The following is a 576,716-nucleotide window of genomic DNA, read 5'->3' as shown; positions in this document are numbered from 1 at the left end:
GCTGGCCCTTGGATCTCTGGCCCTTGGCGGTGGCACCTATCTGGACGGGTTGGGCTGTTGCCTTCTGACGGGACTTGGGTGGGAATGAACCCCTGAGGTCCAGACCGCAATCAGAGAATTTGACGTTTTCGGCGGCTCCTAGCCTAGTCGGGGTCTGAGTATCCTGCCTTGGTGCTTGGCTTCAATCTGCTCCCCGGTTCGGTACCGGCGGGCCACCGCCCGACCCCAGTCCTACGGTTCCGTTGACCTCCATCAACTCCTCCAGATGGCCACCACCGTCTGCCAACCTTGCTGATCGTGCCTGGGCTCCAACCCAGACACACACAGTTTTTACTCCTCACACTTCCACTCTCAACTCCTGAACTCAACTATCTACTTTTTCCCGACTTCAGGCCTGTGTACTCCTCGGTGGGTGCGGTCAACCGCCTGGCTCCGCCCCACCTGGTGTGGACATCAAGCCTGGAGGGTGGCAACAAGGATTTTGTTTGACTGGTGTCACCTACCCAGGGAAAGGGGGTGTGTGTGTGGTGTTACTGTACTGTGACCCCTGGGGGTCCAGGGCGTCACATGTACAATATGAAGATTTTTGTTAGCTATACAGTATGGGGGCATTGGTTAGGAGTACCACACATGTGGTCAAAATTGTTGGTACCCCCTCGTCCCTCGTTTAATGAAAGAAAAGCCCACAATGGTCACAGAAATAACTTGAATCTGACAAAAGTAATAATAAATAATAAATCTATGAAAATGAAGAAATGGAAGTCAGACATTGCTGCTTTTCTGCTTCCACAGAATTAAAAAAAAGTATAAAACTCATGAAACAGGCCTGGACAGAAATGATGGTACCCCTGAAAATAATGTGACAAAAGAGACATGTTAACTCAAGTTATGTCCACTAATTAGCATTAGAGGTGTCTACAATCTTGTAATTAGTCAGTGGGCCTGCATATAGGGCTACAGATACTCAGTATGCTGTTTGGTGACATGGTGTGTACCACACTCAACATAGACCAGAGGAAGTGAAGGAAGGAGTTGTCTCAGGAGATTCAAAATAAAATTATAGACAAGCATGTTAAAGGTAAAGGTTATAAGACCATCTCCAAGCAGCTTGATGTTCCTGTTACTACAGTTGCACATATTATTCAGAAATTTAAGATCCATGGGACTGTAGCCAACCTCCCTGGACGTGGCCGCAGGAGGAAAATTGATGACAAATCAAAGAGGCGGATAATACGAGTGTTAACAAAAGAGCTCAGAAAAACATCTAAAGAGATTAAAGGAGAATTCAAACTCAAGGAACATCAGTGTCAAATCACACCATTCGTCGTTGTTTGAGTCAAAGTTGACTTCATGGGAGATGACCAAGTAGGACACCATTGTTGAAAAAAAAAACACAAAGGAGCCAGACTAGAATTTGCCAAAACTACATGTTGACAAGCCATAAAGCTTCTGGGAGAATGTTCTATGAACAGATGAGACAAAAATGGAACTTTTTTGGCAAGGCACATCAGCTTTATGTTCACAGATTGAAAAATGAAGCATATCAAGAAAAGAACACTGTCCCTACTGTGAAACATGGAGGAGGCTCTGTTATGTTTTAGGGCTGCTTTGCTGCATCTGGCACAGGGTGTCTTGAATTTGTGCAGGGTACAATGAAATCTCAAGACTATCAAGGGATTCTAGAGAGAAATGTGCTGCCCAATGTCAAAAAGCTTGGTCTCGGCCGCAGGTCATGGGTCTTGCAACAGGATAATCACCCAAAACACACAGCTAAAAACACCCAAGAATGGGCAAGAGGAAAACATTGGACTATTCTGAAGTGGCTTCTATGAGCCGGGACCTAAATCCTATTGAGCATCTTTGTAAAGAGCTGAAACATCTGGAAAAGGCAACCTTCACGACCAGACAACTGGAGCAGTTTGCTCTTGAGGAGCAGCCAAAATACCTGTCGAGAGGAGCAGAAGTCTCATTGACAGTTACAGGAATCAATTGATTGCAGTGATTGCCTCAAAAGGTTGTGCAACAAAATATTAAGTTAAGGATGAGGAGGAGGAGGAGGAAGAGGGAGAGGAGGAGGAGGGCGCCATCATTTCTGTCCAGGTTTATTTTATGAGTTTTATTTTTTAGGAGAGGATGAGGAGGAGGAAGAGGAGGGAGAGGAGGAAGAGGGGGTGGAGGAGGAGGGAGGAGGAGAAGGAGGGAGAGGAGGAGGAAGAGGGGGAGGAGAAGGTGGGAAAGGGGGGGAGGGGGAGGGAGAGGAGGAGGAGGTAGAAGGGAAGGAGGGGGAGGAGGAGGTAGAAGGGGAGGAGGGGGCGGAGGAGGTAGAATCGGAGGAGGGGGAGGAGGAGGAGAAGGAGGGAGGAGGAGGGCGCCATCATTTCTGTCCAGACCTATTTCATGAGTTTTAATTTTTAGGAGAGGATGAGGAGGTGGAGGGAGAGGAGGAGGAGAAGGGGGAGGAAGGGGAGGAGGAGGAGGAGGAGGGAGGAGGAAGAGGAGGGGAAGGAGGAGGGAGAGGAGGAGGAAGAGAAGGAGGGAGAGGATGAGGAGGAGGAAGAGGAGGAGGGAGAGGATGAGGAGGAGGATGAGGAGGAGGAGAAGGGGGAGGAAGGGGAGGAGGAGGAGGAGGAGGGAGGAGGAAGAGGAGGGGAAGGAGGAGGGAGAGGAGGAGGAAGAGAAGGAGGGAGAGGATGAGGAGGAGGAAGAGGAGGAGGGAGAGGATGAGGAGGAGGAAGAGGAGGAGGGAGAGGATGAGGAGGAGGAAGAGAAGGAGGGAGAGGATGAGGAGGAGGAAGAGGAGGAGGGAGAGGATGAGGAGGAGGATGAGGAGGAGGAGGTGGAGGGGGAGGATGAGGGAGAGGAGGAGGAGGAGGAGGGAGAGGAGGAGAGCACCATCATTTCTGTCCAGGCCTATTTCATGAGTTTTATTTCTAAAAAAATTCTGTGGAAGCAGAAAAGCAGCAATGTCTGACCTTCATTTGGTTGTTTTCATAGATTTTTTATTTATTATTACTTTTGTCAGATTCAAGTGACCATTGTGGGGTTTTCTTTCATTAAACGAGAGGTACCAACAATTTTGACCATGTGTGTGTATGGTGGTCTTGGCTAGGTGTACAATATGGCAGAATCAGTTGGGTTTACAATATGGCAGGATTGGTTAGGTGTACAATATGGCAGCATCGGTTGGGTATACAATGTGGCGTCATTGGTTAGGTATACAATATGGCGGCATTCCGAGGTTTAGACTATGGCAGCATCAGTTCAGCTGCAGTATGGTGTCACTGGTTAGGTGTATAGTATGGCAGCATCAGTTCAGTGCAATATGGCGCCATTGTTTAGGTGGTCTCATTCTTAGCGCAATCTGTTTGGGCAGATCACAAATCTGAGGAGGTTTTCTTTCTGAAACTGGAACCTGATTTTGTGTTTTTGAATGAGATTAATGCCGATAATGTTTCTAGATCAGTGAGATGAAAACTGTAAAACTAAGTGAAGGATGTTCTAAATATGAATCCATTGAATAAAGATGTGAAATTCATCCTCCAAGTATTATGTAAATGAGAGATAAACAGAATTAATTTACCCTGACGACATTTTATTATTTATAATCCTATCAGCGATGCTGAGAACCATTTACAATATATCATCCTACAACTTATGCTTTAGTTCTATTTGTGACATCTGCTTTTTCTGCTTTGTACTGGCCTTGTATAAGTAATGTTTTCTTATACCGCCTTATTGTACATACTGCATAACTCACAATGTCTGTACAATACTGGCATTCACTGCTCCAAATAACACCGCCAAACAGTACACTAAAATATTACCGTACAGTGGCATGTAGGAAATAGGGGCTGTTGGCAACTGCTCAGTTTGCCGTCCTTTGAAAAGGTGTCAGATAGTTTTTTTGCTCTGCAAATCTGCTGTTTTTAACACAATAGAGGAGCTTCAACACCAAAAGCACAACCAATCGTAGGGAATAAATACACCTAGATATAAAAGACCAAGAAATTATGCATTTGCATAAGAATAACTTTTATTAAATATAAAACATTAAAAAATATAGACAAGATATCTCAATCAAACAGACCCCTCAAAGGGTAAATATGTATCAAAAGATTACTCCTGGAAGAAGCGCTACAAGTGCGAAACGTGCGTTGGTGAGGGTGTGGGACGCCATTACTTTTGTCCACTGTTCCCCTGTAGGTATATTGTTATTATTAGGTTTTCTTATGGTTTATTGTAGCCATTATACCTTTATAACCGCACACTTGTGTCACATATATATATATATATATATATATATATATATATACAGTTAGGTCCAGAAATATTTGGACAGTGACACAATTTTCGCGAGTTGGGCTCTGCATGCCACCACATTGGATTTGAAATGAAACCTCTACAACAGAATTCAAGTGCAGATTGTAACGTTTAATTTGAAGGTTTGAACAAAAATATCTGATAGAAATTGTAGGAATTGTCACATTTCTTTACAAACACTCCACATTTTAGGAGGTCAAAAGTAATTGGACAAATAAACCAAACCCAAACAAAATATTTTTATTTTCAATATTTTGTTGCGAATCCTTTGGAGGCAATCACTGCCTTAAGTCTGGAACCCATGGACATCACCAAACGCTGGGTTTCCTCCTTCTTAATGCTTTGCCAGGCCTTTACAGCCGCAGCCTTCAGGTCTTGCTTGTTTGTGGGTCTTTCCGTCTTAAGTCTGGATTTGAGCAAGTGAAATGCATGCTCAATTGGGTTAAGATCTGGTGATTGACTTGGCCATTGCAGAAGGTTCCACTTTTTTGCACTCATGAACTCCTGGGTAGCTTTGGCTGTATGCTTGGGGTCATTGTCCATCTGTACTATGAAGCGCCGTCCGATCAACTTTGCGGCATTTGGCTGAATCTGGGCTGAAAGTATATCCCGGTACACTTCAGAATTCATCCGGCTACTCTTGTCTGCTGTTATGTCATCAATAAACACAAGTGACCCAGTGCCATTGAAAGCCATGCATGCCCATGCCATCACGTTGCCTCCACCATGTTTTACAGAGGATGTGGTGTGCCTTGGATCATGTGCCGTTCCCTTTCTTCTCCAAACTTTTTTCTTCCCATCATTCTGGTACAGGTTGATCTTTGTCTCATCTGTCCATAGAATACTTTTCCAGAACTGAGCTGGCTTCATGAGGTGTTTTTCAGCAAATTTAACTCTGGCCTGTCTATTTTTGGAATTGATGAATGGTTTGCATCTAGATGTGAACCCTTTGTATTTACTTTCATGGAGTCTTCTCTTTACTGTTGACTTAGAGACAGATACACCTACTTCACTGAGAGTGTTCTGGACTTCAGTTGATGTTGTGAACGGGTTCTTCTTCACCAAAGAAAGTATGCGGTGATCATCCACCACTGTTGTCATCCGTGGACGCCCAGGCCTTTTTGAGTTCCCAAGCTCACCAGTCAATTCCTTTTTCCTCAGAATGTACCCGACTGTTGATTTTGCTACTCCAAGCATGTCTGCTATCTCTCTGATGGATTTTTTCTTTTTTTTCAGCCTCAGGATGTTCTGCTTCACCTCAATTGAGAGTTCCTTAGACCGCATGTTGTCTGGTCACAGCAACAGCTTCCAAATACAAAACCACACACCTGTAATCAACCCCAGACCTTTTAACTACTTCATTGATTACAGGTTAACGAGGGAGACGCCTTCACAGTTAATTGCAGCCCTTAGAGTCCCTTGTCCAATTACTTTTGGTCCCTTGAAAAAGAGGAGGCTATGCATTACAGAGCTATGATTCCTAAACCCTTTCTCCGATTTGGATGTGAAAACTCTCATATTGCAGCTGGGAGTGTGCACTTTCAGCCCACATTATATATATAATTGTATTTCTGAACATGTTTTTGTAAACAGCTAAAATAACAAAACTTGTGTCACTGTCCAAATATTTCTGGACCTAACTGTATATATATATATATATATATATATATATATATATATATATATATATATTACTATAACTTTCTCTATACTGGGCGACTTTTACATGATGATTTTTTGACCTGGTGTTCCCAACATAATAATCTTTTGATCCATATTTACCCTTTTGGGGGTCTGTTTGCTTGAGACATCTTGTCTGTTTTTTTTAATGTTTTATATTTAATAAAAGTTATTCTTATGCAAATACATAATTTGTTGGTGTTTTACATAATAGAGGAGCTGCAAAGACAGCACAATGATTTAAATGGGAACAATGTAATTCTTCACTTCCCCTGTGGGGGTGCTGCTGGGCTATAAAAGACTTTTTGTAGCACCAGTCACTGATCTATGATTACTTCAGCTGTATTTAAATAGTTAAATTCAGTTCAATAAACTTTGCAAAAAAATAAAAATAGTTCAAGCAAATACAATACACTATACAATATATATATATATATATATATAATATATATATATATATATATATATATATATATTATAGTAATTATCAGAGAAATCTACTTCATTCTCCACTTATGAGCCATTTCTTTTGTCTTCTGAACTCATCACTTACTCAGAGACAATACCTATAGTCCGTCTCAGTCAAGACAAGATGGACATCTAGCTCAGTGAGGAATCACATTAAAACTTCTTCTTATAGTCTATGGAGAAAGAGGGAGAAGCAGAGTTTAAGAGACACACATATATGGTGCTGCTGTCTAATAAGAATTTTATTTCACCCCAGTTCGTGAATTATAGCTACACACTGCTCAGCACTGCCGTATAATGTCCTCCATACTGCTGCTGCTTCTTTCTAGTATTTATCTCACTTCTGAGCTGCATTTATATTTACACTGCTCAGCACTGCTGTATAATGTCCTCCATGCTGCTGCTGCTTTCTATTTTTTGTTTATCTCACTTATGAGCTGTATTCACAGCTACACTGGTTAGTACTGCTGCATAATGTAGTCCATGCTGCTGCTTCTTTCTAGTATTTATCTCTCTTCTGAGCTGCATTCACCTCTACACTGCTCAGTACTGCTGTATAATGTCCTCCATGCTGCTGCTGCTTTCTAGAAATTTTTTATCTCACCTCTGAGCTGCATTCACAGCTAAACTGCTCAGCACTGTTATATATTGTCCTCCATGTTTCTGCTGCTTTCTAGTGTTTATTTAACGTCTGAGCTGGATTCACAGCTACACTGCTCAGTACTGCTGTATAATGTCCTCCATGCTGCTGCTTTCTAGTAAGTTTTTATCTTACATTTGAGCTGGATTCAGAGCTACCCTGCTCATTACAGCTGTATAATGTCCTCCATGCTGCTGCACTTGAACATGGGAAGTAGAGCACAAATCCTTTATGTCTGTGTGTGCTGTCTATAGGAGACATCATAGCAGATAGTCTCTACTCCCCAGCTTTGCTGATTTTGACTCGGATATTTGATTTGTTTGCTGCCAATCAAAAATATTTCCAAATCTCCAACTGTCCTGAAAACTCTTGTGTAACACTCTGACACTTCATAGGACTGTATCTAACCCTATTCAAGCCTCCTAAGGAAAATACAGCCTGAATAATGTCCGTGACCTCTATGTACTGTTTATGGCTGTCAGTACCGTATTTTTTGGATTGTAATACACACTCTTCTTCCCAAAAATTTGGTAGTAAAATGAGGGGTGCATCTTAAAATCCAAATATAGCTTACCGGGAGGTGGAGAATTGGCGTGGGGCTTTGCGGGTGGCCGGCTGACTCACTGTGCGGGCGTCTCTCTGTGCGGGCGGCCAGCTACCTCTCTGTGCAGTTGTCTGTCTGTGCGGGTGACTGATTTACTCTCTGTGTGGGCAGTTCTCTGTACGCGCGGCCGGCTACCTCTCTGTGCGGCTGGCTGTCTGTACAGGCAGCCGGCTGCCTCTCTATGCGGGTGGCCGGCTACCTCTCTGTGTGGCTGTCTGTGCGGGCAGCTGGCTGCCTCTCTGTGTGAGCAGTTCTCTGTGTGGGCTGGCGGCTACCTCTCTGTGTGGCTGTCTGTGCGGGCAGCTGGCTGCCTCTCTGTGTGAGCAGCTCTCTGTGTGGGCTGGCGGCTACCTCTCTGTGTGGCTGTCTGTCTGTGTGGGCAGCTGGCTTCCTCTCTGTGCGGGCAGCTCTCTGTGCGGGTGGACAGCTACCTCTCTGTGTGGCTGTCTGTGCGGGCAGCTGGCTGCCTCTCTGTGTGAGCAGCTCTCTGTGTGGGCTGGCGGCTACCTCTCTGTGTGGCTGTCTGTGCGGGCAGCTGGCTGCCTCTCTGTGTGGGCTGGCGGCTACCTCTCTGTGTGGCTATCTGTGCGGGCAGCTGGCTGCCTCTCTGTGTGGGCTGGCGGCTACCTCTCTGTGTGGCTGTCTGTGCGGGCAGCTGGCTGCCTCTCTGTGTGAGCAGCTCTCTGTGTGGGCTGGCGGCTACCTCTCTGTGTGGCTGTCTGTGCGGGCAGCTGGCTGCCTCTCTGTGTGGGCTGGCGGCTACCTCTCTGTGTGGCTGTCTGTGCGGGCAGCTGGCTGCCTCTCTGTGTGGGCTGGCGGCTACCTCTCTGTGTGGCTGTCTGTGCGGGCAGCTGGCTGCCTCTCTGTGTGAGCAGCTCTCTGTGTGGGCTGGCGGCTACCTCTCTGTGTGGCTGTCTGTCTGTGTGGGCAGCTGGCTTCCTCTCTGTGCGGGCAGCTCTCTGTGCGGGTGGACAGCTACCTCTCTGTGCGGCTGGCTGTCTGTGCAGGAAGCTGGCTACCTCTCTGTGCGGGTTGCTCTCTGTGCGGGCAGCCGGCTGCCTCTCTGGACAGGCGGCCATCTGTGCGGGCTGTTTGTCTGTCTTTCTGGCTGTGCGGGCTGCAGTGGCTGTATGGAGCAGGGGGGTGCGGCAGGTGTCCCAAATGCTCCCCTTCTTCAAATGATGGCGCTGTAGTCAGTGCATGTGCAGATGGAGCTTTCAGCTCAAGGTCTTTTCCTTGAGCTGAGAGCTCAATCTGCACACGCGACACTCTGGGCACCATTTCTTTGAAGCCTGCACTGCTGACAGAGCATCTGGAACACACGCCGCACTGGCCTGCTCCACACAGCCAGCACAGCTTCCGCTACCAGCATAGCCCAACCGCTGCCAGCACAGACCTCACCACTGTCAGCACAGCCCCTACCAGCACCGCCCCTGCCTCCTGTGACTCCGCTCCACCACCGCTGCCGCCCCCCCTTTGATAAGACAACAACGGACTACAAAATGGAGCCCATTTTTTTTAACCTTTTTTATCTCTAAATATGGGGTGTATCTTTAAGTCGGTGCATCTTTTAAAAAGCAAAAATACGAGTCTGTTAAATACAGCATTGCACTGACAGACCTTTTTATGCTTTATGTAAAAAAGAAAAATGGCCAAAAATTATCCCTTTTGGGGGCAGGTGCTTTCTGGTGTTTACACACCTACGGTGGTATCGGAATTTCGAAGAAGCAATGGCTTTTTAACAATCGGCGGACTGATATTCTTGTCCGAGGCAAAGGAGGACTATTGTGACCTACGTTGATTGGTACTGCTGCCCGCATGCCTGGTGTCAGTGCTAGTGCTGGGTTCTATATTCATCCGTCGGATGTTTGTTTGTTTTTTTCGCTTTTACATTACTATTACCATTGCTACTTTTTCTTTTACCATGCTTTTTCAACTATAAAAGTTTTTGGAAAAACATTTCCCGCCTTCCCAAAAAGATAGCAACTAAAAAATGATCAATAAATGAAAAACAATAGCCGCACCAGCTCGCACTGTATCTGTGTGGCTTGCACTGTACACACATAAAAAAAAAAATCAAATTTGCACAAAATGATTCTCATATTTTTCTACTTTGTCAAATTCAGTGAATTCCTAAAAAGTCAACATAAATTGGATTACATTAGAATCGATTCGCTCATCTCTACTCAGAAAGGAAATAAAACTTATTGTGCCGACGCTGCAGATCGAAATGTATTTTCCTGGTTCTTTGTGCTTAAACTTTTATGAAAACTTTGTATAGGTGTCGTTCTGAATCTATTAATATTTCTTCCTCTTCTCTCTGTTCTTTAGATGAAGCATCTGTGCTCTGCCATTAACAGATTAACTGCAAATTATATTTTTAGTGCCGATCACAACATTGCTCTTTTTAATAAGGAAATTTATATAGTCCTAAAATTGTAATTACATTCAATTTATGGTAAACTGCAATGATATAAAAGATCTGCCTAGTGAGCAAAAATTGTAAATGTACCCACAGAATAGGGGATACGTGCTTAATCGCCGGGGTCCTAATGCTGTTTTGAATGTCAGGATCAGGAGTGAAAATTTGTCCTTTTAGGTTCATGGCTATTTTTGCCTTTCTTTATAACAAGATTGAGGTGCACTTTTCAAAATTCTCCCCTTACCCCTTCCCTTCTTCCACATGATGAATGTCCCCGTCATCTCTATCCCACATTTGGACTTGATGAACATGTGCCTCTTTCAACTGTTAAGTGATACCTATATAATGTATTCAGTAAATAACACAGGAGCCACCATTCACAATAGATTATATCATAGCTCATCTCCTCCTCCTGTACAATGACTAATAACACCTCTATGTACAGTAATTAACACAGGATCTCCCATTCAAAATAGCTGATGTCACAGATCACCTCCCCCTCCTGTACAATGACTGATAACACCTCTGTATACAGTAGATAACACAGGATCCCCCATTCAAAATAGGTAATATCACAGCTCACCTCCTCCTCCTCATGTACAATGACTGATAACACCTCTATATAAAGTATATAACACAGGCTCCACCATTCACAATAAGTGATGTGACAATTTACCTCCTCCACCTGTACAATGACTGATAACACCTCTGAATACAGTAGATAACACAGGATCCCCCATTCAAAATAGGTGATGTCACAGCTCACCTACTCCTCCTCCTGTATAATGACTGATAACACCTCTATATACAGTAGAAAAAACAAGATCCACCATTCATAATAGGAGATGTCACAACTCACCAAGACCTTTTCCTGTTCAATGACTGATAACACCTTTGAATACAGTAGATAACACAGGATCCCCCATTCAAAATAGGAAATGTCACAGCTCACCTAGACCTTTTTCTGTACAATGACTGATAATACCTCTAATCAATCCTGCTGCTTAGTGAAAAATAATATCGGCTGATGGCCTATAAAAAGATGTCTCATTACCAAGTTGCCACACAATAAACATCTCATGATGGGTAACACCAGTGAGCTGTCTCCAGACCTTCGCAACCTTATTAAGCAAAAAGGAGGAAACTGAGTTTTATAAGGCCTTGCATAGTCAAAGACAGACACGCACCCAATAGTTATATAAATATTTATTAGAAGAAATAAATAAATGAGGGCACTGTCATGTCAAGTAACAACATAAAAATACTGACAATGGTTAGGAATACAGAAATCAGAGATGTCCCATACTAGGACCTAAACAGCATCATATTGTATAAGGGAATTAATTCCAACATTAAAAGGTACAATGGATGGCCCAAACAATCAATGAAAAAAGGGCCCAACATGGCACGTGTATTAGAAGGAACATATACCATTATTTAACGTTGGAGCAAGTGCTTACCCATATATGGTGCCAATATGAACGCCGTGTCAAAGGTCCAGGTAGTAGAGGGGGAAGGCCCGACGCGTTTCGCAAATAAAGCTTCCTCGGGGGAAGCTTTATTACTACCTGGACCTTTGACACGGCGTTCATATTGGCACCATATATGGGTAAGCACTTGCTCCAACGTTAAATAATGGTATATGTTCCTTCTAATACACGTGCCATGTTGGCCCTTTTTTCATTGATTGTTTGGGCCATCCATTGTACCTTTTAATGTTGGAATTAATTCCCTTATACAATATGATGCTGTTGAGGTCCTAGTATGGGACATCTCTGATTTCTGTATTCCTAACCATTGTCAGTATTTTTATGTTGTTACTTTACATGACAGTGCCCTCATTTATTTATTTCTTCTAATAAATATTTATATAACTATTGGGTGCGTGTCTGTCTTTGACTATGCAAGGCCTTATAAAACTCAGTTTCCTCCTTTTTGCTTGTTATGCTATATTGAGTGGCCACTTATACTTGACTGGAATTCCATCTGTCACCCCTTCTAATTATTCATTCTTCGCAACCTTATTGTTGCAAAACTTACTGTTAGAATTAATTACAGAACAATGTCTAAACTACAGAAGGTTCCAGTGAGCACTATGGGGGCACAAATTTGAGAAAGGAGAGAACATAATTTCATCATAAACCAGCTACATCCAGGTGCTCCCTGCAAGATTTCAGACAGAGGAGTGAAAAGAATTATAAGAAGAGTTGTCCAAGAGCCAAGAACCAACTGGAATCAGCAGGTAAAATTGTTTCAAAGAAAAGATTGAGTAGTGCACTCCCCCTCCACTGCCTGTATGGGCGCTCACCATGCAGGACTCCATTGCTGAACAAAAAGCAGGTACAAGAGCATTTAAAGTTTACTCAACAACATTTACACAAGACTGGTTTGGTCAGATGAAAGAAAAATTGAAATCTATGGAGGTCATAATACACCATGTTTGGAGGCCAAAAGGTAAATCACCTGAAAAAAAACACCAGCCGTGAATTGTGGAGTGTCGAAACAACAAACAGTTTAATGCAGTGACTCGGAGGTTGATGTCTTCCATGACTGTCCATCACACTTGGCTGATACTATCACAGAGACTTCCATCAACCAAGAACCCTTGGATCGCAATGTTCCGAGCCACCTTCCCCGTGTTATATAACATTCCCCCTGTCTTCGCCTCTGGCAGGCCATTTGCAGAGCTGTGCACTTTTTAGCAGATTACTTTTTTTCCTGAAAATGTGATGTGATCTTGCTTGACATTGGTAATATGCTCTCTGGGACTTAATAAGACGCCGCGCGCTTCTGTATCATTAGGTCAAGTACACAGGAAGGAGATAAGCGACATCTGATCACAGTCGGACGTCTCTGACGTTTAAGCCTTTTCGAAATGTCAAATTTGAAATATATTTTAGGCGAAGGATAATTCGTCGCTGACTTTGTGATTTATTGGATTACCTGAAGTTTTTCTGATGCCTGTTAGTGAAACAAGATAGAAGGTAAATTTAGAGCTTTAAAATTTATTTGCAGAAGAATAAAGTACAAGTAGACAATAGTCAACGCATTGGCAATACAGGTCTGCTTGACTAAATAGTAATGGGGGCTGATAATCTGAATCAGCTCAGATACATACAAATGATGGCTCAGTAGTCATGAAGTGGAGAGGAAGAATAGTTCTTATATTAGTCCTAATGAAGGCAAAAAGCTCTATGAAAAGAGTTACCATTGCCCCAGGGAGGAAAGATCCTCCGTGAATAAACAATTTGAATAAAGCAATAAAGTTTGTAAAATGAGCAGCCTTTTGATTGGCAGGAGCTGCCGATCAGCTGATAGCTGGGGTGGGTATTCATAGTGATTCCCCTGCCTGTCCGTCCTCCCCCTGTTATTTATGCTAATTCTATCATAGAAGCGTTTTACTAAATGACAAGAAGGACCTGTGCTGATGTCATACCCATGTGACCAGAAGGGGCGGGGCCTCAGCCAACAAAAAATAATGTTGCTTCCTGGAATCAGCTATGTTGGCCGAGGCCCCACCCCTTCTGGTCACATGGGTATGACATCACCACAGGTCCTTCTAGTCACTTAGTAAAACGATTCTATAATAGAATTAGAATAAATAACAGGGGGAGGATGGACAGGCAGGGGGGCGGGAATGACTATGAATACCAACTCAGCTGATCAGCAGCTGCTGCCAATCAAAAATCTGCTGATTTTACAAACTTTACTTGCTTGTGTTTCAAAACCTATACATCCTATCTGACAACTAAAGATATGTATAGAATCAGCCTGATAGTTCCAGTATAGCACTGGCTTTAGCTTATATGGGAAAATCCTGGCGATTGGTGCACTTTAATTTCCAGTATCTCTTACAGATACATATATTAGGAATCCTGTCTTCCAAGCCCCTTATGAACCTCATTCATAAATCATCTATTATATCAAAGTATCAGAGCCTTACGGCACTTACTGAAAATAATCTAGAGGTGGACATACCATTGGTGTAACCTGAGCGCCCGCACAGGGTCCCAAGAAGTAAAAGCCCCCACTTCTACCTCCAAAGCAGGTGGAGTGTTGCATTTTTATGAGCTCTTGGGCTGCGAAGGGCCCATATATTCTTCTTGTATAGAGGCCCTTTTCTGTCTGTGGCCAAAAGTGAAAGAATCCACATTTTTGATAATGATGAAACCTTGTTTCCTTTAGATAAAATTGGAATTTCCCTGTGTCATCTATATATATAATTGCCTTATTCTGTCTGTCTGTCTGTCTGTCTATCTGTCTGTCTGTCATGCTCGAAAATGGTGTCCTTACGGTGACACAAAGCTGATTGGCCGCTGGGCTCGCCATGGCCCCGCCCCCTCCACGGATTGGCCTCTCGCCCCGGCTCTCTGCAGGCCCCGCCCCCCTCACGCAATGCACGCTCGCTCTGGCCCAACTGACACGGAGCTCCGATTCCCAGGTGAGTACACACACACACATCACACTCACTCTCACACACACCTCACACATCACATCCACACACTCACACATCACATCCACACACTCACACATCACATCCACACACTAACCTAATCCTGGGATATCGCTTGCTTCTACACCGGCTCCGTCAGGATCCCAGCAGCGCCAGACATAACCTTGCGATGCTGGGATCTTGACGGAGGCCGTGAAACCTGGTAAACATTATACACATCGGGTAACTAAGGTCCCTTGGTTACCCGATGTGTATCATAGTTACCAGTGTACACCGGCTCACACTCACTCTCACACACACCTCACGCATACATCACATTGCATCCACATACTCACAGCATCCGGCGATATCGCTTGCTTCTCGGCCTCGATACTGTGCTGTTGTGACCTTCCAAGACCTGCCGGAGGATCACATGGCCAGAAGCATGTGATATCTCCGGATGTTGTGAGTATGAGCGCGTATGTGCAATATCGTCAGTGTGTGTGTACGTGAGTGTATGCGATCGGGTGTGTGTGAGTGTATGCGATCGGGTGTGTGTGAGTGTATGCGATCGGGTGTGTGTGAGTGTATGCGATCGGGTGTGTGTGAGTGTGTATGCGATCGGATCTGTGAGTGTCGGCAGAGGAGCATGGCGTGCTGGAGGAGGCTGGGAGAAGAGAGGCTGATCCTGGGGAAGGCTCGGATGGGGAGGCTGATGCTGGGGACAGAGAGGCTGATGCTGGGATGAGAGAGGCTGATGCTGGGATGAGAGAGGCTGATGCTGGGGACAGAGAGGCTGATGCTGGGGACAGAGAGGCTGATGCTGGGGACAGAGAGGCTGATGCTGGGGACAGAGAGGCTGATGCTGGGGACAGAGAGGCTGATGCTGGGATGAGAGAGGCTGATGCTGGGATGAGAGAGGCTGATGCTGGGATGAGAGAGGCTGATGCTGGGAGAAGAGAGGCTGATGCTGGGGACAGAGAGGCTGATGCTAGGGACAGAGAGGCTGATGCTGGGGACAGAGAGGCTGATGCTGGGGACAGAGAGGCTGATGCTGGGGACAGAGAGGCTGATGCTGCGGGGAGAGAGGCTGATGCTGCGGGCAGAGAGGCTGATGCTGCGGGTAGAGAGGCTGATGCTGGCGCAGCATGGCGGATGGAGCACGTTTGGAAGTGCGCAGCATGGCGGATGGAGCACGTTTGGGAGTGCGCAGCATGGCAGATGGAGCACGTTTGGGAGTGCGCAGCATGGCGGATGGAGCACGTTTGGGAGTGCGCAGCATGGCGGATGGAGCACATTTGGGAGTGCGCAGCATGGCGGATGGAGCACGTTTGGGAGTGCGCAGCATAGGGGATGCAGCACGATGGGGAGTGCGGAGTATGGCGGATGGAGCACGTTTGGGAGTGCGCAGCATGGCGGATGGACCACGTTTGGGAGTGCGCAGTATGGCGGATAGAGCACGTTTGGGAGTGCGCAGCATAGGAGATGGAGCACGATGGGGGGTGCGCAGCATAGGGGATGGAGCACGATGGGGAGTGCGCTGCATGGGGGATGGAGCACGATAGGGAGTGCGGAGTATGGCGGATGGAGCACGTTTGGGAGTGCGCAGCATGGCGGATGGAGCACGTTTGGGAGTGCGCAGCATGGCGGATGGAGCACGTTTGGGAGTGCGCAGCATGGCGGATGGAGCACGTTTGGGAGTGCGCAGCATGGCGGATGGAGCACGTTTGGGAGTGTGCAGCATGGCGGATGGAGCACGTTTGGAAGTGAGCAGCATGGCGGATGGAGCACGTTTGGGAGTGCGCAGCATGGCGGATGGAGCACGTTTGGGAGTGCGCAGCATGGCGGATGGAGCACGTTTGGGAGTGCGCAGCATGGCGGATGGAGCACGTTTGGGAGTGCGCAGCATGGCGGATGGAGCACGTTTGGGAGTGCGCAGCATGGCGGATGGAGCACGTTTGCGAGTGCGCAGCATGGCGGATGGAGCACGTTTGGGAGTGCGCAGCACGGGGGATGCAGCACGATGGGGAGTGCGGAGTATGGCGGATGGAGCACGTTTGGGAGTGCGCAGCATGGCGGATGGAGCACGTTTGGGAGTGCGCAGCATGGCGGATGGAGCACGTTTGGGAGTGCGCAGCATGGCGGATGGAGCACGTTTGGGAGTGCGCAGCATGGCGGATGGAGCACGTTTGGGAGTGCGCAGGATGGGAGATGGAGCACGATGGGGGGTGCACAGCATAGGGGATGGAGCACGATAGGGAGTGCGCTGCATGGGGGATGGAGCACGATGGGAAGTGCACACCTCCCCCCAACACACACACACACACGCGCGCGCGCACTGCACAACACACCACACACACACACACACTGGGAACCACAAACAACTGCCCTACACAGACACCCACACACAGACAACGCTGCACACACAAATATACGCACATACCGCACAACACACACATTGCACAAAACATACCTCCCCCCAAAACACACCTCACACACACAAACCGCGCAACACACACACACAACGCTACACACACAGCGCTCCACAAACAACGCAACACACAAACAACATCGCTCTCACCCCCCATCACACCCAGACAACACCCAGAACATGTACAGCCCCTACACAAACACTTGGTAACTACACACAACAACATCTATATATATATATATATAACAAAAATCATACATGAACTACACAATACGTAAATTCTAGAATACCCGATGCGTAGAATCGGGCCACCTTCTAGTATTTAATATTTGTTATATTTACAAGGTGTCTTCCTAGTGTTTTTTCTCAGATGCATTGTTCAGACTGTACAGTATAGAGGAGAGATGCTTGGGTTGCTAACTTTCGGAAGCCGTAACAATAAGTAAATATTATTCAGTAACGTCAGCATTAGTGATCAGTGAACACTAAGATGCTCAAGTGCTCGGTACTTTAAACAAGCAGGTCGGATGCTAGTGTGAGAGAATACAATTCATTTTGTTTTTACATTTCTATACACTACCCTGCGGCTCTTATTAGTTCTGAGAAGTTATTTCTTTGTTTGAGGTACTATATAAACTGGTCCCATGATGTAAATAAAGCAGAAACTTTCAGTACACCACAAAGCATGTGTGCTGCAATGATTTCTCAAGCGCTTGTAAAACAAATCTAAGTAATTTGGAGTTCCAATGGCATAGAAGGAGTGTATTTCACTCACGCTAGGACAGGCTTCAATCGATTACCATGTATAATGGAAGTCAATAGGAAAAGTGAGCATTTTTCAGGAAAAGTCTTTCGGAAAAATGTTCGAGTCCCCCATTGACTTCCATTACACTCTGTACTTAAATTAGGCCTATCCAAGCGTCCGACCTCCTCGTTTCAAATACCCAGGACTCAAGCATCTTAGTACTCACTATACAAATAGCCACTGGGTTAGTTTCACAAATTATCAAAATCAGAACAGCAATGTTATTTTAAGCATCGGGGTCACCACATGCGCAAAAAAATATTAAAAATTAACTTTTAATTGATTCATTAAAATGAGGATAATCCTCACCAATAAATATGATAGAGCGAGAAGCACGGCCGCTCCTGCCACTTGCATGTCATTAGGAGTGAGGTCCATGATTTATGGGACCTGAATTGGAATTACCGCATACATGACTCCCTATTGAGTCTATGTTTATTGCATATTTTGGACATAATTGGACTCATTTTTAATGAGACCTGAGATGGAATTGCCACAGTTTTAAGCTCCCCTGATGAGTTTGCTTTTCGAACGAAACGCGTTGGGAGGCGCATTTTCATAATTATGAGGTTCCGCCATGAGGATGCCTGAACCCATTTGAATCTAATAAGTGGTATATAAGAATTTGGTGAGATAAATCCATTTTTCTATCTATCAGTGGACTTTTTTGAAACTGGCACCTAGTTCATGGGTGAGATAAGTCCCACTTTGTATAGCGGTACTAGCCTATGGTTTGCATTGAACCCTTGAAAAAGTAGGAGGGGCCAAACTTTATTTGTATTGTTTGTCCTTTTATTGGTGAGGATTATCCTCATTTTAATGAATCAATTAAAAGTTAATTTTTAATATTTTTTTGCGCATGTGGTGACCCCGATGCTTAAAATAACATTGCTGTTCTGATCATCTTAGTACTCACCCATCACTACTCAGCACCAAAGCATCTGTCATGTCGTTGTTTTCAGATTTACCACTATTAGAGATGAAGAAATTTGATGCTAATCAAATTCATGTTGAATTTCAGGAAATTTGCTGAATTCAGCGAATTTGAAAAATTTGCGTTTCAATTGGCAAATTGGCAAATTGCCAAATATATGCTCAGCGCCAATTTACACAAAGCAGAAGATTACATCAGCTGGAGGTGGCTCACATAACACCTGGCACTGCATGATAGGTTTTCCATAATCACTTAGGGTACCTTCACACTTAGCGATGCAGCAGCGATCCGACCAGCGATCTGACCTGGTCAGGATCGCTGCTGCATCGCTACATGGTCGCTGGTGAGCTGTCAAACAGGCAGATCTCACCAGCGACCAGTGAACAGCCCCCAGCCAGCAGCGACGTGCAAGCGACGCTGCGCTTGCACGGAGCCGCCGTCTGGAAGCTGCGGAGACTGGTAACTAATGTAAACATCGGGTATGGTTACCCGATGTTTACATTAGTTACCAGTGTGAGCAGGGAGCAGGGAGCCGCGCACACTGAGCGCTGGCTCCTTGCTCTCCTAGCTACAGTACACATCGGGTTAATTAACCCGATGTGTAATGCAGCTACATGTGCAGAGAGCCGGAGCCGGCAGCACAGGCAGCGTGAGAGCTCCAGAGGCTGGTAACTAAGGTAAATATCGGGTAACCACCTTGGTTACCCGATGTTTATCTTGGATACAGCTTACCTCAGCTGTCAGACGCCGGCTCCTGCTCCCTGCTCGCTTCATTTGTCGCTCTCTTGCTGTCACGCACAGCGATCTGTGTGTCACAGCAGGAGAGCGGCTTTGAAGAAAACGAACCAGGGCTGTGTGTAACGAGCAGCGATCTCGCAGCAGGGGCCAGATCGCTGCTCATTGTCACACACAGCGAGATCGCTAATGAGGTCACTGCTGCGTCACAAAAAGCGTGACTCAGCAGCGATCTCGGCAGCGAGCTCGCTGTGTGTGAAGCACCCCTTAGAGGTATCACATCGCATGGAATACAAGCCAATCAAGATAGAAGTTTATAGCCTGTATAAAAGCCAAGGTAGGGAATGCAGCAGCTGTTTTGTAGTTAATCTGGATAGTGAGAGGATACTTTGACATTGCTAAGGCGTTGTTTGCATATGTTGTCAGCCTCTGAACCAATGCTCTTTGATGGATTAATGGTTTCTCCTTGCGGATAATACAAGTTGGGATAGGGAAACTTATAGACCACGCAATGCTTCCTGGGAAAATGGTATGCCTATTAGCTTTCTTCCAGCTTTCTTACTTCTAATTAACTTCACTATTCATATTTTTGCAAGGAAGCACTTCTTGGCTTACAGGTCTCCACAAAGAGAAACATTACTCCCTAAACCTCCATTAAAGAGAAGCGATGGACCGAGTGCCCTCCGCTCTGCAGAGCAATTGACGGGATCAGGCGGATGAACGGATAAACCAAGGAGAATGTTTATTTACAAGGAATAACATCCTGCATCTCAAGGCGCTGGCCAACTGGTCCAGGAAACCATCCCCCATTTCCGTGAGATGGCCGGATTGTCATTGTAAATAAGCACTTGTACCTTGCCCCCCCCCATCTCATTGTAGATTGTAAGCTCTCACGAGCAGAGTTGTTTTTCTTTTTTTTCCCTCTAAATATTGTATTTTCTGTAACTGTTACTTGTTTGTATATTATCCTCCTGAATTGTAAAGCGCTGCGGAATATGTTGGTGCTATAGAAATAAATATTACTATTATTATAATAAAAAACGCAACCTGCTGAGTAGCAGGAGGGGGGAGGGAGTAAAGGAGAGAAAATACCCCTCAGTACAACAGTATACTCTTTAGCTGAAGTGACTGACCAGGTCGCCACAACTAGTACTATAGCGCCCCTGAACCTATCAGGGTGCTACAAGGTTCTGTATCCCCTCCAGGATGCAGGGTTTACACCCTAGGACCCCTGAAGACTTTTGTCGATAACACACCAAAAACTCCAGGTAATCCCAGTTTTCCCCAACAATCCCCCATACAATGGTACAAGGCTATGGTCGGACCAATGCATGGCCGCCTAGAGGTGGAGCTAGTCCAGTCCACTGGTTGACCAGGTGGAAGGGGCGGACTGAGGACAGAAGAGTCAGAAAGTCTAGAGGAGTAAGAGAGTGAAGATGGACGTGAGGAGACGCACTGACACGGGGTTGACAGTATCCTGGTACCCAGGAGGGTAGTTGGCAGTGGAGTACGGTGGAGTACTCCTGGAACTACGCACCGACGGGGTACAGGACCCTAGGAGAGGCAAGAGCTCCAAGCCGACCTGTTAACATCTGCACAGCGAGGAGACCATCAAGGAACTTGCTGACCCTAAAAATCCGAGACTCAGTACGCAAAGGTAGAGCCGGGGACAGGACCAGAGACTCCAATCCCACAGGTTCACGCTACCGTCAGACGGACAGAAGTGGACAAACCACCGGACGGGAACCCCCAGTTGCTCTACGCCACGGGGACCCATTAACCAGAGAAAAGTACAGGGGAAGAAGGTACCAAATTACTACACTTGCAGATGGCCTACCATCCAGGCTGCAATTAACACCAGCCCCAGTACTGACATTCTGCAGCGGCGGCTCCATCTATGTAGCCGCAACACTGCAGTGGCGTTGCGTATGAACACTAACCTAATTCCTTGTAAATACACCCCCAGTACAAAAAGGCCCCAGGGCACGGATCAGGGCAACAGCCACCACTGTGACATTTCCAAGATACACACCGCCCGGGACCGAGTACCCCATATCCCTGGGTGCAACAGTACAACCTACAATATAGTTTTAACAGCAGTACAGTGATATCCATATATTCAACATTAAACAATCCTGCTCTGTCCTCTATCCTAACTGGTCTCCCCTAAAGGGACCGTGTGGATACCGCACTCTGACTACGGAAGCCGACTATAGGTCCCTAATAACCGTACCCTGGTGGAAACTCACAGCACTTGTCTGCAGGTATGGTCCACTCCGAGGCTTGACGGTACGGGGGTGCGCACTTCACTCCAGGAGGGCGATGCAGGACTTCTCTTCCCACGATTAACTGGGCAGCTGGGCTCATCAGGAGAGGTCCTCTAGCAAGCCAGATACCGACTCGCCTCTGTTCTGTATGTCCCTCTGCACGTCCTGGAGCTCTCCACACTGTCTACCACTTCCTGCTTCTCCATGCACTTTTCTCAGGGCAGACCAAACAAACACACAGCAGCAGGGGAGAGCAGTTTCTTAATGCCACAGTACAACAAAGACTTAAAGTCACAGTAAAGCAACATCCTTAGTAGGGGCTGCACTCTCCTACAAAGGGACACGCACCCAGCCAATAAGTACTTTACTCTGCCTTCAACTAGGTGGAGATATCTTTAGGGGCTAAAAGTCATTGGTTTGTCCTAAGCCAAATAGCCTAAGCCAAATGGCAAGACTCAGGAAAAGGATTTGACCAAAATGGCAAGGGACCTCCAGCGATCCGAAGAATAAGGCATGTACAGCCCTCATCTATTTTCGGCAGTCTCATAGGCAATGAATTGAGTGGAAGCCAATCATGCACACCTCTTCTCCACATAAGATGGGGCAATACAGAGCTCAATTTTTAGGAGTTCTGGAGCCACCAACAATCAGCACTTTGGGAAAACCTCTTTAAAGTCAGATTTTGACTTGTAGGGAACCTTCTTTCGAGAGAACCAATTTTCCTCCTCGAGGAGAAGAACAGATCTGAAAACATGAATAGTTAAACATCCCCCATTTGCAACATTATTGGTTTATAGAACAATTGGATACTGTAAATAATCTCTTCCCAACAATTAATTTCTGAAAGCAGGAAAAAGCCAGATCTGCAAAATAAAGAGGAAATATCTGTGAATCTTCATTGCAGCGTTCCTGTTCCTCCTCCGCAGATGTTACTAGTCAGCCTGTATGGCCATCACTTGACTCGAGCAGTTTCCTTCATCATTTGTATCCTGTCAGGACTCGTCACATCACAGCGCCAGGTTCCAAGTGAAAGGCCAATGCCTCGGTGCCCCGCGCCCGTGTCTGTGTTCTATTTATGAGCTTTACGTAACAAATAATGTCAGACAACATTTGGTAATGAGCGCAGGATGTGAACTGTGTGCAACTTTTGTAAACTTTTTCTTACTTTGCATAATTTTGAAAAAAAAATAAATCTATCACTGTTTCCAAGAAGAATCTAGTGAGTACATGGCAGGATATACAGTACAGACCAAAAGTTTGGACACACCTTCTCATTCAAAGAGTTTTCTTTATTTTCATGACACTGAAAATTGTAGATTCACATTGAAGGCATCAAAACTATTAATTAACACATGTGGAATGAAATACAAAAAAAGTGCGAAACAACTGAAAATATGTCTTATATTCTAGGTTCTTCAAAGTAGCCACCTTTTGCTTTGATCACTGCTTTGCACACTCTTGGCATTCTCTTGATGAGCTTCAAGAGGTAGTCACCGGAAATGGTTTTCCGACAGTCTTGAAGGAGTTCCCAGAGATGCTTAGCACTTGTTGGCCCTTTTGCCTTCACTCTGCGGTCCAGCTCACTCCAAACCATCTTAATTGGGTTCAGGTCTGGTGACTGTGGAAGCCAGGTCATCTGGCGTAGCACCCCATCACTCTCCTTAGTCAAATAGCCCTTACACAGCCTGGAGGTGTGTTTGGGGTCATTGTCCTGTTGAAAAATAAATGATGGTCCAACTGAACGCAAACCGGATGGAATAGCATACCGCTGCAAGATGCTGTGGTAGCCATGCTAGTTCAGTATGCCTTCAATATTGAACAGTGTCACCAGCAAAGCCCCCCCACACCATCACACCTCCTCCTCCATGCTTCACGGTGGGAACCAGGCATGTAGAGTCCATCCGTTCACCTTTTCTGCGTCGCACAAAAACACGTGGTTGGATCCAAAGAGCTCAAATTTGGACTCATCAGACCAAAGCACATATTTCCACTGGTCTAATGTCCATTCCTTGTGTTCTTTAGCCCAAACAAATCTCTTCTGCTTGTTGCCTGTCCTTAGCAGTGTTTTCCTAGCAGCTATTTTACCATGAAGGCCTGCTGCACAAAGTCTCCTTTTAACAGTTGTTCTAGAGATGTGTCTCCTGCTAGATCTCTGTGTGGCATTGACCTGGTCTCTAATCTGAGCTGCTGTTAACCTGCGATTTCTGAGGCTGGTGACTCGGATAAACTTATCCTCCACAGCAGAGGTGTCTCTTGGTCTTCCTTTCCTGGGGCAGTCCTCATGTGAGCCAATTTCTTTGTAGCGTTTGATGTTTTTTGCCACTGCACTTCGGGACACTCAGTTTTCCCAATTTTTCGGACTGACTGACCTTCATTTCTTAAAGTAATGATGGCCACTCGTTTTTCTTTACTTAGCTGCTTTTTTTCTTGCCATAATACAAATTCTAACAGTCTATTCAGTAGGACTATCAGCTGTGTATGCACCAGACTTCTGCACAACACAACTGATGGTCCCAACCCCATTTATAAGGCAAGAAATCCCACTTATTAAATCTGACAGGGCGCACCTGTGAAGTGAAGACCATTTCCGGTGACTACCTTTTGAAGCTCATCAAGAGAATGCCAAGAGTGTGCAAAGCAGTAATCAAAGCAAAAGATGGCTACTTTGAAGAACCTAGAATATAAGACATATTTTCAGTTGTTTCACAATTTTTTGTCAAGTATTTCATTCCACATGTGTTAATTCATAGTTTTGAGGCCTTCAATGTGAATATACAATTTTCAGAGTCATGAAAAGAAAATAATGAAAACTCTTTGAATGAGAAGGTGTGTCCAAACTTTTGGTCTGTACTGTACATAATGAAAGGTATAAAGAAGGAACAGAACTGAGGTTAACAATGATATTTTGCTGCAGTGAAGTCCTTCGGGGGAATAAATGATGATTTGCATTTTTACGTTGTAATCAAAGAACTTTAAAGTGGTTTCATATTGTATCCTACAGAGTTGACAATTGTCCTGGATTTCTCCTTGGCCAAAAAAAAAGGTCTTTGTTATGCATGCCGAGAAGTTGGCTTTCTGGGTTACGTAGAGGGAATTACTGTATTTTTTGGATTATAAAAAGCCCTTTTCCTCACAAAAATTTTTGAGGAAAATGAGGGGTGCGTCTTATAATCCGAATGTAGCTTAGGCCACTTTCACACATCAGTTTTTTGCCATTAGTCACAAACTGTTGAATTTTGAAAAAAACGGATCAGCGACTGATGTCACTGGATCCGTTTTTTTTTGTCATTGACTTGTATTAGTGACGGATTGCAACGGATGGCTTCACGTTTCATCTGCCGCTCAATGGATCCATCGAAAAATGTTTGTCCATCGGACGGAGATGACGTCCACAGTAACGTTTTTTGTGTACGTCGATAAAACGGACAGCAACAGATCAATCGCCATCCGTCGTTTGGTAGAATGTAAGCCTATGACGGAATCCGGCGATGGATTCCATTTTTTTAACTGCACATGCTCCAATTTATTATTTAACCCCCAGCTAGTCGGATTCATTGAAAAACGGATCCGTCACATTAGTTTAGCCACAAACTGCGACGGATCCGTCGAGAAAACGGATTGTGACTGATGGTAATAAACTGATGTGTGAAGAGGCCTTACCGGGAGGTAGAGAATAGGTGCTGTGTGGGCTGTGTGCGCTGTGCTGGCTGTGTGGAGTGGGGCGATGTTGCAGTTGGTGTGGCGGCTGTCCCAGATGCTCTGTTAGCGGTGTGAGCTTTAAATAATGGCATGTGTGCAGATGAAGCTCTCGGCTCAAGATCTGATCTGCGCACGCGCCGCCTCCAGCCCGTTGATCTCCCAGCAGCGGACTTAAGGAAAATGGCTGGCAGACGCGTGTGCGCAGATGAGATCTCTGCTTGTCATTGAGCCGATAACTCAATCTGCGCACGCACAAAGTCCGGGTGCCATTTCTTTGAAGCCCACACCACCGACAGAGCATCTGGGACACCCATAGCACCACCTGCAGCATCTTACTACTTTACCACCGCTCCTACCTCCTTTGACCCCGCTCCACCACTGCTGCCGCCCCCTGTTCCCCCGGTAAGACACCACCAAATTATAAGACAGACTCTCTTTTTTATTTTACGTTTGTTTTTTGTTTTAAATTTGGGGTGCATCTTATAAAACGAAAAATACAGTAACTGCATTTAGCAGAGGACCTTTAACAAACAAAAGTGTTCAATTTTCCTGCAGCTCCAATGCAGGAGAGATGAAGAATTACTCAACTCTCTCTCTATGTAATGAATGGATATAAAGATTTGGTACTGTGTTAAGCGGGCTTTACACGCTGCGACATCGCTAATGCGGAGTCGTTGGGGTCACGGAATTTGTGACGCACATCCGGCCGCATTAGCGATGCCGTTGCGTGTGACACCGATAAGCGATTTTGCATCGTTGCAAAACCGTGCAAAATCGCTAATCGGCGACACGGGGGTCCATTCTCAATTATCGTTACTGCAGCAGTAACGAGGTTGTTCCTCGTTCCTGCGGCAGCACACATCGCTGCATGTGACGCCGCAGGAGCGAGGAAGGTCTCCCTACCTGCCTCCCGGTCGCTATGAGGAAGGAAGGAGGTGGGCGGGATGTTATGTCCCGCTCATCTCCGCCCCTCCGCTGCTATTGGGCGGCGGTTTAGTGACATTTCAGTGACGTCGCTGTGACGCCGCACGGACCGCCCCCTTAGAAAGTAGGCGGTTCGCCGGTCACAGCGACGTCGCCGGACAGGTAAGTATGTGTGACGGCTCTGGGTGATGTTGTGCGGCACGGGCAGCGATATGCCCATGTCGTGCAACAGATAGGGGCGGGTACCCACACTAGCGATATCAGGACCGATATCGCAGTGTGTAAAGTAGCCTTTAGCCAGTTGAAAAACGATTGATTGCTCTGAGTGGCAGAAACAAAACAATAATCTTGTAGTTATGATATAGTTTAATGACTGGCAAAAATAAAATAAATGATGTTACAAAGTAAGCTTTCAAAAGGTCATATCATATAAATCTATTATTTTGCCGAAAATTCTATACCTATTCCGATGTTTAACAACAACAATTCCTAAGCACTGGATCCAGAAACTACAATCTCAGTTATCACTATTCACCTGGCAAAATAAGAAACCTAGAATTTCCCAAAAAATCTTATGTAAATATAAGAGAAATGGAGGCCTAGGTTTACCGAATATTTACGCTTATTATTTAACTAGTCTCATTAAACAGACCCAAAATAGTCTAATTACAGAATTTAAAAATAGTTGGGTACATATAGAAAAACATTATAATCGAAACATTCCCAAATCAGATATCATTTTGGCCCAACTTTTAAACACACAAAAAACATTAACTAAATTTCAAACAAGTAAAGCAGAACTATGGGCATGGAAATCCCTATTAAAAACATTGATGAAAGATAATGTACCTTTGGAGGATATTAAATGTTGCCCAATTGAAACAATACAAATTCTGACTCCCAAAATGAACATAATAAAATGGAAACAATACAACATAAACAATTTTCTCGACCTAATAGAAAATAACAAAATCTTGCCCTTCAAAAACATACAAAGTAAATTCAACATCCCAAATAAAGAGAAAAAAATGTGGTACCGTATAGAAAATGTTCTTACAAACAAAAAACCTAGATTTCAGCTTCCTAAACCCCTAATAAATTTATTGAATAATCCATTAAACCAAATTATTTGGAAAAACAGTAATATATATTCCTTGCTAAATGAAGATTATGAATTTGAGAAAAAGCTAAACCTAAATAATTGGGAGAAAGATTTGCACAAGGAATTCCCTATAAGTACATGGAAACAAGCTCTGGAAACAACTTATGCAACTGCAACCTGTGCTTCTCTTCAGGAGACATATTGTAAAGTGTATTCCAGATGGTACTATACCCCTCTAAAGTTGTGCAAGTTTTCTGCTGAAAACTCACCACTATGTTGGAGAGGTTGCGGGAAAAATGGATCCTTTATCCACATTTTCTGGGGATGTCCTTTACTTAAACCCTTATGGAAGGAAGTCAGAGACCTCTTAAAGCAATTAACTACAAAAGATATAAATCTAAAGGGGGCTTTACACGCTGCGACATCGCTAATGCGGAGTCATTGGGGTCACGGAATTTGTGACGCACATCCGGCCGCATTAGTGATGCCGTTGCGTGTGACACCGATAAGCGATTTTGCATCGTTGCAAAACCGTGCAAAATCGCTAATCGGCGACATGGGGGTCCATTCTCAAATCTCGTTACTGCAGCAGTAACGAGGTTGTTCCTCGTTCCTGCGGCAGCACACATCGCTGCGTGTGACGCCGCAGGAACAAGGAAGCTCCCCTTACCTGCCTCCCGGCCGCTATGAGGAAGGAAGGAGGTGGGCGGGATGTTACGTCCCGCTCAGCTCCGCCCCTCCGCTGCTATTGGGCGGCGGTTCAGTGACGTCGCTGTGACGCCGCACGGACCGCCCCCTTAGAAAGGAGGCGGTTCGCCCGTCACAGCGACGTCGCCGGACAGGTATGTATGTGTGACGGCTGTTGTGCGACACGGGCAGCGATTTGCCCGTGTCGCGCAACAGATGGGGGCGGGTACCCACACTAGCGATATCGGGACCGATATCGCAGTGTGTAAAGTAGCCTTTACTCCAGAATTGGTTATTCTTTCCATAGGGTTAGAGGAATATGAGAAAAAGTATAGATACATTGTCTGTCACATTTTCTTAGTTATTAAGAATTTATTAGCAGCCAACTGGAGAGAAGAAAGAATCCCATCTATTTCAGAAGTTACGGACAGGGTTTCAGCTCATAATTTATATGAGTATAATATTGCGTTAAAAGAAAAAAACTATCAAAGATATAAAATAAGATGGTCTCTTTGGTCCCAGAAATACATGCCAAACCTTGTTTTGACTTTGTTCCTTGACATTATCTAAATAATATAAATGTAATATGTTATTTCCGAATGTGTTTATATACTGTGCTAAATGAATATGAGTTTATAATCTTGCTTGACTTTGAAACTTAACGAATTGCCTCAACGTCTTCCTCCTTCCCTTTCTCCTCCCCCTTTATATTCCCTAACTCCTTCCATTCCCACTTCCCCTCCAATACCCCTTCCCATCCACTTTTAGCCTACCCTTTCTTCCCTTCCTCTTCCCCTTCTTTGTTATTTCAACAATATTTTTAAGAATGCATTTTAAAAACTTCAATTACCCCCTCCCCTGTTATTGTAAACCCCTTAAAATGTATTAAAGTATACAAAGTAAGCTTTCGAGACTACTTAAATCTCTTCATCAGACGTGACTGATGAAGAGACTTAAGTAGTCTCGAAAGCTTGCTTTGTAACATCACTTATTTTATTTTTGTTAGCCATTATAAGGTATTATAACTACAAGATTATTGTTTTGTTTCTCCTACTGAGAGAAGTGAATGGATATGTGTACTCCAGAATAAAAAAATGCTCTTGTAGCACATGGATGATGAGTATTTCAGAATGTGTTGTAATTAAATGCACCAATTCACAGGAAGTTGCTTAGATATTTTTTTGGATTGTTGCACCAGCCATTTTAATGGGTTTATATTGACTTTTAGGAATGCTACTTTCCATAGGTGGCACTACAGTTCCAATCCTTTTTTCTCGCTGAAGAGGATATTTGCATATTTAAAATCTCAGAGGAGCATTGCATGGCCTAAAGTCTCCGCATGCCAATTTGACACTCCAACAAGAAGAAACTTTACTTCTTAGACTCCCTGTCAGAGGCCTCTCACTCAATCTAGCTCTTCTTCTTTGCACTGACGAGAGGTAAAACTCTGAAACATGTGGCAGATAATGGATTTTCTGGTTTGGTGTCTTCATAGAATCATAGAATGGTAGAGTTGGAAGGGACCTCAAGGGCCATTGGGTCCAACCCCCTGCGAGTGCAGGTTTTCCTATATCATCTTAGCTATATGTTTATCCAGTTTCCGCTTGAAGATTTTCATTGATGGAGAGCTCACCACCTCCCGTGGTTGCCTGTTCCACTCCCTGACTGCCCTCACTGTCAGAAAGTTTTTCCTAATGTCTATTCTGAATCTCCCTCCTTTAAGTTTCATCCCATTGCTTCTTGTATTTCCCTGTGCTAATGAGAATAGGGTGGTTCCCTCTGCACTGTGACCTCCTTTCAGATATTTGTAGACAGCTATTAAGTCTCCTCACAGCCTTCTCTTTTTCAAACTAAACATCCCTAGTTCTTTTAGCCATTCTTCATATGACATGGTTTGCAGATCTTCTACCATTTTGGTGGCACTTCTCGGGACTTGCTCCAATATATCTATGACTTTCTTGAATTGGGGCACCAAGAACTGTACATAGTATTCTAGGTGGGGTCAGACCAGGACAGAGTAACAAAACATCTTATCCTAAGTCATATGGCAAAGTCCTTTAATGGATTGATATTGACCTTTGGAATTGTTTCTTCATCTGCCCGGCACCTCATTTCATCCTCGTGACCACTAGACAGCTACCTTTCATAGGATAACTTACTGAGTACCCACAGGTCTGTACTTGAAGGTCAATATTGAATTTTAGGATTGCTACATCCAATTGCTCTTACTTTTTACAAATATACAAATGTGTGCTCTAACCAGCACTTAACGCTACCAAACTATAGTCCAGAACCATCATATGTTCCAAACAGTAAGAGCTCAAGTTTTTGGGCATTGGAGAACCATCTAGTTAAATGGGTTTTTCCATCTCTAAGTTTATATACCAAAACAATGCCCAAATGGCCAGTTGTGTTAACTCATCTACTCTAATACTTTATTCTTAATTTTCATGTCCCAAACATGCAGTTTTCAACATCGATGGGTGCTCAATTGTTAAAATTCTTCACTTCCTGGATCAGGCATTTTCTGTCTTCGATTCCAACTAAATCCAAACTTTGTCCTGCCGTTCTTCATAGGGAAGTCTGATGCCGCCCACTATATTTATTCACAAATCAAAGAAAGGGATGTCCTCAGAGAACATGAAGAAAAGCAAGAGGAAATTAGTCGGGACTTCAAAGGAAGTGGTGGAAAATGGTATAGGGATGGTCATGTCACTTGCACTACAAATAGGAGAATGGGACAAGTTGACCCATTTTCACCCCTGTGAAACTGTGACCGGGGTTATCTATGACGGCTGGTACGTCTCGCCCCGGTTGCGCTCACTCCATGTATAGTAAGCAACTCCACTCCAGGGTTAATGTTTTTCCTGCAGGCTGAAAGGAGGGTTAATAGGAAACAGGAACATGGGCGTGGGGCCCTAGTGTGAGGGAGTGAACACAACTCCCTGAGTTTCTGCCAGGGGAACACATGTGTATTGTTTTTGGACTTTTGGTTTGTGCAATAAACCGTGTGCTGTGACCATTGGTGCCTGGATCCCGTGTCTTCTGCCGTGCAGCCGACCACGCTACCTCACAGATGGTGGAGAACGCGGGCATGCCAGCCCGGTGAGGTGTAGCATCCATCCCTGGTGACCCGGTAGCACATGTCCTGGATTCGAGCGGCTATACTACAGCCCAAACCCGGCGACGCCATGGAGGACATACTAAAGCAGCTGGCTCAGGCTAATGCACAGCAACAACAGGCTAATGCACAACAGCAACAGACCAATGCACACCTGCTCCGGTCGTTGGATCGTCAGCAGCAATCCTTGAAATTGCAGGAACAAAGACACCAAGAACAGATAGTTCTCCTGGCCAAGTCGATCCGTGCCGGACCGGCAGCAACAACCCCGGGACCGGGTGACGACGGCAGCGTCCGGAAAGTGGTGAGACAAGCGTTGCAAAAGATGACCCCGGGGGATGATGTGGAAGCGTTCCTGGCGTTGTTTGAGCGGGTGGCCGAGTGGGAGAAGCTGCCGAGCCCCCAGTGGGCTGAGGTATTGTCGCCCTATCTGACGGGGAGCCCCAAAAAGCGTACCTGGACCTCTGTACCGAGGACGCCATAGAATATGCGACCCTGAAAGCCGAAATACTTGCTCAGTTGGGGGTGAATACCTATGTACGGGCTCAGCGGGTAAATCAGTGGTTCTATGAGGAAGCCAAACCCGGACGCTCCCAGGCCTATGACTTATTGCATCTGGTAAAGAAGTGGTTGCAGCCTGACACTCTGAGCCCTGCGCAAATGGTGGAAGGGGTAGTAGTTGATCGCTTTGTGCGCACTTTAACCGTCACCATTCAACGGTGGGTAGGACAGGGCGACCCAAGTACCCTGGACCAATTAGTGTGCCTGGTGGAGCGGCATGTGGCTACGCAGGACTTAATACGGGACACTGAGACTTTGCGTACCGCCCGTCGGTCCGGCCCCTCCAAGCCTAGGGCCAAGGACCCACTGCTGACACCGGTGCGGGAGTCCGCTACCGTCCCGTCTGAGGCCGCGCCCGCCGTCCCTGACGTCCGGAAGGCTATGTACCCTAAACGACAACTCGTCAAGGGGGTTTCCTTCCCTATTAGATGTTGGCGGTGCCAGCGGGTGGGATATATGGAAGCCCAGTGTCCCCTCACCACGGAGCCCATGGATTGTGGGGTTACCCGGCGGGGTTCAATGTATGCTCAGGTGGTGTGTACCGCTGACCTTGTCTCCCCAGAGACTGCGCCCCACTTGTGCCAAATACAGGTGAATGGATGTCCGGTTACAGGCTTGTTGGATTCCGGAAGCTTAGTGACCCTTGTGCGATCAACCCTAAGGGCTGAAGTAAAGGCCACAGGACGTACCGTGGGGGTGGTTTGCATACATGGGGACCGCCGAGACTATCCCACGGGGATTGTCACCATCACAGCACCCTGCGGTCAGGTGCAACATGAGGTGGGACTTATTAACACTCTTCCCTATGACGTGATCCTAGGAAGGGATCTGCCCTATTTTTGGACTCTATGGAAGGGGCCTCCTAAGTCCCCTCAGATATTGGACAGTCCGCGACCTGAGCCCGACAATCCTGAATCCGGGACGCCTGCCGTAGGGGTCCCCATGATAGGGACAGAATGTGAACCCGATAGGTCGCCCCTAGAGGTATTGGCAGGAGAGGCTGAGATGGTCGAGCCCATCCTGGAGTTGGAGGCGTCCCCGGATACGTTTGGGACAGCCCAACTCCAGGACCCTACATTAATACATGCCCGCAGTCGGGTGACAGTGGTTGACGGGGTGGCACAGCTGCCCGGTGCCCAGGTAAGGTACCCCCATTTCGCTCTTAAGCAGGATTTACTCTACCGGGTAGATGAAATACGGGGCGTGGGGGTAGAGCAGTTGGTGGTGCCCCAGCCATATCGCCGGCGGGTCCTCGACTTGGCTCATAAACACCTGATGAGTGGCCACCTAGGGGTCAAGAAAACGCAGGAGCGAATATTGCAAAGGTTCTATTGGCCCGGGGTCTTTGGGGAGGTAAAACGGTTCTGCGAAACCTGCCCGGAGTGTCAGCTTACCGCACCCCTAGCCCACTTTCGCAGTCCGTTGGTACCATTACCCATTATAGAAGTCCCTTTTGAACGGATAGGGATGGATCTGGTGGGGCCCCTCGTAAAGTCCGCTCGAGGGCACCAACACATCCTAGTGATCGTTGACTATGCCACCCGGTATCCAGAGGCGATACCTCTCAGACGTACTGCGGCGAAGCTTATAGCTCGGGAGTTGTTTGCTGCGTTCTGCCGGGTGGGGTTGCCCAAGGAGATCCTTACGGATCAGGGGACCCCGTTCATGTCTAAAGTGACCAAAGAGCTATGCCGGCTACTCCAGATCAAGCAGTTGCGTACGTCTGTGTATCATCCTCAGACGGACGGTTTAGTGGAACGATTCAATAAAACCCTGAAAACCATGCTCAAAAGGGTGATTTCCAAAGACGGGAAAGACTGGGATATGATGCTTCCCTATTTGATGTTTGCCATACGAGAGGTGCCACAGGCATCCACGGGGTTTTCGCCTTTTGAGTTGTTGTACGGGCGACATCCCCGGGGATTGTTGGACCTGGCAAAGGAAACATGGGAGCAAGAGCCCACTCCCCATAAAAGTGTGATTGAACACATTTTAGGAATGCAGAACTGCATAAGCGCGGTCATGCCAATTGTGAAGGAGCATTTACAGGAGGCTCAGGCCGCGCAAAGCGGCCGCTACAATAGACAAGCCACCGTGAGGACCTTTAAACCCGGGGATCGGGTGTTGGTATTGATCCCCACGGCGGAGAGTAAATTCCTGGCTCAGTGGCAAGACCCCTATGAGATAAAGGAAAGAGTCGGGGTGGTCAACTATAAGGTATTGCAGCCCGGTAGGCGGAAACCTGAACAAATATACCATGTCAACCTATTAAAACCTTGGCAGGAACGGGAAAGCCTGATGGTTGCTTTTTCCCCATCTCCCTCCTCTTCAGGTCGTTCAAACCCGGCTCCAGCGACCTCCGGAGAGGACAAACCGGAAGTAAGGATTGGAGAAGCCCTCACCAAGCAACAGAGGCGAGAGGCCAGACGGCTGGTTCAGCAGAACCCCGATGTCTTCTCCGAGCTGCCTGGTAGGACCAGTCTGATACGACATGACATTATCACCGAGCCTCACCTGAAGGTACGCCTGAAGTCATACCGGGTGCCGGAGGCTCGAAGACAAGCCATATCAGAGGAAGTGAAGACAATGCTACGCCTGGGGGTCATCGAAAAATCCCAGAGTGAATGGGCTAGTCCCATTGTCCTAATACCAAAACCCGATGGCTCCTTAAGGTTCTGCAATGACTTTAGGAGATTGAGCGAAGTATCCAAGTTCGATCTCTACCCCATGCCCCGGGTGGATGAGCTGATTGATAGGCTGGGACAGGCGCGATATTTCACCACGCTCGACCTGACCAAGGGGTACTGGCAGGTGCCACTGACGGAGTCCGCCAAGGAGAAAAACGCTTTTGTTACGCCGGAGGGTCTCTTCCACTATGTTGTCTTGCCTTTTGGGTTACATGGCGCTCCGGCCACGTTCCAGAGGTTGATGGACTTGGTGCTGGAACCCCACCAGGCGTATGCATCAGCGTACCTTGATGACATCATTATTTACAGCTCTGAGTGGCAGACCCACTTGGAACAGGTACAAGCGGTGGTGAACGCGCTCCGAACAGCCGGATTGACAGCCAATCCCAAGAAATGTGCGTTGGGGCTCACGGAAGCCTGCTACTTGGGCTACGTAATAGGCCAAGGAGTGATTAAGCCCCAAATTAACAAAGTTGAGGCGATCCAGAAGTGGCCTAGACCCCTGACCACGAAGCAGGTTAGGGCCTTCCTGGGTATCGTGGGGTACTACAGGAGGTTTCTAAAAAATTTTGCGGGACTATCAGCCCCCTTGACGGACCTTATCAAAGGCAAGAAGTCCGTCATGGTGCGCTGGACTCTGCAGGCCGAGGACTCCTTCCGGGCCCTGAAGAGGGTCCTGTGTGGACAGCCCGTTCTTGTCAACCCTGATTTCCGGAAGGAGTTCATAGTATAGACTGACGCCTCGGAGGTCGGCCTGGGGGCAGTGCTGTCTCAGGTGGTTCAGGGGGAGGAACACCCCGTCACCTTCTTAAGTAGGAAGCTCACCCCTCCCGAGCGGAATTATAGCGTAGTGGAGAAGGAGTGCCTGGCGATCAAGTGGGCCTTGGAGTCCCTACGCTATTACCTGCTGGGACGACAGTTTCGCTTGGTGACTGATCACTCTCCGCTGGTCTGGATGAGGTCCGCCAAGGAACGGAATGCCCGGGTTACCCGGTGGTTCCTTTCTCTGCAGAACTTCTGGTTTACGGTTGAACACCGGGCCGGTAGGTTGCAGGGCAACGCCGATGCCTTGTCCCGCGGCCCGTGTTTGATGGCAGGAGTTCAACCCCGCTCGCTTGAACTGAGGGGGGGGTATGTGAAACTGTGACCGGGGTTATCTATGACGGCCGGTACGTGTCGCCCCGGTTGCGCTCACTCCATATATAGAAAGCAACTCCACTCCAGGGTTAATGTTTTCCCTGCAGGCTGAAAGGAGGGTTAAAAGGAAACAGGAACATGGGCGTGGGGCCCTAGTGTGAGGGAGTGAACACAACTCCCTGAGTTTCTGCCAGGGGAACACATGTGTATTGTTTTTGGACTTTTGGTTTGTGCAATAAACCGTGTGCTGTGACCATTGGTGCCTGGATCCCATGTCTTCTGCCGTGCAGCCGACCACGCTACCTCACACCCCTTAAAAGCATGTTTTGCACTCATAAACTGAAAGTGCCGCAGTATTGACACTTTTCTTAACTTGTAATTGACGCAAGAATTGTTTAAAACTCACTCAAGCTATTAGCTGTAGCTTTCAGTAGGGACATTAATATCAAGTACTTCTATTGAAGACTCATATGTGGACTCATTTGCCTTTGGCCATAACACATTATCTGAGTACGTCTTACTATTGGCATGTTTCTTGGCCCAAAGTGTTTCTAAGTTGTAAAGTTTTCCCTTGTGGAGAGTGACAATCTGGTGTAAGGAGACTTAAAGGCCATGCAATGCTTCCTTGAAAATTTAAATATAAAAATAATCTAGAGGAAGCGGACATGAGCTCTAGTGCTTTACGTCTTATCCTAAATCATGTGGCAAGGATCTCTAAGGGGTCAATATTGACTTTTAAGATTGCTACATCCAATTTGTGGCACTAGAGGTACTGTCCTTTTACTTTTTAAAGTGGTTATTTGCATATTTAAATTACAAGAGGAGCATTGAAAGGCCTATAAGTCTCCCTACACCAATTTAAGGTTCTCTAAAAGGTGAAACTTTACTCCATGACCCTTGGTCATTGGCCTCCACCAGTCAAGTCCGTTCTCCTGCATTGCACCTATGAGAGGCAAACACCCCGAAACATATGTCTACATGTGAATCTTCTGATTTGTCCAGGGGCAAACATATCGTTGGTGCAGCTTGGCCCAAGAGGTAAGGGGGCCCAGTTCTACTTCCAGAGCAGGTGGAATTGTGCATTTTGATGAGCTCCTGGGCTGCAAAGAGCCCATATATTATTTTTGTAATGGGGCCCTTTTCTGTCTGTGCCCGCTGGTGGATTTGTTTTCATATTAAAAGTCATGTGGCAAAGATATTTAGGATTGTAACTCCCAACAGGTGGTGCTAGAGTTCCTGTCTTACGTTTTGAAGTGGTTATTTGCATATTTAAATTCCCAGAGAGGTTTTGAATAGCCTATAAGTCTCCCTACACTAAATTGACGCTCTCTACAATGTGAAACCTTACTCCATTGATCCTTGGTCATTGGCCTCCCACCCAGTCAAATCAGTACTCTTGCTTTGCACTGATGAGAGGTAAACAGCTCGAAACATATGTCGGCAAGTGAAGCTTCTAATTTGTCCAAGGGTGGGCATATCATTGGTGCAGCTTGTGAAACGGCACAGGGGCCCAAGAGGTAAGGGGGCCTATTTCTACCTCCAAAGCAGGTGGAATAATGCATTTTGATGAGCTCTTCTGCTGCAAAGAGGGCGGGACAGGGGCTCAGTGGTTAGCACTGCAGCCTTGCAGCGCTGGGGTCCTAGGTTCAATTCTCACCAAGGACAAAATCTGCAAGGAGTTTGCATGTTCTCCCAATGTTTGAGTGGGTTTCCTCCGGGTACTCCAGTTTCCTCCCTCACTCCAAAAACATACAGATAGGGAATTTAGATAAAGAGCCCCAATGGGGACAGTGTTGCCAATGCATGTAAAGCACTGTGGAATTAATAGCGCTATATAAGTGAATATATACAGTATATATATATTGTTCGTGCACTGGGGCTAGCGGATATGACTTCATATTATAAGTCATGTGGCAAAGTTCTTACTGACAGGTAGTGCTGGAGTTCCTGTCCTCTTCCTTTGCATGGGTTCTTGGGTCACAGTACGTTCAACAGTTCCTCGTTTTTAGGCCCCCTTCACACGTCAGTGATTCTGGTACGTACGTGCTTTTTTTATATGTACCAGAATCACTGACATACGCAGACACATTATAATCAATGGGTCTGCTCACACATCTGTGATTTTTCACTGAACGTATCTCCGTGCAGCGTACACGCGTGTCCGTGATTCTGCACGGAGACAAGTCCATTTTTTTCTGGCATCACTGATGACCCACGGACCACACTATGGTGTGATCCGTGAAACACGTACCAGAAAAACGCTGACATATTAAATAATAAACATTTTCAACTAACCTTTCCAGCGATTTGCTGTGCAGCTTCCGCTCTCTGCAGCTCCTGCCCGGCTCATGAATATTCATGAAAGCAGGAACAGCCGACCCAGAAGTAGCTGCTGAGAGCGGTGGGCGGACGCTGCAGAGCCGAGGAGTTCAGCACCATGGACAGCAGGAGCGAAGGCAGGTGAGTAATGTCCATTTGCAATCACGGATCACGTATCATGGATTGCACATGGACAACCCAGGTGTGCCGTGAATCACGGAACACGGAGGGACATGGACGTGTTTTACACGTCAGTGAAGAACGTCAGTGTTTTTCACTAACGTGTGAAACGGGCCTTACACACTATGGTTTCTCTTCAAAGCTCTACAGCTTTTGTCATTGGTGCTCTCAAGCCCATTGTGTCAAAAAGGATCCTTGGGTCCCTCTACTACAGTTCCTCACACCAGATTCCTCAAAACAACTATTTAAAACCTCATTAATCACAACTTCTCACAGGCTCTCCATCACAACAGGTGCCTTTCAGACCACCAGCCTAGACCTCAGACCATTGGGATACTTACTTAACCCTTCAGAAGATCGTCTTCCACCCTGGTGGGCCTCTGTATGACCCTAGCTGCCATATATACTGTTACTAGGAGGTATTTTAGGTGTTTATACTAGCAGTCAGGCTTTTTTTTTATTATTATTCTGTATTTCCCTTTAAATCTGAGCAACCAGAAATGTTCTAGAGAAGACAAATAGTCTGTTTTTCCTCATATTTACAGGATTGTGGTTTCTCTTTTTATCCTTTCATGAGTATTTTTTTCACCAATATGGCCGGCACTCTTGATCATAGCTTGGCACCTGTCTCACCCCCACTGGTGTGTCTGGTTTGCCAGGGATATTAGTTAGTCTGGGAGTTTGTGTCCCTTGAAGCAGAACTGTGAAACATCATTCTCTCCTGTTTTGTGAGCTCCGGTTCATTGAGCTCAGGTGTTCCGGCTAATGATCTGCCAGTCTACCGGATCGAGGAGTCATAGCCTTCTTTATCAAACTAAATAGCAGTCAGGCTGGTTGTCAGCATAGATGATGCACCTCGAAGCTTCTCTCTACTACTTTTCTTTGGAAATGTTTTCTGTACTTGAAGTAGATTGTAACTGTCAGACGAGAGCTTTCTACCTACATAAGAAATACAGCGGGTTGTTTTTGACTGCAAAGTCGGGAAGGCTCCTATTGAGATTCTTTTCCTTTACTTTTTTAGTACTTTTTCTGATTTAAAAATCCTGTAAAATAAAGGTTTGTAGAAGTAAATAATACTGTACATTAGAAGACATTATTCATATGTACAGCATCAACTGGAGACAAAAGTAATCACTTTGAAGGGGACCTGTCACTTGCTATAATTTATATAATTTTTATTTATTTTTTTTTTAACCTGGTGTAGTTGTAGCACCCACGGGGCAGGGGTTAAGTACTCATCGTTGGGCCGGTGATGTTAGGTCTGGGATGTCACGGGTGGCCCTTCCCGGCTTTGTGTCGCTGAGGTGTACAATAAAAGGGATGGATGGAGGATGGGTGGTGGAGAGGATGAGGGTAGTAGTAGATGAGGGTGAGGAGGATTGTCTCGTGACGCCACCTGTGGTACGCGGGCAGGAATTAGCCGCCACTGCTGTCACTGTCCTGAGTGGCAGATGGTCATAGCAGCCAAGATGGCTCTTCTCCTCACAGGTGGGGCGGGCCCCGGGGAGGATGATGAGGGGAGTGGTGGCCATTGGTGCCGAAGCACGGGGCGATGGCAACGGCAATCAAAAGACTGAGTCAGCTGCTGCGGTTCCAGGTGTTTTACTCAGTGTCTTTAGATGGCACTCGAGGTACCGGTCACCACCGTTTGGGCTTCAGCCAATCCCAGTTAATGTTAGGTTAGAGGTATCCACCGGTATTTTGAAGGTGTCTTTTCTAAGAGTTGCCCCTCCAGGAGTGAGGAATCGGCCTGATTGTCCCGCTCCAAGCCTCAGACCCCATGAAAGAAGAGAAGAAGAGAGTGGTGTCGTGTCACCAGAACTGAAGTCCCGACTTGACTGAAGATTGTGTAAAGGTTGCTCCTACTTCTATCCCAAGTGGTGCCCACCCCCAGGTGGTTGCCCTAGTGACCGGGAAAGTCCCATGCTTCGTGATGGCCACCCCCCAGCCTACCCTAGTCCAGCTCCCCAGTGAGAAGACACCTAAACTGTATGTAAAGTGTAAATGTGGAAACACCAGTGATTAACCCCCTCCTTACCCGAGATGAATACTGCAGCTTAAATGAGCTGCAGAAACCTGCGGCGACTGAAGCCTCAGGGGCACCACATAATCGCCGCTGTTCTCCTGAATCTGGTGATGTATTTCTTTTGTTCCTGCTCCTCTCAATTCAAGAGATATGGCCCTGTCTTCCTTGTATATAAATCTATGTTTATAGCCAAGTGGGCATGGTTCTAAAATTACTCTCATAAACAGGAGTTGAAGACCTCACCCAGTTGGCTTTAAAAACTAGATTTTCATATTGGGATGAATGGGCAATATCGAAGTAGTATAGAGGCGCAGGAATAAACCTCCAAAAACGATGTGATACTCAGGAGTAGAGATGAGCGAACCCGAGATTTGGTTTTCAAACCAAAGATCGACTTTAAAAACGAGAGTTTGGGTTCGGCGTTTGAATGTTTTACGTGCAAACTTCACTCGCGCGTGAAATATAGAAAATGGCGTGCACACATATATATTAAATGAGGTGCTGGCAACACAGGGGTGCCAAACCCATATGAATTCTAAAAATAGTAATTGCAGTACACTCTTATAGAATGCAAAAGTGATATTTAATGGATGGATTTATAACACACACTATGTACAATTTCAACAGGCAAACTGCAACTTAACTGTGACGTTTCGACTCAATATGGTCTTAATCATACAGTCGCTCTGTTGTATGTTTGTTAAATGTCTTATTTTTTTAATCATTAGGATACCATGAGAAGAAAACTAGTTAGCAGGTAAAGAAGGCGGACGGGTGCTTATAGTGGACCCAGTATACTACAATGCCAATTGTCCATCAGGAACTTGGATAGAAACAAGGTGGAAGCGTGTGTCAGCTTCTGGAGTCGGTTGCTATGAGCGCTGCGCTCAGGTACACTTGGTGTACCTTTTTGCAGTGTTTGAACAGCGCACTAGGGGTAACAACAGTGTGATCTGAAGTAGGGTGCAACTAAAAAAAAAAAGTGAACTATTTGGGAGCAATTTCCAGATATCTGAAGGTGCCTCGTTCATCTGTACAAACAACTATACGCAAGTACAAACAAGATGGGAATGTCAAGCCATCATACCGCTCACAAAGGAGACGGGTTCTGTGTACAAGAGAGGAATGTGCTTTGGTCAGACATGTGCATATCAACCCAAGAACAAAAGCAAAAGACCTTGTGAAGATGCTGGCGGAAGCTGGTAAGATTGTGTTATCATCCACAGTGAAACGAGTACTGTATCAACATGGGCTGAAAGGCCGCTCTGCTAGGAAGAAGACATTACTCCAAAAGAAACATAAAAAGCCAGATTAATGATTGCAAATGCACACAGGAACAAAGACCCTAATTTTTGGAGGCATGTCCTGTGGTCTGACAAAACTAAAATTGAACTGTTTGGCCATGATGACCATCGTTATGTTTGGAGGAAAAAGGGAGAAGCTTTGAAGCCTAAGAACACCATCCCAACTGTGAAACACAAGGTGGCAGCATCATCTTGTGGGGTTGTTTTGCTGCAGGAGGGACTGGTGCACTTCACAAAGTAGAAGGCATCATGAGGAAAGAACATTATGTGGCAATACTGAAGAACATCTCAAGACATCAGCCAGGAACTTAAAGCTTAAGCGGAAATGGGTCTTCCAAATGGACAATGACCCCCAAGCATACTGCCAAACGGGTTACAAAGTGGCTTAAAGGCAACCTGTCACCAGTTTTATGGCCTATAAGCTGCGGCCACCACCAGTGGGCCCTTATATACAGCATTCTAACATGCTGTATATACGAGCACAGGCCGCGCTGTAGTACATAAAAACACTTTACAATACTCACCTAAACCGGTCACTCCGATGCTGGTTTGGCCACAGGGGCAGCGCTTTTCTCCGGGACCGGCACCTCCTCTTTCGGCCATCTTGCTCCTCTGTCTTCTGAAGCATGTGTGCATGACGCGTCCTATGTCATACACACTCACCGGCACTAAGGTCCTGCGCAGGCGCACTTTCATCTGCCCTGAGCAGCGCAGATCAAAGTATTATAGTGCGTCTGCGCAGGACCGGCGAGTGTATGATGTAGACGCATCATGCACACAGGCTTCAGAAAGAGGGCGAAGATGGCACCAGAGAACGGAGATGCCCCCGTGGCCAACAGCGCGACCGTTAGGTAAGTATTATAAAGTGTTTTTTATGTTCTCACAGCGGCATGGGCTTTTATATACAGCATGTTAGAATGCTGTATATAAGAGCCCTGTGGTGCTGGCCGCAGGTTATACGCCAAAAAAGTGGTGACAGGTTCCCTTTAAGGATAACACAGTCAATATTTTGGAGTGGCCATCACAAAGCCCTGATCTCAATCCTATTAAAAAATTTATGGGAAAAGCTGAAAAGACCGGTGTGAGCAAGGCGACCTATAAACATGGCTCAGCTACACCAGTTCTGTCAGGAGGAATGAGCCCAAATTCCTCCCGACTATTGTGAGAAGCTTGTGGAAGGAGATCCAAAACATTTCATGTATGTCATATAGTTTAAGGGCAATGGTAACAAATACTAATGAAATGTATGTAAACTTTTGACTTTGCAGAAAGTAATAAAAATGCTTTAAACCATTCTCTCTGTCTCAATATTCTGCATTTGGCAAATAGAAATACATTTAGTTCCTAATTGACATAAAACGGGAAAGGTTTATTCTGATTTCATGTCAGATAGTGAGAAAAACCTGCAGATGTGTCTTTATAGAGAGTGGAGGGAAAAACCTGCAGATGTGACTTTATAGAGAGCGGAGGGAAAAACCTGCAGATGTGACTTTATAGAGAGCGGAGGGAAAAACCTGCATATGTGTCTGTATAGAGAGCAGAGGGAAAACCTGCAGATGAGTTTGTATAGAGAGCGGAGGGAAAAACCTGCAGATGTGTCTGTATAGAGAGCAGAGAGAAAACCTGCAGATGTGTCTGTATAGAGAGCGGAGGGAAAAACCTGCAGATGTGTCTTTATAGAGAGCGGAGGGAAACTTTTGGTTTCAACTATATAAGACAGCAAGGATGACAGGTAACTCCACACCAACACCAAGCACAGAGCAACTCTTTCACCAGCAAGTCTGGGACATCACAACTCACAGACCAACACAGCATAAACTATAGTTGGCATAGGTAAAAGATTTCCTCCAGCATAAAAATGAGAGGAGCAGAAGTAATTAGCTTACTTACAACATGTGATCAAAAAAGCCTAACGAGCAGGGTAGCAGAGGTTGACTCTTGCTAGCTAGTCTATGAATGAGCAGACAGCAGGTCTGCCTGGGATCATCAGAAACACCAGAGAAACCATCGGACGGAGATTCAGACTCTGCAATATTATGATGAGAGCCTGACACCACCATGACAGTTGGTGAGTTTTGTGCAAAACTCTGTGTGACTGAAGTATTAAATGAATTTCAGAAACCGTGTTCAATACCTTTTCCCTGTGTCATTTCTCTTTAATAAATTTATGGACATCCATGGTTTGATTTTTTTTGCCTGTGTGGATTGGATGGGTCGTTACCATCATCTGGGTGGAGAGCGGATCTTGAAGGCTCCATTCTCGTCGGGTAAATTGTCAGGTTGCCTGAAGCTACTCCGTGACCTAGGGTCCACGTCGTGCCCTGGTCCCAGCCCGGTGATGGTACAAGGCCGCCGGCTGTCTTCCTCAACAGTTCCGTGCCCCTTGTCACGATCCCCTGCGACCGGGGGTCCAGCTCCTACTAGGCCCAGACCACCGTCTGCTATCTAGTTGCTTCCAAGAAGCCTGGCTCCTGACCTCCTCTCTCCTTCAATTCCAACACTACACTGGCCTACTCCTGACACTCCTGACCTCCCCTTAACCCCAAGTGGGCGACCCTATTCCACTCAGGCCGTCCACTGGTGTGTCTGGTGGGTGTGGTGCAGAGTGTACCTAGGATTTTATTAGCTGTTGTAGGCAACACCATGTAGTTAGGGACCCAAAACCAAGGAGGAGGTGGATATTGCACGGGAGGGCAGGTTGTACAATACCCTGTGACGACCTGATAGGCCAGGGGCGTCACAGCACCTTTAGAAATATATTTACTTAAAAAAATTGTATACGTGTTCAATACTTATTTCACTCGCTGTATCTATGTAAAGATACGGCACCTCTGTAACCTCACAATGAGCTACTGTATATCGCTCCCCAACTAGATGTGCACATGAGGCTTCATTTAGGAGCCACCAGGAAATATATAGACTATAGCCCTCTAATTGGATCTTGCAAGAACCATGGCAAAGGATATTTCCCATATATAGTTGTTTGCTTGACTCTTCTCAGTATTACGGTAGCTCTTCATAAAAGCACAATTTTTATATTTTGACAGAAGTTCCACTTTTAAAATAAATAATGGAAATGTTCAAGTTTCAGATGTGTCATCATAATTATGTGCTGTTGACATGGAGCTCAGTCTACAAATACAATTTCCACTAATGGAGAATTTTTATTACCTAGAACACTCATCACAACATTTAGTTGGACCTTTAGTATGGTGCATCAATAATTACAGCCCTCTACAGACGGCACAGGCCAATCAGGGCACTCAATGAACTCTTGTTGTTTAGAGGCACATGTCCAAAGTGGCACGTGGAAATATACGATATGCACAAACAAGGCAATGGATTTCATAAACTTCTTACAAATCTAGCTCCTTACATTGAAGCGATCACCCAACACAAGGAATGATGATATATTATCAGGAATGCCATCACTGTGTAATACTTATATATGTTCTGAGGATTTCGATAGCGTAGGGCAATGACAATCAGAGACGAGTTCCGGGTACAAGATGTTTTATAATATGTAACCACGGTAGATACACAACGGAAAACACAGCAGTACAAATACACAAAATACCTTTCCGAAACGGAGCGAAGGGAATTCCCGGGGCCACGCACCGGACTCCCCCAGGGAGACCACCAGCGCGAACCCCTATACAGGGACTGTCCGGCAATCACCCCGGAAGGCCTAAATGCGCCGCAGCCGGGACACAAGGGGCAAGCGGTAAAAGTCCAGGAGTGTCCGTACGGAATGATTGTCCAGAGTGGTTACGAACCAGAGAGAACCGGGCAGAGTGCTGACCGAAGATGGCAGACGGAATCCGGGCACAGCTTAGAGAAACCGGGTAAGGTCCAGAGTCGGTCGGTCGGTAGTCTTTAGGAGGATCCAAAGGCAATCAGGATTAGCAGCAGCAAAGCAGGAGCACACAGCAAGCAGTATACTCAGGCACTGGACTAGGCTTAGAGGCGGCCTTTTAAGCAGCTGGACAGGAAGTAGGGCAACAGAACAGTAAACTCCATGTTAACCGAGGGCAAGCTCATTCAAAAGAGAACTGGAAAACCTGGAAACCTGACATTACTCCCCCCCCCAGAGACGGCCTCAGGACGGATCAGGGCCTGGCTTGTCCGGGAAACGCCGATGAAACTGGGCAATCTTCCGGGGTGCCCGAATGTTACCCACCGGTTCCCAGGAATCGTCCTCGGGGGCGTACCCCTGCCAACGTACCAGATACTGGAGCCGACGACGATGGAGCCGGGAGTCAATAATGTCCTCAACCACGAACTGCTCCTCGCCGTCGACCATCACAGGCGGAGGAGGGGGCACAACATGACCATGAAACGGATTAGGGGAAACGGGTTTGAGGAGAGACACATGAAAGACCGGGTGTACCGTTAGATGGTGCGGTAACCGTAGCCGACAGGCCACAGGGCTCACGATCCCGGTGATCTTGAACGGACCGATGAATTTTTGACCCAGCTTCTGCGAAGGAACACCCAATCTCAGGTTTTTGGTGGATAACCATACAGAGTCCCCTACCTTGTACATGGGTGCCGGTTTCCGGTGAGTGTCTGCCGACCTCTTGTAACGCTCCTGGGCCATAGCCACAGTGTCCTTTAGAACCTCCAGATTTTGTCGTAGTTCTGTCAATCTGTCCTCCACCGCTGGCACCGAAACCGCAACCGGTGACCTAGGTAAAACAGTCGGATGGTAACCCAGGTTAGCGAAAAAGGGCGTTACCTTAGTGGAGCTGCTCTGAGTGTTGTTATATGAAAACTCCGCCAACGGAAGCATCTTCAACCAATCGTCTTGGAGATGGCTGACATAGCATCGAAGGTATTGTTCCAGGGTTTGATTCGTCCGTTCGGTTTGCCCATTTGTCTGAGGATGGTATGGAGAAGACAAACAGACATCAATCTGGAGTGCCGTACAAAACCCCTTCCAGAATCTAGACGTGAACTGCACGCCCCGGTCAGAGATGATCTCGTCTGGTACCCCATGCAATCGGAATACGTTCTGGATAACCAAATCCACTGTCTCTGCGGCTGAGGGAAGACCGGTACACGGAATGAAGTGAGCCGCTTTAGTCAATCGATCCACCACCACTAAAATGGTATTGTGCCCGCCTGAGACTGGCAACTCCACAATAAAATCCATGGAGATAGACCCCCAAGGGCGAGATGGCACGGGTAACGGTTGGAGGAGTCCCGTAGGAGCCACACGAGGGACCTTGCACCGGGCACAAACCACACATGAGTGGACATAGTCTTTCACATCCTTTAAACAGGTAGGCCACCAGAAGAAACGGCTCAGAAATTCCTGCGTCTTCTGTACCCCCCTATGACCAGCCAACACGGAGTCATGGACCAACCAAGTTACGGATAAAGCGTCGGTAAAAGTTGGCAAAACCGACAAAGCGTTGTACCTCTTTGATGTTTCCCGGTTCCGGCCAGTCTAGAATGGCTTGTATCTTGCTAGATTCCATGTTCAGTCCCTGAGGAGAGATGACATAACCTAAGAATTGTATTTGTGAGCAGTGGAACTCGCATTTCTCCAGTTTAATGTATAGGTGGTTTTCCCTCAGACGGGTAAGTACGGTCTTGACGTGCTCCTGGTGGTCCTGTAGAGAATCAGAAAAGATTAGGATATCGTCCAGATAGATCACCATGAATTGGTCCATGATATCCCTAAAAATATCGTTAACTAGATGTTGAAATGCCGCGGGAGCGTTACAAAGTCCAAAAGGCATCACTAGGTACTCAAAATGTCCGTACCGACATCGGAACGCGGTCTTCCACTCGTCTCCGGGACGTATACGAAGCAGATTATATGCCCCACGGAGGTCTAATTTGGTGAATATTTTTGCCTGTTGGACCCTCTCCAATAGCTCAGGAATCAACGGTAACGGATACCGGTTCCGGATGGTTATCTTATTCAGTTCCCGGTAGTCAATACAGGGTCTTAGAGTCCCCTCCTTCTTTTTCACGAAAAAGATGGGTGCCCCTGCGGGTGAGGTAGACGGACGAATAAATCCCTTGGCTAGGCTTTCATCAATATACTCTTTTAGTGCTTCTAGCTCAGGTGCCGCCAACGGGTAGACATGACCAAACGGAATCTCCGCCCCTGGGAGTAAGTCTATGGGGCAATCATACGGTCTATGCGGGGGAAGCTGATCGGCTTTTCTTTTGTTGCATATATCAGCGAAGTCACGGTAAACCGGGGGTAAAACAGGTACCTGTAGAGTGCCCTCCGTATTTGGTGTTACTGGAACCGGAACGGCTGGACAAATGGTCGGACCACTCTGCGGTGGGAAGGATATTTCCTTAGTCTCCCAATCGATGACCGGATTTGTAGACCGTAGCCACGGAATACCTAAAATAATCGGAAAATGAGGAGAAGAAATTATCATGAAAACAAGGGTCCCCTGCTGACCTGGCTTCATCACGCATTCGAGCGGTACTGTTTCCCGATCCACTGGTCCAGAGATTAACGGAGATCCGTCTACCGTCTCCATGGTAACCGGTGAGGATCTTTGCTGAGTCCGGATACCGTGTTTCCTGGCAAAGGAAGAGTCCATGAAGTTTCCCCCTGCCCCGGAGTCTATCATTGCAGAGGTAGGAATTAGCTGTCCCTCCCAACGGATCTGAATGGGGAGTAAGCAATGGGTATATTTCCCCTCTGAGTCCTTCGGTGAGGTAGACATTACAGTCAAGGGAAATACCGCATCCAAGTGTCCACTTGCCTCAGAGATATCGGACTCTGCATCCGTGTTGTCACACTCTGCCATGGCTGCCAATACCTTATTTGGGCGATTTGGACGTTTCGGGCAGTCGATCAAGAAATGGTCCGATTGACCGCAATAGAAACACAAACGCTCACGGAGCCGGTGTTCACGACGTTCGTTGGTCTCTCGTTTTTGCAAAGAGTCCACTTGCATAGGTACGTCCTCGGCCTCCCGTGGCGTCCTGAGAGCGGGTTCTCTGGAAGGAAACGCAATATTGTTTACACGGTTTACAGCTGCCCATTTTTCCTGTCTACGTTCCGTCAAACGAGTATCAATGCGCACACAGTGCTGGAGAAACAGTTCAAAATCCCCTGGAGATTCGGAACGGGCTAACTCGTCCTTGATGGTACTGGACAAACCTTTTCTGAAAACAGATAATAATGCATTGTTTCCCCAGTCGGTGTCTACCACTAACCTCTTGAACTCAGTGGCGTATTCAACGACAGAACGCTTTCCCTGACGTAAGGAAAGGAGAGCCGATTCAGCGGTAGCACGGCGATTCGGATCATCAAACATTTGCGCCATTGCGGTCAGAAAGTCATCCAGGTGGTTCAAACGGATGTCCCGATTCTCTATCATGGGATTAGCCCAAGCCAGTGCTCGTGAGGTTAATAACATGATGATACATAACACCTTTGACCGATCAGAACGGTAATAATCAGAATGGACATCGAAAAACAGTATACATTGGTTAACAAATCCACGGAACTGACTACGATCACCATTGAAACAGAATGGGGGTAACCTAGGCATACCGGCAGCTGATACGGACGTAGTGGGGACGGCTTCCTGAGCCTCCACTCTGACTTGCAAATCCTGTATAGCCGGCCCCAGTACCTGGTGATCATGGCCCAGCTGTGCCTCCACATCTCTAAGTTTATTCTGCACCGCCTCCATCTCCTGCTGCAGGGAGTTAATCATGGAGAAGAGCTGATCTACTCGTGTCTCAGTCATTGCCCCAGCAAAATCCTCCTAAGGCCTGAGTATAATGTAATACTTATATATGTTCTGAGGATTTCGATAGCGTAGGGCAATGACAATCAGAGACGAGTTCCGGGTACAAGATGTTTTATAATATGTAACCACGGTAGATACACAACGGAAAACACAGCAGTACAAATACACAAAATACCTTTCCGAAACGGAGCGAAGGGAATTCCCGGGGCCACGCACCGGACTCCCCCAGGGAGACCACCAGAGCGAACCCCTATACAGGGACTGTCCGGCAATCACCCCGGAAGGCCTAAATGCGCCGCAGCCGGGACACAAGGGGCAAGCGGTAAAAGTCCAGGAGTGTCCGTACGGAATGATTGTCCAGAGTGGTTACGAACCAGAGAGAACCGGGCAGAGTGCTGACCGAAGATGGCAGACGGAATCCGGGCACAGCTTAGAGAAACCGGGTAAGGTCCAGAGTCGGTCGGTCGGTAGTCTTTAGGAGGATCCAAAGGCAATCAGGATTAGCAGCAGCAAAGCAGGAGCACACAGCAAGCAGTATACTCAGGCACTGGACTAGGCTTAGAGGCGGCCTTTTAAGCAGCTGGACAGGAAGTAGGGCAACAGAACAGTAAACTCCATGTTAACCGAGGGCAAGCTCATTCAAAAGAGAACTGGAAAACCTGGAAACCTGACACACTGTTGAATTGTTGTATTGAATTATTGGGATACCACCAGCCTCGGGAATCACACGATGCAGATCTTTGACAGCGTCAAAGAAAATGATAAATTCTAGGTGACTGTGAAGCAGAAGAAAACAGGGGATTAGTACAGTAAGGATATTCAATATTCCTGCACATACAACCTACACTGTGTGCAGAATTATTAGGCAAAGGAGTATTTTGATCACATGATGCTTTTTATACATGTCGTCCTACTCCAAGCTGTATAGGCTGAGAGCCAACTACCAATGAAGTAAATCCGGTGATGTGCATCTCTGTAATGAGGAGGGGTGCGGTGTAATGACATCAACACCCTATATAAGGTGTGCTTAATTATTAGGCAGCTTCCTTTCCTTTGGCAAAATGGGTCAGAAGAGAGATTTGATGGGTTTTGAAAAGTCCAAAATTGTGAGATGTCTTGCAGAGGGATGCAGCAGTCTTGAAATTGCCAAACTTTTGAAGCGTGATCACCGAACAATCAAGTGTTTCATGGCCAATAGCCAACAGAGTCGCAAGAAGCGTGTTGGGCAAAAAAGGAGCAAAATAACTGCCCGTGAATGGAGGAAAATCAAGCGTGAAGCTGCCAAGATGCCATTTGCCACCAGTTTGACCATATTTCAGAGCTGCAACGTTACTGGAGTATCAAAAAGCACAAGGTGTGCCATACTCAGGGACATGGCCAAGGTAAGGAAGGCTGAAAAACCACCACCTTTGAACAAGAAACATAAGATAAAATGTCAAGACTGGGCCAAGAAATATCTTAAGACTAAATTTTCAAAGGTTTTATGGACTGATGAAATGAGAGTGACTCTTGATGGGTCAGATGGATGGGCCAGAGGCTGGATCAGTAAAGGGCAGAGAGCTCCACTCCGACTCAGACGCCAGCAAGGTGGAGGTGGGTACTGGTATGGGCTGGGATCATCAAAGATGAACTTGTGGAACCTTTTTGGGTTGAGGATGGAGTAAAGCTCAACTCCCAGACCTACTGCCAGTTTCTGGAAGACAACTTCTTCAAGCAGTGGTACAGGAAGAAGTCGGTATCGTACATGAAAAACATGATTTTCATGCAGGACAATGCTCCATCACATGCATCCAAGTACTCCACAGCGTGGCTGGCCAGTAAAGATCTAAAAGATGAAAAAATAATGACATGGCCCCCTTGTTCACCTGATCTGAACCCCATAGAGAACCTGTGGTCCCTCATAAAATGTGAGATCTACAGGGAGGGAAAACAGTACACCTCTTGGAACAGTATCTAGAGGTTGTGGTGGCTGCTGCACGCAATGTTGATTGTAAACAGATCAAGCAACTGACAGAATCTATGGATGGTCGGCTGCTGAGCATCATCATAAAGAAAGGTGGCTATATTGGTCACTCATTTTTTTGGGTTTTATTTTTGCATGTCAGAAATGTTTATTTCTAAATTTTGTGCAGTTATATTGGTTTACCTGGTGAAAATAAACAAGTGAGATGGGAATATATTTGGTTTTTATTAAGTTGCCTAATAATTCTGCACAGTAATAGTTACCTGCACAAACAGATATCCTCCTAAGATAGCCCAATCTAAAAAAAAAACCCTCCAACTTCCAAAAATATTAAGCTTTGAAATTTATGAGTCTTTTGGGCTGATTGAGAATATAGTTGTTGATCAATAATAAAAAAAATCCTCTAAAATACAACTTGCCTAATAATTCTGTACATGGTGTATTAGGGCACTCTACCAGGCTTGGTTAGGGTACTGTGCACCAAGCTCCGTTAGCGCACTTTGGAACAATACATGGCATCGCTGTGATGGCTCCAGAAGTGCCCACAATTGAAAAGTGTATTGATTGGCTGCACTGCAGCCTTTCAACTACCTTTATTCAGCATCCGAACCCCGAATTCGGATGTATAAAAAGATATTAAGATATTAAGAAATATCTTAAGACTGATTTTTCAAAGGTTTTATGGCCTGATGAAATGAGAGTGACTCTTGATGGGCCAGATGGATGGGCCAGAGGCTGGATCAGTAAAGGGCAGAGAGCTCCACTCCGACTCAGACGCCAGCAAGGTGGAGGTGGGTACTGGTATGGGCTGGTATCATCAAAGATGAATTTGTGAGACCATTTCAGGTTGAGGAGGGAGTGGAGTGGATGGAGTGCACTGGATGGATGGAGGATCCATTTCGGGTTGAGGATGGATGGAGTGGATGGAGTGCACTGCAGCCTTTCAACAACCTTTATTCAGCATCCGAACCCCGAATTCGGACAAGGACTTCCTTGAGATGTTCGTGTAGTTCGAGCACTGGACTCTTTTCAGTTCGGGTTTGGTCATCACTAGTCATTATGTATGAAAGACTCCATTTAATGTCTATGGAATTGAAATAAATGATGCATGGGGTCACCAGAATTGGTTTTGGCATGAGCGGAGAATGGGAGTAAGATTATTTTTGTTGTAGGATAAATAAGCTTATAAGTTCTGACTCTTCAGTGAGGTAAAGATTGGTCTTATTTCTTTGATATGCACCGTAGATTCTATCAATCAATACTCTGATAGGATTATAACGCTGGTTACAATAATGGATTACATCTGGCCGCCTGTATTTTAATTTCTGCTATACTGGTGACTCCGGGCCTGTAAGACAGAGCTAAAGCTAGAATCTGGCCTGATTACAAAACCCATAAGTATTGAAACATTTCACATCCCCAAATTAAGGGACATTATTCACAGCCACAGACTACAGATACTTTTGTCAGATGCAATTTTTACTAACACGGTGTCCGTTTAATAATGCAATAAAATAATATGGGAATTTTTACTCCGGGAAATAAATTTGAGCTTACAATGGTGCAGCTAGTGCCAGGTTTAGGTGCTGACACATTGTGGAATCACACAAAGTCTTCTGAGCCTCGAAGTACATCTATATGTTGACTGTATAGGAGTATTTTACAGGTATTTGTAAGGGGGTGGAATGTCTAAGCCTTAATGGAAAAGGAGCAGCACAGACTGGTGGTGATGGTGCAGCACAGTGCGTCTTCCTGGACGACAGTTAAATCGGTGAGGACCAATGTAGCAGGGCATGTAGGAAATCAAGAAACAGTGGATGAAGCAAAGCCTTTTGTGTGAATATATATGGGAAAAGTAGATGTACTGGCAAAGCTGAAAAGGCCGGTGCGAGCGGCGACCTACAAACATGGCTCAGTTACACCAGTTCTGTCAGGAGGAATGGCCCCAAATTCCACCAACTATGGTGAAACGCTTGTGGAAGAAGATCCAAAATGTTTCACCCAAGTCATACAGTTTAAGGGCAATGTCACCAAATACTAATGAAATGGAGGGAAACTTGTGACTTTGCAGAAAGTCTAATTAACTCAGATGTTGGCAATAAACCTATCAGAAGTTTCCAAAGACGTGACATCATCATATGGGCAGTCCCATATTGTTTAAAGGCATAGTACTCTTAGTGGATGTAATCTTTTGACTTTACAAAAAGTAATAAAAATGCCTTAAAATATTCTCTCTCTCTCTCTCTCTCTCTCTCATTATTCTGGCATTTGGCAAATAGAAATAATTTTGATCCCTAATTGACCTAATTGACAGGAAAGGTTTATTCTGATTTAATGCCAGATAGTGAGAAAAGCCTGCAGATATGTCATTATAGAGAGCTGAGGGAAACCTCTGGGGATATATGTCACGGGGTATGTACAGATGGAAGAGGGGGTCCTAAGCTGATGCTAAGGGCCCTTGTGCTGTCCCTTATCTTGAAGGTAGGCTTGATTGTAGCCAGGTTCGAGCCCCCAGCGTGACCTTGTCTCCCGTCCGAGCCCTGATACTACTCACCCCCAGCCTGGGAGAGGGCCGGAAACCCAGTAACCAAAACCCCACAAAAAGGCACAGACAAGGGTAAATGAAAACTCACACACACTGCATTTAAACACAAGAGTGGGACATTATGTGAACAGGGGAGTAAAGCAAAATGGTTATGATATTAAAGCACAACTGGAGAACTCACACACCTAGCGAAACCGCAACTTGGAGATCACCATATCATAGAAAACCTACAGGAACCAGGAAGCCAAAAGCTATATCAGGCAAACAGACCCAGAATCCAGATCCTTATAAAGGCTGGAGATTGTGATCAGCAGCCTGAGCTCCCAGCAGCTGATCACAGGCCAGCAGAAATTAACTCCTGCTGTACTGGAGAGCAGTGAAACCAAAATCAAGCAACGCCCATGACAAGTGTGGCGCCCAGGACGTCACAAGCACTACACCAACACACCCCACACCCCCGGTCAGGCACACCAAAGTCAAACAAAAATCCTTGTTGCCTCTCTCCAGGGGCTGATGTCCACACCAGGGGATGGGCCAGGCGGAGTTCACAGTCCTGGAGGCGGGAAAGTGAGTTTGGAGAGTTTCAGATTAGTTGGAGAGGAGTTGGAGTGAGGAGAAGTAAAGTGTCAGTTGAGCAGTCTGAAGTTGGTCCGGGTGTGTGGCCCGGACAGTACAGCAAGGTTGGCAGACGGTGGTGACCGCCTGCAGGAATGGCCTATCGGAGCCAGCCGTAAGGACCGTGGATGGGCGGTGGCCCGGCGGTACCGGACCGGTACGCAAAGAGAAGCCAGCACCAACCGGCAGGGTTTACGGACCCCGACAAGGCTAGGAGTCACCGTTGAAATTGTCGAATCCGTTAGCGAAGGAAACCTCCGGGGTTTCCCAGCAGCCAAGTCCCGACAGAAGGCAACAGTCCAACCGAGAGAGGGAAACACAGTCACTGCCAAGGCTACAGTTCCTAGGGCCAGAGCCTGCGGGCAAAAGGGGCTCCTTCAGCAACCATCCAAGCTGGGAAGCGGGTTACCGGTGGGAACCCATTGGAACCGTTGACACTACACAGGTGCAGGGAGAGGCAGTCACCATCAACCTGCCGGGAGGAGAAACATCGCAGCCGTCTGTGGGACCCGTCCATCCAGCCGTTTGTTTTACCGGAGACTTTGTGTACATCATTGGCTGAGTGAGTACCACTGTGCCGTGCGGCACAGCGCTGCCCCCGCGACCCTGCACCTCGCCAAGCCCCGTAACCCGCCTGCCATCCATCCCTACCCCCTCACCGGGGCCCCGGGACAACCAACCCCCCTACCCACGGAGAGGAGAACCAACATCCAAGCTGCTCCCTGTCATCGCTCCCAGGATCCCCGTCCAGAGCAGCGGTGGTGTCACAACCTCACCACAACTGTGGGTGGCGTCACGGACAATATCCCTAAACCCAAACCACCCCTTTCACTCACGGACGAGGAACGCCGCTCGAGTCCCCGGGATCCGGCCCACCGCTCGAGCCACCACCGAGCAGCAGCAGCCGGACCCGAGCAGTGGGAGAGCGCAGCGTCCCCTCCTCCGCCCGCGACAACTTGGCGTCACGAACAGGATCTTACCGATCTGCCGTCTGGTAGAGGTGCGCCTTGTGACCGCCGGAGGTGTCCGGCCGAAAAATTTGTGAAGCCGCCATCTTGGGCGCGAAAAATCCACGTTCGAGCGTCTCCTCGAGCAGTGGAGGCGCGAAGACCGAAACCCCGCCCCTGTAGAGGAGGAGCCGGAAATAGACTATGGGGGACGGAAACAAGATGTCTGCGCCCGACGGAGCCGCTGGAGGAGCGGTGGACGCAGCCGCGGTGGCACCTGCAGATGGGAATGGGCCTGCCCAGGTCCCGGCTGCGCTGGCAGGAGGTGCTGTGACCCCAGCGCTCACTCAGGTGATGCCGTTCTCCTTGCCCTATGTGCCCGGAGCTACCTGGCTGCCGCAGTACGATGGGATACAGCAGAACAATAACTCGGGCACGCAAAAAAAGATGAAAGTCTGAGACAGGATTAATGCTTAAATTTCAGTTTGCTTGTTTTTATTGATGCAAAGGTCCAAAAATAATTAGTCTAACGTTTCGGCCATCACACATCGGCCTTCGTCAGAGAAAATCTATGATATAAATGTACAGAAAGGAAAAATAAATTAATACATACATAGATCAATGTTTATACCAAACATGTTTTCATACATATATATATTAGGTAGAGATAACATCAACAAGCCTACAGATACTGATGATTTAATTAATATTGAGAAAAATGAATAAAGTAAAAATTTCAACAAATGCATCCAAAAAGATCTGTGTGCGAAAAACATCATTACGAGGAGGTGTCGGTGTCATAGACCATTCTTCAGGACCACCACCATAAGAAAGATTTATTCAAAAATGCAAAGAACATACCTATATGGTTGTGAACAACACAATGTGCATTCAAGTATACAGTCAGGTGTATGAGAACTTCATGTGACAAAAGAATGCCTGAAAATAGATAGATGCTCAAATAATGTATCCGGCTATAATTGAAAAGATTAATAAAGCAAAAATTATGTGAAGTATGATGCATGGGTGAAAGAGGACCTCGAGGGTTATAAAGAAAAGAAGGTGTGATGTGGGAAGGGAAAGAAACAGAAAAGAAGGGAGAGAAGAAGTAGAAACAAGACCCAGAAGGGAAGAACAGGGCACAAGGAGTAGGGATACAAACTTGAAAGTAAAAAGAAAAGCAGGATAGAGAAGTATCGGGCAGCATGTAGCCCAAATGAATGGGGTACAGAGAGAATTGTATATGATGAGAATGAGATCAATATGATAGGAATACCTTTGTTGACATCAATGGTATAATCAGAGCACACAGGTAATATGAAAGGAATACTACAGTGAAGGAGTCCACTCTAAGGTACTGTGAAAAAGAAGGTGAAGGGAGGGAAATGATATAGTGTGTGACATTGAGTTATATAGTCATGGGTATAAAAGACTGCGTATGAGTTTCATAACACCAGTGTGTACATACCCTATGATAGTATGTACAGTAGGACAAGACTGCCAGTATGGGAAGCCGCTTTTGTCAGCACAGATAGCTTATATAGTCTATGGACATAAAAGTCAGATGATCTATTAGTATAACATTAATAAAATGGGTAAGCGTGTAGGTAAAAAGGGAAGGGCACATACCATTAGACAGGAGTCTTATAGGGCAAATTACAGTTGGGGCAAACACCCTAAGGGTGAAACCTATTACTGCGGTCTGTGAATACATAAGAACACAATTATAAAGGTATAGGCCTAAGACAATATGAGGCAAACAAACTGTGTTATAACACACACCTTAGTCTTGCTGGATAGTAGAACTAGGTAATAATAATATGACCAAAGATAATGTGATCCAAGGGATGCAGCAGACCCCTAAGCAGAAAATACAAAGAACATGGTGAGGTAAAGAACAGAATACTGCATAAGGCTGCAGCCAGTGAAAAGGAGATAAAGCAGTCTGTACCTTAAAGTGGAGAAACTCCCGTGTGATGGTCAGTGTCCATGTGAACTCCTGCGGTGCAGGTGTGGATAAGAAGTATACCCTTATAAAGGTGCCTAATTAATAAAGGTGAGTCAGATGTAGCGGGAAATCCTGTCTGTGAGACGCAGGGCCGGACCGTGGCACGCACGCCGCCCATGCGCGGAAGAACCCTAAGGGCTAATCAGGGCATGCGCCAGCGGCGGCCACAGCCGGTCCATGTGCGTACGTGGTGACGAAGCAAGTAGACTACGTAATCCGGAAGTGGGAATGTTGAATCGCAAAGGGTGATCGTGGAACGCACGATCGCCCATGCGCAGAAGGGCCGACAGGCCGATCGGCGCATGCGCAAGCGGCGGCCGCGATATGTGGGTGATAGGTGGGAAGAGTGGGCCAGGCGCAAGCGCAGACCGGCCGATAGTGCGGCCGAGACCGCGCACGCGCAGGCACACTAGCGTCCATAAAATGCTGGTGAGTGAAGCCGACAGGATATACAGTGCCGCGGCGAATTCGTAGAATGACTACAGCGCCTGTAAAATAAAGAGAGACAAAAGGTGATTAAATAAAAGCCTGTATTTGAGGGCATACATAAGACATGTATGAGAAGACACTCTGTATACTGTGAAAAAAGCATATAAATAAAGACTAGAACTGGGAAAACACCAAAGAGAGGAGAATGGAGAGAGTCAGGGAATTAAAAAGAAAGGACCAATGAGAAAAGAAAAAAAGTAGATAGACATAAACCAAAATGAAAAAGAAAACTATATGAAGAAAGATAAGGCATGTGAAACATATCAAATTTAATAGAGGATTTCGTATTCGCGGTTCAATCCAAAAGGTTCTAATGTCTGTAATGTATAGATCCAATACGCCTCTCGCTCTTTCAACCTCTGTATCCTATTTCCACCCCTCCTCGGTTGAAGTACCTGTTCTAAGACCTGATAACGCAACTGCGCCACCGTGTGACCAGCTTGTATAAAGTGTGCAGGTATCGGTAGGAGTGTCTGCTTACACCTGATGGTCGACTTGTGTTTACTTATTCGGTCTCGGATATGTTGGGTGGTCTCCCCAACATATCCGAGACCGCAAGGACATTTGATCAGATAAACAACGTAAGTTGAATCACAGGTAAAGAAACCTCTGACGCTGAAGATTCTGCCAGTACGAGGATGAGTGAAGGTGCCACCTTTTGTAATGTTTGAGCATTGAATACAGTGTAGACATGGATAATTGCACGTACGGGCTGTCTGTAGTGTCATTTGTCGCGCTTGTTTGACCTGGGAGCCAATGTCGGCCTGTACTAATGTGTCCCTCAGATTTTTGGGGCGCTTATTGCAAAAAAGAGGTCTATTCTGGAATTCAGAGATATTAGGATAAGCTTGGCCTAAGAGCGACCAATGTTTCAGGATGACCCCCTTAATCTGCGCCTGAAAGGGATGGTAGGTGGCAACAAAAGTGGCTCTAGGACCTGGTTTAGGGCTGTTCTGTCTCGTAGTGAATTCTGGTCTGGCAATGGTCGGTGGATATCCCCTAGCAACGCACTTATCACTCATCTCCGCCCTGCGTCTCTCCCGTACGTCAGGATCTGATACTATGCGGTCAACACGCTTAATCTGAGATGATGGTAATGCGCGCTTGATGTGAGTAGGATGAGCACTAGAATAGTGCAACAAACTATTCCTATCCGTAGATTTAGTGTAGAGATCAGTGGAAATAACTCCACTGGATGACTTCAGGATGAGCACGTCGAGAAAGTTGATCTTGTGTGTGTCTGAATGTAAGGTAAATTTAAGGTTAGGTAGACAGCTATTGAGGTCAGAGTAAAATGTGTTTAGACTCACGGAATCACCGTGCCAAACCATAAAAATGTCGTCTATGTACCTGCGCCATGTTACTACATGTGACGAAAACATAGGATGGGAATAGACAAAAATTTCTTCGAAGTGCGCCATAAAAATGTTGGCATATGGTGGTGCTACATTTGACCCCATAGCGGTCCCTTGGATTTGCAGGTAAAATTGGTCTTGAAAAAGGAAAAAATTGTTATGAAGTACTATTGTTAGGAGGTCAATGACCAACTTCTTTTGATGAAGGGATAGTCTACCATGTTTGTCCAAAAATGAGTCAACCGCCTCAATGCCTTGTTGGTGACTAATACTCGTGTACAGACTTGTCACGTCTAGAGTAACCAGAATGTCATCACTGGAAATAGTGTTGGTTGTTCTAAGAAAATGTAGAAAATCATTAGTATCCTTAATGTAAGATCGAATCGCTGGTACCATGAGGTTCAGAATTTTCTCAAGCGTAATGGCCAAGGGCGATAAAATAGAGTCTGTGGAGGCCACAATGGGGCGTCCAGGAGGTTGATTTAAATTTTTGTGAATTTTGGGTAACGTATAGAATACTGGTGTAATAGGAAACTCCTTCATCAAAAATTCAGACAATTTTTTATCAATGGTACCAAGATGTAGATGTTCAATAGTAAGGTGTCTAATAAGATCCCTAATTTTAGGAGTTGGATCACGGGAGATAGGTTTATAGGTGGTATGGTCATTAAGTTGACCCTGTATCTCAGAGATATAATAGGATTTGTCCATCACCACAATGGCGCCGCCTTTGTCGGCTGGTTTGATGATTAATTTCTGATTTTGAGAATGAGCCAGACTTTACCTTATACTGCAGTACGATGGGAAACCTGATTGCAGGTCTTCCGGAAGAAGCTTAGCCCGCTACTAGAGTTGTACCCCCTAACTGATAAGCAACGTGCAGCGGTAGTGCTGGGGCAGCTAACCGGCGCAGCTGAGCAGGAGGCGGAGACCTGGGCCGAGGGGGACCGGTTCTCTGTAGCCACCATCTTCGAGAAGTTACAGGCTGCCTTTGAGACCCGTACCGAAGCCGAGCTGCGGATGCAGTTTTACCAATGCCGGCAGCGGCCTGCGGATAGCATTCGGGACTACGCCTTGCGTCTACAAACCGCCCTTCGCACACTGAAGCAGGTAGGCCCCATCAACGATGCGGACAGCAACAAAATGCTGGTGGAACAGTTTGTACAAGGGATGAGGTCCTCAGAGGACCGCAAGCAACTTCGGCTCTGGGCCTTAGAACACCCTGATGTTGGCTTTGCCGTGTTCAAGGAATGGGCCATTAAAGCCCTTCAGCCTCCAGCAGCGGAAGTCCCTGAGGCAGCTCCATGGCCAGCTGAGACGGCTCCCGTCATGGTGGCACCTGTCCTCCCGGCACCGCCAGTACCGGCAACCCCAAGTGGCATGATGGAAGAACTGGCTGCCCAAGTCCGCCGCGTGGATGGGGACCTCGCCAAAATTCTTGCCGCATTCCAGCCTCCGACCAGGTCCCAGCCTCCGGTGAAAATGCAGCTTGCTGACAGCCCCGAGGACGTTCCCTGGATGCAGCGGAGAAGGGGCAATGACTCACGGTATGGACCCCCTATTTGTTACAGGTGCAGCAAGCCCGGCCACTACTCTCGACGGTGTCCGTTAAATGAGCAACCCCTGGGGCCACGGGCCAGTCCTCAGGAGTAGAACCCCATGGCCCCCCAGACTGGCGGAACCCGTACATTGGAGCCCGACCCATCATCCCCGTGGCAGTGGACGGTATCCCGCTGATGGCTCTCCTGGACACTGGATCACAGGTAACCACCATACCATACACACTGTATTAACCGTACTGGGGAAAAGACGAACTGGCTCCCCCAGACGCCAGTATGACACTGAGTACTGCTGATGGGCTCCCATTGACCCAAGTGGGATACAAGCAAGTGGCCATGACTGTGGGGCGAGCTGAACTGCAACACCAGGGTATGATTGTGATAATGAATGAACCCAGTGATCATAACCCGAAGGTAGTGTTAGGGACTAATGTGATGGAGCACTGTATGAGTGACGTGCTGACCCTACTGCAGCAGCTGGCCGCCACGGCGGCGGGGAGCCGACAGAGAGCTGTGCAGCGTGAGAGCCGGTCTCTGATGTACCGCCAACATGTGAACTCAACAGGAGGAGAGATTGGTGGAGTGAGAGTGATGGATGTTGCCCCTTTGATTGTACCTCCCAGGAGCGAGATGATGATTTGGTGTAGGGCAGCGGTAGGGCCCCAAGGGCATGACTACCCCTCCATGATAGAACCCATGCCTTCTGAACACTGGCCCACGGTAATGGCCGCCCGAGGGGTGGTAGACGTAAAGAAGGGGAGAGTGCCCTTGAGGGTGCTGAACTGCGGGGAGGAAGAAGTCAGGCTTCCCTGGTACGCTACCCTTGCCAAGTTGTTCACTCTGGATCCCCACACCATCCACAAGGCCGTTCCCTCCACCTCACCACCTACTGCCAGCGCTCACCCATCCCAGGGGGAGTTAGACGAGTGGTGCCGAGAGCTACACGTAGGCACTGACGATACCCCTACACATCACAAAGATGGGGTATACCGGGTGGTACGGGAGTACGAGCGAGTCTTTAGCAAACATCCCCTAGATTTTGGGCAGATTAAAGGGGTCCAACATCACATCCCCACCGGTGAGCACCCCCCTATTAAAGAGAGGTACAGGCCTATTCCCCCTGCACACTACCAATGTGCCAAGGACTTGTTGAGGAACATGAAGGAGGCAGGGGTTATTAGGGACAGCTGTAGTCCCTGGGCCGCCCCGTTGGTACTGGTTAAGAAAAAGGATGGCACCATGCGGATGTGTGTGGATTACCGAAAAATTAACCAGCTAACACACAAAGACTCTTACCCTCTGCCCCGCATTGAAGAGTTCGTGGCTGCACTGAGAACCGCTAACTACTTTTCCACCCTGGACCTCACCAGTGGGTACTGGCAGGTGGCTGTGGCACCAGAAGACCGAGAGAAGACTGCATTTGCCACCCCTATGGGACTCTGCGAGTTCAATAGCATGCTGTTTGGGCTGTGCAATGCCCCTGGAACCTTTCAACGGCTGATGGAGTGCTGTCTGGGGCATCTAAATTTCGAGACCGTCTTGCTGTACCTGGATGATGTGATTGTGTATTCCCAGACATATGAAGCCCACCTGGAGCACCTAGCCGAGGTGTTCGCGTCCCTTGCTAAATATGGCATGAAGTTGAAGCCCTCGCAGTGTCATCTGCTGAAACCCAGAGTGCAGTACCTAGGGCATGTGGTTGGTGTGGAAGGTGTCGCCCCTGACCCCGAGAAGATCACTGCCATCCAGGACTGGCCGAGACCGACCACGGTGAGGGAAGTGAGGCAGTTTCTGGGCCTGGTGGGATATTACCGTAGCTTCATTAAAGGGTACACGAAGATGGCTACCCCCATACAAGACCTCCTCGTGGGACAGACCAAGGGTGGCAGGCCCCTAGGAGCCCCATTGGTGTGGGAAGAGAAGCATGAGGACTCCTTCCGTCAGCTGAAGACGGCCCTGACCGGGGAGGAAATCCTAGCGTACCCTGACTACAGCCGCCCATTTGTCCTCTACACTGATGCCAGCAATGTGGGCTTGGGGGCTGTTCTATCCCAGGTCCAAGACGGAAAGGAGAAGGTGATAGCTTATGCTAGTCGAAAACTCCGACCGACTGAGAGAAACCCTGAGAACTACAGCTCCTTCAAGCTTGAGCTCTTGGCCCTGGTGTGGGCTATCACCGAGCGGTTCCGTCATTACCTGGCAGCAGCCAAGTTCACCGCGTATACGGATAATAATCCGCTGACCCATCTAGATACGGCCAAGCTGGGCGCGTTGGAGCAGCGGTGGGTGGCCAGGTTAGCCAACTATGACTTCACCATCAAGTACCGGGCCGGCCGTACCAACGTCAATGCCGATGCGCTCTCCCGGATGCCCCACCTGTCGGAAGAGGGGCCAGAGGACGATTACCTCGAGGAGATCGAGTTGCCTGCATTTCACCGGCCGTTGACTGAGAAGGTGTATGTCCATCAACAACGGTTGAACCTGGACCCGCTGCCCAGTCAGGAGTGGCAGGAAGCTCAGGACCAGGCACCTGCTGTCCGCCTGGTCAAGACCCTGGTGGAACAGGGCTCTGCTAGGATAGACCCTGCCGCCCCTGCAGAAGCCCAACGCCTGTGGCGAGAACGGACCCGACTGTACCTCTACCAGGGGAAGTTGTATCATGAGCTAATTAATCCGAAAACCCATGAGAAGATCCACCAGCTGGTGATTCCCCAGGCTAACGTGCCCACCGCCCTGCAAGCATACCATGATGGTGCTGGACACTTCGGGTGGAAGAAGCTGGAGATGTTGTTGAGAGAGCGGTTCTATTGGAGTGGAATGCGGGAATCTGTAGAGGCCTGGTGCCGAGAATGTGGCCCTTGCGTATTGAGAAGGAAGGATGAGGCCAGCCAGAAGGCACCCCTACACCCGATCGTTACGCATCAACCGCTGGAGCTGGTTGCCCTTGACCATGTAAAGCTCACCCCCAGCCGAAGTGGGTACACCTACGCTCTAACCATTGTAGACCACTATTCAAGGTTCGTGGTGGTTGTCCCAGTTAAAGACCTAACCGGCCGTACTGCCGCTAGAGCGTTCCAGGCTTATTTCTGCCGACCACATGGGTACCCTGAAAAGGTGCTTACCGACCAAGGCCCGGCCTTCGAAGCAGAGGTTTTCCAAGAGTTCTGCCAGTTGTACGGCTGCAAGAAAATCCGGACCACGCCTTACCATGCCCAAACTAATGGCATGTGTGAAAAGATGAACCACCTGGTACTGAACCTCCTTAAAACGTTGCCGCTGGAAGAGCGGAACCTGTGGCCGGAGAAGCTACCCGACTTGGTCGATATGTATAACAACATTCCTTCCAGCTCGACGAAATGCACTCCAGCATACCTGATGAGGGCTCGCCCCGGCCGGCTACCAGTGGATCTAGAAATGGGGTTGGAAGCCCCGGAATCACTCCCTTCAACGGCTGACTGGGACACTCAGCGGAGGGCGCAGTACTGCCAGGTCCAGGAATATGTTGAGAGGAACTTGTGTCAAAGTTGGGGACAACAGGAGCAGTGTTTCAACAAGAAGGCATCTGCTGGTCCCTTCCAGCCTGGAGATGTAGTCCTGAAGCGAAAAAGGAGGACCCACAAGCTGGATGATCAATGGGAACGTACCCCATATGTAATACAGCCCACAGAATGGGAAGACGGGAAGGCTTACCAGATCAGCCATGACCAAGGAGAAACCTTGGCCACGGTTTCCCGGGACCATCTAAAGAGGTGCCCACCAGCATTGAGGGTAGCGGCTGAAACTCCAGTTCACAGACCGGCGGAGAAAGAAAAGGAGGTAATCCATACAGTGATGGGTGATTTCCTGGCAGACTGGCCTACGCAGAACAGTGCGGTGATTCTTCCAGTGATACTGTTCCCACAACCCGTGGATGAGAGAGTAATGGAAGTGACCGACCATGAACCAGTGCCCAGGGATGAACCTGTACCCAGCTCCCCTACGCCTCCTCCTGCCCCACATGATAGCAGGGAGGAGGAACTGGTCGTTCCCCCTGCCCCATTGCCTGTCACCACTGATACCGGACCCCGAAGGTCCACTCGTTCCAACCTAGGTAGACCCCCACTTAGGTACAGGGAAACTCCTCTGTAAAGGGTGCTTTGTGTGTTGAAAGTACCGTTTTGAAAGTTAATGAATGATAAGAATAGACTGAAGATGTCACCAGATTAACAAACCTTGATTTGCACCGGTCATTGCTGGCACTGTTGTCCCCGTGGGGACTGTTTGAAACCAATACGTAGAAACTGCTACGGACAAGCCCGAGAACTGGCAGGGCAACCACGAACTTGTGGTCTGTAAATAAAAATATGTTTGTGGCTTTACCGTTACCGCCTCCGGAGAGGCTGATTTGGAGGATGGGCCTGGAGGAAAGGGATGGCCCAGGCCCGCCTCTACCGCAACCGGTGGTGATCCTCCGGGGGTTTCAGGGGTTCCCCATGGACGTGGGTCCCCTGAAAAGGACAGAACCCGCTCGGGCAACTTGTGCTGGACTAGGGTCAAGGGGTGGTGCCCGTTTGCTTAGGGGCAGCATCAGGGCCAGGTTGCTTGGGTGGGAGAGAGCGGAAGCCGATACCGTTTAGTAACGTTTAAGAATGTGCCTCCCGATGTGGGAAGATTGCAAAATGTTTTTATATGTTTTACCGTTTATCTTTTTCAGTTGTGAAAATAAAGCCGGTGATGGACGGGCAGCCCACGGACGGTCTGCATTTTACTAAGGGGGAATGTGGCGCCCTGGACAAGCCAGTACGTCACAAGCACTACACCAACACACCCCACACCCCCGGTCAGGCACACCAAAGTCAAACAAAAATCCTTGTTGCCTCCCTCCAGGGGCTGATGTCCACACCAGGGGGTGGGCCAGGTGGTTGGTCCCGCCTACCAAGGAGTTCACAGTCCTGGAGGCGGGAAAGTGAGTTCGGAGAGTTTCAGATTAGTTGGAGAGGAGTTGGAGTGAGGAGAAGTAAAGTGTCAGTTGAGCAGTCTGAAGTTGGTCCGGGTGTGTGGCCCGGACAGTACAGCAAGGTTGGCAGATGGTGGTGACCGTCTGCAGGAGAGGCCTATCGGAGCCAGCCGTAAGGACCGTGGACGGGCGGTGGCCCAGCGGTACCGAACCGGTACGCAAAGAGAAGCCAGCACCAACCGGCAGGGTTTACGGACCCCGACAAGGCTAGGAGTCGCCGTTGAAATTGTTGAATCCGTTAGCGAAGGGAACCTCCGGGGTTTCCCAGCAGCCAAGTCCCGACAGAAGGCAACAGTCCAACCGAGAGAGGGAAACACAGTCACCGCCAAGGCTACAGTTCCCAGGGCCAGAGCCTGCGGGCAAAAGGGGCTCCTTCAACAACCGGTGGGAACCCATTGGAACCGTTTATACTACACAGGTGCAGGGAAAGGCAGTCACCATCAACCTGCCGGGAGGAGAAACACCGCAGCCGTCTGTGGGACCCGTCCATCCAGCCGTTTGTTTTACCGGAGACTTTGTGTACATCATTGGCTGAGTGAGTACCACCGTGCCGTGCGGCACAGCACTGCCTCCGCGACCCTGCACCTCGCCAGGCCCCGTAACCCGGCTGCCATCCATCCCTACCCCCTCACCGGGGCCCCGGGACAACCAACCCCCCTACCCACGGATGGGAGAACCAACATCCAAGCTGCTCCCAGTCATCGCTCCCGAGATCCCCGTCCAGAGCAGCGGTGGTGTCACAACCTCACCACAACCATGGGTGGCGTCACGGACAATATCCCTAAACCCAAACCACCCCTTTCACTCACGGGCGAGGAACGCCGCTCGAGTCCCCGGGATACGGCCCACCGCTCGAGCCACCACCAAGCAGCAGCAACAGCCGGACCCAAGCAGTGGGAGAGCGCAGCGTCCCCTCCTCCGCCTGCGACACAAGCAGTGCAACTAAAGGATCCAAGGTAGGTTGTTGAATTTTGCAGTGTGAACAGAGTCCAATGCCACCATTACACCAAGTGAGTGCAATGCGAAACACCACACAACAGTATACTACTGTAGGAAAAGTGAATGGGATTAATTATCAAGATATCATCCAAGTGTCTCAATGTTCTACCCAAGTGGCAAATTCTCCACATCCAGAAACTAAGAAGGTGTGTTGGCTAGAGCTTTTCATTGGTATTGAAGAAACCTCCCTCACGCAAAAGGATTGAGTTGCCAAAGAATAACAACATATATTCAGCATGTTCACCTTTGACTTTGGGAGAGCCAGTATGATCAAATATCCCATCTCCACTTGCTCACATCCTCCAATCAAAGAGAAGTACCAACCTATACCTTCATCCATGTACCATCCAGTGAAGAAGATGACTCAAGAAATGAAAGATGCCGATGTGATTACGGACAGTCGCAGTTCTTGGGCTGCACCAATTATTCTTGTCAAAAAAAAGTATGGGATTATTCGGTTATGTGTGGATTATATTAAGCTCAATAACATTACCCACAAAGAGACGTACCACCTGCCCAGAAAACAAGAATCGTTGACCGCCATGAAATCAGCAGGCTATTTCTCCACCCTAGATCTCACCAGCGGGTACTAGCAAGTACCCATGGCCCCAGAGAACTAAGTGATGACTGCATTCACTACCCCAATGGACTTGTTTGAATTCAACTGCATGCCGTTCGGCTTGTACAATGCTTCAGGAACCTTTGAGATACTCATTGAATGCTGCTTGGGTCACAAGAATTTCAAAACTGTGCTGATGTAGAAAGATGTAATCAAAAACGTATGAAGAACACCTCAAACATCTCGCCGAAGTCTTTGCGGTCCTAGCCAGACATGGCCTAAAAGGCAAACCATGCAAATGCCATCTAGGTCCAGTACCTAGGATATGTATTGAGTGCGTAAGGAGTTAGGGCGGCTTTGCACACTACGACATTGCAGGTGCGATGTCGATGGGGTCAAATCGAAAGTGATGCACATCCGGCGTCACTTGCGATGTCGTAGTGTGTAAATCCTAGATGATACGATGAACGATCACAAAAGCGTTGTTATCGTATCATCGTTGCAGCCTCCGACATTTCCATAATGCCAGTGCCGCGACAGGTACGATGCTGTTCCTCGCTCCTGCGGCAGCATACATCGCTGTGTGTGAAGCTGCAGGAGCGAGGAAGCTCTCCTTACCTGCCGCCGGCCACAATGCGGAAGGAAGGAGGTGGGCGGGATGTTTACATCCTGCTCATCTCCGCCCCTCCACCGCTATTGGCTGCCTGCCGTGTGACGTCGCTATGACGCCGCGCGACCTGCCCCCTTAGGAAGGAGGCGGGTCGCCGGCCAGAGCGACGGTCGCAGGGCAGGGGAGTGCATGTGAAGCTGGCGTAGCGATAATTTTCGCTATGCCAGCTATCACACGATATCGTACCTGCGACGGGGGCGGGGACTATCGCGTGCGACATCGCAGCATCGGCTTGCAATGTCGCAACGTGCAAAGCCCGCCTTATTCTGAATCTAGAGACGAGTGCCGTAGTAAAAGACTGGCCTGTACCAACCACCATTAGTGAAGTCTGCAGATTCCTCTCATTTGCCAGCTACTATAGGAGATCCATCAAAAACTTTACCCAGATTGATGCCCCCTTACAAGAGCTCCTAAAAGGACTATGGTGCCAGAAGATGTGCAAAAGTCCTTCCAGTCAGTGGGTGCCAGAGCTAGAACAGGCCTTCTAGGACGAATGAATCCCTGTACCTCCGTACGCGCTGCACGTCGGGGTACAGTGAAGCCTGTCTGCTACCTGACCTGGCGTACAGTGCCGTGCTGACTCTGCAGAGGTCACAACGGTGTGGTGAGGTAGCTCCTCCTGCTGCCGCCTGTCAGTGTCAGTGTGCAGAGTGCCACGGAGGATGGAAGACAGAGGAGATGCTGCCAGTGCTTGGAGCAGGTAAGCACTCATAGAGCCGAAGATGCAGGGAGCAGGGAGAGGAGCTGCATAAAGATGGGAACTATATGGAGAGAGGAGCTGCACAAAGATGGAAACTATATGGGGAGAGGAGGCCACATAGATGGGAACTATATGGGGAGGGGAGGCCACATAGATGGGAACTATATGGGGTGAGGAGGCCACATAGATGGGAACTTTGTGGGGAGAGGAAGCCACATAGATGGGAACTATATGGGGAGAGGAGGCTGTGCCGCCTCCGTGCCAGCAGCCGGCACTGCTCGGATCCGGATCTACGGTATGGCTGGAGGGATCCTGCTGGACCCGGGGGTCGTGCGGACACTCCGACTAAAAGGTGACGTATTTGTACGGGGATGGTAGTAAACTGTCTGTGACGCCACCCACGGTGTGTGGTAAGGTGTGGCACCACCGCTGTTGTTGTGGGACACCCGGGGCGATGGGATGGCAGCTTGTTGTTAACCCCTCCGTGGGTAGTGATGGTGGCCCCGGGACCCGGTAAATAGGTGCAGGGGACCGTGATGGCAGGGATCGGTCTGGTCAGACCAGGGAGTCTCAGATTACTCACGATGAAAGAAGTAAGACAAGTTCTTTGGTTAACCAAGGTGATGGTGGCCGGCCGCCGCGGCCGGATGTATTCTGGTCCCCCACCCGGGCTGGTGGTCCGTCTCTCTTCCCTCTGCACTGTGCTGTAGTTTTGTGAACTTCCCGGTCTGGAACTCCGGAGTCCCGGTAATACTGTTGGGAGCCGTGCCCGCTGACGCTCTACAGGCACTGACAGATGCCCTATCCCTCTCTGTGGGTGGTTGTCTCTTTTCAGAACTTAGGTTGGGACAGGACCTATAATCCTGTCCTCCATCGGTTAATTAGCTAGGCCGTTGGTTCCGGTCCTGGCTTCAGGGTCCGAGTACTCCCTCTGTGCACGGTTTTCGGTCGGGTCTCCGGTGTCAGTACCAGCGGGTTTCAACCCTGTCCCGGGCCACCTCGGATCTGTTGAGCCGTCTTCCTGTCTCCTGCTAGCTACGGGCCCACCGTCTGCCACCTAGCCAATGTGTCCGGGCTCCGACCCTGACACCTGTCAGTTCAGCCTCAGGCCTATGGCAGAATCCTGGACTTCACTCCTCACTCCTTTTGGGAACACTCTTTTCTTTTTCTGCACCAGGCTCTCCAGACCCCTAGGTGAGCATTTCCTTCCATCTGGTCCCGCCCACTGGTGTGCCTGTATTTCCCTGGGGGAGGTAACTAGGGTTTTCTGGTTGGCTGTGTGTCACCTAGGGGAGGGAAGGTGTTATGCAGGGGCCTATGTGTGACTACCTGACCTGTCAGGGCGTCACAAGGCCACATAGATGGGAACTATATGGGGAGAGGAGGCCGCATAGATGGGAACTATATGGGGAGCGAAGGCTGCATGTATGGGAACTATATCGGGAGAGGAGGCCACATAGATGAGAACTATATGGGGAGAGGAGAGGATGCTGCATAGATGGGAACTGTATGGGGAGAGGAGGCCGCATAAAGATGGGAACTATATGGATGAGATCTGCGGCGGAAAGAGGCCATAATGGGATGATATCTGCTGCGGAAAGAGGCCATAATGAAATGGGATCTGCAGGGGAAAGTGGCCATAATGAAATGGGATCTGCAGGGGAAAGACGCCATAATGGGGTAGGATCTGCTGGGGAAAGAGGCCATGATGTGATCTGCAGGGGAAAGAGGCCATAATGAGATGGGATCTGAAAGGAAAAGAGACCACATGGGATGGGATCTGTAGGGGGAAAGAGGCCATAATGGGATGGGATCTGTAGGGGGAAAGTGGCCATAATTGGGATGGGATTTGTAGGGGGAAAGAGGCCATAATGGGATGGAAACTGTAGGGGGAAAGGAGCCACATGGGATGGGATCCGCACTGGAAAAGCAGCCACATGGGATGAGACCTGTATGGGGACGGTCATCCATTTCAGTTTTAGCAGGGCTCCTTTAGTAATAACTTTTAAAAATTGTAGAAAACCGTTTAATACAATAAGACTGACAGTGACTGGAACAACTGGTGCTGGACAGGAGGGTGACTGTAGAGGAGGGGAAGAAGGGGAAAGAGATTATACTTTAAATTACTTGTATTTTTTGGTTGAGGAAAGTGCGTGAAAATGGGTGTGTCTAAAAAATGGGTGTGGTTACAGAATGGGTGTGATTTTCAAATGGGCGGGGTTTACAGAGAAACTGTTAAAAATTTGAATCCCACCCCTGCCTTAAGGTGACGTTATTTGAAGCTCTACTCCTTGCCTATCCAGACCATAACATCGCCTTCCCCCTTTGTACGGATGCCAGCCACATGGGACTAGGTGCAGTGCTAGCCCAGGTCCAAGATGACAAAGAAAGAGTCTTCGCCTATGACAGCTAATCCCTCCGGCAAACTGAAAGAAATGATCAGAACTACAGTTCATGTAAGTTGGAATTCCTTGCCACTGTGGGCTGTCAGAGGCAAATTTTAAGGGTAACCTTTGTATTAATTTTTATTTTATAAATAAATAGTACACATGAAAATAATCAACTTTGTAATATACCTTATCAGACAAATTTTCTTCTTTCTCTGCCAGAATTGATCAGTCATTATTAAAATTCTCAATTCTAAGGTAAAATCTGTATTTGGTGATAACTTTCCATTACTGAGATAGGAGAGGGCAATTGTTACTTATAGATTCTATGATAACGGGATGAAGGAGGAGCTAGAAGCAGAGGGAGGATCTAAATGCATAACTCCGCCCCTTTTGTCTTCATAGAATCTCCTCAGCACAAACTGCTATCTCCTATCTCAGTGATAAGAAAGTCTTCACTGAATTCAGATTTTACCTCAGATAATGATTGATCAATTTTGGCAGAGAAGGAAGCAAATTTGTCTTATAAGATATGTTGCAAAAGTTGATTATGTTCATTTGTACCATTGATTTGTGAAATATAAAGTAATATGATGGTTACACTTTAAGCACTACTTGGCTGCAACTCTCTTCATTGCCTTCACCGGCAACAACCCATTGTCTTGGTTGCAGACTGACAAACTTGGAGCCCTTAAGCAGAGATGGGCCTCCTACCTGGCCAAATACCAATTGGTCCTGAAGTGCCGAGCAGGTTGATAATGCAATCCTGATGCCCTATCCAAGCTGCCCACGATAGAAACACCCCGGTATGTTGAGGACAAGTGGGAAGAGGTAGAAATGTCCGCCTGTTACTCCTATGTCATCAAACAGAATGTTCAGAGAGTCCGAAGACCTCCCATTTCTGAACCTAGCTCCAGACTCATGGGGAGACGTGATTGGACTGAAATTCAGGAGGAGAGCAGAACCTTCAGGACCCTACAGACGTTGCTAGGATCTAGACCACCGAAACTGCCTGTAAGCTACAGGCAATCTAATCCAGAACTTTGTTGATCATGGTGACACAAAAAACATCTGCAGTACCACAAAGAAATGTAAGTTTGACTCACCGTGAACCCCACGCTCATGAGAGAGTCTTCCAAATAGTCAACCAAGAGAAGATACCCATCTCAATCTAGAGGCTTATCATGAAAATCTGGACACTTTGGTTGCCAAAAGACTGAGATGACTATCTGAAAATGCTTCTACTGGATTGGAAAGCTCCACTGTATCTCACTGAAACTCACCTTCCTCTGGAGCTTGTTGCCCTTGATCATGTCAAACTGCAACTTAGCTGTACTTGATACCTCTATGCACTGACCACCATAGACCACTATACTAAATTTGTTGTGGCTGTGTCCGTTAGAGATCAGACTGCTCGAACCAGTGTCATGATGTTTTGAAAACACTTTGTGAGGCTTTATGGATATCCTGAGCAGATCCTGACAGGTTAAGTTCCAGCATTTGAGTCTGATTTATTCCAAGAAGAGTGTGCATTCTACAGATGCAAGAAACTTTGCACAATCGTGTACCATCCCCAATACAAAAGCTTTTGTGAAAGGATGAACAAAACTTTGATAGACATGTTAAAAAATGATCCATCCCAAGGAAAAAACAATGTTTTGAATTACTCCAAGAGTTAACTTACTTGTACAACAATACCACCCACTGCTCCACCGGTTATACTCCACATTACTTGATTTTCGGTCATCCAGGGAAACTGCCTGTAGACCTCCAGCTAAATGATCAAGTAGATCACCATAATACCCTACCACAGACAGATTGAGTTACAGACAAGCAAATACATTTGGAAGTAGCGTAAGAAATCTTGGAAGACCAAATGAAATTTTGTACGTCAAAGGCAGGAGGACAATTTCAATGCTTCGGCCAAGGCCAAACCCTTACAAGTTGGAGATAGAGTTTGGGCTAAAAAGAACCGCAAGATTGATGATCAGAGGAATCCTGCTTTTACATCTTCAACAGTATACTGTTTGTACAAAATTGCCAGAAAAGACAATCAGAAAGAAAAGCTGCTCCATGATAGCCAGATAAAGGCTTGCATTCCCCATGAAGTTCTCGTTACTCCAGTTTCTACCCTTATTGAACCAGAAGAGGCTACCAGGTCTTCCACTATCTCGCTTGTTTGGCTTTATGCACCTTTTTTTGAGTTTATATGGTTGGGTACGTGGGGGGAGAACCCGCAACACGTGTGTGTTTATATATAAACGTCCACCGCTAACGTATTACTGACCCATAGGCACAACATAGCGTATCTGATTGTGGGAAGGTAAACCCTGCACAAAGAAATGTCCAGTACAGGCATACCCAAATCAGATGGTCAATAGTCCCTCAAATGATCACATGATGGTTATTTTCCATGCCAGTAGATGCCCACTGTATGCTAAAGCAGTGCCATCACCGCTCATGGGACATTCCGGGAAAAACTCTTTAACACTAGAAGTCCCAGAGAGGGAACATTTAACATTTCTACCATTGGAACCCTATGGAGGTCGAAATTTCTGGGACTTATAGTGTTAAGGGCTTAAAGAGCTTCTACAATCCAGCACTAATTAAAAACAAAGACCCCCAGATGAAGTAGAGTCAAAACGTGCATGAAGGCCAATATGGCGACGTGGTTTATTATTCTTTTAGGCATGTCTGATTAGAATGTGTTTATTTTTTCACTATTGATTTTATTTTTTTTGTGCACATTGCACCATATTTCTTTATATCTATCAGAATTGCATTGTAATTAACTTTGTGGATATATACGGTATGTGCCTATAGATACCTGTTATCATTACTCCTTGCTAGTATTCTGCCATCTGGTGACTGCCCTTGGTATTGTAATCTTATTTTCATTATTTTGTGTTGCTCATCGGCCTTCCCTTGTTTTCATTGTTCCTTATTTTTCCTGTTAACGTTTAAATTTTATTTTTAATATGTAATTGTAAAGTTCAGTAAAATATTTATTGTGTTTGTCATTTTGTGTAATGTTTGAATAAACTGGAGGAATACTTACAGTGACAAGCAAAAGGGTAACAATGTTTTGATCTTTTGATTTTCAAGCTCCATATCTCACCATTCTCTACAGCTGTGAGCGTGAGACGATCTTCATTTTATAGACAATCATCTTGGCTATCTCATACATAAATGTGACTTATAGCTATTTTGCATATAATTAGTTATACAGATTCTTGTCATGTCACTGCATTGTTACTGTTTTGCTCCTAAATTATAAATTTACATTTTTATTATTTTGTTAGTATTTTGTAAATCCACCTTTGGCTTTCACCACTGCCTGAATGTCGCGGGCGGGGAGGAAGGTGTCAGCACACCGCGCTCACCCCTTCTGCTCGGGTCCGGCAGTTGCTCCTGGTGGCTCGAGCTGCGGGCCGGATCCCGGGGTGTCTCGAGCGACGCTCCTCGCCCGTGAGTGAAAGGGGGGGGGGGTGTTTGTTGGGATTATAGTTCGTGACGCCACCCACGGTTGTGGTGATTGTACCACCGCTGCTCAGTGTGGGGGTCCCGGGGATGGTGATGCGGAGCAGCCAGGTGTTGTGTTGCCCCTCCGTGGGTAGGGGTTGGTGATCCCGGGACCCGGTGAAGAGATGTGAAGTGTAGGGCCTGGAGGGCGCAGGGACGCGGGGGCAGCGCTATGCCTTGCGGCACTGTGGTACTCACTCAGCCTGAGACACGGACACAGTTTGTACGGTAAACCAACGGCTGGTAGGACGGTCCCACAGACGGTTGCACCTGCACTCCCGGTAGGTGACGGTGACGTCTCTCTTCCTTGCACCTGTTTGACTGATGGTAGCGGTGGATTCCCTCCGGTTACCCGCTCCCCGACTGCAATCTGGGCCGGAGGAGCTCTACACTTTGCCCGCAGGCGCTGGCCCTGGGGAAACTGGTGCCTTGGCGGTGGCGGTGTCTCCCCGGTAATGGTCGGGCTGTTGCCGTCAATCGGGACTTTGTTGCTGGGGGATCTGCGTCCCCTTCACTGACGGATTCGGCAAATTGGGCGACTCCTAGCCTTGCCGGGGTCCGAGAGGCCCCTGCCCTGGTGCTGACTGTCCTTCGGAACACTGCTCCAGACCACCGGGCACACAGCCTACGGGGGTCCTTCCAGGAACTTCCAAACGGTCCCCCTCCGGACAGTCACCGCCGTCGCTGACCTTGCTGTTCTAGCCCTACACACAGCTGGGCTCTCAGGCTCTGTGCACTCTCTGCGCTCTCTCCACTTCTTGCTTTCCTCCTTTTCCACTTTCCTTTCCTTCACTTTCACTTCTGGTTCACTTAAGCTCGTCCCTGAGCTGACTGCACTCTTGCCCTCCCCGGGCTTTCTCTGCTGTTCACTCAAGCTCCTCCTGAGCTAATCTGCTTCTTTACTCAAGCCCTGCCTGGGCTAATCTGCCTGGTACTTCCTGCCTCCAGAGTTGTGAGCTCCTTGGTGGGCGGAGCCAACCGCCTGGCCCACCCCCTGGTGTGCATCACAGACTCCTGGAGGGAGGCAACAAGGATTTCTGGTTAGCAGGTGTGCCTACCTGGAGTGTGGGGTGTAGTGGTGTTGTTATCTGTGTCCCCTGGCTTGCCCAGGGCGACACATTCCCCCTTAGCAAAATGCAGACCGTCCGCGGGCTGCCGTCCTACACCGGTTTTATTTTTCTGTAAAAAGGGGATAACAGGGTTAAACAAAACATAAGCATAACAATTTTAATCAACTCTTCCCAAGACGGGAGGCACATTTTCTTTTAACGTTACAACGGTGTACGGTCACGGTTTCCGCTCTCTCCCACCCAAGCAACCTGGCCCTGATGCTGCCCCTAAAACCCAGGCAGCACCCCTTGACCCACAGTCCAGCACAAGTCACCCGAGCGGGATCTGTCCTTCCCTCCAGAGGGTAGCCACCGGTCCCTTTGGTGGCTGGGCCCTGGCCTGCTCTGCTCAGGGCCCTCCCTCCAACCTGCCTCTCCGGAGGCGGCATTGCGGAAACGGTAACGGTACCCAACATATTTACAAGCCACTAACGTTTGTGGTTGCCCTGCAGAGTTCACGGGCTTGTCCATAGCTAGTTCCCATGCATTTTTAAACTTTAAACGGTCCCCACGGGGACAACGGTGCCGGCTCCAGCCGGTTGCAAATCACACGGTGAATCAGGTGAAAACTCGGTTCAATCAGTGTTTTTCCATTTTTCAAAACTTTCAACTTTTAACTTTTTCAAACAAACTTTCAACACTCTTTTACATTTGCGGGCCCCTCTTACTCATAGAACGGTCTCCCTGTACCTAAGTGGGGGTCTACCTAGGTTAGAACGGGTGGACCTCCGGGGCCCGGTGTCAGTGGTGCTAGACAGTGGGGTAGAGGGAACAATCGGTTCCTCCTCCCTGCTAGAGTGTGGGGCAGGAGGAGGTGCAGGGGGGCTGGGTACAGGTTCATCCCTGGGCACTGGCACTGGTTCTGGCTCACGGTTAACCGCTTCCACTACTTTTTCATCCACGGGTTGTGGGAACAGTATCACTGGAAGTATCACCGCGCCGTTCTGTGTAGGCCAGTTTGCTGGGAAGTCACCCATGACAGTGTGGATCACCTCTGCTGCCTTTTCCACCGGTGGAGGAATCGGTACTTCAGCCTCTGTTTTCAACGCTGGGGGGCATTTTTTTAGATGGTCCCGAGATACTGTGGCCAGGGTGCCCCCTTGGTCACGACTGATCTGGTAGGTCTTCCCATTGTCCCACTCGGTGGGTTGTACGACATAAGGGACCTGCTCCCACTGATCATCCAGTTTGTGGGCTTTTCTCTTCCGTTTCAGCACCACATCTCCTGGCTGGAAAGGACCTGCAGGCGCCTTCTGGTTGAACCGGTACTCTTGCTGTTCTCGACTTCGACTGAGGTTTTTCTCTACATACTCCTGGATTTGCCGGTACTGTGCCCTCCTCCGACTTTCCCACTCTGCCGTTGAAGGGAGTGCTTCCGGGGCCTCCAACCCCATCTCCAGATCCACCGGCAGGCGGCCAGGCCGAGCCCTCATCAGATACGCTGGGGTGCACTTCGTCGAGCTGGACGGGATATTATTGTACATGTCGACCAAGTCGGGCAACTTTTCCGGCCACATGTTCCGTTCTTCCAGCGGCAGCGTCTTGAGGAGCCCCAGGACCAAGTGATTCATTTTCTCGCACATGCCATTGGTTTGGGCGTGGTACGGAGTGGTCCGGATCTTCTTGCAGCCGTACAACTGGCAGAATTCGTGAAACACTTCTGCTTCAAAAGCTGGACCTTGGTCTGTCAGCACCTTCTCGGGGTACCCATGGGGTCGGCAGAAATAAGCCTGGAACGCTCGAGCAGCGGTTCGACCAGTTAAGTCCTTAACGGGGACTACCACCATAAATCTTGAGTAGTGGTCTACCATGGTCAATGCGTAGGTGTACCCACTTCGGCTAGGGGTGAGCTTGACATGGTCCAGGGCGACCAGTTCCAGCGGCTGATGGGTAACGATGGGATGTAATGGTGCCCTCTGGCTAGTCTCGTCCTTTCTCCTCAGTGTACAAGGACCGCACTCTCGGCACCAGGCTTCCACCGATTCCCGCATCCCACTCCAATAGAACCGTTCCCTCAACAGCATCTCCAGCTTTTTCCACCCGAAGTGGCCAGCACCATCATGGTATGCCCGCAGGACAGTAGCGACCTCAGCTTGAGGAACGATCAACTGGCATATTTTCTCATGGGTCTTTGGGTTGATCAGCTCATGGCACAGCCTCCCTTGGTGTAGGTAGAGCCGTTTTCGTTCTTTCCACAAGCGTTGGGCTTCGGCTGGAGCGCTAGGGTCTATTCCCATGGCGCCTTGTTCCACCAGAGTCTTGACAAGGCGGACAGCCGGCGCTTGGTCCTGGGTGTCCTGCCACTCTTGACTGGGCCGCGGGTCCAGATCCACCCTTTGCTGACATACTTGTACCCTCTCAGGAGGCGGCTGGTGAAACGCAGGCAACTCAATCTCCTCGAGGTCGTCATCCTCGCACCCCTCTTCTGACAAATGGGGCATCCGGGAGAGTGCATCTGCATTGATGTTGACACGACCAGCTCGGTACTTTATGGTGAAATCATAGTTGGCTAACCGGGCTACCCACCGCTGCTCCAGCGCGCCCAACTTGGCCGTGTTCAGGTGAGTCAGCGGATTGTTGTCCGTGAATGCGGTGAATTTTGCTGCCGCCAAATAGTGACGGAACCGCTCCGTGATAGCCCACACCAATGCCAGTAGATCGAGCTTGAAAGAGCTATAGTTCTCAGGGTTCCTTTCGGTCGGTCGGAGTTTTCGGCTGGCGTAGGCGATCACCTTCTCCTTTCCATCCTGGACCTGGGAGAGGACCGCTCCTAGCCCCACATTACTGGCGTCCGTGTGGAGGATGAATGGGCGCTCGTAGTCAGGGTACGCCAAGACCTCTTCTCCGGTCAAGGCCGCCTTCAACTGGCCAAAGGACTCCTCCTGCTTGTCCTCCCACAACAGTGGGGCTCCAATGGGTCTACCGCCCTTGGTCTGTCCCACGAGGAGATCTTGCATGGGGGCCGCCATCTTCGTGTACCCCTTTATAAAGCGCCGATAGTACCCCACCAGACCCAGGAACTGCCTTACTTCCCTCACTGTGGTTGGTTTCGGCCAGCTCTGAATGGCAGTGATCTTCTCAGGGTCGGGGGCGACGCCATCCGCGCTCACCACATGTCCCAGATACTGCACCCTGGGTTTCAGCAGATGGCACTTCGAGGGCTTCAACTTCATCCCGAACTTGGCAAGGGACGCGAACACCTCGGCCAGGTGTTCCAGATGGGCCTCATACGTCTGGGAATAAACAATCACATCATCCAAATACAGCAGGACGGTCTCGAAGTTTAAATGTCCCAGACAGCATTCCATCAACCGTTGGAAGGTCCCGGGGGCATTGCACAGCCCAAACGGCATGCTATTGAATTCGCAGAGCCCCATCGGGGTGGTGAAGGCGGTCTTCTCCCGGTCCTCGGGGGCCACGGCCACTTGCCAGTATCCGCTGGTGAGGTCAAGGGTCGAGAAGTAGTTTGCAGTTCTCAGTGCAGCCAAAGATTCTTCAATACGAGGCAATGGATATGCATCCTTATGGGTTATCTGGTTGATCTTCCGGTAGTCCACACACATCCGCATGGTACCATCCTTCTTCTTGACCAGTACCAATGGAGCGGCCCAGGGACTACAACTGTCCCGAATAACCCCTGTCTCCTTCATATTCTTCAACATATCTTTGGCACACTGGTAATGTGCAGGGGGAATAGGTCTATACCTCTCTTTGATAGGGGGATGTTCACCTGTGGGAATGTGGTGTTGGACCCCCCTGATCTGCCCAAAGTCTAGGGGGTGCTTACTGAAAACCTGCTCGTATTCCTGCACTACCCTGTGTACCCCTGCCCTGTGATGTGCAGGGGTATCATCAGTGCCCACATGTAGCTGTTGGTGCCACTCCTTGGTGTCCCCCTGGGTTGGGGAAGTGCTGGTGGTAGGTGGGAGTGTGGATGGACGGGCTTCCTGGATAGTGTGAGGGTCTAGGGTGAGCAGTTTGGCAATGGTGGCATACCGGGGAAGCCTAACCTCCTCTTCCCCACAGTTTAACACTCTCACAGGCACTCTCCCTTTCTTCACATCTACCACCCCTCGGGCGGCCACTACAGTGGGCCAGTGCTCAGAAGGCATGGGCTCCATCATTGCAGGGTAGTCACGCCCCTGAGGCCCTACTGCTGCCCTACACCAGATCATCATCTCACTTCTAGGGGGCACAGTCAATGGAGCAACATCCATCACTCGCACTCCACCAATCTCCCCTCCGGTTGAGCTTACATGCTGGCGGTACATCAGGGCGCGGATCTCACGTTGCACAGCCCTCTGCCGGCTCCCCGCCGCCGTGGCGGCTAGCTGCTGCAAAAGGTTCAGCACATCAGCCATGCAGTGTTCCATCACATTGGTCCCCAACACTATTTTCGGGTTATGATCACTAGGCTCATTCATGATCACAATCATACCCTGGTGTTGCAGTTCAGCTTGCCCCACTGTCATAGCCACCTCCTTATACCCCACCTGGGTTAATGGAAGTCCATTAGCGGCAATCAAATTTATACTATTGTCTGGAGGCGCTAGCTCGTCTGTGGCCCAATATCGCTGATACAATGTGTACGGTATGGTAGTTACCTGTGATCCAGTGTCCAAGAGAGCCATCACGGGTATGCCGTCCACAGCCACAGGGATGATAGGGCGGGCCCCGACGTATCAGTCTCGCCAGTCCGGGGGGCCACGGTGTTCTACTCCTGAGGATTGGCCCGGGGCCCCAGGGGTTGCTCGTTTAACGGGCACTGTCGGTAAACATGGCCCGGCTTACGGCACTTGTAGCAGATTGGAGGTCTGCTCCGCGGGTTGTTAGCGCTTCTCTGCTGCATCCAGGGAACATCTTCGGGACTGTCAGCAAGCTGTATCTGCGCTGGGGGCTGAGATCTGGTCAGAGGTTGTAGTGCAGCAAGGATTTTGGCAAGGTCTCCATCCAGGCGACGGACCTGGGCTGCCAGTTCTTCCACCGTGCTGCTCGAGGCTGCAGGTAGTAAGGAGGTTGGTTTGGCTGGGGCCGCCACAACAGGAGCTGTCTCGACGGGCCACGGGACAGGTTCCAGAACTTCAGCAGCTGGGGGCTGTAGTGCTTTGATATCTCGCTCCTTTAACACAGCAAAGTCCACATCAGGGTGTTCCAGAGCCCACAGCCGGAGTTGTTTACGATCCTCAGGGGACCTCATCCCCTGCGCGAATTGATCCACTAACATCTTGTTGCTATCCGCCTCATTAATAGAGTTCACCCGCTTTAGCGTGCGGAGGGCGGTCTGCAGACGTAGAGCATAGTCCCGAATGCTATCCCCAGCTCGCTGTCGGCACTGGTAAAACTGCATCCTCAGCTCAGCTTCAGTCCGGGTCTCGAAGGCAGTCTGTAGCTTCTCGAAGATGGTGGCTACAGAGAGCCGGTCCCCCTCGGCCCAGGTCTCCGCTTCCTGCTCCGCCGCACCGGTTAACTGGCCTAGCACTATCGCTGCACGTTGCTTATCAGTCAGGGGGTACAGCTCTAGCAACGGGTTAAGCTTTTTCCGGAAGGCCTGCAAGGCATCCGGTTTCCCGTCATACTGCGGTAGCCAGGCAGCTCCGGGTGCATAGGGCAAGGAAAACGGCATGACCTGAGCAAGCGCGGGGGCCACGGCACCTCCCGCCAGTACGGCCGGGACCTGGGCAGGCCCATTCCCATCCGCGGGTGCCGCTGCGGCTGCGACCACCGCTCTTCCAGCGGCTCCGTCGGGCGCAGACATCTTGTTTCCGTCCCCCTTAGCTCTTTCCGGCCCCTCCTCTCTCGGGGCGGGGTTTTGGCCTTCGCGCCTCTACTGCTCGAGAAGACGCTCGAGCGGGAACTTTTCGCGCCAAAGATGGCGGCTTCTGAAATTTTTCTGCCAGATACCTCCGGCGATAACAAGGCGCACCTCTACCAGACGGCAGAGCGGTAAGATCCTGTTCGTGACGCCAAGTTGTCGCGGGCGGGGAGGAGGGTGTCAGCACACCGCGCTCACCCCTTCTGCTCGGGTCCGGCAGTTGCTCCTGGTGGCTCGAGCTGCGGGCCGGATCCCGGGGTGTCTCCAGCGACGCTCCTCGCCCGTGAGTGAAAGGGGGGGGGTGTTTGTTGGGATTATAGTTCGTGACGCCACCCACGGTTGTGGTGATTGTACCACCGCTGCTCAGTGTGGGGGTCCCGGGGATGGTGATGCGGAGCAGCCAGGTGTTGTGTTGCCCCTCCGTGGGTAGGGGTTGGTGATCCCGGGACCCGGTGAAGAGATGTGAAGTGTAGGGCCTGGAGGGCGCAGGGACGCGGGGGCAGCGCTATGCCTTGCGGCACTGTGGTACTCACTCAGCCTGAGACACGGACACAGTTTGTACGGTAAACCAACGGCTGGTAGGACGGTCCCACAGACGGTTGCACCTGCACTCCCGGTAGGTGACGGTGACGTCTCTCTTCCTTGCACCTGTTTGACTGATGGTAGCGGTGGATTCCCTCCGGTTACCCGCTCCCCGACTGCAATCTGGGCCGGAGGAGCTCTACACTTTGCCCGCAGGCGCTGGCCCTGGGGAAACTGGTGCCTTGGCGGTGGCGGTGTCTCCCCGGTAATGGTCGGGCTGTTGCCGTCAATCGGGACTTTGTTGCTGGGGGATCTGCGTCCCCTTCACTGACGGATTCGGCAAATTGGGCGACTCCTAGCCTTGCCGGGGTCCGAGAGGCCCCTGCCCTGGTGCTGACTGTCCTTCGGAACACTGCTCCAGACCACCGGGCACACAGCCTACGGGGTCCTTCCAGGAACTTCCAAACGGTCCCCCTCCGGACAGTCACCGCCGTCGCTGACCTTGCTGTTCTAGCCCTACACACAGCTGGGCTCTCAGGCTCTGTGCACTCTCTGCGCTCTCTCCACTTCTTGCTTTCCTCCTTTTCCACTTTCCTTTCCTTCACTTTCACTTCTGGTTCACTTAAGCTCGTCCCTGAGCTGACTGCACTCTTGCCCTCCCCGGGCTTTCTCTGCTGTTCACTCAAGCTCCTCCTGAGCTAATCTGCTTCTTTACTCAAGCCCTGCCTGGGCTAATCTGCCTGATACTTCCTGCCTCCAGAGTTGTGAGCTCCTTGGTGGGCGGAGCCAACCGCCTGGCCCACCCCCTGGTGTGCATCACAGACTCCTGGAGGGAGGCAACAAGGATTTCTGGTTAGCAGGTGTGCCTACCTGGAGTGTGGGGTGTAGTGGTGTTGTTATCTGTGTCCCCTGGCTTGCCCAGGGCGACACATGAATCCTTCTGGGCATGTTTTCAATCAGATTCAATCATGTCTCGAATGAAATCTGATTCCAGGTCTCTCCTACACGGTCCCAATTTTGGCATATACTGGTCGCCTCAGTTGGGGATGTATACAGCTTTTTTTTCACCTCTACCCACAAGTGCTGGATTAAGTTGAGGTCTGGGGACTGTGGGGACAATCCATCTCCTCTACTTCATTGTCATTGAACCATTTCTTCCCCAATCTCACCGTATGCTTCTGGTCATTGCCCTGCTGGAACACTGTCATCCTTTTCATACCCATAGTACTTGAGTGCATGAAGTAATTAATCTTGTAGGACACCCACATATAGCTCATCATTGAGACCACCATCCATCCTGGTCAAGTATCCAACGCCTTTGGCTGCGAAACACCCCCATATTATCAGGCTTCCCCCACCAAACTTGATAGTTCCATCAATTTCTTGATCCATTAGTCCTTTTTTTTCCTTGTTTCTTCCAGACCCATTTGCACCCATCAGAGCCATCTATTGAATTTTGTATCATCGCTCCACATCATCCATTTCCAATCTTCTTCTTTCCACTTTCCATACCTCAAGCCAATGCTTCTTATGATGATGATGTTAAAGTTGAGGCTTCTTCACCTTTTTCGGATCTCTAGTTCAGAGTTGTGTAACGTGCGTTGCTCGGTGCTTGCATGGACATCTGTGATTTCACTATTACGGAGCATACAAGCCACCTCCACTGCTGGGTTTGTCTCCAGAGCTGATAGACCTTGTGATGAGCCGACTTGTTGACTCTGATATTTTACCTGGACGTCACCTCTTGGCTTTTGAATGGACACACTTCATTTCATATTCTTCTAACTGTCATGGACTCATATGATGCAGTTTGGTAACTTTATTGCCCGAGAGACCGCTATCGATGAGCTGGATGAGGCTGTTTCTCTTTTCTTGGGAAATCTTCTTCATGGCGGCTCCTCGATTCGAACCAGGGACGTTTGCTTGAGAATCAACCTAAAAACACACTGAGCTATTAGGGAATGACAGAACAGGTTATAATTTGTAGTATACCGGAAGAAATAGATTTTTCCACCACCAGGAGCAAAACAGTAACAATGCAGTGATCTGACAAGAATCTGCATATCTAATCATATGCCAAATAGTTGTAAGTCAAATTCATGTATGAGACAGCCAAGATGATTTTCTATAAAATGAAGGTTATCTCTGGTTTAAAGCTCTAGTGGACGGTGAGATACGGAGCCTGAAAGTTAAAAGTTAAAAACATTGTTACCCTTTTGATCGTCACTGTATATGATATACTTCGGCTGATAGGAGGGGCTCAGCCAATTATGAAGGCAATCACCACCTCCAATAGGGAAACTAAACCTAGAAATAATATACAAAAGTGATTTTATGTATATATAATAACCTGTTTATCTTTCCACACAGTCTTGTTTGTATATTGTATATAATAATGCCTACACTTACCTCTGCAAAATATTTTTTTTTATTCTGATTATCCAGTTTTGTCTAGCTAACTCAGGTTGTGACCAACCTCTTTGTTTTTTTTTCTTTTTACTATTTGTTTGTACATTTTTTTTTATTCTTTGTGCCTTGCCTGATGAAGATCTCAATTTGGAATAGAAACATTTTTTTTTTTAGAAAAATAAATAAATATTCTGTATTCTGTGGGATTCCTCACTGTTGAAATTCTTGAAAGGATTGATATCGATGACTTCTGCCTACTGCTTCAGATGGAATTCTATCAGGGTATCGCATAGACTCTCATCAGCAAGGCTTTGAAGCTCATGGTCTTCTGTTTTTTCCTGTTTTTTTCCTGTTTTTTCCTCTGGTCATAAAATGCCTACTAGAATTGTACCTAAAATTGTCGTAAATTGTCCAAGAGAGGATCAGTCTATAGGTGTATTTTTACCACTGTTCCTAAAGAAGTAAATCCAAAGAATGTCTCCTTTGTTTCTTCTCTTTTATTCTTGGATCTTGGATTTGTTTTTATGACCTCTAGGTCACTAGATATTTTAGGGCTTCAAATCATCTACTAATTTCTTAGTAGTCAATATTGCAATGGTACCAAAATGCACTGGGACCTCCTGTACCCCACGACATTCTTTCCTCATATCATATTGAGGGTATATCTTTATACTAGTAATGCCTATGAAATATTTCGATATTACAATGCATTAAATCATAGTTTCCAGAGAAATGCCACGTCCTTCTACACGGATCTAGAAAAAGCCTCTCCATGGATTACTGTCATGCGGTGTTCGGCTTTGCACTTGCTGGGTGTTATGGCGGCGTTGGACTCTGTTCACACTGCAGAGTCAAGGACAAGGAGCCTGAGATCTCTTAGTTGTACAGCCTGTCACGGACGTCGATTGAGGTTTTTCTTCACTGCTCTCCAGTCCAGCAGGAGGTTATTCCTGCTGGCTTGTGAAGGGATGCTGGGAGCTCAGGCTGCTAATGACCATTCAAAGCCACTGTTACGGGGGGCTGTCTGATAATAACCGAAAGGAGTATCAGACAGTCAGGGTCCACCGTGCAAAGACTTTGCTGCAGACTATGGCAGAGTGCAATACCTCTGTTAACTCACAGAAGGATATAATAAGAAAGTAAAGCAATTCCTCCCTTACTTGGAGGGTGTGTGGAATGATCTCTGTTAATAATCACAGAGACAAAGGCAATGTGTGCGAAATGGCACCTACCTAGGTCCGCTCTTCTAGTGGTGCAAAAGAGACGAACAGCAGCGTAAGCCGCACAAAGCTCCTACCTGCGTTCGCTCCACTAGTGTGCGAGGATACGAACAACTGCCAGACGCAGTATAAGGAACGTTACCCTAGCGGCAACGTCCACCTACGAGTACAATCACAAGGCCCAGCCAGACCATGTGCCTCAGGCACCTGCCTATGTCCGCTCCCCTAAGAGGTAAGGATACGGACAGCAGCCGAAGCTGTAAGGTATAAGAACGCTACCCTGCCGGTAGCGCTCACCTAGCATAGACAGAGGAATGCCTAGAGGAACGCGCACAGAGCGTCTACTCATATGCATGAACCAAGAGGACTGAGCACCATGCGGCGTGTGTCAGGGTCTTATATAGACTCTGTGCCTCATCCAAGATGGAGGACACCAGAGCCAATCCGCTTCCAGAACGACAGGAGTGACGTCATGCTGGCCTATCACCGAGCAAGACGTCACAAGCACATGACCAGCGACCAATCGGCATAGAAGGTGTCAGAGACATGTGACCTCGTGTCAGCGATGATGTCACCCGCACATGTGCAATGGCTCCAAGATTGGACTTAGTCTCCGGCGCTCGCACATGTGCAGTAGCAAGAAATCTGGACTTAGTCTCCAGCGCTCGCACATGTGCAGTAGCAAGAAATCTGGACTTAGTCTCCAGCGCTCGCACATGTGCAGTAGCAAGAAATCTGGACTTAGTCTCCAGCGATCGCACATGTGCAGTAGCAAGAAATCTGGACATAGTCTCCAGTGCTCGCAGCAACCGTAACAGCCGCCTTCACCCTTTACAAGGTTCTGAAACCTGTTTCTGGTCGCCGAATATAGCTTTAGCATTGCTCCTGCGTATCAGTCCTTTATGCAGTGATCCAGAACTTGGTGACCTGTGGAAATATCCCTGTTGTTAGTTTATTTCCTCCCTGTGTTTATTTCCTCCTGGGTCCGAATTGTCTCTCCCTTGTGTCTGGTTGCAGCGTGCATGAGTTTTGGTTCTTTCTCCTGTCCGTGTTATTTGTGGGGTTTGCTTCTCCAGTCCCGGCCCTCTCCTGGTGTGGAGGGAGAGGGCGTGTAAGATCAGAGCTCTAACAGGAGTTAGGGACATGCAGGGGGCCCAGACCTAGATACCATCAAGCTTACCCCTGGGATAATTGACAGCTTAGGGTCCCTAGTTTGAGAGTTAGCTTCCGTTACTCTGTTTCTCTGTGACATTTACTAAAAAGTTATTTCTAGCACTTGATATTTCCCTATCGATAACTATGCACTAATTATTCCATAACATTTCACATCTATATTAGCCTTGGATAATTACTAACGATAATGAATGAATCACAGGCCCTAATGATGCTGTTTACCATTGACCGGAAGAATGGATTTCCGATAACGGATTACAAAGGTATTAAACCATTGAGGGAAATTCTTGTTTTCGTTCTTCCCCCTCCCCCCACTTCCCGAAACTTAATAGATTCCTCTCACTTTGCTGGTTCTGTACATGATGTTTTAAATCTTTAAGACGTATTAATCTCTTTCTCTAGCTCCTGCATGTTAAGGGGCTCTTCTATTATTTACAAGATTCAGCAATTGTAAAACTCTTTGTTCAGAATTAGCTTTCTAAGTTCCTTAATAAAATCCCTTTGTAAATGGCCTCCCTTTTTAGATAACTTCTTAATTTCTATAGTTTGTTGGCTCACAATCTAATTTCCTCTATCACAATCTAGAGAGGAGATCATTGGTAGGCATGTAGTCACTTAGCCCAAATTGAGACATTTAAAATAGACCTTTCATTGATTTTATTAATTTTACACTTAATACCTGTTTTAGTTGGCACTACTCAACTGATTCCGGAACAGCTTTTCTTTTTCTTCAACATCCCTCCGTTCCAAAGTTATGACCCTCAGAAATAAAGATGCAAATTAGCTCTTCAAGCACCTGGGCGTATACCGCAAAACCTCTCTGTGGGTGTGGCAGTGCTGTGATTGGTCAGTGTCAGTGGAGAAAACACAAACGCCCACAAAGAAGTTCTGTAGTGCACACCAGTGTGATGGAAGGGAAAATTTGTATGTTTGTTTCCAAGGATGCATATGTCACGGGTGACAAACAGTCATGTGGTTTCTGGCGATAGAAGGTCACAGCGTTTGGCTGCACAAGATGCTCCCTGACTTTCTATTGTTCCTGCTGTTAGTATTCATTGGTATATGTAGCTTTCATGCTGGATTTTGATCTCTTTCCCTTTAGGATCCAGCAGGAGCTCATCTTCCGTTCAGCTGCTGATTATCAGTATTCTCTTTGTACTTAAATACTCCCATCTTCCCTGGACTGGTGCTGGTGATATTTTTCAGTTCATTCAAGCTCTGGTTTCAAGCAGGTGCCTTGCTCTCATCTGTGGTATCCTTGCTGTAACTTTGCTGAACTTCTACCAGTGCCATCTGTGGATAAGTAGTTTGTGCATTTTCCCTCATGTGTCCTCCTTGTGTCTTCTCTAGTGTTTAGTGGGGTTAATGAAGAACTCATCTCACCCATTCCCTATTTAGGGCCTAGCACTAGCGATACCTAGGGTCAGGTATCCGGCTCGGCGGATACGTGCAGAACCATAATGAACAGGCGCACTCCAATTTTATCTGCAATGCTCAAAGTGCGCCTGCGCAGGACCTCAATGCCGGCCAGTGTGGATGACATAGGACGCGTCATGCATTCCAGCTTCAGAAGATGGAGGACAAAGATGGTCAAAAGAGGAGGCGCTGGTACCGGAGAACGGAAACACCCATCCGACCAGTCTGCACTGCACCGCCCCTTAGGTGAGAATTATAAAGTGTTTTTTATGTTCTATACAGCGGCCTGGGCTCTTATATATACAGTATGTTAGAATGCTGTATATAAGAGCTCGCTGGTGGTGGCCGCAGCTTATAGTCGCCAAATCTGGTGCCAGGTTCCCTTTAATGCTTGTTTTTTTATCTAATTTTATTATTAGAGTACCAAATTTCATATGAATGAATGTGACAGCCTGTTGCGGGTTTTGGTGAAGATTCCTAATGAAGAGATTGGTAGATGACAGTCCATCTTCAGGTTTAACCCCTTCACCCACGGACGATCTTCAGTTTTTATTTTTTTGCTCCCCTTTTTTCTGAGAGCCATAGCTTTTTTATTATTCCGTCAATCCTGGCATATCAAGGCTTGTTTTTTGCTGGATGAGTACTTTTAACTTAAACCACAAGTTTTACCATATAGTGTACTGGGAAACGGCATAAAAAATTCCAAGTGCGGACAAATTGCAAAAAAAGTGCAATTGCATGATTGTTTTGGGGATATTTTATTCACCATGTTCAATACATGGTAAAACTGATGTGTTGGTGTGAAGCGTCAGGTTGGTACGTGTTCGTAGACACCAAACATGTATAGGTTCACTTTTATCTAAGGAGTTAAAAAAAAAAGACGTTTGGCCAAAAAAAAGTGGCGTACCATTTTACGCGACCTGTAGCATTCTCATTTTTTGGGATCTATGGCTCAGTGACAGCTTATTTTTTGCATCTCGAACTGACATTTTTAATGGTACTATTTTTGCCTAGATGATTGCCTGATATTGCATTTTTCGCAAAATTTGTAGCCACCAAAAAAATGTAATTTTGGCATTTGGAATTTTTTTGCCGCTACATCATTTACGATAGAGGGTTGGTTTCAACTTTTAGGTTTTTTATTTATCTTTTATTTTTTCAAACAGTTTTTTTTTCCTTTTTTTATTTTACTAGTCCCCCTAGGGGACTATAAGGGTCAGCAGTCTGATTGCTCATTAATTTCTGTTGATCACAGCTACACAGGAATTAACAGGCACAGGTGACTCGCGGATCCACCTGTGCCTGCGGGGCATACATGTCTGCTGTACAAATCAGCAGACGTGTGCGGATCACTGCCAGCTGCCCGCAGCAGCTGCAGGCGATTACACTAAGGTGGCTTAGGATGTACCATTACGGTCTGCAGTTGTTAAGGGATGAAAAGAGAATTCCTGAGATATAATGTAATATAATATGAACTATGTCATATTCTGGAAGCTTTAGTTGCTGACAAATTAATTTATAAAAAAATAAAAAAATATATATAATAATATATATGATATATGTTATTGTTATATTTCATTATTGATAAGAATCATGTATTTATAGAATGGTTATATGTGTATTGATTTATTTCATTGATTATATTTAACAATTTAGAATCTCTTTTAATCTTATTTTATTATAAATTATAATTTATAATCTCATATGTCTAGTAGTATGATGCATTTCATTCAAAAGCATGTAGAGAATAGGAAGCATTCAATCAAATAAATCACAAAATCCTAGGAGAAAACATAATGGGAGAAAACGTCATGCCTTCTGTGAGGAAACCAAAGCTTTGGCATTATTTAACCTTTCAATGGTACAATAATCACAATTAAACCTCAAAATCTGCTAGTGCTTGGTTTCAGAAAAAGTCCTGGAAGATTGTGGATAGACCATCTGTGTCGCCCAGGGAGTGGGGTACTCTGTCCCGGGCAGTGTAACACTGGGGAATGTCACTTTGGTGGCCGTTGCCCGGTCCCGTGCCCTGGGGGCTTTTTGCAAAAGGGGATATTTACAGGGAAGGTTAGAGTCATTAGTGTGACGCCACCTGCGAGTTGCGGTTAGGATGATGGAACCGCAGCTGCTGGGTTGGCTGTCCCTAGGGCTGGTGGTAATGACAGCTGAGGTGGTAGGCCCTCTGCAGGTAGGGCTGAGCCTAGGGATCTGTATGGTGGAAGCGCCGGAATAAGGGAGGCCACACCGGGGTTGCAATTAACAGTCTCTACTCACTCTTGACCCTTGGACGGCTGGTTCAGGTCACTGTATATCCAGTGCCAGCTTGATGACTCGGTTGCTTTGTCCCTGGCACCCTCAGTGTGTTTTGGGTCCCCGTAGCTTGAAGCGGTTTGGGGGCCCGACTGTCCCTTATTGTGGCAGTCTCCTCGTCTGTACGGTGGGCAGTGTGGACTCTGTTAGGCTGGTCTGTGACCCAAACCCCGATCCTTGCTTTACTGCTGGTGCCCCCAGATCTGTGGGTCAGTGCGGTCCATGAAGGTCCCTTCACTGTGCAGGTATGTGCCAGGCCGTCTGAAACTTTTGCCTGACCTAGGGACGTGTGCCCCGTCGGTGCTCTGGTCCCAGCGGTACTCGGATGTACCTGCCCTAGCGACCACTCTCTTGTGCCCCCGGGTCACCGTTACATGACCCAGCTCAAGGCACCTCACTCTCCTCTCTCTACTCTCTGACTGTTCTGTCTTGTCCACTCCCACCAGGCTGTTTAGTCCCCTGGTCTGGCTTTGCCCTCTAGGTGGCCATCCTCCAGTCTCTGACTAGTCCATGTCCCTTGGTGTGTTGTGGGAACTAGGATTTTAGTGTGTATGTAGGTATTACTGGCACTGGTGTTCCAGGTGCCAGGGGGTAGGCACTGCATCCTGGTGATGATGCAGTACCTAGTAGCGCCCTGAGTGGCACTACTAGTCACTACTTACAGGTAGTGTGGACAGAAGAGTAGTCAGGAAAGCCGGGGTCTTTTAACGGGAGGAGTACAAGGAGTAAGCAAAGGCCTAGTCAGGTCACAATCCGAAGGTCTGAAATCCAGGAGAGCATGTTCAGGGAGAAAGCAGAGATATGGTCAGGTAACGGTCCGAGGTCAGAAGGCAGGAGGTCACAACAAGAACAATGAGCGGGGAGAGAGAAGTCAAATAACAGGCTGAGGTCAGAAAACCAAGATCAGAACACTAACAGAGACACAAGCCAACATCCCAACTGCAGAACCAGAGAATTCAACTGGCAAGATTCTGGGCGAGCATGCTCAGCAAAGAAGCCTGAGCAATTACCAGGAAGGTGGAACACCTCAGAGATCAGCACCAACATGGAATCTACGCTGTCAATCAGGCTGCTAGCTTAGTGACTCAGGAAAGCGCAGCAGAGCAGGATCCGTGACACCATCATGGTTGCTTGACTTGAACCCCATAGAAAATGTTTCATAAGGATTTCCTATTTTCCCCTTTGGGGTGCAATTTATTTATAGCATTGTCAGCAGTAAAAATCTTTGGTAAGATGTGAAGAGACCAAAGAATATTAGTGACCAGGAGGCCATTGTTCATGAGGAACTGGTGAAGGTTTCTCAAAAAGGCTGTCAGAAGCTGGTGTTTGGCTATAATGACATTTGCATCAGGTCATAACAGCCAGAGGAGATCTACTAAGGACTAACAGATGCTGGTCATGAATGGATGAATACTTCCGAGACCTCGCTATATAAGATGTGTTCATCTATTCTCATTGTTCTTGTTTCATTAGTTTATTGCAAAATATGTAAATTTTGCCGAATTCGTAAAAGAGGTTGAATAATTTTCATTGCAACTATATCTACATATTAATAAGAAATATGGAAATATTAATTTAAAGTTTGAGAAATGAAAAAAAAAAGAAAATATATTTTCAACTTCAGATCTCACCGCGTAAAAAACCCCTGAAAATCTTCACTTAGTCATTGACAACTCCTATTCACGATAAATAAGTCCAGTGCTAATGATGACTTATGCCAAGACCTTGTCTCTCCTTGTGGCCGGCAATTGATTGAAATTGTATTCCATTGTAATGATAATAGGATGTAGAGTCCAAGAACAGGTCATTAGCATTAATATGACAAGTGACGCATCAATCCTACTGATATACTCACTCCGGTGCACATCTTCTCCTGTATACTGGCCATGCTTCACTGCTTTGAAGACTTTTATTTCACACAATTACTAATAAATGAATGTTTTAATACATTGTATATGTGTTTTACAGGTCCAGTGGATGAAAATTGGAAAATACATTGCATATTATTATGTTTATAGTCGTGTATGCAAATACAGTTTAGTCTAGATACATATTGAATTTGTACCTTATGGTAGTCTATCAGCCAATCTAGTCTATAGAATATGTACTCTATATAAATTACAGCTGACTAACCACACAGTGGAAATGGGCAAACACTTGACAAATAAGATTAATTATTAACAATGTAACTCAGGATCAGTGCAGGATAACTAATGTAATGCATGTACACAGTGGCATGCAACTGTTATTTGGCCCGTGATCTGTAGGAGCCAGCCGACCCCAGCGCCTGCTTCAACTGGATGTGAATCCAGCTAAAATAAATTGCAGCACAAAGACCTGTTAGGTCCCTGACCTGCAACTGTGCCTGCAGATTAAGGAAATGAATATTCACTGCCCCTATACACCACACCTATAATCCCGCCCCCCTTTCGTCATTAAAGACAGTGCTGGGAGGAGGGCAGGATTATGAGAGTGGGAAGTAGTGATTTTTCATTCTCTTTAAAAGTAGCACATGTGATCATCAAGTAGCCGGCTTCCTGCAGCAGATGAGCATTCACGTGTGCTGCTAATAAAGAGAATGAATATTTACTGCTCCCCACGCCAAAATACCGGGCATGGGGAGCAGCAAATATGCCAGCAGCTTGCTGTGGTGTATGTGGGCACCCACGGTAGTGATATTATGTGCTGCACTGCTTATATGCTGAAGTAAGTTGCCAGCATGAGAAGAGGACACTATACACTAGGGGAGTGGAAAGTAATTGAGTATAATCATATATTTTTTTTACTGTGTGAGACATGATGGTGACATGTACCAGGAAGGGGCATGATGAGGGCCATGTACAAAGATGGGGGCATGATGAGGGCCATGTAAAAGAATGAAGTCATGATGAGGGTCATGTATCACAATAGGGACAAATTATACAGGAGGTGCCATGATGAGAACCATGTACCAGGATGGGGAGAAATATACCAGGAAGGGCCATGATGAAGTCCATGTACCAGGATGGGGCCATGATAAGGGCCAATTACCAGGATGGGGACATATATACGATGATGGGCCTAGGATATTGACATATACTGTATACTAGGATGGGGACATACAGTATATAGCAGGAGGGTCCCAGGATGTGGACATATATACCAAAATGGGAAAATATATACCAAGAGGGGCTCAGGATGTGGGCATATGCCAGGATGGGGAAATATATATATATACCAGAATGTGGACACATATAGGGACATATATACCATGATAGGGACAAATATACCAGGATGGCTCAGGGTCTGGACATATACCAGGAGGTGCACAGGATGTGGACATATATACCAGACTGAGGACATTTATACCAGGAAGGGCCCAGAATGTGGACAAATAACAGAATAAGTGCAGGTTGTGGACATAAACAAGGATGGGCCCAGGCTGGGGACACATATACTAGGATGAGGACATAGATACCAGGAGGAGCTCAGGATTATTATTTATTTATTTATAGAGCACCATTAATTCCATGGTGCTGTACATGAGAAGGGGGTTACATACAGAATACATATACAAGCCCTTGTGGGCTTATATTCTTTAGGATTTTGGGGTGGAAACAGTAGGTGGGGTGTAGATTGGGCGGCAGCTCCGCACGGTGGTCCGGCGGCAGCTCCGCACGGTGGTCAGGCGACAGCTCCGCACGATGGTCGGGCGGCAGCTCCGCACTGTGGTCAGGCAACAGCTCCGCACGATGGTCGGGCGGCAGCTCCGCGCGGTGGTCAGGCGGCAGCTCTGCACGGTGGTGAAACAGTGAGGTCATTGTAGATTATAGGCATTTCTGAACAGATGGGTTTTCAGGTTCCGTTTGAAGCTTGCAAGGGTAGGGGATAGCCTGACGTGTTGAGGCAGCGAATTCCAGAAGACAGGGGATGCTCAGGAGAAGTCTTGGAGTCGGTTGCGTGAGGAGCAAATGAGAGAGGAGGAGAGAAGGAGATCTTGGGAGGACCGGAGATTACGTTTTGGAGTGTAGCGAGAGACTAGTTAAGAGATATAGGGAGGAGACAGATTATGGATGGCTTTGTAGGTCAGTGTTAGTAGTTTGAATTGGATACGGTGGAAGATTGGGAGCCAGTGGAGGGATTTGCAGAGTTGAAGACGGCAGGAGGTGGTGAGGGATTGGATGTGTGGTATGAAAAACAAGTCAGAGTCAAAGGTCACTCCAAGGCACCGAACTTTGGGTACTGGCGAGAGCGTGATGTTATTTATTGTAATATATAGATCAGGTGGAGAGTGTAGGTGAGATGGAGGAAAGATGATTAGTTCAGTTTTGGCCACATTGAGCTTTAGGAAGCGAGAGTAGAAAAAGGAGGATGTAGACATATATATAATAATAGAGAAATATATACCAAGAGGGCCCAGGATGTGGCAATATACCAGGATAGGGACAAATATACCAGGATGGGGACAAAGATATCAGGATAGGAACATATATACCAGGATGGGGACAAATATACCAGGATGGGCCCAGAATTTGGACATATATCATGATGGGCAGGGGTTGGGATAAATATACCGCATTAGGGACATATTTACCAGGATGGGGGACATATTTATCAGGAAATGGCCCAGAATGGGGGACATTAGTGCAGGATGGGGGACATTACTACATAATGATGGTGGGGGGGTTACGCGTATGTCTTTAAAGGATTTAGAATGCTACAATGGCCCATACATCTGCCCAACATGTGGGGAGTGGCCAGGCCCAAACTTTGCATAGGAGCCCATCTGACTCTAGTTATATCACTGGGTAACAGGTTTCCTTTAGAAGTAAATCATAGTAATATTAATAGCCAGCCACCTATCTGCTTTGTATGGGAGGCATGGGAAGCTGTTGTATAGCAAAATGTGTTACAGCGTGTGAGTGAGTGCAGCTCTGGAATATAATACAGGATGTAACTCGGGATCAGTACAGAATCAGTAATGTAATTTAGGTACATAGTGACTGCACCAGCAGAATAGTGAGTGCAGCTCTGGAGTATAATACAGGAGGTAACTCAGGATCAGTACAGGATCAGTAATGTAATGTATGTACACAGTGACTGCACCAGCAGAATAGTGAGTGTAGCTCTGGAGTATAATACAGGATGTAACTCAGGATCAGTACAGGATCAGTAATGTAATGTATGTACACAGTGACTGCACCAGCAGAATAGTGAGAGCAGCTCTGGAGTATAATACAGGAGGTAACTCAGGATTAGTACAGGATCAGTAATGTAATGTATGTACACAGTGACTGCACCAGCAGAATAGTGAGTGTGTGGCGCACTGGACAAGCCAGGGGCCACAGAGAACAACACCTACACACCCCACACTCCCGGTCAGGCACACCGAAGTCAGACACAAACCCTTGTTGCCTCCCTCCAGGGGCTGATGTCCACACCAGGGGGTGGGCCAGGCGGTTGGCCCCGCCCACCGAGGAGTTCACAGTCCTGGAGGCGGGAAAACCAGACAGTTTAGTTTTGGAGGTGAAAGTGGAAGGGAGGAAAGTAGTAGTGGAGCAACTATCTGACAGCGTCCGGGTGTGTGGCCCGGGGCGGTACAGCAAGGTTGGCAGGCGGTGGTGACCGTCTGCAGGAGTGGCCTATCGGAGTCTACCGTAAGGACCGTGGACGGGCGGTGGCCCGGCGGTACCGGACCGGTACACAAAGAGAAGTCAGCACCATCTGGCAGGGGCTTACGGACCCCGGCAAGGCTAGGAGTCGCCGTGAATTTGCCAAATCCGTCAGCGAAGGGAACCTCCTGGGTTTCTCAGCAGCCAAGTCCCGACAGAAGGCAACAGTCCAACCGTGAGAGGGAAACACAGCCACCGCCAAGGCTACCGTTCCCAGGGCCAGAGCCTGCGGGCAAAAGGGGCTCCTCCGGCCCATATCCAAGCTGGGGAGCGGGTTACCGGTGGGAACCCATTGGAACCATTTACCGTACATAGGTGCAGGGAAAGGCAGTCACCATCAACCTGCCAGGAGAAACAACACCGCAGCCGTCTGTGGGACCCGTCCATTCAGCCGTGAGTTTTACCGAGAACTGTGTCCTCATCATTGGCTGAGTGAGTACCACCGTGCCGTGCGGCACAGCGCTGTCCCCGCGACCCTTCACCTCACCAGGCCCCGTAACCCGCCTGCCATCCATCCCTACCCCATCACCGGGCCCCAGGACAACCAACCCCCTACCCACGGAGGGGAGAACTAACAACAAAGCTGCTCCCTGTCACCGCTCCCGGGATCCCCGTCCAGAGCAGCGGTGGTGTCACCAACTTCACCACAACCGTGGGTGGCGTCACAGACAATAACCCAATCCCCACCATCCAATCAAACCCCCTTTCACTCACGGGCGAGGATCGTCGGCACACCGCTCGAGCCACCATAGAGCAGCGGCAGCAGCAGCCAGACCCGAGCAGTGGGAGAGCGCAGCGTCCCCTCCTCCGCCTGCGACAACTTGGCGTCACGAACAGGATCCTACCGTTCTACCAACTGGTGGAAGTGCGCCTTGTGTGACCGCCGGAGGTGTCCGGCCGGAAAATTTGTGAAGCCGCCATCTTGGGCGCGAAGAATTTCCGCTCGAGCGTCTCCTCGAGTAGTGGCGCGAAAGCCAAAACCCCGCCCCTGTAGAGGAGGAGCCGGAAAGAGACTAAGGGGGACTGATGGCTTCTGGCCGCATGTAGCCCGCGGCTATAAAAGCAGGGACGCCAGGACCCTGCGGCGATCTTGTTCCTGGGAGAGGCCGCCAGCAAGATGTATATGCCGTCCTGTAGCACCGTAGCCCCCGCGCGTGGGTGGAGATCTGGACCGCGCAGCTCCAACAACGGCTGCAGGTCAAGATGCAGCTCCTCTTGGATGAGTGGGAGGCCGACATGGCGGAGGTTATAGCGACCGTGCGGAGACGCGAAGAGGAGGGAGCTTCGGAAGGGAGGGTGAGTGACCCACGCCCCGGTACCCCTAGTGGGTCGGTCATCGTGGCTGCGGGACCCGGTCTGAACCCGCTCGCCCTGCTACCTCCCTCGCTACCCGTATCGGCTGCCGTGACCCCGCCACTAGGCCCGCTACCAACGCAACCGGTAGCGGTACCCTGCATGTCCGCCCAGGCGGATCGACCTGTAGCCGGAGCCCGTGACCGACCGGAAGTGCTGCCCTGGAAAGTACAGAAGCCTGAGCCGGAGGCATTTACAGAGACTTCCCCCGAGCCGGAGCCGACAGGCCGCTCCGTGCAGAAGGCCCAGCGGAGGAAAGCCCCTGTGCCCATTCCCCACACCTCGGCTGAGGTTGCGCCGGGTTGCCGCTGCAAAGCAGCACCCCAGGCCAAGTCACCGCGGGACCTTCCACCCAGATTGCCAGTGGTGGGCAGTGTCCAGAAGGTCTCGAGGGCCCGACCCGTGCGCTGGAGCTCGCAGCAGCTCCATATTGGGACAGGGAGCCGACGCCGCTGGGCCCGGAGATCGCGGAAAGGGAAAGGAAGAAGGCGGAATTGGTGGCCCGTACGAGACGGGAAAAGGAGAGTCTGAGGCAAGCAACCTTCCGTGTCCGGGGCCCCCTGTATGAAGAGCAGGTGAGGCGGTTTGATGTCCGCCGGGGTTATGGCTTTATATATGAACCGGGCCTGGAGGCCGAAGTCTTTATAGCCCGGCGGGATGTTAATGCCCACCTGCCGGAGGAGCATCCAGGCCGCAATCTGATGCCTGGAGACCTGGTGCAGTATACCCGGCACTGTGGGGAGAGGGGGTGGTTCGCATTGGATGCGAAGCTGAGGGGCAGTCAAGAGGCCCGAGTGTGCACCGCGCCCCCCCCCCCCAACCGACGCAGAGGAATCGGAGTGATGGCAGTGGAGTCCCGTTGCAGTTGTTCCCCGTTGGGACCATAAAACTACCGTTTGAAAAAGAATGAAAAAGAATAATCCACCGAGAAGAGTTACCTGATTGTCAGCTTGATTTGCACAGGTCGTTGCTGGCAACTGGTCCCCGTTGGGACCCCCTTTTCAAATTATGCGTAGGCCCGGGCGGTACAGCAAGGTTGGTAGACGGTGGTGACCGTCTGCAGGAGTGGCCTATCGGAGTCTACCGTAAGGACCGTGGACGGGCGGTGGCCCGGCGGTAGCAGACCGGTACACAAAGAGAAGTCAGCACCATCTGGCAGGGGCTTACGGACCCCGGTAAGGCTAGGAGTCGCCGTGAATTTGCCAAATCCGTCAGCGAAGGGAACCTCCTGGGTTTCCCAGCAGCCAAGTCCCGACAGAAGGCAACAGTCCAACCGTGAGAGGGAAACACAGCCACCGCCAAGGCTACTGTTCCCAGGGCCAGAGCCTGCGGGCAAAAGGGGCTCCTCCGGCCCATATCCAAGCTGGGGAGCGGGTTACCAGTGGGAACCCATTGGAACCATTTACCGTACATAGGTGCAGGGAAAGGCAGTCACCATCAACCTGCCGGGAGAAACAACACCGCAGCCGTCTGTGGGACCCGTCCATCCAGCCGTGTGTTTTACCGAGAACTGTGTCCTCATCATTGGCTGAGTGAGTACCACCGTGCCGTGCGGCACAGCGCTGCCCCCGCGACCCTGCACCTCACCAGGCCCCGTAACCCGCCTGGCATCCATCCCTACCCCATCACCGGGCCCCGGGACAACCAACCCCCTACCCACGGAGGGGAGAACTAACAACAAAGCTGCTCCCTTTCACCGCTCCCGGGATCCCCGTCCAGAGCAGCGGTGGTGTCACCAACTTCACCACAACCGTGGGTGGCGTCACGGACAATCACCAAATCCCCACCATCCAATCAAACCCCCTTTCACTCACGGGCGAGGAACGCCGCTCGAGTCCCCGGGATCCGGCCCACCGCTCGAGCCACCACAGAGCAGCAGCAGCCAGACCCGAGCAGTGGGAGAGCGCAGCGTCCCCTCCTCCGCCCGCGACAAGTGCAGCTCTGGAGTATAATACAGGAGGTAACTCAGGATCAGTAATGTAATGTATGTACACAGTAGTAAAAGTATTTACAGATTATGTATATATAAACTGTAAATGATGTGAGGATGAATATATTGTATAATCCCCATTCATTCACTTTTATATGTATTTTAATATATGTTTTTAGTAATAATAATTGACATTAACTATTTCTATCATTATAGTTTGACTTTGACCTTGACACTTGTTTCTACACTTTTATCTGAGCAGCTGACACCATACCATGTACAACTCCTTAAAGGCATCTAAAATAAAGCTGTGAGAAGAAGAAAATAGCCCTTGCTTTGCTTCAGGACAAGGTATTCGCTCATGCTTATCAGCTAATGTGCGCTGCTTTAGATACTGGGGATTGAAAGTCTTGTCAAAGGTCTCAACAAGGACAAAATCACTAAAAATCCCTTGTTAATTAGTTCTTGCCCTTAATAGTATTGGGTGTATTAAAAATACAGGTTGATCCAAAAGGAGTGGTGCAAATAAATTAAAATTAAAGCAGGACTGACTCTCTGCCCAATGGTTTCTCTTGTGTTGGAAATCAAACCAGGCAAACTCGGGCATCAACCTGCTATGTGCTGATTCATAGGCAGGTTAGCAAGAGTTAATCTCTGCTAGTCTGCTTGATCCTTTGGTTGCATGTTGTGGGGAAACCTATCACATCTTCTCCCCTCCTATTTATGCTGGTTGAAACCTTTCACCCATGCCAGCTATAGTTTATTTTTTGTTGGTCTGTGTGGTGGTGAAAATTGTTCTCATTGCTTGGTGTTGTGGAGTTTACCCCTGTTGTTTTGTAGCTTCCTTCTTGCTCTTATTTTTCCTCCTGAACCTCTTATTGCCTTATCCTTTATGTGTGCGTGCGGTGTGACAGAGTTTTGGTTTTCTCTTGTCTGATTTTAACTGTGGGTTTTATCACATTCCTGTCCTGTCCCTCCCTGGGGGAGGAGGAGGAGGAATGAGATCAGGAAGGGCCAGGAAGGAGACCCAGGCCTCTCCACCATCAAGAGTATCCCTGGGATTAGGGTAGCATAGGGTCCTCTAGCTTGAGGCACAGCTTAGTAGCCACAGTTCCCCACCATCCCATAGTCTTTGTGACAATTGAGCCCCTGAAAGACTCACCCAAAGTAAATGTGTTCTGTGCAATGACCCGATTTGAAGTCTACGGGGTCTTCTGTATTGCCACTTATTTTCACCTGACATCTTTTTCTTTTTTGAGGTGTCATGTCACATTTCATGCTTGCATTATTATTTCTATTGATCAATCCATTTTTTTTTTTAAAAGGTTTGACCTTTTTACTTACTGATTCTTACTACACATTTTGCTTTATGCCTTTACACATTTATTCTATAAATATTACTAAAAAAGCACAATATCAATACTATAAACTTGTTTTTTTGTACATCTGAGATTCTAATTAATTTGCTCCATGTTGACCTTGTGATTATGGAGTCTTTTTCCTGCTGAATAGTTTGTGAATTCAGTCTTTTTTTAATTGTTTTTATTACTTATATTATTTAATTAATAAAGAGTGACTCTTATCATGTGGCCGACAGACTCCAATTTTTGTAATTTTTTTTATTTTTACTGTAGTATGTAACTGAACGTTTACTGAATGGGGATAACCCCTCTAAAATACAGCAATTCTACAAGGCATAAAAACAAAAAGACAAAATAAAAGCAAAAAAACAAAAACAAAAAAAAACAAAAAACAAAACAAAAAAAACGAAAAATTCTACAAGGCAATTGCCAGCAAAGTGATACGTCTTTAAGCAAAGGAGAGGAAGAGAAGAAATGGAAGATAAAAATAAGAAACAAATAACATGTTTTACATTATATATACACACTGGAGATCAAAGATCAAGATCAAAATCAGAGCACAATGTCTGATCACTTGTGTTTTTCAGTAATTATGTAATCTCCATTGATGATCATGCTCCGGTTTAGTGTAAGGGGTGCACCATGCCACTAGAACAGGGTTTTACAAAAGATCCAAAGTTTCTCAATATAAAACCTTTATTTTGCCCAAAATGTGATGATGATAATTAGAGAACAGCAATGACTGTAGCACAGAGAGAGATGATCAGTAAATGTTCTGTAGGTAACAACAGTCACAATCAGTAGGACGTGCACCGGCCGTCGCTGTGAATGATCAGCACATCTGCGGCCACAGGACATCACTAGTCTCTCACTGCTCTGGTTTGATTTTGGTCCACTCTTCTTCCAGTCTCTTCCACAGTTCCTTGAATGTTGTGGGTTTCTCAGCCCTAAATTTGTCACCAAGGATTTCCAGAGGTTTTCTATTGGATTTAGATCAGGGCTTGGGGCGGCCATGTCATTGTTTCAATGTTTTCTGTTTCAAGGAACTGATTTACCCATTTTACTGTGTGACGGGGGGCATTGTCCTGCATGAAAATTGCTGGATGATTGAGTGATGAACGCAAGTAAGGAACCGCGTGTTGTTGAAGAAGGTTCTGATCCACACTTGCATTCACAATGAGAGGTCCAACTCCTGCTGCAGAAAACATTCCCCAAACCATGGCACTTCCTCCACCACCTTTCACTGACTTCATAACATGGTTCAGTCTTTCCCCAGTGTGTCAACAAACATAATGTTTCCCATCAGACCCAAATAAATTAAACTTGCTTTCATCACTAAAATTAACTGTGGACAAGTAGCGCCCCATGGGGCAGGTGTGTTAAACCTACTCGTCGCTGGGCCGTCGACTGTCGCTTGTCACGAGCGCCTAACCCGACTCCGTTGCTCCGAGGCATACACAAGATGGCAGGGGAGAGATGATGGGGGTAGTGGTGAGGTGTTTGTCGTGACGCCACCTGTGGTATGCAGCCAGGCAATGGGCCGCTGCTGCTGTCGCTGTCCTCCAGGGCAGATGATAGTAGCAGCCAGGGATGGTATCGCTCTCCACAGGTAGAGCGGGCCCCGGGGAGTATGATGAGGGGAGTAGTAATGGCAGCGGGGAGCAGCAGTACGTGTAATAAAGAGTCAGAGTCTATGGCTGCGGTTCCAGGTTGTTTACTCACTTTTGTACTATGACACTCACCCAGGTAATACCGGTCACTTGATGTGATGGGCTCCGTCAAACCCGAATCCCTTTAGAGATCAGTCTGGTTTGGTTTTCGGTGGGTTTTTCCTTGTAACGCCTGTCTGTGGATCCCCTGTCTTGAAGCTACGAGGGGACCCTGGGTTTCACGAGATGTACTCTTGTCCCTATATGCAGGTGCCGTGGTTCCATTGTGGGGTCTGGCTTGGAGCGAGGCCCCAGATCCTATATGGCACTGTGCTATCGAGCGCTGTGTGGTCAGGGAAGCTTGAAACTTTCCCCGTCCAGGCAGATTGTGGAAAACCAGCATGAAGTATGATCTTCCCTAGGGTCCTGCTGCCCTGTGTGGTTCCGTGGGTGCAGAGATCCCGCTCCCCGCGGCCACCGTCGTGGACTTCTCCTCCTTCCCACCAGAGCACCTGTAAGATGCGACTGCTCCATTGCTCTCCTGCTGGAGAACGCCCTAACTGTTGTGTTGGCTCCTGACTCCCCCTGCTAGCTGCACCTCCCCCTCCCAGGTTCTCAGCTAGTGGGACTGGGGCCCCTGTTGAGGGCATCCTGAAAATGCCTCTCTGTTCGTGACCCCTTTATAAAACGACCCTCAGTCCCCTGTAGGAATAGGGCAGTCTAGTGTGTATTTGAGGGTGTAATGTGGTGTAACCGGGACTGATCTCCTTAGGAACCGGGTTTAGCATTACACCCAATTTGGGTGCAATATTCCGTGGTGACTGAAGCCTCAGGGGCGCCACAGTACCCCACAGCAAATGACAGCACTCCCGGGCTGCTGGAATTTAAAGTTTGGTACACCACATTTTGTATATGCATTAAACAAATAACATTCTTCCCTTTATGGGAGACACCATCATTAAACGTTACAAACATCTCAACTCTACACCGGTAGCAATATCAAAAGCAGAATCAAAACATTTGAAAGATAAAGTCATTATCAAAACATTCAAATAGCAAAAATATCAATAACAGTGTCAAACATTTTCAAGCATTGGTTATAGCAGCATGCATTGTCATAAACCATTGTCATTCTAAAACTAGTGCAAATTTCAGGCATTTAAAACATTCCTGTCAGCATATATAAAACCTTTTCATAACATTCTTGGCAGTTACCAGTCAGGAGTAACATTTTACAATTAATATTAACTTTTGCATAGGAAAGAAAAGAAAGAGTGAGAGAGAAAAACATTAAAGAACATTGAAGAAAACAGTTAATCTTTCTTGACTGCTGGTGGTGCCAGAGGGCTGGTCCCAACCCCCTGGCTCTGGATGTTTGCCGCACACCCGCAGGCAAAGTGTCCAACCTTATTGCAGCGTCGGCAGATCGGCTGTCCATTAGCATTAAAACGATCAGGTGTCTGTGGCAGTGGGGCTCTCGTGCGCTGCTGCCAGAGGAGATCATCAGCACTAAAAGCCAGTTTAATGGTTACGGGTGGCTGAGCCTCCTGCCGGGATTGTGTGTTGTCCAGGGATAGGGGTACTCAGAAGCGGGCCAATGGAGTCGCTTTTAGAGGTATCACGGTGGTGTGACCCGGTCTGTGATCCCAAGCTCCACAACAAAAGGGGTATATGTAAAGGGAGATTGTCTGTGACGCCACCCGTGGGTTGCGGTGATGAGATGTTAGCACCGCTACTGCCTCTGGGGAACGTGCCCGGGACTCATAGTGTGGGGCAGCAAGGTGGGATCCCCTCCATGGGTAGGGGAGTTGTAGTCCCGGGGCCCAATTGGGAGTTGTGGTGGTGGCAGGGCTTGCAGGATATCAGCACACGTACAGTTCGGTTGTCATGGTGTTCGATGAGGCTGCTTTCATGTGTAGGGTCAGGAAACACAGAGTCTGTTTTGTCAACCAACTTGCCAAATGGCCAGTCACCTTTGGCGGGTGTCTTCGGGTCCCACACTCAGATGTGCAGCCAGTACCAGTCTTTCCACACTCTCTGTCTGTCTCTTTCTTGTCTGGACTAGTCAGTTTGAATGACCTCTGGATCGGGTCCCTCTCCCAGCACCGGAGGGCTACAACCCTGTCCCGGTCACCTCAGGATCCCCGCGACCAGATATCTGTCGCCTGTGGCCCTCACAGCCACCTAGTCCGGTAGTCCAGGGCTCCAACCCTGGCTACCACCTTCTCCCGGGGAGCTCCAAGCTTCCCCTGTCAGCGCTTCACTGACTACTGCACAACTGAAACTTGACTCCTCTCTCTATCCGTTAGCTCTTCTCACCCCCTCCCTTTTCCTGGGGAGGGGGTGAGTAGGGCCTGATTGGCTGGTGTACATCTGTGTGGATATGGTGTAGCTGCCAAGGAGGATTAACTCTTTCTGTGACTACCTGGTTTTGCCAGGGCGTCACACTTGCACAGGACAAACACAGAGTGTGTGACTGCAAGCAGTTAGACACGCTGTCACACAGGGTAGGGGTAAAGTCTGCAACTAATTACAGATGCCAGGACTGCTGGTGGGCGGGGAAAGCAGTGCATATGCATGAGGTTAATGAGCAGCCCCGGAAGTAGCATCACAGCTGCGTGGAGACTGGTAAGTATAACGCGCCTGCTTTATTCTCATTTGCTTTCTTTTTCCTATATTATTTTTCTAATTACCTGGGTAGACCGATCCGTATAGTTAGAGGGAGATCCCTGAGAAGTCCGGGCCCAGGATAGGTGCATAGGTCCTAGATTACCTGCGCGGATCCGGACTTTTACTGTATGTGTTCGCCCATACAGATGAGATGAGAAAATTAATTTGCATGACTCTGGTCAAGTGGCAGAGAATTCAAAGCCCTGTCAACTTCTTCCTATCTTTTGGTATCCTCTTTTGATTAGTATTGGTGCTACATCATGCATGTGTTGCACCAGGTATGCAAATCAAAAAAGGAGAAAGAGCACAAGGATCTCATCCAGCGGTCATAGAATACCGACCTTGATGCGGACAAGGTTCCTGTGAATCAGTTTACTCATCTCCAGTATAAAAAGTGCAGTATACAGTACCTTGACAAAGTATTCATACCCTATGAACTTTTTCACTTTGTTTCACATTTAAACCGAATGGTGCTTTGGTCAAAAGATCAAAGCATAACTTTTTGGGCTAAATGTAAAACACTATGTGTGATGGCTAAAATTGCACATCACCCTGAAAACCCCATCCCCACCATCACACATGGTGGTGGCAGCATCATGCTGTGCGGAGGCTGTTCTTCACCAGTGACAGGGAAGATAGAGTTGATCTATATGTAAAGAGATGGACATATTGCCCATGTTCCCCTTGAAGACACCATTGTTTATTGTTTTGATATGTAATGTATAATGTGTAATGTGATAAGTGTTGATGAGGTGCAATGTGAATGTGTTGTTGTTAGTGATAGACTGTGTTATGCCAGACAGCAGGCTAGGAAAGATTTAGTGTTTGGGACTTGGTTAGAGTGTGAGGGGCTAGGCAGAAGTGTGAGACTGAAGCAGACCTAAAGTTTGGCTAGTAGCAAGCCTCATGACATGGGTGTCCCTAGAGAGAGGAGTTCGAGACTGTGTTAGCAAGATTTTGAGTAGAAGAGCCTGATAAAGAAGGAAGTGAGTTTGTGGAAAGAGAAAAGGGGGCTTTACACGATAGCGATATCGGTACCGATATCGCTAGCGTGCGTACCAGCCCCCATCGTTTGTGCGACACGGGCATATCGCTGCACAAAATCGCGCACCCCCCGTCACACGGCTTACCTGCCCTGAGACGTCACTCTGGCCGGCGATCCGCCTCCTTTCTAAGGGGGCTGGTCGTGCGGCGTCACTGCGATGTCACACGGCAAGCGTCCAATAGAAGCGGAGGGGCGGAGATGAGCGGGACGTAACATCCCGTCCACCTCCTTCCTTCCGCATAGCCGGCGGAGGCAGGTTAGGAGATGTTCCTCGCTCCTGCCGCAGGAACGAGGAACAACATCACTAATGAGAGGTAAGCGATTTTTTGTTTTAGGACGACCTCTCCGCGGCAAACGATTTTGGCCGCTTTTGCGATCGTTTTAGATCGCACATAAGTGTCACACGCTGCGATATCGTTAATGACGCCGGATGTGCTTCACTAACGACGTGACCCCGACGATAAAACATTAACTATATCGTAGCGTGTAAAGCCCCCTAAAGAATGTACTGCAGTGCAGTGTGAACAACTGGAGATGCCTAGCAACACATCATAGAGTTTAGCACTCAGAGAAGGTGACCGGGCAGAATGGAACAAAAGCGTGAGACAAAGTGAATATCCCTGTCAAGAGTTCCTTAAGCGCCAGGAATCCAGAAGCTTAGTTCAGCTAAAATGGCAAGATATTTTCTTTAAGTGAAGTGATACGCCCACCAGGACCGTGGGGCACACGGAACTGTGCAGGTTCTGTTGGGAGGTCACAGCGGTAGGGCCCGACGTCATGACCCTGTCGGTGTAGTTTAAAATTATACTGGGGGAATATTTACATGGGATGATAGTTCGTGACGCCACCCATGGTATGCGCTGCTATTTAGTTCCCTTGGGGTCGGTGGTGATGCAGTTGAGTTGGTATAACTCTCCACGGGTAGAGCTGGGTCCCAGGACTATTGATGGAGTTGGGATGTAATAGCAGAGTGCAAGGCCAGAGGCACAGACGATGACTGGGCAACACAGGAATGAAGTCACAAGTTCTTTCCTCACTGTTGATAGTTCCAGGTTACCACGACTAGTCAGATGCTGCCCTTGAAGTGCTAGGTCCTGCTGTGATGGGCCCCAGCCGTTTCCCAGATAATTAGGAGGCACAATCCAGTATACCCTTCTATGTTCCCTCCCTGGTCGTCTTCCAGCGCTGGCCTCTCCTTGCTGCCCCGCGCCTCACATACAGTGCCCTGAGCCGGTGTCCGCGGATCCCTTTTGTGGGTGGCTTTCCTGCCTTGTCCCTTGGTCCTATGTGGTCACCTTTTCAGATGGTTATGTGCAGTGGTGGCTTCAGTACTTGAAGTGACTACTTCATCCTCCAGTTTACTAGCTGAGCCTGGTTGTTCTCCACTAGTCTAGGGACTGGTTCCCCGTTGCGGCCAAGTCCCTCCACACCGGTGTACCGGCTGTGGATGCAATCCCACGGGTGGATGGCTCACTTCCCGTAGCTCTAAGACTCCTTCTTTTCTGATCCTGGGACGAGCTGCTCTAGCTCCAGACCCCAGGACCTCTCTCGTCCACGTCTACTTCCTGACTGACTAACGTTCTACAGTCTGCTCCCACTAACTAAACCCCACCTCCTGACTGGCTTCGGGACTGTGCTTTCTCTAAGGTGCAACTCCCCCTAACCATGGACTAATGGAGTGTAACTAAATTAAGAGTGTGTGTCTGTGTATGTGTGCAATGATCTGTGACCTCCTCCTCCTTACCCGGGAATGGGATACCGCAACTCTGTTTGAGGTGCAGTACCTCTGTGGTGACTGGAACCTCAGGGGCGCCACAGAAGAACAGGATGCAAAACCGCATGTGGAGGGGAATGCTAAGCTGGATTGTGGTGACACGACTTAAGCGTGGTTTACACGCTACGATATCATTAATAAATTATCGTCGGGGTCACGGTGTTTGTAACGCACATCTGGCTTCATTAACAAGATCGCAGCGTGTGACACTTTTGAGCGACCTTAAACGATCGCAAAAGCGGTCAAAATCGTTTGCCGCGGAGAGGTCATCCTGAAACAAAAAATCGTTTAATACTTATTAGCGATGTTGTTCCTCGTTCCTGCGGCAGCACACATCGCTGTGTGTGACACCACAGGAGCGATGAACATCTCCTTACGTGCGTCCACCGGCAATGCGGAAGGAAGGAGGTGGGCAGGATATTACATCCCGCTCATCTCCGCCCCTCCGCTTCTATTGGATGCCTGCCGTGTGACGTCGCTGTGACGCCGCACGAACCGCCCCCTTAGAAAGGAGGTGGTTCGCCAGCCAGAGCGACGTCGCAGAGCAGGTAAGTGCGTGTGACGCTGCCGTAGGGATAATGTTTGCTACGGCAGCGATCACACAATAACGCACGTACGACGGGGGCGGGTGCTATCGCGCTTGACATCGCTAGCCGATGCTAGCGATGTCGCAGCGTGTAAACCCCGCTTTAGACTATCCTATGACAGGTCAAAAGTATAAAGAGAGTGGCTCTACTCACAGAAATAACAACATAAAATGAACACGAGTATAATGAGCCAAGAATACATGTTGAATTAAAAGAAAAAAAAAATCTTTATTTAAACATTATTTTAAAATATATCATTAAAAAGAGGTCATTAGCAGAAAGCACAAGGTTGTGAAGACAGCGAGTTGCTTACATATATTTTCAAATATAGTTAATATATCAAAAATTCACACAATCCAGGTACATGCAAAGAAGGATCAAAAGTGGAATCCATACAGATCACAAACATAGGGTAAATAATAATGATCCAAGAATGGTGTATATAATGAAAATGTATCCATTGATATTGCATCTGCATAATATATGCTAGAAATAAATTTCAGATAATTGCAGGACACAATTGAGCGACCTCTTTTTAATTATATATTTTAAAATAATGCTTAAATAAAGATTTTTTTTTCTTTTAATTCAACATGTATTCTTGGCTCATTATACTCGTGTTCACTTTAGGTTGTTATACTATTGTAGGCAGGAACAAGTGAAGTGGAAGAAGAGAGAGTATGTGAAGAGATACACTGTGTTAGGCCGGAGTCACACTTGCGAGAGACTCTCGCGAGTCTCGCATCGCATCACCCGGTGCAACCTGCCACCCTCCGGACAGGAGCGTCTCAGCTGCATAGAAATATATGCATCTGAACCTCTCCTGTCAGGAGAGTGTGCGGCCATGCCGGCTGATGCGATGCGAGAATGCGAGAGTCTCTTGCAAATGTGACTCCAGCCTTAAATGAAGAAATGTGCCCTCCATGTCCTGTATATAGTTGCCAATCTCCCTCATTCAACTGGTTAATATCTGGATTCTGGTCAGCCAATGCTATTGGTATCATGCAGCCTGGAGAGGTGTATCACCTTCTTGAGAGAAGTTCATACACCCAGCCAATACCCCCTATTTCATGTAACAGGGGTGCAAGCAGGGCTGCCACTAGGGATTTCAGGGCTCCTGACTGGCATAATTTTGGGGCCTCCTTGAGTCTCCACCCCAACTCCGCCTCCATCCCTGCTCCGCCTCCACACATCACATACAAGCCAATAAATGAAGCGTGATCGGGCCCCCCTTCTGTTGGGGCCCCGGACTAGAGTCCTGTTTGTCCCCCCTGGAGGCGGCCCTGGTGCAAGAGAAGCAGACACTGCCTACAACTATCTTCCTGAGCCACATTACACTTAGTGAATGAGGCAGGATAGAGGCTTGCATCCGGAAGAGAGGAATGATGCGAGGAAGATCCCCGACTCCTCTGGTCCCGAACCACCGTCTGCGACCCATGCTCGGTATAGCTCCCTGGGAGCTACTACTCAGCTCCTCACTCCCACCAGTCTGCCTGACCCCTAGGTGGGTGGCCCTATTCCAGCTTGACCAACCCACTTGTGTGTCTGACAGGTCATGATGTGAGGTGCTGATTCGGATTTGTGGTGCTGATGGTAGTGACACCAGTTTCTGGGAACCTGGAACCATGGGGGGTATGCACTGCACCCTGGATGAAAGCATGCAGTTCACTTTGGCACCCTGATATCTTCAGGGGCGCCACACACACACAGATGCACCAATTGACTACCCTGATATAGGAAGAGGTGAGGCCAGCTGGCTTGGTGGCGAAGGTCACCAGGCCCCCTGAAGGATCGCTCAGAGTTGACTTAGAGGCATGGTTCATGGCCCATGGAAGGACCAAGCTGCTGGGAGTGTGGCGCCCCTGAAGCTTAAGTCGCTACAGAGAATTGCACGCAATTTTGGGTGTAATGCTAAACCCGGATCCTGAGGAGATCAGTCCCGGTTTAACCACTTACACACTCAAATACACACTAGGTTGCCCCTGTCCCCACTGGGGACTGGGCTAAGGTCGGATAATAAAGGAGTCGCCTACAGAGGGGCATTTACAGGATGCCCTCATACAGAGGCCCCAGTCCCACTAGCTTAGAACCTGGGAGGGGGGAGGAGCAGCCAGCAGGGGGAGTCAGGAGCCAACACAACAGTTAGAGAGTTCTCCAGCAGGAGAGGAATGGAGCAGATGTGTTTTACAGGTGCTCCGGTGGGAAGGAGAAGTCCACACAGTTGCCGTGTGGAGAGGGAATCTGCTCCCCTCATAACTGGCGCCACACAGGGCGGCAGGACCCTAGGAAAGATCATACTTCACGTTGGTTTTCCAGAATCTGCCTGGACGGGGAAGTTACCTGGCCCCAAAGCACTCTAGAGTACAGTGCCATATAGAATCCGGGGCCTTGTATAACTTCAGACCCCACAGCGGAACCGTGGCACCTGCATATAGGGACAAGAGTTCTACTCATGAAACCCAGGATCCCCTCGTAGCTTCAAGCCAGGGGATCCACTACACAGGCGCTAAAAGGAGGGAACCCACTGAACACTACACCGGACTGATCTCTCAAAGGATTCGGGTTCGACGGAGCCCATCACAGTAAGTGACCGAAGTCACCGGTATTACCCGGGTGAACGACACAGCACCAAAAGTCAGTAAACAACCTGGAACCGCAGCCATAGATTCAGTCTCTTGATTTCCGGCGCCCGCCATTATTTACTCCCCCTCATCATCCTTCCCGGGGCCCGCTCCACCTGTGGGGAGCGATACCATCCATAGCTGTTACCACCATCTGCCCCGGAGGACAGCGACAACATCCGTGGCTGATTCCCTGGCCACATACCCCAGATGGCGTCATGATATTCACCTCACTACTAATCCCAGCCATCTTCTGTACGCCTCGGGGCAACGGACCCAGGCTAGGCCGCCCGTGACAGCGACAGTCGACAGCTCGACGACAGGTATGTTAACCGCCTACCCTGTGGGGTGCTACAGAAGCCATGCAGACCCAGTTGCTGGTGGGTAAGGGGACTCATTTCCACCCCAAAGCAGGTGGACTATGCATTATGATAAAATATTGGACTGCAAAGGGCCCGTAAACTATTCCTGTACAGTGGCTCTTTTTCCATCTATGTTCCCCAGTGGTCCAGACAGAGAATTCCTTTTAGGGTTGCCTGGATACATTTGGGGACCTACACCCTTATGCTGGCCTCTGTACACACTTAATAGCTGTTTATGTTTGAGTCTTTATTATATATATGTCGCGGGCGGGGAGGGGATGCTGCGCTCACCCACTGCTCGGGTCTGGCTACTGCTGCTGCTTCGCTCGCTGCTTGGTGACTCGAGTGGTGGGCCGGATCCCGAGGCCTCGAGCGGCATTCCTCGCCCGTGAGTGAAAAGGGGAATGGTTTTGGGGATTTATTGTCCGTGACGCCACCCACGGTTGTGGTGAGGTTGTGACACCACCGCTGCTCTGGACGGGGATCCCGGGAGCGATGACAGGGAGCAGCTTGGATGTTGTTTTTCCCCTCCGTGGGTAGGGGGGTTGGTTGTCCCGGGGCCCGGTGAAGGAGGGATGGCAGGCGGGTTACGGGGCCTGGTGAGGTGCAGGGTCGCGGGGGGCAGCGCGGTGCCGCACGGCACAGTGGTACTCACTCAGCCAATGATGAATACCAAGTCTCCGGTAAAACAAACGGCTGGATGGACGGGTCCCACAGATGGCTACGGTGTTTTTCCCCTGACCCCAGGTTGATAGTGTAAGTCCTTTCCTTCACCTCCGTGTACGCTCCTCCTGCGCTCCGGTTTCCAGCTGGCTCCCCGGTTCGGTACCGGTGGGCCACCGCCCAGCCCCAGCTACCTATGGTTCCACCAAGACTGTCTTCCTGGCTCCCGCAGATGGCCACTACCGTCTGCCTGACTCTCTACACGAGGGCCCTAGGCTCCAACCTAGGCCCCAGTCTGCGTCTGCCTCTCTGCAGACCTCCTCTCTCTTCCTCTGCCTGGACTTCACTGCGTTGTTTCCTGCCTCAGACCAGCTAGACTCCTGGGTGGGCGTCTCCATCTGCCTGACTCCGCCCACCTGGTGTGTCTGTCTGAACCCGAGGGAGGAAATCAGGTCTCACTGGGGATGTCTGCTGTGAACTGCTGGGGGTGGGGGTGTGTGTGTGTTGTTACCTGTGGCCCCTAGCTTGTCCAGGGCGTCACATTTATATTCATCCCAAACCTTGTGGAGGTTTTATAGTTTATTAATGAAAGATAGGTTTTATAATATGAGATGTTGCATACACTGGACTGTTGGGAACAAGGGCTGCTCTGGCCTGTACAATCGAGAGATCTAACACCCTGTACTTTTTTTTGAAGGGGTACATAAATGATTTTGTGTATCAGCCCCACAGGATCTGAGATGACGCATCACTGAAATCGAATCCACACCCGAGGATGTGCCGGTACATGTCTGGGTAGCACTGGGCTACCACCTAGACGTCTACTGTGCCATCAATGGAAATAACTTTGAATATTTGAAGTGTGCAGATAAAACTTGGACAGATCGTATGAATAAATGATAATTTTACCCCATCAATTTTGAATCACCACTAGAGATGAGCGAACCCATTAAAGATTGGGTTTGCCGGGATCAGCCGGACTTTAGATGGAGTTCAGTTTGGGTCCCAGTCTTGACTTGACCTTGATCCTCGAGCCCAAACCCCATTGGAAGTCACTTATTGGGCATTTCAGTTCTCTGCCTACATACAGCCAGCGTTGGAGAGTTTTGTTTGCCCCATCACATCTTGGGAGGGGCTATTTATACTCACCATGCTCATTTCCTTGTTTTGTTTGCCCTATCACATCTTGGGAGGGGCTATTTATACTCACCATGCTCATTTCCTTGTTTTGTTTGCCCTATCACATCTCGGGAGGAGCTCTTTATGCCTCAGTACTGGCTATATTTCAAGGTTGATAGATTTTTGGAGTCCCAGCTCCTCAGTTCAGGATAAATTTTGTTGAGTAATCACTTTTACGTTCCCCTATAATTTGTTTGTGCATTCTCCCATTCTGCTTCATTTAGGATTTGTAGGGGTTCCACTTATTCTGTAAGTATTTTTGGGTTTCTTTCAGATTCTTCCATTTTTCCTGTACAACTGTGTGAACACGTCTTTAGCACTTTGTGTCACCCTCTGTCTGTGCATTTCTTTTATGTTTATTGGTGTCGTGTTAAACTTGGTTTAGAGATTAGGGTGCAGATACGGGCACTTAGAGTCAGCTAATGTTGAGTGGGGGCGCCATTGAGTAACTTTAGGGTGCCGACATCTGCAGTCAGGCAGGGATGAAACAAGGTGATATTTGGGGTACGCCTAGTCTTTTTAGAGACCTGTGGCTACTAGCTCCCCTGGATTGTTCATCCTTTCGTGAGTGAAATGGCTCAGACGTAACAACCTGCCACCAGGTCAGAAGGAACCAATTATTATTATTTTTTTATTCCTACTTCTCCCCTGAAAATTGTATTTATTTTTTAAATCAGATATAAAGGTCTTTATATTTAATGATAATTTTATGGTGTGCAACTGTGCATAGAAAGCGCAGATGGGGTCTTACTAAATATCAGAAAGGATCATAAAAAGGAACTTACCTTGTGAGGTTGTGACTGTCACAACCCCTGTAAATACCTAATAAATGTCGGCTGCCACAGCCCCACATTGTTTAAAATTCAATGCTGGAGAGGAGAACGGGGTTAATGCCGTACCGTCACCAATTGAAGAAATTGTTGATTGTCAGTATATTATTTTCTATTTACACTACAGTTCAAAAGTTTGGGGTCACCCAGACAATTTTGTCTTTTCCATGAAAAATCATACTTTTATTTCTCAAATGAGTTGAATAGAAAATATCGTCCAGACATTGACGACGTTAGAAATAATGATTTTTACTTGAAATAATAATTTTCTCTTTCACACTTTGCTTTCGGCACAGAATGCTCCTTTGCAGCAATTCCAGCTTTGCAGACCTTTGGCATTCTATCTGTTAATTTGCGGAGGTAATCTGGAGATATTTCGCCCCATGCTTCCCCCCTCCCACAAGTTGGATTGGCTTGATGGGCACTTTTTGCACTATACGGTCAAGCTGCTCCCATAACAGCTCTATAGGGTTGAGATCTGGTGACTGGGCTGGCCACTCCATTACAGATAGATACCAGCTGCTGCTTCTTCCCTAAATAGTTCATGCATAATTTGGAGGTGTGCTTTGGGTCATTGTCCTGTTGTAGGGTGAAATTGGCTCCAATCAAGCGCTGTCCACAGGGTATGGCATGGCGTTGCAAAATGGAGTAATAGCCTTCCTTATTCAAAATCCCTTTTACATTGTACAAATCTCCCACTTTACCAGCACCAAAGCAACCCCAGACCATCACATACCTCCACCATGCTTGACAGATGGTGTCACGCACTCTTCCAGCATCTTTTCAGTAGTTCTGCTTCTTACAAATGTTCTTCTGCGTGATCCAAACACCTCAAACTTCGATTCGTCTGTCCATAACACATTTTACCAATCTTCCTCCGTCCAATGTCTGTGTTCTTTTGCCCATATTAATCTTTTCCTTTTATTAGCCAGTCTCAGATATGGCTTTTTCTTTGCCACTCTGCCCTCAAGGCTGGCATCCTGGAGTCGCCTCTTCACTGTAGACTATGACACTATCATTTTGCGAGTACTATTTAATGAAGCTGCCAGTTGTGGACCTGTGAGGCGTTGATTTCTCAAACTAGAGACTCTAATGTACTTGTCTTGTTGCTCAGTTGTGCAGTGCGGCCTCCACTTCTTCTACTCTGGTTAGAGCCTGTTTGTGCTCTCCTCTGAAGGGAGTAGTACACACCATTGTAGGAAATCTTCAGTTTCTTGGCAATTTCTCGCATGGAATATCCTTAATTTCTAAGAACAAGAATAGACTGTCGAGTTTCACATGAAAGTTCTCTTTTTCTGACAAATTTGAGAGTTTAATGGAACCAACAAATGTAATGCTCCCGATTCTCAACAAATGTAATGCTCCCAATTCTCAACTAGCTCAAAGGAAGGTCAGTTTTATAGCTTCTCTAATCAGCAAAACTGTTTTCAGCTGTGCTAACATACTTGTGTGACGCCCTGGCACACTAGGTAGTCACAGATAGAGTTAATCCTCCTTGGTACCACCTGATCCCACATTGGTACAGTGAGGCAGCCGCACCCTCCCCCAGTGTAGCAACTGAAAAGAGTAGGAGGGGAGGAGTTGAGAGTCAGTCGGAGAAAGGGAGTGAGAAGAGAGCAGACAGGGGTTGTAGCTCCTGGGCTGCTGGGGACGTGAAGAAAGGTGAAAGCCGAGTTCTAGGAGCTGAAGTGGAGAGTAGGCTCAGGGGAACCCGTGGTGGACTGGGGCAGGGTAGTGGTCCGCCGGTAGTATGCACGGGAACCCGAGCTTGTGCAGAGAAAGGACTTCTGCCGTCCGAAACCGAGGAGGAAAAAGGTGACTGTCAACTGGAGTGCAGGAGAGAGAGAGGGCCCTGCTTCTTGTACCGGGTGTGGGATCCGAACACCCCCGTGCCAAAGGCCTACAGACACCGGCCATTTCTGGTTAAGTACTGGACTCTGAGTATTTCTTCCAGCAGTGTTTACTGACCCTCCACATCAATACCACCTCATTTAGCACCAGGACAACCGAACTGTAAGTGTGCTGATCCCTGCAATCCCTGCCACCACCACAACTCCAAACTGGGCCCCGGGACAACAACTCCCCTACCCGTGGAGGGGACCCCACCTTGCTGCCCTGCTCCATCAGTCCCGGGCACGGACCCCAAAGGCAGCGGCGGTGCCACCATCTCATCACCGCAACCATGGGTGGTGTCACAGACAATTTCAGTTGTAAATATCCCGTTTCTCACTTGTGGGCGGCGGACCGCTGCTCAAGCCCTGGTCTGGTTCCCACTGCAGCCACAGTAAAGCCCCGGACCGAGCATCCCCAAGCAGCCCCTTAGCTACGGTCTGGCCCCCACCCGCAACAATTTGTCCTCACGAACAGGATTCTTACCCCATCCGTGACCTGGATGACATGCGCCTTCTTTTGAACCGTGAACTATTACAAAATTTTGGACTGCCGCCATCTTGCCTGCCATTTTTGGGCGCGAAAAACAACAACCCAGCATCTTCTTCCCCGAGAAAGGGCGCAAAGCTGAAGCCCCGCCCCCTGGGAACACGGCCGGAAGGAAAACCCTGAGGCTGAAAGCGGAACTAACAAGCCGCATCAGAGGACTGCTCCCGAGAAACCAAGGAGGGGGGGGGGGCAGGAAGGAATGGCATGTATCGAGAACTTTAAAGTGCAGGGATGCCAGGACTCTGCAAAATTCGGTTCCTGGACACAGGAGCGGCAAGATGTCACAGCTGGCTGCCACCCCAATGACATCTCTTCTGGCGCCGAGCCAGCCTGTAACCCAGATGACATCACCCCCAGCCCCGAGTCCGGCCGCAGCAGTGATGACGTCGGCTCCGGCAGTCCACCTGGCCGCAACAGTGATGACGTCAGCTCTGGCAGTTTGCACGGCCACAACAGAGATGACATAGGCTCCGGCAGTCCGCCCAGCCGCAACGACGGCAGCATCCGTCCTGAAATCTCCCCCAGCTGCAGCGCCAGTCGCTCCCAAATGTCTCGTCTCGGCTGTGGAACAGCGGGAGTGCACCTACCGAGAGGAGGAGCAGGCCACTGAGCGTTGGGGCTCTCGGCAGTTAGCGAGGCCGGTTGTAGCCGGCGCCGAGGGCATCTGAGTGGGGTTGGCTCCTAAGCAGGAGGCGGAGCACGGAACCCGTGCCCTGTATTGGGAGCGGCAGCAGTTGTAAAAATGTTGTTTTCTGGACTGGCGGAATGGACAGTTTTGAAATGTTTAAGCAAAAATGCCTCCCCTTAGGGGGATGAGATGTTTTATGTTTTGTATGTTTTAAACTTTCACATTTTTTCCATTACAGTTTCCTGTAAAATAAACCGTCGGTGTCCGGACAGCCCGCGGACAGGCTGTGTTTTACCAAGGGGGAAGGTGACGCCCTGGCATACCAGGTAGTCACAGAAAGAGTTAATCCTCCTTGGTACCACCTGATCCCACATCGGTGCAGTGAGGCAGCCGCACCCTCCCCCCAGTGTAGCAACTGAAAAGAGTAGGAGGGGAGGAGTTGAGAGTCAGTCGGAGAAAGGGAGTGAGAAGAGAGCAGACAGGGGTTGTAGCTCCTGGGCTGCTGGGGAAATGAAGAATGGTGAAAGCCGAGTTCTAGGAGCTGAAGTGGAGAGTAGGCTCAGGGGAACCCGTGGTGGATCGGGGCAGGGTAGTGGCCCGCCGGTAGTGTGCACAGGAACCCGGACTTGTGCAGAGAAAGGACTTCCCCCATCCGAAACCGAGGAGAAAAAAGGTGACTGTCAGCTGGAGTGCAGGAGAGAGAGAGGGCCCTGCTTCTTGGACCGGGTGTGGGATCCGAACACCCTCGTGCCAAAGGCCTAAGGACACCGGCCATTTCTGGTTAAGTACTGGACTCTGAGTATTTCTTCCAGCAGTGTTTACTGACCCTCCACATCAATACAGCCTCATCCAGCACCAGGACATCTGAACTATAAGTGTGCTGATCCCTGCAATCCCTGCCGCCACCACCACAACTCCCAATTGGGCCCTGGGACTACAACTCCCCTACCCGTGGGGGGGACCCCACCTTGGTGCCCTGCTCCATCAGTCCCGGGCACAGTCCCCAGAGACAGCGGCGGTGCCACCATCTCATCACCACAACCCACGGGTGGCGTCACAGACAATTTCCCTTGTAAATATCCCCTTTTTCACTTGTGGGCGGCAGACCGCTGCTCGAGGCCGGGTCCGGTTCCCAGTCGAGCCAAAGTTAAGCCTCCCCGAGCAGCCCCTTAGCTACGGTCTGGCCCCCGCCCGCAACACTTGCACAAGGGTTTTCAAGGGATTTCTAAACATCCATTAACCTTCTAACACAGGTAGCAAACACATGTACCATTAGAACACTAGACTGGTGGTTCTTGGAAATCGGCCTCTATACACCTATGTAGATATTGCATTCAAAACCAGACATTTGTAGATAGAATAGTCATTTACCACATTAACAATGTATAGAGGGGATTTCTGTTTAATTTAATGTTAGCTTCATTGAAAAAAAAAAGTGCTTTTCTTTCAAAAATAAGGAAATATCTAAGTGACCCTAAACTTTTGAACTGTAGTGTAGGTCTACAGATTTTGGAGAAGAGAAGTCTCCTTCATCAGGACAAGAGATAATCAACAATATATCAGTTTATTGATTTTCTCCGGTCTTGATGGAGACTTCTGTACTCCAAAATGCATAGACCTAAATAAAAAAGAATATACTAACAATCAACATTTGGCGACAGTGCGGCATTAACCCTGTTCTCCTCTGGGGGGAAGGCTGGTGATTGCCAATGCACCACTGGATCGGAGTATTATTGCTACTGTTAGAGGCATGTTGTATTTTGTTTTACGGGTCCCTACGGTGTTCGGTTGTCTTGGCTCCATCCTGACTGTGGCCACTATTAGACTTTTCCCTCCTGGGTATAGGCACTTGGCATGGACAAAAATACAGTGTGTACCCAGCCTAACACAGCTCCAAATACAAGCTCTCGACTTCTGTCATACCTGCATGGAGGATGTCAGCTAGGGGTTAATAATTAGGGATGATCGAATACCTCAAATATTCGGCTTCGTGAATATTTGCCGAATAGGTCGCCGCTATTTGACTATTCGCGAATATTCGATGTGCTATGTAAGTCTATGGGAAACCCGAATAACAACTATTCGGAACTATTCGGGCTTCCCATAGACTTACATTGCACATCAAATATTTTCATAGCGGCGACCTTTTAGTCGGATATTCAAGAAGCCGAATATTTGAGGTATTCGATCATCCCTATTAATAATATATCCAGTTTGTATTGTGAAATCTACAAAATTAGTTTGCACCATTACAGGGTTAATGGGAACCAGACAGGTACAAAATGCACCTACAACCACGAGCAGTTCTGAGTGTAATATTACTAATTCCTGCCTAACTGTTCCTTTATCTAGTAGTAAAGATAAAGGGATTTTTAGAAAAAGTATTTCTAAAGATCTTTTATGATAAAGCCATCCATAATCTATCTCCTCCGTATATCTCTGAACGAATCTCTCGCTACACTCCAAAACGTAATCTCCGGTCCTCCCAAGATCTCCTTCTCTCCTCCTCTCTCATTCGCTCCTCATGCAACCGACTCCAAGACTTCTCCCGAGCATCCCCAGTCTTCTGGAACTCACTGCCTCAACACGTCAGACTATCTACCACACTTGCAAACTTCAAACGGGACTTGAAAACTCATCTGTTCAGAACTGCCTATAATCTTCAATGACCCACTACCTTGTGGAGCTGCCGCCCCACCACTGTGCGGAGCTGCCGCCCCACCACCGTGCGGAGCTGCCACCCCACCACCCTGCGGAGCTGCCTCCCCACCACCCTGCGGAGCTGCCGCCCCACCACCTTGCGGAGCTGCCGCCCCCCCACCCTGCGGAGCTGCCGCCTCACCACCGTGCGGAGCTGCTGCCCCACCACGTTGCGGAGCTGCCGCCCCACCACCCTGCGGAGCTGCCTCCCCACCACCCTGCGGAGCTGCCGCCCCACCAACCTGCGGAGCTGCCGCCCCACCACCCTGCGGAGCTGCTTCCCCACCACCCTGCGGAGCTGCCTCCCCACCACCCTGCGAAGCTGCCGCCCCACCACCCTGCGGAGCTGCCTCCCCACCACCATGCGGAGCTGCCGCCCCACCACCTTGCGGAGCTACCGGCCTACCTACACCCCACCTACTGTCTCCTCCCAAAAACCCTTTAGAATGTAAGCCCGCAAGGACAGGGCCCTCTTCCCTCTGTACTAGTCTGTCTATTGTAACTTGTAGATGTACTCTGTATGTAACCCCCTCTCATGTACAGCACCATGGAATCAATGGTGCTCTATAAATAAATAATAACAATAAGAATAATATGCTAATGAGGCCAGGGACTAGTCACAAGGGTGTTAGATCCCGTGGCTAGTCAGCCCCCTTAACATGTAAGCACGCCCCATGGTCAATCTCACCATTCTCTGCTGTCTAACATGCTAAGGGGGCCGACTAGCCAAGGAAAGTAACACCCTTGCGACTAGTCCCTGCGTTCATTAGCATATCATAAAGGATCTTTAGAAATACTTTTTCTAAAGATCTCTTTATCTATACTAGTGTATACAGGGACGGTTAGGCAGGGATTAGCAATATACACCCAGAACTGATCATGGTCCTGGGTGCATATTACACCTGACAGGTTCCTTTTAATAAATGTCTCATTTATTAAAATGTCTCTTTCCATATCTACAGCCTAAACTGATTTTTATTCTTTACTTAATGGCTAATATTTATGCAAAATTTACCCGCTAAACATATTTTTCCGCTGCGCTCCAAAATCACATCCCCCCAAAAAAATTACAATGTCTCAAGTCAGCCATTGTTTGAATTACCCGATGAGTCTTATTGAGTTTTAAGTGCTCTTGTGTCTTTTTTTTTGTAAAATATGTTCTCTTCTTCTTCACAGTCATTACACAACTCATGTGCCTCGCCGGTGTAATGACCTGTGCCGCTGCAGATTGATCCAAAAACTTCACGCAAAGAAAAAGCAGCAGAATCGATTACAGAGAAAGAAATAATTTCATTCTCGCTGCTGCAACTTTTTGCTTAATATATTAACATTATTTTCTCATGTTATACTGCCCTTTATGAAATAATGCATAAACGCACAGACTTGTCTTCAATCAAGTGCAGAGAGCCGGAGAAGAAATCCATGCAAAATGTTTATTATATTAACTGATACTTTATACAACAAGATCATTTACTATTTAAAGGGGTAGTCTAAATTCATTTTCCAATACCCCATGAATTAATTTTGGCTTAGAAGAATGGGGTCCTTTTTACAGGATCCTCATATTTTGTGAGTTGCATTACACAAGCAATCCCATTAATGTGAAGGATCATAGTAATGCATCATTTCTGCAGGGAATATGAACACTTATTACTAGGTAGGTTTCGCTGCAGATTCATTGTTTGAGATCCCAGCCGGGAGACACTTTGTGACCAGTTAAGTTTTCAAATGACTCTTTTAAAAAGCAAGGATTGTCCAAAGTGGAGAGTACCATTAAAATTTGAGCACTTATGTGTTGAAAGTTTAAACTAAAGCCTGATATACCTAAAGCCTCAGAGTCCCTCCTCCCTGCTGTTGCTGAATCTCCACACACCTAGACTGATTGACATTTCCTCAGTGTCATCGCTCTCTGCTGCTAAATCTCCACTCACCTAGCCTTACTAACAGCTCCTCAGTGCCCCTCCTCTATGCTGCTGAATGTCTGCTCACCTAGCCTTACTAACAGCTTCTCAGTGTCCCTCCTCTCTGCTGCTGAATGTCTGCTCACCTTGCCTTACTAACAGCTTCTCAGTGTCCCTCCTCTGTGCTGCTGAATGTCTGCTCACCTCGCCTTACTAACAGCTTCTCAGTGTCCCTCCTCTCTGCTGCTGAATGTCTGCTCACCTAGCCTTACTAACAGCTCCTCAGTGCCCCTCCTCTATGCTGCTGAATGTCTGCTCACCTAGCCTTACTAACAGCTCCTCAGTGTCCCTCCTCTATGCTGCTGAATCTCTGCTCACCTAGCCTTACTAACAGCTCCTCAGTGTCCCTCCTCTATGCTGCTGAATCTCTGCTCACCTTGCCTTACTAACAGCTTCTCAGTGCCCCTCCTATATGCTGCTGAATGTCTGCTCACCTTGCCTTACTAACAGCTCCTCAGTGTCCCTCCTCTCTGCTGCTGAATGTCTGCTCACCTTGCCTTACTAACAGCTCCTCAGTGTCCCTCCTCTATGCTGCTGAATCTCTGCTCACCTAGCCTTACTAACAGCTCCACAGTGTCCCTCCTCTATGCTGCTGAATCTCTGCTCACCTAGCCTTACTAACAGCTCCTCAGTGTCCCTCCTCTCTGCTGCTGAATGTCTGCTCACCTAGCCTTACTAACAGCTCCTCAGTGTCCCTCCTCTCTGCTGCTGAAAGTCTGCTCACCTAGCCTTACTAACAGCTTCTCAGTGTCCCTCCTCTCTGCTGCTGAATGTCTGCTCACCTTGCCTTACTAACAGCTTCTCAGTGTCCCTCCTCTGTGCTGCTGAATGTCTGCTCACCTCGCCTTACTAACAGCTTCTCAGTGTCCCTCCTCTCTGCTGCTGAATGTCTGCTCACCTAGCCTTACTAACAGCTCCTCAGTGCCCCTCCTCTATGCTGCTGAATGTCTGCTCACCTAGCCTTACTAACAGCTCCTCAGTGTCCCTCCTCTATGCTGCTGAATCTCTGCTCACCTTGCCTTACTAACAGCTTCTCAGTGCCCCTCCTATATGCTGCTGAATGTCTGCTCACCTTGCCTTACTAACAGCTCCTCAGTGTCCCTCCTCTCTGCTGCTGAATGTCTGCTCACCTTGCCTTACTAACAGCTCCTCAGTGTCCCTCCTCTATGCTGCTGAATCTCTGCTCACCTAGCCTTACTAACAGCTCCACAGTGTCCCTCCTCTATGCTGCTGAATCTCTGCTCACCTAGCCTTACTAACAGCTCCTCAGTGTCCCTCCTCTCTGCTGCTGAATGTCTGCTCACCTAGCCTTACTAACAGCTCCTCAGTGTCCCTCCTCTCTGCTGCTGAATGTCTGCTCACCTAGCCTTACTAACAGCTTCTCAGTGCCCCTCCTCTATGCTGCTGAATGTCTGCTCACCGTGCCTTACTAACAGCTCCTCAGTGCCCCTCCTCTATGCTGCTGAATGTCTGCTCACCTTGCCTTACTAACAGCTCCTCAGTGCCCCTCCTCTATGCTGCTGAATGTCTGCTCACCTTGCCTTACTAACAGCTTCTCAGTGTCCCTCCTCTATGCTGCTGAATGTCTGCTCACCTTGCCTTACTAACAGCTCCTCAGTGTCCCTCCTCTCTGCTGCTGAATCTCCGCTCACCTAGCCTTACTAACAGCTTCTCAGTGCCCCTCCTCTATGCTGCTGAATGTCTGCTCACCTAGCCTTACTAACAGCTCCTCAGTGTCCCTCCTCTCTGCTGCTGAATGTCTGCTCACCTAGCCTTACTAACAGCTCCTCAGTGCCCCTCCTCTATGCTGCTGAGTGTCTGCTCACCTAGCTTTACTAACAGCTCCTCAGTGTCCCTCCTCTATGCTGCTGAATGTCTGCTCACCTCGCCTTACTAACAGCTTCTCAGTGCCCCTCCTCTATGCTGCTGAATTTCTGCTCACCTTGCCTTACTAACAGCTCCTCAGTGCCCCTCCTCTATGCTGCTGAATGTCTGCTCACCTCGCCTTACTAACAGCTCCTCAGTGCCCCTCCTCTATGCTGCTGAATGTCTGCTCACCTTGCCTTACTAACAGCTCCTCAGTGTCCCTCCTCTATGCTGCTGAATGTCTGCTCACCTTGCCTTACTAACAGCTCCTCAGTGCCCCTCCTCTATGCTGCTGAATGTCTGCTCACCTTGCCTTACTAACAGCTCCTCAGTGCCCCTCCTCTATGCTGCTGAATGTCTGCTCACCTAGCCTTACTAACAGCTCCTCAGTGCCCCTCCTCTATGCTGCTGAATGTCTGCTCACCTTGCCTTACTAACAGCTCCTCAGTGCCCCTCCTCTATGCTGCTGAATGTCTGCTCACCTTGCCTTACTAACAGCTCCTCAGTGCCCCTCCTCTATGCTGCTGAATGTCTGCTCACCTAGCCTTACTAACAGCTCCTCAGTGCCCCTCCTCTATGCTGCTGAATGTCTGCTCACCTAGCCTTACTAACAGCTCCTCAGTGTCCCTCCTCTATGCTGCTGAATGTCTGCTCACCTTGCCTTACTAACAGCTCCTCAGTGCCCCTCCTCTATGCTGCTGAATGTCTGCTCACCTTGCCTTACTAACAGCTCCTCAGTGCCCCTCCTCTATGCTGCTGAATGTCTGCTCACCTTGCCTTACTAACAGCTCCTCAGTGCCCCTCCTCTATGCTGCTGAATGTCTGCTCACCTTGCCTTACTAACAGCTCCTCAGTGCCCCTCCTCTATGCTGCTGAATGTCTGCTCACCTTGCCTTACTAACAGCTCCTCAGTGCCCCTCCTCTATGCTGCTGAATGTCTGCTCACCTCGCATTACTAACAGCTCCTCAGTGTCCCTCCTCTATGCTGCTGAATGTCTGCTCACCTAGCCTTACTAACAGCTCCTCAGTGTCCCTCCTCTATGCTGCTGAATGTCTGCTCACCTTGCCTTACTAACAGCTCCTCAGTGCCCCTCCTCTATGCTGCTGAATGTCTGCTCACCTTGCCTTACTAACAGCTCCTCAGTGTCCCTCCTCTATGCTGCTGAATGTCTGCTCACCTAGCCTTACTAACAGCTCCTCAGTGCCCCTCCTCTATGCTGCTGAATGTCTGCTCACCTTGCCTTACTAACAGCTCCTCAGTGCCCCTCCTCTATGCTGCTGAATGTCTGCTCACCTAGCCTTACTAACAGCTCCTCAGTGCCCCTCCTCTATGCTGCTGAATGTCTGCTCACCTTGCCTTACTAACAGCTCCTCAGTGCCCCTCCTCTATGCTGCTGAATGTCTGCTCACCTCGCATTACTAACAGCTCCTCAGTGTCCCTCCTCTATGCTGCTGAATGTCTGCTCACCTAGCCTTACTAACAGCTCCTCAGTGTCCCTCCTCTATGCTGCTGAATGTCTGCTCACCTAGCCTTACTAACAGCTCCTCAGTGCCCCTCCTCTATGCTGCTGAATGTCTGCTCACCTCGCCTTACTGACAGCTCCTCAGTGCCCCTCCTCTATGCTGCTGAATGTCTGCTCACCTTGCCTTACTAACAGCTCCTCAGTGCCCCTCCTCTATGCTGCTGAATGTCTGCTCACCTCGCATTACTAACAGCTCCTCAGTGTCCCTCCTCTATGCTGCTGAATGTCTGCTCACCTAGCCTTACTAACAGCTCCTCAGTGTCCCTCCTCTATGCTGCTGAATGTCTGCTCACCTAGCCTTACTAACAGCTTCTCAGTGTCCCTCCTCTGTGCTGCTGAATGTCTGCTCACCTAGCCTTACTAACAGCTCCTCAGTGCCCCTCCTCTCTGCTGCTGAATGTCTGCTCACCTAGCCTTACTAACAGCTTCTCAGTGTCCCTCCTCTCTGCTGCTGAATGTCTGCTCACCTTGCCTTACTAACAGCTTCTCAGTGTCCCTCCTCTGTGCTGCTGAATGTCTGCTCACCTCGCCTTACTAACAGCTTCTCAGTGTCCCTCCTCTCTGCTGCTGAATGTCTGCTCACCTAGCCTTACTAACAGCTCCTCAGTGCCCCTCCTCTATGCTGCTGAATGTCTGCTCACCTAGCCTTACTAACAGCTCCTCAGTGTCCCTCCTCTATGCTGCTGAATCTCTGCTCACCTAGCCTTACTAACAGCTTCTCAGTGCCCCTCCTATATGCTGCTGAATGTCTGCTCACCTTGCCTTACTAACAGCTCCTCAGTGTCCCTCCTCTCTGCTGCTGAATGTCTGCTCACCTTGCCTTACTAACAGCTCCTCAGTGTCCCTCCTCTATGCTGCTGAATCTCTGCTCACCTAGCCTTACTAACAGCTCCACAGTGTCCCTCCTCTATGCTGCTGAATCTCTGCTCACCTAGCCTTACTAACAGCTCCTCAGTGTCCCTCCTCTCTGCTGCTGAATGTCTGCTCACCTAGCCTTACTAACAGCTCCTCAGTGTCCCTCCTCTCTGCTGCTGAATGTCTGCTCACCTAGCCTTACTAACAGCTTCTCAGTGCCCCTCCTCTATGCTGCTGAATGTCTGCTCACCGTGCCTTACTAACAGCTCCTCAGTGCCCCTCCTCTATGCTGCTGAATGTCTGCTCACCTTGCCTTACTAACAGCTCCTCAGTGCCCCTCCTCTATGCTGCTGAATGTCTGCTCACCTTGCCTTACTAACAGCTTCTCAGTGTCCCTCCTCTATGCTGCTGAATGTCTGCTCACCTAGCCTTACTAACAGCTCCTCAGTGTCCCTCCTCTCTGCTGCTGAATCTCCGCTCACCTAGCCTTACTAACAGCTTCTCAGTGCCCCTCCTCTATGCTGCTGAATGTCTGCTCACCTAGCCTTACTAACAGCTCCTCAGTGCCCCTCCTCTATGCTGCTGAATGTCTGCTCACCTTGCCTTACTAACAGCTCCTCAGTGTCCCTCCTCTATGCTGCTGAATGTCTGCTCACCTCGCCTTACTAACAGCTCCTCAGTGCCCCTCCTCTATGCTGCTGAATGTCTGCTCACCTTGCCTTACTAACAGCTCCTCAGTGTCCCTCCTCTATGCTGCTGAATGTCTGCTCACCTTGCCTTACTAACAGCTCCTCAGTGCCCCTCCTCTATGCTGCTGAATGTCTGCTCACCTTGCCTTACTAACAGCTCCTCAGTGTCCCTCCTCTATGCTGCTGAATGTCTGCTCACCTAGCCTTACTAACAGCTCCTCAGTGCCCCTCCTCTATGCTGCTGAATGTCTGCTCACCTTGCCTTACTAACAGCTCCTCAGTGCCCCTCCTCTATGCTGCTGAATGTCTGCTCACCTAGCCTTACTAACAGCTCCTCAGTGCCCCTCCTCTATGCTGCTGAATGTCTGCTCACCTTGCCTTACTAACAGCTCCTCAGTGCCCCTCCTCTATGCTGCTGAATGTCTGCTCACCTCGCATTACTAACAGCTCCTCAGTGTCCCTCCTCTATGCTGCTGAATGTCTGCTCACCTAGCCTTACTAACAGCTCCTCAGTGTCCCTCCTCTATGCTGCTGAATGTCTGCTCACCTTGCCTTACTAACAGCTCCTCAGTGCCCCTCCTCTATGCTGCTGAATGTCTGCTCACCTTGCCTTACTAACAGCTCCTCAGTGTCCCTCCTCTATGCTGCTGAATGTCTGCTCACCTAGCCTTACTAACAGCTCCTCAGTGCCCCTCCTCTATGCTGCTGAATGTCTGCTCACCTTGCCTTACTAACAGCTCCTCAGTGCCCCTCCTCTATGCTGCTGAATGTCTGCTCACCTAGCCTTACTAACAGCTCCCCAGTGCCCCTCCTCTATGCTGCTGAATGTCTGCTCACCTTGCCTTACTAACAGCTCCTCAGTGCCCCTCCTCTATGCTGCTGAATGTCTGCTCACCTCGCATTACTAACAGCTCCTCAGTGTCCCTCCTCTATGCTGCTGAATGTCTGCTCACCTAGCCTTACTAACAGCTCCTCAGTGTCCCTCCTCTATGCTGCTGAATGTCTGCTCACCTAGCCTTACTAACAGCTCCTCAGTGCCCCTCCTCTATGCTGCTGAATGTCTGCTCACCTCGCCTTACTGACAGCTCCTCAGTGCCCCTCCTCTATGCTGCTGAATGTCTGCTCACCTTGCCTTACTAACAGCTCCTCAGTGCCCCTCCTCTATGCTGCTGAATGTCTGCTCACCTCGCATTACTAACAGCTCCTCAGTGTCCCTCCTCTATGCTGCTGAATGTCTGCTCACCTAGCCTTACTAACAGCTCCTCAGTGTCCCTCCTCTATGCTGCTGAATGTCTGCTCACCTAGCCTTACTAACAGCTCCTCAGTGCCCCTCCTCTATGCTGCTGAATGTCTGCTCACCTAGCCTTACTAACAGCTCCTCAGTGCCCCTCCTCTATGCTGCTGAATGTATGCTCACCTCGCCTTACTGACAGCTCCTCAGTGCCCCTCCTCTATGCTGCTGAATGTCTGCTCACCTTGCCTTACTAACAGCTTCTCAGTGTCCCTCCTCTATGCTGCTGAATGTCTGCTCACCTAGCCTTACTAACAGCTCCTCAGTGCCCCTCCTCTATGCTGCTGAATGTCTGCTCACCTTGCCTTACTAACAGCTCCTCAGTGCCCCTCCTCTATGCTGCTGAATGTCTGCTCACCTAGCCTTACTAACAGCTCCTCAGTGCCCCTCCTCTATGCTGCTGAATGTCTGCTCACCTAGCCTTACTAACAGCTCCTCAGTGTCCCTCCTCTATGCTGCTGAATGTCTGCTCACCTAGCCTTACTAACAGCTCCTCAGTGTCCCTCCTCTATGCTGCTGAATGTCTGCTCACCTAGCCTTACTAACAGCTCCTCAGTGCCCCTCCTCTCTGCTGCTGAATCTCTGCTCACCTAGCCTTACTAACAGCCTCTCAGTGCCTCTCCTCTATGCTGCTGAATGTCTGCTCACCTTGCCTTACTAACAGCTCCTCAGTGTCCCTCCTCTATGCTGCTGAATGTCTGCTCACCTCGCCTTACTGACAGCTCCTCAGTGCCCCTCCTCTATGCTGCTGAATGTCTGCTCACCTAGCCTTACTAACAGCTTCTCAGTGCCCCTCCTCTATGCTGCTGAATGTCTGCTCACCTTGCCTTACTAACAGCTCCTCAGTGCCCCTCCTCTATGCTGCTGAATGTCTGCTCACCTCGCCTTACTCACAGCTCCTCAGTGCCCCTCCTCTATGCTGCTGAATGTCTGCTCACCTAGCCTTACTAACAGCTTCTCAGTGCCCCTCCTCTATGCTGCTGAATGTCTGCTCACCTAGCCTTACTAACAGCTCCTCAGTGTCCCTCCTCTATGCTGCTGAATGTCTGCTCACCTAGCCTTACTAACAGCTCCTCAGTGCCCATCCTCTATGCTGCTGAATGTCTGCTCACCTCGCCTTACTCACAGCTCCTCAGTGCCCCTCCTCTATGCTGCTGAATGTCTGCTCACCTAGCCTTACTAACAGCTCCTCAGTGTCCCTCCTCTCTGCTGCTGAATGTCTGCTCACCTAGCCTTACTAACAGCTCCTCAGTGTCCCTCCTCTATGCTGCTGAATGTCTGCTCACCTTGCCTTACTAACAGCTCCTCAGTGTCCCTCCTCTGTGCTGCTGAATGTCTGCTCACCTTGCCTTACTAACAGCTCCTCAGTGTCCCTCCTCTATGCTGCTGAATGTCTGCTCACCTAGCCTTACTAACAGCTCCTCAGTGCCCCTCCTCTATGCTGCTGAATGTCTGCTCACCTAGCCTTACTAACAGCTCCTCAGTGTCCCTCCTCTATGCTGCTGAATGTCTGCTCACCTTGCCTTACTAACAGCTTCTCAGTGCCCCTCCTCTATGCTGCTGAATGTCTGCTCACCTAGCCTTACTAACAGCTCCTCAGTGCCCCTCCTCTATGCTGCTGAATGTCTGCTCACCTTGCCTTACTAACAGCTTCTCAGTGCCCATCCTCTATGCTGCTGAATGTCTGCTCACCTAGCCTTACTAACAGCTCCTCAGTGTCCCTCCTCTATGCTGCTGAATGTCTGCTCACCTAGCCTTACTAACAGCTTCTCAGTGCCCCTCCTCTATGCTGCTGAATGTCTGCTCACCTCACCTTACTAACAGCTCCTCAGTGCCCCTCCTCTATGCTGCTGAATGTCTGCTCACCTTGCCTTACTAACAGCTTCTCAGTGTCCCTCCTCTATGCTGCTGAATGTCTGCTCACCTAGCCTTACTAACAGCTCCTCAGTGTCCCTCCTCTATGCTGCTGAATGTCTGCTCACCTAGCCTTACTAACAGCTCCTCAGTGACCCTCCTCTATGCTGCTGAATGTCTGCTCACCTTGCCTTAATAACAGGTTCTCAGTGTCCCTCCTCTATGCTGCTGAATGTCTGCTCACCTAGCCTTACTAACAGCTCCTCAGTGCCCCTCCTCTATGCTGCTGAATGTCTGCTCACCTCGCCTTACTAACAGCTCCTCAGTGCTCCTCCTCTATGCTGCTGAATGTCTGCTCACCTAGCCTTACTAACAGCTCCTCAGTGTCCCTCCTCTATGCTGCTGAATGTCTGCTCACCTAGCCTTACTAAGAGCTTCTCAGTGACCCTTCTCTCTGCTGCTGAATCTCCGCTCACCTATCCTAACAGCTCTGCAGTGTCCCTCCTCTTTGCTGATAAATCTCCTCTCACCTAATGTTATTAACAGCTTCCTAGTGTCCCTCCTCTCTGCTGCTGAATCTCTGCTCACCTAACCTTACTAACAGCTCCTCGGTGTCCCTCCTCTGTGCTGCTAAATCTCCCCTCACCTATCCTAACAGATCCTCAACGTCCCTCCTCTTTGCTGCTAAATCTCTGCTCACTTAACCTTACTAGCTGCTCCTCAGTGTTCCTCCTCCCTGCTGCTGAGTCTCTGCTCACCTAGCCTTACTAACAGTGCCCCTCCTCTCTGCTGCTGAATCTCTGCTCACCTAGCCTTACTAACAGCTCCTCAGTGTACAGTACCTCCTCCCTGCTGCTGAATCTCATTTCACTTAGCCTGATTGAGAGCTCCTCAATGTCCCTCCTCTCTGCTGCTGAATCTCTGCTCACCTAGCCTAAGAGTTCCTTAATGTCCCTCCTCCCTGCTGATGAATCTTTGCCCACTTAGCCTGATCGAGAGGTCCTCAGTATCCCTCCTCTCTGCTGCTGAATCTCCGCTTAGGTAGCTTGAACAACAGCTCCTCAGTGTCCCTCCTCTCTGCTGCTGAATGTCTGCTCACCTAGCCTTACTAACAGCTTCTCAGTGCCCCTCCTCTATGCTGCTGAATTTCTGCTCACCTAGCCTTACTAACAGCTCCTCAGTGCCTCTCCTCTATGCTGCTGAATGTCTGCTCACCTTGCCTTACTAACAGCTCCTCAGTGCCCCTCCTCTCTGCTGCTGAATGTCTGCTCACCTAGCCTTACTAACAGCTCCTCAGTGCCCCTCCTCTATGCTGCTGAATGTCTGCTCACCTTGCCTTACTAACAGCTCCTCAGTGCCTCTCCTCTATGCTGCTGAATGTCTGCTCACCTAGCCTTACTAACAGCTCCTCAGTGCCCCTCCTCTATGCTGCTGAATGTCTGCTCACCTAGCCTTACTAACAGCTCCTCAGTGCCCCTCCTCTATGCTGCTGAATGTCTGCTCACCTTGCCTTACTAACAGCTCCTCAGTGCCCCTCCTCTATGCTGCTGAATGTCTGCTCACCTAGCCTTACTAACAGCTCCTCAGTGCCTCTCCTCTATGCTGCTGAATGTCTGCTCACCTTGCCTTACTAACAGCTCCTCAGTGCCCCTCCTCTATGCTGCTGAATGTCTGCTCACCTAGCCTTACTAACAGCTCCTCAGTGCCCCTCCTCTATGCTGCTGAATGTCTGCTCACCTTGCCTTACTAACAGCTCCTCAGTGCCCCTCCTCTCTGCTGCTGAATTTCTTCTTATCTAGCTTGAACATTAGCTCCTCGGTGTCCCTACTCTCTTCTGCTGAATCTAACAGCGCCTCAGTGTCCCTCCTCCCTGCTGCTGAATCTCCGCTCACGTAGCCTAAAAGCTCTTCAGTGTCCCTCCTCTCTGCTACTGAATGTCTGGTCGCTTAGTCTGATTGAGAGTTCCTCAGTCTCCTTCCTCTCTGTTGCTGAATTTCCGCTCACCAAGCCTAACAGCTCCTCAGTGTCCCTCCTTCCTGCTGCTGAATCTCCGCTCACAAAGCTTGATTGACAGCTCCTAACTAGTAGTTGTTCCTGGTCTCTTTCCCCCCATTGCTGCTGAATCTTCACCTTCTTAATCTGATTGCCGGCTCCTTAGTGTCCTTCCTCCCTGCTGCTGTCCTCCCAAGCTGTCAGTCAAGCTGTTTGGGTGGAGATTGATTCGCTGTCAGTCAAAGATGTAATTCACGAAGACCCAATAGCTATTTCATTCTATAGGCAATACTTATTTTAATACTAAAGGCCCCGTTACACGCAACGACATCGCTAACGATATATCGTTGGGGGTCACAGAATTCGTGATGCACATCCGGCCTCAGCAGCGACGTTGTTGCTTGTGACACCTACGAGCGACCGCTAACGATTCAAAAAGCGGCACAAATCGTTGATTGTTGACACGTCGTTCCTTTCCCAAATATCGTTGATCTTTTAGGACTCAGGTTGTTCGTCGTTCCTGAGGCAGCACACATCGCTACGTGTGACACCCCGGGAACGACAAACTACACCTTACCTGCGGCCGCCCGCAACGAGGTGGGTGTGACGTTAATGCGGCTGCTCTCCGCCCCTCCGCTTCTACTGGTGGGCTGCTGTTTAACGTCGCTGTGATGCCGCACGAACCACCCCCTTAAAAAAAAAAAGTTTGTTCGCTAGCCACAGCGACGACGTTAGGGAGGTATGTACGTGTGATGCGTACTAGTGATAACGTGCGCCACGGGCATCGATTTGCCAGTGTCGCACGCACCACGGGGGCGGATGCGATCGCTAGCGATGTCGCAGCATGTAAAGTGACCTTAAGCGTTGTACAACTATTCTGACATGACATGGTTTTTTCAAAGTAAGTACATCAGTCTCACCAGGTCTAAGATATGTATACAATAAAGCCCGCTTTACACGCTGCAATGTATCATACGATGTGTCGGCGCGGTCACGTTGTAAGTGACGCACATCCGGCATCGTAAGGTACATTGCAGTGTGTGACAGGTACGTGCGATTGCGATTGAACGTTAAAATGTTCATCGCATACACATCGTACCTGTTTCTAGAATTGCGCGTTAGATTGTTCATCGTACCTGGGGTAGCACACATTGCAGTGTGTGACACCCCGGGAACGATGAACAGATCTTACCTGCGTCCTGCGGCTCCCGGCCCACAATGCGGAAGGAAGGAGGTGGGCGGGATGTTTACGCCCCGCTCAGCTCCGACCCTCCGCTTCTATTGGCCGGCTGCTGCGTGACGTCGATGTGACGCCGAACGTCCCTCCCACTCCAGGAAGTGGACGTTCGCCGCCCACATCGAGGTCGTATGGACGGGTAAGTACGTGTGACGGGGGTTACTCGTTTGTGCGGCACGTTCAACAAATTAAACGTGCCACACATACAATGGGGGCGTTGCAAATCGCATACTGTCACGCTCCCCGGGTCCTCACCCCCGTTCCCCGGCTCACCTGCCACGCTCTCCGCTCCCCAGTCACCGGATTCCGTCCGTCCCAGGGCTCCGGGCCCCCGATCCCGGCGCCCGACAGCTTCCCTGGACCTGGCCGGCTCCCCTGCGTCCTCCTCGCAGCCTCCTTCCCTGGCTTCTGGCACCCGGGCGGCGCGCATGCGCATTAGGGCGCGCGCGCGGTCACTGACCCTTTCTTAAAGGGCCAGCGTCCATTAACAGGAAATGAGGTTGCACAGGTACAGGGTATATAGGGGGTCATTGTCCAAGGGGGCGGGGCCTGATCTTCGTGTTCCCTGAGCTAGGAGTCAGGTCTCTTGGTGTTTATGTGCCTGTACTCACCTATCTGTCTTTGTAGAGCCGTACCTGCCTCGCCATCCAGTCTGCCGTGTCCTGATCCCCGCACGCTGTCCGTCTGCCATCTGACAGTCCGTACCATCCCGGATCCCTGCGGTGACCCGTCATCTTGCTCCAGAGGTTCCGGACCCCGCCTGATATCACCTCGGCCTCCGAACCTGAGCTACGTCACCAAGACCACCTTCTGTGACTCCGTGGTCCCTGGGACTCCTCCGCTGCCTTCACTTGCACGGACTGTTCTACTGCCCATCAGTGCTTCAGCTGCCGGACTCCCTACCACCATCTCAGAGAGTTCGGTCCAGTGGATCCACCTCCTGGGTCTGCCCGACCGCCCGGCCGTGACAGTAAGATCAGGCCATGGATCCCGCTGCAGCACTAATGGCTCTGCAAGAGGAACTCCAACGCCAGCGTGAAGTCCAGACCCGCATGCTGCAATTCATGACCTCCGTGGACACCCGCCTGTACACATTACAAGCATCAATGACGCCTGCGGCACCCAGGTCCCCCGCCAGGCAAGCCATGGCCCCCGCACCAGTGGCAACCTCGTCAGATGCTTCCCGACTCCGTTTGGCGTCACCTCCTCGTTATGCTGGAGATCCCAAGACCTGCAGGGGCTTCATAAATCAATGTTCCCTTCATTTCACGCAGCTGCCACATCTGTTCGCCTCCGACCAAGCCAAGGTCGCCTTTATAATGTCCCACCTAGAGGGCGAGGCGCTGGCGTGGATGAACCCCTTGTGGGAGAAGGAGGACCCCATGACCAAGGATCTTCAACAGTTCCTGCAGGCATTCCGCAGCACCTTTGACGAGCCGGGACGCGCTTCTGCCTCTGCTTCATCACTCCTCCGCCTACGTCAAGGAACACTGACGGTGGGCCAATACGCCATCCGTTTTCGCACTTTGGCTTCAGAACTCGGGTGGAATAATGAGGCCCTAACAGCCGCCTTCTGGGAGGGACTCTCGAGTCGCATCAAGGATGAGTTGGCGGGTCGGGACGTGCCCTCCACCCTAGATGCCCTGATTGCTCTAGCAACTCGTGTGGACATACGTTTTCAGGAGCGCTCCAAAGAGCTATCTCGTGAGAGACGCCCGTTACGGCATTCATCTCCTCCTCAGAAGCCCTCCGTACCTCAGTCATCAACAGCTGGGAGTCCCGTCCACGAGCCCATGCAGATTGACCGAGTCCGTCAGTCTGCACAACGTAGAGCAGAGCGGCTTGCCCAGGGTCTCTGCTTTTACTGCGGTGAGGGCACACACCTCCTCCGTTCCTGTCCGGAAAGGCCGGGAAACTCCAAAGCCTAGGGTTGGTAGGAGAGGCCACCCTAGGTGCTGGGACTCTCTCTGATCCGGTCACATGGACCGTGCAAGTGACAACGGGAGAGACGCGGTTCACGGCTGAGGCCTATCTTGATTCCGGGGCAGCAGGCAATTTCATCCAGCAAGCCACCGTGGACAAATACCAGGTGCCTGTTATCCCACTCAACAAGCCCCTGGTGATTGCCTCTGTGGATGGGAGACCCCTTTCTGACACCATCTCCTGGATCACCAGGCCGGTTGAACTGCGCATCGGTGCTCTTCACACCGAGAACATCGCCTTCTACGTCCTTCCGCACATGTCCCATCAGATCCTGCTAGGCCTTCCATGGTTACGGACTCACGAACCATCAGTCAGCTGGGGCACTGGCGAAATCACCCGCTGGGGTGCTTCGTGTCATGAGAGATGCCTAAAATCCACACAACCCATCCGACGACCTCCGGTTCCTGAGAACCTACCGGGGCTGCCCTCGGCTTATTGGTCCTTTGCTGATGTCTTTGATAAAAAAGAATCCGAGGTACTGCCGCCACATCGCCCCTACGATTGTGCCATCGACCTGCTCCCTGGAACAACGCCACCACGAGGACGGATATATCCTTTATCTCCAGCCGAAACAAGGGCTATGTCGACTTACATCTCAGAGAGCCTGGCTAGGGGATTCATTCGGAGATCCTCCTCTCCTGCTGGAGCAGGTTTCTTCTTTGTCAAGAAAAAAGAGGGCGATTTACGTCCCTGCATCGACTACCGGGGTCTGAATCAGATCACTGTTAAGAACAAGTACCCTCTGCCGCTCATCCCCGAATTGTTTGACCGGCTTAGAGGAGCTCGTCTGTTCACCAAGCTGGATCTTCGGGGTGCTTACAATCTGGTGCGCATCCGCTCTGGTGACGAATGGAAGACCGCGTTTAATACGCGCGATGGACATTATGAGTACTGCGTGATGCCCTTCGGCCTGTGTAACGCCCCTGCCGTCTTCCAAGAACTGGTGAACGACGTGTTCCGAGACCTCCTCTACACCTGTGTGGTAGTATATCTAGATGACATCCTTGTCTTCTCTCCGGACCTCCCAACCCACAGAGAGCACGTACAGCTGGTTCTACGACGACTAAGAGAGAACCGTCTGTACGCAAAGTATGAGAAGTGTGTCTTTGAGCAGTCTTCTCTCCCCTTTCTGGGGTACATCATCTCTGAGACTGGACTGCAGATGGATCCCAAGAAGGTCTCCGCCATTCTCAACTGGCCTCCCCCTTCTGGACTGAAGGCAATCCAACGCTTCCTGGGATTCGCCAACTACTACCGCCAATTCGTCCCTCACTTCTCTGCTCTGACTGCTCCACTTTCCGCATTGACTAAGAAAGAGGCAAATCCAAAGGACTGGTCGCCTGCGGCCGACGCCGCGTTTGGCTCTTTGAAGCGGGCTTTTGCTTCCTCGCCTGTACTTCACCGTCCGGAGTTGAACCGCCAGTTCACCTTGGAGGTGGATGCCTCCTCCTCAGGAGCCGGAGCAGTGCTCATGCAGAAGTCCTCCTCCGGGAAGATGGTGACTTGCGGATTCTTCTCCAAGGGCTTCTCAGCGCCTGAACGCAACTATACCATCGGGGACCGAGAGCTCTTGGCAGTCAAACTGGCACTGGAGGAATGGCGCTACCTCCTGGAAGGTGCAGTGTATCCCGTAATCATCTACACGGACCACAAGAACCTAGAATACCTGCGGTCCGCTCAGCGACTGAACCCACGGCAAGCCAGGTGGTCCTTATTCTTTGCCAGGTTCGACTTTCAGCTTCACTTCCGACCCGCGGACAAGAATGTACGCGCTGATGCCTTGTCCAGGTCTTTCATGCCCATGGAGCAGGAGGAAGAGACTACCCAACCCATCATCTGTCCTAGCAACATCATTCCGGTGGCCCCTGTTACCCTAGCCCAGATACCGCCCGGGAAGACCTATGTCTCCGATACCGACAGGCAAAAAGTGTTACACTGGGGTCATGCCTCAAAAACAGCCGGGCATGCTGGTCAGAAGAGAACATGGGGTGCGATTGTACGCCATTACTGGTGGCCATCCCTTCGCACGGACGTCGCTGCTTTTGTCTCTGCCTGCTCCTCCTGTGCCAGGAACAAGACGCCCAAACACTTGCCCCATGGCCGTCTTCTGCCTTTACCGATACCCTCAGTCCCGTGGCAACACATAGCAATGGACTTTATTACGGACTTGCCATTATCCTCCGGGCACACAGTCATATGGGTCGTGGTTGATCGATTCTCCAAAATGGCCCACTTCGTTCCTATGGCCGGACTGCCCTCTGCTCAGGAACTCGCGGAAGCCTATATACATCACATCTTCCGCTTGCATGGCTTTCCATCCCACATAGTGTCCGACAGAGGAACTCAGTTCACCTCCCGCTTCTGGAGGGCTCTATGCAAACATCTGGGAGTGACTCTGGACTTTTCTTCTTCTTACCATCCTCAGTCTAACGGCCAAGTGGAGAGGGTCAATCAAATCGTGACCTCATACCTACGTCACTATGTCAACGCCCATCACGACGACTGGTCCTCGCTTCTGCCTTGGGCTGAATTCTCCCATAACCACCACGTCAGTGAGTCATCCTCCGAATCTCCCTTCCATGTTGTTTACGGACTCCAGCCCGCCGTCCCATTGCCTATATCCCCTTCATCGGATGTCCCGGCTGCTGATACTGCAGTTCGTGACTTTGCTACCATTTGGGACTCTGTCAAAGCGTCCCTTGGGCGCGCTTCCCAGCGGATGAAGATACCCGCTGACAAGAGACGTCTGGATCCTCCGTGTTTCTCTCCTGGTGACCTGGTCTGGCTTGCTTCCCAGTACATCCGATTGAAGATACCTTCCTACAAGCTGGGTCCTCGCTACATCGGGCCGTTTAAGGTCCTCAGCAAGATCAATGAGGTATCCTACAAGCTACAGCTCCCGGCCTCGATGAGGATACCCAACTCATTCCACGTCTCTCTGCTCAAGCCGGTTGTCCTTGGTCCCTTCTCCGCTGCTGCCAGTCCGGCCCCTCCTCCTATTGCCGATGATGACATCTATGCGGTAAGGGATATCGTGGCCATGAAGACCGTACGAGGTCGACAGTTCTTCCTGGTGGACTGGGAAGGGTATGGTCCTGAGGATAGGTCTTGGGAGCCCAGGGAGAACGTGGGCACTCCTCTGATCCGTGCCTTCATGTCCCGGTTGCGGGGAGGGGGGCGTGGGGGGGGGGGGTACTGTCACGCTCCCCGGGTCCTCACCCCCGTTCCCCGGCTCACCTGCCACGCTCTCCGCTCCCCAGTCACCGGATTCCGTCCGTCCCAGGGCTCCGGGCCCCCGATCCCGGCGCCCGACAGCTTCCCTGGACCTGGCCGGCTCCCCTGCGTCCTCCTCGCAGCCTCCTTCCCTGGCTTCTGGCACCCGGGCGGCGCGCATGCGCATTAGGGCGCGCGCGCGGTCACTGACCCTTTCTTAAAGGGCCAGCGTCCATTAACAGGAAATGAGGTTGCACAGGTACAGGGTATATAGGGGGTCATTGTCCAAGGGGGCGGGGCCTGATCTTCGTGTTCCCTGAGCTAGGAGTCAGGTCTCTTGGTGTTTATGTGCCTGTACTCACCTATCTGTCTTTGTAGAGCCGTACCTGCCTCGCCATCCAGTCTGCCGTGTCCTGATCCCCGCACGCTGTCCGTCTGCCATCTGACAGTCCGTACCATCCCGGATCCCTGCGGTGACCCGTCATCTTGCTCCAGAGGTTCCGGACCCCGCCTGATATCACCTCGGCCTCCGAACCTGAGCTACGTCACCAAGACCACCTTCTGTGACTCCGTGGTCCCTGGGACTCCTCCGCTGCCTTCACTTGCACGGACTGTTCTACTGCCCATCAGTGCTTCAGCTGCCGGACTCCCTACCACCATCTCAGAGAGTTCGGTCCAGTGGATCCACCTCCTGGGTCTGCCCGACCGCCCGGCCGTGACACATACGATATCATATGCGAAATTGCAACATGTAAAGCAGGCTTAATGCCGGATGCTCTTTAAAGCCCGCTACACATGCTTCAATATATCTCACAATCCGTCGTTGGGGTCAAGTTGTAAGTGACGCACATCCGGCATCGTTTGTGAGGTATCTGCGTGTGACATCTACGTGCGATCAGGATTGAACGCAAAACCGTTGATCGCAAACACATCGTATCTTTGTCTAGAATTGAGCGTTTTGTTGCACGAACCTAGTCAATTGTAACGTGTGACATCCCTCATACGATTTTGATGTCTGAGGCTATGTGCACAGGTGTGCGCTCTGCACCGCAGCTTAAAAAAGGTCCGCTTCAGAGCGCAGCTGAAAAGCTGCGTTCTGAAGCACCTCACAATGTTTGTCATTCACTAATCTCTGTCAGTCGGTCACTATCTCTGTCCCTCACTCTCTGTCCATGTCAGTCTATCCCCCTCTCTCATATACTCACCGATCCCCGGCGCGGCGCTGCATGGCGTTCACACTGCTCCGGCGGCTTTTACTATTTTGAAAAAACCGGTAGCCATTAAACAATCTCGTATTCCCTGCTATCCCCGCCCACCGGCGCCTATGATTGGTTACAGTGAGACACGCCCCCACGCTGAGTGACAGGTGTCACACTGCACCCAATCACAGCAGCCGGTGGGCGTATCTATACTGTGTAGTGAAATAAATAATTAAATAATTAAAAAAAACGGCGTGCGGTCCCCACCAATTTTAAAACCAGCCAGATAAAGCCATACGGCTGAAGGCTGGTATTCTCAGGATGGGGAGCTCCACGTTATGGGGAGACCCCCAGCCTAACAATATCAGCCAACAGCCGCCCAGAATTGCCGCATACATTATATGCGACAGTTCTGGGACTGTACCCGGCTCTTCCCGATTTGCCCTGGTGCGTTGGCAAATTGGGGTAATAAGGAGTTATTGGCAGCCCATAGCTGCCACTAAATCCTAGATTAATCATGTCAGGCGTCTATGAGACACCTTCCATGATTAATCTGTAAATTATAGTAAATAAACACACACACACCCAAAAAAATCCTGTATTAGAAATAACAAACACAAACATATACCCTGGTTAACCACTTTAATCAGCCCAAAAAAGCCCTCCATGTCCGGCTTAATCCAGGATGCTCCAGCGTCGCTTCCAGCTCAGCTGCATGGAGGTGACAGGAGCTGCAGAAGACACCGCCACTCCTGTCACTTCCACACAGCAACTGAAGACAGACGCGCGATCGGCTGAGCTGTCACTGAGGTTACCCGCTGTCACTGGATCCAGCGGTGGCCGCGGGTAACCTCAGTGACAGCTCAGCTGATCGCGCTACTCACCTCAATTGCTGCGTGGAGGTGAGAGGAGCGGTGGTGAGTAGCGCGATCAGCTGAGCTGTCACTGAGGTTACCCGCGGCCACCGCTGGATCCAGTGACAGCGGGTAACCTCAGTGACAGCTCAGCCGATCGCGCGGCTGTCTTCAGTTGCTGTGTGGAAGTGACAGGAGCGGCGGTGTATTCTGCAGCTCCGGTCACCTCCATGCAGCAACGCTGGAAGCGACGCTGGAGCAACCTGGATTACGCCGGACATGGAGGGCTTTTTTGGGCTGATTAATGTGGTTAACCAGGGTATATGTTAGTGTTTTTTATTTCTAATAAAGGATTTTTTCGGGTGTGTGTGTTTATTTACTGTAATTTACAGATCAATCATGGAAGGTGTCTCATAGACGCCTGACATGATTAATCTAGGATTTAGTGGCAGCTATGGGCAGCCAATAACTCCTTACTACCCCGATTTGCCAACGCACCAGGGCAAATCGGGAAGAGCCGGGTACAGTCCCAGAACTGTCGCATCTAATGTATGCGGCAATTCTGGGCGGCTGTTGGCTGATATTGTTAGGCTGGGGGGCTCCCCATAAGGTGGCACTCCCCATCCTGAGAATACCAGCCTTCAGCCGTATGGCTTTATCTGGCTGGTTTTAAAATTGGGGGGACCGCACGCCGGTTTTTTTAATTATTTAATTATTTATTTCACTACACAGTATAGACACGCCCACCGGCTGCTGTGATTGGGTGCAGTGTGACACCTGTCACTCAGCGTGGGGGCGTGTCTCACTGTAACCAATCATAGGCGCCGGTGGGCGGGGAAAGCAGGGAATACGAGATTGTTTAATGGGCGGCCGGCTTTTTCAAAATAGTAAAAGCCGCCGGAGCAGTGTGAATGCCGTGCAGCGCCGCGCCGGGGATCGGGGATCGGTGAGTATGAGAGAGGGCTGCTCAATTCAGTTACTCAGGAGTTTAGCGGTCACCGGTGAGTCCTTCACTGGTGACCGCTAATCAGGACGCGACACAGACAGAGCCGCAGCATGACCATGAAGTCGGGTGAAGTTCACCCGAGTTCATTCTGACAGTGCGGCTCTGTCTGTGTCTGCTGTCATCTGCCATTCAGCTCTGCTTCATGGCTGTCTGTGTCTGCTGTCAGCGGCCATTCAGCTCTGCTACATGGCTGTCTGTGTCTGCTGTCAGCGGCCATTCAGCTCTGCTACATGGCTGTCTGTGTCTGCTGTCAGAGGCCATTCAGCTCTGCTACATGGCTGTCTGTGTCTGCTGTCAGCGGCCATTCAGCTCTGCTACATGGCTGTCTGTGTCTGCTGTCAGCGGCCATTCAGCTCTGCTACATGGCTGTCTGTGTCTGCTGTCAGTGGCTATGTAGCAGAGCTGAATGGCAGATGACATAGTTAAAACTCATCCCTACACATTACACACGCTTGGCAAGTCAATAAATTAAAAAACAAAAAAAGGTGCCCAATGCATACGTCACAGAACACATGATCTAAAGGATCGCACACAAAATTGATCAATTTAACATAGACTACTAACGCACGTGTGACAGCAAATGAACGACCTATGTGCAATCTCATAAGATCCCGTATGCAACCTGGGCGTGTCACATCGCAAATGCGATTGTACAACTAATTGCAACGTGTAAAGCGGGCTTAAGAGTGGAAAATTCAGCAAAATACCCTTTGTATCCTTGGAAATCTCCATATATTCTCAGTACAATGCAGATGTGTATACTGTCAATCACTTAATTGCGTTGGAAAAGTTTTTGGAGAAAAAAATGATTTTTTTAACTGGATGATATCCAATCAATCTGGTGCGGGGCACAATCCATCTTTTTGACAAAAGTAAAATAGAAGATGTATGTGCTCAGTTCTCACCGCCGGTAGAACGGGAATACTTCTACATCGAGTCCGCGCCTATGACTTATGAACCTTAGAGCAGAAACATTTTGATTGCATATGTCACAGCGGCACAATATTGGTGAAATAAGAGGGAGCACTGCTTATTTAGATGCATTAATAAATCAGGGAAATGTCACCAGAGATGTTATGTTTAGCTGAGTGCCATTTGCCAGGGTTTTATAAATCTGAAAATATAGGAAAATTGGGCTATTTGTACAAAGAAATCTTTTACAACTCTACAAAACCCCCGCGACATCTCGCCTGTCGTGTTTTGATGAACGCACTTAGAACATAATTTATATATTTAAGGTCAATTGCAACTGTACGTCGTAGTTTACAAACACTTCAGATATTTTGTTTCTTAGATTTAAGAGATTGAACTCTTTTGTGAATACATTAAAACTATAAGATTCTGTTACCGCTGTTCTTTTATTTACATATTATACTTGCCTACGTACATCACTGTGCAAAAGTTTTAGACAAGTGCGGAAAAATATGTTGCAAAGTGAGAATGGTTTATAAATAGAAATGTTAATAGTTTATTTTTATTTATTAGCAAAATGCAAAGTGAATGACCAAAAGAGAAATCTAAATTCCATCGATATTTGGTGACCGCCCATCACCTTCATCAGTTCTCCTAGTACAGTTGTCGAAGGAACGCGGCACAAGATAGTTCTGTTGCACAGCTTCTAGCTTCCCAGGTGTTGAAGAAAGTTCACAGAGCAGATTACATGGGATAACGAGCTCTTTTCTCCTTAGAGAACATGAGGTAATTATATGCACAGTCATACAGCATTGTATCAGGAAGTGAAACCAAAATCAGGAAGAAACAACAAAAGGCTTTTTGCAATACAGTGAGTAAGGAAACTTTACACAACATTGCCATCTACTGTTAGATCACCTTCACACATACAAAGAAGCCCTCATCTGTTGCATATACCAACAAGGTCCAAATATCTTGCAGATCTTCCGTGTATGAATGTCATGGGTGTGTCCGCTCTGGGGAGACCTCCGGAGAGTCTGGGACCAGAAAATCACAACTCCTTATTATGTGCCGGTCTATAACTTGTATTTCAGTGAATCTTTTCTATTAGTGCTGTAGGGGTTAAATACTCCGAATATTTGGTTGTCCTTTGTAGCCTTAATATCAGGTGCAGCTCTTTTGTGACCAACTCTCCTTCACTATAAAAAGGCACGTGCAATAGGGTAACTAGAGTTCGATGGGCCCCAGTGCAAAATTTTATCCTGGGACCCTCCCTTCCCCGGCATGTTGGTCAGATGTTTGTATACATTTAGTGTTCTAAATCCTATAAAGACAAACAAGGTGCGCTCCCTTCATTATGTAGTAATGTCCCCCATCCTGGGTTCCTTCTATATATGTCCCCCTGTTATACATGTCTCTCCCAATCTGGTATATATGTCTCCCATCCTGGTATATATGTCCTCATCGTGGGCCCCTCCTGGTATATACTGTTCCCCTCCTGGGGTCCTTCTGGTACTGTATATGCTCTCCCCCTCCTGGTAAATATGTCTTCGCTCTGTATAATGCAAACAAAAAACATTGTACTCACCCCCCCAGCTCCCATGTCATGCGGCATCCTCCTATGTAGCCAGCGTACAGTGGCTGGTAGCTTTCATTGGCGTCAGTACTGCGGCAATGCATGACATCATTATGTGCCTCCCTCAGTCACTGGGACACAGATGAAAGATACCAGCTTCTGTTTGGCCGGCAGCATGTATCACAGTACAGGGACCCGAATGGTCTCGGCACCATGACGCATTTCAGCAGGATATGTGCTCCTGGTCGTTGTGGCGATCCCTGTGACCGTTCTGCTCCTGGTCACGTTTCTTACCATCTGACACCGGTTAAAGTACCTCATTCGTATGCTGACCACTTTGGAAGAAGCTAGTCTCTGGAAGAAGCTGAGGAGTCGTGACTATTGCAGCTGTGGTGTTTAGCTGCATTGGAGGAGTTTGGAGTGTTTTCCTTTTTTGTGTCTATCTTCCCTCTGTCTCCCTTACCTTATGTTGTATTATTGCAGGGGTGAGACCAGTGTTCTCTAGCGATGAGCGGACCAATTGAAGTTCGCTTTGGCAGGTTCATCTGGACTTAAGATAATGTTCAGTTTGGGATCCGGACTTAACCTGAACCCCAATAGAAGTCTCTATTTGGGCAGTTCGGGTCTCTGGCCACATGCAGTAAGTCATAAACAGAATACTTCCGGGGGAAGGCAGGGTTTTTCATTTTTTTTGGGTGGTGCACACTACATCTGATAACACTGTTGTTACACCCAGTGCGAGCCATTCAATCACTGCCAGCGGCTCACACTGGGCTGAGCACTGAGCGTATTCAAGCACAGTGATGCTCGCTCAAAGAGTTGTGTTTGTCAGGTCGTCACAGGCTACTGCACAAACTGCCCTTCCGTGTGGTATTCCAAACCCCCATGGTTCTGGGTCCCTATCTTGTAGTGTTGCCTCCAACAGCAAATGAAATCCTAGATACACACTGCACCACACCCACCAGGCACACCAGTGGATGGCTTGAGTGAAATAGAGTCGCCCACCTAGGGGGGACTTTCCAACAAAATGGTCCAGAAAATCCCAAGCGTGAGCCTTGAGAGCAGGCTCCTACACTTAGCCACAGTGGGGAGCGGGGCCCAGCAAGTTTCAGACTACTGGGCCACCACGTTGAAGTTAAACTTAGTGCCAGAAGGCAGGTCACGATTTACCAGGTGACACTACAGCAGCAGCGGCAGCGATACCCCGAGATTTGGTTTACCTGGTTGTCAGCATCTGTTTATTGAGAAACAGAAAAGTAGAATCAGCTCACCCAGATCACATGGAGACTCCAATGAAGGACAGGTGCACGGGAAGGCCGGCCCGGCCAAGAAACTCCAGGAAAAAGAAAAAAATCCAGCACTCGTGTCCAGGAAATGTAATAAAATTTGCTTCTTTTATTTATTCAATTTTCATAGTAAAATTGGATCATATCCACAAGGTATAAAAAATCCCTATAAAGACGGGATGGGATGACAGAGGAGTACGCGTTTCGAGCTACATGCTCTTAATCTCAATCCACCTGTTTATTGACTGAGTGAGTACCTGAGTGACCCCTGCATCCCACGGCATCCCACCGAGTCCCGGGGCCTTCCCCTACCCGTGGAGGGCGACGACACCTTAGCTGCCCCGCTCCATCACCCCGGGTACTCTCAATGGCAGCGGCGGTACGCCCAATTGCCGCACACCACTGGTGGCATCACGAACTATACCTCCCCTGTAAATACCCCCCCTCTTCATTCGAGTGTGGCCCCTAGCCACCGCATCCAGAGACCCTCGAGCCACGAATAATCACCCCCGGATCCGAGCGGTTCATCCTCTGCAAGGGCGGCACATTTGCATATGTAAAGTAGCCAAACTTCGAACTTGAACACTGGATTTTAAGTAAAGTCCATGTTCAGTATGAACACCAAATACCGAACGTCAGCTTCGTTCATGTCTAGTGTTTTCACTGGCCTTCTCACTAGCCAGAGTGAGTTCAGGGCAAGCGAGGGCCTAGGAATGTGGCGGCAATGGGGGGGAAGGACCCGTATAGAGACGTTAGGGATCATAGGGTACAGATTCAGGTGAGTTGCAGGAGATGTCCGGTCTCTCTATCGCTATGGTCTTCCTTCTATACCATTCCCATTGTTACCTTGGTGTTGCGCTGTACGCTGAGCGTCTGTACTCTCTGGTGGGACAAATATTCTGTCCATTCAGGTGATCTCAGACAGATGGGATGATCTGTGATTAGAGCTCTGTTGGGGCCGGATGATCACCTCCAGGACCCCTTGTTCTTTTTTACACTGATGATAATTCTTAATCACATTGGTTGCATGTTTGGGGATTCAAAAAAACCAAAAATATTTACAAGTTTGATATTGGTGTAATTTTTTTGGATTCAGAGATTCATTTTTTCAGGTTATTTTTACCTGACAATGAACATTCTGAAAACAAAACCCCAAACACAATTTTAAGATGCACTTTTTCCCAATCTCCTGAACCTTACAGTGCCTTGCAAAAGTATTGGCCCCCATCCTCCTTGAACTTTTCAACCTTTTCCCACATTTCAGACTTCAAACATAAAGATAAAACATTTTAATTTTTTGTTGAAGAATCAACAATAAGTGGGACACAATTGTGAAGAAGAACAAAATTAATTGCTTATGTTAAACTTTTGTAAAAAATAAATAACTGAAAATTGGAGTGTGCAATATTATTCATCTCCTTTACTTTCAGTGCAGCAAACTCACTCCAGAAGTTTATTGAGGATCTCTGAATGATCCAATGTTGTCCTAAATGACTGATGATGATAAATATAAGCCCCTGTGTGTAATCAAATCTCCGTATAAATGCCCCTGCTCTGTGATAGTCTCAGTGCTCTGTATAAAGCGCAGAGAGCATCATGAAAACCAAGGAACACAACAGGCAGGTCCGTGATACTGTTGTAGAGAAGTTTAAAGCCAGATTTGGTTACAAAAAGATTTCTACAACTTTAAACATCCCTAGGAGCACTGTGCAAGCGATCATATTGAAATGGAAGGAGTATCATACCACTGCAAATCTACCAAGACCCGGCCGTCCATCCAAACTATCATCTCAATCAAGGAGAAGACTGATCAGAGATGCAGCCAAGAGGCCCATGATCACTCTGGATGAACTGCAGGGATCTACAGCTGAGGTGGGATAGTCTGTCCATAGGACAACAATCAGTCGTACACTGCACAAATTGGCCTTTATGGAAGAGTGGCAAGGAGAAAGCCATTTCTCAAAGATATCAAGAAAAAAGTGTAATTTAAAGTTTGCCACAAGCCACCTGGGAGACACCAAACATGTGGGAGAAGGTGCTCTGGTCAGATGAAACCAAAATCAAACTATTTGGGCACAATGCCAAACGATATGTTTGGCGTAAAAGCAACACAGCTCATCACCTTGAAGAAGCAACAACCAAACCCACTATCAAACATGGTGGTGGCAGCATCATGGTTTGGGCCTTCTTTGCTTCAACATGGACAGGGAACATGGTTAAAATAGATGGGAAGATGGATGGAGCCAAATACAAGACCATTCTTGAAGAAAACCTGTTGGAGTCTGCAAAATACCTGAGACTGGGACGGAGATTTGTCTTCCAACAAAACAATGATCCAAAACATAAAGCAAAATCTATAATGGAATGGATCACAAATAAACATATCCAGGTGTTAGAATGGCCAAGTCACAGTCCAGACCTGAACCCAATCGAGAATCTGTGGAAAGAGCTGAAAACTGCTGTTCACAAACGCCTCCATCCAACCTCACTCAGCTCCAGCTGTTTACAAAGGAAGAATGGGCGAGAATTTCAGTCTCTCAATGTGCAAAACTGATAGACACATACCCCAAGAGACTTGTGCTGTAATCGCAGCAAAAGGGGGCGCTACAAAGTATTAACTTAAAGGGGCCGAATAATATTGCACGCCCCAATTTTCAGCTATTTATGTTTTATAAAAATTTAAAATAAGCAATAAATTTCGTTCAACTTTACAATTGTGTCCCACTTGTTGATTCTTCACCATAAAATAAATTTTTTTTATCTTTATGTTTGAAGCCTGAAATGTGGGAAAAGGTTGAAAAGTTCAAGGGGGCCGAATACTTTCGCAAGGCACTATATGTGGTAAAATGAATGATGCAGAATATGTCTCACAAGAACATGTGACGCCCTGGCCAGGTAGTCACAAATAGGGCCCTGCATTACACCTGTCCCTCATAGGTAACACACAGTCAAACATTTAAACCCTAGTCTCCCCCCTCAGGGCTTGATGGACACACCAGGGGTCGGAACCAGGTGGTTGGAAAACGCCCACCAAGGAGTTCAGAGAGCCTGAGGCAGGAAAGTAACAGAACAAGTTTCAGAGTTCAAGTTGGAGAGGTGTGTGGGCTGGAGCTGTGTGCAGCTCCAGCAGAGGCGAAAAAACCCAATTTGAGCAGGGGCTGGGGTAGGAGCCCTGGTACTGTGAAGCCCCGCAAACGCTGTGTCGGTGCATTACCTTCAGGGACTCCACGCAGCTGGATCTGGTCACAGGTAGGAGATCTTCTGTTTGTCGTGACGCCACTCTCAGAATTGCGGTCAGTGGGGACCGCCACTGCAGATTAAGGGATGCCTGGGGCTGATGGTGGGTGCAGTCAGTTGTAGTAGCCTCCTGAGAGTGAGGCAAGCCCCAGGGCCCTGTGGAGATGTGTAGAACTACAAGGCGCAGAATGACTCCACACAAGCAGGATGTCTTTCAGGGTTTTTACTCACAGAAGGTGGCAAAGTGAGTAACCCGGGCGTAGCTGGGATGAACCAAGTGGGAACCAGGTGTCCTTCAGGCTGACTTGTGAGGGTGACTACCAACTCGCCTTCCTTAGCCCTTTTTGGTTTGGGGCAACCCCGACTTTGAGTCCCTATGGGGGTCACCCAGGGAAGTTGCTGAAGCCTCACTCCCCTTCAGTTGCCGTTTGCTTGTCGCCTGGACCAGATCACTCCAGCTGCTTGCCTCCTGCGAACTATGGGCCCTAACTGTGGCTACGTGGCTGCGGCTTTTGTGGTGTTGTGGCGTGGGCTTTGAGAGCCCCACACCGGCAGGTTTAGCAAGGAAAGGTGGATCTATCCCCGCATCGGGATCTGCCGCCCGTTTGGGCCTGGTACTCCCTAGCAGTCTCCTTACTTCCCACTCCGTTGCTCTCTCTCTAGCTGAAGATGGATTTCGGGTAGCACTACTAGTTGACCGTTCTCCCCCGTCGGTAGCCACTGCGCGGGCGCTGTCAGACTGCACAGCCCCAGGGGTCTGCTCCTCACTCGAGCTCCCTGAACTCTACACACTGAACCGGCTCACTGCCCCTCCTCTCCTGTTCTTGCCTACGCCACCTAGCAACCAGACTCTCTTACCACACCCCTTGAGAGGAGATGGAGGCTTTTGGCCCCCTCCACTATTCCAGTGGAGGTGAAGGCTTTTCCCCCTCCTGGGATCCCCAGGGGTCCTCTCAAAGGTACATGTGTGAGACCTGATCACTATGCGCCTGTGTACCACACCCCGGTCAGCCTTCTGGATTACCTGTGTTGTACTGTCCCCAGCATGGGTGCAGTACTCAGTGGTGCCTGACCAGGTCAGGGGCGCCACATTCCCCCTTAGTTATCACCAGCACGTCCTCGGGCTGCAAGACAACATTTTAAAATGCATAAAACATTAAAACATGTAAAACATTTTTAAGATCACCAGGTACCATACATCACCACCCTCCACCCACAAGTCCGTTAACCCACCCAAAACCCTTTCACGTTGGCCGCGCCTTCAGCCACTTCTGGCAGGATGTAGAGGCGGCTTTCATGGGCTGGTGGTTTCAGGGTATACCTGGCCTGGTGGAGCCGCGCCTTCAGCCTCTTCTGGCAGGATGTAGAGGCGGCCTCCACAGTTGGTGCTGACCAGGTACCCTCTTTGTGGTGGAGAGCCAGGCCCCATAAACAGGCATGCTCTCTGGTTGCAGGTGAGCCAAGGCCCTATATACGGACGTGCTCCCTGGTTGCAGACGAGCCAAGCCCCTAAACAGGCTGGCTCTGGTGGTGGTGCCTCTGGTGTAACTATTTACACTGCGAGAGTTTGTGGCTATAGCCAGTTCATAGCCTTAAGGTTTATTTCTCACATTAGTTTATCTGGGCACATCTCTTAAACAGTAACGTTGCAAACTTTTTCATAACTTATCAAACTGGTAACTTCTGTGCTTCTGTCTTTATTTTATGCAGATTCCTCCTCACCAGGGCTTGGGCCTGTAGGGCTGCGGCACCTGTTGCTTTCTTGACCTCTTTCTTCGTCCGTGGTAGTCTCATCAGTAGGTTCCTTATCTGTTCTTTCTCTATCTCTGTCTTTCCTTTCTTCTTCTGTGTCTGTTGCTTTTTCTTTAGGACATGGTGTTACATCGAGTGCATACCAGCCTCTTTCTCCTTGATGCATTGTAAATTGCACTGAATCTCCCATTCTTAAGTTCCTTCCAGGATGTCCTCTGGGCAAATTAGCTCTAACGTCCCTTCTATTGACAAAAATGCCTTCTTTTATACCTGGTGCTACTATGAAGCCGTATCCTGATTTTAGGCTGAAATCTTCTACTACTCCTCTACAAAGGGGTCCTCTGACCTGGGCTTTGGACCTTCTCAGGAACCGTTTTTCCTCCAAATCTCTGGCCGTGATTTCCTTTTTATTCTCTGGAGACTGTGGTGCAGGGGAAAACTGTGTTCTGCTACGACGCCGTGTCTTGCGGGCTGGATTCTGCAGAGTACAGCTTACAAACTCCCAGGTGAGGCTTTTGGGCAGATCTTCTTCAGCAGACGGTGTCAGGTCTTCTTCATCCCAGCGGGAATATGGCAACATCTCCGGCTCTGGGCATGGATCCACTGCTGGTGGCTCCGGGGTCAGCTCCTCAGCTTCCTGGCCTCCCCTCCCCCTTAGTTCTTCTGAGCACTCCTTCGGTGGCAGTGCTGGGGATGGGCTTTCATCGGCAGGCCCGGACGGGGAACTCTTTGGCGTAGTGGCGGCAGGAGTTGCCTTGGGGGTGTGCGGAGGGAGCATGTACCGGTCCACCATCTCCTGTGGGAACTTGGCCTCCAGGTCAGCCTTCAGCTGCCAGTATGCGGGGTCCTCACCTACCAGGGATTTCCTAGTAGGGACTTCCTTAGACTGGGGAGCAGTGTCTGCTCTGGCCTTACAGGCCGGGGTAAATAAGGGTACGTCTGTCTTTTCTTGGCGGGCCGCGCCTGGCATGGCGGCGGCCTGGTCTTGGCGGGCCGCGCCTGGCATGGCGGCGGCCTGGTCTTGGCGGGCCGCGCCTGGCATGGCGGCGGCCTGGATCAGCGTCGCTGTTGCAGTGGGCTCTGTGCAGGCTGGGCTGGGCGTCGCTGCAGCGATCTGGGCTTGGCGGGCCGCACCTGGCGTGGCTGCGGCCTGGTTCAGCACCTCACTTGCGGCGCGGACGAGCGTTGCTGCTGCGGTGGGGTCTCGGCGGGCCGGGCCTAGCATGGCGGCGGCCTGGGTCAGCGTCACGCCTGCGGCGCGGATGAGGGTCGCGGTGGCAGCCGGTTCTTTGCGGGCCGAGCAGGGCATCGCTGCGGCGGCCTGGGCTTGGCGGGCCGCACCTGGCGTGGCTGCGGCCTGGCTCAGCGTCGCCACACCGGGCGCCTCTTCAGGGACTGCGGGCGTGACAGCAGGGGTCGGGGCATTCGTGCTGGCAGGGGCAACACTGGACTCACCCATCGGTAGCAGCATCGGGGTCTGAGTCGTCACCACCCGGTCTGGCACTCGGCGCGTGGCCCTCTCCTCGTAGGCCTGAACTGCCGCGGTCATCCACAGAAACTCCGTCCGTCCCTCTCTAATCAGCCTTCCGACCCTGGCTTCCAGTTGATCGCAGAACTCGGCGAGCTCCCGACACCACCAGGCAGCGGAGCCTGGCTCTGGGTCTCTGCACTCAGACGCCATTTTCTCTAGCAACAAGCTGCTGGCTTCCCTTCTGCTCCGCCGTCTCTGGACGCTTCCGCTCTCTTCACTTGCGAGGTCAGAACTCTGCAGGGGATCTCTGGGTAGCCACACCTCTTCGTGGGCGGTAACTTCTTCCAGCGCGGGCTGCTGTTGTTTTTCAGCGCGCTTTTCATGGTGGCAATATGGCGGCGCTTCCAATTTTTCAAGCGGACCGCCCAGGCACATGGTCACCTGTCTGAACAGGTCTAGTCCTTATCCTGTTCGTGACGCCAGATGTGAAGCCCCGCAAACGCTGTGTCGGTGCATTACCTTCAGGGACTCCACGCAGCTGGATCTGGTCACAGGTAGGAGATCTTCTGTTTGTCGTGACGCCACTCTCAGAATTGCGGTCAGTGGGGACCGCCACTGCAGATTAAGGGATGCCTGGGGCTGATGATGGGTGCAGTCAGTTGTAGTAGCCTCCTGAGAGTGAGGCAAGCCCCAGGGCCCTGTGGAGATGTGTAGAACTACAAGGCGCAGAATGACTCCACACAAGCAGGATGTCTTTCAGGGTTTTTACTCACAGAAGGTGGCAAAGTGAGTAACCCGGGCGTAGCTGGGATGAACCAAGTGGGAACCAGGTGTCCTTCAGGCTGACTTGTGAGGGTGACTACCAACTCGCCTTCCTTAGCCCTTTTTGGTTTGGGGCAACCCCGACTTTGAGTCCCTATGGGGGTCACCCAGGGAAGTTGCTGAAGCCTCACTCCCCTTCAGTTGCCGTTTGCTTGTCGCCTGGACCAGATCACTCCAGCTGCTTGCCTCCTGCGAACTATGGGCCCTAACTGTGGCTACGTGGCTGCGGCTTTTGTGGTGTTGTGGCGTGGGCTTTGAGAGCCCCACACCGGCAGGTTTAGCAAGGAAAGGTGGATCTATCCCCGCATCGGGATCTGCCGCCCGTTTGGGCCTGGTACTCCCTAGCAGTCTCCTTACTTCCCACTCCGTTGCTCTCTCTCTAGCTGAAGATGGATTTCGGGTAGCACTACTAGTTGACCGTTCTCCCCCGTCGGTAGCCACTGCGCGGGCGCTGTCAGACTGCACAGCCCCAGGGGTCTGCTCCTCACTCGAGCTCCCTGAACTCTACACACTGAACCGGCTCACTGCCCCTCCTCTCCTGTTCTTGCCTACGCCACCTAGCAACCAGACTCTCTTACCACACCCCTTGAGAGGAGATGGAGGCTTTTGGCCCCCTCCACTATTCCAGTGGAGGTGAAGGCTTTTCCCCCTCCTGGGATCCCCAGGGGTCCTCTCAAAGGTACATGTGTGAGACCTGATCACTATGCGCCTGTGTACCACACCCCGGTCAGCCTTCTGGATTACCTGTGTTGTACTGTCCCCAGCATGGGTGCAGTACTCAGTGGTGCCTGACCAGGTCAGGGGCGCCACAGTACCTTTGGCTAGGAGGCAGACGGCGGTCTCCTTCTGCAGGAGCCGGGAAGACGGCTCGGTGGAACCGAAGTGGACCGGGACAGGGTTGTAGCCCGCGGGATCGACCCAGGGAACCGACTCGGAAATCGGAGCACAAAGGGCAGGTACTCAGACCCTGAAGCTAGGTCCAGAAGGTGTTGAGGATAAGAATTGAGTATTCAAAAATACTTAATTCAGCCATTTCATAGACTCAGGTATATAGTTCAGTAGATGTGAACTAACACACATATTTGTGAATGCTTTTGTTTCTTACTAACATGTATATATGTATAATATATATTCAGTGTATTTTCCTTAGACACAGTATATAACAGCACATGTAATTAACAACCACATGTCCCAAATATATTTAGCATATAGCACTCCAAAACAGCATAATTTAAACACAACCTGGACACCAGTAGATGACCAATTAAAGGAGTGACAAAGATTATAATAAAATAACAATCTTTATTTATATTCTTTAAAACACTAAAAGGTTTAGCAAAAAAGGTACCAAGTAGATAGAGAGACACAGACAGTAAATGTATTGAGTCCCACTTGATAATCATGATACATGTGAGTGCCTCATCCACATTTATGGGCATAAATTGTGGATGAGGCACTCACATGTATCATGCACTGAATGTCAGCGCAAATAGAAACATAGAACTCCATCTGTCTATAATGAATGTCTCTTTGGCTTAGGTTATACATATTCACCTGATGTTTTTCTGATGTATATGTCCCAGATACAACAATTTTGTGATTATCAAGTGGGACTCAATACATTTACTGTCTGTGTCTCTCTATCTACTTGGTACCTTTTTTGCTAAACCTTTTAGTGTTTTAAAGAATATAAATAAAGATTGTTATTTTATTATAATCTTTGTCACTCCTTTAATTGGTCATCTACTGGTGTCCAGGTTGTGTTTAAATTCAGCACATGTAATTGTAAAGATGGCTGCCATTGCCTGTTTTGCACATGGGACGATGGACAAAGAAATTCCTGGAGCTTGGACTGACCAATCCAAGGAGGATGTGCAGATCTCTCTACGTCATGAAGCCCTGCCCTGCGATACTTGATTCTACTAAAACTTTTGTTTACACCCCCTTACTGCTCGGTCTAGGGTTTTTTCAAATAATAAAGACCACTTGGTCAGTGCCAGTCATGGAGATAGATGTAACTGACTTGCTGTCCAGTTATTCTTCATTCTCGTGTGCACACATGACATTATGATTAGAAATAGCAGTCAGATCCCGAGAGATTTTTTGAGTCTCATCATCATCGTCGTCATTTTGAACTTGACAAAGGTACTGGGGGCTAGCTAATTAACTGATTGCGGCCAGGGCTAGAGGTCCTGTCCCACCCAAAGTCCCGACTGCAGGCAATAGCCCAACGAGGGGGATAAGCAGCCACCGCCACGGCTCAGAGATCCCACGGGCCAGCGTCTGCGGGCAAAGGGCTCCTTAGGCAACCACAAGCCGGGAGCGGACTCCTGAAGTTGCAAGCACAGGCAGTCCACCATCCAACACAGGTGCGGGAGAAAGACAGAGACCACCAGCCGGGTGGGGGACCAGACTGCACCCGGCTGTGGGCACCGACCACCACCACCTTGGTTTACCATAGACTCGTGTGTTTACTAATACTGAGTACAACAGCACACTCCGGTCGCCCCATCTCCCTGCACCGCCAAACATCCTCCCAACAGGTCCCAGGGCCACCATCCCTGCCCACGGAGGGGTTAACAACTTGCTGCTGAACATCTCCCCCGGGTGCCCTGGAACTGCAGCGGTAGTGACCACCTTCACCACATCCCGTGGGTGGCGTCACGAACATAACACGGCTCCGGCCGTACATCTACGTCCCCAAACTACAACCCCCCTTTTAGTTGAAGTGACCGCGAGACTCCTAGGTCCGGAGACCCTCAAGCCACCCACTGAAGGTCCGGATCCGAGCGGCTCGGCTGCCGAGCACGGGGCGGTACAAACACATGTATGGTGATGTTGATGGAAAAATAAGAAAATGATAACTCTTAGAAGAAGGGGAAGAAAAAAATCAAAGTGCAAAAATGAAAAACGGGCTTGGTTAAGTTGAAAGGTTACATTTTTTTTGGGAAACCTCAGAACTAATCGACAATGGACCAAATAGTATATATGCAAATATATATAATTAACTACTTTTAAAGATATTGAACCCCCTAAAAATATTGGAATTGTGCATCGTGGTAAAACTGCTAAATAATATTTCAAAGTTTTCTAACTTGGCTGTAAAGGGAGATCTCATCCTTAATTTATTCTCCTTCCCTTTCCCTGAAGTTCTTCTGGCTTCGTTCCTGAGTCTTCTATCTAAAATTCAGTTTTTCTAACAGATGCTGTATAAAGAAGGTAAACATATGTTACCTGATCGCACATCCAACAGCATCCCTGAAAACAGTTAGAGTTCACGTTACAGCTATTAATATACATCAGCGAGCGGCTGACATGACATATTCTTCAGTCGGCAGGATACCTCATTTAATCGTTTGGAATGACCTGGATTTTACCTATAGCAAAAACAAAAAAAATCACTGCTAAATAGTCCTTCAAGTTGTTATATATCAGCTATTTCTTCCTTGGTTTCACACTACGTTTTTTTAACATGCGTCCTGAACGTTTTTTTAACGCAAAAACGGATCCAGTGCAAATGCGTTTTCATTTCAATGCATTTGCAATGGACTCGCGTCAATATGCGTTCACATGCGTTTGCGTGCGTTATAGTGAGGATCCAGCGACTTGCAGTTTTTTAACATTTTTCAAAAACGCTACTTGTAGTGTTTTTGAGCTGCGTCCAAATACTGCAAATTGCTGGATCCTGACTAAACAGCACGCAAACGCAGGTGAACGCTGGCGTGCTGATAGACAGGATCCTGCTTGGCCAGAAACCAGCCTGGTGAGTCACAGTCTCTCTCTCTCTCTCTCTCTCTCTCTCTCCTCTTTTCTCTCTTTTCTCTCTCCTCTCTCCTCTTTTCTCTCTCTCCTCTCTCCTCTTTTCTCTCTCTCCTCTCTTCTCCTCTCTCCTCATCTCTCATCTCTCTCCTCTCTCTCCTCTCTTCTCTCACTCTCTCCTCTTTTCTCTCCTCTCTCTCTCCTCTCTCCTCTTTTCTCTCTCTCCTGTCTCCTCTTTTCTCTCTCTCCTCTCTTCTCCTCTCTCCTCATCTCTCATCTCTCTCCTCTCTCTCCTCTCTTCTCTCACTCTCTCCTCTTTTCTCTCTCTCCTCTCTCCTCTTTTCTCTCTCTCCTCTCTTCTCCTCTCTCCTCATCTCTCATCTCTCTCCTCTCTCTCCTCTCTTCTCTCACTCTCTCTCCTCTCTATCTTTCTCCTCTCTCCTCCTCTCATCTCTCTCTCCTCTCTCCTCCTCTTTGCTCTCTCTCTCCTCTCACTCTCCTCTCTCTCCTGTCTTCTCCTCTCTCCTCTCTGCTCTCTTCTCCTTTCTTCTCTCTCCTATTCTCTCTCCTCTCCTCTCTTCTCCTCTATCCTCTCTGCTCTCTTCTCCTCTCTTCTCCCTCCTATTCTCTCTCCTCTCTTCTCCTCTCCTCTCTGCTCTCTTCTTTCATCTCTCTCCTCTTCTCTCTCTTTTCTTTTCAATATTCTTTTTATTATAGTGAAAAACAGCATATGAAACACAATGCACACCTTCCAAGTATTGTTCGGAGCAAAAAATTGATATATCGTAGCATAAAACAATGAATAAATGGGAGAAAATATAAAGGCATTCGAATCCTGGAAGGAAGGATTTAGATCCAAAGTTCGGTCCACAGTTCTGGATAATTTTTCTTCCTTTGTCGGAAGTACCTCAGTTAGGTGTGTTTACCATTGCAGTCCATGTGAAATCAACAATAAACTGTTGTGAATAATTAACATTAGTGAAATGAACATATGTAAAACATGTCAATAGTAGGATGGGGGGTGTAAAGAAAGGTAAGGATGGTTTCAAAAAGATAGTGAGAGACAGGAGGTGTGAGTGGGGATTAATCTAGATGAGAAATATATCATGGCTGGCTCAGGGGAGGGGTGTGGGAGCAGGTCAAGACGCCACCAATTCTCTCCTCTCTTCTCTCTCTTCTCTTTTCCTGTTTCCTCTTTCCTCTCTTCTCTCTCCTCTCTCCTCTCTTTTCCTCTTTCTTCTTTCCTCCCTCCTCTCTTTTGATCTTTTCCTCTCTCTCCTCTCTCTCCTCTCTCCTCTCTTTTCCTCTCTCTCTCTCCTCTCTCTCCTCTCTTTTCCTCTTTCCTCTCTTCTCTCCTCTCTCTCCTCTCTTTTCCTCTCTCTCCTCTCTCTCCTCACTTTTCCTCTCTCTCCTCACTTTTCCACTCTCTCCTCACTTTTCCTCTCTCCTCCATCCCCTCTCTATCTCTCCTCTCTCTCCTCTCTTCTCCTCTCTGCTCTCTTCTCCTCTCTTCTCTCTCCTCTCTTCTCCTCTTCTCTCTTCTTTCTTCTCTCTCTCTTCCTCTCTCTTCCTCTCTCTTCCTCTCTCTTCCTCTCTTTTCCTCTCTCCTCTCTTTTCCTCTTTCCTCTCTCTCTCCCTCTCTCTCTTCCTCTCTCTCTTTCTCTCTCTCTTTCTCTCTCTCTTCCTCTCTCTCTTTCTCTCTCTCTTCCTCTCTCTCTTCCTCTCTCTCTTCCTCTCTCTCTTCCTCTCTCTCTTCCTCTCTTTTCCTCTCTCTCTCTCTCTCTTCCTCACTCTCTTCCTCTCTCTCTTCCTCTCTCTCTTCCTCTCTCTCTTCCTCTCTTTTCCTCTCTCTTCCTCTCTCTCTTCCTCACTCTCTTCCTCTCTCTCTTCCTCACTTTTCCTCTCTCCTCTCTCTTTTGCCCCCAGCTGCGTCTGAATTTCCAGTGTCACATTCAGTTCCCCTCACTCCCGATCAGATGACTCCAATGCCCGCCCATAAACTTCAAGTGACGGGATCCTGTAAAATAACACATGCGTTTCTCTTTGCAAAAACAGGATCCGCTTTTGCAGCAAAAAAACATTCATGAGGCATGTTAAAAAAACACGCAGTGTGAAAGTAGCCATCTGTTTTTGACAGAGCAGCTAACCGACAATCAATATGGCTGCCACTCGTTCTGTAGGAGTAGTAAAGAGTACCTGTCTCTTTAATCATGGATTCTGATCTGGGGCCGCCTGGTTTACAGCTGGGATAACTGTGTAAAGCGACATATAGATTAGTGGGAAATAGTCTGAATCATATATAATTTTTCGATTAAATTGGCTGAAAACACAGGGCCAATGGATATCCATTTTGTTAATCGTTATTAGGGGCGGCCTGTCCAGGGGGGCTTTTGGGCAAGTGCCCCCCGGGCCGGTCCCAAAGCTGAAACATTGTTATTTACTTACATTTACAATAGGCACTCTGCATTCCTTTAGATAGTGTTCTTCTGTCATTAGCCAAATCCAGGTACATCATTAATGATGAGCGAGTATCGAAATACTCGGATTCACGATACTCATAACAAGTACTGTTTAATACTCGCATATTCATTCCGAATAGCGTGTATAATGCAAGTCAATGGGGAATACTTGCAATGTAACGAGTAACCTGAATTCCACATTATTCGAAATGAATACGCCAAGCACTGTGGTATTGATGACGTCCCTGCAGTTGGACCCCAAGCAATCAAGACGTTATTACTATCCTGTGGATAGAGTGTAGTTGCTAATCTTGATGCAAACCGTTTAAGCATCATAGAAAGCAGTAGGCTGTATAGACGCACATGGAAAATGTCATGGTATGGTGATGGCGGGTAAAGAGGGAAGTAGGCCCACTGTTCCTAAAACCCAGCTTACCCTGAGAGGGGCAAAACTAAGTGCCTACTCAGACTCCCCCAGAGCCTCTGATGGTAATGGTGGACTTGTTTGACAATAGGCACCAAGTACCGCTCCAGGGCAGCTCTAGGCTCAGCGTAAGGCGGGATGGTAGAAGGAATGCATGGCCTCTAGGGAACGATAGGGAGAGGGCAACCCCTAACACTAAAGGCCGCTTTACACGCAACGACATCACTAACAAGATGTCGTGGGGGTCACGGAATTTGTGATGCACATCCGACCTCGTTAGCGACGTCGTTGCGTGTGGAACGCAGGAACGACTGTTAACGATCAAAATTATTTACCTAATCGTTGATCGTTGATGCGTCGTTCCATTCCAGATTATTGTTGCTGCTGCAGGTACGATGTTGTTCGTCGTTCCTGCGGCAGCACAAATCGCTACGTGTGACACCGCAGAAACGAGGAACATGACCTTACCTGCGGCCGCCCGCAATGAGGAAGGAAACAGGTGGGTGGGATGTTCATCCCGCTCATCTCCGCCCCTCCGCTTCTATTGGGCGGCCGCTTAGTGACGCCACTGTGACGCCGCACGAACCGCACCCTTAGAAAGGAGGAGGTTTGCCGGCCACAGCGAAGTCGCTAGGCAGGTAAGTCCGTGTGACGGGTGTAAGGGATGTTGTGCGCCACGGGCAGCGATTTGCCCATGACGCACAACCAACGGGGGCGGGTACGCTCGCTAGCGATATCGATAGCGATATCACTGCGTGTAAAGTGCCTTTTACCCTTAGCAGCCCTGAGCTCACTGATATTGATAGATGGGTTTTTCACCCCTTGTGGCGATCACGTACCTATCCCTGTCTTTGCCTGGACACAGCCCTGTCTAGTGAGCAGGGCAGCAGGAATGCTAGTCTCACTCTAGGTTAAGTACACAGAGTGGATAAGGCAGACAGGGGCAACAAAACAAAACCAGCAATTATACAAAGCACTGCAAACAACAGGAGGGAGTAATGTGGAATGGACCAGTAAGGCAAACCAAAAAGGCACTAAGGAAGGGAACAATACAACACAACTTTCAAACAGCAAACTCCAGCAATGGAAATCAGAGTGACTTCCTGGTCAGCAGCTCACAGGTTCCCTCTAGAATCTATCACTGGCAATTATCTGGGCTGGGAGAGGCGTCTTTAAAGCAGTAATTAGAAGCTCAGCACAGCTGATTCCAGCTTTCATCCAGAACATAGGAGACCAGAGGAACTACTTAACCCTAGCAGAATCTTCACAATGAGCAGTGTTAACCTGAGCAAGTGTGTATGTAACCCTGCCCTGCGCTACAATCTCCTGAAACAAAAAATAGGAGTTCTCCATCGTAGTAGCCTTGTGACAGAAAACACATGCTTTGGTGTCCTGGATGCTGCTGTCTTCATTAGTTTCATTCCTGAAATTATTTCCCTTTTCTACAGGAAGGGTCATCAATTTCCATCTCTACTTACAACCTGATTAAGCTGCCCCTCCTTATAACTGGAATGATTCCTCCCTTTCTGACACATACAAGAACATCTTCTTGCATGCGTCCATCAATGAGAGGTATCAAAGGCAGGAACAGAGATCTGATGGATTGGCATCACATTTTGCAGACTGACTTGCTAGGTGAAGTGTGATGAACTACCACTAGGTGTCACCTGATGCAACTAGTGACGGGGAAGTCAAGCAAATCAGAGATCAGGAGCCAGGAGGTCAAATATGGAACACAGGGATGAAGCAAAGCCGAGGTCACAGTACAAGCCAGAGGTCAGAAGCCAGGAAGTCACATAAGGTACACTGGGGGATGTAAAGCCGAGGTCAGGGTACAAGCCGGAGGTCAGGAGCCGGGGAACACCGTCAAAGTCAGGGACATGGGAGGAAAGGGTAACAACAAGTCTGGGGTAGGAGGACAAGATCAAAGCACAAATGGGAGCCAGAGCACTTACTGCAGGCAGGAACTATGACTGGTGGCGTTCTGGGTGAGGTTGCTCCCAAATGAAGCAGAGCAATCACGCGGAATGCGGTGCCTGGAGAGAGGCCCTTTCTAACACCAGAGCAGGAATCGAGGACAGGAAACCACCTGTCCATTGGCACAAAATACAAAACAGAACACCAGCTCTGCTGGAGAGCAGAGCACCACGGATCAAAACCATGACATGAACTAGTTACACACTGTGCTGCAAAAAAATTATGGGGAACTTTTAATCTAGATTAGTAGGAAAGTTGCTTAATTTTACATTTGAAAGTAAATAATACAAAAATATAATACAAAAGTGACTAAAGTGAATTCTGGGTCTGAGCTGCAATACCCGATTCAACCTATAGACAGGAGTGGTGCTGTTTCTGGAAAAAAAAACATTTATGTCAATCTTGGCAAACCCCACAGTACTGCAAAATCCATTTGATAAGTCACTTACAGATATGAGAGAGAGCGATCATACTACACATTTCTGGAGGTTGGCGTAACATCATCTTTCCACCTTGTTATTTCCCTAGAGCTGTATGCTGATTGCAGGCTTCCCACGTTGTGTCATATGTCAAGGTGTCCTTGTTTGTGTGTCAGTTCGCTGTATCTAAGTGATCAATGTTACGTGTCAGCTGTGAAGCGATTTGGGATATGTTACAAGGTTCACCATTTAGGAAACATATAAATGCGCTACTATTCTTTTGCTCCGTTCTTCAGATACAATCTACACGTTTCTTCTCATTAGTTTCTGGGCTCTTGCACTATAAACAAATCCCAACACTGATGAATAATTAATAGGATCAATCACCGATAGGTTTACATGGCAGCAGGTGAGAGGGGTTTTGTTTAGCAAATGGATTATTTTGCATCTAGAGACACAATGTACTGAGTAATGCGGCAACAGAAAAGACCCAAAATGGAGAGAATATACTTAAAGGAGAATTCCATCTATCATCTGGTTCCGTTTCTCACCTGTGAATCTTTATATTGCAGTCACATTGACGCAGATGAATCTAAGATGTTGAATCTCAGAAATCTCACCATTTTTCACTCCTGACTCCTCCAAGAATTTATGGACCCCAACAGTCTGCTACCCAAGACTCGACCCCTGATTGGTGACACGAGCTGTGTGAGAAGCTGAAGCGTATCGTCCTTTCACATAAAAAACTTTAGAAAAAGGCCATGCTGCCACCTCTCCCACAAGTCGAAGCTTCTTTTGATACACATTCCAGTGTAATACGTCCAGGTGTAGAGTGTCGCGGGGTGGAAGTCAAGGCGGGAGAAGGATTGACTCCAGACACTGCAGCACACTACATGAAATAAATAGTCCTGGTTGGGTGTGTGAAGTCTGGCCACGTGGATTGGGAACCCCTGCAGTCCGCAAACTGCTGTTGGTGTCGGCTGGCCAGAACGGGATGATGACTCACACGTATGTCGCGGGCGGAGGAGGGGACGCAGTGCTCTCCCACTGCTCGGGTCCGGCTGCTGCTGCTGCTGCTCGGTGGTGGCTCGAGCGGTGGGCCGGATCCCGGGGACTCGAGCGGCGCTCCTCGCCCATGAGTGAAAGGGGGGGGGGGGATAGTTTTGGGGATTGATTGTCCGTGACGCCACCCACGGTTGTGGTGAGGTTGTGACACCACCGCTGCTCTGGACGGGGATCCCGGGAGCGATGACAGGGAGCAGCTTTGTTGTTAGTTCTCCCCTTCGTGGGTAGGGGGTTGGTTGTCCCGGGGCCCGGTGATGGGGTAGGGATGGATGGCAGGCGAGTTACGGGGCCTGGTGAGGTGCAGGGTCGCAGGGGCAGCGCTGTGCCGCACGGCACGGTGGTACTCACTCAGCCCAATGATGAGGACACAGTTCTCGGTAAAACACTCGGCTGGATGGACGGGTCCCACAGACGGCTGCGGTGTTGTTTCTCCCGGCAGGTTGATGGTGACTGCCTTTCCCTGCACCTGTGTAGTGTAAACGATTCCAATGGGTTCCCACCGGTAACCCGCTCTCCAGCTTTGAAGGTTGCTGAAGGAGCCCCTTTTGCCCGCAGGCTCTGGCCCTGGGAACTTTAGCCTTGGCGGTGACTGTGTTTCCCTCTCTCGGTTGGACTGTTGCCTTCCGTCGGGACTTGGCTGCTGGGAAACCCTGGAGGTTCCCTTTGCTAACGGATTTGACAAATTCACGGCAACTCCTAGCCTTGCCGGGGTCCGTAAGCCCTTGTCTGATGGTGCTGGCTTCTCTTTGCGTACCGCCCGTCCACGGTCCTTACGGCTGGCTCCAATAGGCCACTCAAGCAGACGGTCACCACCGTCTGCCAACCTTGCTGTTCCGTCCGGGCCACACACCCGGACCACCTTCTGTCTGCTCCTTTTCCACTTTCTTAACTCAACTCCTCTCCAAACTAAACTAACTGCTTTTCCCGCCTCCAGGACTGTGTACTCCTCGGTGGGCGGGACCAACCGCCTGGCCCACCCCCTGGTGTGAACATCAGCCCCTGGAGGAAGGCAACAAGGGTTTTTGTCTGGCTTCGGTGTGCCTGACCGGGAGTGTGGGGTGTGTTGGTGTAGTGCTTGTGACGTCCTGGCTTGTCCAGGGCGCCACAAGATCACCATTGATCCTTGTCAAGTATTCAACACCTTTGGCTGAGAAACATCCTCATATCATCAGGTTTCCTCCACCAAACCTGACAATCCTTCAATTTTTCTATCCATTATTCCCCTTTTCCCTTTTTGCTTCCAGACCCATTCGCACCCTTCAGAGCCATCGATTGACTTTCGTTTTATTGCTCTTAATCTAAATCTTCTACTGTATACTTTTTGGCAAACTCAAGACAACACTTTTTAAGTAGGGATGAGTGAACCCGAACTGTAACGTTCAGAGTTTTTACCGAACATCGAGTGTCTGGCTCTTGAACCTGAACATGGATGTTTACCTGTATGTCCATCTTTCTGTTTGGGTTTGTCATCCAAATAAAGCTTGTTTAAAGGCTGTAGAACAGGCAATTAGCAAGCTTTTGGTGTAGGCACTTCCAGCACCATCACAGCCATGTCAAGTATTGGCATGGATGTGCTTGGCTGGTGCACCACTTGAAAAAAAATATAAAAAGAATAAAGTGGGCTTCCACTCTATTTTTGATAACAAGAAAGAGTAAAGCAAACAGCTACAGGCTGCAACCCTCACCTGTAAACTTTACCTTGGTTAGTTGTCAAAAAAGAGGGGAACCTACAATATTCTTTTAACTTATTTATATAAATAAAAAAATAGCTTGGGGGTCCCCCCTCATTTTGAAAACCAGCCAAGGTAAAGTGGACAGCTGGGGGCTGTTATTACCAGGCTGGGAAGAGCCATGGATATTGGCCCATCCCAGCCAAAAACTATCAGCCCCCCAGCCACCCCAGAATTGGCGAATCACATTAAATGTGCCAATTTTGGCACTTTAACCAACTCATCCTGATTGCCCAAGTGCAATCGGGGTAATTTATGGGGTTTATGATAGATGTGATTTGTCAAAAAAATCACAGCTTTCATCAAGCCCTGTGTTAGTTGTTGTGAATACTATCTGGTGGAGTTCCATACTTGGACTCCCTCCTGTGGTCGCTGAGGTTAGTGGTTAGATTCAGTTCTAAACACCTGGTTTGCAGCTCAAATCTTGATTTTGGATATAGGTGTGTGCTGCCAGTTGTCTGAAATTCCAGAGGCTATAGGAGTCAGTCTTTTGTCCCTCTGGCTTCCCCGCTACCAAGCTAAGCTAAGTTCTGCTTCATACTTTTCGTGTGTTATTTGCTTATGCTTCTGTGAATTATCTCTGAAGGTTTCTTTTTGTATCATATCCTCTTTTGTTTGTGCCTTCAGATAAGGAAGATTTATCTTCCTAGTCAGTCTTTGCTATTCATTTTAGCAAGGGTTAAGGTACCGTCACACTAAGCGACGCTCCAGCGATCCCACCAGCATCCTGACCTGGCAGGGATTGCTGGAGCGTCGCTACACGGGTTGCTGGTGAGCTGTCAAACAGGCAGATTTCACCAGCAACCAGTAACCAGCCCCCAGCCAGCAGCGACGCATGGAAGCGATGCTGGCTCCCTGCACTCCTAGCCAGAGTACACATCGGGTTAATTACCCGATGTGTAGTCTGGCTATGTGTGCAGGGAGCCGGCACTGACAGCATGAGAGCGGTGGACGCTGGTAACGAAGGTAAATATCGGGTAACCAAGGACAGGGCTTCTTGGTTACCCAATATTTACATTGGTTACCAGCGTCCGCAGAAGCCGGCTCCTGCTCACTGCACATTCAGTTGTTGCTGTCTCGCTGTCACACACATCGATGTGTGCTTCACAGCAGGAGAGCAACAACTAAAAAATGGCCCAGGACATTCAGCAACAACCAACGACCTCACAGCAGGGGCCAGGTTGTTGCTGGATGTCACACACAGCAACATCGCTAGCAACATCGCTGCTACGTCACAAAAGTCGTGCCTCAGCAGCGATGTTACTAGCGATGTTGGTTAGTGAGACGTGGCCTTTAGTCAGCAGGGTAATTGCTATTTTTTTCCTACAATTTCACCAGAGTCTTGTACTGATTGTGAACGTTTGAGTATTAGATTACTCCTCCTCCACATTCCATGTAGGAAGTTTTGATAGGGTTTTTTTCATACCGACCGCAAGAGTTCCCTATCCTGTCTTTTGTATTTAGTTTAGAGTGGCCTCTCTTTGCTCCATCTTGCTCTTACTGTGTATGTCTTTTCATCTTTGCTCATAGTCCGTACATGTGGGAGGCTGCCTATTTTCTTTGGGGAAATCCGTTCTGAGGCAAGATAGTTTCTTTTCACTTTCTGCCTTGTAGGTTATGTAGTCCTCCGGCTGGGTTTGAGGCATCTAGGATTGTCAGGTATGCTGCCCGTCTATTTCTAGTGTGGTGTTAAGTTCAGGGCTTGCGGTCGGTACGTTATTACCTACGACTCTGGTGGATTGTGCTCATGAACATCGGATCATAACAGTTAGGCGGGCTTTGCACGTTGCGACATCGCAAGCCGATGCTGCGATGTCGCACGCGATAGTCCCCGCCCCCGTTTCAGGTACAATATCTTGTGATAGCTGGCGTAGCCAAAATTATCGCTACGCCAGCTTCACATGCACTCACCTGCCCTGCGACGGTCGCTCTGGCCGGCGACCCGCCTCCTTGTTAAGGGGGCGGGTCGTGCAGCGTCACTGCGACGTCACACGGCAGGCGGCCAATCAGAGCGGAGGGGCGGAGATGAGTGGGATGTAAACATCCCGCCCACCTCCTTCCTTCCGCATATCCTACGGAAGCCGCGGTGACGCCGGTAAGAGATGTTCCTCACTCCTGCGACTTCACACACAGCGATGTGTGCTGCCGCAGGAACGAGGAACAACATCGGACCGTCGCATCAGCGTAATTATGGATTACGCCGACGCTGCACCGATGATACGATTATGACGCTTTTGCGCTCGTTAATCGTATCATCTAGGCTTTACACACTACGATATCGTCTGCGATGCCGGATGTGCGTTACTTTCAATTTGACCCCACCGACATCGCAGCTGTGATGTCGTAGTGTGCAAAGTACCCCTTAGTATGAATAGGGATCTTTGAAACACCCCACTCTAGAAGTAAAAGAAATAAACACAAACACAGAAAAATCCTTTATTTGAAATAAAAAACAGAGACACCCTCTTTAACCCATTAATTAACCCCCAAAACACCCCAGCAGGTCCAATGCAATCCACAACGATCCTCAGCTCGGCTTATATATTTTTTATGACCTAACCTGAAGAAGGCTCTATGAACAGAGCCAAAATGCGTTGTTATATTATTGTATCACATTAAGAATATCAACTTTGATCAAGATTCATTTGGGAGTGCCGCAAGCGATCTTATATATCTCCATGGACCTTTTCTGTGGGAACTCCAATGGAGGAGTTCACGTGCCGCAAACTGATCGGGCAGCAGACCAAGTGACAGCCAACAATGGAAAAACCTCTTATATAAGCTATATTTGTTCACTATAGGTGAGTGTAATATATTATATATTGAATTTTTAGAAACGAAACACTACTACGCTTCGAAAAGCGCCTCACCGTGTTTTCCTTCCCTTTCTTCCTTGTAAGAAAAGATTATTGGATTCAAGTTACTCCAAAGGAAGACACCAGGTGGCCAGAACATTAGAAGGATTTTTAAAATTTGAGACAGAATACAGTGGGTACAGAAAGTATTCAGACCCCTTTAAATTTTCACTCTTTGTTTCATTGCAGCCATTTTCTAAATTCAAAAAAGTTCATTTTTTTTTCATTAATGTACACTCTTGTACCCCATCTTGACAGAAAAAAATGAAATGTAGACATTTTTGAAAATTTATTAAACAAGAAAAACTGAAATATCACATGGTCATAAGTATTCAAACCCTATGCTGAGACACTCATATGTAAGTCACATGCTGTCCATTTCCTAGTGATCCTCCTTGAGATGGTTCTACTCCTTCATTGGAGTCCAGCTGTGTTTAATTAAACTGATAGGACTTGATTTGTAAAGGCGTACACCTGTCTATATAAGACCTCACAGCTCACAGTGCATGTCACACCAAATGAGAATCATGAGGTCAAAGGAACTGCCCAAGGAGCTCAGAGACAGAATTGTGGCAAGGCACAGATCTGGCCAAGGTTGCAAAAGAATTTCTGCAGTACTCAAGGTTCCTAAGAGCACAGTGCCCTTCATAATCCTTAAATGGAAGAAGTTTGGGACCACCAGAACTCTTCCTAGACCTGGCCGTCCAGCCAAACTGAGCAATCGTGGGAGAAGAGCTTTGGTGAGAGAGGTAACAAAGAACCACAAGATCACTGTGGCTGAGCTCCAGAGATGCTGTAGGGAGATGGGAGAAAGTTCCACAAAGTCAAATATCACTGCAGCCCTCCACCAGTCGAGCCTTTATGACAGAGTGGTCAAACTGAAGCCTCTCCTCAGTGCAAGACATATGAAAGCCCGCATAGAGTTTGCAAAAAAACACATAAAGGACTCCCAGACTATGAGAAATAAGATTACCTTGCCTGATGAGACGAAGATAGAACTTTTTGGTGATAATTATAAGTGGTATGTGTGGAGAAAACCAAGCACTGTTCATCACCTGCCTAATACAATCCCAACAGTGAGACATGGTGGTGGCAGCATCATGCTATGGGGGTGTTTATCAGCTGCAGAGACAGGACGACTGGCTGCAATTGAACGAAAGATGAATGCGGCCATGTACAGAGATATCCTGGAAGAAAACCTCTTCCAGAGTGCTCTGGACCTCAGACTTGGATGAAGGTTCACCTTCCCACAAGACAATGACCCTAAGCACACCGCTAAAATAACAAACGAGTGGCTTCAGAACAACTCTGTGACCATTCTTGACTGGCCCAGCCAGAGCCCTGACCTAAACCCAATTGGGCATCTCTGGAGAGACCTGAAAATGGTTGTCCACCAACGTTCACCATCCAACCTGACGAAATTGGAGAGGATCTGCAAGGAAGAATGGCAGAGGATCCCCAAATCCAGGTGGGAAAAACTTGTTGCATTATTCCCAAGAAGACTCATGGCTGTACTTGCTCAAAAGGAGGGCGCTTCTACTCAATACTGAGAAAAGGGTCTGAATACTTATGACCATTTGATATTTCAGTATTTCTTTTTTAATAAATTTGAAAAAATGTCTACATTTCTGGGGGGGGGTTTCTGTCAAGATGGGGGGTTGGGGTGCGGAGTGCACTAATGAGGAAAAAATGAATAGTTTTGAATTTACCAAATGGCTGCAATGAAACAAAGAATGAAACATTTAAAGGGGTCTGAATACTTTCCGTACCCACTGTAAGTATTAAATAAAGTGATTTTTATCACATTGTCAAATGAGATTAAGTGAAATGCTGTAATCACTGTGGCCCTCAGGTCTGTGGCAGTTTAGTGGCGGATTCTAATATAAAAATTGAAGATTAGAGTAAAGCCCGTAATACGGCCACAGAAGCAACCTTCATACCTGAATAATTGCTAAATGACCATTTAGTCGGTGATAATTAGGCATATGGCAGATGGGACATAAGGCGATTACTCACAAGCAATTATCTTCATACAGTATGAAAATACAAAATATAACTTGTCACATTCAATAGAGCTCATTTATCAGACAGGCCGGATAATTATTGTAAATCTCCAGATTTCGGTCCAGTTGTGTCTGTTTGGCCGGCTAGTTTTATTTTATAGCAGCACATCTTCTCTTTATCACCCATTATATTTATAGTGATGACTACTCGTCCATTACTTTACTATAAACGTCCCATCACTGTACAATTACCTTATCACGTAAGCCCCCCATACACATTAGATAGCTGCCACCCAAACGGTCCTTCAACTGACCGCCCTCTCTACTGCTCCACCCCTCCGATCAGCTGTGGATCTATGAGAGCCGCTCTCTGGCTGCAGATTACCTTCATGTCAAACAAATAGGGATGATCAAATACCTCAAATATTTGACTTTGCGAATATTTTCCGAATACCTCGCCACTATTCGACTATTCGTTGCGCAATGTAAGTCTATGGGAAGCCCGAATAGTACCGAATAGTTGATATTCGGGTTTCCCATAGACTTACATTGCACATCGAATAGTCGAATAGCGGCGAGGTATTCGAAAAATATTCGGAAAGACAAATAATCGAAGTATTCGTTCATCCCTACTAACAAAAGTACAGGCCAACATGTGTTGGCAAAGAATTGGGACTCCCCATACATATTAGTCTGTTTGTCGATCCCACAAGCTTACTTTAGTCTAATATGTATAAGATCTTTAAAGCCATTACCGTTACAAGACTCTTTTAGTCAAAGACCTGTCAAAGGATTTTACCATACAAAGTCCATAAAAATATACAATAGGTCTACTAGACCTGATGAGGCTGGTGTGCCAATTAAGAAAATCCATATAAAACTATATAATTATTACTGAATGTTTAAACTGAAGCAACTCCTCAATGTTCCTCCTCCCTTCTGATGATTTTCTACCCACCTAGATTGACAACTTCTCAATGTCCCTCCTACCAGATACTAATTTTCCAAGGACCTATATTAACAGTATCTCAATGTCCCTCCTGCCTGCTGCTAATTTTCCCACCACCTAGACTTACAGTTTCTCAATATCCCTCCTCCCTGCTGCTAATTTTCCATCCCCCTTGACTTACAGCTTTTCAACATCCATCCCACCTACTGTTAATTTTCAACCCACTTAGATTGACAGGTTCTTAATGTCCCTCCTCCCTGCTGCTTTTTTTTCCAATAACCTATATTGACAAGTTCTCAATGTCCCTCCTCCCTGCTGCTAATTTTCCAACCACCTAGATCAACAGCTTGTCAATGTTCCTCCTCCCTGCTGCTGATTTTCCAACCACCTATATTGAAAGCTTCTCAGTGTTCCTCCTCCCTGCTGCTAATTTTCCAACCACCTATATTGAAAGCTTCTCAATGTTCCTCCTCCCTACTGCTGATTTTCCAACCACCTAGATCGACAGCTTGTCAATGTTCCTCCTCCCTGCTGCTGATTTTCCAACCACCTATATTGAAAGCTTCTCAATGTTCCTCCTCCCTACTGCTGATTTTCCAACCACCTAGATCGACAGCTTGTCAATGTTCCTCCTCTCTGCTGATGACTTTCCAACCACCTATATTGAAAGCTTCTCAATGTTCCACCTCACTGGTACTGATTTCCACCCACCTAGATTAACAGCCTCTCAATGTACCTCCTACCTGCTGCTAATTATCCACCTGCTTAGAATGACAGCTTTTCAATATCCCTCCTCCCTGCTGCTGATTTTCCAACCACTTCTCAATGTTCCTCCTCTTTGCTGCTGATTTTCTACCAACCTATATTGACAGCTCCTCAAAATCCTTTCTCCTCCCTACTGCTTCTACATTCCCACCCACTTAGCATGACTGAACTCTCCTCAGTGTCCCTCCTCCCTGCTGCTGAGACCTCACACACCACACTGCACAGTACAGGCTGCCGCCGACAGTCAGGCTGTCTGTGCATAAACTGAATACACTTGGGCTCATTATGAACTCTTTTACTCTGCAGCTGGATCCACAAAAGGATCATTTTAATATCAGAATTATAGTTATTCTGACATAGATTTTCAAAGTAAGTACACCAGCCTATCAGATTTACGAGATATATTTTTTAATGCATGTAGTTTGTGCAGAAAAATCTGGATTTTTTTTTCTGCTTTAATATCCCATACCGTACTACTTCTTTTTGTGCTCCTCATGCATTGGACAGGTAGCTATTTCCATTAATGCAAAGATAAGTCCTGAAATTCTTTTGTACCCAATACACGCCTTGCATAGAATACACCGTGTGCAGAATTATTAGGCAAGTTGTATTTTAGAGGATTTTTTTTTTATTATTGATCAACAACTATGTTCTCAATGAGCCCAAAAGACTCATAAATATCAAAGCTTAATATTTTTGGCAGTTGGAGGTTTTTTTTTTTATTTGGCTATCTTAGGAGGATATCTGATTGTGCAGGTAACTATTACTGTGCAGAATTATTAGGCAACTTAATAAAAAACAAATATATTCCCATCTCACGTGTTTATTTTCACCAGGTAAACCAATATAACTGCACAAGATTTAGAAATAAACATTTCTGACATGCAAAAACAAAACCCCCAAAAATTAGTGACCAATATAGCCACCTTTCTTTATGATGACCCTCAACAGCCGACCATCCATAGATTCTGTCATTGCTTGATCTGGTTACGATCAACATTGCGTGCAGCAGCCACCACAGCCTCCAGACACTGCTCCCAGAGGTGTACTGTTTTCCCTCCCTGTAGATCTCACATTTTATGAGGGACCACAGGTTCTCTATGGGGTTCAGATCAGGTGAACAAGGGGGCCATGTCATTTTTTTTTCATCTTTTAGACCTTTACTGGCCAGCCATGCTGTGGAATAGTTGGATGCATGTGATGGAGCATTGTCCTGCATGAAAATCATGTTTTTCTTGAATGATACCGACTTCTTCCTGTACCACTGCTTGAAGAAGTTGTCTTCCAGAAACTGGCAGTAGGTCTGGGAGTTGAGCTTCACTCCATCCTCAACCCGAAAAGGTCCCACAAGTTCATCTTTGATGATCCCAGCCCATACCAGTGCCCACCTCCACCTTGCTGGCGTCTGAGTCGGAGTGGAGCTCTCTGCCCTTTACTGATCCAAAAAACCACCTGATTCAACACCTCTTATAAAAATATATACTTTATTTAATATTCCTAAAAACAGAACACTAGGGATGTTCTCTCTTTCTATTCTAAAAACACATGAGGATAAAGACAGTTGTGCATGTGCTAAACAGTGTTCAACCCACGCCAAGATTCAGCTATAGATAGATGGTTTGTGAAAGAGCATAGGGTTCAGAGGTTCATATCAAGGTGATGCTGCATCACATATATCCTGTTTATCAACCCCTGTTCATCCTCCCGGGGTCCTCGACCTCTGTTCCTAAAATACGCTCACCCTCACTCTTATAGCGGTTTTAGGCGGGGGTGACCATCACCAGCGTGATAACATATAGTGCAAGACAGAACCACATTTAACATAGATCATGCGTTAGTTTTCAAGGTTCCTCTAATATCAATATAGATCTGTTAGGTAGGAGTCAAGAGGCCCACTTAACTAATGGACCCTCTTTGACTCTCCCGACGCGTTTCTCCCCCCCTAACGCAATATAGGGGATCCTCAGGGGACCAATTCTGATATACTTCATAAATTATCACACACAGGGCACTATTCTCGGGTTTTCAGCCAATCGATAAAAAATAGTCCTTCTGTGGTATATGGCTTTGTTAGGGGAAGGTTTGATATCCCTCTCCGTCACTCCTGACTAGTCCCTGCACTAAGATGTCCTCCAGCCTCTTAAAAAGTAGCGGTGGTTTGGATTTGTCTACCGGACGTCTTTTTGTCCACTCCAAAATACCATCATTCAAGCCTGAAAGTCCTGCACTAGGATGTCATCCAGCCTCTTAATGTGTAGCGGTGGTTTGGAATATGTCTACCGGACGACTTTTTGTCCACTCAAAAAAATATATCCGCATTCAAAGCTGAACGTCCTGTCAGGGGAATCAAGCAATGCACAATGGAACAACTCTGCAGTTATGCTAATATGCCATATACCAGAGAAGGACTATTTTTTATCGATTGGCTGAAAACCCGAGAATAGTGCCCTGTGTGTGATAATTTATGAAGTATATCAGAATTGGTCCCCTGAGGATCCCCTATATTGCGTTAGGGGGGGGAGAAACGCGTCGGGAGAGTCAAAGAGGGTCCATTAGTTAAGTGGGCCTCTTGACTCCTACCTAACAGATCTATATTGATATTAGAGGAACCTTGAAAACTAACGCATGATCTATGTTAAATGTGGTTCTGTCTTGCACTATATGTTATCACGCTGGTGATGGTCACCCCCGCCTAAAACCGCTATAAGAGTGAGGGTGAGCGTATTTTAGGAACAGAGGTCGAGGACCCCGGGAGGATGAACAGGGGTTGATAAACAGGATATATGTGATGCAGCATCACCTTGATATGAACCTCTGAACCCTATGCTCTTTCACAAACCATCTATCTATAGCTGAATCTTGGCGTGGGTTGAACACTGTTTAGCACATGCACAACTGTCTTTATCCTCATGTGTTTTTAGAATAGAAAGAGAGAACATCCCTAGTGTTCTGTTTTTAGGAATATTAAATAAAGTATATATTTTTATAAGAGGTGTTGAATCGGGTGGTTTTTTGGAGCAATAGCTACCTCTTACATTGAAATTGTGGTTATAGTAGCCTTTACTGATCCAGCCTCTGGCCCATCCATCTGGCCCATCAAGAGTCACTCTCATTTCATCAGTCCATAAAACCTTTGAAAAATCAGTCTTAAGATATTTCTTGGCCCAGTCTTGACGTTTTATCTTATGTTTCTTGTTCAGAGGTGGTGGTTTTTCAGCCTTCCTTACCTTGGCCATGTCCCTGAGTATGGCGCACCTTGTGCTTTTTGATACTCCAGTAACGTTGCAGCTCTGAAATATGGCCAAACTGGTGGCAAATGGTATCTTGGCAGCTTCACGCTTGATTTTCCTCAATTCATGGGAAGTTATTTTGCGCCTTTTTTTGCCCAGCACGCTTCTTGCGACCCTGTTGGCTATTTGCCATGAAACGCTTGATTGATGATCACGCTTCAAAAGTTTGGCAATTTCAAGACTGCTGCATCCTACTGCAAGACATCTCACAATTTTGGACTTTTCAGAGCCCGTCAAATCTCTCTTCTGACCCATTTTGCCAAAGGAAAGGAAGTTGCCTAATAATTAAGCACACCTTATATAGGGTGTTGTGTCATTACACCACACCCCTCCTCATTACAGAGAGGCACATCTCCTGATTTACTTAATTGGTAGTTGGCTCTCAGCCTATACAGCTTAGAGTAGGACGACATGTATAAAAAGTATCATGTGATCAAAATACTCATTTGCCTAATAATTCTGCACACGGTGTAGTCTTGTCTTAACATAGGTCATATGGTTGTAGTTAAGGAGACCCCTATGGACGCCCATTCACCTAAAATGTATTGTGATGGAGAGAGCCACTGGCTCCCTGCAGGACAGTAGCTGCTACCCGTCTTGGGCGGTGCTTGATGTCACTACCATGCGCTGCGCTGGCACCCCTGCTTCAGTTATGAAGGAGGAGCACAATCTGCATGCCGTAAAGATTCACAAAGTCTGCAGTCACTCCAGGTGACTCTGGACTTGTGAATCCTCACAGAATGCACAGCTTGTGATGTCAGGATTCTCTGGTGTCAGTGTCAGGAGCAGGTAGTTGTAAGACTGCAGGTATGTGATTTACATACTTCTGATCACATTCTGACTAGACGTGTCCAGCCTTGCTCACTTCACTTGTATTGAGCGAGGCCGTACACGACTAGTTGGCATGTGGCTGCATCTATGCAAATCACATTCTTGTGGTCATGCATCTCTCTGCTCCTGACAGGGCACACACTTTAGCCCCAAACCTGGACAACCCCTTTAAGTGTAGAATTGGGTTGCAAGCTCAAAGTTCACAAATGGTCATAATGCCATGACCTTTTTAAAGTGTGCCATGACCTCGTGAGAATGCGCAGAATCACCCGGAGGTCCCGACTCACTGTGAGAGGCACAAGGATTTCAGCATTCACAGAAGGGATCTGTTATAAGGGCAGATGGGGCATCTGTAGTCGTAGCAGAGGCTGTTCGGCTGCAGAGCGGCCTGGTATTATTGCTCTGCAGTCCGATCGTCTCTCCAGTGCAATTAAGTGAAATAAATACTTTCTCTTGGTGCGACACAAACACTGACACTTTCACAGGTTTCTTCAACAAAACGTATTTGGCTAGGTTCACATTTCCGTTGTTTTGCATCAGTCACATGCGTTGCTTGATGCTTGTGACTGATGCGTTGTACAACTGGTGACAAGAATTGGACTTCATAGTCATGAGAAAGCGGATTCCGTTGTAAAACGAGAGAGAGAGAACGATCAGCTGATCGTTCACAATAGCCGGCCGCTGGCTTTTGAGATCGATTAGCTGATCTCCCTGCCGCCGGCTTCTGTGAACGATCAGCTGATCACTCGCATAAGCCGGCTGCCGGGAGATCAGCTGATCGCTCTTAACACTAGAACTACTGGACTCGTGACATCTATATAGAAATACATTGTGCAAAGTAGTCAAAATGACTACCTCAGTAGTTCTAGTGTTAAAAGGCGGCGGCTGGCTATTGTGAACGATCAGCTGATCTCCCGGCGGCCGGCTAATGAGCGCGATCAGCTGATCTCCCGGCAGCCGGCTTTTGAAACCGATCAGCTGATCTCCCGCAGGCCGTCTTATGTGAGCGATCAGCTGATCTCCCGCCGGCCGGCTTATGTCAGCGATCAGCTGATCTCCCGGCGGCCGGCTATTATGAGCAATTAGCTGATCGTTCACAGAAGCCGGCCACCAGGAGATCAGCTGATCGCTCACAGAAGCCGGCCGCTGGGAGATCAGCTGATCGCTCACAGAAGCCGGCCGCTGGGAGATCAGCTGATCGTTCACAGAAGCCGGCCACCAGGAGATCAGCTGATCGCTCACAGAAGGCGGCCACCAGGAGATCAGCTGATCGCTCACAGAAGCCGGCCACCGGGAGATCAGCTGATCATTCGGCCGCCGAGAGAGAGAGAGACATTCATTTGAATGATTAAACACAAGATTTGAGCATGCGCAGTGAAAGCATAAGCATTCCGCTGCTCAAAAAAACGTTACATGCTGCGTTCCTGACGTCCGACGGTCAGTCTGACTGATTAGTCAGGCGGCAGATGCAATGCAAGGGCATCAGTCGCAATCTGCCGCTCATACAAGTCTATGGGAAACAACGGAATCCGCCAAACGGATTGCATTGTTTATCAGAGCAGCGGAGTGTGACTGATCGTAAACAACGGAAATGTGAACCTAGCCTTTACTGGCAAACTTCAAATACAAATCTTCATCATGCCTTAGGCGGGCACACTATTGACCCCAGAGGGGGTTACCGTTAGCAAAAGGAATATACTTAGGTTTTCCAGTTGACCACTTCCCTGGTACTCAGGCTTTCAGTAGAGACAACGAGCCCCTCATCCTCTCCTTCGGCTTCATCTTACATGGCAGAATCAAAAAGTCCTTTACGTCACCCCTTGTCCTACTCATAGGGATTTAGCTGGAAGCTATTGATGGGGTCTTCTGTGACAGCACTCTTTTGCCTGGTTGGTCAGGACCTACTCTTCGCTTTAGAGCCCACTGACCTTCAGTCGACTGAGAGGGTTCTTTCAGTATACTCTAGGGAACGGACATCATCCAGACCACACGGACCCAACTCACACCTTGGGACACAGTTCAGCCAGTCCTCTACTCACTAAGACCTTGTGTGACCGGGACCCGGATTCGACCCAAAGGTCAATCCAAACTGAAGTTAACGGGACTCCACTCTCGCTATGTCTCCCACAGACGCAACTTGTTACTCTCCCCTAGAGACTTCTCCTCCTATTTCCTTGACCTTTTTAATAACTAAACTCCTCCTTGCAATTAACTCTCGCTAACCCGAGAGTACCAGGGAAGCAGTTACTGCACTGTGGCCATCTAGTGATCGAATAAACACATTGCACATCCTATAACATTTACACATTACACAGTCACAAAGTAAATGGTGGATTATAGAGCAGGGGCTGCCAAGCCTTGCACCACCTTACAGATCAGAAGATGCAACTAGGATCGAATAGACGAAGATGAGGAACAGAGGGGCTAAAGAGGTCAGTGCAAGTATTTTAACCCTTTTGCTGGCCCCTTGTGGTTCAGGAAAATGGTTGCCATTTTGATGAATCTGCGTAAAAGCGAATTACTAAAAATTTCCAGTTTGGTGAATGTGAAATTTTTGTAAAATTTTGAGTATGATTCAATTTGACTTGAATTTATTAGTCATCTCTAAAGCCTTTAGATTAGCGCTTGGAGTACCAAACCATATACGTGTGGCTGCTGATAAGTCTTTAGCTTTACCTAGAAAGAAACTAAATAAGGATGAAATTTTACATTTATTCCACATACTCTCCACTGATGTCAACACACTTCTTAGATCGGCATTCCAAGTTCTGTAAGCCTAGCAAAAAGAAGGATTTTGGTTGGGCCGCAAACCAGGCATCCGTAGCAGCCATGGCATCGGAAATGGTGGGAAATTTGGTACCCTTGAGGTGTTTCTTCAGGTTTGGAAACAGATGATAGTTGGTGGGAACTAGATCTGGTGAATAAGTTGGGTGGTCAACCAGCTGGAAGCCCAGCTCTGCCAGTTTTGCCATGGTCACTTGTGCAGTGTGAGCGGAGGCGTTGTCTTGCAGGAACAAGATCCCTTTGGACGGCTTGCCGCTCCTTTTGGCCTTCAGAGCTGCCTTCAATTTGTACAAAAGTTCAATGTAATACCTTACATTGATGGTGGAACCCTTTTGAAGGTAGTCCACTAGCAGCATGCCCTCCTTAACCCAGAATACAGACGCCATCACCTTAGTGGCTGATTTTTGCACCCTGAACTTCTTTGGATGAGGAGAACTACTGTGCCTCCACTCTTGACTTCTCCTTGTTTTCAGGGTCATACAAATAAATCCAGGTCTCATCCATAGTGACCAGTCGATTTAGGAAGTTCTTATCAGTCTGGAAACCCTGACAAATGAACCGGAAAGTTGTCACTCGCAGCTTCTGTGATCTGTTGTCAAACATTTGGAGACCCACTTTGAGGATAGCCTCCTCATGTCCAAATGTTCATGGATAATGACACAAACACATTCACGGGAAATCCTCATGATGTCGGCTATTGCTTTAGCTGAAATTTGTCGAATCTCCAGTATGAGGTTGTGCACAGCATCGACGATCTCCGGAACAACAACTACTCTCGGTCGTCCAGGACGTTGCTCATCATTGGTGCTGAAATGGTCCATTTTAAATTCGGCAACCCAGTTCTTAACTGTGGAATATGAAGGGCATTGACCCCCCAATTTCTGCGACATATCACCATGAATATCCTTCACAGACTTTCCTTGCAGAAACAAGAATTTTATCCCTCCTCTGCTCTTAGTTGCTGTGAATATCGCATTAGACTCCGCCATTTTGTTTTCCCGCGTGCGTAGAACACTGTTGCCATAAGCAACAAACATCAACAAACATTCAATTTTGAAAACACATACAGGGTGGTCCAAAAGTAGGTGGACAGTATGTGTAATAGGGTTATCAAACATGGTGTAAAGTGTAACTGACTCAGTTGTCCTTGTTGAGGGTAAGAATTGATTAAACTGAAATACTTAATTCAGCCATTTCATAGACTCACATATATAGTTTAGTTGATGTAGCCTAACACATATTATGTATGAATGCTTTTGTTTCTTACTAACACACACACATATCTATATATATATATATATATATATATATATATATATATATATAAATATATTCAGTGATTTTCCTTAATACAAAATACTAGCATATGTAATTCAAAGATGGCTCCTGCATCGTGGACAACGCCTAAGGTGATAAGGAGATTGAAAACACCCAAAGTTTGGAACAACCAATCCAATAGAGACTATGCAAGTTGCTACACGCCCCGAACCCGACCTGCGATATTTGATTGGACTATATATTTTGTCTACACTCTTTTCTTATCTAGAACTATAAAGTTTTCTGAACAATAAACTGAGATGGAATTCTCTGGCGTCTGTCATGGAGAAGGTTCATAACTGACTCGTAGTCCGTTATTTAATTCTCAAAGTGCACACACGACATTATAATCTGAACACGGCAGTCAGACCTTAAGAGACCCATTGTAGTCTCACCCCAAAACCCTTAGCAACCAATCAGATTACACTTTTCATTCTTCACAGACTCTTTGGAAAATGAAAGGTGGAATCTGATTAGTTGCTAAGGGTAACTGAGCCAGTTTCACTTTACACCATGTTTAAAGGGAACCTGTCATCAGAAATTTAGCTTTAAACCTAAAAGTTTCCCCCTCTGCAGCTCCTGGGCTGCATTCTAGCAGGTTCCTGTACTTTTTGTGCCCCCTGTGAAACCAAATTAAACACTTTATAAAGTTGTACCTTTTTGCCTGCAATTCTTGTAAATTATCCATGGGGGCAGGCTCTCTTGCGTCCGTTGCTGTCCCTCCTGCAGATTGACGCCGTCCCCCATTGCTCCATTTCATATCTCAGGATGCCGCCCACTGCGCCCGAGGTCCCGTGCACGCGAGGACCGCTGGTGACGTGGTCGCAGGCACGAGATTATGGGCGGTGCTGTGATTGCATCGCAAGTGCCCGCCCATAATCTCGTGACCACGATCTCCCCTCTGCCTCCAGCATTCTGTTCAAGTCCTGGAAGATGACCGACGTCACCTCCTTCCCATCCTGCTCTGCAGCAGGAAATAGATGAGAGGAGCGGAGCAGGCCACCACAGGATACGAGGAGACGCGGAGAGGATCTGAGCGACGTACACAGTAAAAAAAACATGTAAAATCAAACATAGACACACATTGTCTTCTGAAAAGTGAAAAGCACTAAACGTTTTTTGGTTTTTTTTTGTAACCTGTGCTGTGCTGCTCCGCTCCTCCCATCTATTTCCTGCTGAAGGGCAGGATGGGAAGGAGGTGACGTCGGTCATCTTCCAGCGCTTGCGCAGAACGCTGGAGGTAGAGGGGAGATCGCGGTCACGAGATTATGGGCGGGCACTTGCGATGCAATCACAGCGCCGCCCATAATCTCGTGCCTGCGACCACGTCACCAGCGGTCCTCGCGTGCACGGGACCTCGGGCGCAGTGTGCGGCGTCCTGAGATATGAAATGGAGCAATGGGGGACGGCGTCAATCTGCAGGAGGGACAGCAACGGACGCAAGAGAGCCCGCCCCCATGGATAATTTACAAGAATTGCAGACAAAAAGGTACAACTTTATAAAGTGTTTAATTTGGTTTCTAAGGGGGCACAAAAAGTACAGGAACCTGCTAGAATGCCGCCCAGGAGCTGCAAAGGGGGAAACTTTTAGGTTTAAAGCTAAATTTCTGATGACAGGTTCCCTTTAATAACCCTATTACACATACTGTCCACCTAGTTTTGGACCACCCTGCATATAAGGCTTTCATGTGATGTAACATTTTTTACCATAGAAACAAAAAAAAAAGATCATAAAGCCAAAGACTTATCAGCAGCCCCTCGTATAAAGCAATTTGCAACAAACTCATATTTTTTAAAAGAATCTTCCATTCAGTGGTTTCTACTGAGTAGTTAAGTCTCAATCGCCCCTGCAGTTTCCATTCTCGATATATTTCCCATCATGCTCTGCAGCCAAAGCCGTTTTCGCGAACCCAAATCCATCTCTGTCTGTAGATAAATCACAATGTGTATGCAAACAACCCTGCACTCATAAGGATCCCAAGTATCCAAAACATTGAACGTGATTTGTAAAAACTATCCATTCCCCTGAAACTGCTCCAAAGGATTTCTAGATGAGCTATTAGAGTAAACAGCCGACAGAAAATGCAATTAAACAAAGGTACTTACCATTATAAAGTATCCTTTTATGGTTAATTTAAAGCATTGTATGATTAAAACAACTCTTCAGTTTCAGAATCCGAGACGGAGCAATGCTACGACGGCAATTAATGCTAGCGGCTAATGTTCGGAGCGAGCGGCTGTTTGTAAGGAGAACGTGCCCTTGAGTGCTGAGCTATTGAGTTTAATGGGAAAGTGACTGATTTGGACGTTTCGAGATGATAATCCCAAGGTGGATTTACAAGCGGGCTGTAAAGAGAGCCCGGTGGCCGTCCAGCACTTAAAAGCCAATTTACATTAATAAACAAACAAATAAATTTTGCCCAGGTAAAAGCAAAGAATGAACTAGGAGTGAAATGTGACTGCAAACAGTAAGCTAAAAAGTGAGAATATTGGGGTTTTATTGACTTTTCGTAAAATTTATATCTGAAATAAAAGAATACAAAAGAAACCATAATAAATAGGAATAAATAGGAATGATTGAATACTTCGATTATTCGACTTCGCGAATATTTTCCAAATACCTCGCCGCTATTCGTCTATTCACAAATATTCGATGCACAATGTAAAGGCCCCGTTACACGCAACGACGTATCTAACGATATATTGCCAGGGTCACGGATTCTGTGACGCACATCCGGCATCGTTAGCGACGTCGTTGCGTGTGACACCAACGAGCGGCCGTCAATGATGGAAAATACTCACCAAATCGTCCATCGTTGACATGTTGTTCATTTTCAAAAAATCGTTGATTGTTGAGGACGCAGGTTGTTCATCGTTCCCGAAGCAGCACACATCGCTACGTGTGACACCTCGGGAATGACGAGCTACAGCTTACCAGCGGCCGCCGGCAATGAGGAAGGAGGTGGGCGGGATGTTACGGCCGCTCATCTCCGCCCCTCCGCTTCTATTGGGCGGATGCTTAGTGACGCCGCTGTGACGCCGCACTAACCGCCACCTTAGAAAGGAGGTGGTTCACTGGCCACAGTGGCGTCGCTAGGCAGGTAAGTCCCGTGTGACGGCTCCTAACGATATTGTGCGCCACGGGCAGCGATTTGCCCATGACGCACAAACGACGGGGGCGGGTACGCTTGCTAGTGATATCGCTAACGATATCACTGCGTGTAAAGCCCCCTTTAGTCATTGGGAAACCCGAATAACAACTATTCGGAACTATTTGGGCTTCCCATAGACTTACATTGCACATCAAATAGTTGAATAGCGGCGAGGTATTCGGAAAATATTCGCAAAGCCAAATAATCGAAGTATTCGATCATCACTAATAATAAACAAAAATATCTATATGGTGCTGAACTGCAATGTCAGACAAAAATATGAAGATAGGAAAAAGACCGGGTTGACTTTCATCATTCTGTACCATGCACATTAAACTAATGTAATTCGTGCCCACTGATATTGAAGGGTTCGGCTGACATTCTAATATGTTTTCGGCACTGGCCAACTGAATATCAGGAAGATGTCGATCGGTCTGATTTTGCCGATTGAAGTGAGGAGCCGCTGGATGCTGTCTGATGATTTTCTCGCAGAGAGCTTGGCCGATTGAGCTTTCATGTGTACGGGAGAGGCAGCCAAAATGACCGTTGGGTGAACAATCGAAAGAAGCGTTGTTTGGCCGATAGACATCTTTCTGTTCACATATCCGTATCAGGGCAACCAGTTATTTTGCAAAAGACAAAAAGACTTACAGTGTGTCCACCCATATCCTGTCCACCGCCATTAACTTGAGAACGGCTGCAGCTATAGGCATAGAAGTGATGTCCACGTATAATAAAGTAGCCATGCGCACACAATGAAACCACCTATAGCGCCACCTGGTGGAAAACAACATAGTTAGCATTTTTATCTCGAAAGCGGAATGAGATAGAGAAAAAAAGTGAAATAAAAAATTGTAGGGTCTCATCAATTCAATACGAATCGACACCTTGCATACAGAAATGCTATGATATGAAACCTATGACCCCCCCCCAAACATTAAATGCTGGTCACGCATATGGCGCTCATTTAACTTTTTCTTTTCACAGAAAGAAATCCAATGGGGTCAGGTCAGGTGAGCGTGGAGGCCACTCCACACAGCCACCATACCCAATGACTTGTAGGAAGGTCTCCATGAGGTATTGCTTCACGTCCGCAGCCTTGTGAGTTTTACACGTTATAATCATAGCATTTCTGTATGCAAGGTGTTGATTTGTATTGAATTGATGATGCCCTACAACTTTGTAATTCGCTATTTTTCTCTATTTTGTTCCGTTTTCGAGATAAAAATGCTAACTCCGTTGTTTTCCACCAGGTGGTGCTATAGGTGGTTTCATTGCGTAGCGCATGGCTACTTTACTATACCTAGACACCACTTCTATGCCTATAGCTGCTGCCGTTCTCAAGTTAATGGTGGTGGACAGGATATGGGTGGACACACTGTATAATGACAAAAAGAAACAGTTGCACCCTGAAATGCTAAAACATGCAAACCATGAATGTAAGAGTATAAACTTGCATTACCGCTATAGGAAATCTAAAAAATGTTAGATATTTAGCATAAAAAATAGCATTTAACTCTAAAATGATAAAACATGCAATATTTTTGTCTAGATTATGGGGTCATACCTTCTGACTGTGCACCCCTCCCCCCATAAGCCACAGGTGACTTTTCTTTATAGAGGGTTCCTACACATGGATGTTTTTAACCCAGAGAGAGGCTTCAGTTCAGAGTAAGTTCCCAGTAATATGAGATTGCCTTGATGTGGCTACTGGGCAGATATAGAAATGGCCATTTTTGATGGCAAATATCTCAATTTATTCTAAGATTTCCTTAAGCAGTAATGCATGTCTTTATTCTTAAATTCAAGGTTGGCATGTTTTAGCATTTCAGAGTGCAGCTGGAGTTTTTGGTCCTGTCCCCGGTTCTCTCTTTACTACTGAGTCTTCGGATTCTTTAGGGTCAGCAAGGTCCTTGATGGTCCCCTTTGCTGTGCAGGTGTTAACAGGTCGGCTGGAAGCTCTTCCCTGTCCTAGGGTCCTGTACCCCGTCAGTGCGCAGTTCCGTGAGTACTCGACCGTACCCCACCGGTAACCACCTCTCCTGGGTACCAGGTCACCGTTAACGCGAGTCAGGGTGTCACTTCACTTCCACCTTCAACACTGAACTGACTACACTCCGTAGTCTGCCCCTCCCACCTGGTCAACTAGTGGACTGGAGTGGCTCCACCTCTAGGCGGCCATCCATTGGTCTGACCCTAGCTAAGTTCCATTGCATGGGGGATTGTTGGGGAAAACTGGGATTGAAAATGAAGAAAACGATCCAGCTGAGTGACCAGGTGATTTATTCAGTGCAGTTCAGACAAGGCATAGCCATGGTTAACGCGTTTCTGGCTTAACGCCCTTAATCATAACTATTGTTTTGATTAAGGGCGTTAAGCCAGAAACGCGTTAACCACAACTATGCCTTGTCTGAACTGCACTGAATAAATCACCTGGTCACTCAGCTGGATCGTTTTCTTCATTTTCATTGCTGCGGCCAGGGCAGGGCCGGATCCGAGTCTAAGGCGTGGTGAGGTCAGACGTGGGTGAGCTGGATTCCTTTACAGAAAACTGGGATTACCTGGGTTTTTGTTGGCACCGGCACTGGAGTTCTGGGTACCTAAGGGGATAGGCCTTGCATCCTGATGGGGATGCAGAACCTTGTAGCACCCTGATGGCTTCAGGGGCGCTACACAATCACTCTGGATTTCTTGTGACTTGATTATCGTAGGGCCTTTGAGATCACAGTGCGACCCCATTCACTGTGATGTAGCCACATGGGTCATCACCAAAGTCGTCGCGTAGCCCCCCAGCCATAAACTGCTCTGTGATTGTTGGCTAAGGCCAACAAAAGAAGTTTTGATAAATCTGCCCTATTGTGCCTGGCATGCCTGGAGTCTTCATTTAGTTTAGTAGATTTTCACATTCAAAAAAACTTGATTTTGGAATGGAAGATGCACTGAAGTCCGCTCCATCTGTGTTGTGCTTTGGAAGCCAAATCCTTACATGCATTGTGTACAGTATAAACTGTTGCCCCGAGTCGTCTTCAGTCCCCGGCGTCTTTGTGTAGATATCACTGTAGTTTTAAGCTAAAAGAAGCAGAACATCATCCTTAATGAATCAGTAATGCTGAACCCTCTCTCTTGTGCAAACAGATGTTTTATAAGAAGTGTCTGCCGATTGCCCTCGCACTGCCAAACCTTCCGCCGTTACATCACGCCTCTCCCGGAGGAATCGCAGGCACCCAGCGCAAAGCGGATTCATTCAAACACTTAAAAGCCTATTACAACAATATATTTTTCATAAAGCAACTTGAAATACAGTAAAATGTGGTCGTTTAGAAATGGCGCAGCATAAATGATTCAGCCAATAACGAGTTTTCCCAAATTCATTCTGTTCTTCTCGTAGCAGAATTATAAGAAAATTATAAGACAAAGCAGTAGAGATGAGCGAACCGGCCGTGGTTCGGCTCGAGTTCGGTTCGCCGAACGAAGGTCTCGTTCGAGTTCGGTGAACCACTCAAACTGCATAGGAAACAATGGGAGGCAATCACAAACACATAAAAATACCTAGAAAACACCCTCAAAGGTGTCCAAAAAGTGACAAACAACTCACAACACAACACAAACACATGGGGAAGTGACAAGGACATACAGTTAGGTCCAGAAATCTTTGGACAGTGACACAATTTTGGCGAGTTGGGCTCTGCATGCCACCACATTGGATTTGAAATGAAACCTCTATAACAGAATTCAAGTGCAGATTGTAACGTTTAATTTGAAGGTTTGAACAAAAATATCTCATAGAAATTGTAGGAATTGTCACATTTCTTTACAAACACTCCACATTTTAGGAGGTCAAAAGTAATTGGACAAATAAACCAAACCCAAACAAAATAATTTTATTTTCAATATTTTGTTGCGAATCCTTTGGAGGCAATCACTGCCTTAAGTCTGGAACCCATGGACATCACCAAACGCTGGGTTTCCTCCTTCTTAATGCTTTGCCAGGCCTTTACAGCCGCAGCCTTCAGGTCTTGCTTGTTTGTGGGTCTTTCCGTCTTAAGTCTGGATTTGAGCAAGTGAAATGCATGCTCAATTTGGTTAAGATCTGGTGATTGACTTGGCCATTGCAGAATGTTCCACTTTTTTGCACTCATGAACTCCTGGGTAGCTTTGGCTGTATGCTTGGGGTCATTGTCCATCTGTACTATGAAGCGCCGTCCGATCAACTTTGCGGCATTTGGCTGAATCTGGGCTGAAAGTATATCCCGGTACACTTCAGAATTCATCCGGCTACTCTTGTCTGCTGTTATGTCATCAATAAACACAAGTGACAGAGTGCCATTGAAAGCCATGCATGCCCATGCCATCACGTTGCCTCCACCATGTTTTACAGAGGATGTGGTGTGCCTTGGATCATGTGCCGTTCCCTTTCTTCTCCAAACTTTTTTCTTCCCATCATTCTGGTACAGGTTGATCTTTGTCTCATCTGTCCATAGAATACTTTTCCAGAACTGAGCTGGCTTCATGAGGTGTTTTTCAGCAAATTTAACTCTGGCCTGTCTATTTTTGGAATTGATGAATGGTTTGCATCTAGATGTGAACCCTTTGTATTTACTTTCATGGAGTCTTCTCTTTACTGTTGACTTAGAGACATATACACCTACTTCACTGAGAGTGTTCTGGACTTCAGTTGATGTTGTGAACGGGTTCTTCTTCACCAAAGAAAGTATGCGGCGATCATCCACCACTGTTGTCATCCGTGGACGCCCAGGCCTTTTTGAGTTCCCAAGCTCACCAGTCAATTCCTTTTTTCTCAGAATGTACCCGACTGTTGATTTTGCTACTCCAAGCATGTCTGCTATCTCTCTGATGGATTTTTTCTTTTTTTTCAGCCTCAGGATGTTCTGCTTCACCTCAATTGAGAGTTCCTTAGACCGCATATTGTCTGGTCACAGCAACAGCTTCCAAATGCAAAACCACACACCTGTAATCAACCCCAGACCTTTTAACTACTTCATTGATTACAGGTTAACGAGGGAGACACCTTCAGAGTTAATTGCAGCCCTTAGAGTCCCTTGTCCAATTACTTTTGGTCCCTTGAAAAAGAGGAGGCTATGCATTACAGAGCTATGATTCCTAAACCCTTTCTCCGATTTGGATGTGAAAACTCTCATGTTGCAGCTGGGAGTGTGCACTTTCAGCCCATATTATATATATAATTGTATTTCTGAACATGTTTTTGTAAACAGCTAAAATAACAAAACTTGTGTCACTGTCCAAATATTTCTGGACCTAACTGTATACTCATGCGAAAACAAAAGAGCAGGACAAGGAAAAAGAGTAGGAGACACAGATATAGGCATGGCATGCCCTTCTAAAATCATGCAAAACACCTCAAGGGTTACTGAAAGCGGAGTCTCCCTTTTTTCCAAAAATTGGGCCCCACACACACCCACCCCTTCAGTGGCAGCAGTTGTGCCCCAGTTGTACACTTCACAGGTAGATTTGCATCAAGCACTTTCCAAATCCACAAGCATTTACTCTCCCCAGGATGACACAGGGGTAGTAAATTCCTTCTGGATCCATGACTTGCTCATTTTGATGAACGTCAGTCTGTCCACATTGTCACTGGACAGACGCGTGCGCTTATCTGTCAGCACACACCCAGCAGCACTGAAGACACGTTCAGAGACAACGTTGGCAGCTGGACACGACAAAATCTCCAAGGCGTAACTGGAGAGCTCTGGCCATTTTTCTAGATTTGAAGCCCAAAATGAGCAAGGCTCCATTTGCAAAGTCATGGCATCGATGTTCATTTGGAGATACTCCTGTATCATCCTCTCCAGCCGTTGACTATGTGTCAGACTTGTTGTCTCTGGTGGCCTTGCAAAGGAGGGTCTAAAAAAATTATGAAAAGATTCAATAAAATTGATGTTACCAGCACCAGATACGGTGCTACTGGTACGGGTAGACTGTTGAAGATGACGAGACCGTCGCATGTTTGTCAAGTTATAACTGGGAGATTCACTCCCTGCACCTGCACGGTTGTTTGGTGGAAAAGCCGAGCTAAGATCGAGTAACAGCTTCTGCTGATACTCCTGCATACGTGCGTCCCTTTCTATGGCTGGAATTATTTCACAAAATTTGGACTTGTACCGGGGATCTAATAGTGTGGCAAGCCAGTACTCATCATCACTTCTAAATTTGACAATACGAGGGTCATGTTGAAGGTAGTGCAGCAAGAAGGCACTCATGTGTCTTGCGCAGCCATGCAGACCAAGTCCAAGCTGTGTTTTTGGCATAGAGGTGCTAACCGTTCTTTCTTCCTCTGACATCTCCCCCCAACCTCTTTCAACAGAAATTTAACCAAGGTCTCCCTCATCCGCTGAGTCTTCCATGTCCATGGACAGTTCGTCCTCCATTTCTTCATGTTCTCCTGCACTTTCCTCAACATTTCGCCTGCTACCATGCGCCCTTGTTGATCCCTGTCCCCCATGGTCCCATGCCTGCCACGTTGGGGATGATGAACGTTTGGACCTTGGTGATGTTGTTGTCCCTTGCGCATATGAATCCTCCTGTAGTTCCTCCCCTTCCTGTTGTCCCACCCCCTGACTCCGAATAGTGTTTAGCGTGTGCTCCAGCATGTAAATGACTGGAATTGCCATGCTGATAATGGCATTGTCAGCGCTAAACATATTCGTCGCCATCTCGAAACTGTGCAGAAGGGTGCATAGGTCCTTGATCTGAGACCACTCCATCAGGGTGATCTGCCCCACCTCTGCATCTTGTTGGCCCAGTCTATACGTCATGACTTATTGCACCAGGGCTCGACGGTGCTGCCACAGTCCCTGTAACATGTGGAGAGTCGAATTCCAGCGTGTCGGCACATCACATTTCAGGCGATGAACCGGCAGGCCGAAAGACTTCTGGAGCGATGCAAGTCGCTCAGCTGCGGCGCTTGAACGGCGGAAGTGAGCAGACAGTTTTCGTGCCCTGGTCAGAAGGACATCTAGGCCGGGATAGTGTGTTAAAAATTGCTGGACAACAAGGTTCAACACGTGAGCCATACAAGGCACGTGTGTCACCTTGCCCAGGCGAAGGGCCGCACCCAGGTTTGCAGCATTGTCGCACAGGGCCTTACCAGGCTGCAGGTTGAGTGTAGACAACCATTTATTAAACTCAGTCTCCAGAGCTGCCCATAACTCAGCCGCTGTGTGACACTTATTTTCAAGACATTTCAAGCTAAAGACCGCCTGATGCCGCTGCGCTCTGCTGTCAGCATAGTAATGAGGGGTGCGTGATTCCTTCTGCGCAGTTAGAACGCTGGTGGCCTGACCAGGCAGGCTTGGGGCGGAGGTGGAGGACCCAGATGAGGTGGAGGAGGCAGAAGCAGTGGCAGAACTTGGACAGACAGAGGATTGACACACAAGTCGTGGGGACGGCAAGACTTGTGCAGCAGACCCTTCACCATCTATCACCAAAGTTACCCAGTGCCCAGTCAGCGACATGTAACGTCCCTGTCCATGCTTACTGGTCCAAGTATCGGTGGTGAAATGCACCCGTTCACACACAGAGTTTCTCAAGGAAGCGGTGATGTTGTGTGTGACATGCTGGTGTAGCGCAGGCACACCTTTTTTAGAGAAGTAGTGGCGACTGGGCATCTGGTACTGGGACACAGCGACAGACATAAGGTCTCTAAAATCCTGTGTGTCCACTAGGCGGAAAGGCAGCATTTCGGTAGCCAAGAGCTTACAGAGGAATAAAGTCAACCTCTTAGCTTTGTGGTAGTAAAAATTGGGAGGTGGTGTAGATTGCAGCGGTGGTCTAGCTTTATTAACAGCAGAATAAACAACAATAGCTATCCCTGACAATGCAACTACGGCCCTTAAACTGGCAACATAGTTTGTTAGTATAATGGCTTAGTAACAATGAAAAAAGTGGGGGAGCCAGCACTGCTTATGAATGGCATGCAACAATGAAGAAATAAAAAGTGTTAGGCTATGTGTCCACAGTAAAAGGTCCCTGCGGATTTTTTTGCCTGAAAATCCGCAACTTTCGCGGCAAATCCGCACCCGCGGATTTGCCGCGGATTTACCGCGGATTTACCGCGGATTTGCCGCGGATTTTGATGCGGATTTTATTTATTTTTTTTTCCCCATTCAAAACAGAAAATCCGCACCAAATCTGCACCAAACAATTGACATGCTGCAGATTGTTCCGCATCAAAATCCGCGGCAAAATCCGCAGCGGAAAAATCCGCAGCATGGGCACAGCATTTCCAAAATGCCATTGAAATGGCTTGGAAGTGCTGCTGCTGCAGATTTTCGGCAAATCCGCGCTAAATCCGCGGCAAAATCCGCGGCAAATCCGCGATAAATCCTGTAGCGTGGGCACATAGCCTAATAGTCACAAATTCATTCCTACTGTAACAATTCAATGAGATTTTTTGCAAATGATTGATCAATGATTTGAGCCTCCCTGCCCCGTCACGGCAAATCTCTATAGGGGGGTCCCTAACGCTATATTATAAATTATTATGTACCATAAGGTCTCATATAATGAGCAGGACCATATGAAAGCACCACTTACCCGAGACATGTCTGAACCGCTCCCATGCTGCCATGACTGGCAATTGCAAATAAAGGCAGCCCAGGTGCCAGTATGTGTGGCAGAACCACACACACCAGCACAATGTCAGAACTGGCCCTCACAGTGCCAGACCAGCAAACATGGATGAGGGCGGAACAAGGTTCAGGCAGGTGGTGTTTAAATAATGATGCCTGTGGAGCAGGAGGGGGTGGCTGTGTGTGAACAAGCACCAAACTGAATTTTGATGGCGACAGAAGGAATTTGCAAACCACACTGGGCGTGCACGGCATGGTGGCGGTCAACCACCTGACCAGTAAACGAAAAAAGGAGGGGAGCCAGCACTGCTTATGAATGGCATGCAACAATGAAGAAATAAAAAGTGTAATATTCACAAATTCATTCCTTCTGTAACAATTCAATGAGATTTTTTGCAAATGATTGATCAATGATTTGAGCCCCCCCTGTCCCGTCACGGCAAATCTCTATAGGGGGTCCCTAACGCTATATTATAAATTATTATGTACCATAAGGTCTCATATAATGAGCAGGACCATATGAAAGCACCACTTACCCGAGACATGTCTGAACCGCTCCCATGCTGCCAGGACTGGCAACCGCGAATAAAGGCAGCCCAGGTGCCAGTGTGTGTGGCAGAACCACACACGGTTGTCAGTCTTGGCAGCATGGGACGGTTTAGACATGTCTCGGGTAAGTGTTTTCATATGGTCCTGCTCATTATATGAGACCTTATGGTACATAATAATTTATAATATAGCGTTAGGGACCCCCCTATAGAGATTTGCCATGACGGGGTAGGGGGGCTCAAATCATTGATCAATCATTTGCAAAAAATCTCATTGAATTGTTACAGTAGGAATGAATTTGTGAATATTACACTTTTTATTTCTTCATTGTTGCAAGCCATTCATAAGCAGTGCTGGCTCCCCTCCTTTTTTCGTTTCTTAGTAACAATGAGTTTGAGTGTGCAATGCAGAGGTGCTGCAAATAGCTTTGCACCAGTGGGGCACTAATGAAGTCCAACAGCCACTTTTAGGATGCCACTAAGTTTCCTCAGTGTTTGCTAGTATAATGGCTTAGTAACAATGAGCTTGAGTGTGCAAAGGGCAAGAGGGTACAGTGCCAGGGTTGTGGGTCAGTGTAGAGGAAAGGAAGCCTGCCTTTCTATCCCTCCTAATGGTGAAATGCAGCGAGGAACTCCCTGACCTTAGCTACACAGACGCTGTTATCTTCTGTAGCTGTTAAAATCTGTTTCCACGGACCTGACTGTCACCTATGGCTCTGACCCTGCTGTAATTAGCCTTTACAAGGGCTAAAAGAAACTTCTATCCCTTTTCTGTATAGCGCTGTGTGTAGAGCGTACACAGCAGTATCGGAGACAGGAGCTACGCCAGCGGTGACTGACACCCAGACGCAGAAGGTAGATAATGGCGTCCTGACGGGCAGATACCCATTTTTATAATGCAGGGACATGTGACATGGACATCCTATCACACATGCCATTGCTTCTCTGGCTAAAAGTCCACTTAGCTGTGTGTGTCTGGGCTTAACTGACATGTTGGCCCTCCCCACTACATGCGCGCGCTTAGGGAAGGAAGACAAGGGAAAAAAAAAATGGTGATCGCCATTATCCCAGCAGCAGTGATCTGAATGCGCTGTTCCCGCACACTATACACTGAAATTTCATAATAGTGTGAGTCACAGAGTGACTTACACTATTACAGTGGAAAGCCAGCTAGTATAGCTTGGCTTTTTGCTGCTAGAACCGTTCTCGAACGTAACTAGAACTATCGAGCTTTAGCAAAAAGCTCGAGTTCTAGTTCGATCTAGAACAACCCCCAAAATCACTCGAACTGCGAACTGGAGAACCTCGAACCGCGAACCGCGCTCTACTCTACAAAGCAGCTTGTTTAGGAAACAAGAAAACAGGGCCGGATTGCTACTTGTAGAGACCCCTAGACCCCCTTGGCCACCTCTGTAACTTGGGCTTCACTCTCCCATTACAGGTTTGCGAATTGATTTGAAGTGAATCAATTTTGCTTAAAATTTTAAAAATAAAATTCAAATTTAACACAATTCAATTGTTTTTCTATTTCATTTGCTCGAATTCAGCTAAATGGCAGCTTATTACAGTTTGGGGTCTCCAGAGACTTCAGAACATAAGATGCATATTTAAATAGCAAATACGATGTAAATAAAATTTCTTGCGACAAATTTGAGCAAATCTGCTGAATTGGAATTTTGGCAAATTGGCTCATCCTTACTGACTACCAACGGCAATCCATCTTAGGCACGTTACATTGAGGTCTCAGTTATGGAGCCAGAGGAGAAGCTATGGCAGGCTACTAGGGGATATTTTCTCAGAGCTGAATGTTAGGGTTATACCAACACGCCACTTGATCTTGGTCATAATATTAAAGGGTTCTGTGGTGCCCCTGAGTATATCAGGGTACCATAAGGTACTGCAATCCTTACCAAGGGTGCAGGGCCTACCCCCCATGGTTCCAGGTTCCCAGAAATCGGTGTCACTAACATCAGCACAAATCCCAATCACACCTCACATCATGACTTCTCAGACACACCAGTGGGTTGGTTAAGAGGAATAAGGCCACCCACCTAGGGGTCAGGCAGACTGGTGGGGGGGAAGTGAGGCAGTCTAGAGAAAGACAAGAGAGTAGTGAGAGCCCTCAAAGAGTGAGAAGCTGGGGAGTAGTAGCTCCCGGGGAGCTAGACTGAGGTTGGGTCACAGAGGAGTCGGGGACCGGTGACAAAGACATTGGAGGGTGTGACGGACATAGTCAAGAAGGATTGTCGGTATCAGAAATTCAAGAGAACTGACCGGTACCGAGCACGATGGGTACTGGACCCTAGGTCAGGAGCAGTTTATCATCCTAATAATTAACCTGGGAGAGAGAGTCTCTTTATGAACTTCCCTAGTAGCTCAGAGATTGAAGGCGACAGCACACGGCAGGGGATAGGGATTTCCAGTAACGCGACTCACTAAAATCCCAAGTGCCACCCATCAAGAGCACAGCTACACTAAAAACATAGTGAGTTGGGCCACAAAAGCTTCAAGCCAAGGGGCCACACAGAGAACTAACTTGTGCATGGAGGAGGCTCCGGATTACCCAGTGACACTGGTGGGAGCGGACACCTGGACGGGGTGCCCTGTAGAGACGAGACGCACAGAGTCTTTGGTTTATCTTCAGTGTGAGTGACTGCTTTATAATCCTCATCCTGCACCACGGCTATCCACAGTGAGTACCCTGTCTCATCTGCACCCTGCGCTCTCAAACATCTCACCAAGTACCCCATTGGCGAGGCCTTCCCTACCTGTGGAGGGACTGACACCTTGCTGCTCCACAACCTCTGCCCCGGTACTCCTTCCAGCAGAGGTGGTACTCCCATTACCGCAACCTGCAGGTGGCATCACAAACTTCTCCCCTGTAAATAATCCCCTTTCAAGGATCGGAGCGAGTGCTAAGCCCAGGTCCGTACCCCTCGAGCCACGACCACCCCAGATCCGAGCACCCCGGTCTGTGCCGCAGCGGCATAGTTCCATGGCTCTAATATTTTCAGATTCGTTCCTTCCTATCTGGAGGGGGTAGGGTGAGGATTTTTTCTTCTGCTGTTACACAATTTGAGCAATTATTTCTCCTGGAGTCGCTGCCGGCTCACACAGTCTCCTTCATACTGTATACACTCTACTGATCCAACAGACTGAAATAGTGAATACTAACTTCATGGAAAGATGGAATGAGGAGCTGGGGACGGAAATCTCAGAGGCCAATTGGGGTAAGGCATTCCTATATACAAATACATTTTGTATAGGCTGTGTGGCACAGGAAAAAATTATAAGATATTAACTCATTGGTACTGCTGTCCTGGTACACTACATGCTGTCTTTCCCTCCATTTCTGATCAGTGTTGGAGGTGTGGAGTGGAACGGGGTACCATGCTGCACATTTGGTGGAGTTATGGTGGAGATAAACCATTCTTGGACTCTGTTATCTCTGTCCACGATAAGATAAGTGGGGATAATACTCCTAACACACCACAGGCGGTCCTTCTATCTGTCCTCCTGGGGTCAGTTAAGTTTCAGAAGAAGGGACTGTTAAGATTTTGTCTGGCGGCGGTCCGCACTGTTATTCCCAGGTCCTCATAGTCCCCAACCCTGGAGGAGTGGTACGGGGAGATGAGCAGCCTTTATAAGATGGACGACCTGACCTTGGAGTTTAATGGCACTACAGACAAATTCCTACAAGTATGGAGCCCCTGGATCCTGTTTTTAGACTCTCCGGCATTTTCATCCTTGTTCCCCAACTCTTGAGGGCTCTGTTCCTCCCTTCACATTGGCCTTCTCCTCCCAGATCTTTCCCCTTGATTGTGTTCTCTTGAGGAGTGTTCTGAGATCAGGAGTGAAGGCGAGGCAGTATGTATGTGCAATAGGGGTGAGGAGCTTTTTTTGTTTGTTTTTTTTGTTTTGTCTTCTCCTGCCCTCTTTCCACCCCATTTCCTTCTATTTTATTCTTTCTTTTCTTTCCCTTTTCAATATCTTTCCTATTTATCTATAGAAGTATTGAAGACTTCTTCCTCAAAAATGTGTAGAGGATTTGGTTTTACATAACAACTGTTGTTCTTTACCCGTTGGGGTAGTCTTACTTTTCAAGAATTTATGTCTACGCTGTGGATGTTTTGAAATGTTATGTTTGTATTGACACTTTTGTTGCTCTTTTAAGCGTTTAATAAAAGAACTTAAACATAATATTAAAGGGAACCTCTCAGGTCCAATATGTACCGAGTACCACGAGCAGTTCTGGGTGTATATTGCTAACCCCTGCCTAATCGTCCCTGTATACACTAGCGTAGATAAAGAGATCTTTAGAAAAAGTATTTATAAAGATCCTTTATCATATGCTAATGAGTGCAGGGAGTAGTCTAAGGAACTAAGGGCGTTAGTTCCTGCACTCTTTCCGCCCTCTTAGCATGCCGACAGGGTCGTGCTAACATGCTATTCAATGCTCATTGCTCAGCGTCATCACCCGTAATGCGCGTACCTGTGTCCGTTGTCATCGCCTCAGATGCTGGTCTTAAGGTCAGTGCAAATGATCAGAATGCCCCACACTTCCGGTCATGCGCAGTATGAAGCCATGTGTAAGCATCCTGGGTTTAGAGAGGTCTAGTGCACATGACCGGAAGTGCCAGGACTTCTGATTATGCACACTGAGCCTAAGCCCGGCATCTGTGGGCGAGCTAACATGCTAAGAGGGCGGAATGAGCTCAGGAACTAATGCCCTTGCGAGTAGTCCCTAGCCTCATTAGCATATCATAAAGGATCATTAGAAATACTTTTTCTAAAGAACTCTTTATGTATGCTACTAGATACAGGGACAGTTAGGCAGGGATTAGCAATATGCACCCAGAACTGCTCGTGGTTCTGGGTGCATATTGGACCCGACAGGTTCCCTTTAAGGCACCACTATTACTTGGAGTAAAGCTAATGCTTTACTCCAAGTAATAATGGGTTGTCATGCGGGGGTCAGCTCATGCCCTGCTCTGTACAGCACAACCAGTTGGATGACCGCAGTTTCAAGTCCTTTAAAGGGACTAATAAATACATAAAAAATGAGAAAATTGAAGTTTTTAAAACTGAAAAAAATAAAAAAACACGAAAGTTGTGCACCATTGAATATAAAACATTGAAAAAATATGCATATTTGATATTGCTGAGTTCAGAGACGTTCAAATTATCAAAATATAAAATAAATTAATCCGATCGGTAAACAGCATATTGGAAAAAACTTAAATACGCCAGAAATACATATTTCGTCCACTGCAAGATTACGATAAAATGCAATAAGAGGCGATTAAAACATCATATCTACCCAAAATGGTATTAAATGTAAAAATAGGGTCTTACCAGATATTAAAAGTGCAGTGTGCAAGAGAATACACTTACCTTTTCAGGTTGTGAAAGCCACAACCTCTATACAGGCAGTAAGGTAATGGCGGCTGCTGCAGCCCCACGTGGAGAGATCTTCAGTGCTGGAGAGGAGAAGCGGGGTTAATGCCGCGCTATCGCCAAAAAGGAGGAAAAATGTTGATTTATTAATTAAAAGTATTTTATTTCATATGTCTATGTGTTATAGGGATAGAGTCCCCTTCTTCAGGACCAAAAAGGAAAAATCAACAATATAATTGATTTTTCCTTTTTGGTCCTGAAGATGGGGACTCGATCCCTGAAACACGTAGACCTATGAAATAAAAAACTTTTAATTAATAAATCAACCTTTTTCCTCCTTTTTGGCGATAGCGCGGCATTAACCCCGCTTTTCCTCTCCAGCACCAAAAATGGTACTAGTAAAAACATTAGCTTAGGGTGCAAAATTTAAGCCACCACTTAGCCCTGGGTCTCAAAAAATGAAAACCTTACGGATCTCATAAAATGGCGCCAAAAGAGATTTTTTAATTTTTTTGTTAACAAATTTCTATAATTTTTTTCAATACTTAAATTGAAAGAAAATTATACGTTTGGTATCTATGAACTTGTACTGACCTAGAAAATCATAATCACCTAAAAAAATTGCATTTTTCACCACACTTCGATTTTAGGAAAATTAAAATGAAAAATCGAAAATTACCGGGTGGTGAAGGGTAGAGATGAGCGAATCCAATGTTCAGTGTTTGTTTTTTGGGCCAAACTCTGACATTAAAAGAAAAAAAGAGTTTGGCTTTGGAGTTTGGTGCTTTACGTATGATGACCACTCGCGCGAGCATCACTGTTGTAACACCCATACCGGCGTTCCCGCGCTGTCCTGCCCCCATCCCCCAGCAGGGACGTTGGTGCCCTCACTTGCCTGGACGTCTTGCGGTGGCTATTCCATCCCCGGTCCATGCTGCTGCCTCCCAAAGCCTGTGTGCACATCACAGGTTTCCTGTTTTTGCCCGAAGGGTGTGTGAGTGGCTACACCCCTTTTCTTAAAGGGCCAGTGTACCCTGACCTGGAAGTGCCTCTCAGGTCAGCTGAGAAGTTGCAGGTATATAAGGCACCTTTCCCCTAAGGGCGGTGCTTGGGCAACGAGTTAGTCTGCCTGTTCTACTCTGCCTGTTGCTGCCACTTCTTCCAGAGACTGTACTATGTCTGTGGTGTTAGCTTCTGGGGTACCACAGATCCGCTGGCGCTGCCACTGCTGGCTGCTGGATGGCTATTCCATCCCCGGTCCATGCTGCTGCCTCCCAAAGCCTGTGTGCACATCTCAGGCTTCCTGTTTCTTCCCAAAGGGTGTGCGTGTGGTTATGCCCCTTTTCTTAAAGGGCCAGTGTACCCTGACCTGAAAGAGCTGAGAAGTTGCAGGTACTTAAGGCACCTTTCTTCTAAGAGCGGTTCTTGGGAATGAGTTTATCTGCTTGCTGTACTCTGCCTGCTGCTGCAGCTTCTACCAGAGACTGTACTATCCCAGCTGCCGGGATGCCACAGATCCCCTGGCGCTGCCTCTGCCGGCTGCTTACCAGTGTGTGTACCAGCTGCCACCTTCAGTAGTAGTAGTGAAGATTCGGAAGCCGGTCCAGTTCACTCCCCTAGGCAAGTAAATGGTATCGTCGGTCCAGTGGACCCACTAATACAGTGCTCGCCCTGCAAGTATAACAGCTGTGTTCAAGTATGCTCAGTCCTCAGCCCGATGCTGGACACTTGCAGTGTTTGAATGGTTCGCACAGAGGGTAACAACAGCGTTATCATATATAGTGTGCAACCCTTCCAAAAGAAATTTGGTAAAACGCCACCCACCCTCCCCCGGAAGTGTCTGCTAATAGCTTGCTTTAAGTGGGCGGAGACTCAAACTGCCAATCAGTGACTTCCATTGGGGTTCAGGTCTAGTCTGAACTAGTGGAGGGGCGATTTGGCTGCAGCTATAAAACCGAACTTCCATGGATTTGCACATCTCTAGTGAATGGGTCAAAAATGAAACATCTCAGATGCCATTGAAGTGTTGACTTTCAGGTTTAATTAAAGGGGTTAAACAAAAATATCCTGTAAAATGTTTAGGAATTGCAACCATTCTTCTACAAAGCCTTCTCATTTCAGGGCCTCAAAAGTAATTGGACAAAGTAACATTATTATCATAATTAAAATGTTCTGTTTTAATACTTTGTAGAGAATGCTTTTGTACCGCCCCGCGCTCGGCTGCAGCCGAGCCGCTCGGATCCGGGCTCGTTGGTGGGTGGCTCGAGCGCCTCCGGACCCGGGGTCACTTCGCTCTGAAAGGGGTGCTGGCGCTTTTGGTGGGGGTTAGGTATCTGCGCGGCCGGAGCCGTGCTTGAGTTCGTGACGCCACCCACGGGTCGTGGTGAAGTTGGACACCACCGCTGCGATTACTGGGCACCTAGGGGAGATGGTAGTGCAGCAAGGTGCTAACCACTCCGTGGGCAGGGGTGATGGCCCCGGGACCCGTTGGGGATAGCTAGGTGGTGCAGGGCGGTGCGCGGCCGGATGGCCCTGTTGTACTCACTGTTATTGACACACACAAGTCTCTGGTAAACCAAGTTAATGGTGGTTGGTGCCTTCAGCTGGCTGTGTCTGGTCTCCCACCCGGTTTGGTGGTCTTGGCCTTTTTCCTGCACCGTGTTGTGTATCTGTGGACTGCCTGCGCTTCAGCAACGGGAGTCCGCTCCCCGGCTTTGTGAATGTCGAGAGAGCCCTTTTGCCCGCAGACGCTGGCCCGTGGGATCTCTCTGCCTGTGCGGTGGCTTTTAATCCCCCTCGGTGGGCTGTTGTCTTCAGTCGGGACTTGGGTGGGAAAGGACCTATAGTCCAGACCGCAATCAGTTAATTAACTTAGTGCAGTGGATTCTGGACCTCATTTCAGGGTCTGAGTACCCCCCTGTGTGCTCCAGTTTCCGAGTCGGTTCCCCGGGTCGGTACCGGCGGGCCACTACCCTGTCTCTCTCCACCACGGTTCCACTGAGCCATCTTCCCGACTCCTGCAGGCTAAGGCTACCGTTTGCCTCCTAGGCAAAGGTGCCCGGGCTCCAACCCCAGCACCTGTCAGACTCCTTCACTCCTGTCAACTCCTCTACTCAACTGCACTCCACTCAACTGAACTCCACTCAACTGAACTGCCTGTGTTTCCTGCCTCAGGCTCTCTGAACTCTTCGGTGGGCGTGGCCAACTGCCTGGCTCCGCCCCCTGATGTGTCCATCAAGCACTGAGAGAGGTGACTAGGTTTTAATGGTTGGCTGATGACACCTTATTGGGGGCAGGTGTAGTGCGGGGGTCTACCTGTGACTACCTGGCTAGTCCAGGGCGTCACACTTTGCAAGCAATGGTGGCCTGACGTCTAGAAGCCATGGTCGTCACCAAACACTGGGATTCCTTCTATATTAGGCTTTGCTGGCCTTTACTGCAGCTGACTTCAGTTATTGCTTGTTTTTGGGTCTTTCTGTCTTATGTTTTGTCTCCATATGGAATGCATACTCAAATTCATCCAGCTGCTTTTGTCTTCAGTGACATCATCAATAACCATTAATATCCCTGGTGGAAGCGGCGATCATCCGCCACTTTGTCTTCCGGGGACAAGCAGACCTTTTTGAGTTCCCAAGCTCATCAGTGTGTTTTTTTTTTTTTTTTTTGCAGAATGACCCAAACTGTTGATTTGGCCACTCCTAACATATCTGGTCTCTCTCTCATGGATTTATTTATTCTTTTTTTTTTAACCTAATGTTGGTCTGTTTCTCTTCCTTTGACCACATGCTGTGGTTTCACAGAGACAGCTTCCATATGAACTGCCACACCTGTAATCAGCTCCAGACCTTTTACCTGCTTACAGAATATACTGTAGATTAACGAGGGAATAGCCCATGCAGCCGATTAAAGAGCTTTTGAGATAATTGTCCAAATACTTTAGGTCCCTTGATTAAGAGACAACTAGATATTAAAGAGCTGTAATTCCTAAATTTTACTAGAATTAGGATTTGAGCTCGTCTTATTAAAGCTGAGAGTCTTCACATTAAGCCCAGATTGATTATGTAACTGTATCTTGAATATATTTAGGTAATCAGCTAAAATGCCAAAACTTATATCACTGCCCAAATATTTCTGGACCTAACTGTAAATCAACAGAATGTGAACAATACTGTGACACAGTGTTTTGCTGTAAACTTGCCGACTGTCATGGTGTCCTCAGATACTGTTCAGACCATGCACTACAATACTTTGATCTGCCCTGCTCAGGGCAGATCAAAGTGCGCCTGCGCAGGACCGCAATGCCGACTAGTGTGGATGACGTAGGACGCGTCATGCACCCAGGCTTCAGAAGAAGGAGGACACAGATGGCCAAAACAGGAGATGCCGGCCGGGAGAAAGGAGACACCCATCCGACCAGTCTGCATGCTGAGCAGGACAGATTAAAGTATTGTAGTGCGCTTGCGCAGGACCTCAATGCCAGCTAGTGTGGATGACGTAGGACATGTCATGCACACTGGCTTCAGAAGAAGGAGGACAAAGATGGCCGAAAGAAGAGACGCCGGTACCGTAGAACGGAGACACCCATCCGACCAGCAGTCTGCACGCTGAGCAAAGTATTGTAGTGCGCCTGCGCAGGACCGCAATGCCGACTAGTGTGGATGACGTAGGACGCGTCATGCACCCAGGCTTCAGAAGAAGGAGGACACAGATGGCCAAAAGAGGAGACGCCGGCCGGGAGAAAGGAGACATCCATCCGACCAGTCTGCATGCTGAGCAGGACAGATTAAAGTATTGTAGTGCGCTTGCGCAGGACCTCAATGCCAGCTAGTGTGGATGACGTATGACATGTCATGCACACTGGCTTCAGAAGAAGGAGGACAAAGATGGCCGAAAGAAGAGACGCCGGTACCGTAGAACGGAGACACCCATCCAACCAGCAGTCTGCACGCTGAGCAAAGTATTGTAGTGCGCCTGCGCAGCACCTCAATGCCGGCTAGTGTGGATGACGTAGGATGCGTCATGCACCCAGGCTTTAGAAGAAGGAGGACACAGACGGCCAAAAGAGGAGACTCCGGACGGGAGAACGGAGACACCCATACGACTAGTCTGCACGCTGAGCAGGGCAGATCAATGTATTGTAGTGCGCCTGCGCAGGACCTCAATGCCGGTTAGTGTGGATGACATAGGACACGTCATGCACTCAGGCTTCAGAAGAAGGAGGACAAAGATGGCCGAAAGAGGAGACGCCGGTACCGGAGAACGGAGACACCCATCCGACCAGTCTGCACTGTGAGTATTATAAAGTGATTTTTACGTTCTACACAGTGGCCTGGGCTCTTATATACAGAATATTAGAATGTTGTATATAAGAGCCCACTGGTGTTGGCCGCAACTTATAGGCCCCAAATCTGGTGACAGGTTCCCTTTAAACCGGTGAGGATTTTTTAATCCAGACCTTTTACAAAGTTGCTTAATTTTGACTTTAGATGAATTACAACAAGACATTAACTTCAAGGGTTTAAATATTTAAAGAAATGTCTTTCCAAAGTAAATGACCTTGACCCGTGGTAAACACACAGAGCAAATCCTCATATTGTGCACAGCCAGAAAGCCTCCCTATTGATAGCTCGCTGTTGTATTTCTCTATAATTATCCATTTTACGCTCCTTGAATTCATACCCAATGTACATTTCACCAAAAAAAAAAGCATTTACAAGATGAATGTGTTATCTGAGAAAGTTTTCACCTAAAGGAACGTCATTGATTTTTAGATTCAAAACAAATAAACTCATTTAAGCATTATTCAAGTACAAATGGGGCCCAATGGCTTCGCGATTGATGTCATTGTCAATGTTTGCACTCACAGCCGCCATGTCATCATTCACCCACAATGATAGCATTGTCCACTAATGAGTTCAGTAGTTAATGGATTTGAGGAATTTTTTTTAAGGTTGCGTTACATGTGCAACCGTAAAAAAAGGCAAAAAAGGCAAAAAACGCTGAGCATTGCAATTATTTAAATTAGTATTTATTTCAAGGGGTTGTACACGATTGGAAAAACATGGCTGTTTTCTTTAACATACAGCGCCATTAGCTATATATATATATATATATATATATATATATATATTTTTATATATATATATATTTACATATATATATATATTTTTATATATATATATATATATATATATATATATATATATATTTTTTTTTTTTATATATATATCCTCTACTATACAAGCTGTTTTCAATTACTCCAAAGGGAGGAAGCAAAAAAATAAAAATAGTCACCTCCTGGACTGGCAGCACTCTGTGGCACTCAGTATTGTGACCTTCCTGTCATCAACAAACAGTGGTTGACACCCAACATAGATCAGCCAATCAGCAGCCACTGATAGGCTGCAGCCGTCACATTAGATCTGAGCAGTCCTATACTGCCTTGGATGGAATGAAAAGGCTGCTGTCATGCACGGGGTTGGAGATGTCCGTATATAACGCATGGCACACGCGATCAGACCAACAGGCATCTGACGCACTACCAAAAAACGTGACAAAAAGGAGTTCACACCAGGGTCACGATACAACGGAGGTCCCTGATGCTAGGGAGAGGGGTGCACTCACCTCAAGCTGACTCCTGAGCTCCCTAGCGTTCCTATACAGGTTCTTTCAACCTGTCGGCGAGCAGGTTACTTAGGTCCCTCTGCTGGCCCTAAACTCACCCTGCCTAGTGAGTAGGCCGACTAGTACACTAAACTATCCACTAAACTAATAAACACAGAGGGAAAGGAAAGACAGATGGGGAAATAAACAGAAGGATACAAAACACCAAACTTCACTCTAAAGTAGCAGGTGGATGAGCACAGTACAAGTCCTCAGCAGTTCCTTCCACCAGGGTGGCCAAAGTAGAAACGATTCTAACAGCAGCAAGGACTGCTAGGAAAATGCCATTATTTAACGTAAATAGGCATTGGCCCAAAACAATAAAAGCTGACCTGCCCTGCTCAGATCTGCTGGCAACAAAGCCTGAAATTAACTCATGAGGCGCCAAAGGAAAGTATATCTTGTTTAAATGAGGAGTCAAGATGGAGATGGGAGGCTCCAGTCATCAGGCTGTCACTAGTCTCAAAGCAGCAGGGAGACAACTGTGACAGCTGCTGTCAACCATTGGCCAAATATACATTGCTACAGTTATGTGACGTTCTCCAGCCAGAGGTTGATATCATGGGACAGAACAGATTGCAGAGTACCAGTATAGGATTTTCGTCTATTACATCTATTACATTACCCTTTGTGAATTAAGAATAACTTGAACTGTAGTGGAGAAACCCTTTATTACAATTCCTTTAAATGTGTGTATGACACATATGATTCAGTTTCTATCTGATACATGCATAGTGAATGTTTTAAGCCTATATAAAAAATAAACGTGTTTCGAGTATGCTTAAGACTGTTGGGTATTATCTTGCTTGCCTTGGGTAGTGCATTCCAGGGATGTGATGCAGCATGAGAAAACGTTGAAGGATGAAATGCATGCTTATATTATGGAAAATGTTAATCTTCAGTCATTGGCAGAATTGTAATGTACAGTGCCTTGAAAAAGTATTCCTTCTCCAGCAGCTTTATATCTATCTACCTATCTCTCTCTCTCTCTAATATATATATATATATATATATATATATATATATATATATATATATATATATATATATGTATATACTGTATATACAGTGTATATATATATATATATATAGTGCAGACCAAAAGTTTGGACACACCTTCTCATTCAAAGAGTTTTTTCTTTTTTTTCATGACTCTGAAAATTGTAGATTCACATTGAAGGCATCAAAACTAGTGATGAGCGAGTACTAAAAAGCTCGGGTGCTCGAAGCTCGGGCCGAGCCTCCCAAGATACTCGTGTACTCGGGCCGAGCAACAAGCCCAATGTTATCCTATGGGAGACCCGAGTATTTTTGTGAAATGACCCCCCGGCAGCATGGAGAAACCCTAAAAATGGCACAAAAGTCTCAGAAGAGTGCTCAAATGACATGGCAACAGCATGGGGAAGACCCCTTGAAGCATTTATCACTGAAAAGTCACAGCTGTGAACAATTTTGTCCGCGTTTTACGCCATTTTTACGGACTCACCAGAAAACCTTCCAAAATGACCCCAAAATGATTTTTCATGGCGGAAATGTTAAGGGCACATACCCAATAGTGAGATAGAGCTGGTGTATGTTACTTTTTGAGATTAATACATGAAAGATTTTACGTGAAAACATTGTGTGGCACTCCGATGTCCCTGAGAAGAGACGTACATGAAGGCCTCTTGAGTCTAATGTGCCCATTTTGAGGAAGTGAGTCTTTGTAGTATTTTCCTTTGCCAGGGCAGTCCAAAATTGTGAGGTTCACCAATGCCCCTGCATACAGACGTGCATGAGGGCCTCAAAACATTAAGTGTCCATTGTCAGGAAGTGGGTGTATTATAGTATAGCCCTTAGGCAGGGCAGCCAAAAATTGGGAGGCTCCACATTGTCCCTGGATAGAGACGTGCATGATGGCCTGTAAACCTGAAGTGCCCATTGTAAGGAAGTGGGTCTATTGTAGTATAGCCCTTAGGCAGGGCAGCCAAAAATTGGGAGGCTCCACATTGTCCCTGGATAGAGACGTGCATGATGGCCTGTAAACCTGAAGTGCCCATTGTAAGGAAGTGGGTATATTATAGTATAGCCCTTAGGCAGGGCAGCCAAAAATTGGGAGGCTCCACATTGTCCCTGAATAGAGACGTGCATGAGGGCCTGTAAACCTGAAGTGCCCATTGTAAGGAAGTGGGTCTATTGTAGTATAGCCCTTAGGCAGGGCAGCCAAAAATTGGGAGGCTCCACGTTGTCCCTGGATAGAGACGTGCATGAGGGCCTGTAAACCTGAAGTGCCCATTGTAAGGAAGTGGGTCTATTGTAGTATAGCCCTTAGGCAGGGCAGCCAAAAATTGGGAGGCTCCACGTTGTCCCTGGATAGAGACGTGCATGAGGGCCTGTAAACCTGAAGTGCCCATTGTAAGGAAGTGGGTCTATTGTAGTATAGCCCTTAGGCAGGGCAGCCAAAAATTGGGAGGCTCCACGTTGTCCCTGGATAGAGACGTGCATGAGGGCCTGTAAACCTGAAGTGCCCATTGTAAGGAAGTGGGTGTATTATAGTATAGCCCTTAGGCAGGGCAGCCAAAAATTGGGAGGCTCCACGTTGTCCCTGGATAGAGACGTGCATGAGGGCCTGTAAACCTGAAGTGCCCATTGTAAGGAAGTGGGTCTATTGTAGTATAGCCCTTAGGCAGGGCAGCCAAAAATTGGGAGGCTCCACGTTGTCCCTGGATAGAGACGTGCATGAGGGCCTGTAAACCTGAAGTGCCCATTGTAAGGAAGTAGGTCTATTGTAGTATAGCCCTTAGGCAGGGCAGCCAAAAATTGGGAGGCTCCACGTTGTCCCTGGATAGAGACGTGCATGAGGGCCTGTAAACCTGAAGTGCCCATTGTAAGGAAGTGGGTGTATTATAGTATAGCCCTTAGGCAGGGCAGCCAAAAATTGGGAGGCTCCACGTTGTCCCTGGATAGAGACGTGCATGAGGGCCTGTAAACCTGAAGTGCCCATTGTAAGGAAGTGGGTCTATTGTAGTATAGCCCTTAGGCAGGGCAGCCAAAAATTGGGAGGCTCCACGTTGTCCCTGGATAGAGACGTGCATGAGGGCCTGTAAACCTGAAGTGCCCATTGTAAGGAAGTGGGTGTATTATAGTATAGCCCTTAGGCAGGGCAGCCAAAAATTGGGAGGCTCCGCGTTGTCCCTGGATAGAGACCTGTTAGGTTCTTAGTGCCTCCGTGCTTGCATTTAAAAACCGCACGTGTGTGCCTGTTGGTGGCAGCTTTCCGCTGCATTTGTGTGAGTTTTGCAAAAACTTGGATATAACGCACAAGTCTAGTGAATACACATCAGCACAGCATTGCAAAATGCGCAAGGGCGTTGTCAACGAACAAGGAAGTGGACGTGATGGTGGTGCAGGCAGAGACCGAGGTTGTGTGCAAGCTCTAATTTCGCCACAACAAAGGGCCACATCTAGTCGCTCGCACGTCCTGTCCCAAATTCTTGGGGACCGCAGCAGTACACCGCTCTTGAACCAAGACCAGTGTCAACAGGTTGTTAGTTGGATAGCGGATAATGCTTCCAGTCAGATTGGCACCACCCCAAACACTCTGTCTTCCACACGGTCAAGTGTCAGTAGCCGTGATACTGCACCGCACATTTCAGAACCTGATCCTCCTTCCTACCACCAGGCCGAGTACACGTCCACGGACATTACTGATCCCACACTTGGACACTCGGAAGAGCTGTTCGTTCACGTTTCCATTCACAAATTCTGGCCTCTCGCCAGCTCCTGTTGAAGTGGGCCATGACAAGATTGTATGTACAGATGCCCAAATATTTGAGCAGCCACGTTCTCACGAAGTTGGCAACGTGTCTCAACAAGGGGTGGACGATGATGAGACACAATTGTCAGGAAGTCAGGAGGAGGAGCAGGGTGCGGAAGAGGAAGACGACGTGGTGGATGATCCAGTAACTGACCCAACCTGGCAGGAGGATATGCAGAGCGAGGACAGCAGTGCACAGGGGGAGGGAGGCGTAGCATCACAACAGGCAGTAAGAAGCAGAGTGGTGGCCCCAGGCAGACGTCAGGCAACTGTTCCCCGGAACAACACGACACAAGGTGCCTGTACAAATGTTAGGTCTTCCCGAGTCTGGCTGTAATACTATTGTATGTATTGAGGATTTCGATTGCGTTAGGGCAATGACAACCAGAGACGAGTTCTTGGTGCAAGACGTTTATAATATGCAACCAGCAAATATGTACATAAACGGAACAAAAACACAGTAGAACATAAATACAGGAAATACCTTCCAGGGACGGAGCGAAAGGGAATTCCCGGGACCGCGCACCGGACTCCCCCAGGGAGACCACCAAGAGCGAACCCCTATACAGGGACTGTCTGGCAATCACCCCAGAAGCCCTAAATGCGCAGCAGCCGGGACACAAAAGGGCAATAGGTAAGTCCAAAAATGTCCGTACGTGATGTGAGTCCAGAGTGGTATTAAACGGAAGGAACCGGGCAGAAGTGCCGACCAAAGACGGCAAACGGAGTCCGGGCACAGCTAGATGATACCAGATGAAGTCCAGAGTCGGTGTCGGTTGTTTTCCAAGAGGATCCGAATAACAATCAGGAACCAAAAGCAGCAGGGCAGGAGCACACAGGAAGCAGTATACTCAGGCACTGGACTAAGCTTTAGGGGCGGCTTTTAAACAGATGGACAGGAAGTAGGGCAACAGAACAGAAAACTCCATGTTAACAAAGGGCAAGCTCTTTCAAAAGAAAACTGGAAAACCCGGAACTCTGACACTGGCAGTTTTTTAAGTTGGCTCCAGATGATTCTAAAAAGGCCATTTGCAACACCTGCCATGCCAGCATCAGCAGGGGTACCAAAACTAGCAGCCTGACCACCACCAGCATGATCAGGCACATGTCAGCCAAGCACCCGACTTTGTGGGAAGTACAACAGAGTCCAGGAGCAGTGCTTGCTGATGTCACTGCTACGTCTTCGCTGGTTGTGCATGCGAGCCAATCCCCTGTCCATGCTGCCTGCGAACAAGCCTCCTCCACTCCTGCACCTGCAGTTGCCTACGCAGAAAGAACACCATCATCAAGCACGTCCTTGTCCCAGCGCAACGTTCAGTTATCCATTCAGCAAACCTTTGAACGCAGGCGCAAATACACTGACAACACCCCACATGCCACAGTTCTAAATGCTAACATTTCGCGACTGCTTGCGCTGGAAATGTTGCCTTTTAGGCTGGTTGAGACAGAAGCATTCCGCGACCTGATGGTGGCAGCTGTCCCACGTTACTCGGTCCACAGCCGCCACTATTTCTCCTGGTGTGCCGTCCCCGCATTGCATAACTAACCACGTGTCACAAAACATCACACGTGCCCTGAACAACGCTGTTTCAGCCAAAGTCCACCTAACCACAGACACGTGGACAAGTGCATGTGGGCAAGGCCGCTACATCTCGTTGACGTCACACTGGGTTAATATTGTGCAAGCTGGGACCCAGTCTGAGCGAGGGACGGAACACGTCCTTCACACACCAAGTTTTGCAGGCCCTACCTCAGTCAGGGTTTCACACACACTCTACAGCTCCGGAATGTCATGCTCCTCAGCCTCCTCCTCCTCCTGCGCATCCTGATCCACTTTACCCTCCACACCAGTCCCAAGCTGGAAGTGTCGCGGGCGGAGGAGGGGACGGTGCGCTCTCCCACTGCTCGGGTCCGGCTGACGCAGCTCTACGGCTGCTGCTGCTCGTTGGCTCGAGCGATGGCCGGATCCCGGGGACTCGAGCGGCGCTACTCGCCCGTGAGTGAAAAGGGGTGGTTTGGGTTTTGGGGATATTGTCCGTGACGCCACCCACGGTTGTGGTGATTGTGTGGCCACCACCGCTGCTCTGGACGGGGATCCCGGGAGCCTGTGACAGGGAGCAGCTTTGTTGTTATTTCTCCCCTCCGTGGGTAGGGGGGTTGGTTGTCCCGGGGCCTGGTGATGGGGTAGAGATGGATGACAGGCGGGTTGCGGGGCCTGATGAAGTGCAGGGTCGCAGGGGCAGCGCTGTGCCGCACGGCACGGAGGTACTCACTCAGCCCAATGATGATGACACAGTTCACGGTAAAACAAGTGGCTGGATGGACGGGTCACTCGGACGGCTGCGGTTGTTCCTCCCTGCAGGTTAGTGATGACTGTCTCTCCCTGCACCTAAGTTAAGTGTTGGTAGTGATGGTTTCCCAACGGTAACCCGCTCCCCGACCTGGATATGGGCCGGAGGAGCCCCTTTTGCCCACAGGCGATGGCACTGGGAGACGGTTGCCCTTGGCGGTGGCTGTGTCTCCCCTTCACGGTTGTACGGTTGCCTTCTATCTGGACTTGGCTGTTTGGAAACCCTGAGGTTCCCTTCACTAACGGATTTGGCAAATTCACGGCGACACCAAGCCTTGCCGGGATCCGAAAGTCCTCTGCCAATGGTGCTGGCTTCTCTTTGTATACCGGTCCGGTACGGCCGGGTCACCACCCGTCCACGGTCCTTACGGCAGACTCCAATCGGCCTCCACTGCAGACGGTCACCACATCCTGCCAACCTTGCTGTCCTGTCCGGGCCACACACCCGGACCAACTTCAGGCTCTTTGCTGTCACTTTTCTCCTCTCTACTACTTTCCTCCTTCCACTTCCTTAGCTTAACTCTCACTGCCTGTGTTTTCCCTCCTCCTCGGTGGGTGGAGACCAACCGCCTGGCTCCACACCCTGGTGTGGACAACAGCCCCTGGGGAAGGCAACAAGGATTTTGTGTTTTGACTATGATATGCCTGCAGGGAGTGTGGGGTGTTTAAGTGTTGTGCTCTGTGGCCCCTGGCTTGTCCAGGGCGACACAGAAGCACTGCAGCACTGCCTCGGCGAAGCGGCAACAGGCAGTGCTGAAGCTAATCTGCATAGGTGACAAACCCCACAATGCAGAAGAGGTGTGGACAGCTCTGAAACAGCAGGCAGATCACTGGCTCACAACTCTGAACCTAAAGCCAGGAAAGGTCGTGTGTGACAATGGCCGGAACCTGGTGGCGGCTTTGAGGCGAGGCCAGCTGACACATGTTCCATGCGTGGCCCATGTGCTCAACCTCGTGGTTCAGCGGTTTCTAAAGTCATACTCAGAGCTGTCTGATCTGCTGGTAAAAGTTCGCCGCCTGTCTGCACATTTTCGAAAGTCACCTACTGCTTCAGCCGGCCTTGCCGGCTTAAGACGCCGTTTGCATCTTCCGGCACACAGACTGGTGTGTGATGTCCCCACGCGTTGGAATTCAACTCTGCACAAGTTGGTCAGGATATGTGAGCAGAAGAGGGCAGTTGTTGAGTACCTGCATCACCTAAGCCGTCGGGAAATGGGTCAAACTCCACACATAACACCTGAGGAGTGGAGATGGATGTCCGACCTATGCACCATCCGCCAAAACTTTGAGGACTCCACCAAGATGGTGAGCGGCGATGACGACATTATTAGCGTCACCATACCGCTTCTCTGCCTTCTAAAATGGTCTCTGCTCAAAAAACAACCATGATGCATTGCAGGCGGAGCGCGATGAGTTTGAGCAAGAAACAGTAGTGGGTGTGGGTGATGATAACACACAGCCCAGCCTCGTCTCATCACAACGTGCAGTGGAGGACTATGACGAGGGGGAGGATGAAGACATGGAGAAACTCTCTGGCCAAATTGAGGATATGACATGCAGTCATATCCTCGGTTCAGCATGGCTGGCCAGAGGACAGGGTAGATGATGAGGAGGAGGAGGAGGAGGACAGCATGTTCAGTCATCGTGTTGGTCAGGATACTGAAGTGATGGCTGTTAAGAGTCTGGCACACATGGCTGACTTTATGGTAAGCTGCCTGTCTCGTGACCCTCGCGTTAAGAACATCTTGGCCGACAATCATTACTGGTTGGTAACACTGTTAGACCCACGCTAAAAGGAGAACTTTATGTCTCTTATTCCCGAGGCGGAGAGGTCAGGCAAAATGCAGCAGTTCCAGAAGGCCATAGTCACGGAAGTAGGCAAAGCATTCCCCTCACAAAACGCTAGCGGCATAGGTCATGAATCAGTGGACAACCGAGGCGTACAGCCGAGAGAGGCACAAGTCCAATCCGCCAGAGGTAGGGGAACAGTCTTTAAGATGTGGGACAGTTTTCTCAGCCCCTCACGTACCACAGCCCCTGAGGTGCGGGGTAGTGCCACAAGAAATCCTAAGTTTGCCCAGATGCTGAAGGAGTACCTTGCAGATCGAACAACTGTACTCCGACATTCCTCTGTGCCTTACAATTATTGGGTATCCAAGCTGGACACGTGGCATGAATTGGCTCTCTACGCCTTGGAAGGCCTGGCCTGCCCTGCTGCTAGCGTTTTGTCAGAGCGTGTTTTTAGTTCCGCAGGTGGAATCATTACAGATAAACGCACCCGCCTGTCAACTGAAAATGCTGACAGGCTGACTCTGATCAAGATGAACAAGGGTTGGATTGGGCCAGACTTCACCACACCACCAGCAAATGAGAGCGGAATTTAAAGTTTGCCATGTACCTCCACTCACCCATGGGTACACACTTCTGGACTTTGGATAATCGCTGGACTGCTCCTCCTTCTCCTCATGCGCCACCATGATGATGACCGTTACAAATTGCAATACTTAGGCCTTTGTTTCAGGTATACCCTCAGTGGTAAATTTTTTCGCCCATTCTTTGCAGAATGGACATTACAACGACAGGAGACCCGCTCCTTTGCAATGGGAACAATGTTTTGAGGCCCTCATGCACGTCTCTACCCAGGGACAACGTGGAGCCTCCCAATTTTTGGCTGCCCTGCCTAAGGGCTATACTACAATAGACCCACTTCCTTCCAATGGGCACTTCAGGTTTACAGGCCCTCATGCACGTCTCTACCCAGGGACAACGTGGAGCCTCCCAATTTTTGGCTGCCCTGCCTAAGGGCTATACTACAATAGACCCACTTCCTTCCAATGGGCACTTCAGGTTTACAGGCCCTCATGCACGTCTCTATCCAGGGACAACGTGGAGCCTCCCAATTTTTGGCTGCCCTGCCTAAGGGCTATACCACAATATACCCACTTCCTTCCAATGGGCACTTCAGGTTTACAGGCCCTCATGCACGTCTCTATCCAGGGACAACGTGGAGCCTCCCAATTTTTGGCTGCCCTGCCTAAGGGCTATACTACAATAGACCCACTTCCTTACAATGGGCACTTCAGGTTTACAGGCCCTCATGCACGTCTCTATCCAGGGACAACGTGGAGCCTCCCAATTTTTGGCTGCCCTGCCTAAGGGCTATACTACAATAGACCCACTTCCTTACAATGGGCACTTCATGTTTACAGGCCATCATGCACGTCTCTATCCAGGGACAATATGCAGCCTGACGCAGCCACCGACTGCCACACACGTGCTGTTTTTAAATGCAAGCACGGACGCAATAAGAACGTAACTGGTTTTTAGGAGCGACAATTACTGAGAAGTCTGACACTATCAGACACTGCTGACTGACGTGTATTATACACTAGACTTGTGCGTTATATAATAGTTTGTGCAAAACGCGCACCTGTACCCTGCCACCGACTGCCACACACGTGCTGTTTTTAAATGCAAGCACGGACGCAATAAGAACCTAACTGGTTTTTAGGAGCGACAATTACTGAGAAGTCTGACACTATCAGACACTGCTGACTGACGTGTATTATACACTAGACTTGTGCGTTATATAATAGTTTGTGCAAAACGCGCACCTGTACCCTGCCACCGACTGCCACACACGTGCTGTTTTTAAATGCAAGCACGGACGCAATAAGAACCTAACTGGTTTTTAGGAGCGACAATTACTGAGAAGTCTGACACTATCAGACACTGCTGACTGACGTGTATTATACACTAGACTTGTGCGTTATATAATAGTTTGTGCAAAACGCGCACCTGTACGCTGCCACTGACTGCCACACACGTGCTGTTTTTAAATGCAAGCACGGACGCAATAAGAACCTAACTGGTTTTTAGGAGCGACAATTACTGAGAAGTCTGACACTATCAGACACTGCTGACTGACGTGTATTATACACTAGACTTGTGCGTTATATAATAGTTTGTGCAAAACGCGCACCTGTACGCTGCCACTGACTGCCACACACGTGCTGTTTTTAAATGCAAGCACGGACGCAATAAGAACCTAACTGGTTTTTAGGAGCGACAATTACTGAGAAGTCTGACACTATCAGACACTGCTGACTGACGTGTATTATACACTAGACTTGTGCGTTATATAATAGTTTGTGCAAAACGCGCACCTGTACCCTGCCACCGACTGCCACACACGTGCTGTTTTTAAATGCAAGCACGGACGCAATAAGAACCTAACTGGTTTTTAGGAGCGACAATTACTGAGAAGTCTGACACTATCAGACACTGCTGACTGACGTGTATTATACACTAGACTTGTGCGTTATATAATAGTTTGTGCAAAACGCGCACCTGTACGCTGCCACTGACTGCCACACACGTGCTGTTTTTAAATGCAAGCACGGACGCAATAAGAACCTAACTGGTTTTTAGGAGCGACAATTACTGAGAAGTCTGACACTATCAGACACTGCTGACTGACGTGTATTATACACTAGACTTTTGCGTTATATAATAGTTTGTGCAAAACGCGCACCTGTACCCTGCCACCGACTGCCACACACGTGCTGTTTTTAAATGCAAGCACGGACGCAATAAGAACCTAACTGGTTTTTAGGAGCGACAATTACTGAGAAGTCTGACACTATCAGACACTGCTGACTGACGTGTATTATACACTAGACTTGTGCGTTATATAATAGTTTGTGCAAAACGCGCACCTGTACGCTGCCACTGACTGCCACACACGTGCTGTTTTTAAATGCAAGCACGGACGCAATAAGAACCTAACTGGTTTTTAGGAGCGACAATTACTGAGAAGTCTGACACTATCAGACACTGCTGACTGACGTGTATTATACACTAGACTTGTGCGTTATATAACAGTTTGTGCAAAACGCGCACCTGTACGCTGCCACTGACTGCCACACACGTGCTGTTTTTAAATGCAAGCACGGACGCAATAAGAACCTAACTGGTTTTTAGGAGCGACAATTACTGAGAAGTCTGACACTATCAGACACTGCTGACTGACGTGTATTATACACTAGACTTGTGCGTTATATAATAGTTTGTGCAAAACGCGCACCTGTACGCTGCCACTGACTGCCACACACGTGCTGTTTTTAAATGCAAGCACGGACGCAATAAGAACCTAACTGGTTTTTAGGAGCGACAATTACTGAGAAGTCTGACACTATCAGACACTGCTGACTGACGTGTATTATACACTAGACTTGTGCGTTATATAATAGTTTGTGCAAAACGCGCACCTGTACCCTGCCACCGACTGCCACACACGTGCTGTTTTTAAATGCAAGCACGGACGCAATAAGAACCTAACTGGTTTTTAGGAGCGACAATTACTGAGAAGTCTGACACTATCAGACACTGCTGACTGACGTGTATTATACACTAGACTTGTGCGTTATATAACAGTTTGTGCAAAACGCGCACCTGTACGCTGCCACTGACTGCCACACACGTGCTGTTTTTAAATGCAAGCACGGACGCAATAAGAACCTAACTGGTTTTTAGGAGCGACAATTACTGAGAAGTCTGACACTATCAGACACTGCTGACTGACGTGTATTATACACTAGACTTGTGCGTTATATAATAGTTTGTGCAAAACGCGCACCTGTAGCCTGCCACCGACTGCCACACACGTGCTGTTTTTAAATGCAAGCACAGACGCAATAAGAACCTAACTGGTTTTTAGGAGCGACAATTACTGAGAAGTCTGACACTATCAGACACTGCTGACTGACGTGTATTATACACTAGACTTGTGCGTTATATAATAGTTTGTGCAAAACGCGCACCTGTAGCCTGCCACCGACTGCCACACACGTGCTGTTTTTAAATGCAAGCACAGACGCAATAAGAACCTAACTGGTTTTTAGGAGCGACAATTACTGAGAAGTCAGACACTATCTGGACTGTTTTACACTGTGTACACCAGCCCCAGATATGATGAAGGCTGGTATACGGTCACCACTACCCTGCCTGCCTGCCTGTATACTGCTACAATAGTCCTGACAAGGACTCTTCTGGTCACTAGCCTGTATTCTGACCTGGCTATACCCTGCCTGTATATAGCAACAATAGTCCTGAGAAGGACTCTGCTACTGTACTCCGACCTGGCTATACCCTGCCTGCCTGTATACAACTAGAATAGTCCTGAGAAGGACTTCTGGTCACACTGTTTGCAGCCCTGCTCCGGAACTAACTATAAAGGGCCGCAAAGCTTTCCCTGAATCAGCGACACTCTCCCTGCACTGACTGTCTGGATAGTTGTGAGCAGAGCACAGCGCGCCGGCCGATATAAAGGCTCGGTCACGCTGTGCAGGCCGGCCAATCACTGCAATTCCACAACTAACAGGGCTGTGGCATTGCAGTGGTCTGCCAGCCAATCCCTGCATGAGGGCTGGCTCTCAAAAGAGCGCCAACATGCAGAAATGAAGACCACGAGTACAGCACGAGTATCACGAGATTACTCGGTCCCCGCCGAGCAGCCCGAGTACAGCGATACTCGTGCGAGTACCGAGTAGTGACAAGCATGCTCGCTCATCACTAATCAAAACTATGAATTATCACATGTGGAATGAAATACTTAAAGGGGTTATCCGGCTTCTTTTGACTTTTTTTCATTATTACACTATTGGGCTACATTGGGGCAGGTAAGTAGATAGAGACCACTTACCTGCCCCGCTGTCAGCCCCTCTCCCCCGGCTCAGAGCGGTCATGTGACCCCTCCTGCCGCGATTTTGCTGCTTCCGGCCTTTGCACGTCTACATGGGCAGAGCCATGTTGACATGCAAATCTGGAACAGCATGTCACCTCCCTGCTGGGCTGTACAGTGTTTGGAGTAAACGCCCCCGTTCCCTGCCCCCTCCCACACATTCCCCCCGCACCCCGTACTCTGCCCACAACCTCCCACACACTCCGTAGTCTCCCTCCTCCGCCTGCTGTGCCCAGCTACGTGCGCCCTGAATTGCAGCCGAGTCAGTGTCCAGTTCAATAAGGCAAGGAACACTTGTTGTCCGATACACTGCCAGCGCTGTGTCCCCAGCGCTTTATTATGTTTACTGCCTGACGCCCTGGGAACTGTTCCCCCCCCCATTTCACCCCCCCCGCCCCTCCCCCTGTCAGTGTTTGCCCCCCTCTGCAGTATAAGCTGCCTCTCATTCTCAGCCTGCATTGCGTGCATCCGCGGGGATGACGAGCGCTGCTTCACTGCCCGTGCAGTCTGTGTCCCGCTCCCTGCCAGCCCCGCAGCTGCCCGCACTGCAATGTCAGTGTCTGCCCGCAGTATCTGCAGCTTCTCACGCCGCGGGGCTGGCAGGGAGCGGGACACTGACGCTCTCTCGCTGTGACGCACAGATCGCTGTGTGTGACAGCGAGAGAGCGACGAAATGAAGCCAGCAGGAGCCGGCATCAGGCAGCTGCGGAAAGCTGTAACCAAGGTAAACATCGGGTAACCAAGGTGGTTACCCGATATTTACCTTAGTTACCAGCCTCCGCCGCTCTCGCTGCCAGCGCCGGCTCCTGCTCTGTGCACATGTAGCTGCAGTACACATCGGGTTAATTAACCCGATGTGTACTGTAGCTAGGAGAGCAGGGAGCCAGCACCCAGTGTGCGCGGCTCCCTGCTCTCTGCACATGTAGCTGCAGGTTAGATTAGATGACATAATTACCTGCAGTAACGATCTCCTGCCTCCTGACGTCACCGCGGTCACTGCCTTCTCTGCCCGTCTCGCGGGCGGCCCGAGACTGTCACTAGCAGTGACGTCACGGGCTCTCGCGATACTGCGTAGAACGCGGCATAGAAGTCAGTGACAGCGCTGACGTCAGGAGAGCAGGAGATCGTTACTGCAGGTAATGAACTCATCTAACCTCCTGACGGCAGCGCTCGGCATCCCCTGCAGTGACCTGGGCTGACCTATTGATGTTAGCTCAGGTCACTGCATTGCTCTCCCAGCCAATGGGGAACATTTTGTTCTTCATTGACTGGGAGTCTCATTGACTATGGTATGGATCGCCGTGCGACACCGTTATTGGATTACGCCGGACCCGGATTTGATTGTTCTTGTCAATAAATTGTTGAAAGAGGGAATGTGGGGAGTGTTTTTTCAAATAAAAATTTTTTTGTTGTCTATTTTTTATTTCTTACTGACTGGGTTGGTGATGTCGGGTATCTGATAGACGCCTGACCTCACCAACCCCAGGGCTTGATGCCAGGTGACATTACACATCTGGCATCAACCCCATATATTACCCCGTTTGCCAACGCACCAGGGCGCGGGATGAGCTGGGGAAAAGCGCCAGGATTGGCACGTCCAATGGATGCGCCACTTCTGGGGCAGCTGTAGCCTGCTATTTTTAGGCTGGGGAGTGTCCAATAACGGTGGACCTCCCTAGTCTGAGAATAACAGACCACAGCTGTCCGCTTTACCTTGGCTGGTGATCCAATTTTGGGGGGACCCCACGTTTTTTGTTTTTAATTATTTATTTAATTTTAAATAACAGCGTGGGGTGCCCTCTGTTTTGGATTACCAGCCAAGGTGAAGCTGCCAGCTGTGGTCTGCAGGCTGCAGCCGTCTGCTTTACCCTAGCTGGCTACAAAAGATAAGGGGGACCTCACGTCGTTTTTTTTTTTTATTAATTCTTTATTTATTGGCTAAATACAAGGCTAAGCACCCCTTAGTGCCACATGAAAGGCACTAAAGGTGGCTTTACACACTGCAACATCGCAAACGACATCGCTGTAACGTCACCGGTTTTGTGACGTTACAGCGACCTCCCCAGCGACATTGCAGTGTGTGAAACACATCAGCGACCTGGCCTCTGCTGTGAAATTGTGATCGCTAGAAATCGTTCAGGACCATTCTTTGTTCCTTTTGTTTCCCGCTGTGCAGCAAAGTCTCAGTGTGTAAAGGGGACTTTACAGCGACCACGCGGCTCTGTCTGTGTAGCGTCATGATTAGCGGTCACCTGTGAAGGATTCACCGGTGACCGCTAATCCCCCGAGTGACTGAAGTTTCCCCCCCTCTCTCATACTCAACGATCCCCGATCCCCGGCTCTGCACGGCATTCACACTGCTCCAGCGGCTTTTCCTTTTTTGAAAAAGCCGGCCGCTCATTAAACAATCTCGTATTCCCAGCCTTTCCCCGCCCACAGGCGCCTATGATTGGTTGCAGTGAGACACGCCCCCACGCTGAGTGACAGGTGTCTCACTGCACCCAATCACAGCAGCCGGTGGGCGTGTCTATACTGTGCAGTAAAATAAATAAATAAATAATTAAAAAATTCGGCGTGCGGTTCCCCCCTATTTTAATACCAGCCAGATAAAGCCATAAGGCTGAAGGCTGGTATTCTCAGGATGGGGAGCTCCACGTTATGGGGAGCCCCTCAGCCTAACAATATCAGCCAGCGCCGCTCAGAATTGCCGCATACGTTAGATGCGACAGTTCTGGGGCTGTACCCGGCTCTTCCCGATTTGCCCTGTTGCATTGGAAAATCGGGGTAATAAGGAGTTATTGGCAGCCCATAGCTGCCAATAAGTCCTAGATTAATCATGTCAGGCGTCTGACCGAGATACCTTCCATGATTAATCTGTAAATTACAGTTAAAAAACACACACACCCGAAAAATCCTTTATTAGAAATAAAAAACACTAACAAATTCCCTCATTACCAATTTATTACCCACAACAAAGCCCTCCTTGTCCGGCGTAATCCATGTTCCTCCAGCGTCGCATCCAGCTCTGCTGCATGCAGGTGACAGGAGCTGCATAATACACCGCCGCTACGGTCACCTCCACGCAGCTAATGAAGACAGCCGCGCGATCGGCTGAGCTGTCACTGAGGTTACCTGGATGCAGCGGTGGCCGCGGGTAACCTCAGTGACAGTCCAGCTGATCGCGCTACTCAGCCGCCGCTCCTGTCAGCGCCACACAGCAAATGAGGTGAGTAGCGCGATCAGCTGAGCTGTCACTGAGGTTACCCGCGGCCACCGCTGCATCCACCGTGTGTGTGTGTATGTCCGCTAAAGGAATCCGCTCTCATTTACAATAACGTTTTTTTGCACAGATGACCCATGTGACCCAGGGAACGTCGTAGACTACGGTTTCACATGAAAATTGAACCCTGCGCTTTACAGTCACTCTCCAAAAAACATGACTCCATTAAAGTGAATGGAGCCTGGAACTACAGTTTATTAATCTCAGCTGTGATTGGTTACTATAGTATCAAAGGACAGTGTTAGTATAAGAGGTAATAAGATGTCAGTGGGGAGACGGATAGAGAGAGACAGACAGGGAAAGAAAAGAGACGGAAAGCTAGAGACAGACAGAGACAGACGGTGAACGAGACAGACGGTGAACGAGACAGACGGTGAACGAGACAGACGGTGAACGAGACAGACGGTGAACGAGACAGACGGTGAACGAGACAGACGGTGAACGAGACAGACATAGGCATGCTGTGATGTATGACAGCATGACCAAAATACCATGTAGCCCAAGGAAAAAATAGTGGTCGAGATTTTTCACAAAAATCTGCAGTAACTATATTTTATTGTAGATGATGATGATTATTATTATTATCGCACTATATCTTGCTTGCTGCTACACAGTGTAGATATGTGAATCCTCACATCACATGCAGCAGACACAGTTGTCGACAGTCAGAATGAATGGTCATGTGACCACTCGTATGCAAGCTGCATGACTCGCCCACCCCAGGGCTATGGGACACCCGGTGCCGGGCCGGACTAGTCCGGTGGTAGTCAGTGGTGGCTGGGCCCGGCTCCGTGGCCCTGGTGGGTGTCAGTTGAATATGTGGCTGATGACTTTAATGTTTGTGTTCGTGACGCCACCTGTGGTATGCGGCTATTAAGCCGCCGCTGCTGTGTGAGGCCACCGGGATGATGTTATGGCAGCAATGTTAGTACTGCTCCCCACAGGTGGAGCAATGCCCGGGGCACAGTTGGTGCTTGTGGAAGTCTATGGTGCTGCGTGACTAACACGGTGCAGGGCCGACAAGCAATGAAAGAAACAGGCACAAACAGTAGTCTCTTTACCTTCTCCTCTTTTACTCGGCAGAAACTTAGTCCAGGGAGACCGTCACAGATGGTATAGATGATCCGGCCGGCCTGGAAGTGCCTGGGGTGATCTTTGGCCAGTTGAGTATGAGGCCTACTCCTTAATCTTTCTCTGCTGTTTTAGGACACTGCACTTTGGGTTAGCAATTGCCCTCTTGCTGCTGGGACTTGTTGTTCGTCCCCTCTTCTGTGTGGTAGACTGCGCAGGCCCTCTCTGGTGCTTCTCTGCTGGAGCCCACACCAGGCCCTTGGGATGCAGTTGTACCTTCAGATTGCTTCTGGGGCAGGGGGCTTACAGCTCTCCTGCCCTCCGGATTCAGCTACCAGGGATGGATTTTATGCCCTGGCAACTACAGACTCCGATGTCCGAGTCTCTGCTGTGCCTCTCTGCTCCCCTTGCTTCACTGGGCCAAGCTATCCCAGCTCTAGGCCCCAGTTTACAAGGCAGCACTACTCTGCGTCTGCACTCTTTCACTCCTGTCTCCAAACTAACTAACACTTCCTCCTTCCAGCCAGACTTAAGGAATGCTCCCTGAAGTTCCAGGTTCAGAGCTCCCCCTGCTGGCCGGAGGGAGAACTGTGTTGAGTGTTAACTTACTGGCCAATAGATCTCCCAATTACCTCCAGGCTCAGCATTAACCCTTTTGGGAGGGCAATGCTGTTGTGGCGACCAGGTCCTGGGGCGCCACACTCCCCCTTAGTTAAATTCAGTACTCCCGGACTGTAGAGACAAACATGACATGTTAGAACATTTCATCCCATTATGGGAGGCGCAATTACTTTAACGTTACAACCTTAAACATTACTATAAGAGTCCAGTGTGGCTCCCTGCCGGGTGTCCATTACACTGCTCCATGGGGGACCCGCCGCGTTCAAACCCCCAACGTAGGCTCTGGGCGTGCGTCAGAGCATTGATGACCCCACTCTATGCACGCCGGACGGGTTTTTCTTCAGGGGTGTTGAGCACACTGGTGCTAACTATGAACAATTTAGGTGTTGGCCACCCATAGTCCAGTGGTCCAATTGTCCATTTTCACAATCAAAGAAAACGAAAACATTTTGTACACAACATGGCAGACATTTTGCATAACTATTTACATCCTAATAAGTACTCTTTCCCTTATACAGTTGACTCTCTATACCTTGGAGGGGGTTGTCCCCGAGTGCTGCGCTGGGACCTACGTAGCTCTGGTGTTTGCCCCTGACTACGTGGTGCGTCTTCTATCTCAGCACTACAGGTGGGCCTAACCCCCATAGGTAAGCGTGATGGTTGCCTTTGTGATCTAGGAGTCGCCAAGGGTATGACAGGTTCACCACTGACAGGGGGTTGATCCTCCTGCTCCACTGCTGGCGTGTCATCTCGTGCCGGAGCGGACGATTCTTTAGGTGGATCCGGAACCTTTTCTGTTTCTGGCTCGACCAACTGCGGAAACGTCAAAACTGGTACCACTATGGCATTGTTTATTCGGGTCCAAGTTTTGGGGAACTTTCCAAGGATGGTTTGAATCATCTCCCCTCCTTTCTCTTGACTTTGGGGACTTCCTTGTACTCCTTCCATTTCTCTTTGGATTCTGCACCGTTCAGGGCACGCTTTCAGGCGGTCTCGGGAAATTGCTTGATAGGTCTTGCCTTCATCTTTGCTTATGAGGCATACCTTACTATTGTCAAAGTTAGAGGGGATAATGGTGTAGGGCTCGTTTTCCCACTGATCATCCAATTTATGCGTCTTCCGCTTCTTCTTGAGGACTTGTTCTCCAGGTGCTAAGGGAGTTGCTGGGGCGGTTTGATTGTAATGCTGTTCTTGCCTCGTTCTTGCTTGAGACAGGCTCCTCTCTACGCACTCCTGGACCTTACGGTACCGCTGCTGCCGTTCTGTATCCCAATCCTCTATTTCTTGAACCGCCTCAGGCGACACAGTCCCCATCTCAAAGTCTACAGGCAACTTGCCTGGTCTGGCTCGCATCAGGTAAGCGGGGCTGCAGTTGGTCGAATTCACTGGGATGTGGTTGTACAGGTCTACCAGATCTGGCAACTTTTCTGGCCATTGGTTCCTTTCCTCCAGCGGCAGGGTCTTCAGCATATCAATAACCACATGGTTCATTTTCTCGCACAGTCCATTGGTTTGGGGGTGGTACGGTGTGGTTCGGATTTTCTTACAACCGTACATGTTACAGAACTCTTGGAACACTTCAGCCTCGAATGCAGGACCCTGATCAGTCAGTACCCTTTCCGGATAGCCGTGAGGTCGACAAAAGGATGCCTGGAACGCTCTAGCTGCTGTCCTGGCTGTCTGGCAGGAGCCCTTCTATGAACTGCTCAGTTAGGAGTTTGTCTTCTTCACGTACACTCTCTGGGTCCACCTGTTTAACTGCTTTCAGGGCCTCCTGCAAGTTTAAGGCATAGTCCCTTATGCTGTCTGTGGCCCGTTGCTTGCACCCAAAGAATCTCATCTTTATCTCTGCTGCGGTGCGGGTGTCAAAAGTGCTCTTTAGTTTGGCCAGTATCTGGGCTGCTGTCCCTTTATCTGTATCAGGCCAGGACTTCGCTTCACGCTGGGCTGCGCCGGCTAGCTGTCCCATTAATATGCCCACCTTCTGGCTCTCAGTCAGAGGATACACCCGGAACAAGCTGTGCAGGCTTTCTCTGAAGTCACTCAAGGTATGGGACTCCCCGGAGTACTGCGGCAGCCATTCTGCTCCTGGTATGTACGGCATGGTGATCGGCATTACCGGCGCTATAGTGGGGGCTGGGGCGACGGCGACTGGGACTACTTCGGCCGGTGCTGCGGCGCCCTGGGCGATGGCAGCCACCTGCTCTCCCTCGGATTCGGACATCTTCCTCCCCCTTAGTGAACCTTACCAGGCTCCGTTCACTTTTCAAATTTTCTTCCGGGTCGCGCGGGGTTAACAGCGCTCTGCTCTGATGGCGCGCTCCCTTCGCGCTCTTTGTCAGGCACGCCCCCCTTCTTCCTGCGCTCGGCGCGGCTAATGGCGGCGGCAATTTACAACCAGTACACAGTCTTTTACACAGTTCTTCAGGCGCACAGTACCCGGTGTGACCGGGCACGAAATCCTGTTCGTGACGCCAAAAGTTGACTCGCCCACCCCAGGGCTATGGGACACCCGGTGCCGGGCCGGACTAGTCCGGTGGTAGTCAGTGGTGGCTGGGCCCGGCTCCGTGGCCCTGGTGGGTGTCAGTTGAATATGTGGCTGATGACTTTAATGTTTGTGTTCGTGACGCCACCTGTGGTATGCGGCTATTAAGCCGCCGCTGCTGTGTGAGGCCACCGGGATGATGTTATGGCAGCAATGTTAGTACTGCTCCCCACAGGTGGAGCAATGCCCGGGGCACAGTTGGTGCTTGTGGAAGTCTATGGTGCTGCGTGACTAACACGGTGCAGGGCCGACAAGCAATGAAAGAAACAGGCACAAACAGTAGTCTCTTTACCTTCTCCTCTTTTACTCGGCAGAAACTTAGTCCAGGGAGACCGTCACAGATGGTATAGATGATCCGGCCGGCCTGGAAGTGCCTGGGGTGATCTTTGGCCAGTTGAGTATGAGGCCTACTCCTTAATCTTTCTCTGCTGTTTTAGGACACTGCACTTTGGGTTAGCAATTGCCCTCTTGCTGCTGGGACTTGTTGTTCGTCCCCTCTTCTGTGTGGTAGACTGCGCAGGCCCTCTCTGGTGCTTCTCTGCTGGAGCCCACACCAGGCCCTTGGGATGCAGTTGTACCTTCAGATTGCTTCTGGGGCAGGGGGCTTGCAGCTCTCCTGCCCTCCGGATTCAGCTACCAGGGATGGATTTTATGCCCTGGCAACTACAGACTCCGATGTCCGAGTCTCTGCTGTGCCTCTCTGCTCCCCTTGCTTCACTGGGCCAAGCTATCCCAGCTCTAGGCCCCAGTTTACAAGGCAGCACTACTCTGCGTCTGCACTCTTTCACTCCTGTCTCCAAACTAACTAACACTTCCTCCTTCCAGCCAGACTTAAGGAATGCTCCCTGAAGTTCCAGGTTCAGAGCTCCCCCTGCTGGCCGGAGGGAGAACTGTGTTGAGTGTTAACTTACTGGCCAATAGATCTCCCAATTACCTCCAGGCTCAGCATTAACCCTTTTGGGAGGGCAATGCTGTTGTGGCGACCAGGTCCTGGGGCGCCACATGCACACTCCACATTCTGAGCCCAATGTGTCAATTCATATAGTGACACATAGAGGGATAAGCCTGGAGAATCTATGTGTGTGTATATATATATATATAATGTATATGTATACACATAACTATATGACACAAACCACGCACACACACACACATGTACCATACATACATGGCGTATATATCTACTATAGACTCACATTGGGTGCTATATATAGTCTGCCTTACACAGTATTCATTTATCTATAAGGGGTGAGGAACATGTAACAACTCTTTCTGTTACCATTGTGGATGGGATGTGAGCTGATTGCTGTGTCACAGATGAGAGAAGCTGGATCTCTGCTCTGTCACATGCTGAGAGGTCAGGTGCTGGGCAGAATACTGACAGCCATTGAATGTGCAGAGGGAGGGCAGGGGGCGTTCCTGTACACTGAGGCCGGGCAGGGGGCGTTCCTGTACACTGAGGCCCGGCAGGGGGCGTTCCTGTACACTGAGGCCGGGCAGGGGGCGTTCCTGTACACTGAGGCCGGGCAGGGGGCGTTCCTGTACACTGAGGCCGGGCAGGGGGCGTTCCTGTACACTGAGGCCCGGCAGGGGGCGTTCCTGTACACTGAGGCCGGGCAGGGGGCGTTCCTGTACACTGAGGCCGGGCAGGGGGCGTTCCTGTACACTGAGGCCGGGCAGGGGGCGTTCCTGTACACTGAGGCCGGGCAGGGGGCGTTCCTGTACACTGAGGCCGGGCAGGGGGCGTTCCTGTACACTGAGGCCGGGCAGGGGGCGTTCCTGTACACTGAGGCCGGGCAGGGGGCGTTCCTGTACACTGAGGCCGGGCAGGGGGCGTTCCTGTACACTGAGGCCGGGCAGGGGGCGTTCCTGTACACTGAGGCCGGGCAGGGGGCGTTCCTGTACACTGAGGCCGGGCAGGGGGCGTTCCTGTACACTGAGGCCGGGCAGGGGGCGTTCCTGTACACTGAGGCCGGGCAGGGGGCGTTCCTGTACACTGAGGCCGGGCAGGGGGCGTTCCTGTACACTGAGGCCGGGCAGGGGGCGTTCCTGTACACTGAGGCCGGGCAGGGGGCGTTCCTGGACACTGAGGCCGGGCAGGGGGCGTTCCTGTACACTGAGGCCGGGCAGGGGGCGTTCCTGTACACTGAGGCCGGGCAGGGGGCGTTCCTGTACACTGAGGCCGGGCAGGGGGCGTTCCTGTACACTGAGGCCGGGCAGGGGGCGTTCCTGTACACTGAGGCTGGGCAGGGGGCGTTCCTGTACACTGAGGCCGGGCAGGGGGCGTTCCTGTACACTGAGGCCGGGCAGGGGGCGTTCCTGTACACTGAGGCCGGGCAGGGGGCGTTCCTGTACACTGAGGCCGGGCAGGGGGCGTTCCTGTACACTGAGGCCGGGCAGGGGGCGTTCCTGTACACTGAGGCCGGGCAGGGGGCGTTCCTGTACACTGAGGCTGGGCAGGGGGCGTTCCTGTACACTGAGGCCGGGCAGGGGGCGTTCCTGTACACTGAGGCCGGGCAGGGGGCGTTCCTGTACACTGAGGCCGGGCAGGGGGCGTTCCTGTACACTGAGGCCGGGCAGGGGGCGTTCCTGTACACTGAGGCCGGGCAGGGGGCATTCCTGTACACTGAGGCCGGGCAGGGGGCGTTCCTGTACACTGAGGCCGGGCAGGGGGCGTTCCTGTACACTGAGGCTGGGCAGGGGGCGTTCCTGTACACTGAGGCCGGGCAGGGGGCGTTCCTGTACACTGAGGCCCGGCAGGGGGCGTTCCTGTACACTGAGGCCGGGCAGGGGGCGTTCCTGTACACTGAGGCCGGGCAGGGGGCGTTCCTGTACACTGAGGCTGGGCAGGGGGCGTTCCTGTACACTGAGGCCGGGCAGGGGGCGTTCCTGTACACTGAGGCCGGGCAGGGGGCGTTCCTGTACACTGAGGCCGGGCAGGGGGCGTTTCTGTACACTGAGGCCGGGCAGGGGGCGTTCCTGTACACTGAGGCCGGGCGGTGACAGCTCTGACTGAGGTTTGGCAACCAAGAATACAGGAAATTGTCATGTTTGTTGGAGCTAAATGTAAACAAGAGCTGCAGAGAATAAAGTGTGAATTCAAGAGAAACAAAAGTTAGAAAACAGAAAATAACAATGTAGGGGTGATTTATATGACAATACAGCACAGATTAGCTTACAATTTTTTTTGGAGTGTATGTCGGATAACTCCTTTAACAATAAAGTGTGAAACAACTGAAAATATGTCTAATATTCTAGGTTCTTCAAAGTAGCCATCTTTTGCTTTGATTACTGCTTTGCACACTCTTGGCATTCTCTTGATGAGCTTCAAGAGGTAGTCACCGGAAATGGTTTCACTTCACAGGTGTGCCCTGTCAGGTTTAATAAGTGGGATTTCTTGCCTTATAAATGGGGTTGCGACCATCAGTTGTGTTGTGTAGAAGTCTGGTGGATACACAGCTGATAGTCCTACTAAATAGACTGTTAGAACTTGTATTATGGCAAGAAAAAAGCAGCTAAGTAAAGAAAAACGAGTGGCCATCATTACTTTAAGAAATGAAGGTCAGTCAGTTTGAAAAATTGGGAAAACTTTGAAAGTGTCCTCAAGTGCAGTGGCAAAAACTTTCAAACGCTACAAAGAAACTGGCCAGTGTGTTCCTGAATACAGAGAGTATTGTGCAAAATTATTAGGCAGGTGGAAGAGCACAGGGGGCATAATGGAATGGGAATAACATGGGTGTACAGAATGGAGAGAGAATAGCATGGAACACAGAATAGAGATGGAGGAGCACAGTGGACAAAATGGTGAGGGAAGGGCGTGCTGCGCAGAATGGAGAGAGAGAGAGATGCACGAGGGACAGAAAGAAGAGGGAAGAACATGGGGGACAGAATGGAGAGGGAATAGCATGTGGGACAGAATTGAGATGGAAGAGCATGAGGGACAGAATTGAGAGGGAAGAGCATGGGGGACATGATGGAGAGGGAAGAGCACAGGGGACAGAACGGAAAGGGAATAGAATGGGGACAGAATGCAGAGGGAAGAGCACAGGAGACAGAACGGAAAGGGAATAGAATGGGGGACAGAATGCAGAGGGAAGAGCATGGGGGACAGAATAGACAGGGAAAAGCATGGGGACATAATGGAGAAGGAAGAGCACAGGGGACAGAATTGAAAATTAATAGCATGAGGCATATAATGGAGAGGGAAGAGCACAGGAGACAGAAGGGAGAGGGAAGAGGTTTGGGGACAGAAAGAAGAGGGACGATCACGGGGGACAGCATGGAGAGGGAAGAGCACAGGGGACAGAATGGAAAAGGAATCGCATGAGGGACAGAATGGTGAGGGAATAGCGTGGGGGGGCAGAATGGAGAGGAAAGAGCATTGGGGACTATGAAGAATGTGGTCACTGTGGAGCTCATGTGACAGCATAGAGGCCATATTTCACAAGGTTGGACAATGTGGCCATCATAAGACAGTGTAGGAGTCATATTTTGTGCAGAGAGTACAGTGAAAAACAATGATTTATTCTTTGGCACAACGTGAGTGGATATATTTTTATTCCGGGACGCTATATTGATACTATAATTTTACAATTTTCAATGGCACCATGTTAGGATATTCTTCACAACACCAGACAAGAGGAAAGTGTAGAGAAGAACCGTGGCTGTGAAAATTAAAGGGATGAGAACAACTCCAAACAGAGAAGACATCACCTATAAGATACCTGGGTGTAAATGTTTATTTGTGATATCAAATGCATCTAATCATTACTGTGGCTTGTACCTGATTGATTTACAGTCTTATGATGACTGGTAATAACCAAATACAGGAGCCGTAGTGTAACTTCGTATGCATGCACTACTTAGAAGCATGGTCAAACTCTGGGCATTTCACAGACAAGACCTTAAAACCTAAGAAACAAAATAAGCATATACAATTCAGTAAAAAATAAGTAGAAAGTAATAATACAAATAAATAATATAGGGTACTTGGTACAAATTGTTTTTCATTTTTTTTAAAAAGCATAAAACCATCCCACCATTACAAGGTATACCTGAAACAGGACACTCCATCATCCTCTAATATTAAAACCTCACCTTGCATCAAATAGAATGAAAGTAGATGGTAAAGAAAAGCACTATGTGCTACGTACAGGGGCAAGCTTGATGCTGTATTCATCTAATGATGATGAATCTCATCTCTAAGCCTATGTTCACATACTGATAGTGGTTGTTGTGTTGTCTTCATATACCAATGAAGGCTCTGTTGCTGTATTCATAATCATATGGTGTTTCTAGTGTTGTATTAATGTACTGATGGTGATTTTGGTGTTCTATTGATGTACCGATGTTAGTTTTTTAGTTGTATTCATGTACTGATGATGCCTCTGGTGCTGTATTCATGTACTGATATTGGCAGTGGCATTGTGTTCATGTACTGATGTTTGGTCTTGAATTTTATTTACAGTGGGTACGGAAAGTATTCAAACCACTTTACATTTTTCAGTCTTTGTTTCATTGCAGCCATTTGGTAAATTCCAAAAAGTTCATTTTTTTTCTCATTAATGTACACTCAGCACCCTATCTTGATGGGGAAAAAACAGAAATATAGGAATTTTTGCAAATTTATTAAACAAAAAAAACTGAAGTATCACATGGTCATAAGTAATCAGACCCTTTGCTCAGTATTGAGTAGAAGCACCCTTTTGATCTAGTACAGCCATGAGTCTTCTTGGGAATGATGAAGAAACAACAAAGAGCCAGCACCAATGTGCACTAAGGCATCAAATATTCCAAACTGCATTATAAAAATTTTTTTTTTTTTTTGAGATTTTTGGCAAAAAATTGCAATTTCTTGACTGAGTCATGGCTGTGGGCGGCACATTTTATAAAAATATTTTAGTGTAGGACTGCTTCAAATGAGATTTGCCGTGACGTGGCGAAGCAGCTCAAGAAATTGCAATTTTTTGCCAAAAATCTCAAAAAAATTTTTATAATGCAGTTTGGAATATTTGATGCCTTAGTGCACATTGGTGCTGGCTCTTTGTTGTTTCTTTGTTGAATTGGTCGGTGGTTGACCTCCACCTTGCTATGCACCCCAATTTGGGATGTATTCCATCTGTATAGATTTTGGCGTTTGGTGACTGTTCACATTGGGTCATCAGGCTTTGTCCACAGGCTATATATACTTCATGCAGCATTTGCTTGGACCTGTCCCGCCCACAGCCATGACTCAGTCATGGGTACGGGACTGCAATAGACCAGGTGAGTGCTGCTGAGAGCAGTTCTGCTATTTATATGTGAGGCCGCATGGCACATTTTATAAAAATATTTTAGTGTAGGACTGCTTCAAATGAGATTTGCCGTGACGTGGCGAAGCAGCTCAAGAAATTGCAATTTTTTGCCAAAAATCTCAAAAGAATTTTTATAATGCAGTTTGGAATATTTGATGCCTTAGTGCACATTGGTGCTGGCTCTTTGTTGTTTCTTGGGAATGATGCAACAAGTTTTTCACCTCTGGATTTGGGGATCCTCTGCCATTCATTCTTGCAGATCCTCTCCAATTCCGTCAGGTTGGATGGTGAACGTTAGTGGACGCCATTTTCAGGTATCTCCAGAGATGCTCAATTGGGTTTAGGTGAGGGGTCTGGCTCGGCCAGTCAAGAATGGTCACAGAGTTGTTCTGAAGTCACTCCTTTGTTATTTTAGCTGTGTGCTTAGGGTCATTGTCTTGTTGGAAGATGAACTTTCAGCCAAGTCTGAGGTCCAGAGCACTCTGGAAGAGGTTTTCTTCCAGGATATCTCTGTACTTGGCCACATTCATCTTTCCTTCAATTGCAACCAGTCGTCCTGTCCCTGCCCCCATAGCATGACGCTGCCACCACCATGTTTCACTGTTGGGATTGTATTGGGCAGGTGATGAGCAGTGCCTGGTTTTCCCACACATACCGCTTAAAATTATCATCAAATAGTTCTATCTTCGTCTCATCAGACCAGAGAATCTTATTTCTCATAGTCTGGGAGTCCTTCATGTGTTTTTTTTGCAAACTCAATGCAGGCTTTCATATGTCTTGCACCGAGGAGAGGCTTCTGTCGAGCCACTCTGCCATAAAGGCCCGACTGGTGGAGGGCTGGAGTGATAGTTGACTTTGTGCAACTTTCTCCCATCTCCCTACTGCATCTCTGGAGCTCAGCCCCAGTGATCTTGGGGTTCTTCTTTACCTCTCTCACCAAGGCTCTTCTCCCACGATTGCTCAGTTTGGCTGGACGACCAGGTCTAGAAAGTGTTCTGGTGATCCCAAACTTCTTCCATTAAAGAATTATGGAGGCAACTGTGCTCTTAGGAACATTGAGTACTGCAGAAATTATTTTTTAACCTTGGCCAGATCTGTGTGCCTTGTCACAATTCTATCTCTGAGCTCCTTGGGCAGTTCCTTTGACCTCATGATTCTCATTTGGTCTGACATGTACTGTGAGCTGTGAGGTCTTATGTAGACAGGAGTGTACCTTTCCAAATCAAGTCCTATCAGTTTAATTAAACACAGCTGGACTCCAATGAAGGAGTAGAACAATTTCAAGGAGGATCACAAGGAAATGGACAGCATGTGACTTAAATGAGTGTCTGAGCAAAGGGTCTGAATACTTGACCATGTGATATTTCAGTTTTTCTTGTTTAATAAATTTGCAAAAATGTCTACATTTCTGGGGTTTTTTTCTGTCAAGATGGGGAGCAGAGTGTATGTTAATGAGAAAAAAATGTACTTTTTTGAATTTACCAAATGGTTGGAATGAAACAAAGAGTGAAAAATTGAAAGTGGTCTGAATACTTTCCATATCCACTGTATGTACTGATGATACTTCTGGTACTTTATACAGATACTGATGATGGTCCTGGCACTGTATCCATGTGCTGATGTGGGTTCTGATGCTGTGTTAATATACTAATGGTACAAGTGATGTATTCATGTAATGCTAATGATTGTGGTGCTCTTTGAATATACGGATTGGGGATTTGGTTCATTTACTGATTACGATTCTGGGGCTAATGATGATTCTGGTGCTATTTTCATGTATTAATGATGGTTCTGGGTCTGTGTTCATGAACTGATTACAGTTCTGGTGGTGCATTCATGTACTGGTGGTTGTTTTGGTGATTTCATTACATTTAGAATCTATGGAAAGCTGTTTTTTACTTGTTATGGTCTTTATAGTAAGTTTGTTTTATCAGCTATCTTTTTTAGAAGTTGGATACAAAGTTAGGTATATTGTTTCAACAGACAGTATCACATATAATAGGCTTAGGTAAGATTCTCATGTGTGCTTGAGCCTTAAGGCCCAGTCACACTAAACAACTTACCAGCGATCCCAACAATGATACAACCTGATAGGATCGTTGGTAAGTTGCTAGGAGGTCGCTGGTGAGATGTCACACTAAGCGACACTCCAGCAATCCCACCAGCAACCTGACCTGGCAGGGATCGCTGAAGCGTCGCTACACGTGGAAGCATGCTGCACTTGGTAACTAAGGTAAATATCGGGTAACCAACCCGATATTTACCTTGGTTACCAGCGCACAACGCTTAGCGCTGGCTCCCTGCACACCTAGCCACAGTACACATCAGGTTAATTACCCGATGTGTACTCTGCTACGTGTGCAGGCAGCAGGGAGCCGGCTTCTGTGGACGCTGGTAACCACAGTAAACATCAGGTAACCAAGAAGCCCTTCCCTTGGTTACCCGATATTTACCTTCGTTACCAGCGTCCGCCGCTCTCACACTGCCTGTGCCGGCTCCCTGCTCTCTGCACACGTAGCCGGAGTACACATCGGGTAATTAACCCGATGTGTACTGTGGCTAGGAGTGCAGGGAACAGGGAGCCGGCACTGGCAGTGTGAGAGCGGCGGACACTGGTAACGAAGGTTAATATCGGGTAACCAAGAGAAGGGCTTCTTAGTTACCCGATATTTATATTGGTTACCAGTGTCCGCAGAAGCCGGCTCCTGCTGCCTGCACATTTAGTTGTTGCTCTGCCACTGTCACACACAGCGATCTGTGCTTCACAGCGGGACAGCAACAACTAAAAAATGGTCCAGGACATTCAGCAACAACCAACGACCTCACAGCAGAGGCCAGGTTGTTGCTGGATGTCACACACAGCAACATCGCTAGCAACATCGCTGTTGCGTCACAAAAGTCGTGCCTCAGCAGCGATGTTGCTAGCGATGTTGCTTAGTGTGACAGTACCTTAAGTAAGAAGGCTTTGTTGCAAGCAAGCAGTATTTATCCAATGACGAACGGAAACATCACGTGATGGATCCCTTTAATTATAATGGCTTCTGTTTGGATTCCTTTAGAAATTTGTCAAAAGCTGGACACCTTAATTGAATCAAAATGGACCCCATTATAGTTACGCTATATTAGTTTCTTTGACTAACCTCATGCTTGACGTTTAAAATATAGTGTTGTAGAGATGAATATTGCTATACCTGGTATCCTGTAAAGTTAAAAACAAACTCTCTGCAAACAACAAGTAATTTTTATATCTACATATAACAAATCATAAGAGTTTGTTACCTGGTTTCTATACTCATTTGAGGGGATGCACTAGGAGCTGTACTGTATTACTTTTCACTTTGACCCATCTATTCCTATGTTGGGTGCGGAAAGGGGAGGAGGGCACCAAAATACCTTGTCCTTGCCCTGGCCTCCTGAATATGTGCAGTAACTAGCCACTGTGTATAATTAAATTAGCCATTGCAGTGGTGTAACTAGAGTCCAATGGGCTCTGAGGCAAAATTTGGGCCTGCCCTCTCTATGCTGGTCAGATGAATGGCCCTCGTAGCATTCTAAATCCCATAAAGACATATGAGTTGCCATTTTATTAAATATGTCTTCCATCCTGCTATTAATGTCCCCAACCTGGTATATATGTCCCCCTTCCTTGCATATGTGCCCCCCATCCTGGGCCCATCCTTGTATGTATGTCCCCCATCCTGCTATATATGTCCCCTATCCTAGGCTCCATCCTAGTAAATATGTCTCCATGTTGGTATATATGTCCCCCATTCTGGTATATATGCCCTCATCTTGAGCCTATTCTGGTATATACAGTCCTTATTCTGTCTTTAATCCATAAAAAAAACAAAAGAAACACTCTACTCACCTCCTCTTGCTCTCACACTGTGCAGCTGTCACAATTTTGTGCAGACCATCTTAGTGTATCCATTCCTTGTGCAGAGCATCTTGCCTTTGGAGATGCTCTGCGACACTTACAGATCTGGCAGTGTGTCTACTTCTTTATGCAGAGCATCTTGCCCTTGGAGATGCTCTGCCGCGCCATCCTTGTTAATGAACTATCAGCTTGGTTACTATACTAGAGTCGAGGTTGGTTCTAGGAGGTGATGGTTACTCTGCTGTTCCATCTTCTGGGTAATTGCTCAGGCTTCTTTACTGAGCATGCTCCTCCAGATCTCTGCCAGTTGTATTCTCTGGCTCTGCTGTGTTGCCATAGTTTATGTGTCTGCTAGTATTCTTATCTTGGTATTCTGACCCTGGACTGTTATTGGAGTTCCCTCTGCCCGCTCCCTATTCCTGCCGTGCATTCCTGTCTTGGACCTTGGACCGTTTTCTGACTACGTCTTTGCTTGCTCCCTTTTACTACTACTACGCGCTCTTCTGGTATTATGACTCTCGGATTGTGGCTGACTACGTCTCTGTTTATCCCTTATGATTATACGTGACCAACTTTCCTGGCTACCCTTCCGTTCATGCAACCCCATAATTTAGTGTTAAGCGTACAGCAGCATCCTCTGTAGCCAATATGTAGTTGCTGGTAGCTGAAATCGGCATGTGCGCCATGGCGCATGATGTCACTGTCATACTCCCCCAGTCAACATTACCTGCAAGACACTGTTTGGCCATTTCATTGTATTGCAGCATAGGGACCAAATGGGTCTCAATGCCACAATGCAATTCATCTGGATGTTCGCCCTCCGACGCACATCCAGCTTAAGCAGGCACAGGATTCGGCAGGCCCCCTGTACTCGCAAGCTCGGTCGCCACTTCTACAACTACAATTGTTATGCCCCTGGGTCACTGTGCTCCCAATTAGTACTTAATTATCTACTTTGCTGCTGTATAGTTAAATGAGACACTATGCCACCCGTAAAGAGATTGGCCATTGAAGTTATGATCTATCCATAAGTAAGTTGATAACTTATAGATTGATGGGTTTCCAACCACTCGGACCCTCACCAAGTGGAAAAACGGGGGATTTGTATCCCTATCACAGTGGAACAGTAGTGTGCTTGCCTGATAGTCACTTCATTTCACGTGGGGCTGTTGGGTGCTGCGCTAAGCTTTTTCCCATAGAGACTGAATGGAGTGTATGCCATTAAGAATACGCAGTGCTGAAAATAGAAAAAAGATTACTCAGCTTATATCAGACTTTTCTGTGTGGCTACATCTATAAACACTAACATGTTTGGTCTTTTCTGGTTGGCAATGTGCTGAATGAGTCAGTCGTATAAAAGGCGCCAGATGGTAAGAAGCTGCTACAGTTTATATATCACAGTTTGATTGTCAGTGATATGTGGAGATGCAGCCAGACAGCTGAGCAGCGTCACTGGCTCTGCTCACGAGTCTGCCTGTGTACTAGCCGTCACTGTGCTGTGTGCAGAGTTCCATGGAGAGGGGACTAAGGTGGCATAAGCACCGCAACAGAAATATAAACAATATATCACATAAGTGAGTATACCACTCACAGTTTTGTATATTTTATTATATCTTCTGATTGGACAACACTGAAGATACGACACTTTGATGCAATGTAAAGTAGTCAGTGTACAGCTTGTATATCAGTGTATATTTGGTGTGGGGCAGCTGCGGGCTGCTATTTTAGGCTGGGGAGGGCCCAATAACCATGTGTAAAGGTCCCCGGTGACTGTGGAGATCTGGATCCGTTTCAATACAGTGGTGCCACTGACAGGAAAGACGAGCTTGCAATCCGGTGGTACAATAATAACAAGATTTTTTTAAGACAAACTCGCCCCTGTTTTTATAGGGAGGAAAAAAAAAAGTTAAGCTCAAGTCTTAAAATGGACTAAACAATATGCGTAACACCAGCAACACTTATACAACAAAAAAACTATGTCTTTATTTTCTGTTTCCCTACTAGGAGAACGCCCACATATCTCTGGTCCCAGTGAGAGGGGGGTCTTCCTTTGGGCCTACAGTGCCGTATCCTTCCCTAAATGTGACCTGACCCAAACCGGGCTAGTTTCTACAGGGAAGCCATGATATGTGTCCTTTCTCCTGGTTCACAATCTTAATTCTACACCAACCAAATAACCCTCCGGGATTCTGGTGTAGCCTATCTCAGCTGCATGGCAAGGGCAATTAAACATCAAAATCACATAACAACTATAACATTTAAAACAACCATACTTCGTTCCCAATCACAGGAGTCTGCTTGTTAGCACTTTTAGTTAATCAGCAGTCTCTGCAGATTATTAAATTTGGATAGATGCCTTGAGAGCTTCACCACTCTACAGTCCTTGATAGAAGTTCTGTCGCTTATCCATGTTATGTAAATAAAAGCTTATAACCTAACTTTAAATTCATCCATTGGTTTTATAAATTACTCTTTTGAAAGCTGAAACTCAAATTTGGTTTAGGTTATGAAAATAAAGCTGCTGCAAAGCTGAAATATTAATCATTTAATGGACACAGAAAGGTCAGATTTTGGAAAGACAAAAGTTTGGTTACCTTGTCATATAATGCACCCAATCCTAGTTTACATCCTCACCTTTGCTCACTAAATGATCGGTTAATTAGTGGATATGTATAAAAAGAAACCCATCACCCCAGACCTTCAGTTGAACTGCAACTTGACCTCTGACAACATGCCAAAAATGCACCCTATGGCAAAAGCCTTGATTATCAATAGGCTGAAGACCAGATCAACTGCAGAGGTGGCTGGCACCTTTAATGTGTCTCAGCGTCAAGTACAAAGAATTAAATAAAGATTTGAAGAGACTGGAGATGTTTTTGACAAGCCCAGGTCCGGCAGATCCTGCAAGACAACTGCTCAGGAGGAACGTTTGTTGGTTAGAAAATCCAAAAACAGCCCTCTTTCACTGCAGCAGAGCTCCAAAAGGCCTGGTCGCCTCAAGTCCCTGTGGCAGTTAGAACAGTTTGTAGGATTCTGTCTTGAAATGGCCTCCATGGTCGAATCAGTGCCCAGAAGCCAGCACTAAACAAAAGACAATTATAAAACCGTGTGGCATTTGCCAAGTCCCACGGCCTGCTAAACAGATGGATGCTGGAAAAGTGGCAAAAGGTGGATTTCTCTGATGAATCGTCAGTTGATTTACACCACAGCCACTGCAAATACTGTAGGAGACCTACTGGAGCCAGTATGGATCCAGAAAACAGTTAAGTTTGGTAGTGGAAAGATCATGATCTGGGGTTACATTCAGTATGGGGGTGTGCGAAACATTTGCAAGGTGGAAGGCAATATCAATAGCCTAAAATATCAAGAAGTATTAGCTACATCTTACATTTCCATTCATAAAAGGGGTCAAATTCTGCAGCAGGATGGTGCTCCATCTCATACATCTATCTCTACAACAAAGTTCCTCCTGGCAAAGAAGATCAAGGTGCTCAAGGACTGGCCAGCCCAGTCACCAGACATGAACATCATTGAGCATGTTTGGGGTAGGATGAAAGAGGAAGCTTGGAAGACAAAACCAAAGAATCTAGATGAACTCTGGGAGGCATGTAAGACTGCATTCTCTGCTATTCCTGATGACTTCATCAATAAATTGTATGAATCATTGTTCAAACTCATGGAAGTTACACAAAATATTAAATATGTCTCTAATAGCACCACAACTTCATTCACCAATGTTATGCAACATATCTTTGTATTAGAAGTTAGTTATTTCTTTGAATTTCACATTACTTTCTGTGGGCGACAAAACTTTTGTGTTGCCAAAATCTGACCTTTCTGTGTTCATTAAGCCCACATGCAGAAAGCAAGCTGTTTGTGAACACATAGACTACAAACGTGCTGTGTGTGCGCGTATACACCTGCCATTGCAGGTTATAAGTCCCTATTCTCCCCTCATGAACTCTCTGATTATTTAGAGGGTAAAATGTGTTGGGAAGGGGTTAATTCTGTTTAGGGTAGCCTATTTGACTTGGGTGCTGCCCTTGTAAGGGCGGAAGTTACTACATGGGCACGACAGGGGTAGTATTTACTGACGTGTTCCCCCTTTTTTCAAGCTGGCCCTCTTCTGCCTTTGTATATCCGGTGGTGTATGATCCACTTGTGGAGAAGAATCGGGTGAGATCTATCCTTTTGTTTACATTTTAATGCACTGCACTTTATTATTCTACTATGTATTGTCTGTTTTAGATATCAAATATTAAAAGTTATATTTTAATCCTTGCTATATAGCTACAATTTACAGGATTTGGGCTGCACATTTTTCCTGCGTAGCAGGATTTGCTTTTTGTTTGCTCCATTTTTTAAAAATGAGATTCAGAATTTAGAGTCAGATCAAAGGCGGAAAATAGATTATTACAAGGAATGGAGGCCGCCCGTATGATGAGAGGTGGAAAAGTTAGATATGTTTAGCTTCGAAAAAAGACGTCTCAGAGGAGATCTCATTTATATGTATAAATACATGTGTGGTTAATATAAAGGACTGGCGCATGACTTATTTCTTCCAAAGACAGTACTAAGGACCAGGGGGCACTCACTGCGAGTGGAAGAAAAGCGATTCCGACACCTAAATAGGAAAGGGTTCTTTACAGTTAGAGCAGTCAGACTGTGGAATGCTGACCACAAGAGGTAGTAAAGGCAGATCTGACACCCTGGACTAGCCAGGTAGTCACATACATAACACCATACACCCCCCCCCACCCTAGACAGTTACAACAGTCAGACAAAAACCCTTGTTGCCTCCCTCCAGGGTCTGATGTCCACACCAGGTGGGGCGGAGCCAGGCGGTTGGCCACACCCACCGAGGAGTTCACAGGCCTGGAGGCGGGAAAAGCAGTAGATCAGTTTTGGAGGTGAAAGTGAGAGGAGAAAAACGTCTGCGTGTGCCTGGGTAGTAGCCCAGGTACTGACAGCAAGGTTGGCAGACGGTGGTGGCCGTCTGCAGGAGTTAGCGGAACTCTGTGGAACCATAGGACTGGGGTTGGGCGGTGGCCCACCGGTACCGAACCGGGGAGCGGAGTGAAGCTAAGCACACAGGCAGGGCCATTGGACCCCGACCAGGCTTCGAGCCGCCGTCAATAGTCAAATCCGAGTGTGACAGGAACCCCAGGGGTTTCCTAACAACCATGTCCCGACAGAAGGCAACCGCTCACACCGTGAGGATATACAGCCACCGCCACAGGCTAGAAATCCAAGGGCCAGTGCCTGCGGGCAAAACGGGCTCCTACGGCAACTATACGCCGGGGAGCGGACTCTACCGGTGGGGAACCACAGGAGTCAGAATATTTCTAACAGGTGCAGGGAAAGACAGCCACCATCAGCCGTCCGGGGAGAGCACAACAACAACACTGCAGCCAGCTGCGGGACCCTTCCATCTGGCTGTTTTGGTTTACCAGAGACTCTGTCAGTGATTGTCTGAGTGAGTACACCAGTGCCGTCCGGCACTGCGCCGCGCAGTCCCTGCACCCCAGCCGTCCAGCCTCCCCATTACACCACTGGGCCCCGGGATCACCAACCCCCCTACCCATGGAGGGGACAACATCCTGGCTGCTCCCTACCATCTCTCCCGGGATCCCCGTTATCAGCAGCGGTGGTGCCATCATCACCACGTCCCGTTGGTGGTGTCACGAACAATCTCCCCAAACAAACCATCCCCTTTTCACTCATGGGTGAGGAGCGCTGCTCGAGTCCCCGGGTCCGGCCCACCACTCGAGCCACCAAGCAGCAGAAGCCCCGGACCCGAGCGTGGCGAGCGCGTCCCCTCCGCCCGCGACAACTTGGCGTCACGAACAGGATAGAACCGATCTACCTACCGGTAGAAGTGCGCCTTGCAGTCCCCACCGGCGGCATCCGGCCGAAAAATTTGAAGCGCCGCCATCTTTGGCGCAAAGATTTCCCGCTCGAACGTCTTCCACGAGCAGGGAAGGCGCGAAAGCAAAGCCCCACCCCCAAAGAGGAAGTGCTAGAAAGAACCAAGGGGGGGTGGGTGAAGGCCTGCTTAATGTAGCCGAGGGCATAAAAAGCGTTGACGCCAGGACTCTGCAACATGTCCGGTTCCTGTCCATCCCGTCCGGTGATACCGAAATTCCCGAGCCTACACCAGGAACGGCGGCGTGGGTGGAAGCCCGGACCGCACAAATGTGCTGCCACCTGCAAACCCAGGTCTGGTTCTTGATGGAGCGCTGGGTGGCCGAGATGAAGGAAGTGGCGGCGGCCGTATGGAGACGCGAGGCGGAGGCAGTGTTGGAGGAGCGGGTAAGTGGCCCACGCCCCTGTGTCCAAGAAGGATCGGCCGCTGCGGTTGAGGGGCCCGGTCTGCGTCCGCTCACCCTCCTGCCTCCCCCGCCATCTGTACCGGTTGCTGTTGCCCCTCCACTCGGTCCGCTACCCCCAACAACGGTAGCGGAATCTAACCCGTCCGCCCTAGAGAACCGGCCTGGGGGCGTTGTCCGTGAACGGCCCGCATCCCTCCCGCTGCCATGGAAGATCCCGCGAGAGGTGCCCGTCTACGACAAGAAGTCGTCGGCCCCGGAAGTGGCCGCACTGACAAGAGGACCCGGCCCCGGCAGTCCGCCCGGCGCGGAAGAACCGGCCGCTGCGAGCCCGAAGGCCCGACCAGTGAGGCCATCTGTCCCTGAACTCCCTGCCTCGGCTGAGGCTGGGCCGGGTCGTTGCTGTAGGGCAGCACCTCAGGCCACGTCACCGCTGAACCCCCCAAACAGCGTGCTGGTTGTAGCCAGCGTGGGGGCAATCCAGAGGGGCTCAACCCAAGCGCAGGGGTATACCAACGCCCCATACTGGGACAAACAGCCGAACCCGTTGGGCCAGGAGATAGCCGCCAGGGAGCGGGAGAGAGCAGACGTGGTGGCCCGTACCATGCGGGAGAAAGACCACCTCCGGAACGCCACCTTCCAGGTGCGGGGCACACTCTATGAAGGCCAAGTCAGGAAGTTTGACCCGCAAAGTTGGTTCGGTTTTATCTACGAACCTGGTCTGGAGGCCGAAGTTTTTGTGGCCCGCCGCGACGTGAACTCACATCTCCCAACGGGCCACCCAGGTCGCGATCTGTTGCCGGGTGACCTGGTGACCTACACCCGACATTGCGGGGAGAGGGGCTGGTATGCTCTGGACATGAAACAGAGGGAATGCCGCGGTGTGCAGATGCGGCCCCAGCCCCCTCCCCCACCGTGCCGTCTGGATGGCGAGCTGGAGGAGGTCCTTGATGAGTGTGACCTCAAGTAAAGGCAGCGGTTTACCGTTGTCACCAAAGTTGTCCCCTTTGGGACCCTGTGCAGCATGTTGATTGTTCCAGTTGTGAATGAATGAACACTAATCAAACCAAAGTTTCACCAGATTGCCGTCCGTTTTAAGACAAGTTGTCCCCGGAGGGACCCTGTGTGTTATTACCGTCCGCACAAGGAACTGCTCATGGACATGGCCGAGAACTGGCAGGCCACCCACGAACTTGTGGGTTTGTAAATAGTTTGTTGGGCCGTTTTCCGTGCCGTGCCGCCTCCGGAAAGGCAGATTGGAGGAAAGGTCCGCAGCAGAGGAGGCTGGGGCCCGGCCACCACCAGGACTGGTGGCCATCCTCCAGGGGTCAGGGGTCCCCCTGGATGTGGGGTCCCCTGAAGTGACAGCCGGGTGCGAGACACCGTACCCGTTCCCCCTTGGCTAACCTGGACCTGGACTGGGGTAAAGGGGTGCTGCCCGTTTCTTAGGGGCAGCACCAAGGTTTAGGTTATTTGGGTGGGAGAGCGGATAACTACGAACCCGTCCGTTTTAATAAAAATGTTTGAAACGTTAAAGTACTGTGCCTCCCGTAAGGGAATATTTCTAAACATGCTTATTTTGAACGTTTTTACATGTTAATTTGTCTTTTGCAGTTTGAAAAATAAAACCGGTGATGGACGGGCAGTCCGCGGACGGTCTGCATTTTACCAAGGGGGAGTGTGACGCCCAGGACTAGCCAGGTAGTCACATACATAACACCATACACAGACCCCCACCCTAGACAGTTACAACAGTCAGACTAAAACCCTTGTTGCCTCCCTCCAGGGTCTGATGTCCACACCAAGTGGGGCGGAGCCAGGCGGTTGGCCCCACCCACCGAGGAGTTCACAGGCCTGGAGGCGGGAAAAGCAGTAGATCAGTTTTGGAGGTGAAAGTGAGAGGAGAAAAACGTCTGCGTGTGCCTGGGTAGGAGCCCAGGCACTGACAGCAAGGTTGGCAGACGGTGGTGGCCGTCTGCAGGAGTTAGCGGAAATCTGTGGAACCGTAGGACTGGGGTTGGGCGGTGGCCCACCGGTACCGAACCGGGGAGCGGAGTGAAGTTAAGCACACAGGCAGGGCCATCGGATCCCGACCAGGCTTGGAGCCGCCGTCAATACTCAAATCCGAGTGTGACAGGAACCCCAGGGGTTTCCTAACAACCATGTCCCGACAGAAGGCAACCGCTCACACCGTGAGGATATACAGCCACCGCCACAGGCTAGAGATCCAAGGGCCAGCACCTGCGGGCAAAACGGGCTCCTACGGCACCTATACGCCGGGGAGCGGACTACCGGTGGGCAACCACAGGAGTCAGAACATTTCTAACAGGTGCAGGGAAAGACAGCCACCATCAGTCGTCCGGGGAGAGCACAACAACAACACTGCAGCCGGCTGCGGGACCCGTCCATCTGGCCGTTTTGGTTTACCAGAGACTCTGTCAGTGATTGTCTGAGAGAGTACACCAGTGCCGTCCGGCATCACGCCGCGCAGTCCCTGCAACCCTGCACCCCAGCCGTCCAGCCTCCCCATTACAACACCGGGCCCTGGGATCACCAACCCCCCTACCCACGGAGGGGACAACATCCTGGCTGCTCCCTACCATCTCTCCCGGGATCCCCGTTATCAGCAGCGGTATGCCATCATCACCACGTCCCGTGGGTGGGGTCACAAACAATCTCCCCAAACAAACCATCCCCTTTTCACTCACGGGTGAGGAGCGCTGCTCGAGTCCCCGGGTCCGGCCCACCGCTCGAGCCACCGAGCAGCAGCAGCAGAAGCCCCAGACCCGAGCGTGGCGAGCGCGTCCCCTCCGCCCACGACACAGACACTATAACAGCTTTTATATCAGGGCTGGATGATTTCCTCAGTGCACAACATTGTTAGTTATAAATAACTTAATGACAAAATGTATAATTGGTGGAGGAAGGTTGAATGGACCTAGGTCTTTTTTTCAACCTATGTAACTGTGTACAAGGAGAAGCGAAAAACAGACTCAAACTGGCAAATTCCAATACAGAGCAGGAGAACTGCCAGACCTAACCAGGGAAGCACAAGCTATATCTGACAACTTACAGCAGAAAGCTGGAAGTTTAAGTAGGGTGTGGTGCCTTCTAATGGGCTGAAGCCAAAAGCTGACGACTTCACTAGTGAAATGTTCTTCAATTTGAGGACCTTGTCCAGTGACTTCATTGTTGATTTGCCCATAGCTATTCTGTTATTTACGTCCGGTGTCGTCAACACATCTTGAGTGATCATTGATCCAAGTAGGCTGAAGTCCTTTACAACTTCCAATTAGTCGCCGTCCGTCTCAAGTTTTGTCAAGGGACATTAAAAGGGAGACATTAAATAGTCACATAAACTTTTGTGACTGATCTTAGACTATTAACTTGCCCAATTAGTCACACAGGCATATACAGTACAGACCAAAAGTTTGGACACACCTTCTCATTCAAAGAGTTTTCTTTATTTTCTTGACTCTAAAAATTGTAAATTCACATTGAAGAAATCAAAACTATGAATGAAAAAATGTGGAATGAAATACTTAAAAAAGTGTGAAACAACTGAAAATATGTCTTATATTCTAGGTTTTTCAAAGTAGCCACCTTTTGCTTTGATTACTGCTTTGCACACTCTTGGCATTCTCTTGATGAGCTTCAATGGTCTTCCAACAGTCTTGAAGAAGTTCCCAGAGATGCTTAGCACTTGTTGGCTCTTTTGCCTTCACTCTGCGGTCCAGCTCACCCCCAAACCATCTCTATTGGGTTCAGGTCTGGTGATTGTGGAGACCAGGTCATCTGGCGTAGCACCCCATCACTCTCCTTCTTAGTCAAATAGGCCTTACACAGCCTGGAGGTGTGTTTGGGGTCATTGTCCTGTTGAAAAATAAATAATGGTTCAACTAAACGCAAACCGGATGGAATAGCATTCCGCTGCAAGATGCTGTGGTAGCCATGCTGGTTCAGTATGCCTTCAATATTGAATAAATCCCCAACAGTGTCACCAGCAAAGCCCCACTCCATCACACCTCCTCCTCCATGCTTCACGGTGGGAACCAGGCATGTAGAGTCCATCCGTTCACCTTTTCTACAAAGACACGGTGGTTGGATCCAAAGATCTCAAATTTGGACTCATCAGACCAAAGTACAGATTTCCACTGGTATAATGTCCATTCCTTGTGTTCTTTAGCCCAAACAAGTCTCTTCTGCTTGTTGCCTGTCCTTAGCAGTGGTTTCCTAGCAGCTATTTTACCATGAAGGCCTGCTGCACAAAGTCTCCTCTTAATAGTTGTTCTAGAGATGAGAAGGTGTGTCCAAACTTTTGGTCTATACTGTATATTATTTAACCATACATAACTTTTTCGGTTGGGTTTCTGCACAGTGCGACCACATGATATTATTCCATCAAATCCCATCATTATTTAACAATTTACTTACTAAACAAAAGAAGTCTAAAAACTATTAACTTCATTTTATCTATTAATCTTTAATTTACTTAACAGACAGTTTTGTTTCGGGCTTTTCTGGATCGTGTTTTGCTTTGTCTGTGATTTGGATTTTGTCCAGATCTTTTGTGATAGTTTCAGGATTTGGCAGAGATCAATGCTATAGATTTGCAGCAACCTTAATTGCTGGCAGGGATTTTGGAATCCAGAATGAATAACAAAAAGATGCTGAAGATGTCAGATGTTACAGAAATGGACACTGTGCTTATCTATTGTACTGTTCTTGTTCTATCACCAAAATTCATTTATTCTAATTAAGTCCCATGTCCTCATCACAAGACAGGAACAAGACATCCATCATTCTTATCCGATGTCCTACATTTGAAATACAAAAAAAAAATGTAAAAACAAAAAAAATCACTAGTCAACAAAGTATTCTGCAGAGGGGAAGAAAACGTCTGGTGTCCTCTGTTCTTCATTGCTTGTCAACTCTCCGAGGATGTCCAGGTGAAGATGGAGGAAGGTGAGACTCCCAGAAGAGTTGGTTCTGCACAGACCTCCTGCAAGGTGGCCCTCCCCTAATCAATTCTTCGCCATTACCTCAAGCCGCAGTTTCTAGATTCAGACTTAGGGGGTGTGAGATGGACTTCAAACCTTTTGTTCTAAATATTTTGGCTAAAGTTAGGTTCTTGAAGACAATAGTTCACGGTTACTAGACTTTGAAGACACCTAAGGGGTACTTTGCATGCTGCGACATCGCTAGCCGATGCCAAGCGCGATAGTACCCTCCCCCATCGCACATGCGATATCTGGTGATAGCTGCCGTAGCGAACATTTATCGCTACGGCAGTTTCACATGCACTCACCTGCCCTGCAACGTCGCTCTGGCCGGCGAACTGCCTCCTTACTAAGGGGGTGGGTCATGCGGTGTCATAGCGGCGTCACACGGCAGGCGGTCAATAGAAGCGGAGGGGCGGAGATGAGCGGGATGTAAACATCCAGCCCACCTCCTTCCTTCCGCATTGGCGGCGGGACGCAGGTAGGAGATATTTCTCGCTCCTGCGGCTTCACACACAGCGATGTGTGCTGCCGCAGGAACGAGGAACAACATCGTAACATCGGTCCTTTCGAAATTATGGAAATGACCGACACTACACAGATCGCCGATTTACGACGCTTTTGCGATCGTAAATCGGCACATCTAGGCTTTACACGTTGCGACATCGTTACTGGCGCCGGATGTGCATCACTTTCGATTTGACCCCAACGATATCGCAGTAGCGATGTCGCAACGTCCAAAGTACCCATAAGACATTGGTAGAGATGATGACAAGCTGAGATGTATTTTTTTACATCAGTCTTCTTTCCCCAATACCCAAATCCTCTACTAATTTTCCATGTGCCTCATAGTTTGCACGCTGTTCTTTTTTTCCTTTTATCCCTAATTTTTCTATGTATATGATTATATTTACTTCATACATGTGTGATCTTTTTTGGACTATGTTTGTTCAATATCATATGGTGGAAATGGTCAGGATGCTTTGAATGATATATTATGTATTGATATATATTGATATGGCATTTTTGTACATGTATGACCTGCAAAAATATTTTTGTAGTGACACATCATTGTTTGTACACTAATTATTGTTGTCTGATATGTACACGCTGATAAATCCTTAGAGGAAGACCTATCACAGGTCGAAACGTCAGGATACTCTTTGGCATTTTTCTGAATTTTTCTGTCTTGGCACTAATAAAAAGCATTGAAAAACCACCAGGAACTCTCTTTAATTTTTCTACATGTGTGCCATAGTCTTTATACTATATCGAGTTTTTTTGACTATATAGCACCACCTGATCCGGTTGAGCCAGACCTAAACCTTTATTCATAGTTTTCAGTCACACAGTGATCAAATACTGCTATACAAGGACAACATAATACCACCACAACAAATATTACCACCATGTTATAACTAAATTTTATTATCATTGTCATGTGCCACGACTTGAGAATTGTTTGTTGTTAACATTGCTGTGTATTGCTTTTCAATTGCTAGGCAGAAGCTTTGACTTTACTTGTTTTTGACCCTACTTTCTCCCTGTAGCTCTGTGATGTCAGCATTCCCCGCCCTTCTTCGCCATATAGTGTTTAGTGTGATGCCCTGGCCGGGCCAGGTAGTCACAGATAGGGCCCCGCATTACATCCTTCCCTCACAGGTAGCACACAGCCAAACATTTAAACCCTAGTCACCTCCCTCATGGCTTGATGGACACACCAGGGGGCGGAACCAGGCGGTTGGAAGACACCCACCTAGGAGTTCAGACAGCCTGGGGCGGGAAAAGTAAGGAGAAGAGTTTTAGAGTTGAAGGAGAGTGGAAGTCAGGCCTGTGACAGGGCCTGAGGAAAACTGACAGGTGTCAGGGTAGGAGCCCTGGTGCCTTTCGCTAGGAGGCAGATGGCGGTCTCGTCTGCAGGAGCCGGCAAGATAGCTCGGTGGACCGCGACAGGGTTGTAGCCCGCCGGTACCGGCCTGGGGAACCGACCGGAAACCGGAGCACAAAGGGGGGTACTCAGACCCTGAAGCTAGGTCCAGAAACCACTGGGGATTAGTTAATTAACTGAGGCCAGGACTCTAGGTCCTGTCCCACCCAAAGTCCCGACTGAAGACAACAGCCCACCGAGGGGGATAAAAGGCCCCCGCCACGGCTCAGAGATCCCACAGGCCAACGTCTGTGGGCAAGGGCTCCTTAGGCGATCATAAGCCGGGAGCGGACTCCTGGAATTGTAATCACAGGCAATCCACCATTCTAAAAGGTGCAGGAGAAAGACAGAGACCACCAGCCAGGTGGGGGAACCAGAGCGCAGCCGGCTGCGGGCACCGATCAGCATCACCTTGGTTTACCAGAGACTTGTGTGTTTACTAATAGTGAGTACATCAACACCCTCCGGTCGTTCATCTCCTTGCACCGCCAAGCTCCCAACAGGTCACAGGGCCACCATCCCTGCCCACGGAGGGGTTAACAACTTGCTGCACAACATCTGCCCCGGATGCCCCATAACTGCAGCGGTGGTGTCCAATATCACCACACACCGTGGGTGGCGTCACGAGCTCCGTACGGCCCAGCCTGTACATCTATGTCCTACACCCACCATCTTATCACCTCCCCTTTACATTTGAAGTGACCGTGAGGGCCCCGGGTCCGGAGACCATTGAGTCACCTACCAGAAAGGCCAGATCCATTTAGTACCAGCCATCTTATGTACATGTTGTATGCTTTCCATAGAAGATTTCTTTTTACCTGCTTCATTATCGTCAATACAAGATTTTCAGTTAAAGAACATTCATCTTTTCCTGGAGTCTTCTTACAATGAGATTGTGGCCAAGTTAAACTATCTGAGGAACCGATATGAACGTGAGTACAGGTCAATACAAATAGGTCTGTTCAGGCACCACCGTGGTCTACATATCCGTGAGTCAGAATAATCATAGAGTGGCTGGATAAACATTTTTTCATGGGACAGCACTGAAGATCTGACCCTGTGATACAATGTACAGTGTCAGTGTGCAGCTTGTATAACAGTGTAAATTTGGTGTCATCTAAATAACTCAACAACACAGCCATTTATGTCTAAACCACTGGTGACTAAAGTGAGTACACCCCTAAGTGAAAATGGCCAAATTGTGCCCAAAGTGTGAATATTTTGTGTGGCCATCATTATTATCAAGCACTGCCTCTCTTACTCTCTTGGGCATGAAGTTCATTAGAGCTTCACAGGAGCTGCTGAATCCTCTTCCATCCTCCATGATGACATCACGGAGCAGGTGGATGTTAGAGACCTTGCGCTCCTTCACCTTCATTTTGAGGAAGCTCCACAGATGCTCCATAGGGTTTACGTCTGGAGACGCTAGACCAGTCCAACATCTTTACCCTCAGTTTCTTTAGCAAGGCAGTGATGGTCTTTGAGATATTTGGAGTCGTTATCATATGGTAATACTGTACTGCGGCCCAGTTTCTGAGGGGAGGGGGATCATGCTCTGCTTCAGTAGATCACAGTACATGTTGTCATTCATGGTTCCCTCAATGAACTGTAGCTCCCCACAGCCAACAGCACTCATGCAGCCTCAAACCATGACACTCCACCACCATGCCTGACTGTAGGCAGGACACAATTGTCTTTGTCCTCACCTGGTTGCTGCCACAAACGCTTGACATCATCTGAACCAAATATGTTTATCTTGGTCTCATCAGAACACAGGACATTTCATGTAATCCATGTCCTTTGACTGCTTGTCTTTTGCAAATGGTTTGCAGGCTTTCTTGTGCCTCATCTTTAGAAGAGGCTTCCTTCTGGGGCAACAGCCAAGTAAAGCAATATGATGCAATGGGCAGCATATGGTCTGAACACTGACAGGTGGACCCCACAGATACTCTAGCCTTACAGACCAATTTTAATTCTTCATTAGTAGGTTCCTGTCCGCACATAAATTGGAGGGTTTTTTTTTATCCCAAAGAGAGGCATTAGTTTGATAGGTATCCAACAAAAAGCTCGCCTTGCCATTGGCTGTTGGGCTCACATAAAACTGGCCATTTTTTTGTGCTAAATATCTCAAGGTTTACATTTTTTCCATAGCAGTAATGCATGTCTATATTCCTATATTCATTGATCCCCATATCTTAGCACTAGAGAGAGCAATTGTCTTTATGTGTTACTAGAGATCACCTAGAGGCATATAGACTAAAAGGAGAAAATGTTTGCATCCTGTACCGGAAAACAAAAGGATGAAGATCTGAGATACGACTAAGGGCGGCTTTGCACGTTGCGACATTGCACGTGCGATGTCGATGGGGTCAAATCGAAAGTGACGCACATCCGGCATCGCAGTCGATATCGCAACGTGTAAAACCTTTTTGATATGATGAACGAGCGCAAAAGCGTCGTTATCGTATCATCGCTGCAGCCTCTGACATTTCCATAATGCCGGTGCAGCGACAGGTACGATGTTGTTCCTCGCTCCTGCGGCAGCACACATCGCTGTGTGTAAAGCCGCAGGAGCGAGGAACTTCACCTTACCTGCCGCCGGCTGCAATGAGAAGGACGGAGGTGGGCGGGATGTTTACATCCCGCTCATCTCCGCCCCTCCGCTTCAATTGGCCGCCTGCCGTGTGACGTCGCTGTGACGCCGCACGACCCACCCCCCGAAGGAAGGAGGCGGGTCGCCGGCCAGAGGGACGTCGCACGGCAGGTAAGTGCGTGTGAAGCTGCCGTAGCGATAATAATCGCTACGGCAGCTTTCACTAATAATAATAATAATAATCTTTATTTCTATAGCGCCAACATATTCCGCAGCGCTTTACAATTCAGGAGGCTCATATACATATGCATATCATATACATAAACATATACAAACAAGTAACAATTATAGAAGATAATATTTAAAAGGAAAAATGGCAACCCTGCTCGTGAGAGCTTACAATCTACAATGAGGTGGGGGGAGGGGCAAGGTACAAGTGCTTATTTACAATGACAATCCAGCCATATCATGGGGGATAGATAATGGCTCACTAGATATCGCACGTGCGACAGGGGCGGGACTATCGCTGCAGCATCGGTAACACATTGTTACTGATGTCGCAACGTGCAAAGCCCGCCTAATGGAGGGAGATGAATCGGAACAATGCACTATAGAAGTATACAATACACCCAGACACAAGGGTCACTCTCTTCTGATCCGCACAGCACTTGTTGTTCCCGCAGGTCCTAGGGGTTGCCTTTTCTTTAGATAAGACACTGAGTGTCTTTTATCATCTGGCTTATATGTATAGCTTACTATGTCACTTGCATTATATTATAGTGCTAATATCAGAAGTCCTAAATGATTTCACAAAAGATTAGTAAATGTCGTGCTATCCATCCATGAAATCACTCTCCTGCACTGATTGTATTTGGGATACATTATACACTACAAATAGCCGACTGACCCCCAACGCAAAATCTGTACAAGGGGCTCCAGCCACTGTTTGCTATGTAAAATACATTATATGTAGCAGAGGGGCATTTGCATTACTAGTGCACTCCCTACAGCTACAGAGAAGGATGTAGGGAGGTGTTAGGAAAACCTCTGCTGTAGAGTCCAATAACATGCAGCAGTAGTTGTTATCTCCCGTGATGATATGAACTACCCATGTTTTGGTCTCGTTCATTCAGAAAGCAGGTTTCCTAGTGGTCCTAATGCTACAGGGATTAACAACTACTGCAGTATGTTACTAAAGCTGTGCAGCAGAAATTGTCTAAACTATAAACCCCATGTTGAGAAAACTTTCTTCTTTGCAGCTATTAACTGCACCTTACAGACGTCCTGCTCTGCTCGCCCCTGCATGCACACAATGAAAATAATACTGCAAATTTTGGTATTAAGTAGCTAAAATGGAGCAATGCACTCTTAGGTGGGCTTTGCACGTTGCGACGATGCTGCGATGTCGCACGCGATAGTCCCCGCCCCCGTCGCAGGTACAATATCTTGTGAAAGGTGGCGTAGCGAAAATTATCGCTACGCCAGCTTCACATGCACTCACCTTCCCTGCCACCGTCCCTCTGGCCGGCGACCCGCCTCCTTATTAAGGGGGCGGGTCGTGCGGCGTCACTGCGACGTCACACGGCAGGCGGCCAATAGGAGCGGAGGGGCAGAGATGAGCAGGATGTAAACATCCCGCCCACCTCCTTCCTTCCACATAACCTACGGAAGCCGCGGTGACGCCGGTAGGAGATGTTCCTCGCTCCTGCGACTTCACACACAGCGACGTGTGCTGCCGCAGGAACGAGAAGCAACATCGGACCGTCGCGTCAGCGTAATTATGGATTACGCCGACGCTGCACCGATGATACGATTACAACGCTTTTGCGCTCGTTAATCGTATCATCTAGGCTTTACACACTGCGATGTCGGATGTGCGTCACTTTCAATTTGACCCCACCAACATCGCACCTGCGATGTCGTAGTGTGCAAAGCCCGCCTTAGTGTTACATATTAAGGACATTTGGGGACTGAAGAGCAGAAACTAAAGAGTCAACTTCAAGCAGTAATGGTTACATTCTATGATGTAAACAGTACACTAAATTATGGTAAAGAACAGCATGTTTCTCTGGCTCATCGTCGTGTCCAATCTCTGTTGTGTCCATTCTCTGTTGTGGGTGTTCTCTGCTGTGCACGTTCTATGCTGTGCACGTTCTATGCTGTGCAAGTTCTCTGTTGTGCACGTTCTCTGCTGTGCATGTTCTCTGTTGTGGGTGTTCTCTGCTGTGCACGTTCTATGCTGTGCACGTTCTCTGCTGTGCAAGTTCTCTGTTGTGCACGTTCTCTGCTGTGCATGTTCTCTGTTGTGGGTGTTCTCTGCTGTGCACGTTCTATGCTGTGCACGTTCTCTGCTGTGCAAGTTCTCTGTTGTGCACGTTCTCTGTTGTGCACGTTCTATGCTGTGCACGTTCTCTGCTGTGCACGTTTTCTGCTGTGCACGTTCTTTGTTCTGCAAGTTCTCTGTTGTGCTTGTTTTCTGCTGTGCAGTTTCTCTGTTGTGCTCATTCTCTGTTGTGCACGTTCTTTGTTGTGCAAGTTCTCTGCTGTGCATGTTTTCTGCTGTGCAGGTTCTCTGTTGTGCTCGTTCTCTATTGTGCAAGTTCTCTGTTGTGCACGTTCTCTATTGTGCTCGTTCTCTGCTGTGCAGGTTCTCTGTTATGCTCGTTCTCTGCTGTGCAGGTTCTCTGTTGTCCATGTTCTCTGTTGTGTTTGTCATGCCCCGGGGCAGCCGGGCTGCTCGGATCCGGCCTGTCCATGGCTCGAGGGGTACCGGATCTGGGGGCACCGTCGACCAGTATTAAATAAAAAATAAAAATAAAATAAAAGGTCCGACTACGCCACTCGCGGTTTGCGGTCAGGGATGATAGTGTACTGCCCCGCGCTCGGCTCCAGCCGACCCGCTCGAGTCCGGGCTCGTTTGGTGGGTGGCTCGAGCGCCTCCGGACCCGGGGGTCACGTCGCTCTGCAAGGGGTTGCTGGTGATCTCGATGGGGATGGTTAGGTAGCTGTATGGCCGGAGCCGTGTTTTGAGTTCGTGACGCCACCCACAGGACGTGGTGAAGGTGTGTAGACACCACCGCTGGAGTTTCTGGGGTACCCGTGGGCGATGGTCGTGCAGCAAGATGTAACCCCTCCGTGGGCATGGATGTTGGCCCAGGGACCCATTTGGGGAAAGTGATAGTTGGGCGGTGCAGGGCGGTGCGCGGCCGGATGGCACTGTTGTACTCACGATTATAGACACACACAAGTCTCTGTAACCAAAGTTGATGGTGGTCGGTGCCCGCAGCCGGCTGCGTCTTGTCCCCCACCCGGGTTGGTGGTCTTGGCCTTTCTCCTGCACCTTTTTACGTTCGTGTTGACTGCCTATGCCTCAGCAACGGGAGTCCGCTCCCCGGCTGTATATGTGTCGGTGGAGTCGTTTGCCCGCAGGCGCTGGCCCGTGGGATCTCTCTGCCTGTGCGGTGGCTTTCTATCCCCCTCGGTGGGATGTTGCCTTCTTTCGGGACTTGGGATGGGAATGGACCTAAAGTCCAGACCTCAATCAGTAAATTCGACGTGGTCCAGTGGCTTCTGGGCCTCGTTCTGGGTCTGAGTACCCCCTTGGTGCTCCGGTTTCCAGTCGGTCGCGGTCCCTTATGGTTCCCCCTGGCCGTCTTCCCGACTCCTGCAGGCCAGGCCACCGCCTGCCTCCTAGCCAAGGTACCAGGGCTCCGACCCTGGCACCTGTCATTTTCCGCTGCCGACCTGGGCACAGGTCTGCTGCACTCTACTTCACTCTTTACTGACTTCTCTTAACTGACTTCCATTTTCTCCTGCCTCATGCCCTCTGGACTCCTCGGTGGGCGTGGCCAACTGCCTGGCTCCACCCCCCTGGTGTGACCATAAACCCATGAGGGAGGTGACTAGGTTTTAAAAGGTTGGCTGCTGTTACCTTTTTAGGGGGAAGGGTGTTTGTGCAAGGCCTGTCTGTGACTACCTGGCTAGTCCAGGGCGTCACAATAGGGCCACTGCGGGTTCCCACTGTGGATGATGGATGGGGCAGCGTGGATGGTGGAGCCCTCCGCGAGCAGGGCTTTCCCAAGGGGTAGGAGAAGGGTTAATGTGGAGGCGCGCCGCAATAAGTCAGTCCAGACAGAGAGCAGTTTGATAGTGTTTACTCACTGGTTTGATGCCCTGGAGATGTGCTGGATTCCAGGTGTGCTCGAGTCCTGATGGCTGTGCCTGCCAACCAGGTACCACTCTCCAGCTGTGCACTCTGGTGTATGTGGGTCCTACCTGGTGTGGAGCACTTGGAGGTCCTCCTGGTATCTGGGTCCTGCCGCAGGCAGCTTGGACTATTTAAGGGAATATGTCCCGGTCCCCTCTTTGCTGCTGATGCCTCGAACGTTAGTGGTGGCAGTTGAGTCCTGTAAACCCACCCGCCTGGCAGAGTTAACAGATGGCTTGAGGTACTTGTCTGTTCTGGGATCTGCAACCCGTGCGTGCAAAGTACTGTGAGCCCTGGATGTCTACCCCACAGGATCCCTCTGTCCTCGGAGCTTGCTCTCTCTCACTCTCCAGCTACTTTCTCCTCTGAGTGGCTGATCTTCCTACTCAGGTCTTTTGCAGTGTCTTTCCTTCTTTCTATGTGTCTCAAGAGTCTCTGGTCTGTCTTGACACCTTTCTTACAACTCCTCTTCTCAGCTCCTTCCTCTTTCACTTCCTACTGCAGACTGACTGCCCACTAACACTTCCCAGGTCACTCTGTCCTCCCCCAGGTCTGCTCTCTTCTTCCCAGTTGGCTACCTGTTATTGCACAATGCCCAGCCCTGTCATCTGGCTAGGTGAGGCTCCCAGCTGGGTACAGCGAGTGTGAATGTCCTGGTGTGCTGGTGTTTGTGTAATGACTGGCACAGTTATGTAAGACCCGAGCTGTTACCTTAGGCTAAGTTCACATTTCCGCTAAAATCTATCAGTCACAATCCGCTGCTCTTGTAAACAGCGGAATCCGTTTAGCGGATTCCGCTGCTCCCATAGACTTGTATGAGCAGCGGATTGTGACTGATGATGCTGCGTTGCACCCTCCGCCCGACTGATCAGTCGTGGAACGACTGACCGCCGGGCGGGAGGAACGCAGCATGTAACGTTTTTTGAGCAGCGAGATCCGTCGGATTTCGCTGCGCATGCTCTCTGGCTCCCTGCACACGTCACCAGCTTTGGTTGGTTACCCGATATTTACCCTGGTTACGGTGCAAGGAGCCAGCGCTAAGCGGTGTAGGCCCGTAACCAAGGTAAATATCGGGTAACCAAGGTAAACATCGGGTGCTTTGCTGTTACCCGATATTTAGGCTGGTTACGTGTGCAGGGAGGCCGACACTTCCCCGCTCGGCCCCGCCCCCTCCCGCACTCCGCACATGTATGTACACACACACACACACACACACCTGTCCCCAGCCATGCAGACAAGCACTTCCACTGACACCCTCGTCTGGCCCCGCCCCCCGCTCGGCTCCGCCCCCTCCCGCACTTTGCATGTGCACACACATACATACATACATACATACATACATGCACATACACACACTCACTCACAGATACACTCACCTGTCCCCAGCCATGCAGACCGCAGCACTTCCACTGACATCCTCAGCGCCTGGCCCCGCCCCCCGCTCGGCTCCGCCCCCTCCCGCACTTTGCATGTGCACACACATACATACATACATACATACATACATACATACATACATACATGCACATACACACACTCACTCACTCACAGATACACTCACCTGTCCCCAGCCATGCAGACCGCAGCACTTCCACTGACATCCTCAGCGCCTGGCCCCGCCCCCCGCTCGGCTCTGCCCCCGAACTCCGCCCCCGCACACAACGGAATCCGACAAAGAATTCTGTTCTTTGTCATCCGTTGTACAGCGTTGAACAGCGCATCAGTCACATGCGTCAAGCGACGCATGTGACTGATACAAATCAACGGAAATGTGAACTTAGCCTTAATTGTTACCTTGTTTTTCTGACACCTGGTTACCGCAGGGGCGTCACATGTACATTCCCTATTGTGCACATTTTCTTTTTTGCAGGTTCTCTGCTGTGCATGTTCTCTGCAGTGCTTGTTCTCTGCTGTGGTTGTTCTCTGTTGTGCTTGTTCTCTGTTGTGCTCGTTCTCTGTTGTGCTCGTTCTCTGTTGTGCTCGTTCTCTGTTGTGCTCGTTCTCTGTTGTGGTTGTTCTCTGTTGTGCTTGTTCTCTGTTGTGCTCGTTCTCTGTTGTGCTCTTTCTCTGTTGTGCTCCTTCTCTGTTGTGCTCCTTCTCTGTTGTGGTTGTTCTCTGTTGTGGTTGTTCTCTGTTGTGCTCGTTCTCTGTTGTGCACATTCTCTGTGGTGCTTGTTTTCTGTTGTGCTCGTTCTCTGTTGTGCTCGTTCTCTGTTGTGCTCGTTGTCTGTTGTGCTTGTTCTCTGTTGTGCTCGTTCTCTGTTGTGCTCGTTCTCTGTTGTGCACGTTCTCTGTTGTGCACGTTCTCTGTTGTGCTCGTTCTCTGTTGTGCTCGTTCTCTGTTGTGCTTGTTCTCTGTTGTGCTCGTTCTCTGTTGTGCTCGTTCTCTGTTGTGCACGTTCTCTGTTGTGCACGTTCTCTGTTGTGCTCATTCTCTGTTGTGCTCGTTCTCTGTTGTGCTCGTTCTCTGTTGTGCTCGTTCTCTGTTGTGCTCGTTCTCTGTTGTGCTCGTTCTCTGTTGTGCTCGTTCTCTGTTGTGGTTGTTTTCTGTTGTGCTCGTTTTCTCTCTGTGCTCGTTCTCTGTTGTGCTCGTTTTCTGTTGTGCTCATTCTCTGTTGTGGTTGTTCTCTGTTGTGCTTGTTCTCTGTTGTGCACGTCCTCTGTTGTGCTCGTTCTCTGTTGTGCTCGTTCTCTGTTGTGCTCATTCTCTGTTGTGCTCGTTCTCTGTTGTGCTCGTTCTCTGTTGTGCTCGTTCTCTGTTGTGCTCGTTCTCTGTTGTGCTCGTTCTCTGTTGTGCTCGTTCTCTGTTGTGCTCGTTCTCCGTTGTGGTTGTTTTCTGTTGTGCTCGTTCTCTGTTGTGCTCGTTCTCTATTGTGCTCGTTCTCTGTTGTGCTCGTTCTCCGTTGTGGTTGTTTTCTGTTGTGCTCGTTCTCTGTTGTGCTCGTTCTCTGTTGTGCTCGTTCTCTGTTGTGCTCGTTCTCTGTTGTGCTCGTTCTCTGTTGTGGTTGTTCTCTGTTGTGCTTGTTCTCTGTTGTGCACGTCCTCTGTTGTGCTCGTTCTCTGTTGTGCTCGTTCTCTGTTGTGCTCATTCTCTGTTGTGCTCGTTCTCTGTTGTGCTCGTTCTCTGTTGTGCTCGTTCTCTGTTGTGCTCGTTCTCTGTTGTGCTCGTTCTCTGTTGTGCTCGTTCTCTGTTGTGCTCGTTCTCCGTTGTGGTTGTTTTCTGTTGTGCTCGTTCTCTGTTGTGCTCGTTCTCTATTGTGCTCGTTCTCTGTTGTGCTCGTTCTCCGTTGTGGTTGTTTTCTGTTGTGCTCGTTCTCTGTTGTGCTCGTTCTCTGTTGTGCTCGTTCTCTGTTGTGCTCGTTCTCTGTTGTGCTCGTTCTCCGTTGTGGTTGTTTTCTGTTGTGCTCGTTCTCTGTTGTGCTCGTTCTCTGTTGTGCTCGTTCTCTGTTGTGCTCGTTCTCCGTTGTGGTTGTTTTCTGTTGTGCTCATTCTCTGTTGTGGTTGTTCTTTGTTGAGCACATTCTCTGCTGTGCAAATTCTATATTGTGCCTGTTGTCTGTTGTGCAGGTAGGGGACCATCTCTTGAACCCTCATTGGGCTCACCGCCCTTTTGAAGCATCTCCATCTGACTTTAACTTCATTTTCTTAAAAAACGCCTGGATGCCACCATGTGACGAATCACCGTACCAAGAACACCAGTGCTTAAATTTACGACTACCAACTTGCATAGAACTGCCTGCACACTCCTGCCTGGTAACCAGCCATCCCTGATGCAACAGTGCTCCCCCCTGCTGACTGCTACCAAATGCCCCCAGTCCCCCCCCTTCCCTGAAAGGATTGACCATAACTGGATGGAGGGTCTAACCACTTTTGTTGACAAAGCTGTTTGTCAAATTTTAACCATGTCTGCCCCCATAAGTCCTGTGAGCCTCTCCAATTGCGTCCATATAGCAAAAGAGGTCCGAGAAATTCTCTGGAACCTTTTCCCTGAACGCTGGCTAATGTGGCGAACACCCGCAATTAAGGTTTTCAGAATAAGTCACCTTCTAGGCATCTCTGCCTTCTCTTTCTTACTCTTCTCCCTTTTTCCATTGTCCAAATTAAACTTCTCCAATGGAAGGAGGGAGAAAATCACCACATATTCATCCTTCCAGACTTTTCCCTTAATTTCCTTCTTCTAGTTCGCCCCCAGTGGCCCCTCAAAACACACATACACCTCACCTTTTGCCCTGTCATCCAGAATTATATGATCCCCCTCATTATCATTCTCTATTTGCAATGACACCAAGACCCCGCTACCCTGTGATACCCCACATTCCGACTGACCAACCCCTTTCCTAATGCGTCCGTTCCAGGTACCCAAACTGGGATGGGTGGCCCTTATAAACCCCCAGTACCCTGTTCCAACCTTTCTAATAAATCCCATATACCCCCTAACAATTTTTCGATACTTCCCTGACTTAACTCTGAAACACCCATAGTCCGAACATAGGGTACATCAACAGCTCGACTGGCACCTACCCCCGGTGCAAATGCAGTATACTGGAAAGGGACAAGACACATAAAGCCCTACTCACAAGCTGCTATGGCATGAGATGCCCAACAACGGCCATACCAGAATCCAGACAACAGACCTCCGACCGACACGGCATCTCGTCCTCTGTGTCACTCACCAGGGAGCTGACAGCTGAGCAGGCAACGTCCCGAGATCCAGATCCCAGGAAGTCATGGCTGGCGTGGATCCACCTTGTCTCTCCAGCCCCCGAAGAAGGTCCTGCAAACGATAGCACAAGGGATCCCACCAACTGGAGCATCACCAGGTGGAACCGCTGACATCTTGCTGTAGCCTTTCTCGCTAGTGCTGGAAGCAGGAGGAAGCCCGGTCACATGACCAACTGCAGACCTGCCCTCATCCGCAGTCCCTGGCTGCCTAAATGGATTCTTCCCATGCCGAGGCCTGCAACCAGGGGCAGGGGGAAGCAGGCCACGAGGAGGAGAGTCCCTGGAGGGGCTCCTGCGGCGCTGCCGGAGCCCTGGAGCGATGTCTGGAGAGGAGCTCTGGCGGCCTGGCCCTGCGTGGTGGCTGCTCCTGCCGCGGTCTTCCCAGTATTTTTTGCAGCTGCGCCTGGACCCCTGGATCTCCACTACATCAAACTTGATGACAGCAGCCCTCAGCTCTCCCAGAAGCACTACCAACGCCGAAATCCCCAAATCCAAGTGTCGCTGGTGGAGAGGACGCCGCCGCTGCTGGTCGCTCGCTAACGCTCGGGTCCGGCGCTGCTGCGGCTGCTCGGTGGCTCGAGTGGTGGGCCGGATCTGGGGACTCGAGCGGCGCTCCTCGCCCGTGAGTGAAAGGGGTGGTTGGTTTGGGGGATTTAGTCCGTGACGCCACACACGGGTTGTGGTGAAGATGGGCACCACCGCTGCTGGTGACGGGGATCCCGGGAGCGATGGTGGGGAGCGATGGTGGGGAGCAGCTGGGATGTTGTTTTCCCCCTCCGCGGGTAGGGGTCGGTGGTCCCGGAGCCCGGTGAGGTGACGGGGAGGCAGGATGGCTGGGATGCAGGGTTGCAGGGGCAGCGCGGCGCGGTGCCGGATGGCACTGGTGTACTCACTCAGGCAGTCAATGACAATGACAATGAGTCTCTGGTAAACCAAACGGCTGAATGGACGGGTCCCGCAGCCGGCTGCAGTGTCTCTCCCCGGACAGGTGATGGCGGCTGTCTTTCCCTGCACCTTGATGTTCTCACTTGACTACTATGGATCCCCAACGGTAGTCCGCTCCTCGGTTGATGGATGCCGGAGGAGCCCGTTTGCCCGCAGGCGCTGGCCCTTGGGTCTCTAGCCTTAGGCGGTAGCTGTATACCCTCACGGTGTGGGCAGTTGCCTTCTATCGGGTCTTTGGTTGTTAGGAAACCCCTGGGGTTCCGGTCACATTCGGATTTGACTATTGTCAGCGGCTCCAAGCCTGGTCGGGGTCCGATGGCCCTGCCTGTGTGTGCTAGCTTCACTTCGCTCCCCGGTCGGTACCGGCGGGCCAGCGCCCGACCCCGGTCCTACGGTTCCGCGTTGCTTCAACTCTCCTGCAGACGGCCACCACCGTCTGCCAACCTTGCTGTCAGTGCCTGTGCCACAAACCCAGACACCCAAGTGCTTGCTCCTCTCACTTCAAACTCCAAACTCTATCTGTCACTTTTCCCGCTTCCAGGCCTGTGAACTCCTCGGTGGGTGGGGCCACTCGCTTGGCTCCGCCCCACCTGGTGTGGACATCAGACACTGGAGGGAGGCAACAAGGGTTTTTGTTTGGCTGTTGTCCCTGTCTGATGGGGGTGGGGGTGGTTGTGTGTTATCTGTGACGACCTGGCTAGTCCAGGGCGCCACACAAGCAATAAAAGAAGGTGAAGACGGGCACAGGAACCTTCAGCAGTGGTGCCTCCGTGCCGACTGCAGGCCACCCCTTCTTCCTTACCTTATATATTCCCCTATAAATCTCCTGACCACACCCCTCTAAACTACCTCCTCTTATACTCTTGACCCCTAGCACTGACAAGCTTGCTCTGCTTTAACCCCTTGCTTACCCTCCAATGCTGAGTCATGGATCACTCCGCCCATGGTTTCGCTTAGGGCACCGTTATATCTTTCTCTGTTGCGTCCATTCGCTGTTGTGTCTGTTTTCTGTTGTGCATGCTCTCTGCTGTGTCCATCCTCTGTTGTATGTTTTCTCTGTTGTGTCCATCCTCTGTTGTACAGTATGTATCCTCTGTTGTGCCATTTTTTTAATTGTACATTTCCTATTTTGCCCCTTCTCTGTTGTGTCCATCTTCTGTTGTGTTCATCCTCTGTTATATGTATTCTCTGTTGTGTCCATCCTCTGTTGTACAGTATGTATCCTCTGTTGTGCCATTTTTTTAATTGTACATTTCCTATTTTGCCCCTTCTCTGTTGTGTCCATTTTCTGTTGTGTCCATCCTCTGTTGTATGTATTCTCTGTTGTGTCCATCCTCTGTTGTACAGTATGTATCCTCTGTTGTGCCATTTTTTTAATTGTACATTTACTATTTTGCCCCTTTACTGTTGTGTCCATGTTCTGTTTGTCCATCCTCTGTTGTATGTATTCTCTGTTGTGTCCATCCTCTGTTGTACAGTATGTATCATCTGTTGTGCCATTTTTTAATTGTACAATTACTATTTTGCCCCTTCTCTGTTGTGTCCATCTTCTGTTGTGTCCATCCTCTGTTGTATGTATTCTCTGTTGTGTCCATCCTCTGTTGTACAGTATGTATCATCTGTTGTGCCATTTTTTAATTGTACATTTACTATTTTGCCCCTTTACTGTTGTGTCCATTTTCTGTTGTGTCCATCCTCTGTTGTATGTATTCTCTGTTGTGTCCATCCTCTGTTGCACAGTATGTATCCTCTGTTGTGCCATTTTTTAATTGTACATTTCCTATTTTGCCCCTTCTCTGTTGTGTCCATCTTCTGTTGTGTTCATCCTCTGTTGTATGTATTCTCTGTTGTGTCCATCCTCTGTTGTACAGTATGTATCCTCTGTTGTGCCATTTTTTAATTGTACATTTACTATTTTGCCCCTTTACTGTTGTGTCCATGTTCTGTTTGTCCATCCTCTGTTCTATGTATTCTCTGTTGTGTCCATCCTCTGTTGTGTCCATGTTCTGTCTGTCCATCCTCTGTTCTATGTATTCTCTGTTGTGTCCATCCTCTGTTGTTCAGTATGTATCCTCTGTTATGCCATTTTCTAATTGTATTTGTTTCCTATTTTGTCCGTTCTCTGTTCTGCACACTCTCTATTTTGCATTGTATGTATTTTTTCCTGCGCATATCTCTGCTGTAAATGTTATCTATTGTGCCCATTTTCAGTTGTGTATTTCCTCTGTTGTGTATTTTATGTTCTCTGCTGTGCCTGTTCTTTGTTGTGCGGAGCCTTTGTGTATTTTCTCTCTGTATTTCTGACAATTTCAAGATTTCTTTGCGTCCTAATAGACGAAATCCAATTAAGTAGCTTTTACAACATTTCAATTCATCGTTTTTTTATTTTCTAAATGATCCTTCATCCTGACAATTTCTGTTGTGCATTAAATTCACAGTTTAAAAATTCATTCAGCAAGAAGCATTCTATAAAACATTTAGTAGGATTTAATTCCCTATTGAAGCAATGCATGAAATAAAAGCAGTGTTTTATCCTCTCGGTTTGCTTGCTATAACTTTGTAACTGTAAATAATAATGCATTATTAAGTTTTGTGATTTCGGCTCTGTAACGGTATTTGTATAAGCACGGGCGGGTTCATAGGCGCTAATGGGAACGAGGGAAATTCATGGATCAAAGGCTTATAGTACGTTACGTGCCTGTATCAGCACATGTTGCAATAGGGCTCAGGAGATTTGGGGATTATTTCAAAAGTGACGGGGTCTCATCTTTTTCCAGGAATCACCTTGATGTTCTAGGAGAGTTTACAACTATGATCACTGATTATCTGCTCCAGTTTCAGGAATGATTCATCCATATGTTATGGATTACCTTGAGTTAAATAGGAACTGACAAAAAATATAACATAAATCAATACTACAACACAAATATAAAAAAATTGTAATACATCTAATCAGAAAAATCTGCTCCCTTCTCCACTAATGAGTATTTTCTCTATTCTCCATTCCTCTTTGCCTTTTAAAGTTACCATCCACTCCCCAAAAATGGCAAAACTAAATCTTACTCAAGACAAAACTCAATGTCAGCCCAGGGAGGTGCAGGTTATGCCTCCTAATAATACTATGGAAAGGAGACGAGGAATAGAGTGAAGAAATTAGCATAGGGAGACAAAAAGATCACTATGAGCTTTCTAACAAGTCTTTTACCTCCACCCAGAGATAGATTCAAATGTTCACTTATCACTACTGCTGTATCATAAGGGGTTTTAGGGAGAGGTTATAGACCAGGGCAATTCAGGAGCTAGGGTTCTGACGTTGGCCCAAACATCATCACCATTAGACGTATCTTTGGGAACAGGGTCATCTAGGGCCCCCTTAGCCATTGGGCTAGTGTAGGTGCCCCTGTCTCAAGTTACCTCTTCACACCCTGTGACAATAGGATTACTCTATCTTAGGTTCATTACTCTACATTTAGCAGTGTTAAACCTCATTTGCCAAGTGTTTTCCAATTCAGAAATCTTATTGAGATTGTTTTGTAATAATTTACTAACAAGGTCAGTTTTTAATATGCGTGAAGATAACGAGGTGGGGGTCAGATATCAGCACTAGGAAGCAGGAGGACTAGGAGGATTAAAAATGCAAACAAACCTTTTATTTAAAACCCTCTAATGGCCACTACGCGTTTCAACAGCTGATTGCTGTCTTCATCAATTGATTCATCAGGTTTTTAATATCCTACATAGTTTGGTGTCATCAGCAAAGACTGACACTTCACCCTCAATCCCATCCACAAGGTTATCAATAAAGAAATTCACAAGAATCAGTCCTAGCACAGATCCCTACTGTCCCCACTGTTGTCTAGAGCCCATTTAGAGAATGTACCATTTACGACAATGCTATGTGTCCTGTCTTTTAGCCAATTCCTTAACTACAGTAACTGCAAGTAGTTTCCCCTAGTCCCTGCTTCTGGAGTTTCAGTATAAGACTGATATGTTGCACGGCATCAAATGCCTTTGCAAAGTCAAGAAAAATCATATCAGCTGCATTACCAATATCCAGATATGCATTTATACCCTCATAGAACCCCAACATGTTGGTTAGACACAACTTATCTTTCATGAATCCATGCTGGTTGTCACTTATTATATTATTTTCTGCAATGTAGTTCTGCCGGTTATCTCTTATTATGCACTCAAAAACTTTGCAATACCACTGATGTCAGACATACTGGACAGACGTAGCCTAAATCCACCTCCTTACCTTTCTAAAATATCGATACTACATGAACAATTCCAATCCTGAGGTAACAAACCTGTTACAAGAGAGTCTATGAAGATGACTTACAGCAGTGTCAGGCTGCCACCAGGGGAAGCTGGAGCCTTGCAGGGAAAGACACTACATGGAGCTGAATAAGCAAGGAGGTGGACACACAGTGTATGCTGGTGCAGTGCCTCACAGAATCGCCCAGAAAGCAGAAGCCGCAGGGCATTCGGGGAATGGTCGGGCAGGCTGGGTCACTGTTCGGAAAGAAGGAAGACCAGAGGAACAAGCAGAGGTGGGGTCGAGGTCAGACTGAGGTCAGTACCAGAGGAAGCAACCAAATGGGGAGGTAGGAGAGGGGGAACAACCGGGGCTGTTGTGGGAAGGAAGGAGGTGGGATAGAGGAATGGAGGAACAACTAGGGGACGGAACACAGACAGAGGACAGAGCGGGGACAGATCAGGATCACACTTACAGGGACCAGCAATCACAGGCAAAGCAGTGCTAAGCTTATAGCCGGCGCTGGTTCACTGGAGATGACAGTATTTATGGCATTCAAGCTCTGGAAGTGAGGTCCGAAAAGAGGCTCCGCCCCCTAGCCATGTGGACGGGGAGGCGAAACTGTGACAAGCGGTTTGTCAATTACTGAGCTAAACTCACTCAATACCCGTGAGAATTCCATTTGTTCCTGGGGATGTATCCATTTTTAATTTGTTCAAATACAGCTGTACTTCTTCTTGTGTTAAATTAGTTATAACAGATGGTGAACTTTGATTTTGTATTGCTGAATGATCCCTGGAACAGTCAGTTTATTGTTGAATACAGATGAAAAGTGCATGTTTAATATCTCAGCCTTTTCTTTGTTTTATATAATTATCTTGTTATTATTTGTCTTCAAATGGGCCTATGCCATTATTTTTTTCTTTTTGGCATTAATGTATTTATAACTTTTGGGGGATTTATTTTAATTTATTTTTAGCAGCTAGTTTTGCTAGATTGATTTATTCTCATCTGAGAATGCTAACATCAGAGGACATAGTTCCTTAGGCAACCAAGGAGGGTTGTATCAAAGGAGACACACAGCAGGTCCAACAGAGGCAGGTGAATACTATCAAAGGTTGGGGACACTTTCATTAGACCCTTCCAGTGCCCAGGTCCTGATAAGGAGGAAAAAGTTTTTGAAGATGGCGAAGGAGTACCTAGTCAACCGTACCAGCATCCTCCATGATTCCTCTGTGCTGTATATTTGTTGGGCATCTAAGCTGGACATGTGGCATGAAATTGTAAGAGTGTAAACGGGTGTTACTCACTAATACTTTTTAGAGGGTTATCACGCGACCCTCGATATTAATTTTTCCAGGGTGTATCTGATTCCCTCTTTAACATTTTTTTCTGAATGTGAAGAGGCCTACCTGTTGTGAATGTTAGTTATGTTTTGGCTGCTGGAAGGCTCCCTCTGGTGGCCAGGAATGGTTTGGACTTGGACCAGGTGTGTTGTGCAATGGGTGTTTCCTTTGCTAACTCTCTGCTTATTTAAATCCTGGTCTGATTGCAGGCTGTTGCCGGATGTCAGTTGTTCTTTGTATCTCCAGCCTGCTTCATCCTGCTCTACACCACATCTATCCCAGATAAGTGCTTGCTCTTTATTTATTGTCTGGTTCTTTTGCTTATCTGGGTTTGTCATTTGCTGTGGTTGTTTTCAGTTTATTTGCATGCAGGGATTTTCCACCTCAGTGGTTTGTTGGGGAACTCCCTGCAGTTCTGTGTGGAGTATAGCTCCTTTGAGTCCATGTGTTTGTGGCTTGTTGAATTTGTTATGATTCTTGTTTTCTGTTCATTGGTATGACAAGGGCACCTGGTATAGGACGGAGTTCAGATTGTGCGATCTGAGGGCCTTTTTGTACTATCAGGAAGTTGGTATTTTGCAGGGTTTTTCTCTGGCCACCATCAGTCCCTTTCCTGTCCTTTCCTATTTTAGTCAGCGGGGGGCCTCACCTTTTGCTAATCCTGTCATCTATCTGTGTATTGTGTTTTTCCTATATCACCGCAGTCTTTTAATGTGGGGGGCTTGCTGTTCTTGTCTATTTTCTGAGGCAGAGAGTTATTCATCTTTCCTACCTTTAGGATAGTTAGTTCTCCGGCTGGGTTCGCGGTGCACAGGATGTTAGTTCACCCCTCGGCTACTTCTAGTTGTGATGGTTAGTAAGGGGATGGCGGCCAGATTAGTTGCCAATGCTCTTGTCACCTTTTGCCAATGATTTGTGGTGGTCTTCCATGGTTCCGGATCATAACACATACCTCTACAATTTTCTTACATATAGATACACCCCAGGGGTAAATATTTTTTCAGCCCTTTTTGTTAGGCTTTACCAGTGTAGCAGTCCTACTACATAAAAATTGGAAACAAATGTTTTCTGAGGCCCTCCAGTGTGTTTCTTCCAGGGTGTATTGCAGTCCCTCCTTATAATTTGCATCAAGTACATAGGCATTTTGAGTTTCAAAGTCCCACTACCAAACAACTTTAACAGAATGTGTATAAGGCCCTCCTTTATGTCCAATCCAGGGTGTATCAGAGTCCCTCTTCCTTCTAGTTTTTGCCATGTCTTTCATCGTCCACATAGGCTTCGTGAGTTTTATAGTTATCATCATTTAAACAGGATGTGTCACACATCACATCACATGCCTAGATAAGGTAGTAAAATGTTAAAATTATATTTTTACGGTGACTACCAGTGGGTGTAGTTTTATTTGCCCCTCTACTATGTCATCTACTGTAGTCATAGGTAATAGGGTAATACAGTGAGAGAAAGCCCAGCTATTAATAAAATGAAGGAGTTTGGTTTTTTTCTACTTTTAATTTTGCCTGTATACAATTCATTACACAGGAAAGAATGCTTCTTAAGACGTTTTCTAGTAAAATCTATTTTATCTTTGGTTTTTGCATGTTTTATTGTCAGTCCGTAAAAGCGGTGTAACACTTTCGCAACATTGTGCTCACGAGCGACCTGGGAGTCAGCGATGCGCCCAGGCGCCTTCCCCATGCTGTTCCCATTCCATTTGAGTGAGTGTTTCCATCTATTTCAGCGATTTTCCTGCCTACTCCATATCTCCTGGTAGGGACCTACGGAAAAATATTTCCCATTGATTTCCATTATATTCGGTAGCGAGTCGAGCCTGTCCGAGCGTCTGACCCGCTTGATTCGAGTGCCGAGCACCTGAGTCATGAGTGAGCATTTTAGTGCTCACTCATGACTACTGGGAAGTACGAGGCCAGTCTTAATGAACCGGACCTTCATTATTTTCCCCTATCCCAATGCCAAAGCTTAAAATTAGTCCACGCATGATGCACTCCACAAATCAAGATGTGAATTGAGCCTCAAACATAGTTAATAATAGCCGCCCTAAAGGGGGCTTTACACGCTACGATATCATTAATGTTTTATCGTCGGGGTCACGTTGTTAGTGACGCACATCCGGCATCATTAACGATATCGCAGCGTGTGATACTTACCAGCGACCTCAAAAATGGTGAAAATCGTTCACCATGGAGAGGTCGTCCCAAAACCAAAAAAACGGTAATGGTTGATTGTTACACCTCGTGGCTCTCCAGTTGCAAGGAATGAGGTAGTCTCCCATTCCTTGTCTGCCACGAGCCCTGCTGTTCGGCAGCGCCGAAGGTCTAGGAGACTGCGCGGTCTGCAGGAGATGCCTGCTCACAGACACAGCAGAAGGGTGACACCTAGTGGTTCTCCCTTTGCAAGGAATGAAGCAGTCTCCCATCCCTTGCCTGCCACGTGCCCTCCTGCTCGGCATCACAGAGGGTCTGAGAGGTTGCGCAGTGTGCAAAGGATGGATGCTCAGGGAAGCAGCAGGACTTCCCTTATCTCTGCACATTGTGAAACCAAGGATCCCGCATTTATGACCCAGAGGCAGGAAGTTGAGCATGTGCCCCACGTGACGTCTTCTGATTCACTCACTGATATCACACGGCCCGATGACGAGGCTGGTGATGTGCTGATTCCTGACTGGCCGGGCCAGGACGTCACGAATCCTGATTGCGTCACGTCCGTCTTGCGCCCACCCTTGGGTGGAGCTACGCCTTTTTAAAATCTCCCCCTGCCTCCATGGCGGTGCGTGACTGTCCTTCTATGTTTGGATGTCTGGCAGCGTGCTGCCACGCCACTGTACAGACGTCATTGTCTTTTGTGGGCTTTGCCCTTGCTGCTCAGGCAGCACCTGGTTTGCAGGTCTTGCCCCTGCCTTGCTGCTCCGGCAGTATCTCATTCAACAGGCCGTGTTCCTGTCCCAGGTGAGCTCCTCGAGTCTCCACCGGACTCACCTGATTCTTGAAAGCACACGTGCGTTGGCACCTCTGTGCTACCCTCGTGCCATATTCCTGTGACTCCCGCTGGCACACGTGTGTAGGCACCTCTGTGCGTCCCCGTGCAACAGGTACACCGATTGAGAAGCCCCGAGCCATACAACCCTCATGGGTTAGGGCGGACCGGTGTACATAGATCGTCTGTGACATTCCAGACGATCACTAGTAGCAACCCGCTCACTCTTTCCTGACCATAGCAGCGGTCCCTTACACCGCACAGTGGACCTTGACCGGCGGAAGCTGTCCATTTCCCATCTTGGCACGCTTCCCCGGGTCCCCCTCGTAACAGTTGATTATCGATGTGGCTCATCACTCCTGCGGCAGCACACATCGCTGTGTGTGACACCGCAGGAGCGATGAACGTATCCTTACCTGCCGCCGGCCACAATGCGGAAGGAAGGAGGTGGGCAGGATGTTACGTCCCGCTCCTCTCCGCCCCTCCGCTTTGATTGGCTGGCCGCTTAGTTACGTCGCTGTGATTCTGAACGTCCCTCCCCCTTGAGGGAGGGATTGTTTGGCAGTCACAGCGACGACGCCGATCAGGTGTGACGCTGCCAGAGCGATAATGTTCGCTGTGGCAGCGATCACACGATATCGCATCCACGACGATGTGGGTGCTTACACGCTCGATATCGCTAGCAATTGCTAGCGATGTCGTAGCGTGTAAAGCCCGCTTTAGGATATTGGTTAGGCCATGCCTATGGGACAAAAAAAACCAGAGCTGGAGCATGAGTTGGTATACATTCATATAAGCGCATGTTCACACTGGCCATAAGAAAGAAAAACCAAAGATGGAAATAATATGGACATGTACCCTGTTGTAACTAAATAAAAGCATAGTGCATATGACTAAACATAGGATACTTAGTAAACACTATTTTTGATCAAAAAAGCATAAAGCCATCCCACCACGACAAGGTGTACCCAAATCGGGACAGTACCTAACGCTCTCTAGTATTAAAACCTTCATGCCTGTGTGATGTTTGCAGTCCATTACACCTGTCACGCTTGGACTTGGGGAAGGTCCGTCATGGGGCAAGACACACAACAATAAGGGGTACACCAACAACAAACTGGGTACACCAGGGACACTATAACAACGGAGGTCCCTAGAACTAATGAGAGAGAGATGGACACCTCCTCCACTTACCTGCAACTGTACCTTGCACTCCTAGCCAATCCCTATACAGGTTCCTCACCTTTGGCCAAGCAGGAACCTGAATTCCTGAGTGACCCTACAATAGTCCTGGTTATGAGTGGGCAGGTAAGGGATGCTAGCCCCACTGCTGCACTAAAATAACACATCAGGGAATGAAGACAAACGGGGGAAACACAACAATGAACTGCTGCAGTCAGCACCAAGACTGTAGCCACCACAGCAACTTCAACAGAGGGTTACAGCATCTCCTTCCCCCTCTTGGCCCAGAATCCAAATGGAAAGAGAATAACCGGCACCCTCTGCTGGTAGCAGTGAGTATATAAAGGGACTGGGAGTGTTCCCAAACTGGATACACCTGACCAGGATTCAGTAGCTGCTGGAAAGCAAACTGACATTAATCCTATAATTTCCAAAAGAAAGGAAACATATTAATATTGAGAGTCTAGAATGGAAATGACTTTAGTTCTGAATCTGTCACTAGTCTCATAATACAGAGAGACACGGGTGACAACAACACCCAACTACTGTGAGTGATAATATTGGTACAGCTCCTGACGTGGCGCCAACAATTCACCATATAAGGACATAACTGCGTTGGGACAACTTCCTGTTCCATTCTGCGTGGAGGCGGGGCTAGTGGAACTTGCGGACATTTATCAGCATTTCCCTATGTTTTTACAATAAATATCTACAGTAAATATGTATAAACTATATATCCTTGAACTCCGCATCCTCAGTGCTGTTATGTGATACCCTATTTAGCCTAGATTGGTAACCTAAAAAAATCCCTTTAAATGACATGAAGCCGACCCTGAACCTTTCCGTTGGCTGCAGCTAACATTTTTCCACCACTGTTCTGTGTTTATCGCCTTGTACGGCAATAAGAGGTTACATAATACAATCTTCCACGCACATAATCACTTCTACTTAGACAGGTTTTATTATTGATATCAACTTTTACAGTAAATGCTAACCTACACGAAGTAATCTGCCTTAGGCCGTAAGCAGCTGATGGGAGAAATTGATCTTATAAGCCAAATAAAAACATTCAGTCAATAGACTGCAGGCTATATAATATACTCAATGGCTCTAAAGTACTGTTCATGCATTTGCAGTTACTGTAGGCATTAGGTTGAAAAATAGGTTGTATGCATATACTAAATTATATACTAATGGTGCATTTACTTGATTGCAATGGACTCAATGGCAATGATACGGTAAAAATCCCAAACAATGCAGCAGCAATACTGCAGAATAGCCCGCTATGTATCCGTATGGATGAGACGGATAATGGAATATTAGTGTAAATATGACAATGCGGCTCTGATAATGTTTCCTTTGGACTCTATTATTGCAGCACATCTTTCAGGGTTATGGGCTTTATACAGAGGTCAAGAAGATGATTGATGATTGAAGTGAGAATCCAATGAAAGCTAAGGTCTCTTTTAACATCTAAAAGCCTCACATCTGGAAGAGCAATTCTAAAACATCATACATAGGGGGCGCTGGTAAAGCAGGACGGAGGAGTGGACTATAGAGGTGATGTGCAGCTGGACCAGAGAGAATTTACCATGGTTACCATGATGTAGCAGAGTTGTTATCATCAGGGCAGGGACAAGGTACTTCAGTGCCCTATGCGACACGCCCGCACCGGGGCCTGGGGGCAATTTTTACCGGGCTGCGATTCTGTTCTGGGATTACTCACAGTTAAGAGTTCCAGGCTAGCACCTCCAGACAAATGCTGCCCTTGGGGTGCTGAGTCCTGCCGTGATGGGCTCCAGCTGATCTCAGAAAGTTCGGAGGCACAACCCGGTGCACCCTTCTGTGTTTATTTCCTGGTCATCTTCCTGTGCTGACCTCTCCCTCCTGTCCTACCCCGAGCCAGTGTCTATGGGCCTTATCGGGTAGTTTAAAGCTCTATCCCTTTGGCCCTATGTGGTCACCTTTTCACTAGATGTGTGTGGATTTGGTTTTGGAACATGAAATAACCTCAGCCTTCGGTTTGCTAGCTGAGGTCTTGAAGTTCTCCACTAGTTGAGGGGCCGGTCCCCTACTGCGGCCAAAGTCCCTCCACTCCAGTGTGTCGTATGTGGAATGAGGCCATGGGAGTAAGGTCGCTCCCCGTGGGCTCTAGAACCCTTTCTGTCGTGTACTGAGCTGCTGCAGCTCCAGACCACAGGTCTTAACTCCTCCACTGCTCCTACTCGACTGGCCAACTTTCTACAGTCTGCTCCCACTAACTAACTCCACCCCCCCAGCCTGACCTCGGACTGTACTACTACCAGCTTAGTTGCTCTAGGCCGTTACCATGGTCTGACGGGGTGTTGCTGACTGAGAGTGTGGCACCCCTGAACTTCAGGTGCCACAGGGTATTGCACCACTTTTATGGGGTAATATCTATCCCAGGTCAGGAGGGGGTTAACTGCCGGTGCCTTCACAAAACACACACAAACAATAGTAAGCTAGGACAGACAGAATAGTTAGCCATCACGAAGCATGGGACTTTCCCAGTCGCTAGGACAACCACCGGGGGCTGGCACCACATGGGGTAGAAGTAGACGCAACCAACACACTTACAGCAGAACCTTCCCGGGCACAGCTTGGGATAACATCTAGCACTGACAACAGGAGTTAGTGTTTCTCCCTCTTCGAGGGCCCGTGGCTTGGAGCAGGAGGCTCGGCCCGAGTTACGGATAGCAACCGAGGGACACATCACTAAAAGACTTTCACGGGCACCGGCGATGACCGCCGACTATCCGGGATCAGCTGGAGCCCATCGTGGCAGAGATCGGTACTTTGGGGCAGCTCCTGAACTACATGTGAGTAAAAAGACATGGAACCACAGCCCCTGTCTCTGCCTCTCCTTTACCGGCACCATCGCCCAGCGCTGCAGCGCCAACGTGGACTACCACCACCCCCGTCCTCCATCATCCTCCCCAGGGTAATCCCGCTCCGCCTGTGGGAAGCGACACCATCCCAGCCGCGACCTTTACCATCAGCCCCGGAGAGCAACACCCGCAGCGGTGGCCCCTATCCCTGGCCGCGTACCACAGGTGGCGTCACGATCATCTAAAAGACTTTCCTAAACCTCCAACCACCACCTCCGTCATCCATACCACCCTGCAACCCTCCCTCTTATAAACCTCAGGCTAACGGAACTGCCCCAGGCCACTCGGTGACAACGCAGAGGATCTGCACCGTGGCCCGGCAATGAATAAGTTAAAACACCTGCCCCGTGGGCCGCTACAAGAGTGTCTGTGATTTGTGTACACCGGTTTGTGACCCCCTCCTTACTCGGGAATGAGATACTACACCTCTGGTTAGATGAAGTACCTCTATGGCGACTGAAGCCTCAGGGGCGCCACATATGCACATAATAAACACCTCCTGCAATATACCAGATTGCATATACATCTCTGCTATTCCTGTACAAGCTGTACATTTGCCTCAGCTGTACAGTGGGATTCAGGCTTCAGTTGCCCATCAGCTGTCCTGATACCCTGCCATCCTGGTTCTTGTGATCAAGATGTCTCCGGCAAGTCCAGCTCCTCTGCATCATAACCTCCACTTCTTGCTGTTTATTCTGATCTATGGCTCACGAGGTGGGCCCATAACAGCTTAAAATATGTATAAATGTCTACTGTGTTTTTCCAAAAATAAGCCCTAGCAGGAATTTTCAGAATTTTTAATGTAAAGGCTACTTTACACACTGCGATATCGGTCCCGATATCGCTAGTTTGGGTACCCGCCCCCATCTGTTGCGCGACACGGGCATATCGCTGCCCGTGCCGCACAACATCGCCCAGAGCCGTCACACATACTTACCTGTCCGGCGACGTCGCTGTGACCGGCGAACTGCCTCCTTTCTAAGGGGGCGGTCTGTGCGGCGTTACAGCGACGTCACTGAAACGTCACTGAACCGCCGCCCAATAGCAGTGGAGGGGCGGAGATGAGCGGGACGTAACATCCCGCCCACCTCCTTCCTTCTGCATAGCAGCCGGGAGGCAGGTAAGGGGAGCTTCCTCGTTCCTGCGGCGTCACACGCAGTGATGTGTGCTGCCGCAGGAACGAGGAACAACTTCGTTACTGCTGCAGTAACGATTTTTAAGAATGGACCCCCGTGTCGCCGATTAGCGATTTTGCACGTTTTTGCAACGATGCAAAATCGCTTATCGGTGTCACACGCAACGGCATCGCTAATGCGGCCGGATGTGCGTCACAAATTCCGTGACCCCAACGACTCCGCATTAGCGATGTCACAGCGTGTAAAGCCCGCTTAAGGCTTAAATGTAAGCCTTACCCCAAAACTAAGCCCTAGTCGCGGTTCAATAGTGAAGTGTCCATTCATCTAAAAAAGAATAAATCAGGGCACTTCATTATAGAAAGCAGACACCCCCAATAGAGAGAAGAGAGGAGATCCCGCAATCATACTCACCAGACGGCGAGCGAGAGGATCTGCAGTGGAACGCACACCCACACATATCAGATCGCACACACAATCACACATCAGATCTCACAGACACACTCACCACATCTGGCGATACTGATTGCTTCTGGCTGGTAGGAGAACCTGGGATGCAGTGCAGTGGAGCGCAAGCACCTGCAGTGGTGGAATGCATGAAGGACTCGGCTGTGGAACACATCAATACGTTCCACCACAGGTCCTCTATGCATTCCACCGCAAGTCTTCTATGTGTGACGCCATTGCCTATCAGGTCGTCACAGGGTATTGTGAAATCTGCCCTTCTGCACAGTATCCACTCTGTCGCGGGCAGAGGGGACGCGCTCGCCACTCTCGGGTCCGGGGCTTCTGCTGCTGCTGCTCGGTGGCTCGAGAGGTGTGCCGGACCCGGGGACTCGAGCACCACCTCCTACAGACGGCCACCACCGTCTGCCAACCTTGCTCTCAGTGCCTGGGCTCCTACACAGACACCTCAAGTGTTTACTCTTCTCACTTTCACCTCCAAGACTGGACTGACACTTTTCCCGCCTCCAGGCCTGTGAACTCCTCGGTGGGTGGGGCAAACCGCCTGGCTCCGCCCCACCTGGTGTGGACATCGGGCCCTGGAGGGAGGCAACAAGGGTTTTTGTCTGACTGTTGTAACTCCCTAGGGTGGGGGTGTGTATGTTGGTATGTATGTGACTACCTGGCTAGTCCAGGGTGTCACACTCCCCTTTGGTAAAATGCAGACCGTCCGCGGGCTACCCGTCCATCACCGGTTTTATTTTTCAAACTGCAAAAGATAAATAACATTTAAACATTCAACATATGAATCTTTAGAAATCTTCCCTTACGGGAGGCACGGTACTTTAACGTTTCAAACATTTTTAAAATGGACGGGTTCGTGGTCATCCGCTCTCCCACCCAAATAACCTAAACCTTGGTGCTGCCCCTAATAAACAGGAAGCACCCCTCTACCCCAGTCCAGGTCCAGGTTACCCGAGCCGGAACGGGTACGGTGTCTCGCACCCGGCTGTCACTTCAGGGGACCCCACGTCAAGGGGGACCCCTGACCCCCGGAGGATGGCCACCGGTCCTGGTGGTGGCCGGACCCCAGCCTACTCTGCTGCGGGCCCTTCCTCCAATCTGCCTCTCCGGAGGCAGCACAGAAAACGGAAAACCGGCCCACAAACTATTTACAAACCCACAAGTTCGTGGGAGGCCTGCTAGTTCTCGGCCATGTTCATGAGCAGTTTCTCATGTGGGCGGTAAAAACACAGAGAGTCCCTCCGGGGACAACTTGCCGGCAACGGCCGGGATAATCACTGTCGACAATCAGATGAAAACTCGGTTTGATTTGCATTCATTCATTCAAAGTGCTGAGGGTCCCAACGGGGCAACTTGGTGACAACGGAGGACTGCTGCCTTTACTTGAGGTCACACTCATTGAGGACCTCTTCCAGCTCGATATCCGGATGGCACGGTGGAGGAGGGGCTGGGGCCGCATCTGCACACCGCAGCTTTCCCTCTGTTTAACGTCCAGGGCGAACCAGCCCCTCTCCCCGCAGTGTCGGGTGTAGGTTACCAGGTCGCTTGGCAACAGATCGCGACCTTAGTGGCCCGTTGGGAAGTGCGAGTTCACATCGCGGCGAGCCACAAACACTTCGGCCTCCAGGCTCGGTTCATAAATAAAGCCGAACCCCCTTCGCGGGTCAAACTGCCGGACTTGGCCTTCATACACTGGGCCCCGCACCCGAAAGGTGGCATTGCGGAGAGCGTCTTTCTCCTTGATAACTCGCGCTATCACTTCGGCCCTCTGCTGCTCCCTGGCGGCAATTTCTCGGCCCAACTGGCTTGGCTCCCTGTCCCAGTAAGGGGTGTTGGCATACCCCTGCGCTCGGGTTGGGCCCCGCTGGACCGCGCCTACACCGGCTGTGGAGACACGGGGCTCAGTGGGTGCTCTCGTCCACTAAAACCCGCCGCCTTTAGAAAGACAGCGTGGCTCAGGGCTCATCCCAACTGAACGCCGGCCTCCTTAACCGTGGGCGTAACACTACTCAGACAACACAGGGTGAGGGAACCACAATAATTAGACTTTATTGGATCCCCAAACAATTAACGGCACATAACACATAACCAGCAAAACACACAAATGTAACAGGCAACAGAGTCTCACCCTTCCGCTGGCTCACCAGGGATTTAGAATGTCCTTGCCTCAGAGGTTCCAGGGCCGCTTACTCCAATCCAGCAGCACCCCGCTTTTGGCGGGCACCCACCGAGAAAGGAATAATGCCAGATTTAGGAAGCTGTCTGAGGTCTGCAAAGTCTGTAACAGTTGACTGAACTGTCCCAACCTGAGTGTCCTCCTTAGGTAGTCCTGGTTTGATGTTACAATCCTGGCAGCCGGAGTCGAAATCCCTAGGCTGTGGATATGGTCTCCAACCGGAACCGGAGTCCCTAGATAGGAGCCATAAGATATCCTGATCCTCTAGTCAGCTCCGAAGAGCTTAGACTGGATCCATCAGCATCCATGAACAACCTGGTGGCTTAAAGAAATCCCTTTTATAGCCACAGCCTTCCACTTGGATACACTGCGTCCTCATCGATTGGTTGGACAAGATCGCCTCTCCCATTGAATGAATCTCAAGCTGCATGGACAATGTTCATCCAAATGATGTCTACAGAAAGACTGAGGGTATACATGTAGTCTGGGAGTCACCGACTAGACAATGGCTACTAAGGTAATCACATTAGCAATACACGACTACAATACAATGGTTACTGAAAGAGTCTGGAGAAACAATACATCTGGCTTTCAGTGGCCAACACAATTACATGAGTCAACAAGAGTCTTGTAGAAACAATGAGGGACTTATTCCCCATCTATAAACAATATATCATCCTGTCTGGCTGAATTTTAAGAAACTTTAACCCATGAGAGTCCATGTCGTCACACCGGCCACAACCGGTACTCTCTTGTGGGGGTCCTGCGGTGACGTGGCCTGGACTACTGCTTTGCAGTGACGGCCCGGCGCAGCCTCAGCCGAGGCGTGGGATTCAGGGACAGCTGGCCTCACCGGTTGGGCCTTCTGGCCCGCAGCGGCCGGTTCTTCCACGGCCAGGCGGACTGCCGGGGCCGGGATGGTCTCGGGTGCGGTCACTTCCGGGGCTGACGGCTTCTTGTCGCGGACGTGCACCTCCCGCGGGATCTTCCATGGCAGCGGGAGGGATGCGGGCCATTCACAGACAACGCCCCCAGGTCGGTCCTCTAGGGCGGACGGGTTTGGTTCCGCTACTGGTGTTGGGGGTAGCAGACCGAGCGGAGGGGCAACAGCAACCGGTACAGATGGCAGGGGAGGCAGGAGGGTGAGCGGCCGCAGGCCGGGCCCCTCAGCCGCAGCGGCCGGTCCTTCTCGGACACAGGGACGTGGGTCGCTCACCCGCTCCTCCCACACTGCCTCCACCTCGCGTCTCCGCACGGCCGCCGCCACTTCCTCCATCTCGGCCACCCAGCGCTCCATCAAGAACCGGACCTGGGTTTGAAGGCGGCAGCACATTTGTGCGGTCCAGGCTTCCACCCACGCCGCCGTTCCTGGCGTGGGCTCGAGAATTTTGGCATCACCGGACGGGACAGACATGCTTGCTGGCAGACTTCCAGGAACCGGATATGTTGCAGAGTCCTGGCGTCCCCGCTTTTTATGCCCTCGGCTACATTAGGCAAGCTTTCACTTGCCCCCCCTTGGTTCTTTAACGCCGCACGTCCCACGGTCAGGGTCACTTGTTTGTATCCCACTTGGGTTAGAGGGAGTCCATTGGCTGCGACAAGGGTCAGGCTATCATCAGAGGTGGCAAGTTCGTCAGTACCCCAATACTGCTGGTACAGTGTATATGGTATAGTGGTTACCTGTGATCCTGTGTCCAAGAGGGCCATGAGTGGGATGCCGTCCACTGCCAGAGGGATGATGGGGCGAGTTCCGACGTACCGGTCTCGCCAATCGGGGGGGCCATTGGTGTCTACTCCTGAGGATTGGCCCTTGGCCCCAGGGGTTGCTCGTTTAACGGGCATCGCCTAGAGTAGTGGCCAGGCTTGCTGCACCTGTAACAAATAGGAGGCCCATACCGTGAGTCATTGGTCCTTCTCCGCTGCATCCAGGGGGCGTCCTCCGGGCTGTCGGCGAGCTGGATCCTCCCTGGGGGCTTGACTCTCGTCGGAAGCTGGAGTGCGGCGAGGATCTTGGCTAGGTCTCCATCCATGCGGCGGACCTGGGCAGCTAGCTCCTCCATTATCCCGACGGGCGCTACCGGGGCCGGTAGGGCCGGGGGAGGAGGTGCCACCATGATGGGAGTGGTTTCAGCCGGCCATGGGGCCGCCTCAGGAGCGTCTGGCATTGGGGCCTGCAGGGCCTTGATGGCCCGCTTCTTCAATACTGCAAAATCCAGATTGGGGTGTTCCAAGGCCCACAGCCGTAGCTGCTTGCGGTCTTCCGCAGACCCGAGCCCTTGCAGAAATTGTTCCACTAGCATCTTATTGCTGTCCGCATTATTAATAGTGTCCACCCGCTTCAACGTACGGAGGGCTGTTTGCAGGCGCAGGGCGTAGTCTCTTATATTATCCGCAGGCCGCTGTCGACACTGATAGAACTGCATCCCCAATTCCGCTTCCGTGCAGGTCTCAAAAGCGATTTGGAGTTTCTCAAAAATGGTAGTCACTGAGGCCCGGTCGGCGTCAGTCCAGGTCTCCGTCTCCTGTTCAGCCGCGCCAGTTAGCTGCCCTAGCACTACCGCTACCCGTTGCCTGTCAGTCAAGGGATATAAATCGAGGACCGGGCTAATCTTTTTCCGGAACACCTGCAAAGCATCAGGCTTCCCATCATACTGCGGCAGCTATGTAGCACCGAGCACATAGGGCAGGGAGAACGGCATTACCTGGGCGACCGCTGTGCCCGCGGCCTCCCCCGCTCTTGCGGCCGGAGCACGGGCTACCCCGTTTCCATCTACGGGCGCTGCTGTGGCTGCGACCGCCACTCCTCCAACGGCTCCATCGGGCACAGACATCTTTTTCCCATCCCCCCTTGGTACCTTTTAGCACTTCCCTCTTCAGGGGGCGGGGCTTCGCTTTTGCTCCTTCCCTGCTCGGGGAAGACGCTCGAGCAGGAAATCTTCGCGCCAAAGATGGCGGCGCTTCAAATTTTTCGGCCGGACGCCGCCAGCGGGGACTACAAGACGCACCTCTACCGGTAGGTAGATCGGTTCTATCCTGTTCGTGACACCAAGTTGTCGCGGGCGGAGGGGATGCGCTCGCCATGCTCAGGTCCGGGGCTTCTGCTGCTGCTGCTTGGTGGCTCGAGCGGTGGGCCGGACCCGGGGACTTGAGCAGCGCTCCTCACCCGTGAGTGAAAAGGGATAGTTTGGGTGGGGGAGATTGTTCGTGACGCCAGCCATGGGACGTGATGATGATGGCACCACCGCTGCTGGTGACGGGGATCCCGGGAGAAATGGTAGGGAGCAGCTAGGATGTTGTCCCCTCCGTGGGTAGGGGGGTTGGTAATCCCGGGGCCCGGTGGTGTAATGGGGAGGCCGGATGGCTGGGGTGCAGGGACTGCGCGGCGCGGTGCCGGACGGCACTGGTGTACTCACTCAGACAATCACTGACAGAGTCGTTGGTAAACCAAAACGGCTGGATGGACGGGTCCCGCAGCTGGCTGCAGTGTTGTTGTTGTGCTCTCCCCGGACGGCTGATGGTGGCTGTCTTTCCCTGCACCTTTTAGAAATGTTCTGACTCCTGTGGTTGCCCACCGGTAGTCCGCTCCCCGGCGTATAGGTGCCGTAGGAGCCCGTTTTGCCCTCAGGCGCTGGCCCTTGGATCTCTAGCCTGTGGTGGTGGCTGTATATCTGTGGCGCCCTGGACAAGCCAGGGGCCACAGAGCACAACACCTACACACCCCACACTCCCAGCAGGCACACCGAAGTCAGACAAAAACCCTTGTTGCCTTCCTCCAGGGGCTGATGATCACACCAGGGGGTGGGCCAGGCGGTTGGTCCCGCCCACCAAGAAGTTCACAGTCCTGGAGGCGGGAAAAGAACTCAGATTAGTTTTGACAGTGAAAGTGGAAGGAGGGAAGTGTAGTAAAGGAGCAACTGACTGATAGCGTCCGGGTGTGTGGCCCGGGCGAGACAGCAAGGTTGGCAGACGGTGGTGACCGTCTCCAGGAGTGGCCTATCAGAGTTACCGTAAGGACCGTGGATGGGCGGTGGCCCGGCGGTACCGGACCGGTATATGAAGAGAAGTCAGCACCATCTGGCAGGGACTTTCGGACCCCGGCAAGGCTAGGAGTCGCTGTGAATTTGCCGAATCCGCTAGTGAAGGGGACCTCCTGGGTTTCTAAACAGCTAAGTCCCGACAGAAGGCAACAGTCCAACCAGAAGAGGGAGACACCGCCACCGCCAAGGCAACCGTTTCTCAGGGCCAGAGCCTGTGGGCAAGAAGGGGCTCCTCCAGCCAATATCCAAGCTGGGGAGCGGGTTACCGGTGGGAACCCATTGGAACCAACAACCATACACAGGTGCAGGGAAAGGCAGTCACCATCAACCTGCCGGGAGCAACAACACCGCAGCCGTCTGTGGGACCCATCCATCCAGCAGAGTGTTTTACCGAGAACTGTGTCCTCATCATTGGGCTGAGTGAGTACCACCGTGCCATGCGGCACAGCGCTGCCCCTGCGACCCTGCACCTCACCAGGCCACGTAACCCGCCTGCCATCCATCCCTACCCCATCATCGGGCCCCGGGACAACCAACCCCCTACTCACAGAGGGGAGAACTAACAACAAAGCTGCTCCCTGTCACCGCTCCTGGGATCCCCGTACAGAGCAGCGGTGGTGTCACCAAAATCACCACAACCGTGGGTGGCGTCATGGACAATAACCATAAATCCCCACAATCAATCCCCTTTTCACTCACGGGCGAGGAGCGCCGCTCGAGTCCCCGGGATCCGGCCCACCGCTCGAGCCACCACCGAGCAGCGGCAGCCGCAGCAGCGGCCGGACCCGAGCAGTGGGAGAGCGCTGCGTCCCCTCCTCCGCCCGCGACAACTTGGCGTCACGAACAGGATCCTACCGCTCTGCCGTTGGGTAGAGGTGCGCCTTGTTATTGCCGGAGGTGTCCGGCTGAAAATTTGCAGAAGCCGCCATCTTTGGCGCGAAGAATTCCCGCTCGAGCGTCTCCTCGAGTAGTGGAGGCGCGAAGGCCAAAACCCCGCCCCGATAGAGGAGGAGCCGAAAAGAAACTAAGGGGGACGAAATGGCGGCTGGTCGCATGTGAGCGCGGCTATAAAGGCAGGGACGCCAGGACCCTGTGGCCATCTTGTTCCTGGGAGAGGCCGCCAGCAAGATGTACATGCCGTCCCATAGCACCATAGCCCCCGCGCCTTGAACCGCGGCGTGGAAGGAGATCCGGACCGCACAGCTCTATCAGAGGCTGCAGGTCAAGATGCAGCTCCTCTTGGAGGAGTGGGAGACTGACATTACGGAGGTCATAGCGACCGTGCGGAGACGCGACGAGGATGTTGCGGAAGGGAGAGTGAGTGATCCACGCCCCGATACCCCTAGTGGGTCGGTCATCGCGGCTGCGGGGCCCGGTCTGAACCTGCTCGCCCTACTGCCTCCCTCGCTACCCGTCCCGGCTGCTGTGACCCCGCCACTAGGCCCGCTACCACCGCAACCGGTAGCGATACCCCGCATGTCCGCCCAGGCGGACCGACCTGTAGCCAGAGCCCGTAGCCGACCAGAGGTGCTACCGTGGAAAGCCCCGAAGCCTGAACCGGAGGCATCCCCCGAGAGATCTCCCAAGCCGGAGCCGATAGACCGCTCGGTGAAGAAGGCCCAGCAGCGGAAAGCCCCTGTGCCCCTCCCCCACACCTCGGCTGAGGTAGCGCCGGGTTGTCGCTGCAAGGCGGCGTCCAAGGCCAAGTCACCGCGGGACCTTCTGCCCAGATCACCAGCAGTGGGCAGTGTCCAAAAGGTCTCGCGGGGCCCGACCCGTGCGCCGGAGCTCGCAGCAGCGCCGTACTGGGATAAGGAGCCGATACCGTTGGGCCCAGAAATCGAGGAAAGGGAGAGGAAGAAGGCGGAATTGGTGGCCCGAGCAATCCGGGCGAAGGAGAGCCTCCGCCAAGCGACCTTCCGTGTCCGGGGCCCCCTGTATGAAGGGCAGGTGAGGCGGTTTGATGTCCGCCGGGGCTATGGCTTCATATACGAACCGGGCCTGGAGGCTGAAGTATTCATCGCCCGGCGGGATGTTAATGCTCACCTGCCAGAAGAGCACCCAGGCCGTAACCTGATGCCAGGAGACCTGGTGCAACACACCCGGCACTGCGGGGAGAGGGGGTGGTTTGCGCTGGATGCCAAGCTGAGGGGCAGCCAAAAGGCCCGGGTGTCCACCGCGTCGCCTCCCCCAACGGACACCGAAGAGTCGGAGTAGGGACAGCGGAGTGCCGTTGTCACCGTCCCCGTTGGGACCACCAAAACTGTGTGTGTGTTAAAAGTACTGTTCAAAGTTTGAAAGTTTTTGCAAGAATGATAAGAATAATCCACTGATGAAGTCACCTGATTGCCGTCTGATTTACTGCTGATTGAAACCGGTTGTTACCGACACCGTTGTCCCCGTGGGGACCGTTCAAAAAGTTGCATAAAGAACTCTTTATGAACAGGCCCGAGAACTTGCAGGGCAACCACAAACTTAGTGGCTTGTACATAATGTTATGTTGTGGCTTCCACCGTTACCGCCTCCGGAGAGGCAGATTGGAGGAAGGGCCCGCAGTGGAGCAGGCTGGGGCCCAGCCACCACCGGAACCGGTGGCAATCCTCTGGGGGTTTCAGGGGTTCCCCATGGACGTGGGTGCCCTGAAAAGGACAGAACCCGCTCGGGCAACTTGTGCTGAACTGGGGTCAAGGGGTGCTGCCTGTTTGTTAGGGGCAGCATCAGGGCCAGGTTGCTTGGGTGGGAGAGAGCGGAAGCCGTAATCGTAACGTTTAAGTAAGAGTACCTCCTGATGTGGGAAGATGTTATTATAAATGTAATCTGTGTTTTTACCGTTTTCATATTTTTCAGTTGGTGAAAATAAAACCGGTGATGGACGGGCAGCCCACGGACGGTCTGCATTTAACTAAGGGGAAATGTGGTGCCCTGGACAAGCCAGGGGCCACAGAGCACAACACCTACACACCCCACACTCCCAGCAGGCACACCGAAGTCAGACAAAACCTTGATGCCTTCCTCCAGGGGCTGATGATCACACCAGGGGGTGGACCAGGCGGTTGGTCCCGCCCACCGAGGAGTTCACAGTCCTGGAGGCGGGAAAAGAACTCAGATTAGTTTTGACAGTGAAAGTGGAAGGAAGGAAGTGTAGTAAAGGAGCAACTGACTGACAGCGTCCGGGTGTGTGGCCCGGGCGAGACAGCAAGGTTGGCAGACGGTGGTGACCGTCTGCAGGAGTGGCCTATCAGAGTTACCGTAAGGACCGTGGACGGGCGGTGGCCCGGCGGTACCGGACCGGTATACTAAGAGAAGTCAGCACCATCTGGCAGGGGCTTTCGGACCCCGGCAAGGCTAGGAGTCGCCGTGAATTTGCCGAATCCGTTAGTGAAGGGGACCTCCTGGGTTTCCAAACAGCTAAGTCCCGACAGAAGGCAACAGTCCAACCAGAAGAGGGAGACACCGCCACCGCCAAGGCAACCGTTTCTCAGGGCCAGAGCCTGCGGGCAAGAAGGGGCTCCTCCAGCCCATATCCAAGCTGGGGAGCGGGTTACCGGTGGGAATCCATCGGAACCAACAACCGTACACAGGTGCAGGGAAAGGCAATCACCATCAACATGCTGGGAGCAACAACACAGCAGCCGTCTGTGGGACCCGTCCATCCAGCCGAGTGTTTTACCGAGAACTGTGTCCTCATCATTGGGCTGAGTGAGTACCACCGTGCCGTGCGGCACAGCGCTGCCCCTGCGACCCTGCACCTCACCAGGCCCCGTAACCCGCCTGCCATCCATCCCTACCCCATCATCGGGCCCCGGGACAACCAACCCCCTACCCACGGAGGGGAGAACTAACAACAAAGCTGCTCCCTGTCACCGCTCCCGGGATCCCCATACAGAGCAGCTGTGGTGTCACCAAAATCACCACAACCGTGGGTGGCGTCACGGACAATAACCATAAATCCCCACAATCAATCCCCTTTTCACTCACGGGCGAGGAGCGCCGCTCGAGTCCCCGGGATCCGGCCCACCGCTCGAGCCACCACCGAGCAGCGGCAGCCGCAGCAGCAGCAGCGGCCGGACCCGAGCAGTGGGAGAGCGCTGCGTCCCCTCCTCCGCCCGCGACATATCCTCTCTGGGTGGACGGTTGCCTTCAATCGGGACTTGGTTGTTAGGAGACCCCTGGGGTTCCTGTCACATTCGGATTTGACTATTGACGGCGGCTCCAAGCCTGGTCGGGGTCCGATGGCCCTGCCTGTGTGCTTAGCTTCACTCCGTTACCCGTTCCAGTACCGGCGGGCTGATGCCTGACCCTGGTCCTTACGGCTCTGCGGAGTTCCACCAACTCCTGCAGACGGCCACCACCATCTGCCAACCTTGCTGTCAGTGCCTGGGCTCCTACCCAGACACCTCAAGTGTTTACTCCTCTCACTTTCACCTCCAAGACTGGACTGACACTTTTCGCGCCTCCAGATCTGTGAACTCCTTGGTGGGTGGGGCCAACCGCCTGGCTCCTCCCCACCTGGTGTGAACATCAGGCCCTGGAGGGAGGCAACAAGGGTTTTTGTCTGACTGTTGTAACTGCCTAGGGTGGGGGTGTGTATGTTGGTATGTATGTGACTACCTGGCTAGTCCAGGGCGTCACAACTCCTCCTTGGTTACAGATCCTGGTCCATTGGTGTTGCTAACAGCTTAGCCAATCAAAATCCTAGGAACACTTTGCACGGAACCCACCAAACACACCATTGTGTGGCCTGAAGGGAATAGGGCCGCCCACATGGGTTTTGTAGGGAGAAGTGAGAAAGTGACAGGAAGTGAAACAGGAGTGAAAGGAGTAGGAGGTGGAAGGTGACTCTCCTAGAGGGAGAGGTCACTGGTCCGGAGCAGGGCTCCTGAAGTTTACTAGGTGGCAGACGTTGGTCTGGGCCTGGTATGAGCTGGAATCCCGGTCGCAGAAGATCATGTTAAGGGGCACGGGCTGCCGTGGAGGGCAGCTGTGAAGCCCCTCCAGTGTTGTGTCGGTGCATTACCTTCAGGGACTCCACGTGGATGGAACAGTCTGGTCACAGGTAGGAAACCTTCTTTTAGGATTGTCGTGACGCCACTCTCAGAATTGCGGTCAGTGGGGACCGCCACTGCAGGTTAAGGGATGCCTGGGGCTGATGGTGGGTGCAGCCAGTTGTAATAGCCTCCTGAGAGTGAGGCAAGCCCCAGGGCCCTGTGTAGGTGTGTAGAACCACAAGGCGCAGAATAACTCCACACAAGCAGAATGTCTTTCAGGGGTTTTACTCACTGTTGATGGCAGGGTGAGTAACCCGGGCGTAGCTGGGATGAACCAGGCTGGAACCAGGTATCCTTCAGGCTGACTGATGAGGGTGGCTACCGACTCGCCTTCCTTAGCCCTTCTGTGGTTTGTGGTAACCCCGACTTTTAGTCCCTATGGGGGTCACCCAGGGAAGTAACTGCTCCCCTCGTTTGTTTGCCGTTTGCTTGTCGCCTGGACCAGATCACTCCAGCTGCTTGCCTCCTGTGAACTATGGGCCCTAACTGTGGCTACGTGGCTGCGGCTTTTGGGGTGTTGTGGCGTGGGCTTTAAGGGCCCCACACCGGCAGGTTTAGCAAGGAAAGGTGGATCTATCCCCGCACCGGGATCTGCCGCCCGTTTGGGCCTGGTACTCCCTGACAGTCTCCTTACTTTCCACTACACTGCTCTCTCTCCAGCTGTGTGTGGTGTTCGGGCAGCACTCCCAGGTGACCGTTCTCCCCCGTCGGTAGTCACTGCGCGGACGCTGTTAGACTGTAACAGCTCCAGGGTCTGCTTCTGCTCTTCCTGGACTGCTGCACTAAACTGGCTCACTCGTGGGACCTGCACTGCTGCTCCTGTCTGAGCTCCACTGCCATGCTCCTCACTCCTCCACCCTCTGCTTCAGACTGTTTACTCCTCCTTCTCTTTTCCCCTTGTGCCTGCCTACGCCACCTAGCAACCAGGCTCTCTACCACACCCCTTGAGTGGAGATGGAGGCTTCGCCCCCTCCACTCCTCAAGTGGAGGTGAAGGCTTTGCCCCCTCCTGGGATCCCCAGGGGTCCTCTCAAAGGTACATGTGTGAGACCTGATCACTATGCGCCTGTGTAGTCACACCTCGGTCAGCCTTCTGGATTACCTGTATTGTACTGTCCCCAGCATGGGTGTAGTACTCAGTGGTGCCTGACCAGGTCAGGGGCGCCACATTCCCCCTTAGTTATCACCAGCACGTCCTCGGGCTGCAAGACAACATTTTAAAATGCATAAAACATTAAAACATGGTAAAACTTTTAAAACCACCAGGTACCATACATCACCACCCTCCACCCACAAGTCCGTTAACCCACCCAAAACCCTCTCACGTTGGCCGCGCCTTCAGCCACTTCTGGCAGGATGTAGAGGCGGCTTTCATGGTCTGGTGGTCTTCAGGGCATACCTGGCCTGGTGAAGCCGCGCCTTCAGCCACTTCTGGCAGGATCCAGAGGCGGCCTTCACAGTTGGTGCTGACCAGGTACCCTCTTTGTGGTGGAGAGCCAGGCCCCATAAACAGGCATGCTCTCCGGTTGCAGGTAAGCCAAGGCCCTATATACGGACGTGCTCCCTGGTCGCAGACGAGCCAAGCCCCTAAACAGGCTGACTCTGGTGGTGGTGGTGCCCTCTGGTGTAACTATTTACACTGCGAGAGTTTGTGGCTATAGCCAGTTCATAGCCTTAAGGTTCATTTCTCACATTAGTTTATGTGGGCACATCTCTTAAACAGTAACGTTGCAAACTTTCAAACTGGTCAAAACAGTAACTTGTTGTACTTCTTACTTTACTTTATGCAGATTCCTCCTCACCAGGGCTTGGGCCTGTAGGGCTGCGGCACCTGTTGTTTTCTCCATCCTTGTCTTTTCCTTCTTCTTCTGTATCTGTTTCTTTTTCTGTATCTGTTTCTTTTTCTGTTGAGACAGCAGGTTCACTGTAGGGATTTCTGGTACATGGCGTAACGTCAAGTGCATACCATCCTCTTTCTCCCTGATGCATTGTGAATTCCACTGTATCTCCTATCTGTAAGTTCCTTCCCGGATGTCCTCTGGGCAAATGGGCTCTAACATCCCTTCTATTCACAAATATGCCTTCTTTTATACCAGGAGCTAGTATGAAACCATATCCACTCTTCAAACTGAAATCCTCTACTACACCACGACAAAGTGGACCTCTAACCTGGGATTTGGCCCTTCTCAGGAACCGTTTCTCTTCCAAGTCTCTGGCCATGACTTCGTCTTTCTGCTCTGGAGACTGCGGTGCAGGGAAAGACTGGGTTCTGTTACGGCGCCGTGTCTTGCGGGCTGGATTCTGCGAGGTACAGCTTACAAGCTCCCAGGTGAGGCTTTTGGGCAGATCTTCTTCAGCGGAAGGTATCGGATCTTCTTCGTCCCAGCGGGAGTATGGCAACATCTCTGGCTCGGGGTATGAATCCACTGCTGATGGCTCCGGAGTCAGCTCCTCAGCCTTCTGGCCTCCCCTCCCCCTTAGTTCTTCTGAACACTCCTGTCGTGGCAGTGCTGGGGATGGACTTTCATCAGCAGGCCCGGGCGGGGGACTCTTTGGCGTGGCCGCTGCAGGAGTCGCCTTGGGGGTATGCGGAGGGAGCAGATACCGGTCCACCATCTCCTGTGGGAACTTGGCCTCCAGGTCAGCCTTCAGTCTCCAGTATTCGGGGTCCGCACCTATCAGGGACGTCCTAGCAGGGACTTCTTTTGACTGGGGAGCGGTGTCTGCTCTGGCCTTGCAGGCCGGGGTAAACAATGGTACGTCTGTCTTGTCTTGGCGGGCCGCGCCCTGTATGGCGGCGGCCTGGTCTTGGCGGGCCGCGCCTGGCATGGCGGCGGCCTGGATCAGCGTCGCTGTTGCAGCTGGCGTCTTAGCGGGCTTCGCTACTATGGCCGGTTCTTGGCGGGCCGGGCAGGGCATCGCTGCGGCGGCCTGGATCGGCGTCGCGGTCGCGATGGGATCTTTGCAGGCTGGGCTGGGCGTCGCTGCAGCGATCTGGGCTTGGCGGGCCGCACCTGACGTGGCGGCGGCCTGGTTCAGCACCTCACTTGCGGCGCGGACGAGCGTTGCTGCTGCGGTGGGGTCTCGGCGGGCCGGGCCTAGCATGGCGGCGGCCTGGGTCAGCGTCACACCTGCGGCGCGGATGAGGGTCGCGGTGGCAGCCGGTTCTCTACGGGCCGAGCAGGGCATCGCTGCGGCGGCCTGGGCTTGGCGGGCCGCACCTGGCGTGGCTGCGGCCTGGTTCGGCGTCGCCGCGCCGGGCGCCTCTTCAGGGACCGCGGGCGTGGCAGCAGGGATCGGGGCACTCGCGCTGGCAGGGGCAACACTGGACTCACCCATCGTTGGCAGCATCGGGGTCTGAGTCGTCACCGCCCGGTCTGGCACTCGGCGCGCGGCTCTCCCCTCATAGGCCTGAACCGCCGCGGTCATTTCCAGAAACTCCGCACGTCCCTCTCTGATCTGCCTTCCGACCCTGGCCTCCAGTTGATCGCAGAACTCGGCAAGCTCCCGACACCACCAGGCAGTGGAGCCTGGCTCTGGGTCTCTGTGTTCGGACGCCATCTCCTCTAACAGCAGGCTTCTGGCTCCCTTTCTGTCCCGACGTCTCTGAACGCTTCCGCTCTCTTCACTGGCGAGGTCAGGACTCTGCAGGGGATCTCTGGGTAGCCACACCTCTTCGTGGGCGGTAACTTCTCCCAGCGCGGGCTGCTGTTGTTTTTCAGCGCGCTTTTCATGGTGGCAATATGGCGGCGCTTCCAATTTTTCAAGCGGACCGCCCAGGCACATGGTCACCTGTCTGGACAGGTCTAGTCCTTATCCTGTTCGTGACGCCAGATGTGAAGCCCCTCCAGTGTTGTGTCGGTGCATTACCTTCAGGGACTCCACGTGGATGGAACAGTCTGGTCACAGGTAGGAAACCTTCTTTTAGGATTGTCGTGACGCCACTCTCAGAATTGCGGTCAGTGGGGACCGCCACTGCAGGTTAAGGGATGCCTGGGGCTGATGGTGGGTGCAGCCAGTTGTAATAGCCTCCTGAGAGTGAGGCAAGCCCCAGGGCCCTGTGTAGGTGTGTAGAACCACAAGGCGCAGAATAACTCCACACAAGCAGAATGTCTTTCAGGGGTTTTACTCACTGTTGATGGCAGGGTGAGTAACCCGGGCGTAGCTGGGATGAACCAGGCTGGAACCAGGTATCCTTCAGGCTGACTGATGAGGGTGGCTACCGACTCGCCTTCCTTAGCCCTTCTGTGGTTTGTGGTAACCCCGACTTTTAGTCCCTATGGGGGTCACCCAGGGAAGTAACTGCTCCCCTCGTTTGTTTGCCGTTTGCTTGTCGCCTGGACCAGATCACTCCAGCTGCTTGCCTCCTGTGAACTATGGGCCCTAACTGTGGCTACGTGGCTGCGGCTTTTGGGGTGTTGTGGCGTGGGCTTTAAGGGCCCCACACCGGCAGGTTTAGCAAGGAAAGGTGGATCTATCCCCGCACCGGGATCTGCCGCCCGTTTGGGCCTGGTACTCCCTGACAGTCTCCTTACTTTCCACTACACTGCTCTCTCTCCAGCTGTGTGTGGTGTTCGGGCAGCACTCCCAGGTGACCGTTCTCCCCCGTCGGTAGTCACTGCGCGGACGCTGTTAGACTGTAACAGCTCCAGGGTCTGCTTCTGCTCTTCCTGGACTGCTGCACTAAACTGGCTCACTCGTGGGACCTGCACTGCTGCTCCTGTCTGAGCTCCACTGCCATGCTCCTCACTCCTCCACCCTCTGCTTCAGACTGTTTACTCCTCCTTCTCTTTTCCCCTTGTGCCTGCCTACGCCACCTAGCAACCAGGCTCTCTACCACACCCCTTGAGTGGAGATGGAGGCTTCGCCCCCTCCACTCCTCAAGTGGAGGTGAAGGCTTTGCCCCCTCCTGGGATCCCCAGGGGTCCTCTCAAAGGTACATGTGTGAGACCTGATCACTATGCGCCTGTGTAGTCACACCTCGGTCAGCCTTCTGGATTACCTGTATTGTACTGTCCCCAGCATGGGTGTAGTACTCAGTGGTGCCTGACCAGGTCAGGGGCGCCACACAGCCGCCGGCCTTGAGCCATCACCGGGCAGGGGCCAGGGCACGACGGGGTACGTGGACCATAGGCCGGGAAGTAGCTTCACGCGTCCAGGGAATTTACCTGACGGGGGTGAAGACTTCAAGACTCATCTCCAACCCGCTCCAAAATTGGGGTACTAACGCACCGATGGGATAGGACTTTCCCAAATACAGTCCAAAGAAATCCTACGTGTGAACCCTGAGAGCAAGCTCACTCCGTTAGCCATACGGGTGAGCGGGACCCGAAAAGTTTCAAGCTTGAAGGTCCAACTAGTGAGAAGCTGCCACGGAAAGGGCCAAAGGCTAACAGCAACACCAAGGGCACGGATCCACACGTGCTCCCTCCATGCTGCAGCGGTGCTCAGAATTCTGGTTTACAAGCTGTCGAAGTTGTTATTCTTGGACTGAGTGAGTATGCTGAAAAACCCTTTTCCTCTACCCAACGGCACCCCATTCACCAACACCCAACGGGCCCCGGGGGCACAAACCCACGGAGGGGTTAAACATCCTGCTGCTACACCATCGCCACCGGGCTCCCCAACAGCAGCGGTGGTCTCCTACATTACCACGCACCGTGGGTGGCGTCACGAACTTACACATCCCCTGTACATATCTATCCCCTTTTTTTTTAATTCGAGTGTCCACGCGCACCCCTGGGTCCGGAGAGCCCTCGAGCTACCGCGGCTCTGGATCCGAGCGGCTCGGCTGCTGGCACGGGGGCGGTACATATGCGTTCCACCGCACTGCGTGCCATCCTCCATTGCCGGCCCGTAGCAATCAGTATCGCCAGATGTGGTGAGTGAGTGTGTGCGATCTGATGTGTGATTGTGTGTGCGATCTGATGTGTGTATGTGTATGAGCGTGTGTGTGCAAACTGATGTATGTGAGTGTTGGCCAGAAGCAGGGGAGGACGGCGTGCAGCATACTTGCTTGGAGCGCCTGCCGAAGATTGCAGGAGGACCTGGGAGCCACGCAGATGTTTGGAGTCTGGTAAGTATGATTCTCCTGGGAAGGGGGTTCTGCTTTATTGGGAGGTAAACTTACCCCAACCGTGTTTCCCCAAGAATAAACCCTACCTGAAGATAAGTCTTAGTGCTTTTTTGGGGGGCAAAAAAAAGTATAAGACAGTGTTTTATTTTGGGAAACACACGGTAGTCTAAGTAAAAAAGATGTAATGTTTTAGAAAACTCTGTGTAATGAACTGAATGGGACTGGATTCATGTGTTCCTAATATACAGACTGTGCTTGGACCACAATCCCAAACCGTGGGTCTACTGACCTGAATTGACTGCCTCATAGATATACAGTATATGAAGCAGTAACTGTAGTTTGGGTCAGGACTGGAGACTTTTTTTTAGTTGGGGACTGACCTTTGATTTCAGACATGTGAATCCAGCTTTGGTCGTATTGTTGGTTGGTTACAGAAATGCTCCAGCTCGAGTTGGTATATAGTTTAATGAGACAATGACTTTAAAATATGAGAGATTATAATTGGATGAACTCCAACTTTTACACTTTTTCTTTCGATCTGGAGGATGCAGAACAACGAGAAGCCAATTACTGTGCAGTATGTTATGTAATCCTAGCTCTGCCAGTGTGCTAATGATATTCTTCAATGCATACATTTATATGCTGGGCTAACGAGTCAACAAGTCTCTACAGCAACAGAGGTCATGCTCAAACAATGTCCATTACATGGGGATCAACATTTTCCCACTGTGCTCATGAAGAACAATAAAAAAAACACATAATGTGATTTACAGATGTTTTGCAAACTTTCTGGAGTACCTGGGAGGCTCCAGAAAAAAGGGAGATCTTCCAGACTACCAGAAGAGCATGGAAAACGGCCCTTCTAGGATGGGGATTTCTTATGCATGATGACGTTGGGATGCTCCGTCACTAGACCAGACATAAGCATCAGCACTAGAGTTGAGCGCGGTTCTAGGTTCGTGGTTCTCCAGTTCGCGGCTCGAGTGATTTTGGGGCCTGTTCTAGATCGAACTAGAACTCGAGCTTTTTGCAAAAGCTCGATAGTTCTAGATACGTTCGAGAACGGCTCTAGCAGCAAAAAAACAGCTAATTCCTAGCTGGCTTTCCGCTGTAATAGTGTAAGTCACTCTGTGACCCACACTATTATGAAATTTCAGTGTATAGTGTGCGGGAACAGCGCATTCAGATCACTGCTGTATGGATAATTGCGATCGCCATTTTTTTTTTTTTTCCTTGTCTTCCTTCCCTAAGCGCGCGCGTGTAGTGGGGAGGGTCAGCATGTCAGCCAATCCCAGACACACACACAGCTAAGTGGACTTTTAGCCAGAGAAGCAACGGCATGTGTGATAGGATGTCCATGTCACATGTGTGAAGCCCCACAGGTGTTGTATCGGTGCATACCTTCAGGGACTCCACGTAGCTGGTGCTGGTCACAGGTAGGGAATCTTCGGTTTTGATCGTGACGCCACTCTCAGTATTGCGGTCAGTGGGGACCGCCACTGCAGGTTAGGGGACGCCTGGGGCTGATGGTGGGTGCAGTCGGATATAGTAGCCTCCTGAGAGTGAGGCAAGCCCCAGGGCCCGGTGTGGGTTTGTAGTACCACAAGTCGCAGAATGACTCAAACACAGTCTAAAAGTCTTTCAATGTGTTTACTCACTGTTGGGGGGGTCACGGTGAGATGCCCGGGCGACACTGTGATAACCAGGTGGAACCAGGAATTCCAGGAGGCCGTTCCGAGGGTAGCTGTCCACTCGCCTTCCTTGCACTCTTTCTGTTTTAGGAGGGTCCTTTGCTTGAAGCGTGGTAGGACCCCTCCAGGGAAGCTGCTACCACCCTGCTCCCCTCTCTCTGGCTCGTCTGCCGGCAGCGTGGCCTTGGTGGGATGGCTTCTGGCCCTGTCCCCTTATGGGCCTGCTGATTGCTGCTTGGCCCGAGCGCTGCGTAGTAGTGGTGAGGGCATGGAGTATCCCCACCTGTAGATTGAGCAGCTCTGACTGGTTTGCTGCCTGTACTGGGGATCTAGTTCCCCTTGGGTGCTTGGATACCGGGATCTCCGTACTCAGCCACCCCTCTCTCTCTGGATGCTTTTCAGGCCGACCCACGGTACTCCGTTCTCCTCCGTTTTCAGCTACAGCACTCCTCAGGACCTGTCTGCACGAGAGCTTCTCTGCTCCCCTCCACACACTTCAACTTCTTCCTCTAGACTCCTCTCACTTCCTCTCTCTCTCTGCCCTGCTTCCTAGCAACCAGCCCCTGAACACACCCCTAGCTGGGAATTGAAAGTTAACCCCTTCTGGCTACCCAAGGGTCCCCTCTGGTGGTGTGGGAGGCCTGGTCACTATATGTTTGTGTGTGCACCTCATCCTGGCCTTTGGAGATTACCTGGAAGCATTGCTCCCGCAGGGGTGCAATACTCTGTGGTGCCTGACCAGGTCAGGGGCGCCACATTCCCCCTTAGTTATCATCAGCACGTCCTCGGGCTGCAAAGACAAGAGAAAGAAAAAAAGGTAAATACAAATTTTTCCCACACAGGGGCAATTATTTACATTTAAACATGCCAGGTACCATTCCACCACCAACCACCCACATGTCCGAACCCACCCAAAAACCTCCAGGAGGTAGGTCACCGGTCCTTTTGGTAACCAGGTCTGGGCCATCACATTCCCCAGACCTTTCCTCCAATCTTCCTCTCCTGAGGGGAGTGGTGTAAGGTAGGCCCCATAAACAGGCGTACCCGCTTCCGAGTGTTGGAGGGCAGGCCCCATAAACAGGCGTGCCCCCTTGTTGGTGCAGAGCCATGCCCCTCAACAGGCAGACCCTGTGGTTGGTACCAAGAAGGCAACTTTTTACAATGCAAAGTTTGTGGTTAAAGCCAGTTCATAACCAGTGGTCTAACATTTTAAGGAAGTCTCACAATAGTCCTTGTGGGCACATTTCGCTTAAACGTTGCTTAACTATAACAGGTTAAACATTACTTTTCATACCGTTACTTTGAACTAAACTGTATTTTCTCTATAGCGTAATGGGAGCTGACCGAAGTTGCTGCGGGTTGATCTACGCAGTACTATACTGTCATCTGTCTGAGGTTGTGTCCTCCCACCCGATGTATGTGTCTCACTGTGAATTCTGGGTGTACTGGGTACTGATACCAATGCGTGGTTTTCTGCTTCAGCTACATTTGGCACTTCTAGGTTCTGAACAGGTGCTTCTAGGTCTCCTACTTCTCTAGATTGAGTGAATGTAATGACTGGAATAACAACTGCTCCATTGTATTGAGGCCAACTTGCTGGAAAATCTCCAAGCGCAGTATGGATCATCCTTTCTTTTGGTTCTTGAACTGGCAAAGGGTTGGGACTTTCTTCAGGGGTTCTTAGTTGTTCAGGACATTTCTTTAGGCGATCTCTAGAAACGACAGCTGTTGTTTTTCCTCCATCTTTGCTGATAAGGCATGTCTTTTCATTGCTAAGCGTTGATGGTAACACAGTATAGGGTTCTTCTTCCCAGTGATTGTCAAGTTTATGACGCCTTCTCTTTCCCTTGAGAACTATATCTCCTGGCATCAAAGGAACAGCAGGTGCTTTTCGATTGTAGGCCTTTTCTTGTTTCTCACGCTGCTGAGTCAGGCTTCGCTCCACACACTCTTGTACTTTCTTGTATTGGGCTTGGCGGTTGGAATCCCAATCAGCACCTTGTTGATGGTCTTCAGGGGTCTCAACTCCCATTTCCAGATCTACTGGCAATCTCCCTGGTCTGGCCCTCATCAGGTATGCCGGTGTGCAGTTCGTGGAACTCACAGGGATGTTGTTATACATGTCCACTAGATCGGGTAGTTTTTCTGGCCACTGACTTCGTTCCTCCAATGGGAGCGTCTTCAGAAGATCGAGAATGATGTGGTTCATCTTCTCACACATGCCATTGGTCTGAGGATGGTAAGGCGTAGTACGGATCTTCTGGCAGCCGTACAGGTTACAAAACTCCTTAAACACTTCAGCTTCAAAGGCTGGTCCTTGGTCAGTGAGCACTTGATCTGGATAGCCATGTGGTCGACAGAAGTGTGTCTGGAAAGCTTTGGCTGCAGTTTGACCTGTCAAGTCCTTGACTGGTACTACCACCAGGAATCTGGAGTAGTGGTCAACCATAGTGAGAGCGTAGTTGTAGCCTTGTCTGCTGGGTGCCAACTTTACATGGTCCAGGGCCACGATCTCCAGAGGCCGTTTAGTTTGGATGGGCTGGAGTGGTGCTCTCTGGCGGTGCTGGTCTTTTCTTCTAAGATTGCAAGGCCCGCAGTTTCGACACCACTTCTCTAGGGCAGATCTCATGCCCACCCAGTAGAATCTTACTTTAAGTAGGGCCTCCAGTTTCTTCCAACCAAAGTGGCCTGCACCATTGTGATAGGCTTCTAGCACCATCCTCGTATCCTTCTGTGGTACAATCACTTGCCACACCTTCTCATGCGTCCTCGGGTCAATGATGCTCCTGTAAAGCTTGTCTTGATAGATGAATAATCGACCCCTCTCCTTCCATAGGTACTGTGCCTCAGGTGGGGCTCCTTTGTCAAGGCTGGCGCCAGGCTGGCTGATCAGTTTCTTTACCAAGCCTACCGCTGGATCATTTTCCTGGGTCTCCTTCCAGTTGTAGTGAGGTAGTGGGTTCAGGGTCACCTCTTGGCGGTTGGCACGCGACTGCCGACACTGTTTTGCTCCATGGCGATGGAACGCTGGCAGCTCAATCTCTTCAAGATCATCTTCATCTTCACCCTCGTCTGCTAGGTGAGGCATCCTGGACAGAGCATCTGCGTTGCCGTTCTTGCGGCCAGCTCGATACTTGACAGTAAAGTCATAATTCGCCAGTCGGGCTACCCAACGCTGCTCCATGGCACCCAATTTAGCAGTATCCAAGTGGGTCAGGGGGTTGTTGTCCGTGAAGACAGTGAATTTGGTGGCTGCCAGGTAGTGCTTGAACCGCTCTGTGATAGCCCATACCATGGCCAGGAACTCTAGCTTGAATGAGCTATAATTCTCCGGGTTTCTTTCAGTAGGCCTGAGCTTCCTGCTGGCGTAAGCAATCACACGCTCTTTGCCTCCCTGCACCTGTGAAAGCACTGCTCCCAGTCCCACATTACTGGCATCTGTGTACAGTACGAATGGCAGACCGTAGTCAGGGTAGGCTAGGATCTCTTCACCCGTCAAGGCCCCTTTCATTTGTCTGAAGGAGTGTTCTTCTGCTTCTCCCCAGTGAAATGGCGGGCCGGAGATCTTTCCTCTCTTCTTTGGGTGGCCTACCAGGAGCTCTTGCAAAGGCGCTGCCATTTTCGTGTAGCCCTTGATGAACCTTCGGTAGTAGCCTACCAAGCCAAGGAACTGACGTACCTCCCGGACGGTAGTAGGTGTGGGCCATTCCTGGATGACTGTGACCTTCTCTGGGTCCGGTGCTACTCCTTCTGCACTGACCACGTGACCTAGGTACTGGACCTTTGGCTTCAGTAAATGGCACTTGGATGGTTTCAGCTTCATTCCATATCGGGATAGTGCTTCAAAGACTTCAGCCAGGTGTTTCAGGTGGTCCTCGTAGGTCTTGGAGTACACGATGACATCATCCAGGTAGAGCAGGACGGTTTCAAAGTTGAGGTGCCCTAGGCAGCATTCCATAAGCCTCTGGAAGGTCCCGGGGGCATTGCAGAGTCCAAATGGCATGCTGTTGAACTCACAGAGGCCCATTGGGGTGGTGAAGGCCGTCTTCTCCCGATCTTCTTCTGCTACAGATACTTGCCAGTAGCCACTAGTAAGATCTAGGGTAGAAAAGTAGTTAGAGGCTTTCAAGGCAGCGAGGGATTCCTCTATCCTTGGCAAAGGGTAGGCATCCTTGTGTGTTATCTGATTTATCCGTCTGTAATCCACACACATCCTCATCGTGCCATCCTTCTTTCTTACCAGGACCAGGGGAGCCGCCCAGGGGCTACAACTGTCCCTTATGACGCCTGCCTCCTTCATGTCCTTCAGCATGTCCTTTGTGCGTTGGTAATGGGCTGGTGGAATAGGCCTATGTCTTTCCTTAATGGGAGGATGACTGCCTGTGGGTATGTGATGTTGCACCCCTTTGATCCTACCAAAGTCTAGTGGGTTCTTACTAAAGACTTGCTCGTATTCCTGCGCGACCCTGTAAACCCCATGTTTCTGGTAGTCGGGTGTAGAGTCAGTCCCCACGTGTAGTTTCTGGCACCAATCCTCTAACTGCTTTTGGGAGGTCTCACCCTCTTTTGAGTCAGCTTGTGTCAGGGGACCTACAGGTGTTATGGCGTCATCTGAGCATGTAAACAGTTTGGCTATGGTAGCGTACCTTGGTAGTCTGGCTTCCTCCTCCCCACAGTTCAACACTCGTACAGGCACTCGTCCCTTGTGTACATCAACTACCCCCCTGGCTGTCAGAATCGTGGGCCAGTGGTCTGAATGAGTGGGCTCTAGTACAGCCTGGTAATCTTGTCCTCTGAGACCTACCGCTGCTCTACACCACATCATCATTTCACTCCGTGGGGGTATCACAATGGGGTTAGCATCCATCACCCGTACACTACCAATCTCACCGCCAGTCTGTTTTACCTGTTGCTTCCTCAGAATGATTCGGATCTCCTTTTGCAAGGCTCTTTTCGACCCGCCCTCAGCACCTTCAACAATCTGGTGAAGCAACAACAACACTTCCCCTAGGCAATTTTCTATGACATTAGTACCTAAAATCATTTGCGGGTTCCTTTCTCTAATATCAGTGTCCACAACAATCAGTCCTTGTCCCTTCATTTCCTGCCTTCCCACCTTTATGGTTACCTCTTTGACCCCGATCTGGTCTATAGGTTGTCCGTTGGCAGCATAGATGGTGAGGGAGGGGTCCGGTGGTCGGAGATCGTCGTCCGACCAAAACCTACGATAAAGGACATACGGGATCGTGGTGACCTGAGAGCCGGTGTCCAATAATGCCGGGGTAGGGATCCCGTCCAGGACGATGGACAGGACAGGACGTCCACCCACGTACTGATCACAGCAGCGACTTGGGCCTGATCTTCTTAATCCTGAGGACTGGCCCTCGGCCCCAGGTTTGACTCGTTTAAAGGACAGGCCCTTGCATAGTGACCTGCCTTCTGGCAACGACGACAGATGGGTTGTCCAGCTGAGTCATAGCGATCACTGCTCCTGCCTCGAGTTGGGGGACCCCTTCTCCTCCGCATCCAAGGGACGTCCTCTGGGTTGTCGGCTAGCAGGATCTGATGAGGGACTTTGGTCTCTGAGGGCAACTGCATTGCTTTCAGGATTTGTGCGACGTCCTTAGTGAGCTGCTGCACTTGGGAGGATAGCGTACTTATGGTCTCTGCTGGCGCGTTGAGTCCTTTTGCAGTCATCAGGGCCTGCGTGGAGGATTCCGCTCCTGCAGCCGTGGAACTGGCAGGGTCTGTGTCCACAGGGGGTTGGAGTGCTTTCACTGCCCGGTCTTTCAGAATGGCAAAGTCCACGTCGGGGTGTTCTAGGGACCACAGCTTCATCTGCTTCCCATCCTCAGGAGAGCGCAGGCCCCGCAGGAATTGTTCCTTCATCATCCGGTTTCCTTCCTGGTCACTGACAGGGTCCACCAGCTTGAGAGCCCGTAGTGCAGCCTGCAGCCTGAGGGCATAGTCTCTTATACTATCTTGGGGCTTCTGCCGGCAGTTATAGAAGTCCGTTCTCAGCTCTCCCTCCGTGCGGTGTTCAAAAGCAGCTGCTAGTTTGGCAAAGATGGTCTCAACAGAGCTCCGGTCATCATTGGCCCAGGACTCAGCTTCCAATTCTGCTGCTCCAGTCAATTGTCCCAGCACCACAGCGGCCCTCTGTTTACCAGTCATCGCGTGCATGTCTAGCAGGGTATTGATCTTTTTCTTAAACCCGGTCAGCGTGTCTATTTTACCGGCGTATTGAGGCAGCCATTGCGCCCCTGGGGCATACAACAAGGACACTGGCATTATGGGGGCGACCTCGGCCGGCGCAGCTGCGACCGCGGCACCGGCACCAGGCGCTGCGGCGTCCAGCGCGACAGGGGCTGGCATCGCTTGGGCTGCGTCGCCCTGACCAGGGGCATTACCTCCTGCAGCGTCCATTTTTCTTCAGAAATCTGCGCGCTCCCTTTCCACTTCCTGGGTCAGAACGCTCTCTGAATTGTGGGGATTCTGGGGCGGCCACACCTCTTCGTGGGCGGTGCTCTTCTCCCTCGCGCGGGCTGCAGCGCGCGCTTTTGAAGATGGCAATATGGCGGCGGTTCAATTTTTGCGGTCGGACCTCTGAGGCACACGGTCACCTGTCTGAACAGGTCTAGTCCTTATCCTGTTCGTGACGCCAGAAGATGTGAAGCCCCACAGGTGTTGTATCGGTGCATACCTTCAGGGACTCCACGTAGCTGGTGCTGGTCACAGGTAGGGAATCTTCGGTTTTGATCGTGACGCCACTCTCAGTATTGCGGTCAGTGGGGACCACCACTGCAGGTTAGGGGACGCCTGGGGCTGATGGTGGGTGCAGTCGGATATAGTAGCCTCCTGAGAGTGAGGCAAGCCCCAGGGCCCGGTGTGGGTTTGTAGTACCACAAGTCGCAGAATGACTCAAACACAGTCTAAAAGTCTTTCAATGTGTTTACTCACTGTTGGGGGGGTCACGGTGAGATGCCCGGGCGACACTGTGATAACCAGGTGGAACCAGGAATTCCAGGAGGCCGTTCCGAGGGTAGCTGTCCACTCGCCTTCCTTGCACTCTTTCTGTTTTAGGAGGGTCCTTTGCTTGAAGCGTGGTAGGACCCCTCCAGGGAAGCTGCTACCACCCTGCTCCCCTCTCTCTGGCTCGTCTGCCGGCAGCGTGGCCTTGGTGGGATGGCTTCTGGCCCTGTCCCCTTATGGGCCTGCTGATTGCTGCTTGGCCCGAGCGCTGCGTAGTAGTGGTGAGGGCATGGAGTATCCCCACCTGTAGATTGAGCAGCTCTGACTGGTTTGCTGCCTGTACTGGGGATCTAGTTCCCCTTGGGTGCTCGGATACCGGGATCTCCGTACTCAGCCACCCCTCTTTCTCTGGATGCTCTTCAGGCCGACCCACAGTACTCCGTTCTCCTCCGTTTTCAGCTACAGCACTCCTCAGGACCTGTCTGCACGAGAGCTTCTCTGCTCCCCTCCACACACTTCAACTTCTTCCTCTAGACTCCTCTCACTTCCTCTCTCTCTCTGCCCTGCTTCCTAGCAACCAGCCCCTGAACACACCCCTAGCTGGGAATTGAAAGTTAACCCCTTCTGGCTACCCAAGGGTCCCCTCTGGTGGTGTGGGAGGCCTGGTCACTATATGTTTGTGTGTGCACCTCATCCTGGCCTTTGGAGATTACCTGGAAGCATTGCTCCCGCATGGGTGCAATACTCTGTGGTGCCTGACCAGGTCAGGGGCGCCACACATGTCCCTGCATTATAAAACCGGACATTTTCCTCCAGCACGCCATTATCTGCCTTCTGCGTCCTTGGTGTCAGACATCACTGGCGCAGCTCCGTCCTTTGTCCTATCGCCGATACTGCTGTATGCGCTCCATACACAGCGCTGGACAGCTTAGGGAGAGCACTTTCTATCAGTCCTTTTAAGGGCTCGTACCGGCAGGGTCAGAGCCATAGGTGACAGGTCCTGAAAACAGAGACAGCGTCTGTGTAGCTAAGGTCAGGGATTTCCTCCCTGCATTTCCCCATTAGGAGGGAATAGAAAGGCAGGCTTCCTTTCCTCTACCCAGAGCCCCACAACCCTGCCACTGTACCCTCCTGTCCTCTGCACACTCCAACTCATTATAACTAAGCCATTATACTAGCAAACACTGAGTGTACCTAGTGGCATCCTAAACGTGGCTATTGGACTTCTGTATAGTCCCAGTAGTGCACAGATATTTGCAGCACCTCTGCCTGCATTGCACACTCAAACTCATTGTTACTAAGCCATTATACTAGCAAACACTCAGTGAACCTGGTGGCATCCTAAAAGTGGCTATTGGACTTCTGTATAGTCCCAGTAGTGCACGGATATTTTCAGCACGTCTGCCTGCATTGCACACTCAAACTGATAGTTACTAATACATTATAATACCAAAAATTGAGTAAACTTAGTGGCATACAAGAAGTGGCTGTTGTACTCCATTAGTGCCCCACTGGTGCCAAGCTATTTCTAGCACCTGTGCAGGACACCCTCCTGCTCTGTTTTTAATAAGCTATAATGATAGCAAAAAATACTGCAACTTAGTGGCATACAAAAAATGGCTGTTGGACTCCTTTATTGTGCCACTTGTGCCAAGCAATCTCAAGCACCTCTGCATGACACCCTCATGCACATTTAGCTATGCTAATTTTATAGCAAACTCAGGGAATTCCTTGCTGCATTTGATCATTCGGAGGGATAGAAAGTGAGGCTTCTTTTACTGTCCTGGTACCCACAGAACACGGCCACTGTACCCATCTGTCCACTTTTGCCACGCTATTTAATTTGCCCAAAGAGCTGACTCTTTTTCTGCCTTCCTAAAATTGTCTGGAATACTAAGTTAGTGTTCCTTTGCTGCCAAGCAAGGTACAACACATGTGCATTCTACTCTCCTTTCCATTTCTGGAATGCAATTATTAACTGCAGGTAGTCCAGCCAATCTGTGACGAAGGTGCAGGCGTGGATATAATGTAGCCTGCATCCAATGATGGTTCTCTCGATGTCTGACAGCTCAACAATACCTTCTGTTTCCACTTCCAAAACAAGTGATGACCTGCCAATCACACTCCCTGTTGCGGGTAAAGGAGTGGAAGTTCAGTGTGAAAAACCATGTGTGACTGCTGTCCCCACAGTCACAGAGGATGAAGAGCACGCAGATGCACTTGATGGGGCAGGCGGTGGTTGCACAGGCACGCTAGGCCGCATTGTAGCACAGTGAAATTCACATTGCGACTTATGCTTCATTTTAAGTCGTGTACAGGGTGGGCTCCCCAATATGCAGCAAAACCAGGCAACAGGAAAAGGACTCTAGGCAGTTGGGTTGATAAATGATTGTTTAACTTTACCAAAACAAACAATAAGAACCATGCATACAATTTAAATAATTGTACAATCTATTCTGTTGCCTACTACCTGCTAATCCCTCTGTGTAGCAGTAATTGTGTGTTTGTGCGTGTGTGTGTGTGTGTGTGTGTGCGAACACGACTTACCAGTGGCACATCACAAGAGCTTCCAAGTTACCTACCTAAACATAGACAAAACACATTACCCCCCCTGAATACCCTTGTTAGCTGAAGCCTCACAGATATTGCAGATGATAACAGTGTGAATGCAAACCACACAGCTCTGCAACACAGTCATGGAAATCTTGAAAAGCAACAGTCAATGCAAACATGTGTTGCTGTCCCTCTATGATTTAAACTGTACGTGACAATTTGACAGTGCAGAGGCAGCAAGTCTTATTGTCTATATAGTCGGCCTACCCAGAACAGATATGTGTTTTGCTAATAAAACAAAGTGTTGTGTGCCCGCATTATTGTCTGGGCACAGCCTACCGTACCCGGGTACTGTGATGTCCAGTTGCCAGAAATACAGACTTTACGCTCCTCTCACGGTAAACAGTATAGACAGCACCGTAAGAATGTTGGTCTGTGGCACAGGATGCTGCTCACTGACGTTACAGTGCTCATCATCAAAGTACAACACAACTCCCCTCACAATTGAACGAACTGTTTCCGCGGTGGCTCCTTGCTGTAACACACACCTTTAGCTTTTCCTTCTGTTCATAGACAGCATCTCCAAGTCCACACCCGAAGAGCAATTTTATATTGCTATAGTGACCAAAGGCAGATCCAAAAAAACAGCAGCCCCTTGTGTGTAGTCTGCAACAATGCATGCAATGAACGGCAAATAAGCATATTGCATTGACAGTTGCTAAAGCTGAGCAATACACCTTCACGCTATCAATTCATATCCATGTGATACTTCATGGAGGAAGTACTCAAAAGTGTGAGTTTTTGCCTTCTACTTACAGATTGTTGACAAATCTTACAGATTCCATGACTTGGGTGATCCTTTGCGATGTCCAAAAATTCACAGGCTAGGAAAGGCTTACAGCCCATGCGACCTGCATAGCCAAGACGACTTCTGCTCAGAGTCAAAGTTGTGGTCCAAGATTCAGTTGTTGACGTGCTTCCAGTACTTTGTCTCTGGCCAGGAAGACGCAACGTAACCTCGTCGTCAGTAGCATCCTCCTCCACCTCCTCTGCTGACCTCATCGACTGGCTGACTTTGGTTTGACAGTAAGTGTGGTCTCCAACCTCATCAATAACCCTTTGTGTTTTCATTCCCCTCGTCCTGAGTCCTCCGAGACAACCTCTTCCTGCCCTGACCGAATAGTAAAGTTGTCATTCCAATCAGGTATCTGTGCTCATCATCATGTTCCCCATTGTCTCCACCAGGAGGATTTACTTTTTGGATATGAGGGTGTAGATTAGGCTCAGCACCTTCTTCATCGGGGCCTGGATCCCACTCACAAAGCTTCTGGCCATCTGCGCAGATCATTTCCCCTGTCTCATGGAACTCGCTACCTCAACACGTCAGATTATCTGCTACACCCGCATGCTTCAAACTGAATCTGAAAACTCATCTGTTTAGAAATGACTATAACCTTCAATGACACCACCACCATACATACTTGACGCTCAACCTAAACCACTCCTACTGTCTCCTCCCAAAAATCCTTTAGAATGTAATCCCGCAAGGGCAGGGCCCTCTTCCCTCTGTACCAGTCTGTCTATAGTTACTTGTATATTTATTCTGTATATAACCCCCCTTCTCATGTACAGCACCATGGAATCAATGGTGCTCTATAAATCAATAATAATAAAAATAATAATAACTTCCTTGTCTGTACTCATTGCAGCTTTGGAGCAGACCTCTGATTCCCAGGCTATAGTGCGACTGAACAGCTATGCAAACTCAACCATCTCTGTTACCCCATACTCAGCAGGGCTGGTGGAAACTTGAGAGCTGTTAGGAAGCAAGTGCGATTGGATTGACACCACAGAGGAATGGAGTATTTGGGATCTTGAAATTGGGGTGGAGGAGAGGCCACTTTATGGAGCACTTCAGATCCATTGAAGCAGCTGCTTTTTTGGCCTCATCTACATTTGTTAGCGATGGTCGTGTCCATGAAAAAAGGGATCATATCAGATTATCCATGGGAAGAAGTACACCTGTTCTTTTGGATGGTATTTGTTGTTACAAAAAGGTGACGCCTTAAACGCAAGCAGCCTGCTGCGGTTTCAGTTGCGCCCAGGCATCAGCTGCCATTTAGGCCTGTGCCTCGGGTTGTCCAGCTGACTACTTTCTCCTCCACGTCTAAGTGTGGAGAGGCAGCTAGTGCGCATGCGTGTGCCGATTTACCCCAGCCGCAGCCTAACTCCAGTGTTTCGCCTAGTGAGTATGCTCAGCCTGACTGTGCCATTCCTGAGGCTAAGTCTTCATTTCGGGCTACAGCGCATGCTCCCACACTTAGTGCGAAAAGCCTCTTTGCACAGGTACTTGCACTCCGTGCCGGGTCTAAGTCCTGTGTTGCGCCTAGATACCATGCTAAAGCTGATAGTCTTTTTTCAGAGACTGTATTTCATGCAACTGACCATGGTCAGGCACTTACTGCATCAGAAACTGGGTCCGGTAATGAACTCTTTGGCCCTGCCCCTGATGTGGGGGGCCCATTTAGACCACAGGGCATCAGGTGTCCTGACGATGTGGCCAGGCCACTCCCAAATGGTTTGCAGAGGCTCGCCCCTATGACTTGTCACCTCATTATTGATGGTCAGGCGATCACTGGTGAGGTGTTTGGGTCATGACAGCCATGAGGTCATCATTGAAGTTGCGATTCCAAATAGGACGCTAGTTATGCCACTCATGACGTATCACTCTGCTTTTGTCTCCAGGAGGTGCATTGTGGTCCACCCTGGTTTGGGGCGGACCCAGGTTATAAAAGGGGCTGGAGACAACAAGGAGGTGCGCAGTCTTCTATTATGCTCTGAAAGAGCACACCTCCATGTGTTGAACCCATTGCGGCTTTAGGCCAGAGGTAGGCAGGGATAGGGCGTCGATGCAGGCCGCCACCACAGTTGGTAACGCAGAACGGTTAAGACCAGGTCCTGTCCTACAAGTCCTGCTTGTGCAGCCCAGTGGCATTAACAGGCCTGCTGCTGCTGATGCGCCTGCTGTCCACAGGTGTGGCCCCAATGCACACGGTCAGCGTACTGAATGGCCCCTGTGATGTTAACAGGGAGTTCCTGGGCTGGGTGGGCGTGTGGACCCTGTGACGCTAACAGGGCTCCCAGTCTCAAGATCCGAGTGGCGTCTAACTTGGTTCAGGCTACTATTAGTTTCATAGCCACACAGCTCTGTATCCTCCACCTAACCTTCCAGTTGCCAACCTCTCCTTTTCCATCTGGGAGCACGGTGGACACTGACTGCTGATGGGGATATATACCTTTCTCTTTCTTTTCTTATTAATTTTCGTTATATAGCGGTAACATAGTATATACCACCTTATCCAAATCTGCCAGTCCCACTGTAACAGATGGTGTTTCTTCAGCAAATGTTACTGTTGCTTAACCACCAAATCCACGGACCAAAACTTTTTTCCCCTTTCCAACACACCTGTTCCCCTTTCCACCAGCATCTGTCCTTTTTCAACTCCTTTTGTATATGACCATAAGTGCAACTCTGCAGGGACACCGTACTCAATGCCATCTCAGCACAGCAGCCAGCCCTCGGTCCCTCAGATGTGGACAAGTAAAAGACCATTTCCTCCTATCCATGACAAAGCGTCGAGATTCACTCTGTGCAGCACTGGTGTTTACTGGAAAAGTAGATCTAAGATTGCGTACCACATTCTGCAGATACTCCTGTATACGTGCGTCCATTTCTATGGCAGGAATTATTTTGCCAAATTTTGTCTTGTACCAGGGATCTAACAGTGTGGCAACCCAGTAGTTAGCATTACTTCGAATTCGTACAATCCGAGGGTCATGTTGTAGGTAGTGCAGCAAGAAGACGCTCATGTGTCTTGTGCATCCAGGAGGACCAAGTCCTTGGTGTGTTGGTGGCAGAGAGGTGAGAATCGTGCCTCCTTCCTCTGCCCTCTCCCCCCAACCTCGCACAACCGAAATGTGAGCAAGCTCTCACTCATCTGCTGAGTCTTCCATGCCCATCGCAAGTTCGTCCTCCATTTCTTCATGGCTCCTGCACCTTCCTCAACAATTTTTGCTGATACTATGCGCCCTTGTTAATCCCTATCCCCCACCATAACTGCTGCCTAGGTGCCGCTTACCATGTGGACCTTGTAGATCTTATTATCCCTTCTGCATATGACTCCTCCTGTACTTCCTCCCCTTCCTCTTGTCCCAACACCTGACTCCGAATAATAATTACAGTGTGCTCCATCATGTAGATGACCAGAATTGTCACGCTGAGAATGGCATTGCCAGTGCTAAACATCTTCGTCGACATTTGTAAACTGTGTAGAAGGGTGCATAGGTCCTTGATCTGACACCACTCCAGCAGCGTGATCTGCACCACCTCTGGATCAAGTTAGCCCAGGGTATACGTCATACCGTATTTCAGCAGGGCTCAGCGGTGCTGCCACACACGCTGCAACATGTGCAGATTCCAATTCCTGCGTGTCGGAACATCGCATTTCCGGCGTTTACCTGCCAGACCCTAAGACTTCCGGAGCGATGAAAGTTGTTGAGCTGCTGGGTGCGAAGGATGAAAGTGAGCACATAGCAGCGTGCCCGCTGCACAAGGCCATGTAGGCCGGGATGGTATTTTAAAAATTGCTGGAGAATCAGATTCAACACGTGAGCCATACAAGGCACGTGTGTCACATTGCCCTGACGAAGGGCCGCAGACAGGTTTGCATCATTGCCGCACACGGCTGTTAAGTCACCAACGTAGTCCACTCAATCAATTTGTACTCTGGTCCCAATGGGAAGACACCACACCCTTTTTTAGGCCCCTCCTGTCTGCAGACCACTGCCAGACAAAGCTATGAACCTCTTGTTACTGTTACCCCCAGTTCAGTTTTATGAGTTTGTGTGCTTGTTACCTGACTACTTTTCCTGCTTGCTGTTTATGTACCTTGTTGGCCGATCCGCATTTCACCTCTGCTTGTTTTCTGATTAAGTCCTGGCCATCCCATTCTGTTCCTCTTCCTCAATTAATGTTTTTGACCCTGCATGACTACTATTCTCTGGAACTGCAGCCTTCCACAGGTATTGATCAACTTGGGCCCTGTGTAATTCCAAATTACTGTATAGGGGTTAAAGGGTTTCAGGGTTCTGGGTGTCCAGCTTGGTGAGTGGCTTGCCTCTAGCCTATCCTTTACAGCCCATCTGAGTGTGTCGATCCAGGCAGGCGTTACACCGTGCCCTCTGCAGAAGGCCATGTAGGCCGGGATAGTGTTTTAAAAATTGCTGGACAACCAGGTTCAACACGTGAGCCATACAAGGCACGTGTGTCACATTGCCCTGAAGAAGGGTCGCAGACTGGTTTGCATCATTGTCACACCCGACCTTCCCTGACTGCTGGTTGAGTGGAGACAACCATTGATGAAACTCGGTCTCACTCTCCAGAGCTAACCGTCCACAATTCCTCAACGGTGTCTCACATTTCCCCTACATTTCAAAGTAAACATTCTACCACCTGATGGCCTTGAGCTCTGCTGCCAGTATAGTAAGGAGGTGTGTGGGATTCCTTGGGCGCAGTTACAAGGAAGGGTGGCCTGACCACACAGGGTTTGGGCCGAGGTGGAGGACCCACACGAGGTTGAGGAGGCAGAAGCAGTGGAGGAACTTGTACATACAGAGGAAGGATTGACACACAAGTCGTGGGGACGGCAAGACTTGTACAGCAAACCCTTCTCCATCTCTCACCATAGTTACCCAGTGCCCAGTCAGCAACATGTAACTCCCCTGTCCATGCTTACTGGTCCAAGTATCTGTGTTGAAATGCACCCTGTCACACACAGAGTTTCTCAAGGAATCGGTGAGGTTGTGTGCGACCTACTGTGGTAGCGCGGGCACGCTTTTCTTGGAGAAGGAGTGACGACTGGCCATCGGCTCTTGGGGCACTGCAATGGGCATAAGGTCTCGAAAATCCTCGGTCTCAAAAGGGTGTAAAGGCAGCCTTTCTGTTGCCAACAAGTTGCAGATGATGAAACTCAACCTCTTAGGCATGTGATGCCCTTCGAAAATCATGTAAAAAAAAGCGAGGGGACTCCAACCACAGTCTCCCTCGTTTCCACTAATTGGGCCTCACACACCCCACTTGACTGGCATCACTTGATCCCCCTTTTCAAAATGAAACAGATGCTTTGCATGAAGCACTCTCAAAAATACGCGTGCCTTTCCCGTCCCCTGGCTGACCCAGGTGAAGACAAGTCCTCTGAGAGCCATGATTTGTTCATTTTGGTTCTTTTAGAAACACAGCGAGGGGACTCCAACCACAGTCTCCCTCGTTTCCACTAATTGGGCCACACACACCCCACTTGACTGGCATCACTTGATCCCCCTTTTCAAAATGAAACAGATGCTTTGCATGAAGCACTCTCAAAAATACGCGTGCCTTTCCCGTCCCCTGGATGACACAGGGGAAGAAAAGTCCTCTGAGAGCCATGACTTGTTCATCTTGGTTCTTTTAGAAACACAGCGAGGGGACTCCAACCACAGTCTCCCTCGTTGCCACTAATTGGGCCACACACACCCCACTTGACTGGCATCAGTTGACCCCCCTTTAGAAAAAGAAAAAGATGCTTTGCATGAAGCACTCTCAAAAATACGCGTGCCTTTCCCGTCCCCTGGCTGACCCAGGGGAAGTAAAGTCCTCTGAGAGCCATGACTTGTTCATCTTGGTTCTTTTAGAAACACAGCGAGGGGACTCCAACCACAGCCTCCCTCGTTGCCACTAATTGGGCCACACACACCCCACTTGACTGGCATCAGTTGACCCCCCTTTTGAAAAAGAAAAAGATGCTTTGCATGAAGCACTCTCAAAAATACGCGTGCCTTTCCCGTCCCCTGGCTGACCCCGGGGAAGAAAAGTCCTCTGAGAGCCATGTCCACATTGTCAGTGGACAGACGCGTGTGCTTATCTGCCAGCAGACCCCCAGCAGCACTGAAGACAGGTTCCGAGAGAACGCTGGCTGCAGGACACGACAAGATCCCCAAGGCGTACGTGGCAATCTCAGGCAATTTATCCAGATTGGAAGCCTAAAATGAGCAGGGCTCAAGTTGCACAGTAATGGCATCGATGTTTCCTTGCATATACTCATATATCTGTGTGTCCTCCTCTTTTTCCTTGTCCAGCTCTTTTGTTTTCGCATGAGTATATGTCCTTGTCACTTTCCCATGTGTTTGTGTTGTGTTGTGAGTTGTTCATCACCTTTTGGACACCTTTGAGGGTGTTTTCTAGGTGTTTTTATGTGTTTGTGATTGCCTGCCATTGTTTCCTATGCAGTTCGAGTTCGGTCCGTCGAACGTTCGACGAACCGAACTCGAACGGGAGCTCCGTTCGGCGAACCGCCTCGAGCCGAACCGCGACCGGTTCGCTCATCTCTAATCAGCACTGAAGACATCAGCACCAGGGACAGCGGTTCCGGAGACAGGTGAGTAAAAAGTTCCTGCTCTCCGTGTGCTATCACGGATAGAACACGTTGAACACAAGTGTGCCAAAATCACGGCACACAGATGGGTGATACGCACCTTCAGACAGCCATTCAAAACACAAACGTTTTTCGTGGACGTATGAAGGGGGCCTTAGGTTGGGCAAGGAATTGAGCAGATTTTGAGAGGGCAGCTGAATTTCCTCAACATTAGGAATATTTTGACAAATGATATTTTACCAGTGAAACCACGGAAGTAAAATGAAATGTTCCTCAGGGGATCTGTGCTGTTATTACAAGGAAAACTCACCTCCGTATTCAGTGTTGCCACTCCAATGGACTTGACTGCTGGGTTTGCTAACTACCTTTAAGGCCCGGACTGGCATATCAGTGGCCAGGTGGCTGGTGGCTGGTGATATCATAGAATCATAAAGTTGGAAGTTACCTCGAGGGCTATTGGGTCCAATCCCCTGGAGTGCAGGCTTTCCTAAATCATCCCAGCTATATGTTTATCCAGTTTCTGCTTTTCATGGTGTGACAACTACTTTAATTTTTTTGTCATGTGTTATTTACTGAGACTCAGCACCAGGCACAAAAGAATGGGTAGTGTCATGACCCATGCCTGACTCAGCGTTTCTGAGTCATGAGGAGTTAATCCTATCTGCCTCGCTCTGATCTACTGGCCGCTAAATCCTGGCGCTGCACCTCCTGTGTGCTTCGCTAGTGATATTTCCAGCTCAGCTGCATTATGTTCTCGTTACTGACCTGTGTTCTGTCCTATCCTGTCCTTGTTTCCTCCCTGACCTGATCTGACCTCCGTCTTCCCCCTGACATGATCTGACCTCTTTCTCCTGCCGGACCCGACCTGACCTGTGGCTCTTGTCTTGTTTTTGTCTCTACCTTTGTTACCCTCCAGTCTCTTGTCCTCCACTGTTCATCCGTCCTTTGTCTTTTCCCCGACCTCTGACCTGTGTCCCAGTTCTTGTCCTCGTCCCCGTCCTTCCCACGCCTGTTTTTGTGACTTCCCAGTTCCTGACCTTTAGGCTATAACCTGACCATGCTTTGCCTTCTCCTGTACCATTGACGGGACCTCCAGTTGCAGACCCGGCTTGTTGACTACTCTACTGCCCTCTAGCGGGCTTTCCAGCTTACTGTTCATTTAGGTGCGCTGCACTGCTTCCCTTTGGGGCAGCGTTACAGTAGTACAGACTTGTTTACTACCCTATCTCTGGGCCTCCTTGCTTTCAAATAGGATTTGCCCAGACAAAGGCTTAACTAGACAGGAGAGAAACCACAAACACAAGCTTAGTTTGGTCCAAAGGAAACAGAAGACATGGAGAGTGAAATATATCTGGCACTGGTTAATAAAACTGTGACTCTCCTTGGCAACTCCATTGAAGCAGGACGGAAGTGGCAGCTGAAGCTTAGCTGAGCCACCAGACACTGGAGCCTTCAGCAGCTTCCTGGGAGAGGCAGCCAGTGGGAGGATGACCAGACATGACAGTGGTGCAGGACAAGGTGGAGACCGAGATGGACAAATCATGCATTTCTGTAACCATCATATTAATATTCAGCTGGTCCTGATGCTCCCATTTTGAACGGCGTTTGTCAAATAGGGTTAGTACATTTGACTTTGCATCACTAGGTCCTGATCTTTCAGCCAGATCCAATGCCCAAACTTAATGTCACATTGGTGGCTGAAGACCCACTGCGCTATGGGCTTGGCTTACCCTGTTGGGCTGTGATTTAGTGTCTACCAGGTCTTCAAGAGAGCCGCTGATGGTGAAGATAGGCTGGGCTAACGGACGGTGGACACCAGGTTCGACTCCAGGAAAGTCCGCAGGACTGTAGCAGCTTACTGGATAATTAAAGGTGAGGGAAAGGCGTATGGGAGGGTGAGACAGAGGCATAGTCAGATGGTTCAAGGTCAGGGGAGGTGGCACAGGATCAGGCTACTAAGCCAAGTTCAGTAGCGGAGAGGTCAGACAGAACGGATGTACGAGCCGGGTCAATGAATAGAAAGACATAACAAATATGCACCCACAGGTTCTAGAGACAAGCAACTGCGAACAAATGATTGAACCAAGAGTGGTGGGAGGAGTTGGAATTTGCAGGTCCAGTAAAGGTGTAGTGGCCCTGCCAGGTAATGCCTGGTACTGCAATACAGCTCCCAAGCATTTGAATAAACGTTGTACTGAGGTAACTGGCAACAGCAGCAGGGGATGATATATTTTCACTGGATCTGCGCTGGCTGCAGGAGCACAAAACAGCTAATCATTTGGATTTCCAGGTGTCGGACACCTACCGATCAGGTATTAATGACCTATCCAATGGAGAGGCGCTGCAGAAGAACAAGCAGTGAGGACAACTTTATTTCTTATTCAATTATTACATTCATTTCTAGGTTTAGAAGAGTTATTATTTCTGAACCCCCTGGGTTGAAAATTTAGTATTCACATAAGATATACTAAAGAAATGAATTTTGAATACAAATAATAATCATTGTCTAGCACGTTGGCAAATTTTCCCTTTTTGCTCTCTATCTCCTCAGTAGGAAACCTCAGCTCCCATGTGTTTCACGGTTATTGAGTATCAGCAGCAGCTTTAGAGTCAGACCAACTGCCGATAATATGCGCTCTTTATTTCTATGACTCTGTAAAGTAATTGTGTTACTATTTTGCTGCATTTCTGATGTCTCTCCGCAGAGATGTATCTAGGTTTTCCGGGACCCAAGGCAAGTATTCAGCTTGGTACCCCTCCTCCCAAGCAGTTTGAGTAGTCAACATGTGATGCATGCAACCTCCAAATCCTCACATCTCCTTTTCTATTCCTCTATCTCCTCTTCCCTCAATCACATACAAGATTTCTACCATGCCTCCCCCTATACTCTAGAATGCTCTACCCCAGCATATCAGACTCTTGCCTACTGTGGAAAGCTTCAAAAGGAGCATGAAAACACACCTCTTCCAACAAACCTACAACCTACAGTAACCCTCAGACCAGTACATCATGGTGCAACCAGCTCTGTCCTCACCTATTGTACCCTTATCCATACCATGTAGACTGTGAGCCCTCGCGGGCAGGGTCCTCTCTCCTCCTGTATCCTCATCCATTCCCTGTAGACTGTGAACCTTTGCGGGTAGGGTCCTCTCTCCTCCTGCATCCTCATCCATTCCCTGTAGACTGTGAGCCCTCGCGGGCAGGGTCCTCTCTCCTCTTGTACCCTCGCCCATTCCCTGTAGACTGTGAGCCCTCGCAGGCAGGCTCCTCTCTTCTCCTGTACCAGTCTATTTTTGTAATGTTCATGATTGTTGTACATGTTTTTATGTATACCCTTTTCACTTGTAAAGTGCCATGGAATAAATGGTGCTATAATAACAAATAATAATAATAATGTGACCAATCATTCATATGCAATTTTCACACTTAAGGCTCTGTCACACACAACGACGGATCTAATGATATATCACCGGGGTAACGGATTCCGTGATGCACATCTGGCCTCGTTAGCGACGTCGTTGCGTGTGACACGCATGAATGACCGTTAATGATGGAAAATACTCACCAAATCGTCCATTGTTGACAGGTCGTTCATTTTCATAAAATCGTTGATTGTAGAGGACGCAGATTGTTCGTCGTTCCCGAGGCAGCACACATCGCTACGTGTGACACCTCGGGAACGACGACCTACAGCTTACCTGCGGCCGCCGGCAATGCGGAAGGAAGAAGGGGGGCGGGATGTTACACTCGCTCATCTCCGCCCCTCCCCTTCTATTGGGCGGCTGCTTAGTGACGCCGCACAAACCGCCCCCTTAGAAAGGAGGTGGTTTTCCAGCAACAGCGACGTTGCTAGGCAGGTAAGTACGTGTTATGGCTCCGAACTATATTGTGCGCCACGGGCAGCGATTTGCCCATGACGCACAACCGACGGGGGCGGGTACGCTCGCTAGCGATATCGCAAGCGATATCGTTGCGTGTAACACCCCCTTTAGGCTATGTGCACACGTTACAGATTTGGTTGCAGACAATCTGCAACCAAATCATCATGTTCTGGCAGGAGAAATGCTGCTCCAAAAACGTGCGTTTTTTGCCATGATTTGCCAAGAATGTTTGCCACTATTTGCCACATTTTTGGTGCGCTTTTTTCATTGCTTTCAAAGGTGAAAGGGCAGCATGCACCAATGAATCATCTGAGTTCCCTGGAGTGGACTTTCCCCCCTTCAACAGCACTGAGAGTCCATTACCAGTGTGCACACCTGAGTGGGTTTAGCGTGGGCCTCGGTAGCTGGAGCGCGGTATCCTCGTGGTCCAATTAGCAGACGTAAGTTAGGTTGTTAGCGAAGTGTAGCCAAATTGGGTGTTTAAAGCTATATATAAAAAGCTACAAAGCTCTAACTCACAACACACAGGCTGTATTTTTGCACCATATCTCATATTCATTTTCTGTCAAATTAAGAAACCGGCACCATCAAATGTATTTTTTTACCTGCAGTTCCATGTTAAATTAATTAATGATGATAATGAAATAAGCCAACTGATGAGCTCAGACCTGCATAACAAAAATAAGATAAAGTACATGAAACCCATAACGCTCAATGTAGTCACCTTTTTATGGAGGAGATGCCAAATGGATAAGTTTATCCTTACGATATTATTTTTTGCAGTTTTGGTACTATAGTAACAAATTAATTTTCCTTTTAATTCTAGCTACTCTAAAATTGTAGGTCATTTATCAAGTCTTTTGTAAAAGTAAAAGTTGAGATTTATTACTAACTAGCTGTAGTACCCGGCGTTGCCTGGGATAGTAACTACCTCTCTGTCTCTCTCCCAGTCTCTGTCTGTATCAGTCTCTCTGTCTGTCTCTGTATCAGTCTCTCTCTGTGTCTCTCTATCTCTGTGTCTGTCTGTCTCTCTCTATCTGTCTGTCCATATCATTCCCGGTCTGTCTCATTCCAAGTCTGTCTCATTCCAGGTCTGTCTCATTCCAGGTCTGTCCCGTACCAGGTCTGTCTCATTCCAGGTCTGTCTCATTCCCCGTTTCTCTTTCCCCATCTGTCTCTTTCCCCATCTGTCTCTTTCCCCATCTGTCTCTATTCCCATCTGTCTCTATCCCCATCTGTCTCTTTCCCCATCTGTCTCGTTCCAGGTCTGTCTCTTTCCCAGTCTGTCTCTTTCCCCGTCAGTCTGTTTCCCCGTCTGTCTCTTTCCCTGTCAGTCTGTTTCCCCGTCTGTCTCTTTCCTCGTCTGTCTCTTTCCCCGTCTGTTTCTTTCCTCATCTGTCTCTTTCCTCATCTGTCTCTGTCTCTTTCCCTTTTTCTTTATTTGTCTCTGTCTCTTTCCTTGTCTCTTTCCTTGTCTCTGTCTCTTTCCCCGTCTGTCTCTTTCCCCGTCTGTCTCTTTCCCCCATCTGTCTCTTTCCCTATCTGTTTACTTGTCTCTGTCTCTTTCCCTGTCTATCTGTCTCTTTCCCTTTCGGTCTCTGTCTGTCTGTCTCTCTGTCTGTCTCTTTCTCTGTCTGCCTGTCTCTTTCCCTGTCTGTCTGTGTCTGTCTGCCTCTGTCTGTCTCTTTGGCTGTCTCTCCCTCTCTTTCCCTGTGTGTCTCTCTCTTTGTCTCTCTTTCTATCTCTCTCTATCCGTCTCTCCACCGACATCTTATTACCTCACACATAAGCTTCTTATACTAACAATTTATTTTGTTCCTATAGTAACCAATTACAGCTCCTATTAATAACCTGTAGCTCACAGTTCCATTGACTTTAATAGAGGCAGGATTTTTAGAGAGTAACTGTAAAGCATGGGGTTAAATTTTCCCATCAAAACATAATCTATGACATTCCCTGAATCACATGAGGTGTCTGTGCAAAATTTCGTGATTGTAAATGTGACGGTGAGGATTCCTTTAGTGAAGACACACACACACACACACATACACTCAGCTGTATATATTATATATGCTATCATTATTTATAAATAGTGTAAAGGAGTTCAACTTTATTTGGGTACATCTGAGCTGTTGTGTTGTTGTTACTATCTGTGTACAACTCTAGTTGGCCAAAGCAAGCATGTGACCATGGGATGAACACACAAGATATACAAAGTTCTGTAGCATATATGTCAGTGCAGAGTAAGTTCTTACTTGACAACTGGGTAACCAAATATGGCTCTACTATATCTCTTCACCCTTTGTAAACAGGTCTGCCTGCAATAACCATCACATTGGTTGAAAACATTAAATATAGGAATTTGGACATGCATTACTGCTAAGGACATACATTTAAAAATTGAGACACTTAAGCCTGCTTTACACGTTGCAATTTTGCATACGATATCGTATGCGATTTGGAACGCCCCCATCGTATGTGCGGCACGCTCAATTTGTTGCCCGTGTCGCACAAACGATTAACCCCCGTCACACGTACTTACCCGTCCATACGACCTCGATGTGGGCTGCGAACATCCACTTGCTGGAGTGGGAGGGACGTTCGGCGTCACATCGACGTCACGCGGCAGCCGGCCAATAGAAGCGGAGGGGCGGAGCTGAGCGGGACGTAAACATCCCGCCCACCTCTTTCCTTCCGCATTGTGGGCCGGGAGCCGCAGGACGTAGGTAAGATCTGTTCATCGTTCCCGGGGTGTCACACGCTGCGATGTGTGCTACCCCGGTACGATGAACAATCTGACGTGCAATTCTAGAGAAAGGTACGATGTGTATGCGATGAACGTTTTACCGTTCAATCGCAATCGCACGTACCTGTCACACACTGCAATGTACTTACGATGCCGGATGTGCGTCACTTACGACGTGACCCCGCCGACACATTGTAAGATACATTGCAGCGTGTAAAGCGGGCTTAAGGCTATGAATAAAATCAGTTTTATGTGAGCCCAATAGCCAGGGTCAAGGCGTATTTGTTTTGCTGGGTACCAACCTAAATGCTTCTAACCGGACTGAAAAGGAACCTGCTACTGAACACTAAAAATTGCCTTAAGCTGGTGGGAAACAGTCAGAAGGCATGATCCTGTAATAGAAAGTGCCATCAGTTTTGTTATTTTATAACAGATAAATGTAAATGGTGCAAACTGAACATGAAGTATACTCTAACAAATCTACCACTGCATTCTGAGACACTAAGGCATGCAAACATTGAATATTGGAATTAGAACATGCATTACTGCTAAGGAAATAAATTTAAAAATTAAGATATTTATACCATAAAAAAGACCAGTTTTATGTGAGCCCAGTAGGCCACATCAAGGCGTATCTCTTTTTGCTGGGTCCCTACCTAAATTCATCTACCCGGGATGAAAAGTCTACAATTTTATGGGCGAGAATAAACCTTCTAGTAAGAAAATAAAAACCGCCTTAAGCTGGTGGGAAGGCGTGCTGAGTCAGAAGGCATGACCCTATAATATAAACTAAGAAAACTGACAGTACTTCCTAACAGACAAATGTGAACAGGTGCAAACTGAATATGAAATATACTCAAACAAATATACAGTTGCACTCTGAAACGCTAGGGCATGCAAACATTGAATATTAGTATTTGAACAGGCATTACTGCTAAGTAAATAAATGTAAAAATTGAGCCACTTAGCCCATAATAAAGATCAGTTTTATGTGCGCCCAGCAGCCAGCATCAAGGCATATCTTTCTTTGCTGGGTCCCTACCTAAATGCTTCTACCTGAGCTGAAAAGCTTATAATTTTATGGGTGGAAAGGAACCTGCTAATAGAGAATTAAAACCACCTTAAGCTGGTGGGAAGGAGTGCTCAGTCAGAAGGCATGACCCTATATTCTAAAATGAGAAAACTGATAGCACTTCCTAACAGACAAATGTGAACAGGTGCAAACTGAATATAAAATATACTCTTAGAAATAAACAGCTGCACTTTGACATGCTAAGGTATGCAAACATTGAATAAAGGAATTAGGACATGCATTACTGGAAAGAAAATAAATAACAAAATTGTGATACATAGGCCATAAAAAAGACTAATTTTATGTGAGCCCAGAATCAATCGTCAAGGCGTATCTCTCATTGCTAGGTCCCTACCTAAATGCTTCTACCCGGGCTGAAAACTCCACAATTTTATGGGCAGACAGCAACCTGCTAATAGAAGGTTAAAAACCACCTTAACCTGTTGGGAAGGCGTGCTCAGTCAGAAGGCATATGCTGAGCTCAGCAGCCAGCATCAAGATGTATCTCTTTTTGCTGGGTCCTTACGTAAATGCCTCTACCTGGGCTGAAAAGACTTACAATTTTATGGGCAGGAAAAAACCTGCTAATAGGAAATTAAAAAATACCTTAAGCTGGTGGGAAGGGACTACTCATTCAGAAGGCATGACCCTATAACCTAATATAAGAAACATGACGGCACTTCCTAACAGACAAATGTGAAAAGGTGCAAACTGAAGATGAAGTATAATCTATCAAATATACAGTTGTACTCTGAAATACTAAGGTATGGAAACATTGAATACAGGAATTTAGACATGCATTACTGCTAAAGAATAAATAATAAAAATGAGAAACAACCCATAAATAAGACCAGATTTATGTCCAATACCATCGGCAAGGTGGATCTCTCATTACTGGGTTCCTACCTAAAGGCCTCTCTCCGAACTGAAAGATTACAATTTTATGGGCCGACAAAAAATTGCTAGTAGGAAATTAAAAACCGCCTTACACTGGTGGTTAGGAGTGCTCAGTCAGAAGGCATGACCCTATACTCTAAAATAAGAAAACTGATGGCACTTCCTTAAAGACAAATGTGAACAGGTGCAAACTGAATATGAAATATACTCTAACAAATATACAGCTGCACTCTGAGGAGCTAAGGAATGCAAACATTGAAAATAGGAATTTGAACATGCATTACTGCTAAGGAAATAAATAACAAAATTGAGACCACCCTACTTCACAGTGCTGCGCCAGCCTACATCTACTCCCTTTTTTACCACTCTATCCATTCTCTCCCCAGTACTGCACAGTTCTACATTTCTTTCTCATATCTGACTACCATCCACCCAGTCCTCTCTGTTCAGCTAAGTTTAATATCCTCCTTTATTTGATCTACTTACTCTTGTCTCCAAGAGGTTTCTCATGCTGCACCAATTTTCTGATAGGGGCAACCAAAGACAATCCAGTTAACCACTGGTGTCCACAGTAATTGGACAAATAATGGTGCTGCACAGACCCTGACAAAAGTTCTGTCGCTTATCCATCTTAAGTAAATAAAAGCTTATAACCTGACTTTAAATTCATCCATTGGTTTCATAAATTACTCTTCTGAAAGCTGAAACCCTCCCAAATTTGGTTTAGGTTATGAAATTAAAGTTGCTGCAAAGCTGAAATATTGATCATTTAATGATCACAGAAAGGTCAGATTTTGGCAAGACAAACGTTTTGTCGCCTTGTCATATAATGCACCTAATCCTAATTTACATCCTCACCTGTGCTCACTAAATGATCGGTTAATTAGTGGGTGTGTATAAAAACAAACCCAGCACCCCAGACCTCCAGTTGAACTGCAACTTGACCTCTGACAACATGCCAAAAACCCACCCTGTGACCAAAGCCTTGATTATCAAGAGGCTGAAGACCAGATCCACTGCAGAGGTGGCTGGCACCTTTAATTTGTCTCAGCATCAATTACAAAGAATTAAAAAAAGATTTGAAGAGACTGGAGATGTTTTTGACAAGCCCAGGTCCGGCAGACCCCACAAGACAACTGCTCAGGAGGAACGTTTCTGGTTAGAAAATCCAAAGCCAGCCCCTCTACCACTGCAGCAGAGTTCCAACAGGCCTGGTCACCTCAAGTCTCTGTGTCAACTAGAACAGTTTGTAGGATTCTGTCTCGAAATGGCCTCCATGGATGAATCAGTTCCCAGAAGCCAGCACTAAACAAAAGACAATTAAAAAACCGTGTGGCATTTGCCAAGTCCCACAGCCTGCTAAACAGATGGACGCTGGAAAAGTGGCAGAAGGTGGATTTCTCTGATGAATCTTCAGTTGAATTACACCACAGCCGCCGCAAATACTGCAGGAGACCTACTGGAGCCCATATGGATCCAGAAAACAGTTAAGTTTGGTGGTGGAAAGATCATGGTCTGGGGTTACATTTAGTATGGGGTATGCAAAACATTTGCAAGGTGGAAGGCAATATCAATAGCCTAAAATATCAAGAAGTATTAGCTACCTCTTACATTCTCAATCATAAAACAGGTCAAATTCTGCAGCAGGATGGGGCTCCATCTCATACATCCATCTCTACAACAAAGTTCCTCCTGGCAAAGAAGATCAAGGTGCTCAAGGACTGGCCAGCCCAGTCACCAGACATGAACATCATTGAGCATGTTTGGGGTAGGATGAAAGAGGAAGCTTGGAAGACAAAACCAAAGAATCTAGATGAAATCTGGGAGGCATGTAAGATGCATTCTTTGCTATTCCTGATGACTTCATCAATAAATTGTATGAATCATTGTTGAGCCGCATGGATGCAGTCCTTCAAACTCATGGAAGTCACACAATATATTACATATGGCTCTAATAGCCCCACAACTTCATTCACCAATGCTATGCAACATATCTTTGTATTAGACTTGTTTGAATTTCACATTACTTTCTGTGGGCGACAAAACTTTTGTCTTGCCAAAATCTGACCTTTCTGTGTTCATTAATGATCAATATTTCAGCTTTGCAGCAACTTTATTTTCATAACCAAAACCAAATTTGGGAGGGTTTCAGCTTTCAAAAGAGTAATTTATAAAACCAATGGATGAATTTAAAGTCAGGTTATAAGTTTCTATTTACATTACATGGATAAGCAACAGAACTTCTGTCAGGGACTGTATAAGCAAGTAAAATAAATAATGAATGTCTGATATTGTCTGTACATGTTCTGTCTGAATTGTAAAATGCTGCAAAATCTGTTGGTGCTAAAGAAATAAAAATAGGATTATTACCTTTGGAACAATTAAATACAATTTTGCAACAAATGCATAAAATCTTTCATGCATCTTTAAATTTCATTTTGTTATATACAGCTTTGTTGCAGACTTATGGGTCTCCATGGCTGCAGACTAAAAAGAACTGTATAATCTTATTTTGTAGCCATGAACCTTCAATCTGTCCCCTTTTCTACTGCTTAAAAGTTATGAACAGATGGCAGAGGAAATGTAATGTGCTTGTTTATTCTAAATACATTTGCTTTCTATTGAAGCAGTAGCATTAAAGAGGACCTGTCACTTGATACAAAAAAATAAGTTAAATACTTAGTAAAAGTCTCCCTGATTCTGCTACTATTTTCCGTTTTGTGATGACTCGCTCCATTGTGGAGATATTCACATTTATTACTTTTGCAGCACATTATGTGAAATCTCTCCTTGCAGTGCAACTGGGCGTTTCCTCAGAGTCTTCTCTGAGGACGTGGAATTTCACCCCTCCCCAGGTTGCTTCCAATCACAGCTCGGCAACTGATCTTGCAATTTAGTATTCTTAGAGAGTTTTGAGCTGTGATTGGCTGCCTCTGGGAGGGAGATGGTTTGCAAGCAGAAATTTCACATAATGTGCTCCAAAAGCATCAAATGTGAATATCTCTTCAATGGAGCAACACAAAGCAAAATGAACAAGAGGAGCAGATATCAAGGAAGCTCAGGGATTTCTAGATGGTAATAAATGCAATTTTGAGCAAGTGACACTTTCACGAGTGTCTCTCGCGGTTGAGAGATGTGTGACGTTCCTGTGATCTGAGCGTCACTCATTATTGGGTGGCTCAGCATATTAAACATATTCGCGTTCTGCTGGCACTTTAGGAGTTAATGTCAGTTTTTACTGCTAGCAGCTCCTTGCTAATCACCTTATGTGCATCTCCTTTAAGTAGCCTGTCCATATTTTAGCTTCTGCTAAATCTGCTATCCTGACCACCTAGGTGATTGCACGTCTCTTGGAGCTGCTGGATTTTTGCTGCATTTCCAGTTGTTGAACTCGTGTTGTAGCAACTATCAAGTTTGTGTTGTGCCGTTTCCCCATGTCTGTCTACCTTTTCTTTCCTCTTGATTGATACAGCAGTGAGACTAATGTTTCTCACTGGCCATCTCACTAGCCAGGGTGTTTGCAGGGCTAGTGAGGGATTAGGCATCTGGTTTGGCTACGGGTTGAAACAGCACTAGGGAGCTTAGGAAACAGTGTGAGGCGTGACCAGGCGGTGACCCTTCACCCCTCTCCCTAGCTGCAGGGCCCACCATTGTATAAGTGCCCCCATTGTGCCCCTTCTTTGGTATGTGGTGTGTAGTGCACCAGGGTCTGAGCGCAGCTGTCACGCAGTATATTCGGACACCTCCTACTCTGAGCACGACAGACAGTTCCTCTTTAAGTAACTATCTATAAAACCTATTTTTCATAAACAAAACAAACACTTTGGTGAATGCTACATCTATAAAGTGAATATAACTTTATATCACATCTCACAATATAATAGAAACTTCATAAATATTTTTGTGCTTAGGTAATGTATGCTGCTTGTCCTAAATAAAAGGCTGGTGGAAGTGTAGGAGGTGGTCGTGCCCCTCACCCCCTACTCTATTATACTGTCTATACAATGTAACGTGTAATGTGTTATGTGCTGTAAATATGTTAGCAGTTTCTGGTGAAGTGTGCTAGGTAGGTATAGCAGAGTGGGGAATGTTAAGTAGGATGTAGTGTGAGGTAAAGGTTCAGCAATGTTATGCAGATAGGCTTGTTAGTAACAGTTTATATTAGTCGGGTATGGCACTTTGTGATTAGAAGGAAAGCTGAGAGTCAAGAGGGGATGATTGACAGATGACCAGTGGCTTGACTAGAGAGACAGGCCTTGTGATGTGTCAGTTCTGGAGAAGGGTTTGCGTAAGGAAGTTGTTGCGAAGTAGTCTAGCCAGTAGGGAACCCAGAGGTATCCTCGGAGGGTCTGGAGCCTATGGCTCACCCCAGACGAGCTTAGGGAAGTCAAGTGACTGGACAGCCGTCGGAGCAGTGGACGGTAGTGCTAAGAGGAGTGAGAATGGAGGGAAAGGCCTGGCAGCTTGTGGAAGCGAGGTCTGTGACGCCCTGGACTAGTCAGGTCGTCCCAGGTAGTCCCATGCACACACACCCCCCACCCTAAAAAGGTGACAGCAGCCAAACTTAAAAACCTTGTCACCACCCTCCAGGTTTGATGTTCACACCAGGGGGGTGGAGCCAGGCGGTTGGCTCCACACACCAAGGAGTTCACAGGCCTGGAGGCGGGAAAAAGAGACAAGTTCTAGTGCAGAGAAGAGTCGAGTCTTGACATGTGAAGGAGAGAGGTCGAGTTCAAGGGCAGACCTGTGACCAGGCCTGCCAATAGTCCACTCAGGTGTCTGGGTTGGAGCCCAGTCACCTCTGGCAAGGAGGCAGATGGTGGTGGCCGCCTGCAGGAGCTGGGATTACAGCCGGTGGAACCGTAGGGACCGGGGACGGGTGGTGGCCCGCCAGTACCGAACCGGGGAACCGATTGGAAACCGGAGCACCAGGAGGGGTACTCAGACCCAGTACGAAGCCCCGAACCGACAGAGCCGAGTCAAATCAACTTATTGAGGACAGGACTTAAGGACCTTTCCCACACAAGACCCGTTAGAAGACAACAGCCCAACCATACAGGGTAAAGCCACCGCCAAGGCATAGAGACCCAAAGGGCCAGCATCTGCGGGCAAACAGGGCTCCACCGACACCCAGCAAGCCAGGGAGCGGACTACCGTTGCTTAGGCATAGGAGTCAATCATTCACACAAAGAGGTGCAGGAGAAAGGTGGAAACCACCAACCTGTTAAGGGAGAAGCTGCAGCCGGCTGCGGACCCCGTTCATCATGTTTGGTTTACCAGAGACTCCAGTGTATTGTGTCATAGTGAGTACACTAGTGCCTTCGGGCTGCGCGCCGCACCGCACCGCACTTGCATCCAGCCCGCACCTGTCCCCATGCCTCAGCACCTCCCTCGGGCCCCCGGGACCATCACTCCCCTACCCACGGAGAGGTCAACACCAAGCTGTGCAACAGTGTCCCCGGGAGGCCTAGTTAACGGCAGCGGTGGTGTCCATCCATTCACCACAACCCGTGGGTGGCGTCACGAACTTACATCCCTTCCCAAACCACCACGGCCCTGGCCGTGGAACTCCCCACCGAAGTCCCTGCGTGTAGCGCCAATCCCCTTGCAGAGCGACGTGACCCCTGGGTCCGTGAGGAGCTCGAGCCACCCACTGTACGAGCACGGATCCGAGCGGCTCGGCGGTCGCAGCCGAGCCCGCGGGGCGGTACACATCGACACTTCTGGCGTCTGCGAACAGGATAGAACCGTCCACTTTCCTGTGGAAGTGCGCCTTGAAATTATTGTTAGCGGCGTCCCGCTGAAAAATTGCAGAATCCGCCATCTTGGGTGCGAAAAGTTCCCGCCCGAGCCGTCTTCTCTGAGCAGAAAGGGCGCGAAAAGAAAAAGCCCCACCCCCCGAGAGCAGAGCGGTGCAAAAAGCAAGTGAAGTGCTCGGAAAAGACCAAGGGGGAGCGGGTGAAGATACAGCCTCATGTGACTGAGGAGATAAAAGGCAGGGACTCCAGGACTCTGCCACCCGTCTGGTTCCTGGACAAACAAGTTACAACATGTCTGCCTCGTCTGAGAAGCCCAAATTCCCGGAGCCCGCGGCGTGGGTAGACGCCCAGACGGCCATGATGTGCTGCCGTCTCCAGGCCCAGGTACGCTACCTCATGACCTTATGGAGCAATGGGCGGCCAAAATGGAGGGGATAGCCGCCGCCGTGCGGGCATGTGAAGTGGCGGAAGTGTTGGAGGAAAGTGTACTCGACCCATGCCGCTATGTCTGAGAGGGACCGGCTGCTGCGGCTGAGGGACCCGGTCTGCTTCTGCCCTCCATACTGTCTCCCCCACTGCCCGTAGTGGTCGCCGCTGCCTCTCTGCCCGGATCCCCACCCCCGTCACCGGTGGCGGAGCCCGTCCCAGACGCCCAGGAGGAGCCGCCTGTGGCCGCAGCACGCGGACAGCCACCCGATCGGCCCACACTACCTCCACTCCCGTGGAAGGGTAAGTCCCGGAAGGTGCCCGCGCCTGATGTCGTCCCGACCCCGGCAGTTCGCCTGGCCAGGGAGGAGGAGAGCGCTACCCGCAAGGAGGCCCCGAAGGTGAGGCAGGCCGTTCCCGGGTCTCGGGCCTCGGATGAAGTCCCGCGGGGAGGCAGCTGCAAGGCAGCAGAGCTGGCCGCGATACAGCGGGGTTCCCCCCGGAGGGTCACGGTCGTGGCTGCCACCGGGGAACTCCAGCTGGGCCAGACTCGCACCCATAGAGACCCCGGGCACGCAGACGCCCCGTATTGGGAGCGGCAGCCAAGCCAGATGGGCCGGGAGATTGAAGCCTGGGAGAAGCGAAAAGCAGAAATCCTTGCCCGCATAATCCGGGAGGAGAACCTGAGGAGTGCCACCTACCGGGTGCGAGGCCAAAAGTACCAGGGCCAGGTCCAGAGGTTTGACCATGACCGCGGATGGGGGTTCATCTATGAATCCGGCCTGGAGGCCGAGGTGTTCTCCCACAGAGATGTGAACCCGCACCTACCCTATGGTCATCCGGACCGTTACCTGCTACCCGGTGACTTGGTCCAGTATACCCGGCATTGTGGGGAGAGGGGCTAGTTTGCCCTGGATATCCGCCTAAGGGAGGGCCCAGTGCCCCGGAGCGGCCCCAGTCCCTTTCCCGACCGTACAGCCCTGAGGTTGCCGTCGAGGAAGAATATGAAGAGTAGGATCAGGAGTAAAGGCAGCGGAACCCGGCTGCCAAGTTGAACAGTCCCCGTTGGGACCATACTGCCCGTTTTTGCCCCATTTTCAAAAAGACAAGGCCGAGAACTGGCAGGCCACCCAAAAAATATTGGGCTTGTGGATAACACCTCCCTTTAACCGGCCTTCCGGTTTCACAGCCTCCAGAGAGGCAGACTGGAGGATGGGCCTGTGGGAAATAGATGGCCGAGGCCCGCCACCATTTCAACCGGTGGCCATCCTCCGAGTCAGGGGTCCCCTAGACGGGGAGCCTCTGAAAAGACAGGCAGGAGTGAACCCTGTACCCGTCCCGTTGGATAACGCCTGGGCCCGTTCCTGGACTGAGGAAAAGGGGTGCTGCCCGCTTCTTAGGGGCAGCATCAAGGCTCAGGTTGTCTGGGTGGGTGATTGAAAGACCCGGTCCCGTTTCCCGTTATTAATAAAGGTTTACCGTTTTGCAACGTTTAAGTATGTGCTTCCCGTAAGGGAAGATTTAAAAAAGCTAATATTCAAAGTTTATACAACTGTTAGTATACTTGTACTGTGTTCCTGTTTTTTTTATCTTTCAGAAACAAAATAAACCGGTGATGAACGGGCAGTCCGCGGAAGGTTTGCATTAAACCAAGGGAGAATGTGATGCCCTGGACTAGTCAGGTCGTCCCAGGTAGTCCCATGCACACACACCCCCCACCCTAAAAAGGTGACAGCAGCCAAACTTAAAAATCTTGTCACCACCCTCCAGATTTGATGTTCACACCAGGGGGGTGGAGCCAGGCGGTTGGGCCACCCACCCAGGAGTTCACAGGCCTGGAGGCGGGAAAAAACCTATTGCCAATCCATATCATACGCATAAATAGCCTGGGTCTCAGCTTCCCACACACGGTAGGTTTTTTAACTGCATGAGAGGACACACACAAGCTAGGGACCCCAACGTAGAGAAATACTTTGGCGTAGTGTTGGGGCTCTATTGCATTGATCAATTCAGTAGCTAAATTTCTCTTGATTAATATGTTCATGGCAGTAATGCAGATTCCATTTTTCACATATTCACTCTTGCATATAGCTATTGGATTTTTCATGTCAGTATTCACACAGCAGTTTCTGCTATTTCATGTGTTCCCCTTACATAGTCACTGGTGTGCATACCTTATCTCCCCATAGTGATGTTTTTTTAGGTTTTTGCACCCAGTTCAGACTTAGAATGGTGTTCCAAACGTTATTCCTATTTGTTAGTATTTTTTCGTTTGTGAACCCTCACCAACCACACCTATTGCCAATCCATATCATACGCATAAATAGCCTGGGTCTCAGCTTCCCATACACGGTAGGTTTTTTAACTGCATGAGAGGACACACACAAGCTAGGGACCCCAACGTAGAGAAATACTTTGGCGTAGTGTTGGGGCTCTATTGCATTGATCAATTCAGTAGCTAAATTTCTCTTGATTCATATGTTCATGGCAGTAATGCAGATTCCATTTTTCACATATTCACTCTTGCATATAGCTATTGGATTTTTCAAGTCAGTATTCACACAGCAGTTTCTGCTATTTCATGTGTTCCCCTTACATAGTCACTGGTGTGCATAGCTTATCTCCCCATAGTGATGTTTTTTTAGGTTTTTGCACCCAGTTCAGACTTAGAATGGTGTTCCAAACGTTATTCCTATTTGTTAGTATTTTTTCGTTTGTGAACCCTCACCAACCACACCTATTGCCAATCCATATCATACGCATAAATAGCCTGGGTCTCAGCTTCCCATACACGGTAGGTTTTTTAACTGCATGAGAGGACACACACAAGCTAGGGACCCCAACGTAGAGAAATACTTTGGCGTAGTGTTGGGGCTCTATTGCATTGATCAATTCAGTAGCTAAATTTCTCTTGATTCATATGTTCATGGCAGTAATGCAGATTCCATTTTTCACATATTCACTCTTGCATATAGCTTTTGGATTTTTCAAGTCAGTATTCACACAGCAGTTTCTGCTATTTCATGTGTTCCCCTTACATAGTCACTGGTGTGCATACCTTATCTCCCCATATGGAGGCGGGAAAAAGACACAAGTTTTAGTGCAGAGTAGAGTCGAGTCTTGACAGTGAAGGAGAGAGGTCGAGTTCAAGGGCAGACCTGTGACCAGGCCTGCCAATAGTCCTCTCAGGTGTCTGGGTCGGAGCCCAGTCCCCTCTGGCAAGGAGGCAGACGGTGGTGGCTGCCTGCAGGAGCTGGGATTACAGCCGTGGAGCCGTAGGGACCGGTGACGGGTGGTGGCCTGCCGGTACCAAACCTGGGAACCGATTGGAAACCGGAGCACCAGGAGGGGTACTCAGACCCAGTATGAAGCCCCGAACTGACAGGGCCGAGTCAAATCAACTGATTGAGGACAGGACTTAAGGACCTTTCCCACACAAGACCCGTTAGAAGACAACAGCCCAACCATACAGGGTAAAGCCACCGCCAAGGCATAGAGACCCAAAGGGCCAGCGTCTGCGGGCAAACAGGGCTCCACCGACACCCAGCAAGCCGGGGAGCGGACTACCGTTGCTTAGGCATAGGAGTCAAGCATTCACACAAAGAGGTGCAGGAGAAAGGTGGAAACCACCAACCTGTTAAGGGAGAAGCTGCAGCCGTCTGCGGGCCTCGTTCATCATCCCGTTTGGTTTACCAGAGACTCCAGTGTATTGTGTCATAGTGAGTACACCAGTGCCTTCGGGCCGCGCGCCGCACCGCACCAGCATCCAGCCCGCACCTGTCCTCACGCCTCAGCACCTCCCTCGGGCCCCCGGGACCATCACTCCCCTACCCACGGAGGGGTCAACACCAAGCTGCGCAACACCGTCCCCTTGAGACATAGTTAACGGCAGCGGTGGTGTCCATCCATTCACCACAACCCGTGGGTGGCGTCACAAACTTACATCCCTTCCCAAACCACCGCGGCCCCGGCCGTGGAACTCCCCACCGAAGTCCCTGCGTGTAGCACCAATCCCCTTGCAGAGCGACGTGACCCCTGGGTCCGTGAGGAGCTCGAGCCACCTACCGTACGAGCGTGGATCCGAGCGGCTCGGCGGTCGCAGCCGAGCCCGCGGGGCGGTACAGGTCCACAAAAGTAGGGATAGGCCAAGACAGAATGCCTCAGGAAGTAGCCATAGCCGAACCATAGAAAAGAAGGAAATGTATGTTGCAATTTTGGAAGAGAAAATAAAGAGTTTACGTTTAGTTTACCCAGAGAATCCAAGTGTTGTGTGTATCAATTCTACGTCTATGATGGTGACTGGCTGCGAGGTGGTGGACACCATGCGGAAGAGAAAAGTAAGTAGCACACCCCTGACAAAGTGATCTACAGACACAGACGTTCTCTGACGAATAGAGTGCGGAGCCCCTGCGGCCAGAAGGACGGTGATAACAGCTTAATGCACATTTTTGTCTCACTTTTGAATCATATTTTTCCACTGAACTTGTAAAACCATTGTTGCTTGGTGTTGCTCATTCTGCCGGGGATTAGGGGGCATCGACAAGTCATGGCCAGGGTTAGGACTGTAAATTAATTATTTTTCCTGAATAAGTAAAAACTTATAACTTGTCTTTAAAAATTAATAAAATGTTTAGACTGGAAATAAAAGGATAAGATAATAATAGAGAAGGAACGGCTTCCACATTCCGAGTAGAGAGGACAGGATCAAAGATCAGGACACAAGATCAGTACAAGTACAGGACAGGTGAGCCGACATCTGGATAATTGGCGCTCTTTTTATCAGTCCTTTAACTTTGCATGAGACGTTCAGTCTACAAATCTGAATTATAACATCTCTAGAGGAAAAAGTCTTATGTGAAAGTGCAGGAAAAAAAGGGCTGCTGCCTTTTACTGACTTCACTCCTCTTAATATTTGGCAGTAAGCAACAATATAAAGAGTTGCAGGATATACTCATGTGCTATATACACAAGATGAATAACTGTGGCAGCTAGACAGGTACTGTCCATGTTTAGGTGAGTATTAGTGCTTTTAATATTTTTTTATCTTTTTTTTTGTCTGTCTCCATATACATGAAGCAAATCACAAAAAATTCTGATTTAGGAAAATGTGAATTTATTTGCAAAATTTGAAGTACGTTCAATTTGTCTTTGGAACCAATTCACTCATCTCTAATGTCTTTTCATGCAGGAAAATATAGGACAACTAAAAGTGAAATGGGTTTTAAAATAGCTGAGGGTAGGGATGAGCAAACCCGAACGGTTCGGGGTTCGTACCCGACACTGGGTGTCCAAATCTCAAGTCGATCATGGTCTTTTTAAAAAAGAGTCTGTGTATAAGCTCGGAGTTCAGGTGCTGTTAGTATTCTAATAACTTTCAAAAAGAATTGGAAACAAGAGTTTTAAGGCTGAATAAAAGTAACAATTTTATTGAATATGAAAAGGTTAAAAAGTTTTTTTCCGTTTATATAATTACAACATCAAGGTGCAAAAAGATGGGTGAAAAACCCACATGCTAGTGAGAAAGCCCAGGCAGAAATACCCAAGGAATGGGAAGTCAATAAAATAATATAGTCCTATAATAGCTGACAAGTAATGAGCCCTCAAGGCATATTTAGAAAGGTAATAGGTAAAGTGAGTTACCACTGACTAGTGTCAGACTATTACTATGCAGAAGGCAGCAGAATGACTATTACTATGCAGAAGGCAACAGAGTGAGTCAGCATAAAGTTGTAAATAATAAAGTCCTAAGACTTACACATGGCTAGGGTGGTTGTCTAGACATCTCACAGCAGCATAAAGCCCCTCCAACGTGCGTTTCGCGGATTATCGGATGTTATAAGCTTCTTCAGGAAAGGTATGCCGAATAATGCAGCAGAAGGACCCTAAATTAGCGGTCATGTGACCCGATTGGATCTGCAAGGACCTATCATTTGTGTCCCGGCCAATCGGGTCGCCGCTCCGGCGCATGCGCGCTCCACATCACACGCCCCCCGGTCATCCAATGGGAGGAGGCGCACGGAATCCACAGTAACCAAACATAGTATTCTAATAAGTTTGTTGTAAAAGTTGCCTGTACGATTCTGTGAACAATAAAGAAATAAATGGGCTCCTGCCTATTTCTGATAACCAGCAAGGGTAAAGCAGACATATGTGGCTGCAACCCTCAGCTGTCTGCTTTACCTTGGCTGGTTATCAAAAACAGATGAAAATCCACACTGATTTTAAAATTATTTAAATACATAACTAAAAAAACAAGGTTGGCTCCTCCCTATTTTTGATAACCAGCCAAGGCAAAGCAGGCAGCTGGGGGTTGGTATTATCAGGCTGGGAAGACCCATGGTTATTTGGCCCTTCCCAGCTTAAACATAGCAGCCCGCAGCTGCCTCTGAAACGGCACATCTATTAGATGCTCCAATTCTGGTGTTTTGCCCAACTCTTCCCGATTGCCCTGTTAGGGTGGCAATCAGGGTAATACTTTTGGGGTTTATGTCAGCTGTGTAATGTCAACTGCCATCAAGCCCACGGGTTAGTAATGGAGAGGTGTAGATCAAACACCAATATTATTAAACCAGCAAGTGTAGAGTTAAAAAAAACACATACAGGAAAAATTAGTTTTTTTGAATAAAGACTCCCCCACATTCCCTCATTCACCAATATATTAATTCAAAAGAAATCCTGGAAGTTCCAAATTAATCTAATGGAATATTGTTTCACGACATCCATAGATTACTATGGATTGTTGTTCTCAGAAAGATCACAGAATGGCGCTCCGTAGGCCACTGCCAGTCAGTGGCAGGTACAGAATGTTTCACTCTATATTTTCCATGCCATTTTATAAATTAGTTATTTAAATAATTTAAAACAATTGCATGGGATCCCTTCTATTTTTGATAACCCGACAAGGTAAAGCAGACAGCTGAGGGTTGCAGCCTGCAGTTGTCTGCTTTACCTGCTAGCTATTCCTGATCCCAGTGATGATGTCTGGGCCACCTTCCTAGCCGTGCTCCTGTAAAACCCTGATCTAATACCCCCTCTACCTCAACCTAGAGGAGGGCTGGGATAGGAGTGGTAGAACCCGTAGTTAAGGACAAACGGGAAAACAAAATTCGATCACACAGCACGCTCACACATAGGTATTAGACAACAAGTAATAAGGGGGAAAATTAAAGCAGGGAGGAAACAACGAGATGATGAGAAAATTTCACAACAACTAACCCACGCACAAAGCACAACAATCACTAGTAGGACTGGGATACAACAGCACACAGACTGGTTTAATTAAAGCTGTAGTCGAGATGGGAAGACAAACTCCACCATCTTAAAATGGCAGGGAGTAATTGTGATAGGTCTCCCAAAACATGTGATCCAAGATGTAACCAGCAAGCTAGCAGAAATTAACTCCTGCAAACCCAATAACTAATGAGAACACAGGCCAACGTCCAAGCCTGTCTGAGTGAGGAGTGTCAGACTCTGCAGTGTGAACAGTGTCAAATGCCACCATAACACTCGACAAGTTTAGAGCCAAACACCGGGTGACACAGCTATCAGTACTACTGTATATTGCTACTTTACATGTGCTACATAGAGAAAAGAGAGCAGAAATCTCTTATGTTTTTTGTGTGCAATGTATATAGGACATAATAGCAGCTAGTCTTCATCCACCAGCTCAGAGACAACTGAAAATTAGAGACTGAAATTGTAGGAGAGAAAACTGGTTAAAAAATGCAGAAATCAAGTTATATAATGGCCAGAAATAGTGTTATTGTTCATGTACACACATAACTTATTCTGAAAAGTCACCTGAAATGACATATACAGACTAACTTATATATCTAACATACTTTCTCTATAGTCTACTAAGGCAACTTCAGGCAAAGAATTCTGAAGCGTCAAGATTATATTTTTCTCCGTAATATATTCTCATAGTGGATCAATGTGTAATTTCGGGAACGTCTTGAAGCACTTTCATCAGTCATTTGTTAGAAACATTTGATAACAGCACAAAAACCACGTAATTACTTCATTTTGCTGTATAATAAGTTCATGACAATCTGTGGCGCGGCGGCTAATGAGATGGGGAGAAATGATTAACTCCATTGTAAGTAATCAACAATAAAGTGAAAAGAACAGAATCTAATGTTCACTGGTGCGACTTCTCACTTCATTCTGCTGAAGATAACGCCGAAGACATCACATAATTAGAAAAATGAGGACTCAAACTTATCCCGGCATTGTCCATCGTCTAAAGATAAAGATATTGTGCTACAGTTACTAAGTTTCCTTAAATAGGGATAGACATTAAGGTACTGCAATCATCTCTCCTTTTTTCCGCCCATTTGTTTTGCTCATCCTCTTGTAAAAATAGTTTGTGTCACACTGGACTAAGTCATGGCTTGGAGTAGTACAGCAGAGTTACCACAAGGTGGCAGCAGAGTAACGTTACACTGTACTAAGACGTGACCTGGAGTAGTACAGCAAAGTCACCACAAGGTGGCAGCAGAGTAGTCAGAGAGCCGAGTCAGCAACAAGAAGTCAAAACAATGTACGAGGGGTGAACAAACTCAGAGTCAGAAGCAAGCAAAGGGGTCAGGAGCCGAACGGTAATAGAGAAAGCCGAAGGGAGAGACAGAGCCAAGTCAGGGATGGGAGCTTAAACAAAGCACCAGGAAGTCCAAACTACAAAGGTATGACAAGAGAGACGTGGCCAGGAGAGGACAGACACACACAGGTTAGGCGGGAGAGAGTGCACAACAGGACAGATCGGGTACCTCAACAGAGCCAGCTACATACACTATGAGACACAGACTATCACTGTCGCTGAACCAGAGGTGCAGCACCCAGATATAGCGTCTCGGAAACCAGAATGAGGCAGGAAGAAATTACCCCCTGACATGACCAAACCGGAGCTCGGAGATACCACAGCGGCAGATGCCGGCCTGGATCATGACAGGTTGTTTTATTAATTTCTTTTTGTTTACAGATTAAGAGATTAACCAGCTTAATCTTTTATTAAAACTTTGATGGAGATTTGTTATACGTCTGAAATTAAGATTACTTCTTTGGGAAAGTGTAGTGGGTATCCTTTATGCCATGCTTTGGTGGGGGGGAGGTGGAATTGTATGCATCATCTATAATTAGAGATGAGCAAGCCCATGGAAGTTCGGTTCGGCGGGTGCAGCCACACTTTTGATAAAGTTCGGTTTGGGACCTGGACTTGACCTGAACCCCAATGGAAGTCACTAATTGGGCACTTCGGGTTTCTGCCCATATGCAGCCAGCCATAAACAGATCACTTCCGTTGGCATGTGGGAGTGAGTTTTCAATTTTTTTGGGTGGTGCACACTACATCTGATCATGCCGTTGTTACCCCAGTTCAAGCCATTCACACACTGCAAGTGTAATGGGGGCAGGGGGCGCCTCGGGGGGTGTAGTCGCGGTCTCTCGCCCAGGGGGCGGCAGGCTGACCCCCGGCCCGGCCGTCACTGTTAAAACAGAGGTGTTGCTTGTGGGGCAGAGTGTAGGTGGCAGGGACACTTCCATGTGGGCAATTTGCTTCTCGGTGACACCTTTTTCTCTCAGCTCACAGGCCTCTTCACCACTCCCAGTAAAGAGACACAGACAGGCAGCTGGTGAGCTAGGAAACATTTTATTGAACACAGCTTCCGCTCTTCTTTACACCTTTCAGCATCAAGTCACTTTGGTTTACAGTTTACACTTCTTGCTGACGGTTTCCTCTTTCCCCGGTAACTTTCCCTCGCCTGCAGGGGACATACGTTAACCCCCTAGTAGCTGCACTCTGAACCCTGTTTCACTGTAGGGCAGATCTAGCACACTCTACCGGCTCCGGATAAGTTCTCACCTCTCCACTTCTTTGCCGGGGAACTACTTCACTTGTTTTCTACGGGCGTTCCCATTTACCTTCACTTCTTTGTCAGAGCACTACCCTTTGCCTGCAGGGGCCACTTGTTATCCCCCTGATAGCTGCACTGCACTGTAGTACACACTACCGGCTTTGGGACTAGTCTTGACTCTTCCACTTCTTCTGCCACTGCTGCACCACTTCCACACTCTGCCCCGTCACCTCAGACTTCTTTCTCCAGTCACATCTCACTGCACACTGGACTCTGCATTCAGAACCCTTCCTTCCCCACCTAGGTAGGCTGCCCTGCCCCTCCTTCCCTGCCACTGTTACCAGGGGAACCACTGCTCTACACTGGCACCTAGTGGGGAAACAGTTTATGACAGGTAACATTTTACCATTAAAATTTACAATTTGCCACCATACTACTGTGGCGTCTTCAGGGGAGGAAAAACCACTCCTTCACTACCAGGGGTCCGACTACCCCTTACACAAGCGACTCACACTGGACTGAGCACCGAGCGTACCCGAGCACACCAATGCTCATGCGAGTGGTTTGCATACGTAAAGCACCCAAACTCTATTTTTTTTATAAAGTCTTTGTTCAGGTTCGCTCATCTATTTCTATAATGAATTTGTGGAACCTAAACTATGAACCCACAATTAAAGATAAGCGGACCGTGGAAATTCGGTTCAGCAGGTGTTGCCAGACCTTTTATGAAGTTCAGTTTGGGACACGGACTTGACCTGAACTTCATTTGAACTCACTGATTGGCTGTACGGGTCTCTGCCCACATGCAGCCAGCCATAAACTGAACACTTCTGAGATAGGGTGGGCGGGCTTTTTTCACATTTTTTTTTGGGCGTGCACACTACATCCAATCACGCTGTTGTTACCCCAGTGCAATCCGTTCAAAAACTGCAAGTGGCTCGCACTAGGCTGAGTGATGCTAGAGCGAGTGGTTTGCATATGTAACGCCTAATCAAAACTCTGTTTTTTGGAAAAAATGTGTTCGGTATGGACAAAAAGCACCGAACCTTGGGTTCTCTCATCTCTACCCATAATTGTATAACACATGTGTATGTGACCTTTAATTGCAATGCTTTCTGAGATGATGAGATATTACAATTAGAGATGAGCAAACCCATTGTTCGGTGTTCCATTTTTGGGCTGAACACCGACTTTAAAAAAAGTAGAGTGCAGGTTCGGAGTTTGGATGATTTTCATACGCTGACCACTCCCGTGACCATCACTGTGCTCAGGAACGCTCGGTGGTGAGTCCAGTGCTAGCCCAGGTAATTTGGCTTTGTATACATTGGGGAGAAAATGAGCAGATATAGTAAACTACATCATTTGGGACACTCCAAAAAACAAGGGAGGTCTGTGAATCTTTTCATCTTTGTCAAGATATGCCAGTAGTTTTCTGCCAGCAGCTCGGATGTCACACGGACCGCACACTGCTGTGATCCGTGTGACATCAGTGTAACAGTACCAGAGAAAACACAGGTGACATAAAAATCTACGTAATTACTTACTGGTAATGTGTTTGTTTCTGAACCCATGACGGCACCACGAGAGAGAGGATCTGACCTTCAAGGACAGGAAACCTACAAAATAAAAAAGGGCGGCACCTCTCCCCGCATCAGTTGATTACCGAGCATGAAAGGACCTCCAATGGAAAAAGGTTAGTACAAGGTATGGCCACCACCAGAACACTTCTGTGTGAAAAAAGTAAAAAGTGAAAACTGACTAAACACCCAGTGCAGGGAGGGAATATAAGGGTGCCGTCATGGGTTCAGAAAAAATACATTACCGGTAAGTAATTACGTATTTTTCTTTCCCCCTATGATGGTACCACAGGAGAATTACAGTAAAAAGGAAAACTCTAGGGAGGCACTACAGCCTGCAGAAACCTTCTCCCAAAGCTGAGGTCAGAAAAGGACAGATCTAACCTATAATGTTTGTAGGACGTCGAGGAAGATGACCACGTAGTGTGACGCCCTGGCCTATCAGGTCGTCACAGGGTATTGTGCAATTTGCCCTTCTGCATGGTGTCCACTCCTCCTTGGTTACGGATCCTGGTCCGTTGGTGTTGCTAAGATCAGAGCCAGTCAAAATCCTAGAAACACTTTGCACCGTACCCACCAGACACACCATTGGGGGGCCTGAAGGGAATAGGGCCGCCCATATGGGGGGTTGGTAGGGGAACGTGAGAAAGTGACAGAAAAGTGAAACAGGAGAGGAAGGAGGAGGAGGTGGAAGGTGACTCTCTGGGAGAAAGAGGTCCAGAGCAGGGCTCCTGAGGTTTACTAGGTGGCAGACGTTGGTCTGGGCCTGGTAGGAGCTGGAACTCCGGTCGCAGGGGATCGTGTGAAGGGGCACGGACTGCCGAGGAGGGCGGCTGGCGGCCCTGAGCCATCACCGGGCAGGGGCCAGGGCACGATGGGGTACGTAGACCCTAGGCAGGGAAGTAGCTTCACGTATCCAGGTAATTTACCCGACGGGGGTGAAGACTTCAAGATTCATCCCCAACCCGCTCCAAAATCGGGGTACTAGCGCACCGATGGGATAGGATTTTCCCAAATTACAGTCCAAAGAGATCCTACGCATGAACCCTGAGAGCAAGCTCACTCCGTTAGCCATACGGGTGAGCGGGACCCGAAATGTTTCAAGCTTGAGGGTCCAACTAGTGAAAAGGTGCCATGGAGAAGGCCACAGGCTAACAGCAACATCAAGGGCACGGATCCACGCATGCTCCCTTCATGCTGCAGTGGTGCTCAGAATTCTGGTTTACAAGCTGTCGGTGTGATTATTCCTGGACTGAGTGAGTACGCTGAAAAAGCTCCTTTACCTCTCTCCAACGGTACCCCCTTCACCAAGACCCAGGGCACAAACCCCCCTACCCTCGGAGGGGTTAAACATCCTGCTGCTACACTATCGCCACTGGGCTCCCCAACAGCAGCGGTGGTCTCTTACATTACCACACACCGTGGGTGGCGTCACAAACTTACACATCCCCTGTACATACTATCCCCCCCTCTTTTTGAATTCGAGTGTCCGCGTGAACCCCCGCGTCCGGAGACCCATCGAGCCACCGCGGTTCCGGATCCGAGCGGCTCAGCCGCTGGCACGGGGACGGTACAGTAGAGCTTGGCTGATCTGCTCAATGGAGACTTCAGCTCTTTCTGCCCATTAAGATGCCACCGCCCTAGAGGAATGAGCCTTCAGACCCGCGGGTACTTCCTTACCACTAACTGAGTAAGCTAAGGCTATCACTTCCCTGATCCACCTTGCTAGCGTGGACTTTGAGGCTCTAGCCCCGTTTTTACTACCTTTAAAGGAGATAAATAAAGACTTAAGGCCGCTTTACACGCTACGACATCGCTAAAGCGATCTCGTTGGGGTCACGGAATTTGTGACGCACATCCGGTCGCTTTAGCGATGTCTTTGCGTGTGACACCTATGAGCGATTTTGAATTGTCGCAAAACGGTCAAAATCGCTCATCGGTGACATGGGGGTCCATTCTCGAATATCGTTGCTGCTGCAGTAATGATGTAGTTCTTCGTTGCTGCGGCAGCACACATCGCTCCGTGTGACACCGCAGGAACGAGGAACCTCACCTTACCTGCGTCCCACCCGCAATGAGGAAGGAAGAAGGTGGGCGGGATGTTACGTCCCGCTCATCTCCGCCCCTCCGCTTCTATTGGGCGGCCGCTTAGTGACGTCGCTGTGGCGCCACTAAGGCAGATCGCCGGTCACAGTGACGTCGCTAGGCAGGTAAGTAGTGTGACGGGTCTGGGCGATGTTGTGCGCCACGGACAGAGATTTGACCATTACGCACAACCGATGGGGGCGGGTACCCACGCTAGCGATATCGGTACCGATATCGCAGCGTGTAAAGTGGCCTTTATCCTTTCTCCAAGTACTAGAGACTAAAAGGTATTAAATCAAATGCCGCACATCTAGACAATGCCATTTCTCCTCCCCATCATTCTTTGGCTTATCACAGAATGATGGATGCACAATCTCCTGGGATGTATGAAATTTAGACACTACTTTAGGAAGATATGCCGGGTCAGGTCTTAATACTACTCTGTCTTCAAAGAATTGAGTGAAGGGAGGGTCAATTGACAGGACCTGAATCTCACTGACCTTGCGCACTGATGTTAGGGTCAGTGGCGTAACTAGAGTTTGGTGGGCCCCGGTGCAAAGTGTGAACCTGGGTCCTCCCCTCCACATAAACGGACACTTAGGGTATGGGATAATGACACTGACACTTGGCTCTTACCCTCAGCACCCAGGTTTCCAATGATCTGAAATCCCTCCATCAGCGCCCAGCTTTCCTATCTTCTGATATCCATCTTGTCCTCGGCACCAGCTTTCCCATGCTCTGCTATACATCTTTCCCTCAGCACCCAGCTGTTCCATATCAGAGAATGGGAAAGCTGGGTGCTGAGAGAAGATCTATAGCAGAGCATGGGAAAGCTGGGTGCTGAGGGAAAAGGTCTTTTTCACTCAGCACAAAACGTTCCCATCCCATGCTTGCATATTTGTCCCCCCTTGTATATAGCTCTCCAAATACAATACTGGCCCCAAAATAGCCATCCATATAGTATAAAGGGTCCCACATAACCCTTCATATATTAGAATGCAGCCCCATAGTTCTCAATGTATTATAATTCACTCCATAGTTCTCCATATATTTTAATGCAACCCCATAGTACTCCATATATTATACTGCACCACATAGTCTTCCATATATTATAATGCACCCCATAGTCCTCCATGTATTATAATGCATTTCCCATAGTCCTCCATATATTATACTGAACTCCATACTCCTCCATGTATAATGCACCCTTATAGTCCATGTATAAGGTGTCCTTCATGTTGTTTAATGCATCCCCATAGACCTCCATGTATAATGCAGCCCCATAGATCTCCATGTTTTATGCAGCTCCATAGACCTCCATGTATAATGCACCCCTATAGTCCATGTATAAGGTGTCCATGTTCTATTATGCAGCCCCTCAGGCCTCCATGTATAATACAACCCCCTAGGCCTCCATGTATAATGCAGCCACCAGTGCCTCCATGTATAATGCAGCCCCCAGGGCCTCCATGTATAATGCAGCCACCCAGGCCTCCATGAATAATGCAGTCCCCCAGGCTTCCATGTAAATTGAAGCCCCCCAGGCCTCCATGAATAATACAGCCCCCCAGGGCTTCATGTATAATGCAGCCCCCCCAGGCCTCCATGTATAATGCAGCCCCCCAGGCCTAGATGTATAGTGCAGCCCCCCAGGCCTGAATGTATAATGCAGCCTCCAGGACATGTGAAGGAGGCATAAATAAAATCCTGAGCTGACAATTGCCACTAGAAGTCACCTAATTAGTAAACTGAGTCATCCTGTGTGTAATTTATCCTCAGTATAACTACAGCAAATCTGTGAAGGCCTCAGAAGTTTATTTGAGAACACTAGGGATCAAACAGCATCATGAAAACTAAAGAACACACCAGACAGGTCAGGAATAAACTTGTCAAGAAAAGTAAAGCCCATATGCACACATAGCCTGCACCATAGCCTAAGCCCTGAACATCTCACAGAGCACTGTTCAATCCATCATCCAAAAATGGAAGGAGTATGGAACAACTGCAAACCTACCAAGACCTACTGTAGCTGCCACCAAAATTGACATCCCAAGACGGAGAGTATTAATTAGAGAACTAGCTGAGAGGCCCATGGTAACTCTGGTTGGGCTCCAGAGATCCATAAGTGGGAGAATCTGTCCATAAGACGACTATGAGTCGTAGACTCCCCAAATCTGGTATTTATGGAAGAGTGGCAAAAAGGATGCCATTTTTTTTAAACCAAAGCTATAAGATGTCCCATTTGCAGTTTACAAAAATACATGTTGAGGAGACCAAGAGCATGTGGAAGAAGGTGATCTGGTCAGATTAGACCAATACTTGAATACTTTTTCAAGGCACTGTATTTAACTCAGAGGCATGCGAGCAAAATTTTGTGAATGATGTAAACTTAAAGGTGTTGGCCAATATATATGTATATTTTTTGCTGACCTATATTTACAATAGTCCATCAATATCTGATTGGTAGAGATATGATACCCTGATCCCATGCCAATTAGCTGTTAATGGTGCTAGCCATAGGTTCTTGGCTACTGCTGGAGCCATTCCATCAAAACTATAGTGTCCGCAGTGGAGTACTATAGATCCAACCCTTATTCATTTGAATAGAGAGTTGATCTTCATTACCCAGTCGCAACTACTATAGAAATGACAGAACTGCAATGTAGCAACTGCAGTAGCCAAGGACGTTTAGTTGGTGGCGGCAATGGTAGCATTCGACATGCAGTGTTGGGTGTCCCACCCCCACCGATCAGGTATTGATAACCAATCCAAAGGATTGCCCATCAATTAAAAAGTATTGGTCAACCCGTTTAAAGGGCTGGGCTATCAGGCTATTCCATTGAGCATTTGTCATGACCCATGCCTGACTCCGCATTGCTGAGTCATTGCTGGTATTCCTTCTCAGGGTTCCAGGTCGTGAGGGGTTAATCATTGCTACCTCGCTCTGATCTACTGGCCGCTATATCCTGGCTCTAAACCTCCTGTGCTTCGCCAGTGATATTTCTGGCTCACCTGCATTACATTCCCGTTAGTGACCTGTGTTCTGTCCTGTACTGTCCTGACCTCCGTTTCCTTCCTGACTTGATCTGACCTCCATCTCCCCCTAACCCAATCTGGCCTCTGTCTGCTGTTGGACCCGACCTGACCTGTGGCTCCCGTCTTGCCCTTGTCTCTATCTCTGTTCCCCTCCGGTCTCTAATCCTCCTCTGTTCATCTGTCCTTTGCCTTTTGCCCGACCTTTGACCTGTGTCCCCGTCCTCATCCCTGTCTTTCCTGTTTTTGTGACTTACCGGTTCCTGACCTTTTGGCTACTACCTAACCACGCTTTGCCTTCTCCTGTACCATTGTCGAGACCTCCTGTTGCAGACCCAGCTTGCTGACTACTTTACAGCTGTCTAACGGGCTTTCCAGCTTACGCTGGTTTCACATCAGCGCTTTCCTTCCGCACTGCCAGATCCGGCATAAGTATAGTACAGTTCAATACAGTTCACAGGCAGCGCGGCAAGCCCCGGTCACATGCTGTCACATGCTCTGGTCACATGAGCGTATGTGCCCAGAGCTTGCCAGTGAACTGTATTGAACTGTACTACACTTATGCCGGATCTGGCAGTGCGGCAGGAAAACGCTGATGTGAAAACAGCCTTACTGTTCATTTAGGTGAGCTGCAGTGCTTCCTTTCGGGGCAGCGTTACTATAGTGCAGGCTTGTTTACTACCCTATCGCCCCCTAGTGGTCGGCCTGCTAACTACTCCCTGAAGCAACACTCCCTGTTTGCTTCAGTGTCTCCCATAGTACAGCGTGACAGCATTCATCTAATGACGGGAACGACCATACATGCTTATTCTCTCCACCACAATTTTTTATAGATATGCCTTGTGATGATGTGATATTGTGGGTTATGTACCATTTTGTGTGGATTCATGTTTTGAGTGTGGTGGTCTGACTATTCGATATATTGTTTGTCCTGTTGAGTCAGGTTATAACTCCTTGAAGTGCTTCTGTCCCTAGGTGTGGGGGAGGGGGCCTGGAATCCACCTAAACTCTCTGCTTACCTGAGAGATTAGTGAGTGAGTCTGTTGGAGAACTTGAAGAGATAAGGAAGAAGATTGATCCTCTGGTAGGGAAAAGCTGAGGCCAGCATGCCAGAGAGACTGTGAGAAACCCCCATTTGCCTGGAAAAGGACTGCTGGAGATTGTGACTCATCCCCGGGACATTTATGTCATTACTGGGCAATTTTATCCTCTGTATAGTGGATTATTTGATGGACATTCTGGATTGCATGGAATAAATATGCTTTGGATTGTTCATCCATCTCTCGCTCTGTTGATTGTGTGATATGGGAGAAGGGCCCCGTCATATGCCTGAAGGTCATATTTACAGAGCATGCACCAATCATATCTACTATCGGTAGAGCATGAAAGTGGTCGCCCAGACTCATCGGCAATAGAATTCCTTTATCAATCATGGCACTGGTGGAATAGGCGCGTCAGGAACTGGCAATCAAATTAATGATGGATAAAGGGAAATGTATTCTTCCTATCAGTAGTTCACAAAAAAATAAGCAGGAAAAAAAGCCTATTTAGGAGTATTTAGGGGGTAGTTGTATTTTTACCAATTTGAGGTTTTTATAAGCATAGCATTGAATAACACCTTTAACCTCAGAAAGTTCTCTGTCCTCACTTTTGTACTTTCTGCAGCAAAAAAGATGGAAAAAAACCACAGACCTCGCTCTCGGAATACACTTGTGAGTAAACAAATAAGGATCTTCGAACCATCCATTACTTTGCAATTGGCAAAATGTAATTAAAGCATATTAGTATTCCGCGGCTGCTATTTCTCTTAAGTTCGGGCCATCGCTCTGACATTGATTTTAAATGCCACCTAAATCGTCCATCTGTTGTATTTATCTGCACCAGGATTTATATATTCGAAATTGTGTAAAAAGTATTAAAAAAAGTAAAGTTCAGATTCTTGCTCTCTGCCAATAAGAAAGTGCATAAACATGTCATGAATGGAGCCCATATGGAGCACCTATGGTTGTGCACTATGGAGCATTAGACACTTTATATACAGGTAGACTGTATTTAATTAGAGAACAACACACAATTTCCTAAATGTTGCGGTCATTGTGCCGTCTATGTGATTATATCCTAATTAGAGATGAGCGAACCGGTCGTAGTTCTGCTCGAGTTTGGTTCGTCGAACGGAGGTCCCGTTCGAGTTCAGTTCGTCGAACGTTCGACGAACCGAACTCGAACCGCATAGGAAAAAATGGCAGGCATTCACAAACACCTAGAAAACACCCTCAAAGGTGTCCAAAAGGTGACAAACAACTCACAACACAACACAAACACATGGGAAAGTGACAAGGACATATAGTCATGCGAAAACAAAAAAGCTGGACAAGGAAAAAGAGGAGGAGACACAGATATAGGCATGGCACGCCCTTCTAAAATTATGTAAAACACCGCAAGGTGACTCCAAGCGGACTCTCCCTTTTTTCCAAAAATTGGGCCCCACACACACCCACCCATTCAGTGGCAGCACTTGTGCCCTAGTTGTACACTTCACAGCTAGATTTGCATCAAGCACATTCAAAAATACGCCATTCTTAACCGTCCCCAGGATGACACCGGGGTAGGTAGCAAAGTCTTTGCTGAACCATGACTTGTTCATCTTGGCTCCTTTTAAAAAACACAGCAAGCAAGGGTTACTCCAAGCGGAGTCTCCCTTTTTTCCAAAAATTGGGCCACACAGACACCCCATCAGTGGCAGCACTTGTGCCCTAGTTGCAAACAGGATGTTTTGATTTGCATCAAGCACATTCAAAAATACGCCATAATTAACCGTCCCCAGGATGACACCGGGGTAGGTAGCAAAGTCTTTCCTGATCCCAGCGCTGTGCATCTTGGATCATTTTTAAAAACAATGTAAGCAAGGGTTACTCCAAGCGGAGTCTCCCTTTTTGTCCAAAAATTGGGCCCCACACACACCCACCCATTCAGTGGCAGCACTTGTGCCCTAGTTGCAAACAGGATGTTTTGATTTGCATCAAGCACTTTCCAAATCCACAAGCATTTACTCTCCCCAGGATGACACAGGGGTAGTAAATTCCTTGTGGATCCATGGCTTGTTCATTTTGATGAACTTTAGTCTGTCCACATTGTCACTGGACAGACGCGTGCACTTATCTGTCAGCACACACCCAGCAGCACTGAAGACACGTTCAGAGACAACGCTGGCAGCTGGACACGACAAAATCTCCAAGGCGTAACTGGAGAGCTCTGGCCATTTTTCAAGATTTGAAGCCCAAAATGAGCAAGGCTCCATTTGCAAAGTCATGGCATCGATGTTCATTTGGAGATACTCCTGTATCATCCTCTCCAGCCATTGACTATGTGTCAGACTTGTTGTCTCTGGTGGCCTTGCAAAGGACGGTCTAAAAAAATTATGAAAAGATTCCATAAAATTGCTGTTACCAGCACCAGATACGGTCCTACTGGTACGGGTAGACTGTTGAAGATGACGAGACCGTCCCATGTTTGTCAAGTTACAACTGGGAGATTCACTCCCTGCACCTGCACGGTTGTTTGGTGGAAAAGCCGAGCTAAGATCGAGTAACAGCTTCTGCTGATACTCCTGCATACGTGCGTCCCTTTCTATGGCTGGAATTATGTCACAAAATTTGGACTTGTACCGGGGATCTAATAGTGTGGCAAGCCAGTAGTCATCATCACTTCTAATTTTGACAATACGAGGGTCATGTTGGAGGTAGTGCAGCAAGAAGGCGCTCATGTGTCTTGCGCAGCCATGCGGACCAAGTCCACGCTGTATTTGTGGCATAGAGGTGCTAACCGTTCTTTCTTCCTCTGACATCTCCCCCCAACCTCTTTCAACTGAAATTTGACCAAGGTCTCCCTCATCCGCTGAGTCTTCCATGTCCATGGACAGTTCGTCCTCCATTTCTTCATGTTCTCCTGCACCTTCCTCAACATTTCGCCTGCTACCATGTGCCCTTGTTGATCCCTGTCCCCCATGGTCCCATGCCTGCCGCGTTGGTGATGATGTACGTCTGGACCTTGGTGATGTTGTTGTGTCTTGCGCATATGAATCCTCCTGTAGTTCCTCCCCTTCCTCTTGTCCCACCCCCTGACTCCGAATACTGTTTAGCGTGTGCTCCAGCATGTAAATGACTGGAATCGTCATGCTGATAATGGCATTGTCAGCGCTAAACATATTCGTCGCCATGTCGAAACTGTGCAGAAGGGTGCATAGGTCCTTGATCTGAGACCACTCCATCAGGGTGATCTGACCCACCTCTGCATCTCGTTGGCCAAGGCTATACGTCATGACGTATTGCACCAGGGCTCGGCGGTGCTGCCACAGTCGCTGTAACATGTGGAGAGTCGAATTCCAGCGTGTCGGCACATCGCATTTCAGGCGATGAACCGGCAGGCCGAAAGACTTCTGGAGCGATGCAAGTCGCTCAGCTGCGGCGGTTGAACGGCGGAAGTGAGCAGACAGTTTTCGTGCCCTGTTCAGAAGGCCATCTAGGCCGGGATAGTGTGTTAAAAATTGCTGGACAACAAGGTTCAACATGTGAGCCATACAAGGCACGTGTGTCACCTTGCCCAGGTGAAGGGCCGCACCCAGGTTTGCAGCATTGTCGCACACGGCCTTACCAGGCTGCAGGTTGAGTGGAGACAACCATTTATTAAACTCGGACCGCAGAGCTGACCACAACTCCTCAGCTGTGTGACTTCTATTCCCAAGACATGTCAAGCTAAAGACCGCCTGATGCCGTTGCACTCTGCTGCCAGCATAGTAATGAGGGGTGCGTGATTCCTTCTGCGCAGTGCGAACGCTGGTGGCCTGACCAGGCAGGCTTGGGGCGGAGGTGGAGGACCCAGATGAGGTGGAGGAGGCAGAAGCAGTGGCGGAACTTGGACAGACAGAGGATTGACACACAAGTCGTGGGGACGGCAAGACTTGTGCAGCAGACCCTTCACCATCTATCACCATAGTTACCCAGTGCCCAGTCAGCGACATGTAACGTCCCTGTCCATGCTTACTGGTCCAAGTATCGGTGGTGAAATGCACCCGTTGACACACAGAGTTTCTAAAGGAAGCGGTGATGTTGTATGCGACATGCTGGTGTAGCGCGGGCACACCTTTCTTAGAGAAGTAGTGGCGACTGGGCATCTGGTACTGGGGCACAGCGACAGACATAAGGTCTCTAAAATCCTGTGTGTCCACCAGGCGGAAAGGCAGCATTTCGGTAGCCAAGAGCTTACAGAGGGATAAAGTCAACCTCTTAGCTTTGTCATGGGTCGCAGGAAATGGCCTTTTATTTGTCCACATCTGAGGGACAGAGATCTGGCTGCTGTGTGTAGACGGTGTTGAGTAGGGTGTCCCTGGAAAAATGCAGCTTTGTGAGGAAAGTGCAGGCGTAGACATGATGTCGCCTTCATCCAACGTTGGTGCTATCGATGTCTGAGAGAGCTGTACACACGTACTTGTTTCCCCTTCCAAACCAACTGACGACCTACCAAGCAAACTGCCTGTTGTGGTTACAGTGGTGGAAGTTGTGCGTGGAAAACCAGGTGTGACAGCTGTCCCCACAGTCCTAGAAGATGAAGAGCACGCGGATGCACTAGAAGGTGCAGGCAGTGGATGGTTCGCTCCGCTAGGCCGCATTGTAGCACGGTGAGCTTCCCACCGGGACATATGATATTTATTCATGTGACGATTCATGGAAGAAGTTGTCAAACTGCTGATGTTTTGCCCTCTACTAACAGAATCATGACAAATTTTACAGATCACATAATTTGGGCGATCTTTTGCTATGTCAAAAAAGGACCAGGCTAGGCAAGGCTTAGAGGGCATGCGACCTGCTGATCCACCCCGACTAGTGCTCAGAGGCACAGTGGTGGCTGAGGATGCAGTTGTAGACGTGCTACCAGTACTCCTACTCTGTCCAGGAAGGCACAAGGTAACTTCGTCGTCAGTTGCATCCTCCTCCACCGTCTCTCTTGACCTCCTCGAGGGCCTGACTGTGGGTTGACAGTAGGTGGGATCTAGAACTTCCTCATCAATTGTTGTGTTTGCACTCCCCTCACCCTCAGACCGAGCCTCTTCTTGCCCTGACCGAATATTTAAGTTGTCATCCCAATCTGGTATCTGCGTCTCATCGTCATCAGTATGTTCCTCATTGTCTATAACAACAGGTGTTACAGTTTGTGAAAAAGGGTCAACATTATGCTCAGAACCTTGGTCCTCACGGCCTGAATCAGAGTCACAAAGGTTCTGGGCATCACTGCAGGCCATTTCCTGGTCTGTACTCACTGTAGCTTGGGAGCAGACCTCTGATTCCCAGGCTATAGTGTGACTGAACAGCTCTGCAGACTCAGCCATCTCAGTTCCACCATACTGTGCAGGGCGGATGGAGACTTCAGAGCTGGGAGAAAGCAAGTTTGATTGGGATGACAACTCAGAGGACTAGTGTTTTTTGGATGCGGTAGTTGAGGTGGCGGAGAGGGCACTTGTTGGACCACTTGAGATCCATTCAAGCATTTTCCTTTTTTGGCCATCATCTACCTTTGTTCCAGTTGTTCGTCTCCGTAAAAAAGGGAGCACATCGGATTGTCCACGGTAAGTAGTAGACATCTTACTTTTGCTGGAAGATGGTCTATCTTCAGCAGATGTTAATGGAGCTTTGTCACCTTCCCCACGGACAAACCCTTTTTTTCCTTTTCCAACACGCCTCTTCCCCTTTCCACCAGCATCTGTCATTTTGCTACTCATTTTGATAGCGGCAAGATTGTGCACTTAAAATGTGGTAGTAAAAATTGAGAGGTGGTGTAGATTGCAGCGGTGGTCTAGCTTTATTAACAGCAGAATAAACAACAATAATTATCCCTGACAATGCAACTACGGTCCTTAAACTGGCAGCAGTGTTTGCTAGTATAATGGCTTAGTAACTATCAGTTTGAGTGTGCAATGCAGGCAGACGTGCTGCAAATATCTTTGCACTAGTGGGACAATACAGAAGTCCAACAGCCACGTTTAGGATGCCACTAAGTTTCCTCAGTGTTTGCTAGTATAATGGCTTAGTAACAATGAGTTTGAGTGTGCAATGCAGGCAGACAAGCTGAAAATATCTTTGCACTACTGGGACAATACAGAAGTCCAACAGCCACGTTTAGGATGCCACTAAGTTCACTCAGTGTTTGCTAGTATAATGGCTTAGTAACAATGAGTTTGAGTGTGCAAAGGGCAGGAGGGTACAGTGGCAGGGTTGTGGGTCTGGGTAGAGGAATGGAAGCCTGCCTTTCTATCCCTCCTAATGGGGAAATGCAGCGAGGAAATCCCTGACTTTAGCTACACAGACGCTGTCATCTTGTGTAGCTGTTAAACTCTGTTTTCACGGACCTGTCACCTATGGCTCTGACCCTGCCGGTATGAGCCCTTAAAAGGACTGATAGAAAGTGCTATCCCTATGCTGTACAGCGCTGTGTATAGAGCGTACACAGCAGTATTGGAGATAGGAGCTGCGCCTGCGTTGAATGACACCAAGGACGCAGAAGAGATAATGGCGTCCGGACGGGCAGATACTCGTTTTTATAATGCAGGGACATGTGACATGGACATCCTATCACACATGCCGTTGCTTCTCTGGCTAAAAGTCCACTTAGCTGTGTGTGTGTCTGGAATTGGCTGACATGCTGGCCCGCCCCACTACACGCGCGCGCTTAGGGAAGGAAGACAAGGGAAAAAAAAAAAATGGCGATCGCCATTATCCATACAGCAGTGATCTGAATGCGCTGTTCCCGCACACTATAGACTGAAATGTCATAATATTGTGAGTCACAGAGTGACTTACACTATTACAGCGGAAAGCCAGCTAGGAATTAGCTTGTCTTTTTGCTGCTAGAACCGTTTTCTAACGTATCTAGAACTATCGAGCTTTAGCAAAAAGCTCGAGTTCTAGTTCGATCTAGAACAGCCCCCAAAATCACTCGAGCCGCGAACTGGAGAACCTCGAACCGCGAACCGCGCTCATCTCTAATCCTAATATGAGGAAACTCGCAGTATTTTTTGCTTATTTCATAAATTAAATTTATTGTAAAGCTCATAATAAAAATGTAAATGAGATAAATGAAAAACAACATGGATCAAAATTAGAGAACACTTTCAGATCCCTGCAAGTTATTGGTGTTAATCTGGCACCTGGTGCTAATTTCCTTAATTATCTGTAAAACCCTATGTAACTGGCAGTGTAACTTTCCAGTTTGCACTGATTTTTGAAATATAGTTTGCCATTTTAAATTGACTGAAACCCTCCGGCAGCAGGTTGTACAGATGAAGTCCAAAGGGGTGACCCTATCAACCATAGCAAGAGAAGTTCATCTTTCAAAGTCTGTGATTTAGAAAATATTGCATCTTTACAACATCCCAAACAATTTCAAGTCCCCTAAGAAGGCTGGTCGCCTATATATATAATTGCCTTATTCTGTCTGTCTGTCTGTCTTGCTCCAAAATTGTGTCCTTACGGTGACACAAAGCTGATTGGCCGCTGGGCTCGCCATGACCGCACCCCCCCGCACGGATTGGCAGCTCGCCCAGGCAACTCGCCTACGCCCCGCCCCCCTCACGCAAAGCACGCTTGCTCTGGCCCCGCCCCCCGCACGCATTCCCCGAACCGACCGACACGGTGAGTACTGTACCCCCGGGAGCCCACATCAGCGTACGCCGCCAACCCAGCGGACACATACCCTCGCATTGCTGGGGTTGCCGCCGTATGCTGGTGTGGGCTCCCGTGCGAGCGGGGGACGGGATACGCTGGTAACCATGGTAGCATAGTTACCAGCGCATCAAGGTCCTGCAGCGGCAGAATATACACACACGCACGCACACACACACACACATCAGATCACACTCACTCTCACACACACCTCACACACACATCACATCGCATCCACACACTCACAACATCCTGGGATATCGCTTGCTTCTCGGCGGCGATACTGTGCAGTGAACTTCCAGGACCTGCCGGCTTATCACATGGCCAGAAGCATGTGGTATCTCCGGATGTTGTGAGTGTGAGCGCGTATGTGCAATATCGTCAATGTGTGTCTGAGTGTATGCGATCGGGTGTGTGTGAGTGTATGCGATCGGGTGTGTGTGAGTGTATGCGATCGGGTGTGTGTGAGTGTATGCGATCAGGTGTGTGTGAGTGTATGCGATCGGATCTGTGTCGGCAGAGGAGCACTGCGTACTGGAGGAGGCTGGGAGGAGAGAGGCTGATCCTGGGGAAGGCTGGGAGGGGGAGGCTGAGAGAAGAGAGGCTGATGCTGGGGGAGGCTGAGGCTGGGGTAGGCTGGGAGGAGAGAGGCTGATGCTGGGGACAGAAAAGGCTGATGCTGGGAGGAGAGAGGCTGATGCTGGGGGAGGCTGATGCTGGGAGGAGAGAGGCTGATGCTGGGAGGAGAGAGGCTGATGCTGGGAGGGGAGAGGCTGATGCTGGGAGGAGAGAGGCTGATGCTGGGAGGAGAGAGGCTGATGCTGTGAGGACAGAGGCTGATCCTGGGGAAGGCTGGGAGGGGGAGGCTGAGAGAAGAGAGGCTGATGCTGGGGGAGGCTGAGGCTGGGGTAGGCTGGGAGGAGAGAGGCTGATGCTAGGGACAGAAAAGGCTGATGCTGGGAGGAGAGAGGCTGATGCTGGGAGGAGAGAGGCTGATGCTGGGAGGAGAGAGGCTGATGCTGGGAGGAGAGAGGCTGATGCTGGGAGGAGAGAGGCTGATCCTGGGGAAGGCTGGGAGGGGGAGGCTGAGGCTGGTGTAGGCTGGGAGGAGAGAGGCTGATGCTGGGGACAGAGAGGCTGATGCTGGGAGGAGAGAGGCTGATGCTGGGAGGAGAGAGGCTGATGCTGCGGGCAGAGAGGCTGATTCTGTGGGCAGAGAGGCTGATTCTGAGGGCAGAGAGGCTGATGCTGCGGGCAGAGAGGCTGATGCTGGTGCAGCATGGGGGATGGAGCACGATGATGTGTGTGCAGCATGGGGGATGGAGCACGATGGGGAGTGCGCAGCATGGGGGATGGAGCACGTTTGGGAGTGCGCAGCATGGGGGATGGATCACTTTTGGGAGTGCGCAGCATGGGGGATGGAGCACGTTTGGGAGTGCGCAGCATCGCGGATGGACCACGTTTGGGAGTGCGCAGCATGGCGGATGGAGCACGTTTGGGAGTGCGCAGCATGGCGGATGGAGCACGTTTGGGAGTGCGCAGCATGGCGGATGGAGCACGTTTGGGAGTGCGCAGCATGGCGGATGGAGCATGTTTGGGAGTGTGCAGCATAGCGGATGGACCATGTTTGGGAGTGCACAGCATGGCGGATGGACCACGTTTGGGAGTGCGCAGCATGGCGGATGGAGCACGTTTGGGAGTGCGCAGCATGGGGGATGGAGCACGTTTGGGAGTGCGCAGCATGGCGGATGGAGCACGCTTGGGAGTGCGCAGCATGGCGGATGGAGCATGTTTGGGAGTGTGCAGCATAGCGGATGGACCACGTTTGGGAGTGCACAGCATGGCGGATGGACCACGTTTGGGAGTGCGCAGCATGGCGGATGGAGCACGTTTGGGAGTGCGCAGCATGGGGGATGGAGCACGTTTGGGAGTGCGCAGCATGGCGGATGGAGCACGCTTGGGAGTGCGCAGCATGGCGGATGGAGCACATTTGGGGGTGCGCAGTATGGCGGATGGAGCACGTTGGGGAGTGCGCAGCATGGCGGATGGAGCACGATGGGGAGTGCGCAGCATGGCGGATGGAGCATGTTTGGGAGTGCGCAGCATGGCGGATGGAGCACGTTTGGGAGTGCGCAGCATGGCGGATGGAGCACGTTTGGGAGTGCGCACCATGGCGGATGGAGCACGATGGGGAGTGCGCAGCATGGTGGATGGAGCACGTTTGGGAGTGCGCAGCATGGGGGATGCAGCACGATGTGGAGTGCGCAGCATGGCGGATGGAACACGTTTGGGAGTGCGCAGCATGGGAGATGCAGCACGATGGGGAGTGCGCAGCATGGCGGATGGAGCAAGTTTGGGAGTGCGCAGCATGGGGATGCAGCACGATGGGGAGTGCGCAGTATGGTGGATGGAGCACGTTTGGGAGTGCGCAGCATGGCGGATGGACCAAGTTTGGGAGAGCGCAGCATGGCGGATGGAGCACGTTTGGGAGTGCGCAGCATGGCGGATGGAGCACGATGGGGAGTGCGCAGCATGGGGGATGGAGCACGATGGGGGGTGCGCAGCATGGGGGATGGAGCACGATGGGAGGTGCACACCTCCCCCCAGCACACACACACACACACACACACGCGCACTGCACAACACACACACACACTGGGAACCACAAACACCGCCCTTCACAGACACCCACACACACAGACAACGCTGCACACACACAACACCCAACACACAAACACCACGGCATACATAAATATACGCACATACCGCACAACACACACATTGCACAAAACATACCTCCCCCCAAAACACACCACACACACACAAACCGTGCAACACACACACACACACAACGCTACAGACACACAGCGCTCCACAAACAACGCAACACACGCAACACACATACAACACCGCTCTCACCCCCCGCCACACCCAGACAACACCCAGAACATGTACAGCGCCCTACACAAACACTTGGTAAGTACACACAACAACATCTATATATATAACAAAAATCATACATGAACTACACAATACGTAAATTCTAGAATACCCGATGCGTAGAATCGGGCCACCTTCTAGTAGCACATATAACAGTCTAAGGATCCATATTGTATATTGGAAACCTCAGGGTGTGCAGAGTGTCACGGGGCAGTAGTCATTGCTAAGGGATTGACTCTAAATGTGTCAGTATGCTACAGAAAGGACTGGTCTTAAGGCCGCTTTACACGCAACGACATCGCTAACGAGATGTTGTTGGGGTCACAGAGTTCGTGACGCACATCCGGCCTCATTAGCGACGTTGTTGCGTGTGAAACGCAGGTGTGACGCCCTGGACTAGGGGGGTGGAGCCAGTCGGTTGGCTCCGCCCACCAAGGAGTTCACAGGCCCTGAGGCGAGAAAAACAGTAGTAGAGAAGAGCCTTGACAGTCAAGTGGAGTGGAGTGAAGTTCAAGGGCAGACCTGCGTCTAGGTCTGCCATAGGCTACATCAGGTGTGTGGGTTGGAGCCCAGTCACCTCTGGCAAGGAGGCAAGTGGTGGCGGCTGCCTGCAGGAGCTGGGATTACAGCCGGTGGAACCATAGGGACCGGGGATGGGCGGTGGCCCGCTGGTACCAAACCGGGGAATCGATTGGAAACCGGAGCACCAGGAGGGGTACTCAGACCCAGTACGAGGCTCAGAAACAACTAGGCTGAGTCAAATCAACTGATTGAGGACTGGACTTTAGGACCTTTTCCACATAAGACCCGACTGAAGACAACAGCCCAACCATAGGGGTAAAGTCACCGCCCAGGCATAGAGACCCAAGGAGCCAGCGTCTGCGCGCAAACAGGGCTCGCCCGACACATATCAAACCGGGGAGCGGACTACCGTTGCTCAGGCATAGGAGACGTGATTTCTACATAAGTGAGGTGCAGGAGAAAGGCGGAAACCACCAACCTGATAAGTGGAAAACTGCAGCCGGCTGCAGGCACCGTTCACCATCTTGTTTGGTTTACCAGAGACTCCAGCGTGTTTGTCATAGTGAGTACCACAGTGCCTTCGGGCCGCGCACCGTGCCGCATCACATCGGCATCTCAGCACGCATCCATCCCCTCGCCTCAGCACCTCCCTTGGGCCCCCGGGACCATCATTCCCCTACCCACGGAGGGGGTCAACACCAAGCTGCGCAACACCATCCCCGGGAGCCTAGTCAATGGCAGCGGTGGTGTACATCCATTGACACAACATGCTCCTCACCAAAGGTGAGCCTAACCTTTTGATTTTTTGTGCTAAAGAGAGGTTTGGTTACTGCAGAATGGACTTTCAGTCCAAATGCTCTTAAACGTCGTGACACTGTATGACGAAACAGATTCTTACCCTGTTTAGTGCTGAACTGCAGAGAAATTCCAGCTGCAGTGTTGAAATGATTATTTATGGAGATTCTCCGCATTATCCTGTCCTCTCTTGCATTTGTCTTGCTCCAACGTGCTCCATCCGCCATGCTGCGCACTCCCAAATGTGCTCCATCCGCCATGCTGCGCACTCCCAAACGTGCTCCATCCGCCATGCTGCGCACTCCCAAACGTGGTCCATCCGCCATGCTGCGCACTCCCAAACGTGCTCCATCCCCCATGCTGCGCACTCCCAAACGTGGTCCATCCGCCATGCTGCGCACTCCCCATCGTGCTCCATCCCCCATGCTGCGCACCCCCCATCGTCCTCCATCCCCCATGCTGCACCAGCATCAGCCTCTCTGCCCGCAGCATCAGCCTCTCTGCCCACAGAATCAGCCTCTCTGCCCGCAGAATCAGCCTCTCTGCCCACAGCATCAGCCTCTCTCCTCCCAGCATCAGCCTCTCTCCTCCCAGCATCAGCCTCTCTCCTCCCAGCATCAGCCTCTCTCCTCCCAGCATCAGCCTCCCCATCCCAGCATCAGCCTCTCTCCTCCCAGCATCAGCCTCTATCCTCCCAGCATCAGCCTCTCTCCTCCCAGCATCAGCCTCTCTCCTCCCAGCATCAGCCTCTCCCCTCCCAGCATCAGCCTCTCTCCTCCCAGCATCAGCCTTTTCTGTCCCTAGCATCAGCCTCTCTCCTCCCAGCCTACCCCAGCCTCAGCCTCCCCCAGCATCAGCCTCTCTTCTCTCAGCCTCCCCCTCCTAGCCTTCCCCAGGATCAGGCTCTCTCCTCCCAGCATCAGCCTCTCTCCTCCCAGCATCAGCCTCTCTCCTCCCAGCATCAGCCTTTTCTGTCCCCAGCATCAGCCTCTCTCCTCCCAGCCTACCCCAGCCTCAGCCTCCCCCAGCATCAGCCTCTCTTCTCTCAGCCTCCCCCTCCCAGCCTTCCCCAGGATCAGCCTCTCTCCTCCCAGCCTCTTCCAGCACGCCGTGCTCTTCTGCTGACACAGATCCGATCGCATACACTCAAACACACCCGATCGCATACACTCACACACACCCGATCGCATACACTCACATACACCCGATCGCATACACTCACACACACCCGATCGCATACACTCACACACACATTGACGATATTGCACATACGCGCTCACACTCACAACATCCGGAGATACCACATGCTTCTGGCCATGTCATAAGCCGGCAGGTCCTGGAAGTTCACTGCACAGTATCGCCGCCGAGAAGCAAGCGATATCCCAGGATGTTGTGAGTATGTGGATGCGATGTGATGTGTGTGTGAGGTGTGTGTGAGAGTGAGTGTTATTTGATGTGTGTGTGTGTGCGTGCGTGTGTGTATATTCTGCCGCTGCAGGACCTTGATGCGCTGGTAACTATGCTACCATGGTTACCAGCGTATCCCATCCCCCGCTCGCACGGGAGCCCACACCAGCATACGGCGGCAGCCCCAGCAATGCGAGAGTATGTGTCCGCTAGGTTGGCGGCGTACGCTGATGTGATCCCGGGGGTACAGTACTCACCTGGGAGTCGTAGCTCCGTGTCGGTCGGTTCGGGAAATGCGTGCGGGGGGCGGGGCCAGAGCGAGCGTGCATTGCGTGAGGGGGGCGGGGCGTGGGCGAGTTGCCTGGACGAGCGGCCAATCCGTGCGGGGGGGCGGGGCCATGGCGAGCCCAGCGGCCAATCAGCTTTGTGTCACCGTAAGGACACAATTTTGGAGCAAGACAGACAGACAGACAGACAGACAGACAGAATAAGGCAATTATATATATAGATAATTGCCACTGGATACAATTTACTCATGCGCATAATGTTTGAGGCACCATATTGTATCAGTGGAATGATGTGCGTCTGTATAAGAATGCTTTTTATTGGGATAACACCTTTGAATATGGGAACAACGATTGAAGCTGGTGATGACTTTCTTGCTCGGAGACCTGTGATCTGAGGCGTAGCTGATACCAGGCACGGCTGCCAATAGCTGCAAAATTCATTACATCTGATTTAAATAATTGAACTGAATTCCTCTTTTGTGCCGGATTCAGAACAAAGTCTAAATGCAAATCACAGGAAGATGAATCTGCTCAATAATCTGAAAACCTTTTAAACTCCAGCGACTTTCATTCTATTATTTGCTTGTTGCAACAATTGTTTCTGCAGATGCTTAACATTCGTACCATACTCGGCAAACTGTACTGTCACCGGAATTAGTGATCGTCAGCGGTCTACACGGTTGCGAAAACTCAATGTTTGTTTTGTTGTAAATTATTTAAATGGTCTCTTTACTTTCAGATGCCTTGATTGATCTTATAGACAATCTGGAAATCACTTTATTTCAAAATCCCTCCAATGGCTGGGTTCACACTAGATTTTTCACTACATTTAGTGCAGGAGTCTCAAACTCGACTGGGTGTATGGGCCGCACAGAGGAAAAAAATAATTTGGGAGGCCGCATTCTTTGCAGGACAAAGTGACATTTTTATTGGTACCATATATAATATATTTTATTGTTTTTTACACACCTTTGGATCACTGATTTTGAACATTTTCACTTGTTCACTATAGCAAACGTGCACATTCTTTGTTTAAATATAAACATTTTTTTTTTTTTTTTACATTTTATTCCTTTCTTGTAACTCTTACAATTAGCACTATATAGAAATTTTGACCAACATCTTTTAGTAATGTTCCCCATATTGTTGTAACGTGCCCATCCTTGTCCCCTTGTAGTATTGTGCCCCATCCCACAGTAATGTGCCCATCCTTGTCCCCTTGTAGTATTGTACCCCATCCTAGTCCCCATCCCACAGTAATGTGCTCATCCTTGTCCCCATCCTAAAGTAATGTTCCCCATCCTTGTCCCCATTTTGTAGTAATGTGTTCATCCATGTCCCCATGTTATAGTAATGTCCCCATACTATAGTAATAATGTCCCCATCCAATAGTATTGTCCCCATCCTTGTAATGTCCCCATCCTATAGTAATGTCCCCAGCCTTATCCCCATCGCATAGTAATGTGCGCACTTTCTCCCCAACTTGTAGTAATGGGTCAGCAGCTCCCCTCACCTTCCACAGACTCCGGAGTGAAGTAGAGGGGAGTGGTCTCCTGCCTCAGATCCACAGTGATTGGAGAGATCGGTCACAAGGCCGGTCTCTCCAATCAGAGCTGGGGGCGGGTGAAACACAGGTCACCCAGCTCCAGCCAATGATCGGTGCTACAGCTGCCCTGATCTTGGCTGGATTTCAATGTTTCAGCGATTTTCAATGGCTGATACATTAGTTGCTGTGATTGGCTGAGCGGCGTTCGTCAGCCAATTACAACCTCCGTAGGTCCGGGGAGGAGACACCACCCCTCCTGAGGTCCCCTCCTCCCTGAATCTAAGGTATTTGCACTGCAGCAATCGCAGCCACCGGGGCTCAGGCTGCGATTTCGCCATGACGTACTGGGTACGTCATGGGTCCTTAAGTACCAGGGAGCCATAACGTACCCAGTACGTCATAGGTTGCTAAGGGGTTAACTTCCAACACATACACACAAACACACACACACACACACAAACACACAAACACACACACACACCATTCTTCTCACCTGTCCCGCGCTCCCTCCGCTGCCTCACCTCTGCTTCTTGCGGCCCCCAGGCCCGTGCCCCCGGTCACTATCGCGGCAGCTGCAGTGTCACTGTCAGTGATTTATGTGAGATGATTGTATTGCCGGCGCGAGAGCACAGCGCCTGCAACACATTCATCTGACATAAAGTGCAGACAGAGGCTGCGGCCCCTGCACCGGCCGCGATAGTGAACAGGGGCACGGGCCTGGGGGCCACACGAACTACACTGAGGGGCCACATGCGGCCCGCGGGCCGCGTGTTTGAGACCCCTGATTTAGTGTGTACACCCGGACAGCATGCTAAAAAAATCTGTTAAATGGATTCTACTATACTGTATGTATGTTGGTGGATACTGCTGCATCTTTTTCAGTGTACACTTTGAAAAGTTCAATTTAGTAGAGATAGGCGAATAGTCTAATACCAAATAATTTATATTATTCATGTATTCGTACTGAGTAACGAACCTAATGCAAGTCACTGGGAACCTTGAATAATTTTCTGGAGGACCTTGGAAGTCGGTCTGGGTAACTATTCTTTGTCAACAATTAATAAAACATATTAAGTTCCACTATATTATAACTACTCTATATCACATCTCTAGGCTGCCAGGATCTGAAACACATCTGCGTTCCAAACCCATCACCTCCGGCTCCATTGGGAGTTGACATCGGGTTCATCTGGCTCTGGCAGTTAGTGGAACACATTTCCATTCCACAGCACATCACTTTTGGGTATCTGGGAGATGATGCCTCATTCACCTGGTTTAGGCAAGGAGTGGAACGCATTTGTGTTCCATGGCAAGTCACCTCTGGCTACTTGGGAGGCAGTCACCTCTGGCTACTTGGGAGGTGGTGTGTGGCTGGGCCTTGTGTTGCGGCCTTTTGTGGAGTGACCAGTGCATTGGCAGGTGGTCTCACGCATTTGTATTCCACCGCATGGCAGCGCGCAGTGTTTCCCTACATAGGAGGGGAGTATGTGATTGAACACATGCTCTCTAACTGCCGTGGGATGACCCCAGATTTGGACATAAGGAGGAGTGCACTCAGCTGAGGTGCGCACAGCAGCTGTCATGGGGTAGGTAATGAGAGGACAGGGACCCTTAGCCTGATCCTCAGATTTGAGACCCTGCGCTTTCCCTTTTCTCGGAGGTAGGCTTGATAGTAGTGAGGTCAGAACCCCCAGCGTGACCTTAACTCCTGTCCTAGCCCAGATCTTACTCCCCATCTCCCACTTCCTACTACAATGACAAAACCCCACAAAAAGACGCAGACAAAGGAGACTGAAAACTCATACACACAGCACTCAAAACACACAGGACAGACAATATGAGTACCTGGAAGTAATGAAAAAGGGAAGGAAGTAACGCACAACAGGGAAACACTCACACCACTCAAAAGAGCAACACAGATCACCATAAAAAGGATAAACACCAAGACTGGGATCACTGGAGCTTATGCTTATGTGCATACTGGAAGGAAGCTGTGCTTTAAATAGGTAGGAGATAACTGCACGTGGTAATTAGCAACCTCAGCTCTTAGGTCCTGCTCACAAGTCTACAAGAATTAACTTCTGCAGAGCTGAAGAGCAGTGGACCTGAACCAGCTGACCCCCAGCTCTGGCTGAAAAATCCAAAAGCCTCAGGTTGATTGCCAGACTCTGTGGTGTGAACAGTGTCTGATGACTCCATGCCAGCAGGTTTGTGCAGACCCGAACAGCACATGACAGCAACCCACCATAGAAGCAGCCATGCAGATGGGATGGTCATTGTAGTGTCACAGCATCAAAGGACATTCCGCTGATGAACCTCCATGCACTGTTTTGGGGAGGAAACACGGCAGGATGGTGATGAGGATGAGAACTTGTATATTGTGCATTTAGCACTTATCAGTACTTCTGGATGTTAATGATGACTATATTATTATTATTACTTATTATTATAGCGCCATTTATTCCATGGCGCTTTACAAGTGAAAGGGTATACGTACAACAATCATTAACAGACTGGTACAGGAGGAGAGAGGATATATATGAAATATCTCTTTTATTATGTATGTAGAGATTATCTTTAACCAGATGTGATTGTATTGTCATTGGCAATTTATTTATTATTATTGCTGTATTGGCAATTTAATTTTCCAGCCTCTAGTTATCTATTCTAGTGGTAATCTATTCAGTGCAGTACACTTAAGGCCGCTTTACACGCTGCAATATCGTGACCGATATCGCTAGCGTGGGTACCCGCCCCCATCGGTTGTGCGACACGGGAAAATCACTGCCCGTGACGCACAGCATCGCGCAGAACCGTCACACTACTTACTTGTCCTGCGACGTCGCTGTGACCGGCGAACCGCCTCCTTTCTAAGGGGGCGGTTCGTTCAGCGTCACAGCGACGTCACAGCAGCGTCACTGAACCACCGCCCAATAGAAGCAAAGGGGCGGAGATGAGCGGGACGTAACATCCCGCCCACCCTCTTCCTTCCGCATTGCGGCCGGGAGGCAGGTAAGGAGAGGTTCCTTGTTCCTGCGGTGTCACACAGAGCGATGTGTGCTGCCACAGGAACGACGAAATACATCGTTACTGCTGCAGCAACGATATTCGAGAATGGACCCCCATGTCACCGATGAGCGATTTTGCACGTTTTTGCGACGATGCAAAATCGCTCATAGGTGTCTGTGGCGCCCCTGACCTGGTCAGGCACCACTGAGTACTGCACCCATGCTGGGGACAGTACAAACAGGTAATCCAGAAGGCTGACCGAGGTGTGACTACACAGGCGCATAGTGATCAGGTCTCACACATGTACCTTTGGGAGGACCCCTGGGGATCCCAGGAGGGGGCAAAGCCTTCACCTCCACTTGAGGAGTGGAGGGGGCGAAGCCTCCATCTCCACTCAAGGGGTGTGGTAGAGAGCCTGGTTGCTAGGTGGCGTAGGCAGGCACAAGGGGAAAAGAGAAGGAGGAGTAAAGAGTCTGAAGCAGAGTGTGGAGGAGTGAGGAGCATGGAAGTGGAGCTCAGACAGGAGCAGCAGTGCAGGTCCCACGAGTGAGCCAGTTTAGTGTGCAGCTCAGGAAGAGCAGAAGCAGACCCTGGAGCTGTGGCAGTCTAACAGCGTCCGCGCAGTGACTACCGACGGGGGAGAACGGTCACCTGGTAGTGCTGCCCGAACACCACACACAGCTGGAGAGAGAGCAGTGTAGTGGAAAGTAAGGAGACTGTCAGGGAGTACCAGGCCCAAACGGGCGGCAGATCCCGGTGCGGGGATAGATCCACCTTTCCTTGCTAAACCTGCCGGTGTGGGGCCCTTAAAGCCCACGCCACAACACCCCAAAAGCCGCAGCCACGTAGCCACAGTTAGGGCCCATAGTTCACAGGAGGCAAGCAGCTGGAGTGATCTGGTCCAGGCGACAAGCAAACGGCAAACAAACGAGGGGAGCAGCTACTTCCCTGGGTGACCCCCATAGGGACTAAAAGTCGGGGTTACCACAAACCACAGAAGGGCTAAGGAAGGCGAGTCGGTAGCCACCCTCATCAGTCAGCCTGAAGGATACCTGGTTCCAGCCTGGTTCATCCCAGCTACGCCCGGGTTACTCACCCTGCCATCAACAGTGAGTAAAACCCCTGAAAGACATTCTGATTGTGTGGAGTTATTCTGCGCCTTGTGGTTCTACACACCCACACAGGGCCCTGGGGCTTGCCTCACTCTCAGGAGGCTATTACAACTGGCTGCACCCACCATCAGCCCCAGGCATCCCTTAACCTGCAGTGGCGGTCCCCACTGACCGCAATTCTGAGAGTGGCGTCACGACAATCCTAAAAGAAGATCTCCTACCTGTGACAAGATCCAGCTACGTGGAGTCCCTGAAGGTAATGCACCGACACAACACTGGAGGGGCTTCACATCTGGCGTCACGAACAGGATAAGGACTAGACCTGTTCAGACAGGTGACCATGTGCCTGGGCGGTCCGCTTGAAAAATTGGAAGCGCCGCCATATTGCCACCATGAAAAGCGCGCTGAAAAACAACAGCAGCCCGCGCTGGGAGAAGTTACTGCCCACGAAGAGGTGTGGCTACCCAGAGATCCCCTGCAGAGTTCTGACCTCGCAAGTGAAGAGAGCGGAGGCGTTCAGAGACGTCGGGACAGAAAGGGAGCCAGAAGCCTGCTGCTGGAAGAGGCAGAGCAGAAACTGAAGAGCCTGCAACTGGAGGCAGCGACGAGTCCACTGCTGGGAAATCGTGCAGAAGAAGGCGCAGAGGAAATGGCGTCTGAACGCAGAAACCCAGAACCAGGCTCCGCTGCCTGGTGTTATCGGGAGCTTGCCCAGTTCTGCGACCGACTGGAGACCCGGGTCGTGGAGCAGATCAGAGAGGAACGCATGGAGCTTCTGGAGATGGCTGCCGCGGTGCAGGCCTATGAGGAAAAAGCTGCGCGACGAGTGCCAGACCGAGCGGCGACGACTCAGACCCCGATGGTGCCACCGATGGGTGAGTCCAGTGTTGCCCCTGCCAGCGCGAGTGCCCCGACCCCTGCTGCCACGCCCGCGGTCCCTGAAGAGGCGCCCGGCGCGGCGACGCTGGACCAGGCCGCAGCAGCGATGCCCTGCCCGGCCCGCCAAGCTCCGATCGCTGCAGCGACGCCCAGCCCAGCCTGCACAGATCCCATCGCGGCTGCGACGCCAATTCAGGCCGCCGCAGCGATGCCCTGCCCGGCCCGCCAAGAACCGGCCACAGTAGCGATGCCCGCTAAGGCTCCAGCTGCGACAGCAACGCTGATCCAGGCCGCCGCCATGTCAGGCGCGGCCCGCCAAGACAAGAATGTACCTCTGTTTACCCCGGCCTGCAAGGCCAGAGCAGACACCGCTCCCCAGTCTAAGGAAGTCCCTGCTAGGAGGTCCCTGATAGGAGAGGACCCCGCATACTGGAAGCTGAAGGCTGACTTAGAGGCCCAGTTCCCACAGGAGATGGTGGATCGGTATCTGCTCCCTCCGCACACCCCCAAGGCGACTTCTGCAGCAACCACGCCAAAGAGTCCCCCGCCCGGGCCTGCTGATGAACACCCATCCCCAGCGCTGCCACAACAGGAGTGCCTAGAAGAACATAGGGGGAGAGGAGGCCAGGAAGCTGAGGAGCTGACCCCGGAGCCATCAGCAGTGGATCCATGCCCAGAGCCAGAGATGCTGCCGTATTCCCGCTGGGATGAAGAGGAAGAGTTGCCCAGAAACCTCACTTGGGGGCCTGCAGGCAGTGAAGTAACAGCCCAGCAGAATCCAGCCCGTAGGACACGGCGCCGTAGCAGAACAAGGTTTTCCCCTGCACCGCAGTCTCCAGAGCAGAAAGACGAAGTCATGGCCAGAGACTTGGAAGAGAAACGGTTCCTGAGAAGGGCCAAATCCCAGGTTAGAGGTCCACTTTGTCGTGGTGTAGTAGAAGACTTCAGCTTGAAATCAGGATATGGCTTCATAGTAGCTCCTGGTATAAAAGAACTCATATTTGTGAATAGAAGGGATGTTAGAGCCCATTTGCCCAGAGGACATCCGGGAAGGAACTTACAGATGGGAGATACACTGGAATTCACAATGCATCAGGGAGAAAGAGGATGGTATGCACTCGACGTTACGCCATGTACCAGAGATTCCTATAGAAACCCAGTTGTCTCCATACCACAAGAAAAAGAAACAGATACAGAAGAAGAAAGGAAAGATAAAGGACCCACTGATGAGACTACCTCCGATGATGAGAGAAATGAAGAAAGCAACAGGTGCCGCAGCCCTACAGGCCCAAGCCCTGGTAAGGAGGAATCTGCATAAAGTAAAGAAAGAAGTACAGCAAGTTACAGTTTTGACCAGTTTGCAACGTTTATAAGTTTAAGCATGTGCCCACATGAACTAGTGTGAGAAACCCATGAACCTTAAGGCTATGAACTGGCTATAGCCACAAACTCTCGCAGTGTAAATAGTTACCCCAGAGGAACCACCACCAGAGCCAGCCTGTTTAGGGGCTTGGCTCACCTGCAACCAGGGAGCACGTCCGTTTATGGGGCCTTGGCTCGCCTGCAACCAGAGAGCATGCCTGTTTATGGGGCCTGGCTCTCCACCACAAAGAGGGTACCTGGTCAGCACCAACCGTGAAGGCCGCCTCTGGATCCTGCCAGAAGTGGCTGAAGGCGCGGCTTCACCAGGCCAGGTATGCCCTGAAGACCACCAGCCCATGAAAGCCGCCTCTACATCCTGCCAGAAGTGGCTGAAGGCGCGGCCAACGAGAGAGGGTTTAGGGTGGGTTAACGGACTTGTGGGTGGAGGGTGGTGATGTATGGTACCTGGTGGTTTTAAAAGTTTTACCATGTTTTAATGTTTTATGCATTTTAAAATGTTGTCTTGCAGCCCGAGGATGTGCTGGTGATAACTAAGGGGGAATGTGGCGCCCCTGACCTGGTCAGGCACCACTGAGTACTGCACCCATGCTGGGGACAGTACAAACAGGTAATCCAGAAGGCTGACCGAGGTGTGACTACACAGGCGCATAGTGATCAGGTCTCACACATGTACCTTTGGGAGGACCCCTGGGGATCCCAGGAGGGGGCAAAGCCTTCACCTCCACTTGAGGAGTGGAGGGGGCGAAGACTCCATCTCCACTCAAGGGGTGTGGTAGAGAGCCTGGTTGCTAGGTGGCGTAGGCAGGCACAAGGGGAAAAGAGAAGGAGGAGTAAAGAGTCTGAAGCAGAGTGTGGAGGAGTGAGGAGCATGGAAGTGGAGCTCAGACAGGAGCAGCAGTGCAGGTCCCACGAGTGAGCCAGTTTAGTGTGCAGCTCAGGAAGAGCAGAAGCAGACCCTGGAGCTGTGGCAGTCTAACAGCGTCCGCGCAGTGACTACCGACGGGGGAGAACGGTCACCTGGTAGTGCTGCCCGAACACCACACACAGCTGGAGAGAGAGCAGTGTAGTGGAAAGTAAGGAGACTGTCAGGGAGTACCAGGCCCAAACGGGCGGCAGATCCCGGTGCGGGGATAGATCCACCTTTCCTTGCTAAACCTGCCGGTGTGGGGCCCTTAAAGCCCACGCCACAACACCCCAAAAGCCGCAGCCACGTAGCCACAGTTAGGGCCCATAGTTCACAGGAGGCAAGCAGCTGGAGTGATCTGGTCCAGGCGACAAGCAAACGGCAAACAAACGAGGGGAGCAGCTACTTCCCTGGGTGACCCCCATAGGGACTAAAAGTCGGGGTTACCACAAACCACAGAAGGGCTAAGGAAGGCGAGTCGGTAGCCACCCTCATCAGTCAGCTTGAAGGATACCTGGTTCCAGCCTGGTTCATCCCAGCTACGCCCGGGTTACTCACCCTGCCATCAACAGTGAGTAAAACCCCTGAAAGACATTCTGATTGTGTGGAGTTATTCTGCGCCTTGTGGTTCTACACACCCACACAGGGCCCTGGGGCTTGCCTCACTCTCAGGAGGCTATTACAACTGGCTGCACCCACCATCAGCCCCAGGCATCCCTTAACCTGCAGTGGCGGTCCCCACTGACCGCAATTCTGAGAGTGGCGTCACGACAATCCTAAAAGAAGATCTCCTACCTGTGACAAGATCCAGCTACGTGGAGTCCCTGAAGGTAATGCACCGACACAACACTGGAGGGGCTTCACATGTCACACACAACGGCATCGCTAAAGCGACTGGATGTGCGTCACAAATACTGTGACCTCATCACTTGAGCGATGTCGCAGCGTGTAAAGCGGCCTTTATTGTAACGTATGCTGAAAAATCTGAGTATAAAGACTAAGGACAGAGACTGACTTACACTTAGAACTTTAAGGTGTTGTTTTGTTTTTTTTTGAAAGGGTGTAAAAAGGGACAGCTGACAAGGAGTGGGGCACCAAAAAACTAGGGTGCTAAACCTCCGCTGTCAGATAGGGAGCTTGTATTGAGGGATAGAAACCCCCCTTCTTTACCCAATCTTTACCTAACCCTACCACTCAGATTAATACAACCTTTTTCTATCCAGTCGTGTATGCCTTTTCTAATTGCTATAGAGTTCATTTTTTTACTAAATTGATGTTTTTAACTATTTGAATAGAGAATAATTATAAAGAATTGTTTTTAGGGTTTTTTTTCTATGGATTGTTGTCAGGCTGGGGAGGCCCATGGTTATTGGGCCTCCCCAGTCTAAAAAAAAATGGAGACGTGGTGCCAGTGTTTCTATTATACCTTTCCTCTGATTGTTCCACTCCTAGTTTTGGCTACAAATTATGTGGTAAAAAAAATCACTAAATACTCAATGTGTGCACGTGACCTTAAAGCTTACAATGCCTTAATAGTGCAGACCTGAATAATCAGGTAATTTTTGCCACACAATGAGCTGTAAAAACAAAATAAAAAAAACTATGATGCAATTCCTTTTTTTTGTCATTCAAAATGTTTTTTTGGCCTTGTTTTTTGGTTTATAAGACACACCGGATTATAAGACGCACCCCAAATTTAGAGGAAAAAAAAAGGTAAAAAAAAATAAATGGAGTAATTACAATCCAGTGGTCTCTTACCGACGAGGATGGCAGTGGTGGTGGAGTGGATCGGGTTACAAAAGGCAGGGGCGATGGTGGAGCAGGTTGATGGTGCGGGTGGTGGCTGTCTCAGATGCTGTGAGGTAGGCAACTTCCAGAAACTGTCGGCAGTGCAAGCTTCAAAGAAATGGCAGCCGGAATCAGTGCATGAGCAGATTGAGCTACCAGCTCAATGACAAGCCGAGATTTCATCTGTGCACTCTTTCCTTAAGTCCGATGCTGGGTGATCAGTGGGCCGGAGGTGGAGCGTGCGCAGAGGACATCTTGAGCCGATAGCTTCATCTGTGCACACGCCGCCTCCGGGCAGCATTATTTGAACCCCGCACCGTCGACATTTTCAGGATGCCCTTGCCTCACAGGCAGCCGCTGCAGCGGCCTCAGCACAGCCCGCCGCCGCATAGACCCCAGCACAGCCCACGGCCGCACCGGCCTCAGCACAGCTCGCTGCCGCATCGGCCCTAGCACAGCCCACCGCTGCACAGGCCCCAGCACAGCCCACCGCCGCACGGGTCCCAGTGTAGCGCCCCTGAATACATCAGGGTGCTACAGGAAACTGCATCCTGTCGCCCATGGTGCAGGGCCTGCCCCCCATGGTTCCAGGTTCCCAACAATGGTGTCACTAACATCCGCACTACAAATCCCAACCATACCTCACACCATGACCTGTACAGACACACTAGTGGGTTGGTCAAGTTGGAACAGGGCCACCCACCTAGGGGTCAGGCAGACTGGTGGGAGGGGAGACAAGGAGTTGAGAGTTGACCCTCAAAGAGTGAGGAGCTGGGGAGTTGCAGCTCCCAGGGAGGCGACAGGTTGGGTCGCAGACGGTGGTCCGGGACCACAGGAGTAGGGGACCGGTTGCAGGAAAGCCCAATTACCTTACTGGTACCGAGCATGGCGGGGTACAGGACCCTAGATCAGGGAAGAGCTTCAGGCACCTTCATAATTAACCTGTGGAGAATAGGCTCTTTATGAACTTTCCCCAAGAGCTCAGAGATTGAAGGCATCAGTACAACGCAAGGGATAGGGTACTCCAAAGTACACAACCCACTAAAATTCCAAGTGCCAGCCATCAAGAGCAGAGCTGCCATACACACGGGTAGCGGGGCCACGAAAGCTTCAAGCCGAGAGGCCACAATGGTCAATCAATTTGTGCACAGAGGCAGGGCTCCGGACATACCAATTGACACTGTTGGGAGTGGGACCTGAACGAGCTCCCCCGCAGAGACTGCGGTACATAGAGACTTTGGTTTACCATCTGTGTGAGTGTCTGCTTATTCCACCTAATCCAGCACCAAGACTACCGCAGTGAGTAACTTGACTCCTGCACCCTGCTTCCCACCTACCTGCGAACGGACTGACAACTTGCTGCCCCACACCATCTGCCCCGGTACTCCTTTCGGCAGCAGCGGTACTCCCCTTACCGTAATCCGCAGGTGGCGTCACGAACATTTATCCCCTGTAAATACCCACCTTACATTTGAGTGGCCGCAAGCCCCCGGGTGCAGAGACCCTCAAGCCACAGCAACCCCAGATCAAAGCAGTTCAACTGCTGCAGTGGCGGCACACCAGCACAGCCCACCGCTACACCGGCCCCAGCACAACCCGCCGCCGCCCCAGCACAGCCTGCCACCGCACAGGCCCCAGCACAACCCGCCGCCGCCCCAGCACAGCCTGCCACCACACAGGGCCCAACACAGCCCACAGCCGCACAGGCCACAGCACAGCGCCTGCTTCCTGCGACCCCTCTCCACCACCACCCGGTAAGGTGCATTTGGATTTTAAGACGCACCCCTTATTTTTCTTCTGATTTTTCGGGAGGAAAAGTGTGTCTTATAATCCGAAAAATATGGTATATTATAAAGTGAAGAGTGTTGTTGAGAATAACAACTTGTTCCGCCTCCAAAAAAATCAAGGTAGGTAGAAAGAAAAAGAAAAACGAAAAGTTATGGCTCTTGGAAGGTGGGGAGGAGAAAACTGAAAACACAAAAATTAAAAATGGTGTGGTCCTAAAGGAAGCATATATGTATGTCATTTAGGAAGAGGGCAATTTTGGTAGGAATTAAATAGGAGATCTAAAACAATAGAAACGATAAATCTCCCACATCTATTATCTATCTATCTGTCCATCTATCTATCTATCTATCTATCTATCTATCCCTCTATCTATCCCTCTATCTATCTATCTATCTATCTATCTATCTATCTATCTATCTATCTATCTATCTATCTATCTATCTATCCATCTATCTATCTATCTATCTATCTATCCATCTATCTATCTATCTATCTATCTATCTATCTATCTATCTATCTATCTATCCCTCTATCTATCCATCTATCTATCCATCTATCTATCTATCTATCTATCCATCTATCCATCTATCTATCTATCTATCCCTCTATCTATCCCTCTATCTATCTATCTATCTATCTATCTATCTATCCATCTATCTATCTATCTATCCATCTATCTATCTATCTATCTATCTATCTATCTATCTATCTATCTATCTATCTATCTATCTATCCCTCTATCTATCCATCTATCTATCTATCTATCTGTCCATCTATCTATCTATCTATCTATCTGTCCATCTATCTATCTATCTATCTATCTATCCCTCTATCTATCTATCTATCCCTCTATCTATCTATCCATCTATCCCTCTATCCATCCATCCATCCATCCATCCATCCATCCATCCATCCATCCATCCATCCATCTATCTATCTATCTATCTATCTATCTATCTATCTATCTATCTATCTATCTATCTATCCCTTTATCTATCTATTTATTTATCCCTCTATCTATCTATCTATCTATCTATCCCTCTATCTATCTATCTATCCCTCTATCTATCTATTTATTTATCCCTCTATCTATCCCTCTATCTATCTATCTATCTATTTATCTATCTATCTATCTATCTATCTATCTATCTATCTATCTGTGTCGCCCTGGACAAGCCAGGGGCCACAGGTAACAACACACATACACCCCCACCCCCAGCAGTTCACAGCAGACATCCCCAGTGAGACCTGATTCCTTCCCTCGGGTTCAGACAGACACACTAGGTGGGCGGAGTCAAGCAGATAGGCACGCCCACCGAAGAGTCTAGCTGGCCTGAGGCAGGAAGCAGGTCCAGACAAGTCCAGGAGAGGAAGGGAGAGGAGGTCTGGAGAAAGGCAGACACAGACTGGGGCCTAGGTTGGAGCCTAGGGCCCTCGAGTAGAGAGTCAGGCAGACGGTAGTGGCCGTCTGCAGGGAGCCGGGCAGACAGTTGGTGGAACCGTAGGTAGCCGGGGTGGGCGGTGGCCCACCGGTACTGAATCGGGGAGCCAGCTGGAAACCGGAGCGCAGGAGGAGCGTACGGAAGGTGCAGGAAAGGACTTACATTACCAACCTGGGGTCAAGGGAAAAACACCGCAGCCGCCTGTGGGACCCGTCCATCCAGCCGTTTGTTTCAGCAGAGACTCTGTGTGCATCATTGGGCTGAGTGAGCACCACCATGCTGTGCGGCACAGCGGTGCCCCCACGACCCTGCACCTCGCCAGGCCCCGTAACCCGCCTGCCATCCATCCCTACCCCATCACCGGGCCCCGGGACAACCAACCCCCTACCCACGGAGGGGAGAAATAACCAAGCTGCTCCCTGTCATCGCTCCCGGGATCCCCGTCTAGAGCAGCGGTGGTGTCACCACTATCACCACAACCGTGGGTGGCGTCACGGACAATATCCATAAATCCCCAAGGCCAATCCCCTTTTTGCTCACGGGCGAGGAGCGCCGCTCGAGTCCCCGGGATCCGGCCCATCGCTTGAGCCGCCGAGCAGCAGAGGCCGTAGGAGCAGCAGCAGCCGGACCCGAGCAGTGGGAGAGCGCAGCATCCCCTCCTCCGCCCGCGACAACTTGGCGTCACGAACAGGATCTTACCGCTCTGCCGTTTGGTAGAGGTGCGCCTTTTGTGACCGCCGGAGGTGTCCGGCCGAAAAATTTGCGAAGCCGCCATCTTGGGCGCGAAAAGTTCCCGCTCGAGCGTCTTCCCCGAGCAGGGAAGGCGCGAAGCGAAGCCCCGCCCGCAACAAACGGAAGTGGTAGAAAGAACCAAGGGGGGCGGGTGAAGGTCTGTCTGATGTAGACCGCGGCTATAAAGGCAGGGACGCCAGGACCCTGCGGCCAGCTTGTGGTTCCTGGAAGAGGCCACCGCAGCGATGCACCGACCCATTACCCCTGTTACCGGTAGCGGAGCCCGCAGCGTCTCTGGGGGAGGGCCCAGACCTGGGGTCCCCAGGCCTCACCTTTGTCACCGCCCTGCCACCGACCCCGGCAGTCCGCCCGGCCGCAACGGCAGTGAAGTACCGGTCCCGTTAACCAATCTGGGCCCGTTCCTGGACTGGGGTCAAGGGGTGCTGCCCGTTTCTTAGGGGCAGCACCAAGGCTAGGTTTATTTGGGTGGGTGACTGAAGGACATGTTCCATTGTTATTATTAAAAGTGTTTTAATGTTTGATATGCCTCCCGTTGTGGGAAGTTTGCAAAGTAATGCTTGTGTTTAATGTTTTAATCTTTTACAGTTAAAAGAGGAAAATAAAACCGGTGATGGACGGGCAGCCCGCGGACGGTCTGCATTTAACTAAGGGGAATGTGTCGCCCTGGACAAGCCAGGGGCCACAGGTAACAACACACATACACCCCCACCCCCAGCAGTTCACAGCAGACATCCCCAGTGAGACCTGATTCCTTCCCTCGGGTTCAGACAGGAACACTAGGTGGGCGGAGTCAAACAGATAGGCACGCCCACCGAAGAGTCTAGCTGGCCTGAGGCAGGAAGCAGGTCCAGACAAGTCCAGGAGAGGAAGGGAGAGGAGGTCTGGAGAAAGGCAGACACAGACTGGGGCCTAGGTTGGAGCCTAGGGCCCTCGAGTAGAGAGTCAGGCAGACGGTAGTGGCCGTCTGCAGGGAGCCGGGCAGACAGTTGGTGGAACCGTAGGTAGCCGGGGCTGGGCGGTGGCCCACTGGTACTGAATCGGGGAGCCAGCTGGAAACCGGAGCGCAGGAGGAGCGTACGGAAGGTGCAGGAAAGGACTTACATTACCAACCTGGGGTCAGGGGAAAAACACCGCAGCCGCCTGTGGGACCCGTCCATCCAGCCGTTTGTTTCAGCAGAGACTCTGTGTGCATCATTGGGCTGAGTGAGCACCACCGTGCCGTGCGGCACAGCCCTGCCCCCGCGACCCTGCACCTCGCCAGGCCCCGTAACCCACCTGCCATCCATCCCTACCCCATCACCGGGCCCCGGGACAACCAACCCCCTACCCACGGAGGGGAGAAATAACAACCAAGCTGCTCCCTGTCATCGCTCCCGGGATCCCCGTCTAGAGCAGCGGTGGTGTCACCACTATCACCACAACCGTGGGTGGAGTCACGGACAATAATCAAAACCCCCACAATCAAAATCCCCTTTTCACTCACGGGCGAGGAGCGCCGCTCGAGTCCCCGGGATCCGTCCCACCGCTCGAGCCACCTCCGAGCAGCAGCAGCCGCAGCAGCAGCGGCGGCCGGACCCGAGCAGTGGGAGAGCGCAGCGTCCCCTCCTCCGCCCGCGACATATCCCTCTATCTATCCCTCTATCTATCTATCTATCTATCTATCTATCTATCTATCTATCTATCTCTCTATCTATCCCTCTAGCTATCTATCTATCTATCCATCTATCTATCCCTCTATCTATCTATCTATCTATCTATCCATCTATCTATCCCTCTATCTATCTATCTATCTATCTATCTATCTATATATCCATCTATCTATCTATATATCCATCTATCTATCTATCCCTCTATCTATCTATCTATCTATCTATCTATCTATCTATCTATCCCTCTATCTATCTATCTATCCCTCTATCTATCTATCTATGTCATTCTCGATATATATGTTTTGTATGGATATAATTGGCTTAGATGACTCTCATGGGCTTTTCCTTTATTACTTTACAATCATTTTTCAGGCTAATATTAGCAGCAGCCATTTGCAGCCTCCTTATGTTGCTATGGCTACTTCACCAAAGCCCTAAAGAAGCAACGATGGGATTTAGATGTTAATCCTGAGGTGATTTTTAGAAGCAGCAGCTGTCTGCGGCCTGAAAGGTGTGGCAAATTACACCATTAAGACGGTGAGATGGCGGTGGAACGCTAATTATGTGTGCAGACATGACACAGGTGTGTGTTGAAGGGGAAGACATCTTATTAATGAGGCCTGACACTGTATAAGCAGCACCAATCTGTAATAGAACAGTTTCCCGTACACTCGTAGAACCGACATCACTGGCTTTCTATGAAATTGGCACAAGTGTGTATGTCTCTTTGGGGTCAGAGACTGATGTGAATGGGGAAAATCTCTTTAAGGCACTACGGAATATGTCGGTGCTATATAACTAGGAGACAATTGCACTCTGTAGTGCTAAGATATGTGGAACAATGAATATAAGAATATAAACATGCATTACTGCTATGAAAAATGTTAACTTTGAGATATTCAGCACATAAAAATGGCCAGTTTTATGTGAGCTCAACAGCCAAAGGCAAGGCGTCCTCTTTTTGTTGGGTCCATATCAAACTAATGCCTTTCTTTGGGTTGTGTCTTCTGATTGAGCACTCCTGCTCTTCAGCCTCAGGTGATTTTAATTATCAATTTGCATGTTCCTATCCGCCCATAAATTGTAGATTTTTCTAACCCAAGGAGAGGCATTAGTTTGATAGGGACCCAACAAAAAGAGGTCGCCTTGCCATTGGTTGTTGGGCTCACATAAAACTGGCCATCTTTGTTTGCTAAATGTCTCAATACTCCTGCTGGGAGTATCTGTGTACCTTGCTCCATGTTCTGTTATGTATTGTCATGCTTGGTACAATATTCAGTCCCCTCTCTATATCAATGTTTTTCTTGGATCCCAGTAAGACCAGAGTACTGATATAGCAAGGGAGAGCCTGTTCAGTATATAACGACGAACATCCTGCGTCCTCAACAATCAACGATTTTTAGAAAATGAACGATGTTTCAACGATGGATCGATTTTTTTCCATTGTTAGTGATCGCTCGTACGTGTCACACTGTTACGAACCGGCACCGCCATAGCCGCAAGCAACCTGCTGCGGTTCCTGTTGCGCCCAGGCGCCGGCTGCCGTTCTTGGCCATGCCTCGGGTGGTCCAGTTGGCTGTTCCTTCCACCACGTCTAAGTGTGGAGAGGCGGCTAGTGCGCATGCGTGCGCCGATTTACCCCAGCCAGAGTTTAAGCCCGGTGTTTTGCCTAGTGAGCATGCTCAGCCTGTTTGTGTTATGTCTGAGACTAAGTCCTCAGTTCAGGCTACTGAGCATGCTCAAACTAATAGTATGCTTTCTAAGCCTGTGGCTCAGGCTACTGAGCATGCTCAGGCACTTAGTGCATCAGAGGCTAGGTCCGGTAAGGACCTCACTGAGCATGTCCGTGAGGTGGCAGGCCCTGATAGGGCAGAGGGTGTCAGGTGTCCTGATGACGTGGCAACTCCGGACTGGCTCGCAGAGGCCCGCCCCTATGATCTGGCACCTCAGTATTGGTCGTCAGACGATGACTGGTGAAGTGTTTGGGGAGTGGCTGCCATGAGGTCATCAATGACGTGGCGGTTCCGGATAGGTCGCATGTGACGTCACTGATGACATGGGAACGACAAAAGGGGAGGAAGGGCACTACCCAGTGGGAACTCCTGGTATACAGAAATTATATAAGAAAAAGGAGAAAAGAGTATACCAAAAGGCGGGATCACCACAATATTAATCAATAAATATTAAATTTTATTAGGTTATCAAAAAAACCAAAGCACGAGACACATGTCTCCACACTGAAAAAATTGCTTTAAGACACACAGTGACACAAGTTTAAAAACATTTAAAAAGCCATAGGCATAACATGTCCGCCAGGAACCAATTGCATAATCATGTACATATAGATACAATTATGGACACTCCAATTGATAGTACATAAGGCCCATATCCGGTTTACAGAAATAAGTGTGATCCAAAGCACTAGTGGGCACGTATGGTAGCATATAATGCAATTATGTACAAAACCACCTGGAATTGCGCAAATGTGACAAATCCACAATAATATGTGATTAACAGCATATAATAAATTTTTGCATGGGAACACTTGCGCAGATATATAAATCTCCAATCATAAATGAGCAGTATAGGCTCTTATAGAAAATTGCTAAAATCTACATAGGCACAAGAGACCTCCAATACCTTATAGATGATGGCATATAGTGGGTTATAGGATAGAAACACTTATATTATACAGGTATAGGAAACCTTCACAGTGAGCATCAAATAATGTAGATCAATAAATTGATCTAACAACAGAGTACATCCAGGTCCCTATCAATACATGGTAATATTATAAACCCAAAATCTTCTCAAGAATGTATCCTGAAAAGCGCCCATTTAGATGCAAGATGTTTGTTAGATCAGCAATAATTCTATCTGCTCAATACATATACCCATACTATGCTGCCACATAGAAGAAGGCCTTCTTTCCCCTGAGGAAGCCACTGGGTACGTGGCGATACGTGTGGGGTGTCCACGCCAGGAAACCCCCCTCTTTGGTCACTCCTTTAATCCACCCCACTAGCTTGGTTGCTATATATTCTATGGGTTGATGGATGTAGGTCCGGCTTTGTATTTGCTTGTAGCCTGCTTGTAGTCTGGTTGCGGTATTTAACTGCACCATATCTCCTTGGTGGCTTGAAGCATCCAGGACCCTGGTTACATGTGGCAGCATAGTATGGGTATATGTATTGAGCAGATAGAATTATTGCTGATCTAACAAACATCTTGCATCTAAATGGGCGCTTTTCAGGATACATTCTTGAGAAGATTTTGGGTTTATAATATTACCATGTATTGATAGGGACCTGGATGTACTCTGTTGTTAGATCAATTTATTGATCTACATTATTTGATGCTCACTGTGAAGGTTTCCTATACCTGTATAATATAAGTGTTTCTATCCTATAACCCACTATATGCCATCATCTATAAGGTATTGGAGGTCTCTTGTGCCTATGTAGATTTTAGCAATCTACATAGGCACAAGAGACGTGTGTTTCCTGCACACGTGGTTGGTGTAGCGCTAGGTGCACCAAAACGCTAATCGGGTTGTCGTCCGGTCTGACGTGTCCCAACACACGTGACCGGTTCCCAGAGTTCCTGGGTTATCTCAGAGCAGTCCAGCTCTATAGTCTCCGCCTAACCCTCAGGTGCCAGCAGCTCCTTTGTCATCTGGAGCACGGTGGGCCCCGACTGGCGATTAGGATATATACCCCCTGGTCCTAATCTGCCGGTCCCCCCGTAACAGTAAGACTGCGCCAGGGTCTGGCTGGCATGGCGGAGATAGAGCAGCTACGTCAGTTCATGCTGCAGCTTGATGCCAGAGTGAGGGCTCTGGAGAAGTCTGCTCTTGCTGCTGATATGGATGATGTGGTGGCTCAAGCGGCTGCAATGGTGTCAGTCACCAAGCCTACTCCAACAATCCCTCACCTCTCGCTGCCCAACAAGTTTACGGGGAACAGCAAGGCATGTAGGGGATTCGTGAACCAGTGCTCAGTCCATCTAGAGCTGTTGGCTGCACGGTTTCCTACAGAGAGGTCGAAGGTGGGGTTTATCATCTCCTTGCTCTCTGATAGAGCACTGGAGTGGGCTACACCTTTGTGGGAGAGGAATGACCCCGTAGTACAGGACTCTAAGGAGTTTTTGGAGTCCTTGCGACAAGTGTTCCTGGGGCCTCAGGTCACTCACGACTCGGCCCAACAGCTACTGACTTTGGAGCAGGGGCGTACCTCCTCAAGTCAATATGCTGTGAGTTTCAGGACACTTGCTGCAGAACTGGGGTGGTCAGAGAGGACTCTCATTCCACTGTTCTGGAGGGGATTAGCCTCGCACGTGAAGGATGCATTAGCGTCGCGTGAGGTACCAACTACCCTTGAGGGCCTCATGTCTCTGGCTACCCGCATTGACCTGCGGACCTCCGAACGTCAGCTGGAGCACAGGTCAGAGGGTCGTTCAGCCACTGTAGTGGTCTCTCCTACTGCACCTCCCTTAGAGGACATCTCAGTCCTTATGGACATCGCTAGGGTTGGTGTTGCTAGGTCTTCGAGTCGCAAAGGCATTTCCTGTTTCGCTTGTGGGCAGTATGGTCATTATGCCAACCGTTGCCCAAAGCGTCAGGGTAAGAGACCGCGATTGGTGACCATAGCTGAAGGTAGACTGGACTCTGCGTCATCCATTAGGGTGACGTTTCCCGTGTCAATTTCCTTTAAGGGGTCAACATGGTCCACAAGGGCAAGTGTGGACACAGGTGCTGGGGATAGTTTCATCTCCTCCTCTTTTGCCTGGTGGCATGCCATCCCACTGGTGCAAATGCCAAGGCCAGTGAGAGTCCGTGTATTGGATGGGTCCTTGTTGCCCAAGGTAATTCACCAGCGGACAGTGCCCATTACCCTTGCCATGTCATCTGGGCATAGAGAGACCATTTCATTTCTGGTTCTCCCTAAGGGTGCAGATGATATTCTGCTGGGTATTCCTTGGTTGAAGCAACATTCCCCACATATCGACTGGTCGTCTGGGGTGATTACGCGGTGGAGCGAGTCTTGTAGCTCCCACTGCATGTCTCCATCTTCCGCCCGTCGCTCAGTGGTATCTGTGGCGACTATAGACCATTCGAGTGGGAGGGCCGCTAGAGGGGGGGTACTGTTACGAACCGGCACCGCTATAGCCGCAAGCAGCCTGCTGCGGTTCCTGTTGCGCCCAGGCGCCGGCTGCGGTTCTTGGCCGTGCCTCGGGTGGTCCAGTTGGCTGTTCCTTCCACCACGTCTAAGTGTGGAGAGGCGGCTAGTGCGCATGCGTGCGCCGATTTACCCCAGCCAGAGTTTAAGCCCGGTGTTTTGCCTAGTGAGCATGCTCAGCCTGTTTGTGTTATGTCTGAGACTAAGTTCTCAGTTCAGGCTACTGAGCATGCTCAAACTAATAGTATGCTTTCTAAGCCTGTGGCTCAGGCTACTGAGCATGCTCAGGCACTTAGTGCATCAGAGGCTAGGTCCGGTAAGGACCTCACTGAGCATGTCCGTGAGGTGGCAGGCCCTGATAGGGCAGAGGGTGTCAGGTGTCCTGATGACGTGGCAACTCCGGACTGGCTCGCAGAGGCCCGCCCCTATGATCTGGCACCTCAGTATTGGTCGTCAGATGATGACTGGTGAAGTGTTTGGGGAGTGGCTGCCATGAGGTCATCAATGACGTGGCGGTTCCGGATAGGTCGCATGTGACGTCACTGATGACATGGCACTCTGCTATTGGACCTTGGTGGTTCCACCCTGGGTTTGGGGCGGACCCAGGTTATAAAAGGGGCTGGAGACAACATGGAGGTGCGCAGTCTTCACTTTTGCTCAGTCAGAGCACACCTCCATGTTAGAGCTTCATTGCGGCATAAGCCTATGTTGGGAAGCGGTAGGTAGGGTTAGGCGAACGGTGCCTGTCACGCCAAGATTCGTGGCTCGGCACATCAGGGTCAGGCGCCGTGCTTCCCTCCTGCCGTTCCAGTCTTGCTATAGCAGCCCAGTGGCGTTAACTGGGCTGCGGCTGCTGTGCTTCCTGTCCGATTGTGCCCCCTACGCACACGGACAACGCACCTGCTGCGCCACCTGTCTGATTGTGCCCCCTACGCACACGGACAACGCACCTGCTGCGCCACCTGTCCGATTGTGCCCCCTACGCACACGGACAACGCACCTGCTGCGCCACCTGTCCGGTTGTGCCCCCTACGCGCACGGACAGCGTACTCCAGGACCCCTGTGGAGTTAACAGGGTGTTCCTTATTTTCCTCGGCTTCCCGGTCAACGCTACTGGTGTACCCATCTGGCCTGACGTGTCCTACACACACGTGGCCAGTCGAGAGGTGGCCAGAAACGCTGATCGGAGGACCGCTCGGCCTGACGTGTCCTACACACGTGGCCGACAGGGCGCTTTCGTGGCGGTCTTCCGGTCAGCGCTACCTGGTTACCACCCGGCCTGACGTGTTTCCTGCACACGTGGTTGGTGTAGCGCTAGGTGCACCAAAACGCTAATCGGGTTGTCGTCCGGTCTGACGTGTCCCAACACACGTGACCGGTTCCCAGAGTTCCTGGGTTATCTCAGAGCAGTCCAGCTCTATAGTCTCCGCCTAACCCTCAGGTGCCAGCAGCTCCTTTGTCATCTGGAGCACGGTGGGCCCCGACTGGCGATTAGGATATATACCCCCTGGTCCTAATCTGCCGGTCCCCCCGTAACACACATGCAATGACGTCGCTAATGTGGCGCCCTGGACAAGCCAGGTCGTCACAGAACTACACCAACACACCCCACACCCCGGTTAGGCACACCAAGGCCAAACACAAAACCCTTGTTGCCTTCCTCCAGGGGCTGATGTCCACACCATGGGGTGGGCCAGGCAGTTGGTCCCGCCCACCAAGGAGTTCACACTCCTGGAGACGGGAAAAGGAGTCAGGACAGTTAGAGTTTTGAAGTGAAAGTGAGAGGACGTAAAGTGGTAGAGGAGCAGTCTGAAGGTGGTCCGGGTGTGTGGCCCGGACGGAACAGCAAGGTTGGCAGATGGTAGTGACCGTCTGCAGGAGAGGCTTATTGGAGCAAACCGTAAAGACCGTGGACGGGCGGTGGCCCGGCGGTACCGGATCGGCGAGCAAAGAGAAGCCAGCACCATCCGGCAGGGCTTACGGACCCCGACAAGGCTAGGAGTCGCCGTTGAATTTGTCAAATCCGTTAGCGAAGGGAACCTCCGGGGTTTCCCAGCACTCAAGTCCCGATTGAAGGCAACCGCTCAAACCGTAGAGGGAAACACAGTCACCGCCAAGGCTACAGTTCCCAGGGCCAGAGCCTGCGGGCAAAAGGGGCTCCCTCAGCATCCATCCAAGCTGGAGAGCGGGTTACCGGTGGGAAGCCATTGGAACCGTAACACAACACAGGTGCAGGGAAAGGCAGTCACCATCAACCTGCCGGGAGGAGAAACACCGCAGCCGTCTGTGGGACTCGTCCATCCAGCCATTTGTTTTACCGGAGACTTTGCATTCATCATTGGCTGAGTGAGTACCACCGTGCCGTGCGGCACAGCGCTGCCCCCGCGACCCTGCATCTCACTAGGCCCCGTAACCCGCCTGCCATCCTTACCCAACCCCTCACCGGGCCCCGGGACAACCAACCCCCTACCCATGGAGGGGAGAACCAACATCCAAGCTGCTCCCTGTCATCGCTCCCGGGATCCCCGTCCAGAGCAGCGGTGGTGTCACCAATCTCACCACAACCGTGGGTGGCGTCACGGACAATATCCCTAAACCAAACCACCCCCTTTCACGCACGGGCGAGGAACGCCGCTCGAGTCCCCGGGATCTGGCCCACCGTTCGAGCCACCACCGAGCAGCAGCAGCAGCAGCCGGACCCGAGCAGTGGGTGAGCGCAGCGTCCCCTCCTCCGCCCGCGACCACTTGGCGTCACGAACAGGATCTTACCACTCTGCCGTCTGGTAGAGGTGCGCCTTGTGACCGCTGGAGGTGTCCGGCCGAAAAATTGGAGAAGCCGCCACTTTGGGCACGAAACGTCCCCGCTCGAGCGTCTCCTCGAGCAGTGGAGGCGCAAAAATCAAAACCCCGCCCCTGGAGAGGAGGAGCCAGAAAAAGACTAAGGGGGACGGATGGCGTCTGGCCGCATGTAGCCCGCGGCTATAAAAGCAGGGACGCCAGGACTCTGCAGCGATACTGGGTTCCTGGAAAATCTCATTGCCGAGATGCACAGTCCAACCACCAACAGTGAAGCCCCCGCGCCCGGCACAGCGGCGTGGGTGAGGGACCGGACTGCCCCGCTGTGTGACCGTCTGCAGGCCCGCATGCAACTCCTCCTGGAGGAGTGGGAGACCGAGATGGCGGACGTGGTGGCTGTTATGCGGAGACGCGAGGTGGAGGAGGATTTGGAGGAGCGGGTAATAGACCCACGCCCCTGTAGTCCTGAGGGATCGGCCACTGCGGCTGGGGGGCCCGGCCTGCACCTGCTCACCCTGCCTCTTCCCCCGCTACCCGTGTTAGCCGCTGCTGCCCCGCCACTAGGCCCGCTACCCGTCCATCTGGTAGCGATACCCTGTCAACCCGCCCCGGCGAAGCGATCGGCTGCAGACGCTCCGGGCCGCCCTGAACCGCTCCTGTGGGAGCCGCCGAGACCGCGGCCCCTTGACGAAGATGTATCAGAGGCCCCGGCAAGGATAGCACCAGGCGCTGTGCCCGAGGCCGGGACTGTGGCGTGGATGAAGGCCAGAGTAATTGAATTCAACCAGTGCCAACAAAATCAGATACACCTCATGATGGAGCAGTGGACCAATGAGGTGGAAATGCTGGTTGCGACTGCCCCGATGTATGGGATGGAAGCCGAAGTGATGGAACCGACAGGTAACCCACGTCCCCATGTCCTATCAGGACCGGCCACTGCGGCTGGGGGGCCCGGCCTGGTCTCGGCCGTCGTATCGTCCCTGCCATTACTTATGGGGCGCCTCAGCGTTAACCAACCTGACCTGCTACCCTGTGCTACTACAGAAGGATCTGATGTGCTGGGTGCTGGAAGCCTGGAGGCTGCAGCAGCTGGTGGCAACCCGCCTGGCGCAGAGACAAGTGATAGTGACTCCAGCTCCGGGGCCGAACCCACCTCTGAATTCAAGAGGGCGGGTGAGCGTCTCCGCTACGAGGGAGAGCCGGTGGTTTATTACATCCCGCGCACCGGTGGGAACGGATACCAGGCACCCCTCTCCCAACAGGCCTGTTACTGCATGTTCGATATGTTGGTGGCAGAGGATGAGGCCACCTCAGCGGAAGGTGAGCAATGATGGCAGCGGAGCTCCACTGCAAGTTGTCCCCGTTGGGACCACCTGTGTTGTAGAAAGTTTGAATGATAAGAATGATTAACCGAAAGTTTACCTGATTTGCAATTTTGATTGAACCGGTCGTTGCCAGCAACTGTTGTCCCCGTGGGGACTGTCCTTAAACCGATGCGTAGAAACTGCTACAGACAAGCCCGAGAACTAGCAGCGCAACCACGAACTTGTGGTATGTAAATAAAAATGTTGGCTTGAAACTGTGACCGCCTCCGGAGAGGCTGATTTGGGAGGATGGGCCTGGAGGAAAGGGATGGCCCCGGCCCGCCACTACCGTAACCGGTGGCGATCCTCCGGGGGTTCAGGGGTCCCCATGGACGTGGGTCCCCTGAAAGGGATAGAACCCGCTCGGGCAACTTGGTGCTGGACTGGGGTCAAGGGGTGCTGCCCGTTTGCTTAGGGGCAGCATCAGGGCCAGGTTGCTTGGGTGGGAGAAGAGCGGAAGCCATACCGTTAATAAAGACAACTGTTTAGTAACGTTTAAGAAAATGTGCCTCAAGATGTGGGAAGAATGAAAAATGCTTGTGTTTTAAAAGTTTTTACTGTTTTATCTTTTGCAGTTAAAATAAAACCGGTGATGGATGGGCAGCCCGCGGACAGTCTGCATTTTACTAAGAGGGAATGTGGCGCCCTGGACAAGCCAGATCGTCACAGAACTACACCAACACACCCCACACCCCGGTTAGGCACACCAAAGCCAAACACAAAATCCTTGTTGCCTTCCTCCAGGGGCTGATGTCCACACCAGGGGGTGGGCCAGGCGGTTGGTCCCGCCCATCGAGGAGTTCACAGTCCTGGAGGCGGGAAAAGGAGTCAGGACAGTTAGAGTTTTGAAGTGAAAGTGAGAGGACGTAAAGTGGTAGAGGAGCAGTCTGAAGGTGGTCCGGGTGTGTGGCCCGAACGGAACAGCAAGGTTGGCAGACGGTGGTGACCGTCTGCAGGAGAGGCTTATTGGAGCAAACCGTAAGGACCGTGGACGGCGGTGGCCCGGCGGTACCGGATCGGCGAGCAAAGAGAAGCCAGCACCATCCGGCAGGGCTTACGGACCCCGACAAGGCTAGGAGTCGCCGTTAAATTTGTCAAATCCGTTAGCGAAGGGAACCTCCGGGGTTTCCCAGCACTCAAGTCCCGATTGAAGGCAACCGCTCAAACCGTAGAGGGAAACACAGTCACCGCCAAGGCTACAGTTCCCAGGGCCAGAGCCTGCGGGCAAAAGGGGCTCCCTCAGCATCCATCCAAGCTGGGGAGCGGGTTACCGGTGGGAAGCCATTGGAACCGTAACACAACACAGGTGCAGGGAAAGGCAGTCACCATCAACCTGCCGGGAGGAGAAACACCGCAGCCGTCTGTGGGACGCGTCCATCCAGCCGTTTGTTTTACCGGAGACTTTGCATTCATCATTGGCTGAGTGAGTACCACCGTGCCGTGCGGCACAGCGCTGCCCCCGCGACCCTGCACCTCACCAGGCCCCGTAACCCGCCTGCCATCCCTACCCAACCGCTCACCGGGCCCCGGGACAACCAACCCCCTACCCACGGAGGGGAGAACCAACATCCAAGCTGCTCCCTGTCATCGCTCCCGGGATCCCCGTCCAGAGCAGCGGTGGTGTCACCAATCTCACCACAACCGTGGGTGGCGTGACGGACAATATCCCTAAACCAAAGCACCCCCTTTCACTCACGGGCGAGGAACGCCGCTCGAGTCCCCGGGATCCGGCCCACCATTCGAGCCACCACCGAGCAGCAGCAGCAGAAGCCGGACCCGAGCAGTGGGTGAGCGCAGCGTCCCCTCCTCCGCCCGCGACACTAATGATGCCGGATGTGCATCACGGAAGACATGACCCCGGCGATATATCGTTCGATACGTCGCTGCGTGTAACTGGGCCTTTAAACATTACATCCGATCACGCTTTTGTTACCCCCAGTGTGCACTGTTCAAACACTGCAAGCGGCTCCTATAAAGCATTGAGCGTAATCGAGCACAGCATTACCCGCGCAAGTAAAGTTCGTACATAAAGCATCTGAACTTCGAAGCCGAGCCTTGTTTTTTCAAGTTGGTTTTTGGGTCGAAAACCGAATCTTGGGTCCGCTCATCTCTAGTGAGGAATTGGTGAAAATCAAGGAAAAAGTGGCCCATCGGTATGTACGGTGACACTATCATGTCAGTGAGGAGCCTATCAAAGAGAAAGCCAAGATCTAACACTTACTAAAAAAGCAAAACAAGACCTTTATATTTTCTGTCTAGCAGAAACATTGCATTATACTTATATTCCGAGTAATTTCCATTGAAGGATTAGTTAAGTGCATGTACGCGCTGAAACCACTTGGTTACCATAACAATAAGAGCAACGCGTTACTTTTATATTCCGAGATGAATTCTTGACAGCCCAGTACGACATAATTGCTGTTCTTCAGTCTCTTTTATATCTATTTAAGAACTCCTATGATAAAATTATGTATTTACATGCTCATTTTTATTTCTGAATGTCAGCCAGTTACCAGCCGAAAGACGGGAAGAATTTAGCTACTTATACTATATTAATGTAGTTTGCAATTCATACATGGGTAAATGTTGACCCTTGGTCTTCTTGTACTGATCCCTGTGGACTTGATCTTTCTGGGTTGTTTTTTTTTATCATTTTTTGTTGTATTACTTTTTGAAAGAGCCATGAATGTCGATATTTTCTTGAGCTGCAGCTACTTTTATAGCTTCGGGGGAGAATGGCACTAAGCAACTTTCCAGCTGTGATTTTGACAGCATAAATAAGGTTGTATAAGTGTGCCTCTAGATTGGCGTGAAATTATTAGTGTGCATACCATTCATTTACAAAGCCCAACAATGGAAATCTATTTGGTATTATGAGTAGAATCCGATCACACGGAGCGCCATTAGCCGGTGAAATTGGGCCTTGATGTCACATGACTTTATCCTAGTAGACCCCCATGTCGCTGCCATAGAAGGATATCATTGTAAGCCATTACATTTCCAGCACCTGAGATTTACCCAATGTCTATATTGTTGTTTTGGGATGATTATGAGTTACATGTGTGACATATGCAACCTTAACATACAATTTCGCATGTAGAAATGGAAGGCGAAAAACTGGTCTCCTTTCAATCAAAATATCACCTGAAACTATAGTTGTCAAAGTATTCTTTTTGCCAGAAAATGTTTTAGAAGAAGTATATAATTAATGTTCGGTTTCTAGCAAAAAACTTCCACATTATTTCCATGATATTTACGGTATATACCCAAAGTCATTCTTCTTGATATTCTGTTGAATGACTGCAACATCATAAACGTTCCTATATAAAACATTAGGCTGTTGCAATCCAAAAAGTAGCATTTTTGCATGATTAAGAATTGAATTGAGCTAAAATATACACCAATACATTATAGTACATCTGTCCATCTGCACTAAACACACCCACACATTATCACTTTTGAAATGTGGAAGAGCAAAAAAAAAAAGAATCATTAATATGCTTTATTATAAAATTACACGTGGTGTGTGACAAAATGTGTGACTTTATCACAGCACGAAATGTGGTGCAAACCAGTTAGAAAAGTATCTGTAAATGTGTGGAGGTTCTGTGTAATACAATTAAGACAATGGTTTGACAAACAAAATAACTATGGCACATTTTTATATCACATAGGGTCTACCATCCGACATCTCCCCATGAATAAGCACCTATAACCTACGCGAAACGCACATCGGGGATCTCAACATGGAGGTTGTCCTCCACCCTGCACTTTTCACTGTTACTGGCACTTTAGTAGGTATATACTCTTTACCCTTTATGTCCTAATTATTATGTTGGCGTAACCATTGTTGCTCTCAGGTTTTCAGTACATGCTTTAATGGACACTTTATATGAGGTTTGATATACCCCCAGTGCTGGCAATGTGCATCCATCCTGTTTGTGTCTATATGTCTTTTATATCTTTGTCCATGTGTAACTTTATTTGATGTATTTCTGATGTTTATGTATTGTTTACCCACTGTAATGATTTTGGTTTATGGCTACACGGTTTTCCTCATGTTACTATAGATTCCTTTGTTGAACCTTTCCCCCCTTGCTTTTAAATTCTGTATTAATAAAGATTTTGTATTATCTTGGACCTATAAAAACTCCATTTTTCTTTGATTCAAAGTAGGACAATAGTACTGTATATGGGCTAAATGAATGATGCTGTTTATGGGCTGTTGCTGGTAATTGTGCAACATGTATTTGGAGATTAGAGAATACAATTGCTGGCACTGTATTTGGATGGCATTACATGGTAGATTATTATCACAGTAGTAACGGAGTGACTGGGAATAATGACTCCTAAAATAACCCTCAGGGTAGTGGAGCCTTAACTGTTCCTCATCCCAGAGGTACTCCTGATGGTTGCAAGATCTGAACCCCCAGCGTAACCCTAACTCCTGGGAAGACTTGATTTTATACCAACACACTCCCACCACGGGAGGAGGCTGCAACTGGAGTAATAAATCTCCACACAATTATACAGGCAAGGCGGAAGTTAAACTCATACTCACAGCACTCAATCATGGAGATAAAGACAATATGTGTACAGGGGGAAATTAAGGAAAGGAAGGAAATACACAATGACAAGTGTATCTTCACAACACACCATGATAGCATACAACAGTGCTCCAACAGGATTACCATGCACCAAGACTGGTATTACATACAGTTAGGTCCAGAAATATTTGGACAGTGACACAAGTTTTGTTATTTTAGCTGTTTACAAAAACATGTTCAGAAATACAATTATATATATAATATGGGCTGAAAGTGCACACTCCCAGCTGCAATATGAGAGTTTTCACATCCAAATTGGAGAAAGGGTTTAGGAATCATAGCTCTGTAATGCATAGCCTCCTCTTTTTCAAGGGACCAAAAGTAATTGGACAAGGGACTCTAAGGGCTGCAATTAACTCTGAAGGCGTCTCCCTCGTTAACCTGTAAGCAATGAAGTAGTTAAAAGGTCTGGGGTTGATTATAGGTGTGTGGTTTTGCATTTGGAAGCTGTTGCTGTGACCAGACAACATGCGGTCTAAGGAACTCTCAATTGAGGTGAAGCAGAACATCCTGAGGCTGAAAAAAAGAAAAAATCCATCAGAGAGATAGCAGACATGCTTGGAGTAGCAAAATCAACAGTCGGGTACATTCTGAGAAAAAAGGAATTGACTGGTGAGCTTGGGAACTCAAAAAGGCCTGGGCGTCCACGGATGACAACAGTGGTGGATGATCGCCGCATACTTTCTTTGGTGAAGAAGAACCCGTTCACAACATCAACTGAAGTCCAAAACACTCTCAGTGAAGTAGGTGTATCTGTCTCTAAGTCAACAGTAAAGAGAAGACTCCATGAAAGTAAACACAAAGGGTTCACATCTAGATGCAAACCATTCATCAATTCCAAAAATAGACAGGCCAGAGTTAAATTTTCTGAAAAACACCTCATGAAGCCAGCTCAGTTCTGAGAAAAAAGTAATTGACTGGTGAGCTTGGGAACTCAAAAAGGCCTTTCCCTCCAACTGTCACTCCTCTTTCCACTATCTTAGCCCTATTTTATCTTAAAGGGAACATGTCAGGTCCTATATGCATTCTAACCTACAAGCAAAGTGATGTGTGGCCTAGAAACCCCTTCCTACCCATCCCTGTGTTGTAATATTGTGTAACATGAATTCATAAAAATTTTTTTTATAACTTACGTACTTATGTAAATAAGCAGAGGCACTAGTCGCCAGGGCATCACTTCACCCCGTGGGCGTTTGCATGCTTTCCGTGGTATCACGCCCCTGAGGGCGTGATACCATGGGTTTCCATGAGCGACGTCACCGTCAGCTCCTGGAGATCCCGCTTGCGCGCACTTCCCATTTTCACAGCCTTGTTATCCGGGTGCTTGCCTGTCGGTTTCACAAGCGCACTGCGCATGATCAATACACTCCTGCTGTTCCGACCATGCGCAGAGCGCGTCTAAAGCTGGCAAGTAAACATCCAGATAAGAAGGCTGCGCGAATGAGAAGTGCGCACACGCGGTATCTCCAAGAGCAGATGGTGATGTCACTCATATAAATCCATGGTATCACGCCCACAGGGGCGAGATACCACGGAAAGCATGCAAACACCCACGGGACTAAGCGACACCCACAGGGGACTAGACCCTCTGCTTGTTTACATAGGGAACACGTAAGTTAAAAAACATTTTTTTATAAATTCATATTACACAATATTACAACACAGGGATGAGTATAAGGGTCTTCTAGGCCACAAATCACCCTGCTTGTAGGTTAGAACGCATAAGGGACCTGACAGGTTCCCCTTAACATCTAATCTAGAACTAGCTTTCTGCTGTCTTAACTCTGCAGAACTGGTTCATACTCAACACATCTAGATATTGGTACATCAGTCATATTCAACAGTACATTACATAGTGGGGTGCACCCCCTTCCTAGATTGCTTTAGCACATTGTTAATCAGGACTAGTGCACAAAATCCCAATGTCAAGATATCTGAACTACAGTTAGGTCCAGAAATATTTGGACAGTGACACAAGTTTTGTTATTTTAGCTGTTTACAAAAACATGTTCAGAAATACAATTATATATATAATATGGGCTGAAAGTGCACACTCCCAGCTGCAATATGAGAGTTTTCACATCCAAATCGGAGAAAGGGTTTAGGAATCATAGCTCTGTAATGCATAGCCTCCTCTTTTTCAAGGGACCAAAAGTAATTGGACAAGGGACTCTAAGGGCTGCAATTAACTCTGAAGGCGTCTCCCTCGTTAACCTGTAATCAATGAAGTAGTTAAAAGGTCTGGGGTTGATTACAGGTGTGTGGTTTTGCATTTGGAAGCTGTTGCTGTGACCAGACAACATGCGGTCTAAGGAACTCTCAATTGAGGTGAAGCAGAGCATCCTGAGGCTGAAAAAAAAGAAAAAATCCATCAGATAGATAGCAGACATGCTTGGAGTAGCAAAATCAACAGTCGGGTACATTCTGAGAAAAAAGGAATTGACTGGTGAGCTTGGGAACTCAAAAAGGCCTGGGCGTCCACGGATGACAACAGTGGTGGATGATCGCCGCATACTTTCTTTGGTGAAGAAGAACCCGTTCACAACATCAACTGAAGTCCAGAACACTCTCAGTGAAGTAGGTGTATCTGTCTCTAAGTCAACAGTAAAGAGAAGACTCCATGAAAGTAAATACAAAGGGTTCACATCTAGATGCAAACCATTCATCAATTCCAAAAATAGACAGGCCAGAGTTACATTTGCTGAAAAACACCTCATGAAGCCAGCTCAGTTCTGGAAAAGTATTCTATGGACAGATGAGACAAAGATCAACCTGTACCAGAATGATGGGAAGAAAAAAGTTTGGAGAAGAAAGGGAACGGCACATGATCCAAGGCACACCACATCCTCTGTAAAACATGGTGGAGGCAACGTGATGGCATGGGCATGCATGGCTTTCAATGGCACTGGGTCACTTGTGTTTATTGATGACATAACAGCAGACAAGAGTAGCCGGATGAATTCTGAAGTGTACCGGGATATACTTTCAGCCCAGATTCAGCCAAATGCCGCAAAGTTGATCGGACGGCGCTTCATAGTACAGATGGACAATGACCCCAAGCATACAGCCAAAACTACCCAGGAGTTCATGAGTGCAAAAAAGTGGAACCTTCTGCAATGGCCAAGTCAATCACCAGATCTTAACCCAATTGAGCATGCATTTCACTTGCTCAAATCCAGACTTAAGACGGAAAGACCCACAAACAAGCAAGACCTGAAGGCTGCGGTTGTAAAGGCCTGGCAAAGCATTAAGAAGGAGGAAACCCAGCGTTTGGTGATGTCCATGAGTTCAAGACTTAAGGCAGTGATTGCCTCCAAAGGATTCGCAACAAAATATTGAAAATAAAAATATTTTGTTTGGGTTTGGTTTATTTGTCCAATTACTTTTGACCTCCTAAAATGTGGAGTGTTTGTAAAGAAATGTGTACAATTCCTACAATTTCTATTAGATATTTTTGTTCAAACCTTCAAATTAAACGTTACAATCTGCACTTGAATTCTGTTGTAGAGGTTTCATTTCAAATCCAATGTGGTGGCATGCAGAGCCCAACTCGCGAAAATTGTGTCACTGTCCAAATATTTCTGGACCTAACTGTATGCTATATTCGGTATGGAGGAGCAGGATCCGCCACCTTTGAAATGGCTGATCCAGCTGTGATAGGTCTTCAGTAACCTGTGACCCCAGAAGCAATTAACAGGTTAGCAGGAATTAACTGCTAGACCAATCATCAGTGAGCACAAAACTGGTCACTGACTAAACAACCCAGAAGCACTAGGCAGCTTGTAAGACTCTGCTGTGTGAATAGAGTCCGAAGTCACCATTTTATTATTATTATTATTATTATTTATTTATAGAGCACCATTGATTCCATGGTGCTGTACATGAGAAGGGGTTACATACAGAATACATATACAAGTTACAGTAAACAGACTAGTACAGAGGGAAGAGGGCCCTGTCCTTGCGGGCTCACCATGACACCTGATGCGTATAGACCAGCACACTGACTGCATGACACTTATACTTTATTTTGCGGGAACACTGAATTTGTTTGGCAGATGGATTTATGTGTTGTGTTACACACGGGTCCCAGGTCTCAGCTCTGCTCCCTTCATCATGGTCTGCTAAACTTTCTTGTGTTCCACGTTGGGTTTGCAAGTAGCCTTGCGTGTTACCATATAATGAGCTTCCTATGCCTATACAAAGTCCACCAAGACACACACCTGTGTCTTGGTAATAGGTTTTTTAGTTTGTCTGTGCACGGTGACCTGTTTCCAAGACCTTTGCTACCTGTCTGAGGTCTCCAGTATGTCTCCTGTCTGCCCACAAATTCTTGTACTTCTGCTACTTGTTTCTAGTCTTCTAGGACCTCTACTACCTGTATGCGGCCTTCAAAACGTCTCCTGTGTGCTTTTGGCTCCCAGTACCTCTGCTACCTTTTATTGGTCTTCCGAGACAGTTTCTTCGTGTCCGCGGTCTCTAGGACATCTACTGTTTCCGGTGTGCCTCAACTGCCTCTAGATCCGATGCCCAAGGCCATGTTCTCACCCAGACCTTAAACTTCGAAGATTCATCTCACCTAGCGAGCCTAACAATTTGCTCTTGATTATGCAAATTTCTAACAAGTCTTCAATAAAAAGTATCTACCATTTTGTTATTTGGTTACTTCAGGTTCCTTGACGAGCCTCTCTTCAAAATCTGATGCAAATCTATTATGCTTTGGCTCTGATGGTTTCCTCTGTTTTCCATCCCATACTTCAGTGTTATATATAACAACATATGGGGTTTTGTACATGACAGATCAGAGAAAAAAAGACAGGAAAGCACATGATCCTTGAAGAGCTGTAGAATGGAAAATCATCCCAGGAATGAAGCTGTGCTGATACATGAGAGCTAAGAAGGCAGCATCCTTGACAAAAATACCTCACATTCAGAATGTATTACTTGGACAGTTACCAGTCATGATAAATATCTCAAGCTAGGAGCAGGTTGTAAACGGAACTTTACAGGAATGGAAAATAAATGAAGAATTGAAGATTATGGAATGATTCTAAAGTAATAAATTGTTTTTTCCATGTCAAAGTATCCAGTCTATATATTAACTGAACTAATGGTGGCACTGCATGGTAGATTATTGTCACAGTAGTAAAGGGAAGGACTGGGAATTAAGACTCCTAAACTGACCCTCAGGCTAGGGGAGCTCCTAACTGTCCCTCATCCCAGAGGTACGCCTGATGTTGGCGAGGTCTGAACACCCTGCGTAACCCTAACTCTTGAGAAACCCTGATCGTTTACCCACTCACCCCACCCCAGGATGGTGCCGGAACTGGGGTCCCCACACAAATAGACAGGGAGTAACTAAAACTCACACTTACAACAGTCAATCATAGAGGAGAATACAGTTAGGTCCAGAAATATTTGGACAGTGACACAAGTTTTGTTATTTTAGCTGTTTACAAAAACATGTTCAGAAATACAATTATATATATAGTATGGGCTGAAAGTGCACACTCCCAGCTGCAATATGAGAGTTTTCACATCCAAATCGGAGAAAGGGTTTAGGAATCATAGCTCTGTAATGCATAGCCTCCTCTTTTTCAAGGGACCAAAAGTAATTGGACAAGGGACTCTAAGGGCTGCAATTAACTCTGAAGGCGTCTCCCTCGTTAACCTGTAATCAATTAAGTAGTTAAAAGGTCTGGGGTTGATTATAGGTGTGTGGTTTTGCATTTGGAAGCTGTTGCTGTGACCAGACAACATGCGGTCTAAGGAACTCTCAATTGAGGTGAAGCAGAACATCCTGAGGCTGAAAAAAAGAAAAAATCCATCAGAGAGATAGCAGACATGCTTGGAGTAGCAAAATCAACAGTCGGGTATATTCTGAGAAAAAAGGAACTGACTGGTGAGCTTGGGAACTCAAAAAGGCCTGGGCGTCCACGGATGACAACAGTGGTAGATGATCGCCGCATACTTTCTTTGGTGAAGAAGAACCCGTTCACAACATCAACTGAAGTCCAGAACACTCTCAGTGAAGTAGGTGTATCTGTCTCTAAGTCAACAGTAAAGAGAAGACTCCATGAAAGTAAATACAAAGGGTTCACATCTAGATGCAAACCATTCATCAATTCCAAAAATAGACAGGCCAGAGTTAAATTTTCTGAAAAACACCTCATGAAGCCAGCTCAGTTCTGGAAAAGTATTCTATGGACAGATGAGACAAAGATCAACCTGTACCAGAATGATGGGAAGAAAAAAGTTTGGAGAAGAAAGGGAACGGCACATGATCCAAGGCACACCACATCCTCTGTAAAACATGGTGGAGGCAACGTGATGGCATGGGCATGCATGGCTTTCAATGGCACTGGGTCACTTGTGTTTATTGATGACATAACAGCAGACAAGAGTAGCCGGATGAATTCTGAAGTGTACCGGGATATACTTTCAGCCCAGATTCAGCCAAATGCCGCAAAGTTGATCGGACGGCGCTTCATAGTACAGATGGACAATGACCCCAAGCATACAGCCAAAGCTACCCAGGAGTTCATGAGTGCAAAAAAGTGGAACATTCTGCAATGGCCAAGTCAATCACCAGATCTTAACCCAATTGAGCATGCATTTCACTTGCTCAAATCCAGACTTAAGACGGAAAGACCCACAAACAAGCAAGACCTGAAGGCTGCGGCTGTAAAGGCCTGGCAAAGCATTAAGAAGGAGGAAACCCAGTGTTTGGTGATGTCCATGAGTTCCAGACTTAAGGCAGTGATTGCCTCCAAAGGATTCGCAACAAAATATTGAAAATAAAAATATTTTGTTTGGGTTTGATTTATTTGTCCAATTACTTTTGACCTTTTATTATTGATCAATAACTATGTTCTCAATCAGCCCCAAAGACTCAGAAATATCAAAGCTTAATATTTTAGAAGTTGGAGTGGGTTTTTTTTTTAGATTTGGCTATCTTAGGAGGATATCTGTTTGTGGAGGTAACTATTACTGTGCAGAATTATTAGGCAACTTAATAAAAACCAAATATATTCCAATTTCACTTGTTTATTTTAACCAGGTAAACCAATATAACTGCACAAAATTTAGAAATAAACATTTCTGACATGCAAAAACAAAACCCCAAAAAATTAGTGACCAATATAGCCCCCTTTCTTTATGATGACACTCAACAGCCGACCATTCATAGATTCTGTCATTGCTTGATCTGTTTACAATCAACATTGGTGCAGCAGCCACCACAGCCTCTAGATACTGTTCCAAGAGGTGTACTGTTTTCCCTCCCTGTAGCTCTCACAATTTATGAGGGACCACAGGTACTCTATGGGGTTCATATCAGGTGAACAAGGGGGCCATGTCATTATTTTTTCATCTTTTAGACCTTTACTGGCCAGCCACGCTGTGGAGTAGTTGGATGCATGTGATGGAGCATTGTCCTGCATGAAAATCATGTTTTTCTTGAACGATACCGACTTCTTCCTGTACCACTGCTTGAAGAAGTTGTCTTCCAGAAACTGGCAGTAGGTCTGGGAGCTGAGCTTCACTAAATCCTCAACCCGAAAAAGGTCCCACAAGTTCATCTTTGATGATACCAGCCTATACCAGTACCCCACCTCCACCTTGCTGACGTCTGAGTCGGAGTGGAGCTCTCTGCCCTTTACTGATCCAGCCTCTGGCCCATCCATCTGGCCCATCAAGAGTCACTCTCATTTCATCAGTCCATAAAACTTTTGAAAAATCAGTCTTAAGATATTTCTTGGACCAGTCTTGACGTTTTATCTTATGTTTCTTGTTCAAAGGTGGCCGTTTTTTAGCCTTCCTTACCTTGGCCATGTCCCTGAGTATGGCACACCTTGTTGTTGTGAATGTCAGTTATGGTTTGGCTGCTGGGAGGCTCCTCTGGTGGCCAGGAATGGTTTGGACATAGACCAGGTGTGTTGAGCTATGGGCGTTTCCATTGCAAACTCTCTGCTTATTTAAATCCTGGTCTGATAGCTGGCTATGCCGGATGTCAGTTGTTCTTTGTTCACCAGCCTGCTTCATTCTGCTCCACACCACATCTATCCCAGATAAGTGCTTTGTTGTTTGGTTCTATTACTCTTATCTGAGTTTGTCTTTTGCTGTGGTTGTTTTCAGCATATTTGCATGTAGGGATCTTCCCTCGCAGTTGCTCAGCTGGGAAACTCCCTGCAGTTATGTTTGGAGTATTGCTCCTATAAGTCCATGTGTTTGTGGCTTTTTGAATTTGTAATGATTCTCGTTTTCTGTTCATTGGTATGACAAGAGCGTCTGGTATAGGACAGAGTGCAGATCGTGCGATCTGAGGGTCTTTTTGTACTATCAGGAATTTTGAATTTTGCAGGATTTTTCTCTGGCCAGCATCAGCCCCTTTCCTGTCCTTTCCTATTTTAGTCAGTGGGGGCCTCATCTTTTGCTAATCCTATCATCTATCTGTGTATTGTGTTTTCCTATAGCACCGCAGTCTTTGGATGTGGGGGGCTTGCTATTCTTTGTCTATTTTCTGAGGCAGAGAGTTATTCATATATCCTTCCTTCAGGGGAGCTAGTTCTACAGCTGGGTTCGCGGTGCACAGGATGTTAGTTCACCCCTCGGCTACTTCTAGTGTTGATGGTTAGTAACGGGATGGCGGCCAGATTAGTTGCCAATGCTCTTGTCACCTTTTACCAATGAATTATGATGGTCTTCCATGGTTCCGGATCATAACATCTTGTGCTTTTTGATACTCCAGTAACATTGCAGCTCTGAAATATGGCCAAACTGGTGGCAAATTGCATCTTGGCAGCTTGACGCTTGATTTTCCTCAATTCATGGGCAGTTATTTTGTGCCTTTTTTGCCCAACACGCTTCTTGCGACCCTGTTGGCAATTTGCCATGAAACGCTTGATTGTTTGGTGATCATGCTTCAAGCTTTTGGTAATTTCAAGACTGCTGCATCCCTCTGCAAGACATCTCACAATTTTGGACTTTTCAGAGCCCGCCAAATCTCTCTTCTGACCCATTTTGCCAAAGGAAAGGAAGTTGCCTAATAATTAAGCACACCTTATATAGGGTGTTGATGTCATTACACCGCACCCCTCCTCATTACATAGATGCACATCACCTGATTTACTTAATTGGTAGTTGGCTCTCAAGCCTATACAGCTTGGAGTAGGACAACATGTATAAAAATTAACATGTGATCAAAATACTAATTTGCCTAATAATTCTGCACACAGTGTATTTATTTATGTGTATGAACAGTATGTGTATGTGCGTGTGTATATGTAGGTGTGTATGTCCACTAAAGGAATCCGCACCGTCGCATTTACAATCATGAAAATTTGCACAGACGCCTCATGGGACTCAGGGAACATCATAGACTATGTTGTGATGGGAAAATTTAACCCCGCGCTTTATAGTTATTCGCCAAAATAACTTTTTACATTAAAGTCAATGGAGCTGGGAGCCACTGGTCATTAATAGGAGCTGTGATTGGTTGCTATAGGCAACGAAGGACATTGTTAGTATAAGAAGCTTATGTGTGAGATATGATATCGGTAGAGACTGACACACAGAGACAAAGACACAAAGACAAAATAGAGGCAGACACAGACACACAGAGACACAGACAGAGACAGACAGACAGACACACAGACAGACAGAGACACACAGACAGACAGACATAATCAGATACAGAGATAGACAGAGACACAGACACAGAGACACAGACACAAAGACAGACAGAGACGAGAGAAGATAGAGAGATAAGGGTGCTTTACACGCTGCGACATCGCTAACGATATATCATCGGGGTCATGTCGTTAGTGACGCACATCCGGTGTCGTTAGCGACATCGCAGCATGTGACACCAACAAGCGACGATCAACAATCGCAAAAACGTCAAAAATCATTGATCGTTGACACGTCGCTCCTTTTCATAATATCGTTGGTGGGGCATGCCGCTGGTTGTTCGTCATTCCTGCGGGAGCACACATCGCTATGTGTGACACCGCAGGAACGACGAACATCATCCTACCTGCGTCCACCGGCAATGAGAAAGGAAGGAGGTGGGCGGCATGTTGCGGCCGCTCATCTCCGCCCCTCCTCTTCTATTGGACAGCCGTTTTGTGACGTTGCTGTGACGCCGAATGCGCCGAATTGAAGGAGGGATTGTTCCGTGTCTCCAGCGACGTCGATAAGCAGGTATGTGCGTGTGACGCTGCCTTAGCGATAATGTTTGCTACGGCAGCGATCACCACATATCACACCAACGACGGGGGCGGGTGCTATCGCTCGCGACATCGTTAGCAATTGCTAGCGATGTCGCAGCGTGTAAAGCACCCCACAGAGAGACAGACAGAGAAAGATAGAGATAGATATATACAGAGAGACAGATAGAGAGAAAAAGAGACAGAGAGATAGAGACAGACAGACACAGACAAAGAGACAGAGACAGACAGACAGAGACAGAGAGAGACAAACAGACAGAGACAGACACAGAGAGTCAGACAGATGGATCAAGAGGCAGACAGAGAGATATAGGCTGCTTTCACACTACGTTTTTTTAACATGCGTCATGAACATTTTTTTTAACGCAAAAACGGATCCGGTGCAAATGCGTTTTCATTTCAATGCATTTGCAATAGACTCGCGTCAACATGCGTTCACCTGCGTTTGCATGCGTTATAGTGAGGATCCAGCGACTTGCAGTTTTTTAACTTTTTTCAAAAACGCTACTTGTAGCGTTTTTGAGCTGCGCCCAAATACTGTTTTTCACTGGATCCTGACTATACTGCACGCAAACGCATGTGAATGCTGGCATGCTGATAGACAGGATCCTGCTTGCTCTACTGAGCATGCCCAGAAACCAGCCTGGTGTGATCAGTCTCTCTCTCCCCCTCCCTCTCTCCCCCTCCCTCTCTCTCCCTCCCCCCTCTCTCTCCTCTCTCTCCCCCACCTGAGAGCGGCGGACGCTCGTAACCAAGGTAAATATCGTGTAACCAAGCACAGCACTTCGCTTAGTTACCAGATGTTTACCTTGGTTACGTGTGCAGGGAGCAGGCAGCCCGGCTCCTAGCAGCTGCGGATGCTCATAACCAAGATAAATATCGGGTATCCAAGCAAAGCACTTCGCTTAGTTACCCGATGTTTACCTTTATTACCAGCGTCCGCAGCTGTCAGATGCCGGCTCCCAGTCTACCACGTTCAGTTCCCCTCACTCCCGATCACATGACTTCAATGCCTGCCCATAAACGTCAAGTGACAGGATCCTGCAAAATAACACATGCGTTTGCATACGTTTTTCTTTGTAAAAACAGGATCCACTTTTACAGCAAAAAAACGTTCATGACGCATGTTAAAAAAACGTAGTGTGAAAGCCGCCAAAGACAGGCAGGCAGGGAGAGAGGCAGACAGAGACCGAGAGAGAGAGACAGAGAGAGACGGACAGAGAGTGAGCGAGTGGGAGAGAGACACATTTAGTTACTATCCTGGACAACACCGGGTACTACAGCAAGTAATAAAGTAAAATTGCTTTTGGTGATCATAGAAATTAGAGGCTCTGGGCAATACTAATAAGGTTAATAATACTATGTTTTTTTAGTAGGTTGAAGTTGGATTTTAAAGAGCTGCTGTAGCCTAGATAACCTTTGCACATATGTGGTGCTGATTTAAGAAAAAACTGCCTTTTCTATAATTATTTATACATTTTTAACAACACACATTTTTAAGCTTGCAAAACTCGTTTATAACATATCATGTTGCTCAAGAATCATTCAGTAATAATAGATATAATAAAAGTTGACATTTAAATGTAGTGTCACGATCATTAAATATTCACTTGCCTGTATTTAAAAAAGAATCCATAAGTGAATATACAAACTATAATTCTATAAAATGAAGGAAGAGATCATATTCACTTTCAGTAGTTATATTCCCTTTTTCTATAGCCACATAGTAATTTGGAGAAACTTGCAGTTAACTTTAATAATAAGCAAAAAACCACGAATGTCTAATGAGCCGTCATTAATAGTCTTCTGCAGTGCTTTTGCATTGAAATAAGGTTACTGTGAAAAGAAATTCAAAACTAAAAAAAAAAATATAAGACAAAAATAGTACAAAGTAAAAATGAAACAAAAAAAGTATAGTAGTAAATATAATAAAATCAATAAAAATAAAAAAGGGAAAGACCAGCAAAAAATGAAAAAAATATAAAAAAGATTTAAAAATTAATATTATACAAAATATACAAATAAAAAGAAGTTAAAAATAAGTAAAAATTTAAGAAATGGTAAAAGATAATTAAAACTATAAACAATTGTGAAAAATGAAATGCAATTCAAAATTAAAATTAAAGCAAATTAAAATAGGAAAAAAAAAATACTAAATTGTTAGAACTTTTTAACTTTTTAACAATTGTGTGATCGAGTAATAATTGCTCCTTAATAAGTTGTAAACCAGTGTAGCACTAGATTTTTTTCTTATTATTTTATAAGCATGATAATATAATTGGCTTCTTTTTCAATATTTCAAGACTCCGTAGACGATTGTTAAGAAAGAAAAGAGCTATTGATTCCCTGCAGAGCAGAAAACAAATAAAGACCCTGACATCATTGACAGCATTATTAATGATTAGAGGAACAGTTAAGTTCAACACATTTGAAGTCCAGACTGCAAAATACAACCGAGGTTAAATTGCAAAGTCAACTATCGTTAAAGATGTAGTCCCAACATGGTTATTTAAGGCATGTCCACATGGTAGACTTCCGTTATACCTCTGAGACCCGCACTTATGTCACAAATTGCTGGTACTGGAGAAGTGGCAGCATGTTAAGTTTGTCAGAAGCCATCAGCCCAAAAAGGTTACCTCAGGCAGACTTAGATCAAGCCTCTCCATCTAGAAGATCCCAGTGGAAGCCTGATCCACCCCTTTTAACATCTAATCAAGGATCTGTTACGGTCGCCGAGGGCCGGTGAGCGTCCGGGAGTGGACCCACTGGGCTATACACCAGACTTCCCTCGAGGAGATAACCTAGAGCTAACCACTATACAAGGATTTTCAGGTGCAGCCCCAGGGGGCCTAAATGCATGACAGCTAAGACCAGTGGAGTCGGCTCTGATGGACTGGTAGTTTCTCAATGTCTGGTGCAGTTGTGCTCAAATGTGACAGCATGAAGGTGGTAACTCAGACTAGTCAGCATGGCAGTGGTGGCTCAGATATGGTAGCACAGAGGTAGCGGCTCAGTTGTGGTAGAGCAGAGGTAGCAGCTCAGATGTGGCAGCATGGAGGTGGTGGGTCAGACATGGCAGCACGGGAGAAGTGGCTCAGATGTGGCAGTATGGAGGTAGTGGTTCAGACATGGCAGCATGGAGGTGGTGGGTCAGACATGGCAGCACGGAAGAAGTGGCTCAGATGTGGCAGTATGGAGGTAGTGGCTCAGACATGGCAGCATGGAGGTGGTGGGTCAGACATGGCAGCACGGAAGAAGTGGCTCAGATGTGGCAGTATGGAGGTAGTGGTTCAGACATGGCAGCATGGAAGTGGTGGTAGTAAACTGGCTCTAGGATGAGACACAGGTTAGGAACACGAGACTGGTACTAGGATAAGACAAGCTTAACTAGATATAAAACCGTAATGAGACATGTGATCCAACAACGCATTAAGTATAGTTAATGTTGCTCAGACGCCTCCTGTGAGGGGAGGCTGTCTTAAATAGCTAAAGGGTAATTGCGGACCTCACGGATCACTTCCGAGTAATGGGATGCAGGCCCTTTAAAAAAGGGGCATGGCCGGGTGCGCACCCTACAGGCACTCACAGAATGCCTGTGCGTTGTCTGGAAACAGTAGGAGGCTGCGGCAGACACCGGGGCAGGAAAGGGGTGCATGTGACCGCCGGGCAGGTGACGAGAGCGGCGCCCCTGCTGAGGTCTGGGAGGGGAGGCGTGTTGGAGTGACGCATTGGGACCGGGTATTACAGGATCTACACTTACTGAGAGGTCCACTGAATTGCATCCTTGGTGTGGTTCCTGGCCAGAGAAGTGAGGTTGAGACAAGGATATGTCGCGGGCGGGGAGGAGGGTGTCAGCACACTACGCTTACCCCTTCTGCTCGGGTCCGGCGGCTGCTGCTCAGTGGTGGCTCGAGCGGTGGGCCGGATCCCGGGGGTTTCTCGAGCGGCACTCCTCGCCCGTGAGTGAAAGGGGGTTGTTGGGTGTGGGAATTGTTTATTGTCCGTGACGCCACCCACGGTTGTGGTGATTTCACCACCGCTGCTCAATACGGGGGTCCCGGGGATGGTGATGTGGAGCAGCCAGGGGTTGTGTTGCCCCTCCGTGGGTAGGGGTTGGTGATCCCGGGGCCCGGTGATGGTTTGGGAGGTGCAGGGCCTGGTGGGCGCAGGGACGCGGGGGCAGCGCTGTGCCTTGCAGCACTGTGGTACTCACTCAGCCTGAGACGATGACACAGTTTTTACGGTAAACCAAACGGCTGGTAAGACGGTCCCACGGACGGCTGCACTTGCTCTCCCGGTAGGTGACGGTGATGTACCTTTTCCTAGCACTTTTGTGTACTTGTTGGTTGCGATGGGTCCCCACCGGTAACCCGCTCCCCGGCTTCAAGCTGGACCGGAGGAGCTCTACTCTTTGCCCGCAGGCGCTGGCCCTAAGAAACTTGTGCCTTGGCGGTGGCGGTGTCTCTTCTACACTGGCTGGGCTGTTGCCTTCAATCGGGACTTGGTTGTTGGGGGATCTACGTCCCCTTCACTGACGGATTCGGCAAATTATGGCGACCCCAAGCCTTGCCGGGGTCCGAGAGGCCCCTGCCCTGGTGCTGACTGTCCTTCGGAACACTGCTCCAGACCGCCGGGCACACAGCTTACAGGGTCCTTCCAGGAACTTCCAAACGGTCCCCCTCCAGACAGTCACCGCCGTTGCTGACCTTGCTGACCTGTCCTGCACACAGCTGGACTACTTCAGGCTTTTACACGCTCTTTCTGTTCTGTCGCCACTCTTGCTTTCCTCCTTTACTACTTTTTCCTTCCTTCACTTTCACTTAGCTGTTTACTTTAGCCCTGTCTGGGCTACTACTCCACTCCTTCCACTTCCTCCTCCCTGACTAGATTGCCTGGTACTTCCCGCCTCCAGAGCTGTGTCCTCCTCGGTGGGCGGAGCCAACCGCCTGGCCCACCCCCTGGTGTGAATCATCAGTCTCTGGAGGAAGGCAACAAGGATTTTTGGTTAGCTTAGATGTTCCTACCTGGGATGTAGGGTGTGGTGGTGTGTGACCTGTGTCCCCTGGCTTGCCCAGGGCGACACATTCCCCCTTAGCAAAATGCAGACCGTCCGCGGGCTGCCGTCCAACACCGGTTTTATTTTTCTGAAAAAGATAACATAGTAATATAACATATTTACATTTTTAATAACTCTTCCCTTAACGGGAGGCACATTTCTTAAACGTTGCATAACGGTTTACGGTTACGGTTTCCGCTCTCTCCCACCCAAGCAACCTGGCCCTGATGCTGCCCCTAAAGCCCAGGCAGCACCCCTTGACCCACAGTCCAGCACACGGTACCCGAGCGGGATCTGTCCTTCCCTCCAGAGGGTAGCCACCGGTTCCTTTGGTGGCTGGGCCCCAGCCTGCTCTGCTCAGGGCCCTCCCTCCAACCTGCCTCTCCGGAGGCGGCATTGCGGAAAACGGTAACGGTAAACAACATATTTACAAGCCACTAACGTTTGTGGTTGCCCTGCAAGTTCACGGGCTTGTCCATGGATAGTTCCCATGCAAAACTTTTTAAACGGTCCCCACAGGGACAACGGTGCCGGCTCCAGCTGGTTGCAAATCACAGTAAATCAGGTGAAACTTCGGTAATTATCATTTTCTTATCATTCTTTCAAAACTTTTCAAACAAACAAAATGGTGGTCCCAACGGGGACGGTGCTACGGGCATCCGCTGCCCTACTCCAGGCCTTCAGGCTCCAGTGCTCCTTCCAAGGGAGGGGGCGCGGCGCTTGCTCGGGCCTCTGGGCTGCCCCTCAGTTTAGCGTCCAGCGCGAACCACCCCCGCTCCCCACAGTGCCGGGTGTATTGCACAATGTCGCCCGGCATCAGGTTGCGGCCGGGATGCTCTTCAGGCAGGTGGGCATTCACATCCCGCCGGGCTACAAACACTTCGGCCTCCAGGCCCGGCTCGTAGATGAACCCGTAGCCCCGGCGGACATCAAACCGCCTCACCTGCCCCTCGTACAACGGGCCCCGGACACGGAACGTGGCCTGGCAGAGATTTTCTTTTTCTCGGATAGCTCTGGCCACCAGTTCGGCCTTCTTCCGCTCCCTCTCGGCGATCTCCAGGCCCAGCGGTACCGGCTCCCTATCCCAATACGGCGCTGCCGCCAGCGCCGGCGCACGGGTCGGGCCCCGCGGGACATCCTGGACGTTGCCCACTGTCAGGAATCTGGGCGGCATGTCCCGCGGTGTCTTGGCCTTGGGCGCTGCCTTGCAGCAACAACCCGGCGCTACCTCAGCCGAGGTGTGGGGGATGGGCATAGGGGCTTTCCACTGCTGGGCCTTCGGCTCGGAGCGGGTCATCGGCTCCGGCTCGGGGAACTTCTCAGGGGATGCCTCCGGTTCAACCTTCGGGATCTTCCACGGTAACACCTCCGGTGTGCCGTGGGCTCCGGCTACAGGTCGGCCCGCCTGGGCGGGGACGCTGGGTACTGCTACCGGTTGCGGTGGTAGCAGGCCTAGTGGCGGGGTCACGGCCTCCGAGATGGGTGGCGAGGGAGGCAACGGGGGGAGAGGGCTTGGACCGGGCCCCACAGCCGCGATGACCGGCCCTTCAAGGGCATCGGGACGTGGGTCACTCACCCTCCCTTTCTCCGCTTCCTCCTCGCGTCTCCGCACGGTGGCTATAACGTCCGCCATGTCGGCCTCCCACTCCTCCATGAGGAGCTGCATCTTCACCTGCAGCCTTTGGTAGAGCTGCGCGGTTCGGATTTCCACCCACGCCGCGGTTCCAGGCGCGGGGGCTACGGTGTCGCGGGACGGCATCCACATGATGGCTTCTTCTTTACTTCCAGGAACGGTATGTTTGCAGAGTCCTGGCGTCCCTGCTTTTATAGCTGCAGCTACATGCGTCCAGCCGCCATCGCGTCCCCCTTAGCTCTTTCCGGCCCCTCCTCTCTCGGGGCGGGGTTTTGGCCTTCGCGCCTCTACTACTCGAGAAGACGCTCGAGCGGGAACTTTTCGCGCCAAAGATGGCGGCTTCTGAAATTTTTCTGCCGGATACCTCCGGCGGTAACAAGGCGCACCTCTACCAGACGGCAGAGCGGTAAGATCCTGTTCGTGACGCCAAGTTGTCGCGGGCGGGGAGGAGGGTGTCAGCACACTACGCTCACCCCTTCTGCTCGGGTCCGGCGGCTGCTGCTCAGTAGTGGCTTGAGCGGTGGGCCGGATCCCGGGGGTTTCTCGAGCGACACTCCTCGCCCGTGAGTGAAAGGGGGTTGTTGGGTGTGGGAATTGTTTATTGTCCATGACGCCACCCACGGTTGTGGTGATTTCACCACCGCTGCTCAATACGGGGGTCCCGGGGATGGTGATGTGGAGCAGCCAGGTGTTGTGTTGCCCCTCCGTGGGTAGGGGTTGGTGATCTCGGGGCCTGGTGATGGTTTGGGAGGTGCAGGGCCTGGTGGGCGCAGGGACGCGGGGGCAGCGCTGTGCCTCGCGGCACTGTGGTACTCACTCAGCCTGAGACGATGACACAGTTTTTACGGTAAACCAAACGGCTGGTAAGACGGTCCCACGGACGGCTGCACTTGCTCTCCCGGTAGGTGACGGTGATGTACCTTTTCGTAGCACTTTTGTGTATTTGTTGGTTGCGATGGGTCCCCACCGGTAACCCACTCCCCGGCTTCAAGCTGGACCGGAGGAGCTCTACTCTTTGCCCGCAGGCGCTGGCCCTAAGAAACTGGTGCCTTGGCGGTGGCGGTGTCTCTTCTACACTGGCTGGGCTGTTGCCTTCAATCGGGACTTGGTTGTTGGGGGATCTACGTCCCCTTCACTGACGGATTCGGCAAATTATGGCGACTCTAAGCCTTGCCGGGGTTCGAGAGGCCCCTGCCCTGGTGCTGACTGTCCTTCGGAACACTGCTCCAGACCGCCGGGCACACAGCCTACGGGGTCCTTCCAGGAACTTCCAAACGGTCCCCCTCCAGACAGTCACCGCCGTTGCTGACCTTGCTGACCTGTCCTGCACACAGCTGGACTACTTCAGGCTTTTACACGCTCTTTCTGTTCTGTCGCCACTCTTGCTTTCCTCCTTTACTACTTTTTCCTTCCTTCACTTTCACTTAGCTGTTTACTTTAGCCCTGTCTGGGCTACTACTCCACTCCTTCCACTTCCTCCTCCCTGACTAGACTGCCTGGTACTTCCCGCCTCCAGAGCTGTGTCCTCCTTGGTGGGCGGAGCCAACCGCCTGGCCCACCCCCTGGTGTGAATCATCAGTCTCTGGAGGAAGGCAACAAGGATTTTTGGTTAGCTTAGATGTTCCTACCTGGGATGTAGGGTGTGGTGGTGTGTGACCTGTGTCCCCTGGCTTGCCCAGGGCGACACAGATAGTCAAACTAAATAGATCAATAACAGGAGACACTGAGTCATTGGAGTGAATCAGGAGTCAAAACCATAATCAAGGTAACAGTTAGTGTCAGATATCAGGGAGTTAGTCAAAATGAAGTCAAGTTCAGAGTCAGAAGGGATTTAGAGCAGATGAAGTCAGTGTTGCAAATTGAGTCAGAATCAAGATCAGAATATGTGAAGCACCAAGGCACCAGGAGTTAGCCAAGTGATAACTGGTAACTCAGAGTTGTCTTCTAGGAGTTGAAGTAACAAATGGTACTGCCCTTTTAGCAATTTCAGCGAGCTGATTACATGTGCTGAGCTCCTACACAAAACACACCTATTCTGCCACCCAGCAATATTGGCCATAACATTGTTTCACTCACTAGTGCTTTTCGCAGAATTTATGTAGAAGTGTTGGGCAACAGATGCAAATGTCATTGCAGCAGTTTTGGTTAGAGATGTAGCAGTACTTCTTAGGTGCAGGCCCATGCATAGAGAGTAGTGATGGCGACCATGCTCGCCACTGCTCGATACTTGATTGAGTACGAGTATCCCTGGTGCTGCAGTGCCATACTCAGCGACCCTGCATCACCCCCTTTTTGTAGCTGTTTTTCAGCCACTAAACACTGAGGATTGCCTTCCAATTATGGTAACGGTAATTACTGTGACTGGCCTGCCGCATAGCGTAATCGGATCTATATAAGACCCGGTGAAACACTGCTCGGCTCACTCTACCTCAGACGCAGTTTAGGGAGAACTGCTGGGGAAGGGATAACATATTAGAATGAGTATAGCCTTCTAGTCCTTGCTGCTGCAATGTAAAAAATCTATTATCTAATAATACCACTCTTAGCTGTACTTAGTGTAGGGCTAGCTGCTGGAAAAAGAATTGTCTATTATGGTCGGTTTTGTATGTTTTATTGTCACTCCGTAAACGTGGAGTAATACTCCTACAACATTGTTCCCAGCGGTGACCTGGAAGTCAGAAAAGCATCCAGGCATCTTCTCCGTATTGTTCCAATTCAATATGAGCGCTTTTGCCATCCCTTTCAGCTATTTTACTACCTCCCCAGACCACCTTGAATTTCCCATTGACGTTCATTATTTCTCGTTTCTCAAGTGGAGCTCATCCGAGCGTCCGACCTGTTCCCTCATTACTAATCGAGAGATTAAATTTCCTGATTGGGTTTTTTGTTTGTAATGTCATAAGCCACGAACTATAATCTCTCCAGTGAACCAGATACTGCAAATACCCTGTAACCATACTGGAATTGAGAATGTTTTGCACCTCATACTCCAGGTTACCTCTGATTATAAAAGGTGGTGGAGCATCTCTGATAGGGTGAACAGACATTTAGTATATTTTGAGTAGAGTTTCAAGGAACCCATTTGGTTTCTTAAAGGATGAGGAAGTTTTAGATGAAAATCTACAGAGTTAGTGACCTCAATTTTTGAATGTGAACCAATAGATTGGAGCCAAAACTTGGCAGAAGAAACCTTAAGTTTGATACTTTTAGCGGATAACTAAACTTTGTCTCCAACTCCAAAGCTTGGTCTCTCATATACCTTCCTTGGAAGAGTCTACGCTGCCCAGACATATGGACATAACATTTCCTTTATCACAACACCTCATGCAGATTGCATACTGTGGTGTTTGGTGGAGGAGGCAGATGTTGCTGGGGTAGGTCCGGGTAGGGATGTAACACTGCACATGCACGGTTCTCCTTTCTCTAGTCCGTTATTTGAGAAATATAACAATAGCACCGCATGCTAACTTAGATGTTATGGAACCTGTGATAGGATGGTGGTAGGTTGGTCAGAGAGGAGTGAGTGAAACCTATAGGCCGCTTTACACGCTACGACATTGCTCAAGCGATCTCGTTGGGGTCACGGAATTTGTGATGCACATCCGGCCGCTTTAGCGATGTCGTTGCGTGTGACACCTATGAGCGATTTTGCATCGTCGCAAAAACGTGCAAAATCGCTAATCGGTGACATGCCCCCCTATTCCCAATTATCGTTGCTGCTGCGTGTTCGATATAGTTCATCGTTCCTGCGGCAGCACACATCGCTACGTGTGACACCGCAGGAATGAGGAACCTCACCTTACCTGCAGCCACCGGCAATGTGAAAGGAAGGAGGTGGGCGGGATGTTACGTCCCACTCATCTCCGCCCCTCCGCTTCTATTGGGTGCCCACTTAGTGACGTTGCTGTGATGCCGAACGAACCGGTCCCTTAGAAAGGAGGCAGTTCGCCAGTCACAGCGACGTCGCTAGGCAGGTAAGTAGTGTGACGGGTCTGAGCGATGTTGTGCGCCACGGGCAGTGATTTGCCCGTGTCGCACAACCAATGGGGGCGAGTATGCACGCTAGTGATATTGATAACAATATTGCAGGGTGTAAAACGGCCTTATGGCACGGGGGCGCGATGGTAAGGGCGCCGTCAATGATGGGACGATACAGAGGGTGCAGTTCAAGTTCTCTTTACTCACTGAAGTCACTCTGCCCTTGGTGTGCCGCGTCCCGCTGTGATGGGCTTCAGCCGATCCCGGATACTTCGGAGGTCAAGGCCGGTGTTTCCTTCTGTGCGTCTGCTTTCGATTGTTTCTCTCCACCCCCAGCTCCTGGGCCGTGGAACTGGTCACGGGTGCCTTCTGCACTCCCCGCCAACCCTTGGATCCCACTTCCTTCCCAAGAACCCGGGTCGAGCTCCCAGCTCCAGACCATGGGCCCAGAACTATCTGTGTCCTTTCTTGCTAATTCCCGAGTCCCTCCAGATACTGCTGCATCCGAAGCTACCTTGTGACTGACTTGTGTGTGTGAGATGGCTCCTATTTCCCCTTTGGAAGCCCTGCCTCCCGGGTCCCTGAACTAGTGGGCATACTAGGTCCCATACCTCATGATGGCCACCCCAGCACCTACACTAGCCCGGTCCCAGTGGAAGAGCTCCCACATTATGTTTTGGATGGGTGTTTTGGTGAGATGAGCACCGCACCTCGGGTGAGGTGCAGTACCCTGTGGCGCCTAAAGCCTCAGGGGTGCCACATATATGTCACAGTGGATTTGGACTGTAGAATTATCCAGTCAACAGGGCATTGATGACTTTTCTGCCTTCCGCTCCTCTGTACTCAGCCCTCCGCTCTGTAACTGTACATGATCTCCACTTCATGGCTGAGTTTGTTCCTTCCATTTCTCAAAAATATCACTCTCAGTTGATGGCGGAAGATTTAACACTAGAACTACTGGACTCATGACACCTATATGGAAATACATGATGCAAAGTAGTCAAAATGACTACCTCAGTAGTTCTAGTGTTAAGAGGGAAGAAATATCAGGAACGGACATGCTGCACCTGTGGCATTGAACTCCATGGGCTCTTCTGAATTGTTTCTCGAATGATAGTAAAGGCCGGACAGCATGATTTTATACACTTTTATCAATAAGACTGAATGAGAAACATGAATTCACTGATTAGGGTGTCTAGTTCAAACCTTTTCTCCATATAATGTATACTATACAGCATATTATTTTCTTCAGTAAAAGTACAACATTGAAGACCTTCATCCTTGAGCCATATATATCTTCCCGAAGCATACCTAGGATGAACCATAACAAGACCAGTACAGAGGTCAACTTGCACAATAAAACCAGACGGACGAGCATCAATACATTTATTATCCATAGATTTCCTGTCTATTGAAAAGTCATGAAGCCAAAAGCAGCATATAACATTGAAATAGGAAAGTCAGAAGGTCACTTGATTGAGTAACTTGCTTTGACCCACACAAGTTCCCAATCATTATTAACTCCACAGGGAGCAAATTGATTCCCTAAATAGACAGTGACCTTCTGCTCCATATTGAACCACAGAGAATTATGCCTGCTGGAGGGATGAGTTACATTTATCACACCTTATATCTATAGAATAGATAACTACAGTACCAGCTTTTATTCATATGCACTATTAGAACAGATGTTGTGCCTCACAAATGTTGACAAGGACATTACTAAGTATTGACCCAAATCCTTTTTAGCCGGGAACATTTCCTCTACCCTTCCGCTCTCCGCCAGCTCATTGCTGGGCTCTGCTGCTATCTGGTGTTTCCTTCCGGATCTCGGCTCTTGGCCACCTCTGGTTGTAATGGAAATCGGCCGGTCTGTTGATGTCTTACGGTAACTGTTTTTGAAGGGTCTTCAGTTCCAGACATCACTTGATGCTCCGGCTCATGACCCTTAAATGCTTGTGGCTTTGCCGTTTTTATGCTTTTTTAATTCTGGCAATGTGTAGACTTTTGCCCGATTCATCAAAGCTATTACGCCAATATTCTGGAATAAAAAGCTTTGAAAACATAAACTGAGTGGAACTGGCAGATGTGCTAAAATTATTTGATTTTGGACATTCTCACAAGCTCTAACAAAGTGATCAGTGCTGGTGCGGGATAAGGGGTGAGGGGGGGGGTTGTTGACCACTGCTCGTAAACTTCATGATGAGTGGCAGTGTTTCCTATGCTGCAAATATTAAGATTTGTGCTGAGGTACACATGGAGGTGCATGCGACTTTTCCTTGTGCTTCTTCATGAATCCAGAGCAATTGACTCCAGCATAACGCTACATAATGTCATGTGCGGTATGGATCTGCGTTAACGGATCTCTACTACCATGTCTCTTGTTTACCAATTTCTTAATTAAAAATAAATCCTTGAAGTTCCGACGTAATCCAATGGTGAATAAAGACTCCCTTAAGGCCCTGTCACACACAGAGATAAATCTGCGGCAGATCTGTGGTTGCAGTGAAATTGTGGACAATCAGTGCCAGGTTTGTGGCTGTGTACAAATGGAACAATATGTCCATGATTTCACTGCAACCACAGATCTGCCAAAGATTTATCTATGTGTGTGACAGGGCCTTTACTCTCCCTCATTCACCAATTTAATAATTAAAAAGAAATCCTTGAAGTTCCAATGCAATCCAATGATGTAATGTTCCACAATGCCCATTGAGTCCTATGGAGCCTCGTTCTGAGAACATTCTCAGAACAAAACTCATATGTCACTGCTCGTCAGTGGCTCAATTTTGAGAAATTCCGAGTCTGTTGCTGACAGCCACTGACCTATGGAACCTTGTTGTCAGAACGAGGCTCCATAGGAGTTGATGAATGTCATGGAACATTACACCATTGGATCACATTAAAACTTCAAGGATTTTTTTTAATTAATAAATTGGTAACGAGGTGTGTGGAGGAGTCTTTATTAAAATAAACTTATTTTTTCAGTATGTTTGTGTTTTTTAATTGTACACTTGCTGGGTTATTAATGGGGTGTTGATAGATGCCTTTCCATTACTAATCCCTGGGCTTGATGCCAGCTGTCAACTCACAGCTGACATCAACACCAAAAGTATTACCCCAATTGCCACCGCACCAGGGCAATTGGGAAGTCAGGTAAAGCCCCCGATTTGGAGCATCTAATGGAAGTGCCACTTCTGGGGCAACTGCAGGTTGCTATTTTTAGGCTGGGAAGGGACAAATAACAATTGACCTTCCCAGCCTGATATTAGCAGCCCCCAGCTGTCTGCTTTACCTTGGTTGTTATAAAAAGGTGGAAAATGTTTTTTTTAAATAAACAATTAATAAAAATGGCATGCGGTCCCCTCTACTTTTGATAACCAGCTAAGGTAAAGCAAACTACTGAGGGCTGCAGCTCGCAGCGGGCTGCTTTACCTGTGCTGGTTATCAAAAATGGGACCGACCCCATGTAATTTTTTTTTCATTTCATATCCCTATTTGTTTGCATGGCAATTGTCTTGGTCTTACCCCATTTAGCTTCCTTTTGCATCCCCCTAGCTCTTGCTACGGCCATTTTACATCACCAGGATTTGAGTCTACATTGTGTTATATGGTGTTTAGGGTCAAGTTCGGGTCAAGTCTGGGTCACAAATGGAACTTTTAACTAAAGTTCAGCCAAATTGACAGAACCCAAACATCCAAGGGTCCGCTCATCCCTACACAACAGACTTAAAATATGCATATTACTGTGAGGGGGTAAAGAGTAAAGTATAGAAGAATTCCTAATATTCCACAACATGGAAAAATCTACGAAAAACCATATTTTTTCAGTTCTTTAAAATAAATTGGACAGGTTAGCACAAATTCAGCCTAGAAGTTTGATTTCCTTCAAATGAATTAATTGAAAACTGAATCTTACGAGAAGGAGTTTAAAAGACCTCTTTAACTCACCTCTTTTGTTCCCTTCCTAATATCTCCCAACTCCGTATTCTCTATTCTATATTTCCGGACATCCATGGTTGCTGTTCTTCACTAGGCCACATACCGTAACTTGGGGAGTGCCACAAATCATAGTTCCATAGTGTTTAAGGTAGACTTAAGGCCCCGTTACACGATACGATTTATCTGACGATATGTCGCTGGGGTGCACTTCCGTCATCGTTAGCGACGTTGTTGCGTGTGACACCTACATGCGACTCCGAACGATCGCAAATAGGATGATAATCATTGATCATTGACATGTTGTTCAGTTTCAAAATACTGTTCGTTGTTTGGAACGCAGCAGACATATTGGTACGTTTGACACCCTGCAAGCGACGAACAGCATCCACACGACCGCCTTGGTCGAACAATATATCGCTGAACAATTTGGCGTTGCTTGTGAGATTGTTACGTGTGACCACTAATAAACGACCTATGTGCGATCCCGGCAAATCGTAACTACAATCTGGGTGTGTCACATCGCTAATGAGATCGTCAGATAAATCGTATCATGTAAAGCGGCCTTTAAGTCCATCAAGTTCAACTCATTACCTAACCCAACATGTTGATCCAGAAGAAGGCAAAAAAGCCTGCATGTGACAGACAGTAAACGCCACATTGATATTAGTTAGCCTGGTGAAGAACAAAAAATGATAGAAAACAAAAAAGGAGCAGATTGGAAGACCAGTAGGGACAGTTGAGGTGTGGATACATTTCTTCAAACCTTTCCTGGCCCTCAAAATCCAGCAAAAAAGCAGCTGGGCACCAATTTGCTGGAATTTGCCCAAATGTAATTGTGAAAAATTCAGATTCTAGAGAATCCAAATATTTTGGAATGCGATTTGTCACTAATTACTCTTCCCGTCTTTAGTGACAATCATTACATGTATTTTTGCGATTTTCATGGTGAGTGAAATATACAGCTCCAGCCTTAAGAAATTGAATATTCTTGATCTGAGTGTCAGGATTAAATATCGGTTATTAGGATCAGTCTGTGCGATTGCTGAGTGCGTTCTCCTGACTGAATGGTTTTAATTGCATTAAATTTTCATGTATTGTTTTAACGATTCCAGTATTGATGTTCCGCATTCACAGAATAACGAGTCCTTCCTTGGCCTATAATTATAGGATATTAAATGTGTAATTACATAATTGAGGCACATGGCGCTCAGACAATTAACGTTTTATTCCAAGTCTTTAAATTGTGGAATTTCTTCTTGAGGTAAAGGTTCTTCTCTCACGCTGAGAAAATGTAAGATATGAATACATTGGGCTTTCTAGTGATTGGTCTCCAACGTTAGGATCTTAGTACCGTGAGGAGCCCTGTCATTTACTACTATTAGGAAGTGATTAGGGAAAGTGATGCCACGCTGGGAAAAGTGGCGGCAAGAGTCAGAAGACTTCAGCGGCTACTGTGTTATACGAGCCTCCGTGTTTATGATGGTTTCTGGATTTCCCAGATTACTTATATGAAATATAATAATTTTCTCTTACCTATAAACCAAGATTTTCATCCTGAAACCTAATCTTACCTACTGAAGTATTGTAAAATAATGCTCACAAGTGATATTCGAATCTAACGAAATTCGAGTTTGGAAGTCCTCTCCAATTTGGTCAAGAAATTCAATCAACCAAATTATTTAATTCAAATCAAATTTGCCTTATTATGCTTTATTGTCTCCCTATAAAGACCCCACAGTATAATGTATCCTCCTGCAGGCAGTTTCTGCCGATGACGTGTGTCTATTGCCTGGTAATGTTATTGGCTTTTCCATGCAGACGGTTAAATTTAGCACCATGCCCATGACATGCATATGGCTGCACATGGCAGCCTGCAGCCTCTCCTGTGTATTTTATTATTCACTAGCTGTAGTACCCGGCGTTGCCCAGGATAGTAACTGAGGGTCTTTCTGTCTCTCTCCCACTTTCCCTCTCACTCTCCCTCTCTCCCTGTCTGTCTCCCTCTCTGTCTTTCTGCTTCTGTCTGTCTGTCTCTGTCTGCCTCTCTGTCTTTCTGTCTCTCTCTGCCTGTCTTTCTCTACCTGTCTCTGTCTGTCTGTCTCTGGATGTCTCTGTCTTTAGGGTGCTTTTCTAGCGATGTTGCGAGCGATAGCACCTGCCCTCGTCGTTCGTGCGACATGTGGTGATCGCTGCCGTAGCGAACAATATCGCTACGGCAGCGTCACAGACACATAACTGTTCAGCGACGTCGCTGTGGCCGCCAAACAATCCCTCCTTCAAGGGGGAGGTGCGTTCGGCGTCACAGCGACGTCACAGCGGCGTCACTAAGCGGCCGCCCAATAGAAGAGCAGGGGAGGAGATGAGCGGTCGGAACATGCCGCCCACCTCCTTCCTTCCTTCTTTCCGGTGGACGCAGGTAGGATGATGTTCGTCGTTCCTGCGGTGTCATACATAGCGATGTGTGGTGCCGCAGGAACGATGAACAACCTGTGGAATGAAACATCAACGACATTATGATTAGGAGTGACGTGTCAACGGTCAACGATTTTTGCCGTTTTTGCGATCGTTGATCGTCGTTCCTAGCTGTCACACGCTGCGATGTCGCTAATGATGCCGGATGTGCGTCACAAACACCGTGACCCCGACGATATATCGTTAGCGATGTCGCAGCATGTAAAGCACCCTTTTCTGTCTGTCTCTGTCTGACTCTCTGTCTGTGTCTCTGTCTGTGTCTCTCTGTCTCTCTGGCTGTCTGTGTGTCTCTCTCTTGGTCTGTTTCTCTCTGGCTGTCTCTCTGTTTCTGTCTGTCTATATGTGTCTGTCTGTCTGTATGTCTTTGTTTGTATGTTTCTCTCTCTGTCTCTCTTTCTCTCTGTCTCTCCACAAAAATCATATTACCCCACACATAAGATCCTTATACTAAGAATGTCCTTCGTTGCCTATAGCAACCAATCACAGCTCCTATTAATGACCTGTAACTCCAAGCTTCATTGACTTTAATGGAGGCAGGTTTTTTGGTGAATAACTGTAAAGCGCTGGGTTATATTTTCACCTCAAAACATAATCTATGACGTACCTTGAGTCACATGGAGTGTCTGTGCAAAATTTTGTGATTGTAAGTACGACGGTGCGGATTCCTTTAGCGGACATACAGTACACACACATACATACATACACATGCATACATACACATACATACACATGCATACACACATACATACACATACATACATACACAAACATACACATACACATATACATACATACATACACACACACATATACACATACATACACACACATACAGATACATACACATATACACTTCTTTATATATTAGATAGAAGACTGAGTTCAACTGACCAATACCTTTGAAGAGGCCCAGGGGTAATTCATTAAGATGTTTATACCAGAATTACACCTTAATAAATTACAATATATTTATGCAGCTCAGTAGATGTGCAACAATATTGAAACTTTTGGCGTTTTAACTCCAGTCCTGGCAAGCTCCTCCAAAATATACAGAGTAAGGGTGAGATAGGGTGTGGGTATGTGATGCCCTGGACCCCAGGGGTCACAGGTAACAACACCCACCACATTTCACACACACCCCCACCCCTTGTGAGGACACACCCGTCACCCGAAAGGGAGACCTGATACCTCCCTCAGGGCCAGTAGGGCACACTAGGTGGGCGGAGTCAGGCGGAAAGGCACGCCCACCGAGGAGACTACTGTCCTGAGGCAGGAAACACAAACAGACAAGTGTAGAGTGAGAGCTGACAGGAGGTGTAGAGGAGCAGAGCTGTCAGGGACCTGGGTAGGAGCCTGGGACCCTTGAAACGTCAGGCAGGCAGACGGTGGTGGCCGCCTGCAGGAGTACCAATACAGCAACCGGCGGAACCGTATGGACCAGGCCAGGGTTGGAGCCCGCCGGCCCTGAACCGGGGAGTCAACCGTGTACCGGAGCACCAGAAACCGGGTACTCAGACCCCGTCCTAGCTTAGAAGCCACTGAGTTTAGGCAAATTGACTGATTGGTGGCTGGACTTCACGGGTTCATCCACACCCAAAGTCCCGAAAGAAGGCAAAAACCCACCGATACCAGGTGAGAGCCACCGCCAAGGGCCAAACATCCGACGGGCCAGCGCCTGCGGGAAACCGAGGGCTCCTCCGGCAGCTAAACGCCGGGGAGCGGGCTACCACTGTCCAGGCAGGGGAGCTGAAAAACCACAACAAGAGGTGTAAGGGAAAGGGGCCACCATCAACCTCACAAGGGACACAAGCAGCCGGCTGCGGGACCCGACCATACCCGAACTTTGATTTACCAGTGACTCTGAGTGTGAATTAATCGTGAGTACACCAGTGCCACCCGGGCACGACACTGCACCGCAGCGTGGCACCCTGCACCCCGACAACACAACAACACCATCGCCCGTGTCAGCCGGGCCCCGGGACACACCGCCCCTACCCACGGAGGAGCTAACATCTAGGCTGCGGCCCAAACACCGATCCCGGGAGCTTCCTTCACTCCAGCTGCAGCGGTGGTGCATCCCGTCACCACGACCCGTGGGTGGTGTCACGACCTGACCGACGACAACGCGGCCCCTGGCTGCGCACCTCGTCCCACACCACCACCACCCCACTGCCTCCCCTTAACAGAGCGACGTGGCCCCCGGTCCGGAGGCGCTCGTGCCACCGACAACCCGAGCGGCTCGGCCCGAGCAGCGGAGAGCGGCCAAGCCCCTCTCAGGGTGGTACAGCTACACCCACTCATCAAATTATGAAAGGGTTTAGCTTAATCCAAATATGTACTCCTGTTAAAGGGAATCTGTCAGAAGATTTTTGCTATGTAATCTGAGGACAGCAAGCTGTAGGGGTTTAAACACAGATTTCAGCAATGCATCTCTTATCAAGTTTTGTGCTGTTGTTTACTCGTAATGGTTGTTTTAGCACCAGGAGATTATCATTGCCCAAAATACATCAGCTAGTCCGACCATGCTCCCTCATGTGGTTAGCAGCTCACTGTCTATAGACATGGAGAGCCTTGTGTAAGTGTAGTCAGCTTTCTCAGCTCTGCTGCATGTTAAATCTAGAAACTCTTGATTGTCAGAGCTGCAGCATCCAGTAAACAAAGTGATAGCAGAGTGCGTACACTGCCCCTTTAAATAGCGGGCAGCACACGCGTGCATCTTAAGCAGGTTAAAAGGAGACCAGCACATTGCATGCAGGGTTTGGTAGCTGGAGACTGTGGCAGGAGAAGTCACATGTGGAGATAGACCTTCAGGCTGGCCGCGACAGTAAGCATGTCAGAGTTCCTACCCGGAGTAGGGAAAGGAACCCTGCAGGGAGGTCGACTTTAGAAATTACACAAAAAAGTTTGTGACTTTTGTCATTTTTATACTAATTTGAGACCAGCTTCCCCACTTTTTTGAAAAGTGGTGCGAAAGTTGGTCAAAGATGAGGCATGGAAAAATATGCCCAACAAATTCGTAATAAATTATACCATAAAGGTGGTGTAAATTATGACAGAAATGTATTTCCTTCCCAGTCTGTAGTAAAACTTCTTCTGACGGTGCACAGCAGCTGAAAATGAGTCTAATTAACTAATTCAGAGAAACCTCTTAATGAATTTGGCATATCTTACTGAAAGAATGTGCTGGCCCTGGGCCGGATGGGCGCTGCTATCCTTCGCCAATGAGACTCTGGGTGCAGAACTGATTTCTGCTAAGGGTGTTCGGCACTTATATGCTGCTTCACGCTGGTCTCTGGCACCCTACTGCTGGTACTCGATGTAGTAAGACACGTGACACCAGAGTTCACTTCCCCAATCAGTTTTGTTTAATTATATTCTCCACACCATTATGACAGACATGGCCTTCCTTCTCTGCGGGGTACTACTCTTTATGCTGTCCTCCGCTATCTTGGACCACGTCCTCAATACTCCAGGGTCTGTGCCTCCTTCCCCCTAATACCACACACTAATGTCCAATTCTGGGCCGCAACAGCTCTCTAGATGGGTGACTCTCTAAGCCCACCAGGTGAGATGTAGGCTCCAGGTCTCTCGAGGGTTCCCTGAGTGGCCATAGCACCGAGGCCACGTCTTCTCACACTTGAACCCGATTCTTCACTGACTACTTTCGAGTCTTCCCCCTGTCTTACCTTTCCCTCCAACTGTCACTCCTCCTTCCACTAACTTAGCCCTATTTTATCTTAAAGGGAACATGTCAGGTCCTATATGCATTCTAACCTACAAGCAAAGTGATGTGTGGCCTAGAAACCCCTTCCTACCCATCCCTGTGTTGTAATATTGTGTAACATGAATTCATAATTTTTTTTTTTATAACTTACGTACTTATGTAAATAAGCAGAGGCACTAGTCGCCAGGGCATCACTTCACCCCGTGGGCGTTTGCATGCTTTCCGTGGTATCACGCCCCTGAGGGCGTGATACCATGGGTTTCCATGAGCGACGTCACCGTCAGCTCCTGGAGATCCCGCTTGCGCGCACTTGCCATTTGCACAGCCTTGTTATCCGGATGCTTGCCTGTCGGTTTCACAAGCGCACTGCGCATGATCAATACACTCCTGCGGTTCCGACCATGCGCAGAGCGCGTCTAAAGCTGGCAAGTAAACATCCGGATAAGAAGGCTGCGCGAATGAGAAGTGCGCACACGCGGTATCTCCAAGAGCAGATGGTGATGTCACTCATATAAATCCATGGTATCACGCCCACAGGGGCGAGATACCACGGAAAGCATGCAAACACCCACGGGACTAAGCGACACCCACAGGGGACTAGACCCTCTGCTTGTTTACATAGGGAACACGTAAGTTAAAAAACATTTTTTTATAAATTCATATTACACAATATTACAACACAGGGATGGGTATAAGGGTCTGCTAGGCCACAAATCACCCTGCTTGTAGGTTAGAACGCATAAGGGACCTGACAGGTTCCCCTTAACATCTAATCTAGAACTAGCTTGCTGCTGCCTTAACTCTGCAGAACTGGTTCATACTCAAACACATCTAGATATTGGTACATCAGTCATATTCAACAGTACATTACATAGTGGGGTGCACCCCCTTCCTAGATTGCTTTAGCACATTGTTAATCAGGACTAGTGCACAAAATCCCAATGTCAAGATATCTGAACTATAAGGTTCTCTTGTCAATTTTTCCTCATACACGGGGCTTTTATATCACTTTTATATTTGTTTTGGTTTCTTTTAAATGTCCATGTAGTGCATTTGAAGCAGCTTGGTGTGTTACGACAGTTGGTGGTTAGCAAATAGCTAAGTATGGGAGCATATATTAACATGTAGCGCCCCATGGGGCAGATAGTTAACCTACTCGCTGCCGGGCCGTTTTGGGTCTGGTCAGGCGATGTCACAGGTGGCCTACCCGGTTCCGTTGCCCCGAGGCGTACAGTAAATGATCGGGGAAGCGGGGATATTGGGAAAGTTTGTCGTGACGCCACCTGTGGTATGCGGCCAGAGAGTAGCCGCCGCTGCAGAATTCCTCACCGGGGCAGGTGTTATGGCAGCCAGGATGGTATCGCTCCCCACAGGCGAAGCGGGCCCTGGGTGGATGATGGGGTTAGTAACGTCCATTGGCGCCTCAGCGCTGGGCGACGACGCTGGTAACGACGGGCCAACACAGTCTCTACGGGTTCGGGGTGTAGTTTACTCACAACTTCAGCTGCCAACTCGGTCGCACTGGTCACCGCCGTTATGGGCTCATGTCGATCCCGGATCCGTGGGAGGTCAGAACCGGTCCGGTAGTCTGTGTACCCTTCCTCACTACGCTTTTTAGTGTGGGTCCCTATGGCTTGAAGCACTTGGAGTCCCTTCCGTACTAGGTAGAGTACAGTTCCCTATGTCAGTAGGGTGGATCCCCTTGAGTCTGACCGTGATCGAGGCTCGTGAGTCCTAAGTGCCACTTGGCTCTGGAAACTTGGGTGGTCGAAGAAGCATGGAACCTTTCCGTCCGGCAGAATCTGGGGATGATGTCGCGGGCGGGGAGGACGCCGTCGCTGCTGCGCTCTCGCTAACGCTCGGGTCCGGCGCTGTTGCGGCTGCTGCTGCTGCTCGGTGGCTCGAGCGGTGGGCCGGATCCGGGGACTCGAGCGGCGCTCCTCGCCCGTGAGTGAAAGGGGTGGTTGGTTTGGGGAATTTAGTCCGTGACGCCACCCCCGGGTCATGGTGAAGATAGGCACCACTGCTGCTGATGACGGGGATCCCGGGAGCGATGGTAAGGAGCAGCTGGGATGTTGTTTTCCCCCTCCGTGGGTAGGGGTCGGTGGTCCCGGGGCCCGGTGATGTTGTGGGGAGGAGGCAGGGTCGGTGAGGTGCAGGGCTGCAGGGACAGCGCGGCACGGTGCCGGATGGCACGGGTGTACTCACTCAGCAAGAAAGGTACAAAGTCCTCGGTAAACCAAATGGCTGGATGGACGGGTCCCGCAGCCGGCTGCAGTGCTTCTCCCCGGACAGGTGATGGCGGCTGTCTTTCCCTGCACCTTAATGTTCACTTTCTGACTACTATGGATTCCAAACGGTAGTCCGCTCCCCGGTGTATGGGTACCGGAGGAGCCCGTTTGCCCACAGACGCTGGCTCTTGGGTCTCTAGCCTTAGGCGGTAGCTGTATACCCTCACTGTGTGGGCTGTTGCCTTCAATCGGGACTTTTGCTGTTGTGAAACCCCTGGGGTTCCAGTCACATTCGGATCTGACTATTGACGGCGGCTCCAAGCCTGGTCGGGGTCCGATGGCCCTGCATGTGTGTGCTGGCTTCACTTCGCTCCCCGGTCGGTACCGGCGGGCCGTCGCCCGTCCCCGGTCCTACGGTTCCGCGTTGCTCCACCACTCCTGCAGACGGCCACCACCGTCTGCCAACTTTGCTGTCAGTGCCTGGGCCACAAACCCAGACACCCAAGTGCTTGCTCCTCTCACTTCAAACTCCTACACTGTTTTGTCACTTTTCCCGCCTCCAGGCCTGTGAACTCCTCGGTGGGTGGAGCCAACCACTTAGCTCCACCCCACCTGGTGTGGACATCAGACACTGGAGGGAGGCAACAAGGGTTTTTGTTTGGCTGGTGTCCCTGTCCAATGGGGGTGGGGGGTGTTTGTATGTTATTTGTGATGACCTGGCTAGGCCAGGGCGCCACATTGGAACATAGAATTACACCACCCTAGGATGCTGCAAACCCGGAACTGAGCTGGTCCTGGGGGAACTGACACGGTATCCTCCACAGCGACCGTTAAACTCCCATGTCCCTCAGGAGCTACCGAGAAAGACGTCCGCTCACTGTGACTCCTGCTGGAGAACTCTCTAAATTTACTGTGTGTGTCCTAACTCCCTCTTCGTGGCTGCCCCTCCCTCTACCCAGGTCCTAAGCTAGTGGATTGGGGCCCAGTTGTGATGGCATCCTGTAAATGCCACACTGCTGGTAACCCCTTTGGTACCCGATCCTAGCCCAGTCCCCAGTGGGGAAGGGGCAACCCATATGTGTATGTGGCTGTGTATGATGAAACCGGCCCCAACCTCCTTTGGATCCATGATCAGCACTACACCCTAAGTGGAGTGCAATACCCTGTGGCGACCTGAGCCTCAGGGGTGCCACAAACACACGTTAAAAAAGTCCATTTGATGGTAGAATATGGTTATAAATGTCTCTATCTCTTTGAGAATTGCCAGGAACTGGAAACATGATTAATACTTTGAGAATGTTGATATAGCCATCAAACGATCTTGTGCACCACCCTGCTAATCCACTCTCACAACAAGAAACACATGGGTAGAAACTCAAACCCAACGCTTGACTTTCAGAATTATTTGCATGTCATCTAAAAAAATAAACACTTTCGGTTCTGGGCACCTGTTCACTAGACTCTTCCAGCTGCAAGAATTTACAATGAGGCTCTGGACATTTTTAGCACGGAAATCTATCTTGGTATCCGTTTTCCAAATCACCTGGCTCTGTTATATGCAAAAATTTTACTCCAATTCTCAAGTTGCTGTCAATCTGTGATCTTTGCCCAATCACGAGCAAGGATCCAACAAGATGGCTGGCATTACTACAGACACTGCAGTCTATTCTGAGAGCACCTGTAGTACCGGAATGTAATATGCAGGTGCAGTCAAAAGTATTAAAACCCCAGAACAAAAGAGCAAAATGTAGAAACTGTCAGCCGTTTGCAATAAATTATTGAACCACAATCTATGTAAATATCTGTCACAAGGAAAATAAGCTTTTTCTCCAAATTCTACACAGTTAATTTGATGGGTAATCGACCAACATTGGCTCTTCCAACAGGACAATGACCCCACGCATACTTCACAGTTGACAAAAGGTTGGTTTCATAAAAGGTGCTGGAAGATTTTGGAGTGACCTTCACAGTCACTTGATTAAACCCCATTGAAAATCTTTGATAGAGAATTGAACAATGAGGTTGCAGCACTTAAAAAGAACCTGTCCCTTGCTAAAAAAAAAATGGAGTTAAATACTGTTTAAAAATCCCAAAGCTTTCTTAATTCTGCTGCTCTCTCCCATTTTGTACTGTATCGCTCCATTGCAGAGGTATTCACATTTGTTTCTTCTGGAGAGCAGTATGTGAAATCTCTGCTTTGCAGTCCAACTTCAGAGCATTCTCTGCCCCTGCGTCCCACACTACCAATCACATCTTGATACCTAATCCAGCCTCTTAGACATTGCCCTGCTGTGATTGGCAGTATCTGGGAGGTAAGCAGCTCACGCCTACAGAGAAGACTCTGATGAAACGCCCTGTTGCACTGCAAGCAGAGATTTCACATACTACATTCCAAAAGCAAAAAATGTGCTTATCTCTGCAATAGAGCAACACAGCACAAAATGTAAAAATATAGCAGAATAATGGGGGCTTAGAGAATTTTAAAAAGGATTTAACTACATAATTTTTGAGCAAGTGAAAGGTCCTGTATAGACCCATAATATTAGTGACCTGGGGGCCATTGTCCATGAAAAATGAGCTAAGATTCCTTTGGAAAGTGTGCCAAAAGCTGATGCCTGGCTATACATCATCTTTCCCGAAGGTACTAACAGATCTACTAATTACTAAAGACACGTGTTATGATGGTGGTAAATAGAGATGAGCGAACCCCCAGATGTTTAAGTCCGATGGGTCCGGCTGGACTTAAAAGAAAGTCTGGTTCAGGACTGGACTTTTGCCCAAACATCTGCTCGGATGCCAAACCCCATATAAGTCTTATGCGGGCGTCACACAATACGATCTATCGTGAAATCGCACGAGCAATCGTACCCACCCCCATCGTTTGTGCGTCACGGGCAATTAGTTGCCCGTGGCGCAGAAAGTCGTTAAACCGCCGTCACACGTACTTATCTGCTGAGCGATGTCGCTGTGGGCGGCGAACATCCACTTCCTGAAGGGGGTGGGACGTTTGGCATCACAGCGACGTCACACAGCGGTCGCCCAATAGAAGCAGAGGGGCGGAGATGAGTGGGACGTAAACATCCCACCAACCTCCTTCCTTCCGCATTGCCGGCGGGAGCCGCGAGACGCAGGTAAACTGTGTTCATCATTCGCGGGGTGCCACACGGAGCAATTGGTGCTGCCCAGGGTACGATGAACAACCGATGCAAAGAAAAATAAACGACATTTTAAAAATAAATGATGTGTCAACGATACACGATTTGCAAACATTCTGCATCGCTCGTAAGCGTTACACGGGACGACGTCATAAACGATGCTGGATGTGCGTCACGAAAACCGTGACCCCGAAGACATATCGCACGATAGATCGTCTCGTGTGACGCCCGCATTAGTTGTAAAATAAAATGGTTAAAGCAGGAGAATATACTTACCAAGCCTCCTGTGTGGCTGTAACACTACTTCCTGGTCCGCTCATCAGTCCTCATACATATTCACTGTTGTCCCTACCCACCGGCGGCTCTGTTTGGCTGCCAGTAGACCATGCCCCCACCCTCCTTATGACCGCCTTTGATTGGTCGAAATCACAGATGCTGTTTGCGTACTTATCGTGGGGTGTAAAATAAATAAATAAATAAAATAGCTTAGGGTCTCCCATATAGTGATTCCTGCACAGATAAAGCCACGGCTACAGGCTGCAGCCTCCAGATGTGGGCTTATCTTGGCTGTGTATCAAAATAAGAGGGACCACATGCAGCTTTTTTTATTTTTTAATATTTTTTAAATAAATAATTAAAATAATTATGAGACTGTAGTAGGCAGTAAAAGTGTCCTTTTTGGGTGAATCTGAAGAAAACACTTGTAATGTTATTTGTGCTAAGATATTTACAGTAAATTGTTCTTTTTTCATCGATTTATTGCAAACAGCATAAAATTTTGCAAACAAACCAAATTTGCAATTTGGTTAAAATGTTTCTATTGCAATTGTATATACATGGAAGCATAATCAGCTATGCAGATGAAACTTTTTCAAGGTGGTAGTTCTAAACAGAGACTTTTCATTCCCCTTTTCATACAGCAAGGCATCCTATAGATTGATATCTGTCTATAAAGTGACAGCAACAGCACAAGTGATTTCTCAATTGATAAATGTCAAGTGCTGCAGAAATTCATTATAACCATTTAAACCAGCGCTACAGGTGTCAATCAGTAATAATAATTAGAGAATATGGAGATGAAGAACAAAAAGATCAAGGACATGAGGACAATGTAGAAGGCAAGAGAATATAAAGCTAGAATACAATGACAAATGTGAAGGGTTAGGTCCTAAAACAACAAAAATTGTGAGACAGGTGAAAAGTAAGGATTAATATAATGAAGAATTATTGTTTTAATAATAAATAATAATTTATTCATTTATATAGCGCTATTAATTCCACAGCGCTTTACATACATTGGCAACACTGTCCCCATTGGGCCTCACAATCTAAGGTCCCTAACTGTTTTTGGAGTGTGGGAGGAAACCGGAGTACCCGTAGGAAACCCACGCAAATACGGGGAGAACATACAAACTCCTTGCAGATGGTGTCCTTGGTGGGAATTGAACCCAGGACCCCAGCGCTGCAAGACTGCAGTGCTAACCACTGAGCCACCGTGCCGCCCTGTTTTGCTATTTCAGTGAAAAAAAAATGTTTTAACAGCACAGTGGGGACTAAAGGGGGCTTTACACGCTGCGATATCGGTACCGATATCGCTAGCGTGCGTACCTGCCCTCATCGCTTGTGCGACACGGGCTTATCGCTGCCCGTCGCGCACAAAATCGCGCACCCCCGTCACACAGACTTACCTGTCCTGCGACGTCGCTCTGGCTGGCAATGTGCCTCCTTTCTAAGGGGGCGGGTCATGCGGCGTCACAGTGACGTCACATGGCAGCCGTCAAATAAAAGTGGAGGGGCGGAGATGAGCGGGACGTAACATCCCGCCCACCTCCTTCCTTCCGCATTGACGGTGGAGGCAGGTAAGGAGACGTTACTCACTCCTGCGGTGTCACACATAGCGATCTGTGCTGCCGCAGGAACGAGGAACAATATCGTTAATTAGAAGAGAATGATTTTTTGTTTTAGGACGACCTCTCAGCGGCAAACGATTTTGGCTGCTTTTTCGATCGTTTTAGGTCGCACATAAGTTTCACACGCTGCGATATCGTTATGACGCCGGATGTGCGTCACTAACGACGTGACCCCGACGATAAATCATTAACAATTTCATAGCGTGTAAAGCCGGCTAAAGAAATATACTACACTTGAGCAACTAAAACCTCCAATGTGGTAAAATCTGCTTGTTCTTTGGATGGTTCTGGAGCAAGTGATGTTGTATGTGTTTTGGTGGAGAATGGTTATCAGTGCCTTAGAATACATGTTGTAGTAGTTGCAATTCATATGTGCAGGCAAATCATGTATTGGAGGTTTTTTTATCATGTTGCCATCAGATGAGTCTTTGGAAGTCTTCAGGCTAATAAATTGTATACTTCTCAGCTCATATTGACTAGGCTCCCAGTCATTCTGTTGTGTGCACTGCTAAATAAACTCTGATTTGTACAAGTTGCTGTTGGTGCAATTGCTTAGTTTGTTAGGGACCCTCAAGGTCTATGTTACATACTGTAGGATGTGGAAGAGGAGGATCAGCAGTAAACAGACGTGCAAGTGAACACTGAGAAGTAATAGACAGAGCAGATGTTTGATGGTCTCATGGCTGAGAGTCTCTTCTTAGCCCTCTGCAAAGTCAACGCCCCATCTCTTGTAGCTGCATCAGTAACAATATATTTAGCTTGATTGACCAGATATATATGCCATTGTACCAATATGATGAACTTCAGCAAATAAATACACACCTACTGAACAGACATGTATAGTACCACACATGTGGAAAATATAAAATATGATGTAATTCAATACTACTACACCTGACCCAGCCAGTTCTTATACAGAAAAGACATTCCAGCTGTGCAGTCCCTAATGGCCCCTGCAGAAACTGAAACAACACTAGCTGGAAGACTAAGTTGACCGCTAGAGCTTTGCTTCCTACGAGGCCATCAAGGGTATCATGTAGCTCCTTAATTATCTGGGGGAAAGTGCAGAGTAAAAATAAAGAAAACCAAAACTAACAATCTGCCAGAAAAAAACACATGGCAGAAGAGTTGTAATTCCAAGCAGGGTCCACTTCAGAAATATCACCAGTGGGAGATGCACCAGCTGTCAGATGATAGGGAAGACTGAATTACAGCATGGAAACACCTGTTGAAAGAAATGCAATGACCACACAAACAAATTGTTCAGAACCAGGACTGCAAAACAAAACGGACTGTGGCTCAGTGGAGAGGGAAACAGACCACAGCACAGAGGACTACCTGATCAAATCTGAGGCATGACTTGTCCTTTTTTTGCCAGATAACCTGAGCAAAATACCTGTCATCAGTATATTGAACCAGTGGCAAGAACTTTCCCAGTTTTCTGTAGGTGTAATGTCATGTCTGACATTTAGTGTACTGTTAGATACTTTGCGCAGACGGTAACATTATAAAACCCAAGCAAACCAGTATCTTATATGGAAACCCTTACATCTGTCAAAATGAATCACTCATCAATTATTACAGACATTAATTCATCTATGGCAGATGTCGATGATTAGATTGGCCATATAATTTGCCTGCCTCTCCAATGTCTTCTACAATTTTCTGTTGTCAGCAAAGGCAATGGCAGCTAATCCCTGTCCATCATGTCATTTATACTCTACAGCTGTTGCTGTGGTTGCTGTTGCTGGCCCTCCAATGTCAGACATCTCTTTTTCTGCCCTATCCTATATTTGTACCATGCAGTTTTTGCCACTGACACTACTGTTTGATGCTCACCCACATCTCTTGCACTTTTTTACAGTGTTTTGTACATCTATACTGTATTGATCCATACCATCTTCAGTTTATATCACATGAAATAGCTCCCAAAATAACAATATTTTTTTACTGGTTTGTTGACAAGCCATTGCTTCTTCACTTTAAAAAGAAGCAACCTGTTCCTGTACTTTAAATAAAAGGATACGTTTTGATGCCTCAATAAAACGCCATTGTAATTCTTTAGTCATTTTCAGAATAGCAAACCATGTACACATCTCAAAAGGGAGATTTTTTCCATTTCCCCATCCCAGTTGTGAAGACATTGCTTCTTCACTTTAAAAAAGAAAACCTGTTTCTTTGCTGTAAGTAATGGTTTGTGAAAAAGCTATTGCTTCATAATTGTTATGCTTAATCGGAGAGAGGTACTGTAAAACCAGCACCAACCCAGCAAAGTCACACCCACAGATACACTTTGCGCAAGCTGTCCAAGCTAGGCACCTCTTCACCCCTGGGTGATTTTCCATTTTTCGTTGTTTTTTAATTTTTTTTGCTCCCCTTCTTCTAAGAGCCATAACTTTTTTATTTTTCCATAAATCTTGCCATATGAGTCCTAGTTTTTTGCAGGACAAGTTGTACTTTTACATCAAATCATGAGTTTTACCATATAATGTATTTGAAAACGGCAAAAAAATTCCAAGTGTGGAAAAATTGCGATTTCACAATTGTTTTGGGGGTATTTTATTCACCGTGTTCACTATATGGCAAAACTGATGTGTCATTGTGATGCCTCAGGTTGACATCAGTTCATAGACACCAAACATGTATAAGTTTACTTTTATGTAAGGGGTTAAAATAAATTCAGAATTTTATCCAAAAAAAGTGGCACACTTTTTGTGCCATTTTCCTCGACTCGTAGCGTTCTTATTTTATGGGATATGGGGCTCAGTGATGTCTTACTTTTTGCATCTCGAGATTACGTTTTTAATGGTACCATTTTTGCGCAGATGCTAGGTTTTGATCGCCTGTTATTGCATTTTGCACAAAATTTGCGACAGCCAAAAAACTTAATTTTGGCATTTGGAATTTTTTTACTATTTCGCCGTTTACCAATCAGTTTCATTGATTTTATATTTTGATAGATAGAGCATTTCTGAATGCAGTGAGACCAAACATGTGTATATATTTTATTTTTTTAACCATTTAATTTTCAATGGGGCAAATAAAGGATGATTTGAAATTTTAGGTTTTGTATTTTTTTTAAATTTTTAACTTTTTTTTATATTACTAGTCCCCAAAGTCTGATCCCTGATTCATTTCTCCTGATCAGAGCTGCACAGCTCAGATTAGGAGAAAAGCTGTGCTCTTGTTACAGTTGCTGCTCTGCCGGCTGTAACAGGAACTATAAAAAAATTGAAAAAAATCCAGCACTCAAAGCATTCAACTGGAATTGTTTTATATTTTATTCATTGTTCTGTGTAATTATTAAAGACGTTTCGGTCATCCGACCTTCATCAGTTTACACAGAAAGGGCTCTGTAGAAATATATGGAAAAGCTGGACCAGAGGAAAAAGCTGCCCGTCCAGGTCTGCAGACCCGGACGGGCAGCTTTTTCCTCTGGTCCAGCTTTTCCATATATTTCTACAGAGCCCTTTCTGTGTAAACTGATGAAGGTCGGATGACCGAAACGTCTTTAATAATTACACAGAACAATGAATAAAATATAAAACAATTCCAGTTGAATGCTTTGAGTGCTGGATTTTTTTCAATTTTTTGATCTGGGGTGGGACCCTATCCAAGCACCAGCGACTATAGAAGGAGTGCCACATTTCTATATTCTATGTAACAGGAACTATGTCATGATAGCGACAGGAGGCATAAAATGATCCTGTGCTACTATTGCAGCCATCGACTCCCCGTAATCGCGTCATGGGCCCTCCGATGGCGGCGGAGAAAGGCGCATTCCAAGCTGCGTTGCTTTAAATCGCGCTGTCACATTTTGATAGCACGAGTTAAGGGGTTAACAGGCGCAAGTGGATCATGGATCCACCTGTGCCTGCAAGGCACACTGCTGTTCAAATCAGCAGACATGTGCAGGGATCACCACGGGCTCACCGCAGCAGCTGGCGGTGATCACCCCTTCATGATTTATGATGTACCGTTATGTCCTAGGTCATGAAGGTCTTAAGGGCCTTGATTTTTTTTTCACCCTGCTTCCTGTAAATGGGAGGAGGACTTTGACAGAGACCTTCCTGGGCTGCAGTCGATGGACAGGTGGTGACTGGTGGCGTAGTCAGAGCATAATCGAGGACCTAGGACCTCTCAGACAAAAACAAGAAGTGTAGAAAACCAAAGAGATAAAACAAACTGAAAGATCACATCCAAACAACGGAAGACAAACACTGTACAACTCACCACCACAACCATGCATGAACTGCCCACCTGATGCTGGAGGAAATGATCAGATGTTGGATACCTCCCAATTGCTCCCAGAAACCTAATCTCTGCTTACGTGCATAGCAGAATGGGCAGAGTCCCAACATTGTTTAGTACCAGACACAGCAGCATCCTGCATTGCTTGTCAGTGAAACCTGTGGGAGAATGGCATCCCGCACCTTTACACACCCCACCTATCAGGCAGTGATTGCAGGAGTGATGCCAGGTTTGAGAGGACTCCTGGTGATCAGCACAGCGCAGAGGGAACACCAGGATAGCAATACAATGAAGGGCCCTGAAGGTAGGGAGAAAGGAGCGGGGGGTCACCTCCTAACACTCACCTGAGGCTGATTCCTGCATTCTCTAAAATCCCTACATGGGTCATTTCCCCTGTGTGCCATCACCTGCCTAGGCCCTCACTAGCCCTGAACTCAGCCTGACTAGTGAAAGACAGTGAGATGCAAGTCACGCCACTGCAGTAAGACAACATGAGGAAGGAAAGACAAACAGATGAGGAAAGACACAATAAATAACACTTCACAGCTTCTCCAGCAGGAACTTCTCAGCTGCAACAGAAGCTACACCTCAGCTTCTTTAGAGACTGGCTCCTTCAAAGTGGACAGCATGGGTATGAGCTACAGCCAGCATAGGGAGGAGTAATGAGTAAATATTTATAGCAAAAGGGAGTGGTTGCAGCTGTGGTTACTAACTGTCACAAACCACCGGGGGGGTCACTCAGAAATCCCCCGCGCTGGCTACCAGTACGTCACAATCGGGGGGTAACAAGTGGGGGTCACCCCTCCTTTATACCTCCCGACCGACAGACAGAGCACGTGACGCGCTCTCTAGCGCCCCTCTTATAGTCAGGCCAATTATGGAATTGCCCGACAATAAGCAAGGAGGCCGCTATACTACTTATGCCGATTATTGAAGGGTCCCCGGTGAGAGTAGGGTATATATTCCCCCGACCTCCGCGGGCGGAATATATAAAATCTCCCCGAATCTCACTGGCCTCCCCACAATAATCCTTGGCACAAACTCGCTGCCACCAACCGCTTCACGGTAACTATTAGCCGAACACACAGACGTGGGATTCAAGACCGAGATAACAGAACAGCCCAAGATTAATTATATAATTTAATCAGCCTAAAGCACACTAGAAACTACAATATATGCAATAGGGAATCTACAGAATATACAGTTATGTCAGAGTACAGTTACAATCAAAGCATGGGTTACAAACAGGCATACACAGTTCCAGCAGTTACCTTGTTGCGTCTGGCCACAGGGGGGCACTGTAGACCAGGTTTCCAGGAACTCCCTCACAGGTCTTTCCCAACCAGGCCCCCGAGCAGAAGAACACTGGAAAATGGCCGAAGTAGGGTTATCAACCTGGGCAGATCCAGGTCCCCTCCTACCTTAGTGACCTCACAGGGAAGCACTGCCACTCCCCCTGCATGGATCAGAATTATCCAGCAAAGGGGATATTGGCCATAACTTTGCCTGGGAGCGTCGTAGGCGGACGCCAATGCTCTCATTGTGACAGTTATGAATTTAGCTACAGAACGAGGGGACTCATGACCTGTCTGCCAGTTCCCCATTGGCTGATATCACGCCTGGGGCATTTCCCAATGTCCTGCTCCCATAAAAAGGGGGTGCCGGCATCGTCCACATGCGGAGACACCATTTTTATGGTTGCCATATTTATCGGAAATATGGCTTGCGAGATATGAACCATTTTTTACTGGAGTCGTTCTGTCTGGCTATTTCCAAAGCCTTGCTAATTAGATAGCAGCTCCTACTACAGGGTGACGGCAGGGAGTCATCCTGTGTCCATTGTCCCTAAGCCACCTAATTTCCATATCACAGGACATGGCCATGGGATTTGTTGCTAAACCAGTTGTGTGAAGGAAAGGGGGGGTGACACCAGGAGAGGGCTTCCTGACATACTTGAATATCATGATTTATCGTCATATCTCCGGATTTACCTCACACCTCCCCCCTTTTGAGGGCGCTAGGGGGCAGCACACTCCGGTGTTCCCCCGTGCGCCCGTCCGCGACCTCTCCTTGTCGGGACAGCCCGTCTGCGTTACCGTGGTCACGGCCCCTTTTGTGGCGAATGGTGAAGTTGTATTGCTGGAGCGCAAGGCTCCATCGCAACAATCGCCCATTCGTCCCAGAGACGGTGTGCAACCAGCTGAGGGGATTGTGGTCCGTCTCCACGATGAAGTGGCGCCCGTATAGATAGGGTTGCAGACGCTGCAGGGCCCACACTATGGCCAGGCACTCCTTCTCCATCGTGGAATAGGCAACTTCCCTTGGTAACAGCTTCCTGCTCAGGTACAAGACTGGGTGCTCTTGGCTCGCAGAGTCCACCTGGCTGAGCACCGCACCGAGGCCGAAGTCACTGGCGTCGGTCTGTACTACAAACGGCCGCGTGAAGTCGGCTGCCTGTAGCACGGGCGGGCTGGACAGGGCGTCCTTTAGGGCCCGGAAGGCTGTCTCGCAGTCCATTGTCCAATCGACTGCAGAGGGCAGCTTCTTCTTGGTGAGGTCCGTCAAGGGCTTTGCCAGGCTACTATAGCATGGAACAAACCTCCTATAGTACCCAGCGGTCCCCAAGAAGGACATCACCTGCTTCTTGGTCCTGGGGGTGGGCCAGGATGCGATGGCTTCCACTTTCTCAGGCTCGGGCTTCAGTGTTCTCCCACCTACCCGGTGACCGAGGTACTGGACCTCGCTCATGGCCAGCTGACACTTTCCCGGCTTGATGGTCAAACCTGCCCGGTGGATCCGCCTGAGCACCTGTGCTAGATGCTCTAGGTGGTCCTCCCAGGTGGGACTGAAGACGGCAATGTCATCCAGGTACGCGGCCGCGTACCCTTCAAGTCCCTTGAGCAGGGTGTTGACCATCCGCTGGAAAGTGGCAGGGGCATTCCTCATCCCGAATGGCATCACCGTGGACTCGTACAGTCCAAATGGGGTAATAAAGGCAGAGCGTTCCCTGGCCTTGCGAGTCAGGGGGATCTGCCAATATCCCCGGCTCAGATCCATGATGGTCAGGTACTGAGCCCCGGCCAACTGATCGAGCAGGTCATCGATGCGTGGCATTGGGTACGCATCGGCGACCGTGACCGCATTGAGCCCCCTGTAGTCCACGCAGAACCGAGTGGTTCGGTCCTTCTTAGGGACGAGGACTACAGGCGAGGCCCAAGCGCTGTTGGATGCCTGGATCACCCCCAGCTTCAGCATCTCGTCAATCTCCTGGCGCATGTGTTGCTGCACCTCCAGGGAGACCCGATATGCTGAACGCCGGATCGGGGGATGATCCCCAGTGTCCACGTGATGGACAGCCAAGTCAGTCCTTCCGGGCTGGTTGGTAAACAACCCCCGGAAGGGGTGTAGGGTGGCCCACAGCTGGGACCGTTGGTCCTCCAAGAGCTGGTGGCCAACCTCCACATCCTCAATGGATCCGCCTGCCCTAACCTGGGCTAGCATATCCAAGAGGGTTTCCGCTTCTCCCTCCTCGGGCAGGTTGCACACGGGGAGCGCACATGCCTCCCGCTCATGATGTGCCTTCATCATGTTCACATGGAAGGGCTTCCGCCTTCCACGGGCAGGGTCCAGGGTGACCAGGTACGTCACAGGGTTGAGCTGCTGGTACACGAGGTATGGGCCTTCCCAGGCTGCCTGAAGCTTGTCCTGTGGTACGGGGACCAGTACCCACACCTCTTGACCCACTTGGTAGGTCCTCTCACAAGCGTTCTGGTCGTACCAACGCTTCTGATCGGCCTGGGCTTGAGCCATATTGTCGTGTACCAGTTGCGTCAAGGCCTGCATTTTGTCCCGGAAGCGCATGACATACTCGATAACCGACACTCCAGGGGTGGCCAAATCCCCTTCCCAAGCCTCTTTCATCAGAGCCAGGGGGCCCCGCACACGTCGCCCGTACAGGAGCTCAAACGGTGAGAATCCTGTTGAGGCCTGTGGAACCTCCCGGTAAGCAAATAACAGGTGTGGGAGATACCGCTCCCAGTCACGCCCATGGGAGTCGACCAACATCTTAAGCATCTGCTTTAAGGTGCCATTGAACCGCTCGCACAGGCCATTAGTCTGTGGATGGTACGGGCTGGCCACCAGATGTCGCACCTGGACTTGCTTACAGAGGGCCTCCATCAGCTGGGACATGAATTCGGTCCCCCGGTCAGTGAGCATTTCCTGGGGAAAACCCACTCGGGAGAAAATCTCCAGCAATGCGGTGGCCACCTTGTCAGCCCGAATGGACGACAAGGCCACTGCTTCTGGGTACCGGGTGGCATAGTCCACTACCGTCAGTATGAAGCGTTTCCCGGAGCTGCTGGGGATGGCCAGCGGGCCGACCAGATCCACAGCCACCCTCCTGAAAGGCTCATCGATGATTGGCAGAGATACTAGTGGGGCTTTGGGGTGTGGCCCCGCCTTCCCCACTCTCTGACAGGTTTCACACGAACGGCAGTAGGCAGCCACATCGGCCCCCATTTTTGGCCAGTAGAAATGCTGGTTTAACCTGGCCTTGGTCTTAGCGATCCCTAGGTGTCCGGCCATCGGAATCTCATGTGCGATCCGCAACAACTCCGTCCGGAACGGATAGGGTACCACCAACTGTCGGTCCCTGGGCCACGCCTCCGGTGAACCCTGCTGGACCGTGGCCCGGTACAGCCGTCCTTGGTCCCAGACCACTCGCTCCGGGTCCGAGTCCGAGGGAGGCTGTGCCGCCTGCTCCTTAAGAGCTTTCAGGCTGTCGTCAGCTTCTAACGCTGCCTGAAACCCCTGACTAGATGTGGCCAGAATCGACGAGACTGTCACATCTTCAGTCAGTACCCCGGGACCTGTGTCCTGGCCTCCACCTGACTCGGCTGCCACTTGGTCAGAAGGGGAAGAGCTATCGGACCTCCGGGAGGCCCCTTGGCTTCCAGCACTCCCACTGCGGGCGACAGCGGCCACAGCCGCTGCGACCGTGGGTCGTGCCTGCTCCTCCTCCGTTCCTGACCAAGTCGCCGGTTCAGGCAGACCTACCTGGCTTCCTGACACCCCGGTTGTGGGGGAACCATGCACCGAGACCTTACCTGGGAGCACTTCCGCTCCTGGACCGGCCCCAATCTCACCTGCCTGTTCCCCTCCTGCAGCAACAGAACCCCGCTGTGAAATCTCTGGGGACCCCACATTTGCTGTGGTAGCCCCCACCCCACACACTGGTCCTCCCCCTGCAGCACCCTGCTCTCTGCTTATCCCTGCAGAGGGCAACAGATCCCAGCTCACAGGCTGGTTACTTGTAGAGGCATTGTCACACCTTTCTCTGACCCCCTCCCCTGTCACAGCTGCAGCTGAGTGTGTGTCTATGGTGTCTATGCAAGCAGAAATATCAGAGTTCACTCCCTCCTCCCTTACATCATTCATAGATAACACATTAACATTGTTAGGAGTCATGTCAGTACGGGCTGAAGGTTCAGCCCTTGGTTGGGGCCCAAACTGGGAGGTTATCTGCCCCAAATCTGTCCCAAGTAGCACGTTTGCAGGGATCCGATCAGTTACCCCCACCTCCCTCACCCCCCGCCCTGCGCCCCAGTCCACATAAATGTCAGCAACAGGCAGCGCCGGGTCAATGCCTCCAATCCCGGAGACAGCAAGGGTTTTTCCAGGGATCAAGTCTTGGGGGGACACCATCTCAGGCCGCACCAGAGTCACCTCCGAGGCGCTGTCTCGCAGTCCTATGGTCACAGACCGGCCGACGGTGACAGGTTGGAAGCTGTCCAGTGACCTACCACCACCCCCACCCACACAATACACCTTGGGCGGCCCTTGGGACGGGGACGGAGCCGGGGCCTTGGGACGCTGAGGGCACATGGCCTTGAAGTGTCCAGGTAGGTTGCACTGGTGGCACCGTCTTGGTTCCGCCACGGGCCTGGAGAGGGGAGTTGAGGGGGACACCCCCTGCAGTCTAGGGGCAGGTGGGGCAGTCGCAGAATTCATCTTACCCCCTCTCCAGGTGCTGCTGGTGGCCGCTCTCCTGGCCTCAGGGGCCCGGTTGTTGGTGTAGTCATCGGCAAGGGCAGCTGTAGCCGTGGACCCCTTTGGCTTCTGGTCTCGGATGAACTGGCGGAGATCCTCAGGGCAGTTCCACAAGAGTTGCTCCGTGATGAACAAGTCCAGGATCTCCGGTCCGGTGGAAAGCTGCAGGCCTTGGGTCCAGTGGTCGGCAGCTCGGGCAAGTGCCCGCCGGTGGTCAGCCCAGGAGTCCTTTGGTCCCTTCTGTAGGCTCCGGAACTTCTTGCGGTAGGACTCTGGAGTGAGGTTGTACTGTTGGATCAGGGCCCGCTTGATGGTGTCGTAGCCCTGATCTGCCTCAGCAGGCAAGTCCCCAAGGATATCCAGGGCCTTACCCCTTAAACGGGGGGTCAGGTATTTGGCCCACTGGTCCTTGTCCAGATGGTGCTGCAAGCAAGTCCGTTCAAAAGCAGTCAAGAAAGAGTCCAAGTCTCCATCCTTCTCCAGCACTGGGAAGTCCTCAACACGGACCTTTGGAAGTTTGGTGTCTCGAAGGTCACATGTGGCTGATGAGGGCCGGAGCTGAGCTAGCTGCAGCTGGTAGTCACGGTCTGCCTGTCGCTCTCGCTCTTCACGCGCTGCCTGCCGCTCTCGCTCCGCAGCCTCACGCTCTGCGTGCCGCTCTGCCCTGCGCTCTGCCAGGAGTTCCTTGTAGCCCTTCTGGTCTCCAGCCTGGAGAAGGGCCATAGCCATTTGAAGAAGGCTATCCGAGCCTCCCAGGCTCGGTGGAATGGCACGTGGTGATCTGCGGCACGCTGCGGAGCCTGGTGATTCACTGTCCCTTTCAGAGCGGAGGGCTGGCATCTGGCTCGTTGAGGAACCTTGGGTGAGCTCCTCCTCATCTTGTCCAGCAGTGCCAGGTTGCGCAATGTCCTCGGCAGAACGGTTTTCTGGCGTCGAGCTCCTGGAGGACTCGTGGGCAACCTCCTCATTACTGTCCACAGCACCGTCCTCCCTCTCTTCGGCTCCTGCCTTAGCATTGGCCAGTTGCATAGCTCTGCTCCTGGTGCCATCAGCCATTCTTGCAGACTTTTGGTCACTGACACAGAACTGACACCTGATGCCTCCACACACCTTACAGTATCTGCACTCTGACACTCTAGTGTTGAGCTGGTCTGAAGACCCCAGCAGCCACAGCTGCTGCAGGCAGTCTTTAGTGTCTGGGAGTATGGGTCTCACACTCACACACACTATTATCTCGATCCCACCGCTATGCCACCAATATGTCACAAACCACCGGGGGGGTCACTCAGAAATCCCCCGCGCTGGCTACCAGTACGTCACAATCGGGGGGTAACAAGTGGGGGTCACCCCTCCTTTATACCTCCCGACCGACAGACAGAGCACGTGACGCGCTCTCTAGCGCCCCTCTTATAGTCAGGCCAATTATGGAATTGCCCGACAATAAGCAAGGAGGCCGCTATACTACTTATGCCGATTATTGAAGGGTCCCCGGTGAGAGTAGGGTATATATTCCCCCGACCTCCGCGGGCGGAATATATAAAATCTCCCCGAATCTCACTGGCCTCCCCACAATAATCCTTGGCACAAACTCGCTGCCACCAACCGCTTCACGGTAACTATTAGCCGAACACACAGACGTGGGATTCAAGATCGAGATAACAGAACAGCCCAAGATTAATTATATAATTTAATCAGCCTAAAGCACACTAGAAACTACAATATATACAATAGGGAATCTACAGAATATACAGTTATGTCAGAGTACAGTTACAATCAAAGCATGGGTTACAAACAGGCATACACAGTTCCAGCAGTTACCTTGTTGCGTCTGGCCACAGGGGGGCGCTGTAGACCAGGTTTCCAGGAACTCCCTCACAGGTCTTTCCCAACCAGGCCCCCGAGCAGAAGAACACTGGAAAATGGCCGAAGTAGGGTTATCAACCTGGGCAGATCCAGGTCCCCTCCTACCTTAGTGACCTCACAGGGAAGCACTGCCACTCCCCCTGCATGGATCAGAATTATCCAGCAAAGGGGATATTGGCCATAACTTTGCCTGGGAGCGTCGTAGGCGGACGCCAATGCTCTCATTGTGACAGTTATGAATTTAGCTACAGAACGAGGGGACTCATGACCTGTCTGCCAGTTCCCCATTGGCTGATATCACGCCTGGGGCATTTCCCAATGTCCTGCTCCCATAAAAAGGGGGTGCCGGCATCGTCCACATGCGGAGACACCATTTTTATGGTTGCCATATTTATCGGAAATATGGCTTGCGAGATATGAACCATTTTTTACTGGAGTCGTTCTGTCTGGCTATTTCCATAGCCTTGCTAATTAGATAGCAGCTCCTACTACAGGGTGACGGCAGGGAGTCATCCTGTGTCCATTGTCCCTAAGCCACCTAATTTCCATATCACAGGACATGGCCATGGGATTTGTTGCTAAACCAGTTGTGTGAAGGAAAGGGGGGGTGACACCAGGAGAGGGCTTCCTGACATACTTGAATATCATGATTTATCGTCATATCTCCGGATTTACCTCACACTAACCATCTGTTATATCACTGCAGAGTAGAAATGAAACTTAACCCTTTCAGTACCAGATGGAATTAAATACTCCCCAACTCTGGGTAAATGGTGAGCGGGCGCTAAAACGGATTTGCAATCAACAATACGCTGTGACATTTTTATTACAGATCTGCCCTAGATCACCTCAGGCCGTGACACTCTTATGACACCACCACTCCACAATGCACAGCTCCCTCAGATTGGGATGGGGTACCTGTGCTTGTAGAAGCTCCGCCCCCAAATGCAAACACACCCCTTCTTGAAAACCAGGGATTAGGCTGAAGGTGTACCCTTTCGGAGCCAACAGGATAATGGCACTGCTTACGACCAGAGTTGTGCAGCACTCAGATCTGCTCCCGGATGGAAGGACTGAACCACCATTCTTAACATTAAATTATGAAAGAACAAAGCTCTTACTCCGCAAACCAAAATCATTTTTGCATCTCACCTTGTGAAAAAGCCTAGGCTTCTTCCGTTTGCATATACTTTGTGTAAACACAAGAAATCAAAGCATCTATCCCCAAAAACAACATGAGTTGGATGAGAAAACAAAGGTAATGATCAAGGAGGATATAAAAATGAGAAGATGAAGGACAAGAAGACAGTGAAGAAAATATATAATCAGGAACTAATGGGGAGGTTTGTAAAGAGGGCTAAACTGTGAAGAAAATCAAGAAATACAAAAAAAATCTGATGAAGGATGATAAAACAAAAAAAAATGATGAAGAGAAGAAATAAGACAAGAGAACAAAGGGAATGTAAAAGCGAGAGTTGAAAACAATGAAGAAGATTACAAAAGAGGGCTTGAATAGAAAGAGGAAATAAACCCACAAAGATAATGCAAAAAGATAAGAAAACAAAACAAAAAAAACTAATGAAAAACAAAGAAAATGATGATGAAGGACAAGAAGATAAAGAAGAAAATGTAAAAGAAGACAATGAAGAAGATGAAAGAGAACAAGAAAATAAATAAGAAAATGTAAAAGTTGAACAAGACGTCAATGAAGAAAATGACAAAAGAGGGCTCAACTACAAAGAAGAAAACAAATAAACAAAGCAATACAATGAAGAAGGATGAGAAGACAAAGAAGGGCAAGAGTACAAAAGGGAAAGAAGAAGGTCAAAAGATAAACAAGATGATAAAGGGCATGGAAATGAAAATGAGGATCAAGGACAAGAACAATAAAAGAAACATGTACATACAAACTATCATACAATAGTACAAAGTCACAAGGAAAATATGAAAAATGTTAACTTTGTTTTAGAAATAATTTCACATTGTTTCACATTTTTCCATTTTGTCCAGAGGCTGAAAACAAATATGTACATTCTGCATCCACAATAATGTGAAGGTGAGTCAAACGACTAGCAACAACCCCTGAATAACATGACTAATCCGCTCTGTTTGTTTTTCTATGCGATAGCAGGCAGCCGCAATTTCTGGCATTCAAAGGGCAATTCAATACAGATGGAAGAGTGCTGCAGTCATTATTCCATTCATTAGAGCTACATCATTTGTGCAATATTAAACTTTCTGAATTACTACTTGTGATTTTTTGCAGTCTATCTAAAATTATTAGAACTAGATAGTATTCTCAATCAACAATGACTATGTACCACCCCCACGCCAGCCGGATCCGCGATGGCTCCAGGCGTCTCCGGGCCCCGGGGGTCAGGGTCGCGTGGCCACTCGGAATAAAGGGGGGATTATTTACTGGGGATTTTATGGACAGTTCGTGACGCCACCCGTGGTGCATGGTAAGGTGTAGTACCACAGCTGCAATGGGGAATACCTGGTGGCGATGGTGTGGGCAGCCAGATGTTTAACCCCTCCACGGGTAGGGGGAAATGCCCCGGAACTCGGTGTTGGTGGCAGGGAGGTGCCGTTGGGATGGTCAGGGATCGTTTTAGTACTCAATGCTGACACCGACAACCGTGGTAAACCAAAGTTTGTAGTACCGCTGCAGCAGGGAGGGAGCACACCTGGATCCCGTGCCCGATGTGTTGCTTGTTAGCCTGTGGCCTTTTCCGTGGCACCTTTCTTCTAAATGGTCCCTCTAGCTTAGAACTATCGGGTCCCACTCACCAGTATGGCTAAATGGGTGAGCTTGCTCTCAGGGTTCACGCTTGGGATTTTCTGGACTATGTAGTGGGAAAGTCCTATCGTTGCGCTAGTACCCCGATTTTGGAGCAGGTGGAGAACGGATCTTGAAGGCTCCATCCTCATCGGGTAAATTGTCAAGACGCTTGAAGCTCCTTCTCGACCTAGGGTCCACGTACCCCGTCGTGCCCTGTCCCCTGCCCGGTGATGGCACAAGGTCGCTGGCTGTCCTCCTCGACAGTCCGTGCCCCTTGTCACGAGCCCCCTGCGACCGGGGTCCAGCTTCTACCAGGCCCAGACCAATGTCTGCCACCTAGAAAACCAAGGAGCCCAGCTCCTGACCTCCTCACACTTTCACCTCCAACACTTCACTGTCTGTCTCCTAACACTCCTGACCTCCCCTTAACGCCTCCCGAAGAAGCAGTGGCGAAACATGTTGGGGTGACGGGACGTTGATTGAATTTAATACTGAACAGGTATTCCCTCCTCTTTGCTTTTCCTATGCTGTCTGATTAAATATAATGGTATTTTTACCTGGAGCAGGGTTGAGCATGATTATCGGCATATCTTAGTAGTTAAATGTGGTGGTTTGAATCTGGTGGTCCACATATGGCACATAGCACTTTTTTGGATGCACTCTGCTAGAGCACATTGCTGGTACTTTAAGCACTATTCACTTTATTACCGATTATGCTGTGATCTATTAGCATTGTGCACTTTATGACTTGTATATATGCATATATGTTACTATCTATTTTTATTTGCAATTAGCAATTTTTACATGGTATTAAATACATATATGTTCTTATGCAGTTATAATTCACTAATTTAATTTAATTTATTTTATTTTTTCTTGCCCTATTATGGATCACTGTTGCCTTTAACCACCACATTTTATAAAATTGTATTCAAATTACTTCAGTCAGCGTCTCTGGTTGTTATAATGTGGTATTTCCTGAAATGAATTTTATACAGCTTTTATATTAAAATTGTTGAATAAAAATTGATATTTTTTAATAATTTATTTCTGTAGCTTTATTGGTTTGATGTATCTTACTCAAACCTGGTGTTAAATTATGACTTTGAAGCTCTACCACTAATGTGGGGAAATTATACATTTTTTGGGCACTTTGTATATAAACCAGACCAATGTCTGCCACCTAGAAAACCAAGGAGCCCAGCTCCTGACCTCCTCACACTTTCACCTCCAACACTTCACTGTCTGTCTCCTAACACTCCTGACCTCCCCTTAACCAACCCCCCAAGTGGGTGACCCTATTTCTTTCAGGTCAGCCACTGGTGTGTCTGGTGGGTGTGGTGCTGAGTGTTCCTAGGATTTTTATCAGCCTGTTCTTAGCAACACCAAAGGTGAGGGACCCGTAACCAACGAGGAGGTGGATACTATGCTGAAGGGTAGATTTCACAATACCCTGTGACGACCTGATAGGCCAGGGCATCACAACTACATTATTGTGTAGTTAAATAAATATGTCACTAGTAGTGATGATTGAGCTTTACCATGCTCGGGTGCTCTGTACTCATAACTAGTGATGAGCGGGCACTACCATGCTCGGGTGCTCTGTACTCATAACTAGTGATGAGCGGGCACTACCATGCTCGGGTGCTCTGTACTCATAACTAGTGATGAGCGGGCACTACCATGCTCGGGTGCTTAGTACTCAAAACTAGTGATGAGCGAGCACTACCATGCTCAGTACTCGTAACTAGTGATGAGTGAGCACTACCATGCTCGGGTGCTCAGTACTCGTAACTAGTGATGAGTGAGCACTACTATGCTCAGGTGCTCAGTACTCGTAACTAGTGATGAGCAGGCACTACCATGCTCAGGTGCTCAGTACTCGTAACTAGTGATGAGCGGGCACTACCATGCTCGTGTGCTCAGTACTCGTAACTAGTGATGAGCGGGCACTACCATGCTCGTGTGCTCAGTACTCATAACTAGTGATGAGTGGGCACTACCATGCTCAGGTGCTCAGTACTGGTAACTAGTGATGAGTGGGCACTACCATGCTCAGGTGCTCAGTACTGGTAACTAGTGATGAGTGAGCACTACCATGCTCGTGTGCTCAGTACTCGTAACTAGTGATGAGCAGGCACTACCATGCTCAGGTGCTCAGTACTCGTAACTAGTGATGAGCGGGCACTACCATGCTCGTGTGCTCAGTACTCATAACTAGTGATGAGTGGGCACTACCATGCTCGGGTGCTCACTACTGGTAACTAGTGATGAGTGGGCACTACCATGCTCAGGTGCTCAGTACTGGTAACTAGTGATGAGTGAGCACTACCATGCTCGGGTGCTCAGTACTCGTAACTAGTGATGAGTGGGCACTACCATGCTCGGGTGCTCTGTACTCGTAACTAGTGATGAGTGAGCACTACCATGCTCAGGTGCTCAGTACTCGTAACTAGTGATGAGCAGGCACTACCATGCTCGGGTGCTCAGTACTTGTAACTAGTGATGAGCGGGCACTACCATGCTCGGGTGCTCTGTACTAGTAACTAGTGATGAGCGGGCACTACCATGCTCGTGTGCTCAGTACTCATAACTAGTGATGAGTGGGCACTACCATGCTCGGGTGCTCACTACTGGTAACTAGTGATGAGTGGGCACTACCATGCTCAGGTGCTCAGTACTGGTAACTAGTGATGAGTGAGCACTACCATGCTCGGGTGCTCAGTACTCGTAACTAGTGATGAGTGGGCACTACCATGCTCGGGTAATCTGTACTCGTAACTAGTGATGAGCGGGCACTACCATGCTCAGGTGCTCAGTACTCGTAACTAGTGATGAGCGGGCACTACCATGCTCGGGTGCTCAGTACTTGTAACTAGTGATGAGTGGGCACTACCATGCTCGGGTGCTCTGTACTAGTAACTAGTGATGAGCGGGCATTACCATGCTCAGGGGCTCAGTACTCGTAACTAGTGATGAGGGAGCACTATCATGCTCGGGTGCTCTGTACTAGTAACTAGTGATGAGCGGGCACTACCATGCTCGGGTGCTCTGTACTAGTAACTAGTGATGAGCGGGCACTACTATGCTCAGGTGCTCAGTACTCGTAACTAGTGATGAGGGAGCACTACGTTTCTTGGGTGATCGTTACTCTTCATGAGCAGTTGGATGCTTGGATCGGCACGACTCGAGTACCCAAGTGTAATATAAGTCAATAGGGGTCTCGAACATTTTTCAGAGTAATCTTCCGGAAAAATACTGGAGACCCCCATTGACTTCCACTATACTCTGTACTCGAGTCATGCTCATTCAAGCATCCAACTACTTGTTACGAGCACTGATCAGCCGAGCATGGTAGTGCTCACTCGTGACTACTAGCAATCACAAGCTTTCCACATGCTCTAATAGCTGAAATGAAAAGGAACTCTGGGTCTTGGCCCTTTAATGGCTTATACTGCTTGATCAATATTGAATTTAAAACAAAGCCACTTCTTTGTCAATCACTGCTGAGCATGGTCAGTGTCAGCCTGGGCATTATAATCACGGGGCTAACAGGCACTTTACATGCCTGGAGCCTGAAACAGACGTGATCAACATAGATACCGCTGAAGATTTCTAAGCATACGCAAGAGCATAATGTCATTGAGAAATGATTTATTCATACATTTATTGCGTTAAGTATTTAATACATTTGTATTACGGTAAATAAAAGTTACTAACACTAATAAAGATGTACAGATGTGTTAACCCCGTACTTACAAAAGCTCGCGCTATAAATTTCGGGAGAAGGCTTTGAGTAGAGATGAGTGAATTTATTTGAGTGCAATTGAATTATATTCCAATTTTACAAAAATGAGAATCCTGGACAATGCAGAATTTTTTTGGGGAATTTGCTTTGTGCGAATTCTGCAAAATGGCGGCCAATTACGGCTACCATCGTGCTGAAGAGAATGAAAACTGCCTCAACTGCTCCCGGCCAGCTGTCCAGTCTATTGCACCTCTGTCTTGTTGCATGTCCGGTCCGTTGTTCACTATAGGCTTGGGCTTCGTTTCATGAGGAGGTCCCAGAGTTCACATCGCACACACAGGGCAGCAGGAGCGGAGGAGAGGTGAGCAGAGGGTTGAATCAAATTTTGTCCCTTGACCACATCTATTAGTGATGTTACTGGTCTGCAATTGTAGTCTGATCTTTAGAGATCGCAACTCTAGTGCAGTACACCCTATTAGCCAACCTCTGCTGCATAACTTGTGCAGTTGAAATGCTGTAATCATTGCAAGTAGTTGCAAAAAATTCAACATATCTATGTAAAACATGTTGATATATGCAACAGATGAGGACTTCTTTGTATGTGTGAAGGAGGACTTTATGCTGATCTAACAGTAGATGGCGATGTTGTGTAAAGTTTCCTTACTCACTGTATTGTAAAAAAGGTATTTTCTTTTCTTTCTGGTTTTATTTTCACTTCCTGATGCAATACTGTATGACTGTGCATATCATTACCTCATGTTCCCTAAGGAGTAAAGAGCTTGTTATCCAATGTAATCTGCTCTGTGAACTTTGTTCTGCACCTGGGAAGCTAGAAGCTGTGCAACAAAAGATTGGTAGTAGTATGAATTGTACTGAAGGGTAGAGTGGTTTCAAAAATAGCACCGTTATTGGATGTCACCTTAATGGATACAAACAGCTCAACCATGAAGTGGTGATTGAGTGCCTAAAGCATAACTGCTTTTTCAAGTAACTTTTCAGAATAAGCTATCGTGTGTGTAGATCGGGAATAACTGTATCACTGGCCATTATATGACTGTGCTTTCACCAGTTTTCTACTCCGCAGGCTCTGTCTCTTGATTTGCAATAGTCTCTGAGCTACCGGGTGGAGACTAGCTGCTATAATGTCTCCCATGCACACAGACATGAAGAATACCTGCTCTACATTCCCTTTTTTAAGTTTACAAATGTAAGCAGCATCATGGAGGAAATTATATAGCAGTATTGAACAGTGTAGACGCAAATCCAGATCAGATGTGAGGTAAAAGACTTGTTAGAAAGCTCAGCTCCACCTTTTTGTATCTTCACATTGCTGCTCACTCCTCTTCTCCTCTCCATATAGTATTATATGCTGTGTGACTGACTTCTCTCTCTGCTGGGAGTCAGTCTTGCACAGTTCAACTGTTCTTTTCAAAGCTAATTGAAAGTTTATGAGGCAGGAGTAGCGTGAGGAGTTGATGATAGGTGAGGAAGGAAGCAACTTGATCCATTACAAAGTTTTTATATATTCCCCTACACTGTTAATTAATGCAAAGCTCATGGAAATACAGTTCCCTTTTATGAAGGTTGAGCATAAAAAACTCTTCTCTATTTTGTTACCTAAAGTGTCTTCCTGGTGGAGCAAAAGCAAACAACACTAAGATCGTCATGCACAACAACAAAGTACATGCACAATGTCAAGCAGCAGCTGGAGTAATGTAAAGCATGTAGTCACTAGAGCAGAGTGTAGCACCGGGGTCCCTGCATTGCACCGCTGCCTCCTCCAGGCAGGGGCACCGAGCTGCTCATCACCGCTGCCTGATATCTGTGTCCTCCCCACTCACTTCTCCTGCTGGGGAGCTCTCTCTGCCTCAGGTCTCCAGGCTCCAGGTCCTGTACATATTGCCCAGGTCTCCTGGCAGGATTCTTAGTGCATGTGTGCACTGCACAATCCCCGCCTCTTAAAGTGACCTTGCATGCATCCTAATGTGTCCCCACCCTATGGCTGGGAGTCTCTGAGCATTTAAGGTACATTCCCCTAAGGGAGGCGCCTGAGAACTCAGGTTCCTAGCTTGTCTAGTTCTTGCTAGTCTCTTGCTTGCTGTTCTGACTCCATCCTGTCAGCCTCCAGTACCGACTCTTGCTAGTTGTTCTAACTTTGTCCTCTCAGCCTTCAGCAGAGGACTCCTGCTAGTTGCTCAGTCTTTGACCTGCGTGCCCGCCTTTACCTGCATCACTAACCATCCAGTCAGCTGGAAACGTCCCTCTGTGTGACTCTATGTAATATATAGGAATAGATTCCTCTGTGTGTAATGACTCTTTATAGTATATAGGAATAGATCCCTCTGCGTGTAATGGCTCTTTATAGTAAATAGGAATAGATCCCTCTGTGTGTAAGACTCTATATAATATATAGCAATAGATCTCTTTGTGTTTAATGACTATATAATATATAGGAATAGATCCTTCTGTGTGTAATGACTCTATATAATATATAGGAATAGATCACTCCGTGTGTAATGACTATATAATATATAGGAAGAGATCCCTCTGTGTGTAATGACTCTATATAATATATAGAAATATATCCCTGTGTATAATGACTCTATATAATATATAGGAATAGATCCCTCTGTGTGTAATGACTCTATATATTATATAGAATAGATCCCTCTGTGTGTAATGACTGTATATAATATATAGAATTTGATCACTCTGTGTGTAATAACTCTATATAATATATAGGAGTAGATCCCTCTGTGTGTAATGACTCTATATAATATATAGCAATACATCCCTCTGTGTGTAATGACTCTATATAATATATAGAAATTGATCACTCTGTGTGTAATGACTCTATATAATATATAGGAGTAGATCCCTCTGTGTGTAATGACTCTATATAATATATAGGAGTAGATCCCTCTGTGTGTAATGACTCTATATAATATATAGGAATAGATCCCTCTGTGTGTAATGACTCTATATAATATATAGGAATAGATCCCTCTGTGTGTAATGACTCTATATAATATATAGAAATAGATCCCTGTGTATAATGACTCTATATAATATATAGGAATAGATCCCTCTGTGTGTAATGACTCTATTTAATATATAGAATAGATCCCTCTGTGTGTAATGACTCTATATAATATATAGAAATTGATCACTCTGTGTGTAATGACTCTATATAATATATAGGAGTAGATCCCTCTGTGTGTAATGACTCTATATAATATATAGGAGTAGATCCCTCTGTGTGTAATGACTCTATATAATATATAGGAATAGATCCCTCTGTGTGTAATGACTCTATATAATATATAGGAATAGATCCCTCTGTGTGTAATGACTCTATATAATATATAGAAATAGATCCCTGTGTATAATGACTCTATATAATATATAGGAATAGATCCCTCTGTGTGTAATGACTCTATTTAATATATAGAATAGATCCCTCTGTGTGTAATGACTCTATATAATATATAGAAATTGATCACTCTGTGTGTAATGACTCTATATAATATGTGTTTACCTTTTTTTATTGAATTACTAAAATAAATTAAGTTTTTGATGATATTCTAATTTATTGAGATGCACCTGTATGTTCTTTAAAGTGTTGCTATTACTGTCTGGTCAGAGGGTTTGATCTGGCCTTGGTGGTTGACCTGAGAATGCCACCTATGAAAATGTAATGCTCCTACTATAACATTTGGTTGGAGATATTAACAGTATAAGGTCCCTTCCAATATTGTGATAACAGATTGGGAAGACCCTTTCCTCTTCCAGCATGACTAAATCCCTGTGCACAAAGCAAGGTCTAAAATTATATGAGTCGTGCGTTTTGTACAGAGCTGTGACCTTAACCCCATCCAGCACCTTGTGATTAATTAAAACACTAATTTCCAGACAGTTAAGGCCGCTTTACATGCAACAAAATCGCTAACGAGATGTCGTTGGGGTCACGGAATTCGTGTCGCACATCCGGCCTCGTTAGCGACGTCGTTGCGTGTGACACGTACGAGCGACTGCTAACGATAAAAAATATTCACCTTATCGTTGATCGTTGACACCTCGTTCATTTTCAAAATGTCGTTGACCTTCTGGGACGCAGGTTGTTCATCGTTACTGAGGCGGCACACATCGCTACATGTGACACCCCGGGAACGACGAACAACACCGTGCCTGCGTCCTCCAGCAACGAGGTGGGAGTGTTGTTCATGTGGCTGCTTTCCGCCCCTCTGCTTCTATTGGTGGCCCGCTGTGTGATGTCACTGTGACGGTGCACAAACCTCCCCCTTAGAAAAGAGGTTGTTAGCCGGCCACAGCGATGTCATTAGGAAGGTAAGTACGTGTGACACGGACTCCCAATTTTGTCCGCCACGGGCAGCGATTTGCCCGTGACGCACAACCGACGGGGGCGGGTGCGATCGCTAGCGATATCGATACCGATATCACAGCGTGTAAAGCGGCCTTTAGTCTCCCCCAAACACTATGATCTGTCCTCACAAAACTCCAAACATTTTTGCAAACATCCATCATCTTGAGTAAACCCTCCTAGAAGAGTCTGTAATAACTGCAAAGTGGGAATCAACTCCATACTCCAAATATAAGACCAATGGTTTTGGAATTAAATGTTCAATACGGTCATAAAGGGGTAATGGTCAGGGGTCAATCATCCTTATACTGCCAAAAAAAGATGCTTAATCTTTCCACCTGTCGACTATAAAGCACAGAGAGGCCTCATTAAAATTCACAGCTCTGCCATGCAGAATAGCCTTTAATTGTTGTGCTCGATTTCTTGTATATTCGGCGGAATGACCTTGAGGTTTCCTTGCTGTAAATAATTTCTCTTCCCGATCTACAATTTTTCACAAAAGATTTTCCTGCATAGCATTATACTTCTACTTATGCATAAGTAATGGCAGAGGACTAGAGCCGGCTTTAACCTGTGAAGCAATGGGGAATTCTCAAGTACTTGCAAAATGAAAAGTGTTTATATCCAGGCTGGACCGTGAGGCAAGAAAACATGAGAAGGAAAAGCACGAAACAAAATCCCGCTTATGTAACTTCATGGTAAGGCGATGAGCAAGATGACAAATATCTGCACAACTTGAGAGTAATATACAGTAATGTGTTGCCCATTAATACTTCACCATGTCCTAACAGGGCAACGGTGTCTATTAAAAAGGACTTATGTAAAATATAATGATGTAATGTGAAATATATATGCAGGCACAATGACACAATGATCTCTGAAATAACTTCAAACTGGCAAAAGTAATTTTCAATTTACATTTCACTGAGTATCAACTGATGACATCCAGAAATTGCTTTCAAATTGTAGCTCAACAGTAAAAAACAAACAAAAAAAAAAACAAACAAACCTAATGTAAAAGATTTGACCACAGGGGAATGTGAGAAAAAAGTGTGTCCTGGAATTAGCATTCCAGCTCTTTTTGTAATATTGTACTATCAAGGTCAGTTTTTAATATCCTACATAGTTTGGTGTCATCAGCAAAGACTGACACTTTACTATCTATCCCATCCACAAGGTCATTAATAAAGAGATTAAACAGAATCAGTCCTAGCACAGATCCCTGCGGCACCCCACTGCTGACTATAGCCCATTTAGAGAATGTACCATTTATGACTACTCTTTGTTTCCTATCTTTTAGCCAATTCCTTACCCAGTTGCATATAGTTTCCCCTAGTCCTTGCTTCTGGAGCTTTAATATAAGGCTATTGTGTGGTACAGTATCAAATGCCTTTGCAAAGTCCAAATAAATCACATAGACTGCATTACCAATATCCAGGTTTGCACTTACCCCCTCATAGAACCCCAGCAGGTTGGTTAGACACGACTTATCTTTCATGAATCCATGCTGTTTGTCAGTTATTATATTATTTTCTGCAATATATTTTTGCATGTCATCCCTTAAAATGCCCTCAAAAACTTTGCATACTACTGATGTCAGACTTACTGGACGGTAGTTGCCTGGATCTACCCTCTTACCCTTTCTTAAATATCGGTACCACATCAGCAATCCTCCAATCCTGAGGCACCAACCCTGTTACAAGCGAGTCTAAAAAGATGAGATACAGCGGTCTGTCGATAATGGAGCTCAATTCCCTCAATATTCGTGGATGAATGCCATCTGGCCCTGGGGATTTGTCAATGTTTAGTTTACTTAGACGTAGGCGTACTTCTTCTTGTGTTAAATTAATTATATCGGGTGGCGACCTTTGATTTTTCTCTTGTTGAATGATCCCTGGTACACTCAGTTCCTTGGTGAACACAGATGAGAAATGCCTATGTAATATCTCAGTCTTTTGTTTGTCCTCTATAACTAACTTGTTATTATATTTTAAGGGGCCAATACTATCCTTTGTTTTCCTTTTGGCATTAATGTATTTATAAAACATTTTGGGATTTATTTTAATGTCATTGGCGATTTTTGTTTCAGTAGCTAATTTTGCTTGTTTGATTTCTTTTTTGCATTTCCTATTGATATCTTTATAATCCTGAAATGCTATATCTGTATTCTCAGCCTTTAAGATTTTAAACACCCTTTGTTTTTGTTTTATTATACTTTGTACAGTCTTATTTATCCATAGTGGTTTCTTTTTATTCCTGGACATTTTATTACCAGAGGGTATAAGCTTTTTACAGGACTCTAGCAGTATATCCTTAAACTTACCCCATTTATGTTTGGTATCCCCAGTTACCATGACTTTGTCCCAATCTACACCTTTAAGCTCTTCCCTTAATTTGTTGAAATCAGCTTTCCTAAAATTCCAGGTTTTTGCATTTCCCCTTTGAAAATGTTCTATAAGGCCACATCTGGAATATGGGAACCAGTTTTGGGCTCCACATTTTAAAAAGGACATTCAGAAGTTAGAGGCAGTTCAAAGGCGGCAACTAGACTATTACAAGGAATGGAAGGCCTTCCATATGATGAGAGGTTGAAAAAGTTAGATATGTTTAGCTTAGAAAAAAGACGTCTCAGAGGAGATCTCATTTATATGTATAAATACATGTGTGGTCAATATAAAGGACTGGCACATGACTCATTTCTTCCAAAGACAATACTAAGGACCAGGGGGCACTCACTGCGAGTGGAAGAAAAGCAATTCCGACAGCTAAATAGGAAAGGGTTCTTTACAGTTAGAGCAGTCAGACTGTGGAATGCCGACCACAAGAGGTAGTAATGGCAGATACTATAACAGCTTTTATATCAGGGCTGGATGATTTCCTCACTACACACAACATTGTTGGTTATAAATGACTTAGTGACCAAATGTAGAACTGGTGGAGGAAGGTTGAACTAGATGGACCTAGGTCTTTTTTCAACATAAGTAACTATGTAACTATGTAGCTCAAAACAAATATTGTAATCACTCAGTCGCATATTTATATGGTGAAAAGTAGTCACTGTGCTGTTTGTTATCATAGTGTGTATCAAAGTTAACATGGGCCAAGGAAAGATAAAGAGAGCGTTGTCTCTGGAATTTTCATGGAGAGTTACAGGAATCATTTGATTGCAATGATTGCCTCAAAAGGAGGTGCAATAAAATGTCAAGTTAAGGAAACCTTTATTTTTGCCCAGGCCATTTGTCTAAGATTGTTATTTAAATTTTTTCTGTTGAACCAAAATTCAAAGTCAAGCCCAATGCGGGCGTCCCACGGTACAATCTATCGTGCGATTGCACGAGCGATCGTACCCGCCCCCGTCGTTTGTGCGTCACGGGCAATTAGTTGCCCGTGACGCACAAAGTCGTTAAACCACCATCACACGTACTTACCTGCTGAGCGACGTCGCTGTGGGCGGCGAACATCCACTTCCTGAAGGGGGTGGGACGTACGGCGTCACAGCGACGTCACACAGCGGCCGGCCAATAGAAGCGGAGGGGCGGAGATGAGCGGGACGTAAACATCCCGCCCACCTCCTTCCCTCCGCAGAGCTGGCGGGAGCCGCGGGACGCAGGTAAGCTGTGTTCATCGTTCCCGGGGTGTCACATGGAGTGATGTGTGCTGCCCTGGGTACAATGAACAACCGGCGCAAAGAAAAATAAACGACTTTTTAAAAATAAACGATGTGTCAACGATTCACGATTTGCGAACGTTCTGCGTCGCTCGGAGGTGTCACAAGGGACGGCGTTGTAAACTATGCCAGATGTGCATCACGAAAACCGTGACCTCGACGACATATCGCACGATAGATCGTCTCGTTTGACGCCCGAATTAATCTCATTAGTTGATATTCAGTATATTTACATCGAAAACTATTATTATTTAGCGTCTTTCAGCTCAATTTAGAACCATGGCGACTTGATGGATGAACACTCTGTAGGAAGATCGATCTTCCGCAAGTCTAGATAGGTCCCACGTTTTTTGGAAAGTATCAAGTCATTGGGTTGCTGGTCTTCCTCTTCACCTTCCTTCTATTCTTCCACCCATGATGTCCTTTTCCAATGATTGCTCTCTTCAAGGATCACCAAGCAAGTTGTATCTTGGTGAACCTTGCTTCGAGTGAAATGTCTGGCTTGAGTTATTCCAAAATTGATATAATTTATTCTTCTTGTCATCATTAGTATTGATAACCTGCTTCTCCAGCACCTTATTTCAAAGGTGTTGATTCTTTTTCTGTCTTATTCCTTTATCATCCAGGTTTCTCATCCATATGTTACCATAGAAAGGTCCAGACTATATATGAACAGTCTTTGTCACCAGTGAAATGTCCCTCGATTTGAAGACCTTGTCCAGTGATTGCATTGATGATTTGCCCATAGCTAGTCTCCTATTGACTTCTGGTGTGATCATTGATTTGAGTAGATTGAAGTCCTTTAGAACTTCCAGTTCATCGTCACTCAAATGTGTCCCAGTTGCACCTGCCAGTAGACAATATCTTGATCTTCTTTGTATTGAGTAGGAGGGCCATGTTTGAGATTTCCATCTTGACTCTCGGTAATAAGTCCTTCATTCCATTTACAATTGTTGCTATCCATGTTGTGTCATTTGCGTATATAAAATTGTTTATGATTCTTCCAGCAATTTCGATTCTTTCTTCTTTTTTGTTAAGTCCAGCCTTCCTAAAAAATAGCATCTGCATATAAATTGAAGAGAAATGTTGACCGGATGCCACCTTGTCTGACGCCTCGCTCTATTTTGAACCAAGCCGTGTCAGTGTGTCCTATTCAGAACTGTTGCTTCTTGGTCAATATAAAGGTTCCTGATGAGGCTGATCAGATGGTTCGGCACACCCATATCCTTCATGGTATTCCAAAGTTTTTGGTGATCTACACAGTCAAAGGCTTTGCTGTAATTGATGGAACAAATATAGATCTCCTTGTTATATTCTTTGACCTTTTCTGTCATCCATTTAATGTTAGCAATTACATCTCCTGTTCCTCTGCCTTTCCTAAATCCTGCTTGTTCTTCTGGCAGCTCTGTGTCAAAATAAGGCTGTAACCGTCTTTTTAGCATCTTCAGTAGAATTTTGCTGGCATGAGGTATGAGCACAATAGTCTGATAGTTTCTACAGTCAGTAGCATCTCCTTTCTTCAGAATAGAATAAACACTGCTCTTGTCACTGTTGTCTCTGGAGATTAGAAAAAAAATATATAGATAAATATATTAAAGGTAAAGGGTATAAGACCCTTATCAAACAGCTTTATTTTCCTGTCATTAAAGTTGCACATATTATTCACAGATTTATGATGCGCCAACGGGGTCGGAGGTTACCCGTCACTGGGCTGCGGTTCTTCTCCTGGGTCGCTGCGGTGGCTTTGCCCGGTTCCGTGACCCCGGCGGTGTTAATAATGATGGGGATGAAGGGAGTAGTTGTTCGTAACACCACTTGTGGTGTGCAGCCAATTATTAGCCGCCGTTGAGGGGGTTCTCTCTCTGCTGGGGCAGATGGTGACGCAACTCGGGTGTTACAGCTCTCCACCAGTAGAGCTAGGCCCCAGGGAGGATGATGGTGGTAGTAGTCTATGGCATCGGAGCGCAGGGGTGATGGCGCAGGTAGAAATGGGCTGCAGTTCATCTTTACTCACTGTAAGGTCGTCACCTTTGGAGCGACGGTCCCCGCTGTGATGGGCCTCAGCCGATCCCGGATAGGTCAGAGGCCAGAACCGGTGCTGTGGATTGTGAGCCCTTCCTTCTTGTGCTGTGTTTGCTGGATCACTGTGACTTGTAGTCCTACAGACAACCGTGTCCTGGGTTTTGTTCCCGTCCCATATAGCAGACAGCTCAAGTCCGTTATGGGCTGGATCGTGATCACAACTCCTGGCTCTATGTACTGCTTTGGCCCAGGCACTTGTGGTGGGCCAGGAGACTTAAGGGTGCTTTACACGCTGTGACATCGCTAACGATTGCTAGCAATGTCATGCGTGATAGCACCCGCCCCCGTCGTTCGTGCAACATTTGGTGCTCGCCGTAGCGAACATTATCGCTACGGCAGTGTCACACGCACATACCTTGTCAGCGATGTCGCTGTGACTGCCGAAGAATCCCTCCCTCAAGGGGGAGGTGCGTTCGGCGTCATAGCAACGTCACTGCGGCATCACTAAGTGGCCGGCCAATTGAAGCGGAGGGGTGGAGATGAGTGGGACGTAACATCCCGCCCACCTCCTTCCTTCCGCATTGCCTGTGGACGCAGGTAAGGAGATGTTTGTCGTTCCTGCGGTGTCACACATAGCAATGTGTACTGCCTCAGGAATGACGAACAACATTGTACCTGTGGCAGCAGCAACGATATTAAGGAAAGGAGCGACGTGTCAACGATCACCGTTTTTGAACGATTTTGCGATGGTTGATTGTCGCTCCTTGGTGTCACACGCTGCGATGTCGCTACCGGCGCCGGATGTGCGTCACTAACGACGTGACCCCGACGATATATTGTTAGCGATGTTGCAGCGTGTAAATGACCCTTTAGAATCCCCAGCCCAGTGTATTTGGTAGAGAGACATAAAGTTCCACCCAACCTAGGGCTCCACACTCCGTCTGCGCCGGTCCTGAGGGAGCTATAAAGCTCTTCCCTCAGCGACCGTATTTTCCTGCATCTCACATCTTTCCTATCTTTGTCTGTTCTGTCTTAGTTTGTGTATGTCCTAACTCCCCAGTGTATAGCTCCACCCCCCCCAGGTGCTGACCAGTGAGTGCAAAGTCCTGTTTCCATAATGGCCACTTCTAGCCCAGTCCCAGTGGTTGGCTATTAAGCTGTATGTTGTATGTAATGTGATAAACAAAGGTGAATAACCTCCTCCTTACTCGGAATGAATACTGCACCTTAAGTGAAGTGCAGTAACCTCTGGCGACTGAAGCCAACCTCTCTGGAAGTGGTCGCAAGAGGAATGTTGATGATAAATTGAAGAGATGGATAATAAGAATGCTAGCAAAGAGCTCAGAACCACTTCCAAAGATATTAGAATTTGAAGTCTAAGGACCATCAGTTTCAGATTCCAATGTGGCGCCCCTGACCTGGTCAGGCACCACTGAGTACTGCACCCATGCTGGGGACAGTACAATACAGGTAATCCAGAAGGCTGACCGAGGTGTGACTACACAGGCGCATAGTGATCAGGTCTCACACATGTACCTATGAGAGGACCCCTGGGGATCCCAGGAGGGGGAAAAGCCTTCACCTCCACTGGAATAGTGGAGGGGGCCAAAAGCCTCCATCTCCTCTCAAGGGGTGTGGTAAGAGAGCCTGGTTGCTAGGTGGCGTAGGCAAGAACAGGAGAGGAGGAGCAGTGAGCCGGTTCAGTGCAGAGTCCAGGGAGCTCCGAGAGGAGCAGACCCCTACCCCTGGGGCTGTTGCAGTCTGACAGCGTCCGCGCAGTGGCTACCGACGGGGGAGAACGGTCACCTAGGAGTGCTACCCGAAACCCGTCTCCAGCTAAAGAGAGAGCACAGAGTGGGAAGTAAGGAGACTGCTAGGGAGTACCAGGCCCAAACGGGCGGCAGATCCCGGAGCGGGGATAGATCCACCTTTCCTTGCTAAACCTGCCGGTGTGGGGCCCTCAAAGCCCACACCACAACACCTAAAAGCCGCAGCCACGTAGCCACAGTTAGGGCCCATAGTTCACAGGAGGCAAGCAGCTGGAGTGATCTGGCCCAGGCAACAAGCAAACGGCAAACGAAGGGGAGAGAGGCTTCAGCAACTTCCCTGGGTGACCCCCATAGGGACTAAAAGTCGGGGTTACCCCAAACCACCAAGGGCTAAGGAAGGCGAGTCGGTAGTCACCATCATAAGTCAGCCTGAAGGATACCTGGTTCCAGCCTGGTTCATCCCAGCTACGCCCGGGTTACTCACCCTGCCATCAACTGTGAGTAAAACCCCTGAAAGACATCCTGCGTGTGTGGAGTTATTCTGCGCCTTGTGGTACTACGCACCTACACAGGGCCCTGGGGCTTGCCTCACTCTCAGGAGGCTATTCCAACTAACTGCACTCACCATCAGCCCCAGGCGTCCCTCAACCTGCAGTGGCGGTCCCCACTGACCGCAATACTGAGAGTGGCGTCACGACAAATAGAAGATTCCCTACCTGTGACGAGATCCAGCCGAGTGGAGTCCCTGAAGGTAATGCACCGACACTGCACTTGTGGGGCTTCACACCAACATCTGTCTCTGTCTTGGCCAAAGTGAACTTGATGGAAGACAACTGAGGAGGAACCCACTGTTGATAGCAAATCATAAAAAAAGTGAGATTTGGATTTGCTAAAATGCATTTTGACATGCCACAAGGCTTCTGAGAGATTCTCCTTTGGACATAATTAGTCAAAATTGAAGCTTTTTGGCAAGTGCCATCAGCTCTATGTTCACAGATGAACCAATGAAGCATACAAAGAAAAGAACACTGTCCCTACTGTGAAACATGGAAGAGGCTCTGTTTTGATCTGGGGCTGCTTTGCTGCTTCTGGCACAGGGTGTCTTGAATCTGTGCATGGTACAATGAAAGAGCAAGACTATTAAGATATTCTGGAGCAAAATGTGCAGCCCAGTGTCAGAAAGCTCAGTCTGAGTTGCCGGTCATGAGTTCTCCAACAGGATAATGACCCAAATAACAGATAAAAACATCCAAGAATGGCTAAGATCAAAGCATTGGACTCTTCTGAAGAGGCTTCTAGGCTTCCTTGATCTAAATCCTATTGAAAATTGTGGAAGGAGCTGAAACCTGCAGTATGAAGAAGACACCTTCTCACTTGAGACACAAGGAGCATGTTAGTCATGAAGAGTTGTCAAAATACTTGTGGATAGGGGCAAAAATCTCATGTAGAGTTACAGAAATTGTGTGATTTGTCCACGCCATTTTTTATTTGATTGTTTTTTAAAATTTTTCTGTTGAACCAAAATCCAAACCTAGTTTAATTCTCATTACTTGATATTCAGTTTATTTATATTGAAAATTACTTTTTTCAGCATTAAGTTATTTCAATAACCGTTGTCTGTTTTTCTTACTTTACAAGAAGATTTTGTCTAAAATTTTAGAACAACCCAAAACAGCGCTTACATGTTTGGGATTTTTTGACATTCTCATGTGGGCAGGGTGGGAGCGTGGCAAACCCCTCTCATCAAATTCATGGTGAGCAATGGTATTTCTTACATTAATAATCCTACTCCACTCATTGACATGGAGGCACAGACCCTTTTTTAGACGTGTTAGGCTGGTTTCACACTACGTTTATTTAACATCCGTCCATAACGTTTTTTTAGCGGAAAAACGGATCCAGTGCAAATGCGTTGTCACTTCAATGCATTTGCAATGGACTCGCGTCCACCTGCGTTCACCTGCGTTTGCGTGCGTTATAGTGAGGATCCAGCGACTTGCAGTTTTTTAACATCTTTCAAAAACGCTACTTGTAGCGTTTTTGAGCTGCGTCCAAATACTGCAAGTCACCGGATCCTGACTAAACAGCATGCAAACGCAGGTGAACGCTGGCGTGCTGATAGGCAGGATCCTGCTTGCTCTACTGAGCATGCCCAGAACCAGTCTCGCGTGATCTGTCTCTCTCTCCTCCTCCCTCCCTCACCCTCTCTATCTCTGTCTTTCCCCCTTCCTCCCCTCCCTCTCTCCTCCACCTGAGAGCTGCGGACACTCGTAACCAAGGTAAATATCGGGTAACCACTTCTCTTAGTTACCCGATGTTTACGTTGGTTACGTGTGCAGGCAGCCCTGCTCCTAGCAGCTGCAGACACTCGTAACCAAGATAAATATCGGGTATCCAAGCCCGATGTTTACCTTGGTTACCAGCGTCTGCAGCTGTCAGAAGCCGGCTCCCAGTCTAGTTCCCCTCACTCCCGATCACATGACTCCAATGCCCGCCCCTAAACATCCAGTGACAGGATCCTGCAAAATAACAGATGCGTTTGCATGCGTTTTTTGCTGTAAAAGCAGGATCCGCTTTTGCAGCAAAAAAACGTTCCTGACGCATGTTAAATAAACGTAGTGTGAAACCAGCCTTAGTACATTTTACCATTGAATTTCTTTTACATTTCGAAAATATTTAAATACACAACAAAAAAAATTGTCGTCATTCACCATATTCCCACCGTTATAGATGGAGTCACACTATCTGCTCGCTTTCAGTGAATGAAATGGCAAACTATTGAATATCTGAACTAGGTTGTCGCATGGAGGATTTTACAAACATTGCCGACTGTCATGGCGGTCTCGGGATCTGTTCTGACTACTGGTTCTAAGACTCAGCCCAATAACTTCTCTGAGGTCTATAATCAGTCCACACTGACCAACAGATTGGTAGTTCATAGGCAGGCCAGCAAGAGTTAATTTTGAGAGTCATCTTTGATTACATGTTGTGGAGGAGCCAATCACATCTGCTCCCCTCCTATATATGCTGGCTGGACACTATCACTACTGCCAGCTATAGTTTATCTTAACTGGTCTGGTGAGGTGTTGTGATCCAGACTTACTGGTGTTTGTAGTACTTGTTGCTGTGTGCGGTTGTGGAATTAACCCTTGTTGTTTTTTTTTGTTGTTGCTGCCTTCCTGTTCTTGCTTTTCTCTTGCGTTGGTTCCTGTGAGTTTGCAGTGTTTCAGAGTTTTTGTTTTCTCTTGACTGTCTTTATCTGTGTTTCCATCTCACATTGTGGAGGAGTTGTGATGACTGTTACAAGGTAGCGCTAGACACTGCTAGTATGCAGTAAATGGAGAGGTAGTCTGACAGACCGAAGTCATAATCCAGGAGGGCACGATAGTACACGTGGGGCAAATAGAGACGAGGTCAAGAAACAAGCCGAAGGGTAGGATTCCAGGAAAATACATACTAGAATACAGGGAGCAGGCAAGGACGCCAGCAGTAGGAAGTCCAAGGTCAGAAGCCGGAAGTCACATTAAAAACAGGGGAGGAGAGTCAGAGACGGGCAAACAGTAGTCTGGAGTCGAGAGACCAAGATCTGAACACTGATCATGATGGGAGCCAACAGCACAACTGTAAATAGAAAGTAGGACTGGTGGTGTTTGTGTTTCCATCTCTCCAGCCCCTTCCTTCCCTGGTGGGAAGGGCGAATCGGATCAGTTCTGGTCAGGAGCTTAGATGGGCATGGGACTCAGGCATCCCCCCATTAGGGGTAACCCTAAGCTTAGGGATAGTCTAAGGACACCTAGCATGAGGGGCAGCATGGGAGCCCCTGTTTGTCACTTTTCTACAGTCATATTGTGACATAAGTAGTTTTGTATGCAGTAAACTTGCAGACTGGCAGCGACTCTTGGGTAAATTTTACTGTTTTCTTTTTTTTACAGATGGATAGATTGAAATAGGAAACTAAAAGCAGCACTTTCCATGCAAAGATGAGTAAAAAACCCCCAAGGTTATCATCGAAAAATTTTGCATGTAAAAAATTTACCAAAACTGGGGGCAAGGCTCCAAAATCAAATAATGGGAAACTAATTTTAATAAACCCATGTGATCTTTTGGCTCAAAAAACAAAACCTTGCCTAAGCAGATAGATAAATGTGATAGAGAATAGAAAGATAAATATCAGATTGATGAATTATGGCATTATACCCTCCTTTGTTTGTGTTGTGTAACATGTTATATATTAATCACTACACACAAATCAATCGCCCAGTATATGGAAACACTTATATACGGCTTGTAAAGTTTTTTTTTTAACTTTGTCCTATGTCCAATATATTGAATTAAACATCTGCTGTGGACGTCAAAATAAAGAAGTAATTGCCACGCGGCGCTTCAGTTAATTAATTAGGCGCAATATTGACTTGTATGTTGGGAAAGAAATACAATAAAATCAGCCCACCTAATGCATGGACGTCTCAGGAGGCGCTACATAGATTTGTACTGGATTGTACACATGAAGAACTTTGCTAAATCAAAGAAATATTACTTTTTTCGTAGGGGAAAAAATACAGAATATTGGGGATCTAGGGTATTGGAACGTCAAGCACTAATGTGCCTGGTGGTCTACCGTAGGTTACAGGTTATCGTCAGTGCTGGAGAGTAGAAGGGGTTAACGCTGTTCTGTCGCCAAAGGATGATAAAAAAGATTGTTGATTTAATGAAAGATTATTTTATTCTATAACTCTACGCGTTTCGAGGTGAGGACCTCTTCTTCAGGACCACAAAAATCAGAAAAATCAACAAGGTTAGGAGCTATTGTCCCTTGGGGTTTAGAGTGTGTTGTTAATGTCCTATAAAATAATAATATTTTACATATGTTTCATGGATAGATCCACAGTACATTGTACAGGAAAAAAAGAGGATGGAAAAACTAAACGGTGCAAATTTTTTAATGAAACGTGAATGCAAAAAATAATTTTATCCCAGGATTAGAGATGAACAAACCCAAACTATAAAGTTCGGAGGCTTTTACTTTAAAAATAATCAGTGTCCTAGTTTGGAGATCGGGTGCTGTACGTATGCTAAGCATTCGATCCAGCATCAGGGTGCTCGGGGACACTCGGTGCTCCGACCCATACGAGCCTCTTGCACTGGAGGTATTTTTGGATGTAGTGTGTCCAAACAAAATAACAACATCTCCCCCGAAAAGTTCTGCGGAGAGCCAAACAGGCCAATCATTGACTTCCAACAGGGGGTCTAGCTCCGGGATCAAGTTCAGGTCAAGTCTGGGTCCCGAAATGAACTTTATCTACAGTACCCAATAGTCCAGAACTTCCATGAGTCCACTCATCTCTACCCAGGATACAAACTTTCAGCCCCTTCACCCCCTTATGATTTTGCTTTTTTGTTTTTTCCTCCCCTTCTTCCAAGAACCATAACTTTGTTATTTGAGGGCTTAGTTTTTGCCGGACAAGTTGTACATTTGATTGAAACCATTAGTAGAAACCTTATAGTGTACTGGAAAAAGAGGAAAAAAATCCAAGGGCAGTGAAATTCAAAAAGAGTGCAAGTGCATCATTGTTTTTTCGGGTTTTTATTTACTTTGTACACTACCGGTATATGGTAAAACTGACCCATTATTATGATTTCCCAGTCGGTGGAAGTTCGTAGATACCAAACATGTATAGATTTATTTTTATCTAAGTGGTGAAAAAATATTCAGAAGTTTGTCCAAAAAGACAATTGAGCTTTTGTCGCCATTTTCCGAGACCTGTAGCGTTCTCATTTTTTTGGAATCTGGGGCTCAGTGATGGCTTATTTTTTGCGTCTTGAGCTGACGTTTTTAATTATACCACTTTTGTGTCGATGCAATGTTTTGATCGCCTGTTATTGCATTTTAATGTAATGTTGAGACAACCAAAAAAACTCTAATTTCGTCATTTGAAATATTTTTCTTACTACGTCGTGTACCAATCACATTGATTGATTTTATATTTTAATAGATTGGGTATTTCCGAACATGGCAATACCAAATGTGTATTTTTTCTATTTACTGTTTTATTCTCAATGGGGGTTGATTTGAACTTTTACATTTTTTTTTAACATCATAAAAACTTTTTTAAATTTTTTTTTATTTATTTTACTAGTCCCCCCAGGGGAATTGTCTGATCACTTGTGCTGATCAGAGCGATGACCCAGTATCCCTCTGATCAGAAGAAATGCTGATCTCCTGTGAGTGCTGCGCTCTGCCAGCATTCATAGGACATGGGTCATCACAGCATCAGGGGTCATCATCTAAGCCAAAGCACGTTAGATTGTGCTGTGAAAGTTTGACAGGTTGATCTAATGAGTGAACAGGTGCAGGTAGATTGGATCTTGTTAGCCGCACATGTCTGCTTATCAGATCAGCAGACATGTGGGGGCATTACCATGGGCTCACCGTGGCAGCTCGCAGTAACCGGGGGAAGCATATACGTATATATACATCCTAGGTTGGGAAGGAATTATGTAAGTAGAAGGGTGATCAAAGGTGACCATATCCTTTTTAGTTTTCAACCACGTTTGTTTCCACCGTGGCTACCAGATGACGTTGCTGTAGCGTCACATAGCGCCATCTGGTGGATGCAAAATTCAGGTTTCTGTGTAGTTTTTGTGTTATGTAAAAATACATTCTTAATTATTCAGTACAGAGAAATTGGAGCCAACGTTCTGAAATCCTGTTGTCGTCCCGTGCAGCCAGATCCTATTCTGCTAATGTTCTCCTTCCACGGTTCAATTTATATTAATTGCTAACAATAAATTTGTGATCCTTGGCACATCATCTGAAGAGGGGCTGCTTAACATTTTCACTTGGCAGGCTGGAAATGATTGGGTGTGTTGACGAACATGATATAATGCCAGTTTAAAGGACAAGCAGAGGACTTGGCCCCGGAGTAAATAATATGTTGTCATTATATTTGTCACTAAACCAGGAATTATGTAATAAGTCATACTGGTATCAGCTTACTACTATTAATTAAACCCAGGCTCCCCGGAGGATTCAGCTACTGTTCACAGGCTGGAAAACTTACAGGATCATTTACCCCCAAAAAACAATTTGCTATTTTTGGGTATTGTTTTTAAAGAAGCCAGATTTTCCTTCACGTAAGGTAAAGTTTGATGCCGAAGCAGTTTACTCATGTACAGAGTGGCTTGCTGGTTTCCCTCAATGATCTCCGGAATGCAAGTTGTGGAGTTATGGTGGGAATTTTTTTCTTTTCGTCATGCTGTTCTTCAGGCCTAAAACACACTTCCACAAAAAAGAACGTCCGTGTGACACGGTCCGTTTTTCGGGTCCGTGTTCCGTTTTTTTGGGGCGTTTCTCCGGTACGTATGGCATCCGTGTGATGGCGTATGCGAGCCGTGTGTACGTGTAAAATGTCAGTGTTTGTGTGTAAAATGCCCGTGTACGTGGAATGTCCGTGTGGAATGTCCGTTTGTGTGTTGCACAATGTCGTTGATACATGTCGGCTGACAGCAGACAGAGTTGCGCGATGAGAATGAACTCGGGTGAACGTCACCCGACTTCATTGTCATGCCGCGGCTCTGTCTGTGTTCCGCGTACTGATTAGCGGTCACCTTTGAAGGATTCACCAGTGACCGCTAATCCCCCGAGTGACTGAAGTGAGCAGCCCTCTCTCATACTTACCGCTCCCCGATCACCAGCGCGGCGAGGAACAGCTGTGCAGAGAATACGCGGCAACAATTACTTTGAATATGCCGGCCGCTCATTAATCAATCTCGTATTCCCTGCTTTCCCCACCCACAGACGCCTGTGATTGGTTGCAGTCAGACATGCCCCCCACGCTGAGTGACAGCTGTCTCACTGCAGCCAATCACAGCAGCCGGTGGGCGTGTCTATACTGTGCAGTAAAATAAATAAATAAATAATTAAAAAAAACGGCGTGCGGTCCCCCCCTATTTTAATACCAGCCAGATAAAGCCATACGGCTGAAGGCTGGTATTCTCAGGATGGGGAGCCCCACGTTATGGGGAGCCCCCCAGCCTAACAATATCAGTCAGCAGCCGCCCAGAATTGCCACATACATTATATGCGACAGTTCTGGGACTGTACCCGGCTCTTCCTGATTTGCCCTGGTGCGTTGGCAAATCGGGGTAATAAGGAGTTATTGGCAGCCCATAGCTGCCAATAAGTCCAAGATTAATCATGTCAGGCGTCTCCCCGAGATACCTTCCATGATTAATCTGTAAATTACAGTAAATAAACACACACACCCGAACAATCCTTTATTAGATAAAAAAACACTAACAAATTGCCTTGTTCACAGATTTAATAAGCCCGAAAAAGCCCTCCATGTCCGGCGTACTCGAGGATGGTCCAGCGTCGCTTCCAGCTGTGCTGCATGAAGGTGACCGGAGCTGCAGAAGACACCGCCGCTCCTGTCAGCTCCACTCAGCTAATGAAGGGAATAGCGCGATCAGCTGTATTCAGCGGTGGCCGCGGGTAACCTCAGTGACAGCTCAGCTGATCGCGCTATTCCCTTCATTAGCTGCGTGGAGCTGACAGGAGCGGCGGTGTCTTCTGCAGCTCCGGTCACCTTCATGCAGCACAGCTGGAAGCGACGATGGACCATCCTGGAGTACGCCGGACATGGAGGGCTTTTTCGGGCTTATTAAATTGGCGAACAAGGCAATTTGTTAGTGTTTTTTTTTCTAATAAAGGATTGTTCGGGTGTGTGTGTTTATTTACTGTAATTTACAGATTAATCATGGAAGGTATCTCGGGGAGACGCCTGACATGATTAATCTTGGACTTATTGGCAGCTATGGGCTGCCAATAACTCCTTATTACCCCGATTTGCCAACACACCAGGGCAAATCGGGAAGAGCCGGGTACAGTCCCAGAACTGTCGCATATAATGTATGCGGCAATTCTGGGCGGCTGCTGACTGATATTGTTAGGCTGGGGGGCTCCCCATAACGTGGGGCTCCCTATCCTGAGAATACCAGCCTTTAGCCGTATGGCTTTATCTGGCTGGTATTAAAATAGGGGGGGAACGCACGCCGTTTTTTTTTAATTATTTATTTATTTATTTTACTGCACAGTATAGACACGCCCACCGGCTGCTGTGATTGGGTGCAGTGAGACAGCTGTCACTCAGCGTGGGGGGCATGTCTGACTGCAACCAATCACAGGCGTCTGTGGGTGGGGAAAGCAGGGAATACGAGATTGATTAATGAGCGGCTGGCATATTCAAAGTAATTGTTGCCGCGTATTCTCTGCACAGCTGTTCCTCGCCGCGCTGGTGATCGGGGAGCGGTATGAGCTGGGGGAAGAAAAAAAACGAGCGCCAATGTAAGTATGACTGAGAACAGCAGAAAAAAAGGTAAGTATACTGAATTTAATTTAAAAAAAACAAAAAAATAAGATCGCTAGTGTAAAAACGCACACGCACGAAACGTGCTGAACACGGACATACTCCGTGTGCGGTACGTGCAGGCACGGACCCATAGACTAAAGCGGGTCCGTGCCTGCGTGCTGCTGGCCAAAAATGGACATGTCGTCCGTGTAGAAAAGCGCACACACGTACTTACCACACGGTCACACGTTCCATGTGATTTTACGTGTGTGTGCCATCTACCATTGAATAACGTGTCTCCGTGTGTACGTGTCTCCGGTACGTGCAAATACGTACCGCACACGTACAAATTAAACGGATGTGTGTTGCGGGTCTCACACATTGTGTCCAGTGCTATAGTCCCTGATGAAACCATTGTCTTTCAAGTGTGTGAAAGTTGACTATGTGATCTTGTGACCACTGGTTTTCAAGAACAACAAGCCACTTTTTTTTTCACCGAGGTGGAGAACCAGTCTTCTTATACTTTATGGAACTGTCATGGGGATGGGATGACTAGACAGGGACACCTAGGCTGGCCCTCACACTGTGGACCCTGCGCTGTCCCTTAGCTCAGAGGTACGCTTGATGGTAGCGAGGTCTGAGTCACCAGCGTGACCCTAACTCCTGTCTAAGCCCTGGTGTAACTCCCTTCCCCCTCCTCCAACCAAGAAGTGACCCGGAACAGTAGTAACAAACTCCACAACTAAATACAGACAGGGAAAAAAAACAAAAAACTCATACACAATGTAATCAAACACAAAAGAGCGACAATATGTGCATCGGGGAAAATATCATAAGAGGGTGGAAGTAAATAGACAAATGGGAAACTTCCACACTGCACAATAAGCACACCACAGATCACTAACAGATTGGATCACCACAAAGAGACCAAAATTGCTGAAGCAAAGCTGAAGCTATAATCGGCCCTTAGTAGCAGGATGTAGTACCTTATATAGGAAGGAGACTGCTGTGATTGCTTATTAGAAACCTGAGCACCAAGCAGAGTTCCCCCAGTCAGCAAGAGTAAATTCCTGCAGGACTGAGGAACAGCGCACATGAAACAGCCAACTCCCAGCTCTGGCTGAACCACTAGGAGACATCAGGTTGCCTCTGCAGTGTGAACAGAGCTCTACACCGCCGTGACACAACATAAGTTTGGAACCGAACATCGCATGACAGGAACTTCCCATGGACCCCTAGAGCCATCAACGAACATCACATGACCGGAACTTCCCATGGACCCCTACAGCCATCAATGAAAGCTAGGATGAGGGTTCAGAGCCTGCAAATGAGTGTAAACAGGTTACATGGATGCAACTGTGCATAAAAAGATGACTCAGTGGTAACTTAAACAATGCCTATTTATTTTACACAAACAGAGAGATAGTGCCTTGAGTATGGAATGGCACAGGTGTTAAAATAGATTACATTACAATAACGTACCTCACAACTTTTGAAGAACAAATTCTGTGTTGCGCTCAATACGCAGGGCCAAATTTTGACCACATCCAGGCCACACCCATTTGGCAGTAAGGGGCGTTCAGCAGAACACAAAGAATTTTTTTATATATTTTTCTCTTTTCTCTATAGTAGTTTTATAGGAACAAAAGATTCTGACTTTTTCCTTCAACTACATAGAGTTAGAGTATATATCTATCTATATCTCTATGTAACTGAATAATCGGCTTCTGGATTCTCAGCCTGCAATACAGGTATATTCTATACCAAATTCTTCTGTGCATCTCACTAGAGGCAGGAACTCAATGGTAGAGCTGCTGCCTACAGAAAATGAGTTCATGAGTTCTAGTCCAGGCTGTCCTGGGAAATCAGAGCAGATGAGAATTTAATTTATGCACTGAACTGAGTTAATTTATTCACTGCACTGAGAGGAAGAGCCAGGACAAGAGCCGTCACCAGCTGGACTGCGGGTGGTAGCCCTCAAATTGGGACAGTCCTGCTGAATCCGGGATGGTTGGGAGGTATGCAATAATACATTTGGTGATGGAAATATATACTGTAGGGCAGGGGTGGGGAACCTCCGGCCCGGGGGCCGTATGCGGCCCGCGATGACATTTAATGCGGCCCCCGGGCACATTCCAGGTTACCCCAGTGCTTGAGCGGCACTCGTGCTTTTGCCAGCCGCCGGCCCTTTAAAATCCCAGTGCGTTCTGGGTAGATGCTAGAATGTACGGGCTATTTCCAGATCCTGATTGCAGCCCGTACTAGAATGTACGGGCTCTTTTCGGGACCTGACTACAGCCCATACATTCTAGACTGAACCCGGGACTGTGCTCGAGTGCTGAGGGTTTACCTTGAGGGCGGGGTAAACAGCGCCCTGTGCTCCAGTCACAGCAGAAGAGGTGCAGCTGATGCTTCCCTGCTGTACATGCCTCCCGGACCTTTGCTGTGTGACTCCTCCTCCCTTTGTACTGTGAGTATGCAACCCATCACTGCACCCCCATCCAGTACTGTGTGTACACCCTAGTACTGTGTGTAGCCCCAAGTGCTGTGTACCCCCTCAGTGCTGTGTACCCCCTCAGTGCTGTGTACCCCCTAGTACTGTGTGTAACCCCTCAGTGCTGTGTAATCTGTGCAGCCTCCTAGTGCTGTCAGTGCTGCCACATAGTGCTCTCCATGCTGCCTTCTAGTGCTGTCACTGTCAGTCCTCTTTGTGCTGCCACCTAGTGCTTTTTGTGCTGCCACCTAGTGCTCTTTGTGCTGCCACCTAGTGCTTTTTGTGCTGCCACCTAGTGCTTTTTGTGCTGCCACCTAGTGCTTTTTGTGCTGCCACCTAGTGCTTTTTGTGCTGCCACCTAGTGCTCTTTGTGCTGCCCCCTAGTGCTCTCTGTGCTGCCAACTGGTGATCTCTGTGCTGCCAACTGGTGATCTCTGTGCTGCCAGCTAGTGCTGTCCGTTGTGCCGGCCACCTAGTGGTGTCCGTTGTGCCGGCCACCTAGTGCTGTCCGTTGTGCCGGCCACCTAGTGCTGTCCGTTGTGCCGGCCACCTAGTGCTGTCCGTTGTGCCGGCCACCTAGTGCTGTCTGTTGTGCCGGCCACCTAGTGCTGTCCGTTGTGCCGGCCACGTAGTGCTGTCCGTTGTGCCGGCCACGTAGTGCTGTCCGTTGTGCCGGCCACCTAGTGCTGTCCATGCTCAGCATCTCATGTGATGTATATGCCTCAGCGTCTCCAGACCAAGACAAACCTGGAAAAGCAGTTGTGAGAAACAAAATGATCAATATCACCGAACATCACAGCCGCTCCAGCCACCACATTAGGGGTGAGTTAATTATTTGTTTGACCAAATATAGCCTGGTCATTTTCAAGTTGATAACTTGGTGCGGCCCCCGAAGGTTGGTAGAAAATTCCAAATGGCCCCCGGCAGTAAAAAGGTTCCCCACCCCTGCTGTAGGGTATACACATAATATTACTTACATGTTATCACTTCTATCACTAAATATATAAATTTGCGGCCCCAGTCCCCACTTTGTACCGTATGCCTGGATAAGAAGCAACGGCTCACAACACAGTTGTCCGCCATGACTGGATCGTTTTCCAGATCTGGTCACGATTCTTCTCTACCACTAGTTTTGATTTTCCACTAGAATCAGTTTTGGTCTTCCTCTGAAATTGGTTTTGGTCTTTCAATGGAATCAGTTTTGGTCTCCCTCTGGAATCAGTTTTGGTCTCCCTCTGCAATCAGTTTTGGTCTCCCTCTGGAATCAGTTTTGGCCTCCCTCTGGAATCAGTTTTGGTCTCCCTCTGGAATCAGTTTTGGTCTCCCTCTGGTATCAGTTTTGGTATTCCTCTGGGATCAGTTTTGGTCTCCCTCTGGAATCAGTTTTGGTATTCCTCTGGGATCAGTTTTGGTCTCCCTCTGGAATCAGTTTTGGCCTCCCTCTGGAATCAGTTTTGGTCTCCCTCTGGAATCAGTTTTGGTCTCCCTCTGGTATCAGTTTTGGTCTCCCTCTGGAATCAGTTTTGGTCTAACCCTGGTATCAGTTTTGGTCTCCCTCTGAAATCAGTTTTGGTCTCCCTCTGAAATCAGTTTTGGTCTCCCTCTGGAATCAGTTTTGATCTCTCTCTGGAATCAGTTTTGGTCTCCCTCTGGAATCAGTTTTGATCTCTCTCTGGAATCAGTTTTGATCTCTCTCTGGAATCAGTTTTGATCTCTCTCTGGAATCAGTTTTGATCTCTCTCTGGAATCAGTTTTGATCTCTCTCTGGAATCAGTTTTGGTCTCCCTCTGGAATCAGTTTTGGTCTCACTCTGGAATCCGTTTTGGTCTCCCTCTGGAATCAGTTTTGGTCTAACCCTGGAATCAGTTTTGGTCTAACCCTGGAATCAGTTTTGGTCTCCCTCTGGAATCAGTTTTGGTCTAACCCTGGAATCAGTTTTGGTCTCCCTCTGGAATCAGTTTTGGTCTCTCTTTGGAATTAGTTTTGGTCTCTGTCTGGAATCAGTTTTGGTCTCCCTCTGGAATCAGTTTTGGTCTTCCTCTGTTGTTCCGCTTATTGTCATGAAAAAAAAGTGCAGGTCGGCACTGCCTCATAGTATAACATCGGAGCGAGTGCTATCCTACAAAACATTGGATAGCCCTCGTCTGAGTTGTATGCTTATGTGAGCACGGCATTGCGCATAAACTACTTTTCTCAACGTTCTCTCCCAGCTACATTCCCTTGCCAAAAACAGCTAAAACGGGCTTAAAGGGTTATTCCCTTTAAGGGATAATCTCGGCAAAAGGAGAAGTGCTTACTAAAATATTTAGACAAATTTGTGAACAATATTTGAGAGAAAAAGGACTTTTGTACATAGAAAAAGGCTTATTCTTAGAGGTCAGCTCATGAAAAATGGGAGGAAAATAAAAGTGTAGTGTTTATATTTTTGTTCAGTGTAAATAAAATGTTATTAATTAAAAAAAAAATTAAAAAGAAAAAAACAACAAACTTTAAAACACTTCTGTTCAGGAGCCGGTATCATAACAATTTCTACTATGGGCCCCTGTTGTGTACAGCATTAATCACAGGAAAGCCCTGGTTTGATTCCTATGAATGAGGGTTATCAGCTTCTAAAGTAGAACCCCAATGACTGTATTATTGTGGCGCTCAACTGACATTCAAAGGAACTACGTCATGACAGTGAATGGAATCATCGGCTGATGCTCAGCTCTCATGACAAGCCATCAGCGCCACATAATGACATCACAGGGTCACTGATGACGAGAAAGACAGAGAGAGAGAAAGAGAGAACGAGAGAGAAAGAAATAAAAAGAGTGAGAGAGAAAGAAAGAAAGAAAGGAAAGAAAGAAAGGAAAGAAAGAAAGAAAGAAAGAAAGAAAGGAAAGAAAGAGAAAGAAAGGAAAGAAAGAAAGAGAGAGAGAAAGAAAGAGAAAAAAAGAAAGAAAGAGAGAAAGAAAGAACGAGAAAGAAAGAGAAAGAAAGAAAGGAAAGAAAGAGAAAGAAAGGAAGGAAAGAAAGAGAAAAAAAGAAAGAAAGAAAGGAAAGAAAGAAAGAAAGAAAGAGAGAAAGAAAGAGAAAAAAAGAAAGAAAGAGAGAAAGAAAGAACGAGAAAGAAAGAAAAAAAAGAAAGAAAGAGAAGCCCCACTGACCATAAGAGCTTACACTTTACAGGAGAAAGGGGAGCCCACTGACCATAGGAGCTTACACCCTACAGGAGAGAGAGGTCCCCTGCTGATAATAAGAGCTTAAACTGCAGGAGAGAAAAAAAGCACTGATCATAAGAGCTTACACTCTACAGAAGAGAGATAAATGACCCCATTGATCATGAGACCTTACACTCTACAGGAGAGAGGGAGGACTCTGCTGACCATAAGAGCTTAAACTCTACAGGAGAGAGAGGACGCCATTGAGCATAAGAGTTTACACTCTATAGGAGAGAGAGGACCCCGCTGATGATAAGAGCTTACACTCTACAGGAGAGAGAGGACCCTGCTGATGATAAGACCTTACACTCTACAGGAGAAAGGGGACCCCACTGACCAGAAGAGCTTACACTCTATAGGAGAGAGAGGTCCCCTGCTGATCATAAGAGCTTAAACTGCAGGAGAGAAAAAAACCCATTGATCATAAGACCTTACACTCTACAGGAGAGAGGGAGGACTCTGCTGACCATAAGAGCTTAAACTGTACAGGAGAGAGAAGACCCCATTGACCATAAGAGTTTACACTCTACTGGAGAGAGAGGATCCTGCTGATGATAAGAGCTTACACTCTACAGGAGAAAGAGAGAGAACACCCCACTGATCACAAGCGCTTATACTCTACAGGAGAGAGAGGACCCCACTTGCACTCTACAGGAGTCTGATAATCTTCTGGATGACATAGCTGCACGGCATTATTGGGAGGCCATGTGGCAAGGCAAAATGACATTAGCCCAATCTCTAATCCTTCAGCAGTGTGGGAAATGGTGATGTGGAAGTTCATTTTTTGTGAACCAAGAATCAAATCTCAACATGTTCGAATTTGAATTAAACGACAAAATTTCAGTAATTTCGACTCATACTCAGTCCTCCACCGATTAATTCACTTATCTCTAATGTCTGCCTGTAGCTTCCCTTCTCTCTTTTCCCCTCCCCATAGAATTTTGAAAGCACTAACTGTCATATCCCGTCTCAGTAATTGGAATAGCTGTTTTCAGTAAATGCAGATTTTACAGATCTTGACCATAAAATGAGACTGGATGATCAGTCCAGAAGGGGAGAAAACAAAGGATTTCTCTGATATGATAGATTACAAATATTCCTATTGTCACATCTACTATTGATTTATGTAATAAAAATTAAAAGGACAGCAACCCTTTAAATATAGCTGGAATCAATAGATGCAGCAAACAGTAGATCTGTTTAATATTCAGTCCACGTCTCAAAACTTTCTGTAGTCGCTGTTGCCAACTGGAACATAACAAACCGCTCGGTGACAAAGACGTTTTACACATATTCATTTTGCTAAGGACGCAGTTTGGAAACAGTAAACAGGTTTCAGGAATGATTCAGAACAATGTCAATATAAGCAGCCGGAATTATATGATTCATTGCATCCACTTTAAAAAGCAAATTATTAGGTGCAAAGTCTCCGGCGACGAAAATAGAAAGGAGACGGGCGATGAAAACGTGAGATTAAGCATGTCATAGGGCCATTGTGACTTCTCGGTGAGGCCTGGACAACTTGTAACTGAGGTCCTGACCTCCGATAGTCTGAAAAATGATAACATATAGTTGTGGCAACAAGCAGAAATGTAATAAGAAGCTCCAAAGCTCCAATGCAAAATGTGTAAAAGCCCCCATCTGCCATGGGCCAATTTATACTTGAGGAAGGGCAAATTGGGCAACTGCCCAGGGCAGCCATTCCTTTGGTGGGTCTCCAGTGTCAAGGAGAATTTCCATAGTTTTTGGAAAATCTTCTTCTACTCAATGAGTGCTGGTGGAGAAATCCACACCACACAGATTAGCTCTGGTACCAATTTCTTCTCAGTGAAAGTGCACAAGAGAGAGCTAATTTTCTTTTTAAAAGCCTTTTATAGAACAGTAATGAGTTAATATTTTAGTAAAATTCCTAAGTATGCCATTGGCTATATTAAAGCATATGCAGAAAACCTGTGACGCTTATGCATTTCTTGGGACTTCCACTCCAGCCCCTCCTGTGTCTCCAACTCCATATCTTGTAGCGTTTTTGGCACGTAGCACCTCAGGTCATAAATTTGGACTTGTGCAGATAGCCAGTCTTTGATATCAACATCTGTATTCCGTTCATTTGGATCAGTCTTCAGCTGCTGACCTTGATATACAAATACTTGCTTTTCTGATACCAGCAGTAATCAGAAAAGACTCTTCCTTCTTACTCATATAAAAAAGAAAGTTTGGTTATAGAAAAGCATATATATGTTCTCACAGTAAAAAGCATATAGAAAAATATTTTGTATTCTCACACCAGCGCCTACAGCAGGAGCTACACTGATAAACTGTGTAGTTTCCGATGTGAAGACTGCTTGTGGTTGCGGACCTTTGGTGACATCACAATCATGTGACCATGATGTCACCATCGGAAGGCTGTGCATGTGTGTAGATTGTATGAGCTCCTGCTGTACATATTAACCCCTTCACGATATTTGTCACACATGTGGGTGTATGAAGTGGGCTCACCAGGTGAGCTTGCCTCATACTCAGCAGGTGATGACTGTGTATTACAGTCAGGACCTGCATCTTAGGCTGCAATCACACTTGTGATTCACTCTCACGAGTCTTGCATCACATCACGTGGCACTGCCTGCCGCTCTCCAGACAGGAGCAGGTTGACTGCATGCATTTCTATGCCTCTGACCCTCTCCAGTCCTGAGAGCTGCAGACCGTGCCGGGTAATGTGATGAGAGACTCGTACGAGTGACTCACAAGTGTGACTCCAGCCTAACAATCATTAACCTGTTAAACCTGTTATTGTTAACCTGCTAAATCCCACTGTTAATCTCTGATTTAACACGCTGACCATTTTAAAAGGTTGGTTCACCCATATTTTTTATTGTCTAGATCGATATTATATTGAGAAACAATGTTTCTCTCAAATACCTTGTGTTGGCAATAGTGCCTATGAGAGGCGCTATTGCAGACTGCTGTTCCCCGTCCAGTGACGTACCCCTCAAATGCTGCCGCGTCACATCCGTGCAGCCGGCTACATTCTGAGCCCATCTGCTCCCCCCTCCCTCCTCCCTGTTCCCTCACAGCACAGCGCGTCTCTTGCTTGCAGCGTTCTGCGAGGATGGAGGAGGGAGGGGGGAGCAGGAGATGCGCCGTGCTGTGCTAGGAGGGAGGAGGGCGGAGGGAGGGGGGGAGCAGGAGACGCGCCGTGCTAGGAGGGAGGAGGGAGGAGCAAATGGGCTGTGACAGCAGTGAAACACAGCTCCCAGCTCAGAGTCTGGAAGAATGTAGCCTGCTGCACGGATGTGACGTGGCAGCATTTGACGGGTACGTCACTGGACGGGGAACAGCAGTCTGCAATAGCGCCTCTCACAGGCGCTATTGCCAACGCAAGGTATTTGAGAGAAACATTGTTTCTCAACATAATATCGAACTAGACAATAAAAAATATGGGTGAACCACCCCTTTAAGCTCTCATTTGTGTGTCTGTGTTGTGGTTGCGGATCGCCAACGGGTTGCTACGATAGTATGATGTTGCTTGTCATAGCAGTGCTCTTCTGAAACCTGCCTGTGGCTTTAAAGGACACTGTGATTTCTGCTATATACATAAATGGTTCATGACGTAAAAAAATAAAATGCCAATCCTAAATTTGCTGCTTCTTCTTGATTTTGTCTCCCAAAAAGCAGAATAGAAAGCGATCAAAAATCGATGTGGCAAAAAATGGTACCATTAAAAACTCCAACTCATCCCACAAAAAACAAGCCCTGCATGTGGCTTTAGAGGAGACTGATTTCTGCTATATATACAAACGGTGAATGGCATAAAAAAATATATAACAATCCTTGATTTGCTGTTTTCTCTTTATTTTGTCTCAAAAAAAGCAAAATAGTAAGCGATCAAAAATCATTATGTGGCCTAAAATGGTACCAATAAAAACCTCCAGTTCATGCCACAAAAACAAGTCCTCACATGACTCTGTTGGCAGAAAAATAAAAAATATTATAGGCTTCAAAATTCAGTGATGCAAATATCCTTTGTAAAAACAGTGTGACAGTAGCTCAAAAACCCTAAATAACTGTGATATCGCTGTAATTGTACGGACGTGAGGAAAAGTAAAAACAAGCCATAACAGTTCAGATCACCTCCCTTTTGCCCCATCAAAAATAAAGATAAAAAAATTAAAAATATATATATTGCCAAATTCAGAAAAGTCTGATCTATCAAACTATACAAATAATTATCCATTTGGTAAACATCGTAAACAAAACAAATTCAAGAGTGCCAAATTGATGATTTTTTGTCTTTGCAATACAGCAAAAAATGATGTAACGAGTGATCAAAAAGTCATATCTTTCCCAAAATGGGTTAATAAAAACATCATATTGCCCCACAAAAATTAAGCCACACACAGCTCCATCAACTGAAACATAAAAATGTTAAGGGTTTTGAAAATTGGAGACAAAACCCGCAAATTTATTTTGTAAATTTCTGATTTATTTTTCACCACTAAAATAAAAATAAAAAAAACCCCATGTTTAGTATCACCGAAACCATACTGATGAGCAGAATCATATTGCCTGGTCATTTGACCACAAACTGTATTCAGTAAAATCACTTCCTGAAAAAACATGTCAGAATTGTGGTTTTTTCACAATATCTCCACATTTTAAATTTAAATGTTGTCCCCATTTTCCAGTATACTATGTACTATTAATTGAAAAGTAAACTTGTCCAACAAAAAACAAGCAATTATATCGCTATGAGGACAGAAAAATAACAAAGCTATGCTTCTGTGAAGAAGGGGAGGAAAAAAAACAAATACACAAAAAAATGGTAATTGGCCACATTGTGAAAGGGTTAATGAGGACATCAGAATGTATCCGCTCCTGGAAGGTATATATGCTTCTGTGTGTATGTGCTCTGTGTATGTAGGTGTCTGTATAAAAGTGCTCGATATATACATTTATGTGTATGTATGTTCTCAGTGTATACATGTGTGTGCATGCTCAATGTATACATGTTTGTGTTCTCAGTGTATACATGTGTGTTATATTTATGTGTACATATGTGTATGTGTGTATGTATGTGCTCAGTGTATATATCTGTGTGTAGTTGCTAAGTGTATACAAACCCTGAAAAAAGTTCTGTCGCTTATCCATGTTGTTCAGGTGAACTCTTAACCAGAGATCACTTGTTGCCTATTGCCTGGCCTAATTGGTGTGGAACAAGTGCATGCGTAAAGAATTCACGTCAGACACAGTCAGATGAGAAATCTCTTCTTGATCACAGTAAATATGGCAGCCAAGAGACCAGAACAGAACATGCGGCCTCTGATATAGACTAGGGGCGTACACAAGTTCGGATATGCCCATTTAGTGGAACAGTTCATGGGGCTAGCCAATGGGGAGATCTGTGTTGCTGTTGATGGGCTGGTCTGACGTCAGGGGATGAATCCTTGGTGTCATCTGATCTGTGGGTTGGTCTTCTAGCTTGGCCAGTGGGTCTTTTCCTTATATGGTGGCCTTCTTACATCTGGACATTCCTTGTATTCCAAGCAAGGTGTGGAGAACAGGAATGGTGGCCATCTTCAAATCGGTGTTATGTGTATGATCTGAAACCTGAATTATGTAAGGCAAATCGACATATTTCCCACAATCTCTTGTCAAGAGGTTAATTAAGTATTTGATGGAAAGGTCCTCCTCAACAATGTTATGTAAATAAAAGCTTATAACCTGACTTTAATTTCATCCATTGGTTTTATAAATTACACTTTTGAAAGCTGAAACCCTCACAAATTTGGTTTAGGTTATGAAAATAAAGTTGCTGCAAAGCTGAAAAATTCGATAATTTAATGAATACAGAAAGGTCAGATTTTGGCAAGACAAACGTTTTGTCGCCTTGTCATATAATGCACCCAATCCTAGTTTACATCCTCACCTGTGCTCACTAAATTATCGCTTAATTAGTGGGTGTGTATAAAAAGAAACCCAGCACCCCAGACCTTCAGTTGAACTGCAACTTGACCTCTGAGAACATGCCAAAAATTCACCATGTGACCAAAGCCTTGATTATCAAGAGGCTAAAAAACAGATCCACTGCAGAGGTGGCTGGCACCCTAAATGTGTCAGTGTCAAGTACAAAGAATTAAAAAAAGATTTGAAGAAACTGGAGATGGTTTTGACAAGCCCAGGTCCGGCAGACGCCGCAAGACAACTGTTCAGGAGGAACGTTTGTTGGTTAGAAAATCCAAAGCCAGCCCCTCTTCCACTGCAGCAGAGCTCCAAAAGGCCTGGTCACCTCAAGTCCGTGTCAACTAGAACAGTTTGTAGGATTCTGTCTCGAAATAGCCTCCATGGTCGAATCAGTGCCCAGAAGCCAGCACTAAACAAAAGGCAATTAAAAAAATGTGTGGCATTTGTTGAGTCCCACAGCCTGCTAAACAGATGGATGCTGGAAAAGTGGCAGAAGGTGGATTTCTCTGATGAATCTTCAGTTGAATTACACCACAACTGATGCAAATACTGCAGGAGACCTACTGGAGCCCGTATGGAACTAAAATACACCCAGAAAACAGTTACGTTTGGTGGTGGAAAGATCATGGTCTGGGGTTACATTCAGTATGGGGGTGTGCGAAACATTTGCAAGGTGGAAGGCAATATCAATAGCCTAAAATATAAAGTATTAACCCCTTCTTACATTCCCAATCAGAAAAGGGGTCAAATTCTGCAGCAGGATGGTGCTCCATCTCATACATGCATCTCTACAACAGAGTTCCTCCTGGCAAAGAAGATCAAGGTGGTCAAGGACTGGCCAGCCCAGTCACCAGACATGAACATCATTGAGCATGTTTGGGGTAGGATGAAAGAGGAAACTTGGAAGACAAAACCAAACAATCTAGATGAACTCTGGGAGGCATGTAAGATGCATTCTCTGCTATTCCTGATGACTTCATCAATAAATTGTATGAATTATTGTTGAGCCGCATGGATGCAGTCCTTCAAGCTCATGGAAGTCACACAAAATATTAAATATGGCTCTAATAGCACCACAACTTCATTCACCAATGTTATGCAACATATCTTTGTATTAGAAGTTAATTCTTTGTTTAAATTTCAAATTACTTTCTGTGGGCGACAAAACTTTTGTCTTGCCAAAATCTGACCTTTCTGTGTTCATTAAATGATCAATATTTCAGCTTTGCAACAACTTTATTTTCATAACCAAAACCAAATTTGGGAGGGTTTCAGCTTTCAAAAGAGTAATTTATAAAACCAATGGATGAATTTAGAGTCAGGTTACAAGCTTTTATTTACATAACTTGGATAAGTGACAGAAATTCTGTCAGGGAGTGTAAATGTGTGTGCTGTTTGTGTGTACATGTGTATGTATGTGCTCAGTGCATACATCTATGTGTACTTGCTCAGTGTATACATGTGTGTGTGCTGTTTGTGTGTACATATGTGTATGTGCAGTCATATGAAAAAGTTTGGGCACCCCTATTAATGTTAACCTTTTTTCTTTATAACAATTTGGGTTTTTGCTATTTCAGTTTCATATATCTAATAACTGATGGACTGAGTAATATTTCTGGATTGAAATGAAGTTTATTGTACTAACAGAAAATGTGCAATCCGCATTTAAACAAAATTTGACCAACACAAAAATATGAGCACCTCAACATAAAAGTGACATTAATATTTTGTAGATCCTCCTTTTGCAAAAATCACAGCCTCTAGTCGCTTCCTGTAGCTTTTAATGAGTTCCTGGATCCTGGATGAAGGTATATTTGACCATCCTGTTTACAAAACAATTCCAGTTCAGCTAAGTTTGATGGTCGCCGAGCATGGACAGCCGCTTCAAATCATCCCACAGATTTTCAATGATATTCAGGTCTGGGGACTGGGATGGCCATTCCAGAACATTGTAATTGTTCCTCTGCATGAATGCCTGAGTAGATTTGGAGCGGTGTTTTGGGTCATTGTCTTGCTGAAATATCCATCCCCTGCGTAACTTCAAGTTCGTCACTGATTCTTGCACATTATTTTCAAGAATCTGCTGATACTGAGTTGAATCCATGCGACCCTCAACTTTAACAAGATTCCCGGTGCCGGCATTGGCCACACAGCCCCAAAGCATGATGGAACCTCCACCAAATTTTACTGTGGGTAGCAAGTGCTTTTCTTGGAATGCCGTGTTTTTTTGCCTCCATGCATAACGCCTTTTTGTATGACCAAACAACTCAATCTTTGTTTCATCAGTCCACAGGACCTTCTTCCAAAATGTAACTGGCTTGTCCAAATGTTATTTTGCATACCTCAGGCGACTCTGTTTGTGGCACGCTTGCAGAAACGGCTTCTTTCGCATCACTCTCCCATACAGCTTCTCCTTGTGCAACGTGCGCTGTATTGTTGACCGATGCACATTGACACCATCTGCAGCAAGATGATGCTGCAGGTCTTTGGAGGTGTTCTGTGGATTGTCCTTGACTGTTCTCACCATTCTTCTTCTCTGCCTTTCTGATATTTTTCTTGGCCTGCCACTTCTGGGCTTAACAAGAACTGTACCTGTGTTCTTCCATTTCCTTACTATGTTCCTCACAGTGGAAACTGACAGTTTAAATCTCAGAGACAACTTTTTGTATCCTTCCCCTGAACAACTATGTTGAATAATCTTTGTTTTCAGATCATTTGAGAGTTGTTTTGAGGAGCCCATGATGCCACTCTCCATAGGAGATTCAAATAGGAGAACAACTTGCAAGTGGCCACCTTAAATACCTTTTCTCATGATGATGATGATGATGATGATGATAATGATGATGATGATGATGATGACACCTGCCTATGAAGTTCAAAGCTCAATGAGGTTACAAAACCAATTTAGTGCTTTAGTAAGTCAGTAAAAAGTAGTTAGGAGTGTTCAAATCAAGAACTTGATAAGGGTGCCCATACTTTTGCACCGGTCAAATTTTGTTTAAATGCGGATTGCACATTTTCTGTTAGTCCAATAAACCTCATTTCAATCCAGAAATATTACTCAGTCCATCAGGTATTAGATATATGAAACCGAAATAGCTGTTGCAAAAACCCAAATTGTTCTAAAGAAAAAAGGTTAACATTAATAGGGGTGCCCAAACTTTTATGACTGTATGTGCTCAGTGTATAAATGTGTGTATATGCTCAGTGTATACATATGTGTATATGCTGAGTGTATACATGTGTGCTTTTTGTGTGTACATATGCTTATGTATGTGCTCAGTGTGTACCCAGTGTTTGCCCAGATAACCACTTTGTCTATTACCGGACCTTTTATCAAAATTTCCATGTGGACCTGGACGCACGATGTGTCTTCATGTCAGTCTTTACTATACTTCTGGCATTCAGTTCAGAAACCAGTCCAGGACGTCCTGCCTCAACAATGCTGTAGATCCCAACCAGATAAGCTAATGATAGACCACACAATGAAATTCATTGTGGTACCCACAGACCCTAAATGGAAAATGGCAAACAGACTGGGGAAAAACAGGCGTTTGGAATCCACTTTCATGCAATTTTATTTACAGGAATGAAGTCAAATTCCCTTATTTTTTAATTTTTTTGCAAAGTTTCATAGTTTTCATGCTGGAAATAATTATTGGGAAAAAAAAATAAAAATAATTAGCTAATATTTAGAGAAGACCTGTCACTAAATAAAAAGTGGCATATTTTTTTGCTCTTATTTTAATCCTGCTGTTACCCTTAATATTTTGTTGTTTTTTTTTAAATTCTTCATACGGTTTCAGAGATATGGGCCTTTATATTTAGTGCTATTTGTTCTGGTATTTGTCAAGGGGGTGTGGCTCATAGGGAAATAATGCAGAGTAGTCTAAAGACACGCCCCAGAGGATCCTGTGCCAGCTATTAAAAATATAAAAATCTCCATACTCAGTAGAGAAGTGGGCAAAAAAAATAAAAGCAAAAACTGGCCACTGCTGACAAGTCCTCTTTAAAGGGAACCTGTTACCGGATGTTTATAATACTTAGCTAACGGTCGGTTCGGTGCAGACTGGTCGGATGAGTGTCTCCGTTCTCCAGGACCGGCGCCTCCTTTTTCGACCATCTTTGTCCTCCTTCTGAAGATAGTGTGGATGACGCATTCTACATCATCTACACTAGCCGACAGTGAGGTCCTGCGGAGGCACACTACAACACTTTGATCTGCCCAGCTCAGGGAAGATCAAAGTGCACATGCGCAGAACCTCACTGTCGGCTCACTCTCACTGTTGTTGGAAGACAAATCTCCGTCCCAGTCTCAGGTCTTTTGCAGTCTCCAACAGGTTTTCTTCAAGAATGGTCCTGTATTTGGCTCCATCCATCTTCCCATCAATTTTAACCATCTTCCTGGTCCCTGCCGAAGAAAAGTAGGCCCAAACCATGATGCTGCCACCACCATGTTTGACAGTGGGGATGGTGTGTTCAGGGTGATGAGCTGTGTTGTTTTACGCCAAACATATCGTTTGGCATTCTGCCCAAAAAGTTCGATTTAGGTTTCATCTGACCAGAGCACCTTCTTCCACATGTTTGGTGTCTCCCAGGTGGCTTGTGGCAAACTTTAAACAACACATTTTATGGATATCTTTGAAAAATGGCTTTCTTCTTGCAACTCTTCCATAAAGGCCAGATTTGTGCAGTGTACGACTGATTGTTGTCCTATGGACAGACTCTCCCACCTCAGCTGTAGATCTCTGTAGTTCATCCAGAGTGATCATGGGCCTCTTGGCTGCATCTCTGATCAGTCTTCTCCTTGTTTGAGATGAAAGTTTGGATGGACGGCCGGGTCTTGGTAGATCTGCAGTGGTATGATACTCCTTCCATTTCAATATGATCGCTTGCAAAGTGCTTCTTGGGATTTTTAAAGTTTTGGAAATCTTTTTGCAACCAAATCCGGCTTTAAACTTCTCCACAACAGTATCACGGACCTGCCTGTTGTGTTCCTTGGTCTTCATCATGCTCTCTGCGCTTTAAATAGAACAGTGAGACTATCACAGAGCAGGGGCATTTATACGGAGACTTGATTACACACAGGGGCTTATATTTATCACCATCAGTCATTTAGGACAACATTGGATCATTCAGAGATCCTCAATGAACTTCTGGAGTGAGTTTGCTGCACTGAAAGTAAAGGGGATGAATAATATTGCACACCCAAATTTTCAGTTATTTATTTTTTACAAAAATTTAAAATAAGCAATAAATTTCATTCAACTTCACAATTGTGTCCCACTTGTTGTTGATTCCTCACCAGAACATTACATTTTTTATCTTTATGTTTGAAGCCTGTAATTTGGGAAAAGGTTGAAAAATTCAAGGGGGCCGAATACTTTTGCAAGGCACTGTACCTTGTAGTATGGCCCCCACAGCCCTCCACTTAGTATAATGGCCCCCACATCTCTTTACTTAGTTTGATTACTCCCATAGCCCCCTACTCAATATGATGACCCCCTACTTAGTATGAGGGTCCCACAGCATGATATTTTGAGAAAGTAGTCAAGAAACAGATTTATTAGGGAGAATATTTATTTTTGGGGGATACCAGGAGGTTGTAACTGTCTATAATATTATATTTTGAAGCTGTGCCATAAAGGCAGTCAATCCCCTGCAGCCATAAAATACAGCAGCATTCTCCTCATTGGTAACATTAATACTTTCCAGATAGTGTTTATTACGTTTGTGTTATAAAAAAAAGTACATGAAAAGGTAAAGTTACCAACTAAGCAAAAGTGTGAACCCAAGCGCTGAAGATGAAAGCCCTTCATGCAGAATAATAGTTCTCTGCAAATGTGTCATCTGTACATAGTATGGACGAGCTGCAAAACCTTCCCAGGAAATGCCCCATTGCTTCTAATTAGATTCTGTGCCAGAAAAAAATCCTCCATAATCACTCACTGCTCAGAAATGATTCTTATGTTTATCCAATCAGAATTATTGATTGAAATTAAGTAAAACAATAAATGACAAGTCGTCGTGGCAAAAACGTTTTCACTTTTGCCATTTTTGCACCGGTCACAGCCAGTTCACTGTTATATGGCGCCTCCTGGTGTTACATACTTGTTATGACTCCCCCTGCTGTTATATACTTGTTATGTCGCCCTCTGCTGTTATATACTTGTTATGGCGCTTCCTGCTGTTACATACTTGTTATGACACCCCCTGCTGTTACATATTTGTTATGGCGCCCCCTGCTGTTACATACTTGTTATGACACCCCCTGCTTTTACATACTTGTTATGGTGCCCCCTGCTGTTGCATACTTGTTATGTCGCCCCCTGGTGTTGTATTCTTATTATGCCACCACCTGCTGTTATATATTTGTTATGTCACCCTCTGCTGTTACATACTTGTTATGGCGCCTCCTGCTGTTACATATTTGTTATGGTGCCCCCTGCTGTTATATACTTGTTATGGCACCCCCTGGTGTTATATACTTGTTATGACGCCCCCTGCTATTACATACTTGTTATGGCGCCCCCTGCTGTTATATACTTGTTATGACGCCCCCTGCTGTTATATACTTGTTATGGCGCCTCCTGCTGTTACATATTTATTATGGCTCCCCCTGCTGTTACATACTTGTTATGGTGCCCCCTGCTTTTACACACTTGTTATGTCGCCCCATGGTGTTATAATCTTATTATGCCACAACCTGCTGTTATATACCTGTTATGTCGCCCCCTGCTGTTACATACTTGTTATGGTTCCCCCTGCTGTTATATACTTGTTATGGTGCCTCCTGCTGTTATATATTTGTTATGTCGCCCCCTGCTGTTACATACTTGTTATGTCGCCCGCTGCTGTTACATACTTGTTATGGTGCCCCCTGCTATTATATACTTGTTATGGTGCCTTATGCAGTTACATACTTGTTATGGTGCCCCCTGCGGTTATACACTTGTTATGGTGCCCCTTGCTGTTACATACTTGTTATGGTGCCCCCTGCTGTTATACACTTGTTATGGTGCCCCCTGCTGTTACATACTTGTTATGGTGCCCCCTGCTGTTATACACTTGTTATGTCGCCCTCTGATGTTACATACTTGTTATGGCGCCTCCAGCTGTTACATATTTGTTTTTTGCGCCCCCTGCTGTTACATACTTGTTATGACGCCCCCTAGTGTTGCATACTTGTTATGGCACCTCCTGCTGTTACATACTTGTTATGGCTCCTCCTGCTGTTACACACTTCTAATGGCGCCCCCTGGTGTCATATTCTTATTATGCCACCACCTGCTGTTATATACTTGGTATGGCGCCCCCTGCTGTTACATACTTGTAATGGCGCCCCCTGGTGTTATATTCTTATTATGCCACCACCTGCTGTTATATACTTGTTATGTCGCCTCCTGCTGTTACATACTTGTTATGGCACCCCTTGCTGTTACCTACTTGTTATGCCACCACCTGCTGTTACATACTTGTTATGTGGGGGAGGGGTTGATGTTACGTATTTGGGAAAGACCTCCCCACCCCACAATTCATGACCCTCATAGCATTATACCCCAAAATTCATTATATGGCACTGATGGCATCCTCCTAACCCCACAATACATTATATGGCTATATGGTTATAAATAAACAATAATAATAATAATAATATGGCTCTCATAGCATCCTCCCCACCCCACAATTCATTATAATGCACTGATAGTGTCCTCCCCACCCCACAATTTATTAAATGGCCCCCATAGCATCCACTCCACCTCACAATTCATTATATGGTTGTCATAGCATCCTCTCCACCCCACAATTCATTATAAGGCCCTGATAGAGTCCTTCCCCCAACCCACAGTTCATTATTGGACCATGATAGCATCTTCTCCCACCTCCCAATTCATTATGAAGTTAGCAGGCATGAATTGTGGGGGGAGGACACAGGACTGAAACAAAGGCTATGTGCACACATTCAAATCCTGGTGTGTTGGTAGGAAGAACACTGCATAAAATACACGTTTTTACATGCATTTTTGTTGCATGTTTTTTCCCAATCATTAGTATGGGTGAAATATGCTGCAAAAACACTGCAAGAACTGACCTGCTGCAGATCTGAATCTGCTGAGATCTGCAAAGAAAAAATAAGCAACTTGTACATGAGATTTGCTTTTACTGTAAAATTCTGCTCATTCTCTGTGCCAAAATCGCAGTGTGTGCACATAGCCTTGAAATTAATGGTGGGGGGATGGGGGGGAGAGTCACAGCAGAGATTATAGTCAATAGTGCCAGCTTATTATACTTTATATTGTAAACCCTGTGTGGCTAATTGTATAATATATAGTCTGGTACATATTTATATTCAGGGGTGCAGTGTGGGGGATTTTTTGTTCAGGAGGCAAATGTGTATATACAATATATGTGACCTTGCTATTTTCAGAGCTGCGGTGATCAGTGTGACAAGATGAGTCGTGGCTGGAAGATGGTGACATGAAGGTCCGATCAGATGGAGAAGAAACAACAGAAAACTAATCAAATAAGATGTCAGCGGTAAGTAACTTTATGAATATATTTACTCTGTGGTGTATGAGTTGGAGTAATGCTGTTATACACCGTGTGCAGAATTATTAGGCAAGTTGTATTTTAGAGGATTTTTTTTATTATTGATATCAAAGCTTAATATTTTTGGAAGTTAGAGTGGGGGTTTTTAGATTTGGCTATCTCAGGCTTCCGCCACACATCCGTGAAAAACGTGCGTGTTTGGTCCGTTTCCGTGTATACTGGAGACACGGCCAAACGTGCACCAATGTTACTATATCTCAGCGGTTACACTTGCGTTTTTGGTTATGTCCGTTTGTCCGTCTCCGTGATGCGTTTTGTGGGCCGTGTCTCACGCCAGCATGTCCGTTTTATTCACGCAACACGCAGCACGGACCCAATGAAAGTCAATGGGTCTGTGCGCACGTCCGAGTGACACGGACGCATCTCTGTTTGTTCCCTGTATGTTTTGTGCTTTTTTCATGTGATGTCAGTCTTTTTTCTTTTTATGTTTCGTTCTCTCCCTCAGTCCGTCGGTCGGTCTCTATGTCTGTCTGTCCCTCTAGCTGTCTGTCGGTCAGTTCCCCCCTCTCTCATACTTACCATTCCCCGATCTCCGGTGCGGCGCTGTTCTGCTGTTATAAAAACTCCGGCGGCTTTTCCTCTTTTGAAAAAGCCGGCCGCCCATTAATCAATCTCGTATTCCCTGCTTTACCCGCCCACCGGCGGCTGTGATTGGTTGCAGTGAGACACGCCCACCACGCTGAGTGACAGGTGTCACACTGCACCCAATCACAGCAGCCGGTGGGCGTGTCTATACTGTGCAGTAAAATAAATAAATAAATAATTAAAAAAACCGGCGTGCGGTCCCCCCCCATTTTAATACCAGCCAGATAAAGCCATACGGCTGAAGGCTGGTATTCTCAGGATGGGGAGCTCCACGTTATGGGGGGCCCCCCACCCTAACAATATCAGTCAGCAGCCGCCCAGAATTGCCGCATACATTATATGCAACAGTTCTGGGGCTGTACCCGGCTCTTCCCGATTTACCTGGTGCGTTGGCAAATCGGGGTAATAAGGAGTTATTGGCAGCCCATAGCTGCCAATAAGTCCTAGATTAATCATGTCAGGCGTCTATGAGACACCCTCCATGATTAATCTGTAAGTTACAGTAAAAAAAACACACACACATGAAAAAATCCTTTATTAGAAATAAAAAACACAAACACATTCCCTCATTACCAATTTATTAACCCCGACAAACCCTCCATGTCCGGCGTACTCCACGGTCCTCCAGCGTCGCGTCCAGCTCTGCTGCATGCAGGTGACAGGAGCCGCAGAAGACACAGCCGCTCCTGTCACCTGCACGCAGCTAATGAGATGAGTAGCGCGATCAGCTGCTGTCAGTCAGGTAACTCGCGGCCACCGCTGGATCCAGCGGTGCCGCGAATAACCTCAGTGACAGCAGCTGATCGCGCTACTCATCTCATTAGCTGCGTGCAGGTGACAGGAGCGGCTGTGTCTTCTGCGGCTCCTGTCACCTGCATGCAGCAGAGCTGGACGCGACGCTGGAGGACCGTGGAGTACGCCGGACATGGAGGGTTTGTCGGGGTTAATAAATTGGTGATGAGGGAATGTGTTTGTGTTTTTTATTTCTAATAAAGGATTTTTTCATGTGTGTGTGTTTTTTTACTGTAACTTACAGATTAATCATGGAGGGTGTCTCATAGACGCCTGACATGATTAATCTAGGACTTATTGGCAGCTATGGGCTGCCAATAACTCCTTATTACCCCGATTTGCCAACGCACCAGGGTAAATCGGGAAGAGCCGGGTACAGCCCCAGAACTGTCGCATATAATGTATGCGGCAATTCTGGGCGGCTGCTGGCTGATATTGTTAGGCTGGGGGGCTCCCCATAACGTGGAGCTCCCCATCCTGAGAATACCAGCCTTCAGCCGTATGGCTTTATCTGGCTGGTATTAAAATGGGGGGGGACCGCACGCCGGTTTTTTTAATTATTTATTTATTTATTTTACTGCACAGTATAGACACGCCCACCGGCTGCTGTGATTGGGTGCAGTGTGACACCTGTCACTCAGCATGGTGGGCGTGTCTCACTGCAACCAATCACAGCCGCCGGTGGGCGGGTAAAGCAGGGAATACGAGATTGATTAATGGGCGGCCGGCTTTTTCAAATTAGAAAAAGCCGCCGGAGCAGTGTGAACGCCGTGCAGCGCCGGGGATCGGGGATCGGTGAGTATGAGAGAGGGGGGGACACTTCAGTCACTCGGGGGATTACCGGTCACCGGTGAATCCTTCACAGGTGACCGCTAATCAGTACACGGCACAAAGACAGAGCCTCGGCATGACAATGAAGTCGGGTGAAGTTCACCCGAGTTCATTCTCATCCCGCTACTCTGTCTTCCGACATGTAGTAACGACATTTTGCATCACACACGTACATTTCACACGGACAACACATACACATGTCAGTTATTTCACTCACGCACACACGGACATTCCACACGCACATACGGCTAGCATACGGGATACACACGCAGGCCACACATACCATAAAAACGGACATAAAAAACGGAAAACGGACCCGAAAAACGGCCCGTTTTACACGGACGTGGTTTTCACGGATGTGTGGCGGAGCCCTTAGGAGCATATCTGTTTGTGCAGGTAACTATTACTGTGCAGAATTATTAGGCAACTTAATAAAAACCAAATATATTCCCATCTCACTTGTTTATTGTCACCAGGTAAACCAATATAACTGCACAAAATTTAGAAATAAACATTTCTGACATGCAAAAACAAAATCCAAAAAATGAGTGACCAATATAGCCCCCTTTCTTTATGATGACACTCAGCAGCCGACCATCCATAGAGTCTGTCAGTTGCTTGATCTGTTTACGATCAACATTGTGTGCAGCAGCCACCACAGCCTCCAGACACTGCTCCGAGAGGTGTACTGTTTTCCCTCCCTGTAGATCTTACATTTTATGAGGGCCCACAGGTTCTCTATGGGGTTCAGTTCAGGTGAACAAGGGGCCATGTCATTATTTTTTCATCTTTTAGACCTTTACTGGCCAGCCACGCTGTGGAGTAGTTGGATGCATGTGGTGGAGCATTGTCCTGCATGAAAATCATGTTTTTCTTGAACGATACTGACTTCTTCCTGTACCACTGCTTGAAGAAGTTGTCTTCCAGAAACTGGCAGCAGGTCTGGGAGTTGAGCTTCACTCCATCCTCAACCCGAAAAGGTTCCACAAGTTCATCTTTGATGATACCAGCCCATACCAGTGCCCACCTCCACCTTGCTGGCGTCTGAGTCGGAGTGGGGCTCTCTGCCCATTACTGATCCAGCCTCTGGCCCATCCATCTGCCCATCAAGAGTCACTCTCATTTCATCAGTCCATAAAACCTTTGAAAAATCAGTCTTAAGATATTTCTTGGCCCAGTCTTGAGGTTCTATCTTATGTTTCTTGGTCAGAGGTGGCCGTTTTTCAGCTTTCCTTACCTTGGCCATGTCCCTGAGTATGGCACACCTTGTGTTTTTTGATACTCCAGTAACGTTTCAGCTCTGAAATATGGCCAAACTGGTGGCAAATGGCATCTTGGCAGATTCACGCTTGATTTTCCTCAATTCATGGGCAGTTATTTTATGCCTTTTTTGCCCAACACGCTTCTTGCGACCCTGTTGGCTATTTGCCATGAAACGCTTGATTGTTCGGTGATCACGCTTCAAAAGTTTGTCAGTTTCAAGACTGCTGCATCCCTCTGCAACACCTCTCACAATTGTGGACTTTTCAGAGCCCGTCAAATCTCTCTTCTGACCCATTTTGCCAAAGGAAAGGAAGTTGCCTAATAATTAAGCACACCTTATATAGGGTGTTGATGTCATTACACCACACCCCGCCTCATTACAGAGATGCACATCACCTGATTTACATAATTGGTAGTTGGCTCTCAGCCTATACAGCTTGGAGTAGGACAACCTGTATAAAAAGTATCATGTGATCACAATACTCATTTGCCTAATAATTCTGCACACAGTGTATGTTAAATCCCTTAGGCCACATTCTCACATGTAGGTGATATGTCCGTGTGTCACCAGACTGTTTTATTAGACATCAAATGGACTCAAAGTTTCATAGATCCATTCACAAATCTGTGAAAAATCGTGGATCTGAGAATGAGATCTGTGAGACTCCGAGCATGTGCTGTTCTGATCTGATTATGAGGAATAGCTCATACACCATGGGTCGGTGAGCTGTCCGAGAAAAATAAAGTCAGGCAGCACACCGACATTGCACACGGATGCAAGCATGTAGCACATGTATATCACTGTTCATTAGTATTTACCGTACTCACTATGTAGAGTGCCGACCTTAATTACATAGTTTCCTCTTTTATTATGTATAACACTGTCCCTTATTAGCATCCTCGCTAGTTATGTATAGCACCATCCCTTATTTTTTAGCGTTCTCAATTGTTATGTACAGCATCATCTCTCATATAGCGTATTCACATTATTTTTGTTATTCACAGCACCCTCTTTTTATTATATAATCCTCTCTTGTTAGATATAAAATGACTGCAGGTGAAACAACATCTGACCAGAAGACCAGTCCATCAGAAAATAATCCTTACCATGTTCCATTAGCAGTCATGTCATTTTATATGGATGAAGAGAGGATGCTCTGAAATAAAGAGAGGGGGCAATAAATAGCAAAAATAACAAGAGAATTAGGTATGTAAAGTACGGCAATGTACATAACAAGACAGGGCACTATGCAATATATATATATATGTATATATAGATAAATATTTATATTTGTAACTTTGTCATTATAAAAGGAGGGGGGCCAAGGCACAATTTCTTGCACAGGGTCCCCAGGATGTCAGTGTCCGCCCCTGCCAAGAATAGAAGTAGTGCAGGTTACAAACACTCGATTTGTACCAGATATAGGAGAGAAGCCAAAGTCCATATGAGTCACAGGATCCGCAAGTGTATTACCAGAATATGGAGCCCATTTTGGAAGCTGATCGTCTATACTACAAGTTGTAGCCGTGTATTCATGAACCATGAAATGTTTTTTTGTTTAGTGTTTATCTTTGTTATTATGCATTTGGTTGCTTTTGAATACATTTTGTCATATACTGTTGGACCTTGTTGTGATGCATGATGTTTGATATATCAGATTTCTAGGTGATCTCGGTTTGAGCCTTGTTTATTTGTTGATTATGTTCATGCATGCATTTGCACTTTATAAAGTGGTCCATCATTATTACTGTATGTTTGAACATTAGGTATATTTATAGATGAATATATAATTAATATATATTTATGATTCAGATCTTGCATTTTGCACATAATTGTTTACAAATATATGTCATTAGTTTATAAGATACTGCTTGGATTTCTGAATTTCGTATATTTGCACAGCATAATTGTTTACAGGTATATACCAATTGGATTACTTTTTTTGGCAGTTTTGTACACTGATCACAATAGATATTAAAATCTAATATAAAAATCTGAGTGTATGTATGTGTGTATGTATGTATGAGTGTGTGTATGTTCGCTAAAGGAATCCGCACCGTCGCATTTACAATCACGAAATTTTGCACAGACGCCTCATGTGACTCAGGGAACGTCATAGACTATGTTTTGACGGGAAAACTTAACCCTGCGCTTTACAGTTACTCTCCAAAAACCTGCCTCTATTAAAGTGAATGGAGCTGTGAGTTATTAGGTTATTAATAGCAGCTGTGATTGGTTGATATATATATATATATATATATATATATATATATATATATATATATATATATGTATATATATATGTATATATCCCTCAGGCAGGTAGGCCACTGAGGAGCTGTCAACCAGGCTCTGTGGGTGCAGATTTAGCAGCAGCAGGGAGAGAGGATACTGAGGAGCTGTCTACCAGGCTCTGTGGGTGCAGATTTAGCAGCAGCAGGGAGAGAGGACGCTGAGGAGCTGTCTACCAGGCTCTGTGGGTGCAGATTTAGCAGCAGCAGGGAGAGAGGATGCTGAGGAGCTGTCTACCAGGCTCTGGGTGGACATTTAGCAGCAGCAGAGAGGGAGAACACTGAGGAGCTGTCAACCAGGCTCTGTGGGTGGAGCTTTAGTAGCAGGGAGGGAGGATGCTGATGAGATGTCAACCAGGCTCTGTGGGTGGAAATTTAGCAACAGCAGCAGGGAGGGAGGATGCTGGGGAGCTGTCAACCAAGCTCTATGAGTGGAGATTTAGCAGCAGCAGGGACGGAGGACAATAAGGAGTTGTCAACCAGACTCTGTGGGTGAAGATTTAGCAGCAGCAAGGAGGGAGGGAGGCACTTAGGTACAGTAAATCAGGCTAGGTGGGCAGAAACTAAGCTTAAAGGAAACCTGACAGGTTCCCTTTAAGCTTTCATTAAGGATTCTATAGTCATTCTGAAATGGATTTTCCCAGTAGTGATAATAATTTTTACAGTTATAAAATATGCTGATGGATCCACTTTATTTGCAATTTGTAAAGAATAAAATTAACTAAACTCACTAATTTAGAAAAAAAAACCCTGTGCAGAATTGCTTTGTGTGAGCACAGTCTTATAGGACCTTTACACGGTATTTCATGCTAAGGACTTGGTTCATCTGGTCACAGAACAAAACCGAACTTATAGACTTATAGACTCTATAGGACAGAAAGCAAATATGGCTTTTTTTGATGTATGGTTGGAGATAAAAGCTGAGCAATGCACATATATCTTTCAGTCACCTCCTACATCGAGCTTCTGAAATACATTTTAGTACCTGAGATTTAAGGCTTGTTTCATAATGTGACAAGATTCTCGCATTGAGTAATAAAAGTTGATAGATGTTATTGCCTCCTTGATATTTCTCTGAAGTATTTACCATTAATATGTTATGGATTTGTGTAGTGAAGACTGATAGTATTGCTTTTACTGATCAGCGGTGAAGCCTTGTCCTCAGCCCATAAAGACCCCCAAAAATATATAAAATATATAAAACTGATACCTTATAAAAGGCAAATTAAAGAGACAGTAAACTGCATAATATTTTTACCATTGTACGTGAATTTTTTTGAAAATTCTATTTATATACTAGATTGGACTATGATTTTTTTTGCATATGCTATACTGTATGTTTCAGAAGGTTCCTCCCTTGCAGGCTTCATCTCTATTTTACTTTTTTCAAGTGCTATTTGCTTTTATGTTCACCTATGCTCAATAGCACTGCACTCTACACCTCAGCTGAACAAGTGGTGGAATAGGGATGAGCGAATCCCAACGGTAAAGGTTGGGGTTCATACCGGACACCTAGTGTCTGGGGCTCGAACTCGAAGACGAACTTTTCACAGAAGTCAATGTTCGAGTTTAGGCGCTGTTCAGATGCTGAATAAAGTTTGTTGAAAGAAATTTGTGAGAAATTCCTATTGAGCCTTGTTCTGAGAAGGTTCTCAGAACGAGGCTCCATAGGATTTGATGGACATCATGGGACATTACATCATTGGACTACATTGGAACTTCGAGGGTTTATTTTTAATTAACAAATTAGTGAACAAGGGAGTATGGGGGGGTTCTTTATTCACCATTGGATTATGTGGGAACTTCAATGATTTTTGTAAATTAATAAATTGGTGAATGAGGGAGTGTTAATAAACATTTATTTCCTGTGTGCTTTTTTAATTCTACACTTGCCAGGTTAGTAATGGGGGTGTCTGATAGACGCTTTTCCATTGCTGGCTCGTGGGCTTGATGCTACCTGTCAATTCACAGCTGACATCAACCCTAAAAGTATTACCCCAATTGCTAACACACCAGAGCAATCGGGAAGATTCGGGAAAAGCACCAGAATTGGCTCATCTAATGGATGCACCAATTCTGGGGCAACTGCGGGCTGCTATTTTTAGGCTGGGAAGGCACAAATAACCATGGGCCTTCCCATCCTGATAATACCAGCCCGCAGCTGTCTGCTTTAGCATGGCTGGTTATCAAAAATAAAAGGAACCTCACACCATTTTTGTTAAAAAATATTTAATTAATTAAACGGCATGGGGTTCCGTCTAGTTTTGATAACCAGCCAAAGTAAAGCGGACAGCTGAAAAGATGTCCACTACTTGCTAGTACAATCTTTTCTCACCTCATGACCACTACATTCTGTACTACAACTCCAGAAGGAGCGGACACTACTTGCCATGATGTTTTATTACATTTAACAGCTGTACCATGTCTAGCAGATCCAGAAATGGTGGACTGTGTGATGCTCTCATACACTAAGGAGCACTGTACTCTTTAACCTTGGTTCCTGAAAGAATTGGCAATAAGTGTGTGATTTTCTTGCGCACTAAGTAGCACTGTGTAACATAAAGACTAAAGAGGTTGCTTGACTATAAATGGGGAACATTTCAGGAAGGAAGACTGGAAGGTAAGAGAGATATATTGTGAGCAGGGGGCATACTAATCCTGTGTGTAGTTGATGGACATCATTAGTGTCAGAGTATCCACGAGAGATACCTGGTGTACCGACAATAGTGAAGTCTGGTTCTGTTGTCCCTGTTAGTGATGCAAATTCTTTAAATAGATAACTATTAGTGATGAGCAAGTATGCTTGTTACTACTCGGTACTCGCACGAGTATCACTGTACTCGGGCTACTCAGCGGGGACCGAGTAATCTCGCGATACTCGTGCTGTACTCGTGGTCTTCATCCCTGCATGTTGGCGCTCTTTTGAGAGCCAGCCCTCATGCAGGGATTGGCTGGCAGACCACTGCAATGCCACAGCCCTGTTAGTTGTGGAATTGCAGTGATTGGCCGGCCCGCACAGCGTGACCGAGCCTTTATACCGGCGGGCGCGCTGTGCTCTGCTCACAGCCATCCAGACAGTCAGTGCAGGGAGAGGGTCGCTGCTTCAGGGAAAGGTTTGCGGCCCTTTATAGCTATTTCCGTAGCAGGGCTGCAAACAGTGTGACCAGAAGTCCTTCTCAGGACTATTCTAGTTGTATACAGGCAGGCAGGGTATAGCCAGGTCGGAGTACAGTAGCAGAGTCCTTCTCAGGACTATTGTTGCTATATACAGGCAGGGTATAGCCAGGTCGGAATACAGGCTAGTAGTGACCAGAAGAGTCCTTGTCAGGACTATTGTAGCAGTATACAGGCAGGCAGGCAGGCAGGCAGGGTATATAGCCATTCCTAGTGGTGACCGTATACCAGCCTTCATCATATCTGGGGCTGGTGTACACAGTCTAAAACAGTCCAGATAGTGTCAGACTTCTCAGTAATTTTTTCTGCTAAAAACCTGTTAGGTTCTTATTGCGTCCGTGCTTGCATTTAAAAACCGCACGTGTGTGCCTGTCGGTGGCAGCGTACAGGTGCACGATTTGCACAAACTATTATATAACGCACAAGTCTAGTGTATAATACACGTCAGTCAGCAGTGGCTGATAGTGTCAGACTTCTCAGTAATTTTTTTCTGCTAAAAACCTGTTAGGTTCTTAGTGCGTCCGTGCTTGCATTTAAAAACCGCACGTGTGTGCCTGTCGGTGGCAGCGTACAGGTGCACTTGTGTGCGTTTTTCACAAGCTATTATTATATAACGCACAAGTGTAGTGAATACACGTCAGCACAGCATTGCAAAATGCGCAAGGGCGTTGGCAAGGAACAAGGAAGTGGACGTGATGGTGGTGCAGACAGAGGCCGAGGTCGTGGGCAAGCTCTAATTTCGCCACAACAAAGGGCCACATCTAGTCGCTCGCACGTCCTGTCCCAAATTCTTGGGGACCGCAGCAGTACACCGCTCTTGAACCAAGACCAGTGTCAACAGGTTGTTAGTTGGATAGCGGATAATGCTTCCAGTCAGATTGGCACCACCACAAACACTCTGTCTTCCACACGGTCAAGTGTCAGTAGCCGTGATACTGCACCGCACATTTCAGAACCTGATCCTCCTTCCTACCACAAGGCTGAGTACACGTCCTCGGACATTAATGATCCCACACTTGGACACTCGGAAGAGCTGTTCACGTTTCAATTCGCACATTCTGGCCTCTCGCCAGCTCATGTTGAAGTGGGTCATGAGGAGATCGTATGTACAGATGCCCAAATATTTGAGCAGCCACGTTCTCACGAAGTTGGCAACGTGTCTCAACAAGGGGTGGACGATGATGAGACACAATTGTCAGGAAGTCAGGAGGAGGAGCAGGGTGCGGAAGAGGAAAACGACGTGGTGGATGATCCAGTAACTGACCCAACCTGGCAGGAGGATATGCAGAGCGAGGACAGCAGTGTACAGGGGGAGGGAGGCGTAGCATCCCAACAGGCAGTAAGAAGCAGGGTGGTGGCTCCAGGCAGAAGTCAGGCAACCGTTCCCCGGAACAACAACACGACACAAGGTGCCTGTACAAATGTTAGGTCTTCCCGAGTCTGGCAGTTTTTTAAGTTGGCTCCAGATGATTCTAAAAAGGCCATTTGCAACACCTGCCGTGCCAGCATCAGCAGGGGTACCAAAACTAGCAGCCTGACCACCACCAGCATGATCAGGCACATGTCAGCCAAGCACCCGACTTTGTGGGAAGTACAACAGAGTCGAGGAGCAGTGCTTGCTGATGTCACTGCTACGTCTTCGCTGGTTGTGCATGCGAGCCAATCCCCTGTCCATGCTGCCTGCGAACAAGCCTCCTCCGGTCCTGCACCTGCAATTGCCTACGCAGAAATAACACCATCATCAAGCACGTCCTTGTCCCAGCGCAGCGTTCAGTTATCCATTCAGCAAACCTTTGAACGCAGGCGCAAATACACTGCCAACGCCCCACATGCCACAGTTCTAAATGCTAACATTTCGCGACTGCTTGCGCTGGAAATGTTGCCTTTTAGGCTGGTGGAGACAGAAGCATTCCGCGACCTGATGGCGGCAGCTGTCCCACGTTACTCGGTCCCCAGCCGCCACTATTTCTCCCGGTGTGCCGTCCCCGCGTTGCATAACCACGTGTCACAAAACATCACACGTGCCGTGAACAACGCTGTTTCACCCAAAGTCCACCTAACCACAGACACGTGGACAAGTGCTTGTGGGCAAGGCCGCTACATCTCGTTGACGGCACACTGGGTTAATATTGTGGAAGCTGGGACCCAGTCTGAGCGAGGGACGGAACACGTCCTTCCCACACCAAGGTTTGCAGGCCCTACCTCAGTCAGGGTTTCACCCACACTCTACAGCTCCGGAATGTCATGCTCTTCAGCCTCCTCCTCCTCCTGCGCATCCTCATCCACTTTACCCTCCACACCAGTCCCAAGCTGGAAGCACTGCAGCACTGCCTCGGCGAAGCGGCAACAGGCTGTGCTGAAGCTAATCTGCATAGGTGACAAACCCCACAATGCAGAAGAGGTGTGGACAGCTCTGAAACAGCAGGCAGATCACTGGCTCACACCTCTGAACCTAAAGCCAGGAAAGGTTGTGTGTGACAATGGCCGGAACCTGGTGGCGGCTTTGAGGCGAGGCCAGCTGACACATGTTCCATGCGTGGCCCATGTGCTCAACCTCGTGGTTCAGCGGTTTCTAAAGTCATACCCAGAGCTGTCTGATCTGCTGGTTAAAGTTCGCCGCCTGTCTGCACATTTTCGAAAGTCACCTACTGCTTCAGCCGGCCTTGCCGGCTTTCAGCGCCGTTTGCATCTTCCGGCTCACAGACTGGTGTGTGATGTCCCCACGCGTTGGAATTCAACTCTGCACATGTTGGTCAGGATATGTGAGCAGAAGAGGGCAGTTGTTGAGTACCTGCATCACCTAAGCCGTCGGGAAATGGGTCAAACTCCACACATAACACCTGAGGAGTGGAGATGGATGTCCGACCTATGTACCATCCTCCAAAACTTTGAGGACTCCACCAAGATGGTGAGTGGTGATGACGCCATTATTAGCGTCACCATACCGCTACTCTGCCTTCTAAAACGGTCTCTGCTCAAAAACAAACATGATGCATTGCAGGCGGAGCGCGATGAGTTGCAGCAAGAAACAGTAGTGGCTGTGGGTGATAACACACAGCCCAGCCTCCTCTCATCACAACGTGCAGTGGAGGACTATGACGAGGAGGAGGATGAAGACATGGAGCAACTCTCCGGCCAAATTGAGGATATGACATGCACACCAGTCATATCCTCGGTTCAGCGTGGCTGGCCAGAGGACAGGGTAGATGAGGAGGAGGAGGAGGAGGAGGAGGAGGACAGCATGTTCAGTCATCGTGTTGGTCAGGCTACTGAAGTCCTGGCTGTTAAGAGTCTGGCGCACATGGCTGACTTTATGGTAAGCTGCCTGTCTCGTGACCCTCGCGTTAAGAACATCTTGGCCGACAATCATTACTAGTTGGTAACACTGTTAGACCCACGCTACAAGGAGAACTTTATGTCTCTTATTCCCGAGGCGGAGAGGTCAACCAAAATGCAGCAGTTCCGGAAGGCCATAGTCACGGAAGTAGGCAAAGCATTCCCCTCACAAAACGCTAGCGGCATAGGTCAGGAATCAGTGGACAACCAAGGCGTACAGCCGAGAGAGGCACAAGTCCAATCCGCCAGAGGTAGGGGAACAGTCTTTAAGATGTGGGACAGTTTTCTCAGCCCCTCACGTACCATAGCCCCTGAGGTGCGGGATAGTGCCACAAGAAATCCTAAGTTTGCCCAGATGCTCAAGGAGTACCTTGCAGATCGAACAACTGTACTCCGACATTCCTCTGTGCCTTACAATTATTGGGTATCCAAGGTGGACACGTGGCATGAATTGGCTCTCTACGCCTTGGAAGTCCTGGCCTGCCCTGCCGCTAGCGTTTTGTCAGAGCGTGTTTTTAGTGCCGCAGGTGGAATCATTACAGATAAACGCACCCGCCTGTCAACTGAAAATGCTGACAGGCTGACTCTGATCAAGATGAACAAGGGTTGGATTGGGCCAGACTTCACCACACCACCAGCAAATGAGAGCGGAATTTAAAGTTTGTAACGGGAATTTGCCATGTACCTCCACTCACCCATGGGTACACACTTCTGGACTTTGGATAATCGCTGGACTGCTCCTCCTTCTCCTCATGCGCCACCATGATGACCGTTACAATAGTTAGGCCTTTGTTTCAGGTATACCCCCAGTGGTAAATTTTTTCGCCCATTCTTTGCAGAATGGACATTACAACGACAGGAGACCCGCTCCTTTGCAATGGGAACAATGTTTTGAGGCCCTCATGCACGTCTCTATCCAGGGACAACGTGGAGCCTCCCAATTTTTGGCTGCCCTGCCTAAGGGCTATACTATAATACACCCACTTCCTGACAATGCACACTTAATGTTTTGAGGCCCTCATGCACGTCTCTATCCAGGCACAACGTGGAGCCTCCCAATTTTTGGCTGCCCTGCCTTAGGGCTATACTATAATACACCCACTTCCTGACAATGCACACTTAATGTTTTGAGGCCCTCATGCACGTCTGTATCCAGGCACAACGTGGAGCCTCCCAATTTTTGGCTGCCCTGCCTAAGGGCTATACTACAATAGACCCACTTCCTTACAATGGGCACTTCAGGTTTACAGGCCCTCATGCACGTCTCTATCCAGGCACAACGTGGAGCCTCCCAATTTTTGGCTGCCCTGCCTAAGGGCTATACTACAATAGACCCACTTCCTTACAATGGGCACTTCAGGTTTACAGGCCCTCATGCACGTCTCTATCCAGGGACAACGTGGAGCCTCCCAATTTTTGGCTGCCCTGCCTAAGGGCTATACTATAATACACCCACTTCCTGACAATGCACACTTAATGTTTTGAGGCCCTCATGCACGTCTCTATCCAGGGACAACGTGGAGCCTCCCAATTTTTGGCTGCCCTGCCTAAGGGCTATACTATAATACACCCACTTCCTGACAATGCACACTTAATGTTTTGAGGCCCTCATGCACGTCTCTATCCAGGCACAACGTGGAGCCTCCCAATTTTTGGCTGGCCTGCCTAAGGGCTATACTATAATACACCCACTTCCTGACAATGCACACTTAATGTTTTGAGGCCCTCATGCACGTCTCTATCCAGGCACAACGTGGAGCCTCCCAATTTTTGGCTGCCCTGCCTAAGGGCTATACTATAATACACCCACTTCCTGACAATGCACACTTAATGTTTTGAGGCCCTCATGCACGTCTCTATCCAGGGACAACGTGGAGCCTCCCAATTTTTGGCTGCCCTGCCTAAGGGCTATACTATAATACACCCACTTCCTGACAATGCACACTTAATGTTTTGAGGCCCTCATGCACGTCTCTATCCAGGCACAACGTGGAGCCTCCCAATTTTTGGCTGCCCTGCCTAAGGGCTATACTATAATACACCCACTTCCTGACAATGCACACTTAATGTTTTGAGGCCCTCATGCACGTCTGTATCCAGGCACAACGTGGAGCCTCCCAATTTTTGGCTGCCCTGCCTAAGGGCTATACTACAATAGACCCACTTCCTTACAATGGGCACTTCAGGTTTACAGGCCCTCATGCACGTCTCTATCCAGGCACAACGTGGAGCCTCCCAATTTTTGGCTGCCCTGCCTAAGGGCTATACTACAATAGACCCACTTCCTTACAATGGGCACTTCAGGTTTACAGGCCCTCATGCACGTCTCTATCCAGGGACAACGTGGAGCCTCCCAATTTTTGGCTGCCCTGCCTAAGGGCTATACTATAATACACCCACTTCCTGACAATGCACACTTAATGTTTTGAGGCCCTCATGCACGTCTCTATCCAGGCACAACGTGGAGCCTCCCAATTTTTGGCTGCCCTGCCTAAGGGCTATACTACAATAGACCCACTTCCTTACAATGGGCACTTCAGGTTTACAGGCCCTCATGCACGTCTCTATCCAGGGACAACGTGGAGCCTCCCAATTTTTGGCTGCCCTGCCTAAGGGCTATACTATAATACACCCACTTCCTGACAATGCACACTTAATGTTTTGAGGCCCTCATGCACGTCTCTATCCAGGCACAACGTGGAGCCTCCCAATTTTTGGCTGCCCTGCCTAAGGGCTATACTATAATACACCCACTTCCTGACAATGCACACTTAATGTTTTGAGGCCCTCATGCACGTCTCTATCCAGGCACAACGTGGAGCCTCCCAATTTTTGGCTGCCCTGCCTAAGGGCTATACTATAATACACCCACTTCCTGACAATGCACACTTAATGTTTTGAGGCCCTCATGCACGTCTCTATCCAGGGACAACGTGGAGCCTCCCAATTTTTGGCTGCCCTGCCTAAGGGCTATACTATAATACACCCACTTCCTGACAATGCACACTTAATGTTTTGAGGCCCTCATGCACGTCTCTATCCAGGCACAACGTGGAGCCTCCCAATTTTTGGCTGCCCTGCCTAAGGGCTATACTATAATACACCCACTTCCTGACAATGCACACTTAATGTTTTGAGGCCCTCATGCACGTCTCTATCCAGGGACAACGTGGAGCCTCCCAATTTTTGGCTGCCCTGCCTAAGGGCTATACTACAATAGACCCACTTCCTTACAATGGGCACTTCAGGTTTACAGGCCCTCATGCACGTCTCTATCCAGGGACAACGTGGAGCCTCCCAATTTTTGGCTGCCCTGCCTAAGGGCTATACTATAATACACCCACTTCCTTACAATGGGCACTTCAGGTTTACAGGCCCTCATGCACGTCTGTATGCAGGGTCATTGGTGAACCTCACAATTTTGGACTGCCCTGGCAAAGGAAAATACTACAAAGACTCAATTCCTCAAAATGGGCACATTAGACTCAGAGGCCTTTATGTACGTCTCTTCTCAGGGACATCGGAGTGCCACACAATGTTTTACGTAAAATCTTTCATGTATTAATCTCAAAAAGTAACATACATTAGCTCTATCTCACTATTGGGTATGTGCCCTTAACATTTCCGCCATGAAAATTCATTTTGGTGTCATTTTGGAAGGTTTTCTGGTGAGTCCGTAAAAATGGCGTAAAACGCGGACAAAATTGTTCACAGCTGTGACTTTTGAGTGATAAATGCTTCAAGGGATCTTCCCCATGCTGTTGCCATGTCATTTGAGCACTCTTCTGAGACTTTTGTGCCATTTTTAGGGTTTCTACATGCTGCCGGTGGTCATTTCACAAAAATACTCGGGTCTCCCATAGGATAACATTGGGCTCGGTGCTCGGGCCGAGTACACGAGTATCTTGGGATGCTCGGCCCGAGTCTCGAGCACCCGAGCTTTTTAGTACTCGCTCATCACTAATAACTATATGTTAGATAAAACAACGGACTGTGTATAGTGTGAGTTGGCAGTGAGTTGAAGATCATTTGTCTTGCATCATGCAAATTACCAAATATAGTATAAGCCGACCTGAGTATAAGCTGAGGCACCTAATTTTACCAAGAAAAAAACCCTGGAAAAACGTATTGATTTAAGCCTAGGGTGGGAAATGCAGCAGCTACTGGTAAATTTAAAAAATAAAAATAGATACCAATAAAATGTAATGTGCCCCATCCTTGACCTCTGTAGTAATGTGCCCCATTCTGTAGTAATGTGCCCCATTCTGTAGCAATGTGCCCATTCTTGTGCCACATCCTGTAGTAATGTGCCCCATCCTGTAGTAATGTGCCCATCCTGTAGTAATGTGCCTATCCTTGTGCCCCATCGTGTAGTAATTTGCGCATCCTTTAGTAGTGTCCTCATTCCTTTCCCCCTATTATGCTGTTGTTCACATACACACAAAAAAAAATATTCTCACCTGTCCTCCATTCCTGCAGTGTAATCTTACCTGCTTCTTACAGACAGCACATAGACCCCTCCATGATCGCGTCCGGTGCACGGGGTCGATGCTGCTGGTATTGCTTTACTTCAATAGAATACTTTGCGGCGGCATAGCCGACTTCGATCATTGACAGGGGCTTCTTGCAGACAGCAGGCACATAGACCTCTCTATGATCACATCCGGTGCATGGGGCTGCCACTGCTGTCTGCCGTCATCGCTTAACTGCAGTTGAATGCTTTGTGGCGCCACTGCAAAGCATTCAACTGCAGTAAAGCAATGACGACAGACAGCAGTGGCAACCCCGTGCACCGGACACAATCATGGAGGGGTCTATGTGCAGTCTCCAAGAAGCAGGTAAAAACATACCGCAGGAACGGAGGACTGGTGAGAATAATGTTTTGTGTGTGTATGTGAACAATCGCATAATAGGGGACAAGAAGGGGACCGGAATGAGGATATTACTAAAGGATGGGCAAATTACTAAAGGATGGAGCACTAGGATGGGCACATTACTACAGGTTGGGCAAATTACTACAGGATGGGGAACAAGAATAGGCACATTACTATAGGATGGGGCACAGTGATGGGCACATTACTACATGATGGGGCACATTACTACAGGATGGGCACATTACTACAGGATGGGGCACAAGAATGGACACATTACTACAGGATGGGACACATTACTACAGGATGGGGCACAATGATGGGCACATTACTACATGATGGGGCACATTACTTCAGGATGGGGCACAAGAATAGGCACATTACTATAGGATGGGGCACAGTGATGGGCACATTACTACAGGATGGGGTACATTACTACAGGATGGACACATTACTACAGGATGGGGCACAATGATGGGCACATTACTACATGATGGGGCACATTACTACAGGATGGGTACATTGCTACAGGATGGGGCACAAGAATGGGCACATTACTACATGATGGGGCACATTACTACAGGATGGGGCACACGAATATGAACATTACTATAGGATGGGGCACAATGATGGGCACATTACTACATGATGGGGCACATTACTACAGGATGGGTACATTACTACAGGATGGGGCACAAGAATGGGCACATTACTACATGATGGGGCACATTGCTACAGGATGGGGCACAAGAATAGGCACATTACTATAGGATAGGGCACAATTATGGGCACATTACTACATGATGGGGCACATTACTACAGGATGGGCACATTACTACAGATGGGGCACAAGAATGGGCACATTACTACAGGATGGGACACGTTGCTACAGGATGGGGCACAATGATGGGCACATTACTACATGATGGGGCACATTAGTACAGGATGGGGCACAAGAATAGGCACATTACTATAGGATGGGGCACAATGATGGGCACATTACTACATGATGGGGCACATTTCTACAGGATGGGCACATTACTACAGGATGGGGCACAAGAATGGGCACATTACTACATGATGGGGCACATTACTACAGGATGGGGCACAAGAATGGGCACATTACTACAGGATGGGGTACATTACTACAGGATGGGTACATTACTACAGGATGGGCATATTACTACAGGATCGTGCACAAGAATGGTCATATTACTAAAGGAGATAAGGATGGAGCATATTACATGTCACATGTCAAAGAGTATGCCCACATTCTTCCATAGATGGTTTTCAGACCGAAGTTTTTAACGTCCATGTGATTCTGTAACACAAAATCTCGGAATTATAGAATTATTCAACACATCAGAAAACCATTGAAAAAAATAATAATAAAAGAAAAATGAAATATGTTTCACTATATCTATAATTAAAATATGCTAAAAAAAAGAAGACAATGTGTTCCCATTAACGTGGCTTACACTTCTTTTAGATGTAACATCTTAGCGCCACATTTTGTATTTGTCAAAGAAAGAATAATTGGATTATTAGCAGATAAATATTTAAATAAATCAATAAATCAGAATTTGTGAGCGCCATTGTTTACCTCGTCCTTAGGGTTCTATTTTCTAGGCCAGAGTGAATAATGGTGAATAATGTTCATTACTCAAAATAACCACTTCATGTGGTCTATAAATACACAGCGCTGACAAAAAAAGAGAAATCACTAATTGCGAGGCTCAATGGGGCTTTTAATTCATGATTTCATCTTTACAAATATAACTCTGTTTGCCATTTACTCATCAGCGGATGATGATCTTTTGTATATTAGTTATTATTTAATAACTGCAATTATGATAATTAAAAGGCTTTTCCTAGATTAAAACAATTACCGTCTGGACCAAAAATCTCAATATGTAATAAAAAATTCCTGCAACCCTGTAAGGAAGCAGCAGCAGCATTTTTTTTTCCTTTGCTTCACTGGTTTCTGACAGCTATGACCTTTTTTTATCTGTATGAGGAATTGTTTTTTTATGGGACTAGTTCATGTATATATATATTTATTTTTTTTTGCGGTTGGTAATGTTAGATGTTTTCTTCGAAGTGTTACAATTATGGTGATGTCAAAAGTATACTTTTTGCAATTGTCATATTTGGTATAGTAGCAAAATGTAACACCCAGTAATAAAGATCTAATTTATTAGACACGTTGAACAGAAAAACTGAATACAAAAAAAGAAGAAATAACAAATAAAATAAAACTAACAAAAAAAATAATGCAATCTTTTTGATATTTGCGGTCACAGCCGGAGGTTCCCATGGTCCTTCCCCTGTGATCACAGGTACCATCACTTGAGGTCACTCAGTTCAATGAGCTCACCTGAGGTCAGGTTACCTGTGATCAAAAGTGGAGGGCAGTGGGAACCTCCAGCTGTGACGTCACCACTCATCACGAGGCTCAGTCTGTGCTGAAAGCTCACAGAGGGCGGTCATGTTCTCTGTCCGCGCGCTGACACTTCAGATGTAGCAGAGCAGAAACTGTCGTGGGACCTTGTGTGGATTACATTGGACTTGGGTGTTCTGGGGGTTAATAAATTGGTGAAAGATGGTGTTTTTTGTATTTACTTCAAATAAGGGATTTTTTCAGTGTTTGTGTTTATTTCTTTTCACTTACAAATTAGTAATGGGGGGGGGCTCTCATGAATGCCTCCCATTACTACTAGTGCCACCCCACCAGAGCAATTGGGATGAGCAAGGGTAAAGTTCCGAGATTGTCGCATCTAATGGATTTGACAATCCTGGGTGACTGCAGGCTGCTATTTTTAGGCTTGGAGGGCCCAATAACCATGGGAATCCCCAACCTAAGAATACCAGCTCCAAGCTGTCAGTTTCATCATGGCTGAGTATCAAAATTGAGGGGGGACCACACGCCATTTTTTAAGATTATTTAAATAATTTTTAATAACCACATGTGGTTCCTCTTATTTTGATATGCTGCCAAAATAGGGGCATGGCAGGGGGCTGCAGCCTGTAGCAGTATACTCTATCTGTGCTGGATATCATAATATGGGGGACCCTATGACAATTTATTTATTTATTTTACATCATTCTAGATGCAGACACAGTATCCTTGATTGGTTGCAGTCAGAAATGCTGTAATATAGGCTGGGGGTGCTGTCTTACAGCAACCAATCAGACACGTCAGGACTGCCAGTGGGCTGGGAGAGCAGTGCATATGCCTGAAGATAATAAGCGGCCCCAGAAGTAGAGTGAGTGGACTGGAAGCAGAGTTACAGCAGCGCAGAGGCCGATAAGAATGAATCACTTGTTTTATGCTTATTTTCTTTCTTTTATTTTTGTTTTTTTTTTATTACCTGGGTGACCAGACCTGGATCATTACTCAGTGTTTTTTTTTTGTTTGTTTGTTTTTTTTAAACATGCAGATCCGCACTTTTAGTGAAGGCTATGTGTAAAGTATAGGTCTTACCACCATTACTGTAGAAAAAGTTGAAGAAACACCCCAAAACAATGATGATATAGAGAAGGCTGCATTCATTGTAACTAGTGAAGAGTAGAGTTTGAGGGCAGTTCAGTTGAAGTGAGTGACTGGCAGTCCTTCAGTGGACCAGCCCTGAAAGAAACGGACCTACGCACTCATGAAATGCATGGTGAGTCACAGTTAGCTGTTATGATCCGGAACCATGGAAGATCACCACAAATCATTGGCAAAAAGGTGACAAGAGCCTTGGCAACTAATCTGGCCGCCATCCCCTTACTAATCAACACAACTAGAAGTAGCCGAGAGGTGAACTAACATCCTGTGCACTGCGAACCCAGCCGGAGAACTAACTATCCTAAAGGTAGGAAAGATGAATAACTATCTGCCTCAGAAAATAGACAAGAATAGCAAGCCCCCCACATTCAAAGACTGCGGTGATATAGGAAAAAACACAATACACAGGTAGATGACAGGATTAGCAAAAGGTGAGGTCCCCGCTGACTAAAATAGGAAAGGACAGGAAAGGGACTGATGGTAGCCTGAGAAAAACCCTGCAAAATACCAACTTCCTGATAGTACAAAAAGGCCCTCAGATCGCTCGATCTGAACTCCGTCCTATACCAGGTGCCCTTGTCATACCAATGAACAGAAAACAAGAATTATAACAAATTCAACAAGCCATAAACACATGGACCCAAATGAGCTATACTCCACACAGAACTGCAGGGAGTTCCTCAACAATCCACTGAGGGGGAAAAATCCCTGGAAGGAAATAAACTGAAACCAACCACAACAAATGACAAACCCAGATAAGCAAAAGAACCAGGCAATAAATAAAGAGCAAGCACTTATCTGGAGTGGAAGTGATGTAGAGCAGGATTAAGCAGGCTAGAGATACAAAGAACAACAGACATCCGGCAACAGCCTGCAATCAGACCAGGACTTAAATAAGCAGAGAGTTAGGAAAGGAAACACCCACTGCACAACCCACCTGGTCTCTGTCCAAACCCTTCCTGGCCACCAGAGGGAGCCTCCCAGCAGCCAAGACATAACTAACATTCACAACAGTTAGCGTCTATTTTCTTACAGACCCATATCAAAAGAGGAGCTGATAGAGCCAGTACTAGTGATGCTGAAACCAGCGTAACTTGAGACTCCAAGGCGATGAGCCTATCATAAGAAAAAGAAAACCTAAAGTATACAGGTGACCCCCGGTTGGTTGAAGGACATGTTTAGTATGGGGTCAGTACTGGAGTGCCCCTACTCCTAAGAAGAAGCAGGGGACAGTTGAACCCCAAAGGTTGAAAGCGGAGGAACCTTGTCCTGAAGGTGTCAAGGGAGGAATTTGCGTTGAAGACTGCTAATGGAGTCCTCATTTGGGATATCCAGAGACGACGCCGTATAAGCTGTGTATCGGTGCCAACATATATATATATATATCAATGTATGTAAGACAAAGAACACAGACATGCTCTCTTTTCAGCCAGCTCACCAACTGACTCGTATAATATGATAGATCCAATTATACAGTAAGTAAGCATGAATAACCTTGAAGCTAATGAAGGAGTGCTTTCACTCCCCAATTTCTCACATCACACTCCTGCCCTCCTGTACATTCCTTTTGTGTGAACATTACTGATAAGAGTTTGTAGCTTCACATTCTGGCTTCATCATCTCTGGTTAACTCCTTCATGATTATACAACTTTGAATTATACTATAGGTCTGTGCAATGGCTACATAGACAGACAGATAATTATACAACTACATTTTGATTATTTATATACACAGATATTTTTATTACGTTTAAACAAACATACTACAGCTCAGGTGACCTCCACAGTCCCCCCTTAATAAAATATCTGTGAATATTATTAACTTTAAATTTTAAAATTTTTACGATTGAGATATATTTTATTATTTGGGACTTATTTGTGACCCATTGCCCTTGGGACTTTAATTATATCTATATCTATATATGCGGGCTTGCTATGGGATTGTTGTTTAATTTAACACTATAGGCTTTAGCTCCCTCCTTAAATACTTATTTTTATTTATTAAACATAACTCTATGATTTATAGGGGCTATTAGAATTGGCGCTATTACACTCATTAGGGCACATTATCCTGATTAAGAAAAATTGAATCTAGACCTTATTTAAAAATTAGCACATAATTAAAAAACAAAAAAAACAAAAGGACACTTGAAAATTGGAAATTGTCCATGGTTCTTCTTTCCGGATATGAAACAAAAAGGAGGATGCTTGGTCAGTGCTAGTCTACTTAGGGCCACTTTGTGAACCTGGATAATCTGCTCTTGATAAAAAAAAAGACCAACAAAACATGATGAGGCTTCATGTGAACAGTTTGTGGCACAGACTTGGAAAAACCTTCTGGGATAATGGGTGGAATAGCGGCCGCTTTCTGCTTCGGTTGTGTCGGGTCCATTGGTTTCTGAGATGTGACGTTAATTCGCGTGTCACTGCCAGTGCTCAGCAGACTAGGCCGGAGAGACATCAGCCTGATGGGATAGGCTCTTCCAAAACTTTTCCCGAGATGAGAGAATCCATAGCTAGCATTTTATATTAAGGAAAATCACTGAATATATTCATATGAGTTAGTAGGAGACAAAAACATGTGTAAATGGTTAGATTACATTAACCAAACCACATTTTTGGGTCTATGAAATGGCTGAATTAAGTATTTTAGGTTACTCAATTCGTACCCTCAACAGTCCCCCCTTGACTTACTTCTGCCATTTCCAAATACTAAGGGTACTGTGTTCCCTTAGGAAAAGAGGAAGAAAGATCTGTTGGGAAAACCTGCCTGACTGAACATTGAGGCATGGGTGGAGAGGGGAATGGGATTTCTTCACCGGTTTGAGACCAAGGACCCCTAGGCGAGTCCTCACCCTTTGTAGTTGGACTTTCCCATGTCTCAAGGTTCTCTAAGTCCTCTCTTCTAACTGTTTCGGCAATGATGGTTTGGGACTGTACAGGTTTTTTTGTAAAGGATAAATATGAGCAGGACGCTTAGTGCAGCTTCGGTGGATTGACCCTTCTGCAATGCGGGGCGTGAATCCATGTTGTCCTGCCATTGAGCTTTATCAAAATTTCTGTGTCCTTTTAGGATTAATCAGTCTCCTGACCGAAAACCATATACTACTAACTCTGAATTAGGATCTGGAATTAGAAAATACACTTGTTTATTTCTCTAATTAGTCAATCATATGAAAATTATACGTGGTTTGCGCTAGACCAAAGAAAAACATTTTACATTGGAACCTGTTTATTACTAAAGAGAAACACAACACACACTAAAAAGAAATACAACACGCATTGATTTACAACTTATCAGTTTGGTTTGTTTTTTACATACCACTTGCATTATGTGGATTTTCAGCAATGACGTCGTTTTCTGCACTGGAATGCCTCTGACCAGACCTGGAAAGAAATCTACACAACACGCACAGACTTGCATACAACGTGCTCATGATAAACATCTATAATCAGCTTGCAGTCTCTAAGAATGGGTAGAGCAGGTGCAGGGTGTTTCTATGGACTCTTTACAGTTTTTCCTCATTGTTTTAAAAATGTGCTCCACAAGACCAGGTGAGTTTATCTACCTGGGTACTGAACCCTGGCGTCACCAAAGCGCACACTGATATCCAACTTTCACAGATGTTAGTCCATGTTACTTGGGCCATCATTAAGAAGAGCTCTCATGGCAGAGAAAGCTTACCGCCCTTCATCCACAGACCTTCCTCAGTCAGCTGGCTCCCTGCGTCTCGCACTGCACTCCTTATTGGTTCACTTGATCCTGTAGGGATTTAAGAACACAAGGAGTGACAGAAGTCACTGACGTGACCGGTGTCACCGAGGCATGGTCTTTATGCATGGTAAAGGACTCCTCAACTCTAGGCCCGTTCACTGCTTCTTGGTCAGCTGCACTTGTGCGGGGACCTCCATCCGATTCCATCAGCTCAGATCTAGACTTTCTTTTCGGCGTACCTAGCTTATTTGACAACAGGAAAAATCTACATCCTACATACATTTTGACTATCTTACCTACCTCTGCTACACCCATCTAGAGAGGCATTTACGTCACTCCCTGCTGTACCGATAGGAGGGGAGGAAGTGGCCCAAATTTAGATTACCTCATGTTGTGTAAACTGTGGCATATCCAGTGCAGAATCGACCACCATCTGGTTTCATCTATAAAAACAAAGACTAAAAGAAATATGCATTAGATCATTCCTATAACAGACATATATTCCTACATTCATAATCCAATAAACATGACATAACTGTTGCAAAAGAAAGGCCAGCTTTAAAGCCTGCTTTAAAGCCTATCCAATATATCTGCTGCTGGAAAAATGCAATAGATATCTACTTCCTCCCTTTTTTATATACTACTGTGGCAAAATATATAGATCCATAACAGTAAACAACATGATTAACCAACAAATAAATATAACTCATACTCTACTGGGAAATTTTGAAACCTTACAACAGGGTTCATAGATATTCTGTATCTACAAAAGAAAAGGAAAGTAATCAATATTGGCATTTTGTATGCAAAAATAATAGAAAACAAAAACATAACCATAAAAACAAAAAAAAAAACCTAATTTGTAGATTTTAAAAAATATACTTTTCCCTGCAAAATTAATTTAATTATTTAAATAGCAGCAGAATACTATTGATAATCTCCTATGAAATTTTGAACTCTAAGGATTAAACAAAATCCACTCCACCAGCCGGAAAAAGCACTTGTTAGTACATAAGACAGAAACAGCTTTGTAAATCTGCTGAAACTACTTTTTTTTTTTTTTCCTCTGCTCTCTACAACTTGTGACTAGCAGCAGCTTACTGAAAACACTGCCACACATCCCTGCGCTGACTTATGCCCCCCTGTCTCCTTCAGGATGCGCGATGTTAGAACAGCTGGTGGGAAAAACAGATACAAGAAAAAAAACCATGGACAGAACTTTCACTATAGAAATATATAAAATATATTTCTGTACCGTGTCAGCCAGCAGAAACAAAAGTACTACAGAAACATATATTATAGAAACCTTAAGATTGATGGAGTGGAATGGAGAGCATCATTAGAGCAGGTAGCTTGGGACTGGAAATCACTGCAACAAAAACAAGCAGTCCGGGGCTCCCCCCTGTGTCATTAGGGCAGGTTGGGGCAGACTCCTGGGTGCAGCCGGACTGTGGGCAGTATCTAGGGAAATCTCCTGGGACTGATTTAAAGGGATACTGTGATACTCTGGGAAAAAGCACACCAGGCTTCAGGTAGATCATTACTGGATCTACAGGGAACACCTTTATTGTAAATTTATGTGTTGCACGTTTTGGTTACGGAGGGTTCCTGGCCAAACACTGAGATTTGGGGGCGTGACACTTTCTTTGATAGTGACCGGGCTGACCACAACGCCAACAATTCTGTTGCTGGCTCTTCTGGTTTTGTTGATTGGGAGCTACGTATATGGGGTTTGGGCCCTGTCGGGGCATGGGCTGTGGTGGGGGCTGCACCTGCGCGGTTGTATACACAAGGGCCAAAAACTGTCTCCTGCTTTTACTTTGGTGAGATTATCCAGGTCTTTCGAGCAGCTGAATATAACTGATGGACCTGTAGCATCTTCCTATAAAATCGCATAGGGTTAATTTTGGGATCTGGCAGGCAGGGGATTAATGTCGCTGACTGGATGGGGTTGAAGGGGACATTTAAATGAGGGCTGTTCCTCATTAGATTCGGGGTAAGGCTCACTATGTGTCCTAGGGGAAGAAGGGGGATCCAAGGGGAGGGGATTGGTAATTGGGGAGTGTGACGGCAGACTGGCCGGTGAGGGGAGAGACGGCATTGCAGGTATGGGAGGGACCAGGGGTATGAGTGTGGAAAGGGTTAAGGGATGCTGTCTAGTGACTGCAGCATCTGTGAATATCTCCGGGACAGGGGGAATAGAATGGGGATCAGGTTGTGGGGCAGCAACAAAACAACCTGTCGGAGGACCCTCAGATCAGTCCTTAGACTCGGGTAACATATAGAAAAACACAACATCTCCTCGCTCATCCTCTTCTTTGACCTCAATATAGCTTTCTGATAGCAATATCTGCGTTATTCTGTTAAACAATTCAGCATCAATTAACAAGTAATACTCTGAAAATTTACGGGGCATGTCACACAGCTGAACTGTCTCCAGCACGTGCCCCTCCCTAAGGAATGTTTACTGAATCCATTCTGTGAATCCTTAGGTTTCTCAATCTTGACTTCTCCGTTCTAAACATTTTTACTATCTTGGTAGTGTTTGGATTACACTAATATATGACTATGCGGTGTAAGCGTTAAAGCCCGGCCGGAACTTAAGGCCACACCTCTACGCTAGCTGGCAACTCCTCAGCTATATCTCTCTCAAACCTGGTCACAGATCTTTCTAAAAATTAGCCCACTGATCTTTCAAAAAATTGATCACAGATCTCGCTAAAAATTAGAGCACTGATCTTCCAGAGCTTGGTCAAAAACTAGCCCAAAACTTTAGTCACAGATCTTCCAAAAAAAAAAAAAATGTGTCACTGATCTTCCAAAGATTGGTCAAAAATTATTGTAATAAGGGTCCCGTGTCACGGAGGAGGGGTACAAAATGTATTCCCTCTGGACTTGATCAGCTGCACCAATATTTTTTATTGTCCTAACTCACTATCTTCGGTCACGTGAAAACCTTCCGTGTCACGGAGGAGGTCGTACAAGAATGCATATGCACATACAAACAAGTCCCGGCCTCCGGACTTGGTCAGCTGTACCAATATTTAAACGTCCTAACTCGCTATCTTCGGTCACGGGAACCCCCCCGCGTCTTTAATTACAGACCGGGTCAGTCTAACTAGCTATATCCAGCCACCACCATCTTTCCTGCCCTAACAACCGTCCTCTGGATCCCGTGTGACACTCGATCCACACCTCAGGGCTGGGATCGTGCTCTGAGCTCCAGCGGACACCACCCCTGAGTCACAATCAGGTACCTTTTAACACCGATAAGGACACACAGCCCGTCACTCCCTCCTCTCCAAGAACAACCACAACGGCAGTGAATACAAAATATGTAACACTTACCGAGGGTTGTAGGGGATCAGCCTGGTTGGAGCGGAGGGAGGTCTCAGTCCGTGACATCCAAATGATCGGTATCTCCAAGTCAGCAGTGCGTCCGTAGAGCCCCACGCTGGTGCGCCAAACTAATGCATGGTGAGTCACAGTTAGCGTCTATTTTCTTACAGACCCATATCAAAAGAGGAGCTGATAGAGCCAGTACTAGTGATGCTGAAACCAGCGTAACTTGAGGCCACAGACTCCAAGGCGATGAGCCTATCATAAGAAAAAGAAAACCTAAAGTATACAGGTGACCCCCAGTTGGTTGAAGGACATGTTTAGTATGGGGCCGGTACTGGAGTGCCCCTTCTCTTAAGAAGAAGCAGGGGACAGTTGAACCCCAAAGGTTGAAAGCAGAGGAACCTTGTCCTGAAGGTACTGTTTGGGGAACCATTGAGGCCAGATAGGTTTGGACATTTATTTATTGTTTATGCCAATGGACTTTGCCCTCTTATTGACTGCCACTTTGTCCTATGGACTGTTGCTGGGGGGTGAGGCATTGGAAACCCGGGTTGAAGAACAAGACTGAAACGTCATGTTGGTGGTGTTTTGGCTCAAGGGCCTTGATTTTACGATCTTGAACTCTTTGTTCCAGGGTTCCAACCTACTGGGACTGGGGTAGTGATGACCAGGCAGAGAAGTAAAGAAAATGTATGCCAGCCATAAAGTCAAAGACTCAATGTTTCTCTGTGTGGTTTTATGCTTTGGTGTTTTCCAGCTTGCTGCATGGGGAAGGACAACCATGATTAAAGAGGGGAGGAATGTAAGAAGGTGGACCAGCAGTCCTGTTTTCACCTTTGAAAATATGTATAGTAGGTCCTGAGAATATTTTTTAACATTAATAAGGAGTTGGACTCCTATACTGGTAAAGCATATGCAAACACAAGATAGGTTCTGCACCCCTGAAATGAATTTTCAACCCCCCTGAATGAATGAAGGATAAGCAGCAGACACTCAAGTGTGTAAGTTTTAATTAACATGCTTCATGGTGGCGCACACTACAAAAATTGTGGAGTATATAATAGTTCATGACAAGAAAGAAGAAAGCACATAGTAGTGGCACTCACCATTGCGTAAAATCTCATGTTTATGGTGTCAACTTAAAAACATAGCAGGTAATATTAGAAAATGCGGTCCATACAGAAAACGGCCATTTTGTGCCTCAAGGGCACTTCTACAGGTGCTGACTCGACCACGCTGAGAAGATGAGATGAGGCTGCACTGGGTAGTAACCCTCTGTGTACTTTCTTTCACCATTTCTACCTGGCCACATGCAAAGCTTCCTCTATAAATTTTAAGCAGCTAGCGTTTGAGTAGACACAGAAGTGGGATGGTTACCCTGGTTATGGCGTCATCACCACTCACCATCTTTGTTGATTCCGCAAAGTTTTGGAGAACCGCACAAATGTCAAACATCCTTGGCCACTCATTGGTTCTTATGTGCGTAGGTTGACCGGAATATTGATGGGCATGTTATAGCTGGTATTCAATTACTGCTCTAGGCTGCTCACAAAGCCTTGCCAACATATGTAAAGTTGAGTTCCAGGGCGTGTGCAGGTCGCAAACCAGTTGATGAGGTGGTACTTGCAAGCGCTGCTGCAGCACTGGCAGACCAGTAGCAACAGGAGGGGACTTTTCAGAACTGGGGGCACATACTGTGTACCTTGAAAAGTATGTCAGGCAAATCTGTGTGGGTTTTCAGAAAGTGCTGAACTCCTAAGTTGAGCATGTGGGCCAGGCATGGTACATGTGGCAGCTTGTCACGCATCACAGCTGCTATCAGGTTACAACCATTATCACACAAAACCATACCTGGTTGTAGGTTCCATGGTGAGAGTCAAAAATCTGTTGCCGCTTTAACCGAGGCAGTGCCGCAGTGCTTCTGGGGCGCCTCTGAGGCTTCAGTCGCCACAGGGTACTGCACCTCATTTAAGGTGCAGTATTCATGTCGGGTAAGGAGGGGGTTAATCAACGATGTTTCCACATTTCACCTTATAAACAGCTTAGGTACCTTCTCACTGGGGACTGGACTAGGCTAAATAGGGTGGGTGGCCATCCCGATGCATGGGACTTTCCCAGTCATTAAGACAATCACCTGGGGGGCGGGCAATACTCGGGATAGAAGTAGGAGCAACCTTTACACAAACTTCAGCCAAGTCGGGACTTCAGTTCTGGCAGCACAACAAAACTTTCTTCCTTTTTCTTCATGAAGCCTGAGGCTTGGAGCGGGAAGGTCAGCCTGGGTTCCTCACTTTTGGAGGGGTATCCCTTGGGAAAGGACACTTTCAAATACCGGTGGCTACCTCTAACTTATCCGGGATCGGCTGGAGCCCATCATAGTGGAGACCGGTACCCCCAGGCAATGACGGGACAGTGAGTAAAGACCTGAAACCTCAACTGCCGTGTCCGTTCCTCATTGCCGGCACCGGCGCCCTGTGCTTCGGCACCAACGGCCGCTACTACCACCATCATCCTCCCTGGGGCCTAGCTTCACCTGAAGATGAACTACCCTAGCTGTGACACCATCCGCCCCAGAGAACTGCGGCCACAGCGGTGGCTAGGAGGCCACATACCGCAGGTGGCTTTACGAGACAACTACAACTCCTATCATCACCCATCCTCATCCCATCTCTATTCTTCCCTTACATTGTACCTGAAGCTGGACAGGGCCACCCGTAACATCACCGGCCCGGCGACGAGATTTTAACCTCTTGCCCCGTGGGTGCTACACTTCCAGCTTGTGACTGATATGGAAGACAATTAAGAGATGAAGGATGAGGAGGAGGAAGTGTAGGAACTGGTGTAGGAGGTGGGGGAAACCCTGATGAAACTAGGGCCTGCAATTCTAGGAGTTGGTAGCACGTGTGCCATCCCAAGGTCTGATTTGGTCCCAGAATCCACAAGGGTCACTCAGTGTGCCATCAAGGAAATGCAGCACAGGTTCCTTTTAAGCAACATAACGTACATTGGAAAGTTGAAAAAAGTTTTCATTTTTACATTGGTTAAAGAATTATTGTCAATGTATCCGCAGGATAGGTGATAACTTTGTGACCTGTGGGATCTTCATCAGTCCCACGAGTCGGGCTGTGTAAGACCCCCAATAATTACAAAGTTATCACTTATCCCATGGAACCCTTTAGGTTTTATTTATTTAAAACCAGAAAACCCATTATAAAGACACTAAATAGATACAGTAATTATATTTCTGCTCTCGTTGGAAAGGAAGGGGCACATACATACTTTACATAAACATATAAAATAAATCAATATGGACCATAAAATGAGCAAATGTAAGACAGCAGTAGTTTATTATATCCCATGTACATCCTGCATTTACTCCATGTAATCTCCACTTCTTGACCTTCTGACCCAGAATTATTGCGTTCCTAATTCTTGCATTTTTATTGCTTTCTAGTAAAATTCAGCAAAAGCTGTTAGTGGGATTAAAATAAAGAACTGCGCTCGGTACATCATGTTTATAGGTAAAGACCCGGGATGTGTGGGGTAAACCTGTAATACCGCCACTAAGATGTTTATTGCTGCAATCACTCAAATCCTCCAGTTGCCGAGTCCAGAATATTAAAACCTATGCATGATAGTATCATAAAATGTGTCAATAGTCAATTGGAGGCAGGATCAGTATATTTTACTGCAAATATTTATTTATTTATTTTTTATAATTTTGCAGATTTTTTATTATTTTTGTATATTTATTGAATCACTTTTGATAGTATATATATAAACAATTTGCTATGGAACCGTAATGTGATATAAATGTACAATTAATTTGACAGTAATTACAACGTGTGCGTCTGCCAATGCAAATTATGGGACGATTGTGCCAAACGCCGGACACGGAGGAGGGCTGTAAAAACCTGAGCAATTGCACGAAGCGCAATGCAGTACAGTAATGAATTAAAATGTATTTCTATCCAAAACTGGTTGAGAGGAGGCCAATATTACATTTATTTTAAGCTTAAAGGTTATGTTCACCTTTGAAAAGTCTATTCTTTTTACTCAGTCCAAATTTCATCTGAAATATTTGTGCCATATACTGCATTAGGCAGACTTGGAGAAGACCATTCCCCTAAAAGAACAATATTCCCTGCTATTTTGGATGATCATTTAAAAGAGAAATCTACAGTAGATACTATAGATCAATAGTTTCACACGCAGCCAAAGGAGCTTTATAGTATGAGGCCGGAACCTCACCCCTGGTGTGGGTGGAGGCCGGCCATGACTTTGGTTAGGGAGGGAGGTGACCATGTTAAGGGTACCTTCACACTTAGCGATGAAGCAGCGATCCGACCAGCGATCTGACCTGGTCAGGATCGCTGCTGCATCGCTACATGGTCGCTGGTGAGCTGTCAAACAGGCAGATCTCACCAGCGACCAGTGAACAGCCCCCAGCCAGCAGCGACGTGCAAGCGACGCTGCGCTTGCACGGAGCTGCCGTCTGGAAGCTGCGGAGACTGGTAACTAAGGTAAACATCGGGTATGGTTACCCGATGTTTACATTAGTTACCAGCGCACAGCTGTGTGTGCAGGGAGCAGGGAGCCGCGCACACTGAGCGCTGGCTCCTTGCTCTCCTACCATAGCTACAGTACACATCGGGTTAATTAACCCGATGTGTAATGCAGCTACATGTGCAGAGAGCAGGGAGCCGCGCACACTGCTTAGCGCTGGCTCCTTGCTCTCCTAGCTGCTGTACACATCGGGTTAATTAACCCGATGTGTACAGCAGCTACATGTGCAGAGAGCCGGAGCCGGCAGCACAGGCAGCGTGAGAGCTGCAGATGCTGGTAACTAAGGTAAATATCGGGTAACCACCTTGGTTACCCGATGTTTATCTTGGATACAGCTTACCTCAGCTGTCAGACGCCGGCTCCTGCTCCCTGCTCGCTTCATTTGTCGCTCTCTTGCTGTCACACACAGCGATCTGTGTGTCACAGCAGGAGAGCGGCTTTGAAGAAAACGAACCAGGGCTGTGTGTAACGAGCAGCGATCTCGCAGCAGGGGCCAGATCGCTGCTCAGTGTCACACACAGCGAGATCGCTAATGAGGTCACTGCTGCGTCACAAAAAGCGTGACTCAGCAGCGATCTCGGCAGCGAGCTCGCTGTGTGTGAAGCACCCCTAAGGGATGGGAAGTTTGGGTCCGTTGGGCTATATATAGGGGGGAGCTTGGGGGTAGGGGTACTTTTTCCCGCGCTGCCTGGAACAGTCCTGCCCGCCTCCCTGTTGAGGTGTTGTAGGGTCATGGTGGCTAGTAGCGGTCGAGGTGGGTCCTCTGAGTTAATCTAAATTGGTTTCGGGGATTTCATGGAGTTATGGATCCCTTCATTTATTATTTTGGTGGTGACATGGTGATTGGGGCGGAACCCTCGGCAATGGAATGCCGGGTCCCGTTAGTTGGTGTTTGTGGATATTTCTCCTCCTCTGGGTATTGGTGCTTCCGAGCCGGTGGTTGCGGCTGGGAGTAAGTGTGGTTCCTCTTATTATTATCATTGTTATTTGTAATCACCAGATTTATTAGCTTTGAGGACCCTACCCCTATCCAAGTTATTAATGAATATTTTATGTTGTTTAAATAAAAGGCTGCTGTGACCATTACAACCTACTCGGTGTCAGTGTATTATTTTTAATTAGTGGGGTTCTTGTGGGGAAATGGTCACCATAGCATCGACTATACCAAAGTCAAGATCTCTATTGAGAAAGATGTACCCAATATGGGTGCAATAGACCACCACCCTACCAGCGGGTGAGGATCTCACCATTGGGATCAATTTGAATGGTCGAAGTTAAGGGATCTTCTTTAAAAACACAGTTTCAAACCATGTTTGTGATGCTAGTCACTACTTACGGATAGTATAAATGGAAGGGTAGTCAGACAAGTCGGGGTCAGGAAACACGAAAGGACACAGGGAGTAAGAAGAAACGCAGTCAAGTCAGGGGCCGAGGGTCAGAATTCCAGGAGAGTACGTTTTAGATTCAGGGAGCAGACAAAGACATGGTCAAGTAACGGTCCAAGGTCAGAAGCCAGGAGGAAATGACAAGAACAGGCAGCGGGCAGAGAGGAGTCAATCAACGTTCCAGGGTCAGAAAATTGGAGGACACGTCAGGACACGAAATGTAGTCAAGTCACAGGCCGAGGATCAAAATTCCAAGAGAGTATGTATTAGATTCAGGGAGCAGACAGAGACGTGATCAGGTAACAGTCCGAGGTCAGAAGCCAGGAGGAAATGACAAGAACAGGCAGCCGGCAGAGAGGAGTCAATCAACGGTCCGAGGTCAGAAAACGTAACTCAGAACACAAGCACAAACACAAGCCAAGAGCACAACTGCAGAACCAAAGAGCATGACTGGCAAGGTTCTGAGAGAGCATGCTAAGTAATGAAATAGAGCTTTAGTATTTACATTTTTAATAATGCCACAATGCGCTTAATGGTTTGCCTTCACAGTATAGACACAGAAGCTTGATGGTTGCAGTACATAGTATGTAGTGCTCCAAGAAATGCAGAATATGTTGTAGAATATAACTTGAACAAGAGCATCAACAATTACATGTGGATTTCAAACAGGCATCAGATGCAGAGATACGTGGATTGTCACAGGATGTAAGGGGATAACAAAGGACCGGGGCTCCTAGACTGGCCCTCAGGCAAGGGGGCTCAAGCTATCCCTAATCCCAGAGATACTTCTAGTGGAGAAAATGTCTGGGTCACCTTCCTTGCCCTGCTCCTGGCAATCCCTCATCTCATTCTCCCACTCCCCCACCCCAGGGAAGGCCCGGGACAGAAGTGGTGGGGAAATCAAAACTCTATCACACAGCTAGCAAACATGGAGATATAAGACAATACGTGATAAGAAGGAATGAAGATCAGGGAGGAAATATCCAGAAGACAAGAGGATTTACACAGCACACCAAGCAGCACGCAATAATTCACCAGCAACTAGAAGACCAGAGCACACGGACCGGTTTACCAAAAGCTATAGTCAGCATGGGAATACAGACTCCACCATCATAAGAAAGTGGGGAGTAGCTGTGATAGGTCTCCCACAACATTTGATCCAAGATGTAACCAGTGGGCTAGCAGAGATTAAACAATGCAAATCTGATCACTAATGAGCACACACCTGATCCTGTTTGTGCAACTCAGAGGCACTAGAGAAGGCATTGTGTGGAATGTCATTCTGCAGTGGGAACAATGTCAGATGTCGCCATGGCACTCGTCAAGTTTAGAACTAAACACCATGTGACATGGATCTATTTAAATTTAAATTTGCCAGATTTTCTCAAAGGCTGAGGTATGAAAAGGACACTAATACTGCTGTTCACACTCTCTATATAATCCAATATGAGAGATACCAGGGCTACAGAGGTAATAAGAGGCTGCTCACACTGCTGCCCACCCTGTCTATTTGACCTAACACTGGAGTTACCTTGGGTGCTCAGGTAAAAAATGCCTGCTAATGTGACGCCATGGCAAAACCAGGTAGTCACAGAAAGAGTTAAACCTCCTTGGTACCACCTGATCCCACACTGGTACAGTGAAGTAGTCAGTGGAAGGAGAAGGAGAGGAGAGCAGTCAGGGATTGTGGCTCCTTGGCTGCTGGGGAAGTGGAGAAAGGAGAAAGCCGAGTCTTGGAGCTGAAGTAGAGAGTAGGCTCAGGGGCACCTGTAGTGGACCTGGGCAGGGTAGTGGCCCGCCGGTCGTGTGCACGGGACCCCGGACTTGGGCAAAGAGAGGACTTCCCCCGTCCGAAACAGAGAAGGTGACTCTTAGCTGGAGTGCAGAGGAGAGAGGGCCCTGCTTCGTGTACCGGGTGTGGGATCCGAACACCACCGTACCAAAGGCCTATGGACACCGGCAATTTCTGATTAAGTACTGGACTCTGTGCTTCCTGACCCTATCTACACATGAAAACAGCCTCATCCAACACCAGGACAACAAAACTGTGAGTTTCCTGCTCCCAGCAATCCCTGCCACCACCACAACTCCCAATTGGGCACCAAGACTACAACTCCCCTACCCGTGGAGGGGATCCCACCTTGCTGCCCCCCACCATCAGTCCCGGGCACGGTCCCCAGAGGCAGCGGCGGTGCCACCATCTCATCACCGCAACCCAAGGGTGGCATCACAGACAATCTCCCTTTACGTATCCCCCTTTTTGTTGTGGAGCCTGGGATCACAGACCGGGTCACGCCACCGTGATACCTCTAGAAGCGACCCCATTGGCCCGGTTCTGAGTACCCCCTATCCCTGGGCGACACAATTTGGCGTCACAAACAGGATGCTTACCCCATTCGTGACCTGGATGATATGCGCCTTGTAATCCGTGAACTGTTTGAAAAATCTTGACCTGCCGCCATCTTGCCCGCCATTTTTGGCTCCAAAACAACGGCACCATCACCTTCTTCCCCGAAAACGGCGCGAAGTTGAAGCCCCGCCTCCTGGGAACACGCTCGGAAGGAGTGCTCACAAAAGACCAAGGGGGCGGGCAGAGAAGCGGTGGCATGTAACTGGAACTGTAAAGTGCAGAGACGCCGGGACTCTGCAAAATTACATTCCTGGGCACAAGAGCGGCAAGATGTCACAGCTGGCTGCAATTCCGATAACATCCCGTCCGGCCCCGAGCCAGGCTGCAACCACGATGACATCTCACCCGGCCCCGAGCATGGCCGCAACGGTGATGACGTCGGCTCCGGCAGTCCGCCCGGCCGCAACAGAGATGACATCGTCTCCGGCAGTCCACCCGGCCGCAACGGAGGCGGCCCCCGTCCTGGAATCTCCCCCAGCTGCAGCGCCAGCCGCTCCCAAATACCCCGTCCCGGCTGTGGAGCAGCGGGAGTGCATCTGCCGAGAGGAGGAGCAGGCCACTGAGCATTGAGGCTCTCGGCAGTTAGCGAGGCTGGTTGTAGCCGACGCCGAGGGCATCCAAGTGGGCCTGGCTCCTGAGCAGGAGTCGGAGCACGGAACCCGTGCCACGTATTGGGAGCGGCAGCAGTTGTAGAAATGATGTTTTATGGACTGGCGGGAAGGACAGTTTAGTAACGTTTAAGCAAAAATGCCTCCCCTTAGGGGGATAAAATGTTTTATGTTTTATATGCATTACATGTTTATTCTTTTTGCAGTTTTCCTGAAAAATAAAAACCCGTCGGTGTCTGGACAGCCCGCGGACGGTCTGTGTTTAACCAAGGGGGTATGTGACGCCCTGGCAAAACCAGGTAGTCACAGAAAGAGTTAAACCTCCTTGGTACCACCTGATCCCACACTGGTTCAGTGAAGCAGCCGCACCTCCCCCCCAGTGTAACAAAAGAAGCAAGAGGGGAGGAGTTAAGTCAGTCAGTGGAAGGAGAAGGAGAGGAGAGCAGTCAGGGATTGTGGCTCCTGGGCTGCTGGGGAAGTGGAGAAAGGAGAAAGCCGAGTCTTGGAGCTGGAGTAGAGAGTAGGCTCAGGGGCACCTATAGTGGACCGGGGCAGGGTAGGGTCCCGCCGGTAGTGTGCACGGGACCCCGGACTTGTGCAAAGAGAGGACTTCCCCCGTCCGAAACAGAGAAGGTGACTCTTAGCTGGAGTGCAGAGGAGAGAGAGAGGGCCCTGCTTCGTGTACCGGGTGTAGGATCCGAACACCCCCGTACCAAAGGCCTACGGACACCGGAAATTTCTGGTTAAGTACTGGACTCTGTGCTTCCTGACCCTACCTACACATGAAAACAGCCTCATCCAACACCAGGACAACCGAACTGTGAGTTTCCTGCTCCCTGCAATCTCTGCCACCACCACAACTCCCAATTGGGCCCCGGGACTACAACTCCCCTACCCGTGGAGGGGATCCCACCTTGCTGCCCCACACCATCAGTCCCGGGCACAGTCCCCAGAGGCAGCGGCGGTGCCACCATCTCATCACCACAACCCACGGGTGGCATCACAGACAATCTCCCTTTACATATCCCCCTTTTTGTTGTGGAGCCTGGGATCACAGACCGGGTCACGCCACCGTGATACCTCTAGAAGCGACCCCATTGGCCCGGTTCTGAGAACCCCCTATCCCTGGGCGACACACTAACACTTATGTTGACCCTGTTTTTCTGATCTAATGCTGGAAAAAAACAGGAGTTCTGGGTAAGAAGAGGCTGCTCATACTGCTGCCCACACAATATTTTTCATTTAATACAGGAGATACCAGGGTTGATGAAGTAATAGGAGACTGCTTACACTCGTGTCAACCTGATCTATCTGATCTAATACTGGAGAAATAGAAGTTTTGAGGTAAGAAGAGTCTGCTCACACTGTTGTTCACCCTGTCTGTAGAATCTAATATTGGATGTATCAGGGTGCTGAGTTAATTAGAGGCTGCTCACACTGCTGTACACGTTGTATACTTGATCTAATATTGGAGATACCAGAGGTACTGGAAAGAGGTTAATCACACAGCTGCCATCTCTGTCTATCTGATCTATACTGGAGATAAAAAGAGGACTGACGTAAGAATAGGCTGCTTATACTGCTGCCCACCCGGTCCATCTGTTCCAATACTGAAGATATAAGGAGTGCTGTGGTGACAAGAGGCTGTTCACACTGATGCCCACACTGTCTAACACTGGAGCCACAAGGAGTGCTTAGGTAAGAAGAGGCCACTCATACTGCTGTCCACATCATCTATCAGATCTAATATTGGAAATACTAGGGGTGATGAGGTAAGAGGCTGCTCACACTGCTGTCCACCTTAGCTATCTGGTCTAATACTGTAAATAATAGGGTGCAGAGGTAAAAGGAGGCTGAACACACTGGTCTTAAAGGGTACCTGTCACGTTGAAGAATGCTATTAACCTACAGATATAATCTGCAAGTTAATATCATTATTATCCTGCCAGGTGCCTCCACATTAAACCCTGTTGCAGGAAGAAAATTAACTTTAGTCCTCCCGGCAGAGTTCAGGTTTTGATAATGGGGCAGTGTCTACTAGTCTAGAAGTGGAGAAACTAGGGTGCTGAGGTAATAGAGGCTGCTCAAACTGCTGTCCACCTGGTCTATCCGATTAAATGCAGGAGCTATCTGGGGTACTTTGGTAAGAAGGTGCTAGTCACTCTGCTGTTGACCCTGACTTTCCGATTTAATATAGGAGATATCAGGTATGCTGAGATAATAAAAGCCTGCTCCTACTGGTATCCACCCTGCCTATCTGAACTAGTGTGACGCCCTGGACCCCAGGGGTCACAGGTCACAACACTCACCACATACACCCCCACACTAGAAAGGTACCATCAGTCAACCACAAAGACCTGATTGCCTCCCTCAGTGTTAGACAGGAACACCAGATGGGCGGAGTCAGGCGGAAAGACATGCCCACCGAGGAGTCTGCTGGCCTGAGGCAGAAAGACAGTTCAGTTCAGTCAGAGAGTTAAAGGAATGAGTCCAAAACAGTCAGGCAGGCAGACGGCAGTGACTGCCTGCAGGAGACCGGGAACACGACCAGTGGAACCGTAAGGGACCGGGACACGGTAGTGGCCTGCCGGAACCGAACCGGGGAGCTAACAGGATACCGGAGCACCAGGCAGGGTACTCAGACCCTGAACTAGGCTATATGCCACCACGATAGGCGAATTAACTGATTGCAGTCTGGACCTCAGGGGTTCATTCCCACCAAAGTCCCGTTTGACGGCAAGAGCCCAACCCGTCCGGATAGTAGCCACCACCAAAGGCCAGAGATCCAAGGGCCAGCGCCTGCAGGCAAAGAAGCTCCTCTGACATCTACACGCCGGGGAGCGGACTACCAGTGCTCAGGCACAGTGGTCAAACTACAACATAGGTGCAGGAGAAAGGTGAACATTGCCAACCCGACTAGGAAGCTGCAGCCGGCTGCGGGCCCCGTTCATACCTTCGTTTGGTTTACCAGTGACTCTGTGTGGTTTAATCGTGAGTACACCAGTGCCATCAGGGACCGCGCTGCACGGCAACACTGCGCCCTGCAACCCGGCCCTCGCACCACCGGGCCCCGGGACCAACATCCCCTACCCACGGAGGGGTCAACACCTAGCTGCGCCACTACACCACTCCCAGGAGTCCCCGTACCTTCACCACAGCAGTGGTGCCCACCATCACCACAACCCTTGGGTGGCGTCACGAACAATCATCCCAAAACCAAATGCCCGCATCCCCCGTGTGTAACGCCAACCCCCCTTGCAGAGCGACGTGACCCCCGGGTCCGTGAGAGGCTCGAGCCACCACCCGTAGAACGCGAGCACGGATCCGAGTGGCTCGGCGGCTGCAGCCGAGGCCGCGGGGCGGTACACTAGCACTGGAGATACCAGAAGTGGTAAGGTAAGAATAGGCTGTTCATACTGCTGATATCTACCCTGCATATCTGATCAAAAAATGGAGATACCAGGGTGCCGATATAATAAGAGGATGCTTACACTTTTTTCCGCTCCGCCTTTCTGATACAATATTGGAGATAGCAGGGGTGCTGAAGTAAGAAGGTGCTGCTCACACTGCTGTAGACCCTATCCGGAGATATCAGATGTGCCAAGATAAGAGGAGGCTGCTCATACTGCTGTATATTATGTTTTTCTGAATGACTATACATTATATACATTATATTGAAAAAGTATTCATACTCCAGGAACTTTTCTACAATTTTTCACTTCACACCCACAAACTTAAATGTATTTTATGTGAGCACCTGTAAGCTGGAAGTATTTGTGAAATGTAAAGGAAATGATAAACCATTTTCTAAAGATTTCAAAATTCTAAGTTTGAAAACTGTGACATGTATTTGTATGCAGCTCCCCTCAGTCAATACTTTGTAGGACCACCTTTCTCTGCAACTACTGTTGCAATTCTTTTGGGGGATCTCTCTACTAGGGATGAGCGAACCTTTCAAAGTTTGGTTTGATGATCTCTTGGTGCACTTCCCAATGTTCGCTGAATGGTTCATCAAATGTTGTCGAATCCCATTGGATTCAATGGGAGGCCAAACCTATGGCAGAGAAAACACCTTTGGGGGAGAGGGGGGGGTCGAAAAGCTTCCAAAACAGCAAAAATACATTTTACTGTGCAGCCCAACTGGTTTAGCATAGTGTTTTGCCAAGTATTTAAAGGGATCGGATACGGCTTTAAAGAAGGCGATTCATTTTATTATAATGATTAAATGATTACAGAAAATAGGAAATAGTGTGATATTGCGTACACTTTTGCATAGTATTTATCACAAAGGTAAAGTACTTACATTGCACACTACATAAAAAAAACTTCGCCAGGAGCCTTACATCATCTGCCCGGAAAACATCAGCTGAGAGAAGCAAAAACAGCGAAGACAGAGAAACTCCTGGGATCCACACTACGGTGTCATGGGCGCCCCCTCCTCAGCTTCTGACTTCACTAAAATCTTCAACAGTCTATATCCCACTTGAAAATAAATCGCTTGCGTAACCAAATGTTACACAAACTCTTATAGGTTCCATTTGTCCAATATAGTATCCCTCTTCTGAGTGGCCATCTCTTCAGATGTCAATCTACACCGGACAAATGCGTCATCAGATAAGACATACCAAAAAGCTCCTGGTTTCAGATATTTTACCATACTATAAACACGCGCACATTCTCAGTAAATATTGATAAGAAAACTATGTGGCATTGAGTGATACTATAAATATGTTTTTTCTCCGTAGACCTATAACTCCAGGTATCTGGGAAACTTACAGAAAAGCAAGCTAATATGAACTATAACTGTTGCAGGCTAATATCTTAAAGGGTTTCTTAAAGACAGACTTCCGATATGGATTCCTGATGGCCACTAATATGTTAGCACTACACATAGCCGTTAGCTTCCTAGACTATTGACATGAGAAATATAGAGGTGGATGAGAGACAGGTGTAGGGCTGGTGCTCCCATACCCCCGCCAGTACAGAAAAGACACAACTTGGAGATCCATCTTGGAGTCTTGAAATTTAAAACCATTTTAGGCAGACAGCAGGACAGTGGCATCAATTGCCCCCTCACCTTTCCCCATAGTGTCTTTGCACAGCAGTGAAGTATGGTCCTCTGTCGGCTGCTTACCAGCGTGTGTGCCTATTGCCACGTCCGGTGGCTTTAGTGAAGACTCGTCGACCAATCCAGTTCACTCTTCCAGGCCAGTGATTGGTACTTTCGGTCCACCGTGCTCGCCCCGTGAGCATAACATATCTCAAATAGTTCACGGGTATGAATACTTTTTTAAGGCACTATGGCTATCTCCAGGTATCGTCTATGAAGAAAGTGGGTGCATCTTCAACCGAACATGCTCACAATGATACGTACTAACATTCTAGTACAGACTCTGACCATTTAAAAAGATCATTTTAGTTTTATATTTATTACTTCCCTAAATAAAACGTTTGTGATTTTGCTAATTACAAATGTTAAAGAGGACGACCTAGAAACCCTTTAATAATACGATTTGGTATGAACTTTGGTACATTTTGTAGGAAAAATGAAAAATTTACATACAACATATGATTTGAGTGTTTTTCTTTTCTTTTCTTGTTCTTGAAAGAAAAACAATTTCAAAGAATTGTCAAACTAGGCTTAGCTGATTTAAGAAATTCATTACGAGCCAGAGACTTAATAGAAAATGATTGACTTCTCTCTATTTTTTTTTAATTCCTTAAAAAATAATATATAAAAAAATAAATGTTTTTAAAAAAAAAAGGCTAAGGACGCTCAAGTTCAATGCGAGCAATTAAAGCAATCATGAAAATAAGTGCTGGTAAGAAATGTGAGTAATTATTTGCATAATGATTATGCAGTTGTACATTGTATATATACGAGGCACAGTTTACAAGGTTCTAGCATTTGTGAAAGAATGACATTTTAATTAGGAATAATAATCGTAATAAAGACATCGTGATGGTGCGCACAATTTAGATTTGTGTACAGTGAAATTTACTACATAAAATTATGTGGATCCGTGTTACCTCAAATATCCCTGTGTATCCTACATTATTAGCAATTTCTATCATTGTGCCTGCAAATGAGATATCAAGGCTTTTTATGGGGGTTTATTGGCTCCTCTAAATACAGCAGACCCTGAGATATGATGTCCTACAATGCCCGGTTACTTATCTGTCATGCTAGGTATAGGGAAACACCAAAAGAATGGCGGAAGGGAAGGGAAACCCTGTGTCTAGTGAAGGGGGAGATGGTGACCCCTGACCAAACCTACCGCTGGTACCTGGTGTCTCTCACCACCCTAGTTAGATTCCGTACCTATGCGCCGAGCAGGATACCTGATCCTAGGTATCCCTAGTGCTGGATCCTGGGGTCCCTCACCACCCTAGATAGGGTCTGCACCTATGCACCGAGCAGGATACCTGACCCTAGGTATCCCTAGTCCTGCTCCCTGGCTTTCCTCACCACCCTAGATAGGTTCCGCACCTATGCACCGAGCAGGATACCTGACCCTAGGTATCCCTAGTGCTGGTCCCTGGGTTTCCTCACCACCCTAGATAGGTTCCGCACCAATGCACCGAGCAGGATACTGACCCTAGGGATCCCTAGTGCTGGGCCCTGGGGTCCCTCACCACCCTAGATAGGTTACTCACCTATGTGTCGAGCAGGATACCTGACCCTAGGTATCTCTAGTACTGGTCCTTGGCTTCCCTCAACACCTTAGATAGGTTCCGCACCTATGCGCTGAGCAGGATACCTGACCCTAGGTATCCCTAGTGCTGGTCCCTGGCTTCCCTCACCACCCTAGATAGGTTCCGCACCAATGCGCCGAGCCTGATACCTGACTCTAGGTATCCTTAGTGCTGGTCCCTGGCTTCCCTCACCATCCTAGTTAGTTTTCGCACCTATGCGCCGAGCAGGATACTGACCCTAGGTATCCCTAGTCCTGCTCCCTGGCTTTCCTCACCACCCTAGATAGGTTCCGCACCTATGCACCGAGCAGGATACCTGACCCTAGGTATCCCTAGTGCTGGTCCCTGGCTTTCCTCACCACCCTAGATAGGTTCCGCACCTATGCACCGAGCAGGATACCTGACCCTAGGGATCCCTAGTGGTGGGCCCTGGGGTCCCTCACCACCCTAGATAGGTTACTCACCTATGTGTCGAGCAGGATACCTGACCCTAGGTATCCCTAGTGCTGGTCCCTGGCTTTCCTCACCACCCTAGATAGGTTCTGCACCAATGCGCCGAGCCTGATACCTGACTCTAGGTATCCTTAGTGCTGGTCCCTGGCTTCCCTCACCATCCTAGTTAGGTTCCGCACCTATGCGCCGAGCAGGATACTGACCCTAGGTATCCCTAGTGCTGGGCCCTGGGGTCCCTCACCACCCCAAATAGGTTCTGCACCAATGCGCTGAGCAGGATACCTGACCCTAGGCTGACCCTGATCTGGGCCCTAGGTAAGGAGCAGATGGGATAAACTCTTTGTCAACCTCACTAGGCATTAAAGGACACACAGGGATAAAAAAAAAGGATAATAAACAACTTTTCTCTAGTGACTCAGGGAGAGAGGCTGCAACAACCACCAAGATTCTCCAGATGTATGCAAGCCTCCTGCTTGCACTGAACACTTTATAAAGATGTATCAAATAGCTCCCACTCCTTGTAATAGGAAGTGAAGCTATCTAAAGACAAGGAAAGTACTGATGAACAACAGCTGACAGGCTGAACAATGCCACAGGGTCCTAAAGAGGAAGGGATGAAAACCAAGCAGGAATGATAGAAAGTCAGGGAGCAGTTTGTGCAGCCAAATGCTGTGACATTCGGACACCACAGGACTGTCAATCACCCGTGACACAACTGTGACATTATCTTGCTATCTATCTCACATACTAAATTATCTGAAAAAGCTTTTGAAAGTCAAAATGATGTTCTTTTAGATTAACTAAGTTTCCATTTTTCTTACTAGATCATTATTTTATATGATTGTATATGTTACTATATTTGCTCCTGTTTTATCGTTTCTGTATAAATTAGTGAATCTCATCAAATTAAAATTTGACAGTTTGCTTTAATATGGTTGTTAAATTCGATTCAAAATGAATGTGTATAATGCTCTAGTGTCTCTTCAGAACCTAGAGCATAATAAACATAGGGCGAACAATCTGAGAAACAATTTCTCCCCAACTAGATGGGCCACGGTGCAAAATTTGGACCACATCCCCCCTCATGTTGGTCAAATGTATGGCTCCTTGTAATATTCTAAATCCTATAAAGACATAAGTGTTGCCCCTCCGCCCCTTAATTAAGTTGTATTGTCCCCCATCCTGTATTTATGTCCACCATCCTGGAACCCTTCCTTGTATACATGTCCCTCATTCTAGTATATATGTCTCCCACCGTGAGTATCTTTCTGGTAAATATGTCAATCATCTAGGTATATATGCCCCCATCCCGGTTTATTTTTCTCCCATCTTGAGCCTCTTTATGGTAAGTATATCCCTCATCCTGGTATTTATTTCTCCCATCCTAGTCCCCTTCCTGGTAAATACATCCCCCATCCTGAACCCCTTCCTGGTAAATATCCTGATTTTTTTTCTCACTTCTTGGGCCTTTTCATGGTAAATAAATATCCCATCCTGGTCTACATGTCTCCCTTCCTAGGACCTTTCCTTGTAAATATGCCCCCATCCTGGTCTATATGTCTGCTATCAAGGGCCACTTCATGGTAATTGTGTCCCCCATTATGGTAAATATGTCCCCCATCTAGGTATATATACCCTCCATTCCAGTCTGTCTCCCATCTTGAGCCTCTTCATGGTAAATATATCCTTCATCCTGGTTTATATGTCTCCCACCCTGGGTTACTTCCTGGTAAATATGGCACCCCATCCCAGTCTATATGTCTTCCATCCTGGGCCTCTTCCTGGTAAATATGGCCCCCATACCAGTCTATAACTCTACCATCCTGAGCCTCTTCATGGTTCACCCATCCTGGTCTATATGTCTCCCATCCTGGACCCCTTGCTGGAAAATGTGCCCCCCATCCTGGTCTATTTGTCTCCCATCCTGAGCCTCTTAATGGTAAATATACATTTCATCCTGTTCTATATGTCTCCCATCCTGGGTCCCTTCCTTGTAAATGTGCCCCCCATCCTGGTCTATATGCCTACTATCCTGAGCCACTTGATGGTAAATATTTTCCCCATCCTTGTCTATAGGTTTCCCATCCTGGGACCTTTTCTGGTAAACATGCTCCCACCTCGGTCTTTATGTATCCCATCTTGGGTTGATCCAATCATGGCAAATATATCCCCCATCTTGGTAAATATGTCCACCACCAGGTTATTATGGCCATTATCACACATGACCATGCCTTGTTGTCAGTTCAGCGGCAAGAGCCATAGATCTGTCTGGTCTTTTTAGCACTTTCAACAACTCTGTGGAGATATGCTGTATGTCACCTGAAGAAATTAGTTTCAGCAGAGCCTGTTGCTGCTTTCCTACAGCTTGCGGAGGAGGGGTTGTAGGAACTAGTGAAGGAGGTGGGGGAAACTGCTGGAACTAGGACTGCCAAACCTAGGAATCAGTAACACATGAGCTGTTCCCAGGATCGACTCAGTCCCAACATCCACAAAGTTCATCCAGTGTGCCATCAGGGAAATGTAGTGTCGCTGGCCACAAATACTTGTCCATTCATCAGCGGTTAAGTGTACTTTTCCAGTAACTGCATTGGTCAGGGCATGGGTGATGTTATGGGACACGTGCTTGTGTAAGGCGAGGAGAGCACATCGGGAGAAATAGTGGTGGTTTGGGATTGAGAACTGAGGGATGGCCTCGGCCATGAGGTTGCAGAAAGCCTCAGTGTACACATGCCTAAACGGCAACATTTGCAGGGCAAGCCCACTGTAAATGTGGCCATTTAGTGCTTGGGTTGTGGGTGGGTGGCTATTTCTGCTTGCATTCCAAGGCCTGAGGTATGGACAGCTGAATGCTGCACTGGTAGAAAGTGTGCTGTTCCTACCTGTTTTCTTTAAAACCTTTAATGTTATATCCACTGTTATCAATGTCATATATATATATATATATATATATATATATATATATAAATATATATATATATACATATATATGTATATATATATATATATATATATATATATATATATATATATATATGTTCATGCTTGTCCTTTGCTGCCATGTACTGATCAGGCCCTTCTGTTCCCCTGGTTCCTTTTAGTCCAGCCTGTGGGAGTGTTTCTGCCCTACATGTGACCTCACATCGTGCCTCGATCTTAGTTTCACTTTTAGTCAGTGCATTGTGAGGAGCACATCTATTTCTCCTTTAGGCTTCAGAAAGCAAAGTTTTTGACCAGTAGCAGCTCTAGGACAATCATCACAAGACTACACAGTACAGCCACTTGATCACTGTACTGCTGCAAGTTTTGTTCATGGAGGAAATCGCAGTCTGTGTACATTTGAATCCATCCACCCTGGAGTGCTCTGGTCATGTCTGCCTCACCTAGTGGAAACGAAGGTACGACTCCTCACTCCTCTACCCAACTACCTGCCTTCAATCGCCTCTAAGTGGGGACAGAACAGAAGGAAGTGGATGTGGTCGCTGATGGAGATTGCAAATGTGCAATGACAAGTGCTAGCTGGGAGGAATCCATGACGGTATTTTTATCGTCCATACTTTCTTTAAAAAAAATGCAGAAGGAAACACCGGCTTTGACCTCCGAACTGTCCGGGATCGGGTGGAGCCCATCACAGCGGAGCACGGCACCCAAAGGGCAGAGTGACTTCAGTGAGTAAAAATAACTTGAACTTTGCCCTTTGTGTAGTCCCATCACTGCCAGCACCCTCGTGCCATAGGCGACTACTGCTCCCAACATCCTCCCTGGGGCCTAGCTCTATCTGTGGAGAGCTGCAACACCTGAGCTGCGTCACCATCTGCCCCAGAAAAGAGAAATTTCCCGCAGCGGGCGCACACCACAGGTGGTGTCACAAATAACTACTCCCATTATCCCTATCCCCATCTTTATTGACACCGCCGGGGTCACAGAACCGGACCAGGCCACCGCGGCACCCCAGAAGCTGAACCGGGGCCCGGTAACGAGTAGCCCAAGACACTGTGGGTGCATCAACTTTATTGGCCATCCACTTCCGCACACTGGTCCTCCTTCTCACTTGTTGACTTAACAACATGACTTGTTGGCGACTGTGTCTCATCATCATCAACCTCTTGAGAGAGTAATTACCATTATCTACCATTGTCTTCTTCTGACCATGACTGTTCAAATATTTGAGCTTCACTGCACCTAATCTGCTCATATCCTTCTTGAAATGTGCAAGGCGAGAGGCCATGATCAATACATGTAAATGTAATCAGCAATTCAGAGTGTCCCAGAGTGGAATTACTTGTCTCTTGGGACTCGCCATGGTTGGATGAAGAAGGCTCAGGTTAAGGAAAATGTGGTCCAGACTTTTGGCTAGTGAGACTGGACCATGTAGAAAACAGGGTGGTGCTGCGAAACAGACTACAAGCATTATCTGCCATCCAACTCACTACCTGTTTTCGCTGTTCTGGACTCAACAGTGGTGTCCCTCATCACCCTGAAAGGTGGGGCAGGAAGATATTTCTAGATGGTAAATGTGAATAAAAACAACACATTTGTCACGCTCCCCGGGTCCCCTGCGCTGTCCCCCGGCTCACCTGTCACACGTCCCGGCTCCCCTGCCTCGCTTCCCGGTTCCTTGGTCCGGTCACCGCCGCTCCCCGCTCTCCAGCATCCATTGCCAGCCCGTCCCCGGCGTCCTGGTCCCCGCTCCCGGCGCCCGTCGGCTTCTCAGCCCCAGCCCAGCCCTGCTGCTTCCTCCTCGCAGCTTCCTGCCCTGGCTTCTGGCACTCGGGCCGCGCGCATGCGCATTAGGGCGCGCGCGCGGTCATTGACCCTTTCTTAAAGGGCCAGCGTCCATTAACAGGAAATGATGCAAACAGGTACAGGGTATAAAGGGGTTTAATGTCCAAGGGGGCGGGGCCTGATCTTCGTGTTTCCTAAGCTAGGAGTCAGGTCTCCTGGTGTCTGTATGATATACTCACCTATCTCTCTTGTAGAGCCGTGCCTGCCTCGCCATCCGGTCCTGCCGAATCCCAAACCCCGAACGCTGTCCATCTGCCATCCTGACAGTCCGTACCATCTCGGATCCCTGCGGTGACCCGTCATCTCGCTCCGAAGGCTCCGGACCTCGCCTGACATCTTCTCGGCTTCCGAACCTGAGCTACGTCACCCGGACTACCCACAGTGACTCCGTGGTCCCAGGGACTTCTCTGTTAAACTCGTATGCACGGACTGTTCTGCTGCCTATAGTGCTCCAGCTACCGGACCCCTTACCACCATCTAGGAGTTCGGCCCAGTGGATCCACCTCCTGGGTCTGCCCGTCCACCTGGCCCTGACAACATTTTCGGCACACCTTTTATTGGAGGATAGAATATAGAGCTTTATACAGACCTGTGGGGCATTGCTGGTGCACACTATGAAAGTGTAAACATGGTTCAAGGTAAGAAAGAAAAAAATATTAGCACTTACAAGCCTAGGAACTAGATTTATTGTGGCATAAATACAAGGGAGGGGCTAGGGAACAATATGACTAAGGCTATGTGCGCACTAGGCCATTTTACCCGTGGATTTGCTGCTGAAATTTCTTGAGAAAGGTTTGAAATCTTTCTGCAGACATTTCCCAGCAAAACCAATGGGAACAAAAAATAGCTGTGCGCACACTGCGGATTTTTCTCAAGAAACTTTCTTGAGAAAATGAGCATGTCCATTATTTTCCGCATGTACCTACGGAATACCCCCGGAATTTTACTCCAATGTAATCGCGAAATTCTGGGGGTATACCGCAGGTAGCGAATGATGTGCGGTATACCCCCAGTATAGCCGCGATTTACCTGCGGTAATGCTCATCGCTGCCTGCGGTTTTGCAGGATGCGATGTCATTATGACAGAAGAGGAAGCGGAGCAGAGTAAACACAGACGTCACACTCCCTGAACGCCGCACGGAAGCACTTCCGTGTGACCTCCAGGTGCCCGTGCAGTCTGTGTCCCCCTGCATCCCTGCTGCTGCACACACAGCAGTGTCAGTGTCTGCCTGCAGTGTGTCAGTGTCTGCCCGCAGTGTCAGCGGCTTGTCACGCTGCAGCGCAGGAAGACACTGACACCCTGCAGTGCGTGCAGCCGCGGGGATGCCGAGCGCTGCTGTCAGGAGGTGAGATGAGATCATTACCTGCTGTGACGATCTCCTGCCTCCTGACTCTCACCGCGGTCACTGCTGTCTATGCCCGTCTCGCGAGCGGCCCGAGACTGTCACTAGCGGTGACGTCATGGGCTCTCACGATTCTGCTGACAATGCGGCAGGCATAGAAGGCAGTGACAGCGCTGATGGCAGGACTACAGGAGATCATCACAGCAGGTAATGATCTCATCTATCCTCCTGACAGCAGCGCTCGGCGTCCCCTGCAGTGACCTGGGCTATTGATGTTAGCTCAGGTCACTGCATTGCTCTCCCAGCCAATGGGGAACATTCTGCTCTTCATTGAATGGGACAGTGACTATGGTATGGATTGCCGTGGGTCCCCCCCTTATTGGATTACGCCGGACATGGAATTGATTGTTCTTTTCAATAAATTGGTGAAAGAGGCTATGTGGGGAGTGTTTTTTCAAATAAAACTTTTTTTGTTGTCCATTTTTTATTTCTTACTGACTGGGTTGGTGATGTCGGGTATCTGATAGACGCCTGACCTCACCAACCCCAGGGCTTGATGCCAGGTGACATTACACATCTGGCATCAACCCCATACATTACTTCGTTTGCCAACGCACCAGGGCAACGGGATGAGTTGGGGCGAAGCACCAGAATTGGCACGTCTAATGGATGCGCCACTTCTGGGGTGGCTGCGGCCTGCTATTTTTAGACTGGGGAGTGTCCAAGACCACAGCTGTCCGCTTTACCTTGGCTGGTGATCCAATTTGGGGGGGACCCCATGTTTTTTATTTTAAATTATTTATTTAATGTAAAATAACAGCGTGGGGTGCCCTCTGTTTTGGATTACCAGCCAAGGTAAAGCTGCCAGCTGTGGTATGCAGGCTGCAGCCATCTGCTTTACCCTAGCTGGCTACAAAAGATGGGGGGACCTCCCATGTTTTTTTTTTTAATTATTTATTTATTGTATGGCTAAATACAAGGCTAGGCACCCTTTAGTGCCACATGAAAGTCACTAAAGGGTGCCAGGTTAGAATATGCAGGGGAGGTGGGACGTTATATAGGTCTTTCTCATCTATCTATTATCTATCTATCTATTCATCTCTCCATCTTTCCCTCTATCCATTATCTGTCAATTGATTATCTATCTATTATCTATATTATTTATTGCAGTAGTTACAGCATAAAAAAAACGCAGGGACCAACCTGCGGAAAAAACCGCGGCAAAACCGCGTTACACCTGCGGCAAATCGGATTTGGTGCGTTTTTTTACCGCAGGTGCGGTAATCTTCAACTCCCAGAAGTTTCTCAAGAAATTTTCTTGAGAAAAATCACTTTTCTAGTGCGCACATAGCCTTAGGCCATTTTTCATGGCCCACATGCTTCAATAGGTCATATGTTGAAGTGTGTGGGCCACGCGAAAAAGCCATAGTCCTCTTGTTTCCTACTAGCTCTCTCATTGTATTTATGCCAAAAAAATCTAGTTCCTGTGATGGTAAGTACTGATATTTTATTTTTTACCTCGAACTAGATGATGAATGTGTTTGTCATACTCCTGCAGCAGGCAATGTTTACTCTGGTCCATGGCCACGGCCTCTGCATGCACCACTGTCAGGGAACGTCCAATCATTGCATGTCTTGCGCATTTTAAATTAGAAATGCAGTTAAGAGCGGTATTAATAGAGACTAGAATAGAATAGATGCAGCCCTGAAAAGGACTCTAAAGGGTGCTTTACACGCTGTGACATCGCTAGCGCTTGGTAGCAATGTTGTGTGCGATACCACCCGCCCCCGTCATATGAGCGATATTGTGAGATCGCTGCCGTAGCGAACATTATCGCTACGGCAGCATCCCACGCACATACCTGTGCAGCGACGTCGCTGTGACCGCCGAACAATCTCTCCTTCAAGGGGGAGGTGTGTTCGGCGTCATAGCAACGTCACTGCAGCGTCACTAAGCGGCCGGCTAATAGAAGCGTAGGGGCGGAGATGAGCGGGACGTAACATCCCGCCACTTCCTTCCGCATTGCCAGTGGAGGCAAGTAAGGAGATGTTCGTCACTCCTGCGTTGTCACACATAGCGATGTGTGATGCCGCAGGAACGACGAACAACATCGCTACGAACAAGACAACGATTTTTGGTGTTTAGACGACCTCTCCAAAACCAACGATTTTTGTATCTTTTGCGATTGTTTTAGGTCGCTTGTACATGTTACACGCTGCAATGTCTCTAACAACACCGGATGTGCGTCACAATTACCGTGACCCCGACGATAAATCGTTAGCAATATCACAGCGTGTAAAGCACCCTTAAGTTAATAACCCCTGCCTAGATATCTGTAATTCTAAACTAGCCCTTCTCCAGCAGCTCTTCCTACATTAAATGCAGCTAAGAGCGGTATTATTAGAGAGTACAATACATTTTTTATGCTGCAGCAGTAAGGCAATAATCCCTGCCTAGCTGCCTCTAATTTACTATCCCTTCTCCAGCAGCTCTACCTACAGCTGAGTGGTATTTTTAGAGAATAGAATAAATTAGATTTAGCCCATAAAATGATTTTTGGTTTTATGTTGCAGCAGCAAGGACTTTAAAGCAATAATTGCTGCCTAGTTGCACTTATACAGTATCCTTTCACCAGCAGCTAGCTAAACACTAAATGCAGCTAAGACCCGCAACACACATCCGTTTAATTTGTACGTGTGCGGTACGTATTTGCACGTACCGGAGACACGTACACACGGAGACCCATGTTATTCAATGGTAGATGGCACACAGACGTAAAATCACACGGAACGTGTGTCCGTGTGGTAAGTACGTGTGTGCGCTTTTCTACCCGGACGACATGTCCGTTTTTGGCAAGCATCACGCAGGCACGGACCCGCTAAAGTCTATGGGTCCGTGCCTGCACGGATCGCACACGGAGTATGTCCGTGTTCAGCACGTTTCGTGCGTGTGCGTTTTTACACTAGCGATCTTATTTTTTTTTTTTTTAATTAAATTCAGTATACTTACCTTTTTTTCTGCTGTTCTCAGTCATACTTACATTGGCGCTCGGTTTTTTTCTTCCCCCGGCTCATACCGCTCCCCGATCACCAGCACGGCGAGGAACAGCTGTGCAGAGAATACGCGGCAACAATTACTTTGAATATGCCGGCCGCTCATTAATCAATCTCGTATTCCCTGCTTTCCCCACCCACAGATGCCTGTGATTGGTTGCAGTCAGACACGCCCCCCACGCTGAGTGACAGGTGTCTCACTGCACCCAATTACAGCAGCCGGTGGGCGTGTCTATACTGTGCAGTGAAATAAATAAATAAATAATTAAAAAAAACAGCCCCCCCCAATTTTAATACCAGCCAGATAAAGCCATACGGCTAAAGGCTGGTATTCTCAGGATGAGGAGCCCCACGTTATGGGGAGCCCCCCAGCCTAACAATATCAGTCAGCAGCCGCCCAGAATTGCCGCATACATTATATGCGACAGTTCTGGGGCTGTACCCGGCTCTTCCCGATTTGCCCTGGTGCGTTGGCAAATCGGGGTAATAAGGAGTTATTGGAAGCCCATAGCTGCCAATAAGTCCTAGATTAATCATGTCAGGCGTCTCCCCGAGATACCTTCCATGATTAATCTGTAAGTGACAGTAAATAAACACACACCCGAACAATCCTTTATTAGAAAAAAAACACTAACAAATTGCCTTGTTCACCACTTTAATAAGCCCGAAAAAGCCCTCCATGTCCAGCGTACTCCAGGATGGTCCAGCGTCGCTTCCAGCTCTGCTGCATGAAGGTGACTGGAGCTGCAGAAGACACCGCCGCTCCTGTCAGCTCCACCCAGCTAGTAAAGGGAATAGCGCGATCAGCTGAGCTGTCACTGAGGTTACTCGCGGCCAACGCTGAATACAGCTGATCGCGCTATTCCCTTCATTAGCTGAGTGGAGCTGACAGGAGCGGCTGTGTATTCTGCAGCTCCGGTCACCTCCATGCAACAGAGCTAGAAGCGACGCTGGACCATCCTGGATTACGCCGGACATGGAGGGCTTTTTTCGGGCTTATAAAAGCATGACAATGAAGTCGGGGGTGAAGTACACCCGAGTTCATTCTCATCGCGCAACTCTATCTGCTGTCAGCCGACATGTATCAACGACATTGTGCAACACACAAATGGACATTCCACACGGACATTCCACGTACACATACACGGGCATTTTACACACAAACACGGACATTTTACACGTACACACGGCTCGCATACGCCATCACACGGATGCCATACGTACCGGAGAAACGCCCCAAAAAAACGGAACACGGACCCGAAAAATGGACCGTGTTACACGGACGTTTTTTATGCGGAAGTGTGTTTTAGGCCTAAGAGAAGTTTTCTTAGAGACTAGAATACAGTGTGTCCACCCATATCCTGTCCACCGCCATTAAATTGAAAATGGTGGCAGCTATAGGCATAGAAGTGGTGTTTAGGTATAGTAAAGTATTCATGCGCTACGCAATGAAACCACCTATAGCGCCACCTGGTGGAAAACAACGGAGTTATCATTTTTATCTCGAAAACGGAACGAGATAGAGAAAAAAGTGAATTACAAAGTTGTAGGGCATGGTCAATTCAATACGAATCGACACCTTGCATACAGGTGAGGGGCAATACCCCGAAACAGCTCTGTGGATGGATACCTGGCCTTGGTAATTCCCTTGTCATATCTCTAAACTTGTCAAAGTGTTGGATATTGACTAAAAGTATTAAAAATGTTAAGTGATATGGTGGTTATGGTGATCTCCTTAAAAAGAGCCACTCCTTGGCTAGGTCCTTCCCAGAGGGATATCTAGCTATTTTCTGTGTTGAGACTCCTAACAAAGGCTCCACGGACCTATATTGATTTGCATACTCTCCATGGGGCAATGCACCTAGGATTTAACTGTGTTGTGCAACTTTGCTGGCTGCCGGCAGTGTTTTCTATGGCTGGTCTCCCCGAGATCAGTGATTGTTTTGTCTTGCTGGTCTACTAGGCATTGCTCTCACCTAGCCAGAATCCTACTCCACACTGATGAGGGGCAATACCCCGAAACAGCTGTCTGTGGATGTATACCTGGCCTTGGTAATTCCCTTGTAATATCTTTAAATTCGTCAAAGAGTTGGATATTGACTAAAAGGACCACTTAATATAATGGTTACGGTGATCTCCTTAAAAAGAGCCACTCCTTGGCTAGGTCCTTCCCGGAGGGATAGCTGGCTATTTTCTGTGTTGAGACTCCTAACAGAGACTCCACGGACCTTTATTGATTTGCATACTCCCCAGGGGGCAATGCACCTAGGATTTCACTGTGGTGAGCGCCTTTGCTGGCTGCCGGCAGTGTTTTCTATGGCTGGTCTCCCCGAGATCAGTGATTGTTTTGTCTTGCTGTTCTCAAGTTAATGACGGTGGACAGGATATGGGTGTACACACTGTATATTTGTTATGTTGCAGCAGCAAGGACTGTAAGGCTATGTGCGCACGTAACTGCATGCGTCCTGCGTCCCCTGCACAATCTATGGAGATTGTACAGGGGCCGTGCGCACGTGGCGTCTTAGAGCGCAGCGCTTCGGCTGCTGCCCGAAGCGCTGCGTTCTAAGAAGTGACATGTCACTTCTTCCGTGCGCTTTGCCGGCAGCTCCTGCTCTGTCTATGGCAGGAGCTGCAGGCAGAGCGCATGGAATCGGCTTTTTTTTTTTCTCTACGGACATTTTCTGCAGCGATTTGAAGCGCACATGTGCTCTTCAGATCGCTGCAGAAATTTCTGCAGGGCTAGTACGCAACGTGCGCACATAACCTAAGGCAATAATCCTCACATAGATGCTTCTAATACACTATCCTTTCTCCAGCAGCTTGCCCTACACTAAATGCATGTAAAAGAGGTATTAAAGAATAGAATATCCCTGAAAACGACTTTTGGTTTTACGTTGCAGAAGCAAGGATTGATTGTAAGGCAATAATTCCTGCCTAAATGCCTCAAATACACTATCCCTTAGGCCCCCTTCACACGTCCGTGAAACACGTGCGTGTTTGGTCCGTTTCCGTATATACCGGAGACACGGACAAACGTGCACCAATGTTATTCAATGCTTGCAGTTACACGTGCGTTTTTCCATACGGTCCGTGTGTCAGTGTGCGTGATACGTATGTGTCTGCGTATCTCACGGATGCATGTCCGTTTTCTGCATGGATCACGCATACACGCACCCAATGTAAGTATATGGGTCCGTGAGTACACGTATGTGTCACGGATGCATCTCCGTGTTGTCCGTGTCCGTTTTTTAATCATTTATGGCAGCGATTGCTTCAGTTGGAAACAGGTGGCTGTAATGTGATACTTGCTGTTATTACCATTCATTTAGCTGCCCACACCCAGTGTTGGAAGGAGTGTTTACCTAATTCTCTGCTGGATTTTTTTTCCCATTTGGATTCTAATCTTTTTGATCCATGGGTCCACGTGTTGATACTGAGAAAATAATTTCTGTGGTTGAGTCTCACCCAGAATTATGGGACACTCGATCTGAAGGCTACCGTGATCAGGCAATTGTTGACAGAACATGGAAGGTTGTTGCTGCAGAACTTTACCCCAACAATGGATGGGACCGTTGTTCACCAGGGAAAAAAACACGATTTGGTGAGTGTTTTATTTTTTAAAATTGTTTTGTTTTTTTAATAAATAATATTTTATATGTTAAAAATAAACAAATACATTTTAAGGCATTATGATTTATTTGTTAATTAAAAAATATAACTTATTCATAAAACAAAAAGTTAATTGAAAATGGAACTTAATTTCCTTACAAATATGGTTTTTTTTTGTTTTTTTTTTTTCATAGTAATATTTAAAATATTAAATTTTAATTAAATTATTTTAAACATTAAAAAAATAGCATTGTGAGGTTTTTTTCTTTTTTTTAAATTTTTTTCATTTAATTTTTTTTTTTTTTTTAAAAAAAATAAAAACCACAAAAAAAAAAGTTGATTTAGTACGACGCCGATGGAGATCTGCCCGGGATCAATATAGACGTGAGTTCAACCCAATTCCGTCAACATCAGCAAATCCACGAAAGAGAAGATATGTTTATTTTGAAAAACTAGAATTCCTACGACCAATTATGGAGGTGACTCAGTAAGTATAATTTGTTAATTATACTAATGACATTGTTTTTGAGTTTTGTTTTATTCTGAAATGTTATTTTTTGTATCCTTTTTTTTTTAAAAAAAAAAAAAAACAGGACTGACGACAACATGGATGAATCTGATGAAAACCCATCAGCGGCACAATCAGCTCGTGCAACTTCTGCTTCTGAGGTGGACCAGCCACATCCCACAGCAGAAATACCACAAACACAAAATGAAAATAAAGAACAGGTATCCAGTGAGGCTGATACTGAGACAATAACAAATCCAACACAAACCCAAACACAATCTTCATCTGTTAATGTCCAACCATCATCTCTATCTAATTCTGGCCAACGTTTTCAAACCAACACATATCGGGCACGTCGGATAAGACGTCCTGAAGATTTAAGGTCACTGCCAGAAATTATTGACACAAGAGTCATGTCAATTATGAATTCCTTATTGCCGGAAAATGACATAGAAAGATTCTGTCGCTCACTAGCACCGTGTTTGGCCAAAGTTGATTCCGACCACCAGGAACGCTTAAGGGCAGCCATACTCACTTTAATCTCAGCTTGCCAAACACGCCCATTGCCAAACCACGTACTATTAACAATCGAACAGTGGAGGACAAACTACAATGCTTCTAATCCTGATGCTTCATTACCCAACATAACCCAACATATGACAAACCAGACATCATCAGCAGTTGTAACCAACATTGCCCACCAAACTGCACAAAATATTGACACAACCAACATCATTAATAGACCTATCACAACAATTCCAAATATAGTGTCAGGACAAATCAACAACATGATGACTCAGATGTCTCAACATCCAAGTCAAAATATCCCAATAAATTACATACAACAACCATCACAAGGCCAAAATTTCATCAATACCTCAAGCTTTCAAACAAGACAGCCAGTTAGCCCATTACAAACATACCCACAATCTGTCATTTTTGCCCAAAATGCCAATCAACCGTTTCTACAAGCTCAACATTATCCAACAAATATATCATACTCACATCAGCCACAAATGCAGCAGCCACTAATGTTTTCACAAGCTATCCCACAAGCCATGTATGCATCTTCATCAAACATTTTACAAACAACAGCTACTCAGGAACCCAATATAGCAACATGCGCCACTAAAACTAATACCAGTACATTAATTGTCCAAGCAATCTCAGAACATGATTCGAATATTCCATCAGCACAGGATACAGTTGAAAGTCTAGAGGACTTAATTGATTAGTTTTTTTTTGGTTTTTTTTGTTATTTGTTTTTAAAAAAAAAAACCAAAAATGTTTTGGTATTAGACCCAACATTCCTAAAGTTACATTCTAATAATATAAATAATTGAAAACTAAAGGTGTAAATTATTTGTATTATTGCAACATAATATGCAAATTAATATTATGTATTAAAAATTTCATTTTAATCTAAAGGGTATATATTTTTTTTTTACTTTACCATTTATAAAAATATGTTGAACACAAATTAGTCAATATGGTAAATGATGTAGCTAAGAAATGTTGTTGAGCATTATGTGTGTGCATACTAATAGAAAAAAAGGCTAACTTTGTTCTGCGAGTGGCAATTTTTTTTTTTGTTATTTTAACAATTTGTGTGGAAATAACACATTTGTTTTTGAAAAATTATATGTTCTATGATTTTATATCAACAAATATCAAAATTGTGTTCATTTTTTCAATACTTACATTTCAAAAATTCTGGACATGTATCAATAAAGATTTTTGTTTCCTGAAATTTTTGTGCTTTATGTTTCAAATGTAGATTAATATCTTGAAAATTGATGAATACAAATACAATATATATTATGCATAAGCAATAAAAAATTTTTTTTTGGGTATCCAAAATTAAATAATAAACCAGTTTATTATCATATTTGACTGAAAGAAAAATATGTATTGATGACATACCTTATTTTTAATAAACATTTTGAACATATTTTTAAATTTTTAAACACATATGGTTTTTTGCAATAAAAATTCTAATACACAAATTAATGATCAACAAAATAACGCATATAATTATTTCTTATTTGCAAACCAGACAAAACTGGTTGGGGATTTTCCATTTGAATATTTGAAAAATTAGCTACATAATGGGAGTTCAAAGGGTCTAACAGGACATTTTCCTCATGAATTCTACAAAAATTATGTAAAACTAATGTAGCTTTGATTACTGATTGCACATTCGTTGGGTTTAGCTGTATTGTTGTTTGATATATGCGCCATTTGGAGGCTAAAATCCCAAAAGAACATTCAACATAACTACGGGCTGTTTTTAAACGACTATTGAATTGGCTTTTTAAATCATCGATTCCACGCCGAGGAAAAGGTCTCATTACATGTGGTGATAAGGCAAAACCCTCATCTGCAACCATCACAAAAGGTACTGTTGGTCCAAAAGTACCAGGCAGTGGTGATGGAGTAGGTAAATTTAAGTCCATTGAAACCATACGTCTGGCCAATCTAGTTGAGCGAAAAATCCGTGCATCGGAAGCACTCCCATACGCACCAATATCTACATAAATAAATTTATAATTAGTGTCAACTAATGCTAATATTACAACTGAAAAATATTTGTGAAAATTAAAATATCTAGACCCAGAATTTGGTGGCTTCCGAACCCTAATGTGTTTACCATCCAATGCCCCAATACAGTGTGGAAATTTAGTGACTTCATGAAATCCATGGGCTATTTGAAGCCATTTTTCGCAAGTTGGTTGTGGCATAACTTGATTTTTAAGATGTAACCATAAGGCATCACAAGTCAGACGGACAATTCCACAGATGGTTGACGTACCAAGGAGGAAGTCGAAATGTAGAGCTCCATATGACATGCCTGTAGCCAGAAACCTAAAGATTGTGTAAGTGTATACCAAAAGAAAAAAAAAAGGACCGTTATTTTTTTGTTTTATTTTAAAGAAATGTTGAATGTTAATCCATTAAATAGAATCATAAATAATAATTTTATGATGTATATTTAAGTCTAATGATATATATTTAAACATTATAAAGTAAAAATATTATTTTAATACAAAATGATTAAAAGAAACCCACCTTAATGTAACAAGCAATCTTTGTTCAGGTGAGATACATTGGCGCATGCTTGTGTCCTGGAGTTGGAGATGAGGCCTGAGAGTGTCCAAGATTGTATCAAACATATCAACTGTTAATCGGCAATATGCCTGAAATTTTGCAGGATATCGCCTTAATTCACCATATAGACAATGGAAATGTCCATGAGTTTGACGCATTTGAACAATTGGATGCACCCACATTCTTCTTTGAGACATTTCTGCTGAAGGAATCATAAATCGCCTTACACCAAATCGTCTAGAAACCATCCATGCCAGAAAAAGCAGAGCCTCATTTGATATGGACATTATCAACTAAAAACCACACACCACTATGTCAAAAGGAAAAAAAAAAACACGCACAGCAAGGAAGGAATCTCGGGGAGACGCCTGACATGATTAATCTAGGACTTATTGGCAGCTATGGGCTGCCAATAACTCCTTATTACCCCGATTTGCCAACGCACCAGGGCAAATCGGGAAGAGCCGGGTACAGCCCCAGAACTGTCGCATATAATGTATGCGGCAATTCTGGGCGGCTGCTGACTGATATTGTTAGGGTGGGGGGCTCCCCATAACGTGGAGCTCCCCATCCTGAGAATACCAGCCTTCAGCCGTATGGCTTTATCTGGCTGGTATTAAAATGGGGGGGGACCGCACGCCGTTTTTTTTAATTATTTATTTATTTATTTCACTGCACAGTATAGACACGCCCACCGGCTGCTGTGATTGGGTGCAGTGAGACAGCTGTCACTCAGCGTGGTGGGTGGGTGTGACTGCAACCAATCACAGGCGCCGGTGGGCGGGGAAAGCAGGGAATACGAGATTGTTTAATGAGCGGCCGGCTTTTTCAAATTAGAAAAAGCCGCCGGAACAGTGTGAACGCCGTGCAGCGCCGGTGATCGGGGAACGGTGAGTATGAGAGAGGGAGGGACACTTCAGTCACTCGGGGGATTAGCGGTCACCGGTGAATCCTTCACAGGTGACCGCTAATCAGTACACAGCACAAAGACAGAGCCGCGGCATGAGAATGAAGTCGGGTAAAGTTCACCCGAGTTCATTCTCATCCCGCTACTCTGTCTTCCGACATGTAGTAACGACATTTTGCATCACACACGTACATTTCACACGGATAACACACACACATGTCAGTTATTTCACTCACGCACACACGGACATTCCACACGCACATACGGATAGCATACGGGATACACACGCAGGCCACACATACCATAAAAACGGACCTAAAAAACGGAAAACGGACCCGAAAAACGGCCCGTTTTACACGGACGTGGTTTTCACGGATGTGTGGCGGAGGCCTTATCCAGCATCTTGCCCTATGCTAAATACAGTTAAAAGCAGTTTTAATGGGGAATAGAATCGTTATTTTTCATGATGCAGCAGCAAAGAATGTAAGGCTTAGCCTAGAGGCCTAATACACTATCCATTCTACAGCAGTCAAGAGTGGTATTATTGTAGATTAGAATAAATTAGATTAGCCCTGAAAAGGACTTTTGGTTTTAAGTTGCAGCAGCAAGATTTTAAGACAATAATCCTTGCCTTGATGCATCTAATACACTATCCCTTCTCCAGGAGCTTTATGTCGCGGGAGGCGGGGCGCTGCGCTCGCTAACGCTCGGGTCCGGCGCTGCTGCTCGGTGGCTCGAGCGGTGGGCCGGATCCGGGGACTCGAGCGGCGCACCTCGCCCGTGAGTGAAAAGGGGGTTGGGTTGTTTTGGGGATTTGCTCCGTGACGCCACCCACGGGTTGTGGTGAAGAGGGGCACCACCGCTGCTGGTGACGGGGATCCTGGGAGCGATGGTAGGGAGCAGCTGGGATGTTGTTTTCCCCCTCCGTGGGTAGGGGTTGGTGGTCCCGGGGCCCAGTGGTGTGACTGGGAGGCAGGGTCGGTGAGGTGCAGGGTTGTAGGGACAGCGCGGCGCGGTGCCGGATGGCACGGGTGTACTCACTCAGCAACAGATGCACAAAGTCTCCGGTAAACGAAACGGCTGGATGGACGGGTCCCGCAGCCGGCTGCAGTGTCTCTCCCCAGACAGGTGATGGCGGCTGTCTTTCCCTGCACCTTTGTGTACTGTCTTGACTACGATGGGTCCCCGGTGTATGGATGCCGGAGGAGCCCGTTTGCCCGCAGGCGCTGGCCCTTGGGTCTCTAGCCTTTGGCGGTAGCTGTATACCCTCACGGTGCGGACGGTTGCCTTCTAACGGGTCTTTGGATGTTAGGAAACCCCTGGAGTTCCTGTCACACTCGGATTTGAGTGTTGACGGCGACTCCAAGCCTAGTCGGGGTCTGATTGCCCTGCCTGTGTGTGCTGGCTTCACTTCTCTCCCCGGTCGGTACTGGCGGGCCACCGCCCGACCCCAGTCCTACGGTTCCGCGTTGAGCCATCACTCCTGCAGACGGCCACCACCGTCTGCCAACCTTGTTGTCAGTGCCTGGGCCACAAACCCAGACACTCTCCACTTCACTCCTCTCACTTCAACCTTCTGACTCCAACTCCAAACTCTAACTGACTGCTTTTCCCGTCTCCAGGCCTGTGTACTACTTGGTGGGTGGGGCCAACTGCTTGGCTCTGCCCCACCTGGTGTGGAAATCAGACCCTGGAGGGAGGCAACAAGGGTTTTGTGTCTGGCTAATGTAACTGTCTAGTGGGGGTGGGTGTGTGTGTGTGTGTTACCTGTGACGACCTGGCTAGTCCAGGGTGCCACATTCCCCCTTGGTGAAATGCAGACCGTCCAAGGGCTGCCCGTCCATCACCGGTTTTATTTTTCAACTGTGAAAATATAAATAACATGTAATGGTAAACATTTAAAACATAAGCATTCTTCTGGTCACTTTAAACGTTGCACATGTAAACATTTTTTTTTTTTTTTTTTAATAATGACGGACGGATGGATGTCTTCCGCTCTCCCACCCAAGCAACCTAGCCCTGATGATGCCCCTAAGAAGTGGGCAGCACCCCTTTACCCCAGTCCAGGTTCAGGCTGCCCGAGCGGGAACGGGTACGGTTACTTGCACCCGACTGTCACTTCAGGGGACCCCACGTCCAAGGGGGACCCCTGACCCCCGGAGGATGGCCACCGGTCCTGGTGGTGGCCGGGCCCCAGCCTCCTCTGCTGCGGGCCCTTCCTCCAATCTGCCTCTCCGGAGGTGGCAACGGCTTCCATCCCACAATACTATTTACAAACCCACAAGTTCGTGTGTTGCCTGCTAGTTCTTGGCCATGTCCATGAGGAGTTTCTCATGTGGGTATGGGGGGTGTTAACGGAACAACAGGGACAACTCCAGTCCCAACGGGGACGGTTCTCTTCTCGGACCTTCTGAGGTGGCTTCGCCCTCCGCTGTCAATATTGCAAACATCCGGTGGCAGGCCTGGTGGGAGAGGGCCGCCCGGTATCCGTTCCCACCGCCGCGCGGGACATAGAAAGCTACTGGCGCACTGCCGTTGGGAAGGCTCTCACCCACTTCCTCGGACTCCGAGACCGGTTCTGTGTCAGCCCCCGAGCCGCTGTCATCTGACTCCTGGGGGCTAATGGTGGGACCCAGCAGGGCAGCAACGGTTTCTAGCTGAGCCCAGACTTGTGGTTCTCCAGTGACAAGTGACCCGTCATCAGCCGGTGTACGGAGGCCTGCCATCGGTTCTTCCAAGTCAACTGCTCCAGATATTGGTGGGCTGGCGTCCTCTCGGGCCTCCGGGCCCTGGTGGGGCAACAAGGACTCCGCCACCTCCATCGGGGACGGCGGCCTGAGCGGGGCTGTATGGGCGGCCAGCACAGGCAATGGAGCGGGCCCTGCTGGAGCCAGGGGTAGACCGAGTCCTTCAGCCGCAGCGGCCGGTCCTTCAGGGACACAAGGGCGTGGGTCACTCACCAGCTCCTCTAGCATGGCCTCTATTTCATGCGCCCGCACGACCGCAGCCAGCTCCTCCATCTCAGCGGTCCAGCGATCCAGCAGGTCCGGTACCTGGGCCCGGTTACGACAGCACAGCAGCATCACTTGTGTTTTCAGCCACGCCGCCATCCCGGAAGCAGGCTCCGGAGACTCAGGCCTCTCAGGCGGTGCGGATATGTTGCAAGCTGCTTCCAGGAACCGGGTATATCTGCAGAGTCCTGGCGTCCCCGCTTTATGGCCTCGGTTACATTAGGCAGGCTTTCACCCACCCCCCTTGGTTCTCTTTAGCATTTCCACTTTGGGGGCGGGGCTTCGCTTTTCGCGCCTTCCCTGCTCGGGGAAGATGCTCGAGCGGGAGATTTTCGCGCCAAAGATGGCGGTGCTTCCAATTTTTCGGCCGGACACTACCGGCGGAGACCACAAGGCGCACTTCTACTGGTAAGTAGATCAGTTCAATCCTCTTCGTGATGCCAAGTTGTCGCGGGCGGCGGGGCGCTGCGCTCGCTAATGCTCGGGTCCGGCGCTGCTGCTCGGTGGCTCGAGCGGTGGGCCAGATCCGGGGACTCGAGTGGTGCTCCTCGCCCGTGAGTGAAAAGGGGGTTGGGTTGTTTTGGGGATTTGGTCCATGATGCCACCCACGGGTTGTGGTCACCACCGCTGCTGGTGACGGGGATCCCGGGAGCGATGGTAGGGAGCAGCTGGGATGTTGTTTTCCCCCTCTGTGGGTAGGGGTTGGTGGTCCCGGGGCCCGGTGGTGTGACTGGGAGGCAGGGTCGGTGAGGTGCAGGGTTGCAGGGACAGCGCGGCGCGGTGTCGGATGGCACGGGTGTACTCACTCAGCAAGAGATGCACAAAGTCTCCGGTAAACCAAACGGCTGGATGGACGGGTCCCGCAGCCGGCTGCAGTGTCTCTGCCCGGACAGGTGATGGCAGCTGTCTTTCCCTGCACCTTTGTGTACTGTCTTGACTACGATGGGTCCCCAACGGTAGTCCGCTCCCCGGTGTATGGATGCCGGAGGAGCCCATTTGCCCTCAGGCGCTGGCCCTTGGGTCTCTAGCCTTTGGCGGTAGCTGTATACCCTCACCCTCGATTATCGAGCAGTGGCAAGCTCACTTGTCCATCGCTATTGGTCATCTCTACCCGATTCTCTCAGGTGGTAGTTATCATGATGGTGTCTACTGTGGTTGAGCGGTCTTTGGCTCCAATGCCGAAGCGCTGCCGCTATCTCAGCACCCCCTATAGCCCTAGTTTCTCACATTCTCACCTACAGTATACTTCATTCTTGTTATCTTCTGTGCTGTGATCTCTATTTGCTTTGAGTTTAGAAAATAATTTCATCAGCTCAATCCAACGGCAAAAATAATTGAGTGTCCTAATTATTACTAAGTAAACACTAAATACAGTCCCTGGAAATTAATAGACTTGCAGCAAGACACATAATGTGTGGAGGGACTTCATACCCATTTGCACTCCTTTGAAATTCTGCCCAATTCCTGTCAGGATCTTTGTCTTCTATCGTATTTTAAAGTTCTTAACAAGAGATTGTTTAGGACGGGGCACATCTGTAGAGTTGCTCTAACAAGCGTACACTCCATGTGAGCGTTCAGGTTTGGCATTGCTGCGTTGGGTAATTATCGTAAAAGGGCTCGCTTTGCCAAGTACTGTAAAAGGATTCTCCAAACCAGACCAGACTGTAAGGATGTACACACTATTGATGAGAAACAGGAGACCCACCTCAAAATCTGCTGCTGTGAAACTTAAATATTTCACTTTAACTTCTAAACTTTATTTTTTTTTCTTTTTCCCAATAATTTATATATATTTTTTAGCAAACATTGGGAATAAGAAAAGCCAGGATGATGCCCATGTCTTAGTTTATGTACAGAACCTCTTTAAAGGGGTTGTCCACTACTGGAAAAATCCCTTCTCATTGAATATGTTTGTCCCCGTTAAAATAAAAAAATCTTATACTCACCTCTGGTGCCGACAGTGATTGGGCGCAGCAGGGCTTGCGTGATGTAAGTGTCGCGGGCGGAGGAGGGGACGCTGCGCTCTCTCACTGCTCGGGTCCGGCTGCCGCTGTTGCTGCGGCTGCTGCTGCTCGGTGGCTCGAGCGATGGGCCGGATCCCTGGGACTCGAGCGGCGCTCCTCGCCCGTGAGTGAAAAGGGGTTTGGTTTTGGGGATTTATTGCCCGTGACGCCACCCACGGTTGTGGTGATTGTGTGGACACCACCGCTGCTCTGTATGGGGATCCCGGGAGCGGTGACAGGGAGCAGCTTTGTTGTTATTTCTCCCCTCCGTGGGTAGGGGGTTGGTTGTCCCGGGGTCCGGTGATGGGGAAGGGGTGGATGGCAGGCCGGGTGCGGGGCCTGGCGAGGTGCAGGGTCGCGGGGGCAGCGCTGTGCCTCACGGCACGGTGGTACTCACTCAGCCTGAGACGGTGACACAGTTCTCGGTAAAACACACGGCTGGAAAGACGGTTCCCTTGGACGGCTGCTGTTGCTTTTTCCCCGATAGTGAACGGTGACTGTCTCTTTCCCTGCACCTTGTGTAATGTTGGTAGCGATGGGTTTCCACCGGTTACCCGCTCCCCGACTTGGATATGGGCCGGAGGAGCCCCTCTTTGCCCGCAGGCGCTGGCCCTGAGAAACTGGTGCCTTGGCGGTAGCGGTGTCTCTCTCATACGGTTGGACTGTTGCCTTCAATCGGGACTTAGTTGTTTGGAGACCCGGAGGTCCCCTTCACTGACGGATTTGGCAAATTCACGGCGACTCCTAGCCTTGCCGGGATCCGAAAGGCCCCTGCCAATGGTGCTGGCTTCTCCTTGTGTACCGGTCCGGTACCGCCGGGCCACCACCCGTCCACGGTCCTCACGGCAACTCCGATCAGCCTCCACTGCAGACGATCACCGCCGTCTGCTAACCTTGCTGTCTCAGTCCGGGGCACACACCCGGACCAACTTCAGGCTTTCAAACTGTCACTTTTCTCTTCCACTACTTTCCCTCCTTCTACTTCACTCCTCACACTTTCAACTCTCAAACTAATCTCTTCTCTCTTCCTCCTCCAAACTCTAACTCCAAACTCAATCTGCCTGGTTTTCCTGCCTCCAGGACTGTGAACTCCTTGGTGGGCGGAGACCAACCGCCTGGCTCCACCCCCTGGTGGGTGTGGACATCAGCCCCTGGAGGAAGGCAACAAGGATTTCAGGTCTAGCTTAGGTGTGCCTAACCGGGGTGTAGGGTGTGGTGATGTAGTTACCTGTGACCCCTGGCTTGCCCAGGGCGTCACATTCCCCCTTAGCAAAATGCAGACCGTCCGCGGGCTGCCCGTCCAACACCGGTTTTATTTTTCTGAAAAAGATAAGAAAACACAATACAAGTAAAATAACATCATCCCACAACGGGAGGCACTTTTCTTAAAACGTTGCAAACGGTTAACGGTTACGGCTTCCGCTCTCACCCACCCAAGTAACCTGGCCCTGATGCTGCCCCTAAGAAACAGGCAGCACCCCTTGACCCCAGTCCTGCACCATGTTACCCGAGCGGGATCTGTCCTTTCCAGGGGGACCCACGTCCATGGGGAGCCCCTGGAACCCCCAGAGGAATGGCACCGGTTCCTGTGGTGGCTGGGCCCCAACCTGCTCCACTGTGGGCCCTTCCTCCAATCTGACTCTCCGGAGGCGGTAACGGTGGAAAGCCATAACAAACATTTTTATTTACATCCCACAAGTTTGTGGTTGCAAGTTCTCAGGCTTGTCCATAGAAGTTCCTATGCAAAACAACTTTTTAAACGGTCCCCACGGGGACAACGGTGCCGGCAATGGCCGGTTTCAAATCACGGTTGCAAATCAGGTGACTGTCACGGTTTCATTTCTCATCATTCCTTTTCAAAACTTTCAAACTTTTTCAAACTTTAAACACACACAGGTGGTCCCAACGGGGACTGTGACAACGGTGCTCCGCTGCCCTTACTCTGATCCTTCCAAAGGAGCGGCCCCCTCTTCCGCCACCAGCATATCAAACATGCAGTGGCAGGCCTGCTGCAAAAGGGGTGCCCGGTATCCGTTTCCACCATTCCACGGGGTGTAATAAACCACCGGCTCTCCCACATAGCGGGGGCGCTCATTTGCCACCACGCTTCCAGGGGTGGGTTCAGCACCGGAGCTAGAGTCACTGGAGTCGTCATCGCTCATCTCTGCGTCAGGCGGGTTGCCGCCAGCTGCCGCAGCCTCCCAGCCTCCAGCGTCCAACACTTCAGGTTCCTCTGCAGTAGTGTGGGGCAGTAGATCAGGTTAATCAACGCTGAGACGCTCCAATAATAGTGGTAGGGATGATACGAGGGCCCTGACAGGACCGGGCCCCGCAGCCGAAGCGACCGGTCCTGATAGGACATGGGGACGTGGGCTACCCTTTGACTCCATCACATCTTCTCCCTTCCCATACATCGGGGCGGTTGCAACCAGCGCTTCCACTTCATTGGTCCACTGCTCCATCATAAGGAAGATCTGACTTTGCTGGCGTCGGTGGAATTCCATTACTCGGGCCTTCATCCATGCTACGGTCCCGGGCTCGGGATCCGGCGCAATCACTGCCGGGGCTTTGGGCATATCCTCATTAAGGGGCCGCGGTTCCAGCGGCTCCCACGGAAGCGATTCAGGGGGTTCCTGAGCGTCTGCAGCCGACTGATCCGCCAGGGCGGGTTGGCAGGGTATCGCTACCGGTTGAACAGGTAGCGGGCCTAGTGGCGGGGCGGCAGCAGCTAACGCGGGTAGCGGGGAGGGAGGTAGAGTGAGCGGGCGCAGGCCGGGCTCCTCAGCTGCAGCGGCCGATCCCTCAGGAATACAGGGGCGTGGGTCCCTTACCCGCTCCTCCGAATCCTCTTCCATCTCGCGCCTCCGCATAGCAGCCACCACGTCCGCCATGTCGGTCTCCCACTCCTCTAGGAGAAGCTGTATGTGGGCCTGCAGACGCTTACTCAGCGGGACGGTCCGGTCCCTCAGCCACATCGCCGTGCTGGGTGTGAGAGCGTCCTCGTTGGTAGTCGGACTGTGCATTTTGGCAATAAAGTCTTCCAGGAATACAGTATCGCTGCAGAGTCCTGGCGTTTCTGCTTTTATAGCCGCGGCTACATGCGGTCAGTCGCCATTTCGTCCCCCTTAGCCTCTTTCCGGCTCCTCCTCTATCGGGGCGGGGTTTTGGCCTTTGCGCCTCCACTACTCGAGGAGACGCTCGAGCGGGAACTTTTCGCGCCAAAGATGGCGGCTTCTGAAATTTTCTGGCCGGACACCTCCGGCGGTAATAAGGCGCACCTCTACCAGACGGCAGAGCGGTAAGATCCTGTTCGTGACGCCAAGTTGTCGCGGGCGGAGGAGGGGACGCTGCGCTCTCCCACTGCTCGGATCCGGCTGACGCTGTTGCTGCGGCCGCTGCTGCTCGGTGGCTCGAGCGATGGGCCGCATCCCGGGGACTCGAGCGGCGCTCCTCGCCCGTGAGTGAAAAGGGGTTTGGTTTTGGGGATTTATTGTCCGTGACGCCACCCACGGTTGTGGTGATTGTGTGGACACCACCGCTGCTCTGTATGGGGATCCTGGGAGCGGTGACAGGGAGCAGCTTTGTTGTTATTTCTCCCCTCCGTGGGTAGGGGGTTGGTTGTCCCGGGGTCCGGTGATGGGGAAGGGGTGGATGGCAGGCCGGATGCGGGGCCTGGCGAGGTGCAGGGTCGCGGGGACAGCGCTGTGCCTCACGGCACGGTGGTACTCACTCAGCCTGAGACGGTGACACAGTTCTCGGTAAAACACACGGCTGGAAAGACGGTTCCCTTGGACAGCTGCTGTTGCTTTTTCCCCGGTAGTGAACGGTGACTGTCTCTTTCTCTGCACCTTGTGTAATGTTGGTAGCGATGGGTTCCCCCGGTTACCCGCTCCCCGACTTGGATATGGGCCGGAGGAGCCCCTCTTTGCCCGCAGGCGCTGGCCCTGATAAACTGGTGCCTTGGCGGTGGCGGTGTCTCTCTCATACGGTTGGACTGTTGCCTTCAATCGGGACTTAGTTGTTTGGAGACCCGGAGGTCCCCTTCACTGACGGATTTGGCAAATTCACGGCGACTCCTAGCCTTGCCGGGATCCGAAAGGCCCCTGCCAATGGTGCTGGCTTCTCCTTGTGTACCGGTCCGGTACCGCCGGGCCACCACCCGTCCATGGTACTCACGGCAACTCCGATCAGCCTCCACTGCAGACGATCACCGCCGTCTGCTAATTTTGCTGTCTCAGTCCGGGGCACACACCCGGACCAACTTCAGGCTTTCAAACTGTCACTTTTCTATTCCACTACTTTCCCTCCTTCTACTTCACTCCTCACACTTTCAACTCTCAAACTAATCTCTTCTCTCTTCCTCCTCCAAACTCTAACTCCAAACTCAATCTGCCTGGTTTTCCTGCCTCCAGGACTGTGAACTCCTTGGTGGGCGGAGACCAACCGCCTGGCTCCACCCCCTGGTGTGGACATCAGCCCCTGGAGGAAGGCAACAAGGATTTCAGGTCTAGCTTAGGTGTGCCTAACCGGGGTGTAGGGTGTGGTGATGTAGTTACCTGTGACCCCTGGCTTGCCCAGGGCGTCACATAAGAACTTCACGTAACTCCCGGGAGGGTGACTGCCAACATCGCTGGAATGCCACAAGAGGTGAGTATAAGTGTTTTTATTTTAAAGGGTGCAAACATGGTGAATGAGGCAATTGTATAAACTTGTAGAAAATGGCACTCACCAGATCTTGCTGTGCAAGGGTTGTTTTATTCAAACGTGGATGTGTACCTCCCTGAGAGGGGCCTGGCCGCTTCCTCCGCTTACTCGGGCCGAGCCGCTCGAGGTCTGGGCTCGGGTTGTCGGTGGCACGAGCGCCTCTGGACCGGGGGCCACGTCACTCTTGTTAAGGGGAGTAGGCAGTGGGAGTATGGTGGTCGTGTAACGGGTTGTGACGCCATCCACGGGCCGTGGTGACGGGAGAAGCACCACTGCTGCGGCTGAAGTAATGAAGGGCTCGTCCGGGATCGGTGTTTCGGCCGCAGCCGAGATATTAGCCCCTCCATGGGTAGGGGCGGTGTGTCCCGGGGCCCTGTGGGGGACTGGGGCGACTGTAAGGGTTTGGTGGTTGTTGTCGTCGGGGTGCAGGGCGCCGTGCCGCAGTGTAGTGTGCCGTGCCTGGATGGCACTGGTGTACTCATGATTAATTCCCACTGAGTCACTGGTAAACCAGAGTTCGGTAGTGGTCGGTCCCTGCGGCCGGCTGCTGATGTCCCCTGTGGGGTTGATGGTGGCCCCTTTTCCCGTGCACCTCTGGATGTTTGTGTTTCGGCCCCCGTGCCTACGCAGTGGTAGCCCGCTCCCCGGCGTTGAGCTGCCGGAGGAGTCCTCAGTTGCCCGCAGGCGCTGGCCCGTCGGGTGTTTGGTCCTTGGCGGTGGCGCTCACCCGGTCTCGGTGGGCTTTTGCCTTCTTTCGGGACTTTGGTTGTGGATGAACCCGTAAGGTCCGGCCAGCAAAAAGTCAATTCGCCTATACTTAGTGGCTTCTAAGCTAGGAAGGGGTCTGAGTACCCTCCTTTTTGGTGCTCCGGTACACGTTTGACTCCCCGGTTCAGGACCGGCGGGCCACAACCCAGGCCCGGTCCGTACGGTTCCGCCGGTTGCTGTACCAGTACGCCTGCAGACAGCCACCACCGCCTGCCTGCCTGACATTCTCTAAGGGGCCCAGGCTCCTACCCGGGTCCCTGACAGTTTCTCTCCTTTTTCACCTCCTGTCACTGTCACTCTCCAAACTAATCTGATCTTTTGTCTGTTTGAACTTCCTGCTCCAGGACAGTAGTCTCCTTGGTGGGCGTGTCTTTCCGCCTGACTCCGCCCACCTGGTGTGCTCTACTTGCCCTGGGGGAGGCATCAGGTCTCCCTTTCGGGTGACATGTGTGTGACCTCACAGGGGGTGGGGGTGTGTGTGTATGTGGCTGGTGTAATTACCTGTGACCCCTGGGGTCCAGGGCGTCACAGATGTTACATGTGTGGGGGGCTGGCAGGGAGGGAGCGCACCACCAGACACGTCAGACGACGGCCGTTTCGCAGTTTCACTCAGTGCTTCAGCTGGTCTGAGAGCGTATGACATCAGATCCGTTTTAAACATATAGAACATGTGATTGATGCCATATAATTAAAATATATTAAAAACAATATATTAAACAAATCTTAAAGGAGTAGCAACAGTTTTAACAGTAATAATCAAATAAATAATAAATGGTCAAACCAGCTGAAGCATTGAGTGAAAGTGCGAAACGGCCGTCGTCTGACGTGTCTGGTGGTGCGCTCCCACCCTGCCAGCCCCCCACACATGTAACATCCTTGTTTGAATAAAACAACCCTTGCACAGCAAGATCTGGTGAGTGCCATTTCTCTACAAGTTTATACAATTGCATTCTTCTCTATGGTGAGCACCCCAGAGCAGCACTGATTCTTGCCTGTGTCGCGGGCGGGGAGGAGGGTGCCTGCCCCGCGCTCACCCCTCTGCTTGGGTCCGGCTGCTGCTGCTCAGTGGTGGCTCGAGCGGTGGGCCGGATCCCGGGGGGTTTCTCGAGCGGCACTCCTCGCCCGTGAGTGAAAAGGGGATTTTGTTGGGGGAGATTGTCCGTGACGCCACCCACGGTTGTGGTGATTTGTAGCACCACCGCTGCTCAATATGGGGATCCCGGGAGTGGTGATGCGGAGCAGCCAGGTGTTGTGTTGCCCCTCCGTGGGTAGGGGTTGGTGATCCCGGGGCCCAGTGATGGAGTGGAAGGGTGCAGGGCCTGGTGGGCGCAGGGACGCGGGGGCAGCGCTGTGCCTTGCGGCACTGTGGTACTCACTCAGCCTGAGACGTTGACACAGTTTTAAGGTAAACCACACGGCTGGAAAGACGGTTCCCACGGACGGCTGCACTTGCTCTCCCAGCAGGTAACGGTGATGTCCCTCTGACCTGCACCTGATATTTCTATGTTGGTTGTGATGGGTTCCCACCGGTAACCCGCTCCTCGGCTTGGATATGGGCCGGAGGAGCCCTACTTTGCCCGCAGACGCTGGCCCTGAGGAGCTGGTGCCCTGGCGGTGGCGGTGTTCCTCACTAATGGTCGGACTATTGTCTTCAATCGGGACTTGGTTGTTGGGGGATCGACGTCCCCTTCACTGACGGATTCGGCAAATTATGGCGACTCCTAGCCTTGCCGGGGTCCGAGAGGCTCCTGCCCTGGTGCTGACTGTCCTTCGTATACTGCTCCAGACCGCCGGGCCACTACCCATACGCGGTCCTTCCAGCAACCTCCCAGCAGTCCCCCTCCGGACAATCACCGCTGTTGCTGACCTTGCTGACCTGTCCTGCACTTAGCTGGACTCACTTCAGGCCTTTCTACGTACACTTTTGTTCCTTTTCTTCCTTGCTCTACTACCACTTCACTTTCACTTAGCTACTCTACCACTTCCTTCTACTTTCACTTCCCTCACTGTTCTGCCTGGTTCCTCCCGCCTCCAGGGCTGTGTACTCCTTGGTGGGCGGAGCCAACCGCCTGGCCCACCCCCTGGTGTGTACATCAGCCCCTGGAGGAAGGCAACAAGGATTTTGGTAGCTTTGATGTTCCTAACTGGGATGTAGGGTGTGGTGGTGTGATGACCTGTGACCCTGGCTTGCCCAGGGCGTCACACCTGTTTGCGGTGGACTTTAATTGTGCAGCAGGTGAACATATGTGTGGAGCAGTGCCCTGGATTCATTTCTAACTTTCATGATGAACGAGGAGTTGTCCTATTATTGCACAAACTCTTTAACACACTCTTCTTATATATATATTCCTATAAATTTACAATCTGTTACACACCTGTCGCAGATATGAGCTTTGATTCCATGTGATGAGCTCCCCAGGGATATATAAGGCCTTCCAAAACACAGACCTGACTCTTGGTATTAAGACTTTTAGTTTGTCTGTGCAGAGACCTCTGTTATCTTCTGGTAACTGGTATGTTTCCTGTCTACTTGCAGCTTCCAGTACCTCTACTATGAGTTCCTAGTCTTATTGTATCTCTCCTACCTGTCTGCAGTCTATAGAACCTCTCCTGCCTGCCTGCAGTACCCCAGATACCTGTTACCAGTCTTCCAGGACCATTTCAACCTGTCCTCAGTTTATAGGACCTCTCCGGTATGTCTGCAGCTTCCAAAATTTCTGCTACCTATCTGCATTCTCTAGGACCACTCTTGGCTGCCTACGGCTTCCAGTACCCTTGCTGCCTGTTCACGGTCTTCCAGGACCTCTGCTGTTTGAAAAAGAGCTGCAAAATATGCGGGACGGGTGTGACGCCCTAGCTTATCAGGTCGTCACAAGGGTGCCGTGCAATCTGCCCTTCTGCATGGTACCCGCTCCTCCTTGGTTATGGGTCCTGTCCCTTTGGTGTTGCTAAGAACAGGTATACAAAAATCCTGAGGAACACTCTGCACCACACCCACCAAACACCCATTGGGTAGCCTGAGGGGAATAGGGCCGCCCAGATGGAGGGATGGTAGAAGGAGGGCCAGAAGTGTCAGTGTAGTCAGGGAGTGTCAGTGAGCAGTGACAGGAAAGGTCACACTGCAGAGCTGGGCTCCTGTACCCATCCCAGGTGCCAGACGTTGGCCTGGCCTGGAAGGAGCTGGAACCCCGGTCACAGGGGGTAGTGGCAAGGGGCACGGTACTGCCACGGTGGGCAGTTCGGCGGCCTTGTGCTACAATCGGGCAGGGGCCAGGGCATGACGGGGTACGCGGACCCTAGGCTGGGAAGTAGCTTTATGCAGCCCAGTAATTCACCCAATGAGGACAGAATCTTTATGAACCACTCTCCACCCGCTCCAAAATCGGAGTACTAGCGCAACAAGGGGGATAGGACTTCCCAAAATCGTCCAGAAAATCCCAAGCGTGAACCATTGAAGCAAGCTCACCCTGCTAGCCACGCAAGTGAGCGGGACCCGAGTAGTTTTAGGCGAAAGGGATCCACCAAGACTAAACACAGTGCCAAGGGACAAGTCTTCAGACCAACCAGCAACGCCAAAAGGGCACGGACCCAGAGTGTTCGAACTAAGGCTGCAGGCCATTCAAGACTTTGGTTTACCTGGTGTCAGTGTCAGCATCTCTGGACTGTGTGAGTACGTTGTGCCCCTTTGCTTCCAACAGGTCCCCAGCCTGCCATCACTGAGCCCCGGGATAAAAATTAAACAAGGGAGCGCATGTGAAGGTTCTGGGAGATTGCGGTGAGGAGGAGAAAAAGAAACTGCTCACCTGATGTGGTTGTGCAGCCCTCGCACAACCACGGTATAAGGCAGGAGTGTGGTGTCAGAGCTCTTCTAACCTGTTAGCCCACGATGTCCATCCAGGGAAGCAGATTCCTGAAGAGCTGGTCACATGACAGATCACTGGGCATCTCTGGTAATCTGACCTCCGTATCAAGCAGCTCTTGCCGTGAACCCACAGGGGGGAAGATCAGCAGTAAAATATAGAAGCACGGTCTGATAGAGCGCTAAGGAGGCCACAGTATTAGATTAATTTTTTTAGAATTTATTGTTTTCTATCAGCCACAACGCGTTTCGATATACACAATATCTTCATCAGGATGAAGATATCCACCTGATGAAGATATTGTGTATATCGAAACGCGTTGTGGCTGATAGAAAACAATAAATTCTAAAAAAAAATTAATCTAATACTGTGGCCTCCTTAGCGCTCTATCAGACCGTGCTTCTATATTTTATCACTGAGCCCCGGGACACCTTTCCCTGCCCACGGAGGGGTTAACATTTCCAGCTGCCATCCCATCGCTCCCGGGCGCTCCCCCTCTCTCCTAAGCGCAGCAGCCGTGGTATCCCATTTTTACCACGACCCGTGGGTGGCGTCACGAACACTATCCAATCCACCCTTTCACCCCCTTTTTCATTTCGAGTGGCCGCGCGACCCCACCTCGGGTCCGGAGACCCCTCGAACCACTGGGGATCCGGATCCGAGCAGCCCGTCGGCTGTCGCGGGGGTGGTACACGGGCACTGGCATTCAAGCATTATGGGTACTAGATCGAGTAACAAATGTGGCCATGCACCCTGATGCTCAATCGATTATTGAGCAATGGCGAGAACGCTCGTCCATCACTATTACTCATCTGTACCCCATTCTCTCAGGTGGTATGTATTATGCTAGTATCTTCTGTTCCCAGTTTTCCAGGGTGTCGTCAACCTGTCTGCAGTTTATAGGACCTCTCCTGTATGCCTGCAGCTTCTGGAACCTCTGCTACCTATCTGCAGTCTCTAGGACCTCTCTTCCTTGTCTACCTGCGGCTTCCAGAATCCCTGCTACCTGTTCCTGGTCTTTCAGGACCTCTGCTAACTATCTGCAGTCTTCAGGATGTGTCCTGTCTGCTACCTTTTTCCTGCATGCCTTACCTGTTTGCTGCACCAACACCTGTGCTAATGTTCTCACCCAAGCCTCAAGCTTGGAGGATCCACCTCACCAGGTGAAGTTAGAGCACAATCATTGCATAAGTCACATTTATGCCTCTCTTTCCTTCACTGTTAGATTTGGACAGAGCTTATTTGGGGACCAAGGTCTATGAGAATTTGCAATTGAAACCTTAAAGCTCCATAAGATATCACTGACATCTTGTAGAGTGTATATCCTAGGCCAAGGCACCAGAATTGATCAATAAAGCATAGTTGTCCATGTCTGAGGTCAGGGCTGGTGGAGCTCATGCAATCTAATAGGGTAAATGCAGGTCAGGCCTGGTGGCCATCCAAATACAGATCCAGAAAACAGAGGTGGCCACATCCATGTGATTCGCAGACCGGCCGCTGGTCTCTTGATATCAACTTTACAGTTTCATAGACATATGTGAGACTGACAAGTTTGGGTCAGGACTCAAGAGACAATCCATGCATTATAGTTCATGCTCGGACCATGATACACGGATCTGTGAATGCCGCCTAAGCCACATAGGTATGCAGACTCATTTTAGTTTTTAACAGAAATTTTGGTTCTTCATGATACGGTGACTCATCGTCTTCCATGCCTCGAAGCCCAGAGACTGAACTGCTGGAATTAAATCCATTCACTTTCTGCTCAGACATCTTCTTCTCATTATTTCGCCTCGCCTGATTCTTACTCAAGGAGCATCGAAGACATTTTTTAGGTTAACGCTGCATTCATCATTTCAACCATTGCAGAATTAACTGGCATAATCTGATAAATAGCAATCGATAGGAACATTAAAATACCTCGTTGAAGGCTACAGTCTGACTGACAGCTGGTGCTGAATGCCAATGAGATCCGAGGTGTTATGCCAGCACGCTCTTCGTAGTTTACTGCTAGCGACTACCCAGAGATTCATTAAGGCGGTGTTAATACGGAATACCGCCATGATTAACACCTTTCCAGGCTAATTAGTGCCCTTAAGATTTTAAGGTGAGTGTAAGGATAAATTAAAATTTCCAACCTGCAGGTCCAGGAGGTTTTCGCATACATATCCCCTGTAAGGTGTGAGATTTTGTATTCTTCAGTTATTATCACCACTTATAAAATGTTGAAAAAATTTAACCTCAAGATGTTCCAGGAAATACCTAAAATTCAAGCTTTATGGATTATTAGCAATAGTTTTTAATGCTGAGTCTGTGTTACTGAAGAGGTGGCAAGTTTCAGTATTTTTTATGCAATGAAGAAAATTTGCAGTTAGCACCGGCGAAGCCCCCGGCATCTTATTCCTTCCTGTTAAAGCCTTGAATGCTACCTGTTCCAGCATTTACCTATTAACCTCTGCGAGGATGAAATGCAATTCTTCACAAAGAACTGAGCTCTTGAAATCATTGGAATAGAAAATTGGAGCCGTTGTGGGATCAAATTATTGCTATTCAGAATTTTTAAGAATTTTATGCCTATTTAATGGTCCCCTCTTCACAGAAAAAGCAAAAAAATACTCAGTGGTTTGCTAAGCGAGAAGGACGGAATGTTCATGTTTCAGAAGCACAACACTTCTTATAGTTTTTCGTGGAGCATTTTTGGGAGTTGTGGTAGTTTTATTATACTTTTGTGATTTAGAAGATAGTTGCTATACATTATCCAAGGTGGTGTAGGGTGGCAATGGGGTAAAATCTCTAGATATAATTGTAACAGCTGGCTACCGGGAATGTGGACCCACTTGGATACTAAGGGATATGGAATATGGCTAAATTAAGGAGCAGAGTCTATGGAATTGTGAGTTCTCCAACCTCATAGTGATAGTCTCTGGTGATGAACGAGCACTAAAATACTTGAGTGAGCAAATGTGATGCTCGGACAGGGTCGACTCGACTAATGAGCATTATGGAAGGCAATGGAAAACTCAAGCATATTGTCAGTGGTGCTCTGCTCTCCTGCAGAGCCTGTTCTGGGCCTCATATTTTCCTCCAGTGAATTCACTGTTCCCAGTCAAAAGAATACTTTACACGCTGCGATCTCGCTAGCGAGATCGCAAGCGATCGTACCCGCCCCCGTTGGTTATGTGACACGGGCAAATCACTGCCCATGGCGCACAACCTCGCTTACACCCGTCACATGGACTTACCTGCCCTGCGACGTCACTGTGGCCGGCGAACCGCCTCCTTTCTAAGAGGGCGGTTTGTGCAGCGTCACAGCGACGTCACACGGCAGGCGTCCAATATAAGCGGAGGGGCGGGATGAGCGTAACGAACATCCCGCCCACCTCTTTCCTTCCGCATTGCCGGCGGGACGCAGGTAAGGAGATGTTCATCGCTCTTGCGGTGTCACACACACCGATGTGTGCTGCCGCAGGAACGAGGAACAACATCGCTACTGACCAGACAACGAATTTTGGTTTCAGGACGACCTCTCCACGGCAAATAATTTTGACCTCTTTTGCGATCGTTTAAGGTCGCTCGTAGGTATCACACACTGCGATCTCGTTAATGAAGCGGGATGTGCATCACAAACACCGTGACCCCGACGATAATTCACTAACGATATTGCAGCGTGTAAAGCCCCTTTAAGTCCTGTGTGGTGTGAGAGAGGTCTGTTCTTTAAAGCCTCCTTCTGGGGTATGGCTGGCTTTATCCAGGAGCGAGTCCACCCGGAACGCCAACAGTGATAGTTCCTGTTTTGCAGTACCCGTCTCTGGTTCCCATAAGTTACTGACCTGATCTTGTCCCGCTTCCTAGTTCTTCATACCCCATTCCATCTCCTCCCCTACTCTGTCTTGACTCCCTGCCTCCCTGACCTGCAGCTCCGCTCTATCCTATGTACCTGACTAGATCTCTTGGCTACCAACCTCAGCTTGTATTCTGACCCTGGCTCCACTCTCTGTCTGGTACTTTACGTGACTTCCTGATTCTCAGACTCTCGGCTCACACACTGACTTTGGCTTCTCTCTCTTCCTCTATTACTGACGTGATCTCCTGGCTCCTGACCCCTGGCTTGTTCGACTTCCCTGCAGATCACCTCCACTAGGGTATCTATTGACTCCTAGTGGTCTAGAATCTTATTACTCCTGGGTGCTCGGCATCACACATTTTTCCAGAAGCCCCTAACATAAGGGCCGAGGACAAGATCTCTCTCTCTCTTGCTCCCTAGGCTTCCTGTTACGGGCGTCCCTAAAAATGAGAGCTAGAGAATATGCCAACTGGGAAATCGAGTTTATTGAGCACCCACATGATACTTGATTGAGTACCGAGCATCTAGAGTGCACGCTGATACTCAATCGAGTATTGAACAGTGCTGTGCACACTCGATCATCATTATCAGTCTCTTTTTCTATCTTTAGGAGTGTGCTGTTTCCCATCTTCATGGTTCATAGAGGAAGGTGCGCTCCTGAATATTGACAGTTTGGATAAGCGGCATGGTCACACTGCTCTCCCATGTTGCATGTAGAGACAGTATTGCCTTTGTAGCATCAGAGAAGTTCAGGGGCACTGATGCTGGATCCAGGAATCCAGACAGTTTTCTAACAGTGATTATAAGCTTTTAAATAATGTATTCCTTGCCTTGGAGATCAGCCATCTCTGATCACGGGGTATGTAATGAAAGGTCAGGGGCCCCTAAGCTGGCCCTCAAACTCGGGACCTTACACTGTCCCTTATCTTTGAAGTAGGCTTGATGGTAGCCAGGTCTGAGCCCCCAGCGTGACCCTGACTCCTGTCCAAGCCCTGATCTTACTCCCCTCTCCCCCACCCTTAGGGTGGCACAGAAAACCCAATAAGGAAACCCCAAAAAATGACACGGACAAGGGAGAATGAAAACTCATACACACTGCACTCAAAACACACAGGAGAGACAATATGTGTACAGGGGAGCAAAGAAAAAGGGAATGAAGTAATGCACAACAGAGGAACATTGACACCACTCAATACCGCAACAAAGATCACCATCAACAGGTTCACCAACAAGACCGCAATTGCTTGGAGCAAAAGCAGAAGCTATAATCAGCACTGAGTCATGAGATCCAGGATCCAGGATCCAGGATCTTATATAGCAAGTAGATGACTTTGGTTGGCAATTGGAGTGGAGTGGAGTTCCCCAGGAATTAACTCCTGCAGAACTGAGGAACAGAGCACATGAAACAGCCGACGCCCGGCTCTGGCTTAACAACTAGGAGACATCAGATTGCCTGTCAGGCTCTGCAATGTGATCAGAGCCTGATGCCGCCATGACACCTCATGAATCTGGACCTGAACAACACATGACAGATAGACTGCAGAGGTGGCCGGTAATCTAACAAACGAGCAATGCACTACAGGTCTAATTATTCTTTTATTCTAGATAACAAAGAGGATTTTTAATAAGAGATAAGTTTCAAAGTTGCTTGTATTTACAATATAACGAGATGAAAAAATGCATTTAACGCCAGCAAGAAAGGATGAATTCCCATAGGGAATCTGGTCACCACCCAAGAGTGGTCTCCTTTAAAGTGTAGATTAATATATGTAGGCAAGTTGCATATTAAATTTTACAGAGGAGTATGCAAGGCTTTTAAGTCTCCTCATACTGCCATGTAAGACCTTGTGTGTCACTATTCATAATGCGAAAATTCTCACTCTTGGATCTTAGATTAAAACCAGACACGTGTAAGTGCTTCGGAGCCAGTAGGCAGACACACAGTTCACAATCATGGCAGGTGCAGTTTGATAAGAAATTGTATACAAGCAAGGGTCATGGCAGGCAGCAGACAGGCAGCAATGTAACAGGTGTAATTGGAAAATCACATTGGAAAGCCAAAGTTATAAAATAGACCTTTTTTGCATAGGTGTAGAATCATAGTGCACAAGGGAATGCCTGGCATGCAGCTCAAGACATAGGGAAAAACTGAGAAAATGCAGAGGAAGGCCCTGGCAATAGTGAAAGGGGAGAGGGCTCAGTACCTCACACTTCCCTGTAACTGATCCCTGAGCTCCCACCATAACTAGACGGGTCCTTCCCACCAAGCGCTGTCATGTGCCTAGGCCCTCGCTGATCCTGAACTTACAATGACTTGTGATTAGGTCAGCAAGACACCAGTCCAACTTCTACAATAAAACAAACCACGGAACGTAAGACAAACAGGTAGAGAAAGACAGAACAAATAACACTCCTTGTTTTTTTTTCAGCAGGAAACTTCACAGCTGAACATCATCTCCAGAGAGAGGCTCCTTCAAAGTGGTCAGTATAGAAAATCTATCACCAGCATGGAGTAAAGCCAGGAGTGGGTAACTATAGCGGAAGGGCGTGATGGCAAGATGCCACAGCTGTGATTAAGGCTATGAGTAATCTCAATTAGAACCCATTCGACATCAAATGAAAGTAAATCCACTTCAACACAAGATGTAACATGCGGACGAGACACACTGTTGACACAGGTATTATGGATTATGGTGCCAGGGCACCTGCACAATCACTGCTGACAGTGGCCATTGTTGCTAATTTTTTTAAAAGCCATAAATCCATTTTGTGTGCGACCCACTGCAGGAGGGCAGCGATGGTAGTGAAAAATCGGTATGATCATTCAGTGCAAGCGTTTTCTTAATTCTTTAATGGATTAAAAACAAAATCTGGAAAAATGTAAAGCACAATAAAAGAAATTTCCCCAAACTCTGAGAAATTATTAAAAAAAGCTACTGAAAAAAATTGCCAAGAAAATCCGCTAACAAAGATGCTTCAGGTTTACATAAATCCAGAGAAAATGAGCTATTCCTATTTCTTCTGCTTGAAAAATTGACATCTTTGACCGCCAGAAAAAAATGCAGTGTGAACGTACTCTTAAATGATTGATGGGATCGGGATGTAGTGCTTGGCGGTGTCGAGATGAGCAGTAGTAGGAGTGGAGCTGCTGGACCACAGGGGAAATCCGGGCTTACCCTGGCATGGTGGGGCTTAACTAAAGGGGGCTTTACACACAGCGACATCGCTAGCGATGTCGCTCGTGAAAGCACCCGCCCCCATTGTTTGAGCGTCACGGGCAAATCGCTGCCCGTGGCGCACAATATCATTAGTCCCCGTCACACGTACTTACCTTCCTAGCAACGTTGCTGTAGGCGGCGAACTGCCTCTTTTCTAAGGGGGCGGTTCGTGAGGCATCACAACGACGTCACACGGCAGCCGTCCAATTGAAGTGGAGGGGCGGAGAGCAGCCACAGGAACGTGACGCCCACCTCGTTGCCAGAGGACGCAGGTACGGTGTTGTTCGTCGTTCCTGGGGTGTCACACATAGTGATCTGTGCTGCCTCAGGAACGATGAACAACCCATGTCCACAACGACCAACGAGATTTTGAAACTGAACAACGTGTCAACGATCAATGATAAGGTGAGTATTTTTGATCGTTAACACTCGCTCGGAGCTGTTACACACAACGACGTCGCTAACGACGCCGGATGTGCGTCACGAATTCCGTGACCCCGACGACATATCGTTAGGCCCTCAAACTCGGGACCTTACACTGTCCCTTATCTTTGAAGTAGGCTTGATGGTAGCCAGGTCTGAGCCCCCAGCGTGACCCTGACTCCTGTCCAAGCCCTGATCTTACTCCCCTCTCCCCCACCCTTAGGGTGGCACAGAAAACCCAATAAGGAAACCCCAAAAAATGACACGGACAAGGGAGAATGAAAACTCATACACACTGCACTCAAAACACACAGGAGAGACAATATGTGTACAGGGGAGCAAAGAAAAAGGGAATGAAGTAATGCACAACAGAGGAACATTCACACCACTCAATACCGCAACAAAGATCACCATCAACAGGTTCACCAACAAGACCGCAATTGCTTGGAGCAAAAGCAGAAGCTATAATCAGCACTGAGTCATGAGATCTAGGATCTTATATAGGAAGTAGATGACTTTGGTTGGCAATTGTCAACCTGAGCTCCTAGTGGAGTTCCCCAGGAATTAACTCCTGCAGAACTGAGGAACAGAGCACATGAAACAGCCGACGCCCGGCTCTGGCTTAACAACTAGGAGACATCAGATTGCCTGTCAGGCTCTGCAATGTGATCAGAGCCTGATGCCGCCATGACACCTCATGAATCTGGACCTGAACAACACATGACAGATAGACTGCAGAGGTGGCCGGTAATCTAACAAACGAGCAATGCACTACAGGTCTAATTATTCTTTTATTCTAGATAACAAAGAGGATTTTTAATAAGAGATAAGTTTCAAAGTTGCTTGTATTTACAATATAACGAGATGAAAAAATGCATTTAACGCCAGCAAGAAAGGATGAATTCCCATAGGGAATCTGGTCACCACCCAAGAGTGGTCTCCTTTAAAGTGTAGATTAATATATGTAGGCAAGTTGCATATTAAATTTTACAGAGGAGTATGCAAGGCTTTTAAGTCTCCTCATACTGCCATGTAAGACCTTGTGTGTCACTATTCATAATGCGAAAATTCTCACTCTTGGATCTTAGATTAAAACCAGACACGTGTAAGTGCTTCGGAGCCAGTAGGCAGACACACAGTTCACAATCATGGCAGGTGCAGTTTGATAAGAAATTGTATACAAGCAAGGGTCATGGCAGGCAGCAGACAGGCAGCAATGTAACAGGTGTAATTGGAAAATCACATTGGAAAGCCAAAGTTATAAAATAGACCTTTTTTGCATAGGTGTAGAATCATAGTGCACAAGGGAATGCCTGGCATGCAGCTCAAGACATAGGGAAAAACTGAGAAAATGCAGAGGAAGGCCCTGGCAATAGTGAAAGGGGAGAGGGCTCAGTACCTCACACTTCCCTGTAACTGATCCCTGAGCTCCCACCATAACTAGACGGGTCCTTCCCACCAAGCGCTGTCATGTGCCTAGGCCCTCGCTGATCCTGAACTTACAATGACTTGTGATTAGGTCAGCAAGACACCAGTCCAACTTCTACAATAAAACAAACCACGGAACGTAAGACAAACAGGTAGAGAAAGACAGAACAAATAACACTCCTTGTTTTTTTTTCAGCAGGAAACTTCACAGCTGAACATCATCTCCAGAGAGAGGCTCCTTCAAAGTGGTCAGTATAGAAAATCTATCACCAGCATGGAGTAAAGCCAGGAGTGGGTAACTATAGCGGAAGGGCGTGATGGCAAGATGCCACAGCTGTGATTAAGGCTATGAGTAATCTCAATTAGAACCCATTCGACATCAAATGAAAGTAAATCCACTTCAACACAAGATGTAACATGCGGACGAGACACACTGTTGACACAGGTATTATGGATTATGGTGCCAGGGCACCTGCACAATCACTGCTGACAGTGGCCATTGTTGCTAATTTTTTTAAAAGCCATAAATCCATTTTGTGTGCGACCCACTGCAGGAGGGCAGCGATGGTAGTGAAAAATCGGTATGATCATTCAGTGCAAGCGTTTTCTTAATTCTTTAATGGATTAAAAACAAAATCTGGAAAAATGTAAAGCACAATAAAAGAAATTTCCCCAAACTCTGAGAAATTATTAAAAAAAGCTACTGAAAAAAATTGCCAAGAAAATCCGCTAACAAAGATGCTTCAGGTTTACATAAATCCAGAGAAAATGAGCTATTCCTATTTCTTCTGCTTGAAAAATTGACATCTTTGACCGCCAGAAAAAAATGCAGTGTGAACGTACTCTTAAATGATTGATGGGATCGGGATGTAGTGCTTGGCGGTGTCGAGATGAGCAGTAGTAGGAGTGGAGCTGCTGGACCACAGGGGAAATCCGGGCTTACCCTGGCATGGTGGGGCTTAACTAAAGGGGGCTTTACACACAGCGACATCGCTAGCGATGTCGCTCGTGAAAGCACCCGCCCCCATTGTTTGAGCGTCACGGGCAAATCGCTGCCCGTGGCGCACAATATCATTAGTCCCCGTCACACGTACTTACTTTCCTAGCAACGTTGCTGTAGGCGGCGAACTGCCTCTTTTCTAAGGGGGCGGTTCGTGAGGCATCACAACGACGTCACACGGCAGCCGTCCAATTGAAGTGGAGGGGCGGAGAGCAGCCACAGGAACGTGACGCCCACCTCGTTGCCAGAGGACGCAGGTACGGTGTTGTTCGTCGTTCATGGGGTGTCACACATAGTGATCTGTGCTGCCTCAGGAACGATGAACAACCCATGTCCACAACGACCAACGAGATTTTGAAACTGAACAACGTGTCAACGATCAATGATAAGGTGAGTATTTTTGATCGTTAACACTCGCTCGGAGCTGTTACACGCAACGACGTCGCTAACGACGCCGGATGTGCGTCACGAATTCCGTGACCCCGACGACATATCGTTAGGCCCTCAAACTCGGGACCTTACACTGTCCCTTATCTTTGAAGTAGGCTTGATGGTAGCCAGGTCTGAGCCCCCAGCGTGACCCTGACTCCTGTCCAAGCCCTGATCTTACTCCCCTCTCCCCCACCCTTAGGGTGGCACAGAAAACCCAATAAGGAAACCCCAAAAAATGACACGGACAAGGGAGAATGAAAACTCATACACACTGCACTCAAAACACACAGGAGAGACAATATGTGTACAGGGGAGCAAAGAAAAAGGGAATGAAGTAATGCACAACAGAGGAACATTCACACCACTCAATACCGCAACAAAGATCACCATCAACAGGTTCACCAACAAGACCGCAATTGCTTGGAGCAAAAGCAGAAGCTATAATCAGCACTGAGTCATGAGATCTAGGATCTTATATAGGAAGTAGATGACTTTGGTTGGCAATTGTCAACCTGAGCTCCTAGTGGAGTTCCCCAGGAATTAACTCCTGCAGAACTGAGGAACAGAGCACATGAAACAGCCGACGCCCGGCTCTGGCTTAACAACTAGGAGACATCAGATTGCCTGTCAGGCTCTGCAATGTGATCACAGCCTGATGCCGCCATGACACCTCATGAATCTGGACCTGAACAACACATGACAGATAGACTGCAGAGGTGGCCGGTAATCTAACAAACGAGCAATGCACTACAGGTCTAATTATTCTTTTATTCTAGATAACAAAGAGGATTTTTAATAAGAGATAAGTTTCAAAGTTGCTTGTATTTACAATATAACGAGATGAAAAAATGCATTTAACGCCAGCAAGAAAGGATGAATTCCCATAGGGAATCTGGTCACCACCCAAGAGTGGTCTCCTTTAAAGTGTAGATTAATATATGTAGGCAAGTTGCATATTAAATTTTACAGAGGAGTATGCAAGGCTTTTAAGTCTCCTCATACTGCCATGTAAGACCTTGTGTGTCACTATTCATAATGCGAAAATTCTCACTCTTGGATCTTAGATTAAAACCAGACACGTGTAAGTGCTTCGGAGCCAGTAGGCAGACACACAGTTCACAATCATGGCAGGTGCAGTTTGATAAGAAATTGTATACAAGCAAGGGTCATGGCAGGCAGCAGACAGGCAGCAATGTAACAGGTGTAATGGGAAAATCACATTGGAAAGCCAAAGTTATAAAATAGACCTTTTTTGCATAGGTGTAGAATCATAGTGGACAAGGGAATGCCTGGCATGCAGCTCAAGACATAGGGAAAAACTGAGAAAATGCAGAGGAAGGCCCTGGCAATGGTGAAAGGGGAGAAGGCTCAGTACCTCACACTCCCCTGTAACTGATCCCTGAGCTCCCACCATAACTAGACGGGTCCTTCCCACCAAGCGCTCTCATGTGCCTAGGCCCTCGCTGATCCTGAACTTACAATGACTTGTGATTAGGTCAGCAAGACACCAGTCCAACTTCTACAATAAAACAAACCGTAAGACAAACAGGTAGAGAAAGACAGAACAAATAACACTCCTTGTTTTTTTTTCAGCAGGAAACTTCACAGCTGAACATCATCTCCAGAGAGAGGCTCCTTCAAAGTGGTCAGTATAGAAAATCTATCACCAGCATGGAGTAAAGCCAGGAGTGGGTAACTATAGCGGAAGGGCGTGATGGCAAGATGCCACAGCTGTGATTAAGGCTATGAGTAATCTCAATTAGAACCCATTCGACATCAAATGAAAGTAAATCCACTTCAACACAAGATGTAACATGCGGACGAGACACACCGTTGACACAGGTATTATGGATTATGGTGCCAGGCCACCTGCACAATCACTGCTGACAGTGGCCATTGTTGCTAATTTTTTTAACAGCCATAAATCCATTTTGTGTGCGACACACTGCAGGAGGGCAGCGACGGTAGTGAAAAATCGGTATGATCATTCAGTGCAAGCGTTTTCTTAATTCTTTAATGGATTAAAAACAAAATATGGTAAAATGTAAAGCACAATAAAAGAAATTTCCCCAAACTCTGAGAAATTATTAAAAAAAGCTACTGAGAAAATTTGCTGAGAAAATCCGCTAACAAAGATGCTTCAAGTTTACATAAATCCAGAGAAAAGGAGCTATTCCTATTTCTTCTGCTTGAAAAATTGACATCTTTGACCGCCAGAAAAAAATGCAGTGTGAACGTACTCTTAAATGATTGATGGGATGTAATGCTTGGCGGTGTTGAGATGAGCAGTAGTAGGAGTGGAGCTGCTGGACCACAGGGGAAATCCGGGCTTACCCTGACATGGTGACGCTTAACTAAATCGGGCTTTACACACAGCGACATCGCTAGCGATGTCAATTGTGAAAGCACCCGCCCCCGTCGTTTGTGCGTCACGGGCAAATCACTGCCCGTGGCGCACAATATCGTTAGTCCCCGTCACACGTACTTACCTTCCTAGCAACATCGCTGTAGGCAGCGAACTGCCTCTTTTCTAAGGGGGCGGTTCGTGAGGCGTCACAGCGACGTCACACGGCAGCCATCCAATTGAAGTGGAGGGGCGGAGAACAGCCGCAGGAACGTGACGCCCACCTCGTTGCCAGAGGATGCAGGTATGGTGTTGTTCGTTGTTCCTGGGGTGTCACACATAGCGATCTGTGCTGCCTCAGGAACCATGAACAACCTATGTCCACAACGACCAACGAGATTTTGAAAATGAACGACGTGTCAACGATCAACGATAAGGTGAGTATTTTTGATCGTTAAACACTCGCTCGGAGCTGTTACACGCAACAACGTCGCTAACGACGCCGGATGTGCGTCACGAATTCCGTGACCCCGACGACATATCGTTAGATATGTTGTTGCGTATAACGGGGCCTTAAGTGATTACTGAGGTAGACACCAGGTGCTACTCCCAGGGCAATGTTCAAGACTGTGGCAGCTGACCCCAAGGACAGGAAGCACAGGGATGGACATGGGTGGGTACAGTTTCTAGAGCAGGCAAGTGCTGCTATTAGGGCTGAGACAGACAGGACAGCTCTAGCAGACAGGTATGGTGCGCATCACAGGGTCAGACAGGCATAGGAAGGTATAGAGCATGGGACCTGACAACTAGCTAGCAGATGGTAATCTGAGTAACTAAAGGCATTGTGCAGGCACCTTCCCTAGTAGGAGGATGTCTTAAGTATCGAATGCCTCTCAGCCATAGGCAGAGTGGCACTTCTGGAAAATTACACGCCAGCCCTTTAAGAGCAGATCAGGCGCACCCTAAGCGCATTCCCAAAAGACTTGTGTGAGTGTGCACAGGCCCCAAGAGGAGGAGGAGGAGGAAGCAGGAAAGCACATGGACAGACCCAGAAGTACGGGATAGGACAAAAGCCAGCCGCGTTGGTCAGTAAGCACATCGTCCCTGCTGGGGAAAGGCAGGGCAGGGCAGTGAAAGGACGCTTGCGCTACACAGGATAGGTGAAAAATGTATGCTCACTGGAGGTTCAAGCACTGGGACTCCTCCAGATCACTAGAACAGGCCTCTCCAAAGTCCACTGAGTAAATAGAGCACTAGTGAGCATGTGCGACCGTTGCTGTATTGACTACTGGTGGTCGCACATGCTCACAACTGCTCCAATCACACAAAGACAAGCTCTTTTTGAGAGTGATATGAGCTGTACCTCCGGCCATCATAAATATATCATCTATCCGGTGGTGAAGGGCCCCTTAATACTGAATTTTATTTTTCTGTATAATTTCTTTTAAGTCGAAATATAATCAGTACAAAAAAAAAAACACATTTCAGAGGAGCATTTAGAGTCATGTTGTTATAAGCGCCGGCTAGGTAAATGTATGACCTGCGGCTCGGCACGGCAGCGATTTTCTTAATATGTCCTTAATAATGTTAAGTGATTGTGTTTTCAGAGACCTCCACATAAAGCAGCAGGGATTATTGTGGAAACCGGTCATATTTCTCCCGACTCACAGAAATTCACATCAACTAAATAAAAAGGGTCAACAACATTAAAAGCGCCATCGTATTCACACCTCATCATTATCGGGCCTAATGCCATATATCAGTCTCTGTGTCCTTAATCCCAGGAATCATAATAATAACTTCTAATTAGACATTTTCTAATGACCTATTTGTTTATGAGCAGGATATGCATGATAGAAACAGCGCTCTAATGCCAGAATAAATATATATATATATATCTATATATATATATATCTATATATATATATATATATATATACATATATATATATCTATATATATATATATCTATATATATATATATATATATATATATATATATAGATATATATATATATATATATATATCTATATATATCTATCTATCTCTATATATATAGATATATATATACACTATATATATGTATATATCTATATATATATATATATATATATATATATATGTAGTATTAAAGGGAATCTCTCATCAGAAAAGGACTGAAAAGGTTGCAATGAAGACGTGGTGGAAATTTAGGGGGCGATGACAGCTGACAGGTTCCCTATAATACAGATTGAGATATGGAAAAAAAAATTGCTAAAAATATTCAGCACAAAAATCAATTTAAAGAGAACCTATAACCTCCTGTGAATCCTTGCACAGTAAAAGAAGATCAAACATAAACATTTCTCATTAGAAAAATATAAATATTTCCAAATTAATTTAGCGATCACAGCTTTTCAGTTTTGTTTTTTGCTCCCCTTCTTCCAAGAGCCGGAACTTTTTTTTATATTTTTGCCAATTTTGCCATATGAGGGCTTTTTTTGTGGGACAAGTTATACTTTTAAATTAAACCATGAGTTTTACCATATAATGTACTGGAAAACAGCAAAAAAAATTCCAAGTTGGGAAAAATTGCAAAAAAAAGTGCGAGTGCATAATAGTTTTTGGGAGTATTTTAGCCACAGTGTTCACAATGCGGTAAAAGTAAGGTGTCTATGTGATGCCTCAGGTCGGTAAGAGTTCGTAGATGTCAAATATGTATAGGTTTAATTTTATCTAAGAAGTAAAAAAATCAGCAGTTTGTCCAAAAAAAAGTGGCGCACTTTTTGCACCACTCATTTTTTAGGAGTTGGGGCTCAGTGATCACTTATATTTGTGTTGTGAGCTGATGTTTTTAATGGTACTATGTTTGCACAGACGCTCCATTTTGATCTCCTGCTATTGCATTTCGCTCAAATTTTGCGACGACCAAAAAACGGAATTTCTCTCTTCTGGAATTTTTTTGCCGTTATGCCATTTACCAATCAGGTTAATTGATTATATATTTTGATAGATCGGGCATTTTTGAATGTGGCAATACCAAATATGTGTATAAGTTTTATTTTTTGTAATGTTTAATTTTCAATGGGGCAACAGGGGGGTAATTTGAACTTTTAGTTTTTTTTATTATTTTTTAAAAAAAATGTAAAACTTTTTTAGTTTTTTTATTTTATTAGTCCCCCTATGGGACTATAAGGCTCAGCAGTCTGATCTATGGTTCATTTCTGCTGATCAGAGCTGCACATCTCTGATCAGCAGAAATGCTGCGTTCCTGTGTGAGCCAGCGCTCTGCCGGCTGTAACAGGAAATACATCATGATAGCAACAGGCTACCATAGCTATCATCGGCTTCCCTTGATCGCATCACGGGGCTTCCAATCGCGGCGGGGAACGGTGTGTTCCCTGCCATGGCCGTTTAAATCGCGTTGTCACATTTGTCACATTAACAGTCACGGGTGAATCATGAATCCACCCTTGCCTGTTAGCCAAACATGTCTGCTGTTTAAATCAGCAGAACTGTGCAGGGGTCACCGCCGGCTCAACGCAGCAGCCGGCGGTGATTACCCTAGCATAATTTAGGACGTACTGGTATGTCCTAGGTCGTGAAGGGGTAAGAGAAGAAAGTATTCTCAGAAGTCAACTCTGAAAGTTCCTATATTTTTTTGTTGGAAGATATCATTGCATAGTGGGAGCCTGAGAGAGTGCAGCATGTAAACAAGGAGCATCTC

Source organism: Anomaloglossus baeobatrachus, chromosome 1, assembly GCF_048569485.1.
Source record: "Anomaloglossus baeobatrachus isolate aAnoBae1 chromosome 1, aAnoBae1.hap1, whole genome shotgun sequence".
Lineage (NCBI taxonomy): Eukaryota > Metazoa > Chordata > Amphibia > Anura > Aromobatidae > Anomaloglossus > Anomaloglossus baeobatrachus.
This window is presented reverse-complemented; position numbering follows the sequence as displayed.